Source organism: Miniopterus natalensis, chromosome 6 (genome assembly GCF_054644295.1).
Source record: "Miniopterus natalensis isolate mMinNat1 chromosome 6, mMinNat1.hap1, whole genome shotgun sequence".
Classification (NCBI taxonomy): domain Eukaryota; kingdom Metazoa; phylum Chordata; class Mammalia; order Chiroptera; family Miniopteridae; genus Miniopterus; species Miniopterus natalensis.
The window spans coordinates 78,567,459-79,144,174 of NC_142086.1; the positions used below are offsets into that span (position 1 = coordinate 78,567,459).

The 576,716-nt window shown below is 36.4% G+C and overlaps 1 protein-coding gene across 2 annotated transcripts; it reads left to right on the plus strand.

The window, feature by feature from the left end:
• Positions 1-124,606: 124,606 nt before the first annotated feature.
• On the plus strand, positions 124,607-469,890 carry NCAM2 (neural cell adhesion molecule 2). 2 transcript variants are annotated; one of them, XM_016197622.2, is made up of 18 exons: positions 124,607-124,754; positions 332,681-332,755; positions 335,951-336,157; positions 338,052-338,195; positions 344,607-344,744; positions 355,820-355,937; positions 358,669-358,829; positions 361,330-361,475; positions 384,134-384,284; positions 397,690-397,877; positions 400,574-400,670; positions 406,681-406,854; positions 424,454-424,573; positions 427,619-427,740; positions 437,616-437,796; positions 461,169-461,373; positions 465,526-465,645; positions 467,035-469,890. In XM_016197622.2, the coding sequence occupies exons 1-18, from the start codon at positions 124,700-124,702 to the stop codon at positions 467,141-467,143; spliced, it is 2,511 nt and encodes an 836-aa protein (XP_016053108.2). In that variant the 5' UTR covers positions 124,607-124,699; the 3' UTR covers positions 467,144-469,890. The 2 variants fall into 2 exon arrangements, with proteins under 2 accessions (XP_016053108.2, XP_016053110.2); XM_016197624.2 differs by lacking the exons at positions 461,169-461,373; positions 465,526-465,645; positions 467,035-469,890 and adding an exon at positions 444,117-447,302.
• Positions 469,891-576,716: the final 106,826 nt, after the last annotated feature.

Sequence of the window (576,716 nt, forward strand, 5' to 3'; positions counted from 1 at the left end):
TTTGTGCAACGATAGCAATAGTACCTTACTCAGTGGAACACAACTGTCAGCTGCTGAGGAAGGTTATCTTGAACTGTGTGACCTAACGCCCGGTGGTCCAGGGGGTAGAGACATCAGTGACGTTTCTTCCAATCTTAATGTCATCAGAGCCAACATTTGAGGCACAAGAGTTTATTTCAAAGTGACAGGTGAGCCTTTAGCAATTTTACTTTTTCTCTTTGTGAGGAACAATGAATTTCAGTATAGCTAACATGTTTTTTTATCTTTTTAGGTGAGAGGCAGTCTGCAATAATGAAATTTGTTTGTTTTTATTTAACCTATGAACTCTCCACGTCATGAGGTGATTGAACTCATCTCCTAAGAAATGCGAAATTTATCTGTGGCCTCAAAGGATAGTTTTAACCCAAACAGACATTAAAGTACTTGGCAATGTGGCTCAATTCAGCAATCCAATGATTCATTTATTCAATTTATAACTTTATTTTTAGTTTCAACTGAGTGGCATCAGTTCCTTTGATTAAGATGTTACTTTACAGAAAATTGAGACATTTGTATTTTCTTTCTCTGTGCAACTGTAAATTTGAGATTGGCTCAACAAGTCACATTTCAAAACCAATCTTGACTTTAACATTAAATCTCATATAGATCTTGACATAGTTTTGCATTAAAATTAATTTAAAAGCATTTACCTAGACGTTGAAAGCTGAAAATTTAACCACATTGATTTAATTGACTTAGCAGTATAATTTAAGATTTGTATCTCATAATAGCACAATAGACAAAGTGGCATTAAAGTTTTCAGGGGATCTCCTACAAACGCCTGCTGCTAGCTGGAGACAGATATGTGTCCAGAAAGCTGGACATGTGACTAAGAGAATCCCTCCCTACATCTCCCCGATACCTGCCCATTTCTCCTCTCACTCTGTTTTCATTTCCTAGGAGAACATAATTAGAAATCCAAGTATTATTATTTCTATTTAGTGTCTGGATGTTCGTACATTTTAAAATTATAATCTCATTAAAACACATGTCAGATACTTTTAGTATTTATAAGGTTCTACTTAGACCAATGGAACTTTAAAGTTTCCCTTGTTTGTACCTTATACAATACCCTCCCTAAAACCTCAAATTTCCTGTACAGACCTGTCCTTGTATTGCTCCCCAGACATTCCGCATCACACAGCTACATCTTTGATCTTCTTTGGGTTCCTCTAAATTTTCACACATCCCAAGTGCTGGAACACTGTTCCTCCACCCCTCTGTGCCCAGCCAATGTCACCTCAATCTTCATGTCTCCGTACCTGAGTCACCTTTTCTGTGAAACTGTCTCTGAAGCCCCAGCTTAGGTTAGATGCCCCTGTTACATCCTCTCTTGAAGAGAGTGTGTCTTTCTTTCTAATGTTTGGATTCTAACCTTAATTTGTATATTTATCTTTAAAACTAGAATACGGACTAACATCTTATGCTTGCCAATTCCTTCTTATTTATTTAAATCTGGGGAGAATAGCACGCATAATTAATTCATAGGACAGAAGTTACCTAAAGCTGAAGGGGAGGTGCCTGTGGCTGAAATGGAAAGATTGTTAAATTCTAGGAGGTCTAGCACATAGAAAAGAAACCTGTGATTAACTCTACCATGTATTGTGAGGATTGTGTAAATGGTTGACTCCATTTGAGGATGATATTTTCACTGACTGCAAGCTCCTCTCTAGTCCTCTTTAATTGCTTATCTTGGCAGATATTTGCTAATTGCAATGTGTAGGTCAAATATCTCCCTGATATTTTTTCAGGACTTTCAGCAGGCTTCCTGCACATTAAATGGAAGTAAAGAAATTGCATTATCATGTTTTTTGTTTTTTTTTATCCCTAATTAGAACAGAACTTTTTATTATCATTTTAAGTCTTGCTATTTCATCTGTGATTTTGAAGTAGCTATTGTCTGATGACTCTGGAAAAAATGAAAAAAAGGTCATGGCTAACTTTATATTGGCTTTTTGCCTTTGTCTAGTCACAGCAGGACCCAATGCTCTCAGGAATGTTTAAAGAAAAGAAATCTATGGCTTTCTCGATGAGTGAAAAACTACAACGCCTGGGTAGGAAGTTAATCAGGAATGAAAAGCCTTAAAATCTTTCTCAGAGTCATCTCTTTAGGGACGTCATTTTCAGAGGGATGCAGATTTATGAATCTCTGAAGGGATTTTTAAAAATAATGTCTTTTAGGAAATGGAGAACCAGCCAAAAATCATGAGAATCAAAGCAAGAAGAAATTCATTGATAAATAAAATGTAATTTCAAAGTCCACTAGGAAATCTAGTAATTTCTGTCTCTTAAAACAGTGCTGTTTGCATATATTTTACTGTAGATATTATAAAGTAATACTAACTTATGGCAAGAATTTTGTAATTAATTGTTTCAGTCATTTTTTCATTTACATTAAACAAGAGATGTTATTACACTTGTTTTTGTTATTAAATTGTGTTCAAAGTAATGAGAGAACTATGCAAACTGTATGCCAGGGAGAGTCAGTTAATTTTGTCCAATTCGCATTACAAAACATGGGCGTGATATTGTTGAGACTAAAAGAAAATTTGTTGATTCATTGAATGTTTAAATGAGTATGAGAGTCTTATGCTCACCACAGAGGAAATAAAAACAAAATATGCATTTACACGAGACATATTTTCTACATTCAGGTAGCAGCTTATAATCTAATAGAGGCTATGTGGCAGTTTCAAAAACTAGTATAAAATAGTAGGTGTCTACTGCCAGGTCCTGGAAAATGCCACCATGATAACCTGTGGATAAAACAAGTTCATTCCCACTGCAGTGTGGGGGGGACCACTGTCCTGACAGTCTTAGTAGAGTCTCAGAAGGGAGATATCAATGGCAGCATGTTCAAAAAGTTTCGGAGATTACATTTAAAATGTGTCTTCTGTAAGGACAAATACTAACTAAAAATAAGAGGCTTACTTCTCCCTGTTAAAAATAAGGACAGGGATTTCCCTCTCCTCTCTTTTTTGTTTTTTTTGAGCATTTACTTTAGAAAAATGTCATTTTAAGTACTTTCCTTTCTCTATGAAATACATAAAAATCCTTTTGAAAACTAGCTTGGCTTTTTAAAAATTTTATTTCATGACCTAGGAATGTCTCCCTCAAGGACCTGGGAGCTGTCTCTTTGAAGTGTAACCATCAATGGACCCAGCATCCCTAACTCCCAGTCTCCCTGGGAGGGTAGGAGGCTCACCCTGGAGCACCTTGCCCAAACTTGCAAAGCTACAGCCTGTTATAAAAAGATAAAAAGTTTGTTTTTCCTCTGAATAAGCCAATTCACTCACACAGATAGTCACCCCAATAAGCAAGTAGGGTTAAGAGGAACTATGTGTGACAAATGGTGCTATTACATCGCCTGACTTTAGCGCTAGTTATTGCTTTTCCTGAAAAAACATAACAGGGTTGCATCTGTCTGTCTGTATAAATGAGATTTGTTTCTGTCTTTTCAAACTCTTAGATTACTTGGGATGCACATCCATATACTGGCTTAATTAATGATTATTCAATGATGAGAATGTTCTCTTTACTACCTTTGTAGAAAGATTTCTGGGTTGGGAGATTTTGTTTTTAATTATATTTCCCCAGCACTTCCAATGCAGGGGACCTGTTTGGGAATGGACAAAGTTCATGACATAATAGTTTAGGATTGAGGGACACAATGAGGCAAGGGTTCTGAGCGGGAGAGTAAAGATTTGTTGTCTAATTAAATTGGGCATTATTATTCTGAGAAGGAGCTTTTTGTCCTTATGGGGCAGGTAGGCTCTTCTATGGTTCAGATAAATGAATATCCAGTAGGTTCCTAAAACAATTAATAAAGCTATTGCAACATCGGCTCCCTGGACAAAAAAAAATTTCTGGAGTATTAAATTCATGTTAATTGCAGACAGTAAAATGTTAAATTCATGTTAGGGTAAACAACAAGCTTTGTGGCTGTAAATGGCTTCCATTTCCATGTGAAAAATTGCCATTTAAATGATATAAGCCAAATGTTGTTTATTTTCAGAGTAAAGAAGCATCATATTTCAGTTATGATAAGTGAAAGCATGTTTGTGATTCTGTTGGAATTTGACTATTCTTGAAAACAAGAAAGAAATTTAGTAAGAAGGCACGGGTAGGAAAGATGTTCTAGCTAGAACTGATTGAGCAATAATCTGAAAAGATAGGGGTTCTGAAAGATTTTGAGTACTGACCTTAGAACTTTGGTTTTTACTTGGTAATGTGTTACTGAATGGCACAGTCAAAATATGATGGAAACATATGCTAATGATTACATAAAATGTCAGAGGGATTGTGATAATATGCTAGTTAATTAGAAAACAGTCAAGGCATACCCCAGTCTCATGTCAGAATATGGCATGAAATCCAGAAAGGTTAACATAATTAACTAAGAAATGGAACTACTATATAATATTTATTTGATTTTGAGATCAGGTTATATCAAAGCATAAAAATGATATATCTACGGAAAAGGAAGATCACAAGGAATATACATATATATGTATAAAATAAACTACATGACCACATTAAAGCATCAGAATAAAACTGTAGAAGAAAATGCTTCCAAATATTTGCCACTTATTTTACAAATGCATATATAATATTGCTAATTTTAAAAGCTTTTACAGAATGATTTTAGACATACAAACAGATGCCCCCAAATGGGTAAAGAGAATAGAGATAAAACCTCTACAGAAAACTGTGCAAACAAGCTACTAATAATCAAGAATTATGAATTTGAGCACAATAATATTTTCAACCATATTGTCAAATAAGAATAAAGTGAAATACGCAAGATGTTAAGAATTTTGGAAAATCGGTATTTCATATCTCACTTGATGAACCAAACAGTGAAAACATGCCTCATTTCTAGACTATGATTTGGCAATAGACCACAATATTAAAATATGTTTTTAATTATTATTCTAGAACATAGATATTGAGTAATATTGTGGTAAAAGTACTATTCTGTGTGCATTACATACAATGGACCCTGACTCACAATAGTTTGATTTAATAAATTTTGACCCTGTGATGGTGGGAAAGCAAGATGCACTCAGTGCAAACTGTTCTCTGCATTTTGACTTGTGCTCTTTCCCTGGCTACGGATATGCCCTCAGGGTGCTGGGCGGTGCAGAGAGCCACGTCTCCATCAGTCAGGAGATCCAGACAACCAACAAGCCCAACTGTACAGCGTACTGTGTGGCCAGCATTTCTTGGGTAGTATTATGTTCTGAACACATTTAAAGTTTAATAGGCTAGGCCATGAAGCTCAGTAGGCTAGGCGTGTATTAAGTGCGTTTCCAACGTATGATATTTTCAGTTTACAGCGGGTTTATTAGGATGGAGCCCCATTGTGAGTGGAGGGGCCCCAGCGTCATCCTTACACATCTATGAAGGAGGAATGAGCACTATTCTCTCTTACAGATGAAGAAACTGCAGCCCGAATGATGAAATAAAGTGAGGGCACATACTGGTAAGTGTTGAAGCCAGATTTCACCATCGTGGCGTCTGTCTCAAGAGCTCACGCAAGCAGGTATCATGTGTCTTTGCATCTCTAATTTTAACAATCTTACTTAAAGAACTAGACGAGTTATAAACATGTATGTAGAAGATATTTGCATAAGCCTTTTTTAAAGCAGTGAAGACTTTAACATGAAGTGAGTGTTCCGACAGGAGACTTTTGCTTAAAATGCTTACTTTTTTTAAAGTTGGCAGTGATAATCCTCTGCTTGCGGCTACTGATTAAACTCATATATATCCTTCACTTTGGAGCTTTTGAACAAATGACAAAATTCATGTTCTGAAAATGTGTGATCTATAGTATTTTTAAAAACATTCTGGCAAATTCTTCTCAGTGTGTGGAACAAAGGAGGCAGGCTGGTAGAAAGGATGGGGAGTTGAAATGACAGGATTGCTTGCTGAATGCCCTGCTTTCAGCCTTCCTCACCTCCTTACGTCATTGTTACCCTCGTTCTGTGACTGTGTTGTACGCCTTTCATTTATTTGCATAAGTCCAGTCTGGCCCAGCTGTGGGGCGAATGTGCACCTGCGTAGGCACACTGGTGGGTGGGCTCTCAGCAGGGATGCACCGACACTAGTAGGTTTAGAGGTTGAGTTTCAAGATGACATGTGCAAGCATCCGTATTAGCAAGAGAGAGAGATCATGGTAATGGCTCCTACCAGCCCCTGGGGGTGGACCCCACAAGATCCTGCCTCTGCTGTGGGCACTCCAAGACCAGTTGGTCTCCTTACCTAGGGTCTGTGGGCTTTTCACACTGTATTTTTGTGCTGGTTTGCAGGTCAAATGGGTCTGCGTGTGAGCCCTTTAAGAGCATTTGTTTCCATCCCCTACAGTCCTATAGTTTTCCTGGGTGTAATCCCCACTGGTTAGCAAAGCCAGGTAACTGAGGATCTTTTCTGTGTAGAGTCTAAGGGTTGGGGTGCCTTAAATCCCTCCCTCCTCAGGGATTTAAGTTCCAAACCTTTGATATCCCTCCCGAGTGCGGGTCCCGTGACTGTGGTGCAGTGCTTTTCCCTGCTGAGACCTGTCCCTGCCTCTCCTTCCTGTCTTGATGCTGTCCTTTTAGCCTTTGCTGTGGAGGCTACGGTCTCTATTGTAACAACTTCAGCTCAGCCGCTGCTCAAAAATAGCCACAGACAGTTCCTAAGATGATGGGTGTGTGTGTCCCAATGCTTTATTCATAAAAACAGGCAGCAGGCCTCCAGACCTTAGTCTGCTGTCTCCTGCTCAAAACCAACAGAGTTTCTGCTGCCTTTCATTCAGCTCTGTGCCTCAGACTATGACACTGAGCCTCTCAACAGGACACTGCGGACACTAACACATCCATACACACAACTGTGCCATGGAGCCACCGTCCCCGTGCCTTGATCTCAGCTCAACTCATCTAACATGGAACCAAGAGATGGGAGACCAGAACTAACAATTTTGGTCACTTTCCTTTGTTCTGTTTTCTTTTGTTTTCTTTTTAATCCACACCAGAAAGAAGGGCATTATTTCTGCCATGTCACAGTATTCTTTACTCAAGAACATCACATCGTCCAACTGGCACAGACTTTATTCCAATCCTTCAGGCTGGTTCTTCAGGAACATGGAATATCTCTCTATTTATTTTTTGGTCTATACCTGGATTTCAACCTGTCTTACAAAGGGGTCAAGTACCCCACCCGCTCTCAGGTGGTGGCTTAATGGTTCTGCCTCCAATGGGATGTGATCTAAAAGGAAGATGAGAATGCATTTTAATTATCCCTGTTACACAGATGTATTACCATTAGACAAACCAAAGGAGCCATAATAATTATACTTTTTGCTTGTGTTAAGTAACATTTTTAAATGACAACAAAATTTAGGGCAAAAGAAGTAAAATCTTAACAAATTTGAAATAAAGAGGACCAGGGGGATGTTTTACAAATATTCTACAAGTCTTACAATATGATTCATATGAAATTTAAGGGGAATTTTGATAATAGGTGAATTAGCAATAAAAATGGGAAGGTGTGCTTACACCAATGAAATAGTCACACGCCGGTCGGCCTGAGCTTGGGAGAGCTGCGTAACAGGAATGTCGCACCAGATGCTCCAGTTTCCGACTGTAAGCTCATCACTGTCCCCTCTTTGGTCAATGAGAAAGACACGTCATTTAAAAGCATTAAAATTTCAGTTACACACAATGCCAGTATTTTGTAATTCTTACTTTTGGTCCTATCACTGAAAGTCTAAAGAGATTAGAAATATTCTATTCAAATTTTTACTTTTAATTGTTATTTTATACAATCAGGCAAATATATTTCTCTATCCTATGGAACTGACATCCACATTTGAAATGGATTACAAGGGATATCGAAGTAGAATAAGAATAAGTGTGGAAGTTCATCTGTGAAATAGACTTCTTCAGTTTAATTCAGGAAGGAGTTCCCGAATCTAGTTTTATTTGCCTGTGTTTAGTTGTGAAGTGGCATTATGTTTTATCTGCGTGGAACACATATCCGAGCAATATTCTCCATTAAAAATCAGAGAGATACATAGTAGTATAGGCATCATTGATATATGGGCATGATTAAGGAAATGGAATTGCCTACTCCTCAATAATTCTCAAAGTGCGCCATTAGGAAAATCAGAACATGACACATTGTAATTAACCTTTTATAAAATATTACTGTATTTAGAGAAATAAATATGCTATAGTAGAATAGCTATTAGTTTCACAGACAAAAAGAGAAGTGCTAGTAAAGCATATGCTTATAGATGTTTTTCTATTTTCTTAATTACCTTATTAATGACAAGTTTGTGTTATTACAGCTAATCTTTTAACTTCAACTGATTTTCTTTGATAGATGTTAACTTTTTAGTGTAGAGATGAAGTGTCTTCCTTTGAGATACTAATATCAATAAATATATGTCACAATGTATTAGCATCAAATTAAATTAAAAAAAACACACAGATACATGGAAATTTAAAGTTTCAAACCTGTCACCCAGCACATCTAATGTATATTTGTTTTCATTTTAGTCGAGGAGACTCAGGCAATTATCAGTTCCCAACTCACAAACACTAACAAAAGGAGATATAGTACCTGGATTTAAATTATATAGATGAGGAAACTGAGCTGTAGGAGAAGTGAGCATACGAACACCAGAGGCCAAGTCAAAGCCAGGAGTACTTACCTGCTTTCACTGCTCACAGGGAGGGTAGAATGGTGGCTGCCAGGCGCTGAGGAGTGGGGGGAACAGGAAAATGCCTGGCAGAGTGCAAGCTTTCAGTCACAGGGTAAAAGCGTTGTGGGGAGCTAAGGCGTAGCTGCATGGTTATCAATACTGTATCGTCTACTTGAAGCTGCTGTGAGAGCAGAGTTTTAATGCTCTCACCGTAACAACAACAAAATGGTAACTCGGTGAAGGGAACGATCTGTTAACCAGCCTCACTGTGCTGAACGTTTTGCAGCATGTGCGCGCATCAGATCATCACATTGCGCACTGTACTTGCGGGTTCTTACATGTCGGTTATATCAGAACAGCGGGGGGGGGAGCGAAGGGGTAGAGGCTTCAAATTCATCTCTAGGTTCTTGGCTAAATCAAGAGTAAGCATGTTTGATGTTGGGATTCTTAAGTCATTTAAGCTAAAAAGGAACCATTTGTATAGTGGCTTTCTCGGTTGTTTGCCTGTTTTCCTGACAGTCATAACCTTTCAGGGAGCCCTTGAAGTCAGGACTCACGTGTAGCACAGTGGATGGTGCTGTCCTCTGTGAGAGCGTCATGTCCCTACATCACGGACTCCCCTGCTGTCCGTGATGTGACGACATGCGCAGCATTAAATAAATGATATTAGGAAACCGTAGAGGCAGCAAATGTTCATATTGCTGTCAGTCAGATAGGCTGAGAAGAGCCACGTCGTTAAGGGTAATAAGAATATTGATGCCTTTTCCTCATGGTGACTTACAAAATAGCAAGAAATGGTACACTGGCCAATAAAGGAAAAGAATAGATGGCCTCTGGGCCTGAATAAGAAAAGACAGTCTAGTGTATAACAAAGACTCTCCTACCCATTATTTTATTGTATTTATTTATTTATTTATTTATTTATTTATTTATTTATTTATTTATTTATTTATTTATAACATGTCTTTATTGATTTCAGAGAGAGGAGAGGGGAGAGAGAGAGAGAGAAATAGAAACATCAATGAGAGAATCAATGATCGGCTGCCTCCTGCACACCCCCTGCTGGGGATCAAGCCCGCAACCTGGGCATGTGCCCTGATCCAGAATCGAACCTCAATCTCCTGGATCACAGGTCAATGCTTTACTGCTGAGCCACACTGGTCTGGCTCTACCCATTACTTTAAATCTTTATTATTAAATCACTCAGCCTCACATGGGCCATGCATTTTAACACATGTTTAAAAATCAAATTATTTATATATGGTTAGCGTCCCCACAAATTTGCTTATGGCTCTCTGCATACCCTTGTGCCAGCCCTGCCCAGAAATATGGTAACAGAGCAGTATGGTCAATATAATTACATAATATGAAATCTGCTTTCTAATTTCCACTTCATGCTCCATTGCTATGAGATTTGGGGACATTTAATCTCTTTGTCTTCTTTTTTTCTCTTTTAAAACTGGAGCTATAATAGTACTTATATCATTCATATGGTGTGAACAGTAATTACACATATAGAATGCTTAGTAATTGTTGGGTATTATTTTTATTACTACTAGTCTAGTGCTCCATAAATATTGTCTATTATTATTATTATTATTATCATTAGTATTCATGGGAGGTTGGAGCTTGAATTAAAGAAATAATCAGGGAAAATTTCCTGAATGCAGAAACGTTTCAGGGAATTTTAAGAACACATTCTTAAATATTTAATATTAGATTGTTGCTTTGAAAACTCTTTTGTGAAACTCCACTACTGTCCAGAATGTTCAGGAAAGTCTGGTAATACACAGCCTTGAGTCCATGGTCTCTGAGAGGAGATGGCTTGTGGGAAGTGACACAATATGAAGAGGAGTGACTTCTGGGGAGTGACGTCATGTAGAAAATGGACTATAGGTACAGAAGGGAAAAATCTAACAGAAAGAGAAGTTAAAATTTAGAGCTTGATACCCTTAAGGGAAACATGCAGGCAAGCCAATATGATATGTACCTCATCTTTGCTTCATTAGTATTAATTTGCTTCTTTAATAACATCTCTCTGAACCGAATTTTGTTGCTACCATATCCCATGAGGCACCTGTGTGGCAGGAAAGCTTGAGCATTTCAAGGTTTTGAAATAGTTCATCTCTAAACAAGATTCTCATTATAGAATCTACAAGTTAAAACTTTTGACTCATTGTTTTAAAAAATTTATCTTTCTTGTTGAAAGTATTACAGATGTTCCTTCTTCCCCACCTCCCGCACTGACCCCCTCCACCCCACATCTGCCCCACCCCCAGGCCTTCCCATCTTCAACCTGGCCTCTCACTACCAGCAGTGACACACTTTTTTCAGGTCTATTCACTGTCCCCACAATCTACCATCTGAATTTCCATGTCTGGTCCCTCATCCTGACGTCTGTCCATGAAGAATGTTTTCTCTCTTCCTCTGTACTTCTCCACTCTCATTCCACGTTTAAAGGCCATTCTCAATCTTCCTTTTCAGAGAACATTTTTGATTATTTCAATGCATTCATTCATTATAAGCTCACAGCACTGACTTTCTAAAATACTATTCAAATAAGTTCTAAGGAGAGACTATGCTGATGACTTGTGTTGTTATTTTTTTCTGTGCCTAAACATATGGTCTTCCTCACTAGATTATGACCTCACAATGAATAAATCCCTATATTACCCTCCTTTGCTTAGCACAGTGCCTAGCTCAAAATAGCAATAATGGAGGGCTGATTAAATATTTTCCAAATAAATTAGAAATATCATACATATTTAGGATGAAGATAAGCTCTAGTAGAGTTACTGAATAAATTTTAGTGATATATAATTTAGATCTAATTTTCAGAAAATTAAATATAAACTGGAAGTTGACACAGTACAAGTGCATTTTAGATTAACTATAAGTTCTTTAATAATTAAAAACTGTATAAATGATCTCTAGACATTTCACAAGTAAGATGAGGAATACTTGGCCAAGTCAATAAATAAACAAACTAATCAAGTGCTGATGAACAATTATTAATCAATTGGAATATAGATTAGAAACAATACTGGCAGTCACATGACTGTGAAAGAATCAGTTTTGAGCCTGGAAGTTGGGGATGTTGGTGAGGGAGCATTTAAAATGTGTCAAATCTTAATATGAGTAAGTTTTTTTAGAAAATCTTCTTTTCATATTTGCTAACTTCAATTATGATGACAAAGGGTTTTCAGAGTTATGATAAGTAGCAATTTTTTTAAAGTTTTTGTTCAATCTATAAGTAATACTTTAACAATAAGTGAAGAAGAAATACCTTAGGAAGACATACTATGGAAAGATAATTTTCAAACAATAATTTGAAAAATTTTATTGTATGTATTTTAGTATTGAAATAATGCCTGTGGTAAATGTATCACATTAAAATTCTCATTTATAAAAAGTAAGCATTTAAAAACCATATTTTACAGCCTGCTGAGAATTCTTGTATTTCAAGATTCAATGTATTATGCATGTATTTATGACACACATATAAATATAGATGTTAAATTTGAATACGAAATAGTAAAATAATGGGTGCAATTAACTATTAAGAATAACTGATGCACTTTAGGAAAGATGGAAATTTCATAGTTAAATTACAAATAAACCCTTGGTTCATTTTTTTATAGTTTAAAAATGAATGTCTTGCTTTACCATGGGCATCCAGCAGTAAATTGTTTATTTTCCTTTGTATATGACATCGTTTTAAAAATTATTACAATTATTGAGACAATATACCCAAATAATATGAGTTTAGAAACTGATTTTATATATTCTGTATGTTGTTTTATATAAATTCTTAAACCAATTTAAAAAATTCTGGTGGTAATAAAGCAAACTTAAACATATTGTTCTCAGAAAAACAGATTATCATTCATTCATTAATTAGCTAATTAATAATATTATAATTTAGAAATTCATTTACAAGGGTATGTTTTTTACATTAATAAAGTCAAATAATTTGAAGTAAGCATATTTCGTTTGACCAGATCCTTTCACATTTTTATTTTGTTCGCTTTTATATTTACTTGTGTATACAGTAGTATATTATGTGATATACACGTGTAAACACACAATGAACTTCCAAGTCTTTCATCAAGCATCCATATACTGAAAATATGTTTACCATACCTCTGTGAGTTTCATAAGATGATTTAATGTCTACAAAGTATGTTGTTTTATATAAATAGGTAAACAAATCTGAAGAAAACAATTTCCTGAGGATCATTTTATTTCAATTTTGGCTCAGTGTAAAGCACTTAACCCAGAGAACCTGTGAATTTCCATGCAAAGTTCAGAAACCCCATTAACATATTTTGTCCAATTGCATTTTTTAAAACCTGCTTGTATTATTATGGGCAACAACAAAAAGAGCTAAACCATGATAAGTGTGATCTTGAAAGAAATATTTTCATTATTTCTAACTTATATGGTTTAAGGACAAATCTAATATTTAGAAATACAACTTGAAAGGAAAGAATTTTTAAGAATTTGACTTTTCTATCCCTCACTCGACTTTGATATAATGATGGCCTAACCCTAAGGGCCTCATTGTCCTTAGGATTTGACAGAAATATACAGGGTGGGGCAAAAGTAGTTTTACAGTTGTCCGTATGGAAAACAATACAATAATTAATAAATAACAATAAAAGAAGAAACTTTTTGTTTTACATACTCACAAGTGTAAACCTACTTTGCCCCACCCTGTACTGTCTAAATTATGTGGTATTGATTTTAATATACTAGCAGGCAATTTTAAGAAATTAAGATGCAATGCCTTGGCTGAATAAAAGGTTTATTTTTTCAAATGTCTGAGTTGATTTATAAATAGATCCACAATCCCTCCAAGTGCCTAGTTGACATCACAAATACCAATTACTACATTTGACCAGGATTCTGTAGGTTAGGGGTCTACGTTAATACCATAAATCTATTCATGGAAAAATTATTATATCTTCTGCTATAGAGAAAAAGGAAATCAAAACCAAAAAAACAAAACAAAACAAAAGCAGTTTATCCTTGATCCTTGATTGAATTTTCATATCAGCAAGATTGAGAGTTAAATCATCTGTGATACCCTAATTTAAACAATATTGGTTTATTGTTTGATATACTTTGACTGCAAGAAACAAAAAACTCAAATTGTGTCTCAATGAAAACGGTTTATCATCAGAACAAAAAATACATGATCAGGGTGCAGCGACAGCCATAGGATATGCATAGTGCTGGGCAAATACTTTTTGGCAGGGACTCTGTCAATATAAAAAAAATTGATTTAAAAAAAAAAATGTGCTAAAATATCCTGGCTCAGGTGAGGTGCAGTGATTTATTGATGAAGATATATACTGATGGCAGAAAACAGAAACAGACTCATAGATACAGAGAACAAACTGACGGGTGTCAGAGGGTGTGGAAGTGGGGGATGGGTGAAAAAGGTGAAGGGGAGTCGGAGGCACAAACTCCCAGTTGTAAAGTAGCTGTCACAGTGATGTAATAATGTACAGTATAGGGAGTTTAGTCAATAATATTTTAATAGCTATGTATGGTGTCAGGTGGTTACTAGGCTTAATATGGTAATGACCTAGTAAGATATATAAATGTCAAATTGCTATGCCTTACACATGAAACTAATATAATATTGTATGTCAACTGTACTTTAATTAAAAATGAATTAATTTTGTAAAAGGTGGCAGATAAATTCAATGCAAGGACCTGGATTGAATTTTTATGGGAGAAAGTAGAAAAATACATAAAAGGCATTTTGAAAAAATTGGGGAAAATTGGCTATAGATTCTGCATAACGTTAAATGGTAAGGTCGGTACTAATGTTCTTTTTGTAAAAGCAGCTTCTTGCACCAGGAAAAATTATGCTTGAGTACTTAGGGATGAAGTACCCTGACGACTTTGTTCCGTATTATTCACACACATTCAGGGCATGGTCAGTCAGACCCAAGCATAAAAAGGGGAATTGTCTCCAGGTGTAGAACAAGGTGGAGGGAAAACTTAAAGATATTTCTCATCCTCTGAACAACACGCACCATTGAGGCTGGGTAGAGAGAGCTCCCAGAGACACTGCCCATTCTGGATACACTGATGCCCCAGGTGTGCTCAGAACACACCGTCCCAGGCGCACCCCCATCTCTGGCACGCTGAACCCTTCCTCAGCCTCAGCAGTCTACCTGGTGGGGGGGTGGATGGAATCCACATTGGTAATTTGTGAATGTTGGTGAGTTACAAGTGCTAAGTGTAAAGTTTGGTCCATTTATACAGTTGAATACTTGCCTCAGCAGTAACAGTGCTAGACTAGTTACTTTTCTTTCTGGCCGAAGACCCATGGAGACTGGCTATGATCAATTAGACTGAGTAAATTGTATAGACATGTTCACATTAAATCTGTAGCACATATTCTCTATTTGATGTGGATTCAGGTTACAACCTAAAAAACAAAAACAAAAACAAAACCACTAAGATTGCTTTGCTCTTAAGGTTTTGTTTGTTTGTTCCCAATGCAAGGAGCTACAAATGTTGGACACCCACAGAGATATATAGTCAGTTATCCTTGTCAGCAGAGATCTTTTAATATAATTCTGTAAGAATATCAGTTCAGTGAAAACTCATAGTCTCATAATCTTTCAGATTTTTGTAAACATTTGACATAGGAGAAAATATTTGATTTCCGATACATGTTACTTTTACAATGAGGTCATTTCTTAAAATATCCAGAAGTATTCATCTTTTGGATGTACTGTTAATAGCTCTCTAACATGAATTATAGAAAAAAACTGAAATTTATGGATTTGCATAATCTTTAAAAAGTGTTTACTGGGTAGCTATGAGAAATTTGTAATGTCTCAGTTCAAATTTATTCAAGTTCTAGGTCTTTAATTAGAGTGTTAAATCTAACTACTTAAATATACAAATTTCCTGAGAATTAACTTATCAAATATAAGTAAAGCCATTCACTTAGTGTTTAAATTATTTAAAACATAAAAACAATGCCTCATTTGAGAGTTAATTTGAAGTTTACAGAGATAGACAGAAACCATGCCCTGTCTTCTGTATGCCTCCTAAGACAGTGGACATCTACGAGGCTTTGCTCAGACGGTGCTCAATGTGTTTGAAAAGTGGAAGGGTATGGAGTGTTATCGATCCAACAAATTCTGTTGGTTTTTTTCCAGATGTTAAAAGTGAAGAATGAAAGATGCACAAGTAGAGGTATAGCTTTCAGCTCATTGGAAGTAATACTTTTTACTCAACTCTGCAATGAGTTTTGCCCAGAATAAAGATGACTCATGAAAGCTATTCTTGAAAAAAAAAAGATAGTCCAAGTAATCATAGGACATTATTTTGAGCAAAGGCCCAGCATGTCTGGGAAGAGTATTGCTATTCTCTCTCTCATTCTCTCTCTCTCTCTCTCTCTCTCTCTCTCTCTCTCTCTCTCTGTATTATCACAGAGATCTCACACACTGCAGTAACATAACTACCCAACTATTAATTTCCCAATGCTTCTGGAATGATTCTTTCTAGCCAAGGTATATAGTAAAGGTTTCCCGAACATTTCTTCTTATTTTTTTCTCTACATTCTAGTGTACAATGTTCCATTTGCCTGAACTCTTGCATCTCCCGGAACCTCCTTCTTCCTGTCACTTCTTACTCAGTGTCTGTGTCCTTGCTCACAGGCCTTTTCTGAGCACTTTATGCTTATTTGTCTTAGCAGTTCTCTTAATTATGATTATAATTGTAACCTCATATATCCTTGTTGCATTTATTATACTCTTTTCCAATTTAAATCTCCTATTTGAATTTTTAATAGTTATTTAAATGTGTTGTTTAGGTTATTGCAGCTAAGGGCATATTTTCTCCATCTTTATACTCTCACTCTCTCTCTATTCTCATCAAACCCAAACATATAGCGTACACAGTGTTCACTCAGGAAATGTTTTCATTTATGGATGAAAATAACAATTCCTGTATAGTGTTTATTTTCTGCAGGATTTCTTTGGCTTCCTTTGTTCCATTCCTGTACCTGATTTAAAAAATAAATACCATATTTAAGCAACACAAATGAACTAGGGAGTCTTTATAGCAAGAGTACTAACCATTAATGGGGAAATTTCAGAAGCTATGAATGAGAAGACCTGTATTATCCTCATTGAACATGGCTGGGTTTACAAGCAGCAGTTTCCAACTCACCTCTGTCAGACTTGCATCTGCATGGCATGATCCTGGAAATTTGGTGGGAATGATTTCCTATTCATTGCCTTTCCTTCATTCGTGTATCCGTTCAATAAAACGATGCATACATCTCGATTAAGCTTTGCATTTGGAACCAACTGCCCCGTGTAAAAGCTCAAGTGGACAGATATTCCCAACAAACGCTTTTATGCGAAAAGATCAATGGCATATTAGGCTGTACAGAGACGAAGGTTCTAAGTACATTCTGGTTTTTAACAAGCAACAAGAAAATTACAAACTAAATCAATATGTCCAACAGAATGCCTGTTCATTTGCTACTGACTCAGGCTATTTCTGGAGCTTCTTGTTCAGCTTTTTCTACATTTTGTTTTCAGAACTGACACATAAGAACCGGAGGACTGAAATGCTAAGGCTTCAAAGCTCCCACTCTGTGTGGGAAGCATTTTCACGAGCATCAAGGATGACACAAACACTTTCATCACTGGGCTGAATAATAAGCCTTCCTCCAGGGAGCAAGTCCTCCGAGGAAGCTCCCTGCACCCATTATGTCAAACTACAATTTAGCAGCTTGAGAAATCGTGGCCCACTTGCACATAAGGCATTTGTATTTTTCCCAGGCTTTTGTCCAAGTGATAATCTTGAGGCTAGATTTCAAGATCAGAAAACAAATGCTGCTGAAATTTCTGTTCTGGCCATTTTTAAAACATTCTGAGTCCTACAAAATGATAGTATTGTTTTAGTGCTTTTAATAAAGATTTTCCTCCAGAGAATATAACAATAGCCATACAAAAAATCAAAACTGGGTCCCAAGCATTTGAAGTTGAAAGAAAAACAAAAAGAAAATTTAGCTTAATACAATAAAAGTAAACGTGATGCCATACTGCTTCCAAATACAATTACCTCACAAACAGCAATTAGGGTAATAAGAGAATATTCTAGGTGTTGTATTTTGAATTACATAAACACAGACATTGCTTTTGGATTACATAAACATTTTGGATTACATAAGCATGCATATTGCTTTTATTTTAATTTCCATAAAAATATAATTGACATACAATATTATATTAGTTTCAGGTATACAGCACAGTGATTTGACATATATATTCCTTACGATGTGAGCGCCTCAATAAATCTAATAACTATCTGTCACTATACAAAGCTATTATAATAATACTGACGGTTTTCCCTGTGCTGTGCATTACACCTGTGTGGCTTACACTTGTTTTTGTATAATTGGAGGTTTTTACCCCTCACTCCCCTTCACCTTTTTCACCCATCCCCCTCTACCCTAGGGATAGCTTTTAAATAGCTACTTCCAGATCTATTACTGTATTAGCAAAACTTCTCAATAATTTAGCCTTTTATGGGCATTATAATAAATGCTTGCATTCAAACCCTTTTCAGTCTATTGTAACACTGCAATCTTTGCACAAGCCCCAGTCACTAGGAAAATGGTTTCCGTTACTTTCTTGCTTTATGAGCCTGCTCACTACAAGCTCATCAAACAGCGATACAGGAGTGAATATATAGCTTTGAATGAAAAGATATGTCAGTCTCCTCATTGCGCTAGGGGAGAGTCTTAGCCCTCTTAAGCAAGTCTATCTAAGAAAAAAGGCTTCCTTACGGGTTCATTTGGTTGAAATTTTCCAGCATGATAGAAGACCCCCAGTTCTCTGGAAGGCAATGGGGCTTTTTCCTTGAAGCAAATGCAACAATTTTCTAGCAGCATCAAGAGATGAGGGGAGTGCCAATAATTCTAGTGACATATAAACACTTAATATGTTAAAGAATTTCCACTTAAAAGGCCACAGAACCATTTCAAAACCCTGTTAAATTGGAGAGCCTTACAGAAAGAGTAACTATAGTAAAAGTATTCGTGGAAGTAAAGAAGCCACTTACTACCTAGGAGAAATAAATAAATATTTTGATGGTAATGCAAAGGTTAAAATAATAATTACATATAATTTCAGCATTGAAGCTGACTTATATGTCACACAATTGGTGTTGTGTTGACCCATAGATTGAATTTGTGGCTTCTAGTGTTGTGTAGTTGACTTTCGAACAACATGGGTTTGAACTGCATAGGGCCACTTATACTTGACATTTTTCAAATAAATATTGTAACTGTATTTTCTCTGTCTTATGATTTTTAATGACATTTTCTTTTCTCTAACTTACTTTATTATAAGAATACAACATATGATACATGTAACATACACAATATGTGTTAATCAGTTGTTTGTTATTAGTTAAGGCTTCCTGTCAACAGTTAGCTATTATAAACAGGCTATTAATTTTGAGGGAGTCAAAATTTTACATAAATTTTCAATTGCTCAGGGGGCAACATCCCTGAGCCCTGCATTGCAAAAGAGTCACCTGTAGTAGTAATAATAATATCATAGTAATAATAACAACAAAAAATATTTCTTTTTTCATCAGTATTATCATTACAAAAATCATCATTATCATCACCATAACCAAACTGAATAAATTTTCCACAAGGAGATAAAACCATAAGGGATTTTTATCTATGAAAATGTATTTTTTTCCTTACTGTAATTTTTAAAAATTCATTAGCTAAATAAATAAAGTTAAATTTGATTTAGCTTCTATCATGGTTTTATACTAAATATAGAGGCAAAGTTAGTGAAATCATTTACATTAATTTTAGTGAATGTTTTTCTGATCTTGGTTCATTCTAAAAAATTTTTATAGCTTTTTTATTCATCATATTGTGCATAAATTACATCAACTGCTGTTTTGAATCCACCACTACCATTTTAGCAAACAGATTGTTGCGTATGAGCAATATTCAAATTTCATATTTTGGATAAGCCTCATTTTCTCTAAATCTAATAACTAGGATAGTTATAATTAGAATTTTAGAAAAAACTATCTTATAATTAAGATTGAGCTGTCCTTTAAATTCATCTCCACAATTTTCATATACATTCATTAACTTCAGATGTAATTGGAAGGCACATAATTAATGCAATGGTTCTGAAAGTTTATCAAATTACCACCAATCATCATAGTTTCTTGATGATCCTCGGCAACATGGTGCTAGGACATCAATAAAATACTAATTATGAATTACTAATTGTAATGGCTCCACAAGGCCTTAAAAACAGCATCACTGTTTAAATTAAATTAAGTTAGTTTTATTGACCTAATTATTGAAGGATGAGCTGTTTCAAGCTGTAAAATTTTGAACTGACATTTGAAATTGCTTCTGCTGTTATAATGAATGCCAATTCTTCTGAAAGCAAGAACCACAAATGAAACAATTCTAAAGATAAGAGTTTATACAAATCAACACATGCTTGCTTACTAGATGCCATGAAAGAAAAGAACATATTCATACATTTTTATTTTAGCTATTAATAAAAACAAGCAAGCCTGGAAATGTGGAATCAGTGATTTTTCCATACCTTCTAGGCAAACTTTTCTTACATTCCATGAATGTAAATGTGCCAAAAATGTATGAAAACAGCAACAAAGACCACCACTGATTTTCTATTGGTATTACGAACAACACTGTTATAATCAATCAGCTTCTCTTCCAGCTTGAAGTCTCCTGCTATGCATCAGCAAGGTATCATTTTCTAATAAGTCTTTTCCTGTTATAAACGCTAGAAGAGTAATCTTCTAATCAATTAAATTATGTAGCTAAGGAACAATTCGAACAATTTCGGAGCTCATCAGATTGACGCTTGGTTCAGAAACACAGGTGAATTAGAAGTGTTTCAAACTTCAAAACATTACTTTGAGTTGGAAACACATGTTAATTACTTAAGCATACCAAAATTAACATCTTAATTATTATGTTTTTACATTCACACCGACAAGTGGAGTACATTCGTAAATGAAGACTTCACCTGTGTTAGATGACACTCCTGTCCGGATTCAGATGCTCAGCTCTTTTGGGGGTGATTAACTCAGGGGATCTCAGCTATGAGACCCTGCAAGACTGTGGCCAGAAGACAAAAACGAAACAAAACAACTTCAGTACTGATAAACCTCCTTGATTTTGTTGTCGGTAGTTTTATTGCCATCAAATATAAGTAAATGTTTTCTAGACATTGTGAAACTAAAACAGGCCTCTCATCTTATTTGAAAGGTGCTGACGCTATTCATCATCCAAGGAGTTTTCACACGGAAACAAAAGGTGTATCACCTACCACCCTGCTGTGTCCTTGTGACGAAATCAGCCTAAGAATAATAGTGCCTTGTATTTCAGATTGAAGCAAATTAGTCCTAAAACTGAACCCATTAGAATTCTTGATCATAATAGTGGTGATTACTTAAAGTTTCATTGCAAGTTTTTCAAGGTGACTCCTTTGTCTGTAATAGATGCTGGCTGGTATCACCGTTGTCAACTGAGTGCAAATGAGTCAGGAGCCTTCCCTAGAATTAAGTGGCAAAATTGTATTCAAGAGTCTTAAGATTTGCAAATCTTGGAACACCACCAACGTAACACCCAGAGTGTTCCAAAGAAAAGAGGAAAGTTGAGAGTTCTAACAGTAAAAAGTACATTCTAGAAAAGAATCAGTCCTGCATTTTTCAGCCTCTGGATTGGCCCAATATGGTGATTTTCCAGATGTCAGACATTCTAGATAATAGATATCAGGTGGTCTGAACACATGAACATTCTTTCCTAAGTTCTTCAGAGGGTTAACTGTAGGAGTTTTATGTATATAGGTGATTGATGCACAACTAAGAAGTTCAAAAGTTTAAGTCCTCAGGCTAATAAAAGTAAAATAAAGTATATCCCTCATGTTTCAGTCCATTATGGTTTAAATAATTATGTTAGATTTGCTATGGTAACTCCATTCTGTTTCTTCACTTTTTTCCCTAATCACAAACTCAATAAACAACTCAATGCTCTCAACACATCCATTGACCTCCCCACACACACATCCTCAAGTACTTTTCCATTAGCTCGTATGAACCAGCCCTTAAAAAATTCTACCATCCTTTGTTTCAACAGAATTAAGTTCAGACTTAGTTGTGGCCTCTCTCCCCTATTGCAATAGTCTTGAATAAAGACATCCTTGCCTGTTTAACATTGTCTGCTGTAATTTTTTTACAACTTTGAACAAAAGCAGTAATGTTACCATACTTGTGTGCAATGATTGAACCAGGATTCACAAAATGAGAATTTGAGTGACATCTACCACATAGACCTTTTCCAGCCTCCAAAGGAAGATGATTAAATCTAATCTTCTCTTATGCCTTCTACCTTCTACCAAAAAGACTCACATTTAAAATATATATATATTTAAGTATTGTTGGTATAGAAACTTATATTGGTTATATTAGTTTCATGTGTACAATACAGCAATTCAACATTTTATACCTTACAATGTGATGAGCCCATGAATTCTTCTATTTTACATAGTTTCTTGGAGCTTTTCTCTACTTGCTAGATGGAATGCTGTCCAATTCATGAACTGTTCAGTAAAGTCAATTACGACTTATAATTTACTCAGTTGAATTTTATTATTCAACACATTCATTAACTCTACACATAATTATTGGTTCTGTTTTTCTGGAGAACTCTCCTGCTAACACACACACACACACACACACACACACTTATGATTACACTGAAAGAATGAGCTATTATTTTTATTTTTAAAATAATTTTTAAGGATATTTAATGTGTAGCACGTAACAAAGTGGCACCAATAAATGTTCTGGATTGAAGTTGCAACTAAAGATCAAGCCCGATTTAATCAAACTAAAATATCCTCAGTGACCCTATGGATTGTGTGTTTGTGACACATCACAGTTTCCCTTTAAATGATGTGGAACTGACTCTGGAAATATCCAGATATTGTACAAAATGGTTATTATTTCAGCAGACAAGTTTTTAACTTGTTTTTAACACATTTTAGTTTCTTTTTTTGTTTTAGTTGTTGCTGTCTTGTACATTTTGGCAAAGGAGGTACTGTGAAAATTTATTAGAGATTTTTCCCCCTGTCAAAATCACATTGGTGTTTTCATGATGGTCTGTATTAGTTTTCTTTATTAGAAGAAATCCATGACAACTGTATTTTGAACTGCATCTTCCCTGCTAGCTACAAATGATTTTTCAACTTAAAGAGGAGTTATAACATCCCCTTTTGTATTCTAAAGGTGCAGACTTTGATGCACTAAATTAGAACAGGCCTCTCAGAAGAGGATCTTTCTTTTGAACAAGCACAAGTTGAAAGGGCATGACAATGTATCTTCAGTCAAAATGGTCAGATATGGAGCTGGTGGTTTTCATTGTACAGGTTCAGCTTTGCAGGTCTTTCTTTAAAAACTGTTTTCTGAATGCCTAGCTGATTGTATTACCTTCTATTTACCTCACTCTAATTCAATAGAATTAAAAGAGTATTTTCTATCTTCTTTACCAGGACACACCTAATATTAACTGCACATATTTAGAAAAATATCAAAAAAGCATATTTGATCAAAATTAGGAATAAACATCTTATTTTAAAGTATATGTAAATAGTTACTGGAATCAATATATGATTAGATCTAAAAAGAATCTTTAAATAATTTCATCTGGCTTAATTTATAATTGTTACTTTTTAAAAATTTTAGCTTTATTGTTGAAAGTATTATAAATATCCCCGATTATCTCCTGTTGATCCCCTGTTGATCCCATCCACCCTATACCCTTCCCCTCAGGCCTTCGCCACACTATTGTCTGTGTCCACGGGTTATGCATATATGCATATAAATTCTTAGGTTAATCTCTCTCCACCCACCCACCCCTGCCTTTCCTCTGAGATTCCTCAGTCTGTTCCATGCTTCTATGTCTTTGAATCTATTTTGTTCATTTGGCTTATTTTGTTCATTAGATTCCACATATGAGTAAGATCATGTGATACTTGTCTTTCTCTGACTGGCTTATTTTGCTTAGCATAATATTCTCCAGGCTCTACCATGCTGTCTTAAAGGGTAAGGGATCCTTCGTTTTTATAGCTGCATAGTATTCCATGGTGTAAATGTCCCAGAAGATGCTTTATATGATTTCAATCTTCTTAAAGTTGTATAGACCTGTTTTGTGTCCTAACATGTGGTCTGTCTTTCAGAATGTCCCATGTGCACTTGAGGAGAATGCATACTCTACAGCTTTGGGGTGAAATGTTCTGTAAATGTCTGTTAAATCCATCTGATCTAGTGTCATTTAGAATCACTGTTTCCTTGATGATTTTTTTTGTCTGGAAGATCTATTCAGTAAAGTCTGGGTTGTTAGTCCCCTACTGTGACCGTATTGCTGTCAATCTCTCCTTTAAAGTCCTCCAGGAGTTTTTGTTCGTTTGTTTGTTTGTGTTTTTTCTTTTTTTCCAGCCTGTGTGAGTCTTTTGTTATGAGGTGGGTCTCTTGTAGACAGCATATATTTGCATATTGTTTTCTTATGCATTCAGCTACCCTATGTCCTTTGATTGGAGCATTTAATCAATTTATATTTAAGGTTATTATTGATAGGTACTTATCTATTGCCATTTTATTTCTTTATGCCTGTTTCTCTTTCTCTCTATTTCAACTTCTCATTACAGCAGTCCCTTTAACATTTCTCACAGTGCTGGTTTGGTGGTGATAAATTCCTTTAGACTTTTTTTTTTTTTTTAATCTGGGAAGCTCTTTATTTCACCATCTAGTTTGAATGATGGCCTTGCTGGATAGAGTAGTCTTGGTTTCAGATGCTTGTTTTGCTTTACCTTGAATACTTTATGCCATTCCCTTCTGGCCTGTAGAGTTTCTGATGAGAAATCAGCTGACAGCCTTATGGGGGCTCCTTTGTAGGTAACAGATTGCTTTCCTCTTGCTGCCTTTAAGATTCTCTCTTTGTCTTGAACTTTTGGTATTTTAATTATGATGTGTCTGGGCAAGGGGCTCTTTGGGTTCTTCTTGCTTGGGACTCTGTGCGTCTTGAACTTGTGTGGCTTTTTCTTTGACCAGGTTAGGGAAGTTTTCTGACATTATTTCTTCAAACCCTTGCTTACTTTCTAGATTTTCTGGCACTCCTTTGATGTGAGTATTGTTACATTTCATGGTGTCCCCCAGCTCCCTTAAACTGTCCTTTTTTTAATTATTTTTTTCTTTTGGGTTCTCTGATTGTTTTTTTCTACCTTGTCTTCTAATTCGCTGATATGATCCTCAGCTTCCCCTAATCTGCTGTGTATTCCTTCCAATGTTTTTTTTTAATTTTTATTTCTACTATGTCATTCTTGATTTCCTTCATAATTTCCATATCTTTTCTCATGCTGTTGAGCATCCTTAAGATCAGTATTTTGAACTCTATATCTGATAAATTTCTTATCTCCATTTCATTTAGCTCTTCTTCTGGAGAATTCTTTTGTTCTTTCATTTGGGGCTGGTTTTTTTGTCTCCCCATTTTGGTTGTTTGAATTTGTTTCTATGCATTAGGTAGATCTGCTAGGACCCCCAATCTTTTGGATGGTCTCTGGTGCAGGCCAATGTCAGACGCTGTTTGTGACTGGCCTTGAGTACCCAGTTTGAATTTTTCCAAACTCCACAGCTTGTGGTTCCTTTTGCTGGGGCTGGGTATGTTTGGATAGGACCAAGATGTGCACCAAGGTCTGTTTTTCCAAGCCCTGGGCCCAGAAGCAGATCAGGCAGGCTCAAAGCACCCTGAGGTCTGCCTCTGCCTGCAGACTGATTAATCTGATTCTCTTAATAAGCCTCAGGGTGGGTCAGCTGATTGTTATCAGTCCCTTAAGGGGCCTCAGTCTGTAGAAATTCCATTTGGTGGGGGAGAGGTTTTTCGGCAGAGTGGGGCAATTGTTTCCCTTCCCCCAAGCAAAAACTGCTTGGAGGGTAAATGTCTGCTTGAGAAAGATTTCCTCTGCCATATGGGGGAATGACTCAGCACAGGGATATAGATGGCTGCCCTCTGAGCTCTATCCAAGCCAGGAATTCCCGACTCTCCTCACACAGCTCTAGTCTACTCTGCTCTCCCTCTGCCTGAGCCCAAGGTAAATGGGCTGCACAGGAAACTTTCTGCGTCGGCTCTGTAAGAGGGGCCTGCAGCTCCAGCCGCCTCTCCCTGGCAGACAGAAACCCTGCTGCTTTTCACAGCCAGATGCTATATGCGCCCTCTCTCAGTTCTGGTGCTTTGGGCTGGGAAGCCCAGCCTGGGGTTTAGGCCCCAGAGTCCTCAGTGGGAACCCCCCAACAGCTGAGATCTCCCTCCAGACCTTCAGCTGCTGCCTGTGGGAGCCCAGCAGCCCTCTGGCGTCCGCACTTCCTGCCAGTCTCTGTGGTCTCCACTTTAGGTCCTTGGTTATGAGGGTGCTCTCCAGCTAGTGTTCAGTTGCTGTTGATTATTCATGATGGTTTGTTACTTTAAAATTGTTATTTTAAAAATAATGGTTACTCTCCATATCCTCCCACTCAGTTGAATCACTTTTTCTTTTATACTTATGAAAAGTATATAGAGAAATCTTGGATTATAAACTGTGTTACCACATGTCAGGTCTCCACACCATACACTCTTGTCAGCTTTGTATAGTGAGAGAGTTGTTGACAGCGGTGGTCTAATAAATGCTGATTGCCATTAAACTTCATTTTCAAATACATTCTACAGCTCTTTGTGGGGAACATTTTTTTCTTGTTCGATATGCTTAAAGATTGCCAAGCTGGCTCAGATGATAAAGATTCATTTGTCTTTTGGAAAAATCTTTAATTATTGAACAAAGTGAACAACACCCAGAAATTTATGGGAAAAAAGGAGGTGTGTAGGGGGGAAGGAGAACAATTAAGAACCTTACAGAAGAGGTTCTAATGTAGTTTTAAATTGGAAACAATAAATAACATAACTGCTTTTTTCAAGCAAGGAATAATTTTAATTTTCTTACAATAATTCTTTGCTTATAATTTTATTTTATGACTGGAATACATAAGCATAATAATTATATAAAAATAACAATATGTGAAAATAACACTCCGAATTTATAGACAAATTTCAGAATCCTTTTCCATATAAGATTTTTTTTTTTTTTTACCTATTGCATCCAAAATCATCTGGCTTTTCCAGCACTTCTGAATGTTCATCACATTCATGTTCAATTCTGTCTGCTCTTGGAAAACATCTTAAAATCCTTCAAGGTTTTCATAGATATTCATAATATGAAATTACCATGTTAGAAAGCGAGGATCCTGGTAGTTTGTTTCTTATTTTTCATTTTTGTTCTCATGGACAGTCATGCAGAACTCTGTGTATGAAATACCTTTTACATTTAAAACATCAGATTGTGCGTTACTCAGGAATAAGAGGATTTAGCACAATAGGCTTGGAATACATATTTACTCTTCTATGAAGGTCAATTTTCTCAAGGCTGTACTAACCGGGGAGATTCAACCTACAATACAGGAAGTTATCTATCCTATTTTTCTATACTCTTTTATTCAGTGTTTGAACAAGTACAAATGCACATACAATAAAATTTAAGAGGCACAGCTGGGTCTATAGCATGATCCTGATTCTCTTCATCTATATCCTCAGACTCTGGGTTCTGTTATCAGAGATAGCATTTATTACCAGTTCCTCTTTATTTTACCAAGATATGATATGATTATGTAAACACATACCTAAGTGCTTTCTTATTTTATACTTTTAACCTAGTGTCATAGCTTCAAAAACATTTATCAGTGTGCAGAGAACTCTTACCTTCACTCTTTGATAGGATGCACTTCAATGTGTTCAGCCAGTCTTTATAGATAAGCATAAATGCATTTTCCCCAGATCCTTTCCTTTTTAGGCAAGGTTGCAATAGGTATTGATAATGGAGAAAATAAAATAGAATAAGTATTGCTAAGAGAGTCACTTAAAATGGAGTTGGGGGGCCCTTGAGGAAGTAGGGCTTACGTATGTCTCATGTCTCAGTCTCATGATTAAGTTGCTGACCTATTGCTCAAGGCTCAACAGCAAACATGCTGGGTCAATGACTGTTACATGGACATATAGGGACTTCTTCCTCATCAAGGTGACAAACCATCTGTGTTTTTCAACTTGAAAGGAACCAATCCATTTCAAAAACGATCATCCTCCATTTACCCAAAGGGCCTAACCAATGCCAACCAACCTAACCAATATCTTTCATTTACATGGAGCCCAACGAGAACAGCTCTTATGGTTTTGCCCTGCACAGACTCTGCTTTTCTTTGTTCCCTTCAAAGCAAAATTTAGGTTGCTACCTGAATCTGAGCCCCAGATTGTAATCTTTCCTTTGCTCAAGTAAATGCTTTTTATTCTTTGTTAGAGAATATATCTATCTATATCTATATCTATATCTATATCTATATCTATATCTATATCTATATCTATATCTATATCTATATCTATATCTATCTATATCATCTATATCTATATCTATATCTATATCTATATCATCATCTATATCTATATCTATATCTATATCTATATCTATATCTATATCTATATCATCATCTATATTTATATATCTATATCTATCTATATATATCTATATCATCTATCATATATATATGTGTGTGTATGTGTGCATGTATATATATATATATAGATATATAGATATATATCTCAGTTTGGATTCTACTTGAAACACATTCTGATAAAATTTTGGGGGTACAAATTGTTTATTTGGTAGTGATTCCAGAAACACAGGACAGGAATTGAGTAAAGAGACAGGGGGAAAGAAGGAAATCCAAGGAAGAACGCATTTTTAAGAAACTTGTCAATGTGGGCCACGGGAGCTCAACCTTGCTAGAAAACTCTGGCACACAGAGTAGAACAAGCCTTAGCTCTATAATATTTCTCTGGCAACTCTCTATCCAGTCCATTGTTGACTGTGGGCTGCTGACAGAGACTTAGTTCTTTAGCACTTTTGGATTTCTCTGTGCAAGGGCCTGAGCATACTCATAGCTGGGGGGAAAGAAACTCTCAGAAAAAATGCAGATATTCACATGAGCTTACCTTCTTCTTGCAAAGATGTAAAGAGGATATGGATAGGCCACAGGAACTATCCTCTACACTACCCTTCTTGGTGGGCCTTTTTGTACAAGGGTGTAAGGGGGTGTTCATTTTAGTACTGCAAATGCCCTATATACTCACACCTGCAATGTGTGCTTCTTTCATACATATTTCCACACCTACAGAAATTTAACAAATGTCATGACTTAAAAAATGCTATTTTAGTTTCAGTTTGTTTTTTAATAATTTTGTTAAGGTTGAGATTACGCTATCAAAAAAATAAGACTGAATCATTTTATTTGCTTTTCTGTGAATTGACTGCCCACATACTTGCCAATTTTACAAATCACATTGTTGGACTATTCTTTGTTAACTTTTACAAACTCACCACCTCTTAAAGAAATCAAGCATTTTTCCTATAAGAGGAATTATTTCTAACAAGATTCACTCAAGTATTTTGAGTTATAGGTGTTTAATAGTATACAGGAAAAAAAAAAAAGAATGGATTTTCAGAAATTGATTGGTTCATGGATATATTCAGCTAAGAATAGAAATTGTCAAATTTGCACTGTAGAAAGTCTTATGAATTTAAACTATGTCCAACACCTTGCATGAATTTTCAAATAACCATAATATTTTCCATGCCCTAGTTTTTAATATTAAGAATATCTGGCAATTTCATAGTGTGCTACTGTAATAAAGTCCCTGAGAGCAGGACCGAAGCATCAAGTTTGTTGGAGAACAACTTAAAAAAACAGAAGCAAAGAGAATGGACGCGGGTTGTGGCCAGCAGAAGCCTTAGGGGTTAATGTGAATTCAACCATGACTTAGGACGAATGACATTTGAGTGTTAGGGAAAAGTAATTAGGGCATTTCTGGCTCTCTGGATGGCATGAACAAAAACATGAGTATAGGATTGAATACATCATGATTGTGGATCAAGGAGGAAATTAGTCTGACATCTGTTAAATACATTGATTGATGACATTGGATTATGAAGACCTTAAACATATTTGTGTTTTGGGCAAGAGGAAGTCATTGGAGATTCTTGGATCACTGAGAAAAAGGTGATTATAAGAGATGTTTCCAAAAACTAACCAGAGATATGTATATAATTTACATTAGAAGAGAGTGAAATAGGAAACAGAGCCACCAGGTAATGATCAATAAAGTGTGGCAAAAAATCCACTTGAAAGAACAGCTAAAGTTCAAGTGGACCATAATACCCATAGAAAACAATTAAGTGGATTACGTCTAAGAACCAAGTCCTGAAGCCATCAGAGAAGAAAGTATCTTGAGATCATTACTGTATAACTATTATGTTTACATATTCCAATAAAAAAATTGAAGGATTATGAATATACTCATGAATGAGAAAAATATTAAATATGTCTCAGACTTCAATAATTCCAATATCTCATTGTATTGTATAAGAAACTTGTTAAAAATTGAATACCCTTAGATTTGGTACTTTATTCTGGCTTGTTTTTGCAGATGGAGAATTTATTTTGTAAAAGTTTATAATTCAGATTTTTCGAAGTATGCTTTTTACATCTAATTTTGCTTCTACGGCATCCAACATGCAACAAGATTTTTAGGACAATTTTAGTAAATTTTTTATTAAAAGATAAACTATTCAGTCAACTGGAACATTAAGGGAAACTACAGGGCTCTTTCTCTAGTAAGAGGTAGAAATTCAACCACATTGGTCTGATATTGCTAAATGAACAGATTTCCATTTCTCTACTGAAGTAGCTGTAACTGACGTGAACTCTTCTTGCTTTAATACAAAATCATGGAGATGTGATTTTCAGGGAATCTCAATTTGCTCTCTCATTAATTCTCATTTTTATTTAATGGGTTCCTAGACACTAGTGTCTCTGCTCCTTTCAACAATATTACACTCCCTTCCGTTCGCCACTCATGTGAGCTACTTGGAACTTCATACCACATGAGCATTGATGAATGCTCAGGGAAATAAGACAATTCATCAGACCTGTAGCAACTGGATACTGAACATCAATTTTCTTTCTGGAAAAATGAATGGGCTTGGTAACAAAGTGGCAGGAAGAGCAAATGGAGTAAGATTTGTAGTTTATTTTTCTCATTCTATCCAGTGATTTTCCTTAAGGACATGTCACAGCATCAAGAAACAGTTGACTTTATCGGAGCGTTGTGTGTGCGCTCAAAGTTCTGTGGGCAATGTAATAATTTGTTTTAATGTTGACTATATGTTTAAAAGAAACAGTGATAAGATCTCTTCATTTCTAGATAATAACACTTCATGAATTTGAATCAAGAACTATTACAGAGCCACCATACATCATTTGAAATTGAATAGTTATGGACAGTTAGTTTGATATCAAATAATATCTAAGAACTTTTATGCAATCCTGATGTGGCAAAGATTGTTAGCTAACTATCAAACCCAAACCCATTTTTTAAAATTTCATTCTGGTCACACAGACTGTTTCCCAGCTTCCTTGGCAATTAAGAGGAGTAATAAATATGGTTAAGTTCTAGTAAATGCTATGAGATCTGATGTGATGCACACGAGTGCAAGGTAGGGCGAAAGTAGGTTTACAGGGGTGAGTACACCAAACACACAGTTTATTCTTGTGTTAGTATTTATTAATTATTGTATTATTTTTTTATGTGAACAATTGTAAACCTACTTTTGTCCCACCCTATACATTATGAAAGATGCAGATGAGCCTACATTTTGGGTTTTCTTTTTAAGATATAGCTAATTTTTAAAAAGTTAGAAAGTTATTGGGAGTGGGAGGGAGAGAGAGTGAGAGAGAGAAACACTGATTTGTTCTTGCACTTATTTATGCATTCACTGGTTGCTTCTTGTATGTGCCCTGACCGGGAATCAAACCCTCAACCTTGGGGTACTGGGATGATGCTCTAAGCAGCTGAGCTACCCGGCCAGGGCATGACTTGTTTTCTATGGTGAAGCAAAGATGAGTTGGTTCCATAATTTCTATTTGTCTATTTTTTTTTGAATCCAAAAGAACAAGTCTCTCACCTTTGGTATTTAAAGCCTCTTTCTTTTATCTGTCCATGATTAATTTTTTTTCCATACTACAGGTCTTTTTGTTTTTCTATAATGTTTCTTTTAGTTTTTTTTGAATTCTATTTTACTCAACCTCTACTCCTTCAGCCCTCTGATCGATCTTCAGCCGCTCTCAAAAGTAAATCATCTGGAATCTAAAAGTTCTTGGCAGCAGAGACAGCATTTTCAAAATCTACGAGAGCAGCACTTTACATTTTCGAGGCGTTTGCTCCTTTCTGAGTAACAGTAAATCTGGTTGATGTCAGTTTAGACTGCTCATGTTAAAGGGACTTGGAAGACTGCATTTGTTAAGTAATTCTGATGAGAATGGAGTTTTCTTAAATCCATTTTCACAATGGATAACTTGTAATGTACTCAAACCGCAGAAACTAAGCATTATTTTCTAGAGGAAATAAATTATTTAGGTTGAAAGAATATGTAAAAATATTGGAGCAAAACTGGTTAAAAAAAGAGAAAGTGATGATGCGTTCACATCTCAAACTGAGTCTAGAACAGTTGGGCTGGGAAAATCTCTCTAATTCTCCAAGCTTTGGTATTTCCAACTATAGAAATAGGAGTCAGACCTGTTAATTAGCAAAATTTCTTCAATTCAAAAAAAACTATAATTTAAAAAAGTTAGCAGAACTTGTGTATATATTGATTCATCATTAAGAAGGAAGTTAGTTAACTCCCTTTTGTTATAGAAATGCATTATGTTACTATTAAAAATAAACTATAACACTCCACTTAAACTCACCTTTAGTACAGCAGATTCTCAGTTGGCTTGTGTATGTATTCAGATACCCCTAGGAAAGTAACCCCCCAAGAATTCAGTAAAAGAGAAGAGACTAAATATACCTCAAGATACTAATATTTTTTGCAATTGTATTGAATACTGTAAGCTCTAAAAGATATGTTTGATTGAACTGTTAGGTGTCTAGTGTAAAAAATAACATTAAAATTTTAGAAACCACTTTTAGTTGAAAAAAATGATAGAATAATTTAAGCAAGTAAGTACTTCTGGTTCCTTTAAGAATGCCTAAATGTAAAGTTATATCTAATATAAAAAAAGGTGCCAGATGTTAATGTTATAGATGTGTTGAAATGAAGAACAACTGATTTCTTTATAATATCATTCACGATATTTATAATTTAAAATATTTCCTCTGAATTTGGACTCTAAAACATTAGGAAGTATAACAGAAAATTCGAACTTCTTATTTTATGCCCAAGCTTCATCTATCTATGGCTCTCACTTAAGCAAACTTTCCTGAAGTCAACCTTACTTAAACCAACATTCACTTAATTAAGGTTATGTCTGTGCTTCTGCTTAAAATGTAATATTTGCTCATTTAAACTGTAGCCATTACCTCTGCCAGACAAATATGACCTCTGAAATCTTAAGCAGCTTCTCAAGGTCATGCAGCTGGTACATTATCAAAGGAAGTAAATGAACTCAGCCACCTTACACAGTTTATTCTTCATTGCTGGACGGTGTGCCTCTGACTCATGGATGTGAGGAAAGAAGGCCCCCAAATTCCAGCATACACAACCGGAACTCTGTACCAAAGTGTACTTTAACCACGGGTGATTTTATAATATCTAAGTACGCATCAGGTTACAGATACTTAATTTTACTTGGGGAAAACTCCAAGGCTCAATAATTATAGGAAGCATACTAAGGATCACCTAAAACAGAAAAACACAACTCAAATATATTTTCTCTCTTCTCTATTAGGTAAAATTTAAAACGATCCAAATATTAAATAAAATGTAAGAATGAGTCAAAGAGCCATGACACTCAGTGGTCATCCCCATAGCTGAAGGTTTTATTCTGAATTCTACAAATGATGCTGCAGGTGTGTCCCTTGAGAGACAGGTCAAACCACAGGGTGACTTTTTTCTTTAACGTGGAATAGGAAGGCAATTAAATGGATTAAAGTCTCCAAGGGGAGAAAGATGACTGGTAGCAGAATTTCCCAAAGCCGGCATTTGCATCCGGAGCCTCGGCTGCTGACTGTGGCTTCAGGGGAGCAGCAGGGAAGGGGCGGCAACGGGCAGAAACCAGTCGGATGGGGCCGAGCGAGCTCTGAGCGCCTGGCCCTTGATGTCGGTGACCACGTTCCACTCCTTAAAGCTGGGGCTCTGGTCCTGTGAAAAACCACGACAGTGTTCTGAGTAAGCCTTCATAAGTGAAGAAAACCCTCTGGGTGAATATCTAACACTCCTCCAAGGTTATCATTAAACCAGTAAGGACGGGGGACTCAAGAAACATCAAGTGGCCAGCTGATGTTTGCTTTAACAAACGTGAGGGTGTGAATTAACAAGTGGTAGGCTGGCGGGCACAGGCCTCGCTGTGCTTCCATGGTTATGTTAAGAAGGTTAAATAAGGTCTTCGCTTTATTTGATAATTACCAGCAGTAGACAAGACATAGTTATTAAAAAGTCGGGAAGGTTATGCATTACATTTGACATCTTATACTTAAAGTTTATCTTGTATAAAAATGTTAAAGCATAGACAGCTTAATCACATTTTAAATGACAAATAATGCATGTGCTAAAGAGAATCAAGTCTCCCTCCTGCTCTCTTGATGTGAGAATGAAAGCGCCTGTGTCCCATGAACCAAGGGCAGGTGTCGTGCAGTAAAGCTCCGAGCAGAGTGAAGTAAGTTGGCTTTCATGCCCGCCACCACAGGACTGTGGGCCCCCGCGGCCTCACCCTCGGACAGTGGCCCTCATTAAAGTTCTCATAGAACAAGGGCTCTGGGAAAAGAGGTCATCTATTGCCAGAGCCACAGTGGATTGTCCTGGGGACAGATGCAAGCCAGCGGTGACAGCTTTGGGCTGAGCAGCATCATATCAGTGCCTCTCAGGCGGTTGCTGGGGAAATGTCGAGTTCATAATGAGCAGCACCAGAAAAGGTCCGCAGAAAGTCCCCACGCGAACGCGGGGGAGGCCAGACGGCGTGGTCAGCCGGCACAGCGTCAGCACACACTGCTGAGGAGCACCCGGCGACGTGGGACGTCTCCTCTTGTCCTGTGGGTTGAGGCTGGGAACTGTGTTGACTGTGCTGCCAGAGCCATGCATCTTCTGTGTTACTATCTAGCTCCTTGCACTAATTCCTACAAGCAATCCCAACATGGCTCATCCTCTTTGCCCTGAAAAATCTAACCAATTACAAAGCACACACAATCAATATGAAAAAGCATGTTTAGCCCAGCTGGCCTGGCTCAGACCTAGCATCCAGGAGATCGAGGTTTGATTCCCAGGCACGGCACGTGCCTGGGTTGCAGGCTCAATCCCCAGCAGGGGGCGCACAAGAGGCAGCTGATCAATGACTCTCTCATCATTGATGTTTCTCTCTCTCTCCCTTCCTCTCTCTGAAATCAATAAAGATATATTTAAAAAAAAAAAAAAAAAAAAAAAAAAAGATGTCAGCAAGGCTAGTTTCTTCTGGAGGCTCCAGGGAAGAATTCCTTCCTCACTTTTTCCAGCTTCTAGAGAGCACTTGTGTCAGCCCGCATCACCCTAACATCTGTTTAATTGCCACATCTCCTTCTCTTCTGTAGTCAAATCTCCCTCTCGCAGGGATGCTTATGATTGCATTGGGCCTGCCCAAGTAATCCAGTGTTAGCTCCCTAATCTCAAATCCTTCATCACATCTGCAAAGTTCCTTCTACCATGTGAAGTAGCATATACTGGGGATTCAGACATCGGCACCTTTTGGGAGCAGTATAATTATCCTCATCTTACAAATGAGAAAACTGAGGTTTAGAAAGAGATCAAGTAACTTGTATAAGGTTATACAGCCAATAACTGGTAGAGCCTGGAATCAAATACAAGTGTCAAGCTCTTGACCAGCATCTCGTTCTGCCCAAATGGACAACCTTGGTTGATCCATGATAACCCTTATTTCCAAACAGAGATTCTCTGTCACAATACTGGGCCCAGCCTGAAATGAGTTCCCTGAGAGTGAATGAGCTGCATGCTTTCCCCCTCTGCCCTCATTAGTGTATGTGCAAGTCAAAAGTTTCCAGATTTTGTGGCCCAAATATCTCCCTGGCTCAGATGTCCTTGATAATGGGGAGTAACCAAGCCAGACCTCCTGTGATATCTTTTCTGCTGAGAGTCTATTTTTGTGTTTCTCTAATAGCAGAGCTGCATGTTCCCTCTTCTCTGTGGTGGCATTTCTGTGTTTAGTGAGTACCCAAACCACCTGGGGATTAGTATAAAGGTGACCACCTGGACCCCAAACAAACCTCCTCAATCAGAATCTCTCCATGTGGGGCTCAGGTAGGGGCCAGAAGTTTCACACATTGTTCTGACACCCACTAAACTTCAAAAGTCACTCTAGGATTATGTTTTGATTATTAATCTTAAGCATTTGTTCACCATTTTGTTTCCTGGGGACATTTGCCAACATTTTTTTTTTCGGAGACATATTTTGTTGTCACAAGTGAGGCAGTGCTGGTTACATCCAGTGGATAGGGGACAGAGATATTACTAAACACCCTGCAACGTACTGAACCCCCCAACAAATAACTGTCCAGCTCAAAAGGAGCCTGTTCCAGAAGGATATAAGGTGATAAAATAGTTCATTCTGTAACTTAAACCCAGTCTTCCAGTCTGTACAAATGTGTTTTACACATCAATAACTGAATTTAGCTTTGACTTTGAAGTGAAAAAAATGGAGAAAACAGGTAGGATAAAAATTGAGAGACTTCCTATATGTGTAGGGCTGGGAGATAGTAAGCCTTCCACATTAATATTTTAGACATGTTTATGAAAAGTAACCTTATATTCTACTGAACCCCAAAAAGCAAAAATGACTCTAGGAGGTAGTTGAGCAATCTGTGATTCGCCAGTTCTGGTTTACTGCCACTGTGGGAATGGTTTCTGGTCACTGATGTGATAAACAATAAATTGAGAGTGGGCATTTACCAACTTTAGAGCCATCAGTCATTGCCGGACTAGCTAAGCTTGATTTTCAGGCTTAGATCTATCTGTCCTTTCCATGCTGTGTGTCTACGAACAAGTTAATTGACCTCTCCAAATCCCCAATTTCCTCATTTACAAAATGACTGCCAATTTCATAAATTCCAATATTACATAGATTCTTGTATCTCTGGATGACAAAAGAGACTGATGGACGTATGGAACTCCATCTGCTTTATGGAAACTCTTCATTGAGAACTTTCTATGCACCAGGCACTGTGCTTAGAATTTTATAAACAACCCCTTTTTAAATAACACATTTTAAAAAGGTCTACACATGCTCTTGCCTTCTAAGAAGTGGGAGGACAAGCTATAAAAGTGAGAAAATAAATCTCTGTGCTGCTGACTTTCTGGTGCTAAAAGGACAAGAGAAGACATTGTGATTTTTTTTAATACTTTGCCAATTATATTGTTAACACATGAGAACCTCAGTAATGATTATTTGTATTTTGAACAGTAGAGAGTTTAAAGGATGTAGATGTATCAGGTAGTCAGCCTGTTGATTAAGTCACTCAACAAAAATTCTATTATTGAATTACAGTGTTTGAAACACTGTAAGTACCACAGCAGGCAGAGCAGAAAAGCCCATGCTCTCTAAGTGCTAATGTTTTGGTGGCAAGAGACCCAGATTTTCCTGGAACAGAGACCTGAGTCCCTTCACATCTTGGGAATATGTGGAAACCCTGGGAGGGGCCTTGGACTTCACACTGAATATGGGTTATGCTAGATGAGTCTGTATTCTTCTAAATTAAAACTGTATGGATTGCACAAGTGAATTTGGTCTAGGTTTGGGTTGCTTATATTGTAGATGAGGAAATTTAGATCTGATGATTGTGGATTAAGAAATTTGCCCATGGACACACAGTTATTAAGTGTTTGATCAAAGAATGCAATTCAATTTTGCCTGATCCCCACCCAAACCAGGATTGTAGTTAGCTTGCTGTACTATATTTAGTTGTGATGAAGAATATAGAAGTTAAAGTGATTGTCTTAGTATTATTTTGTATCTCTAAAGATGGGCTGAGCTTAAAAAAATTAGTGTGGTCTATAATTAGAAAGATAGTATTAATTGAATAATAACTTTCATTGTAGGTTCCACTTAATGTTACTATTTTGTCCTTAGTTGGCCTTAACCATCTAGTGTATTTTAAAGAAAAGAAAACCAGGTGAATAATTTATAGAAATAATTAAATGCCTAGAGTTAAGTAGCATCTACCAAGTTTCAGGTACCATTGTATAAATTGCATATATATATATATATATATATATATATATATATATATATATATATATATTTTTTTTTTAATATATCTTTATTGATTTCAGAGAGAGGAAAGGAGAGGGAGAGAGAGAGATAGAAACATCAATGATGAGAGAGTCATTGATCAGCTGCCTCCTGCACCCCCCCAACTGGGGATGGAGCCCACAACCCGGACATGTGCCCTGACTGGGAATCGAACCCCGATCGCCTGGATCCTAGGTTGACGCTCAACCGCTGTGCCACGCCCGACCAGGCTGCATGTATATTTTTATTAGTTTTCACAGGCAGTTTATTGGTTCAATTTTTTTTTTTCATCTAAGAAAACATATTTCTCCAAATTGCCAGAAACAGTACCAGAATTAAGATCTGAAACTAGGCGTATAGGCTGTGAAAGATAAGAGACACTTTGGACTTTGAAATATAAGTTCTTCAGAAAGATTGCGCATTTTCGTCAATGTTTCTATCTTCAGTCTGAAGGACCATAATAAATACTAGAACTTTGTTATTAAAAATTTATAAAAGTAAATGAATGTTCAAGAAAATTAAATATCAACTTTCAATTTTGTTTAAGGTTACAGTGTTTATACTTCCTGAGATTTTTTTGGGATAAGTGTGTTACTGCCTCTCCTTAGTGGCCAGAGCAATGAATTGATAATCGAGTGTTGCTCTTGACAGAGTAGAATTCAAGAAGAGCAAAAGAAGTGTGGCAGGGTGTATCTAGGTGTTGCCAAGCAACCTGACCACTTAACATCCCAAGGATGACTTCTTATGTGTGACTTTATTTTGATATTTGACTCAAAATCATTTTATTTTTTAGGTATAGCATTGGTTATTGTTGCTTCAATAGAAGTGATGATAAATTACTCTTGTGACTCTCATATTTAATTCTTTTAGGATTATAGAAAACCTGGATTCCTGAAATACCTAACTTTCTGTGTGTGTTTTTAAATTAAGCAGCAGCTGCAATTTATTTTTTGAAAAAAGATGGTACAGGTAAAGCTATTAAAAATCTGTCACTCTTCCCACTATACCTGCTTGTAAGGTAGACCATTAAAAGGCAATTTGAGATATGTGGGTTGAATTGCAAGACAAACAATACTTACAAATATGAGCAACTAAATTGAAAACCACTTATTTTAGTTATAGTACTCTGCTATATAATATTCTATAAATATAAATATACATTTATATTTATACCTATAAATATAAAACTTAAATTGTATTTGAAGTGCAACCAAATTTTTAGGGTGAAAGGGCAATTTTCTGGAATATAATTGAAAGCAAAATTTGGAGCCTGGCTGGTGTGTCTCAGCGGTTGAGCATTGATCTAGGATCCAGGAGATGGAGGTTAGATTCCTGGTCAGGGCACATGCCCCAGTTGTGGGCTTTATCCCCAGTCAGGGGCGTGCAGGAGGCAGCCGATCAATGACTCTCTCATCATTGATGTTTCTCCCCCTCCCTTCCTCTCTGAAATCAATAAAATATATATATATATTTTAAAAAGAAAGCAAAATTTAGAAAAGTGAGTTGGAAAACAGACTTGGGGAAAACCATTACTTAGGAAAAATACTTTGTAATTTAATGTATTTAAGAAAATACTATATACAGTTTGAAGAGTGGACTTCAGTGAATTTCAAACACTCCCAACATTAACTTGTAGAGTCATGTCTCTCTATTGTAGACACCAGGATGTGAAGAACTTGCGATGTAAATGACGGGAAATTTTTAAATGTATGATTTTACTAACAAAGTTTCTTTGAGTCTGGCATACTCTCTTCAAAGTAAAATACGTGATTATTTCTCTAAACTATCACTATAATTTAATAATTTTGACACATCGAACAAGTAAAATATTTATTAAGTTAAAAATTATTTTTGAAAAACTTTATCTCATTCTTTCCACCCTTGCCTTCATCAAATTATTTGTTTAAAACACTTCTAGTTCATTATTTTAAAATACAAAATTGTCCTCTTCATTTTGATGACTGTATTATCAAAACTGCTGTTGGATGGATGGAAACAGAGATGCTGGAAGGTGGAGTTGGATTATCTGGTTCCAAGGATGACCATGACCTTATTTGCACAGTGCTCTCCACAAACATTAATCTACATGCAACTCGCTGCTTGCTCCGTCTTTGCACAGACATTTCTTCTATCTGTTGAAATAACTGGAGTGTGTATTTCTCTATCTCCTGTGTATAATTCCAGATGATCTTAAAATTATCCACTTTAAATATCTCACCTCTTCCATTCTCTCCCATATCAGACCTGGTTAACTGCCTCTTACTGGAAATTTCCCAAATAATACCCAGTATTTATTGATATAATAACAGTTATCACACTGGACCAAAAAGATTTCTGTTGTTGTTGTGTTTTGTTTTGGTTTGGTTTGTTTATTTTGGTAAATTTTCTTAGTTAAAACTTAAAATCCTCTAAAATGAAAAATTACTTAAAGGTTATTTATTTTATATCAGAATCACTAGCCAAGTATCACAATAGTTGACCTTTTAAAGATGCTTGCAATTTTATGATTAACAATGACATTTTAATTTTTTTCTGCCATAAATGTTGCATAGCTCATGCATTTGATAATATAAAAATAGGTGTATGTATAAATAGACTACCTATTTGTATATTATCAGTTGTATAGGCAATGCATACATATGTGTTAGTGTTTATATAAAGTCATATGTAAATATATTTCCTCCAAGCTGGATATTTCTTGTTTGTTCTTATTAAATCAGGATACCTAGCCTATCTTGATCTGTGTATGAATTCCTCTTGATAGAAGAAATCATAGGTATGGTTGAAACTCGTTTTTAAAATGTTAAATAAATTTTAAAAATGCAACACCACTGCAAATAAAAATTGAGTACTAACCTAGATAAGCTTTATATAAATTATAATGTTTGTGCTAATGAACAAATTTATCTGGTAGGATGAGAAGTGTGGGGCATTGTCACTCACTATAAAATTAATATAACAGAAAAACTTCCCTTTGCAAGCTAATGCCTTTTTTAACCAACGTAGATTTTGAGATTCAATATTTTATTAAGTCCAGTGAGATCACATTTAGCATTCATATATCACTGTTATCCATGAGTAATTGCAGATGTTGTCGCTGATGCTATTATCAGAAATTCCATGTGAACGTGAAAATGGAGGTAATGAATATGAGTTGATGTAGTACCTCTGGAGAGGGCCAAGATTTTATTTTCGTAAGCACTTATTTTCAGATGCCTCATGAAGATTAGATGCTTTCAAAACTTCATTGCAATTTGTATTTTGGAACACCTATCCTGAAATTCTGTGTATAAATGAGATCTCCTTCAACCCCATGGAGACCTCTGTGAGTGTCCTGTGCCTCATGGTTGTGGAAACTAACTGTCTTTTACAGGTAGAATCTAAACAGACAATTGTCATTGGCCATATTCAATGAAGTAAGACATTTTTTATGTGAACAAAAATAGTTAAGGTTTATTTGTTGTATTTGTGTGCGTGTGCGTGTGTGTGTGTCTTCATGGGCTTACTTTTTAGGATTAATATTTTTAGAAAAGACTGCATTTCATCTTCTGTTGGAATTAGACCATAAGGATAAAGGTATGATTTGTGACTTATATGCAAACATTTGGATATTTGCACTCAAATGGCAATGAATTTTACTGAGTAGATGAGGTACAATTGAGGCTAAATTGGTGTCCAAAAAAATCTAGTTGTTTATAAAAAATAGTTGGCATGTTAGCACTGCTCCAAGGGTTAGTCAAGGGTTCAGCTTGTTGCCTCGTCATCACATGGGCCTAGACCTTGTTATGCATCTCTGAGGATGCATCTAGTCATAGTCTAAGGCCAGTCCACAGCAAAGACAAGAGGACAGGGACCTCACTAATACTCTGCACCCATGTGCAGTGTGTGGAGATTTTTCCAACACCCCCAACCGATTTTCTAATACACTGGCTGGGTGTCCCATGATTCAAGTCAATTCTCATGCTAATTATCTGGAGATAGCTACGGATCCTGCAAATTAAGGGCTCACTTCTATAAAACTACCGCCCCCTCTCTCCAATTCTGACACCAGTTGTAAACTCAGGTTGTAACCGGTGCTTCTGACAAACTGGCTACAGATTAGAGGTTTCCAGACCCTCTTTCTTGGGTTCGATTAATATATTAGAGTGGCTCACAAAACAGAGAAACATTTTCCTTACTAGATGACTAGTTTATTGTAAAAGGGTATAACTCAGGAACAGCCAGATAGAAGAGAGCAGAGGGCCAGGTGTGTGGGAAGGGGCACGGGCCTCCAGGCTCTCTCTGAGGGCCCCACCCCCCAACACCAGCAGGGAAGCTCCCCAAACCAAGTGCTTTGGGGTTTTATGGAGCCTTCACTACACAGGCATGGCTGATTAAATCACTGGAATCTTGAACTTGGACTTCCAGCCTCCAGAACTGTGAGAAAATAAGGTTTTGTTGTTTAGCCCGCTGAGTCTGTGGTATTTTGTTAAGGCAGCCTGAGAAGATGAATATGCCTGCTATATGGTTTTTTCTCTCTAAGTATATTTGAGTTGACCCGTAATGCTGGGGACTTGCAGTTGTGAATGCTTAGCGGGGACATAGGTCTTTCTTTTTCATTTTTTCCCATTCCATCTGCCGCTGCACTTAGGATTCTCTAGTTTTCTAATTATGGAGCTAAACCCTCAACTCTTTGGACAAAGAGGCTGACTGTACAACCGTCCCATGGTCCCCAGGCTTTTAAAATGCCATATGCTGTGTGTATATTCCTGGATAGCTGTGAATCGCTTTGGACTTGCCCTGTGCCCCTACGGTTGACTGACATGTGCTAACTTGGATGGGCTCTATAAAAATCCCATCTGACTCCTACAAAAAACAGAGCAGCGTTTAATATGACATGAAAGAATATTTAAGGAGAGCTTTAAAGAGGAAGGTTTCATCAGAATTGTAGTAAACTTTATGGTCCGAATTTAAGGGGAGGATGCTTTTTAGACCTAACCTCAGCTTGGATCTTCTTTAATATACTTACATCTACTCACTTTTTTTCTCTTTTAGTTGAAAAACCTCTTTGACAAAGAACATCACTTCCCCTGTGCTGTATTTGTCCTTAAATAGAGAACCTCAAGTTAAATTTCCTTAGGGCTCTATTAGGTTCACTTTCCACCAAGTTTGTTATTAAGGCACATTTTCAGAGACAGTGCATATCTAACACAGGCATTCGTTTTAAATTTGACGTATAAGTTCTGGGAAACGCAGGGCAGGGGAGGATGGCAGGTGTGTGCTGTATGTACACTGTGACTGAGCTGAGACTGTCACCGCTTAATTGTTACAGCTGCATTTCATTGGTTACTAAACATTGTGTGCACATACCACTACTGAGGATGCAAGCTACTATTTTTTAACATGTTCAGGAGGATCTGGGAGAGCAACCTGTGATAAAATACACTGGAATTTCTGTAGAAAAACATGATTATTCACACTAGTGTGATAAAGATTATAAGATCAGTTAGCCTTTGCTACTGAAAGTGCTTAGGTCAGGTCTAATTTGCAGCCATCAGAGTTCACAAAGAAACTTTATTTTTCAGAGTTTGGGATTTCAGGATCGGATAAGGGGTTATAGACCTGCAATATCTTCACAGCCCAGGTTTAAAAGGGAGCAAGTGAGACACAGAGAATGAAGAAACTTGCTCAGAGTTTCACGACCGGTACCCGATGGCCATACAATTCAAGTGCCTGCAGTGTCACCTCAGCGAAATGACACAAAGCAGGGGGGAACTTGGAAGGGGTGAGGAAGGTGTCTTGGAGGAGGTGGCATTGACTTTACTATGTTGAATTTTATAAATGTGACTTATGTCATGCTTTTCATCACAAAGTAAAATTGAAGGAAAGAGACTCAAACATAAACTTTGGATGTGTCTGGCTGGGACAGACCATTGGAAACAGAACTAGAAAGGGGGGAAGGGCTGGATCATAGATTCTAAACATTAAATTAATTCAAGAAAAATGTAGATACTGTCCCTGAAATAAGAGCATGGGTGAATGATGGCATGTTGTGTGTCTTAAAGGGGTGGTGGTAATGAGTTAACAATACATAGATAGAAAGGTAGCGATTCCTTGAATGTCTCATACATGTAATTTCCATAACTAAAGCAAAATAGTTCCTCGCAGTCCCCATCAAATCCTCCCCCTAAAGCACTGCATACATTACACGAACTCTGCTCCTACTTCTAACGAATCTAATTTGTACTGTATCCATGAGTACTCAATGACGATATGATAGCCCAGCTCTCATCATGCCAGGGCACAATCTGTGGTGCAGATTCGGGCACAAGCATGGCACGTACTTCTTGAAATTCAGAAGTTTGTGATAATGTGAGAGAGATTTTTAATAGAGTTTTAGTCAATGTTCTGTGCCATGGTCCCCCCTGATCTATGGGGGATGTGTTCCAAGACCCCCAGTAGATGCCTGAAACCATGAATAATACCAAACTCTATTTATACTATGTCTTTTCATATACATACATACCTATAATAACAGTTAATCTATAAATTAGGTACAGTATAAGATGAACAACAATAATAAAATAGAACAATTATAACAATATACTCTAATAAAAGTTGCATGAATGTGGCATTGGTAAGTAAAATAAGACTTATTTAAACACAAACACTGCAATATCTCAGCAGTTGATGTGGTCATCAGAGAGCTGCTCCTGACTAAAGGGCCAGTAGAAGATGCAGGCCTACCTCATTTTATTTTACTTCATTTTATTATATTTCACAAATATTGCAGTTTTTACAGATTGCAGCTTGTGGCAACCCTTCATCGAGCAAGCCCTAAGACACAATTTTTCTAACAGCATTTGTTCACTTCGTGTCTCTATGTCACATTTTGGTAAATCTTACATTTCAAACTTTTTCATTCTTCCACCAAGGAAACAATTATCATTTGCTGAAGGCCCAGGTGATGGTTGGCATTTTTAGCAATAAAGTATTTTTAATTAAAATATGTACTTTTTTTTGGCATAATGCTTTGCATTCTTAATATACTACGGTATAGTGTAACATAATTTTACACACACCGGGAAGCCAAAATATTTACGTGATTCACTTTATAGCTGTGTTCACTTGACTGTGGTGGTCTCCAACCTAACTTGCAGTGTCTCCACGCTGTCCCGGGACAGCATGGTCACGTTCAGGTGGGAATGACTGGGACAACGCAAGGTTTCATCACACTACTCAGAGTGGAGCTCAGTTCAAAATTTATGAACGGCTTGTTTCTGGAGTTTTCCATTTGATATTTTTGGACTGCTGTTGACATGGGTAACTGAAACTGCTGAAAGCAAAACCAGAGATAAGAGGGAACTACTATATTTAGTTAGTACTTTGATTAGTTTAAGGATTTACTATTAAACATGTTAGAAATGATAATATTATGGGAAATGTCTTGAAGCCGTTGGTTACCTCACAAGCTTCCAAGTTGTAATCGTGGGACATAAACACAGCCAACTGGATTGATCTGAGACTCTTGTCTAAAGACATCAGTCTGAGTGAAAGCACAATGCATTGAGTTAAGTAAAAGTGCATCACCCTTCTGGGGGAAGAAAGGGTAAGGAAGTAGTATAACAAATAGGAATATTCTTTCTCATGCATTGATATAAATCAAAATTGAGTACAGAAAGGGAGCCAGGCGAGACAAAGGGTCAAAATCTACAACAAATATCACAATGGTAGAAGGAGTTAATGAACACGTGGTAGCTGAGGGTGACCAGTCGCTGTTGTATTTGTTATATTAGTGTGTGAAAGAATTGACCATGGCATTGAAATAACACCAGGTTAATTAAATTTCTGTCAGGTTCCCTACTATAAAGCCTAGTCTTTCAGGCTCAGCTGTAGAACTTGGCTCAAAACTGAAGTTTAAGGCACAGCTAACTGAATGCTAAGACATTGTATCTCTAGATGAGGACCTTGGATAAAAATACACACACTATGTATGTAGGAGGGTGTGTGTCTATATATGTGTATTTTATGTTCATGTGTGCATATATATATTTATTTAACCTTTAAAAGATGGCATTTAAAAGTCAGCATCATACAAACTCCATATATTTTCCAGGATCAACTATACAAATAATGGTTTCTTTCCTTTTGCCTGTAAAAAAGAACATATATGCTTAGGTTTCTGAGTATTTAAAGGAACAAATAATTATTTCTAATATAAGATTTAAAAAGTTAATTTAATGTGAAAACTTTAGGACATTTAGCCAGTTAATCCATAGCCATCTATTTATGTATGAGCTACTAATTCTAATTTTTGTTTTTTACGAGAAGGGTTTTCTTTGTGATATTACTTCCCTTAACCGTTAAAGTTCATTTACATAAATTTACCTTACATAGTTTATAGTGGTGCTTTACCAAGTTTTCTATTTATCTTTTAGTTGTCTCTCACTTTCTCCACAAACTTTGAAAGGTGTTTTGAGCTGAAGCATTAAGGTGTAGTGCTGCTCAATGTTTTAAAGATGCAGATGATGGGTAATCACACACAAAGCCAACAGACTTTGTCAGACTTCAAGCTGACCATTCCATGAGTCATGCTTATGTGTATTTCATTAAAGATTTTTTAACACCAAGATTATTTTCATATTTCTACTTTTCATTATTGTTCTTTAGTTTACTGATTAGAAAAACACAAGAAAATTATGTGGCATAAAAAACATAAGCTTTGTGATTTAAAAAAACTGATATGGGCAAACAAAGGAAAGGAGGAGCTTTATGCAGAGCGTCTTTCCTGGATACTTTTGTGTTTGTCATGTCCCAGCCCCTACAAGAAGGTGGTTGAGAAGAGTAAGAGATTTTTCTATGCAACATTCTTAGAGAAATGTTGTTTTATAAAGTGTTTTGTAAAGTTAAGCTGCTTGATTATGTTGAAATGCAAGTACTAGCTAAGTATAATTCCCAGATGAGCATATTTATGCATAACAGCCATTATTAACTTCTGTACAATATTAAATAAAAAACATCTCCAGGCATCCTGGCATGAATTAGAAATATGAATGCCACCATACTATTGATTACTGTTCTACATGGTTACACTTTAATATGCATAGTAATGTAAAATAAATATGTTAAATATCCAATGATATACACCATTCTTCTGGGAATACCGATATATTTTCTACAAAAATCATACACTATGTCTACTACTACATGATCTATTTTAAATACAGTTTTCTATAACACATATATTTATAATCTGTGGAATATTGTCAGCCTCTCTATGTATGTTGGAATAATAAGATTTCTATAATATAGGATGCATCCCATTGTTATTAATAATGACAATCTCCAAGTCACATCACTGTGTGAGCATTTAGGACCTGCCATCTCTAATTTTCACAGAGTCCTGTTTGCTAACTCAGCTCAATAATTTCAATCACAACACTATTGTTTAAAAACCATCAGTATGCAACCTGTTGTGTCAGGTACAGGAGAAAGCAAGTGATAATTAAATAAATTCAGAGCTTTCTGACCTCAGAGAGCCTATCATCTAACTAGGGAGGTATGTTACACACAAAAAGAAGATGCTTCCAATTTAATGCTGCTGTGCTTATGATGTTTTATATATTTTAGTAGACACCCAGCTATTCATTTTGCTTTTATTTGTGTAAAAAATATATATATATTTTACCTGATGTGTGTCTGTGTATGAGTAGAAATTTTATACAAACTTGAAAAAATTATTACTTTTAATAGAATCAGTGGATGAAACTCTTAACCTAAAAGAAAAATGAGAACTTGATCAAATTCAATATCAAACTTTACTAAGTCTATATAACTTTCCTAGAGAAAATAAGGCAACAGTATTCAGTCTGTAATTGGGGTTGCCAACGTAAAGAATCACTCTGGGGAAGGAATCATTTCTAAATACAACCACCCTTATTTCCAGGCAGAAAGTAATCACTATTTCCAAGCTACATTGGGCTGAATTTCCTGCTAACAAATGTGATAATATAGAACTCTATGAAAGTTAATGTTCCAATGAGAACTCCAAAATGATCTCCTCAAAAAATAATATTGGTGCATTAAAATGAAGAATTACACATTAAATCCCAAGTTAAAACTCTCATAGCATTAACGCAAAAATAGGCTGTGATGTATTTACCTTACTTTTTTTCCCCATTTTTAACATTTTTTTAAAGTGCTGGAAGATGTTTAGAGAAATTAATCTGGACCAAGATCACAGTGAGTCTCATTACTGAGAAAATTTCAGAGGTATTTCAAGCAAATAAAACAAAGAATTTTTAAAATAGCACTTAATTCCCAGGTTGATACAGGGCAACCGTTTCCACTGTTGTTCATTACTTCATAATTTGTGTTGATTTGTGCTTTCATACCATCATAGTTCTCAGCTCGATTCTACCTTAACCGTCACGTGTTGTTACCCCCTTTTCTTTGTTTTAGACATCGGTTTTCTTTTCTCTCCTTTCTTTTTCTTTTCTACTTTAAATAAAAGAGATTTGGTTAGGGATGTTCTGTGCCGCTTGTGAATGAGTTCTGTTTGTGAGTGAGTCTGAGAGATACCAGCTCTGAAAAACAAGCCTCTTTCCACACTCCCCACTACCCCGCTTCCAGTCTGCACACATAAACACCTGTCCAGGTGGTTCCTGCTCTCGCATTACTCTTTGAGAAGAAAAATGTAGAATAGCCAATGTCCAGGGTTAAAAACACCGGTGCTGTTTACTCCACAAGACGGGCAGGCAGAGGACGGGCTGTGCTGGCGCAGGAGCCCCAGCACCCTGAGCCCTGACACGGTGCAGCCTCTGCTGAAGGACCAGGCTTATTCCTCAAGCTGGCCCGGCCCTGCTTCGTGCCCGGGGTGATCCTGGGACCTTGTCATCACTGAGCATCAGCTCCCAGAGCTAGGTGGTTTGGGAGCCAGGCCCTCTGGTGGCAGCTGCGAAAGTTGGGGTGATTGTGTGCACAGGCTCATTCCAGGGAGAAGCCGGCTACTTGGAGGGAGATAGCAAGGGTGCCCACCAGCTCCTTCAGGCTCCCGGGGTCCTAGCCCAGTCTGCTGTGCAGGCTGATTAGACCTGGAACCCCTGGCAGCGAAGTCCTTCCAGAGAGACACCGGGAGACAGGCCTTTTGGCCTGTGCCCTGTGCACTGAGCCCAGGTGTGTGGCCATAGGGAGTGTTCACGCACCCATTTAAAAACTGCTTCTTTGTTTGCTATAGTCCTGTGACACTCATGAATGCAAACCCCAGTGGACATCAGAGTCAGGTGCTTTGGGGGCCCATCCATTGAGTGGCAGCCTTAAAAGTTGGGGTGCTTGCTATATGTGTCTCTTCATGGAGAAGCTGGGAGTTGGGGGTTCCCTCCCAGTCGTAAGGCCCTGGTCCAGTGGTGGGGTTTATGGCCAGCATGAGTCTCAGCCTTTCCTAGGTGTTTCAATAGGAGGACTTTCTGTTACCTGATATGTAGGAGTCACTCAAATCTAGTTTCTGGATTTCTGTCAGAGAGAATTGCTGAATATATAATCTGTGTGTTGTTCACAGGAGGGAAATCCAGGAGTCTTCTATGTCACCATCTTGGTGGCATCTCTCCTTTTGTTAAATGCATTTGAAAAATGTGGAATATGTCCCCTTTATTTAAGCAGATTTTCCAAAGAAATAGGCAAAAAAAAGGAGAAAGAAAATCTTAACCCTACTAGGATGCCCAATGCTATTGTCAGTCTTGCAGTCTGTATGGTGCAATTATTGTTCATAATTTTGCACTGCTTCTTGATATAGGCTTATGTAAAATATATATCCACCTGGCTTGTCATGGGCATGTGTCGGCCACTCTCCTGTAAGTTTCCACAGTTTGTTCCTTTCCCACCAAACTACAATGTGCATATACTGCAGTAAACTTTTTTTATTTTTTTACTGATTTGCACACTCTGTCAGTATGAAGATGAAAATGAGCATGGTTTTCTTGAGGAAACAAAGGAAGAGCATCTCACAGCTCATATCAGCTGCACCACACTGTTCGTAAACAGTTGTCTCCCTCAAATGAAGACTCATCAAAGAATATTGAAGATCCTTGGTTTGAAATGTCTAGTCCATATTCAGATGTCTACTTAGTTCTGAAAAATCATGGGGACGGAGCTGGCATTTAAGCTTTCTTGAATAATTCCATTATATCATTAAGATATTCTTAGGCTAAGATTATTTTTTTCTTAAATGAGGCAGTAAGCAAAAATCTTAGTGTACCATGTAAAAATGTATTAATTTTAACATGGCCCTTTGAGACCATTTTAAATATTATATCCATTTATAAATGGCTTACTGAGTTGATGAAAGAATAAGAAATGACCTCCTAGGCATTCAGACATTGAACCAAGAATCAAACTCAGCAGTCTTTGGTTTAAAAAAAAGATATGGTGACATCAAAATACAATCATTTCAAAATTCAGTACAAGAAATAACTGTTTTGAAGATTTTGAATCAAATATTCAGAGTTGGTCTTTGGAATGGTATTGAACCCATATTTTGGGTAAGCCTAAAACTAGGATGTGGCAGATATACTATTACCTGGATTATTTTTTTCTATCACACCCTTGAATCTCTGAGTCTGACATTTCTGGAGGGAGAATGCATTAAAGTCTCAGAGCAGCAAAGGGACACTTGAAGAGCCTACTCTCAACAATGCTATTAGACTCAGCATTCTGTGTGCCCCTCCTCAGGCACATTTCATTCCCAAATCCCCTGTCCATACTGTCCTGATTCTAGAAGAGTTGTACTCCACTCCTCCAATTCACTTCCAATCTTTGCTTAATTATCTTCCCACAAAAATTTGATTGCACAACTAAATATAGCTTCAAAGGACACCCCCCTCCTCCGACATCTTTAGGTAAAACAACATTTGTAGTAACTAAGTCACTCTCTCAGGTTGTGAAAGTGAAGTGAAAATCTCTATTGGTTTGATATCCTTTCTCAGTTTTCCCAGAGTGTTTAGCTTATCATTCAAATTTGGGGACCTGATATTATCTATTTTATTGCAATAATACTAAATGTTAGAAGTAGAGGCTACCATGCTCAGTGTTGGAATTCTGATTAATAGCCTGTCAAATTTTATCAGAAAACTCATGGTATTTGGATAATCTAATTTTTTCCCCCTGAAAGATCTTATATTGAATCCAAAACTATGACTATTATCTTCCACCTACTGGTCCCATCTGTACCCTATGGGACACACAAAACAACTCTCCTTCTGAAAAATGATATCTGTTCTAATTTTAAATGTACTGTCATTTCATATATTAACATTTCCCTTTCAAGCTGATATCTAATATTCAGCGAGCTAGTCACATGAAATGCTCAGCAAATTAGTGACTCCTTATACTATGATGATTCTTTACTGCCGTATACTATTTTTCCTCTCTGTATAGTACTTACAACCATATAGATTACTTTTTTTATTTACCACTTATTCATTGTCTCCTTTTATACATTGAAATAAGTTCCCTGCAAAATGAAAATTATCTGCCGTCTTTGTTACTAAAGTCCTAAAATATAAAACAATTCATGGCACATGGTAGGGATTAACAAATACTTGTTATAGGATTGAATACATAAATGCACCTTATAGCTCTAAAAGATCCTAGGGAGCAAGCACTTCATAGAAACCTTTTATTTGATGTGTGATACTGAGCAGTAAGAAAACAAGTGAACTGTTTTAAATCATATAGACAGTTTGCAGTCAGGTTTGTACTAAAATGCAGATCAATTAACTCATTCTAGGGTTTGCTATTACACACAGACATTAGCTGCAGTCTCATAATCTCAGTTAAAATGTGACATTTCTAATTAGATCTCATTTCTATATATTATTCCATGCAGCCTGGAATAATAATAGTCCTATGATTATAATATTTTTAATGTAGTCTTTTAAAATTGTGTCGACTTTTAAACAATTCGTGTCCCTGTTTCCTCATACCTGGGACTGGCAGACACCTCACAATTTTTAACATCAACTGGAGTTTGTGCATTTTCACACTTCATTGATCCTCATTAGCGCGATAGCTGTTGGTTTCAACCCAGGCTTCCAGAGTACTGAGATCATGTTAAATCATAATGCTGACGTCTCCGATATTAAGTGGCAAATTCAGACTTATGTTCACCACGAGTTTGATTAAAATGCATCTGTGCTTAAGCATGCAAAACATTAAGTATCAAGGGCTAAATTTAGCCAGTTCTCTTTGTTTTTGTTTGTTTGTTTGTTTAAATGCCTAGGAAGGTATATTAGTTTTCTAGGGCTACCATACCAAAGGGTGGCTTAAGACAACAGAAATGTATTCTCTCATAGTTCTAAAGGCCAGAAGTCTGAAATCAAGGTGTTGGTGTGGCCATGCTTTCTCTGAAAACTCTAGGGGAGAAGCCTTCCTTGTCCATAACGTTTTTTCTAAAGGCATATATGCTCCATTCATCTTTTCTGGAGGTGTTCTCCAATGTCAGAAAGGGGGAAATCTCCCCCTTACCCCTCTTGCTAATGGTAAAATTGACACAAGGCCAGGTTAACAGAATACAACCAGTTTAGTGTGTACACATGGGAGATCATAAATGATGCTCAGAGAACTGATGGGCCAGCCTAGCCTTTTATACCCAACACAGAAACAATACATTTGTGAATAACTGACAGGACAAAGAAACTTAGGTTTGGGAGCTCATTAGTAAGGAATCTAAAGAAAAATTGGGCTAGAGTAGTAAGTAGCAAAAAATACCGCGTTTTATTTATACAGGCTTCTTGGCTCTGATTCCTTAACTCCAGCGATGAGGGTGTCTCTCAGCCCCCTTTGAGCAAGGAGAGCGCCTTTCACCGGGAGATATATTTCCTGCGTTCAAGGAGACTAGGGAGGGTAGGCTTGCTCTTCTTGTACCAGCTGCTTGTTGAGTACCTTTAATTTAAAGCAGAAATTTTCAATTAGTGTGCTGCAGCAGGCATGCTGGGTGCTGCAAGAATTTTTAACACATGCAGTGCCTGCCTATTTAGTCAGGGGCACTGAGCTCTTTTCCCTCAGACTGTCAAATAAAAAAAATGACAACAGCCATCACAACAATAGCTGTCCAGTGGGAATGAATCAAAATTATGCCTATTTTTTGTCAGCTCAGCAAAAAATAATTTTTTTGGTGTGCCACAGAATTTTAATAATTAGCTTATGTATGCAATGAGATGGAAAAGTTTGGAAATTGCTGATTTAAAGTAATCAATATGCCCTTGTGGGTTGTTTTAGGGCAGCCTTCCCTGGGCCTCAACACCACCTACTTGAATTAGCCATAGTCATTTTGCTCCATGTGAGGCACATTAACTTTTTAAAAGGTTATATGTTGTGCTAGTGTAAAACATCATTATTTTTTTTACCATTACTCTAGCTTTGCCTTTGAAAAAAATAACAAACAAATCACATACCGCGGCCTAGCTTCTTTCTGTTGGTATTATGGCCACAAGCAAAACCAATGTTGATATCACAAAAACATTTTAAAAATATTCTAGAACAAGAAAAGCAACAATACACATCATTAAGTAATTATTTGAATAAAAATTTAAAGTATGAAAATTAGCCATTTTTGATAGAATACATGAAATGCAAGACTATTAAATGTAATGTATTTTTTTTTAAATGTGCCAACCAGCAGTCTGGAGAAATATCTATCTTTTTATGTTTATCACTAATTTCCTGAAGATTATACCCTTTTCAGGTAATAAATTTAATTGTCTACAAGTTTGGATTATTAAATACACTCAATATTTTCTTACAGTAAATTTGTAGAAGTGGATTAATGGGTCAACATTTGAACATGTACAGTTTCTAAATATGTGATTCATGTGGGGAAAACTCTCTCCATAAAGTGCACAGCATGTGGCACCCGTCCTCCAAATCTCAAAGAGTTTCTGATTCCTCCAGAAACATACTAATATTTAACATTATTAACCCTAAAGTCTATGCCAATTTAAGAGGTAAACACATCTTTTCTATTCATTTAAATTATATTTTTATTAGTATTGATGTCAGTATATTTCCATATGATTACACTTGTATATGAATCTATCTATAAATTACTATATAAACATATCTATTTATCTGTATACCTATTTATTTACGTCATCCTTTTCATTGCAAATTGCATTATTGTAACCCTTTCCCATTGATACATATGGAGTACGTTTTTTACTATTGATGCAAATTAATTTATTTGTTAATGGTTAAAACTTCATATGTCATCAATATTGTCTATGCTTTCTGATTTTTTAATTAGACTTGAATTTTGCTTATTTATCTGTGTTTAATGCACAGAACTGAAAATGTTTGAATGGTCCAATCAGTCAACCTTTCCTTTATGTTTTCTGTGTTTGGTGGTAAAGAGTGGTTTTGAAGCAACAGTTTCCCTCTTCAATAAACTTTTATGGAGCACTTCTCATAGCTTAGGGACAGAGAGAGTCAATTAAGAGCTCATCCTGCACAGAATTTCAATCCAGTTGTGAAGACAGACAAATAAATATATATTCACACAGCATTAAGAAATGTTTTATGAACAGCAATCTGCAAATAAATGCAAATTGATACAGTGCAAATTGAGAACATATGTGCCAGGAATAAAAGAATGGGTAATTGAATGGAACTTTTCAAGGGAGGGAAATTGGAGATAATAAAATGCACAAGGCTTTTTCAAAATGTTCATGATATCTTTTTTACTGGTTCTTCCATGCACCTCTGAATTATGCCACTTTGCATATGTTGGAACAAGATGGACTTTGCAGAATTATCTTTACACACTTTCTCATAGGAATTGAGGAGTTGATATGCTATAAATACATAAGCATACATACTATTTTTAGCATTTTTATGAGAAATTGAAAATGAGAGTTGGATGTGGACAGGAAAGACAAGTAATTATTCCCTTACTGGACCTGAATACACTTAATACCTCTGAATCTGGCTCTGCCTGCCCACCCATCGGCCATGGGCCACTTTAGAAGCTCAGTTTCAGAGGTGAAGCTATAATAAGATAAAACAGTGGAAGCAGCAATAGCATTAAGAAGCAATCAAAGGAATAAAAGCCCCAAATTAAGAAAACAGAACTTATTTCAAGATCCAAAAATATACACACTAATCTCATTGTGATTATTTGTATCTGATGCTCATTTTGAGTGGGAAAAAATAATTTCAGTTTCGGTAAATATGTTAGTGAAATGTTTCCAACACATTCTAGTTTGCCTTGATTTTATTGTAAAGTCTTACAATGATTTCCTGCGAATTATCTTTGCTCTCTCTCCCTCCAGTAGCCCCCATCACTCATTACTGATGACAAACAAAATAGGAAGAAGTGATGGCGTTGTGACAGCAACTCTTAGTTCCTGTGTTAGTGTAATTCAGATTGACCCATGCGTTTACAAATACACATACAAATATGTGATACTGTCTTTTTCCTTAAATAATACAATCATAAGGTCTACCTTTTTCTACTCCTTTTTTGTTGTTTAAAATATTGCAGATTCCCTTTTTCTCCCCAATGACCCATTCCACCCCCCGCCCCCCCAGTCCCTCTCCCACCATTGTCAGTGTCCTTGGCTTGTGCATATATGCATATAAATTCTTTCGTTACTCTCTCCCCCTCCACCCACCCGCCCTCCTCCATCCCTCTGACATTCGTCAGTATCATCTATGCTTCCATGTCATTGAATCATTTCTGCCCATCAGTTCAAGGTCTTTAGATTCCACATATAAATGAGATCACATGATGTTTGTCTTTCTCTGCCTGGCTTATTTCGCTTATTTCCCTACACTTGAGTTCTGAATGATCCACATGATCTCACTCATATGTGGAAACTAAAGAACAAAATAAACTGAACAAAATAGATCCAGAGACATAGAAGCAGGGAACAGACTGAGGAATCTCAGAGGGGAGATGGTATGGGTGGGTGGGAAGAGATCAACCAAATAATTTATATGCATATATGCATCATCCATGGACACAGACCATAGTGTGGCGAAGACCTGGGGTGGGGGTGGGAGGGCAGGGGTGAGTAGGAGGGGTCAATGGGGACAAAAAGAGCTCATCTGTAATGCTTTCAACAATAAAGATTAAAAAAAAAACACACCCACCATAATTTCTACTCTGCTTCAAGTACCTGTCATGAATACTTAACTTTCATAATATTCAGGTAAGCAGGACAGGGCAATTTAGGCTTAAAAAAAAATAGGGTAGTCCATTCCTGACAGTTCTTTAAACCTAAGAAATTAAAATTATGTTTTTCTTCCTTGGGGGCTAATCAAACCACTTGACAAGAAAATGCCCAATAAGCCGATCATTTCAGGATGAGAAATTTTCCTAAATCTATAGAACTGACTTTCTTTTTGGGGAAGGAAAAAAAAAAGGACATTTTCTCTTTTGAAATTCAAACACTACAGTTTTTTGGCATCTTTCCCAAACACAGAGTGGGAAACAAGTGTTAAGTGATATCTACTTTTTTACTAACCCATACTAAGTTGTTGTGGTTCTCAACAACAATTTCCTTATTTCTAAGATATGTATCTACCATATCCTAGCTTAGAGTTTTTGATGATTCTATGAAAGCTTGTGGCTCTCCATATAGTCCTCCCTCATATGATATTTAAGTTTTTATGACCCCTGTTTGACAGGGTAGCGGTAAAGGGGAAACATGAAACAGCCCAAATCTCTTATAATCAGATAAGGTAATAACTTACTTTCAAGAAGCACCATATAAAACGTCTCAGTGTCTAGTGTGTTCACTTACCAATGTGTCTTATTCTAGAATGTAAAAAGAAAGGCACGTGTATGTGTGTATGGTTTTGCAAAATCATTTTTTCTACTTCACATTGTGTATCAAAGTCTAATGAAGATAAATTTTAATTTAACTGTGTGTGCTTTGAGATAGTGCCCTCTCATTTATTTTGATTCAGGATGTTTCTCCTGAAAAATGTTTCCATTTTGATACTGTCTGGGAGATCGGGCCTACCATAGAGCATACTAGTCAACTGCATTGTGATGGGGTAAAAATGAAGGAAGAACAAAATATCCTTTCATCTGGACTAAATATTTCATGGGTTTACTACTCCTGAGAACAAACATCAGAGAATGTCAGTGTCAGAGTGATTCGCCAAAACCATCGTGAAAGTGTAACCAGGGTCCCTCTTTGCCCTTGAAATTCGGTTGTGCTTTCTTGCCTGTCGGACCCATGCAATCTGGCTCCAAATGGGGTAAAGAAGATCAGAGACTCAAAATAATTGTTTGGCAAATTAAAAACATTTTTTCCTTATGAGCTTTAGAAGTAATTGAAAGAGGAGGGGAACTGAAATATCTTAAAGGGGTAATAAAACCATCAGTTCTCAAATTTATTGAAAAACTACTAAGTTATTATCCCTTCCATCATTTCTGTTTTGTCATAATACACACCTTCTCCTCATTACCTTATATAAGCACTACTCTCATCTGGAAGTTTAGTTTCTTCTAACATAGCATGCAATAATAAAAACTTATCACTTATGGAGGCATAAGACTGACTTTCCAAGGAATGAGTATGAATACCTTTTATGAAAGGAGTTCCAAATTTTGAAATGAATGCTAGTGTAAGATACGTGTTGTATGAAGTTATGGAATTAATGGTGCTAAAATATTATATAGTATAGTACACAAACAGGGCCCTTAGGAACGTTTAAACATTCTTGTACTTGACTCACTGTGATTAAACCTTATTTGCCTTTTTGGTTTTATTTCTGGTAACTACACTGTTGAAATCAAAGTTCCATTTAAATTGAACTCCCTTCTGTTCCTGGAAAAACTCTCTACCTGCCCCACCCTTCCCCCCTAGAACACTTACTTTCACTGCCTTCAAATATTTAGTCCCTGCCAACCTACGGGTCTGGTGTTTCAGGATCAGTTTATTGATCCTTCAAATCTGGGCCAGTTGCCATTCCCATTGCACCCTCTGGTGGTCATTTCCATATCCACCTAAGGCCATTAAGCCAATTTTGGAAATTCCACCAGTGGTAGTTTCAGAAAATGGCTTGGGATCCCATCCTAGGCAGTAGAAACCGAAGCAAATGCTGTTGGAAGGCATCTAATACAAGTTTTCTCATTCACACAATAGAGCCATAGGAAAATAGTGTCTTCTGTTTTTAAACTTTATAATTATTATTGTTGCTGCAGCCGTTCTTGTTGATGATATTTTATTACATAATTCTTGGAACTTCTGTTACTATATTTTTGACAGTTTCTGTCCCCACTGTGGTTCCAATAAATTAGTCACTTTCGAGGTCCATTTTAGCACCCATTTAGCACCCCTTCTGTCCACCCAGCATCTGACTTGCCTTAAATGTTTGCAGAATATTCTACATTTTGAAGAGCCTGGGACTCACTACCTGAAATCTGAAAGTGCCCCTTTTCCCCCAGTCTTCCTTGTGTTAGAAGACATTTTCCCATGGATTTCTTACTTTCCTGCACATCTGGAGTCTCTTGAGCAAAAGCGTTTACAGCCAATTTTTGTGTTCAGAGACATTCCAGGATATTTAAGTATTTTTTTCCCTTTTGTGGAAGAAACTTGTTTATATTCTGCAGTAATAAACATAAAGATGGTTTCCCCTTCAGCCCCAGAGATATTAGCTTACGTTTCAGAGTGAAGATAATATTCCTGTTGCTCTTTTTCTCTCTGGAGGGGAAGATAGACAGGCCATGAGCAGCCCTACGTGAGATCAGAGCTTTCTAATTGTAAGCTCTCTCTCCTGTGGTGCACCTTCCTCATGTGCAGGTAACTTCTGGCTCTCACTGCGTTGCCCTGTGGGAACTGATGTGCAGGGAACTAATATAATATAATGATGAGTGGTCTTTGACTCTGACCAAGGAGTCATCACTTTATTACCCTACCAAAGGCTAGCATTCCTAATAGCAGCTACGGTCCCAACACTCAAGAGAGGGGACTCAGCAGGGCAGCGTGGCCCCTGGTGTTGTACAGCAAGCTAACTTGTTAGTGTGAGCACAGGATAAAATTACTACCGACTCTTCCAGCCTTAGACTGGGCAGCTGGTGCCTGAAGTATAGTCACACGACTGAATCCAAACGTTGGCTACACTTCCCCCGCATTTTCACCTGGAAACGTTCATATGAAAGACCAGGTCCCCCACTAAGTTTCTAGACACAGTGGTTGCATTCTCCAGCATCCACTAGTGGTGGTGTCAGGAGGACCTTTGTAAACCATGGACCCTACTATAAAAACACACACAACAAAAACCTGTTCATGTCAGTCCCAGGCTTTCTACTCCTGCCAGAGTATATTTCCTTTTCCATGACACTCACCACAGTCTGATCGACTTCATTGTTTATTTTCTGTCTCCCCGCTCTGGAATGTAATCACCACGAGGGAAGAGATTGTTTATGTTATTTTCTCTGTCAACACATGACAGACTCTCAAAAATATTTTTGCAGGAATGAATATGAGGAATTTGGAAGACGCCGTTATTGACTTCCACTGTTTTCTATTGAGGAAATTATGCATTGTGTGGAGTGAGTGAGTAGTTTTTGTTTGTTCGCTTGTTTTCATGTCTTGTTTTGTTACTACCATGTATGAATGAAACATTTTTTTACATATCTGGAGAGCAAGTGGAAATGTTATTATGGAGAATGCAATCTAACAATATATACAATTTGTAAAAAAAAAAATCGGTACTATATTGCCAGTATGATTAAGAGTTTTGTTAGTGATCTAGCTGCACAATGAATTATCCACAAGCTTAATGACTTAAGACAATGAACGTTATCTCATACACTTTCTGTGGGTGAGGAATTCTGCAGCGGCTCAGCTGAGTGGTTTGGCTCTGAATCTCTCATAAGGTTGCTGTTAAGATCCTGGCTGTGGCTACAGTCATCTGACGGCTTGACTATAGCTGCAGGACCTGTTTATACGATGGGCTCAGTCCCAGAACTGGCAAATTGATCAGGATGTTGGCAGGAGTCTTCAGTTTCTCACCACATGGACCTATCCTTGGGGGTGTTAGAGATGATTTATTACATAGCAGCTGGATTCTCCCAAAGAGAGTGATCCGATAGAACACAGATGTCAACGTGCCTTTTAAAATCCAGCTTTGAAGTCACATCCTGTAATTTCCACAATAGCCTATAGGTTACACCAGTCAGCCTGATTCCATGTTGGGAAGGATCTTACCGGGGGCTGAACACCATGAGAGGAGAATCAGGGGGGCTGATTCTCCAGGAGAATACTGGAGGCTGGCTAGCGCAGCAATAAGGAAGTGTTGTAAGTCCTATCTTCTTGCAAGAAAAGTATAGATCCTTAAGGCACTTTTAAGACCTGTAAAGAATTTTTATTAACTGACACAGAAAGTGACTGGACAGGCCAAATAAAATTAAGCATATAGTTTTGTAATATTATATAAGATTCTTAATTTCTCTAAAACTATATCATTTTTCTTTCACATCTACTTGAAAGGGCAGTTGTTGTAGCCAATTTGACAACTAATATATTAGCAGGATATATTAATTGTAGTATTGTTTTCATCATCAGGAACAGCTCTTCTCATCCAAAGAATGTCCAAGAGAGTTAATTTAATGAACATAAAGATTAGACCAGTGATATATTCCTGCCCCATATTATGGATGTTGGCAGGTTTTATAACAAACTGACAAAAACCCTCAACTTCCTCACACACAATGGGTGCTCCTATCATTATTTACTAATTTTAATCCCTGGCGGTGGTTTTCATTAAAGAAATAGTAAGCCCTAGTGGAGCCTAAGTGTATGACCATTTATTAGATGACGTACATCTTGTATTTACACTTTGATCAATAGCCAGAAAATGACATAGACTCTCATAAAGCATGTTGAAGGGGACCTTAAAGTGCATTGTGTAATGCATGATATATTATAAAAATATTTTTTCTCAATACATACAGGAAATCTGAAGAAATACGTTAGAGAGAAAATAACCTGTTTGGGACAACCTTTTATCTCAACAATAGTTATCTACTTCTTTTGAGTTCTTTTATATTCCATGCTCCTCGGGCTAATTTTCCAATTGGGATACAGGGGCTCAATGTTTCCTACTCTACCCTGTGCCAACTGGATCCATTACAAAAACCTCTTATAAATTCCCTTTCATTTCTCTGTCATCAAACTTCTTAAAACTTTGATTCATTAATATCAGTACGGACTTTAGTGAAAATATTGCTTACATAATTAATCAAAATTTAAACTTGTACCCAAATTTATGCCTATTATGGTATAGTATTCACAAAGCTACCCTCATGTCTTAAAGTGTCTAAGCATAAATGTTCTAAAATAGTGAAAATCTGTTAAAGCTATTTCAATGATTTTAATTTTCCAACTGTTAGAAAATTAAGTTCTATGTTATTAATGACTAAAAAAACAAAACTATTTTGTGCTGTGTTGAAATAGGATAGATAATCTGACCTTTCTGTGTTATGTTTTTCTCTATTTGGATGGTCATCTTCATTTGAGTCAATAGCCTGTGTGAACTACAGTCTCTTTATAGTAGATTTATGATTTATATATCAATTTGCTCTACACAGTTTCATGTAGTTGAATTTAAAATTGTACATGCTTCAAGATAAATGTGAATAGAAAATTCAAAACATGAATGTTTAAGGCTTTATTTTTTTTAACGTTCGCATTATGTCTAATGTCTAATTCGTCAGGGACTATTAGGTGTCTTCTGGCACTGTAGCATTCCAGGTTCTCTCTCCCACTAAAAATCTGTTCTCATATTACTTTCCCAAGATAGAAATTATATTGCATTTTCAAAGTTTAATCTTGTTGGAATTTTCCACACAGATATTTTTGAATAAAATTTATTCATGATATAAAGCTACTTAAGTTTATCTTCTATTCTCATTGTTAACATTCAATGATGTCAATCTTATACACATACAACATTAATTAAATATGATAATTCCCCCCTAAATAAAACTATTCAAATTATGTGACTAGAAGCAACAAGAAAGTGCCGAATGTTTCATTTTCTCTGAAGCAAACACAAGATATGAGGTGTATATTGTCCCCCACATGCTCATAAAAGGCCGCCCTGTACCACTAATTAAACGTCTTACACCATGCCCTCCTCTGTGGGTTCAGTCCATATACTGAGATATTAAATCAGTCAAGCATTCAAAGAGGCTTAAAAAAAACATGTTATGAAGCCCTAGTTACCCACACAAACAAAGCAATTTGTGAAACCAAGAAATCAAAGAAACAAACTATATATATATAATTTGTTGCTAAAAATTGACCTCAGTTTTAAATAATAGGAATTTGTTTTGTTTTCAAATTAGGTGGACTTTCAACTTTTCTATATCTTGAGTACAATTTTGGTTTTAAGGTTTGTATACAAAGAGCCAACATCTATGTTTTAAAGGGGCTAAATATGTCTCATATGAAATCCTTAGACTCCATGTTCTATCATTACATTTATAAAATATTTTGCAATTATATATTTTCTGTCTCCTCAGTTAAATATTCAGCTTCCTGATGTCAGCCATCTCTATATACTCATTTTAGTATCTCTATATTAAAAATGCAAAAGATATTATTTGGAGGAATTGAAGCATTCTAAACTTTTTAGAAAGTGATTTCCAAAAAATTAAGATTACTAAAATTTAGAAGACATTGGGACTGGAAGTAGACTACGAGATTCGGAGGAATCTCTTAGTTTTACACATGAGGACAATTTTATGAGACATTTTTTTGTGGTTGTACAGCTTATTAGTAGACAGCAAGATGAAAATGAAGCTCACTCATTCAACAAATGTGCATTAAGTATTAAACAACTTTTCATTGAATGGGTGGTACTATGGGGTATAATCACAAAATTCACTTTTTTCTTCTGTCTTTTTAAACTATCTCAGTATAGATAGTTCTCCCCTTAATCCTACTTGAAATGCTAGAATGACTCCCTGACATTTTTATCACTATTGAATAATAGAAAGCCCAATAGTCTCTTCATAATGAATATATAAATTTAATTCAGTAATTAAAAATACCCAATATGGTAATCAACACTGAAATAATCACTCAATGATAAGATTTCTTTTTTTCCCTCAACTAAAGCCAGCTGTAATGGTTACCAGTTGCCTTGAAGTAGAGCTCTGATACTTTGACTTTCACTTATCACTCACTAATTTCCCTTTCTTTCTCTGCTATTTTAGCTCCATCAGACACAGAGTTTGGAGAGAGAAGAGGGGAGGAAATCAAAATGAGCTAGCTCATTGGTACCATGTAAGATGGCTTTGCATCCTCTTGAGTGGTAAATGTTTGAAGTCTCTTCTTTCACAGATACTTTCATGAATCCTCACTGGCCGTGACACGGACCCTGCTTTTCTTTGAGCCAGCAACTCCAGATTTACACTCTGTAGCGTCTCTTCCCTGTGGAACAGACCACAACCTCCAACTTCTGAGGTCCTAATAACCCTGGCATCTGGGGCTAACTTTCCTATAGTTTTGCCTCATTGGGCTCCAGGAATCACACTTCTTGGATCCACTGTGGATGGGTAGTTACGTCCAAGTTTTGGCCCTCCTTCCTTATGCCATTGGTTTCTATGTCTTTCAATTGTGAGTAAAAAACTCATTCTCTGTGCTCTTCCAACTACATAAAGTATATGATAAGCACTAGGGATGACATAGTGGGAGCCCCTCTGACTAAACTTGAGGGAAGAGAAAGAACCCCATCCTCATATCGCCACTTCTTTGGGCAGAGAATGGGTTAAGACTCAAAAACCATCCCTCAATATCCACCCCCTCACATGCTTTACATCAAAGACATGAGTAAGAGAACCATTTAACAGTCATCAGCTTTAAAGCTCCATATGGCCTGCAAATCTCTCGAGAAAGCAGATTCCGCACTTTGATCACGCCATCCCACATGCTGTCTTCTTAGCTCTCTTTTAAAATGACAATAAGGAGCTCACACAGGCCACGCTACTCACCTGAGGTCACAGCCAGTGTGGCCCCTTAAACAATATATGCCGACTCTTGGTTACTAAGCTCCAGGACTGTTGAAGGTTGATGAGCTAATAGCCTTCCTTTACTTTACTGCCTCTTTCATCATTTTTAGTGAAAACTTGGGCTATGACAAGCAACATGGTAGAGGACACTAATGGCAACGTAAAGCATCAAGGTTCTGTGAGTGCGTGCGTGTGTGTATATAACACATATGGGTGTGTGCATGTTTGTTGATATATAAATGCTCCAGAATGTATCCTCAAACTAATTAAATTAAATCATCTTTCCAAGCATTTGCAATAGCAGTATCACATTTAACATTATTCTTTGTTTCTTTATGACCTTTTATTTTGTAAGCGCTATGGTAGTACTTTTATGCATTTATTTAAATTAAAACTCTCTGCCCGGCCTGCATGGCTCAGTAGTTTCGCATCAACCTGTGAACCAGGAGGTTGTGGTTCAATTCCCTGTCAGATGACATGCCGGGGTTGTGGGATCGATCCTCAGCAGGGGGCTTGCAGGAGGCAACCTATCAATGACTTTCTCCCATCATTGATGTTTCTCTCTCTCTCCCTGTCCCTTCCTCTCTCTGAAAACAATAATATATATATATATATTTAAATTAAAACTCTGTGTGTGTGTATGTACTTGAGAAGGTTTAGCAGCAGCCTATATTAGACATATTGTAGGGTTAAAAATTATATTGTTTAAATTTTGCCAAATGCATTTTGTCATTTCTTTCCTTGGCTAACCAGATTATCTACTATTTTGCTTCTGTTCACACACATGACTGAAACCATCAGCCTTAGCTTTGCCAAAATAATTAGAAATTAAAAAGAAAATTTGTAAACTGGGGAGGAATATGTAAGCTGACTACCTAGCTTTTCTACATCTCATCTAAGAGTTTGAATGGCTTCCAGACAGAGCACCGGTTTTAAGTGTTAAAGTCATAATCTCGCCCATAACAGACCATCTGAACCTACTCTTCTGTGATTTCTCATAATTAATCAGGGTCTCCTAAGTCACGCTTGAGTGGCAGTTCTATTACTAATAATTCCAATAATTTGACAATCATACTTTAAAGCATTAAATGAGACATCTAAAAATACACTGAATTCTGCCAGATAAGTTAAAATAAATTGTTGCTGTGTGAAAGGTTGTGCATATTAATGAAAACTTCTTCAAAGTGCATGCTCTAAACAATGACAATACTGCTAGAGTCAGACTATTACTTTATAAATTGCATTTTTGAACAAATGAGTGGTCTACTAAATAAATAATTTTGATTACTTCATCAAATTATTTGTCTCTATTGTTTCTCTTCCACTGGCATATAATTTGCAATATATCCTCACTATCCTACTGTCATTTAAAACTTTCAGACTCTGAGGATTTCTGATAAATCTGTAATAACCTTGAGAGAAAGGCTTAAGTGGTCTTTCATGTCTTAGGATCCTGAAGATGTATCACCTTTTTAATAGGATCTCTTGGTAGTTTTGCATAATTCATGGCTCACATAAGACTTTAACAAGGAAAAATGCATAGTTTATATGATGTTTTGCTGGCATTCTGCATATTGATTGTCTATTATATTTTATGTCTTGATTGCAGAATTTTTTTTAAATAATTCACTTTTAAGTGGTAGCACTGTAACACCAAGAGTGACTCCAAAATCTGTACGCTGGAGGTATTTCACATGTGCATACTCTAATCCTTTTTCATTTTAGATTATGAAATGAGGCATTTCTTGATGCTATATAATTATAAGATATTAAGGAAGTCCCTTTTCAACAGAGCTTCACGATCCTTTGTCAATAATACTAGAAAACCAATGGGTTACTACTAAATCTTACTCCAGACCCTCCCTAAAATATATACATGGTTTTTTTTAGAGAAATTAATTTCTTTCTTCTTTTAATTGAATTTACTGGGGTGAGATTGGTTCACAAAACCATGCAGGTTTCAAGTGTACAACTCAGGAAGTCATCATGTGCACACTGCATTGTATACCCATTGTCTCAAGCTAAGCCTCTTTCTGCCCCCATCCCCCACCTTTGCCCACCCCCCCCCCTTTCCCTCTGGCGATCATGACTTTGTTGTCTGTGTCTGTGCTTCATTCATATATAGGTGTGTGTGTTTGCTTAATCCCTTCACCTTCTTTCATCCAGCTCCCCTGCTCCCCTCCCCTCTGACACCTGTCAGCCTGTTCCCTGTATCCCTGCCTGTTTCTATTTTGCTTGTCAGTTTATTATGTTCCTTATATTCCACATATTAGTGAGATCATATGACATTTGTCTTTCTCTGACTGGCTTATTTCACTTAGCATAACAATCTCTAGGTCTATCCATATTGCTAAAGGCAAGATTTCCTTCTTTCTTGCAGCCCAGTAGTATTTCCTGGTGTAAATGCCCCACAGCTTTATATCCACTCATCTACTGATGGGCACTTGGGCTGTTTCCAGATCTCAGCTATTGTAAATAACGCTGGCAAACTCACGCTTAGCAAGCTATTAATCATGCTTAGTAAGCTATTGTTACCTCTCTTCAATTATTAATTACAGTATGATGCAAGTAAATAATTATGCAATAAAAGACAAATAATATTTTTATTAATAGTTTAGACATGTCTCACTTCTCATTTCTAATTTAAGGGGAAACAACAAAGCAATCAACCTAAAAATAGAAGTAAAATTATTTTTTAAATAATTGAGTCTTTAAAAATAAACTGTAAGTTTTCTGCAACCTAATTTTACTAGTTCAGTAAGTTAAGCTTACTAGTTTGTGACTGAAGTAACTATTTTTTTAAATCATTTTCTTAGTTTCTATTAATGGGCAATGTATAGAAATAGTGTTAAATGCATAATTTTTGCTTTAGCCAGAATTTTCCAGTTTGAATACATTTTCTTTTATGTTTCTGGAATTCAGTTTTCAGATGAATTTATCTGAAATCAAAGAAGATGGAGAGATGTTAAATAAAGGCTAATTATAAGGTAATTTTAAAAAATAGAGAACACATCTCTACAGATGCATGTAATTTAGCCTTCACTGATATATATTTAAGCACATTTTCTAGGTCAGCCAATTTGATTAGAATCCATCCGAATGACCAGTTAATTCACCCTTTATCTACTATTCAAGTATAACAGTGTGACTGCTTCACCCTTTGAAGGGAAAGACAATTATAAACATTAAAGGTCCCGGGATTCTGTGCAAATAGTAAAAAACAATCGGTGAGAATAGTTGTGGTTCATCTTTTATGCAGCTGTTTGACTTTTTTCTTTGTTCGTATGGTTGAATTGTTAAGTAGAGACAGCCTGAGATGACATGATTGTATGAATATGTGTGAGAAGCTCAACTGCTCAGCTCCAAGTACATTCTGCCTTTCTTCCCCTGTTTTGGCATGTAAGAGCAGGTTTTCACCTTAGTACGATTTGTGAAATTAGTACAATGCCAATAGAGGTGGCATTCCAGCTTCACATGCCAAGGTACGATTCCAGGCCACATCATTTTCAAAGTAACTCTTAAAATTTAATATAAAAAATAAACATTCATCATATTGGGAAGATTTGTTATTGTATCAATAAAATAGGATTTCTATTTCATTTGTCTAATAAGCTTTGTCAGGGTAGCTTTGTAGATCATTGCATGAAAATTCACTGAGCTCCTTTGGGAAATATAAAGGGAAATTTAACCTGAAAATCTGATATATTTGTTTTCGATTTCTTTTAAAGCAGTTGTTCTTCCCCAGGGGTGATTTTTCCCTCCAGGGGATAGTTTGCCATGTCTGGAAATATTTTCAGTTTTCAAAACTGGGAAGGTGTTACTGGCATTTAGTGGGTAGCAGCCATGAGTGCTAGTCAACATCCTACAGAGCACCGAAGAGTCTTCCTGTAGTTATTCAGCCCAAAAGATTGAGAAGGCCTGTCTGCAGGAATCAAAAATGGAGGTGTTGGCCCTAGCCCATCCCGGGTAGGGGTGAGTGTGGGCAATGTTTCTCTCCCCCCCACCCCTTTTCTGAAGGATGGCATGTATATTTCAAAGAATAATGAAGAGGGTATAATTAATGAGAAGATATCTGTATATAGCAACACAAATTCTAGGAATTTAAAAGTACAATAGATTTAAATGTCACTGGAGTAAGTTATTAAACCAGGAGAATCTAAACATGTATAATTTAGCTATGGGAAAAATAATACTGTTCGGTATTCTCTGTTTATTAAGCATTTAAAAATTATTTTCATTGTGTGTGTCTATTAAAATGTTCTAATTTGGTTTCAACTTAAAGTGTCACTTAAATTAACCCCTCAAGCATGTATAGTCAAAACACTATATAGTAATAAACTCTTCCAACCCTCAAAATGAATTACTAATATAAGGACGTATACAGTATGTAGAAAATATTATATGGGTTATTCTCTCATTGAGTATTCTGTCTGCTCCATGGAAACATACTCTAGATAATCTGAATTATTTAGAATGCTTTTATTGTTAGAATTCTAATTAAACTACTGAATCTGAAAAATTGTCTTCTTTTTTCTATAAAGGAGGTTCAGATTTGCCATGCTAGGAATTTCTTGGTCCAATTTTTTTGTTGATGTCATCTGCTTTATTTTTTTTAAATCAATTGCTTGCATATGCACTGTTTTGAGAAAGCATGGAAGAAGGTATGCATTTAATAAATATTACAGATTCTCAGTCTATTACCCAAATCTTTGGGCCAGGTTTGTTTCAGAACTCAGATTTTCCATATTTTAGTCAGATAGGTACAGATATGGTGTACACTTAACACTTCAGTAGTGTCCTGGCAGTACACAGTAATATTTCTGAAATAAAGTGGATGAAACACACATACATTAATTAAAATTAAAACAGTAACAACACAAATAAAACCTCCTAAATAGCTTCATGATTATTCCAGCCATATTTTGCCACCCAAATGAGTTATTAAAAATTCTGATTGCAAAGCTTTATTTTCAGAGTGGTAGACAAAAATCTAGGCCTGAGGTGGAGGGTATTTCTGCAGTGTACTAAATAGTTCAAAACACCTTTTCACAGGAGATTAGAGAGTTCTTTAAAAATTTTTAGTGCCACCCACAAGTCATGAGAGAGCACATAGCTATAAAAGATGTGGTAAGCATTTCTATAATTCTGTATTTTACTACAACTCCATATATGAGACTTGGACTAGTTAGGCACTGCCTTTGACTTAAGAATTAACTTTTGTTGCCTTCTCAAGTCTTCTAAGCAATCAAAATTTTGTACCCATTAAGTTAGGATGGTATTACCTCCCTTGGAATTAGGTTTATTTTTCCTTTTAGAGGGGGATATACAGCTAATAGAAATAAAAAAAATATTCCAACATGAAGCAGTATATATTTGAAGCATCCAATGAGTGGTACAGGTGATGCATTCTAGAAGAATTTAGAAATGAGAGGGATGCCAGTTCTTTCAGTCCCTTCCCCCAGTATGCTCCCCACATGCCTCCCCCCCCAAATGTTTGAGCCCCAGGGAGGGAGGCATTTGGATGTGTAATAATTCTCAAAGTTCTACAGCCAAAGTCATATTTATTTTTATTGAGATTGTATAGGTTGTGTATGTGGGTGAGTGGGTTTGCACACACATATGTGAGAGAAATAGAAGAGGAAGGAAGGAAGGAAGGAAGGAAGGAAGGAAGGAAGGAAGGAAGGAAGGAAGGAAGGAAGGAAGGAAGGAAGGAAGGAAGGGGGGAGGGAGGGAGGGAGGGAGGGAGGGAGGGAGGGGGGAGGGAGGGAGGGAAGGAAGGAAGGAAGGAAGGAAGGAAGGAAGGAAGGAAGGAAGGAAGGAAGGAAGGAAGGAAGGAAGGAAGGAAGGAAGGAATTTTGTATGTCACTCATGGAATTTGAGAAATAATGCTGTGTCAAGCGATTGTGATATACAATATAGAGAAAATGAACATTTTCTTTCCTCCATGTATTTATTCATTAATGCATTTAATTGCTTATCGTGTGTCAGATATGGTGCTGGGTACACATAAATGCTGGAAGAGTGTGCTGACATGTTTTGGAAATTCCCACCTTTTAGATCAAACTGCTGGGTAGCAGCAAATAGCATTTGAGTAGTACATCCAGAAAGAGCCAAGTTAAGTTCAGTTAATGGCAGAAGGGATATACAATGCGATACGGTTATTTGTCATTTTTATGTTTTCCAATTTTCTCATAAGACATAAGTTCAAAAATATCTATGTCCATTAATATTGCAGTTTCTAATTATCCATTCTTTTTTTTTTCTTTTGCCAGAAAAAGAACTAACTTTTTCTTGTGGAATCTACTTGACAGTTAGCAAGTTAGGTGTTCACAGTAGGAAACAACATCTGTTCATTTTTCCAAAAGAAGGTTATAGATAAATTTTCCTTAGCTACAGACATCCATGAAAATTTTCCACATACAATATTTCCATTGTGACATCTTATACACTCTGATTATATATAATGTGTGTTGTTTATTACATACATTCTGATTAAAAAAATAAAGTTAGTTTAAAAAGCTTTTCTTAAAATTAAAATACTGCCCACATGAAATCTCTTTCAAAATTATGTAGATATTATATTTTAGGATTTTTCCGTATCTTGAGCCAAAAATTAGCAACATGCTTAAGAATGTATATGGAGAGGCAATGGTGGGACTACATTACTCACAAGCCTGTGGTTTTCAGCAAGTGATCTGCAGGACCCAGAGGTCCCCTCAGTATTCCTCTAGAACTTGGGTTGAAGAGAGGTTTCTATTAGCTGGGCTTGCTTACTTACAAAAGTTTCTAAAAAACCATCAATATCATGTATAATCTTCTAAGAAACAAATGTATGTATCTTTTTAATATATAATTTATTTCTATTTCTACGTACTGTTTTGAATTTGAGCAATATACCACAAATATTTAGTATTTTTCTGAAATACTTGGTATAATAGTAGTGATTCGCCAATTCTACTGGTCCAATAATCCTTCAAAGGTGCCGAAAAGGGAACGTAAGAATCCCTATGGAAAATGGACTGGCTAGCTCTGTGTCTTCCATTCCCAGCTTTCAACTTGCTCCATTTCAATATTATAAGTATATATACGTGCACATGTATGCATATAAGTATACATATATTTTATGTTTTGCATAAAAATAACTAATGAACTTATATGCAAATATGCATAGCCCATGGACAGACAATAGCGCAGGGAAGGCCTTGGGAGGGGCCGAGAGGGAGGTGGAGGGGATCCATGGCATTTATCTCAAGAAAATAAAACAATTAAAATCTATAAGAGAGAGGCAGTAGTTAGGATGCAATTTTAAAAATGTATAATTTTGTGAAATTGCCAGGAGAAAATTTGAAAAATGAGAGTATCTATAAGTTCTTGACCTTGTCTCAGTGTCAGACCTTGTGTTAAGTGTTTTGAATAGGTTGTTGCATTGGGTCTTCATAACAGTTCTATGAAACTGACGCTCATTTCCATTTTACGTAAGAAACTAAGACCTAAAGATAGAAATAAGGTGCCAAGGTCAAACAGAAAGTAAGTCCTGGATGAAATTTGAAAGAGTGCTACTTGAACACATATTCTTAATAAATAAATCATAATGTCTAAAATATACAAATGTAATGCAGATTCTTTAGAGAGATCAATGAAATAGAATAGCTCTAAATAAGTAGATGAGATAAGGGTATATAATCTCTATACAAAGGACCATGTATCTCCAAAACATAGAAATGAAAATTTGACAGATGAGAGGAAAAATGAATAATCTCACCCTTTCTTAAAATGGATTTATTTCTCATTATACATATAAAAATACAAAGGCATGTATAAAAAATCAACCCACTTAGAAAACAGTTAGAAATTGCCTAGTGAAGATATGTAGATGATTGTACCCAACAATTGCAGAGTACATATTCTTCTCAAGCAGTATTATAATAGTTATTTTTAAAGGTCATGTTCAAAGTCCTACTTTAATAGTTTTAAAAAAGATAATTTAAAATAAAAACAAAAACACATGAAGGGAATACACACTAAAAAAAGTAAGTCAATGGTGAGACGTAGCACGTTATTAAGCAAGAACCCTAAAAGTCAAACTAAATTTAACAGAAGTCACACATGAGTCATTGTAGTTCTCAATAAAATAATTTTAAAATTTATGTGGAATAACAACAAGCGCTAACGGCCACGGATAGACCAAGTACTCTTTTAAAAAACATTTTTATTGATTTTTAGAGAGAACAGAAGGGAGAGGGGGAGAGAGAAACATCAATGTGAGAGCAAAACATCAATTGGTGCCACTGCAGGCCACCCCCCCAGCGGGTCCAGCCTGCACCCTTCAGGTGAATGGGAAGATGCCCCACCAACTGAGCCACACAGGCCAAGGCCCAAGTACTTTTGAAGGGACAGAAATAAAATGGTTAGCTTACTTTAAATTTTTTTGAATTTTAATGTGTTCCCCCATTAAAGTCAGGAAAAAGAGCCTCCAAAAGCTGTCAAAGGATTTTATCTATTATGACTTCTTTTTTTCTAGATTGGTAATGAAATGTCGTACAGATGATTGCCACTTCAATGACATTAAAGATTATTGTTTGATAATATGTTAGGCGCTCAATTTCGACAAGAATAAGTCCCTGATAATTCGCTAGCTTTATTTTTTGAGAAATTAACACATGGATTGGAGAACAGGGAAACAGCAACATCAGATGTCGGATCCGCTTAGGAAGATTCAGAATCCCTCTGAGACGTGTGAGTCCCAGGGCAGGCATGCCGGCCTCCAGCCTCGGAGCTGACTGATGGCAGGGAGGGGCGGCCAGCCCCCCGAGTGGTCCTCAGTGCCTTGGCCTTGTCTCCGCCGGACACCTTGCAACAGGAGACAGAGAAGAGCAGAGAGCTGAGCCTGACAGCTCAGGAATCCTTTAGGCATTGGGAGCTCTAGGTAAGAAATTAGAGCCAGAGTTGGAGAAACACCCCGAAACTTTTGATCAGCTGACAGACAATAATAATCAGGTATAAAAGCTATATCCCTAAGAATGTTTTTTGTTTGTTTGTTTGTTTCCCAGCTTTACTGAGATATCATTGACCTGTGAGTTTAAAGTGTAAAATGTGATGATTTGATATACATATAAATTGCACAATGAAAACCACAATAATGTGGGGGTTTTTTGTAGTTATCAACCATCTAGCCATCCCTCCATTTAGCAAACCCTTGAGTGCCCATAAATCTTTACATTCTGGCTACTTCAAGGTAAAAAATATGACTTTTAAAAATGTGTTTAAAGCCTTTTGATAGCCTAATATTTCATTGCTTTTCAGAGTTGAACCTTAAAATAGATCCCCTGAGATTTTTAGCTATTAGTTCCCTAAATTGATATTATTTTTTAACACATAAATGAAATAAATATTACTAAATTTTCCTTATGATTTTTTTCTCCAATGGATGTATTTTTTTCACCACATATATAAATATACATATATATGTATATATGTATATCTACAGTAAGCAATTAATTGTTTGGGGGGATATGTTGGAAGGCTATATTCTGTGCTTTCTATACCATGTGAATTAATATAAAATATAACAATCTGGGATGTCATATGTTAAAAGAATTATATTTATGATTCACCTAAGAAATATTTTCTAAACATGTGCATGTGTGGGCCCAGTATTTTATATACTGAGAAATATTAATTACTGAAAGACAGGCAGCTGTGAAAATATTTTCCTCCTGTGATCAAGGTCTCTTCACATCATTAATTTATTTATAAATAGAAAAAGGAATTCAAAACCCTTATCAGATGGGTATAGAGTTTAAACTAAAAACAAAACAATAAATACATGCTGCATAAATACATTGTTTCAAGGGCACACTTGATAGAAACAGAGGTAACTTGATATACTTTTCTGATTCATTTACAAACTGAGTTCTAAGCTTCTGAGCATATTTGGCACATCCCTTTCTCGGAAAACATTGAATTAAAGATACAAGGGTATGCAATGGATTCCTGTTTGATTCAGACTTTTTTCCCTAAATATGAGGCTTTTGCATAAAAAGATCAGTTTTATGAGAGGATCTGAGATGATGGGAAGTCCATATGTTATGAGTCCAGACAATATTGCCAGCTTTATAACTTGGCCCATGTCTAACTCTCCAACTTCAATTTCTTCATCTAAGAGTGGAGATAACAATACTATCTATCTATAGATATACATATATGTATAAATATTCACATGCATATCCACATATATGATACACACACACATATATGTCAATGTTAAGTACCTAATATACTAACAAAAAATGGAATTATAGACAAATATTTATTGAAGGTCAGTTATGTGTCAACCATATTATAATAATAATCATATTTTTGTGTAAATTAATATACACATCAGACTAATTACCTTTTTAAAGTAACATTGGTGAAGATTTCCCTTTGGACAAGCCAGGGAATTTACTTTGTAAAAGATTCTTACAAACATCAGTTATTTTTAAGCAAATAAAACTATTCTAAGGCATTACAATTCAAAGAAAAATACTAGAGGTTTAGGGATTAATTTAATTATAATCACTTCAGAAAATATACAATAAAAGGAAAGGTCAATTAGAAACTGTAAATATGGTAGTTGTGAAAGAAAGAGACAGCAAATGCAGGTTGGACTGAAATGTTAAGCACTAATTATGGGAAACAAATGCATTGCTTTTAAATATTGTTGTTAAAACAGTTCAGATTAGAGAGGGACAGCTGGTGAATTACAGCATACTGAAAGGAGTTCCTCCCAATGGAAGTTTTATTATGTGTGCAAATTTAGCATTCATAAGTTTAGTTATTTATTAACCACATACACAGATTTGGGGTATGGAAAGATGGGACTACCCATTGATTAAAAGAAGTATTCCTATAAGAAGATCATGTAGAAAAATACCAACAATTTTCTTCATCACAATATAAGTTCAACTTAATGATGAAACAAACTTTAAGGAATTTAATCACTGTCTAAGTATCAGAAAATAAAAATAAAAATGAATAGTACAAAAGGACATTAAAATTATATATTAAATATTTTAAAACTGTCTTATACAATGAAAATATAAAGAAAATTAAAATACTGGTATACTGTGTTTATGTGCATGGTGTGTGTGTGTGTGTGTGTGTGTGTATAAACCTTCCTCTGTATCTATTATCAATGAGTATTAATGAATAGTTGTCTAATTCACATATTGTAACATGATGATAATAGCACTTTATAAAGATTTTCATTTCCTGAAAACAGGTAGAAAATTACCTTGATATAAATTTGACTTGAAAATATTCCTTCATATTTAGCTCCTGGAAAGTTTCCTTCTGCAGTTATAATTAATAAAGACTATTCCCCAACCAAAATGAACATAACTGATATTTTACCTGTGGAATTAAATAACAACCCATTCACATTGCTGAACTTTCGCTAAGGTGTGCGTTCGCCACCATAAATCTCACACTTTAATACTCATTGAGTTATTTTCAAAATAATTTTGGAGGTGGTGATAAAAATAAAATAGTTCTAATACTAAACATATTCTGGAATAAGGTCCAGGTTATTACTCTTTGTATATTTCTCTTTCAAATTCTATAGACTTCTCCAAGTTGCCTTTACTTCTCCCAAGCTGCATGTTGCTTTTTTGTGAGATGGACTTTATGGTAAGCAGTTTATAGAGTTTCATGGCCACATTAGCAATGTCATATAGTTTCCTTTCTCTTTAGAAGAATCTATCCAAATAGAAAGCAGTTCTTTAAGACAGTTATTACTAACCTGTTTAACAATGATAATGGAAAAAAAAAACATGTTGAAATAAACATTTTTAACTCACCCATAGCTTTGATTCCAAATATACAATACAATAACTTAGCATCTACTTTAGAAGTACAGTGCTATATAGTTGAGAAATAAACTTTAGTTTCCCAGTTTTCTTAAGACACAGTTCATTTTTTACCCAACATATTCTCCAAAATTTCTGTGATTTAGATGTTTAAGATTAAATTTTAATTTGAAAATATTTATGAAAATCTCTTTAAAGAAATTTAGTAAATTCAATGACCAAAATGAATAGAACTATAAAATATTGAACTTAAGTGTTTATTTAATGGTTAATTTTAACTATATTTTAAACATCATTTTTTGATACTCAGTGATTGATGTGGGTATAGTCATTTATTAGTAATTATCTCTTGATTCATCAAAGTGGAAACCCAGGTTGTTTCTACAGAGTTTTCATTTATGTAGAATTTGGCTAACTCAAGAAGGACCATTCTTTTAGCATGGTGACTATCAACCACATTAGCTTCATATGTTTATAAAAACTCTGTTTCATGGACAAAATTTTACAAATGATCATACCTATGAAATTCTATGAAATATGCAGTGGGATAGCAGAATATAAGGGGAAACATTATCTGGATCATGGGCACAGGATCATGTATGTTAGCCTCCACTGATTATCAGGCATATTTTAACATGTTTTATTGATATATCCCATGGTAGAGGGATATATATATATATATATATATATATATATATATGTATATATGTATATATGTATATATGTATATATGTATGTATATGTACATATATGTGTGTGTGAGTGTATGTGTGTGTATGCATATATTCACACACACACAGTTTTGCCTTAGGAAATTCAGATCTGTGGAGTCTCATTCTTGAGTCTCCTTCAATGGTTAGAAAAGATAACCAAGGGATTATCAAAAGAAAACATTTAGTAGTGTAAAATAGAAAGTACAATACTGTCAAAGACTTTTCAAAATAATTTTTTCAGGTGTTGTTTATTCTAGAAGATACTGTCTTCTTAAAATCCAGCATGCTCTGTAAAATTGAACTGCCCCCTGAATTCATGATTCGTGTGCAGCTCCCCATCCCACTCACCCACAAAGAGTGTGAGCTTGGGATAAGTTTAACATCAACATATTTTTAGTAACTAATTACATCCTTTCAAATAAAATAGGAATCTACGAGTCTACACCAATGTAAATGTACAAGTTTACATTTGAGAAAGTTCTTCCTCGAAATAAAATAAGTAGTAAGTATAGAATGAATGAATGAAATGGTAAATATCCATTTGGCAGTCATCATGTTAATAATTAACTCAAACATCAATGGATACTACAGCTAGTAAGTAAAAGTTAGATGATCCAGTTTCATTTTTTTTTGTATGTATTGAAACTGGACCACCTTCTTACACCATATGCAAGAATAAACTCAAAATGGATGAAAGACTTAAATGTAAGACTCAAAACTGTAAAACTCCAAGAAGAAAACATAGGCAGTTATCTCTATGACATTTCTTGTAGCAATATTTTTTTCTGATATATCTCCTTGGACAAAGGAAACAAAAGAAAAAAATAAATGAGACTACATCAAGCTAAGAAGTTTTTGCACAGCAATGGAAACCATCAAAAAAACAAAAAGACAACCTGTTGAATGGGAGAAGATATTCACCAATAATGCACCCAATGAAGAGTTAATATAATATAAAGAGTTAATAAAATATAAAGAACTCATACACCTCAACACCAAAAACAAAACAAACAAAAACCCACAAACAATCCAATTAAAAGTGGTGGAAGAGCCCTAAAAAAAAAAGTTAGATGAGTATTGGGATATTTGCATAGTTTCAAAGTACTTCCCAGCAGAACTCTTATTAATTATAAAGGAGGAAAAGTAACATTACAGTAGATGAAACTAGCACTCAACCTTAACATAGAGACCAAAATTAATATTCCCAGGGATGCCATAGATTGACGCGCAATGAGAAGAGCACAGCATCACTCCTGTGATATTCCTGCCAAAAATGCGCAACCTGTGTCTACTCATGAGAAAATATCAAACAGACTCAAACTGAGGAATATTTTACAAAATGACTGGGCTATAGCCTTCAGAAATTTGTCATGAAGATCAAAGAAGCCCTGAGGAATTGTTTCAGAGTGAGGAAGACTGAAGAACATGGCTATCAGTGCAAGGAATGACTGAGGTTAAATTTATTCCCCAAAAGACACTATTGGGATTTCTTAATAAAGGGCTTATGGGAATACTTTGCACTATTTTTGCAATGTTTTATGAAGTTTGTAATGACATCAAAACAAAAAGAAAAATATTGTCCTGATACTGCTACTGATAGATAAGTATTCCTAGACTCTAGGAGAATATATTATTAAGTCAAAATTTTGATAACAATAAAGGACTGATGGTAATTATGCATATTTCTGTTCTAACAACATAAGTGTTCTAATTCCTTGACTAGATTAACAGACATATGAATTTGAAAAAATTAGAAAATTTTGTAACTTTCAAAACTAACAATCCAAAGGAAAAAAATATTAGATTGATCTTTTCCCTGGACTTTTTCATGCACCAGTCCTCTGCGTCACCAGGCTGTCAGACTGTAAGTCTATTATACATGAAAGATACTTCATTATTTTCCATTTAAAATGATTAAAGATTCAAGCATCATTCACCAAATAATCTATCATGACAACATTCTTTTTAAAAGCACGGAGTATATTTTATATATCACATGTGAAGTAGAGTCTGAGACAGGTAATGATACATAGTGTCATTACTCTAATTTTGCTGTTGAGATAAGAGATGTTATTTAATACAAACTTAAAATCATCTTTTATGATAAATGTATATAACCCTTCCTCACATTTTTAACAGCTCATTAGCTATCAACTTTAAGATAAATGTGAAATTATAAGTGATTTGCCATATTGCTGTTTTTGTGGCCTGTCTCAGGTATAGAGACCTATAACAACTTAAAAAAAGACTCAACAGAATTTAAGTATGTGTGTTTATTGTATAATAAGCTTCACCCCATGAAATTTTACTCAGATCCCAATGAAATGTATTTTATTCACCATGTCAGGAGAAGAAACTACCAGTAAACAGTTTGAATGTTGTGTTCATTCAAATCTGTTATGGCTGAAAAGGAAAAGGGTTTTCTATGCAGTTGTATTTTTTCAATTTCAGTAAAACAAAATAAGATTACATTAGTCATATGAAAACACCTGACTGGTATACAACTTGTTTGCAAGCTGGAGAACAGGTCGAAAGTTATTTAGAAAATATCATTATCTTGTATACTCTACCAAAAATTGGGAATAAAGAGATATGCAGTAATTTATTTTAGTAATCTGAATTGCAGACTTCTTGTTCAAGCCTAAGGTTAACATCTGGCAAAGGGATCTCATAACCACAAGTTCTAGTTATACCTTTGATTGCTTTAAAAATATATATTTAGAAAATGTAAGGTATTTATTTAGAGAATATCTCAGTTACTGATAGTGACAAGTAGTGTGTACCTTTCTAGAAATCTATATATAGTCATAGTAATGTGTTTTCATGATAAAGAAAATGTAGAATTTGATTAGATTATTTCAGGTATTTCTGTGTGTATGGAAAGACTCAACTTTGTCAAACCCCTACCAGCTAGGTGGAGCCAAGTAGCAAGTTCTGGGCAATGAAATATTGACAGGAGGGCTATGGTGCACAAACACTCCTGGACATAAAATACTACACATTCTTCCATTTTATTCCTTTGTTTTCATGGCAAGAGCCAAAGTGGCCATAGGACCAGTAAATGGAAGGGATTTCCCTCCCTAATTTCGCTCTTGACAGACCGTGGCCCAGAAAACTTATCTGACCAAGAACATCCACGGTGGACTGAGAAATAAACTTCAATGATGTTAATCCATTGATATTTGGAATTGTTTGTTAGCAGCTTATCTCTCGGACTAGCACAGCTCTTTGAATCATAAGGTTATCTGGAAACAAATATTATCTATGTGTGTGTGTGTGTGTGTGCACTCGTACATGCAAGGGAAGTGGGTCATGTTGTACAAATTTCTTATTAATTGCAAAACATAGAGTAAATCGATTTCCCTTCCCAGTTTGTAGTTCATTTTATAAGAAAGGCGTGCATTATAAGCAAAGCCATCTATATCTATAGTAACCATGTAATCAGTGCTCACTGATGTTCATAATCGTGGCTCTGAGAGGGTCGGTGCTAGATGCTTAACCCTTAGGGCAAGATTTTTATCTTAGTGCCAAATTAAGAAAATGTTAAGTCTAATGGATCAAATATCCTTTTTAGTTATTAATGCCTACAAAAGTATATAGAGCTTACTATCTAGTGGGAGTCGGCAGGCCCCCTCACACACTAATCGTTCAGAGAGCAAGTTAAGATCTTTTTCCATCTTAACAGAGTAGACACCCAAAATGTAGAGTGCTTGGCAGTGCAGGGAGCACTTTACATGAATCATCCGATTGAATCCTCATAGCCAAGGTGGGAACTAAGAACCCTGATCTTTATTCCTACTTTGCAGGCTAGGAAACAAAGCCAGGAGGCCACTATTCTGTGACTGACCTACAGGGACAAGTTTGATTTCTCATTGGCCTCCCTCCTTCCTCCAGCAACTTTTAAACAATAAACAACTGGAGCCCTAGCTGCTTTGGCTCAGTGGTTAGAGCCTCGGCCCACGAATTGAAGGGTCTCAGGTTTGATTCTCTGCCAGTCGGGGCCAGAGACAACCAACCGATGTGCCTCTCTCACATCAATGTTTCTCTCTCTGTTTCCCTCTCTCTCTCCTCTCTCTCTCTGTCTTTCTCTCTCTCCCTTCCTCCCTCCCTCTTCCACTCTCTCTGAAAAAGCAATGGAAAAAAAATCCTCACTTGAGGATTTAAAAAAATAAAGAAATAAACAAATAAATAAATAACAACTGGCAGGTATTTGTTGAAGAGCTAAATAAACTAGGCTTTCTCCCATGTCCTCTAGTTGCGAACCCATCCTGCGTGCCTATAGAGCTGATGCCTCCCGCTGGGGATCTCCCATGGCCTTTTAGTTTCAGGCCTCTCCTGTGGCTTTTGCTGTCCTTTCTCCTTGCAGTTCCAAGACATGATAACCAAAGATGTACCCGATAATGACTGAATGAATAACCTGCTTCTCCTAAGCGGAGGGAACTGGAATGCATGTGCACTCGTAGGGGCTTGAAAGCTGGTCCTGGAGCTCACAGATAAAATAAGCCAGTGCTCTGCACCATAGTGGATGTCGCTCATCTCTTCAAGTCCCACTACCCCATCCAGTGCCCACAGGGCTATGGCTAATATTCTAATAGTGAAAGATCAAAGTAAGAAACATTAAAAGCTGACCTCAGCTGCCGGTTCCAAAAACCGATGTTCACAGCCGCCCAATCTCAAAATGCTGCTTCGGCCTGGCAAGAGAAACGGTGATCTGGGTGGAAAGTGCGAGATGAAAAGAACACGATACTGTTGATAGAGCTGATCAGTAACTTTCTAAGGAGCGAGTCATCCAGCTGTGTTCTAAGCAGGACTCCTCTTCCCATCACAGTTTCAAGAAAGGGGTTTGAGGTTTATAAGTGAAAGCTACATTGTAAGTACAGTGTTTGAAGGCTCTGGGAACTTGGGAAATTTCTTTGCTGATAACAAGGGTGATAAAAGCACTCCAAAATTGTATGCTGTATTTTTTGCCAGCTCTATTTGTTTAGGAAAAAATAGAGGAAAAATGCATCCTCCATAATTAGGGGACACCAAAATATTGATATTTATATTAAACCTAGTAGCTATATTAATATAACCTACATATGGGGAAATCATGACAGTTCAAGAATTAAAATTTTTGATACATTAAAATTATTCATTTATGATTAGTTAAGGATAACATTGTTTTTCAAATTTATTTATTTATATGTTTCAATGACAATTTACATTCACTATTATTCTGTATTAGGTTCAGATGCAGAGCAAAGCAGTTAGAAAATCATGTGCTTTAGAGAGTGGTCCCTAAGATACAACACAGAATTCCAATAATGATCTGGATATTTTCCTTGCCCAGTCTTTGTCAATACGCAGCTATTCCTTATTATGTTTATAAAATATATAATTAAGTTACATCCGTGTGACACATGAATTGTGACTGAAACTTTCATTCCAGCTTGCCTCTCACCATCTCTTTACACCGTATTGATGGGTGTCTTCTGACTTGCATGAAGATTCCTGTAGAGTCTGTGGCTTTTCTGCTCTCTCATGGGAAATAGACACCCACAAGGTTTCTCATTGTTTCAACACATGTTGCTTCAGGAAAGGGAATGTCCAGTCGAAAGTGTTAATCAAAACCATGGACCTGATTTAACTTCAAATTTTGTACCTCTTGAGACTAGGACCTGAGTGAGGGTGGGAGGCTGCTAAGTGACACAGGCAGGCTTGACAGTCAGCTTTCTGACTTCCCTCACAAAAACTGACGACCTGGGTTGCTTTTGCACCAGTGTTTGGTGAGTGGGGGCAGGCACTGGCAAGAGGATAGGAAAGATCTCATTTGAGTAGATGGCATTGTGACTTGACTTGACCTTCTCTGGTTCTGACAAAAGTTTCTTTGGAAGTTTGCTGCTTCTGGTCTTCTCTCCTGCAGCTGTCTCCTTATGGATGGAGGCATCTTCACATCTTTCATGAAGGTGGCTGCATGCTTGCAGCAGTTTCCGTAGCTCTGGGTATCTGGTAGTCACCTGCAGCTTCTTTTGGCTTATACTTCCCCACCCATCGGGGCAGCCTTCTCTGATGGGACACAAAGCAACTGCTCACCAGACTCTTCTCCTCAACATGACACACATCTTAATCCTGGGGATCACATATCCTTTGCTTCGGTTCCCTGAAGGATCAGGCCCGTGTAGGGTATGAGTATTCTCTTAGCTTTTCTCTACAGAAACCCACAGAGCAGAGGGATCCCAACACAGATAGGGGTCCAGAAAAGCCCCCACCCTTTAACTGTGAACCTGTCTTTCCTGGGAGATGGACTAGGACTGACAGCATACCTTTCTGCAAAAATATCCCTCTCCAAAGCACTCTTACTTCTGATTTCTAAAATGTCATTTGACTGAGACAGGGGTATTCAAGAGTCATGGAATAAGTTCTTTTACATTTCATTTAAAGCTTCATGCATTCAATTTATCCTTTTCAGACTCTTCTAAGTGATATTGGCTCCTCAGTTCAAACTCAGGCTGAAGGATTGTGTTTAAACGTTATATTATAAGCCTTTGATGATTTCCCCATTTGCTGAGATACCACAGCCAGCCATAGAAATGTGGGTCATAAACAGGAAAAGCAGGTAAGAAACACATCTGGTGCTTGTTTCATATAAAAGTGATGGGAAATTAGATAGATCTCAATATCATATGTAAATATTACAATAGTCTGTAGGTCAGGAAAGCAAGAACACTTTGGATATATTTACAGAAGGAATATAATGACGGGAAATTTGAACTTACACAGAATTTTGGAAGAGCTGTGGGTTCTAAGATCTGAAAAACACTGGTGTATTATCTCAACTTCCTGTAAAACAAAAATGAACAATTTGCTCATCTGGAAATAAGTAGCAAAGCCTCACATCAAATGCCTGCAGATTTCCACGTGCCTACCTGTAGATCCCACTGAAGAATCTTCACTTTTTGACTCTGCTCATCAGCAAAGTGTAACTTAGAACCCTACCCCCATCCTGTGTTCCCAGGGAAAAAATAAAATCTGCCCAGCTGGGCGTGGCTCAGCGGTTGAGCATCAACCTAGGATCCAGGCGATCGGGGTTCGATTCCCGGTCAGGGCACATGCCCGGGTTGCGGGCTCAGTCCCCAGACGGAGCGTGCAGGAGGCAGCCGATCAATGAGTCCGTCATCACTAATGTTTCTCTCTCTCTCCCCTCCTCTCCCTTCCTCTCTGAAATCAATAAAGATATATTTTTAAAAATTAAGAAAAAAATAAATCGGATGGGAAAGAGGCTTACAGAAAAATAGCCATTTCTGTCCAGAGTTGTACACAAGATTTCAGTTGCTAGAACTTACCAAAGATAAAGTAGAAAATATTCTTAAAAACAAAGTGGCAACAGTGGCAAAAGTTATAAATCATCTCAGAAATACATGTGACCTCAAATAAATATCTGAACGAAAACAGCTGTAAAAATAATGTTGTGATTTAAAAGAACATAGAATCGAGTTCACGGAAACTCTATGAATGCGTGGCTTTCAGAAGGAAAACTGATGATGATGTTAAGCAGTTGCTTTCCACAAAACAGGTACACTGATTACCCTATTGTCAAGCACTTATTTATTTTCTAGCGAAAGTGACCTTTAGAGAAAACACATTGTCAGGCTGATGTTTTGCACGTCTGAGATATGATAAAAACAGTGCATTGCAACAGACTTGAACTCATCTTCTTTTGACATTTCAAATACCTCAGAAAGGATCTCAAGTAAGAGGCAAGAAAACCTCTTAGTGAAAGTGGCATGAAAGCGTGGCCCCTGGTGGCACTCTGTGTAGCTGGGTGACTCTCTCAGGGCCGGCAGCACATGGCAGATATTCTTGCAGGAGCGCTAATGTAACAATTAATGTAGCAAAGGGGCATTTCACGACTCAGCGCAGTGTACACTTCATTAACTGGATCACCAGGGGTATGCTAAGTAGCTCCTGACATACATCAGAGGACAGCCCCGAAGTGTTTATTTTACACACACACACACACACACCATGGCATTTAAGCAAGGAGACATCCAGATTTTTAAAAGTTACTGCCCTGAAAGCTAGAACATTTTGTATTCTGTTATTTTTAATATGAAACGGAGAAACTCGAATTAGCAGTATAAAGCCAATTGTAACAGATTATTCATTGCTCTTTCTGGAATGATGGAAGGGCTTCGATTTCATCTAAGATTCTAAAAGTACCATTTCTTCAAAGAATGTTAAATGTGCTTTCAAGTTAAAAAAAAATCTGTTTTTTCTTGGGGTACTGTTATCCTGTTTCTTTTACCTTGATTTTGACAGATCTTAAACATTTTCTGCCAAGAGCTATATGTTGTGACAGTGTGTATGCAGAATAACAAAATTATTAGTTAAAATAGTAAGTATTCTTTGCAGCTGTGTTTTCAAAGTAAATGACCCAAACCCCCGCATTGTTTCTAAGTGCTGCATGCTCTCTTGTTTTGTGCTCTCATGTTATGAGCTTCTTCTGTTTGCTATGAGTTTCCATAATTTCCTTCCAGTTTCTCCTTTCTTTTCTTTGCGAGCCATTCCTTGGCAACGGTGTTGGGGTTCGTCTCTGGTTACCATATAAAGGGGCTTGCATTTGCCTGGAAGAACAGTGAATCTTAGAATCCGAGTTGTCAAGGAGGGCCAGCCAGCCTGCCAGCTGGTTGAATGCTGTTTGTGAACTCAGGGACCTTGCTCTCCTTTTGGGGGTAAATGAAGGACCAGCATCCTTTATGATGATCTCAAGTATGATATTGCCGCTCTCTGCACAACTGAACTCTCTAGCTTCTGCATAATTCCAAAGATTCAAATACCCGGTGTCCTCTTAAAGTCCAGTAGATAACAAACATAATACTTTTATTTGCAGGACCTGTCTAAAGTTGATAGAAAATTCATAATAGTAACATCTAAGGACATGTTACTTAGTAAATATTCAGTTACTGCCTATTTAGCTCTGGACAAAATACTAAAATATGGATGTGGATGTACTGTGACCAAGAATAAAGATGCTTTAAAGAAATTAACCACAGATTTTCTCTAATGAAATAACTTTAGCTGAATGGACAAAGACCACAAACATCAACCTCAGGAGTTAGGAATTCTGCATTAGGCACCCATTCATTCATTGTTTTGTCCACTGCTACCTTTTATAATATCAGGTTTCAGAATCATCTTAATTCACATAGTTTTCTCTTTAATATTGTGAGAAAAGCAGTAAGTCACATATCCTTGCTGGGCCTTTGAATTTGATCACTCTGCTTATGTCTACCGCTTAAGGGCTACTTCATTCTAGACACCAAGGGCCTTTCCTGTCACAAATACATCACCCAAACCCTGGTGCTGGCCGTTCGGTATCGATCATCTTTCCATCTTGTGACTCAAACCTATTTAACAATACATAAGGAAGTTTGGCCCTGTGCTAAATCAACACTTCCTGACACAGGAATAAATAAATTGTAGGGTCAGAAGGCTTCGTCAGCTCCTAGAAGACTTGCATCGCAGCTGGGCCTGGGAGAGCCTGGTCAGCAGTTCGTCTGACCTGGCCCGCTCAGATGTGACCGCACTTCCTCAGCTTATCTACAGTCAGGGAAAGTGCACGCAAGGTAAGGTGATATGTACAACGAGAAATTAAATCACCAAATATTGCAATGGATCCAGAAAGGGAGAAATGGCTCTCTCAGAGCAGAGCTATTGGCATGAAATGAAGTGCGGTGGGGGAAGGCCCCAGGTGATGAGGCACTCGGTTATCACATTGAAGAGGCGATGGCAGGTCTCTTGAAGTTGTCAGGATTGAAAATGCACCCTGTTCTGGGAGATTTCAGTGGCACTGAGATGCTTAAAAACCAGTTTCTTCTTTTCACAGGGAGAGTTCCAACTAGCATAGACATCTGCCTAAAGTGATTTTGGGGTTGTAAAATGCCAGGGATTGAAGTGAGAGAAAAACGGACTATAGTTCTGTGTACAAACATTAAGGATTACTATACAGGTAATTGCTTAGATTATATCATTTCTGTTCCAAGTTACAGATAAAATGTTGCTCCTGCTCTTTGTTTTTATACATATTCATATATATATATATATATATATATATATATGTATGTTCACATGCACATATATACATCCACATGCAGCAGTTCACATATTTGAGATATATTATTTGCATCTATATCCTAGAGTGCCAAAAATTTTATTTACCATTTATTCTACATGAGCAATTATAGTTAGATTTCAAATGTTATCTCATCTTTTCCATAACAGATGGCATTTTTATTTTATTTAGCATCCCAGTTCAGATTGCAATGAATCTGCACAATGTATCTGCAGTTAAAAATCATTATTTCAGATTTCTTCAGAAATGCTTCAGGACTCCTCTCTGGTTCTGTTGCTGTTTATGAGGTTTGGACTTATTTTGTTCTGTTTTGTTTTTCTTACTGGCTGACTTACTCAGCTTCATGAAGAAAGTTTCTATGTGTTTACTCTATGCTGACCTACAGCTGAGCAATGGCAAAGAGAGAGGAAGAACATGTTTTCATATATTAATGAAGACATGGACTTGAGAAACAATGGCTCAGAAATCTGAAATTGTGTTTCTTTCCATTGTTAAGCTTGCAGAGAAGAGAGAGATTTTCAAAGTGCTTTGTTCAATAAAAAAGGATCATGACCCAGATCAAACAATGCCTCATATTTTCAACAATGCTGGTTTGTTTTTGAAATGTTATCATTAAGTACATTTATTGGTATTTATCATCTTTTTGACCATGCCTGCATCTTTCTGACCATACCCATATACGCCTAGTGGTATATCCTAGAAAGTGTTCTCAAGATGAGTTTTTCACACTTATTTCATAGACTGATGTCGTTGACCTGGGCATGCTACCTGGCATGGCCAATTGTTCAAAGCTCCTCAGATTTTTCTAATATAGAGTCAAGTTTGAGAACCATTGGGCTAGAGCAGAGCTTCCAAAGTTTTAATGGGCCTATAGATCACCAGGATATCTTGCTAAATTGCAGCTTTTGATTTTGTGGGTATTGTTTGGATCCTGAAAGTATGTTCTACAGAGCTCCTAGAGGATGCTGATAGTGGAGAAAATAAAATAGAATTAGCATGGCTAGAAAGTCACTTAAAATACTGAGTAGAGAGGCCCCCGAGGAAGTGGGGCCTCTGCAGGCCTCATGCCTCAGCTCTCGGAAGTGGTACTAAGGGCTCACCCGCCGGTAAACTCAGCTCAAGGCTGAGCCATAAACACCCTGGAAAGACAAAGGCTCCCTGGACGTGCATGGACACTGCTCCCTCCTCGTAGCTGTCGCCTCCCTGGTCCGTATACTGGAACTAAAGCACCCCTGTTAACCTTGCTGGCAGGCCTTTAATTGCGGGAGGGCCTAATCAGAACTGCGCCTGTGCTTTCTGCCCTTCTAAACCTGCCTCTTTTTGTTCTCTTTGGAGCACAATTTGGGCTGCTGCATGAATCTGTGCCTCCAGGATTGCAATCCTTTTTGCTTGAATAAATCTTTTTCTTCTTTGTTACAGCCTAAACCCATCTTTGGTTAACACTAAAAATGCTGGTAGTTGCATGTACTACCTGTTGAGTAGCCAGGGACCAGAAGATACGGCAGCTATAATTGCAAACTCAGCAAAATGCCACAGTTTTGATCATGGCTAAAATGCCCAATTTTCTTTTTAACAATATCCTGCAGAAACTTGAAAATTCCTATTGCAAATTTTGTTTTGTTTATTTTTTTCCAGTGGAGATTTATGATGCTTTGCCAAATTGGTTCACAATTAGTTATCCACACTGGCTTTTCCAGGGTCCAATTGTAAACAAATATGCTTCCTGAATAAATTCGCATGTCTATTTATAAGGCCCAATATACTGAATATGCTGAAATGTAATAATATAATGAGAATTGATTGACACTTCATAACAGAAGCACAGTCTGCTGGGCACTGTTGAGGAGTACACTCCCTGCATTACCATTACATGAAATCTTTACATGAGATGTCAAAACATATTAGTAATCTAGACGCTGTCTACTGTTTTCTCTTTTTAACATATTTTCCAAAATCTACAACTAGGATACATTTTTAACTAAGTTCTGAAGCATTTAAGCACTTTATGAATGAACAAACATTAGATGTCATATAATTTAACCCAGAATTGTATTCTGTGTTGATAGCTTCACACTCTCAATCTCACCACTACATCGAAGCATTTGCTTTTGTTCCATATGGTGAAAATATCTATTTGGTTTAATATAGGAAATCACAAATGGGGTAGTTTGCCCTCAACCATTTCTTAAAATGTGTTTTAACCTATGCTGTATTTTTCTAGGAGCAAAACCAAGGTTTACATTCGTTGTGTTTTGGCAAGTTGCATTTTGGCAAGTTCTTTTGATTACTTGGTTATAACAAGATGTGTTCAGAAAAGTCACGAAGTTTCATGCTATCAGTGCAGAATTCCTTCTTTGTTAGTGATGTGTGCAGAGCCATCTGTTCTCTTTAGAGCAGCAGTGATGACTTGTGTAGGACAGTGAGCGCCTGTCAGCTCCTGGAAGATGGTCCCCTGCATAAATCATTACGCTGTCGTTGCGTCTCACAAGCAGCGAGCCCTTTTTAGGTTGCATTTCTGGCTGAGCTTGGCATACCCTGGGAAAACAGTATCAGAATCTAGGAGAGTTGCTTATTAAATTACTCATCTCAGTTTTACAGAACAGCTGCTAAACCAAACTGGCTAAAATATCTTCGTAGTCACCCACAGCATATGTTTGAATACAGATGCTTTCTCTAAGCAATTCAAACAGCCAAGGCTGTGGAGGTTGATGAATGTTAGCTTTTAGATACAAAGCAGAGGTGAAATGGATATGTCACGATGCTTAGCTTGTTCTGCTACTTTTTGCTGGAGAATAAATGGTGGCAAACTTTCCGCTAGGCTATCTTCTAACCCTACCATGTGCAAGAAAAACTAATGGAAACATTCATCTATTGCTTTTCATAATGCATTGGCCCCATATTATTGGATTAGTTCATCTTCAAGGGAAAAAAATAACATCCCTCGCCCCAGTTGGTGTTGCCCGGTGGTTAGAGAGTCAGTCTGCGCACTGAAGTGTTGTGGGTTCAATTCCCGGTCAAGGGCACATACCTGGGTTGCAGGTTAGATCCCCTGCCCCTGGTCTGGGCACGTGCAGGAGGCAACCAATCGATGTGTGTCTCTCTCACATTGATGTTTCTCTTTCTCTCTCACTCTCCCTTCTACTCTCTTGAAAAAAAATCAATGGGAAAACAAAGAAACAAACACACACACAAAATAACTCACAAGAAAAGCCCACCCTTTCTAAACACATTTCAAATCAAGGCAAACCATAGAGTGAGGCATTTATTCAGGCAATAAGATGAAAAGTGCATAAATCCCTAATATAATTTCTGCGGGGTTTACTTTACTGGGTGCAGACACTCCAAAGGACCATTTTTCAAAGGATGATTCATTTAATAACTGACACACACACAGGCTTGAGGTATGGCAGTTCGCCTTCCAGGACTTGAATTCAGACCTCTAGCAAATTCTCATGGGTTCCTTAATATCCATCTAATTACAGCAGCTTTGAGTCACAACTAATCTTGATGGTGCTTGTACAAGCGAACTAGAGATGAAAAGTTTCATAACTCATCACAAGTCCCTCATCAATCAAGTGATTCTGTTTGAGGTAAGAAGAATCATTTTTTTGGTCAATTCCTATTTAATTCCTTAGTTGATTTTCACTACAAAAAGAAAACCAAGTTTCCTCTTTTAACTCTTTCTTCCTATGTAAAGAATTACCTAAATTAATATCATTATTATTTTCAGTAAATTAAGAAAATATTGATGACAGTGCTGACATAGGCTGTTTTAGTCTGAGTTCTACTTTCTGACGGCCTAGGAATTCTATTTCTTGATGCCTGTTGGATGATAGCATTTGATAGAAGTTCCTTACATTTAATACTTATGCATGCAAAAGTATTCAAAGCTATAGCAATTCCCTAGGAAGATAGAGGCCAGTGCATTCTTTAATATATTCTTTGATTAGCAAGATAATTAACTACTTTTATCCATATACTCAGCATCCCATTCCAGCTCAATCTGTAATACCACTACTAATTTAAACAAAATTGAGCATCTGACATCTTTTTCATATGCAGATTCAGTTCATTCTTAATACTTTGTATCAAGAGGACAGTGAGTAAAAGAAAGCTCAGGAAAGTTAAAAATAACCCGTGGCTGCTTGGTGCTTCAAAGGGATTCTTAAGCCCTCCTTTGAAACACGGTGAGAAATCCCTTTGTGGACAGTGGATTCATCCTAAGTACAGGTTACTGAGAGAACAGAATGTGTGGGAATGTGACCCTCATATGGGCAAGAAAGATCAAAGCAGGAAATTAGAGTGACAATGGTCCACTCTTATGTCAAAATATTAAAAACAAGATCACTTTCAAGAAATAGGAGTATTACCCGAATTGTTACAGAGCAGGCAACATATAAGGTAGAAGAAGGCATGAAGCATTGTTTTGTTGTTGTTTTAAATTAATCTGTGTAATTTGTAAAATGTCACATAAAACCATGAGGTACCCAAATGATTGCTTAATTTTTCTCATTTGTGAGAGCAGCTGAGGGGCAGGGACCAGATATTTGTGAAGAAAGCACACGCTTGAAAATATCTATGGATCTGAGGAATATTCCCTACTCTAGACCTAATTCTATTTCTAAATGTTACATAGACACATTCTCATTGGCTAAACGATGGAGTTGGTGCCTCATCACTTCCCGTATTCTTTTCGGAAGCCCAGAGAAATGTCTTCACCAGCTATTGGCAATGTTTAGACCTGTTCTCAGAATTACTTTTTGTTCTAACTCTTCTCGCAATTCCTCAGGACTCTACCATCTAACCTCTGATATCTGCAGCTTTATGCTTTTTACAGAGTTATTTATTTCTCCCTTATTATTTTAAAAACAATTTTAAAAAAGAATAAAAATACAAAATATATTTTTCTTATGTTCTTTGCAATTTATCTTTCTTCAAGATTAAATTTCTTAAATCTAGAAACTTTGTTCACTGTTTCCACGATAATTATTATACGATTGCAAAAATAACCTTCCTAAAATTTATGTATAAATATTCCATTCCACAGGTGTGCCAGAGTTTAAAGTATCACCTTTCTGTTGTTGGAGGGTATATTTTTTTTTGGTATTTGAAACAACTTTTCACTTTTAAAATGGTACAATTATGAACTGCTAAGTGTCTGTCTTCATCTGCATTTCTAAACATTGTAGAATTGCTTTAGTTTATTCTTTCACCATTTCATTGAATCTGTCATTGCATCAATCACAGTGAATTATTTCAGGCAAGTCCTGGCCGGTGTGGCCCAGTTATTTGAATGCTGTTCCCTGCACCAAGAGGTCATGGGTTCGGTTCCCAGTCAGGGCACATGCCCCGGTTTCAGGCTCGATCCCCAGTGGGGGGCTTGCAGGAGGCAACAGATCGATGTTTCTCTCTCTCCCTCTCCCTTCCCTTCCTCTCTCTCTCAAATCAACAAAAACATATTTAAAAAAAATTATTTTGGGCAAGTCAAACATCTTTTCTTTCAACCGCAATGTATCTGGCTTCTCTGCAGAGCCGATTTCACTTGGTTCGCCTCCCTGAACCCCCTCACTCTTTTGGTCCCGGTTAGTATGCTCTCTCAGTGTGCATGGCTCCCTCAAGCACATGCGATCTGAAACCACCAACTTCACTCCTTAAACTCTGACATGCTCCCGTTTTAAAAGAAAGCAAACCATGTGATCCTTATGGTAACAGTGTACATCCTCAGCATCCTGTCGCTCTCGAACTGCTGCTTTCCTAGGGACGCGCTTCCTTGAATTCTGCACATTCTAGTGTCGCGTCTGCCCTGAGTTCCCAGCTGTCCAGCCGGGGAGGCCGAGGGCCTTCAGAGCCTGGCCTCACCCAAGGCGGCCGAGAGCTAAGGGCAGCCAGCCCTGCCTTCCCAAGGTCTGCCTTTCGCCACTTTGCCTTCACGCTTTTGGTACCTGTTTTCTCGGACTGAAAGGAATCAGAGAGGAGCTTCACTTTGATAACAAAGCCTTTGCCACACCAGTGCAGGCCTTTCCTGAAAGTCAGGTGGCGTGAAGCAAACTCTTGAAAACCGAGGCCCACCTGTGTGCTCAACAGTCCTCCCCCGGCATCTCCTTTACTTTTATCTTTCTCTCCTGCCTTGCTTGACTGGTATATTTTTCCTTTGATCGAATTAATTTAGTTTTAGGTAAAATCTGCAGACTGAAATGTGCACACCTCCTAAGCAGACAGAGGGATGAGTTTCCGCAGGAAACCCCCGTGGCAGGCAGAATGTAAACGAGCTCCCGGGAAGGCCGCCTCCAATGTGCGCCCTGGTGCAGTCCCCTCCCCTGGGCGCCAGCGAGGCTGTAAGCTGCGCGGAATTCACTCCTGGTTTGGTTACATTGAGGTGGCTAATGCCCAATTAGCTTCTGGAAGTTTTAAATCATCTAAGCAAAGACGATCCTGTAAAATAAGTAATGAACGTTTTAAAATCTTTATCTTATTTGTTCTTGTTCTTGGCAAACTCTGAGCTCCTGCAAACAGTTTCTTTCTTTTCCTTAGTCAAGTTCTCCCTCTCAACACCGATCAAGAATTGAGTACTGCTTGATCGAGGAAATCTTATTTATTAATTATTAATTTATTTAAATCTTTATTGTTGAGAGTATTAGAGATGTCCCTCTTCCCCCCCCCCATTGCTCCCCTCCACCTGGATCCTGCCCCACCCCAGGCCTTCACCACCCCCATTGTCTGTGTCCCTAAGTTCTGCATATCTTTGTCTTGTCTACTGATTTAGGAAATAGTGTTTCAACAGTAATCATTTTCTTATTCCTCTAAAAATAATTAATTTATATGCAGCATCTAATTCAACCAAATATTGTAAAGTCCTATATGATTATTGTCTTTAACTTACTTAAGTGATTGCCCTGAACTTCTCTGTAATGAAAATTCTAAAATTTGGCAGTACAAAATAGTAGCAAAACGGATACTCACCCCTAATAGTTTTTGTGGTGGTAGATGCTTGTTTTCCATAATTTAATATTGAATAACTGGTTTCTTATATGTTGAAGTTTTACTTATGTTGTATTTGTAAAATCTAAAGGGTTCCTTTTAAAATAGAAATGTGGTTGTGATACCATTGTAATTAATTAGTTTTTAATAATAGGAAAGGAGCAAAGGGAAGGCCAGACATTAAAAGCATGTTCCCTGTAAAACACTGGGGGAGGGGTCTAACAAAGTAAAAATAGACACATGCCCAGTAAAGTGGGGGTGACATAGGGAAGGTGCTTGCTGTTAGCCCAACCTGGGGACAGAGGCCATTGACCAGAATGGGTGTGGCCCCTGCAAGGGCTCAACCATTTGAGAATATACAATCCCTAAACAAAGAAGTTCACTCTTGGCCTTGGGTTTAAGTCCTGGCTTGCAGGGGCCCCTTTTGCTCTCTTGGTTCTTTCTTTTTCACCCATATGGCCCCCAGCCATGTGTACCACACACACGATGAACAAACAGGCTGCATTGGGAAAATAAAAACTAAGCTAGGCTGATGCTGAACTGGACCTGGCTCCACCATGGAAAGGAAACTTTGGACACTGGTTCTGATTTTAGCTCTACCGAAACCCCAGCTACACTTCTATGACTGGACTAAGGGAAATGTGACTTTGGAAACTCAGGGTTATAATTCCACAGAAATAAAGGTTTGTACTATAGCTCATTCTCCTGTGGGGGCCTCCAGAAATGCTTATTCTGGCAGCACCCCAAGTAGCCTTCTTCCATGAGCAATGGGGGAGACAGGGCATGCTCCCCTTCCTTACCAGTTGGAGACCAAGAACTATTTACTAATAATTTTAGGATCTCACAGAATCAGCCACATTAAGACCTCAAACTGACTTTCAATAAGTTGGAAAAAATTATTAAATATTCTAAATGCTATATTAGCTTAAAACTTGAGTATATCTGGATTTGTGTGTACTAATTTTATCTCTCAACTCTGGTCCCTGACTGTGCCAATTATTTCTCTTGCTTTTATTATGAGTCTATAAAAAAATTGCCTAAAACATTCAGATAATATAACGTTCTTTCAAAACTTTTCTGTTTTGAATAAAATTTGTGTGTGCTTTGAATCTTTAGTAAGTTAAAGTATGATAAAATATCTGTAATTGGTATTCAAAGCAAATTAATTAAGGCCATTTTTAAAATCATATTACAAATAAGAAGTGGCTTCCCATGGGAAAATGATAAACAATATCTTATAGCAAAAGAATTGAAGATTTCATTGACTGTGAAAGATAATTCAATTTGCTTTTACATGACATTTATTCATTTATTATATTAAATTTGAAAGGACCACAAAGACTATAAAGATGATGAAAATTTGACAACACATTTATATGTAAAACCTCAGTTTCTCACAACCTTAATAAATTATCATACTTCAAAAATTCAATTTATTTCCTCTCTGCAGGAATTGCTTCAAGTTTTTCATAACCTCTTTAAGATAAAAGCATTAAATATTAGCCAGAAGGTCAATTAAAACCCATAGCATGTAACTGACAAGACCAAATATATATTTTCTGAGACCAAAAACTTACACTGATTTTTAAAATAAAGGAAACTAGGCTAATAAGCTGCTAAAGATTTAGTATTACTTCCCCCTGTATTTTCCTTTGTTTCTTACTACACTGCCCTTCTACATGTGCACAATAGAAATAATGGCAGTTGTATGTAAGGGATGTCATCATAAAAGACAAGAAAAAAAGAGGTTTTTGCTTTATTGCTTTGGATAAAACTACAAAGCGAGAATTTGTTTGTTATTTATTCTCATGAAAAAGACATTTTGTCAGTCCATATATTGGCAAGAGAAATTATTCCCACCACATGAACCAGTGACATAAACACTGTTAAACATTGGAAATTCTGTATTTTTATTCTAATTTTTGCCTGCAGACCCGAATTTACTAATTCTATTTTTTATTTTTACCTAGAACAATTCTCTTTATTTGTTCTAAATTTTATTTAACTCAGGGCAAGAAATCCTGATCCTCTCTAGAAAAGTGAAACATTAAAAACTAAGAGAATTGTTTCTCATAGTGTAGGCCTGTGTTCCTCAGCTTCAATGAGTCTCTGCCATCTCAAAGTAGGATTTTCACCCAATTCTAGATGTTTGCTTTTTTCATAATCTATAGAATTGCTTTTTGTTTTGATTTATCCTTTTAGAGAATTAAAAAAAAACCTGATTCCCTAAACTTTTACGAACAATAAAAAGTAGGAGTTAGAATCTTTTGTCACAAATGGTTTCCCTTTACTTAAACCTTTTGAGAAATTTGAATTTGTGGTAAGGAAACTGTGTTTTATAATAGATGAAGAGATAGGCTGTTCTCCTTTAAATTTGCAGATGTCTACAACGTCAGGTTTCATTATTTTAAAGTGCAAAGCTGTCCTAAAAAGCACGTGTATTTTTTATATTCCTATCTACCTTTATCCTAATAAGACAGAGACAAGAAGAAAGAAATAACATGTTATTATTTAGGATATTCCACTTACTATTTTGGGAGGTGTGTTTTTTCTGAAAATATCTGCTTTCCCTGCTTTAGCATCTATCCTCTGTTTTTCTTTAAACATCTTCTCCACCATTTGTATTAATATATTAAGAAATCAGAAACATCTTGAAATAAATAAAACCATTTATATTGCTACAGCCCCTTTGTTATTATAAGTAACATTTATTTATTTTTCAAATATTTAATTAACAACCTAGACATTATTGTACAGAATAAGCTTTGAAAAATGCAACTTTATGTCAATTCTCCATGATTTCTGAGGTCAAACCGTCTCATATTGAGAAAAAAGTTACAGTTTCTCTAACTTCTGACCCTGATAATGATTTCCTTAAAGCAACTGGCATTTTCCTTGAACCAGTGAACTGGTAGATAAGGGCCCTAAACTTTTAGCTTTATTTACTGAAATACTTTTATTGAAAATCGTCTAATGATTTATTATAAATAAAATACACCATCTTGAAATCATTTAACAACTCAACATTAAAACACATGTGTGGTGATTCGTATGTTATATTTAGAGGCAACATTTTAAAGCAAGTCTATGGGGTCTTATAAATGTGTAGAAACTCCAGGCTGACCCATAAAGCTAAGCTTCACTTATTTAAAAAATGCATTTTCCACTTGAACCATTAATATTTAGAATTTATTTTCACATGGCACCATTTGTATGAGTATTTTCAAGTGTCTCTGACATCACTGTGTAACGATTGAACATCGTTCAAATACAGGCCCTCTAGTGTAGTGATGGTGACACTACTTCTGCCTTTACTGTGTGTGTTTTTGTTGCAGTGCAATGAATCCCAGATTTAAAATCAGGACACGGGCATTCAAGTTCTTTCTTAGTCAATCATCAGTTAATAACCTGGAGTCTCATTTTTTGTGTTTTTTTTAAACTGTTTGATGCTTTACCTGACTCACTAAGCTATGGGTTTCAAAACACACCCAAATATGTAAAAGTTCTTTCAAATCTGAAAATATTCTACAAAATTAAGTTGCCATTTTCATGATAATTCTGTATGTATATGACCCTTCTATGCTCTGTAAATACCTTGAGAGATATTCTGTTTTGAGCAACATATATCCCATATTTTATTACCAGATTTTGAGGGTATATTAAAAATACCACCAAAGAATAAGTTAGAAATGAAACAGGAAGAGCAAAGTAGGTTTCCCAGGACACACACATTAGAACAGAAGGATCTCCTGTTAATATTTGTACCTTCCTAGAACAGAGCATAATGACTTCCATTATATATACTCAGTGAATTTAAGCTGAAATGAGCTATGGAAGGAATGCAGACAAGCTTTGGAAATAGTGTGATATTAGCAATTTTAGTGAGTTAGGCGTTCCTTTCTGATATTTTCTACATTCTTTTAAGCTTTAGAGAACATATTTTTTTCCACTTGTACAGGTCTCATCAAAGGAACTAATGACCATTTATAGATGCTCTGTCAATTTTAAAGGTCTTAACATGTATACATACTTGAGAATTCATAGATGGAAAGTGAGATTGGTTTTGAGGATATATCAAAGATCTTTTCACTACCTAAGTGTCATAAAATTATCCAGGGGGGTTAGTTACCTCCTCTCCATGTGGCTACCTTTATCAAAACACAAATACTATATATCCTTAACTAGGGGAAAGATGCCACTAGTGTCTCTTTAGTTACCAAATTGCTTGAAGTAGCATGATAATCGGCTAACTAGAGACACATTCATACTCAAAAATTCTCTCTTCAAAACACCAGACACTGAGGTTGCACAGAAATTTCAATTTGGCTGCTCATTGCCACATTCGTGACGATTTCAGCACTTTTTTTTTTTTTTTTTTTTTTTAGTAATATGTCTTCACCTGATAAAATGAACAGGCCACTTTTTGAGAGTTGAGCTGGTGACATGCTTTCAGCTCTTCTGGTTGAGATGAAAAGATACACGACACTAGAACATGCGTCAGGTTGATTTCATTGTGTGTATGCACACACACACGCAGGAACATCCACACACACTCTACGTGCCCAAGATAATGTTTGATTTTTTTGATTTTGAATATGTCATAACCTTGAAGAACTTGACTTTAACTTTTTCTTCCTTGTCGGGGGCCCAGTTGTTCTACTGTTATTACAGGGAATAACATTTAAGATACTAGTCTATTGAAATTCTTGTCCAACGCAGTTTTTCCAAACCTTTGAAAAGTTAGTGACTATAATCTTTGAACGAATTGCTGACTTTAGACTCCCTTTTTTCAAGTGAACATGATTTGTCCTGTTGCATACTCTACCTTTCACATCACTGGTATCTAACTTTCTACAATTGGAACTAATGTGGGTCTTTGATACATCGCACTTGTCACTTCGCTCCATCCTGAGGTTTTTCTTATCTTGTTATCATTTGTCTTCATTCTTCAAGACAGTTTTTTATTCAAGTAGCTGTCTTCTGCGTCCCTCTAAAACAGTTGACCTTGTAGATTTAGTTTCCTATCTGATCATTTGGGGAACAATTTGTACTGTACTAAAATTATGTCCCCAATTTTCTCTGACAACTGTATTATTTTATCAAGCAAAATACGATCAGATTTGTCAGGTGTGGTTGTCTTCCTGTGATCCAGGCTGACTTTCTTTAAACAATTCATCACTGCCTGAATACTCTGTTTTCTCAACCTGCTCAGCCTCTCCTGTTATTTTCTCTGTACCTAAATTTATTCTGACAGAAAGACAAAACTTTCAATTTCCCTTCTAGTGAAAATGCTAGATGTGTCTCCAGTAACTCATTTTTTATATCCCTTTAATTTGCTATTGTCATAACTTTGTTTTGTTTGTGAAGGGTTTTAGAGTTGGCAGGGCATTTTCATATACATTATCTCATTTAAATTTATACATTCTATGTGAATTATAAGATAGCAATAAAGGAGATCTTCAGTCAGTTTTGTGAAAAGGTAATTGTCAGAAATATATATATATATATATATATATATATATATATATATATATATATATATATAAATGAACAATTGTTAATGATTTTATTTAACTTATTTAATGAAGGCCCAGGCAGATATTATATTTGGCATTAAAGAGAATGAAAAAGTAGGTGCATTTATAAATCAGGAATATTCAAATGAATATGTATATGGAGGCAAAGTGGGGTTTTCCATATGCTGAAAGAGAAAAGTCAGTTAAACATCTACCTGACAGGGCTAAATTTGCATGTGAATCAGGTACCTACAAATTACAGTTGTAAAATAGCTCAAAGATAATAAAGAATAGAATCAAATGACTCAAAAGGGTGTATTGTAGACATAGTTTTCCATTGGATGTAGTTATTCATTCCAGTGCACACTTTTTCATTGGAGTGAAAATTATTTTTCTATAGTTTTCATGAATAGCAAGGCATGATAATAGTAGTAATTCCCAATTGAACACACATAGGTGTTCATCAAAACAACTGTTAATATATCATAAACTAAATTCTACCTTAAGTTTTAGGTCCAAAGTAGATATTCATTATTCCATATTTTTAATTAGTTTTTTTAATTAACAGAATTCAGAATAACAATGAGACCCAGAAAGTGCTCAAGAGAAGGCTTGTAAATAATATGCTATGACATCTTGATGTGTTCCAAATGAGTAACAGGTGGGACATGAGGAAATGATCCCCTTCGCCTACAGGGCATTCTGGGATAGCCTGGGCATCCAGGGATAAGGGGTTGGTCACTGCTAATCATAAGTAAACTCAATTGGATGTCAAAGAGTGGCCCCAAAGGAGCAAGATCTGAGGTCACAGTCCCCCTGACCTTGCAGGCAACGTGTACGGTAAGAAAATATAAAACTTGATGTTATGTGCACTTGTGGCTAAGAACATGCTCAATCCTGGAATATATTTTAGCAGCCAATTTTAACACTTCACTCTATTCTTTTTAAACAGGAAGCTTTTGTTGTTGTGGGGAGATTCCAGGGTTCAGGTGCCCAAGTAACACTATGCAACTGAAGGTGCAGAGAGTAAGAGTTGGTGATGGAGGTGGGAAGAGAGCAAAGGTAAAGCCAATGCTGACCTCAAATCTGTGCCTTCACAATGTCATATTTCTCTTTATTGGCAGCTATTCTATTCTTAGTGATATACATCTCAGCTATCTGGAGACTTTTAAAATACTGTATGCATGTTGTTTTTCATTCATTTTAAATTCTTGATACAAAAAATTTTATTTGGTTTAAAAACAATCCACATTACCCTGAAAATGTTTCATATGTTCTTGGTGTGTAAAAGAAAAGAAAAAGCTATGGATTGTGTAAATATAACTTCAACTCTCTTACACTGTTCAAAGAAAGTTTCTTATCATTGGGAATTATCAAGTCACTTCACTAATTGATGTCTGCTTGGCATGAAGCTGTTAGATCTTTTACTTAGACTGATGAGGGTTTAATACGGTCATTCGCCTGCCATGAACACCATCTATTAATTTTAGTATTATGTACAATGGAATTATAGTAAAGAATACAGTCGATAAAATCTTGCTTTGGCAATTTAATATCTGTGCAACTCTGGGCAAGGCATTTAACTTTTATAAGACTTAGATTCTTCATATGTAAAATGGGAAGTAAAACAGCACTTGCATGGAAGATGTTACTACTGAATGGGTAATTCACTCAAAGCACAAGAACTGTCACAAAGTTAAGGTCAAAAAAAGTTTGCTCTAAATATTATCATTTCATTTACTTGTTTCCTAAATCTAGTCTACTCCAGGCACTTTCAGGAGAAGCTACTATTGTAAACACTCTTATGAAAGGGCACTGAGTTTAATCTCTCTCTGTATGGCATCCTGTTACACTTAGATAAATAGTTGATATGAAGTTTGACAACATTAAGATGTGAAAACATTTGAGCAGTAATTTGATGACCATAGATATGCAGTCTACTCACTATGACTAAAAACAGACACTCTGGAACAAAATGTTTCTTATAAACAACAACCACTAAAAGGAATGACAGAGGGAGTGAGCAGTTTCCATTGCTACCCAGGTTTATGAAGAGAAAATTGACAAATTTCTGAAATCACTTCATTTCTAGTCTTTTAAAACACTGGTCTTTGTAGTGAAGCCTCTAAATCACCTAAGAGGAACCCAGGCCAGTCGTCATCCCTCATTCTTTTTACAAGATGGTAAACGAGGACCTGCTCGACTGTCAGACGCAGAACATCTTCAGGCGGGCACTTGTTTAGCACCGGCCTTTGCCATCCAAAGCTCCCGGGAAAGGGTAGAATAGAAAGGGAGGTTACACTGTGTTATCCAGTGTAAAACAATTTCCCAAATAAACAGGAAGATCTTGGGTGTCACCACCGATCAATTTTCAAATGGCATTTTTGAGCTCTGTTGACCTGAAAGTATAATAACATGTCCTAGAGACCCCACAAGACATGGAACCTCTGAGAACTACACAAAGTTCATGGCCATAGAACGACTCAAGGGTCTACAGAGACACTGTTAGCATGAATACGATTTGGAATTTAGCGTAATACAGCACCTTTGACAGATAGAATCCACTATATGTCTCATTTCCCATAAGATCTGGGTGCACAATTTTAGATAGTGGACTTTAACACTAAAAAACTTGAAGGTTTTTAAATCCGTAATCCTGTTTTTCATTGAAACCCACGCCAAGACTTTCTCACACAACAGATAAATACGCTTCTGAATAATCCTTTAATCTTGGTTGACTTTTGTTACAAATGTTTTCATTTCTTCCATTAAATTTGTTCATTCTATGCACTTTGGTCTGTGATTTCAAATTTTATATTTTAAATAATCTCAACTGTTCTTAAAATTATCTGAGTCATTATTTTAAAACATTTCCCTTTTGTTTACTTATACGCAGATGCTCTTCAGATTTAGTTTGTTTTCTAGATGGCAGTCATAATTCATGACCACATACTTCTTAATAAAATGTTTTCATTTTTACATTACTTCGTGCAACCCACATGGTCTTTCTCTTTCCAGCCAATTCCCTTCATTTCTGTCCTGTGATCTGCCATGTGTTTTTTATAAAGTTAAATTTCTTTATTTTCTTAGTTTTGCTGTTAATATACCCCTTAATCCAAACATATCATAAAGAATTATGGTTTCATATATCTAAATCTGCTGCACTTTTTTTTTCTTTTGGACTCTATGCAGCTTAAACACAAACTAAGAGTTTCTTATTTCCATGAGAAACTAACATTAAAGAAACTTTTATAATTATTTCCATGTTTGTTTGTAAACCAAAGAAGCTAGAGCTCTTAGTATGCAAGTTGTAATCATGTAAAGAAAGAGAAATTATATTAAGAAATACATAAATTTCATCTTTCACATTTAGAGCTTAGAATGCTTCATTTGTACAGAATTTTGTATATACAGTAAAGAATAATTTTAGTATACTCAATTTTGTTATTTCAGCTCTTACATTCTTTACTTTTTTCATCACCCTTTTTGATGTTCTCTAAACTAGTGACCTATATGTGAATATGTGTGTGTGTATATATATGTCTATATATATGTAGTGTTTTTACCCTTAAGTTAATTCATCAAAGTTACCCTGCTTCCTCCTATAGTTTTCATTCTACATATAAATGTGTATTTTATGTATATCATTCTGCATTTTTTAGATATGTCAAATGCCAACTCATAGTTTCAATCACTGGCTTCTAGGATGAAAGGCCTCTAATGAAACCCCAGAGATGACACATGTTTAAGTTTGGGCCCATCATTTCAAGGTGGAAAAACGTTTCAGTAAAGTATATCAGATTCATTCGTTAGTGTTGGGAGACTTGGGGCTTGTCTTTAATATTATCTAACAATTCTAAACATGTCTATGACGGAAAGCACAGGGAGACTAATATTCGATGTGGTTTCAAATTCCCATGAAAGCCACTAAATAACTCTATAACTGAAGTATCAACTTTTTCTAATAATTGCTCCACACTGCATTTGGCATACTTTCATTATGTTTTTTGTTTTGTTTCCATACATATGCATTCTTCTTCTGAATTAGAGTTGTGACATAGTGAGGCATAGGAAGAATTTTACAAAACTAGCATATGAGCTTTCTTGTTGAAGGAGGTGGGACAAAAACGCTCACCAGTGAAGAAGGTCTTAATGTTGAAAATGATTTTAGGTGATACAAATAAATGTGTATGTGTGTATTTATATGTTTCTAGGCTAGGCACGGATACGTGGAACAGGCTGACAAATGTCAGGCTGGGAGTGTTGTGCTGGATAAAGGAAGGTGAAGGGATTAGCTAAAGACCATATATGCATAGCCCTTGGAAACAGACATTAGTGTGGGGAGGGCCAAGGGAGGAGGGTGGGGGCTGGGTGGGAGACATCTGCAACAGTTCCAACAATAAAAGAAAAAAAAGAAAAAAAGAAAAAGTAGGAAAGGTAAAAAATTAGGGCATGCTTATTAAAATAATTCTTATTATAGTCATTCTTCGTATTTGTAATGCATGGAGCATGTCTCAAGGCTGTTAGGGTAAAATCACTGTCTTGGAAATACAGTGGACTTGTTCTCAATGATTTGCAAAATCATCGGAGAATTTTATCAATGTTGACATTTTTCAGAAAAAAAACTATATAAAATTATGTGTACGATGTCATATTTAGAAAATTTAAAACAGTTATTGAAAACAGCTTCATTTTAAGGAGTAATTAAATAAAATGGAAAATTATGCTAGGTTAATTTTAAATTGAAAATGCAAAGATATAATTAATTTTAAAATGAAGATTTTTATATTATTCATCCTTTTGTATTATATGTGTTCTGGCCACACTCCATTCTTTCTGATAAAGTAAATTTTACTAAATACTGAACATTGGAGTAATTGCTTATCAGTCAAAACAATTGGAAAGGAATGTAATCTAGTACATGAAGAGATGAATTAGCTATTTCTTGACAACCACTTTCATGTACGGATATTGGAAGGTATGAGAAAAACCACAAAAGTAATTAGAGAGATGAAGAGCTCATTTAGTTTCTATCTGCTTTCATGGTATTAATGATAGCTTTCAAATAAGGCTTTTTTGTTGTTTCCCCAAGGACAGAAAAGCTGACTAAACTTTTCCAAGGTGGCAAAAAAAAAAAAAGTCTTTGGGAAAGCCGGCCTCCTCTGGTTGTCCAGGCATCAACAGTGCGCCGACTTTCTGTGAGAATGAACACAGAAGCTCAAGTCCTCGTGGACTGCAGGGCCACACACTGAGCAGTCACTCAACCATCAGGTCATGTCCCCCAGCTTTGCAGTCCAAGCACCCCAAGCACCGTCCTGTGCGAATGCCCAGAGTCCGGGAGCAGGGGCACAGCTCCTCGCCCCAGCCCGAGCACGGGGACTTGGGTCACCGCTCAGCCCGGCCGCTCGCTGAACGCACCGTCTCGCCCGGTGTGCAACACGCACGGCCTGCGTGCGCCAGGACAGACAACCGCCTCTTCAGGAGGGGTTCGCACGCACTTGGACAAAGAGTTAGAACGCGCAAATATAATTTTCCAACAGGATTTTAAAAATAGAGTATTATGAAAATGTTGAAAATGTGAAGATACTTCCTTTACTGCTCGATGCAGGAAGTTTGGGGATTTTTCTGTCTTTCTAAGTTTGCACAGTGGTTAATATGAGAGGAAGTTAATATATTTTAAAAACGAAAAGATATACTTTATACTTTATATTCTTGCTTCTTTATACATTATAATAAATAAATATAATTTGCAGTATAACCACTATAAGTGATTTTCTATATTCATTGCATACCCACTATGTGCTTAGATTTTCCCCCTAGATAATACTTAAGATGCCATTTTCCCCCTTTGGCTATATCTTCAACACTGCTGGCATCTAAGGGACATATTTATTCATCAAGTATTTAAATAAACTAAACCATATGCTGCCAACAGAAACCAGTAATCCTCTATCAGTTCTGTGACACGTTTTTGAGCAGTCACTTAATATTTTTGTAGATGAAATTTTAAATCCCAAACAAGTAATCTGAAAATGCCTATGAATTTTAATGAACATATGGGGAAAGGTGCTATGAGCTGAGGAAGGCATGCTCAGGTGCCACTCTGGCTGTGTGGGACCAAATATGTGGCTTGCTGAGTCTCATATCCCAGGTTAGCTTTGCTTTGCTGCTGAAAGGGGACAGAGCTCAAAGACTAATGCACAGGGCACAGGACAAAGGGGAACGCTTTGATGAGCTTCTGGGGTTTGTGTTTTGTTTTTGTTTTCTCTTTAATAAAAAGCTTCAATACAGTGAAAAGAGAAACTCCAGAATCCAGATGCATGTGAGTCATGGAGGGATGTAAGGAGCCAGGGCAGGCGGGGAGGGAGTAAGATGTAAGTGAACTGATATTACATAGAAACTCAGGATTTAAGTTAACAAAGAAAGTCTGCTGTAGAGTGTAAGTGGATAAGTTAATAAATCTCTCTAATAAATTACAAAGACTTCTATTCCCTTTTCCCCTACCACCAAGAAAAAAATACAGGAGAGATTTTGGGGGGACAAGACATTTAAAACATATTTCTGTCATATAATACCTTCTTTAGTATATCAATGACTTTAATATAATCAACCTATTTATATCTGTCTATCTATCTATCTATCTATCTATCTATCTATCTATCTATCTATCTATCTATCTATCTATCATCTATCTATCATCAATCTATCTATATCTATCTATCATCTATCATCTATCTATCTATCATCTATCTATCTATCATCTATCTATCTATCTATCTATCTATCTATCTATCTATCTATCTATCTATCTATCTATCATCTATCATCATCATCTATCTATCTATCATCTATCTATCTATCATCTATCATCTATCTATCTATCTATCTATCTATCTATCTATCTATCTATCTATCATCTATCTATCTATCTATCTATCTATCTATCTATCTATCTATCTAATCTATTATCCTCTATCTATCATCTATCTATCTATCTATCTATCTATCTATCTATCTATCTATCATCTATCTATCTATCTATCTATCTATCTATCTATCTATCTATCTATCTATCTATCTATCATCTATCTATCTATCATCTATCTATCATCTACCTATGTATCTAAATCATCATCATTATCATCATCATCATCTCTTTTGGTAAAAGTTCAATACCTATGCTGGAGGAAAAAGTTATGAAGGTGAAGTTTATTTTCAATATAACTACAATATTCATTTGGAAAAAACTTTAAAGGTATCTCATATTTATTCAAAGGCTACTAAGGAATATAGTATGCTAAGTGTTCCAGATAGATTATTTGGTACATTCTGACAACATTTTTGAGATGTATAACATTTTTAGAATTGTATAAACAAGAAAAAAGAATAATAGCATCTAAGAAGTGAGGTCTCGATCACCTGGTTGTGGTGAGTGGTGCCAGTATACATGATGATCCCTTTTTATTTACAAATATCATCCCACTGCCATTAGCCTAAAACAATAATAAAAATATAAAACTTCAAAATATTTGTAAAATTCTGTTAACAAAAAATTGGGACTTGTTTTTTGAAAATATATGTGTAAACAGTTCTTAAATAAATGATTCTGAGAGGACTGTACACATTTTTTATGCACTACCCATATTGATAGTGAGTGTATCATTTTTTAAAGTATTGTTTCTTCTAGATGGACAATAAAATGTCATATATATATATATATATACACACACACACACATATATATATATATACATACACACACACATATATACACATGTCTATACATACATATATAAATAAGCATATATATGGTGGGGCAAAAATAGGTTTATAGTTGTGAGTATGCAAGTCACAACGTTTATTCTTGTATTATTATTTATTAACTATTGTATTATTTTCCATAGGAACAACTGTAAACCTACTTTTGCCCCACCCTGAAGTAACCAGAAGTAATGTCTTCACTTCTACATATTTCCTCTTACACGATAATGCTTTAATCAGCTTTAAAATGTGGACATTCGAGAAATGAAAATATTGTAAACATAAAAGACTTAATTTGCTACTTGGTACAATAGCTGATCTCTATTCCTTTCCTTATAGAAGGTTATTTCATGAGCAGGTAGAGAGCACTAGTGATGCTGAAGAAGGGGGGGCTTGGCAGAAACTCACCACATTATAAGGAAAATGGTGGTATTAAGAGGAAGTTCTCAATAATTGAGATATGTTTTAGCAATAGACAGAAAGACCAGAATGGGAAATGGATTAATGAAAAGAATCATAATTATGCATTATAATTATTATAAAAGAGATATGCATTATAAGTATTTTAAACTATTTTATGCATTATAAGTATTTTAAGTATTTTTGAAAGGTGTCTTCAAATAATGTAAGTTGAAAATCACTCACAAAATTAATTTTTCAATAAGGATTTAACAACAGTAATTATAACTTAGGAAATTGAAAGAATGATTTCCAAAAGAGGTTCTGAGTGTCTCATATCTGGATTAGTTGTAAAAAAAACACCAGTTTTCTTTTTTTACTCCACCACTATGAAACACAGTGTTCATTTGTTCTTTTAGAGGACACCAAACACACACACAGCCCCCAAAACGGAAGGGCTTTAAGCATTCATGGCAAATATAACATTATTTTTATGTGATATTATTTTATATAGAGTTATTATTTTTTTAACCCTCACCCAAGGATATTTTTTCCATTGCTTTTCAGAGAGTGGAAGATAGAGGGAGAAACATCGATGTGAGAGAGACACATCGATTGGTTGCCCGCCACACGCACCAGCACCCCAAGCGGGTCGAGGGACAAGCCTGCACCCGAGAGGTACGTGCCCTTGGCCGGAATCAAACTCAGGACCCTTCAGTCTCCGGCCAATGCTCTAACCACTGAGCCAAACAGGCCAGGGCTATATAGACTTATTTTAAAAAATAAAATCAGTAAGCGTTTTGAAAAGCTGTAAAAGGGAATTTAGAAATTGTCTGTTGCTCCAAGGCTGAAGCTCCGAATAGCTGAGCCGTAGCCAGCAAGCAGCAACCCAAACTCAGGCCCTCCCTGCACTCTCCTGGGTGGGCGTTTCCCAGAGGCCGTGTCACTAACTATGAATATGGTGAAATGCTGCAATCTCTGCTTTGTTATCACCAAAGGCCCTGCCAAAAAGCGAATGCCTTAGTGCTGGGTATTGTTTTTCACATGCATTTGTTTTAGGGAAAAAATAATATTTGCGAAATGAGGTGGAAGTGGAAAGAGGGCTTAGAGGGGGGCTTCACCGCCTCTGAAACAACAGAGCAAAGAGATAGCTGGGAATACTGCAAACCCACGTGTTCTTACAGGGGGGCAGGGACATAGACCAGGCCGTCCACACCCACCGGGCTTCCATTCCTAAAGGAGTTTATACGACCCGTTCCATTCCATTCTCTCAATCCAGACCCCAAGCATTTTTAGAACTTGCTCATATCTTTCCATTCTATTAGAAACGTTCAAAGCAATTTTTAAAATTATAGTGTTAAACTGCGACAATCTATTTGACAGTGTATATTTTTTATAAATCTCAGTAAGTTAAGCTGTTGGTGGCCTTCTTCCATTGCTAGGTTGTTGCTGACTCTGAATAGTCAGTCTACCGCCTACAGAAGGTAACAATGGTGTCACTATAGCTCCTGAGAAAAGGGTTAGATAACTTGGGCTCCCTCTGGTGTCTGCCTGGTCCCTTTGGAAGTAACTAAAAGGGATAGAAAAAATGTTCAGAGTTTTAAAATATCAACTTCTGTAATAAAACCATCATGAAAATAGCACGAATAACTTAAATTTTTATAGTGCCTCCCATAAGAATTGAGAATGACTTTCAAATTAATTTGAAACAAGAAAACGGGCATTCTTATGATAAACATTTAATATCCAGTGACTGTTGATGACTGGAAATGATAATGTCAGACAGATGTAATTTAGGAAGGATCCACAGAACTTTTACCATTCAAATCTCAAAACTGTAGAAACAGGCTGATCATTGCTAAAAGAGTCAGTGCTTAAAGTGGTATTTAATAAGTGAGCTCATTATCAAATATATTAAATTAGAACTATCTGAAAAAAAGCCACACTATGTTTAATCACTGATGTTTGTGCCAAAAGAGGCCTCCATTTGAGGATAGAGAAAATTTCAGAAAATGCTATAAAATTTCACAAGTTTTACAGTTTTATAGACTCTATAGAAGCTCTAATGTTATTTCAGGAAGGTAACAAAGAGAAGAGGTGACAGTTTATAATTATATGGAAGACACTCTATGTCCTAATGTACCTTGTTAATTTCATTAAAATTTGTGGTGTAAATGAGTACATTAAAACCCACTCAACTTTGTTATATTAATATTGTGTAATTAGTTCTGAACATTTCAGCAAGATTTGAAATCATAAGCCTTAGACATAAAAACACAGTTTAGTTAATTTTTAAAATATTTTTCTAGTGCCCAGTAGTAGAATATAAAGTTTCATTCCTTTCATTGTTTCTATAAAAATTTATTCCAACACATTTAACATTCAAGAGATGTTTACTATGTCAATTTACCATTTACACAGTGCTAGGACTCTGGTCCATATTTATTTAATATAAATTATATATATATTATTATGATTACATACTACATGTTTATATAAATTATGTGACTTTATACATTTTATCGATATTTACATAAATTATAAATATGAATTTTATACATATATATCATATAAATCTAGCTACTGATATTTTCTCATGTGATTACCATCCATGTAGTACTATTTTAAAAGTGCATAACCAAAGTTGGATAAAATATGCAGGGAAGAGATATAATCTTCCTGATACAAATATAATTCTCTAGAATTAAATATAATTTTCTTGTAAGAATCAGGCCATCGTTAGTTTATGTAACAGTCCAACACCAAAGTGGCAAGTAAGTAGAAAATAAAAATTATTAAAAATACAAACAAACAGGAATATTATGAATAGATGATGACTATTTCGAGTTTATCTAACCTACTCCGTGGTATTGCTGCCTCGGCATCCTTTCTGTTCAGCCAGCAGGCCTGCAGGGACATTCAGCTGGCACCAGACCCCCAGGCACGCGCTGTCCTGGAGAGAAGCAAAGGTTAGGGGCCTGACCTGTGTTCCACAGCAGCCCTTGTTGTGATGAATGGTCCCCCACCTCCCACCGTGTGCCCCATAAGTCCCCCTTAGGCAAGAGCCCCGTGGAACTTGTCAAACCCTGCTCTTTGGGATTGACTTGACCGATCTGGGCTTAGCCTGGGAGCCCCAAAGTGCATGCCACCCACTGACTGCACTAAAGCCGTGTGCTCCATGTGTATTTGTGAGTCCATACCTTTCAGTAACATTCCTCAAGTATGTCACATGGCGCGGGGTGACTCACTGTGTCGCCACATCAAACACGTAGGAAACCTTCCTGAGAGAGGACCGCACATCTACAGAACATGTTTGATCAAACAGAAGTAATTCGCAAGTCTTCTAATTAAGACTAGGGGAAACTCGAAATTCCAAAACCGAAACGAAAACATGAAATAGGATCTGAACGTGAGCCAACCCTTGTAAAATGTGGCTGGCCAAACAGAGATCAAAAGCTCCTTTGTAGTTCATTGTTGTCTTTAAGAAGCCCTTCTGAAAAACAGGAGGGAGAACCTCCTTTCCCTTTGAGAATATAATGCATTATTTATGAAAAAAATACAGGTTTCCCTCGGTAAGGTGCATTTGCATCTTAGGTCAACTAGTGAGAAAATCATCTCCAGATTCTCTCGTGGGCAGAATCGAGCTGAGTCTCTATTTGACGAGGCCCCTTCCTGCGGCTCCAGCCACCGCCTGTCTCTAGGAATAGCAGCGCCTGCAGAACCATGAGAGGCTCTTTTTAGCATCAGGATGAAGTCTGAGGTGCTCTGTTTGACAGGGAGATTATACTGAGCCGTGTGAAAAAAAAGAGAGAATTTCAGAAGGAGGGTGAACCTAGGCTGTGAAGCAATCTTTTTAGAAGCCTAGTCTAAAAGCTTTCCCCTTTTATGGTAAAAGGAACTACTCTGTTGGAGAGAGTGGCAGACTCTAATCCCTGATCCCCACACGTTCTTTCATTCATTTGAAATCTACACGATGCTGCAGCAAACAGCTTTATACCCAGACTTAAGTTTTGCATGTTTTTAGACTAGAGAAGTTATATAGGGCATTGGGGTCTCAGGGGAGAAATGAGAAGGAAAGGTAATTTATTCATCTTTCCTGGACCATACATACATTCTTTTGCTTCTACTCTCTAGGTTACCCCCCGAGTCAGCAGAGGGCATTATAGGGGAGCAAAGACAAAGACAGGAGACATCCACCGAACAGCACCCCTCCCTCGCGCAGGTGTCAGGGACAGGCACACACAGACAGAAATGGGTTTCCCTAACTATTAGCAAGAAACCACCATCGAACAGAAAGCAAAGGGCTTATTATGCTCTAGGCCATCTAGATGTTGACATAAATATAGATATTATTTTTAATCCATTGAAAGAACATACATTATGAATTTAAAATACACCATATTTAGCTGTGCTGTTTTTAGTAGCTCTGTCACAATAATATTGCCTTGTATTTCTAGCTTAAATTTTTTGTATTTTATAATTCTTTTTAGCCACAAAAAAATAAAAATAAAAAAATGACTGCCTTTTATCAGACATAAACACATTTCAAAGTAGGAGTAACAATTTTTATATAAATTCTGATATGGCATTTTCTCTAAACTCAAGAAAAGAAAAAAATGCAAAAAAATTAAAATAACGTAGGTTAAGTTCAATGAATCCTCAGGGATTAATCAAATAATGGCATTTCTGTAGAGAAGAGGGTATACCTAACTCCGACACGTGGATAGTATAGAGTAAAAAATATAGGCATCACTGTATTCTAATTATTTTTACTTCAATGGGGCATAAGAAGTGATCCAGGAAGTTGTGTAAGGCAAATGAATGGTAAACTATAATGCATTTTTATTTCTAAGTAGATAGCTCCTCTTCTCCATGCAATTCTAAAAAGTTATACTTATATACAATCCCAAGCTATAAAATCATGTTCAATTGTTTGTTTCAAAGTGTTACCTATAATCTAGCAATCAGCACAAGTCGTAGAGGACTGCTATCATCCATAATGAATAATACACAAGGAATAGCTTTCAGCGTGTATGATGGCCGAGATTTTAAAATTATATTATTTCATTCACATTGTGGGTTTATGAAAAAGAAAAAAAGAACCATTGGCCATCATAATATTATACTATAGATCCAAGTACTCTGCTCTGAATTCATTACCCAAAGATAGAATTGTTGAAATGCAGTTGTTAATGTTTCTAGTGCTACTATCCTTCTGATATTTCATATGTCAGAGTAATGGATCTGGAGAACCAAACCAATTATGGGGGTTGGATGGGCAATCAAAACCCCACAGAATAGAAATTGCTTCAAACAAGTGTTTAAAATAGCAAAAGAGAAAAGACAGGTGCATGGAAGTCACAACAGAATGCCAGGTTTTCCAACAAATAACAGAATGGTATCCAGTGACCAATAACGCCATTACATTAATTTCCACACTAACAGGTTGGAGCTTAACCAGTATTGGTCTGACCTATCTCCTATTTAACAAAATATAAGTATGGAGAAAGGTAGTATTTTATTTTTAAGAGTGGTTTAGAAAATATTATTTTAAGCACCAAACTCTGTTTATGCTTTGAAAGAAATACATGTTTCTTATTTGTTTTTGTTTGGAAGAGGTCAGGCACACAATACTGGCCTGACTCGGAGCATGCCACTTAATGTCTCTGGGCCTCAGCTTCCAGCTGGAGGGCTTGGGCTGGTCCTGCAGGAAGGCCTTGCAGCGAAAGGACCTTGTGATCCTCGGGCTTGCCCTTCGTGTGGCCTCACTGGCTGCGTGGTTCTAGAGGCCTGCTCGTGGCGCACGGCTTGCCTAGGGGACCGCATCTGCTTCATGAGCATCCAGCCGGCCTTTCGGAGGACACACCAGAACAGGACGGTGTGTGACCCATGCGCCTTCCACCTTCCATTTGCGCTTGACCCATTTCAGAGTTCACAGCTTTGCTCTTGTCTGTGATGGGCAAAAAATGCACTTGGGAGACTCATGGCATTTTCCTGTAGGACAGCATGACCCCAAGTATAGTGCCTCCTTCGCTAAGCTAGAATTTCCCCAATAATTCCTAGAGATAAAAAAAAATAATTGCACCGCATAAAGGCCTGTTTTCCTATAATTAAATTGATTTCCGTAAATTGTTATTCAACACTTAGTGAGAATCCAACTGTGCGCCAGGTGCTGTTGAAACACAAAGTTAGTTACACTCCCCACCCAGGGACATAATTAGGATCCAAATCAGACAGGTAGATCAAGGCTGCACAAGCACTGACAGCTTTCCGGGACACGGTGGTCATCTCCGGGAGGGCAGGAAGCCTGCCGGTGATGGTCCCTGGGATCCCAGCTTCTGTCACTGCTATCAGGTCAAGTGTATCTTGAATGCAGCTGCCTTTTAAAGGGGCTAGAACTTAAACAGTATTATTAACACATTCTCTGGCCATTTGCAAGATGCCTTTACCAACTGAAAACAGGGTAATGCAGTGGTACACTCCAGCATAATTTATGTCAGCGCCTCCTTAATTGTGTTTGCAGTATTTGCAAGGAAGCATTCCGTCTGGGTACGCACTCATCTTCCTGAAGATCAGTAATTTGGCTCATGAACACTTCAGAAAACTACTCGAAATGTTGCAAGAAGAAAATTTCATACACTCAACCCTGCAAAGTATAAATAGGTGCTTTTTTCATTCTTTTCCCCCCAGAATATTTTAAGAAATTCCTCTAAGCATTTTGTGCTTTTAAGTTGTTTGTAAGAGTGCCATTTTTGGTAAAGAAAGAGACAGTGATTTTATTTTCTTTAGTGCATGCAGTCGATTATACCATACACATAAAAATATAACTGTTTTGACTTAAGGTAAACTAAATATATGCTAACATACTTAGAGGTGATAGATATATTCAACATGCATAATACTTAAATTACTAATATGACATATGTAAAAAGATGTATTGTTATCAGTGTTTACTCAACAGCACATTGGGTATTATTTTATATTTGTACATTATTTATTTTTATTCTTTCTAAGTGTTGAAAATAATAAAATAAGTTTCTAAAATTAGGAATATTATATAATTTTATGCAAATATCTATATCTTGTTTATGTCATAGTTAATGTTTCAAAACTTATCAGAGATAGTGTGAATATTTTTAGTGTTAAGTTATCCATCTAGAATTTGTGTTAATAAAATTGATGGTTTTCTCATTTAGGTCATCTAAATATATTAAAATTGTACTCTGTGAGGATAATTCTGTGGTTTTTCCACATTTCTTTTTCAAAACATCTTTGCCTTCCTAAGAGCCTTTAATAAAAGGCTTATACATGCATTACATTTAAATGAGATGTTTTGGCTGATTTAAGTACCCGCCTTTGCCGTCAGAGACACTCCAATCGTTAGTGACTGTGTGATCATGTCCAGTTGCTAGAGTTTTTTCCCTCTAGCTTTCTCATCTATAAAATGAAAATACTGTTTCATATAGTTTCTGTGAGAAATAAACTGGATGATTTGTATAATAGGCTTAACTCAGTGTGTACCACTTACTGGGTGTTTGAAATTTACCAAATTGTTAATAAATGTGGATATTAATGCATTCTGTAACTTTAGATATGATAACATACATTATATTATACTATGAAACATGAATATATTTAAGGGATATTTTTCTTCTAAAATTTTATTCTATGACTTTTTTCCCTCATGTTATTATAATCATAATGCTAAGAGTTTAGTCATTACAGGCAATTTGATTTTTCTTTTCTATACACATTTATTAAGCACCCATAATCAAGAAAGCAATTCTATATGTTACAAACAAACCAGAAAAGGGAGTCTATTGTAAAGAGCTGAGAGAATGATGCTTTCAGAACGACCTAACTGATTAAACCTGATTCAAGCTTCTATTCCCTCCCTTTGCATCGGTGCTTAAAAGGTTGATAATGGCCAATTATCCCTTATTTATTGGGCATCTATTTTGTTGATCAGACACATTTAGAAAAAAATATGAACTAGTTATTTGAGAATTTTAGCCAGTAAATCGTCAGCCTGTGATGATTTGGCTTCGTTTCACACTTTTAAATCAGTTCTGGCATTAGGAGCTATAGTCACTTTGGTAATTAGAAATGGAACCTGAATTAAGAAGATAGGAATCTATAAATATATAATAATGGCATCCGAGTCATCAATAAATAAAACTGTTCTTCAGAAATCATTGGAATAGAATTTAACTCTTAAAAAAAATCTTCACAGGCAATACTCTCACATTTCATTTAGGAAATAAATTATAGAATTATATAGTGATTAAGAAATTGATCTTGCATTTTTCCATTTTAAAGCATTCTGAAGCAGAAAAATTATTACTCTGGATTCAAGTCATGGTTTTGCTTTTGAAGCACAATGAAATTGGGCAGGTCATTTAATCTTTCTCCATGACAATTTTTTTTGGGGGGGTAAATTTAGAGTCAGACTCATATGTGAAATCTAAAATTTCTCATCCCTTCAACTAATTGACTATAGAATGAAAATGATAATATTAGAGAACAAAATGTTTAATTTACCACTGTATATTTGGTTGTAAGTAAGGAAATTCAGGCATAAGAGGCTTATAAATTATGATTATTATGACTTTAGATTTCTGGTTAATCTATCGAATACGTTATTTGAGTAAATGGTGTTAGGACAAAAACATTCAGTTAGACAATTTGGCCTTTCTAATACTGAATGAACCTAACTTTACTATAATTAGGGGCTACTGTGACACTTTCTTGAGATACCACCTGTAATTTGAGGAAGATGTACTTAAAGGTCAAATTTTCTGAACATTGATTCTCTTTCTTGTATGAACAATGAATTTTGAAGTTACATTTTATGACCACTCTTTAATATTGTCATTTGCTAATTTCAAGGTCTATTAGGCATAATTATTCTTTTAATAAGAGCAATTGTAATAATTGTATTCAAATATCAGGCTTGGAAGTTGCCGTGGTCCTGGGTCCTCCCTATAGCATTTGCCATCCCCATTCTGCAACCGGTATTAGCATCACTCAGTACAAGATTCTTAAACACAGCTGCTCTGTTTCAGAGATAAGTTAAAGAACAGTTCATCGGGAGTTTTAAGACAATGCTGCTTTAACTCTGATGGATTAAACAGCTCTACAATTCATTTCAGAATGGCCCCAGCCCTTCAGCACAAATGCTAGAGCTACAGTTGCTAAGTTCACACTTCTGGGAGTTGATGTTGATGGCTACTCATTAGAATTATTATGGAAACAGTTATTATGAGAAAAATGAAGGAACTGAGCCCTAAACTGGGGTGGGATCCAGGCAGGGGGCAGTTACCAGGGTAGTAGACATGAGGTCATTATGAAGTACCAGAAGACATGATTCGAAGTGGTAAGAAAGGGGTAGGGTCAACATCAAAGCTGGGAGAGTACAACATTGCCTTGCAAATCTAATATGCTGAAAGAAGTTGGGTGACCAAGACGTAACACCAAAAATGGAGTCTTTAAAAAATAAAGTCTTAAAAATAGGTTAACAACAAAACTGAGAGGAAGGTAAAGAGATTTCCCAAATACTCCCTGCCCCATACATGCATAGCTTCCTTCATTATAAACATCACTCACCAGGATGGCCCATTTTTCATCAGGGACGAACCTACATTGACACATCACAATCACTCCAAGTCCGTATTTCACCTGAGGGCTCGCTCACTCTTGGTGTACATTCAGTGGGTTTGGACAAATGTGTAAGGATATATAGATCCATCATCATAATAGCATACAGATTATTTTCACTACCCTAAAATGCGTCTGCGCTCCGCCTGTTCATCTTCTTCCCTTCTCTGCCTGACAACCACTGATCTTTCAATCATCTCCATAGTTTTGCCTTTTTCAGGTTGTCATATCACTGGAGTCTTACAATGTGTATCTTCCTCAGATTAGCTTATTTCACTTAGTACCACACATTTAAGGTTCCTCCATGTCTTTTCACGGCTTGATAGCTCATTTCTTTTTAGTGCTGGGTAATATTCCACTGTCTGAATGTACCGTATCCACCTGCTGAAGGACGTCTTGGCTGCTTCCAAGTTTTGGCAGTTACGCACCAAGCTGCTATAAACATCTGCTTGCAGGTTTTTACGTGAACATAAATTTTCAACTCCTTTGGGTAAATACCAAGCAGTACACTTGCTGGATCATATGGTAAGAAGAGTAGGGTTTAGTTTTGTAAGAAACTGCCAACCTGTCTTCCAAAGTGGCTGTACTTTGGTATCTGTTCTTCAAAGCTGTGTTTCCCTCTTTGCTGCGCTGTGTCTACATTATTCTCAAGCTTTCAATATACTTTATTAAACACTCTGCTTGAGCTCTGAGGAATTAAGGCAGGTGTCTGTGTTGCAGGCTTCAAGGGAAGTGATACAGAAAAAAGGTACAGCCTTGGGTAGCCAGTTTATAAGATGGTAATAAGTAACCTCCAGGGAGTAGAGCGGAGGTGGAGTCGGGGTGAGAAACGAGTCCTGGGACTTGTGTGTGACACATGCCAGCGCTCCTCAGGCATCCCCAGATATCCCTGGTACCAAAAGCGCTGGGATATTTAGCCTGCTGTTTATTTGTGTGGATAGAGTGTAGAAATACAAGGGGAGGTTTGATGCTCATGAACTAGAGAATTAAGACTCTTCGGTCACTGACAATTAAAGAGTTTTTCAACATCTTATCCTAATAAGTATAACCAGAATGTTTGGATCCCAGAGCAGGAAAATAAGGTTAAAGGGGTATAAAATCTTAAGGAGTCTTTCAGCATACCTTAAATTTGACAAATATGAATATCCACATACTTCTAGAATGGAATCATTCAATGGAAGGCGATTAAAGAAGACACCACAGAGCAGAAGCTCAGAAAATTCACATGCAAAATATGAAATAAAGATAAAATAAACAGGCAATGCTAATGTGAGTAGAGTATTCTTAGGTCCTCCTGATAAGAGAGTAAGTTATGCATTTTGGAAGACAATTTAGGCAATATGAATTCAGTACCTACAAATGGTCATATTTTTAACCAAGTTTAAATTTAAAATCTGGTGGCCTAGGGGTGTAATCTAGACTATGTCAGAACTCTGTGGACTAGGACATTCACATTGGAGCATTACTCATAATAAGAAAAAGTATAGAAAAACATTTAATGTCTTAGCATAGGAAATTGTGTATTAGGATGCAGTACATGTCATCAGATGAAGTCATTCTATTTCTATTTGCAAACGTTAATTACAATGTAAAATATTAATTTCCAATATAAAATAAGGTAAAATATGCCAAGTAGTATTAACTGAAGCCCTATTAAGGAATACATACATACAAACATTCATATATGTGTGTGTGTGTGTGTGTGTGTGTGTGAGTGTGTACGAAAGATTGGACAAAATGTGACAAAATCTTTAAGGGCAGGCTCTGTCTGGTTCATAGAGTATAGATATTCCTAAATTTTTCTTATGACCAGAATGCAGAAATTTGAGGTAGAAGATATTAATTTATAATAAAGTATAAACAGATATCTAGTTTCATTTGTCTAGTCTACTACTTTTCACATAGACTATCTTTTCATGTAAGTTTCTTCCAGGATAATAGGTGTTGGGTTCCTTGTTTTTAGTAAGGTTACTGAATCCAGTAACAGGTCTTAAGTACATGTTTATTTAAGTATGAGGACGAATGATTAAAAAATGGCTACAGTGAAAATATGTTATTTTCCTTAAAATGAGTGAGGATCATCTCGTGTAAATTCACATTAAAATAGAATAATGTGTATATTTGAATAATGTGCGTTGGTTGATTATTAGGTAGAATATTAATTGTTTGTGGATATGGAGTGGTACCAGTAGCCTGCCTATCACTAGTAGAATTGCATATCTCATTTGAAAATTAACAGAAACATAATTCTATTAAGCAAAGAACCCAATGATCCTTTGCAATAAGAGATTTTCAAATTTAATTGCCGATTATATTGCATTCTAAAAATGCATTTAGTTAATGTACTCTTTCCTCTCAGACCTGCACCTGTATGGGATCACTTTCCAGACTTGAAGGGTCTGTTGTTATCTAGTATATAATAACTGTCTTCCATTTGATAGGATTTGTGCAGGCATCACCTTGGTCAATACTACCCATGGACAAAAATATGTTTTCGGAGTGCTGTGATCAATATTTGGGGAACCAGCATTTCACATCATGATCCTTGTCATATCAAATAGGTTCATGGCCAGCCACTGCTCGATTCCTTTTCCCCATCTCACTTTATCCCAAATATATTCTTAAAGTTGTGTCAATCACATTTTGTCAATGTGTTAAAGGTCTGTTACATTTTCTGCTGTCCATCATTATCTTTGCCAGGGATGTCTTGGTGAAGAAAAATATAATACCCCTTAGAGTTAAGAAAATATTATTCTGGTAAGTGGCAAATTATAGGCAGTTATTGCATAATTTCAGAGAGAAGTGAGCAGTTATTTGCCCAGAGGGAACATGAAGTAGCCATGAAGGAAAATGACCCCATGTATCTTGAAAGAAATTAAAAAGTAAGAATCTGTGACAATTAGGGTGCCTTGGTAGCATAAATCTCTCTCCTCTGTTTCTTAATTTCAAATACAGCAGCTTAAGAAAGTAAAGCATTTACACAAAAAGGTGTTAAAATCTAAATTTACCACTAAAGTAGCTACTGTCAGATGCTCATAAAGAGCCTGGTAAAACATCTAACGTGTCGTTGTATCAAGAAAGTTGAAATTATTTTCAAAGACATGATCATTAGAAAAAGTGGCATTGATGGAGGAGGGGATCATCTATTTCTACAAGTTTTAGCTATCTGCCTATACATACAGTGTATATTTTTCTTCTTCTTTGGTAATAAAAAAGTCAAAACAGGAAATTTTCTAGACAAGTAAATGCATAGGTATAATGATTTGTGACATTTTAAAAATATAAATGAACACAGAGAATGTCCCATTTCCTAACAGCATAATTTTAACACACATGAATTCTGTCAATGGGGAGACTAAACAAAAATAAGAGCAGAAATACACAAACAGAAATAATATTTAAATCCTGCCCACAGCAGAGCATTCATGCCTGGGACCTAAGTGTGGATTTTATGCCTGCATGCTTTTTGCAAGAACAGAGTGTAGATGGAACAGGCAGAATCTCTCTGAGAAGATAATTTCCACACATAATGCACCTTATCATTTTATATCTCTCTGCTACTCCTTCATGTTCAATTTATTGATTCTTTTAAAACAAATTTATCTGCTTTCGTTTGACCATGCATCCAGTCCTGCTGGGATTTCTCACGACTCAGCTTTTCATAGATTCTGAGTTCTGTTCAACTTTCTCTTATTCTTATAAAGGAAGCAACTAAAGCTCCAATTCGGCCTCTGAAACCCTTCCTCAGGTAGTTGGAGGCTGCAAAGATTTGTCTTAAATGTAAATTATGAGTCACATAAAGGGGGGCTGATGCATTTCTTTACCTTTGCTATCCTACAGGGTGCATGTGGCTCAGTCATGTTCAGAGATTTGGCACATTTGGTGACAGTACTGTGCCTGCATAATGGGACCCATGCCTTAGGGGTGGGGAGGGTGACAGTGGGCAAGGGTGATTTTTCTACATGTCATCCTCACACCTTCAATCTGTTACAAAATAGACTAGATTAAGGCAAATGTCAGGCTGTATGTCACTGCATCACTGCACAGGGGAGGGATGGGCTTCAGAGAGAGCCCTGGAGAGGCCCTTCCACCCTTGGCTGAGGAGCAGTTCAGGTAAGTGTGGGGAGTGCCATCCTTTGAGTACGTGCACCCTGCAAGTAAGACCTCACAGCAGCATCAGTTTAGGCTAACTATGGAGAACACCCACGAGAGCCCCTCAGGTAATCTTCCTGTGGGCTTACAACTTTGCAATCAGGCCTTAAACCTGGGGATGGAGACAACCATTCTGGCCCTTCTTGTCCATGAATGTCTGGACTTGCATCATGAGAGGCTGTAAATAGCTTCTGTAGTATAACATGGTCATAGACCCCGCTTCCAACTCCATCCAACCTTTCTATTTTACAACCTGGACATCTTTCCAATGAGATTTGTCTCGGCTCTCCACACAAGCTGTGTGTGTTCGCACCCCAAGGCTTTGCTTAAGCTCCTCTGTCTTGCCCACATCTCTAATTTCTCCCCTTTCTTCAGAGCCTCCTCATGCCTTTCTTAATCTCCTGTTCAGAAGTAACCCCCTCCTCTATGCCACAATGGCAGTCTGTTCTCACTTTGCTTATGACATTTTTATAGCCTGGTTTATATAACTGAATTTCATGTTCATTCCTGTTAGCAAACTGAGGACAGGATCAATAGCTGTATCACCTTTGTGTATTCTTGAGGGCCACTTTGTCCATTCACCGTTCCCATGCACACAGGTTCTCTCTCTCTCTCTCTCTCTCACACACACACACAGTTTATACACAGTGTCATGATACAGAGCTCTGCTCAGAAATTTCATTAATATCTGATGGATCCTTGCTACCCTCTCTCCTCCCTCCACTGTACCCTGATAAGATACAATGTCTAAATTACCTCAAAGGGTACCAGTCACATTCTCCTCTGGCATAGTTCAAGCCATTGCCTGAGATGAAAGTAGTTTGACTTCCAACAATAAAGAGGAAAATGTTGTTATCAAGATTACGAGGGGTGTGTGTGTTTGTGTGTGTGTGTCATGGGCCCTCGGCCACTCACGGTGTCACATTGAAAAATTGCAGGTTTTGTGGTGAAGAGGTTATTTGGCACAGCAGGTAGTGGCCTTTCAACGTTCTCCTGCCACTTTGGATGTGTGTGCGTGCGCGCACAGCGTTTCTTGATTCTCTAGCAAAATGAAAAACTGGTGAAAATAAAGGAGTCATTTGTCCTTCGCACCTATAAATTGCTGTGTCCGCCCTTCCCCGCAAAGAGCTGACTGTGAGCTCACTGAAACGCAGTTACTGCTTTCCAGAACGAGGGAAGGGTCTGGGCAGGGAGCCTGGGCAAAGAACTCCCTAAACATACAGTCCAAATACACTACAACAAAATCAAGAGGGAGGGGGAGGTTTCCCGGCCTAGGCGCTGAGACTGTCTCTGGTGGGAGTTCAGCCGAGGGGGCGCATGCAGAGCTGCCCTGGCCCCCACTCTCCCCATCCCCCACCCCAGGCGGCCAAGAAAGTGGATCTTCGCATACAGAAGACTGTGCTCCGTCGGGGAGCACACATCGCAGGGAATATGTCCCCTATCCACCGCAGCTGGTTTCTCCTCCTACCCCCGCCCCCCTGGGGCAATGGGGCCTCCACTTCATCTTCCAATCAGGGGTGCGAGCGCACGGGGGGGGGGGGGGAGTGCTGGGCTCCGCTACGTTTCTATCCCCTCTGACTTCCGTGTCCCCACGGATGAGGGGACCGCCACCAGGGCCCCCCGGGGTTGGGGTGGGACAGCTGAGTGGTGACGGGACCAGAAGGAGGGTGCAGAGGAAAGGACCCGTGGTCAGCGCCAGCCTGTGCTGTGACCGGCCGGCTGACAGGGCCCTGGGGACCGGATGCTGCCTCTGGCTGGCTCCTGCGCGGTCCGGCATCCAGCTGACAAACGCTCCCCTGCCCTCGCTGGGGAAACACCGACGCGCCCCAGCCGTGGGGAAAGGAGTCAGCTCCGCGCGCCCGCCGGGGGTTTATCACTTCCATTCACTGGCGCGCGCGCACACACACAGATACGCGCGCACTCACACACGCACACACACACACACACGCGCGCACACACACACGCGCGCTCACACACACGCGCGCGCACTCACACACGCACACACACACACGCGCACACACACACGCGCGCACACACTCACACGCGCTCACACACACGCGCGCGCACTCACACACGCACACACACACACACGCGCACACACACACGCGCGCACGCGCTCACACACGCGCGCACACACTCACACTCGCACACTCACGCGCACACACACACACGCGCGCAGGTGTGTCTATGCGGGAGGCGGCGGCCCGGGGAAGGACCCCGCGCAGCTCCCGCCCGTGCGTTTCCAGGGCCTCCCTCGTGGCCTCGCCCGCGGGGGCCTGGCCAGCGCCGTGCGCTCGGGACCGAGGGCAGAGCGCGCCGAGTGCGACTACGGGAGACTTTGGCTTCTCCAGGGACGCTGCTACCAGGGGCGGCCGAGCTTAACGCAGCCCCTCCTACATCCCCCCCCCCCCCCGCAATCTCTCTCCCTGAAGGTACCTGCTCTCAACGACTGCGGGTGGACACGGATAGGAAACCCGGCACGTCTTCCCGCCTGCCCCTTAGAGCCCGAGGACGCTAGAGGACAGCTGCCTCCCCCTGCCGCGGCGGGCCGGGAGCGTGGGAAAGGGGCAGCCGTGCTGGTCTGAGCCAGCAGGACCCGGGGCAGAGAGTCCTCGCCCCCGTCCCCCGCGCTCGCAGGAACGAGCGCTGCAGGATACACGCCCGCCCCCCGCAGCCCCGCAGCCCCCGCAGCCCATAAGCCGGGGCGCGCTAGGAGCGCGGGGCCCGGCGGCCGCCGGCAGCATCGGCAGCCACTCGGGCGAACGCGCCCAAAGCGCCGCGCGGCGCAGCCAGAGCTCGGGCCGCCCTCCCCGCTCGGCCCCGGCGGCCCGTCCACGCGCGGGGGCCCCGCAGGCTGAGCGCGCGCCCGCCGCTCGCGGGCCTGCTCCCGGCACCCGGGTCGCCGCGGCCCCTCTAGCCCGAGGCGCCGGGAAGCGAACCCGCGTCTCCGAGCTCGACTGCGGACGAATCCGGGGGCCGCGCGCCTCGCGACAGCGGCCGGCGTGCGGCGCGGAGGGATACGCCTGGGCCGCGCCCCCGTCCCCGCCCGCCCCGCCCCCGCGCCCCCGCCCGCCCCCCGCCCCGCGCCGCCGCCGCGGCCGCGGCCGCCTTCCCGCCTGGATATAGTGCGGCAGGGAGCGCGGCGCAGTCACTTCGCGAGGAGGCGCGGGCGGCGGGCGGCGGGCGGCGGGCGGCGGGCGGCGGGCGGCGGGCACCGGGCACCGGCAGCGGCCGCGGCGGCGGAAGGGTCGCTCTCCGGGGCTGGACTTGGTAACTTCGGAGTGTCCGCCGGTGTCACGTCCTGAACATGAGCCTCCTCCTCTCCTTCCACCTGCTCGGGTTGCTTGTCGGTAGCGGGCAAGGTAGGAGTGCGGTGCCGGGTCGCGTTGCCTCTCCCTCCCCGCACCCTTCCCGGGGGCCGAGGGGCTGGGGGACCGACACGCGGGAACTAAAGTTACGGTCGCGCCGGCGCTCGCTCCCTCGCAGCGGCCGCGAGCAGTCGCCTCCGTGGCTTAAATAAGAGAAAATGCAGAACTGGAGCGGGGCGTCCGTGAGCCGGGGGTTGGGACAAACTGCCTGGTTTTTCTGTTTGTTCTTCCCTTTCCCGGGATCCTGGCTTCTCTGGTCTCATTAACAAAAACGGGACGAGAAGCTGGTGCGTGTTCAGCCCCCGAGGCTGCGGGAGGAAGGGGGACGCGGGTGTTCCACGGAGCAGCGGAAACTATCGGCGTGCGGCTCGTTGGGGAAATGTGTGCTGTGTGCAAGAAATGCGATTCTGGGGCACCCCCGGCCCCTCTGCCGGGACCCCAGTTCCCGACTGGGAAGGGAACGATGCCGGCTTATTGCTGTTGGAAACTAAGAGACCAGAGAGGGGCCGAGGGTGCTGTGAGAGAAAGCGAATGGGTAGAACCGGGGATGTGTTGCAGTCATTCATTCTCACCCTCCCCGCCCCCCACCCGGTAATACCTCAAGGTTGGAAATTTTTATAGCATCAGATTTTAGTACACCTGTAAGGGGTTTTTGCTGCTGCTGTTAGCTTTCGAGAACTGGTGGGAGCTTTTATTTCTTTTTTTTTTTTTATTTGTTTAAAAAATACATAAATGAATAGCATACTAGAGTAACCTGAGAGAATTTGGGGAAGCTACCTACCCCTGCTTATCTGTCTAGAGGTAGATGTGAATTCATTTTGCTTTTTAAAGGTAGCCCATAAAAACGTATTTATAATAAATGGAGGCATTTTCAACTATCTAGACAAGTTTGGGCATTTAATAGGGAACACAAAAATGCTAAAATATGCATTGGTGGAAGTCTTCGAAGAGAAAGAAAATAGTGGTGATTTTGTGATGTGTGATAATTGCAGAGGATGTTGTGTTGTTGGTATAGCGCGTAATTCTTTTTTTGAGGAAAAATAAATCACAAGTTAAAATATCTCCACTATATTCGATTTTAAGCATTATTGAGCCTCTTGTGCGTAGGTCCTAGTGTCCAGCAGGGGGTGGTAGAACTCCATTTTAAGCCTAGAAACGGTTATTTCTGCCCTTCCACTCTGGCTGGTCCTTCTATCATTCCTTAGCAAGGCTTGACATTTTGGATATGAAACCTTCCTTTCCCTGCCCTTCTCCTCCCTAAAGCTATAGTGTTAGTGGCTGATGAAACACGATTGGATGCAGATTTTATGTTCAGAATGCACACGCTGGATGTTGCTATAGTTTGTAAAGTGTCTTGGTAGGATGCTGCTCATTTACCTTTAACACAGAGTATGCAAAATTTCAGTCCTAGCAAAACTGCAGATATGTCCATCTAAAGGTAATATTAGCCCAATCGGTTCATTCAATCACTGCTAAAGGAAAAAAATCAACATATGCTTTATACCCTATATGTATGCTGCTTTAATTTGGGGGGAGCTGCTGCTGATGCTTAACTGTTCCATTGACAATATAGACAGGTATTTCTGAATACTAAGAAGCAGCCCCTGAAAATTGTAGTTAAAATACCACTGCAATTAACCAAGCATAGATAGTGTAGAACAAGATGGGGGCGTACTAAGCAGCAAGTTTATACAGACTTGTGATTACACTGTCGCTGATCTGGAGAGGAAGAATGTCTCAGTTGTGGAGTCTGTGAATTTGCCATTGTAGACATCAAGTGTGTTGGAATTTGGGGAATGCAAGGGGAATCTAGGCATGTTTAACTGGTACACATAGACACATAATTTGAGTCTGTATATGTAACATATGTCTGAAATTGTGATTCACGTAATTTATAATTCAGAATGCAGGGTCATTAGAAAGAGGAGCTCTAGGACTGAAGCGTGCCTGAAGGGGAGCCCGTATTCACTGTAATAAAACAGGGAAGGAGGAGGGCATCGTTTTAAGGATCTTCTATCTAGTACAATTTAAAAAATGCATGACACTCAGAGGGGCGTCGATGCACACCAGAGAGACCTAGCTTTTGTGAAACGGAAACATGTAGTACTTATGTGCCCTGTGTCCTAATGAAGTCAGAGATGCTCAGGGACAGCAAGGCTGATCCGGGAGTCCAGTTCCTCTATGCTAGTGTTTTGTTCTTGAATTAAGGATGGAGCAGCAACTATCAGACACACCACTGGGAGCAGTTTTAAAAAAAAATGAATCTAGTGTAACTCATAATTTTGCTTTTTCTTTTACAAAGGGGGCCTCCAGTCAGTGATCTCTGGGCTTGCCTTAGAAATACTGAAATCCTAGCTTGCTGATTTATATGTTTCCAACAATGTACTTGCAGGGGATTTTAGGAAGCACAATTGAAGCTGTTGCTTTGGAAAGTGGTGTGCAGTTAGGCTGGGGAAAGACAACGGTGATGCATTCCCTTTTAAGTAGTCGAAACGTTTTGAACGGCAGCAGTTGAATAGGAGAAAATGACAGGAATGAAAAACTGGCCAACTTAAGTGGATGCCAATACTATAATTAGCTAACAAGGCCTAATAGTTCTATTTCTAACTTTCACCACAACGTTCTTATTGTTCTACTGTAGTGAGAGCCTTTTCTATTGTAGCAGAAATGCTTCTGTAAAAGCCTCCCATTTCCACTGCAAGATTAATATCTAATGAAGTGAGGTTGGGATTTAATTGTCAAGTCTGAATTTAATTGTCAATGGAAAGGAGATTCTATAACTCTAACTTATGCATTTATTTTTTTCAAAACTTGGTCACATCCTCTGTCCTCATAAATCTCAAGTGATAACTTGAGTTCTGTGGTTCACAGTGCATTTGCTGTCGGGATCTGTGTAAATTTAGATTCCCCAACTGGAGTACAGATGTGTTGCTTTCCTGAGGCCTTTTAAATTTCTAAAATGATTTCCTTCTTCTTTGAAAAAGATTATCCAAGCACGATTGTTGTCTATTACTGGATGTTCACATATGTAAAACAGAAGCATTGTTGTGTGAAAATGTAAGGTAAAAACAGAGCTATCCATCCCTCTTGCAATCCGGTTCAGCCAGACAGAGTCAGAACACTTACCTAAGCCAAAATCAGGGGGAGAGGGGGGTGAATTGCCCAGTTAGTGATTTCAGTTTCTAGGCATCTGCTTATATTTACTCTTTATGTTGAAGTACTTTATGGTGAAGTCATCATTCATCAGAAAAGTGTACCTTGAAAAATTAAAGCACAGGTGTGTGGTGTCTCCTAGTGTCAGGTCTACAAGAAGGTCTCCACAGAAGGAGGTGGAGGCTGCTATACACCCTTTTCCTACCTTCCCTGGTCTGATTCTTTGAGGTCAGCCTCATTTTGCTCGGGGTCTAGTGAATCAACTCTATATGCATTTGCACTTAGAGAAGATGGTCTATGTAAATTGATATCGTTATTGTCAGTGAATAACCCAGAGGGTTTCCTTCCTGCTTTATGTCAAAGGAGGTAAGCAGAGCCTTTGGTCACTTTAGTTTTAATGCTGAACTGGAGCCCAGAGAGCAAGAAGGGACGTTGGTGGGTCCCCGGCGTCCAGTGAGTCTTTTCAGTGACACAGGGGCTAATGTTCTCCTAGAGATAATGTCCTGTTAGAAAGCAATTAGTGGAACAAAAGAACCTCATTCAGTCGGAGAAGAAAGTCAAACTTCATATAATTTAGTAAATAAGATGACTTTCTTTCAAACGTAGAAGTAGGTTGCAATGGGACTGAGAAATGACCCAACAGAGACCAAGGCTGGTAACCAAGCTGGAGCATGTAATTTGTTTGTGTCTGTTTCCTTGCGAGGCAGAGGTGTGGAGGGAAACCAGGACTGTCAATCTGAAGGCCCTGGAACTACTCGTCCTGCTGCTTCCTCTGGCTTTTGACACTTGGAAAATGATTTTAATTTCTCTGTTTTCAGGGTCATCTCTCATAGCAGTGAACTTTCAAGAGCATGAAGAAAGTGCTTGATAAGTGGTAGAGCGAGTCTGGATTGCTTTTGTTATTTGGGTCCAAAATAAAATGAATCCTCTGGGTGTTGGTGTATGCAAAATTAATTTAATAATTTTAATATTCTTGTAAAGGTAAAATCATTGTTTTTCAAGTTGTGTTGACCTAGATTCTAAATTCCTTGTGCTCTTTATACTCTCCCAATTATATTGAAGACAGGCCTATTTAAAAGATTATAAATTAGTTTTAATTTTCCAAATTATCTGATATGAGAGTACTTTCAGATGCAACCGGTGCTTTTATGCTTTTATTAAATGTAATATCCCTGAGCTTCATACAGCCAACCTAGCTTTAATTGTTCAGCAAATAAAAGTGTTTTATATGGAATTCTTTAAAATATTTTAATAAGTTTTAACTATTTACAATTATAATAATAGCACAGATACCAAATAGCTATCAGTGTACTTTTCAGTTTCACATATTAACTTGTGCCACTAACAATAGTTAAGAGAGATGATGGGGAATGTTGGGAGTATTTATGAGTCTTACTCAACAGAGGAGAGTTTGAAGAATTTCAGGTCAAGTGATCAAAATTATCTTGGCAGCGTTTTGTTATTAAAACTAGTAGGGAAAGGGAAAGAACATTGGATTTGAAATCAGAAGACCTAGACCACAAAGAATTTAAGCCACTTAAATTCTCAGAACAACTATTTACTTATTTGAAAATCTGATATAAGAATCTGCCCTGGTTGGTCTTGCTGTACTGCCATGAGGAGCAATTGTGATCATAGATATGTGGACATCTTGTAAAATGTCAGCCTCATCATGCCAGACATTGTTTATATTTTTGGTGTAATAGGGATACAGATAAATCTGCCTGTGGTTTAAAAACATCTCATTTATTCAATTTTAAAAAATCATTATTAGCTGCTCTGTGATTAGAAAAACATATTGATGGGGTGGAGATAATCTAATTCATTGATAATGGATGCTCATTCATTATTCACTCATTCATCAAACATTTATTAAATGCCTGTGGTGTCTCAGACACCTTAGTAGGCAGCATTCCTAAAAATGGTTGTATTGGTTGTGTGATGAACAACTCTAGGGGGCAGCACTCATAGTAATGGTGATAGAATACATACTTATTGTCACAATTTACCAGCAGATGGCAGTAAAGGGTCTTGAAGAGGGATTTCTTTTTGTATCTGGAGTCTTGTCTGTGGGCCAACAACCAATAGGCTTAGGACAGGCACACAGTTAGGATATTTGACCTACTAAAGGTCAAATACAAAAGTAAAAGTTTAATAACTAGAGCTTTGGTCTTTAAACTCTTAATTCAGGTCTCTGAACACCAAACTTTTCCATTGGTTAAAAAAATAATATTGCTTCAACTCAAAGTAATGATGATACTTAAATTCTGTGCCATTTTGTTAGTTAATCAATTAACAAACACTTATTCAGGCCTTAAAAATAAATATAATGCCAGCATCTTATAACCATATAGACCACATGTTCAAAGTGCTTTTAACCACCTTACAAGTAATGATCATCGAGTTATGTCCAAGGAACTATTAACTTTATGAATGAAAACACTGAGGTACAGAGTAATTATTTTGATTTGTGTATATCAGTATGGTTAGTAGTTATCTATAATTAGGATTAAATTTTCTCATTTCTAGTTCAATGCCTATGTTTTAATATATTAGCATTTGTTTGAAATGTGTATGGTGGGGAATGGGTGATGCATAGATTTCAATGTTGATAGTTGAGAAAACAAAAAATATAAACTTATAAAGCCAAATAAGCATCGTGTACTTATAGCTAGGCTCTATTGTAAGTACTTTACATGTGTTAACTAGCTTAATCTGTGCAAGAACCCTCAAATTAGCCCAGCTGGGGTGGTTCGGTTGGTTGAGTGTTGTCCCATGCACCAGGAGATCACTGGTTTGAGTCCCAGCGGTTGAGGGCTTGATTCCCAGTGGGGGGCCTGCAGGAAGCAGCTGATCAGTGTTTCTGTTTCTCTTCCTTCCTGTCTTTTAAGTCAATAAAAACATACTTTAAAAAAAAAGAACCCTTGAATTATTATCATATTATTATTCCCCTTTTACACTTCAGGGCTATGAGGCATAGAAAATTTAAGTAACGGTCTAAAGCTGCAGAGCAAGGAAACAAAGATTTGAACTCAAGACGTGTAAAGACTTGCTTTTTAACCAGGATGCTTTGCCTCTTGCTGAAGCAGACAAGGTTTGAGCATGGTGAGAGTAAGTGGAGAAAATAATCCAAGGAGAAATAAACGAGTGATCAAGTTGTACGAAAGGAGGCGAGTGTTGAGAGGATAGTATTAATCCAATTTAATTAAGTTAAGGCTTTGGAAAGATGAGTTGTTGGTCTCAATTATGGAAATATTTGGTGAAACTGGGAGGCAGAAAGGCCTGGAGGCCCAGCTAGATTTGATTCTTTTGTGTAGATCTTTAGGATCCATTGTTTGGGCAGGAAAACATGATTAACATTTTGTTTTTAAATCTACTGGCCATGTATGGGTGGGCCAGAGAAAAATAAAAAAAGGAATGCGTGGGTATGACACAGGTTTCTATGAAAGAATTAATGGATCTAAATAACACCTTAGATTTGAGACTTTGGGGGAGGGTAGTGCCCAAAGTTTTAAGCCTATTTGGCAGAAAGAATGGTTATATCTTAATAGAAAGAGGGAAATAAATAAAGAAAAATCACCCTTTTAGGTGAGTTTTTTGTTTTCTTGTTTTTGACTGTTTTTAATTTGCTTAAATGACAAGTTAAGTTTGAAGTATCCATGGAAAATCTATGGATACTTCATAGATTTCTTCAGAACTTTTCCCGTTTGGATTTAACTTCTGTCTTTATCTCTTCTTCCATCACTGATTGTACTCTAATATTATTTAGCATATGTCTTGGATTTTGAGTAAAAACGCAGAAGAATATAGGTCAAATTTGCTTTCATTATATAGTCTTCATTCATTTTCTGTGCTTAGCCACAGTTTTTGTTTGTTTGTTTTTGTATTTTTCTCTACTCTGGGAAACTCAAAAACAAACAAACAAACAAACAAAACCATGACAAAATAAAAAGAAAACCCCCATAAAATACTAAATTAAAACCAAAATAAAAAAAATAGGTTTGATATTGAATATACAGAGTTGAAAATTTTTCTGTTAGTATCCAAGGGAACTAATACTTTTGAGGCCCTACTCTATGTCTGGGAACTGTGCTGAGCATTTACACTCATCTCATTTAATCCTGATAAAATCACATTTGATAGATGATGGTTTGAGATTGAGAGTGTCTGGGTTGCCTAGAGCTATTATTAAGTATGTTCTTTTGCTGACACCCAAATTTATAGCCAGTGACCGTCAAATGCATTTAAGGTATAGTTCAACCTTCTCTGCCTCAGTGTGTGTTTCTGTGATGCATACATACTACCACTCTCATTCTTGGTAAATAGGGGGACTGTGCAGGAATTGTGTTCATATCTATATGATATCTTAAGTTCATTAATTTTTAAGGGATCTAGAGCAAGCTTTCTCACAATTGCAGAGAACACCTTAGCAACCTATGAGGATGTTAAGAAATATATGAAAAATTGAGTCAAGTACCTTCCTTTTAGTGCAAGTATTAGTTTGTTTAGTAGTTTTAAGAACCATCTTGATTTCTGCTCTTATGTATCTGGCAACGTTGAGAGTGTGGCTGAAGAAACTGTGTTAAAATTATGTGGTGGTTTACTTGTTTGTTGTTTTTATTTTTTAAAATAAAAATTATGTGGTTTTCATTTTAAAGTGAGTGCCCGTCAGGCCTTGCGTCTTGAAAGAAGATGGAGAAGCTGGGTACAAATGCCAGTAGAGATTTAACTGTGCTAGTATTTTAATTAAATTTGTTATGGCTTTTGTTAGTGCTTGGTTACACAGATATGGAGGTTTTGAATGTTCTGACCTCTAATCTTGTCTTTCCCTATAAACCATGATATTTTTTACTGCACATTTGTTTTATGCATCAGTGGCTTTTAGAGATGCAAACGCAGAGTTAGAGCAGAAACACATGTCACTATTTGTAAAATAAACCAAAGCAGTATGGCCAAGACGTACCTGATAGTGTAAGAGAGTAGGTCCCAATTTAATAAAATAAGCACATTTTTACTTTGTTCTCTGTATGTGAGGGTTTGTAGACAGTTTTTTGATTATTGTAACTTGTCCATATGCAACCAGTTTTCTAGTAACTATACTACTAGTCTTGCTGATTACTTTTATATTTACCACCCTACTTAATTTCTCTGTGAATATTATCTACCAATCACAAATATTGAATATATTGTCTAAATAGAGCAATTGCATTTTTATAACATAGTGATATATTTGTGTCATCTAGAAAAGAAATGCTAAACATTGATTATGTGAAGATTAAAATATAACATGAAATATATGCCATATACTTTGTCAAAATACCGATCAGTGATATTTACTTGTTTTTTATCTTTTAAATTCATTTGCTTTGATAAAACACCCCTAATAGGAGTCCCACAATTATCCTGAAAGGTAAATACTATTCCTGATTTAGGAAAGAGGAAAATTAAATTCAAAGTGGTGAAGCAACTTTCCCAGGAAGAAAAACATAAAAAATGGTCGGACCAAGACTTGGTCCATAAATATTTTATTCTAGGTACATCACATTTTCATAGTATAAGGCCTCTTCTTTTACCTAAATATGTTTTACTCATATCTATGGAACAGTTCTCAGAAACAACTGTATGTCATAATTCTCCTCACAGTTACCTTTGGACCATGTTTATGGACACATTCTAATTTTAATTAGAGGTGTACCTTTCATTTGAATTACTTGAATTATTTTATTGACTTATTTGGGACCGTTAAGATATTTGGCTTTAATTCATTTGCACAATCCTGCTTTGTCTACCTCATGCTCGTTGAAGAGTTTTGTGCCATTTCTTGTATTCCCAGACGTGGACCCCGTGTATATACAACTCACGTATTTCACACTTTTCCTTCCTTTCTTTGCCTGGGCAATTGCTATTACTTTTCTTCAAGGCTCAGCTCAAGGATCTCATCACCGAAGGCATCTTTCTTTCAGCAAACATAGTATACATGAATTGCCTACTACATAGTCAGTGTGCAGGGCACTGGAGATCCAGTGGAAGATGGTAATAGACTGAATTCTGCATGTGAAACTTCACTGTCCAGTGACCTTCCATGTGAACTTCATGGGGCAACAAAGCCTTTCCATTCAATAAAATGTACTTGATTGGGGTGCTCACTGTAAATTCATATGTATATGCCAGGAACATAGTAGATACTTAGCAAATATTTCAGTATTAACCGGCTGGAGAAAAACAAAATGCCTATTTAAAAATATATTTGTTCTCAACTTTGGGTAATCATTTGGTTTGTTGGATATATACTAAATGCCAGTCTAGATATTTATCTTAAAAATTTTGTTTATATCATTGCCATGCATGTGATAGGCCTTCAAAAAATATATGAACATCTATAAAATAATCACATCACAGTGGTTATTTAATTGAGGAGGATTAGCAAAGATGACCTCCCTTCTCTCCTATACTGCAAAACAAATTAGGCTGGGAATAAAACACTTTGAATCCTGCTGTAAGATTTGTTCTGTTGATGCCTATCTGAGGCATAGGGGATGGTTACATCGGTGAGGTTTCAAAGTCTTCAATGTATAGAAATAAATGAGAGAGGTATGTTGATAATAGTATAATTAAACAGATTAGATATCATTAATAGTAAATGTCTGATATGTCAATAGAGCAAGTATTTAAAGTCCTCAAAATCAAGATAATCCTGGGGTTAATTAAAAGTTGATTATTTAATCAATGATCATTGGAAGCTAGTTCTAAATTGTATAAACAGAGAAACAGGGAAGAGTTATTTTACCTTATTTTTCCATAGGTACTTGGATTTTTGTCTCTAGTTTTTTTTTTTTTTTTTTTTTAGTAAAATTCAATTTAACCTCAAAGCATTCTCTCTTGCCTGAAAGCTATGTTTTGCCATGATTTGATGATGTTCTCTAGGTCTGACTTCAGTGATAAAAGCATTTAATTGGATAGAATACATTTTTAGATAATCCAGAATATCTTTATCATCTACTTATTTGTCTGCATACTATTATTCCACTAATGTACCATTATTGTGAATGCCACTTTTAGCTTGAAGCAGTTTGCAATTAAAGGTATTACTACTGCTTCTGATTCATCCATTTTTTTAACTTTCATTTTCCCCCTCAAATTTCACATAATTTATAATCAGTTTAATTGGTTATCTATGAGTCATTCTATTTCAAAGCCCCCTCATGAGCCCCATGCTAATGCATTTCACCTCTGCAGAAACTGCATGTGGCCTGCAATTTAGAAACAAAACTCAGCATAGGTTATTAAATGATATTAAGCCATCCTCTTTGCTCTACTGAAAACTTTCACAGCTATATTTCGATATGAAATATTCAACTTTAGTATTCTCATCATATTAAAATAACAGCTAGTAGAGAATTCTGAGCAATTATGAAATAGCCTAAGTTGCTAATGTATTTCTCTTTCAAGTGCCTGTTCCATTTCTATTGTAATGAAACATTTTATTAAAAATGCCCTCCTTTCTACACTGTGCATTAATACAGAGATTGTTTGGTGAATGGGTGACTCCTTTAAGCAGATTGTATTTTTTCCTTGCTAGGAAAATCAAAGGATTAAAAACTTCTTGACTAGGGTGGGGAAGGGGGCCTATTTATTAGTTGACTTTCACCTGTCTCTTCCCTTTTGGCTGCCTCTCAGCCCCAGGCCTCATTTAGAAGTCTCGAGGCTCAGGTGCTGTCGGTGAGATGGGAGATGAGAAGTTGTCATGAGAAGTGTGAAGTGTCTTTTAACTAATTGTGACTCCAAACAGGGCTGACTGTGACTCTGAAACGCACTCCCCAGAGCAGAAATGCCTGCAGGGAACTGAGACTGTGGAAGGAAACGAAAGCGAGGGGAAGCTCAATCGCTCTTTTGTTTCAGGGAGGAGACTGCACCCCCTGAAAGGGATGTGCATGGGGGTGGGGTCGGAGTGGGCGGTGGGTCAAGTCCTACGCAGCTCTGCACATGGGGCAAGAAGGGCATGCCCTCGAAACAGAAGGATTTGGTTACAGGTAGCCTCGTTTTCTCTGTAAGCAGTGTCTGGTTTGCTTTTTAAAATACTTCTATTGATTTTAGAGAGAAGAAGAGAGAGAGAGAGAAACATCAATGATGAGAGTCATTGATCGGCCGCCTCCCGCAGGCCCCCTGCTGGAGGTCGAGCCTGCAGCCCGGGCAGGTGCCTGACCGGGAATCGAACCCCCGTCTCCTGGGCCACAGGGCGATGCTCCAGCACCGAGCTGGGCAGCAGTGTCAGTTCTTAAGTATCTGATGAATTAACTGAAAGAAAGGAGTGTGCAAGATAAACAAAGGCAGACACTGGTTTAGTGCTAAGGCGGCTTTTCCTCAGGTATATACTGTCTTAGGAATCTAGTGTATTATATTCAGTCGGGTAAAGAGCCATTGGAACGGAACTCCCCTTGTTTGTACAGATGTGACTGGGCCTTTTAAAGGGAGAGTGAGGGAGGAGGGGGGTGACAGGAGAGCAGGAGTCGGGAGGGAAGAATGACAGAAAGCAGAACGGGGAGTGGTCGGTCGGCTGCTGCGGAGCCCGCGTGGATTTGCTAGCTGGCGCTTGTCTGTGCCCTTCGCACCCTAGCCTCAGGTGCTGACTGGGCGGATCTTTGGCAGCCTGGAGCTGTCAGGTAGGCACTGAAGAGGGATTAGAGTCATCCCGGGGATGCTCCCGTGAGCTGCTCAAAATACCTTGGTGTTTTGTTCAAATCCTTCCAGGCCAAGGTCGAGGCCTGGTCCAGGCCTGGTCGAGAAGAGGGCTCAGTGGCGCCTGGCGAGAGTTGGGTGAAGGAGACTCTTCCTTAGGGGAAAATGCCAGCCACCCCAGCGTCTTTCACATACGTTACCGCATTTTTATATTCACAGCATGCCCAGGGGTTCTGAGCGATTACATTACAGATGAGGAATCTGAATTTCATAAACGTTAAGTAGCGTCGAATAGGTAAAGGACTTGAAATGCAAATCCAGTTGACATTTGGGTCTAAAACTTCGCTCATTTCACTAAAACTCGGTTCCTTTTAAGTAGCAAAGAATTGCTGAAGAAAAGTAGCAGAGAAAGCGTCAGGAGCCGCCGCAGGTTCAGGTTTCTGCCGTGCTTTCTGGCCATTTTTTTTGAATGGCCAAACCTTAGGTGAGTGACTGCCAGTTCGTAAAGGAGTAAATCGTTTAGTGACTTAAAAGATTAATGAGCCCAGAGAACTAACGGGATTCAGAGACACTGGGTTCAGGGTGGCTGCAAGGTGGGGCAGTTTGCTTGTTCAGGGCAGTGTCATTCATTAAGGCTCTATAGCATTAATATTTAAATATAAGCTATATTTTTAAATGGCTTCCCTCATGTGAAACACTATAATTATTAATAATTCAGTAAGTCATCAGTTTGTGGTTGATCTTCTGAATACTTTCATAATGAAATTACATCTGTATAGAATGCTCTTAGGGACAAATAAGAGAAAAACAAATTGGAAGTGGCCTAAAAATAAAAATCTCTTACAACATGAAAGAAGCAGTCTGGAGGCATGTTTGGATTTCATGCTTCTTCTCAGTTTTGGCTGTTGTTTTCTTGACCTTATGGAAGAAATGCGGCTGCAACAAGTTCATATATCACATCCTTATGCAATAAAATCTGAAGTTAGGAAAGATAAATACATATTTCTTGTACTGGCCTCATTTTAATAATAAAGGGGGGGAAATCCCTGTATGTCTTCCGTGGACTTCGCTCCATTTTCATTGGCTGGAGTTGTTTCATAAACCAGTCGCTGGTGGGGATGACATTACGGGAATTCCCTCGACCAGTCAGCTCTTTTCTGCTGAGGTGGAGACTGGCCTCCCCTGAGGCAGATGACTGGTCAGATCTACTGTTCATTTTTCGAGGGCGGATGAGGGAGGGGAATACATGTGTGGCAGGTAGTCAAATGTGGCTGCCACAGGTGTGTTGAATGGGCCCAAGGTGACAAAGAATATAAGCAATGTCAAGTCAGTCCTTATTAAGCTCTCAGTGTATACCATAGTCATGCTTTGTGTGTGACCTCATTTCACCTTTCAAGCTTCCTTAAGAGTTTGATTCTGTTTTATAGAAGAGGCTACAAAGAGATTTTGAAGGGTTTACATGACTCGTCACACTCACTAAGCTGCTCAGTGGCCGAGGTGGGACTGGAACCCAGGCTGGCTGGCCACAGTCATCTTTTTCTCTGTCAACTCACCGTGAAAGGAAACACCACTGTGCACAGTTTTGCTGTTAAATTTGAGAGTGGTAGGTGAGGATACTAACTTCCTCTGTGTACAGGCCATGTCCTGGTCAATCTCCTAAGAAATACTTGATCTTACTTAATATCTCTCTATATGTACCTTTTACTGTCTCTTTAAAAAATATAAATAACAAATTAAGAAATGGAAAGGTAAAGCAATGTACCTGAGGTCCCATAGCTTTGAAGTGTCCAAAGTGGATTTGAATGAATTTGAATTTGAATTTGTATAGTGCCTCCCACTATACAATATTTGAGGACTGTAGTGAAAGTATGGCAGGGGTGGGAAAAAGATTTGGAGTAAAACAAATTGTGTAAACCTAATGAGCCCTCCAGAAGCTTATAATATAAAAGCAGCTAATTTTTTAAAGGAAATATATTTAATTGCTTTTCTTTTTTTTCCAAACTAGACAGGAGAATACTATTCTCAAATTTTAAGGAGGCCAAGAAAAGTATTTATTTGATTTCTGGAAGAGTGGATAAAAAATAGAAATGGGGACCAGAGTTTTCTTTAGAGGGAGAAGCTGAAATGAAAAACGAGGAATATTGATTTGAAATTGACTGCTGAGACAGGTTAAATATTGAAATGCAGCAGACTTGCTAATCAGGGTTCCAAATCTAATGCATGCCTAGACCAAGTTGCGAATTACAACAGTTACTCACCTCTAGATGGTTTCATTTTGGGACTCCACAGTGAATTAAAAGGCAGGATGGAGATTGAGGTCCCCTAGGGTATAAAACTACGTGCTTACTCTGAAAGTACTGTTTCTTAGATAGCATTCTGTGTGTTTTTGTTTTCTCATGCCAGGTACTCTCACCAACATGGTGCTTTGTTGAATGGCCAAATATGTAAACACGTATACTTGTGTGTCTAGAAGTGTGTGTGTATGTGTATGTGTTTGTATGCACATATATGCATGTATGTAGAACCTTTGGAAAGCCATTCCATCATTCCATGTTGTGTCAGAACATTTGCTATATTTGTTTCACTGGTGCTGAAATTCATGAGTGTTTTAATGACTAGTTCTTCGCCTGTTTTTTTTTTTTCCTCTAAGAAGAAAATGTACTCCATGATAAAACATTGGACTTACTGTTCACACTTTGCATAACTGAAGACTAATTAGCCAGTATTTAATTTCTCAAGACTACAAAACAATATCTGTTGTCTCTCTGTTACACAAAATGAACAGCTAAACAGCTCTCCCACCTTATTTTTTTTAAAACAAACTCCCAGTACACAAGCATTCATAATTTATGATGTTTTCCATCAAAACATATTCCCTGAATATAGATAAAATCGACATTTGGAACATGCTTGCTTGGGCTGCGTCTCGGGGACTGTGATTGAAATGCATGCACTGACTTGAAGTCATCATTTTCAGTTCCCCCAATTTGTAGCTGAAGAGATGAAGGCTGCTGAGTATCTAGCAGTGTTTGTTATCCTCTGTCTTACATTGCGCTGCACAACTGAGTTGTAGCATTTCTTGTTTAAAAGCTGCTGAGCAAGTTGTTTCACATATTTGTAATATTACCATATGGATTGGGTCATGAAATTATAGCCACAAATTGCTCCTGTATCTCAGTGCTTGATTGCCATGTCCTTTTTGAGGATTACTAAGTAGATAATCTGCTTCTGTTTCTGATGACAGAGAACAAATTCATTTCTGTGAAGAGCTTTTGTGAGATATGTTGACACTGTTTTCCATATGAAGCCTGTCCATATTTGCAGGTGTTTATGACAACTGAGTTCACTTATTTGCAGCAAAGTAATAGTGTTCTAACAGGATAGTTTCTGTTGACTTTATCATCGGCTAGTTTGTGGTTTTACAGAAATAAAAAGTAATTTGAGAGGAGCTTTCCTTTTTCTATAAATGGTGTTGAATGATCTCATTTTTAAAGGTTTCTTTGATTTTTTTTCTTAGTCCCTATGGTTTCGTGACACCAGTCAAAATTGTTTCTAAGGTGTTCAGAATTCACATCACGTGGCTGGTTGTTGAAGCCTTCTGGCTGAATGGTTGGATACTAAATGGATTCCTGCCAGCACATGGCAGTTCCAGGCATTGAGGCCAATGGCTGCTTAGTGCTGGGGAGAAACTCTTTCTTGTGCACAAGTTGGTAGTGGTTTCCTGTTAATAAATTTGTATTCTGTAGCCCAAATGATATCTTCAGCAAACACTTCAACATCTGTTTTATTTCCAACATTATTTCACACTAAGCGAAGCCCAGATCTCTACTTATAAACTAAATACCTAAATATCTTTACATTCCCTTTAGTGTCAAAGCAAATGTTTTGACAATTTTACTTGCAAAATTTTTTATTTTTGTTTGTGGGCATGCAAACACTTTGAGCCTACAAAATATTCTTCCATGCCAGAGGTTGTATGTTGCTTTAGAGCACAGTGTCTGAAATCTGGCAGATTTGATTTCAAATCCTGCTCACCCACTTGCAAAGTGAGCAAGTGATTCACTTCTCTACTCCTTGATATTCTTATCTGTAAAATGGGAATAATAGTGCTACTTACATAGTAACTGTTCAACTAATACAAGCCATCATCCTTAATATTACTGTAAAGCCAAGTTTTAATCACACAATTTTTGGTAATTTATTAACCAAGCCTCTTTGAGAAGCTTGCAAAGAGAATTTGGCTTTATGAAAATCCGTGCTCTGGTAAGAAGTGCATATCTTCATTTTGAGGTCGTTATTAGTTTTGGAAAGCGATCGCTGCACCACTGATTACATTCTGTTTAGCTTTCCCACACTTTGCCAAGGCAGATGGCAACTGGTGAGTTTGGCATTTTGGGACTTTATGGAACCGAGGCTCCCTGCTCCTCTGAAGTCGGTGTTTACCATCATCACCATCATGGCGCAGGCCTTCACAGAGAGGCAGAGCGAGGAATTAGGGGTCATTACTCGGCTTATCACTTGACCAACTCAGAACTGTTTGGCTCCTGAGTTCAGTGCCAGGCTCAGTCTCCCTTTCAAGGGCTTCCCTCCTCTCCTCTAACCCTGCTCAGCTTGTTCTCTTTGTTTTCTCTTGCACTGCTCTTCATGCTTCACTCAAATGTGCATCATATATAATAATCGCTGTTATTATATACGACCCACTTCTCCCTCCTCTTGGTATTTCCGCTTCTTTCTTCCGTATCTGCACATTGAGTCTTTACCGCCTTACAGCTCTCTAGACATTGCTGCCTGTGACTTCGCCCAGTGAGCCCAGCAGCCTGTCCTTTGACAGGGACTGCAAGGGTGGAGGAGAGTGAGGCCTCCATCAGCTTTGATTTCCAAACAGCATGTTTAAATAGAGCATGGTAGATTAAATAGTTTAGGATTCTAGCATCAGAACCCAGGCACTGGAAAGAAAGGAGTATTTTCATAACAAGTGTCTTTTTATTTCTTTCTTTATTTTTATGATTCAAGGATTTGTTAAGTCATATATGCAAAGCACACTGCTAATTGCATTAGCAAAAGATCGATGTAAAAACACTCCACAATTCTGCAACTGTCAATTTAAAAGATGTTTTCTCATGGTTGAAAGGTCCGATTTTGAATTCTTGCCAGTGGGTAAGCTCTTTTTAAATATCAATAACGACGCAAGGAGTTTATGATAAATGATCCCTAGGAAAATAAAAAAAAGAATGCACCTGCTGTAAGTATAGTTTACCATTCCCTGAAAAAGGGAAGAATGCACCTAGTTGTTGAGAACGATGAAAGCAGAGGACTGTAAGGGTCTCTTTGGGGGCTACTTTTCCCTTCCCTGTGTCATAATTCTGTGCAGGACCCAGAAGGCATTGGCCAGCCTGCCCGGCCATCCCTTCCTCCATCGTCTCTACCATCACCACCACGGAGAGATTTTAGAGCAGGATGGATTTTGTCTTCGCTTCCCAGTTGTGAGCGCAGGAGCCCCAGAATGACTGACTATATAGGGGCACAAAGACAGGGAAGTCTCCTGGCCTGAGCTGTGCTCTCATCCCAAGTCTTCACTGACTCTACTGCAATGTGGAAAGAGTTTTCTGGGAAAAGGGGAAACAAGAAAGATAGTATATATAATTTTTATTATCAAGTGAGGAAGCCACAGTCTTTATCTGGAAGGAAAATTAAAATTAATTTATTGTTTGGTTGTTTAATTCAGAAAATGATAAACAGCTTAATAGATGATGACTTACACTCTAGTTTTGGATAGATCCAGAATTTTTTTAATAGTGCTGTTACATGTAACCATCCACAGAAAGAGCCTAGAACATAGCAGGTTGTATTACTCTATACTATCACTTTCATATATATGTGTATATGTATTTATATACATATATAAATCAAAGAGATAGCATTATTATTCAGTGTTTATTGTTTAGTTTATATTTTTCAGATATTTCAGTGATATTAGATTTTTTTTTACCTTAAAGTAAGATGTTAAAATGTAATTTAAAGTGATAATAATAAAAATAAAAGTTTACAGATGTATCTTTGAGGATTTTGGTTTCATTTTCGTTCACTCATTTCCATTTGTCAAATCTTTGCTTTGTACAGCCATTGAACCCCTGGGTAATAAAAAGATTTACAAGTCCTGGATCATTTTCTCAAGGGATTTACCATCTAGCATCAGTAATAATACACTTATTCCTGAAGCAATAATACAAAGAATATATGATATTTCCCTGTAAGTGACAAAATGTGGTTATCAGCCTGTGAATGAAATTTGATTGTATGAGTGTGCACCAAGTACCGAGAATTCGATTGAAATAACATAGTGAAAATGAGTCTCTGACTCAGGAAGAACTAGGCCTCAACCATTTTGTTCTGCCACCTACAACATTATCAGTTCCTAGATTATCCCACTATAGCTGGGGTTAGAGCCTTGCATTCGCTCATGCACCTCTCCCCTGGAGCAAAGAAGATGGTTAGGTTTGGGGTTTTCTAAGAATACCTGTAAAAAGCAGAGAAACTTGAAATATTTATTTATAAGAGAAGGACTTGCAAATTATTTTAATCCTTACTTTACAAATGAAAATAAAAAATTCCTTAAAGGGATAAGGGACTTCTTTATTAATTATTCACAACTAGCAAGTAGCATGGCTTGGGGCTTGGTCTAAATCAACTTTTCAACTTAAGTAGAAAAATCTTAAAACACTTTATTTTAGGAAATAAAAAAGTTTGTTTTAAGCCAACATTCACATGCTTTTATTTTAAATGTGCCAGTTTATTGTTTACCTTTTTTTATCTAAAATCCATTCGAGTCCTTTATTCCAATTCCAAGGGGAAGGGATTTAAAAATTTAAATTAAAAGGAGTGACAATCTCTCTATAACAGAGAGGACATTTTCAAGATGCAGAGTTTCCCACTATTTCTTTATTTCTATCTTTTTAAATACTGAAATCATTGTTATTAAAGATAAGAGCCTTACTGTATCTGAAGGAAGTATGTTAATTTTACTTGAGATCAAACCAATACATTTTATTTCCTGGGTAAACGTGTATTTTAAAGGAAAATTAATGAAGAAACTGCCACACTTCCAAGGCTAAGAATGCAGTTTTGGTAGGATGTAGCTAATGGACTGGGTATACTGGAGTGTGTCAGAGTGAGAGAATGGAACCAGTAGAACTGACTTATGAAGTCTATCCACTAGTTCATGCAAAGTCTTGGCCAAAGAGTTTTGAGCAAGTAGATAATGCCTTTGGGCAAATAATGTGAAGATAGAATTGAGTAAATTCAAGGACGGTCACTATTTTAATTGCCTTGCAAATAATTACAGAGACAGGTAGAGTATAAAGTAAGCCATTTTCTATCTAGAGCCATTTAAAGTGTTAAAGTCAATAAATAAGTTTGATGAGCATGTTGAGGACTTGGAAAGTCTGAGCATAGCACGGATTTATCCTGGAAGCATGGTGATGGTGGTGGAGACAGGACCTACATGACACCTGGAAGTAAGCAAGGTTCAGGCTGACCATTTTCTAACACCTTCTCAAAGGCAAAAAGATTAGTTACCTGGAGATAGCTTGGGTTTATTTCAGAAGAGGCAGTTAGAGAAGAAAATATAAAAGCATTTTAAAGTTTGAGATGAAATGTTCAGAATGGAAATTCTCCTGAAGTCTCTTGGAAATTCAAGATCAAGGTACCAGGAGATTCTGTGTCAGGTGAAGACCTTCTTCTTGGTTCGTAGAAAGCCCTCTTCTTGTGTCCTCATTTGGCAGAAGGGATGGGAGTGCTCACGGGTGTCTCTTTTATAAGGGAACTAATCCCCTTTGTGAGGGCTCCCCCTCAGTGATCTAATCAAATCCCAATATTATCATATTGGATGTTTGGATTTCCCATATGAATTGGGGGGGGGGGGGGGAGACACAACCATTCATTCTATAGCAGCATTTAACCATGACAATTTTGCATTTTCTTACTGAGTTCTAAATTGTTAATTGACCACAGGCAGTCTGGGGTATGTATTACTTTCTATTTTCCATTGCTAGATAAGATGAGTTTACTTATGTATTTATTGAAGACATCTTTGGAAAAATTACCTGTTTTCCAGTCATTTCGATAAGCACTATAATTTTGATAAACACTTTGATAAGCACTATAGATGTATAGAGATGAATAAAATACTTTTTCCTCAAGGAACTTAGAATCTCCTTTGGAGAAGCCACATAAAGCAGACAGTTCCAATAAGATATTCTAATTATAACCAGAATCTTCTATATGGAAAAAATTTGTAAACATGAGCCAGTACTGATACACCATTTCATCATATTACTTTTCTAGTCTGTTTTCAGTTTTATAATTATTTTTTCAGTTGTGGAATATGTGAATGCCAGATAATTTCAAGCTTGCTTTTTCTCAAAGGAAGAACTGTGACTAAAAATACTTTTTCTAGTTTATAGTGCGTTCACATTGCCAACATTAAAATGGACATACGATTTGAACCTCTACACCTCTTTTTTAAAAATGTGCAATCCTCCGAATGATTTCTGTTATTGAAAAATGTTACAATTATAATTCAGCTCAAAAATACATGTTGTATGAAGCATATTTACTAATCAGATTCCTTAATGAAGCCTGGCCAGCTCTTCTGAGTGAAAACCAAACACAGTGATTCATACTTCCCGAGCAGACCTTCAATCTAAATGATTTTGAGTCATATTTGAGGTCACTTTGTTTTTGTCATTGTACTTAATCTTCCCAGTATCTCAGTGTTATTGCCAGAAAACTGGTGTGCAGCCTGCATGTAATCAGGGACAGACAAACGCAGCATGGGCTACCTTAACTGAATTAAAATGAGACGGTGCAATGCAATATGCAGACGTATGCAAGACAGACATATTAAACCTGTGCATGAAATGCCTAAATAGTCTTCTGCTTATTGCAAAACATAGCATATGTACAGTGTATCTATCATATACTAATATTGTTATGTGAAATCAGTGTTTTTATATGAGTCTACCTGATTGTACTTGATATGAATATTCTATTGGTGTATAGGGAAACCAAACAGGTGACTGTGTGTGGGGATGTTTAATGTTATTATAAATTTTCAAAATTATATAAAATGTTAGCAGAGATATATAATCCATGTTTTTCATAAGTATGATTGTTTAAATTACTTTTAGTATTGAATTTCAGAATGGAAGAAACTGATTTCTGAGAGTATTTGAATAATAATATAGCCCTTCTCCGATGCTCTTGAAGTGTGGACTGAAGTGTAGGTTTGTACAAAGGTTATTCCATAACCCATAAGTCCACACTCTTTGATTTTAAAAACATAAATTTTCTATAATCAAAGCTGTGTTTTTACACAACTATCTATAATTTTTGTCTTTATTGTATTTGGCTTCTTACACTGCCCCAAACTTTAATTGTTATATATTTTCAGATGAAATCTGTGACAAGTGGTCAAGGTGTACTTGGACTTAATCACAAGCATGTAATGAAATTCAGAGAACAATAGATCCTTTCTGATGTAAATTCTTAGTTGTGCTGTTGCGAGTGTGCTGTTTGTGACTAGAATGCAAAGCCCTTTTAACCCACACATCCCTTTTTTGGTGCTGGGATGCCTGCCAAATCTATGTCTGTGATTAACTTTTGAGGTTGTCAACTTGAAACAAACGTAGGGACAGGAAAACTTGGAACAGTGAATTTGCATTTCATGCATATTTAACAATAATGCTATCTTTCAGAATTCGAAAACAAATAATCATCTTAATAAACTAAGACTTTTTCCTGACATTACATTAGCTGTTTTAAACTGTCGTATTTTTTAGTTTAAGTCTTCAGTACATTTCATGTAAAATTGATGGAATTTAAAAATTATCTGTTAGAATCGTGTTATATAATTATTTGTTATCTTAGTGTCAAAAACTCCCTGCTTGTTAGCTGGAGGTGAAAGTCAGCAATATTCAGGAGCACTTGTTAACATGATTTGCTTAATTCTTTGGAAGAATGGTTAATATTCTGGCCTAATGTGATTCAGGGGAAAAACAAACAAACAAAAAACCCTTGGTTTGAAAACAGAGTTCCTGGGATCAGTCAAGCACTGACTTAATTTTTCCAGGCTTCCATATCTTCATCTATATAAATGTGCTATGTCGTGGTTACATATTTCAGTGTATTCAAATTTAACAATCAAAAAGGATAATAAAGATTAAAGTGAACAGAGATAGAGTTCTTCTTCAAAGTTGCATTTTCTGGAATGAAAAAATCTACATTAAGAAATACATTAAATGCATAGTACTTTATACTTTGCAAAAATTTTTCTAATCTGTGTTTTTATTTAATTTCACATTAATCTTGTAGGTAATAGAACTGATGCTTTAAAACCTGCTTTGTAAATATATTACCTTTCTTGAGGCCTGATAGCTAACATGTATATTAGTTTTACTATTTATTTTTTCTGCCATTTTAAATTTTGAATTTGCCATTTTCTATTGAGTTGTCTTATAACCTGCTGTAATAATTTTTAGATAATAGAGTACTAATTCTAACAAGGAAAATGTCATCCATGAGACATGGAGAGTTTTAGTAAATTCCCTACTACAACTAATTTGTAACACAGCCTGGTCTGCTACCTTGTTCACTGGATTCTACTCTAAAATGATTGTCTGGCTCCAACCACCTCCCTAATTCTTAGAACTAAATGCACACGTAGTCTAGTGACTTTACTACCTATACAGGCTCATTTGTGTCAGACAGTAATTGGCAATAAATAGTCTTCTGTTGGTGTGATCTAGATGATCTTGACTTTGGCAGAGGAAATCTACATCATTATAAAACTCTTCAAGTGATGTCTTAATATGCAAGTAGCAGTGATGACTGTTAGAACTGGCAAGCAAACTGGAGCCATATTTAATGTTTGAAGTAAGCCTTTGCTAGGTTAACTGAACACTTTTACCTTAATATTTATCAAGATTTATTAAATATTCTCTTTCCGCCCTAGCTATTTTGGCTCAGTGGTTAGAGCATCGGCCTGCGGACTGAAGGCTTCCAGTTTCGATTCCAACCAAGGGCATGTACCTAGGTTGCAGGCTTGATCCCTGGGCCCCGTAGGGCGCCTGCGGGAGGCAACCAATCGATGTCTCTCTCACATCCATATTTCTCTCTCACATCCATATTTCTCTCTCTTCCACTCTCTCTGAAAGGCAATGGAAAAAAATCCTCAGGTGAGGAGATATATATATGTATATATATACATATATATATACATATATATATACATATATATACATACACACACACATATATATACACACACACACACACATATATATGATATATTCTCTCTCCTTCTCTCTCTCCCTACTACCTCCTTCACACACACACAATTTTATCTTTATTTGTAAAAGTACAAGTTGAATGTTTTCGTATGTTCTTTCTATGGTTCAGGAAGATTTTATGCTTTTGTAATCCTCATATGGAGATCTTAACACAGAAAATTCTTTCCAGTAGAGGAACATTAAAGCAAATGTGGTCTGATAGATTTCAATATTGATTAGATATTTTTCAACTGAGCAAAGATTGTTTCTCACTGTCTTTGGTATGATATCAATGTGATAATGAACATAGTAATTGAGAAAAAAAATATCTAGCTGGTTTTGGCCCTTTTAAATTAATTTATTTTTTAAAAACAGGTTTTATTCTGTATAACTCCATAGATGGTTTTCCTTACAAAGTGATGTCAACATAGTGGCAACATGCTATAGCCAGTGATTATTTAAATGGAAATAAAGCTGTAGCAGTTAAAATATTTTTATTACTTAGTAAGGAAATTAAGTTATAAGTTATGTTTACTTAAGCATAATAAGTAAAATAGCTATTTTAAAAATTTAAACTTTTCTATAAGATTTCCCTTGTCATGTAGGCTAATAAGTCTATATGATTCCTTCTTCCAGAAAATCAATGGCTCTAGTCTGTGAATTATGGGGTGGCTAGGCATTAACACCAGGAAATGTTACTGTAATTGCCAGAAACACCATCAGCAAAGTAATAGGAAAGTCATCCTAATGTCTGCTTTACCTCAGTTTGAAAAGAAAAATATGTGTTGACTACAGTAAATCAAAATAAATTTCTCAGTATTTCACATCTACATTCTTTATTTTGCCTTGGTTCTACAGTATGGATTACTCTTAGTGTTTTTAAAGGGAATATAATTACAGTGCATTTGAAACTGTACGAAAATGTTATTTCACTGAAGTGTTCAGGTACTAATTTACTCAAACAATAGAATAGTCAGAGACACAATTATTACCTTATTTCATAAGGTAAATTAATGGTTGTTGGTAGCTAGGAACAACTCATCATTACTTCTGTGTGACCTAAATCTCTTTTTCATAAAACATATTTAGAAATTTATCCACACACTTGGCAAAATGCTATTCTGTTTTTTGTTTCTAATTCTCTGTAACTCTAATTCCTAGCAACACACAGTTTTTTTGTTTTTACACAAAATTCATACTGTATACCACTTTCTGTTCTGGCACATGGGATGATAAAGTGATAAGTGACTATGGCTCTGATGATGGTGTCAGAAAAAAAGTTTATATCTGCTTTATCTATGGAATGATACTGATTATAAAACATAATTTGCAATAGTAGCCCATGCTGCCCTGTTATTTCATATGTTATTATTCCCCTTAAAGTTAAACCAGTTAAGGATTTCCAAGACAACAGATGATTTTATGGGTGACATTTAAACTCTTCAGAATGCGTGAGACTGGAAGGATGATTTATAATTGATTATTCACTTAAAGTTGTTTCTGTTCAATATAATGCTTAATAAGTTTCAGGCATTTACCATATTATAGGCTCTATGTTAGGCTAGATGTTCAATAAAAGACAGATTAGATTAGCACTAATTTGCTAATTTGTAGCCAAAGACTACTTGTTAAGACTTTGTGATTATCATAATCAAAAGTTAACAAAACAGATCTTTCAGGAGCTCAGATTTTTCAAGTTAAATATTTAAACCTAAAAGTGAGATGGCTCTAGAAGAATAATTTTGGTTTGAATGGACTGATTAATTTTTGACACATAGTTCTTTATATATCATATACTTGAAGTTAATTTATGTCTACTTAGTTAAAATTGGAAACTACAGAGTACAATGATTCAGTTTCCTGATAATTTTGATATTTTGATAGCAGGGATGCTTTTTTGACAGGCAGAAGGCCCATTTTAGAGATATATTTTTCATATGTACTTTTAATTCTTTTTATTAAAAGTGAAATCCTCTACCTACTATTTGTGACCAGCTTGTTTTATAACATGTTATTTTCCTGTATCATTAAATAATTACATAAAGAGATATATTAATGCAGATAATATCATTTGTCTTGAGATATCTTATCAAATTAATTATTCTGCTCATGAGATATGAGAAATGCAAGGAAAAGTAATAGAGATGGTCCCTCCTGTTTTCTAGCCTTAATTTATAGTGTACTTTGTGATTCTGTTCACAATTTTCTTAAGAGTGTTCCTGCTGCTAATGTTAAATTACCAGTCGGCATGATCCAAATCTAAATTTGTTTTAATGGCTGACAAGATAGATTTTTATAGAGAATACAGAAATTAAAATGCAGATCATTAGGTTTGCTAAGAATCATTTAGTTGCCCCCCCAAACATATGTATATATACATATTTACAGAAATAACTGACTGAGCTGAAATTTTTGTCTATCAAAGAAAATTAATAGATTTATTAGATATTTTAAATGGTTTTACTTTATGAAAGAAATAGAAACTATTAATTGTTTTTTATCAAGGAACCCCAAATCCTGATCTTCTACTCTCCCTCCTGAAATGTGTTGATTGAATCCCATTTTGACTCTGGATTGAGTGCACAGGCCGTCTTTGTGCTCAGCAGGTTTCCATTAAAATAGCTACAGGCCTGGAACACTCGAAAGGCCGGGCTCCTTTCTCCTCCTGGAAGTCCTCTGTAAGATGCAGCAGGCCGGGCTCCTTTCTCCTCCTGGAAGTCCTCTGTAAGATGCAGCAGGCCGGGCTCCTTTCTCCTCCTGGAAGTCCTCTGTAAGATGCAGCAGGCCGGGCTCCTTTCTCCTCCTGGAAGTCCTCTGTAAGATGCAGCAGGCCGGGCTCCTTTCTCCTCCTGGAAGTCCTCTGTAAGATGCAGCAGGCCGGGCTCCTTTCTCCTCCTGGAAGTCCTCTGTAAGATGCAGCAGGCTGGGCTCCTTTCTCCTCCTGGAAGTCCTCTGTAAGATGCATCACCTCCACATGCTAACCAGACCACTCACCTTCCAACCACACCACTCTCAGATGTGGTTCTTGGTCAGAGAAGGGAAGACCTTTAGCTATGAGGTTTGTTCACGCCCTTAATAATCTCCATAAAGAAACGCATATAGTTCCTGACACTTCGGTTAATTAAGAAAGTAGATGTAATAGGTGCATTAATAGAAATTTGCTCTTTGACAACAGTGGATTAATAAGAGATATCTTTTTCAGAGGGAACAGCACGTCTTGTAGAAAAATAATCTAACTTCAGGAAAAAAAGTAGGGCTCTGTTCAAATGTATGCATATTTTAAATTAATATTTCAATAATCATTTTGAGATCTGATGTGTGAAAACATTAAAAATTAAAATGAGAACAGTTTCCCAGCAATCCCATAACTTTCTGCCTGGATTTATGCAAATCACTGAAGTTGCCAGAGGGTCACTTACGGGATTCTTTCTCAAGTGCAGCACTAAATGTTTGCGTTGCTTGTTGATATCTGATCCTCAGTTAACGTCATAAATCAGCGCTTGTCAGATCAGGGAAGCATATTAACTAGAGTTATTATATTTTGAAACAGTTAGGAGTTTTTTTTATCTTGACAGCTTCCTGGAGAGGGGGGACTCTGTGATGAGTAGCTGCAGATATATCACACCGGCGAGGAGGCTACACATTGCATTACGGTTAAGGGCAACCTTAGCTGGCACGTCGTAATTCTCTCTCCAGTTCTCCATTTTAATTCTTGTCACACCATAAAGTTATTTACTCCCTTTACCAAGCTAACAGCTGCCAGCCAAGTGCATTTTCATAGAGTTATAGAATTTTAGAAAGGGTACAGGGGACGGACTATGCAGGATATCATATCTGAATCTTCATTTCCCTGTTGGAGATGCTCATGCCTTTTCATTATTGAGGACTTACTATGCTCTGGCCCAGAAAAGCTGTTGAACTCACAACTGACTTGTTCGGTTCAAGAGATCTACTTATTCATTCTTTCTCTATCTCTGTCTTTGTGTCTGTCTCCCTCTTAATGCACTGTTACTTAAAAACATTGCTAATCCAGTCTTACCGTATTGTTTTATATTAAAGTATAAATCATGGAAACATCACTATAGCAGTAGTGCAGTATTCTGTAGTAAGTATTATCTGGATTAAAAAGAAACAAAAAAGTAAAGAAAGATGTATTAATTTTAAAAGGGTTACCTGATAGGCTCACATTTACAAAAGGCCCAAAGAGAAACAGAACTAATAAAGAATAGAAAACATTCTTTCTCTATAAGAATGATGCTGGAAACTATTCCACCTGAGAGCAAGATGAGGCTTTTGGAAAATATCAGCAATAAAACATTACTCGAGGAAGCCCTGCTGTTATGTGAAAAAGGTGATGTCACTCATTCATCCTGTAAATAGGTGTTTTTAAATAGAACGGCTACGTGGCTACCTGAAACATTGCTGGAGGCAAAGATCACAGAAGGAAATCCTCCTTCGGGGACATTGCGAGAAGGCAGGATTCTTTGGAAAAGACAGTAGTAGTGGGAAAGATGGAAGGCAGGGGAAAAGAGAAAGCCTGGATTTGAGATGGATTGAGTCCATGAAAGAAGCCATAGGCATGCCCGGCAGGAGCTGAGCAGGGCTGTTAGCACAGGACACTGTGGGCGTCGCTCACGTGTAGGTTTGCCAGGCATCGAACCAGATTCAACAGCATGTTCACACACAGACGATGGCAGAGAAAAGGTGGCTATATAATTCTCTCTAATCCTTTGAGAATTATTTTCAGTAGTTCAGAAGCACTACAAGTAGAGGCTGGGGGGAGTCTTTAAGAAAACAATGACCTCGCCTAAGTCCTTTTAGCTCCCTATCCCAGTAGATTATATCACAGAGTAACACCTGGACCTAGGCGAAAACATTTCCTCCTGCAGCCTTGGAAGTAGTGAAAGGAGAACGACGTTGCCCTAAAGATGTGACTCTTTCTTTAGTCTTCACACGACAGGGACAGCCAACTGCAGATTTGTGACCCTGACTTTGATTCTGGAAAAGATTTTGAAATATATTACACTGTATGTGTGTGAGGAGGGGTGTGTGTGTGTGTGTGTGTGTACTCATAAACACTTGAGCTGGAAGAGACAGGAGGAGTGACTGTTCAGATCTTGTTTGACTTTGTGGTTAGTCATTGAACGGATTAGTAGGGAAATTATATGAACCTTGAATATCTGAATCAGAGTTTAGCATTTAACAGAAGCTTACCTTGTGGGTATTGGAGAAATGTGGACAGAATCATCGATGTGTGGCTGGTTATATTACTGTGTCAACTGTCATTAATTTTACACATAGTGAAATACTTTTTAGTATATCCACATTTTCCCCAAACAGTCACACATGTGCAAAGGCAAGGATTTTGCTATTCAAACAGAATTAAGGAGCTAAAGTTTGGAAGGTGTCTGGAGATTGTTCCTTCTGACTCCACATAGGTGGTGCAATCGATAGAAATCTCTCCTTGTTTTTAGGGGTTAGCATTGTATATTCCTGGGAATTAATTTAACAGGGAATAATATTTATCTTGCTAAGTTTAGAAATGTGTTCATATGCAAAAATCTCGGGGATTCTTCTTTTCATTTAAATTAAATGCCTTGAGCTTGACTTTTCCATCTATACTTGAGGAACATTGCCAACTTTTTAAAAAATGAAGTGCGAATGGCTCCCTTTAGGCCTTTCACTTCACATAGCAGCTGTTATTCGGGTACCTGAAATGGACCAGAGGTTCTAAAATAATGAAGAATTGAGTTGGCTAGGTAAATGGAAAGCAGCCTTTATAGAGATCTTATTTTCTGCAAGAGCTGTCCTTGATTGATAGGTTTAAATAACAACACACATTTTTCTAAGCACACATTTCTACATTTTCTGTCTTTGGAAGCTTTAGAAGAAGACAAGATAAGTAAAATAAAATGTCTGAAATCCAGATATCAATATCAACATTCAATGTTACTGTAACATGTACTGTAAACATAACTTACCTTCCATTTATTTTACCTAAATCAGACTAAGAAATGGGAGGCATTCTTTTTATTAAAAGATAAATTGAGGCGCTTAACATTTTCAAGAGTTTGAGCATACATTGATCCAACCCGGGAAGGGGGCAACTACAAGTGGTCAGGGGTGCTCCACCCGCAGGAGCTAGGGGGGAGGTTTTTATGGAAAAGGCAAGGAAGCAAAGTAAGGGATTTATTTGATTGGCTATAGCCTAAGCAGTTGCTTATTGGCTTATTGGCTGTTTGTGACTGATTGTTCTCATTTCATTTATTCAGATTTGAGTGCACTGACTCTGGCTTAGGTTTTCGTTTGCTTACAGTGCCCACCAAGGCATTAGAACCACCTCCGTCTGATGACCTCCTTGTTTAAATTACTGTAACATTTTAAAACATGTTTAATTGTAACTAATTAACACATATGAATTATATCAGGGTAAAGGTTTATATGTCAAGCCACAGTCAGATTTAAGGGAACTGATCATTATTTTCCCTGCCCTATGCCTTCTACAAAGGGCTTTCTGTTACACTCCATGGCATTATCACAAGCGCGGTAATTGGGTTTATATAGGACATACAGTTCAGTGGCTAAGAACCAGGATTCTGGATTCAGTATACTAATATAGAATTCTAATATGTACATAGGTTAGCATGCAGGATGAGTAATTTAATCATTGGTAAAATAAGAATGATTATAATAATGTCTATCACATGGATTTGTTTTGAGAATTAAATGAGGTGATATGGATACATTGGATGGCACTACCTCTGGAAACTACTCAGTCACTTTCATTTTTTTTTTTTTAATATGTTTTTATTGATTTCAGAGAGAGGAAGGGAGAGGGGGAGAGAGATAGAAACATCAATGATGAGAGAGTCATTGATTGGCTGCCTCCTGCATGGCCCTGCTGGGGATCGAGCCCACAACCTGGGCATGTGCCCTGACCGGGAATCAAACGGTGATCTCCTGGGTGCTAGGTCAATGCTCAGCCTCTGAGCCACACAGTCTGGGCAAGTTGCTTTCATTTTAAAAGAAAAAGTACTTGTGAAGGAACAGCATTTTATCCAGTGCTAGTAATTTGTTTCTTTATTAGACAATACTGTCAAATTATGTGTTAATTTAAAAGGTAAAATATGCATATGCCTCTTTGAGACAATGAAAACATTCCAAAATTACAGCATATGGAACTTACAACATGCTATTCAAGTATTTTAGTAATTGATATTTCAACAATTTTAGCCATAAAAAGTGTATTTTTCAAATATGTTATTTAAAGACTATATATGTGTGTGTGTTGAGGGGTGGTAAGGGAGGGATGGAGAAAGCATATACTTATTAATGGGACACTTTACTACAAAACATATCAGTACATTTGACCTACCAAAATAGGCATTTCCGTCAGTTTGTCCTAAGGGTATACTTTATATGCCTACTTGGACCTTTGAAAATGTCACCTTCTTGTAGATTTGTGCTGGGAGTTGATCTTTTGTTTTCAAGGCTGTGGAAGATCCTGAAGAGCAACAGAGAGCAGTGTTTGTACGCGATGGTCCCTGGTACTGTGCTGGTATATTTGACATTTCAGGATTAAATTTAAAATATATGTTTTAAATAATGATCATGGTGAGGAAGTAAGTGTAAGCCCACTCCATTCCACTGTGGAGGCCACTTCAGTCTCCTGGTAAAAATTGTATGCCTCTAAAACACAGACACGGGTAAAATAGTAGAAATGTCATAGGACCCGAGCGTTTCCATTTTCTATAAAATGAATATAGTGGTGCTTGCCTTATGGAATTATTATGGGTATTAACTGATTTAATGTAAATCAAAGTCATTTTGCAAGACCTGCCGCATAGTAGGTCAAAAGTAAGTAAGTGTTAATGGCACTGAATAAACCAGCGTTTCTGTCAACAGATATTCTTGTGTTGAAAATTGAAGTTGGTCTGTTCAAAAGGGATACAATGATCTGAGCCCTCAACTCCTTTCATTTTAACACGGCAACGTGTATCTCGTGATGTCAGCCACCTTCCCTTCTTTCTTGTCTGTCTGCAGGTGTGTTGTTTTCTTTCAAGACCATTTTCTCTGACCTACTTGGTATGCCAGATATATAGAAGGTTTATATCAGATATATTGTCTTTACAGCTGTTGGAACCACACGGTATGGGTTTAAATTCTGGTAGTGTCACTGGATGTCTGACTTTGGGCAAGTTACTTTGTCTCTCCTCAGCTCAGTTTTCTTGCTTAGAAAAAGAGAATAATTATAATGGTTCTTTACTCGTAAAATGGGCATGAGGATTAAATCCAACAGGTAATGTGTTAAGTGCTCAGAAAAACTGAGATGTCAATAGGTGTCACCAGTTGTTTTCTGCATCATATATAACAATAGCTTACGATGCTAGATTGTGAGTCTGTTTTCTGTAGGAGACTGTGAGCTCCCTGATGATAACGAAAATGCTATTATCTATGTTTCAAGCCTGTCCTAGTGTCAAGCAAATAACAACAGGGGATTAATATTTTGGTGGCGGTTATACTTAATTTTAAAAGGGTTTTCTTGAATTTAAATATCCCATTGATAGGTATTTGTAATGCTATTGGATTCTCTTTTCTTACATCCAAACATTCAAATCTCCAATGTTCTCATATGGGGGGAGTTATAATATAATTTATTTTCTTTGAACAGCTTTTAAAATAACTTCATTTGTCCTTCCCAGGAGCCCTTGTTAGCGTACTCCTATCTGATATTGCACAGATTTTTCTTTGTGACCATTTCTGCCTCATCTCTTGGTTTAGATTTTCTTGTCAGCACCAACAAGGACTTGTTGGGAAAACTTAGCCAGCAAAAAAAAAAAAAAAAAAAAAAAATCCCAAATAATACCTAAGAAAAATTTATAATTATTTTTTTAGATTGAAAAGTTTTTCTCTAAATGGTATTTATTTAGTGAGTTTCTTCCTAATTTATGCATTTCCTTTATTTTATTAAACTAATCTCTGAAAGAATAAAATTAGTGTTTGCAGCTAAGACATATTATGGCTTCCAAACACCATTTGAAATAAAGGCAATCTAAGTATGCATAGCTGCTTTATGAAATAGCTTATATCCTTTCTCAGAATCACTTGGTCTGCACAAGTTAGAGAAACTATGCAATTAATAATAAAATAGTTGTATTAGGTTTGCTTTAATGATAATTATATACTTAAAAAATTCCCTAAGGAAATTTCACTTTTACTGGGGTATTTATGATAGTACTTGTAATTCTTTGGTGATTTGTTTGGATGATTAAGTGAATTTTTGTTAAATACATATTTTTTAAAATAAAAATTACTTGCAGAATAGATAAATATGCTTGAAAACAGAACTAGTTTTACTAATGGGTTGTTATTTAGAGTCTAAGTGTTCATTAACCAGGAGGTGGCTAAGGAGCAGATGTTTAATGAGCAACAAAAATGAATAGATAGGTGTTTTGTTTTGTTTTTTGTTTTTGTTTTCTTTTGCTTGTGTTTTTCACACTAGCTGAAGGTATGGATGTAGTTCCTGAAACAAACAAAAAACTAAAAAGTATCCAGTTTGATGGGATTTAATGGAAAAATGTTCTAATAACAGAATTGACTATAGTATGGAAATGCACTGAAATTTCAGAAAAACACTGATGCAATTTTAGAGCTAAATCAAAGTATACACAAAAAGCATCAGTAGTTAAAGATACTGAAACAAATTAAATGAATTCATATTTAATATATTACACAATATTTTCTTATCCTCTTATGTATCCCATCTTGCTAATGGCTATTTTACTGCTCACTTACTGGGGTACATTATTCTATGGCTTTTCGGTTTGTTTTTCAAATTCGATGTATCCAAGGATTCTTTCATCTTGGGTTTGATTTTACTTACCTGAGATTTCTCATGTGCTCTGTGTTTCTCATAAGCTAACCATGAAGATAAAGCATTAAAAAAGCACTAGAAAAGTGTATGTACATCTTTAATAGTAAAACATTTGGAAAAATATATTAATTCACTTTGTATTATGTGAAAAGGGAAAATCCCAATCTTCTGACTCTTTTTCTCATGAAACTGTTTTTTAAGTTTCTTCCTTTTGGTCTGTCATTTAAAACTGATACTAAAATTTCGATCCTCAAAAGTGAAAATTTTTAAAGAAACAAGTTGTTAGGCTTCTACTTTAATGTAACCTTTTACTGGTCCATCTCTGCAAATATCTTCGTTGTATAGGCCCTTAAGTACTACATTTTATTAATGATCTGCTAATTTTACTTTACTTCCCTATGGTATCACCAAAGCAAAAATCACAGGTTTCTCTAAATTTTACCTTGTATCTGTTGATGAAATCAAATTGTTTTACTGTTACCACTCCCCTCCATCTAAATATGGAACACCTTTTGGGAGTAATGGGGTTAAATTAATCATAATTTATTCCATAATTTATCTCTGTAGCCACTGAGGAAATTTTACAGTGTTAGGTTTACATTTCCTTTATTTTTATGTTTAATTTATGTGCTGATACAACTAAACTTTACAGATTAAATACCCTATAATGATCAAATTTGAATATAATTTTTCATGTCCATAAAATAACAGTACATTAGGCTTCTAATTACATGTTTGATTCTTTTTAATGGATTTGTAATTGATGGCAAAGACCCTTCTGAATTGCCTAATAAAAAGAGCATAAGGACTGGAATCAGCCACTGAGTCTCACAGCCACTCCTTTCTCTGACTGTTACCATGAGGCATTTATTTATATGCTAAAGTTTCCATTTAATATTGTTGTTAATATTACATAAGATCATGCATATAAATGGGCTTATGAAAATGTAAATAGCATGTAAGTGGAGATATTGGGGTAGGGACATTTGAAGACACCCTGATTTATTACTCTAGATTATTAAATAGCGCAGTAATCTACTACAAATGACTGATCAAATGACTACTCGAATTGACTGACTAGCACTTAGAAAAGTTGGATGTTCTATCTAATTCACATTGAGAACTGTAAAATGCAAAACTGGTTTTATTCCTTATAAATCTATTCTACTATGATCTACTTCTTAATTTGCATTTCATATACTCTCCGAGTTCATGACAGAGATAGGAAAGTGAAAGGTTTACATTTTCTTGAGGATGCACTGGAGAAACGATCATTTTAGAATCCATGTAGTTTAATTACACCGACATTGCCTTCAGCAGGAGTTAAGTCAGAGGTTTTTTTTTGGCGGGGGGGTGAGTCAGTGTTATGTGTATTAACAGGACTCTAGTGTCTCAAATGCCACCATTTTGGTCAAAATAAAGAAGACTCATTGATTCATACTGCGTTCTGTGTTCCTTCTGTTTGGTTCCTTCTGTTTTACTTCAGCTTCATGATATGCCAACCCCACTTAGTCTAGTGCTTCAGTTTGGGATGTAAAACGGTTTTGTGTGTCCTACTGGAATGACATATCGAATTTAGAGACTGTCTTATTTATCTTTGGATTCCCCACAGGGCCCATCGCTGGTGTAGCCAGAGGCCTAAAAGATGTTTTAATATTGGTGGTATTATGTTCTGGGTGCCTTACTGTCCTCACCTGGGAATGAAAATGAATCACACACTGGATTCCCTGTGTGATCATAAGAGTTAAATGGGTTAATGAAGGCACTGCCCCTGAGTGAGTGCTTGACACATTCAGGCACCAAAAAATGTTGCCTATTGGCCAGACCGGGTGTCGCTCAGAGGTTGAGTGTCGACCTAGGATCCAGAGGACCGCAGTTCGATTCCCGGCCCAGGCACATGCCCAGGTTGCGGGCTCAATCCCCAGTCGGGGGCGTGCAGGAGGCGGCTGATCCATGACTCTGCCTCATCATTGATGCTTTTCTCTTTCTCTCTCCCCCTTCCTCTCTCTAAAATCGATAAAGATATACTAAAAAATAAAGAAAAGAAATTAACAATGACTTCCTTTAAAAAAAGTTAGCTATTTTTAGTATCATTAGTACCCTTTATTGAGGCTGTAGGAGACTTGATAGCACTATTAAAAGTGAATTTGGTCATGGAAATTGTTAAGTATTTGTTTGGTAACAGCTTGAGAATCTTGACTTTCCTTCATCGACAGAGTTTAAATTTGACATTTTTCAGAACAAGTTCTCTAGGCCCAACGTCTCTCGGTTTCTACCGTGATGTATAGTGCAGATGAAAGTCTTTGTCCCAGCTGTAGACAGGGATGTCTCTTCAGGAATTGCTTCGGCCTAGATGGCCCTGTGACTTAGGTCACACGTTTCCCCTGGTTTTGTTCATAGCCAGTTTCCAGCTGGGGTGAGATATAAGGCCTGGCCCTCACTGCCCATCTCAGGAAAATTCTGAAGCCCCCTTCCTCCTGCAGAGCTCCCTGTGGGGTTAGCTGAGGCTGTGGTTGGGTATATTGCAAGTCGACTTTTTCCTGTTTCCAGTTCTGCAGCTTTCCCTCCCCTTTCACGGCTGTTGATCCCAAAGGACACTCCTGAATAAACATTCGACATGCTGCAGCACCTCAGAGGCGGTTTCTAGGAAACCCACGCAGTGCTATGACTTTTCACATGGTGGATGCTTAATAATTGGATATCAAATTAAACTGAAGAATGAAATATAACAAACTCCTTTATCAGGATCCAAGTGATTTGCAACTCAAGTTTCCTAGGCTACAGTAGGCTGGTGATAAAATTAGTTATCATAGTTGTTTTGCAAAGCTCAACATTATAGCTTCGGCACCGAGCACAATGTCTCACACCAGAATACGTTCATGGCAAATACTGACGTGTGAAACAGCAAGCAGGATGCTTCTGTAAACTTTGTAACATTGCTATTTCCTAGCTTCTGTTGTCCACTCCTCCTCCTCAAAGTCACCTTTTTGGGTTCCCACAGAAGAGTAGAGATGTCCTCATGTTTGTTTCTGCAAGACAGTGATTTCCAGTTTTCCAGCTCTCCATTGCCCAGGTCTCTGATGTAACAGAAATAGTGGCTCAGGTCACCCACTTCCAAGACCATTTTCCAACATTATTTTGTTGATAACAAGGTAGATTCTCCAAAGGAAAGAGAGAACCTTTTAACCATGATCTTAGTAAGCTGTGTTACTGGGACTCAAACTCATGATGCCTTTTTCTTCAATGCCTTCTGGAGATTTTAGTCCCAGTTCTATTTCAGGTAGGACTTACAGCATCTTTCTCTCTCGCATATGGTAAAAATTCTATGGGGCCTGTGCTAGACAAGAATCTAAGGACTTGTTGGAACACTGAGCACTAAAAATCACCCCTTCTCTCATACCCATAAACTCTGTTTTCCTTACAACGAATTATTTTTTCAGAACACTCAGTCCCTTAGGCAAATAGACCTCTGGTGGCCCACTCATTAATCCTGACAACCAGACGAGTTCAGACAGGTTAGTCTGAATGCACCCAATTTAGGCTCCGGCTGGAGTTCCCACTAGACTTAGAAAGTACATGATTGGATAATGTTCTGCTTACTCTTTTTCTCAAAAGTAAAAATAAAAGTAGATAATATTAGCATTTTAGCACAGAACTCCTGGCATTTTAAGGAAATTTAGAAAAGCATAAAGGGTGCATAAGCCTCGGATAGTCAATTCTAAAATTTTATTTGGCGTCTATTTTTGTGTTTTGCTATGGTTCCCTGTTCTAATTACCTTTTCTCACCCTTTAAGGGTGTGTGCATCTAATATCTTATTTAGTGTAGACAACCATTTTATTGAATAGTAGCAAATAAAAATCCAGAAATGCGATTTTTATGTTCCGTTGTGAATATGTTAAGAACTAGTTGTTATAATCCTAGAGAATTAATGAATTCTATTAATACATTTTATTAGAATTTTAAAATTTACTCCTGAGTATTTATATGGTGGTTTTACATTTAAAGGCTGAAAGGGCAAATGAGTTCCTGGTATAAAAACTAACTTTTTTAGATTCTTCTCTTCTACCCCTGAGGAAATAATTTCATGATATTATTTCTGCCTCGTAAATCTTTACAGTTAAACATTTTCTTAGAATGAAATTTCTTAAATGCAGAAATAAAGACATTGTTGCTTAAGATCCATTATCTTCTATTTTGAGATCCACAGGAAAAAATGTACATCACAAACACCTTAATGGAAAATGAAAGAAAAATATCAGCTACAGAAGAGAAATGCATGTTTACTGTTTCTTTTTCTGACATCTCTCGATTTTTGGACAACAAAACTTAACTATTGGGGTGTATTTGATATTGCCGGAAAAAGTGAGTGAGTGGGTGTTAAAACAGAGAAGCCGCTAAAGGCAGATTATCTCCAGAGCACGTAGACATCGGTTATGTGATCATCCAGTGAAACCAGTCAAATATTTTTGTGTGGATGTGATTATGCCCACTGGGCAACGTAGAAGGATAGTTTAAAAGTAACTATCATCTCTAAAAATAACTGAATCGTCTCTCTTGAGCCTGCAAGATATTAATCAGCAGGTCGTCAACAGGAGACTACAGTGACCAGCCCTTTACTAAAAATGATGATCGTTTTAATGTATTAATATGATACTTTTTAAGCAGGGGAGAGTGATGGGCAATCTGAAAGACTTTGAAAGCAGTCCTGCTTGACCTGTCTTCTTGGTCTGTGCTCATTAATTTGTTTGAAGTATAATGAACTCTCAGAGGTTCCTTAGTAATAAGTACGTACAAAAGCACATTACATCTCAAAACGGAAAGCCCCGGGGGATGATGGTAGAGGTTAGGAGGCGGCTCAGGAGCACCCGCGTGGGATTGAACCAGTAACTTCATCAGCCCGTAGCTGTAATTTACACTTCCTAAGCCTTAATTTCCTCATTTGTGAAATCATAAAAATGATGGCGCCGAACTCACAGATTTAAGAATTGGAAGAGGGAACCCACGTTCGCCCCGCGCCTGGCACATCTGGTGCTCGGTCATTATTAGCTCTTTCACCATTATTGTTACACTTACACATTCCTAAACGCATATTACCTATTTCTGTGGGACTGAGAATCCATCAGGATGAATCAAAGGTGAAATAGTACACCTGTTGTCAGAGTACCTCATTTTAGCAATAGCTTTATATCCAATCAACTGTTTTCTCTCTGGGGATGGAAACCCTGGTTTAAGCGTTTTATTTGCACAGAACCAACTACTCTCTGTACACGTAGTTAAAAAAGTAAGTAGAAAACAAAAGCCAGCATGTGTTTATATATTAGACGTTGCACAAAGTACTACGAGAAATGATTTTAAAGATCTACACACAGTCAGAAAGTCCTATTTATTCACGAAACTTTCCAATAGTATATACACCTGGATCAACAACGTGTGTTGACTATAATTGTGAGGAAAAGTGGTAGAAGCATTGTGGAAATCAATTGAAATTAATGAGTATATAGATTTTATTTGACTTTTTGCTTTTTTCTTTCTGGTGGTGTAATTTTATTTTACATTTGTAGGGTTTTGCTGCCCCTTCTAGCTCATTTATCAAGTTGCAAAAACTCCTCCAGAGACTCACTAAAATAAATGGATAATTGCCAATGGAGAGCAAGTGACAGAGGTATGTGTTGTTTTTATCACCAAGACCTATTGCTATGCCTAAACAAAAGCAAAAACAAAAACACCAAAAACAAAACCTGATCTTTAAGGCAAGGAAGGGTCGATGCTCTTCAAGGTCGCTTAGCTCACTGAATTGTTGCTGCTGTAGAAAGTCAGTGCATTTTTTATATGAACATTTTAAAACGGAGAATAAACAGAGGTAGTTAAGGATATCATGATGGAAGTTCAAGGGCAACCTGCAGATTTGAGAAGGATGCCCGTATATAATAACTAGCGCTAGAATCATGTAACAGTCAAGAAAACAAACTGTGCGTTTGGTTCCTTCCCCATCTATTTTGTGGGCATTATGCATTACCTTTAATAATATACTAGAATGAAATATTTTTTGGCTTTTTATGCATCATCCTACTCCTTTGTAAAATACCCTTCAAAAAGTGTTTATTGGTTATAATTTGCCCCCACCAAAGAAAACCTTAAACAGCCAAACTAAAAATGTTAAATTTATAATAAACTTATACAAACATATAATATTAAAAGAAAGACCCAGGTGTCTGAAACCAGATTTAAAAGCACACTTCTGGAAGGAGATAAAATGTTTCCTTTGTAATCCCTTTAAACAAAACCTTTTTAAACCCTGATGAAATATTTATTAAAGAATTCACAACAGCAGTTACACGAAGGTCAGAAGTTTATTAGGAAGAAGAAGAGAGATTGCAACATGTACAAAGGAACTATTGAAATGTAATAAAGTGATACAATTATTTGTCAGTGGGTAAACCAGTTTTGGATTCTGCTTTCATAGCTTGAAATTGTTTTCATATAATGGCAATTCCATTTTTAAGATATTATGCATATAACCCTATTTTTTGCGGGGTTTCCAGACTTGAGAGGAATACTCTACTTTTATTGTCCAACGTCTGAACACTCACCTCCCCCAGGTCTAACTGTCCCGCATCAGGACAGAGTGTTTGCGCACCCTGCAAACCCGCTCTATTATTTGTCTTCTCTCATTTGATCTCTGCTCATCACTTTTTCCCAATCAAAATGTGTCTTATTGGGAATTTCTGCAAACAGTTGAGACTCTTAACATTTAATCAAAACATTATAAAAGCTGTTGTCGTTACAGGAATTTTCCTAAGGCTTGAAGATAATTTAATGCAATGTCAGCGTTGACTAGCTAGAACTGGCTATTGGTTGCCTCTGTTCCTACAGGCTACAGGCCTCTGTTTCCTGGGAACCCTTCACAGCCGTTTCTCTTCTGATCCCCTCATCTTGTATGGGATACCCCGCAAATATTAGCCAAGACCAGAAACTCCAACTGCTCTCTACCTTTCAGACCTCAGCCACTGGGAATAGAAGCAGATATTTCTGCAAAGAATTCTCTGCTCCTGGTTAAAACAAATTTTATGTAATCGGGCATAATGCTTAACTCCCCATCAGCAACCATCTGCACCAGTGGTCGGTAAGGCCCACGGCCTCTGGGTGCCTCGATTCCATATACTTAAAAGGAATGTACCAGAGTGGCTCCCAGCACCTTCCTCCTCTCAGCAAATCCAGTTTCCACACTTAGCACCAAAGGAAAAAGAAAAAAATAAAGATTAAGTAACAGTTTGTTCTCACTTACTGTCGTTTCAATTTCAGAAAGATTGGGACCCAGTTGCTGAGTGTGTGTGTGTGTTTGTGTGTTGTATGATGCTATTTCATTGTATTCATGGATACCTAAAATCAGTTTTCATATTTATTATGTTGGGAGCATCTTATACATCTACTCTATAAAGCAAACGATGCTTTACTAGGTCAATATATAATAAAGGCATTACCAAGCATTTGTTGATATTCTCAGAGGAAAATAAAGAGAAACGTGATTGGCTACAGTCAGAACTCTGCTGTCTCTACGATACCATTTACATAGATTTTCACACAGTTTTGTTAGTCATACCTTCAGTTATTTGTGGACGCAGCCTTATACTTAATATCATGCAGAGTCTTTTGTTTTCTTTTTGTGTGTGTGTGTGTGTGTTTTAATTTCACTTTTACATTGACCCATTGGGTCATGCTTTTTCATGTGAATATACGAAGAAACAAATATTTTTTTCTCTTACAGTCTATTTTTCCAGTATTTGAAAATAGCTTTTCCATTCTTTACTGCATTTACAGCTAATCACCAAATATGATTGATTGTCTTTATAAGAATTTGTATTATACTGCTATCAGATTTTCTAGTCACCTGTTTGGACGCATGGTCATCAGTTTCCAATATTTGCTTAAAATACAGCACTCAAAACTGAGTTTAACATCCCAGATATTCATCGGCCATGAGTGAGTATATATATGGTTCTCAGTTTCCTCTCCTGCCCCCCCCAGGCACTGACATTAGTTTTTTTAAGCAGTTTCAATTTTCATTAGTTATTTCATTTATCATATAACCATTGGACTCTTTTTAAGCTTGAAGTGAACTTCTGATTTTCTTATATATGTCAACATCTTTGCGTTTTTGTAGTTTATGATCTAATGCATAGTGTTTGGAATGTAACAGATGAAGCCAGGGAGAGTGTGAGATCCAAGCCAGGGAAGAGCCTTGCGCTGTGCCATTGGAATCAGAAGAGAATATTGGAAGCCAAGATTCAAAGCTAAATAAGCCAGAGATCTGGGGATATTAGTGAGACGTGGTACTGGAGGAAACGGCATGGGTAGAGAATTTTTCAGAATTTCAGAGGATTTGAGTTTGGTTAAGTTAATTAAAAGCCACAATGAGATATATCTCCCCACACCTGTCAGGATGGCTATTAAAAAAAAAAGAGTACTTGTTGGCGAGCATGTGGAGAAATTGGCACCCTTGTCCCCTGTTGGCAGGAATGCAAAATGGTGCAGCTGCTATGGAAAACAGTATGGAGGGTCCTAAAAAAATTAAAAATAGAATTGCCATGCGATCCAGGAATCCCACTTCTGGGTATTTATGCAAAAAACTTAAAAACTTAAAATCAGGAGCGCAATGAGATAGTAGCTCTCCCATGTTCATTGTGGCACTATTCACAAGATGTGGAAACAACCTAAATGTCCATCAGGAGGTGACTAGACAAAGAAAATTTGACATAAACATATAATGGAATATTATTCAGCCTTAATAAAGAAGCAAATTCTGCAACATGAGACAACACGGATGAACTTGGGGACATCATGCTAACTGAAATAAGCCAGTCACAGAAAGAAATACAGCATGATTTCACTCACATGAGGTATTGAAAACCGTCAAATTCAAAAAATCAATAAAATGGAATGGCGGTTGCCAGGATCTGGGAGTAGAGCGAAACGGAGCATTGCTAATCAATGAGCATACAGTTTCAATTAAGTAATAGAAGTAGATTCTAGAAATCTACTGTATAACACTGTACCTATAGTCAACAGTACTATATTATAGACTTAAACATTTAAGATAGTAGATATAATGTGTTCTTAAAACTATAAAATACATTTTTAAAAAAAATTTAATTTAAATGAAATGAATATTTCATTCTAGACTTTGTATCTGGTAAATTGTATTTACCAAGAGTGTTTTATAATTAGGAACAATAGGGTAAATGATTATACCATTTAGGGATCGTTTTAACCTAAGCACCCCTGTATGTTTAGGATACACTAGCCTGTTGTGTGTATTAATGTAGTCTTTATCTTTTACATAGCACTTCTCTGACAAGCCACATTTTATTGACAAGTTAAAAATGGTTTCGCACAGTGCCTTCTTTGATTTTAAATTAGCAGACAGTTTCAATCTCTAAAATAGTGGTTTTCAGCAGGGATGTTTTTTGTTCCCCAGAAGATGTTAGGCAATGTCTGGAGATATTTTTGGTTATCACAACCGTGTATGGGTGTGGGGGTGTTACTGTTATCTAATGGGTAGAGACCGAGGATGCAGTTCACCATCTGTGCATGCACAGCACTGCTGGGGTCAACAAGGAATTACCCAGTGGAGGTGAGGTTGAGACCTTCACCTAGAAGTTAGAAGGTCTGTTTGCAGCGTGTTTGCTCAGATATGGAAATGCCCAGCTTCGCGGATTCTGTATCAAGCCTATATCCTCACCATTCCTCGTTCTCTCCTCCCGTTTCTTCTCGTTGCCGCTTATAATGTTTGGAAATTATACTCTGACTCTAGCTTCCATGATTGCTTCCATTCCATCAATATATATGATTGAGTGGTCAAATGGTCAACAGTAACCATGATTATTATGGAAGTTTGAAACAAGAGGGCCCAAAGAGAGAGAGGACACAGGGATCGCAGTTATGGCAATGTTCCACCCAAATGCTTTACAGTGGAAGGGCTTGATAAACAGTTTAAAAAAAAAGATTCTGTATCATTTTAATTAATTATGTGAAATATGCCATCTGCATGTCTGAATTAATCTGATTGTAAGGTGAGGGTTGTTTTTGTACATGCTTGACACATATATTTGTAAACGAGTGAGTATTATAGATACATTAGTAACAGAATATTTATTCCATTGCTACTAAATTTAATAGGATTTCTTATGCATAATACCTAGTTTAAAGTAATACTATTTTGATGGATTCCAAATAGCCCATCAATGAAAAATAATAGAATGACCACACTGTCAGTGATACTAATCACCAATCATCAAATCATATTAATTCCCATTCTATTGTTCAATGATATGTAAATGTGTTAACTATAAATACGTAATCATATCTGGTATGTGTGTCTGTGCATTTTCTTAGTTTAAATCCTCTGTATTTTGGATCATTTTCTTTAAAATTTATTTTATCTGAAGGTAAAAATGTTAGTTGGTATGTGTTGACTTATTTTTCCCTTTTAATTTTCTGTTCAAATATTTAAAATTTATTCTTTTTGTTTCTTTTTTATGATTGACTATATTCCCTATGCTGTACTTTACATCCCCATGACTAGTCTGTAACTACCAATTTGCGCTTCTTAATCCCTTCACCTCTTTCACCCAGTCCCCCAACCCCGCTCCCCTTTGGCAACCACCAGTCTGTTTCTGTTTCTAAGAGTCTGTTTCAATTTTGTTTGTTTGTTTATTTGGTTTTTAGATTTATATATAAGTGAAATCATATGGTATTGGTCTTTTTCTGACTGACTTATTTCATTTAGCATAATACCCTCTAGCATATTATCTGTGCTGTTGCAAATAGTAAGATTTCATGATTTCATTCTTTTTTATGGTTGAATAATATTCCATTGAATATATGTACCACAGCATTTTTATTCATGTGTGTATTGATGGGCTCTTGGGTTGCTTTCATATCTTGGCTACTGTGTGTAATGCTGCAGTGACCATAGGGGTGCATATATTCATTTGAATTAATGTTTTGGGCTTCTTCAGATAAATACCCAGAAGTGAGATTGCTAGATCATAAGAGTGTACCATTTAATGTTAAACAGACAATTTTATCCATCAAAAGATGATCAGGAACAATAGTTGCAAGACATATGGAAACATTAATACTGTTAAATGCCAATTAAAATTGTCTGTTATGACAAGGTATAGATTTATCACATCATATTAAGCAGAGGTAGAAAATGACAAAATTAGGACACCGAGAGGTATCTCTTTTTCAATTACAGCTTAATGGGGTGAGTAGTATATATATATATATATATGTATGTATATATATATATGTGCATGTATTTATATATATATACATAAAAATATAAATACATAGTCTTATTAAAAAGCGAAGAAGGTTTTTCCTGTTTGTTGGAATATTTTAATGAGACAAACGAGCATTAGAGCAAGTAGAGGGGAAGAAATGGCAGAGGAAGTGGAGAGGAACAGGTTGGTGGAGATTGACCATGAGAGGTGGGCAAGTCATCCAGTGCCCGGGTGAAGAGGCCCTTCTTGGGCAGTAGGCACGCAGGTAGAAATGCTCAGAGGGAATCCAAGTGAAGATGGACATGAAATTAAGTGTGTGTGTAAGGCAGCCTTTCTAAGGCAGCGATTTTTAACCTTTGCCATCTCATGGCACACATAAAATAATTACTAAAATTCTGTGGCACACCAAAAAAACGTACTATATTTTTTGCCAATCTGACAAAACAAAGGTATAATTTCAATTCATTCACACTGGACGGCTATTGTTGTGATGGCTGTTGTCATTTTTTTTAAGTTGACAGTCTGAGGGAAAAGAGCTCAGTGCCTCTGACTAAATAGGCAGGTATTGCATGTGTTAAAATTCTTGCAGCACACCGGTTGCAAACCCCTGCTGTAAGGCCTAAAGAGCTGAGTGGAAGGGGCTACAGATAGTATAAGGTTTGGAAAAATGTGAAGATTCAGCGTAGCTGCTGAGAGCAAAGAAACCAGCTGTAGACATAAGCTGAAGAATCAGCTGAATGGAGAGTCAATCTGCATAAACTGCAGCTACTCTGATAATTCTATTTTTAAAGGAGTTAAAGGCCATATGAAATATTAAACAGAGCCTTTCAAAGTGTTCTTGAAGTCATTTCAAGTTATTGCTGAGGCTTGGCTTGATTATTAGTTGGCTGCTGTTAACAACCACAGTTATAGATGCTGAATGTGTTATTTTTTTCAATTGTAGGTGTGGTGTTCCCCCCCCCCCCATTTTAAAGATAAAGGATGAGACCATTTCGATTTAGATGTATTTTATACAAATAGTTTGATAAGCATTCATGATTCCTTTCTTGTCTGAATTGAAGGAGATAGAGTTTTCTACATTAAAAAAAAATCAACTCTCAATAGATAATCTGAATGGAAACATTTAATTAATCCAATCAGTGTTGAATTAGACAGATGGTACTGCTTATGTTTAAGTAACACAGTCTAAGTTTTGATCCTTTTATTTCTTTTGAAATATATGCTAAGTGTGGCAACAGGAGAGAAATTAAAAGTTACTGGAGCTGATTGGATGTTTAAAATATAAATTTTGTTTGACATGTGGTTATGCCTTAAAAGTCTGTTTCTTTACAGCATCCTATTTGGGTTTGGACTACTATTATTTAATTCCATTAATTTGCTGTTAAACATTCTTGATGTATTTTTTAAAATCTTTATTTACAGTGTTACACTAATTAATTGTTATAATATCACAGAAATATTACCAGGACTTCAGTGTCATAATGGCTATCATCACATTGTGTATTCTCTACTGGAAAGTAGGCAAAACAGAAAGGGCACGGTAAAACCAACTTTACAAGATACAGGTTTTCTAGGTTCCTGGACTCTGGAAGCTCTGGCTCCCCTCACCGATGGTCGAGTGGACACGGCGCCTGGACGGACCTAGCGCGTGTGGGACGTGCTGTGCAGAGCTGCTCAGGCCCCGTCCTCCCAAGCTCCGCATCACAGCGCTCATCGAAAAGCAAACTGATCTTTCATTCATGTCTTGGCACGTTCCCCCGTGATGGTTTCTTGTAACTTATTTCCTTTTTCTCCACCACATGCGTTCTGCCTTCCACCTGCTGTTCGACTCATTCTAGGAACTGTAGATTCAGAATTCTCTGAGAAGAGTTGTTTTCCTGCCATTTTGATCGCTAGTTTACTAGAAATTCGTAGGGACAGTTCCTAGAAATAAATGCTATGTTGTGATCCACAACACTGAGAAACATTCATCTCGGGTCTGCAGACTTGGTTTTTGGCTCCTTGTAACTTTGTGTAGTTGTGGGACTGTTACTCTATTTTCCCGTATGTTAACCGACACATCAAGTCAGATAGGAACTTGGTCAGTGGAGCTCGATTTCTCTACCATCAATACTTTTCTAGGATCAGATGTCTTCCAAATAATAGAAAATTACAGAAATGACAGCCCAACAGTACTTCCATTTCTTGAGTTCTATTTAATACAGGTATCAACTTGAAAACCCCAAGTCATACGGGCCTATTTTTTTTTCAATTTTACCAGGTGATCGTCACCCTTAAAGAATTCAAGGTTCATAGCTTCCATTTATATCTGATCTGGGGATCACAAAAGCCCCCGAAAGCAAAAACAAGAACAACAAATCCTTTAAACAAGTCGGCAGTCCTAATGTCTTAGACCATAAGCATAACAGCATCGCATAGGTGCTTTTTATACTCTTCAGTTTTGAGTAGGTGACTCTTGACAATGTTTCTACTTACTTAAATATCCTTTGTTATTAAAAATGAGGGTGTGAAAGGTTATTCTTGTAATCAATATACAGTAGGGATTCCAAAGTCCCAGATCTTCGAAGATGACTCTTTCTAGGCAATTCAATATTCATAGTTTAAAATCATTTGAGTTCTAATTATTGCTCAAGGTCACAAAAGTACTTGGTTATTTTAATGGGAATGGGAACGACTAATATATTTATTCTTAGCCATTTAAATAATGGCTTATATGTAAGAGTTATATGTCAATAAATTTGAGCAAATTAGACAAAGGAGTGTTCTATTTCATTTCAAAGATAATTTTAATTCACTAACTCTTAGCTAGATTAATGCTCCTAATAAAAATTAAGCGCTCCCCAGTGCATGGAATGTGTACCAAATGACCTCATTAAGTAGGTATATGGAGAACAGATGCCTCTATGACCTGTCTCCAGATTTACTGAGGAGGGAGTGCCCTTGTTTTAGTGTCCTATGATTAGTGAGTGAATTTCAAATTAGGGACACAAGGACAATATTTCCTCATGGGACGTTCTCTATGCCGTTTGGTAAAATTCAAAACGTTAAATAAGATTCATTCTTACGGGTGAATTTATCATCTTCTTTACAAGTCAATAATGCTTAAAATTATAATCAGATTTTGTTTATGAGTATATTGTTTTTTTATTAGGTTATCCTTCACAGGCAATGGAGGTCAGTCTTCAAGTTCATTTTTGTAAATATTAGCACATTTTACAGTGACACCTGATCTGAATTATTCCATATGCAGTGTTCATGACTATGACAATACTGTTTTCCAGGACATATATATGCTGTTAAGGGGTCTCATTCATACTATTATTTGTTTGTTGTTACTGTGTTGTTGCTTCTGCTCTTATTATTGGTGATCTAGGTTTTTGTCAGCTAAGGAATAATACAGCCATTAATCAGTGCTCGACCTTGTGTCCAGCTACTGATGGTGCCTCTATCTACAGGAAAATTCAATATCAATATAAAGTAACATCATACAATTAATTTTTCTAATGGAGTATTTAGGTTACTGGGTTTTATGTTGTCTGGAGTATTTTACTTAGAAAAGTAAAGGAAATTTAGCGAGAGTTTAGAATCAGTTACATGTTGAAAGTTATAATGAATGTATGAAAAGGAAGCTATAATTTAATAAGTATTTAATGTATGCAGAGCATTGTTAGGTGGTCTTAATGTTCCAATGGAAATCCTAAATTACTCTGTTATTGATTAAAAAGTACTCATTTGATCTTAGCATTTTGAGAGAACACAACATAACTGTGGCTGTGTTACAGATACCCAGTCCATTGAGGATGTTACCTTAATGTTATCTGAATGTTACTTTGCTATGGAAATCTTTAAAAATACTTTCATCCAGTTAAGTAGGTTTATACACAGGCAGTGTGTACAAAGTAATACTTAATTATCAGGTATAATTATCTTTAAAGCTGGCATGAGAGGGAGACTAATACCTCAATTACAAAGGCATTACTGAAAAATACCCTTTATAGGGATAAACAAACTCTTTATAAACAGATATCAAGAAGGGAACTGTAGACCATATTTGCATATAAAATATAAGTGAATATTTTGCATGTAAAGTTTATATGTTTGTGACATATATAGACAAAGAATAGGATATTGACCTTAAGATATGGATACTTGTTTAATATAGGAATCATGAGAATTATTTTAAAAATGAACATTTTCTAATAATATTACAGTTAATTCTACTCAATATGTATGAGTATCTTTGGGAAAATTCAAACATTAATATTACTTATAAATTAAAATACAAAACATTCTAGATACTCCTTTGTATCATAATACTTTTCTATAGGCCACTCTTCAAACACTGGTAAACTTTTCTTTTTTAATAAATATGACATACTTTTTCTATTTACACTAATTATATAAAATTATCTTAAACTACTTGGAAGATCGAAAAAAGTACACTTCCATAAATCAAACACAATTATGATATATGATAAATAATTAAGGGAAAGTAATATATGTATACAATAATTCTTTTTTGATAAACACAGTTAGCATATTTTTGTTTGTATATGTTTGTATAATCATGGGAATTATAGACTATAGCACATCTACTTGTTAATATTCTGTATAATAGGAGGTTAGAATTATGTATCTTGGGTAGAGGGTGAGGAGTCATATCAGGGCACATATAAAAATCAACCAATGAGTGCATAAGTAAGTGGAACAACAAATTGAAGTTTCTCTCTCAAATCAATAAAAATTGTTTTAAAATGTTGAAGGGATTGACAAATAAAATTAAGAAGGAATGACTTAAATAGCATTTTCATAAGAAATGCTAGTGACAAAATGAGGAAAGGAGTGTACTGCCCAATTGTTTGTCATACTTTTGAAACTGAAAATTTGAAAATAGAAAATCTGACAGGTTTAAATGGAGGTGGAATGATCAGAAACAAAACAGTCCATATTCTTTCAAGCTGTAAAAGATTGTAAAGGAAAGAGTGGGCAGTTAAATAATGATGACTCTAATTTTTTTCTTGTATCAAAAGATAGATGAAACTATGGAAAATTCAAGGTGTTTTTTTTTTTTGAGAAACTTTAAGTTGCATAAAGTTTATTGGTATCATGTTTATTTTAATATGTTTACTTTATTTAATTTTAATAAGTGCAAAATATGAACATGCCTTTAAGATTTATTTATAACATTTTATTGTGATAAATATACATAACCTGAAATTTACCGTTTGAACTATTTCCAAGTAAACAGTTCAGGGTCTGTAATTATTCATATTGTTGTGCAATCCTCACCACATTTATCTCCAGAACATTTTTCATCTTCCCAATAACTCGTGATTTCCTCCTATCCCTAGCCCCTGGCAATCACATTCTCCTTTCTGTTAAACTATTTCTGTTGTGTATACCGCGTGTGAGTGGAATCATACAGTGTTTGTTCTTTATGATTAGCTTATTCACTTAGCTTAATGTCTTTGAAGTTTATACATGTTTGTTGGGATGGGTAGAACTAGTATGTATTGATGGACTCAATAGCTCGTAGGTAGTATCTAGTTAGCATAGCTTGGTACTTACTCTACAGGATCACATGGGTGGATTTGATCACAATAATTCTGTATCAGCCATGACGGCAAAGAAGGCTAAGGCAAGATCTGATTTAAAAAAAGCTTCTGTTCATTCATAATCAGTTCTGAGTGTGGTACCTTGGGTCTACCTGTGTGTGCTAACGGCTAGTGCAGCCAGGGGCTCGCAGGTAAGCCTGGCTTTGCTGCAGGGTAGAGAGGTTTTGATAGATGTACATGACAGTTCCATGAATCTTCCTGACGCTGTTCAAGCAAACGGCACTTTGTCCTAAAGTCATAATACCTGGTCTGTATAATGGCTCATGCCTTAAATATATGTTGACTTTCCTTTATGGAGGTGTTCAGTCATCAAATCCCACTTGAACATAATTCAATACAGAGGTAAAAAATGAGAGAAACTTAATTTTCAAGACATGAAAATTCTCTCTAAAGAGACACTGAGAAGCTTACGTTTAAAAAAAAAGTGGACAATTTTGTGATGGTGTAGTTTAAGAATATGACCATGAAGATCAGCATTTTTAAAAGAAGTTTGATAAAAGTATAATTTGTATTACAAGGGAGATGAACTGAAAACATTCTTCTGTGGTGCTTTTATGGGAGAGTTTTTAAGCTGACTATGCATTTAATGCAGCACATAATGAAGCTTGGACCCTTGTAATTTACTAAAATAATAAACAAACAAAAAGGATGTCCTTAGTTTCTGTTCTGGTCTCTGTGAATGCTTTGCTAAGTAATTATTTCAGGCTTATACTGAAAAAATTTGTCAGAAAATTAGAGCCATTTAATTTTTTTTAAACTATTTTCTTTTGTGGATATTTTGCTTTGTCTGGTTTTCTTTGTTAAAGATTTTTATAGCTCCATCAGTTAAGTTTGAGGCATGGCATTCTGTCTACCGTCCTCTGTTTCTTCTCTAACTATCATTCATTTTAAAACTGGGTCAGCCTTCTAAATTTTATTTTGTTGGTTTCTGAAGATTATTGATTTCAAAATAAAGAAGCTCGCTGACATTCAGTATTACATATGCACAAAATACAGTTTTTAGAGCGCTCACAACTACGTATACATATATAGAAAACTCTAGTGAATTCTACTTGGCTGTTTTCTTCTTGCCCTGTGAAAAACAACATATTCCTGCCCAAATGGGACCCTTTTCCTAGAGCAAAATGAACAGAATCTTATAAGCACAACTCCTTTCCCATCTTCCCATCATCTGGCCAGGGAGAGTCAGAGTTTTGAAGGATGTCTTTTGAAGGGTATGTGGACTTTGAGTGAGATGGCTGCAACCTTGGGCAAATCGATGAGGCTGATTTCTTTCCATTAGTGGAGATTGTTTATTATAGAAAAGGAAGGCAAGTGTTGTAGAGTGGTTAAAAAATGAGATTTCGAATCATTTCTCCCATGCATAAGATCTGTGATCTTGAGCAAGTTCCTCAACGTCTCTTAGTCTTATATTTTCATTTAGGAAAAAAGAGAGATCACACCTCCCTTCAAGAAAAGTGTATGATAAATTCTTTTAGATGAAGTGCTAGTCATTGATTAGTCATTCCATATTTTTTTAAAATTTATCTTTATTGTTGAAAGTATTACAGATGTCTCCTTTTCCCCCCATTGATCCCCTTCACCCCACATCCACCCCACCCCCAGGCCTTCCCCATACCAGTGTCTGTGTCCATGGTACACTTACACCATGGAACACTATGCAGCTGTAAAAAAGAAGGATCTCTTATCCCTTGGGACAGCATGGAGGGAACTGGAGAGTATCATTCCATGACTTGAAACTCAGGTTATGATTATTTAAAGTAGATTACATGTAGCATCAAAACTGATATAGTGTTATGCTTTATCCTAGTATCTCCACATGATATGATTTAAACCTGAAAAAAGAGAAAACATTTTGCCTCCTGTTACAGATTTTAAGTTTGGATATTATTTTCTTCTTAATAGAACGGGTCCTCAAATACCTTTGAAAGGTAATTGAAGGATCATTGAGAAAGAATCATCTACTGGTCACTGTATAAAAACAAAAACAACTAACCCTTGTTTCTCATTCCTGTTTCTCAATTTCAGATTAATGAGGATCATTGCACCTTGAGACTGGAACATTTTGTAAATGATAATTTCCTTATGTAATCAGTTTTATATAACCTAACAAGTAATCCTGTACCTTTGACTTCATATTTACAATGCAAGTTTTATAAGTAAAAACTAAAGAAAAGTTACAGAATCAAATTTCTATATTTCCTGTAAAGGACAGTGTATTTTTTAAAAATATGTTTTTACAAAGATTTCAGAAAGAGGAAGGGAGAGAGAGAGAGAAACATCAATGATGAGAGAGTCATTAATCAGCTGCCTCCTGCACACCTCCTACTGGGGATCAAGCCCGAAACCTGGGCATGTGCCCTGACCAGGAATCGAACCATGATCTTCTAGTTTATAGGTTGATGCTCAACCACTGAGCCATGCAGGCTGAGCAGGACAGTGTATTGTCTATGAAGAAGTCCCCATGTTTTTTACCTGTTAGAGCTCAAGAAAGATTTGGTGTTGATAATAAGGAGTCTACTGTTATATGGATTTAGCCTACTTTAGTGTTGAAGAATTGATCATAATTCTGATTTTAAAAGAATGTGGGTCATCATTTGACCATTGATATAAGTGGCACTTAAGTGTTCAGTTTCACAGAATATTTAATTACCCTGATGGTAATTAAATTTAGTTTGAAAATTAGCTAACTCAATAAAAATTAGGTTTTATTAAAGATATTATTAAAAATGACACTAAATAGTTCTGCTACTTTTGCTATTATTAATACTGCAATTATACTGAATGATACTACAACTCACATTAGCTAAAGTGCTTATATTTGCCATGCACCGTAGAGGGTACTTTTGGATCTTACCTGTGTCTTTGAAGTCAACTGAAGGCAGGACTGCGCTGATTTGTTGTGGTCATCCTGTGTCATGCATTTCTCACAGTAGAACTGCAGTTTGCCCATCTCCTACTCTGTGCTCCACCTATATACCGGATGCCTTAGATTTTCACTAATTCACCACATCTCTTAGGTGGCTGAGCCCTTGCTTCCACTCCCTGCAAAGCCCTTCCACTTTGCCAGGACTTCTGGGCAGTTTCAGGATTAAGGACAAATATCCAATGCTGCGTACTCTAGAAACCTGCCTAGCCCCTGTGGGAGGCCTGCTCTTTGTTTCTTAGAGGCCTTTACCTTCTACCATAGCATTTATCAAAACAAAATATTTGTTAATTTCCCTTTCTTTTGCCTGTTTACTTTCTGAGGTCAGGAATCTGCATTATAATTAATAGCAGTGGCTGCAACCATATTAGGAAAAGTAGCAGTGGCGGTCGTGGCAGCAGCAGCATTTATACTCCCGGCTTGTTAGTGTAGCGCCTGGCAGTCGGTGCGTGTCTGACATGTGAATGGATAAGTGAATGAATGAGGAGTTACTTTGTGGTAATTATTATCTCCAGCTTTATAGGGGAGAAAACAGGTTCAGGTAGTTGAAACAGTTTCATCACAGACATATAAGCTAGCTTGGAACCTATATCCTAGTGAACTCTAAAATCTATCTTTTTATTTAATTGAAATTTTTATTGAAATAAATGTATATTCACATGTTGTATAAGTCAGGGATCTTCAGACAAACTGAACCAATGTACGCATAGATAGATAGGTAGATAATAGATAGATGATAGATAGAGATAGATAGATAGATAGATAGATAGATAGATAGATAGATAGATAGATAGATGGATAGATAGATAGATGATAGATGATAGATAGATAGATAGATAGATAGATAGATAGATAGATAGATAGATAGATGATAGATAGATGATAGATAGATAGATAGATAGATAGATGATAGATAGATGATAGATAGATAGATAGATAGATAGATAGATAGATAGATAGATAGATAGATGATAGATGATAGATAGATAGATAGATAGATAGATAGATAGATAGATAGATAGATAGATGATAGATAGATGATAGATAGATAGATGATAGATGATAGATGATAGATGATAGATGATAGATAGATAGATAGATAGATAGATAGATAGATAGATAGATAGATAGATAGATAGATGATAGATAGATAATAGATAGATAGATAGATAGATGATGATAGATAGATAGATAGATAGATAGATAGATAGATAGATAGATAGATAGATAGATAGATAGATAATCTGAAAAGGGATTTACTATAAGGTATTGGCTCTCATAGTTATGAAGGTTGAGAAGTCCCATGATCTGGAACCCAAGCTAGAGACTTGAGAGAGCCCTGAGCTAGGACTCTCAGGGTGGTGTTCGAAGGCCTGAGAGTCCAAGAGCAGACAGTGTGGATTCCAGTTCAAGTTGGAAGCGTAAGAACAAGGAGTGCTGAGGGTAGGAGAAGTCAGTGTCCCAGCTAAACCTGCTGGAGAGTGAATTCAACCTTTGGATTTATACTCTGGGCTATAGTAAAAATAGTACCTTTTCATGTTTGATAATCATCACTCATATAAATAAAATATGTTTGTATTGAGTTACTGTAGTTGGTCACTGTGCTGGTGTCATTTTGCAGGCATTAGAGAAACTATGCACCCCTCCTGTCCCTACTTCCATTCCTCAGTTACCATCTTCAATCACTGGTGAAGGTCTTCCCATCATCATAAATTCTGAAAACCTAGAATTTCATCTCTTCATTAAAATATATTTTGTTACGTTAAAGCCTGTAAAAACATATTTTAATATTATTACTATTAATTACTATTACTATTGTTATTGTTAAGCATTATGCTTGCTCTAACTAGAGGTTTCTTTATTTAGAAGGAATGGAGACTTTCTTAATTTCATGCAAAGAGGGGTTTCTTAAGAGGCCTATGTGCTCAGGAACCTGAGCAGAAGTGAAGAGCTTCCAGGACTGGGCACTGTCTCTGCTCCACCCTCTCTGGCCTGAAATTTCTCCCTTTGGGCATCTGCTCTGATTATCCCTCCACTGGCCAGAATCCACAGTGTACACTGGCCCCCAAATGCCAGTTTCAGCCCAGCCTCTGTCTCATGTTCATGCTGTTGGACTCTCCCCCTCCCAGCTGGGCTTCAAAGCAACAGGCTGCTGGCCACCACCACAGGCTTTTTTGTCATGAAGTTTTCACCTCCAGTTGAGGTGCCATGGCTGGAGAGAGGGGTTTCTGTGATGCAGAGCAGGGTATGAGTGAGCATACATTTCTGGAGATTAAAATGTAGGCATCCGAAGGCAGCTGTGAAGACGTCTGGTACGGTGAATAAAGGTTACTTTCTATTGCCATTTTCTTGTGAATTAATATCAGCTCATTGCTGCATCTGAGAGCAGATCTGTTACTCAGTATATGCAGTTTATTACAGAAATTCATGAGGAAATTAATTTATCATGCAGTTTATGGAAACTATATAAACCTTCAGGTTTAATTTAATGTGCCTAACTTTATTTTAAAGGAAAATATTAAGGGGGGTTTAATATTTACCTGCAGAATAACCTTCTTATAGGAACACATTGAAGGCTTTCTCACATGACCCAACGATAACACGGACACATCCTTTGAATGAGATAGAATGTTTGAAATCAGTCAGCATGTTTACTGCAAAGGAATCTCTGAAAAGTGGCTGCAGGTATGGAAGACGAAGTGACACATAGTATTTCTGATGCTGAGCTCTCAGACGGTGCTTTGCATGCCGGGGACACATGAAAGAGTCTCAAAGCAGAATAGAGGCAGCCTTTGGTGATACAGAGGGAAAACGAAAGAGAGAAACTTGGCCGAAGCCGGCTCCTCTTTTGACTCAAGAGCTCATTTTGCAGATATGAGGGTCTTCTAATAAACCAAGAGATAAATACAGTTGCACGCTATACATTCTGAGGAAATGTAGACTTTGTGCACACAGTAGACAGCTGTTCAAGTATATGCTGTTTCTTATATGGTCAGAGTAGGTTTGTCTCACCCTCCTGTCCTGCTTCATGTGTATGTAGTATGAAGCTTGGGGTACATACTGTTGACTCACTAGAATATATGAACATAGAAGTTTTATTTGTGTTAAAACTTCACACTTTATGCTCCAAGAAGTTTCCTGTTCAAATGCATGTGTGTATATAATTTTCTTACTATTAAGTCTTTATAATTTTATTCAGTGTGCTTATGTCTTATTGATTTTTTCAGATTTCAATGATTTTACCTCTTTTTAAATACAAAAGTTAATGTCTCCTTTCAATAATGGTATTTACCATTTTGGGGATCTATCTAACATTATAAACATGTTTTCCTGGAAAAATGACAAGAATTACATGAGAACTTCGTGTGTTATTTACCCCCTTAAAACCTTTTCTGAGACTCACTAGCATTAAAAAGAAAATTTCAGGTTTGGAAAGAATCGAAACATGCTTTCCACTTTCTGTTGAGGATGCGTGTTGGCTCTTTCCTTTGTCCCTTTAGATCCCTTCTACCCTCCTCTACACCAGGCTCTTGTCCCAGACACTGGCTTATATTGTAGTCAATTGGGACCATCCAGTGAGGAGCTCTGTTGAGAGACTGATGACAAGGAGGACTGAGTATTTACTCTCTTGATTTCCTTCTTGAGACTGTGTCCTGCTCTAATGTCACTGTTCCCCTGCAGGCACCCTAGTCCACACAAGTATCTTTTCTCCTGGATTCTGATAACCTCTCGTCCCATTGGTCCCTAGTACCAACTCTCGGTAATGACAGGTTCTCTGCTGCGGGCCCTGGTCCTTAAACTCTCCTTTATGATTCCCCCATATATCACACACAACTTGGTAATTAGTCTCTTTGCAAATAAGGTGTGATTGGAATTGGAGTTTACCATCTGTATCCTGCAGGGTCCTTGGGGAGATGCAGCATTCTGGGTTCCCAGACAGGCCTGGGAATCCAGTGAGACAGGAAATTGTGAGGTTATTGCATAAGGTAATAACAATGCATCTCATTTGGATTCTAGCCTTAGAACCGAGAAGAGTCTTCTGGTCTGGCAATATTTGTGACAAATCTGATCTTGTGTATAGTTATTGTGTGAGCACCTAAGGACTCAGTCTAAGTAATATGTCAGGAATTAGTCATGTCATTGAATTTATTTGTACTTTCAAATACATGTAAGCTCTCTAAAGTTATCTTGAAATAAAAATCTTCTCATTTTTTGGTATGTTGAAATTCTATAAATTGATGTGGAACCATAATCGTATTATAGCAAAAATATGACACATTATTAAATGATAATAAAGTTCCATTTAAGTTTTATATGAAATTAGCAGCCTTCAAATAGTTAAATATAAAAATATGAAGAAAGTGCATTTCCTACATCACTTTAGAAGCATTACATCCTTTTAAAGCCAAGCAAGTATCAGTAAAAATTTAAATAAAGCAAAGCTGCAATAATAGATAGTAGGTTATGACATAATTATAATTCATATTGAATTATTTAATGTACTAATAATTATGATATCAAATAAAATAATATTCAAGAACTATATTTAAATTATATATAATTGCATTTATTGGCTGTGAATTTTCAACAAAAAATTGTGTTGGATTTCTTCCTATTTTAATAATTAATTAAACACAGAATGTTAATGTTTTACCCCAAATTTCCATATGAGAGGAAAATTCTGAAAATATAAAACAATTCTCATGATCAGTCATGTTGTACATAAAATTTGGGTAGTCTTCCTTTGCAGTTTCATTTTGTGATTGATTTTTTTTCTCTTAGGTTCAGCATTGGAGAGTGTTTTTATTAGTTGATAAATAATTGAGATATAACATTGTGTAAATTTAGGGTGTACGATGTGTTGATGTGATGCATTTATAGATTCCAGTATGATTACCACCATAACATTCGCTAACACATCTATCACATAATCATCAATTCTTTTTTGTGTGGTGATAACAATTAAAATATAGACTCTTAGCAACTTTGAAGTTTATAACACAGTATTGTTGACTATAATCACCATGCTGTGCATTAGATCTTTAGGATTTATTTATGATTGTGCAACTACCAGTGTTTAGTGAAACTCTTTACTGAATACATCCATTTACAGCCAGAGACATTTATAGGTAGAGATTTTAGGCTTCAGGGGTCATAGGTTTACAGTTTGGGTAGTTAACCATACTATAATTATCTTTTGTGAGTTTTTGTTTGTTTAGCAAAAACTGGTCCATAAATCCTCCCACTCAATACAGGAATTTTAAAACAAGGAAAGTTATGCTTTGCAAGAAAATATAATCTTTATTTGAAAATGCAATAAAAAATAACCCCAGTAGGTATATTTGGGAACAATTACTGTTAATGAAGACACCTACCTTTTAAAATAATTTTGTTTTCTGAAAAACTTTCCTCGACAGAGTTTTGCTATTCTCAATTTCTGATACAATTTGGAGTATAACTGCTAATTTTGGCCAGCAAAATTCTGAATTTTTTCTCTCCTAAATGTATCTGTCCCATCTGCTCGTTTTTAGTGTCAGTCAAACCCACAATAAAGAATCACATTAAAAACCACTACTTTTTTTTTCTTTCTTCTGTTCCCCAAGATTCTCTCACTACAGATATTGATGTAACAAGGCTGAATATTTTGCTGAACACCCAGTTCTCAGCAAAAATAGATGGCTATGTCAGAATGAAGTTGTCTGAAACTGGGATTTCAGCATGGATGGCTATGACATCTAGAGCAACTGTGTTTTGCTATCTCTGCTTTTCTCTCTGTTTACATTGTTCAGTTATGGTGTCCTTCCCCCTTCCCATCACACTCTCCACTGAGATCTATCACTGTTCTTTAAATATTCTATTTCAGCTGTTTGATCATGTTTCTGAAAGTCAACTGACTATAATTAAATGGTAAAACATGGTATTTTTTCTTTCTATCTTATATGTATATTTCCTGTTTGCATTAATTTGCAATTCCTAGTTTAAATATGTCCATCCTATTTACTTGTTTTATCCAAGAAGCCATATTCTGAAACAGAGAATAAATACTCAAAAGCCAACAAACATCAATGCAGTGATACCAAGGACATCAACAACAACAGATGGTAAGGGATATAAAGATTGCGTGATGGGGGTGTAAACTGCCACTGCCACCCAGCACATTTCTACTTATGGTCTGTTCACAGTACCTGCCTGCAGCATCAGTAGCCACTGGAAGGTTGTTGGAAATGCATAATATCAGGTTCCACTAGAGACCTGCTTAATCAGAATCTGCCATTCACTATTTCCCAAGTGATGTGAATGTACATTAAAGTCTCTTTCTTCCTTTCTTTCTGTCTTCCTATCCAGTTTTTTTTCAGATCTGATGTTTCTTTTTTAATATTTATGTGGATTTCTAATGTGAAATTTCTTAATTTAAAAAGTTATTATCTAATTCAGATTTTTTTTTGTTAAATTTTTTTCACATTTTTCTGGAACCAATAAAGCAAACTAAAAATATAATTAGGTCTGGGAGGCCACCAGTTTGCAAACTGTTCTAAAACATAAAACTGAAACTGGAACCCAAGTTCAGCTGCCTGCCACAGTGAAAGCCAAACTCGTGAGACAGATGCTGGTGAAAAAGGAAAGAGGTTTATTCAAGTGCCAGTCACCTGAAGAGATTGGCGGACTCTTGTCGCAAAACCCATCTCCCCACCCTTTTTATAAGGAGGGTGAGGGAGAGCAGAACAAAGAAATCAAGGGGAGAATGGTTGAAAAGTTCTCTACATGCAGCCAACACTGTCCATTCTGATAAGGACCTTGAAACTGGTCAAGTGATGGTCTGGTGTGTGGCATCCTCACCTTCATCATCCTGGTTCCACATTGTCCTGGTTCTACTGTTGAAGGTCAGCAAATCTCCTGGAACTGGGATGACTGAAGGTCGGAGTCTACATCTTCTGAAGCTAGTTTCTGGGATTCTTATACAAACATGCTGTTTATCTGCAAGCTACTTATTAGTCAGAGTCAGTATTTACAGAAACAGTGTCAAGAGAATGGTAGGGTGGGTTACAGTGCTCCACTGTTACACAATATCAAAAGTGAATGTAGAGAGTCTTATTTTTGTATTTTCAGGAAATGGTAGTATCTAAATTACTGAGAAAAACTGTTGATAGTAAAAAGTCAGGTATTGTCATCAGTAAATATGACAAGCCTTATTTTATTTTTAATAAATGACACTTGTTTGTTTTACTATAATGCTGTCTGCCCTCGCCACTCCACCCCCAGTGTATTACATTCATGGGGCAGCTAGAGTAACTCTTTTAAAACTTTAGTTGAATATATTTGGTTCCTCCAATGGCTTCTATCTTATTCAGGAACAAATACCAGCACCTTGTAAGCTTTTTGAAAGCCTCTCAGTCTAGTTTCTTTTTTTTAAACTTCTGTCCGGCCATGGTGGCAAGCTTTGTATTCCTCCAACCACCTAGAAAAGCAGTGCCTCCATGTTCCCTTCCAGATATATGCTTGGCTTGCCCTTCAACCACTTCAGTGGGGTCTCATATGTAATTTGTACAGTGAGGCTGTCTCTGATGAAAGGTAGAAAATGATAGCGCCCCATGCTCACCCTAATACCCCCACTCTTTTATGATTTTTCTCAGGAGCAAGCACCACCATCAGAATTATGTAGTATTTATTTCCTATATATCATCTCTAGAATGATAGTTCTTTGTGAGAAGGTACTTTTGGTCTTTTGTTCATGCTGTATCCCCAATCTGAGTATAATGCTTGACACATACATAATGGATTCTTAATAGTAGGTGTGTCATCAATGGGTTATATTCTTAAAAATTATGTGACACTACTCACTTATCTATAGGTTTGTTTGTTTAATGTTTCATAGTAGTACACAATTGAAGGTGATTTTATTATGTAAGTATATACTCTAGGTATAACTTATGATTAGTCTTCTTCATACACTATATGCATGTGGGTTATTTACTCCTTTGCCATTCTGGAAATTTTACAACTATAGTAGCTTACTTCCAAGTGTGCCTATCACATAGTATCTTTAATGAGGGGCATACGTAATCTTTAATAATATTTTATTGATACTGCTAACCATTAATTATCAACCCTAGTCTAAACTGAATAATTGAACTGTGGTATATTACTTGGTTTAAACAAAATGCAACTTAAAATAAAATAGAAAAATCTCACACAGTGTAATGAAAAAATAAAGTTATTCTTAGAAAGGTCTTTTTTCCCTTAAATCAGAAGGCAGAGAAAATGATCTTATACAACTGCTGCTTGTAACATTTTACATTTTACACTGAGAATAATAAATATGATTCCAAGTACTCCTCAGTTATCATTCTAAGAATGAGATTTGAAACTTTGATACTTTCTCAAGTACACTCATTAGCCACGTAATTATCTGACACTGAAATAGATTACTGTAGACATACTATCTTAAGGTATAGAATGCAGTTTATTACTATAAGTCTCAATGTTTGAAAAATAATTTTTTAAAAAGACTCTATTTTCTTTTCCTCTAAAACGCTGTGAGGATGCACACTGGAGCATCTTTTTTTTTTTTTTAAATATATTTTTATTGACTTCACAGAGAGGAAAGGAGAGGGGGGGAGAGAGAGAGAAACATCAATGATGAGAGGGTCATTGATTGGCTGCAGCCCACAACTCGGGCATGTGCCCTGACCGAGAATCGAATCCCGATCGCCTGGATCATAGGTCAATGCTCAACCGCTGAGCCACGCCCAGCCGGGCTGGAGCATCTTGAAAGCTACTGTTCATTTGTGTCCTCTCCATTTATTGCGGAATTGGTTTTAGGTACCTCATCTTGAAAGCTACTGTTCATTTGTGTCCTCTCCATTTATTGCGGAATTGGTTTTAGGTACCTCTGGTTTTAATATATAAAAGAGAGCCTAACATACTAGGTAGTCAATAAATACTTGATAAGCAGTGAATAATATAAAAATGAAGTTATGTTGGGCATATTTATTTGTGTATAGAATCAGTAAGTTCTTACACTGAGTTCCAGGTGAATGATGGGGAACTTGCTTGTGATGAGGAGTGTTGCTGATCTCTATAGAAAGTACAATATGAAGTTGATTGGGAGGTCTTTTGACTAAGAGTTAATTAAAATGTACTGTCTGCAGGATTGCCAGACATTTCCATTGTGGTAGACAAAAAACTTTAAAGGGAGGACAATTCTGAAATAGCATTTAATCTACTTTAATGACAGGAGACTTATTAATGCCTTGTAACTTCTGTTGAGTTGAATTTCAATTTTAATATGAAAAACAATTTAAAATATTTATCGACCCTTCTATACTACAAAATATATGGCTATGCTAGAAGAATTTACTGGAGCAAAAATTTAATTAATGCTACCTTTCAATTTTAGTAGAAATATCCATTAGCATGTACAGTGTTTTTGATTTTATAAACAATGACCACTCATAGTAGCCACCTGCTTTTGTGCTAGTAGAAGACATAAAAATGAGAAGCATTTCTCAGAATACTAATAGAGATGTTAGATGAACATCTGGTTAGTTGGCATGATGTTTATATTTTAAAGTGGACAACAAAATATGAGGTCAAAGGAGTGAAATAAATTGAGAAGTCTGGCATAAGAGCTTGAATTTTTGAGCCTCACCTAAGCCATGTACATACACAGAATATATAATTCAATATTGTAGATGCTCCAAAGATATTGAACTGAAACATAACTCAGTTGTTATATAAAGAAAATAATACTTTATTTTATATCCTTGTATGTTTTTTAATGATTGTCATTTATTAAGTAAATTTAAGAAAATATTTATACAGACTACTAAAACAAAAATAACAATGTCAATTATAAATATTCCACAGAACTTTTGTAGTAATGAGTCAGATATCAATGACTTGACATTGACTGTAACTACCATTACTTTTTAAACTTTTAATAACTTCGTCAGAGATTGTAGGAAGATCAGGAAGGCAATTGGTTGTTTCAGGAAAATCAATCAGCAGGGATAAGGAATGGGGCCACAGTTTAAATAAAGCAGTGCTCAAGAGTAGGCTTAGGGTACAAATGATGAGAAGATTAAGTGACATTCTTCCAGCTGCCTTCTGACTTACTCTTTTGCCTCTTCACTCTTTCCTCTGGATTAGCATACCTCTTCTTTTGGGAACTGCCTCTCTGCCTTCTCTAGTTAGAGGTTCAAGTGACAGATGCTGTTAGACATTGTCACAGGTACTGAAATGGACATGTGCTCTAAACTTATCCTGTCATTGTTAAGGATATCCAAAGTGAAGAGGGCTGGGAAGAGCCCCTTCCTCTTTGGATCACAGGCTAAAAGGATGTGAACAGGAAAGGGTCTGTAGACAACCCTTCAGGGGCAACCAAGAAAAAGGGTAATAAAGTCACTGATAGCATACAGGTCATCCCTGCATTATTAACACTCACCTTCACCCTGCCTTTCCCATGATGTGATAACATTAGCTAATATTCTTGCTTAGACTGAAACTAGGTTCATTCTTTAATTTTCAGCTGGAGTCTTGAGTAATGCATCGTCTGTAGCAAGAGCAACTCTTACAAGTGCTGTTTGAGGCTAGAATATATATTAGGATGGACTGTACTGAATCCCCTTTTTTAAGGTATTGGGGAATAGGAAATAAACATCATATAGAAAATTAGAATGTAAAAGTTAGAGGATGCTAGAAATGCACACAATATTTTATTTTTAATGAGATGGACCAGTTCATTCAATGAATGCTCATGTTGAGTCTCTGACCTTTCATAGAAAGCTGCTCCTTTCAGAACTCTGTCTTGGTCTAGTAGGAGCCTGCAACCCAGTTCAGAGGAGACATGCATGTTCAAGATTTGCCTTCTAGTTAGGCCTCAGTCCACCAAGGTTTGTCATGCTTATTTCTTGAACAGGTCTTGCTTGTCTTCTAATCATGATCCAGGAAGTGATTGGTTAGTGTATAGATTCATGCGTCTTTCCTTCCAGCCTAACATTCACGCTCTTCTCAATATTTGGTTTTGGTCTGGGACACATTTACAGATCTTCCTCATAAGTGAAATTAATATAGTGCTTTATTTTGAACTTATCTTGTATATTACAAGATATCTTTCTGCAAAGATATTAGGTGCAGCATTATTTGCAAGCTTACGTATAGATATAACAGCATGTTTAAAGACAATTCTCAAAGGGTAGATTATAAAGATTTAAGAAAATTCAAATTAAACACTTCTAATTGCCAAATTTTCCACAGGGACATTAATCATAATCAGTGAATAATGAAGGGTATTGGTGCATATTAGAGGCATAATTGTTGACTTCTAAAGGAGGTTTAAGTTTATCTGAACATTGATATTCACCATTAAAAAGGAATTAGCTTGTTAGCTTTATGTAAATTTATGAAATAACAGTTGATTAGTTCAATATGATCTCTTTCATGAAGTAGACTGTTGCCTTGCATGTCTTGAGAAATAGAAAGTCAATTCCGATTCTAAAATGAGAGTGCGACTTAATGTTAAAGAATATAAATCAACAAGTAGATTTATTCAAAGCATGTATGCTCCAGGTTAAACTTTTCATCTGAGGATTATCTATCTATCTACGTACCTATCTGTACCTGACACAGCTAACTTCATTTTTAAAATATATACAGAAAGATAAAAGAACATGAAATATGTTGATAAGAAGTGTGTTCCAAAAACTAATGGTAGAAAAAATAAAGTGAAGGTAAATAAGTAAGTTCTTCAAAGGAGAAAGTCTGGTGATAAGAAACTATTAGAATTTCTACAAAGAATGAAGATATTGTGTACTTGCGAATATATAAATAAAAGCAATGAATCATGAGTCTTCCAAAGAAGAGTCTCAGTAAATAAGGTAGTATTAAACACTTGAGTATCACCTATGAAAGACAATCATGACGCTAGTTTTTATATTTTGTTTCAGATTTCACACAAGTATGGCTTTGCCATAGTATCTTTCAGAGAGCCGTGATTTATTTAGCTTTTCATTATATATATTGCTAATCTAGCATAGTATCTGACCTAGAGCGGAACTCATTAAGGGTTAGCTGTTGAATGTTATGCTTTCCCATCAGAAATTCACAGATGTACTTTTTAAAAATAAATGGGAAGTGAGAGACAAGAGAGAAGAAACTAATGAGGCAGATAGGTATCAAAAGCAATACAAGCAGAACATCTGTTTATGAGAAACAGAAAAGTCCTTAATTATCCAGTGGGAACATCCATGGAGTCTTCATTTCCCTTTGCATGTTGTCTTGTCTTACTGAAAACCATTTACCTATTACTGTTAGTTTTATTTAATACGTTAGATAACAGTGCCACACATTCTTATCAGCAGGCGTGCTTGCCAAGTTGTTCCAATTTTCTTTATCTCAGACAGAACAGATAAGAAGATGACTTTAAATGTTTTAATTCACTTCTTTTTAAATCTCCTAGTGCATAGTGTAAATTTCTTTTCACATTTCTCTGGATTTAATATTAATGATCATTTAAGGCATATGACCATCTTCCCTTTGCATGGTAGTACAGGATCATAAAAAAACCAAGTGCAGGCTGAAATTATGTGATCAATGGAAAAATCTTAATTCTGTGACATTTAAAATTTTTTGTCAGAACATTAACACATCTCTTATCCTTGTCTACAAATGCAAAGGCAAGAGAAATAGTAAAACTAATATTTACGTAGTACAACTTAGTACACTGCTTACAACACGAGGCATATTGAGTTTTAAAGTGATTTCTTTCTTTGTAAAATAATCGAGTTGTTTGAACAGTGCTCTTTTCTTTGTATAACCCATGGTTTGTATTGTAAGCAGCATCTTTTCTATGCTTTGGTTGGAATCAGCTGCCAACATTTTATTCTTTGCTCTTTCAATATCATGAAATATCTCTAATTGTCCATTTATTTATTTATTTATTATGGTTTTTTTTGTTGATTTCAGAGAGATTGTAGTGGCAACAACTACACCAAGTGTAGGGGTCCAAGTTCATGGCCAGGGAGGTTCACTCTAGACCCGGGGACAGTCCGAAGGAAACCGAGGAGCTGGAGCAGGATGAGACATTCCTTTCATTTGGCTGCCGCAGGCCCAACGTACAAATTAGACAACTCACACTCTCTCCTGGTGGTGGCCAGCTGGGCATGCACGGGGACAAACCCACACCCCGAGGGACAGGCTAGACCCCTGGGTGCACCTCTGAAAGTCCCGGGGCGGTTTTATAGATCCGAGACGATAGTGGCTCTCAGCCAAGGATGGGTCAGCCGTCAGTCAGCTAAGGTGGCATCTCTTATGACTCTGCTACATCACGTTCCCGTGGCTGCGGCCTTCCCAGGAGGTGGCGAGAGAGCCTGAGCATTTTCCCTAAACATCAATGATGAGAGTCATTGGTCAGCTGCCTCCTGCACGCCCCCCACCGGGGATCGAGCCCGTAACCCGGGCATGTGCCCCGATTGGGAATTGAACGAAGATCTCCTGGGTCCTAGGTCAATTCTCAACAGCTGAGCCATGCAGGCCAGGCAAGAGTTCCTTTAATGTGAAGTTTTTATTGGTGTCACTTTCTCTGGAATATCTTCATCCTTTGTGTCAAAATTGGTTTCTCCATTTGCGTTGATTTTTGCCTTAAGTTCCTCTGGCTTCATATTTAAAGCTTCTTCAATGGAAGCAGTTTCAACATCCCCAAGTCAGTTATTTCTTCTGTAATTCCATTTACCTGTAACTTGAATTTTACTTTCAGCATTATCACTTTTATTTTCTTCCCTAATATTTTATTTTTGTTATCCATTTTTGTTAAATATCCTGAGTTTTTTACTGGGAAACAAAGAGGCAATGCAACCATCAGCTTTCTAGTCTGTGCATGAACTGAATAGAATTCACAGTGACGAATCACTAATAGACTGTGAAACAAGTGACATGATTGGTCATCGATTGTGTTAAGGATCTCTTATTTACATAATAATTTTTGTACTGATTAGCTAGCAGCCATGTTTTTACCCAATGCAATTACAGTCAATATACCACAGTAACAGTATGCCCTAAACCATGTGTGGGGGCTAATATTTAAACTGTGGTAACCAATATTCATGCACCTTCGAACTGTGCAAAAAGACTATCTGCATTTTTATTATTTGGTATAAATATTGATTATCTTATTATTTGCATAGACATAGATATAAAATTGTTTGATTTTTAACAAATGTCAATTATAACCTCTCATATGTTTACTATTCTATTTTGCATGTAGATTTCCCAGATGGTCCTATTTATACTGCACTAACTTGGACACATAATGGATATCTGTGGAATGAACAGTAAGAAGCCTATCTGGCTGTTGTTTCAAGCATACCAAGGCCAATGTCTGCCAATATCTGCAAGAGTCTCTAGCTGTGTAGATCCTGAAATCTGTTATGCCAGAACACTCATTGTTTACCAGACCTTCAGGGATGATTCATTCCAACCAAAAGAGCAAAAAAGCAATTATAAAACAAATACAAATTTTGAATTGATGATCACAAATATAACCAGGAATTAAGTGAAATTATCACTGTGGGTTTAGAATACATTTTTGCCCAGATAGGAATCTCAACACTACTTTCAGTTGATCTCTTGATGGGCTACCAAGAGGTAGAATTAGAGGTCTCTCCCTTCAGAGACAAAGTGAGGACAGGTTCCCATTGGCTCAACCCTTTGAAAGGCAGTATGGCTAATTCCTAAAAGCACATATTCTAGATCAGTGTATCCCAATATGGTAGCCAATAGCCACATAGGGCTGTTAAGCACTTGAAGTGTGGCTAGTCCACAATTGAGACATGTTGTAAGTATAAACTACACATTGAATTTCAAAGACTATAATGAAAAATGTTAGAATATCATTAATAATTACTGTATTGATCATATGTTGAAATAACATTTGATTAATTGGTTTAAATGAAATATATTTTTAGTAGTAATTTGACCCATTTCTTTTGACTTTTTCAGTGTGGCTACAGAAAAGTTAAAATTGCTTTCTGTGGCTCACACAGTATTATTAGGCATCACTGATCCACAGCCACAATGCATAGGTTCAAATCCCATCTTCCCAATTTACATGCTATATGACACTGGAATTGACAGCCCTTTTGTTCCTCAGTTTCCTTATCTGTGAAATGGAGAAAATAATGGTTTCTAAAACATAAGGATAAAGTTAAATTTAAATAAGTGAATAAAGTTAAATAAGGGAATAACCACTCAGATATTTGCCTGAGATTTAGTTAAGCACCATACATTAGTTGTTAGTGTTGAGTGTTGATCAATATAGAAAATGCACTAAACATATTTTTCACTTAAACTCTTTTTGTATTTTTGTTTTCTTAAAATCAGCGTCATTTTCTCTTTCCAAACATGTTGCTGTATAATTGGGTCAGATTACACTTTTTTTACATCACCCATATCAAGACATATTTTCCTAGGAATACACACAGGACTATTGATGGAGAGTTGAACACAGGCCAATTTCATCACCAAGGTATTTGTATTTCATCACAAAGATATTTACACCTATATGTTTTTGGTTTACTTCTATAAATGGCTAATTGTATCCATTGTGTGTGAGTGTGCATTGTTTTAATTACTATTACTCTCTTTACTAAATGGTGGCTTTTTTCTCATCTTGTGGCCAAGTAATGGGTGCTCTTTTCTTAGATAACTAAGAAATGACCATACCATTTTATTATTTAGTATAAAAATAATTTAATGTTTACATTTAATATAAAGTTAAAGTATGATATAGAAATCTTAAATAGAATTTTATGTGTAAGAAGTAAGGTTTAATACTAGTATGTAATTCTAGGATTTTTATTACAGTGACAAATAGCTATAGGTTATAGGTTCATTGACAGATGAATTTAAATTTTAGATATATTTTTAGTTTGGAAATGATTTCTAAATGTAGTTCTTTTAAATATCTGTAATATAATTTTGCATTTCTTCAGCATAAGTGATGGGCTGTGTATCAGTTTTCTTCTTTGTGCTTTATTTAGTGAGCAGTATTTCTATAACTGGAATAATCACAATCCAAAATATCTGTTCTTCAAAATATAGGCTTCTACTTACACAACTCTAGTGTTTTTATACTCTTCTAATTTGCCCAGTGTTCTGGGCTTTTCAGGTAGTCCTAAGAGCATAGTATTCATATTTAAGAACATTCATCTTTCATTATGGTCGATGAGAACACACAATTTTAGTGTACTTTTTATCTCATTTATGAATTTTTTTCAGTTTGAAATATTTTCATCCTGATGTTATTGCTTTCTCTTGGAAATGTATTTTTCTATCCTAACTCATTTTACTTCTCATTATATGGTTATTTATCTGTTAATATCAGATGATAAATTTCTTCGAGAGTTTTCTGAAAGTCTAACTGTACTTTATGAATTCAGTTTGAATGTATTGTGGCAGTAATAATCTCAAAGTATTGTGATAGGTTTGTTAAGCATGACCTCTCCAGCCTGAATTCTTGTTCCCTATAATTAATCAAATCATACCTTACCAGGTGTGCATTTGCCATGCTCCGTAAATACGTTTCCATGAGTATAATGTGACAGCAGATGTTCACATTTGTCATTCTTGATACATCTTCTGTCATTCGTTTTATAATACATTATGTGATGTCAGTATCCATTTAATGCACTAATACTCCTGCAATAATAGAATGGATTATTTATTCCAGTTGAATTTACTAGTTAATATAACTAGAATTTCCAAAAGTATTTGATCTTAACTATATTCTTAAACTCTATATTCTTGTAATCAGCAGGTATGTGGGAAATAATTTTGTAAAATATAGTCTATTTAATGTTTCAAAAGGCAGTTTCACAATTTTTTTGACTTTCTTATTGTTTTTAATCATGTGGACAAAGGAAATGAGAGTGTCTGTAGTAACGTTTATCCAAATGGAGAGGTGTTATAATCAATCCCAGGAGGAACATATTTTATCACTGAACTATTTAATGGGGTTTGCAGGTAATGGGAAATTACTGCAATTATAGTGAATCTTAAAATGTGCCTAATTCTAAAAGTAAAGAAAATAATTTAAGATATTTATCATCGGCTAGACAGATGGCACTATGGCATATGCAATCAATCTTAAATATTGTTATAGATTACTGTTATTTGGCTTTGCAGCATGGACTCAGTTAAGAACACAGAAAACAATATTCTTTTTTCTTGGTAATTTTAATAGAATGCAAAATATTTGCATTCTGTTTAAAACTGTTATATTTGCACAGGTGCAAATGATGGAATAAAAACAAATGTCTTAAAAGTTTTTAAAAGCATACAAAATACCTATGACACTAATTTTATTACATCAGAATACTTATTGTCATTTTAATTTTATTTTCATAAAGATTTAATTAACAAGACATTGGATATTTAAATGGTCTATTCTAAGTATAAACTAAAGGGAAATTCGTAATAAAAAGTGATATTTGTAATGTTAAATGTTCTTTTATTTACCTGACAGTTCTGATATCTGTGGTTTTTCTTGATTTCTCATGTATGTGCAGGAGACAATAATTAATGAATCTAAAATTTCTAGTAGATATCCCAGCTCACCTAACCCACTGCTATACCATCTTTACTTCTTTGCTGTTGAACATAACTGAGTCGTGACATTTTTGCTTATCTTGCCTTTTTTTTACTTTGTTTTCTTTACTTTTTTTTTTTTTTTTTTTTTAAAGTATAACTAGCCTCTAGCCACCTATATTCCAAGTTGAATCTTTTGCCTTGGCTGTAACTTGCTGTGATTTTAGCACCCTGTGGTTTCTGCTGACCAACACAGGTTAAGGAATTAAGTAACATTTTGTTTATTATTATATTTTTAATTTCCTTCCTTCCATCCATCCATCCATCCACCCATCCATCATTTTTTTTTCCCTTTTCTCTTTCTCTCTTTTCTACATTTTGCCCTTTCAGCCGTTTTCACGTCAAAACTGACCAATGTTTTTTGCCCCAGGATGGGGCCCTGTATAGCCAAATACAAAGAACAAAATATTAAAGTGTTAGCTTTCATGTGTAAAATAAGATTTAAAAAATTCATGGCGGAGGCCACAGGTTTAAAAGGTTATTGAGTTATAAGGCCACGAGAGAGGAAACATTTGCGTGTTTTATATTTGATCAACAAATATAAAGCCCTGAAGGAACCTTGGTGTTCGTTTTATGAGCTGACATAAGGAGGGATCAGGAGTTTGCAGAATGAATTCACCGACGCCCAGGAACCATAACGAGCTGCAGGTGTGGCAGGAGACGCAGCAAGGATAGACCCCTGTGGCCTCCCAGAGCCAGGACAAGGTGGACCTCCGTGAGGGCCAGCCTCGAATGACAAGTCCAGAAGAACACGTTTTCCCCCCAAAACCATGATGCATGTAGAAATGCAGAAGGGGCATTTCTGCTGTGAATGCAGGTAAACTGTGTTTACCTATATTTTTGCTGTTATCAACCAGAGTAGAATCTCCCAAAAGAGAATGCATTTCGTAATAGAAAATAGTTTTGCATTTCTCAAGCTGGAGCCTCGTTCCCCCGAATGTGGACATTTGATCACTTGGCGTGTCACTGTGCTTAGACCACCCTCCTTTCCCCTTTCTGGTCTGGTTTCTGCGGCCTGTGACCCCTCCCAGTAGCTCTACTCTTGTCCTCTCACCCGTGCGGGGCCTAGACAGGGCTCATGTTCACCTCCTCGAGAGCACGTTTCTTTCAGGAATCTCTTTACCACTTCATTTGTCTTAATGTGTCGGGTGTCCTCTCCTAGGGTCCAGTTTGCGCGTCCCTTAGATTCTAATGAGTTTGCTCTGTGACACTGACTTACTGACTGTGCCCTAAAGGTTCACAACAATAATCCGCAGTGAAACCTGAAAAGCACAGTGGTGGTGAGGACACATGCTATGTGTAAGGTCTCATGCTATCTTTTTTCAAAGTAATTGAAAAGGGAATAATAATAGTTACCTAATGTGAATTTATAGTATTTACTCTTTAAGAATGCTTTCATACGCATTATCTCATTTAATCTTACAATTGGGCAAATATGTGTTAGTTTTCCTTAAAATAAATTTGCAAAGGAAAACATACTGCTAAGCTGTACAGATAATAGACAATAAATATATGTTGATTGAACACGAGAAAATATGTATGAAAATGTAACAAACATATAATCATAGCTAATTATGAAAAAAGCTATGTTTTATTTCCCTTGTGATTTTCCTTCTGCGATTATGATTACACAGATACCATTTTTTATTTTTGGAAGCAGAAGCAATGCATACTCCCCCACCTATATTGACATGTGAATGTTCTCAAAAAATCAAGGTAGACACAATATAATAAACTGGCTTTCTGACTCTTCAGGCCGACTGCCCATGTTGTTTACCAGCAGTTTGACTCTGGACAAGTCATTAAACCTCTTCATGCCTCAGTTTTCTAGTCTGAAAAAGTATCATAACGTATATAACACATAGTGTTGTGAGGATTAAACAGGATAGCATGAAGTGCATAGTAAGCACTAAAGGTTACTTAGGATTATTCTGGTTACAGATAATCATGATTGTAAAGCTTTCTCTCTCTTTTTTTTTACAGATCTCTAATTCTGACTTAGAGTAAAATATGGTACAATTGTTAGACAGATAAAAGAAAAGTTAACTATGACTCACTAGCTAATAATGATGGGTAGTATATTTAAATGTAATCATTTTCCAAAAAAGCCAGAATAGTGTGTTCTGACTTTTGAGGTAACCAAAAGAACAAACATAGCAGGAAATGAGAGATGAACTTAGGTTTTTGCTCACACAGTGGACGAACATTAATTAAACATCATTAGTTTCGCGATCCCAGTTTTATTTTTAAAATTTACGCAAGGCTGCTACCTGAAATTTTGCACAGCTTTGGCAACTATTAGTGGTGTTTACCAAACATTTTCAGCCCTCTTCAGTTTGGGTCTGTGCTAGGATTTTATTTGCCAGCTTCTGAAGTTAGGCCTGGAATGTTATGAGCTGTGGCCAGTGAAGTTCAAGGAGGGGCTGCTGTTACGGTTTTTTGTTTTTCGTTTTGTTTTTTTGTACAACTCTGATGGTTGTTGAAGCACCAGTCTAAGTGAAGGTCCCATCATCCTGATTGTGTGTGGCCATGATGAGAGCGCCCCCTGCTGATTGTCACTGGAGATGAAGCAAGAGCAAAACACGTTTGTGTTATGAGGCTGAGATTGTGTGTAACTACAACATGGCCTAAACTGCCCTGCATGTCACAGCATTCGTATGGATTTTGAACTATTGCTTATACTTATTTTTACTTTTAAAGTTATAAAAATGTGTACTACAGTATTTTCACAATATAATAATGTAAAACTTTTCATTAAAAACACTACCTGTAAATCTCAATTTAAAAGGTTGTGGACCATGACAGTTCCATTTAATCTAACTTAAATTTTTACTACTTTAAAATATAGTACTTGTCAGGTGGCAGTTCATGTATAGTAGGGTTCCAGCATAGTACAGAAAGCTTTAAGCATTAAGCATAGGGGCATGTTTCAGGGAGTTGAATTGGGCATTTAATAAGATTAGCTGGCACTTTAATTACCCATGGATATGAATCACAATAATTACAATCCAAGTTGATGAAATTCAATAACATTCCTTAAGTGTCAAGTATGTGTAAAACACTTTAATAAATTTGGGGGGGGGGGGGATGAAAATACTTGAAATGAGGTATCTATGATGATTTTCTAAACTAATGAGGATGAGTTATAAATTCCAATAGGGAATATGAATGTATTGTAAAGTTTTAAAAAGTTTTTCTGTGACTCAACCTGTTTTTGGTTTGGGGATTTATTTAAAATGAGAAAGAAAAAAGAAAAAAAGGAAGGAAGGAAGGAAGGAAGGAAGGAAGGAAGGAAGGAAGGAAGGAAGGAAGGAAGGAAGGAAGGAAGGAAGGAGGAAGGAAGGAGACGGAAAAAGGGGGAGAAGAGAAAGGAAGGCATCATTCTCTGTTGTTATTTTCCTGAAAGGTATTGATTAAGGCAAAATGAAAAAAAGTTATCATCTATAATTATGTAATATATCCTCATATCTTATCATACTTCTGTGATTTTACCACTTTATGTAATTCTGTCATCTAATGCATCATCTAATGCATGCATTCTTGTCTAGTCTTTTTATCAAAGGATTCATTCTTGTGAATCAACAAGGCATAGACCCAGACTAAAGAGAGCTTTCATCGTTTTTAGGAAAGTGACGCTAGCTTACAGTCTCCTAGGAAACTCAAAAATTCAGCAGCTGTAGAAAGTCCAAGTTTTACAAAACAGCTATTATTGGGGGGAAAATCCTCCAAGGAAGCACTCCCTGCAATGTCACCTTATTTTAAAATTTAGTCTCAGAAATCCTTATACGGTATTTATGGTTAGCCATTTGTTGCAAGAAAAAACCAAAATAAACAAGACAGATTTGTACACTTTCATTTCTCAATCTGTGTGGAACTGCAGTTAAACTCAGAGAACTTAACAAAACGCTGATTATTTGAAGAGAATGTTCATGGAGTAAACACTGAAAAAAATACAAATCCAGTAAGCACAAACAGAATAATTAATGGAGCAGTACAATAGCAATTAATTAGGAAAACTGTATATACATCTAGGATAAGTATGTATTTCAAAGTATAAAAAATAAAATTTAACAATGCATGAAATAGCTAATTTCCCCCCGTGAATAAGAACTTGAGCTAAATGAGATTCAAAATGGGTATGAAGAGAACAAAAGTCTATGATACTTTAATAAGCGCCTAGCACGCTCAGTTTGTTGGTTCTGTTCTCTTGTGGATGTTAAGAGCAGCACAGCGGAAGACTGCTCTTAGGAATACGTGCCTCTGTTTCATGTTACTGTTCTGCTCTGGAAAATGGTCATGTGTTTTGCATGCATGGGAAAATTAAGTTTTTGTAATTAGCTGAACACTACCTAGTGTGTCGTGTGTGTGTGTGTTTGTGTGTGTGAATGACTCCTTTATTACCACTATATCTAGATGAGAAACAAGTTAGGTTTAAGAATGAAAACATACATTTTAGTATCATTTCCCGACACACACACACAAAAATGACAACTGAGGAAGTACACATGCTTGTGGAATTATCAACACGTTGACTCATTGCTTGCCACCGTGGAGTAGAAAAACAAAGGGGAATGTCTTTGACATCCGGCAGATCTTAGTCTAAAATTGTGTGTTTTTTTCAGTCTTATTCTAGGGACTTTGGGCACGCTAGTTAACTTCTCTGAAACTCAGTTTCTTTTTATGAAAAATACAGGTATTATAATTACCTCCGAAGGGTTTAGGATTGTTTTTTAACGAGATAGTATCTTGTTTTCAGTAAATGTTGTCATCTCTTCTCCACCCGGACATGCACAGACATATATACCAGTGCACTAGTGCCGTGTGTGTATCTGTAAGTCAAACGATAAATAAGGAAGGTGGAAAAATAAAAGCAAGGGAAATATTTATACTACATATTACAGAAAAAGGTTTCCTACCATCTAGTCATTTTTTACTCCTAGGTAGGTACTTTTGCGTATATAAAAATATATGTTTTATGTATATCTCTGTAGACCTATATAAACTATTGAGATCCTTACTATTTGTTAAGCATTTGTGTTCGGCATGGCCATGAGCAAGAACAAAGCCAGTAGGTAGTCTTTGCTCTCATGGAGCATGGATTCTAGTGAAGGAGAGAAAATTAGGAAGCTAGTAAGGAAACAAAATTGCAGTGATTAAAATGTTTTTCAAGGAGGTTGCATCTGAACTAAGAACTGAACCATACCTTAGAATTAACCGTTATGATCTGGGGAAGATTGTTCCTGGCTAAAAGAATGGCTCATGCGAAGTTCCTAAGAAGAGAATGAACTTGGGCCATGGAAGGAATGGAAAGACTGTCCTGGGAAGGGACTGTAGCTCCCAGGGTGTGAAAACAGGCCCCCGGTGGGCTCTCAGTGATTCCTGCTTATTCCATCTGCTTCCCCATTGTGCAGGGAGTGGTTTGTGTGACCAGTAGGGTACGGCAGAATTGCTGATATGCTGACTTCTGAGTTTAAGTTACAAAAGACACTGAGTTCCTTCTTAGCCACTGTTTTTAGTCTCTTGGATCCCTTGTTCTGGGGGAAACCACATTGTGAGCAGCTCATGGGAGATGCTCATGTGGCGAGCAACTAATGACTCCTGGCAACAGCTACATGAGTGGGCTTTGGGTGGATCCCTCGGCCCCAAATAAGTTTGCTGAAGTTGCAGTGCAAGCCAACATTTTGACTGAAACTTCAATAAAGACTTGAGTCAAAGCTGCTTAACTGAGTTCCTCCAATCTTGACCCTCAGGATCGATCATTTAGGAGAAAATAAAGCATCAGGACACGTAGTTAAACATTAATAAAGATATATATCCACTATAAATTTGTTATATATATTAAATTCCCTGGTTTTCACATAAATCATAGGCCATTCACAAGTGTTTTATTAAGATTGCTAAAATGATGCTTTTGTTCTGAGTCAATGTTTGCAAAACAATTTAGTTGGGTACAAACTATTGCTCAAAAATTATTCTCACAATGAATTTTAGTTTATTGAAGATCTGAGGTAGTGGTACTGAGAGAATCTTGTCCATTGAAATGCTGCTTTATAATTTCCACTTTAGAGGGTGACTAAGAATTCAGAAGTAATTTCCGCTTTCCATATTTAAACTGAGAGTAATTTATCTTATTTAGGGTTTATTGGAGGTCTTAAATATCTGGCAATATTAGCCGTCTTATAGTGTGTTACTTTTGTAATTACTAGTTCCACTTGTGCTTCACATGCAGTGTTTAATTTTATCTTTAAAACCACAACTTGGTTGACTTCGATTAATGGCTTCCATTAGAGAAACCAGACAGCTGAGGCTCAGAGACATTACATGTCTTGTCCAGCATTGAAAGTCTAATAAGTAGTGGAGCAAGAAAATTACTCCAGAATTCACAGGGAAATAATGTCCCCAAAAAGTAAGTAGTGCCCCCCTCCCCCACTTATATAGTTATCACACACTTTCCAAAAAGTCTATTATTGGAAGGGATTTTATTATTGACTAGGGACAGGGAATTTTTTCTGAAAAATATCTACCCCCCCATCAGTTTTTCAACCTACTTTTTTTCTCTCTCCATAGTAACTATCTCAATTGCTGTATTATCTATTTAATTTTTGTTTGAGTATACTTGTTTCAATAATATAGTTTTAAAGTAATTTTATATAAGTCCTAATATAGTATATCTACTGCATGTAAACATTTAAGGCAGTACTGTAGTCCTAAAGGAGCTTATGAAGGTAATTGGGGATATAAGGTGTTTTATAGAAATCATTAAATATAAAGGTAGAACAGCTTGTAAACAAGTGAATTCATTATTGACAATTTGGGTCTTATCTCTTCAGCACTACCTAGTGGACATGCTAGGAACTGACCCTGTTGCAACCTGTTGTCACTGCTAAGATTTAAAATATGCAGCTGTAAAGAAGAATCTCGTACCCTTTGGGACAGCATGGAGGGACCTGGAGAGTATTAGGCTAAGCGAAATAAGCCAGGCAGAGAACGACAAACATCACATGATCTCACTTATATGTGGACTCTAAAGAACTTAATAAGCTGATGAACAGAATAGATTCAGTGACATGGAAACATGGGTCAGCTGGACAAATTTCAGAGGGAAGGTGGGGGTGTGTGTGGGGAGAATTAACCAAAGAACCTATATGCATATACGTATAACCCATGGACACAGACAATAGTGTGGTGAGGGCCTGGGGAGGGGAGTGGGTGTGGGGTGGAAGGGGTCAATGGGGAAAATAGGGAACATCTGTAATATGTTGAACAATAAAAAAATAAAAAATAAATTAAAAAAATAAAATAAATTATTGGAATAAGAATGATATATTTCTCTTATTTAATCAAGTCACTTCATAAACTTATTCATAATATACTACTTGGATATAATCTAGTATTTTTCTACAGTGTATTAACATATTAACGAACATTTGAATGTTCCCAATATACATTATACCTAAATTTCACATGGAAAGTGGAAATATATTTCCTATAAGTAAAATGCCTGCAGCATATCATAATCAGCCAGTTAATTATTTATTAATTATTTAAATTCCATATTTTAATTTTGTTCGTTTTTTGTGGGTATTGTCTCAAAAAATGACCTAATGTTTGAAAAGCTAAATTGTTCAATGAAATCATAATCAAATAGTTTTAAAAGGTAATTTAGCTCATAAGTTCTTGATTTTTTTTTTTTTTTTCAATGGATACTTACTAAAATGCACTGTGTTCCAGGCTTAATTAAGTCTCAGTCAGGAATTCTGCAAAGTGAAGCTGTATTTTCAGACAACTGAATTTCTCTCACAGTTTAAGTTCTGATGTGAAAGAGCAATCTCAAATACATTTGGACATGGATGGCTCTTTTCATTTTGCAGCTACACTGACACTGTCACACTACCATCCAACTGGTTGTCAAATGAGTATGCTAATTGAAAAGCTCTGGCTATGAAAGTGTATAAAAACTCTATTCAAAACATAGATTTTTAAGGTGAATAGAATGATCAGCTTGTAAAAGTGGGCCACCATTTGAAAATCCTATAGTAAGTGGATTTTAAATGTCTCACTTGTTACAAAGACTGCATAGAATTTGCAATAAGGACATTTCTAGCTGGATCTAAAATTCTTAACTGGCATAGCTCATGAAACTTCTTGCCTTTTGTTGGACTTGGAGGACTATCTAGTACAAAAAAAAAACTAGATTTCAAAAATTTGCAATCAAACTCAGAAATCATACACTATTGTTCTTCAAATCAGATCCCACATCAAAAAACACAGGATAAATCAACCTCACTATTTACTAACTCTAAGATATCACTAAAGGTTGTGCTTGGGATGAGAGTCTCATGTCTTTGACTTTAGTTATGGTAATGGTTTCTAGTTTTTTGTGTTTTTTCCCCTAGTGACTAATTAATTGTGAAGATGGCATAGTATATGTGCAAAGGGCCACAGCTACTATGAAAAAATAATAATACTTGTTTTCAGTGGCTGGAATATATATATATAGATTTATTTGAAAAGAAAACATCTTTTTTATGTTTTGTTAAGAAAATTTTCTTGCCTTTACAGTGCTTTTCTCAGGATAGCCTGGTCTTAGTAAGATGTGATTCTATAGTTTAGGATTAATAACATGAACAGTGTTACAGGAAACTCTTCAAATGATTCAAATATTTTAGGTGCATTGTTTCATATATAGACACACATATCATATATATTTTAATATAAAAGTTTACTAATACATGAGTCAACTTTAATATGGTAAAAGTGAACATTTTCCTGAAAATTGCAGTAACTATTTTCTATCACTATTTCTAACATACTATTTCTTGTCTTTTTTATTATTATTGATTTCAGGGAGAGGAAAAGAGAGGGAGAGATAAAAACATCAACGAAGAGAGAGTCATTGATCGGCTGCCTCCTGCGCGCCCCCTACTGGGGATCGAGCCGGAAACCTGGCATGTGCCCTGACTGGGAATCGAACCCTGACCTCTAGTTTCATGGATCATTGCTCAACCACTCAGACACATGGGCCAGGCTATTTCTTGTCTTTTTAATTTCGTTTTAGTGTTACTTGAAATAATAATAAAAAAAGGTTGTTAAAGTTCAGTGAATTTCCTTTCCACTGAATGATTTATTGTTTTGCAGAGCTGTGAGTCTTCGGCAACTTGTCAAACTTCTAAAAGCTTATTTAAGCTTGAACTTTCTTATAAATAGATCATCAATTTGGTGATTCAGTCATAGTGTTATTTTATTTTTCCTTTGTGTTAACTTCTTGAGAAAAGAAACAGTGTCTAATTTATCACCTTATTCCATGTTAACAAAATATTTGGCATGTAGCAACATCTCACCTAACTTTCGAAGAGAAGAACAGTAGACAGGGCATATATTTCCTGCCTAAGATTCAAATTAATTGTGAAATATCACATACACCAAACAATTCTTTAAATTCAGGTATATAATAAAAAAAATCTCTGTTTTATAAACTATGGTATATCAGATTAACACACTAAATTATTATGAATCTGTACTTTTTGTGAAAGTACCAGAGAATGCCTTCTCTGAGTTATTTTTTGAAAACATTCTATGCTAAGATTTCAATAAAACCCTTATTTGGAGATAGAGTGTTTCTGTACTACGCTACGATCACTCAACACTGTCCTTCATGGGCAGGGAGAGGGTATGTGTCTGACTACTCGCTCTACTACTTACAGATAGAGCAAATTTAGTCCCTCAAACTGGTAGCCTCAGCTCTTGTTTGTATAAATGCACATACTAATCACAGAATTGGAGAGATTATCACAAAGAAGAAAAAAAAAGTGCCTGGATGTACTGTGTGTTTAATAGCAACAGTTGAATCAGTGTTTACCGCAAACCCGATTCAACAGAGGCAGGGTTGAATCCTATAAGGTTTGTTGAGAAGGCCGGCCAACCAAGAAGACAGGGAGATAGGGACATCCAAAGCCTGCCTTCAGGAGTGGCCTGAGGGATGGGTTACATGGGGCCAACTGAGGCTGGGACTGGAATGCAGCTGCAGGCAGTCCTGGGAGTCATTCTTTTGATCTTGGTTGCCTGGGGATGTCTCCATTAGGTGATATTGTCACTCCTTGTTCACAGCGGCACCACCTCCTTAAGTGCTTCAGCCTGAAATCAAGGGCAATGTAGGGTGCAAAGGCCTAGGAGAAAGAAGCTTAAGAGAAAAAAAACCTTAAATCCCTGCTCCCATAAGTATATGTGTTCTACAGTATCACAAGTATCCAGGTGCTCAGCTTTTGGAAACCACAAGTGCCCCTGTCAAAAGTAGTCCCAAACGAATCATCATGCAAATATTATTTCAGGGAACATCTTATTTGTGTCCTATCCTTTGTTTAAATGGCAACAAAGTCATTTCTTCATAGAATACAGTTCCAGGCAGGGGATTGTTCTCCAAACAAAAGAGTATGCTTCCTTTCATCCGAAAAAGGAAATTATAATATCCATCATGTTTTCCTTTCTAATGAATCTATGTTTCAAAGAAACTCCAACCTAAATTAAACTGCAGTAACTAGGTTTTTATAAGTGTTGGTGATTTTATTTTATTATTCATATACTACTGCTCTTTTAAAATACACACCCATATTACAGTGGAGAGCAGAACTAGTATTTTTCATTGAGAGCTGAAAGCACAGAGATGCTGTTTGAAGCTGTCGAATTGAGTGTGATCCCATAGAGAGGGGACATGGATGGGGGAAGAGACCCCGGGCTAAGCTCCAGGACATCCCAGGGTTTGGAGACCTGGATGATGAACTTAATCTCACAAGACTGAAGATGAGATGGAGGGGAAGTGACGGGAGAGAATTAATCCGAAAGCCAGGTGCTTCAAGAAGGGGATAATCCACCGCGGATCGTGCTCTACAGGTCAGAGCGGGTCAGATGCCGAGAAAGGATGATCCCCGGGAACCGGAGGAAAGGCAAAGGGGGTGATTGCAGGAGCAGAATCTTGGTGGATTGGGTGGGTGGGGAAGGGGAGAGTTCCCTTCTGGTTTTACTATTTCTTTTTTCAGCATTTTAGTCCCATTCATCTAATGAATGAGGACGCGGGAGGGGATGTTTGAGGACTGAGGGATGGGAGAAGGCACGGAGCACTCCAGGCCCCTGGAGGACTCGGGGTCAAGTTGACTGAGGGGGTGCTAGGTCCTCTCATCGGCCTGTGCGTTTTTCAAGAGCAAAAACTGAGCCTCACGGTCATCGGAGACAAAGATGACTCGTGGCATAGGAGATGCATGTTTATTGTATGAATTATCAAACCATCGGTGAATCATGTCCTAGCTGCATTAATGCCTGTTTTGTTCATATTTTGAGTAAACAATACTAATTTAGTGTAAACATTACATTCCATTCTCATTTTATTTACCATAATGCTATGTCATACAGAAATTAATTTTTTTTTTACTTTCTCCATTAAAACAAAATACTATGTTTTAATATTTTAGTTTCTTTTGCTCTTTTTAAAGATAATATTCTATAATGATTCAGTGCTTTGTTCTGTTTTTTACCTTGCCACTGTTTTCTCCCTCTATTTATTTCCCCTTTCCCCCCTAAACTGTTTCTTGCCCTTTTTTCTTACATTCTGCTCTGCATATTGAATTTTATTTTCAGAAATACTTTTTGCCTGTGGAGAATAGAGAGGCAGCTTGGTAAAAGTGACTAATTTTCTAAAGGCCTGACCCATCCTTCTCAATTTTTTCATACTTACCCGCTTCTATTACAACTTCTATCAAGAAGTGTTGATTTCCTATTTGAAATACAGTTGAATCATAACAGGTAACCCGAATGTACTTTAAACACACCTCAAAGTGAATTGAAAAGTCTCAGTTCCTTCTCATTCTTTAAGGGCGGCAGGCACTGTGCTCTGGAAGTTATTTTGTGACACAGTGATTGCCTGATGCTATCTGTCCTGGTAACTCCATTTAAGAAAGTAGCGAAAGAAAACTTCTATCAGCCTGTCGCCATCAGGCCTTATCACCCACAAGCCAGCGTGCAAGGGAACAGAGTAGTGCAGATCATAAAGAGCGCCCCAAAGCTGATTGCGGCGGGAGATTGGCCGGTGAGATTGAACAGGTCGCACAGGATTCATCTTTTCACCCTGGAATCAATAGCAGGTATTAGTAAAAGCCTATCTCGAGGCCTCCTTAAACGACTTAGGTTTAGAATTGGTTTCCTAGAATTAGAAGGAATGCAGTGTGTTCCGTTTCTCCCCGGCACGTGGTCCTGAACACAGGGCGCATGTGTGGCCTTCCTGCATGTGGTCCTCTGTCCACAAAACTCCTTTGCAGAGAGTTCATATAAGGGAACGGGGCCTTTAGAGTTGAAAACCTGTACCAGTGGTCGTCCATGTGAGAATATCTCCCAGATCCATGGACTAAAACTCGTAGGGGATCTGTGACTTTTAAATAAGCTATTTTCATAATAAGGCTAAGACAGTAATTGGACTTTTGGATGTGTTGACCTTTACAGTGATGGTGCAAACGCAGTTCTGGGCTAAGCGGCTGCCCCTTAGGGAGAATCAGACAGTGGTCTGAGACTGTTCACCGGCACACAATCCCGGGCAGGAAAGAGCCAATTTCATTTAAGAATGTCCTTCAAGAAGCAATAAAATATAGTATTTTATACAGCAACACTCGACTACACATCTTTTCATTATTTAGTGTGACAAAATTGAAATGCTACAAGGAGAGATGTAGTCATTATCTTGAGAAAAAAGCAGATGTGGATTATTTGAGTTGTGAACTAAACTAGCTTTTTTTTTTTTTTTTAACATGGAGCGTTATTTTATTTGAAAAATGAGGGACAAAACATAGTTATTCAGATTTGGGTATTTCGTAGACTTTTTTTGTTAAAGGTGTAAGTGAGCCTGTGGCTTCAAGGATACTACTGACTGTATTTGTTGTCATTCATAAAATTTGCACTTTTAATCAATAGGTCCTCAATAGTGAGAACTGTACTGCATTATGAATATTTGATACGACGGAATATGTTCTCCAGTTATTATCTAAGATTTTAAGACTTAATTTAGTGCCTCTTTGGCTTTAATTGATCTTCTGGTAATTCACAATAAATGCTGCTCTTTACTATGGATAATAATATTGTTAGTTTCCATTTCCATTCCTAAGACCTCAACTTTGTATTAATTTATTTTAGAGTTAAGACAGTACAAAGGTACCCTAGCATTTTCTAACTTTACCATTGAGTTATAATCAGTCCTGTGAGGTATCTAATTTCTCTATGGCTTTTTTTAGACTTCATTTTTCCTCCCTCTTTTTCTCTGTTTTTAAAACATTTTCTTACTATATAGCCTATGAATACTTATGAACCAAAAGAAAACCCTCAAACCAAAAGAAAATCCCATAGTATTTATTAGAAACAATGTAACATTTTGAGTATGCCTTTTAGATGACACCTAACTGCCAAGATCCCGATTCTCCACCTGGTTTTGGCAGAAGAGTGTGGCAAGCTTCCCTTGAGCATCTCCAGGCAGATACACACTTGAAATTAACCCAAAACATTCAATATCTTATTCTTAACCTTGTATCATTTTGTAAAAAGTCCTTTCTTCTGTACAGAATAGAATGTGGGCTGCTATAAGCCATATCTTGTTTTCCTATATAGTGTGTTTAAAAATATCATTTGTAAACTGCAGGTAGTTTTGCAACAATGTGTTTCTAACCTTGTGACTATGTACTAATGGATCTCCTGGGATATAACCCTTAGTGTGCAAGCGTCGGTGTCAATGCTCTGCCATCGGAATAAGTTAGTAACAAGGGTGGAGGTGTCATCTGTGCCAAAAGCTGTTTCTTAAATCTAAAGTTCATGACAGAAGATGTGGGTTAGGCTATCTTAATGATGTCAAGAGTGCTGAAAAAGTGATTTAAATGATTTATCAAAAGCTGTTACAATGAGCCACTGAACAGTGACTTCTTAGGGCAAGGATGGGAGACAAAGGCAAATCAAACAGGCTTAGAGTCCTGTTTTTTTGTTTGTTTTGTTTTTTGTTTTTAATAACGTGGCTTACTCATTTTGTCTATTGCTTTCATTAGAAGACAAAATTTTTCTGCATGAAAAAGTGTTAAAAAGATGCAGGAAGTCCCAAGTAATGACTAAGGACCCCTCAAGTTAATTTTACATTTTTCTCAGGAACATGTCAATTGCTGTTAACTAGCATGAAAAAAAGAAATTGTTGGGAGCTCTTTCTAGCCCATCCTTGGCGCTGCTCTTCATTGCCTGCTGCAGCCCTGAATGCTCAGGCGCCGCTGAGCATCCTCACTGTTTAATTACCATAAAACGGAGACTCACAGTCCATCTTCTAAAGGAATTAGTAAAATGGAAACAGTAAAAACTTCAAATTTCGTTTCAATTCCTCTCTTCATTTGATTTGTCACTGCTTCTGTTTCCGACAGTGAGAATATTGGGCCCATCCTTGCCTAGTGGCTGGGTCGGTGGTTAGAACTGCTGCTCTCACAGATGACTAAGTCCTCTTACCAGCTGAGAGTCTTTTAAGAAAATCTTCCCTACCTTGGCTTTTCCCTGACCACTGTCTTATATACTTCTGTATTCTGCTTTTAGTGCCTTCATTTTGATGGCACTCATGACCCTAAAAATCTCCCCAACAATTTTGCATTATTTTCCTGGGTAATGTTTAATTATAAGTTTAGAACCATGGAAAGTGTGTGTGTTTGTGTGTGTGTGTGTGTGTATGATTTGAAATGTTTTATGTGGAAAGAAATGAAATTAATTCAGTTGCCTCAACAATGTTGAAATGGATTTTCTGAGATAACAAGGAGTTCATGAGTAGGACAGGGGTTCAGAATTTCAGCTCTTTTTCTCTGAGACCCTCTTTGCCTTTTTTTAATGGGCTGAGTTTTTCCTCTGTGTCTAGTTTGGATGTAGCAATTCCAGGCATCATATATGGACACATTATGTCCAAACAAGAGTAGAGACGGTGTTTTCTTGCATTTCTTACCATAGAATCAGTTAATTAATTTCCAGATGCTTTCAACAAACATCTCCTTGGTCAGAAGTGAGTGGCATGCAGGGTCTTCACTGATGATGATTGCCTAAATGAGTCATCTGGGGAAACCAGCACTCTGACTAGTGCACTGTTGAAGGGGAAATTAGCAATAGTTTTCTAGCACAGTGTTAAGTTGGGTGGGAGACAATATGAAGTCTGTCCATACATGTGATACATGATCACTAGATGGGGCTCCCGAAGTTGTTCAGACGTATTGGCCTTCATTCAATTTCACTCAGCGTTAAGACCTTTCCTAGGATGAGCCTACTTATGTGGGACACTCCTTTAATTTGCCTATTTAATTCAACGTCACCTTCACTAGTATTCTCAGATCACTTCTTCAGGGAATCTCGACGCATTGCACTAGATCTTCCAACTGCTTCAGGTCCCTCTGTATTTTGTGTGTCACTCACACCTCACCTGGGTCATCATTGATTTGATACCTTTTACCTTTATTGGAATATAAATGTAAACTAAGGTCATCTCCTATCTTTAGCACCTGCTGGGCCATTTTAGCATAGTGTTGCTCAAGAAAATGTTGTTCACTGACTGACTCAGCAAATACATGAATAAATGAAGGAATCGCAGAAATAATTAAAACCTCGGAAGAAATGCAGAAAACTGCTCTTTATGTAGACTCTGCTTTTTAATCACTTTCTTCAGCCTGTGAAGACTTCTTGAGGATTAAGGGAGCTTATCGTGATTTCTCAAAGAACCATCACAGTTTGTGACCACATTCGCCTGTGTGTGTCCTTGGTTGAAGATTGTCTTCCTCACTTGATTTCAAGTTCTATGAAGTCAGAGCCCCTGTCTCATTGGGTGGACAGTTTACACAAGACCATGGCTCAGTATTAGGCACATCTAACAACTTAATCCAGTTCTGTTTCATGATTGCACTAATGAATGGGTGAAATAAATTAAGTTGCACAGTATGCATGACTTTTAATTATACTGAGAGAGCTATAAATGGCTGCATCCCCTTAATTTCTAACATAAAAAGATCAGCACCCTTTCCAAATTTTTCTATGTGACAGTGTTGGCAAGAACATGATTATGTTTGATTCAAAGGTTCTTAATGCTATGTCCACATCTAGCTTTTTGGACTCGTGTGTACTAATATGAGTGTAGCTGCAATCACTCTTACCTCCCTTTTGCTTTTGTTTTTGTTTTATGGTTTCTGTTTTTGCTTGTTTTCATTTGATTTTATTTTGAGCAGAGGATTATTTTTCAGAGGTTCAACTCTAATTTTTCATATGGAAGATCATGATACTGCATTTGAACTTCATTCTGAGCGAGATAATTGGGCATTTCTTTCAGTTCTAATTCTCTTTTTATATGTTCTCCTTAGCATAATGATTACTTCACAGTAATATTAGAGTCCCTTTCTTACTTTAATTAATGTCACATCTCAATTCTAAGTGCTTGTTTTCAGCCCCAGGGTACTAATTTCATATCTTGTTTCTTAAATTAGCTGACTATAAGCTCAGATTTCTGGTGGTTATGATAGTTATTCAGCTATTTTGTGTCCCCATCAATAAGCAGAAATTAGTGTTTTAATGAAGGATTTTCTGCTAATCTCTTAGGTATTTGATTTTTAAAACTGTAGTATTGCTTCATGGCCTTAAGTTGCATATGAAGCAATAATCGCTCCGCAGCTAATATATTTTTGTTATTGCTGGAATCATTTATAGTTTATAAGATGGCAGAAAATGTACAAAACCTAATCAGATGTGTTTTAAAGTAACTGTTCATTTTATTATTATCTTATTTAATAAGCCAATATAGAAAGCAATGCAAGTTTCTTAGCAACTTTAAGATTTGTTTATGAACTCAGTTTTTTCTTTGATAATAACATCTAGGAACAAAAGAAAAATAGATTCTCAAGAGACATCTTATTAACACTATGTTTAAGCTTTTAGAGAAAAGAGTAATTGCAAATGCAGCTTACAAATATAGAAATTAGTATGTTTATATTTATCCTACTGAAAATTTTGAATTTCAAAATGCAAAGAGATAGCTGCATACTAAAATAAACTCTTTTGTTTGTGTTCAAATGCAATCTTCCTGCTTTGATTTAAATTTTTGCAAAATCCCGTTGTGACCTTAACCTGCAAAGGTTCCTAAGCATCGCTTTTTCTCCATTACCTCAGTGTTTGATTAGTTGCCCAGTTAGTAGTGATAATTGTAGTGAAGCCTCATCATTATTTTGATAATTTCCCTAATGTGTTGCCTTTAGTTAGAAAGTTTTTTCTGTCACATTCATTCCTTGTATGCAATAGAGGGTGAGAGCTACTTTCTTAGGGCTCACCGTTGTATTAGGGGGAATAATAATGCCCTTTCTAAATAGGTGAATATTGTTTATATGAACAGCTTTATCAATGATTTGCAAAGATAATGACAGATACATTCAAGAATTCAAGGAAGTTTGTATAAGTGAAAATCAGGAAAGAAAATGCCACTCGACTGCTGCAGTCATTATGTTGTGGTTAAAAATTCAGTTGATTATCAATGAAGAAGAAAGAACAATAATTTGGGGATGGAAAATGCATTGCTATAGTGATGTGGTTTTTTGTTTGTGTGTGTGGGTGTCCCTAGGACACAGTTTTAAGGTGATGTTGGAAGCATGGGGTCAAGGTAGGGGGCAGGTAGAAGGTATATATTTATAGGAAGTAGAAACTCCTTATACAGAACTTTTGGAATAAAAGGTACCTTGTGTTTAACAGGATGGGGAAAGGTCCACCTTGGTCCCATGTGCAGGGGGACCATAATGGCCTTTTTAAAGACAATGAAAATTTTAAATGAAATTGATGCTTACTTGTATGCTGGGAAGGACTTTACTAAGCTTACCTTTTAATATTTTTATATTCTTGGATTTTTCTGTAGTTCTTTGATATTTTATATGATCATTATGTAAATATTGTTTTTTTTAATATTTCTGAAGTTACTCTCAAATTCATGGACATTTCTTTTTATAAAAATGTGAATGATTACACCCTGAGAATGTTAATTGAAGCAGCTCCTGATTAGTACAATGGACATCACAGATTCTTCCTCCTTTTTTTTCTTTAAGCTTCCTCCTTTTTTCTTCTAAAGAATAAGAATTATTCTTTAAATTTTACTTAATATAGTGCTATACTCTTCCAAGTACATTAATAGATGTCAAGGAGAGAGCAGATGAAATTAGTGGTTCTACTTGGTAGCTGCTATTTGATATAAACTTCAAAGAATGAAAGAAATTTTACATTTTAGTTGCGTGTCATAATTAAAAATTTGAATGACTTTGAATTGGGGTTTAATGATGAATGGTGAAGTTATCAGAGTTTATTTGTTCCGCTGTATTTATGAAGCAATTAAGATGTGTCCAGATATGATGAAGGTACAGAGTAACCGTGATCCTTCCTTTAAGTGCAGCGCTCTTAAAGACAATGGAGTCCGTTCTGGCCAGTTTAACCGGCAGGGCTTATCGGAGATTGTAGCCTGCCCAGCGCCGTGTTTGGAAAGCTGACGGGGGAGGCTGCAGAGAGCCTGAGCCCTCGGGAGCCCCCGGCCTGCCGCCCCTGTCGCCAGGGGGTGACGCATCGGGCAGCCAGCTCCACAGCTGCGGGCTGCAGGGCCGCGTCGTCTCAGGAGAAATGATGAAGCAGCTCGAAGGGAAAGACAATTCATTGAACTGAATCGGAACGAGTTAACACTTCTTCCCAAAGCAGCTGTGAAACGGCAAGCATGAGCTTGAAAGACAGCGCCTTCCAATGAGAACTTGGCGCTCTCGGGTTTGAGAAGGGACTAAAATCAATTAATATTATTGATGGAGGTCTAGCAATGATTAAAAGCTCTGAAGTAAGATGTCAGAAGCAGCAAGCACTGTTAGGCTAGGAAAAGAAACTAGCGTCAGCCTTTCTGTGAGAGGAATTCTGTCCTGCGGTTGTCCATGCAGAATTTAATAATAACTTAATGTGTAATAATGCATTTTATTACTCATTAATCAACTTCTTAACATAATCTGATAAGGCGATTACATGAAATGGCAAATAGTTCAAGATGACAAAAAGACTCAGGTCCTCTACATACTATACAATGTCAGAGTTTCATAAGATATGTGATCTGCAGCCCTCATTTTAGTAAACAGGCTGAAGAAAGATAGTTTTGGATACTTTTTCCCATGATGCATATTTTCTCCTAATATTAGTTGTGAATTTCCAAAATAATGTGATATAAAAACCAATTCCAATAACTGCTGGTACAAAACATCGACTATCGATTAGTTTTTACAGTTCCGTGTGTTGGCTGTGTGGTCCTTTTGATCTGGGCCCGAGATGACTCACCGAGTGGAGCTTGATCAGGTATCTGCACTCATTGGCAGGGTTGACTGAAACCTGACTAGGTTTTCCTGGGTCTCTTCTGTTCTCACATCTTTTAGCAAGATAGCCCTGTATTCTCAAATCATAGGCAGGAGTCCAAGAGTTTTTGAAAGCATGCCAGACCTACTGAGCTCTAGGATCAGAGCTGACGCAGTGGGACTTCAGCCACATTCTAGTAACCCAGGCAAGTTATTAAAGACTATACCATAATTGAGAGATAGACCGGTAAGCTACAACTCTTGATAGGAGATGTTTGCAAAGCTGCATTGCAAACCATTTACTTCACTCTTCTGCACACACTTGAGAAGCACATCAAGTCAGGCCACTGTCCTCAGTGAACTGTCTTCATCTGACTTGTCCAGTATTAGAGCAGCCACTCAGCGTCAGACACATCTCTAAGCGGGATATGTACTGTCCTTGACAATAAAGTTACACAAATATAAGTAAATTTAAAAATATCTCTTGAACACATGTTATTTGAAAAATCGACTATGAATAATACAAAACTGAAAACCAAAAGCAATAGTCAGGCTCTAGTCTTCCATGTAAAAATTATGCTTGGAAATTGTCACTCCACCCTAACAAGCAAAAAGCTGAACAAACTGGAAAAAATCAACAACTCTTCTTAGATCCATAAGAAATGTGGGATCACAGGATAAACTGCTGCCCCTCAAATTGGAGAGACCAAAAGGCAAACACGGATAGTAAATACTCAAAACTCATTACTTTCTAATTATTCTCTTACATATTACTATTATTTATGGTCTTTAGGTTATTCACATCTCTTGTATAACTTTGATGGAAATAGTATATAATGCAGTGTTACTCTGCATCTCTTTTAGATACCACATGCAGTAATGTTGCCTTGGTAGCTTATTTAAACACTTTTTTGTGGGACCTACCATGAGTTATTTCCAAGTGAATTCTCACTATTTTTACACCTAGAATCTCCCCTCACCTCTGTTATGTCCTGATGTGAGGTTTAGTTCATCTCACTGCTTTTTGGAAACCTGTTTTGAAATTTCTCAATGGAGATAGTAAAATATATATATTTAAAAACAGACAGAGGTATTTCAGTCAAAGGAGAAACTACATTTCCTTTGTGGACCACTTGAACTTTAAACAAACCTAGTCTTCAAAATTCGTTGAACTGGCATGAATTCAACACAGCACAACAGTCCCTAAAATGAACTGAATGAACTTTATATTCCACTCATTTTCAGATTCGATGGAACGGAATGAATGATAGAAAGTGACTTAAAGAAATACCTTGCTTCTTTCTTCAGTGTATCTTACTTACCCAACAAAAATTCTCTGAGAAGCTTTTTTAAAAAGTTATCTTTATTGTTGAAAGTATTACAGATGCCCCATTTTTCCCCATTGACCCCCTCCACCCCTCTCCTGCCCCCTCCCCAGGCCTTCACTGCACTATTGTCTGTGTCCGTGGGTTAAACATATATGTATCTAAGTCCTAAGAAGTTTCACGTCAGCATTTATTCTGTTTGTGCTGGAGAGTTCCTAAGCCTCTACTAATGTTGTAATGTTTACCTAACATACTTTAAAAAATTGGCTATATTCAATTATGCTTCCTAATAAGAATGATCTATTAGCCTCATTTATGAAGGGTGTTTTTCGTAGCAAGACATAATGAAATAATTACTTTCAACAGAGTTTAGTGAGGGAACTTTGACTCTGGAAAATGCTATGAAAAGATGAGGGCAGCTTTCAGTTCTTTTCTCATACCACTCTGGGATGTTAAAAAGACGTATTTAAAAAATGGTGTATGTTGGTTTGCATAATATTGAAAAATATTCCCAGTAATGAAGCACGATTTTATAAGTAAGCATTTTAATTCCAAAAAGATGTCTTATGTTTCAATATTTGACCATTTATTTGACATGCAGAGGTATTTAATGTTGACTTAGGTAACATTAAATACCTCTGCATTTCCAATGCTGTCGTTGTAATTTTTTGTCTGGCTTATGCATCATTTGGTTCATGTTAGGATATTTTCACAATAAAAAATAGCTATATAATGTAGTCAGTTGGATGGTGGCCTCTCCCAAAACCTGTAAGAGTTACCTTCTTTGGAAAAAGAGTCTTTGTGTATTTGTTAGCTTGCTAGAGCTGCCATGACAGAATACTACAGGTTGGATGACTTCAACTACCGAAGTTTATTGTTGTGCAGTTTTAGAAGCTACAAGTCCAAGATTAAGGTATAAGCAGATCTGAAGTTATTGTCCTTCGTTTGCCAGCTTCTCTCAATCTTTCCTCTCTGTGTGTGCATCACTAGCTTCTCTTTGTGGCACATTTCTTTTCCTTATAAGGACACTAGCCAGATTGCATAAGATCCCAAACTACAGCCTCATTTTACCTCAGTTACTACTTTAAAGACCCTATCTAGGCCTTTTGGCTAAGATCATGTGTGAACACCCTGTATCCAAATATAGTCACGTTCTGAGGTACTGGAGATTAGGCCTTCCATATGAATATTGCGCTGACACAATTCTACCCATAACAGCAGATGCAATTCAATTAAGGATCTTGATACCACGACTATCTTGGTAGGCCCTAAATCCTTTTAAGAAAAAGATAGAGGACAATTTAAGGCCAATAGAAAAGACTGAATCAATGCTATGAAAGAGGCAGAGATTGGAGTGATGCATCCACAGATCAAGGACTCAAACAGCCACCCGTGGCTGGAAGAGTCAAGGAACAGACTTCCCCCTAAGCCTTGGAGGGAATGTGCCTTGCCCTATTTCAGAATTCTAGCCTCCGGAACTGTAAGAGGACACATTTCTGTTGTTTTAAGATACCAAGTTTGTGGTAGCTTATTATGGCAGCCTCAGAAACATAATACAGATTTGTTAATGTCGTTAGGTATTGGCACCCGTTCCTGAAGATTTAGAATGATTTTTAATAAACACGCTTGACCCATTTAGTTTTTTCTATAGAATGCAAGAAGGAAATTAATATACAAGATACACAGTAAATATATATGTGTATAAATATGTATAATTGCAATAATCTTAGATGTTTTTATTTTATTTTCTGTTGGTTTACATTTGATGTAAGATAAATATTCAAGTAGAACTTAAAAATTAGTATTTATAGAAATTTAAGATGCTAGAGAAATTAAGATATTGCTTGAAAATTTGTGTATATAAAAGAAGTATACAACATAATTTATTAAGAGTTTCCAGTAAAATATATATGTATATTTGTATATCAGAATATTTATAAGGCCAGTGCATAAATGAATATTTAGTTCTGTGAAAAAATTACTGGCTGCTCTTTTTTGTTAAATTCAATTTGCTAACATTAATTATTATAATTTTGTTATATAGTATGAGTAAATGTAAAATTATTTGAAATTCATATGTTATAAAGATTTGCTTTGTTGGACTTCTACTGGTATGATCAGAAGGTATTCACCATGAACAATTTACTCACCAGAGAAGATGGTGTCTCCAGGAGTTTGCCATAAAACAGTCATAATAATTTCTAACATTTATCCAGTTGTGTTTTTTTTATGTTTTCTTTTTACATATGTTTTTATTGATTTTTAGAAAGAAAGGAAGGAAGAGAGCTAGAGAGATAGAAACATCCATGAGAGAGAAATGTAATAGATCAGCTGCCTCCTGCAAGCCCCCCACTGGGGATCAAGCCCACAGCCCGGGCATTTGCTCTGGCTGGGAATCGAACTGGTGACCTCTTGGTTCATGGGTCAACGCTAACCACCGAGCAACATCAGCTGGGCTATACAGAGTTTTTTTTAAGAGTATTTCCCTATGGCTAGAATAAGTTGTCAAGTTACTCTTTGGAAATTAAGAAAAATATTGAAATCCACTTTACAATCATTAGAATTGGTACAATGTTATTATTTTGTGTTAATTTCGGAAGTCATAGAATAATAGGTTTAAGGAACAAGTCTTGAAAAACAAATGGTACTGAAAATTTAAACACAGTTTTGTGGGATATAAAGATAAATTATTGCATACATCGAGGCATCGAAGCTATACTTTTCCATTTCAGTAATGTTGGCTAGAGCATCTGAAAACTCCCACTGGGGCCTCTGGGCATAACAAATACATCCAGTAAGCCATAACTTCAGTAAGTGATTCTTTGTGGAAATGAAATTATTAATAGAGAGAGAACAGTATTCATCCTACCATTAGTGCTGTGCTCCTTTTGTGCCTCAGTAAATTATTCTACTGATGTCAAACAAGGTATATTATAATTTTAAAAATATAGAATAAAAATCTCATGAGGCTGACAGATTTTTCTTCTGCCTAAATCTCATCAACTGCTTTCTCTTAATGGGATCACCGGGGTTCAGTGTCTCGTACACTGATTTACAGCTGTTACTTTACTCAGAGGTTCTCAGCAAGAGCTTACATTTTTCTTAGGGTTCTCTTTTCTCTTTTGTTAAAACTACCATCTAGAAAACCTTGAAAAAAATCATGCCATCTATTTTTCAGTATTTTTAATATGTAACAGTTCCTGGATCCTCAGATTAGTTTTCAAGAATGATCTCTAGCCTGGCCAGCATGGCTCAGTGGTTGAGCACCAACCTATATGATCCAGGAGATCCCAGTTCCATTCCTGGGCTCGGTCCCTGGTAGGAGGCGTGCAGGAGACAGTCGATCAATGACTTTCATCATTGATGTTTCTCTCTCTCTCTCCCTCTCCCTTCCTCTCTCTGAAATCAAGAAAATATTTTTAAAAAAGAATGATATCAAATTCGATTTAAGTAGTCAAATTAATTGGTTAAAAATATGTATTGCGAGCTAGCAGGTGTGCAGGGATTGGTCTGAGAAAGTTTATAGTGAGCAACAAGAATGAAAGAAGGTCATTTTTCAATTTAACCTTGGTTTGAGATGTGCCCAGCCCTGAAGGCCTCTATGACTATCAAAACAGACTATTTATTCAGAGTCCCAGAGGCAGTAGATTCTCTCCATTGAGAGATAGTATCTTACACAGTGAATATCTTCCTATCTTTGCACATTTTGTAACTTTGATTTTTTTGATCCTGATAAAATTGGAGAACATAACATTTCAAAATTTTAAATTTATACTTAGGTAAAACTATTAAATTTTATTGCTAGAAAATGTGTAGAGTGGCTCCAGGTTTATGTGCATAAACATGGTGTGATGTATTTTAACACACTCCTATTTCTTGCCAATTTTTTTCCATCAAGGGTCACAGGTTGTCTGGTGTCTTTTTTTATGATGTTGGCAGCTGTTGCTGATCTCTGCCTAGATCCATTAATTCACCAGCAGTTAAAAATGGTTCTATTTTAATCTAATCCATCTTTCCTTATGTATTAGCAGATATTATTGTAAAGAAAAACATGCCCTCCTCAGTTATATTGTACCAGTGGTACAAAAAGCAAGATAAATGCCTGAATTTTCCCCTTAAATTACTAGTTTTTAAAATAAAGACTTATTTCCCTAGTACCTTCATCAATGAATAGTTTTTATGAACATCATTATTAACTCATAGACATAAATGAATATGATAGATATCAACCCACTTAAATTACTTTCCTATTGATGCTCAAATGTTCTCAACCTCAACTCCTAGGAGCCTTTCGTTTGAGCCAAGTCCTTGGATGCAGCCAGAACAGTCACTGGAGCTCCCGTGCTCTCTGGCACAAGGCCTCCCAGGCTTAGGTGGTTCATCTTGGCCTCCTTTCTTTCCTTTTCAATACATAGGAGATAACTGAATTAGGTTAACATCTGCTTTATTCCACAATGCACATGAAACAGCCTCAGATGACAATATAAAATAATAACCAGTACTGAGTACCAAAAAAATTTTAAAATTATATTTTCATCGTTCTTTCTGTCCTTGGGTTATATCTTGCTATAAACATATAGGGAAATTGCTGTGTTTTATAGCTACTCGGAATTGTTCATCTGTGTGAGTGTGTGCGTGTGTGCATGTGTTTAATAACTAGTAGGTGCATAGTTAAGTTCACCTTTTCATTTTTTTTCTTTTGATACTTTTGTTTCTTTCTCTTCATGTTTATGTAAAATATTTTGCATGGTTTGCAGATCAAAAAACAAAATAGAGGGTAGTATGTATAATATAGGTGTTTGTATAGTAAAGATGTGTGTACACTCATGCATCTATAATATATGTACTTTTCTACACTTTTTTGGGATCAAATCATAGCTAAAGAAAAAAGTACTATTTGTTACTTTTTTTTTTTTAATAGATTTTATTGATTTCAGAGAGAGGAAAGGAGAGGGAGAGAGGGAGAGAAAAACATCAGTGATGAGAAAGTCATTGATCGGCTGCCTCCTGCACGCCCCTGACTGGGGATCTCCACGCTCAACCACTGAGCCACGCCCAGCCGGGCACTATTCGTTACTTTTTAGAGCAGTGACTTCTTAGATGTACCACACTTTATTCAACCAGATTGTCATTGACAGAAATTTGGATTTTTACTAGTATTTTTAGGTCCCTTTCCATCACATAGAATGCTGTAATTATTTGCCCAGTTTCAAAAAAATATTCTTTTAAAAATATCTTTGCTGGTATGTATTTTGGATATATTTCTAGAAGTTCTATTTCTGGATCAAAGCATAAATGGTTAAAATGTTGCCACATATGCCAAGTTGCTCTTCATAGTGATCTTATTTCACAACCTACCAGCAATGTGTGAAGGTTTGCATTTAGCCACCCTCCAGTGAGCCCAATAGGTTGTTCAACTTTTGACTTTTTGCCAGTGAAAGAGGTGAGAAATGACATTTCAGTTTCTGGATGACTTCCATTCTTTTTTATATGAGGTTTGTATTCATTTCTCTATTTTGTAGTGTTGTCAAAATTTTATCTAAGTTTTGATCCTCTTTATTAACTGTATTACCATTTGATATTTTAAGTTGCAAATATTTTTCCCAGTTTGAAATGTATTTACTTGATTGATGGTGTCTTTTGCTATGGAAGTTTTTATTTTTAATGTAATCAGATTTGTCTAACTTTTACCTTATTGTTTCTGAATTTTGAATTACAGCTTAAAGTTTTTTTTTAATACATCATCTGTATATTTATTGTTTTTTTTTTTAATCTTTTTCAAAGTTTCTTTATCTTTATTGTTGAAAATATTATATTACAGATGCCCCCTTTTTGTCCCCGTTGATCCCCTCCACCCCACATCCATCCCACCACCCAGGCTTTCCCCATACCAATGTCTGTGTCCATGGGTTATGCTTATAAAGACATAAATTCTTTGATTAATCTCTCCCCACCCCCTCCCCCCTCCCCACCTTCCCCCTGAGATCCCTCAGTCTGTTCCATGCTTCTATGTCTCTGGATCCATTTTGTTCATCAGTTTATTTAGTTTATTATATTCCACATATAAGTGAGATCATGTGGTACTTGTCTTTCTCTGACTGGCTTATTGCACTTAGCATAATACTTTCTAGTTCCCTCCATGCTGTGCCAAAGGATAAAAGATCCTTCTTTTTTACAGCTGCATAGGATTCCTTGATGTGAATGTCCCACAGCTTTTTATCCACTCATCTACTGATGGGCACTTGAGCTGTTTCCAGATCTCAGCTATTGTAAATTGTGCTGCTATGAACATAGGGGTGCATAAGTTCTTTGTGATTGGTGTTTCGGGTTCCTTAGGATATATGCCTAGAAGTGGGATCACTGGGTCAGATGGCAGGTCAATTTTTAATCTTTTGAGGAAACTACATACTGCTTTCCCTAGTGGCTGCACCAGTCTGCATTCCCGCCAGCAGTGTACCAGGGTTCCCCTTTTTCCACACTCTCACCAGGACTTGTAGTTGGTTGATTTGTTGATGGAGCCATTCTGACAGGTGTGAAGTGGTACCTCATTGTGGTTTTAATTTGCATCTCTCTGATTAGCGACATTGAACCTTTTTTCATATGTCTCTTAGCCATTTCTATGTCCTCTTTGGAGAAGTGTCTATTTAGGTCCTTTGCCCATTTTTAAATTGGATTGTTTGTCTTCCTTTTGTTAAGTTGTATGAGTTCCTTATATATTTTGGATGTTAACGCTTTATCCGATGTGTCCTTGGCAAATATGTTCTCCCATACAGTGGGCTCCCTTTTCATTTTGTTGATGGTTTATTTTGCTGTGCAGAAGCTTTTTATTTTGATGCAGTCCCATTTGTTTATTTTCTCCTTCATTTCTCTTGCCCTAGGAGATGTATCAGCAAACATACTGCTACAAGAGATGTCTGAGATTTTGCTGCCTATGGTTTCTTCTAGAGCTTTTACGGTTTCATGTCTTTTGTCCATTTTGAGTTTATTCTTGTGTATGGTGTAAGTTGGGTGTCTAGTTTCATTTTTTGCATGTATCTGTCCCATTTTCCCAACACCATTTATTGAAGAGACTGTCTTTACTCCATTGTATGTTCTTGCCTCCTTTGTCAAATATTAATTGACCATAATAAAGTGGGTCAATTTCTGGGTTCTCTGTTCTGTTCCCACTGATTGATATGTCTGTTCTTGTGCCAGTACCAGGCTGTTTTGATTATAGTGGCTTTGTAGTATAACTTGATATCTGGTATTGTGATCCTTCCAACTTTGTTCTTCTTTCTCAGGATTGCTGTGGCTATTTGGGTATTTTTTGGTTCCATATAAATTTTCAAAGTGTTTTTCCTAGATCTCTCAAATATGATGTTGGTATTTTAATAAGGATTGCATTGAATTTATAGATTGCTTTGGGTAGTATGGACATTTTAGTGATGCTAATTATTCCAATCCATGAACATGGTATATTTTTCCATTTGTTTATATCTTCCTCTATTTCTTTATTCAGTGTCCTGTAGTTTTCCGAGTAAAGGTCTTTTACATCTTTGGTTAAGTTTATTCCTAGGTATCTTTTTTTAGTTGCAGTGGTAAATGGGATTGTCTTTTGAGTTTCTCTTTCTGAGAGTTCATTACTGGTGTATAAAAATGCCATCGATTTCTGGGTGTTAATTTTGTATCCTGCTAGCTTGCTGAATTCATTTATTAAATCTAGTAGGTTTTTGGTGGAGTCTTTAGGATTCTCTATGTACAATGTCATGTCATCTGCAAATAATGACAGTTTTGTTTCCTCCTTTCCAATTTGGATGCCTTTTATGCCTTCTTGTCTGATCGCTGTGGCTAGGACTTCTAGTACTATGTTGAATAAGAGTGGTGAAATTGGACACCCCTCTCTTGTTCCTGTTCTTAGGGGAAATGGTTTTATTTTTTGCCCATTGAGTATGACATTGGCCATAGGTTTGTCATATATGACCTTTATCATGTTGAGGTATGATCCCTCTATTCCCACTTTGCTGAGGGTTTTTATCAAAAATGGGTGTTGGATTTTATCGAATGCTCTTTCTGCATCTATTGATAAGATCATATGATTTTTGTCTTTCAGTTTGTTTACGTGATGTATCACGTTTATTGATTTGCAAATATTGTACCACCCTTGCATCCCTGGAATAAATCCCACTTGGTCATGGTGTATGATTTTTTAATATATTGCTGGATCCGATTTGCTAATATTTTGTTGATGATTTTAGCATCTATGTTCATCAGGGATTTTAGCTTGTAATTCTCTTTCTTTGTAGTGCTTTTATCTGATATTGGAATTAGGCTAATGCTGGCCTCATAAAAAGAGTTTGGAAGTGTTCTTTCCTCTTGGATTTTTTGAAATAGTTTGAAGAGGATAGGTGTTAATTCTTCTTTGACTGTTTGGTAAAACTCCCCTGTGAAGCCATCCAGGCCAGGGCTTTTGTGTGGTGGGAGCCCTTTGATTACTGCTTCAACTTCATCAGCAGTTATCAGCCTATTCAGGCTTTCTGACCCTTCCTGATTGAGTTTTGGAAGGTTGTATTTTTCTAGGAATTTATCCATTTCATCCCGGTTGTCTGGCTTGGTGGCATACAGTTGTTCATAGTATTTTCTTACATTCTTTTGTATTACTATTGGGTCAGTTGTTATTTCACCTCTTTAGTTTCTGATTTTGTTTATTTGTGCCCTCTCTTTTTTTTCTTGATGAGTCTGGCTAAAGGTTCATCAATCTTGTTTACCTTTTCAAAGAACCACCTCTTGGTTTCATTGATCTTTTGTATTGTTTTTTTAGTCTCTATGTCATTTATTTCTGCTCTGATCTTTATTTTTTTCTTTCCTTCTACTTACTCTGGGCTTTTCTTGTTCTCTTTTTAAGTTGTAGGGTTAGAGAGTCTATTAGAAGTTTTTCTTGTTTTTTGAGGTAGGCTTGTAGTGCTATGAACTTCCCTCTCAGGACTGCTTTCATTGTGTCCCATAGATTTGGAGTTGTTGTGTGTTCATTTTCATTTGTTTCCAAGAAATTTTTTATTTCTTTCTTGATCTCTTTGGTAACCCATTCATTGTGTAAAACCATGCTTTTCAACCTCTATGTGTTTAAATGTTTTTTAGTGTTTTTATTGTAGTTGATTTCTAATTTCATGCCACTGTGGTCCGAGAAGATGCTTGATACGATTTCAGTCTTGTTGAAATTGTAGAGATGTGTTTTGTGTCCTAACTTGTAGTCTGTTTTTGAGAACGTCATGTGTGCACTTGAGAAGAATGTATATCCTGCAGCTTTGACATAGAATGTTCTGTAAATGTCCATTAAATCCATCTGATGTAGTGTGTCATTCAGGGTCACTGTTTCCTTGTTGATTTTTTGCCTGGAAGACCTATCCAGTGAAGTCAGTGGGGTGTTAAAGTCTCCTACTATGACTGTATTGCTGTCAATCTCTCCCTTAAAGTCCTCCAGAAGTTTTTTTTTATAAATTTAGGTACTCCTATATAGGGTACATATATGTTTATCAGGGTTATATTCTCTTGTTGGATTGACTTCTTAAGTATTATGTAATGACCTTTCTTGTCTGTCACTATGGTCTTCGTTTTGAAGTCTATTTTGTCTGATATGAGTATTGCTACCTCAGCTTTTTTTTCATTTCCATCCCTTCATTCTCTATTGCCATTTTATTTCTTTATGCTTATGCTTCTCATTCTCTCTATTTCTACTTCTAATTACAGCAGTCCCTTTAACATTTCCTGTAATGCTGGTTTTGTGGTGATAAACTCCTTTAGACTTTTTTTGTCTGGGAAGCTTTTTATTCCACCATCTATTTTGAATGATAGCCTTGCTGAATGGAGTAGTCTTGGTTTCAGATCCTAGTTTTGCATTACCTTGAATACTTCATGCCAGTCCCTTCTGGCCTGTAGAGTTTCTGATGAGAAGTCAGATGACACCCTTATGGGGGCTCCTTTGTAGGTAATAGATTGCTTTTCTCTAGCTTCCTTTAAGATTCTCTCTTTGTCTTGAATTCTTGGCATTTTAATTATGTGTCTAGGCATGGGCCTCTTTGGATTCTTCTTTGCTTGGGACTGTCTGTGCCTCCTGAACTTGTGTGACTTTTTCCTTGATCAGGTTAGGGAAATTTTCTGCCATTATTTCATCAAACAGGTTCTCTCACCCCTGCTTACTTTCGACCTTCCTGGCACTCCTATAATATGAATATTGTTACATTTCATGCTATCCCACAGCCCCCTTAGACTGTCCTTCTGTTCTTTAATTGTTCTTTGTTTTGGGGTTTCTGATTGAGTGATTTTTTTTCTACCCTCTCTTGTAATTCACTGATCTGACCCTAAGCTTCCTCTAATCTGCTGTTTATTCCTTCTAATGTAGTCTTTATTTCTGCTATGTCATTCTTCATTTCTACTTAACATTTTTCATAGTTTCCATATATTTTTTCATGCTGTTGTGCATCCTTACTACCTGTATTTTGGACTCTATATCTGAGAGGCTGCTTATCTCCATTTCATTCCGCTCTTTTTCTGGAGACTTCTCTTGTTCTTTCATTTGGGGCTTGTTTTTTGGTCTCCCAATTTTGGCTACTTTTTTGGGGTTTGTTTTTAAGTGTTAGATAGATCTGATAGGACTCTCAGTCTTTTTGGAGATTCTCTGGTACCGGCCGATGTCAGACGCAGTTTGTAACTGGCCCTGAGTACCCTGTACGCTTGAGGTCTCCATTGCTGGGGTTGGGTGCGTTTGGACAGGACCCAGATGCCCACCAAAGTCTGCTTTTCTAAGGCCCGGGTCCCGAAGCAGATCAGGCAAAGACTCAATGCCCCCTGAGGTCTGCCTCAGTCTGCAGACTGATTAATCTGATTCTCTTAATGAGCCTCAGGCTGTAGAAGCTCCACGGGGTGGGGCAGCTGGTTGTTGTCAGTCTCTTAACAAGCCTTAGGCTGTAGAAACCCCTCTGGGCCGGGCAAGAGCCTTTCCAGCAGGGTGGGGCAATTGCTTCTCCCCTCAGGCAAAAGCCGAAAATTGGCTTCCCAAGAAAGATTTTTCCCACAGTCTGGAGGAATGACTCAGCACAGGAATCAAGATGGGTGTCCCCTGATCTCACTCTCCAGAGCCCACAACCCCAGACTCTCCCCACACAGCTCCAATCTACTCTACTCCCCCTCCACTGGAGCCCAAGGTGAGTGGCTGCACATGAAATTTTGTGCGTTGGCTCTGTAAGAGCGGCCTGCAGTTCCAGCTGCCTCTCCCTGGCAGACAGAAACTCAGCTGCTTTTCACAGGCAGTGTTATGTGGGCACCTTTCTCAGTTCTGGTGCTCTGGGCTGGGAGGCCCAGCCTGGGGTTTAGGCCCCAGAGTCCTCAGTGGGACCCCCACAGCTGAGATGTCCCTCCAGACCTTCAGCTGCTGCCTGTGGGAGCCCAGCCAGCCCCCTCGCGTCCGCACTTTCTACCCGTCTCTTGTGGGCTCCACTTTTCCTCCTTGGTGATGAGGGTGCTCTCCAGCTCGCCTTCAGTTGGTTTTCAGGATGGGTTTTCTTTGTTTTAGTTGTAAATCCAGTCTGGTCCCGGGAGAGTGTCAGTGTAGCTTCCACTCCGTCTGCCACCATCGTGGATCTCATCTTAAAGAGGTTTTATCTCCTACTTATAGAAGAGGCAGCCATACTGTATGTATGGTTTTATCCTATTATATTTAAATATCGGACATTTTGGAACTTATCCTCATATATGATGTGATAAACATCCAATTTTACCTCATTTCCATATATTCTCTAGTTATCCTAACACCACTCATACAAAAATACATATTTCCCCACTTTCCTAATACATTTTTCTGTTTTGACTCCTTGTTTTTTAATCTACTCTTGCACACCCCAAACATATGTAAAATGTTTGGTGTCTTGTAGGTCTTTTCCTCTTTTGTTTTTATTCGGTTGTTTTGACCAATAATTACTTATACTTGTTTGTTGTTTTAAGTAAAATTTTAATCATATTTGCATGCTTCAAAATATTTTTAAAAATGTGATTTTATTGGTATTGCCATAAGTGCTTAAATTAACTTATCGAGAAGTCACATCTTTATGATCTTCTTACCCAAGGACATGATGTTTGTTTTCTAGTTCTCTATGCCTACTTCTGTGGCTTTCTGTGATCATTATTTCAGTATTTAAAAGTAAAATTGTTTTATTATATATGAACATTATACAAATAAAAAGCAAAAAAAATCAAAACATTTGAAAAAGGCATGTAAAATAACATTTTAAAATGATATATTAACAAATGAGTTTAAGACCTGTGCACTGAAAACCAAAGAACATTGCTGAGACAAGTCAAATGAGACCCAAACCCATGGAGACACAGACCGGGGCCATGGATGGGAAGACTCAACGGTGTCAAGGTAGCAGTTCTCAAATTGATCGTTACATTTCACTTGATCCCAATCTTTCATTATTATAAACATATATGTTACATATTTTTTAATTGAGAATTTCTGTTCGTGACACATCTTTGACTTTCTTTTGCCCTATCATCATATGGCACAAGGAAATCATATCCAGTTAAGCTCAAACACCTCTGCTCACAAATGATTAACATGCCTCCATCATTTCTTCTTCCCTCTTTCTATATTCATATATTTAACTATAGACAAAAGAAGCAAGGCTAGGAAATCTAAGACATCTTGATTAACAAAATGTTTAATCAGTGAATGGAATATAGGGAAATACAGAGAAACATAGTTAGATATCATGCCAAAGTTAGTGGAATTTCTCTTTGAAAAGTCAAGGATCACTATTTATATGAAAAGCAAAGAAATATATGAAAAATTTAAGGAAAGATTAGTAAGGCTTGAACTATGTTATTGCCACTGATACCAATATTTTTCAAACGGCATTACTTTCAAGGAGAATGAATTCCTAGTAGAGAATTAAGGTTGGTAACCAGCGTGGTTTAATACATCAAAGTCCTATCATATTGTTACTCTGCCAACTTTTTTCAATGTTCCTTATCATAGAAAAACAAGAAAACCTTTCATAATGGTGAAACAAAAGCAGAATGGAAGGCTTTGAAGCTCCTGCTAATATAAATTGCAAATTATTTTTATAATGAATCCATTCAACATAAGAAAAACAACAACAAATATTTACATTGCATTTATTTGCTTTTATTTGTAGTAGTTTTTACTATATGACCATTTACATGTTTTTAAATTGAATACTTAAAATGATATGGATTATAAATTAATAAGAACTTACTGACGTGTATATGTGTAATCACAATGATGAAGACAGCCTTCATGATTTTTTTCCATGTAACTATGCATTGCGTCTTACACAGAATTAAATATTGATGAAAACCACTAGGTGGTCATGACAGATGACCATGCATAATGGTTTTGTTATGTAATATAATTTTAGTCTTTTGTAATTCTCCAATGGTTTAGCATAGTGTATAAATAAATCTGTTTGCTACAAAAAAGATGAAGCCAAAATAGATGGTAAGAGGATTATCGCAACAGAGAAAAATGGGTAGTAAGATATTGCCAAGAGAATCTATAAATTAAAGATTTATCCATAAGAGGTTTATGATCTCTAATATGCGTAGGACAATTCGAGACACTGAAAATAAAAAGATGAATAAATAAGATTCTCTTTTGAACTTAGGGATTTCACAGTCTAGTAGGAAAGATAGGCAAGGACTCAGGTGGACTGTGATTCTTTTAACAATAGCAGTGTACTCACAGAGCTTGCTAAAATAGTGAAGACAGTGATTGAATTTGCCTGAGGGAAGCAGAGATGCCAGCAAGGCTTCACAGAGGATTTAGCTTGTAGAGAGAGCAAAGATGGCAATCTTCAGATTGCCCTTGTACCTGAAAACTTTTGTAACAGAGAGGCTCATTTTTTCTATAGTCTTCAAAAGTAATAATGGATAAAGTGAGAATATGAATTGAATAATTTCTGTTACTATATGCTGTGATAAAATGACTTAAAATGTAAGATATAAGACTACGTGATTAAAATATTCACAATATTTTTCTGAATAAAATATTTTATGTTTTATATTTCATAAAAATATATTTTAGGAAGATGTTATTTCTATAGTTAATATCACAGCCTTACTTTACACTTTTTCTTTAGTTTATATTCAGGGTTTTGTTTTGTTTTTTGTTTGCTTTTTGCACTATGAAATGTTACAAGGGCTAGTTTTCTTTCTGACATGTATTGGATCTGGTTCTTTTAAGCTTGTTTGTTTCTGGGTGATCTTAGTACTCCATATGGACTGACATTTCTTCCAGGGTTTGTGCTTATACAGAAATGAAGACTTTCCTTATCTTAAATATTTTTGAACAGGAAGTGATGAACATCATGGTTTGGCAAGAAAGCGGATTACCAAATGTCTTTTACCAGGAGATTCTTCATCGATAGTGTCACCTTTCTTTGATTGCTTTCTAATCAGAGACTTTCTGGAAAAACTCATTTCTCCTGTAAGGAGAATATACTTTTAAAATGGAGATTTTTTTAAACAAATCCAAAAGAGGGAAACTATATAACTTTTAACACCAAAAATTTTTACTTTTCCTTTGGAATCTTTAAAAGTAGAGAATTCTGGTCTGCAGTTTTCTTTGTGGCAAGCTTTTTTAGTAACTAGTGAGAAATATTCACATGAGCTTAAGTTCTCTTAGTTATTAATAGTTCTGAGAATTTCCAGACTTCCCAGTATATTCAGTTGATGTTCAAATCTTTGCATACAAGCAGACTTGAATTCATTTACTAATCCGCAAATAAGTATTAAAGTAGAAATAATGATTCTAAAGCTGTATACCTCATACATATTTACTGTATTTTTTCTTCTACTAATATGCACATAGCTATGTTCTTCCTTTTCCCAAGTGGGTATTCATTTCTTTATGCAGCATTTATTGGAAGTCTATCCTTCCAGATCTATTATCATAGGACCTTTATAGAAACCACCTGTGGATCTATTTCTGGACTCTGCTGTGTTTCATTAATCTCTGGTTCTGTTATTTCAACACCAACTGTCTTGATTGCTTAGCTTTCTGTAAATTCTTCAAATAGATAATGCACATTGTCTGTCTTGGTCCATTTTTCAAAATTGTTGCAGCTATTCTAGGTCTTCCTTTTTCATTTAAATTTAGAACCTTCCTGACAATTTCTTAAGAAAATAAGAATGTTGGAGGAATCACATTTCTCCAAAGATCAATTTGGAAAGAATTAATATCTTAGTAATTTTGATCTTTGCCATCAAAGGTTATGGAATATTTCTCAGTTTATTTGGATCTTTGATTTATCTCAGGTATTTTTTCTACTCTTAAACATTTCGGTGTCACACATTTTATTAAACATCTCCTTAAGTATCTCAAGTTTGTTTGTTTGTTTATTTATTTATTTTACCTATTCTACTGCTTGGGAGCTCCACCACAAATAGAAGTGTTAAGAACAGACATCCTTGTTTTGTTCCTGCTTTTAAGGAGACATTTAGATTTTCTCCATTAAATATGTTACATGTAGGTTAGAGGCCCTTTATCAGATTGAGGAAGTTTTCTCCTGTTCCTAGTCTGGGGAGATGCTTTATCATTAATGGATGTTGAATTTTTTAAAATACTTTTGAGGCATCTATACAGATGATCATACGATTTTCCTTTTTTATAATATGCCAACTTATATTGTTTGATGTCCATTAATGGGATAAATCCAACTTGGTCATGGTATATTACCTGTTTTACATATTGTTGGATTTGATTTGCTAGTATTTTCTTTTCATTGTCATGTGTGTTCATGACGGCACTATTGTTTTCTAGTAATGTTTTTTTCTGTATTTGGTATTAGGAGTAATGCTGTCTCTTTTTAAATTAGTTAGGAAGCGTTTACTGTGTTTATTTTCTGAAAGAGTTTATATAAATTTGATGGTTTTTTTTCCTTAAATAGCTGATAAAATTCACCAGCAAAGTCTTTTATCTGGAGATTTTTCTGTGGAAAGTTTTACAAAATATTATTCTTGTCTCTTTAATAGTTATATTATAATTGATATTATTCTTGACCAGTTTTAGTAGATTTTGACTTTCAAAGAAGCTAGGATCATTAAATTTATATCATTTTCTTTTTCTTTTTTTTTTTTAAATATATCTTTATTGATTTCAGAGAGAGGAAAGGAGAGGGGGAGAGAGAGAGAGATAGAAACATCAGTGATGAGAGAGTCACTGATTGAGCCAGAAACCCGGGCATGTGCCCTGACCAGGAATCGAACCCTGATCGCCTGGATCCTAGGTCGACGCTCAACTGCTGAGCCATGTCCGGCTGGGCTATATCATTGTTTTCTAATATTAACATTTAAATGAAAATGTTTAAAATGTTTTTATAACTGAAAAACTTTGATATGTTTAATTAACTCAAAGTATTTTCTAATTTTTTTAAATCTATGAGATATTAAAAGTGTTTACTTAATTTCAAACTATTTGGATATTGCTAAATATATTTTCACTATTTTTAGTTCAGTTTCCTTTTATTTAGAGAATATGCTTTGGATAATTTAGTTACATTAAACTTATTAAAACTTGTTTTATAGCCTAATATATATCTTGTAAAATATTCATTGTGTACTTGGAAAGAATGTCTTTTCAACAATGATCAATTATAGAGCACTATAAATATGCAAATTCATAGGTCAACTTTGTTAATAGTGTCATTCACATGTTCTAAATCCTTTACTGTTTGTTTTTTTTTGCTTTTTTAAATGTTTACATGGAATTTCCCCCCATGTTTATATTTTTAAATATAGGTTTCCACTGTTTTCTGGTTTGCATTGTTTTTGATGCAATATCAATGATACTCTTATATTTGTTTGTGACTTTTTTCTCTAGCTGCTTTTAATATTATATCTTTATTATAGATTTTCAGCAGTATTGTTATGATGAACCTCAGTGTGATTTTGAATGTTTATTCTAATAAGAGTTTGCTGAGCTTTTGAATTAGTGGATTTGTATTTTTTTCATTTTCCCCACTATCTATTTCTTCAAAAATATTGTACGCCCGTTTCTAGGAATCTAACGTCATGTATGTTGGAATTTTTTATGGTAACAATAGACCACTGACTATTTTCTTCTCTTCCCTTTCTTCCTTCTTGCCTTCCTTTTTTCTTTCTCTGATTCCATTTGGGTAATCTCTATTGCCATGTTTTCAAGTTCATTAATCTTTCTTTCCTGAAGTTTCTAATGTGTTAAACACATCCAGTGAATATTTGGTTTTAGATATTTTACTTATAACTCTAGAGTTCTATTTGATTTTCTCTATGATTACATTTTTTTCTTTATTAAAATTATTTTTCTTTAAAGCCTTGAACATGTCAGCTAATTCCATTTTATTTGTCATTTGTATCTATTTCTATTGGTATATTTTTCTTCTGGCTATGGGTCACAGTACTATGATTCTTTATTAGTCTACTATGTTGTTGTTGTTATGTATTGGTCATTGCGAATACCATATTTTTGAGTTTCTGGATGTTGCCCTTTTTTTCCGCTAGAAAGGATTGTTTTTTGCTAGGAAGAAAATCAATGTGTTTGAGGATTGAGTTGATCTGCTCAAGCTGTATTTTAAGGTATTTTTAGGGCAGAATTTGAGGAAGCAGTAATCTAGAACTAGTATAGCTCAACTTCAAAGTCTTGACCTTTATAAGATCCCTACTGAATGCTCCAGTTATTCAACAAATTACTCTGCTTTGTTCAAACTTGAAATCTCTCTGCCTGTGAGTTGTGGTGGTTTTGAGTTTATCATTTCCCAGCAGTTATCTCTTTCTGAAAGGTTATCTTAGTATTAAATAAAACACTCAAGGGGACACTTATGTAGATTTCTATAGCTCCTTATCTGTGTAGCCTCCTATTCATGGTACTCTAACACAAATTTTAGCTAACTTACCTCCTCTGAACTTGATTGCCTGTCTCCACAGCTCAGAAACCACTGGTACCGGTGTTTAGTAAACACCTCCAGGCAGAAAGGCAAGGTGATCTTAGGTCTCATCTAGTTATTTCCCATTCCTCAAGTTTTAATGTTCTGCTCAATTATGAAAATCTTACTTTATTTTTTCTTCTCTTTTTAAGTTGTTTAAATAGAAGGGTTTATCTAGAACTAATTGTACCCTATGGCCACCATGGAAAGTCTGCCACCCTTTTTTCCCCCCTTAAGTAGTATATTCTTTAGTGGAAGCCTTTGCAAGCCTTATTCTTTTACCCTGTAACATAGTTTCCTTATCACTTGTGTGATGCTCTTGGATCTTATTTTAAATGTCACTTGATTTTTTAAGGGAGGTTTCTGAGATCTGCATGTTCATGTGTCTACTTTGTTTGCGGCCACGGTGTCCTGTACTTTCTCCATCATGAATTTACTGTGCTAAGCCACGTTTATTTGCCATTGACTTGTTTATACACATAATTGGAGAATATGCCCCAAAGTATAAAATATTTAGCCCATAAATGTGAATAATTAAGTTCAAGTTTGGAGGAAAGAGAAATCAATTTCAAGTTGGGGAAGAAAAATGTGACCCTTCTGAATTGAGTGTAAGCACTTTGGAATGGAGGGAGCCAATTATAGGAGTGGGGGACCATATGAACAAAGGCCCAGGAATTTGAAAATAACCGAGTGAATATAAGTATAATTTGGGCAAAATCTGAAGGATATTGAATAATATACTGATAATTGAAATATTATATCCTACCCATCCGAAGCTTTTCAGCAAAGAGATTGATGGGTTCATGGACTTTGGGCAAACTTGATGAAAGCTGTTTGAGTAGCAGGGTCAAGCTGTCATGCCCAGTGGATGTCTGAGACTGAGGGAAGGGGGGGTGTTCAAAATGTATTCTTAGTTTTATTTTTCTTGCCTGAATATCTCACTGTGCTTTTAACTGAGATAGTACATAATGAGTAAAAAGCTGAGAGGAAGATATCGCATCATTTTTAGCATGTGTGGCTGGCGATGCCTGCTGCAAATTCGGGTAGCTGTGTCTGTTTCACACGTGAATCTGGCGTCTCCAGATAACAAAATGTATCGGAGATAGAAGAAGAAAGTAGGTGACACTGCAAAGAAGCAGCTAGTCAATTTCATGTGAGGGAATTATATGGATAAAATGACCCATTTTGCCTACTATGTCAACTATATGACAAAAAAGGAGAATTGTTATTTAATAAAAAGTTTATGTACTTTGGCAACAATGCAAAGTGTGGATATTGTTTGATAATGATTTACACAGACTAACTCTAAAGGATATTTTTCAGGGAAATTAAATATTGATGGCACAGTCTGTGATATTAAAGGAACAGTATTTAACTTAATTAGGTATAAGGATGGCATAGCGATTCCATTAAAAAAGAGGTCTCTATTAGTAAGAGGTACATAATGAATTTGTAGAGCAAATGGAATAATATATGAGGTTTGCTTTAAAAGACTGTATTAAAAAGTCAACAAAGGAGAGAGAGACCAAAAAAGTGGAAAAATATTTATCATTCTTGAAGCCACATTTTGCACCTTTGTGTCTGACAATTACTATAATGTTAAAAATGAAGTGTGCCATTCATAAAATGCTGTAGATTGGAGATGTACATTATATATATGAACACATACATATATTGTATATGATAATTTTGGTTATAAATTGTATAAAGTAGCTATAAAATAGAACATAGAATTAGAAGACCAAAAGCAGACATTTTACAGCTAACAGCAATTAGGTAGCTGGAAGAAGATTAGCTGTAAAAGCCATACAAACATCTGGGAAAGCGGCGGTGGTGTTAGTGGTGAGGCCTTCACTCTGATAATGAAACAAAAAATTATGAGGAAAGGAAAGAAGCAAGATGCACCGTTGTTTTGGTAAAATCCAGATTGTTGGCAACTGGTTCAAATTTGAGGAGAATAGAGGGGATCAGCTTTAAAATCACGGTTTTATTCTTGATTAAAAAGGAAAGGTGGGTAATGATGGCCATCAACCAAGATAGCAAACAGAGAAAATGGAATATAGCCTTTGGAGGAAGTATAGTGGATGTGACCTGTTGTTCCTTAGTACTTAAAGAAAAGACACTTCAGAAAAGGGTTCCCGGGGAGCCCTCACAAAGGTGACTGACACCCCATCATCTCTTCACACTCTGATTTTTGAGACTGCTTAATGCCACTATTAAAATGTTTTCATTTGATTATAGTTAAACATTATATTCATTTACATTTTGACATTTTAATAGCAGCTCATTAAAATGTTCAAATTATTTATATTTGTTAATGCCTTGATCTTTCGTACTTTATCTTTTTTTTTTAAATATAGTACAAGACAGACTAACATTTAGTCTGGTCTTGGGTTCTAACTAGTTAACCAGGATAATTCCTCACATCAGTATGACTATCAGACTGCATCTTTCTCTCTCTCTCTTTCTTTTCAACTCCTGGTTAAATACATGATTTATTAGTGATATGAAATCTGGGACTTTACTTTGGCTTTAATATATGGCATGAGCTCCTTTTTTTGAAATAAGGTCTTTAAATCAATAAAATTGTAATAGAAATTATAATAATATGCAAAATATCTCGAGCAATTTCAGATCGTTTAAACGTGAATCTTGTAATTGCAACACAATTTAGTTTCATTATCTTTTTCCCAAATTAAATCAGGTACTGATTCTATCCTGTAAAATGACAGAAATGTGTTTTTTTTCCATAATCAGATTTTAAAAATTATTTTAAACTCAAATGAAGATGCATGAAATAACTAAGAAAACCTTAGAAAACACCTTATCAAATTAGTTCGAAAACACTTAATAATTAGTCTAGTTTAATTTGGCATATGGAGCCACTATCGTAAATCTTCATATCCGTATGCAAAGGTGCTTCTTGCTTTAGTTAGGTCCTCATTAGTGAGACTGTAGTGAGCAGCACACTCCGCTTTCTGCCCTTGGTCCAGTGTCTGGAGCGTGTTCAGAGACCACCCCATCCGTATTAATCTCCATTCATCTTTCAGGCGCCCATATACAAGGATGTTAAAGTAAAAATGTAATTGCTATTATGACATGCCTGTTCTGTGCTATTCCTTTCTCTTCTTATGAAGAATGAAGCATTTTTCTTGTTTAACAACAGAAACGAACCCAAGTAAGGTAAATTCCAAGTTAGTAATGTTCGAATTCCAAAGAAGTAAATGTATTCTGTACACACAGAAACACCTTCGATTAGACAATGTGTCATATATTCAGCAAGAACAACAAAGCTTTGACACGGAATCATTTCATAATAAATGTTTGGCCTCCATATTGGGTCTGGATATGTGGAGTATATATGACAATACAACCGTAGTACAGCTAGTCAGGATTTGATAATCCTATGAAAGTGATGGTATTGTTTGTTTCTTTGCCTGTAATAAACACCAAATCATAACTATGGAAGTCAGGGATAGATAGATAGATGATAGATAGATGATAGATAGATGATAGATAGATAGATAGATAGATAGATAGATAGATAGATAGATAGATAGATAGATAGATAGATAGATAGATGATAGATGATAGATAGATGATAGATAGATAGATAGATAGATAGATAGATAGATAGATAGATAGATAGATAGATGATAGATGATAGATAGATGATAGATAGATGATAGATGATAGATAGATAGATAGATAGATAGATAGATAGATAGATAGATAGATAGACAGATAGACAGACAGACAGACAGACAGACAGACAGACAGCTAGACAGCTAGACAGCTAGACAGATAGACAGATAGACAGATAGACAGATAGATAGATAGATAGATAGATAGATAGATAGATAGATGCATTGATACCTAGATATAGGTATAAGTGTAGATGTGTCTATAGATATTGATATATTTCACATTATCTAGATGATATTCTTCCATTGATATTTTCCAGAAATAACAAAGAAAATGAGTTGAGAACAACTGAACTTATAAAAATGAATGAAAATTTTCTCCCAGAAACCATAATCATAGTTGTATACAAAGCTGTGATGCTGATGTAATTTATATCCCAAGGAAAAATGTGAGAAAATCTGACCCAGGGTTAGTTACCAAAATTGCATCTGTTCTAATAACAAGTTAACATCTCTTCCTTCCTTGCCTTGGTTCCACTCCTCTTTCTTCTTTCAAGGTTGCCTAGTATCTCTTGTTTGTATCACAACCCAAATTCTTACCGGTAGAAATATCCAAGTTTCTGCACCTGCAGTTTTCCAGTTCACTGCAGAGGAGCAGCTGCGCTCCCATATATTTTTGTCTTTTCACTTTTCTCTGATAGGCTCTGTATCATGCCTGCCACGCGTTCCTTATTCCCAGGGCTTCTCTGCTCATCTGTGGACTCACAGGTATACTTTTTACTCAACTGGTCTGTTACTCACTGCTGCACTGAGGGAAAGGAATTCTACCCTGCCCCCAATTTTGGCAGGAAGAGTAAGTCACCGCTTGAATCCGAGCTAAAATTAGCCTCCGCATTGGTTAGAAATATGAACACCTTGCCATGCCTGACGCAATACCATCGAATAGTTTCCCCAGGCTGCCGCACGGTGGGGCTGAGACTTAACTATATTTTACACACAACATATGGATTTCAGTAGCTCTCATAATTGGTGAAAATTCTGTTTTGTGTACCTTCACAAATTATTTTGGACACAGGATAGTTGGCCGTCTTGAGTATGACATACAGGGTTATGATCATAAAGCAATTATACATTGAAAGTTTTCTAAAGTAATATTCACTGTATGAAGGGAGAGAATTAAGTGCATTACAGTTTATAAAATCTGCTCCCTGTTATAAAATCTCGAGGATGAGAACTTCCTTTATATGGAGTCCTCTGTGTTTTCAGGAAGGATTCTTATAAAACATGCAGAGAACAGCTGCCGGTACTTGCAGCTGCGAGACAGGAATGTTTCTGCACAGTTCCTGCTTGTGCTGGGCAGGTGAAGGTTGAAAGGACCCATTTCTAGTGAAACTGAGCGTCCTGTACAGCAGCGTCTTCACCCGGTTGCAGCAAAGTAGAACCTGAATGTGCCCCTCGTTCTCTCTGACACAGGAATGCAAGGGAGCCACTTAGGTGAAAGCTTTGGGCGCTGAACTCAGCTGGAGCTGGGTTTGAGTCCCAGCTCTGAAGCTTATTAGCCATGTCATCTTTGCAAATTTAACCTCACTGTTTTTACATGTATGTTTGTGCCAAAAAATTATTAAACTGTGCTAGGCATAGTATAAAATACTGGCAAGCCTAGTTTCTTGGATTATAAAAATTAAATAATTCATTTAGAACAGTGAATAGAATATATGGAATATGGTGTTTGATCAGTATTATTTAGATTTCATGTTTTATGTTAACCTAAATTTAATTGCACTTTAAGACTCATTCACATAATTTTACATGCACACATATAGATGTATATGTAGTGTGTGTACATATTGTGTATGTGTGTTGTTACATGCTTTTCAAATTTTACAATGTGAATATTTTACCAAGTAAAAAAGAACATATGTTTATTTATATATAAAGAATTAACTGTAGCCCTAGCTGGTTTGGCTCAGTGGTTAGAGAGTAGGCCCACGGACTGGAGGGTCCCAGGTTCGATTCCGGCCAAGGGCATGTACCTCGGTTGCAGGCTTGATCCCCAGCCCCAGTTGGGGGTGTTTGAGAGGCAACCAGTGGGGGTTTTTCTCTCACATGGATGTTTCTCTTTCTCTCTCTCTCTCTCTCTCTCTCTCTGAAAAGCAAAGGAAAAAATATCCTCAGGTAAGGATTAAAAAAAAAAATTCACTGTAACATTGGAGTTGAACTGGTTGAGTAATATATACAGGGGAAGAAAGAACCTCTAAAGGACAGACATTTATTATTATTAAAGCAAAGAACAACCGAGAAAAATTCAGTTTATGCTTATTCTGTCCCCCAGTCTGTTGTGCCTTCAGATCCTAGACTACTGATGGTTTCCTTTACATTTCTCCCTCATAGTCTTCTAACTATATGCATAGTGTAAATTTTCTACTAGATTAAGTTGTGATTGTATTTTATTAAGTTTCTACAATGGAAATATTCAATGTCATCATGTAATAAAAAGAAAAATATATAGTGTATGAAAGTTTAAAATAAGCATAGAGGTGAAATAGCTTACTTAGTAATATTACTGATCCATCTACTTCCATGATATGCAATTTGATGTAAATATCACTTACTTGAAGCAAAAATGTTTTTTAAATCAAGGTTTATTACAGTTAAGAATTTTATAAAATTTACTTTCTAGGTAGTATGTTACACAACAGTTGAGTCTAAATTTAATGAGGGCTAATTTTTGAAGATAAATATTTTATTTCTTTTCCACACAAGATTCTAAAATCTTACAATAGCCCAGACGGGTGTGGCTCAGCGGTTGAGCGTCGACCTAGCATCCAGGCGATCAGGGTTCGATTCCCGGTCAGGGCACATGCCCAGGTTGCGGGCTTGATCAATGACTCTCTCATCATTGATGTTTCTGTCTCTCTCTCTCCTTCTCCTTTCCTCTCTCTGAAATCAATAAAGATATATTTTAAAAAAATAAAATAAAATAAAATCTTACAATAGTTTTAAAAATCTCTGTTTAAGTTTAAGAGTCCTAAAGTTAGTTGAACAAAATTTAAAAGTGAAAAGATTTAGGGATTCTGTTGCATTCTCATTATCAGTAAAATTGAATAAATCTTATCTGTGCAATTATTTCTTAATTTATTACTATTTTCTTTTTTGAACTTTGACTCCATATTAGATAATTATATATACAAAATCCTATTGGATATGGTAATTTGAATGAAAATGACTATGATTTTATTACATAGAATTCCTCATACACATTGAAGTGTAAAAACATGGCTCCAACTTCTTTGGTTTTTAGTCTTGATTTGTAATATTTTATTTTAATTATCCACTTAATTATTTAGTCTCGATATATATTATATATTGAATGAGCACTTGAAGTACAGGAAAATAGTACAAAGATTTTTGATTCAGTTTATTAAGTAAAATTATTTTGGCCACAAATGATCATTTCATGATGTAACAAAGAAGTCCCTGAGATACTGATTGAGAACTTCGGACTATTTCTACTGCTAGCTAGCACAGCTCCATTACAAAACACAGAGAGAAATTTTTCTTTGAATTAATTTATATAAGAAAAAGATAGATCTTTGACATTATAAACATATAAATTGCAATGTATTAGATAGAAAAAGAAGATATATTCTTAACACAAAAATGGATAAGTTAGAAATAAAATGCCTATAAGCTTTGCTCCTTTTATTTATATGATTTTCATTTATTTGTTCAACAAATACGAATTAATCACTTAGGATGTCAAATTTAGAGTAATTTATTGGGAGTTAGAGTTGTTTTTATTATATTCACAAACAGATGACCACTAAAAGTTTATTTCAAATGAAAGCCCACTATGCTGGATTTATAGCAATCTCATAATCGGGGAATACTGAGTGAACTGAGCGATTCCAGTGTATATATATATTTATATACATATATATATACACACACACACACCCCACTTACACATACACATATATATAAAACATCATATAGTATATATGTTACTGTAAGAGCCAAATATAAACATGAAGAGCTAGAGAGCTAAAGGTGGACCCTTTAAATAATTGGTAATTGATGTATATGGGTCCAAGGAAGGCCAAATGAACAAAGATTTTGCAGTAGTAAACATTTTAGGTCTATATAACACATGCATTATCCAATAGTGTGTACAATTATATTTGTTTTTAGTTTAAATAATATTTTTAAATTAGTTTGGATTTTATTGTCAATTTGAGCGGTTTCTGCCAAATAAGTCAACTTAGGGTGCACATGAAAATCTTTTTTCCCTTTAGGGTTAGTATATATAAGATTGGAAAAACTTAAAACTTACTGTATGAAATATATAGTTAAGATACATGGTTCCAAAGTTTTGGCCACTGTTCTGTTTCAGCCCCAACTGGAAGTAGTGCAGACCCCACAGGTTAAGGCCTCAAGGCTGCACAAGGCTGCCCTCCCTTGAGCCACCAGCCACAAAAGGGTCCCAGGCCAGCGTGAGTGACTAGATTCCAGTTTAAGGATTCATTCCCATGGCTCCCACAGGTTTGGTAATTTTACTAGAATAACTCAGAACTCAGAAAAGTGCTCTACTGAAGGATTACAATTTTATTATAATAGATACAGAATCAGGAAGAGCTTGATAAGGAGACACATAGAGTGAGATCTAGGAAGAGTTTCGGTGCCTCTGCCAGTGGAATTGGGGCTCATCACCCTCCTGACACGTCAGCATGTTCACTAGCCAGGGAACCCCCCTCCACTTGAGGTCCAGGGTTGGCTTTGGGGTTTCATTACATAAACATAATTGGTTAAATCGTTGGCCATGGGAAGGAACTTACTATTTAGCCTCCCACCCTTCCCTGGAGTTTGGACATGCTCATAAATCACAAAGATACCCCTCCTACTTGTGAAACCCCAAGATTCAGAGTCTTCCTTCCAGTACAGGGATGAAGGCTAGTCCAACTTTTTAATACAACAGCCACCGTTTGTGTCATATTTGAATTCAAAGCCACATGTGTGAGGATTAGAGGTATATAGTCCCTGGGTACAGTTTAGACAGTTTTGGAATAATTTACTTCACGAGATCATCGTGATGCGATATAATGAGTTAAAAGCATTTCATTTCTCATTTGTTTTTCATTCACTCCCTGCGTTACATCTTTCAAAAATGATTTGGGTTTTTGGCCTGAGGAAATCTATGACTAGAATCTCATTGTGTGTCGCACTGAACTTATGATGACATATTTGGATATACTTATTGCAATATTCATATTTGCATCTTCAGATGGACCTTACACCACTTTAAAGAAACTATTACTCCACATCCAATTATGGAGCAAATTAAAAAAAAAAGGCTTATTTTACATAGATGTTCATCTGTAACACATTTGAAATGTAATCATATTTTCACAAAATAAAATTCTAGAACACCAGTTCAGGACCATTACATATAATGAATGGCAGATCTACATGTCAGTTAAGACAAGTATTCTTCCTGTGAAACAGAAAAATAAATTGGGTCCTGTGTCTTTAAAATACACATAAAGCAAAGAGATGAATGTTTGCTGATTTCACCAGATTGCAAATTTTCCTGAGCGGTTGTGCTTAAAACTTTGTTTAAATACCAGTTTAGCAAATTATGAGTATAAAATATCACAACTTACATATCACTATAGACTGTAAAGGGGCCTGGGGTGCCTTTGGATCAGAAGAAATCCGTCTGAAAAAGAAAGGTCTTCTGGAGTTCATTTGCCTTCCTGCTTCACATTTAGTGTAAATGCCCACATTTTCATTCCTCTACTCCAGTCTTATGTTTGATGTACGTAAGTAAATGATCAGAGGCGTGAAAAAGAAGAAAAGAGCTTGGCCGTGACTGACATGGACCAAGATACAGAGGAGAGCCTGTGACAAAACCAAACCAAACGACAAACAACAATAAAAAAAAGCACAGCAGCCGTCAGGTTGCCTAAACCACTGGGAAGCAAGTCACTGCTACTTCCAAGCGTGGCCGGCGCCCATGCCCGCCCTGGGACGCACCTTTCACTTGGAGGGACCCGGTGGCACTGAGACCGGCCCAGGGTCAGGAGCAAGTGGCCCAGCTCTGCGGCGGGAAGAAAGCCTGTGCAGAGGGACCTGCTCCCACGGAGGGGAAGAAGGTCAGGTGCCCGTGGCCTGCCCAGGCCTCGTGCTTAAAATAGCGAAGCCTCCAGTTAGCATATTCTTTCATCCTGTTCTTAAATAGCGATGTTGAAGCAAAAAGACACATTTATGGAAGCGCAGGTTCCCGGCCTCCCCGTGTGCGTGGCATTGAATTAATGATGTCGCGGGGCCAGACTGGGAAACACACCCAGCAGTTCCGCTGAAGAAGCCTACGCTCCAGCAGGAGTAAAGAGAAATGCCTTATCGTCCGTGGTGACAGCCCAGACAGGTCAGGTGGCCTTGGGCAGCGTTGAAGGGCTTCAAAGGCGGCTCCTGAAGGGGGCCTGAGCAGCTGCAGGGAGCAGTCAGGGCCGCTTCCCTGCCAAGAGCGTGCCTCTGCCTGGCCCCCTTTACCGTGAGAAATGTTTCGGATTAATAACCACTCTTACCCTTTCCTTTTGAAGACACTTTGTCTTGAAAAGTGATATTTTAATGCTTTAATTTTTTTTCCTCTCTCACACACACCATCTAAAAAAAAAATAGCATGCACACACATTCCACAAACCCAACATCCTCAGATATTTTTAGTTTGCTTTTTCTGTGTGCTTAGGATAATATTTATTCTTATATTCAAAACATTTCATTCTTTTGCTCTATGTACTATTGTTTTGTGTGTGTTGCTTGATTCAGTATACATGATGAAGCATCAATAGGTTTAATTTTTTTTAAGTATCTTTCTGTAGTGTTACCAGCATGACATGAAACTAATGGCTTTTTTTGTTTTGTTTTGTTTTTTGTTTGTTTGTCTGTTTGCCGAGTGTCAGGAATGCTTGTAAAAACTTATATGGATTATCTCTTTAATAGTTACAAAACATTCTTACTTATCCTTTACAGATACAGAAACTGAGGCCAAATGAACTTAAGTAATTAAAAGACTGCAAGTCTAGTCAATGGTGGGACAGAGATATGAACCTGACATTCTGCTCCTGGAGTCTTGTGGTCTAGCTCTTAATTAATGAACAAACCGAGACCAAGCAAATCCAGGTCAATAAAACACTTCACATCTAGTAACTGATAGGACTGACTTAGGAACCTGACTTTCTGCTCGGAGTCTGTGGCCTGGCTCCTAATTAGCAGTGCTACTCGATCAGGTCCTAATGACTGCTGTTTTCTCCTGGCCCAGTATTCCTGGGTGGGACTAATGCAATGAGGGAAAACTAAACGTATTTCCTGGAATCACTGCCAGGGTGCTGGAAGTCTCAGCCGACCAACGCCCCAGGACCCAGAACTCTGCTAATATGGAAGCTACAGTGGGCAGTTGCCACCAGGTGGCACCAAATACAACCAGAAATGGATAAATCAGCTAGTATCTGGAGAGTCCTCTAGGCAAGTTCAGCTTTATCATTTTTGCAATTCGTTAGTTTATAGTATTGAGAATTTTTTTTTAACTCCACATATATTGTTATGGTGGAGTTTTTATACCTTGGGTTGAAATTGAAAAAAAAAATGCTGAAATGAGAATTTTAGCATTTTATGGATGATTACAGATACTTTTAAGAAAAACTGTATTTGGCCTATTGAAACAGAATCTGAGACTTGAAAGGGATTTTAAAAGCTATTAATTTTAAACATGGAGTGATTGAGTTCTCTTATAATATCTCTTAAAAAAAAGAAAAAGAGGTATTTCCTAAATCTCTTTAAATGAAAAGCACAGTCCCTGAGGACTACCTGTGCCATCTTTGGTAGACAAATGACATTTAGAACGTGCTTTTCTAAAATTAAGCCAAAATCTGTATTTCCCTAGTTCCAGTTTGGAGGATATTGTAAAACCAAATGAGGCCTTTCCAATTTAACTTCCGGTATTAAAAAACAAAACAAAACTTAGACTCTTTTAGAACTACTTCCCAAGCTAATTTATCACAATTCCTTTGCTTCTTAATCATGTTTATATTTATTAACTCACTTATTGAAGACATATTATATGATTACTTTCTGCCTGGCACTGTGAGATGTGAGGGATCCAATGGTGAGTCACACACACAAAAACCCTGTCATTGTATTCCTCTACTCTAATGGGGGGAAAGGACAATTTTCAGATAAATAAACACTGTGATTATAGATTGTAGGTTCTCTAAGTGCAAGATAAATTCTTGAGATAGCAATCATGATAGTAAACTCATGGAGTCTATCATGTGTCAGGCACTATTTTAAATAATCCTAATGCGCTATCTTATTTTGTTTAAACCTAATAATGTTGTTATTTAGTGTTTTATATGTCACTTAAACAACTCTCAGGCCTACTAATTCACTTGAAGGACTAGGATGACTCAGAAAAGCTCTTATATTTGGATTATAGTTCATTATACTGAAAAGATATAGATCAAAATTGGCAAAGGGAAATGGTACATAGGACAAAGTACAGGAAAAGCCAGTTTAAGCTTCAAAGTGTCTCCTCTCCTGGGGAGTCACAGGGGACACAGTTCTCCCAGAAGTGATGTGTGACCGTACGTGCAAAGTGCTGTCAAGGATGGAAGTCCATCCAAGCCATGGTGTCTGGGAATTTTATTGGGTCATACAGCATCCTCATGACTGACCTCAGCTACATAGACTCTAGCTCTTTTTTAAAGCAAAAACAGACATTCACCATAAATTGCATGTTTTTCCCCAAACTGGCACCATTGGCCAAAGGCCCCAGGCATACAAAAACCCCCTTCTCAGTCAGAGTATTCCAAGGGCTAGAAGAGCCAGCCACGCTCTTTCTCTGGAATGAGAAGGGTAGGAACAACCCAGGCCTGCTGAGTTAAACTTTCACTTCTCAATCCATCTGCCTGTCCCACCCTAGGCTCTCTCACAGTAAAACAATATATTTTTCTGAGTATCTACATTTAGCATAGTATTTATATTCCCATCACAGGGAAAATTAGTATAGACTGCAGAAGTATTTGCTAATGCCTTCCCAACAGAATCAGCCCTTGCACAGACACTATACATATTATGGATAAGCATCGTTAAAATTGGCCGCGATTCAATTATTTCTGGATTTGAGGACAGTTGAGGACAAAGCCAGTCTCCCTATCTTAGTCACAGGTGTGTACTGAGGCTGATTAATGGTAGTGACACACATAATTTAGTTCGAGTATCGCAGAAGACCTCCTGTTACCTTCCTTGTCTTAAAGATACAGACATTCCCTAGCACATTTTGGATCCACACTGTGATGCCAACTGCTTTATTTTCCTCATAGACAGAAACCCACTGTCTGTTTCAGATCTTTAATAGCTTTCACCCACAAAAACAAAGGCGATGTGTACTTGTGCGCAGCACATTGTGGCCTGTTTGTCATGCAGTTGCCAGAGACTTGTCTTGGCATTTGTCATCAGGTGTAGAGTTACACAGTGATGGAATTGTATACCCCTCACAATCTGATGGCCAGCTGGGGAGTAGTTTCTAGAAGTCTCTTCTCAAATGCTATCTTTTCTAGTAGATGTAACCATAAAAATAAGACTCAAAAGGTACTGGTACATCACTAAAATTCCACTCCTTCATCAGCAGTTGGCCCACATCATCATCATATTGCACGATCAAAATGTTTCCCAGAATGATGCAGCTCAGGTTATTAGGTTTTCATTTGAACTTGTGAGGTTCCAAAAGTAGAGGTTGTCTTTGGCTTTACCTTTTGGGGCTTCCTTTTTACCTTTCTTTTGAACAACCCGGGCTAGGAATGTTAATGATTTACTACTCAGGTACCTACTATTTGTATCCCCTGGTTGACAAAGAAATTTGGACATGAGGCTAATAACATATTTAAAGCCCAGCGATGCAACTTTAGAAAGGTTGGTTAAAGAAGGCTCTGAGGGGGTGACATTTAAACAAAGCCTATATTGCTCGGCCGGGCGTGGCTCGGCGGTTGAGCATTGACCTGGGATCCAGGCGATCAGGGTTCGATTCCCGGTCAAGGCACATTCCTGGGTTGCGGGCTGCAGCTGATCAATGATTTTCTCATCATTGATGTTTTTATCTCTCTCTCTCCCTCTCCTTTCCTCTCTCTGAAATCAATAAAGATATATTAAAAAAAAAAAAAAAGTTTAAACAAAGCCTATAGAATGAGAAGGCGTGAGCCATAGAAACGATGGAATGGAAGGCATTTCAAATAAGGGAGTAACCTGTGTGAAGTTCCCAAGGAAGGGGAAAGCCCTGAATATTCAGGGAATTATGGAAAGTTAAATGAAGATCTAACACAGTCACGGATGAGTGAGGAGGAACGTGGCAGGAGATGGAATTTAAGAGACGGACAAGGCCACATGTGGTAGGGCTTTGTAAGCTTTTATAAGAGCAGGGGATTGTAGAGTGATACAATGATGTTTATTTCTCACAAAGAATCGCTGTTCCTGGTAAGTGCTAGATTGTGGTTGGAAAGATCTGATGAATGGAAATAGGTTGTAGTGCTCCAGATAGGATGATGGCTACCAATCGACAGGAGATGAATCTGAGTTAAATTTTGGAGGTCAAATCCAGAACGCATAGAGATGTTTAGGATATATCAGGCATATAAAAAAACAGGCATACAAAGCCCTGTTCAAATAATACATGAACTATCAAGGCATAGACATACATGGAGCAAACTTAAATTATTACGCATATTACCATGCGAAAGAAGGCAATCTGGAAGGGCTACATACTGTATTATTCCAATATATGATATTTTGGAAAAAGCAAAACTATGGAGACAACAAAAAGACCAGTGGTTGCTTGTGGTTACAGGGGAGAGGGACACGAGCAGGCAGGGTACTGAGAATTTTTAGGGCAGTGAAACTATTTAGTATAATACTGAGGTGATGGGTGCATGTCTAGACCCTTGTCAGACACCAAGAGTGAGCTCTGAAGTAAACGATGGACTTTGGACGGTGCTGTGTCAGTGTAGGTTCATTGATACAAATATACCGCCTCGGTGGGGGACGTTAACATGGGGGGAGGTTGTGTGTGTGCGTCAGAATGGGCATATGGGAACATACATGCGTATTACCAAGTGAACTCTCCATACCTGCCACTCAGTTTTGCCGTGAACCTGAAACTGGTCGAAAATAGAGTTTATTTAAGAAAATCTTATGAGATCAGTTGCAAACTTTTTTTCTTTTATGTTAAGGGTACTTGGACACATATTTCAGCTTTAAAATTTGATAGTATAATAGATTACACGGTCAATTAGACAAGGGTGTGGTAATAGATTTATAATCTGACACATTCAGCCTCTGGTGTGATTAATAACCATGCATTAAACATTGGCTGAGAAATCTCGATGATAATCATGAGGTTATTACTATTTGAACAGGGGTCTCAACTGGAGGAAGCAAAAGACTTGAGTCTGTTTTCTTAGATAACTACTTTAAATGCCTGCGCTGCAATGCCTAGTAAATGGTGAGGCATTAGTAACAGTAAAATAGTAATAAAAACTAACCTGTAATGAACACTCCATGTGTGCCAGACCCTGGTAGTAAGAGACACCATATGAACAATCTCATTTCATCTTTCAACTATACCTGATGATAGGGGTTTTTTTTTTTTTTTTTTGGTCTCATTTTTGCATTGAGACACCCAAAATTCAAGTAAATTGCTCAGTCACACATAGAAAATGTTGAAGTCAGGTGACAATGGTTTTGCCTCCAGAGGGTGTCCTTTATATCAGTCAGACTTCTGGTGAAAATTAAGCAAGGGGCCTGTTCACAGTCACATTTCCTGGCAAACCTAGATGATAAGGATCCATGTGGCTATTTTGCCCTATCGTTGCCCACCTTCCTCTGTCGCCTCTTATGACCCCTCTTGACTGTCACTGACTGAAGAGGCAGGAGCAGTGAGTTTTAAAGAAAATATTTGATTCTATGAATGCTTAGGTCAGTAGGCATCTTAGAAAACAGATTGGTAAAGAGAAATAAAACAAAGAATACCTCAGGAATACTTTCTATAGCTTGAAATTTGTGGAATACAATTCATTGAGTTAAAACGCATAATGAATTATTTTCCGTGAGAATGCCAATGTGAGTCTAGAGGAAGGCCAACCTTAAATCAGCAGATTTTGGTAACTGTAGAGTAGGTGGCATTGTGCTAATTCATGTAGCAACCGGTTTATATACAGTTTGTATTGCTATGTTGCAAGGCCTTCAACTCCGTGTGTTTTCAAAAATCCTCATCATTGTAAGCAAATGAATCAATTTTTGTGCCTTTTATTTTCTAGTTACGTTAATAAATTAGCACAGAAAACATACTATGTGGTTTTTCCATATTTTTATTTATTTACTTTTTGGCTTACCAAATAGAGATGATTTTCTCCCCCTAGTGTAGTACCCTATTTACACTTTTTTAGCAAGCTTGCATTTGTTTCCAGTTGTTTCCTGACAGAATAGTGACAAAGTCATCAGTTTGGGAAATTAAGAGGAAAAAAATAACAGATTTCCTTCCACATGCTGGAGCCTCAGGCTAAAATTAAAAAAATAAATTCTTAGATGCAAATAACACCCTTATTTATGAATATCACAATAATTCATGATGTCTTACAAATCACCTAATGACAAAGTAACTTTCTTCTTAGATCTATTTGTCATTTTTCTCTGGATTTTAATCTTTAAGAGAAATATTTAAATAAGAATATATTTTTATGTTTTTATTTTCAGTCATGTTCTGTCTGTAAGCTTGAAAAATTCTCCTGTAACGAGATACATTAAAATAATTTCTTCTTAGTGTATAATTTATGTGTAGATTGCATATTGCACAGTTGTAGTAATGTAAATATAAAATCAGTTGCTGTCCACTTAGAAAGTTTGAGGTAATGATACAGGAGAAGCAAGTGCATTGGTTTATACGACACCATCAATTTCATCTAGAGCTGCAGGCATTTCATTAATACTTTAGCAGATGAATATACGACATTTAAAATATTTATTTAACTGAAAACTGAAGACATGAAAGCATCAAACATGCTATTGGCTGAGGTTTTTAAAAAATTCACAGATTTTTGAAGCCTCTTTTCACATATATCGTATAACTTAGATTACTTTTCAAATACATATTTTATTAAGAAGAAATACAAAAGAAAGGAACAGTAAAAATAAAAGATCCTTGTTTAATTCACTTCTCCTGCTTGATTCTCTGCTGCCTTAAGATTTCATCCTGTAATATTATTCATGAGAGTCGGTGGTGGGGGACATGACTAATGGCTCAGTGTAAGATGTGTCTGCGCTCTGCTTTCTTAGATGGGGATTTGAGAGTGCAGAGTAATGTAAATAATTAATGCAAAGTGATGCCTGGAGCTGAGAGGGTCGTCAGAAGTTGTACAAATGAATTGTAGAAATGATGGCATTTTATATTTATTATCAGACAAGAACACTTCTGTACTGATATGGAAACCATCCCAGAGGGGAACTGTTTGTCCCTAGGTTCTTACTCTTCCTTGTTCATTGGAAACAAAACGAACAAAGAATGGAATTAAATATGACAAGGCAATAGTTTTATATGCATATGGATTGCTGTATTTCACAGTAGCTACATATCAGAGTAACATAAACTTGCTAGAGAGATGTTAATAGATGTTTTTCCCCCCTTTTGTTTCCAAGGTTTTCAGTTCCGGTGAGCCTGGCATCTACTTAGATGTGTCCCAAGGCATCAGGGTCAGAAATAACACGTGTGTGATCCTTCATTTAGAGGACATTGAGCAATGCAGTAGAGGAAGACCAGCTGTTACGATGAAACATGCTAGGTTGGCTTTGTGTAGTTATTTCTGCAGGTTTCTTTAGAGTGAGGCAAGAACGTGACTCCGAAGGCAATGCCACGGATCTTTTGTTAGAGGCTTCAGCAGTTTGACACAAATATACTAATATCCTGGTTTATTAGATCCTGCATCTTCTGAATCCTTGGAATAATAATTAGTGTGCTTAGATGAATAAATATACCAGATACTGTACAAATTGTGTGCCACAATTATCATTTTTATCAACCAGAAATCTGATGAAATTTAAGCAAGGATCTGTGCTCACAATCATGCTCTCGCAAACCTCCATCATAAGGATCCCTGTGGCTAGTAAGTAGCGTATCTATAGGCTTTAAAAGTCACCGGACCTAGGGTTGACATAACATTTTGAAAATTAGTGGTTTAAGCAAAGTTTTTTAAGGGTCAGCTACTCACCCTTGTATGCAGGATACTCTATGGTAGGATTGCCAGATTTAGCAAATAAAAATACAGTGTGCCTAGGTAAATTTGAATTTCAGATAAACAATGAGTAATTTCTTAGTATAAGAATCTCTCATGCAATATTTGGGACATATTTATACTTTTCAAAAAGTCAACTTTACCCGAAAGGCAAGTTTAACTGGGTGTCCCATATTTAATCTGCCAACCCTATATTAATATATCCTGGAGCTGTGGAGAAAGGGCACATTTTCTGCTACATGACTAGTACTGTCTGAGGGATAATGAACTTCCCACAAAACACTCAATTTCGGGATGGCAATATGCATAGATTTTATTTTTTAATTCAGTTCATTCGACCAACATGTATTGAGTGCCCACTGGCTGTTAAGGAATCCTGCAAGGTGCTTAGCAGTGAAAATCAGATCACTGTCGTCAGGGAGAGAAAACGGTCTAGCTGGAAGAGAGGTAATGAACAAAATGAATTAATAAAATAATGATGAATGGGGAAAGATAAATGTTATAAAATAAAAGAAACTGATGGGAGAGAAAGGAGGGCCGTCTTTAAATAGAAGAGGCTGGCAAAAGGCTAGCTGAGGAGATAAACTTTGAACCGGGGCCTAAAGATTGAGTGATCTGAACTATGAACTAGTCAGACCAGAACATGCGTAAGAGCCCCCCAGGGAGTTGTGCTGCAGGTGACAGTGGATTCTCCTGGTATCTGGAGGGACGCTCCTGTGAGAAGTTTAAGTGTAGTGGCAAGATTATCGGGGTGAAGGGAATCATACCTCCTTGATGTAGAGGATGGTGTGCTGGGTCTAGTAGCGACTGCCCCAGGATCCCTGACTGTCCTCCATATGTTTTCTTGGTTTTGGGGAATAATCAGGCTTGTCATTGAAACTGTCCAACCCACTTGCTAGGTTTTTCTGGGCTTGTGCTGGGCCCTCCCCTAACCAATCCATTGCCCGGATCTTCTGGGGTTTCCCTTTCCAATCTGATTCTTTTCTCAGATTTTCCCAGCCTAACTCGCCTTCGATGTCATCGTTCAGGCTCCTACCGCATGTGCCTGGAAGTTCTGCTTTATCCTCTGGTTTCTACTGCAGGCGCCTTACCTCCCCCTGTGCCATCTCGGTTTCTGCTGAGCATGTGCCTAGTAAAGGAATTTCCCCCTCTGTTTTATTTTTACCCGGATAATCCTGACTGCCTGGGGAGACTGGGAAACTGATTCTTCCTGCCAGCTCTGGTGTTGCCCAAGGATTAAGTCCCTGTGGCAGAGCCTGCAGCGGCCCCCTGGGGACTAGAGAATGCTATAGCTTCCTAGTAGATCAGGCCCAGTCCCCCTTTCGCTCCCTAGTTTATGAGGGTTAGTCTCTGATTCCACTGCTCCCTTCCTTCATTAATAACTAGCTAGCGAGGGACCTACCCTAACAGTAGGAAGCTATGTGTGACAGTGCCCTCCATCGAGAAGGGACTTAACCGGGAGTGCAAAGGAAAATTACTTCTGGAACACAGTGAAAAGTTTCACAGGACAATTAAATAGGTCCTCACAAGACTTAGTAAGAACTGGGACTTTTCTTTTTTCTTTCTTTTCCCAATTCAAAAGCCATTGAATGGCTTGAAGCAGGAAACTAATATCTGATTTATATTTATAGAAGAGTTTGATTCACACAGTGAGATTAAGTGGGAGAAGAGCATGAATATAAACTGAGACACAGGTTAGACGCAAACCGTGGCAGGCGGATGGGGTGGGGTGATGACAAACTTGAACTGCGAGAGTGGTGGCAATAAAGATGCAAGTCGGCGGAGAAATTTAAAGCTTGCTTTGCAAGTAGGGATCAGGGCATGCAAAGCCTGATAAGGGTTTGATTGTTGCCAGGAACAGAAATTAAGGATGAGGAATGAGTCAGCATTTCCGCTGGAGCAGCATCAGTGCGTTTGCTCGGAAGGTGGGAAGAAGGGGTTTGGGAGGAAATCAGGTGTTCCTCTTTCTAAGCCCCACGCGGATTTGTGTGCGGCAGCTATCGTAATTATTTTCTGGTTGATTCCTAGGAAGGATTAGTACAACATTTCCATCTAACAGTCAGAGCAACTCACAAATTATTTAACTCTTTTTTTCCTTACCTCCTCTGTAGAAAGTTTGGTTTAAAAAGAAGTATCTAAGAGTTAACTTTCCCTTAAATTTCAGAAACAGGCAGCATGTCTAGGCAGTAAAAAAGAGGTAGCTGTGAAATCATTCTGAAGCACCCAGTTCTCTCAGTTACGCGGTAACACCTTTGAATTACGTGATTTTGAAGAACTGGGCTATTTGTATTACTGAATCACTCGACGGGAGCTCTGAGATCAAATCGATCGTACTCTGTAAGTCTGTGTCGGTAACTTCAATGCCATTCCCAGTTTATTTGACTAAAAGTTATCATCAGGATAGTTCAGACAAAGGTCAATAACCATAAGTATTGAGAAATGAAAGTGTCATTTCAAACATCTATATATAGTTGAAATATCTTCTAATGGTGATGGATAATCGTAATTGAATTTCATTATTAACCATCTATCTTTCACATCCATTTGCTAATTTGGTTTTCTAATACGTTCATGACTAATATCAATCTGGTCTTTAGAATCATTGGATATAGAATTTTTCTATGAAAATATACATGGCCACAGTACAATTTGATGATGTAACAAAGTGTTAAAGGGAAACTGAGGCATATTACAATTTTTAAGGGTTTATTTCAGCAAAAATCCATTTGAATTGGTCAGCACTCAATGTAGCAGATAGAAAGGAGCCCCAAGGAGCTGTACAAAATGAAGACTTTTATAGGCAGAAAGGAGCTGGAACACGGATGTTATACAAGACAAAAAAAGTAGGTTGCTTATTGCAAGGTTATTTTCCTGTAAGGCATGGCAGGGGTCTCTCTGGGAGATTACCTAACTAATGCTGATCAGGGGATCCCTGGTTTAAGATTCCATTTTTGGGAGGCCAAAACTGCTAAGTTTCTGTTTGGTGATGTGGGGCGTAGAATAAGTGACTCCATTTTGGGCCTGTTGTCATGTTTTCACAATATAAAATTTAAACTGTAGTAATATAAACAAACATGTTTAGGGAGGAAAGTAACAGTTAAGACACTTTATGTAAAATATTTAAAAACATTTTTAAATATCAAAATAAATTGTTTAGGATTTCACTTTTCACGAGGAAGGATTGAAATTTTATATACCAAATATATATTTATAGCCTTTGTGATAATTTCTTTGCTAAATGAAAATATTCTTTATTTTCTAGGTTTTATACAATCATGAAGTTTTAGTAAATCACATTTTGTTTAAAACAAGCATAGTACATGATATATTTTTCTTTACAAAATCAACATTTATCTGGACTAGATAATTGCTGTACTAGTTATTTATGACTCAGGATTATAGAGCTGATTGTGGATGGAATGATCAGAAAGAAAAACAAAGAAACCATAACAAGCCTTAGAAATTAAAATACTTCCAGTTAAAATCTATCTATTAAATCCAAAAGGTATACCTAAATAGGAATATCTAATTTGAACTAAGTGTCCTTGCCTATCTACTTAGAATATTTTCCATTATTTTATTGGCACAACTTGAATGCACTCTGAAAAGAAAATGCCATCTACATTAAGAGAGAGGAACAATATATTGTAGGAGCTATTATGGCAATTATCTCCCAAACAACTTTCTTTTTTTATTAAAAAAAAAATCATCTTTAGATTTATTAAGCCTTATTTATTTTCCTCTGTATTTGTATAACTATATCAGTTATAGTTTTGCTTATAGGTCTCATCTATCATATAGCTCTGACTCAAAATCTGCATTTATAAGAATTATGCATCACTTTATAGAATATCTAGAAACTCCTTATTATGTCCTTCAGAGGGTTATCATAAACTCTTTTAGAAATATTTATTGCCCGGCCGGGCGTGGCTCAGCGGTCGAGCATCGACCTAGGATCCAGGCAATGGGGTTCGATTCCCCGTCAGGGCACAGGCCCGGGTTGCGGGCTCGATCCCCAGTCGGGGGCCTGCAGGAGGCAGCCGATCAATGACTCTTTCATCATTGATGTTTCTATCTCTCTCTCTCCCTCCCTCTCTCTGAAATCAATAAAGATATATTAAAAAAATATATATATATATTTATTAATTAGGCTTACTGAATAACTTTGAAATACCACTTCACGGGAGCAACAGATAATAATAATTATAATAGTAAGTGAATTTAAAGCTGCTTTTTATTTTATATTCTATAAAATTATTTATCGTATCTATTACATACATATTTAAGGCCAATAAAGTGAAAGGAAACCATATGTTACTTTAATTTTTTATGAAGCAGTCATTTTGTATAATGTGTATTAGCATAATATATTCCTATGACATATTAACCTGTATTTCTTTTTCTCTCTCTCTCTCTCTCATTCTCCGTTTCTTGCCCTCCCCTCTCCCGTCCCATCTCCTTCCCTCCTTTCCTTTCTTCACTCCCACAATGAATGGGGCCTTTGCCCCTCAATGAAATGAATTGCACGCCACCCTCCTTGTCCCATGGCCGCCACTGCTTTTGTCCTGGGATACTATTACGGATAGGTAAGTTTATAACACAAAAAGAGGCATTTTGCTTGATAATGCTTAGCATGTATTTTGGGGAAATGTTTTATACATGTTCACTTTTTATTTCGATGAAGTAGGAATTAAGCTCTAACAATTTTAACATCACTGTTTTGAAAATGATAATTTAAGTAAAAAAATCAGTCTTTCCTATTTGATTACTTTGAAGATAAAGATATTAGCAAGTAAGATACATATAAAAAGCATATTATTGGTGTTTTCTTCTTATCATGATGGACTTTACTCATACAAAGTTTTTCTCACCAAAGCAGCTAGTCTGGGTGAATTATTCCATCTTTATTTTTATTTCTGATAGAACAGTTATAAGCCTGAATTTGGTTAGTACCCTTGACTTTAATTGTGAGAAAGTGAGCTTATTGGCAGATATCTAATATAGTAAGCACTGCTTTGTTTTGATTTTCATTTAAAGATTTATATTGAAATTCTAAAACTGTTCATTCAGTTTAGCAAAACTCTAATTTTCTGAGTTGGCTTTTTTTTTTTTTCCAGAGACAGACATTTTCTGTGAAAGAACTTTAACACACGATGAAACTCTGTATTGAATTCATAATACATGCCAATCATTAGGGCTTAAGGAGATGAATTAGACATGGTTGCCGGCCTCATATTCTAGGACTTCCAAACGTGTATTTTTAAAGTGTGTAATGACTTAACATCTACCTTCACCTGCATTGTATCTTGCAGTCATTTGGTTTAAACTCTTAATCTGGTTTTATGCAATTCTTGACCACGGTAGAAATAACTTAAAATATTAGTATTTTCATTAGATTGTTTAAAGTAATATATTTTTACTATTTTAGATTTTCTGTAAAAAGATGAACCGTTGTGACTACCTGTGTAATGGCCCTCTTAATGCTCAGGGCGGCATTCGGGTCAGTCAGGTGATTGGCACAGAGCAGGGTGAAAATGTGTCACAAAGGTAGTGTCTACCTTACAAACATTTACTAGTCATCTTAGAATTGTTGAGGACAGATTCAAAGGTAAGGACCCATCGTATTTGAATGCTGCTCAGTCTCGAGAGGCTCACTCACAGCCAGAGAGTGCTATTCAGGGCTCGTTCTGTGTTCTTATGTAATATTTTTGTCAAATTAAGGTTTGAAATGTCTTTTCCTACTATGAACGTAAGAGCTTTCGTGACTTAAGTAGAAGTAACCATTCACAGCTTTACCTTGATACTTTCCTATGGCTGCTTGGAAAGTGCAGGGCCTAGAGTTGCCGAATGCATTGTTGCTCAGATATGTTTCTCAGAGGGATATTTGAAAGCAGTGCAAAATCATGTAAACCTGAAACAGACTGAATTTCTTATGTAGCTTACTCTTTGCATCCCCTCATGGACTGCTTTGCCTTAAGAAATTGGTTTTTTTTGGGCATTAAAATACTAATGAGAAACTCCAGTCAATTCTAAAATGACATTCTCCCATGCTACCTGCATTAACTATAATTAATGCCAGCAGCTGTTGTCTTCTTTTATGGGTGACATTTTTTTAAAAAGCCATCTTCATAGTTTCAGCTTATTATGATGTATCTGGATTGTTTTATTCAAATTAGAAAGTGTATTTTCTTCATTATAGAAATAAATACCTCTTGTGCTCTGGCTAGGTGGCTCAGTTGGTTGGAGGTCCCCTTACACCTAAAGGGTTTCTGGCTAGATTCTTAGTCAGGACACATACCTAGGTTGCAGGTTTGATTCTAGGTCAGGTCGTGTATGGAAGGCAACCAATCGATGTTGCTCTCTCACATTGATGTTTCTCTCCCTCCCCGCCCCCATTCCTCTCTCTCTAAAATCAATAAAAATACATATCCTCATGTAAGGGTAAAAACCAATATGTCTCATTATTTTCGTGAGGACTCTGTTAATTATTTTATGGACAGTTTGCTTCTGCAGATGTAGGACAATGTAGGACACTATGGCCAGACTCCAGTGTAAACTCCGGTGTCAGAACTATACCCAGGAAGCAGCAAAATATCTACCACACTCTGTTGTTTCAGTTATCTATTGGTGTGTAACAAAACAGGCCCATATCTAATAAGAAAAACAGTTCAATATTCCTCATAATTCTGTTAGTTGATTGATAACTTTTTTTTTCATTGTCACATGGGCACTGGGATGCCTACAGGGTTCAAATGATGTCACTTAAATGTCTGACTTTTGGTTCCACTGCTGAGAGAAATCAGCTGGAGCTTTGGCGCAGGGACTTTATTTGTTCTCCACAGTGGTTTCTCCTCACCACTACTTGGGCTTCCTCACACAATGGCAGCTAGATGCCAGATGCTAGATGATGGCAGAAGCTGTGCAGCTCTTAAGATCCAGACCTCAAAGCTGCACAGTGTTATTCTTGCTATTTTTAACTTCTCAAAAGAGTTTGTGGGATGAGATCATGGAAGGGGAAGTACAATAGGTTTGCCTTGGCTTGACTATGAACAAATCTAATTTATTAATTTAACATATGTTCATTATTACTGTGTTGAAAATAAATCTCATAGACATTGAGTGCTTAAAGGTGAGTTTTTACTTAATCCTTCATTTTCTCATTGATTCTTTGCATTGTTCTACAAAAGATGAACGTTTATGGTGGCTTGGGATAGTACACGCTTAAACAAAATCACAAGCAAAGCATTTTAAAATCGGAAGCCGTCATCTTAGGAGACAAGGAGAGAAGGTCATAGAGAGACATGCATACGTGGCATTGATGTCTAAGGCCTTAGCAAAGATGTCTACCCATAGCAAAGCTGTGGGTAATTCGGGAGTGTTCCCTTATTATAAAGCTGACCCTCTGATCTTTCTTAGAAGGGTGTGGTGGGTCTATACACATGTGTTTTATTAAAGAATGTTGTAGTATTCTGCAATCATGTCAAGTATATGAAAGTGACATTTTTCTTCTACATTCCCTCCTCTGTTCATGGGTACTTCAGCTTCAATTTTGTGGAAAACAAGCTATAATCTCAAGTCCAACTCATTCGTACAGCTATACATTTCTACATTTGAATAAAAAGATGGATTGAAGTATATTTTCTAAAGATGCAAACTCAGTTTTCATGCCTTTTCTAGATATTATCCCTTAGTGTTGAATTTCAGAGAAATAAGAGAATGTGCTGGTAGAAGGAACAGTGTTTTTGATTTGAGGTCTAACTTCCCCTTGTCTTTTATGGGGCACAACTATATAGTTTCTTCTGTAAATAGGTAGTAGTTGAATGTGTCTCTTCCCAGAATTGCCGCTTTGTAGCATACAGTCTCAGCATGTCATGCAAGAACCCATTCTATTCTCTTTTTATGCGGTTTATTTATTAGGAGAAATGGAATAAACAGTGTTGATGCAGAAATATATAATTCACAATAACTGTTGTATTTTTCATTCTCACCTAAACCTTTGAATCTTACTGCTTTGTGCACTGCAGTGAATAAAAATAAAATAATTATTTTTATGAGTATGCTGATGACTGTGATGGCCACACTCCCTTTGTAGGACAACTGCTTGCCTTTTATATCCATTCTTATGTTAGGGCCTTTGCACTTTCAGAAACTTCCGGAATTCTTTTCTCCATATTCTTTCATAACTTGGTCTCTTCACACCCCCTCAGGCCTTTACTGAAAAGTTACCTTCTCTGTGCTAACCCCTCAGTCTTTCAGTATTTCTTATCTCCTCTATTTTAGGTATAATATTTATCAGCATCAGACAGATCGTATATTGTTGTCATTTTTGAGCCTGTTCTCTTCCTGCCGCATTAGATGTAAATTCTGTGCCTACAGGAAATATTTTACCTTAACTTTGTATATAACTGGATCCCCAGCACCTAGAATGGCTGCTGACATGTAGTAGTCACATAGTAATAATTTCAAATAAATGAATGAGTCATTATTGAGAAAATGAAAACTCAGCATTGATACTAATGAAATGCTTAATAAATTATTTTAGCTGGTGTTGCTATATACAGCACCACATTGATTCTTTAGAGGATTATTTAGTAACTTTATGACAAGGTGAAGTTTCCAACAACAAAGAAGTGCATATTAGTTTGCACTAGGACACATCCCACTAAATGTAAGAAACAAATATCTTTAACATAAAGTCTCTGAACAGTGTAAAAACTATTTTAGCACTCACTTAAGATTTAGACTGATGGCTATTTTCATAATAAGCCCAGAACACATATTTTCCCATGACATGAATCCTTATAGTTTTACTCTGGTCTTGGGTTGTGGAGACAGTAGCTTCACTCTGATATTCATTCATCTCCATTATACCATTTATTAACGTGTTTCATGATCCTGAATGACATCTATAAATTTTGTCATGTGTCTGTTTTAAAATATTCATTAGTGTTTTGCTCCAGGTGAATTGGCTTTGATAAAATTTATATTAGTGATCATCACCAACACAATTTTATTTGAGGTGTTCAATTTAGAATAGCACTTCACGCACAATTGCTATTATATCCCTAATGCACTGGAAAGCCAATATCTTTGTAAAAGTAGACTTCAGATACGATTTTGATGGAGATTGGCACTTGACAACTTGACAGGCTGGGCACTGTTATTCCTATTAAGATGTATGTATGCCTTGTCCGAACCATTTTAGTCACTTGCTCAAAGTGTTCTATGGAACATACACTATTCTGTGAAATAAAATAGTCTGGGAAAAATAAGAAAAACATTTTAGAATGATCTTTAATATCAAATTTCGAAAATGTACTGTTATGATATTCGTATTAAATAGTGCAATACAAATAAGAATTCATCGAACTAGTATCAGTTGTGCATATATTCCATGACATACTAGCAGCTAAAAATAGGAATATAATAATAGGCAGCAATTTTTGCAAAGCTACTGTATCTTCCGCACCGTGCTACTACTTTATAGAGATTGTTTTATGCATCTGGCATCCCAACCCTGTGAAGCGGGCATTAGTTTATTATTTCCATCTTAGGGAAGGGGAAATGCAGAGACGGGTTTGGGAAGCCTGGTGGCCGCAGGGACCGCCCGGGCCCTTTCCGTTGCGCTCCCAGCCTGGCCACGGCTCTTTACCCGAGAGCTCACTAGCCAGAAGCGACGGCTAAGCAAATTCTTAAAAAACTACAGGTGTGAATCTGGAGAATTATTTTGAGAATTTCTTGTGGATGGAATGAAGATGAACAGAGTATACTTGTAAGTCATGTTATATTTTTAATCTTTTGCATCTAAATGGATACCCAATCTTTACTGACCAAGATGACTTAGAAGTCAAAGTCTAGTTGAATATAATGAGTCTAAATTGGGAAAGTAAAACTAAATAAAAACCAAAGTAAATCCTGCCAACTCTGGAGTCTCACCTTTTATTTTAATGATGCAGAGATGAAATAGGGGTATAGAATTGAATGTTGATCCCTACATTTTAAAGTGTTTGATCATAATATGAAGTTACCAGAATATTTATTGGCTAAGATTAAAATATGAGAAAGAAGAAAAATATTTACTGTCCCTACCTAGGGACCCATAAGAATAGCACAAACAGAATGTACTTCAGCATTTTTTCCCAGTGCTTTGAAGAGAGGCAGCTTAGTTGATTAAGGTCGCACTGCTGACAAAAACCATACAGCGGAGATTAGGAATTTGTAGAAAGAAGACTAAAACCAGGACATCAGTGTCTGTGAGATACGGAAAATGCTAATGACTTCATGTGCCAAGGGGGCGCTTGAAAGTTGGGATTTGTTGCTAACAAAAAGAAAGAAAAGGGAAAAAAGTAATTCTTATTACACTAATTCAGAAGAGCACTTGAGCATTCTCTGCTTTAACTGTAGGTGGATTTGGGGTCTTGGAAGGCTGATGGCATCATGTGGAAGTTCTCAAAATCAGCTGCTTCATGCAGCCACCAGGAGAATGCTTAAAATGACTCATGTGTGGGCTCCCCCTACAGATGAATATTTAGTTGGCCCTGGATGCAGACCTGGACATGCATATATATTTTTTAAGGCTCCCAGGTAATTCTAATGCACAGCAATTGTTGAAAACATATAATTCAGGGCTCTATAGCAAATTAAAGTTGGGAAGATTATTTGTTCGAAAGAGTTCATATTAAAATAAGTGTCCCTATCTCATGTCCCCATTTCTTGCCAGTGTTTCAGTGTAGTCAGTCCTTAGAGTGTTAAGATTTAAAGAAATTGTCCCTGTTCCCACTGGATTTTTAATGGAATAAATCAATATTGAAAAGCCTAGGCTGTTTCTAGGAAGAGCAAATGAAATGTCGTCTTTGGGAAACTGCTCACTAAATGCTGTCATTTTAACACTTCTGTAGCCTATTTTTGCAAAAGGAGCTTATGATTTCGAGTGGGAAGGATACGTGTAAATAGACACCACTTATGGATGCATTTGTCAGAGGTGAGAGAGGGGTCAGCATTAACTTAGTCAAAGTGGGCAAATGACAGATTACTCCCGGGAGGAGGAGAGTAATATGCATATACAAAATAATGATGCATTTTTCCAGAAATTTGATAGTAGCACAAAGCAAGTCAGAATGACAGCTTAATCTTCTATAGTGTTAAAGTGGAACTCTTACCACATTCTTACAGGTGCAGAGCGATGTTCACCATTCGTGTTTTGTATTATTTTTGGATTTATGTATATAAATCAATTAACAGTGGCTGCCTAAAATCTAACTCATCTAATGTGCTCGAGATGTGGCTTTGCTCTCTGGTTTCCTCTGTGGTTGTTCCTTGTGAGGTGAGATGGCAGTTAGCTGAGATTCATGCTGGAGGGTCTTCAAACTCCTGTGCCCCATGGTCATGAGCTACTTTCTATTCAGACGTTCAGCAGCTTCCTCCTTGACTAACTTGCTCATCAGACTCAATTTCAAGCATACTGCTTTTGACTCCTGACATTTCTGTCTTCCTTCTAGATTGTTTCTACTTTACATTCACTTATACTTTATGGAAATATAATTATCAAAACTTATTAGTATTTGTTTTTAACTTTAAAACTTTGCCACAGGGCCACTTTGGAACATTGTTTGGCCGGGTCTTCTAAAGCGTTACTTGGGTTGCACCGTCTCCCACCTTTCCTACTCTAACATGTGTTGGCAAAAGAAATGAAAAAGGTATATTTTTAGTAGCACTATTTTAACTGGCCCCAAATTGGAAGCTACATGATTGCTAATCATTGTTATGACGAAAGAAGCACCTTGGGTATGTTCCCATATGAATGATTGATTATACAGCAGTGAGAAGTAAAGGTCTAGAGTTATATGTTTAACTTGAGTGGATTTTCCATATGTCATGTTGAAGAAAAGGAATGAGACAAAATAAAAGCACATATTATACGATTACATTAATATGCAGTAAAAATACAGCCAAAACTAACATATTATTTTAGAAGACAGTATAATGGTGGTTGGAGTCTCGGGCAGGGCAGGGAAGCAGGTCACAGTGGCTATAAGACAATAAATCTGGGGCACGAGTTATGTTCTTTTTCTTGACCTAAAATACCTAAATTCTAGCTATTTTCTTTTGTGAAAATTCATAGAGAGGTGTCTTTGCAATGCCTGACTTTTTCTCCATGCCTATTATATTTTAATAAAGTGTTGAAAAAAATTCTAAATGTTGCCTGGAACTGATCTGCAACTCTAAAAATACCAAACATAAGAATATCTTCATTTTGCCATTTTTAAATAAGTAAAATAAAGGATACACAAAAAGATGGAATTTGTAATTACTTCAAAGGGCAAACCATTTTCCTAGATGTTTTAAAACATCAATACTTCATAAGTCAAAAATCAATTAGTCCCTTACTTTTATATTTGTGGTTTTGAATTAATTCCGTTATAGTCAATGGGGCTTTTAGTCATTTCTGCCCTGGCAGGAGACCTGTGATTTATTCTAGGTCTACCATTACCCTACTTTTACTTTCTAATAGGTTTCTTAAACTTTTGAACTTATGTATCTTATGTACATGCTAAATGAGTTTTAAATTTACTTCCGGGGGAAAATATATATCTATTTTTTAAAAGGTTTAAAAGTGAGAATTCGGGTGCTTGTTAAATGAGACTACTCTTTGGAATTTATTGTAAATCTCAGAAAATAAGTTTCCTTTGGGGAAATTATAGTGCTTAATTTTATTTCAATTTTATTGTCGACCAAGTAATTAATTTTGGTAGTTTTTATATTATGTAATCAAGAGATTATGAAAGGTAATAAATGGAAATTAAGATTATTACAATTTAATAATCATTAGTATGGGAAAATAAATGTGTTCCTGATTTTCAAGTGTAGTCTTATTAACACTGTCCTTTAAAAGGGTAAATCAGTTCTAATTAACTCAAGTAGTTATTACTTGTTTTTCCTGCCTCACGTGATTGCCTGTTTCTTTTGTATGTATTTTGTCTGCAGAATTGCCTAGAAACAAGCTAATCCTAGCAAAACATAGCTGTCTTTTTAAAGAGACATGTGACAGCCTTATAAAGACAAAGTACCTTTTAAATGAAAAATTTAAAAAACAAATGACAATTGAAGAGATTCTTAAGTGTGATAATTATGCACATAAGTAATATTATGATTATTCTGTTTTTAAAATCTTTCTTGGAAATCCAACTATTTCTATCTTTTCCAGTATACAATAGTGCTTGTACTATAATTTATCCCAATATATTTTCAGGATTTGGGAGCATAACATTACTAAGAAAATGTGTGTGTGTGAATTAGTAAATTAAATAACATTTAAAAATAAATTTTAAATACCTTTAAAATATGTACATTTAAGATACACCTATTTACTTAAAATATTTGACTCTTTTGATGATTGTGTTTCATATCATCATGATGAAAAGATAGCTGAGCCTAATCTGTTTCTCTTCTCATGTTTTTTTACTGTGTGTTTCATTCACTCCCTTTCTAGTGCAGATGCTTTGTAAGAAGACTTACATTTTGTAGTGAATACTTATTATAAAATAATAAAATTTGCTTTAGCTCTTACTCCAAATATTGTCTTCCACAAATATCTATTTTAAGAACGCACATAACTTTAAGAAAAGTTTTCAGGCATATACTATATTTAACATACTGACAATATTTTATTTTGTTTTGTTTTGCTTTGTTTTACTTAGCAAAGCTAATAGATAATATTTGAATATGATTTCCTCAATATGAACCTCTGTCCCTCTGAGCAGATAGGTTAAATAACTAAGTATGATGGGGGTGGGAAGGGCATAGTTTATTATTAATATTAATGCCCTGAAAATGAGGCAGCACTGTTACTAGACATGCTTAAACTTTAGCTATCATATAAAGTGTGTGTGTATGTATTAAAACTGATTAACTACTTGTAAAAGCCTGCAAGATGCTATACTCTTTAAGATGGCCATGTAAAACATAAATAATATATTCCATGAGTTTGACAATTTTTGTGTGTTTACCATGTTTCATTAGCCTCAAATTTATTATTTTTAGAGAACATTTAAGGAGCAGGCAAAAACAAAGTGTTTTTGGTCTCATTGTAAAGAGAAGTGTATTAAGACCCAGATGATTTAAATGAATTCCCAAAGGTCACAAAAGTAATCACTGTTTGAGTCAGGGCCAGAATCTGTGTCTTCTCCTGTCTTTGTCCTTTGACTCATTAGCTTGGCGCCGTGCTCAAGTTGGCCAGCTTTTTATAAACATGATGGCTTTTAAAAACATTTTAAGATTATATTTGAAATTTGTCCAGTTCAACAAAATAAAAGATAAAAATCAAAATTTTCCGAATTTATGACATCTAATTAATTAAATTCACATTTTAAGAATAATTTTAATATCATAAATTAAAAAGTATATAAGCCCATGATATTTAACACTGACAACATACAAGAAAGTACTTAATTACTGACAATAGTTACTTTTGTCTTGTTTTCCATCTATATAGAACAGCAATACACATGAACTTTAGGAAGCTATATTGTAAACATTTTGAATATTCCTTCACCTCTGCTACAAGTTCATAATATGAGAATAATTATTACTTGGATATAAGTCTTGATTTATTCGAGTAGGTGCTATAACTGTTTTTTCTGTTTTTTTATTTCTTCATATATAAAAGATTACCTGTGTGATGGTTAGGAACAAGGCTTATGATCTAATGTATATTTCTAAATTAAGGTTTTTTAAAATGATAAATATGATTTGTTTTAAATGCCTGCCTAGAAACGAAAGTGTAGGAGAGATGCCTGTTTTAATTTTAAACATACAAATTAGTTCTTTTTGATGTGAAAAATGATTTAGAAAAATTCAGAGATGGAAACAAATTTGTGAATATATATTTTTTTACTTATCTCCGTGTATTTTAGCTACAAATTTGTGTAGCCAGGTTTAATTATGAGAGAACACTATTTTATTTTACCAGGTAACAGAATTTTAAAATTACGCATATTGAAGTAGTCACACTGCACCATAAATCTTTATAACAGCTATCCCGATGAGTTAAGATATCCAACCCATGTAGTACTTCATCTGTCCAAAAAAGGAAATAAAACCCCATGAATTTCTATATCAATTACATTTTTCTAAACTTTGAAAATCCATCCTAGCAATAAGTAGACTGTGGGTCATGAAGGGCTTTGAAAGGACAGATCATCATTTGTTCTTTCCCCCCCCTTTTAATGATGTCATTGCAAACTCAGCTGTTAAATAATTATTTTGAGCCAGATGTAACTATTATGTGGCATGCGCCAAGCAAACAGAAGGTCATGACACAAGCGGTTCTAGTTGTTAAAACTGTATCCCTTCCTTGGGATTGCACCGTACGAGTGTGTATAATTGATGTATCTTGGGTTTTCATTAAATCTGACTTCCTCGGTGAATGCGGGCATTAGAGAGATAACATCAGGTTGTCAGGAGACTTGAAACGCGTAGGCGAAATTATGTCGGCAAAGTCACATGGATGATACCTCTGAAAGTCTACACTTCAAACTTTCCAAAAATACATTTCTAGGCAACTTCATCATAAAATAAATATATGTGATACAGATAATATTCTCCGTGTTATTAAGAATAAACACTTCGCCCTGGCCACCGTGGCTCAGTTGGCTGGGCATCATGCAGTGCCCTGAAGGGTGGCCAGTTCGATTCCCGGGCAGCACCCATACCCAGGCTATGGATTCGAACCCCAGCCGGGCACCTGCTGAAGGCAACCAGTTGATGTCCTCTCTCACATCAGTGTATCTCTCTGTCTGTCTCTCCCTTCCCCACTCTCTAAAATCAATAAACATAACCTCAGTTGAGGATTTAAAAAGAGGGAAATAAGTGTTTATAAGTAATTTCATAAGGGCCCTTGAATTTTCCATTCTTGAATGAGTACACTTTATGTACTTTGTTGATGGCAAAAGTAAATAAAGACAGTGAACTGTGGAAAAGGGCAGAGCCGATCACATCATATGGGTTCTGTGGATTATAAGAGTCACATGACAAGAGAGGAAAAGTTCTGTTCATTTAAAGAATAATAGCATATAAAGAGCTACTCACACACGCAGTGTGCCTTGAGCAGTAGTTTTAAGGGGGGGGGGGGAATTCAGCCTGCAAACTACAGAACTTTTCTGCTGAGTGCAGTTTTGTGCAGGGTCCCATGGTACACTAAGTATGAAAATGAAGGCTGATTAAAATGGGGCAGATGCCTTGGAAATCAGCCCAGAAACTTAAGAGAAACCTCCAGCAGAGCGCATGTGTATTTTAGACTATAGTTTTAGACAAAATAAGGCTTAGTAAAGTTCATCATGTTTGGGCGTTTGTCTTTAATCCCACAGGAAATAATCACAAACTGTTTTCTGAAAGCAAATCAGAGTTTTAAAGCTACTCCTTTCTTGAAGGTTTGTTCAGTTGGTCCTTATTTTAAAAGTTTTAAATATATGATAAAAATAAGAAGAATACAAATGGGTCATCTCTCAAAGAGTGGTTTTGAAGTTAATAATGAATGAAAATATAAAACCCCTTTACTTCTAGATAAGATTTGAAAATTGTATAAATGTGGGTGACAAGGATGAGTGATTGGATATTAAAGTTTCCAGACTTGACTGAAGCCCCAGGGTGGAAAAGCTGTCATAGACCAAAATTAAGCAAGATTCACATTTTCAAAACAGTTCTTCTAAACCTTGTTACTTTGAATCCCCTTGAATCCTCATGCACTGGACAATTTAAAAGTGTTAAATTGTTTGACGTGGTGGTGGAAGGGTATTTTTGAAGTGAATTTCTTTGGAGAAAACTCTTGGGAATTTGTTCTTCACCTCCCCCAAGGCAACAGTGTGGGCTGATGATGTCCCTTGCCAGCCTGCCCTGGGCCTGCTTCGAGGTGTCTCCTGCAGTCCGAGGACCCCCATACTCTCTGCCGTCTCTGACTAGCCTGTGGGAAGGGAGGTGGGCAAGCTGGTTGAGCTAGTGTTAGAACAAAGGAAGTAGCTGCTAAATTGCAGCCATTCTCTCTTTCTGGATTATCTAAGAGAAAGATGAGTTTGCTGTGACCAGATTTGGCCCATGCAGAAGAGGTACATTGAGGAAGAGCGGGATTGACTTAGACTCCATCCACTTGAGCGATGAAAGCTGACCAGACAGGAGATGAAGAGAGACCGTTGGGCTCTTAGGTGTTAAGAAGTGAGTGAGCGACAGCTGGGAGAGTTAATGCAAGTGAGGTGAGGTCTCCCAATACCTGAAAAAGTGTCCAGTGAACAACAACAAAAAATAATTTTAAATATCTCCCAGCTCCATAAAGCACAAGACCATCTTCAGACATTACCAATTAAATGAGATGATGGTTTACCTCTCTTATCTACCCACACATCTCCAACCCGAAGGTTTTATCCAAGAACAAGAGAAGAAATTCCCCACTAAACAGATTTGAAATGAGGCAATGGAGATAAATGAATTTGCTCTTAGCATTAGACTCTCATCACTGATGTTTCTCTTTCTCTCTCTCCCTTTCCTTTCCTCTCTCTGAAGTCAATAAAGATATATTTTTTAAAAAAAGATTATAGAGCTTCCTGATTCTCTTCCACTGACTTAATTCACTGTGTGTGTTTGTGTGTGTGTGTGTGTGTGTGTGTGTGTGTGTACTGGGATTGCCTAGGGAAGGAAGTTGAGAGAGCAGACTCTACATCAAGACTGGCTGGTATCAAGTTCCAGCGCTATCACTTACTAATGGTGTGATCTCTGGTGACATAACTTCTTAGTGCCTTATTTTAATTATCTGTCAAATATATATAAGAATAGTACCTACCCGATAGGGCTCTTTCAAGGAATGAAGGAGTTGAACAATTCTCAGGACATGTAAAGTTACATAAAATTATTTATTATTGCTAATATTGTCATAAAGGAAAGTTCTGGTAAGCTGATTATCTTGTTACTGACAGTGATAGATCAAAGGTTGTGCATATTTACATATTTATTAGACACTGTCAAACGAAGCTGTAAAAGGCCACTTACAAATAATTCCTTCTCTATATTTAAAAGAAAAAGTTACATATAAATGGGGGCCACGTGAGGGGAAATGTCAGGAGGTCCCGTTAGCAATGAATGATCGTTTATAGAGAGTCAACTGCTTTGAAAGTTATTTGGGAGAAATATACAGAACAGGTGGACTGCATGACCTGTTTGCCCTGGGAAAATTGGTATTTGAAATGACCCAATTCTCAACCTGAGAATTTTCACAGTGACAAATTATGCTCATTTGGCTTGTAATGATGTTCTGATTACAGGCTGTAAGACCAGTGATGGATTTCCTTGCCTTCTTTTCTAATGTTCTCAAGTCCTGTTGTGACCTTTTCATATTCAAACATGTAGCAGGTTTTTTCAGACACAACTAGAAGTTTCATAATTCTTGTTTAAATATATGTTGTCTCTTAAGATAAACTTATTTTTTATTTTAAATCAGTCTTTCCATGTGTGCCTTGATCCTTATAGCATGCCTTTAATGTACTTATTTAAACAAATGTGTGATGGAAGCAGTTTTAAGAATTACTTAATTTCTCTTGTCTTTGGTAAGGTTTACGAAGCTCTGATTCAGAGATATTTTTAGATACACTTGTATAAAAATATTGCCATTTATTTGTTTTCATTACTTTTTAAATTTTTATTAGTACATTCGCAGTATTTATTGAGTTACTGCTGTGTGCGGCAGGCACAAAGCCAGGCACTGGAGGTGCAAATGTAAATTAAACAGACCAGGTCATTGTGCTCACGGTGCTAGATCACCTGGGAATATTGACAAAAGGACTGATTTTTAAAACTGAGGAAAAGAAAAGCCAATGAGACCTAGAAAGAGAAACAAATGATGCGGGATGGAAATCGTGAGCATGCTCTAAAATAGAGCAGTGGAAACTGTTCCCAGGAGGAGGTGGGAATGGCCATAAAACACGGTGTTGAAAAGGCCGAGGAAGCCTGTTCATTGCTGTGAGGAGGGTGGGAACCAAACCTAAGAGGATTCAGGAGTGAATCAGGAAAGAGAGGCGGAGACAGCACACAGAAACATCCCTGACCCAAAGCTTAGCTGATCCCAATGCAGAGAATTGGGTGTTGGCCCCAGGGGCACCCAGGCTCCAGAGAGTTTCGGAGACAGAAGCTATTAGAGAATGACCCCTCGAGGGCTGCAGTGATGATTTAGGAAAGAAACCTCAGAATGACCAAGAGATGGTTCTATCACAGGAGGAAGGCGTAATGAAACTGCAGGTTGAGATTAACACTGCTCAAAATTACTACTAGTGAGAAGGGATTTATTTAAAAGGGAAGAGATGTCATGGGCCTGAGCAGCGGCCTCAGGGCTTTATCTGTGGATCTTAGTGTCGTGTGGCTAGTAGAATGGAGCGATGGAGTAGGTCAGTGTACATAGTGATGAGAAAGATAAAAGATTTGTTTTACTTGGAAACAGTGGGCTATTTCTGTTTCCTCCTTAGAGGGTGGGTCTCTTTAAAATACTTAGCTTTGAATTAAGGAGATATTGGCCTTAAGCTCCCACTCCCTTTCTTAATTATGCAAGTTAACCTATTTTCAGGTTAAATGAATGGATTTTTGGTATATAATGTAAGGTTAAGTGTATAAAATTAGGTATATAAATTAGGTTACTTTCTTCTTTATTATAATAAACTTTCCTGTGAAATCTGACCTGTTTGAACCATGGTAAGAAGAAAAGATGCAGCTTTCCCATACCCATCTCTGGCAGGAAGGTTAAGTGAGGTATAGTCTGTCCGGGCAATAACTGTGGCCATGAGAAAAAAAATAAACATGGGAACGATGAAATAGAAACACTGCACATTCGGTGACAAAAGATTGGGTCTGAAGATTGTCTCCAAAGTTACTCTGACTAGAGTTATAACTGACACTTTCCGTGCCTTGTTCTTTTCTTTTGTTAAATCAGTATTAATACTACTCAGTTTACCGGGTTCATATCACCCTTAAGAAGATAATGTGAATTAATGTATTTGAAAACATTTAATCATGTACGTACACACACACACATATCAGATATATAGAGACATATGTATGTATATGTATGTACATGTGTGTATATATGTATATATATATACACACACTTGCTACCCAACTACTCAAAATGAGTCCATATAATTTTTAAAATAAATATTTCCCTTTGGAGGTCTTTCATTTTCAGTTTTTAATATCATTAACTGCATTTTATGTATTTGCATTTTAATACAATTAAAGTTTGTATAAGTTTCTCTTTTCCATTTACTTTGATTTAGAATAACAATGCAGAATTAAAACAAAACAAAACATGCAAAGTGTATGTTCTTTCAATTTGGCCAGAATGTATTTTACCGGAAAGAAAACTATATAAAAAATTCATTGGATTAGTGCTTTCATACCATGAAGAGAGAATGACCTCATAGAAAGATGAATTGAAATTCTTTGGAAGTTGTAAGGAAACCTGCTGGTTCACTTAATAAAATTGAATGTTGGCCATCAAAGGCTAGAAATGGGGGAGAAAGAGTTTTAATACTCTGTCTCTTGTCCTCAAGATTCACTTTCTTCTCAAGGTCAGTGAATAATAGCTCCTGGCCTAAGGATATAGGAGCAGAAAAGGGCATTTGTCCTTCAAGACTCTTGTCCAATGTGGCTGTAAACTTGACCATGCTCCTTTGTATATTATATACAATATACTCCAATTCAACTGTACACAGCTTGGCACATAACAGATTCTTGATACCTAATTTATTAATGAATAGAAATGTCTGAGACCAGAATGGAGCATTAAAAAGTGTATTTACTATCTTTTCAGGGATGAAACCTAGGGAGTAGAAAGAGAAAATTTGTATTCCACTCTTAACTCTGAGGTTAGTGACCTCATTCAGAAGATGGACCTAACCAACTATGGATGAGCTCAGTATCTCATGACCTCAATAAAGAACAAAATATAAAATTAAAATTGATATCAGAAATACACATACACTACTGCATAAAGATTGTCTGCAGCATAATAAGATAAAAATATATCAGTTTGTTAAAGCTTTGTTGTATAAATATTTTTTCCCTGTTACATATAGAATTGTCTAAAATTTCTATAAAATGCTCAGTATGGGAGCTGTTTATATCATAGCTTGCATCTCCAACTTCACGGTTGGAGCCCAGGCCTTTGTATACCCCTCGGCATTAATAAAGGGACTTATACAGTCTAATAAGTGGCTATTAAAAGAGAAAATGAGACTCCAGGTCATTGTTCATTATCTTATTTGTGTACATATTAACTTAATATATTTCTTTGCCACTACATTAAGACTACTTCCAAAGTATGAGGAGTTTCTAGTAAAGAAAAAGTCTCTTTTTTAAAAGAAAAATTTGCAAGGAAACAGGCCTAAAAGACAGGGGATAGAGTAACAAAGTTATGACTGAACTACCTCAGCTGACAGATCTAATAGTCATCCCATGAAATCCTGGCTGGACTCTTAGTAACAGCACCGTGAAAGGATACATAGAAAATGCACTTGGAAAGGGGCAGCTTCATTCTTTTGAAACGTGAAGGGATTAGCCAAAAAACATATCAGGGTGTCCCCCCAAAATGTATATACACTTTAAAAGCTGATCGCTCAATTTTGAAACTAAAATGTGTCTTAATAAACACTTCCTTTATAATTATTCAAAGTGTATGTATACATTTTTGGGACACCCTGTATGTAGATAACACATAGACACAGACAGTGTGGTGATAGCCAGAGGGAATGGGGGTTGAGGGCCAGGCGGAGGTGAGCAAGGCGGGGAAGGGGACAGGAAGAGACTCAGCTTGGGGCCGTGGGTGCACGACACAGGGTGCAGTGATGTTCTATTGAGTCAGGCACTTGAAACCTGTATGGTTTTGCAAACCAATGTCACCCCAATAAATTCTATTAAAAAAAGAAAAGGGGAGCGTTACTTGGATAACAATGAAATGAACTTACACTGAGGTCAACAGATACTTCGTACCAGGAATCACTGCGTGATGGTTCTCAGAAGCCCTGTGACTCATGTAGCTGATCACCCCTCAGGAGTGGGTTCTGAGAATTTGAAATAAGACAATGCCATACCAGTAAGGACATTGAAATTTTCATTGTCTTTATTAGCACTTTTTCTAGCTATTATTTTCTTCCAGTACTAGGAGGTAAAAAAGGTTGAAAATAATAAATGGCCAGATAAAACTGTCAGGTACAATTTGTAAAGTCTTAGCTCTTTCTGGGCATTAAGGAATGGGGAATCAGACACACAGAAAATGCAAATTATATATTTAAACAATGTATTTGCTGTTTAACTTATAGTGCTATCTTCTATTTATCAGGTGATGATTTGGCTAAAATAGTGACAAGACTTAAAATGTGATTGTTCTAAAAAGAAAGGTTTCTAATTAATATGGTCTTTCATTTCAATGAACTTCAACCCTCCCAACATCATTTTGATACCATCTTTGAGAAATACAACCAGTCTTTTAAAATTTTGTGTGTGTGTTTGTGTGTGTATGTTCTTACAGTCTCCAAATTTTAGACTAAAAACTTATTCTTAGGTGCAGGGATGTGTCTATAAATCATTTTTCTCCAACTGTATCAGAATCATAGTAATGAGTAAATGATCTGAAAAACATTTTATGATTTTAATGTACATTTTCGCCTCCTAAGCAGTTTGCTGGAACAACATAATGAAAGTGAAATATAATGAGAGAGATTTTACTGATACTTGCTGATACTAAGGTGAAGATAAAAGCCCATCTCCGTGGTCAGAGAACTTCCCATTTTCGTCCCGTTTTTGCACCATACATGTTTCTAATTTATTTTATGAGTTGATATTAGGAAATGTGAGAAGTGAGACTGTGACTGTGATTCTAGCCTCCAGTTCCAAGAGACTCGTTTTGGGTCTGATTGAAATAGTTGATCAGTAGCTAAAGATAAGACAGCTTTCCAAGTCCCTGATCTTGAATTATGCTTTTCCTCTTCCCTTTCACCAAGGAGTGCCTCCTAATGAGACAGATGTTATCTCCTATGATTAGCAGGAGAATGCCAGAATTACAGAACAGCCAGTGTACAACCTGAGAACCCCAGCTGAGACCATCTAAATATGGCTCAGTAACAAATGACCAAATAAATTTCTCTGAAAGAAAAGGGACAATATATCTTTGTACTGTCAGTTAATGGAAAGAAAAGCTTTATCCAGAAGAAAGAGAGAAGCTGGAAAACTCAAGACAGTTTAAATATCCACTAAATGGATGGCTATCTGTGATCCTTAAACTGTGTGCACAGTGTTGTCCAGTTGTATTTAATATATATTATTTGAAACCTCCCAGCAATCGAAAGGAAGTAGATAATGTAAAGTAGTGATTCCAATCCCTGGCTGCACATTTTAATCCCTGGAGAGAGACAACTCAGATTTTTCGTTTCTATTGGTTGAGGGCAGCAGCAATCGATCAGTTTCAGAGAGGTAACTTTCTAAAGTAGATATTCTGTTTCCCCAGGTTTTATCAAAAAATATTGAATGTAATTATTGCTTCTCTGGTCGTCATCAATACCAGTTGTTTGTCCCTAATTGCAGAGGCAAACTTTAACCTGTGAGTCCAAAAACACCAACCAATTTATGGATTAAGCTTTATTTAAATATAATTTTTGGAACTCTATTTTTTAAATATTTAAGAGTGTATTTATTTATTTATTTTACATTTATATATAATATATAAATACATAGTATACATAATATATATTGTTTTATTACACATGATATATTTTGTATGTGTATTTTATTTAAATTATATTTCTGAGACAGAGTTATAGTCTGTCATTGATTCATTGGCATAAATATTTTAAAACTAAAGATAAGATTAAAGACTCCTGTGTAAGAGGAATTTGCTTTTAATTAAATTGCTCCCCATGGCTATGGGCTTTGTTTTTTTCTGGCTTTGTTTTGTTTTCTTGGCCCTGTCTTGTTAATAGCTGGTTCTAGATCTGTTTTCTTTGTTTCCTTGTTTTTGCATATTGTATCTAGGAAATCTGAAATACTAGCCTCTATGTTCTAGAATAATTTAATCGCAGCTAATAAGACTCAACTGCACAAACTTTTCACGCTATGGATCTAACGACATTTATTTTGCCAGTCTCAAGTCTTTTGAGGTATCATTTTATGTACAGTAATGAACTGAGAGTAACTGTTGAGTTCATAAAATCCCTAGTAAGGTATAAATTTTGAGGGTTACAAGATTACCTATAGGGTACACATTTTATTATTCATTCCTGAGTCCCCAAAGTCTAGAGCATTTCCTAGCCTTTGGTAGATGCTCAATCAATTTTGATGAATGAAGGTGTTAGAAACACTTGAAGTGATGCAGTTTTGCTTTTGAAGGCCTGGGGTAGACAATAGTGTGAGGAGTTCACAAGTGACTATTGCTTGGACTAATTCTCAGTGTTGAAACAAATAGAATCTAAGGTTTCTTCTGATTACTTCAGAAAATGTGTTGGTATTGAAAAATTGATTTTTACTCTGTCACCGTGATTCAGAATTGATCAATTTATAAATGCAGAGGCTTATTTAAAAATTAAGTTCACTAAGCATTTATTTTATAGAAGTTCTGCTTTTGGACCGTGCCAATTTAAAATCAATTTACTTATACCCATTAGTTTTGCTTGTGTTTCTTCATATTAACCAACAGAATATTTTGATATTGCCACAGAATATTTGCCATGTTTTGTTTAACAAAAAATGTTAATCCGTTCAGTAAGTGTCCATTGAGTGTCAAGTATCTCCAGATGCACTTAGTTACCTGACCTCTGGTGACTGCATCTGCGTCATCTTCAGCTTTGAAATGTGTACACTTCCCAAGTCAGAACTCTCATCTCAGTGTGATGCTGCTCTTGTCTTCTTTGGTTCTTACAATTTTAGCCTTAAGTTCTGACTTTTCTTCCGCTACTCCTGACATCCGAGCATGAAAGTTATTTGTAAAGAGCCATGCCAAAATAATAAAAATATAAAGTGAATATTTATGATGCCCAAGATGTTTACTATTGAAACTGTTATTGGCGTATTTTATCTTTGAGATTTGCAATAGCTTTGTTATATATGATAATAAACACATACTCTATAACCTTGTATTACATAATTTATATAAATCAATTGGGACAAGTTTTTCTTTAGAAACTTGTTTTTTGTTTGTTTTGGGGGGGTTTCCCCGCTAAAATAACATTTTTAAACCTGGGATAATTTTTAAAGCTGGCAAAAAGGCCACGCTGGAAATGAGATCGGGATTCTAGCCAATGTTTTGACAGAGAGTCATCTAACCTTGGCACCAAGGTTAAAACAGACCCCTTAGGTTCTGCCATGAATATTTTCATACACTGAGATGAAATTGTTCATTTTATTTAAAATAACCTTTTTCAGATGGGTGATACTTTTCCTCACTAATATGTAGTAAAAGACTTTAGAAAAATTGGCTTGTTGTCATTATATTTATATCATCACATACAACCATCTGGCAGATATTTTTCTTAATTGCCTTTTGGGGTGTTATGCACCGCAAGGAGCTGCTGTAGCTCTCCTGATGACAATTTCTACGTTAATATGGAACTTATCCTCTGATAATTACTTCCACATTTAATCATCCTTTTTGCCCCTTTGTTAAGTTTTAACTTTCCTTTAATGGGCACATACATCATTCTTTGTAATGATAGACATGTACGACATTTAATCAGAGTTTCTATAAAAATCATATATATAGTGGTGGGAAAAAGTATGTTTATAGTTATAATACAAATAAATAATATAATAATGAGTAATACTACAAGAATAAACTGTGTTTCATAAACTCACATCTGTAAAACTACTCTTGCCCACCCCCGTATTTATTTGTATATATGTATGTTCATTCATGTATGCTCATACATAAACTAAAAATTCTGATGATAAAGCATCCAATTCTTTTTCAAAATCTACCATTAATGAGGTAAATTTTATAATATTTCACCTGATGATGAAACTTATATTTACATATTTTATTGAATTTATTGTGATGGCATTGGTTAATAAAACCATACAGGTTTCAGGCTGTTGGTTTTTTATATTTGCAGACTTTTTAAGCCTAATTTTCTCATAAAATTGTTGTTCAATGTTTTACCTCTGAGTGATGTAAAACATTGTCAGAATTAACTTTGGACTTTTAAAACTACATTTTAACTTACATTAATGTCTGCACACTACTGCAGACCAATTAAATCAGAATCTGTTGGAATGTGGTCTAGACATGCGATTTCTTTTGCTTCTCAGGTCATTCTGAGATACGTCAATTTCCTTGAAACCAACTGTTCTGTTTGCAAATTATATCTTGTTTAAAGTCTTGGTTCAAGTTTGGAGAATTTTCAATAAATGATGATGCTCTGAAGCCTACAAGCCTACACTTATTTTCATTTAAAATTGAAAACAATGAAATGCAATCAACACTATAAATTTCCTGCATTTATATATTTGACTACTCAAAAGGAATATCCAGAATCATTAGTTTATAAAGATACTTTAAATTTTTAAGAAACTCTAAGAGTACTCTTAAAAACTTATCCAACTTCATGTCACCTAAAATACTTACTGTGATTTATTATACTTGATAGGTGATTAGCAACCGTTGTTTGAATGATTGAGTGGTGTTTAGAAGAGTATATGAATGATAGAATTATTGTTAACTTGTGTTATAATTTTTAAATATGTAATGCATTAAATTCTACATCATAGTTGTAAATTCTCATTCCTTTATTAATAAACTCAGTTTTACATCTTGATAGCATTGGTTTTCACAATATGAAGTTGTCTGTTAGGTCTTGGAAACTTCTTTCATTACTAAACTTTTCAAACAACATTCAGTAAGTATTTAAATTAGCTATATATGGAACAGTATAAAAATTGGCTCTCTTTATAGTTGATTCACCTAATTATTTTAAGAAAATTATCCTCCAGAATGCTGCCATGACCTTACAGACAGAGCCCTTAGTGTACTAAGTTTGAACATTTAATGGCATCAGAAAGACTATCCCTGTTTACTTCTTATGATGCAAAAAAGTTTTAAGATTCCACTTCTAACGTACTAATTTTTTAATGCCTTTATGTTATAGGTGTTGTTATGTGCTTCTGCAACATAAAAAGTCATGCTTAATACCTTTTTTGATTTTGTTACAGTTTGGAATCCAAACTCTCTTAAACTTATACTTTAGTTTTCGGCACATAAATTGGAGATATTGTAATTATTTTTTGTAATGATTATTAAATAAAAGAGTAAAAGCACTGATTCATTCATTAAGAACCCAATGGAATAATATTGAGCACAGTTTCGTTTGATATCTATAAGATTTATAGTTAAATCAGATTATTACAGATATTAGATAATGTCATTAAAATTATGAGAAATAATTTGCACATAGATGAGAAGATAGCTGATAATCTCTCCTTTGTTTTTTTTAGAATATACAAGGTATTTATCAATATTTAAAGAAGCCAAAATCATATTAATGGAAATCTGTCAGAATTTTAACATTGCCTTTAGAAAATTAAAAAAAAGTAAACACCGTGATTATTATTGAATATTAAAATAAAATATGGTACTTTTACATCAAGCAAAATTCAGATAATGTTTTATGCACTTAATGAAGCCAATTTGGATTTAGCTATTTGACAGAGAAAAGTTCTGAGACAATTGACTCCTTTTGGGACTGAGAAGAATTTGGACCGTAGTAGCAAGTAGCATGAGTGCACCGTAAGCATTGACTTACCTGCCTATCAGATTACTTCCAGTGTTGGAATTTCATTGTGTCTCAGTTTTCCTTGTGCTTCATTTGTAAATTCTAGATTTAATATTCGTGTTTTTTAAGTATTATCGTTTACAAACAAGGGACCTAGGGCATATCTTCCCTTACAGTCATGCAGTGTCCCACTGTTGCAATCCGGATGCAGGCCCTGCGGTCGGAGGCGGTAATGCGCGCTGCTCGGGGAGTGCTGGGAAGCTTGGCCAGATGCTGCCATTCGAAGTGCATTTCAGAGCGAGTGCATGTGTGCCAGGCAGAGCCAGGGCAAGGGAAAGGGTAAGACATTAAGGCATCTAGACGAGAGGAAAAACCACTGCGTGAGAGTGATAGAAATATAGAAAACTGTTACGGACGTTTTGTGTTCATTATGGGAATTTGGATTTTATTATGTAGTCAATATGATTCTAACAAAAGCAAAAAGCAGAGGAATGTAAACTGAATTTTTATAGTTCAATTGTGTGCATACTGAATTTATAAATTAATATTTTACATAACATTAGAACACTGTTGGTTAAGGAACCTATGGAATGTGAATGCTTTTGTAATGAATGTAAATTTCCCTGTAAATTTTCAAGATACCCTATAGATCATATAGTCATAATTATTTACCTACGTGAAGCACATAGCGCAGGTGAATCAGAATCTCGTTATGTTAAAACACAAAACTTCAGCAAAGTCGAGGTTCAGTGTGCAAAGCAGAAGGAGTGTGTTTGGGGTGCGCTTTGGCAGTTGGGTGAAGCAGAGCGTTCCCTGCTCAGGGCTCTGCCTGCGCCTTTGCCCAGCGTTCCTGAGACCAGACAGTAGGACAGGCCTGCGAAGGGGAACTGCAGTGCTTGAGGGAAATCAGTCATTCTGTCCAATCTCTCATCCCAGACGGGGTCAAGGCCGGGGTCTAGCGCGGGAGCAAAACAGAGCCCAGGCCTTTGAGCCATATTGTCAGGCGGGCTTGCCCGCAGGGGAGTGAGTAAGAACCTGATTATTAGGAACAGACAGAAAGTCTTTATTTGTCCATAGGAACTGTCACCTTCACGTACACTTGGGCTGTGGCTTATGTAGGCTTATTCAGGCGCCCATTCCAGATACCCGTTCCCTGTTCCGAGTCCAGGATAACGTGGGGACCTGTCAGCCGGCAGGTCAAGGGCATGTGAAGGCAGAGAGCTAAACCTGTCAGTAAGGAAACCCTCCCCAAGTGATGAAAGACCCCAAAACTCTTGTCTGTTCATTTGTTGCTTTCAGTTTTATATCCCACATTTGAAATCGTGTGGTTCTTCACATTTCTGTGTGACTGAACAAAAACTCATGGACACAGACAACATTATGGCGCTTTCCAGAGGGAAGGGGAGGGGAGGGAGTCAAGGGTAAAGGGGTCAAGGATATGGTGATGAAAGATTTGACTTTGGGTGGTGGGCACATAATGCAACATATAGATGATGTATCATAGAATTGTGAAACGTATATAATCTTATTAACCAATGTCACCCCAATAAACTTAATTTTAAAAAAATCAAATAACTCATGAAATTGGTTGACTACTAAATCATTGTCCTTAAAAGGTAAAGTGCATATTATCAAGAAACTACGGATGCTTTTTTTTCTTCTTTCCCATATACCTTGTCAAAAAGAATTAATCCGAAAGCTAGAATACATCAGGTTAGCTGTGGTATTTAATGTGTTCCTTGAGAAAGGTGTAACTGTCATTATTCCAAGTTAAATAAGTAAAACTATGTCCCTGAATTATAAAATCATTCTGTTTAATGCATTATTAAATTTTCATGAATGTGAACTTGAGAAACCAAATTCATGGAAATGCTGTGTTAGATCATAAGCCACTTCAAAGTTAAATACAATTAATTGCTAGAAAGAATTTTCCAAGGTATATTGAAAATATAAAAAGCTATAAATCTTTTCAAGTATAAATTGATGTAGAAAATGTTCATAGTGTGGAATGTGATGCTGGACAATAGGTGACCTTGAATCAATTGACAGTGAATAAAATAGAAGATATTAAAGAAACATTTTAATTATCACTTCAATACATTTAATGCCTTCGGACTAATAAAATGCAATCTGTACTAGGCAGCCAGGGAGAATAGAATTGAAGTCTCTTTTGTAATATTAAGAGATTTTGTAATATTAAGAGCCTGGCAGTGAGACATCTACTATCATAATTTTCCTTCTTGTCCATTTTTAAATTAGGGTGACCTTGGGTAAAATACTTAGAATCTTTTTATTTTTGCTTTTTGATAGTAAAACGTGTATGTTTCAGCTCTTACTTAATGGACACATTTGATGATAGATCACATTTTTATTATTAAATAATATGAATATTTGAAAAGTGGCACTGACTATGTGGAGATAATTGTAGAAAAGGCCTTAAGGAAAAGAAAATTATTGGCTATCCTTGCCCGGTACCTACTTAGCTATGGACAAAGATAACCAGAGAAAAAAACAAGTGGCAAGTTAGTTCTTAAAATTTCCAACATAAAATTTTCTTATTGTATCATTTCATCTCATCCTTGGTAACTTTTTATATTCAACTAAAATTATCTACTTAAATTTATAAACATCTTTTTTCCCCCTTTGGTTTATGTTTGGTAAGATAACTTTTGTTGAGTTTGGACTATAAGATTGTTACTCTTAATAAGCAGGGGTTGAACAGGTTGTTTTTTTGCTTTTTGTGTTTTTTTTTAAACCTGGACTGGCACGTTGATGGCTCTTCTACAGGGTGGGGCAAAAGGAGGTTTACATTTGTGAGTAGGAGAAACAGTTTATTCTTGTATTATTATTTATTATTATATTTCCCATATAAACGACTGTAAACCTAATTTTGCCACACCCGTATATCAGGGCTTAATATAAACATAATCCTAACTCTGTAAATGTGAGCTATACTGATGTTGAACTTCCATGTGATTGTTTTATTGTCACCTTGGCATTTCCACTCGGCATCCTATTAAGAGATAAATCTGAGAGCATGGAATGGTAATAGGCAGGGGTTAGGAACTGAATTCCATTTCTGGGATTTATAATGGGTTAAACTTGCATTTTGAAGCATGATAGTACACCTGGTGATGAGGGGAGGCTGGTGTTGGTCACTTGAAGCAGAGCTGGAGAAGGCAGGAAAACTTGCTCACAGCCCTAGAAGCGGATCCATCTACAAATAAATGAGGTCGCTGTAGAACTTGTCTGTCTTAATTCCATTTTGTTAGGGCTCATTACCATAAAAGCTCTGGTTTTCTGCTCCGTATCGAAAAATTAAAAGATAGTGAGCTCCGCACACAAGATGAACTAGGGAAGGCTGGTGTTTTGGTGGTATCTTTGCACTGAAGGGCCCAGGAGAGGGAGCAGCAGCAGACACTGAGGACCTGCTCTGCTCCAAAAAATGCTGATCATTGCATTTCTGGTCCAACATGGTGCCATGGCAAAGTGGTGAGTGTGAAAGCCCTGAGAGACCTGTTCAGAGCATGGCCTCCAGGGAATTTCCCAGCAATATCTAAGGAGAAGGTTGGGTTGGAAATGCTGGCTGATTTTCAGTTATAAATTCAGGAGCTCATGTCACGGTGATGTGTTTAGATCAGGACATCAAAAACCAAAACAAAACACAGCAACAGTTGTTCCTTTGACCATGAAGTGTAGAAATGCTAATAGATAAAACTTAACCAGGAATTCATTGTTTTCTCTTCAGTCAAGTTCATTTTACTTTGAGAAATTTCATGAGGAAAATGGACTCACTTAGTAAGAATTTTATCAGTTGCTGAACATTGCCACTTTGTATTTACTGCACTTAAATTGAGTAGGAGATTTTTTATATATATAATGCAGTTTTCTTTATACGTTGTAATAATTCTAAGCTGTCCTATCATCTGATGGTCATAAATTAAGGCTTTAATCACCTAAATTCTATACTCTGAGGAATTACATTCTTTAATACTTTTTCAGAGACAGTGAGCTATTTAAGAGCACCAGGCTACCTCATGACTGATGTATTGTAGGAATCCTTCATGAAGTGTAACTACTTAAAATATCTAAGCGAGTAAGAGACCTAAAGAAGACCTTGCTCTTTCCAGAGTCATTTAAAGAGCACCGTGCATGACAAGCTTTGATTTGTGAGGGCGCGTTTACCTGTATTAATCAACAGGTCGGGAGCAGAATGAAATGTTCTATCTTTGAAACAGGCCACCAGACACAGATTATGGAAGAGGTCAGCTGGACAGTCGCCCGGGGCCGTAATCTGTAAGAAGTGTCAGAGTGCCATTGGAAGGCAATGAGGTAGAGAACATCTTATTTACCAGAATTCCCCCCCAGGGAGGCTGTTTTGTAGTTGAAGGGGATCCTTTGATAAGTTACTAGTGGTGCTGGCCTAAGGGTGAGCCGGGGGAGTTAGGAGGGTGGGAGAAAACCCCACACTGGATGCTGAGGGGCCTTCTAAAAGTGGTAAAATGCCAACATTTAGAAATGGACGACAAATTATTGGTTTTCAGGGTTAGGGACCCTGGAAGTGGGCAGGCAGGAGGGAAGTGAGTGTAAGTATAAGGGGGGAGACAACGGATCCTTGCTGTGCTGGCAGCGTTCAGTGTTGTTACCGTGACCACAGTGGCAAATATGCACAATTGTACATGAGTCAGTGAATAATTTCTAGCTGCATGTGAATCTATAATGACTTATGACTTGCTTTCTTTTTAAGTTGTTTAATAATAACCTAAAATCACTTTTAGGATTCCTAGATGCATTCATGGCGGCTCTAGCAAACAGAAAGACAAGCATTCTTCTGATGGGAATGGTATGGATTTAGTATATCTAATTTATAGCTTTAGTACTAAGTTCTAAGTTTGACCAAAGGTTAAGCCAGAGTTATGACTATTTTAAAGCTAAAGTCACAATTTTTGGTAAGTGTTTCGCAGTCTTCTACTGATTTATAAATGACATTTTAAAACTGTTACCTCATTTAACATATATAGTTCATGATCTCTTACAAAATATTCTAGGAAGCTGTATTGCCTAAACTGTGTTTCATGCCATATCAGGAACTTTCAAGAAAAAAGCATTGTGTCCATGCTGGTGGGAACAGTGTTCTTGAGATGGGCTTAAGTTTTGGCATACTTATGTCTTTTACCTAAGAAGAATCTTATTTTTCTCCAGTTCTTCATAGGCCCATTCCCATTTGAATGGCATCTTATAAGTCATCAGGTTTCATATTTACATGACTTCCCATGAAGTTAAAATGTCAATGTACAGATAAAACGTTGATTGACATTGTAAATGACTAGTTGCACTCCAAGTGCAATCAAGAAGTACACGTCCTGCTCTTTAATATCTTCTATTTAAAATAAACTATCTAATATAAACATACACAAAATATTAGGGGTGATTACTTGAAGGACATTTCAGATATTCTACAAATATACCCAAAGATCAAGTCAGATCAACAGAACTGAATAATTGACAACTACATTTTGACAGCTGCCACTAAATACACATATATGCTTTATATATCTGTGATTCATTTTAGAAGACAATGTCTAAAACTCAATTTCTAACTCAAGCTCCACCTGCTGAGACATACCCAAACTAAATTCTAAGTGTTTGTTTTGTTTTCTTTCTCTTTGTGAATAAATTTCACTTACATTGAGGATGTGTAGGAAGTGAAGCTCATGGCACTGTTTTGTAGGTGTTTTGGTGAGGTGGTTTTGTTTTTGTTCTTTCCACTGACTTTTGTGTAACTTTCCAATTTTTGAGAATTATTGTCTTTCTAAGCAAAGCATTTTTATGAAAAATGCTTAGGAGGCCCAGATTGTTGAGATAAGTATGATAATTACCCATATTTTGCATTCCTTAGTAATGTCAGTATTTCTAAATAGCCAGTTTGCTTTCCATGATATCTCGTTTCTGTGAAGAACTTATTAAATTCTGTAGTGTTAGAGAAAAGTTAATTTGAGTAGTCACATGTTTAATATGGATGCCATGCCGGGACAATTGACTATTTAACTACAATTCCTTAGATGTGTGTGTCTTCTACCCAATACAAATAATTATCTTTAACTCCGTTAAACCTCCTAGGGTGTGTTATTTCTTGAGAGGAGGCATTATGAGACAGGAGAAATATTTGCAATCAAACTCTTAGCAAAAGGAATGATGTAAGTCTGGAAATACACTGATTTCAGAAGTCTTTTGAATACATTTCAGGGTAGGAAACATTGAAGGTGAAAAGCTGGTACTGCAGTTTTACTGATCATTGTATTTGTGATGCTCAAAGCCTTAGAAGCTGGGGTGATGGAAAGAAGGTGGAATGGTAGAGTGCAGGGAACTTACACAGAACCAACCTTAGCTATTAGGGGAACGCTAAGAGCAGCTCCCCGAATCCGGTGACGGAGATTCTTTATATGTGTATGTGTTCACTTTTCTACAAACAGTAACACATGCTGCATCAAGAATTTTCAAGATAAAATGATTTTGGCAATGCTGCATGCACGAGAGCTGTAGAGACGCACTCATATTAAAGCAAAAGCACTGTGGGGAGGTGTTCGAAGAGCCCACATAAGGATTGCATTTTGATGCAGACAGTTCATTAAACAAAGTCGTTCTTAAATGTTGCTCTAATAAATGAATGAAAGAGAGCTCATATATTTCTTCAGTCTTTTCAAAAGTGTATGAATATATATATATATATATATATATATATATATATATATTTCTATTGGGGAATACAGAAAACCACTCTGATTACAAAATCTTTGATCTCTTTTTTCTGCCTTTTTCTACTTGGATGAGAAGTAGTCTAAATAGTTTAGCAAGGAGGAGCTAAAATTCATACTAAGCAGAGGAAGAGGGCTGATAAAATAATTCTTTTGATAACAAGGACAGGCACTGTCCATTTCCCAGGCCTCTGGCTCTACTCTACCCAACGCATTTTTTTACTTGAACTTTGAACAGAGATAGTTAAGAACTATTAAGTAGGTTAGGACTATGTGCCAGGCACTGTGCTAGGCACCAGGAAAATATCAGGTCCTCAAAAAGCCAGACACTTACTTATCAGGCACTAGGATTTATAATATCTAAGAAAGAAAAAAATAACGAACAGAAGTATAAAATCCACAAACTAAATAAATGGAGTATCTGGGGTAGAAGTGAGTAAAAAAAAAAAATCAAAGCATATATGAGGCACTGCTGGGTTTTTGGGTGTCATAATGCATTGCTTCTTTTCCTGTGAGTTACAAACCAGCTGAAAGTAGACCTGGACAGTTCCTTCGCACCAGCTTATCCATCTCATCATGCCATTCCTCTCCTGGCTATAGGGCAGAGGGGTCTGAAAAGGAAGGTACACTTGTCCTTTGGATACGTGACCCTGAGGAGGCTGGAGTGGGGATTCCTTTCCGCTAGAAGCGAAAGGGGTTGCTTCAGGCCCGTCTCTATTAAGTACATACAGGAAAACCTGAATGGCCTAGGCCAGAGCTGTATGAACCCAATTAGAAGAGAAATCAGAAAGTTTTCAGCAAGGGTCTGTTGGTGGAAGCAGTTAATCTGAAAACCTTGGCTGAAGTTTGACACCACAGGCAGGTGATGGTCTTTGCAAGCAACAACTCCTTAAAGGGATTAAGCTATTATTTTAAACTTAGACCACCAATGTGAAGATTGAAGGTGCAGAGGGCGTTCTCAGTACAGAGGAAATGCTGAGGGTGCCCAGCCATTTTCTTCTGCGTAGGAAATACAGCGTCTGCTGTTAGCAAGTGTGAATACCGACAGGCCAGAATTAAAGGAGCAGGGAAGCATATAGCTGGCATCCAGTGACAATGATAATAATGCAGCACAATGCCAGGGCTTTGATAGCTCAGTACCAGCAACGTTTGGGGAAAATCAATGCTAGGTAAATTATGTATAGTGGTCTATGTCTGTGTACAAACCCAGTGCACAAAGTCTGACCGCAGGAATGTGGAAGACACCCATCTGGCCTTGGAGCATAGAAATAAAGATTCCCAACTGAGTATATGCTACTGATACCACATCGGTATTCAGTTGTACATTTTTATCCCTCTGACTTATTTTATCATTTCTCTGTTGCAAAAGTGAGTTTGTACAGCACTGTAAAAATGAAAGTAACAGCATAAATATAGTTTCTACATGTGGTAGGAAGAACTCCATAAACGATCCCCTAAGGTTCCCATGTTGTGGTTATTTAATCAAACCCAAATCTAAAGACTGCTGGGAAGGACTTTGCAGATGGAATTAAGAATACCGATGAACTGACCTTGAAACAGGAAGATTATCCTGGATCCAACGGAATGGCATCAGTCTTTAAAAGCAGCAGAGGGTTTAGATGCACCAGAGAAGAGAAGATATACCACAAAAGGAGGTCAAGGATTGCAGCATGCGGACCCATCTACATTTGCTGGCATGGGAGATGGAGGAAAAATGAGCCGCAGCCTGGGAATGCAGGCAGCCTCCAGAAGATGACAACAACCCCAGGCTGAAAGCCAGGAAGAAAATGGAAAACTCAGCCTGACTTGGACCTGAATTCTGTAAACAACCCTAGAACCTCCAGAAAGGAGCCCAGCCCTGCCAGCACCTTGATTTTGGCCTTGCACAGAGAACCAACTGTTCCATGTTTTTCCAATACTTCTGAACCACAGACACTGTGAGATGATAAATGGGTGCTGTTTAAGCCACTAAGGTTGTGGCCATTTGTTACAGCAGCAACAGAAACCTAATACATTGCACAAGTGCATTTAGAATATTCTCTTAGGCGGGGCCTACTTGTGCTTGTAAGCATGACCAGGCACAGAAACCTTAGTCACTAGATTCCATCTAGCATGAATTAAAATAGTAATGATAAGAGAATTATTTGTATTTTAGAGGTTGCAACCAAGTACATTTTCAGAAAGCTTTGTTGGAGTTCCAGTTCACTGCTACTTAGACTTTCAGATTGCGCATTTGCACTTTGGAAGGATATTCAGTGGCTACAAGTAGTATGAAAATAAAAGGAATATGTTGCCAAGTTCTAGTCTGTAGGCTGGCTCAGCTGTGCTGCCTCAGTGACTGCATCGCTTTTAATTTGCTTTTCAAAGACAGCCAAGAGCTATCCTAATATTGCCTAAAATGTCTAGTATAGTTTGGGAACTAAATTTCCTTCCTGAGATTTAATAAGAGAATTTTATTTTTTAAGGTGGATGGCAGTAAGAATTCCATTGCTTCTATGAGCCAGCCTATCATATGCTTACCTTTCCCAGATATATAGGAACATGTAAGTTCCCCAGACTATGGAAAAAACACTGGAAGTGTTAGACCCATTGGCATTTAAGGAAAATGAGACAAGATCTTTATAGGAAACAGTTTTCCACATGCCATAGCTTTTAGAGTGTGGAGATAGTGGTTGTGGTGTGAGGAGAGGGGAGCTATGAAGATTCTGTTATAAATTTCCAGTTACAGTTTAACCACTGAGGCCCAAAGAGTATAAGTAGAAGTGGTTTCCCAAGAACGACATCATGAGGGTTTCCTTTTTTATATTTTTGCCATTATAATGCTCAATAAAATTGGTCTACACAGTATCTTAAAAAAGAGAAGTTAACATTTATGGGATGACTCATGAGCAAAAAATACGCCATTTGCAAATAGCAGCTGTGACAAAATAAGAAGTTTTGCATAGTAGCTTCTAAATAGAAGAACCATTAGATAATATCTGTAGGTTTTAACTAAATTTCACTGGCTGAAAAGCAAGAGAAACCACTTTTTTAGAGGAAACACGGTCTGCTACTTTTTCTGCTCCCCTCAGAGGCAGCGGAAGTCAGCTGTGTGGTTGGGCAATTTGGGGTATAAACTGGATAGTGACTATGTGACTGAAAGGCTGTGGTGGGCAGAGTAATGGTCCCACAAAAATGTCCACGTCCCTGGAAACTAAATATATTGCATGGTGGAGGGGAAATAAAGTTGCAGATGGAATTAAGGTTGCTAATCAGCTGACTGTATAATACAGGTTATCCTGGATGATAAGTGGGTGCGCCTAATGCAATCCTCAGGGTCCTTCAGCTAGTCAGAGGGAGATGTGACCATAGAAGAAAGGCATGGAGACAGACATTTTCACTGGCTTTGAAGATGGAGAGGGGGCCTCTAAAGGTGGGAAAGGGAAGGGAATGGATTCTCCCCTTCAGAAAGAAACAGCCCTACTTATACCTTCATCTTAGCCCAGTAAGACTGATGTCAGACTTCTGACCTACAATAATCAATGTGTCTTGTTCTAGTCAATTTAAAACATTTACTTACATCCATCCCTTCAAGAAGCTTACCTCCTATCAAACCAACCCTTCTTTGATTCTTCTGTACTCCACCTCTTAAGTCTATTTCTATTCAAGATTCTTTGAAATAATTCTCCTGTGCATCTCAAAATATAATGTGCATAGAAGCCTCTGTTTCACTATGCTAACATGTAGGTTTTTATTCAGTCTGGGGAGGAGCCTTGCATTCTGCATTTGTAACAAGCTTCAGGTCCACAGATCATACCTGACTAACCTGAACCAATGAGTTTGGTACAGTGAAATTACCTTACTGGAGCTTACTGGAGACACACACACACACACACACACACACACACACACACACACACACACACATGAAACAAGGCTCATTTTTTGGGAAAATTCTTCTATAACCAAGAAACTCTAAAATTCTAACTTCCATATTGAGGAAATACAAATTGTGTGAGGTGTGTTACAAATTACCTACAGTGCTAGGAACAAAAAACAGTTTGGGTGCTTTTCTGAATTATTTATAAAAAAACAAACAAAAAACCCCATTTGATAATTAGTGATTAGTCTTTAAAGATAGATAATGTAGCATAGAATTTTACACGTAAAACCTATATAATTTTATTAACCAATACACCCCAATAAATTTAATAAATAAAATAAATAGATAAAGATATGTACTAGTACATGAAATTTCTCTTGCATTGTACCTTTTTAATTGATGTGCTCTCCAGAATTCAGATTACAAAAATCAACTAAATGTGTCTGCTATTTTGACTAAGTGCAAAGATTACCACTTCCCTTTGAAAGTCAGGATTCATCTTCACACATAGTCATTATCTCTGAGGAGAGCTATAGTTAGGTGGTGGTGAAAGAAACATTAGCTTCTCAGTAATTTCAAGAGATGACCTAAATAGCTCAATGGACATCACATCATGGTTTCCAGTCATCAAGGGGCCTTTTAAAAACCAGCATTTTAGCTTCCTCCCAGAACAATTAAAGCAGAATCTCTGGTGTTAGGCTGAAGGCATTAGTATTTATGTATTAAAGTTCTGCAGGTTATTCTAGCAGTCATTGGTCAGGAACTGCCCTGTCCAATATCATAACCATTAGCCACACGTGCATATGGGTCATTTTACATATGTATAGTTCAAATTGAGATGTTCTATAAATACTAAAACACACCAGATTTTGAAGGTTTGATGTGAAAAGTGAATTTAACATATCTCATTAGTAATTTTTTAATGTTGATTACATGTTGAAATGAAAACATGGATAAATTGGGCCAAATAGAATATATTAAGATTTTCTTGTGTGCTTTTTTTTTTGTTTTTTTTACTGTTATTAATGTAGCCAGTAGAAACTTTAAAATTGTTTTTGTGGCCTAATATTTCTATTCAGTGCTGGTATATATGAATTTCTAAATTCACATATTCTTTTAATTTGTTAGCTCACAGAGCATTTTTCTCTCATGCTGTTATTTCTTTCTTCCTTTTAATACATTTCAAACAGCTAGGTTCTTAAACCATTATTGTGCCACTTTAGTAGACATTAAGCAAGTCAGCTATCAAAGGCATATCCTGGATTTTTCCTGTAGAATTTCTCTTGTTCCTGGTCGTCAAATATGTGAGCTCCAAAAATGATGAGGTCATGATGTACATCATTGCATGTGGTCATCGGAGTTTCACTCCCTGCATATCTGACTCTGATAAGCAGCAATATACTACAAAGACATTTTTGCTGGAAAAATTCTCCCTCCAAAAGTAATAATTCAAACACATGTTTTTACATACTGGTGAAAGAAAAAGTGAAAAAAATGTAACCTTTATTTTGGAAAATGACCATAGCTTCAGGTATTCAAGAGAAACATGGTGATCTTAGACTATTTGTACAACAGATAGAAGCATTGCTCCCGCTTTTTTTCTTTACCTGATTTCCATTTCTTCTCTATCCGTAACTCCATTCATATTTGTGGAGAAGTAGGGGACTATTCACCTTTTAAGACTGCATTTTATCAGGTAAGCTGAACAAATCATGTAATCGTTCCACTTTTGGAAGGGATTCAGCCCACCCCTTGTAGTCAGTCTCCTTTCACTTTATGAGAAAATCTAAGGAACACATTACATGGTCTTTACTTCTCTTTTTGACTGTTTTCTACTTGCTTTCTTCTGGGATATGATGTTTTATTGATCTGTGTAGAGCCTGGCTGTTATTTTCTGTGTTGTTCATTACTTCTACCCTTCTTTTTTAGAAAAAATATTACTTTTCCAACTAGTACATGAAATGTCAAAGTTTTCCCCCCCATATTTCTACAAAGGGCCAAAAGTACGCACATATTGGGGGAGTGTATGTGTATCTAATACACATGTTGCGTCAGTCTCAGTTCTCCATAGAACAGAATGAGTAGGATATATGTAGGTAGATAAATGAAAGATTTACCTTAAAGTGTTAACTCATGCGATTGAGGAGGTTGACAAGTCTGAAATTTGTAGGACAGGCTGTCACAATGGAAATTCAGGCAGGATTTCTGTGTTATAGCCTTGAGGCAGAATTATTTCTTTTTCAGGAACTTCAGAAGAATTTCAACTGTCTGGATGACGCCCACCCACATTGTCAAGGGCAATCTCCTTTACTTAAATCAACTGATAATCACATTTGCAAAATACTTTCACAGCAACATCTAAACTAGTGTTTGACCAAACAACTGGCATCATAGCCTAGCCATGTGGATACATAAATTTTTATATAAATTCTTCCAGGAACCAGAAACATTCAGAATCATAGGAATAGCAACTCACCATGGAGAATACAAAATTCTGTGTTCCCATTTTTTAAATCATGAAGTCTGTATGAGAATAAAATTAAATTCAATCATGACTGATATATTTTTTAATAAATTAATGTAGCATTGTTGAAATGAACGCATTAGATGCAATCCAGTAGTTTAGAAAGATTTTTAAATTATTAAAATAAGACAAATGTAAGATTTAAGTTTACCAATTTAATATAACTACAGAGTTGTTGGTAAAAATCACATATTTGGAGCAATTTATCAGTTAAGTATAAATGCAAGTACTAAAGAAAATGTCACTTGAGGATACTCCATAGGTATAGAAAGTAAGCACCATCCAGTATGGAAAAACCACACATTATGTTTTCAGCTCACTTAACAAGTCTAAAGTTCTAGCTTCAACTCACTTGTTTCCTTATTTAAAAATTGTGATTACATTCTCTAGTTTTCGTTGGGCTATGGAATAGCTAACATATTTATTTTTTATAGAGACAGACTATAATATAATGTCAACAAGTCCTTCATATACTTGGTCTCCTATCAATACATTTACTGTATTCACTTTCCAACTTAGTCCTGTTCCTTTCCATATTTTGTATTTCTACTCATTTGGGCTTGTTTATTTATATCAAAGTATATTTTTAACCCTTTAGCTTTAATGACATTAGATTTTGTAACAGTGAATAAATTGATAGATCTGAACAGTTATATAATTTTCTTTGCTAAAACATTAAATTTCCTTATATCCTGGTAATGCCAGTTAGAATACATCATAAAATTATTTTCATTAAGACCTATTGCACAAAAGCTAATTGGGTGAATACAATGGAAGAAAAATATAATGAACTAATTGGTATGCAAATCATTAGCAAAGCGAAGCTAAAAGATTTTAAAATGGAATTGCTTCAAAGTTATTTTTGGAGCAAAACTTATTCTACACTCTCAGCCAGAATCCCATGCATTTTGAATATCATGAAAAATCGCATAATCCAGTGGTAATTTTTAAATTTGTGGACATTAAGACTGCAGTTTTGACTACAATTCACTGATGGTTAGTAATAACTGATTAAGTTGTGATGTCACTGTTGCAATAATGATTAAGCAAGAAAAGAAAAAAAGCCTCGGTGATGTGAATTTAAGTATCTCTTCTGATAGTCACTGACTTTGACTTGCTTTTTCTCAGACTTAAGAAGGCTAATCTCTGCAATAGGGAAATGATATTCTTTTACACAGTTGTGATTAAAGACAATGTCCTATTGTTTTCATATAAGACATTTTCAGTCTAGTGCCTATACTAACAGATATATAAATGACACAGTTGTGTTATATTGTTGAGGTAGCATACACACAGACATACAGGTATATGCATGTCTTTCTCTCAGACCATTATGTTAAAGAATAGTCCTTATGTCCTGGTATATAAAAGCATCTGTCATATAATTACCTGTGCTTTGTATGCCTTTTCTCAACAACCATAACAGCCTCAGTGAAGGAGGCATTATTCCCCCAATTACTGGTAAAGGAACCCGTGTTCAGAGACGTTAAGTAGCTGTAATCCCTCCAAATCACAGTGAGGATGCACATGTGAGACTGTCTGAGTACAGCGCCTGCTCTGCAGCATCCCACAATGCTTTCTTTTCCATGTTAGCTGTCGGTTCCTCTGTAGTGTGACATCTGCTGTCTTACACCCTGGTGGTCTCATCAACGTGTGGCCTGTTGAGGTACGAGGGGAATGGACTGTGGACACAGACCTGGAGTAGAGTCCAGTAATCTTGGACAGTTTGTTTATTTCTGTTCCCTGTTTGCTCATTAGTGGGTAATGACGTCTGTCTTGCATGGATGTTATGAAGATTAAATGGATAACATTTGTAAAGCACGGGCTTTATAAAAGTTCATATTGCACCTCAAACTTTGGTTGCATTACCTTACTAATTTATTTTTGATTGTGGCCATGAGACATATGGGTTTTCTAAAGACTTGACATCGAGACTGCTTCTTCCTTTACATTTTATTTCTATTGTAAATTTCATCCACACCCATGTTGCTAAATTTCTTTTATTATTTTTGCCTACTCATAATCATGTTGTCCGTAGCTCTAGGTATTTCTCTCCCTTCCTCACTGCTTGCTTGACTGTTCTATTAGTCTCTGCTCTGTTCCTTCATTTCATATCAACTCTCTGCTCTGTTCTCAGAACATTCCCCTGAATGCATACAGTTTACCTTAACACGCAGTTTCCAAAGGGCAAGTGGCTATCCATTGCTGTCCAGACATCAACGTTATCTCTCACGATGTTATATTCATTTCAGAATCCCTCTAACATCTACCTTCCTTGTAAACATGGTATAGTTTTTCTGTTCTTCTTGAAATCAGACTCATCCTTCAAAGACTAAATTAACTGCTTCCCATTACTAAGGTAATTAGAGATCCTTCTAAAGAAATGAGTACATATTCTCTTGGTAGCTTTCCTAGAACACTTTTTCTGATTTTTCTTTCATTTTACACAACACACATATGTATAGACTTGTGCGCTCTTAACTCCTCTACTATTCACTAACCTGCCTTAAGTATATGGCACATTGTGTCCAATCATCTTTACATAACTTTCTATATGATTTTTATTCCAAAAATGACATTGAAAATTTATTAACAAATTTATAGAATCATAAAAATACCCAAGAGTAAAGACAGATTCCTTAACATTCAGTAATTTTTAAAAATTCTCTCTAGTGTCCTAATAATTTTTCATCTCACATCTATGAGAGCCATTAGACATGATCAATACTGTGCTTTTAAAATCATGATGGTCCAATCATAATCTCTGAAAGGACATATAGAGCTCACAGTTTTTAGGTATATGAAGGAAATGATGAAAAACTGGAGAGGAAAATGTTACACTTTTTTTTCTTTCAAACCGAGTATGCATATCTTCAGATCAGTGAGCCTAGAGAGTACTAGCATTAGATTTTTCTGTGAGCCATCCAGTGCCTCTAAATAATTTATAAAAATAGGAGAACATAAGCTTGGATTAATGCACCATGCAATGTTATATGATATACAGCAGGTTTTGTCAGTACCATGGAAACAGCCTTGCTTTGAAAGTTCCTTTCAGACTCGTGTTCGAGTGAGGCACACAATTGAAAGAGAAACTAGTTATACTAATGAGATTCAGAACCCAGCAGATTTCAAAATACTGCCAAAGTAAATACAGTGTAAACAGAGATAAAGTGACATGCTGAAGACGAAGAAAGCATAATCTAGAAACTGAAAATAAAGCAGAAAAAGCATTTGCAATCATCACATTTCAAACACAATTGGGGAGATCTGCCATGTAGCCCAGCGAAGGAGAAAGCAATCATGAGCACAGTGGATGGCAGTGCCGGGGAGCGGCAGGTTCAGAGCTTTCTAGAACATTTGTTATCCTGGAGGAGCTCTGTAAGTGCTTTTCTTATGAAGCCACTGACACTGGGTTTTCAATCCTCACAGAAAGTCAGAGACAGAATTTTCCCCCAGGGGTGTTAAAAAATACTGCCAAGCCTTTAAGACTTGAGGGTTTTTCACATCTTACTCATCGATGAATACAAAATGAATTTCTCCAAAAGAGTAAAGCAATCTTATTTCCTGTGACTGGCACAGAATGACCCCTTCCATTCTGCTCCAGATGTTATTATATTTTCCCTTTGTGCTTAAGAAGTCTTACTTGTACCTGGAATGTATAGAATATTTAAAGATAACTTGGGCAGAATATAAACACATATTCAGACACTGTTGCCTTATCTATAGCTCATATTTTCAAATAGATGCCCTTTGTAAAGGCATTATTTTAAAGAATTAATTTCTTGTAGAAATACTTATAATCTTAAAGAAACATATATAAAGATATGTTAAATATATGCTTAGAAGGAATGTCTAACTTTACCCGTAGAATTCACTTAACAGTCCTTTTATAGTTTGAATTTTTATTAATATCAAAAGAAAATTAAAATAATGAGATTAACATTTACACAGGGGCAGCAATTGGAAATACCTTATTTTTAATATTTGATTAGCAAGCAAAGACAGATGCCCTTATCTTGGGAAACTTCTTGGAAAATTTATAGATTTTAATTGTATATACGGCCACTTCTGTTAAAGGCTTTTAAGTGATTAAAGCTGATGATAAAGCAGAAAATGTCCTTGCACATTAACTTTTAGTTAAAATAATAAAGCATTATCAACTACAATACAAATATAAAACTCTGCTTTATTATATATTAGAATGGCATCTATGAAAGGCTGACTTCTGTGCACAGCAAGGCCAATCAATTTAAAAATTCTGGAAAGTACTTAGAGTCATCCTGCATGTACCAATTATGTTGTAAGTGATGAAATTCACATGTAATAAACTTTACAGACCCATTCATTCAATCTTACTTTGATAGTTAAAGTCGTAGCTTATTCTTCCTACCTCAGTGTATTTAGTTAATTAAAATGATGTTAAATAATTTATTACAAGTGTTGGAATATGGATGCATATTATAACACTAGTACTTTTTTTTAAAAACATATCTTCATTGATTTCAGAGAGAGGAAAGGAGGGGGAGAGAGAGATAGAAATATCAATGATGAGAGAGTCATTGATCGGTTGCCTAGCCCACAACCCGGGCATGTGCCCTGACCGGGAATCGAACCCCGATCGCCTGGATCCTAGGTCGATGCTCAACCGCTGAGCCACGCCTGGCTGGGCTATAACACTGGTACTTGATATAACCTTTTATTTTCTTTAAATTCTCTTTCAGGTCATATTTTGTTTAATTTCTTAATCTTTACCCTTAAACTTAGCCTAAAGTCAGAATTACAAAATATGCAGCATAACCAAATTGAATTGAATTTCTAATATTTTATTTTCCAATGACAGTATTGCAATGTTTATATTTAAAAAGTTCAACACACTAGAGAATTTATAGGGACCCTTACCTACTATTATCCATAGTAGCATTTAAAATAACTTTGGTCTATAATGTCAGGATAGGCAATACAAAGAGAAACTGAGAAACAAGTGTCCATAAGATATGTTAACATATATTGCTTCAAACTTAATTTTGAGTAAATAAAATTCAGATTAGTACTTAGTAATTCCTAATATAATTCTAACTACAAAGATCAAAAGATTAGAGTATGAGAATTTTGAGGCAGGCAGTTTTTTCTGGACAAAATGCTACAAGGTCTACTATGCATATTCCAGAAATAAAGATCTATAAAAGAGGAAGGAAAATGCTCTGATATTGTCACTGTGGATTTGTGATTTTTATTCAGATAGAACATCCTGCTTAAAAAATACATATTTATATTGGAAAATAATAAAGAGTAGAGTAAGCATTTGGAACTCTGCAAAGTAAAGTTGAATCATTTTTTAGAAAAGGCACTCTTATAATTCAATAAATTAATGATTATTTTTTGTTTGGTGGATTTGGGCTGTTTCACATTAATTCACAGATCCCAATGATATTAAAAAATTTATTTAGATTTTCCATTCCAAATACAATATTCCATGGTATTTATGGCTTCTATCCCCCAAACTTCAAAACACTTCCCAATCATATCACCCCCACACTGTTGCCTGAAAGAACTCTTTGCTTGGATTCCAGTTGTACAAGTTTGGTCTTCACAAGTCACCTTGGCTAGTGGAAGATAAAGTCCATATCTTGTTCTGCTTCCTAAACTTAGGACCCTGGTTCAGGGCCAAATTAACTAGTAGGATGGCGCAACTTTTTGTAATTTCTTTTTTTAAAATTTATTGTTAAAATGTATTACGTATTTCCCCTTCCCCCCTCCCCATTGACCCTCTCCACCCTACTCTTGCCCCTCTCCTCAGGCCTTCACCACATTATTGTCTGTGTCCATGGGTTATGCATATATGAATATAAATTCTTTGGTTAATCTCTTCCTGCTTCCTCCACCCCTTCCCTCTGAAATAAGTCAGTCTGTTGCATGCTTCAGTGTCTCTGGGTCTATTATGCTAAGTGAAATAGTCAGAGAAAGGCAAATATCACATGATCTCACTTACATGTAGAATCTAATGTAATTTCTTTTTTTAAGAGCTATACCTTTTAACAAATTGGTAAACCTTGAGTGATAGCTGCTGTCTCTGGATACTTGCCACTCCGGAATATTTGCATGTGCTTTAGGAGCTATACAAATAATACCATGTCTCTTCTATTTATTAATTTTTTCTGAAATTGTGGATGGTAAAAAGTAGTTTCCAACTTGCTTAATTTTAATGTCCTTGCTTAAGAACACAAAAAATGGCAACCCTATGTGTCCCCAAACTATTGTATTTTGTTTCCATTATGTGATTCTACTGGACCATGAAATCCAAGCCCGAGGCTTAAAGATATTGAAGGCACCACGTTCTAATCAAAATACGCTTTGATCCCAAGAGTACACACATTGTTCTCTGATAGTTCTTCTTTCCCTTTCATTCCTTTCTTTCCCACTCTCACCTCCCCATAATGAAAAGTACCAAATCCATCTTACTCATCTTTGTAAAATTTCTGCTGCCGGCAAGCTGCTAAGCCATAATCTATCTTTAAGACTTTTGTCAAAATTTAATCATGTTATCCTCCAGAATGTTCCCAGCTAATGTTAGAACTAGAAAATAGGAAAACCATTCCTTTAATGAAATCTTTGGGGATTTATAATGTCAGAACATAAGTACTATTGCATATAATAAGTTGGTTCAGGAACACTCCTGATAGGCATGTGGACTTCAGGACCATGGACAGGGCATGCATCCCCACTTTAAGCCCATTGTGGAGGTAAGAATAGTTCATTACAGCAGAGAAGTGAGAGATGTCACATATTAATTTGTTTAATTATAAAGTGTTTATAAAGACATTATTCCAGTGTGTAATGGATGCAAAAATTTTGACATTCTCACAAATTCCAAGTAATTAAGAATGATGGCAAGACCAGCAGTTGGAAATTAATCATTGCTATAAACATAGAAGTGTGGTAATTTGACTTTAGATGGTGGGCACACGGTATAATATACAGATCATACATCATAGAAATGTACATTTGAAACCTATATAATTTCATTAACCAGTGTCACCCCAATAAATTTAATAAAAAAATACATAGAAGTGATATATTGATTGGCACAAAGAAAAATTTGAAAGTACAGTGGCAAAAGCACCTGGTGGCCTAAGTTGATTTAGTAGATGAGGGGGCAGTAAATTTAACATAACTTTTCATAAAAGTGATATGCATGGAACATCTAAAATATTGCCTAATAAATTGAACTACTGTAGAATTTATATGACAGTTCTCCCTTTTACAAGTTAATGAGCAAAGTTGTGACAAAAGCTTACAGGAATATATGTATAATTGTCATATACTTCCTGGGAAAACACTGTGAAATGCACTTTTAGAAAAGTAGCAGGTTATAAAATTAAATATAAGTGTCAAAAGAGTTAGCTTATTTTAACTATAATTTTATATTATACCAGAAATGCATATTACTGTGGAATACTGCTTTAATAATCTATGTTTCACAGGTGTTTTTCCCCAGTTTAATCATTGTTAGAAGTGATTAAATGGCACAATTTAGGAGAAAAATTTAACATATCTATTTTTGAAAACATGTACCTACTGAAGTAAATCTCATATAGAATTATTTTGCTTGAGTTGAGTAACAGTCATGAGAAGATACTATTTATAGATACTATGTGGTTTATACTATTTCCAACCAAAAGATCTTCCTTAACTGTAACTGTGTCACTTTTCCATCTGTTGGGAGGCTAAGATTTATTTTTAAAAACCTGATGTCTATCTTTTTAAGTATCCAACCTTATTTGGGGTGTATGTAACTACCAGTTTCCATATATATTTTAAATCTATTTGTATGTTTTATGCCTACCTAAACAGCTAACACTGAACACAATAACACTTCTTCTTGTGTCATTATGAAAACCAAGTTTGTTCATTTTAATGAAATTACGTTCTCTTGTAATTGATTCTGTTTCCCTTAGTGGTCTCATTTTTGTTTATTTTGTTTTTGTTTTTGTTTTTACTTCTAACTCAGGAATACCCTCTTCATTCCATCTCATCCTTATTATAAGCATAATTTAAAATATAATTCTAAATCTTTTTTTCCCCACATACCTTGCACTAGAGGGTAAACTTTATAGTGACATGATTCATAGGGATATTCATGAGAGCTTTCAGATGTTTGAGGATATTAGATTCCTGTCGTTCAAGGAAAATTAGCATTACTTAAATACAAACCATTCATGCATATTTGAAATTTTATTACACTCCAATTATAGGATGTAAATATAAGACAATTTAAGTTTATGAAAATGTAGTATTTGTAAAACTCTTTACAGGATTGTTTTGGGCCACAACATAGCATGACCTGTTAAACATGTGTAATAGTAGGAAACTCAGGTTCAAGCAATATCTACAAAGTTCACTCTGTGTGTTGTGTATGTGTGTGTGTGTGTGTGTGCATATGACACATGAAATTTGACATCCCTATATGTTCTCTGTTACACACTGTACCATTAAGAATAGCAGAATCTTTAACCAAGCACTTTCACAGGGCTGGAAAAGTAGAGTTAAGTATACAGTCCTGGTTTAGCACAGTTCCTCTACCAGATTTGTCCATTTTCAGTGTATCTGTCTTTCTAATTTTTTTTTTTTTTTTGGTTTGATTTTTTTCCCCTTATGGCCAGACCTGTGAAATTTAGGAGTGCTGCTCCTTATTTATGTTTCTATTCCTGGTTCCTCTGCTTTTCAAGTCATTAATTACTGATTGATATTTAATCCTATTTCTGGAGACACATGGTTGGTATTTTCAGGAGAATGAACAGAAATAATGCAGCTGTAATGGGCATGACTGCCTAATTCCGTAATCCTTTCATTAGTCAGGCATTCCGTTTAGTGGAGTATTTAATCCTGCAGGGGGCTCTGAGGGATCAGATCATATTGTCACTGTGCTGCTGAGCTTTTTAAGGTTTTATATCATTGCAACTTCTGAAGAGAAGTTCTACCTAACTTCTTTTTGTAATAGCTGTGGCGGGGTAGGTGGAACATCAAACCCTTGGCATGTTTAAATATTACTAGCAGATATGGTACAACTATGGACATTATGACTACTCTTCTCTTTCGAACATTTAAACTCAGAGGTAGAATTTCTAATTTCTGTATAAATAAGAACCCCAATTTTTTAACCTCTGACAAAGTTTTCATTTACATTACAGCCCCAATCCTGTTTAGATACAGGATTTCTCTCCCAGATTAAGAATATATATTTTATATACTCCTCCCTTCATCTCCCATCAAAGCACATATTATACGGGACAGTACTCAGTTCAAGGTTTACTGTTCTCCAAATTAATTTCAGACTTGTCTTTCAATACATTTTAACTAAAGGCAAGTTCATTTTTCTGTTATATTATCCTAATTAAAAGCATTTCTGAAAAAAATAGCTGAATTTCATTCATCAACTAATGCAATAAAATCATAGTTAAATGGAGTTCTTTAAATAATATTCATATATAGTGTTGTTTGGAAGTTTCAGACATTATTAAATGCTAAATTGTAGAGACTGAAAAATGGGCTACGGCCTTGGAAGGATCTTCCATTCCTTTGAAATATTTTACCCAATGCATTTCAATCCTTAAAACTGAAGACCACATCATCATGAGAAATTCTCAAAATGCAAGCAGTTACCTTCATTTGCTATAGAAGTTTGCCATAAGAATTGATCATTAGAACAAAACATAAGAAAACCATTTTATTTACGTCATTTTGTTTTCTTTAAAATGATAATTACATACAATATTTTCTTAGCCAAGCAGTATTCTGACACTGTGCATTGAAAATTTTGCAAATTGCCTTTTAATTATGCAGCGAATTTATTTTTGAACATAATAATTATAGGAGACCAAATATATTGTTATATATAAAAATAAGAAAGCACAGCAAGATGAAATCAGAAATATTTATAACCGCGAACATTTGAGCTTTGAGTTTTAAATTTAATTTTAAAAGTAAGTTTTGTTTTTAATTGAATAAAATCGAGGCGTTTCAATATTTTTTTCTCTTATCATTAGCATTTGTTACCTCGGACCTACGTTAGACTACTTTTCAAAAGGTTAAAACGTGTAAAAATTGGATCTTTAGTCACTCTAGCAACAGCCATTAGGGCAGTAATCTTACTTGTAAAGACATGTAATAAGATGACCACAATACAGTCACCTAGAAGTTCAGAGAGTTGTTTACCTCAGCCTCCTAGGGTTGCAAAGTGGCAGCTCCTCAAATGTGTATTATAATACTGATAAAGGCTTCAATCACATGGCATAATCTTCTCGGAGCAATTTCCCTTGCTGGGTCATTACGACAGATAATGGAAGCATTTGTAATCTCCAGATACAATTGGACTAAATGGAATTAGATCCCCAATTTCCTTCATATGAGAATATTTCCTAATGTTGTCAGCATTTATTGAGCAGTAACCTGGGGCGGGGCGGGGGTGACGTCGTACAAAAGAGAGATACATATCGCTCCCTGATCTTCTTTAGCTTTGCCACTAGAATGTTTGCTCTTCAAATTAAACATTTCTAAAAACTGTAAATTCAGATATTGGCAAGCTCAATGCTAAAAGGGTTGGTGAGGATTTTCCCCTGAGGCTTTTGCATCCTATATTAAAAAATAAAATGTTTCTGTATGAAATGGGAGAGAGTGCGTGCCCCTACAGCCATCTTCAGGCCATGCTAGCCCAAGGAGACAGCTGGACTAGAATATTTTAAGAGGGGAAGAAATTTGGTTGATGGAATCAGCAGGCGGCAGCCTGTTCCCTCGAGCCTATGCGTGGGTTACTATGCTTTGCAAGCAGCAAATGCCCATACAAATTTATTATCTACCTTTAAATAAATCATTGAGTATTCTAAACAATGATTTAGTGTTGTAATTGTTTGATGGTAGGGAGGTACTAGTCAAATTTAAACCTTTCTATTTTTCACCAGTGAATTTGCAGGTATCAGACAGATCATCCCCTTATCAAACCATCTTTACAGCATTTACGTGATATGTTCATGGTCATGCAAGCAGTGGCCATTGGGGAGTAAACTCGAGACACAGATTTTTAAAATGTTGGGAATTTTTTTTGCTGTTAAAGCACACTGTCTCATAGGTCTATACTTGCAGGATATTGTAGACTTAAAAGGAAAATATCTTAATATATAAAGTATATGCAGTTTTATTTAAATACATATATAGAATAGGATTTTAAAGATTAAGATCAGAGATACTTTTAAGTCAGATATATGTTATATGCATTTTATAAATAAGTGTATATATAAAAATTACATCAGATAATCTCACATATTTCCTTCTAAAGAGTAATTGCCTTAAGAATATCTTTAGCTAGTTTTCTTTCTCTCTCTCTCTCTGTCTCTCTTGTGCACACACACACACACACACACACACACACACACACACACCATCACTTACACAGTGGTGGGACTGTGGCAAGATCTTTTACTGGCCTTTCCTGAATTATAAACTATTCCCATTGGTGGTAGCATACAGACATAAAATGGAAGGTGCAAAAGCACAAATGGTTTCTCCCAACGGTTTGAGAGGTTTTAACTATTAAAGTAATATTAATATGCGAAAATATATCAGATTAATTTGCTAACATATTTTATCAAGCAAAAACCTACAATTCTGCCTGAATTCCTTCTCAAAAGAAAATTGATTTTTTTATACCACAATGTTGCATATCCAGCCAATAGAAAGTATACTTCATTTTTTCTATTTCTTTGAGCCAAGTGGGTGTGATTGAAAATATATTTAACCTTGACACTGATTCTGGTTCATCACTGATTATCTAAATTGTCTATGGGGAAATATCCTTCTATTTGAGTAACAGTTATTCTTCTGCACAACTATGCAATTTATAGTAATTTATAATTTATAATTTTTATATCTAACATCTTATATTTTTGCCACACCGATCCTGTGAGGCACTGGGGTATCTTCCTGTCATTTAGGATGAATTGTGCCCAGTAAAATATCATGACTTAAGGGTTTATAATAAATTTGGGCAAGTTATCTATCTTCTTTGTATCAATTCTCATCTGAAAAAAAATGGGAATGATTATATATTTCACAGGGTTGTGAGGATAAGTTCACATTTATAAAACTTTTAGAACATTTTCTGCCACAAATAAGTACCATATAAATATCCCAATTGTTGTTGTAAATAATAACATCATTAGCATTATCATGATACAATTAACTTGGCTAGAACCACACCACTTTCATGACTGTATTATAGTGATTTAAGTAAAACAGGCTGTGTCAAGGGTCCGGAAGCATTTTGAGAACTATAATATTTTCTTTTTGCATAGTAATATTAATAAATACAACACATACTATAGACCATTATGTGTCCCAAACACCTTCAGTTAAAAACAAAAGATCACCTGACTTTTAAAAAGTCAGAAAAAAACAATAACAACAACAACAACAAAAGGCTCTTTGAAATATATTGTATTATTGGAAATTATTTCTACTGACCTTAAAACAGTCATAGGTTCCTGATGATTTGTCTGTAAGAAAAGACTTAACTACAACATTCTAAATGATGATAGAAAATACTGTGTTGTACTTTCACTGTTTATATAGGCCAGTCCTATTTTCTTAAACTTCGAAGTTCTACGAAGGGGTTAGCATATGGCTGTTAATTTCCATAGTTAATAAATTATGGAATTAAAACACACATATGCTAATTCACTTGGCCAAGCTCACCGGGGATGTGTGATGGAGTTCAGGCTGTAACCCAGATTTATTCGGCCCAAGTTGCATGTGCTTTGCCCCACTGCAGCGGGGCAGATGGTGGAGAGGGCTCTAATGACAGGCTGTTTGGGAAATCTTGCCAACTCCATTCATGTGAAGCACTTGCCAGGTTTGTAAAGGGTTTATTTCAGGTAATTTCAGGAACTGAAATAGAGGCTCTGATTTAACTTTTCTTTCTCTAATGTAAGCTATGATTTGGTACAAGCATTTGCATCCTTCTTAGCGTTCTGTTCACCAATGTCTGCTTCAAGTATTTGTGCTTGGGACCAACAAGGTCTGTCCAGAGAGTTCAAAAAATAATCTTCAGTACCTGATGGTTTAAGGAGGAAACTAAAACACTGCTCGTTATAAAAATAAGCTCTACCTAGAAATCTAGGTTGACAGCTTGAAGGCTGGTATCATTAAAGATCCAGAAATTATTTAAATAATGGATTTTAGCAAAAGACTGTAGAAATTCACTCATTTCTTTAGTTAGCTGTTACATTACAAATGCTGAGCACCCATTAGATCTCTGAACTATATTGGGTGGTAGGCATACAAAGATAGCCTGTAGGAAATGTATGTACAAATGTTGGCTGGTTAAGGCTTTTGATAAAGATATCAAAATTGTTAAAAATCTTTACCTTGGCTCTGCCATCAATTCAAATGTAGACTGCAGCCAAGAAACCGAGAGAAGACTGAGACTCAGAAGGACAGAAATGGAAGAATTAGGAAGGATCGCCAAGAGCAAAGATGCGCTGTTAGAGACCAAGGCTAAGACCATCCACAGCCTCACATTTCTGATACTATGTATGGCTGAGAAAGTTGGACATTGAAGAAGGCTGACAGGGGGAAAAAATGATTACTTTGAAATATGGTGCAGGAGGAGAGATCTATGAATACCCTCAGCTGTCAGAAAGACGAACAAGTTGGTCCTAGAACAAATTAAGCCTAAAACATCACTGGAGGCAAAAGTGACAAAAGTGAAGCTGCCCTACTTTGGGCACGTTGTGAGAAGGCAGGGCTCTGCAAAAACGGTGATGCTGCGGAAAATAGGAGGCAGCAGCAAAAGAGGAGGATCGAATATAAGGTGGATTGAGCCTTAAAAAAAAAAAATAAAAGGTCATAGCCAGGAGTCTTCAGGAGCTGAGCTGGGCTGCTGAGGACAGGGCATTGTGGACAGCACACATTCATAAGGTCTCCAGGAATCGTAGCCGACTCTGTGGCGTGTCACACACACGCTATTGAAATGACCAACAAGGGAAAGGAGTGTATGGAAATGGGTGCAGCTTTGTCAGTCAGAGAACAAATGAGAATAGCAGAAGAAATGACTGAAGAAAAGATTGGGAAAGGACATTGTTCCCTGTGTATTTTCAACCTCTTATTTGAAGGTATCATAAATATGTAAATAAATACTTCATGCATAGAGGTAATTGAGAGAGAAAGCAGGGGATCTGAAAAGAGATACAGAAACCCTTTGGGCAGATGCTTCCAAGGTTTTAAAAATCAAAGAAACCACCTAATGTTGGTGCAGGCAATGGTTGCATGAAACTCAGTGTCCCAAGGTTTCAAAATGTCTATTAATAAAGAGCTAAAGTCTTAGAACTACAGGAAGATATAATTTACAATGCACAGATATGTTCCAGGCCATCTGAGAAAGAGATACACCTTGAAAAAAATCACAAAATACTATTAACTCTGTGTAGGAAAAATGTTATAGCTCATAAAGTTTAGCAGAGCTTCAATTACTACTAGTCAGAATGTGTTTGGTGCTGTATTACCCTTTTTCTGATTTTAAGAAGTATGAACATGCTTGGGCTAACCAGTTAATGAGAATTTATTTTACTGTTAAGACATGTTGAAAGCTAGGTCTTCAAAGCTGGTCTCCATGTTATAGTTGGCTAGCTTTGGCTTTGGTCCTGACATTGATGACAACCTCACTTAAGAAATACCTGAGACTGTTTTTTTAAAAAAGACCATTTGCCAGCACCCAGACACTGATGAGAAGATGTAAATATAAATGGCTTGCGACGCCGTAGCTAGTTCACTGGAACACATGCATGTGTCGGGAGACTTGTGACAGAAAGAGTGGGGAATGAGGGACAGGTCCTATTGAAGGAAAGTAAGATAGAGCCCATCTCACACATGAACAACACTGTGGGGGCCACCGAGCTGATTCCCAGGTGCACATGTACACCTTCTGGGGAATGCTTTTTAATGTCTATATCCTCTCCCCAAGTTATTATTTTTCTTTTTTATTAAATTTATTGGGGTCACATGGGTTAATAAAATTGTGTAGGTTTCAAGTGTACGGTTCTATGGTACAGGATCCATATATAGCATTGTGTGCCCACCACCCAAAGTCAGATCTCCTTCTGTCACCATATATTTTACCCCCTTTACTCTCTACTACCCCTACCCCCCTTTCTCTCTGGCCAAGTTTTTTTTTAATTGATCTAGGATGGGTCCCACACATTCTTATATTTAAAAGTTTCCTAGGTAATCTGATGTTCAACCAGAGTTGATAACCATTGGTCTAGATTAGACATCATGTTTTTCTGATTACCTGTACTAAGGTGAGACCAGATTAAAGTAGATGGAAAGTCCTAGAAGGATACAGAATATCCTACTTTCTGTCTGGGCTAACCAGTCAAAAGAATAAAACCCCTTCACTATGGAAGGACACTTCATTTCTCTTTAGAAAGAGAAATTACTGTAAAATTTAGTGGATGGAATAAGAACACTGACAACCATAGTGATTGAAAATGTTTAGTTTAGATTTGACAAGTTGAAGTCAGACAAATACAAAATCTCTATGGATTTGAACACCCCACTGCAAACTCTCCAGCACCTTGCTGCTTTTATTCTTAGAAGAAGATGAATGATGACATTTTGTTGTAATCTCCATGAAATTCCCAGGGGAAAAACTACCATTTAAATATTGGATTTTGAACCAAATTTACGTATGACCTCGGTATTAAATGCCACAATTATATAAACAACAACAAAATCAAGACATGCTCTGTTGAAATATTTCATCATAATTATCTGTTAACTTCATTGACTAACTGTATCCTCAGCTCCTCCCCTGACTGAATCTGTCACAAGTAAGGAGCCTCTTCAGTGACAACAGGGCCTGAGGAAGTGAATGTTCCTCAACTCACCATTTAAAATAAGTTGAGAGTAAGTGTAGCATCCAAAGAGGATGCGGCCTGGGGGACAGCGAGGCTGACATTGAAAGAGCTGGGAGACAGCAGGGGCCGGGCCTTGGGCTGGGAGACTTGGGCTGGGAGACAGCAGGGGCCACACCTTGGGCTGGGAGACTTGGGCTGGGAGACACCAGGGGCCACACCTTGCGCTGGGAGACAGCAGGGGCCACACCTTGGGCTGGGAGGCATCAGGGGCCACACCTTGGGCTGGGAGACACCAGGGGCCACACCTTGCGCTGGGAGACAGCAGGGGCCACACCTTGCGCTGGGAGACAGCAGGGGCCACACCTTGCGCTGGGAGACAGCAGGGGCCACACCTTGCGCTGGGAGACAGCAGGGGCCACACCTTGGGCTGGGAGGCATCAGGGGCTGTGCCTGGGGCTGGGAGGCATCAGGGGCCGCGCCTTGGGCTTCTGCGCTTTGAGTGCGGGCCCTCATTCAGAACCCGCAGCCCTGCGCAGGCCCCGCTGCTGCGCTCTGCCCAGGTGCCATCTCCTCCAGGTCCTCCAGGTATGGCTCTGCCTCATTCAGCCACCAGGTGTCATCCCCGGGGCCCTTCTGCTCCTCACACTCCAGGGCCAGGCAATTAATGACCCATTCCTTCGGGCTTCCCTGAACCTTTGCAGTTTTATCACTCTATGTTTATATCAGTAATTGCATATAACTTATACATATATATATAAAATAAGTTATATATGTAATAAGATCTACATCTATCTATCTATCATCTATCTACATATAACATGTTCTTATTTGAAAACATGAATACTGTGTCTTTTTCTTTTGGCATAAGCGTAAGTTTTTCGCTATTGGGTCACGTAAGAAGTTGCTTCCGCACCCAGAGAGACATGTCAATGGCAGAAAGCTGCAATGGTCAGAGAGGACATCCCCCTGTTCAGATGGCTAGGAGGAGGCATGCAGGTAATGTGGGTCAGGGTCTCGTTTTCCTTGCCAAAAATTGCCTCTGGACACTTGTTGCAAGCATCAGGGCTCATAATTTATTTGTTTTTTAAATTCTATACCATTAATTCCCACACATTTTTCCTAAGAAAAGCTGGTTTATATTTTTTCTTTCTATTTCTCTTCCTAAGGGTTTGAGGGAGGAACAAAGAAATGTAGGAATAAAGGAAGGCTGGAAGGAAAGTAGGTTACGTAGGTAGAATATAGAAAATGAGAGGGGAGTAGCTGGATGGCAGATGGGGTGGTTTTAAAATAAGTCCATAAATTCTATGATTGTCCTCCTTTCAAGTGACGGAGCCTAATTATCTTTCATTTAGAATTGTACTTACCGACAGTCCTGGCACATAGAATAGAGCTGAAGTGACAGCGTGCTAGACTAGACGATAAAAGGCAGTGGGCTTCCTCCTGCCTGTCTCCATGGGATCCCTCACTTCAGGGGAATTTAGCGGCTATGTCATAAGGGCACACAAGCAGCCTACATACAGGAGGACTCATGTGGCCAGCCACTGAGGCCTCCTGTCACTAGCCATGTGTGTCAGCGATCTTGGAAGTAAATTATCCAGGTGACGTCGTAACTAAAATCACATGTAATTCCCTGGCCCAAATCACCCGGCTGAGCCACTTCTGATTTCTTCATCCCAGAAACTGTGAGATAAAGATTTGTTGTTTTAAGCGATTATGTTTGGGGTAATATGATAGGCATCAATAGGTAGTACAGTACAAGAGAAATAAATAAATGGGTGATAGAGGAGACGGCAGAAATAGAGAGGAACCGATAACTGTCGGTAGAAAGATATATTCTTATAGAAGTATGTTCATAAATGCATGAATAAATATGCAACAGATCTATAGCTGTAATTTTTTATAAATTATTTTTTATCACAATTGTGTATGTTTTTAAATAATAACCAATTTAGCGTAAATCTCCAAGCTTTTTCTTTCCTCACCTATTTCATGTTTACTGTAAGTTCTGGATATTCACAAAAATCACTTCCTGTTAAAAGAAACCAAATGAGTCAATGAAAAGTTATTAGTCCAATGTGATTTCCTTATTCAACATTTGGTTCAACATTTTTAATTTCAAAAATGAGTTTTTTACACTTTTGGTAAATGATGTGTGCTGACGGATGTTTCCAGCATTTTTAGTAGCTGTACGTTTAGTGACACCATCATTGTTCTCGCCCATTTGAGCCAGCTGAGCTTACCTACCTAATGCCAGCATTTCTGTGATCAGAATGTCTCGCCCTTCATTTTATTACCCACGCTGCATTCCAACTTGCTACACTGTTTATGACTACCATTGATGTACGTATCAAACACGTGCATTCAAAATGTATAGAATCCAGAGCTGTAAGTCATGACCTCCGTCTGCCTTTTGAAGAACAATGGATCTAAACTTGGGGGGGGGCAGAGTTCTAAGCCCGCCTGGCTAGCACGTGACTTAGTATGTGCTTTATGGGCCTCTGCCCATCCCACTGTCTTTCTAGCAGTTTGCTGTGTTAAAGAATGTTAGTTAAATAGAGAGATTTTGGTTGGTTGGTTGACAATTTAGAGAAATCTATTAAAGACAAACAAAAATTCAAAATGAATCTGAATTTAATTGAAAGGTTAACATTTATTTTATTCCTGAATATCTGCATTTCACTAACAGTACTTTTGATAAATGAACATCTGTGTAGGTGTTCCTAAAATAATGACTGTGAAAGTGAAGTATAACTACCCTGTAGTTTATGATCAATTATTTTTTATCCCCTGAGGAGCTCTGTGTGGAATGAAATGAGTTACTATATATTCATATTATTTATCAGAACCAGTGCTTTCTCTATGTGGATCCATTTTGCTGTGTAAATACAGTATTACAGTATAAAGTAGGAGAAATGCATATTTGTTCTCACTCATACTTGCTTGTCTTTGATTGTCCACTTCAATTTGATTACACAGAGGGAATTTTTTTCTACCTCTGCTCATTAGTGCACAGTAAGGCTTCCCCTTTTTTTTTTTTTTTTAATTCTCTGAGAATATTTTTTCATTGCTTTTCAGAGAGAATGGGAGAAAGAGAGAGAGAGAGGCATCAATGTGAGAAAGACACATCGATTGATTGCCTCCAGCAGATGCCCTGACCAGGGCCAGGATTGAGCCTGCAACTGAAGTACGTGCCCTCGCAGGAATCAAACCCGGGAATCTTCAGTCCACGGGCTGACGCTCCAACCACTGAGCTAAACCAGCTAGGGCCCCCCTTGCATTTTTAAAATATTAGTTTAAACTGACTTTAAAGTCCAAAATTTGGGGGTAAAGGATAGACAGGGGCGTGACAATCGGAGAATGGGAGGGCAAAGACCTTTGTTGTGTGAGGGGATGGAGGGAGGTTGAACTTGGAGTTTTTGTTAATGGGATTAAATGGACATTTGAAGAGTATAAATCCTCAGGAAGTGCGTGCCTGACTTGCTGGTTATGTTTAGTTTGTCCCTGAGCTTGACTTCTAACATCTTATAAAATTGCAATCTTCCTTTGTGGTTGCATAATAGGAGCCCGAATTATGACCTCCAAGTCACTTTTTTTTTCTTTGTCTATTTAATGAGCGAGTTGTTAATGTCCTTTGAACATGTAAAGCATGCAATTTTACTTACCATTTAATGACTGAGTCCCTTTACCTTTTCCTCTGTAATCTCTTAGTGCTCTCCTGATTGTTCCCTCACTCCTGCTTGAGTCCTTGCTCTCATAAATGTGTGAAGTCCATTAAAGTTTACGGTTTTCTTAATTTACCAAAATGCTTTGCTCTCAGATTTGAAACAGCAGACTTTGATTAAACTTGCACTTCACCTTAAACAATAGCATGCAGTCTACTTGGAAAAACTTTTTGAAATATTAAAATAAGTGCCCTGATATCTACTGTGTTGGTTAACTCAGTGAGATAGGAAGGTATCTTGAAGGTCAGATAATGCTAATTTCCTACAAAGCTTTTATTTCCTCTGATCTTCTGTTTCCCTTTATCTTTTCCAATGATGTGGTAATGGACAATAATGGTGATGATAATAGTAATAACAACAATAAACCAAGGTGACATGTAATGTTACCTGGGAGGTCAATAAAAAATAATGTAGATTTTTTTCTACATCTGCCCAAACCTTTGCTTCAATAGCCTTTCATCTGGGATTCCCCAATCCTTGATGCCTAGGAGCGAAGCTAATAAATTGCATGCAATGCCTTGGGGCGCTGGAGCTGGACTCTCCTGTGGAACTGAGTTCAGCGGAGCCCTCCTACTCCCCAGCTACTGAAAAGAGAAAAATAATTTTAGCTCCTCATGGGCAACCCCGTATTCAGCTATATTACAAACATGTTTTTACACTTCTGAAATTCAGGTGTGTTTTACAGTGAGTGTGTACATTCAGTAATGTCCTGTGGGTTTTTTTGTTTGTTTGTTTCCTGACAAACCTTTACTAAGATGATGGCCTGCTGACAATGTCTTACTAAATTCAAACCAATTGAGCACCTTCCTTCTAGCACTCCATTCACACCTATTTACAGGTTTCCTTCCCCCACCCATATTCTGTAGGACTATAATATAGTGTCTCTGTATCAAACAAGAATTTTTCTGCAGATAAAGTATAAAATTTGTTAAAGTTTAAGTTGGATGAAGTGTTCATAATTGAATTTTTTCTTCTTTTAAATTCTTTAAATCTGTGGTTTCTCCCACTACATTTACAGACTAAAATGACACTGGATTTAACACAACTGAATATATGTTCTGGTTATGAGAGTAATGGATTAATATCACATGGTTTTCCACCAAGGTTGCCAGGCCTGTTTGTGGTCTGGCATTTGGATGCTTTTCAGAACCAGAGCCCTGTGGCGCTCTTTTGTGCTGGTTGATAATGCGCAGTAATAGGTTCAGATAGACTAATTTGCACCTAAGTGATAGCTAATCTATCTTCCTCCCAGGTAGTATTTAACTTGATTAAAATGGACAGGTCAACATAAGGCAATTCAGGTGGGAATTACAAGCACCACTGAAAGCTAATTGGGCAAGACAAAGCCTATCAGGAAGAAATTCCATATACTTGGAGTTGCCAAAATTGTAAATGGAAGCTGGGGAAAATTGTATTTTAATTAAATTTGATACAAGCATTTTGGTCCTACCCAGTGCACGCTGCTGAGGGACATGATTACTTTACTGAGGAGTTCACTTCCATTGCTCATTAGCAAATAGAAAAAAAAAAAAATTCAGTTGATTTCTCATATAATACAATTACATGTTCTACATGTTTCAAAATTTTTATTTGGTGGAAAGAATGATTTTAAAAGTATATAAAATTATATTTTTCTTTCTAACAGTGCCTTACTAACAGTTTTTTTTATAAGAAAAAAAAAAAGCAAACATATTACCAACACATGCAACACATGGGTCAGCAAATCTGATATTAATACAGACCCTGGTAGGTAACTGTGTTAGTGAAGAGAGGAAAGATTGAGTTTCCCACAAACCGGAGGGTGAATAACTTCTCAGAGGACATTCAAATTCATTTTTAAAATCAGCATTGTGGGTCCAACAAAACATTCTTAGAGTACCAGTCTGTAACTTCTGATAGAAAACTTCAACTCCAAACTTGCATATAATTTGTAAATATGTTATTCAGTCTAATAAATGCCATCTAGTGTGACTATAAGGATTATCTTAGAAGATGTATGAGTAGCTATATAATAAATTTCCTTTCTGGCCTGATTATATTTTAGTAAAAAAAACCCACCAGTTTTGATCACAGGTTTCTCTCCACAGCTATCCCAATTTTATATTATAATTGCTCCTTGTTTAAGAGATAATATGTCCTCTGCTAGTGCAGAATTAGATTAAACTAAGTGCTTGACTCTTTTACCACCTGACTCATCTATTCTCTGTCATGAGGAATAATTAGATGCAGTGTGAGTTTTTTTCTTTTTGATTATATGAAATTTAGAAAAAGCTAAGTTCTCTTTGCCCCCCCCAACATGCATTAACTAGAATTATTCTTAACAGATAACTTTGTCTACCACTGAATTTTACTACCTTTGTTTTACAAATGATCCAAATGTTTTCTACAAAGAAAAACAAAACAGATTACAGAAGATACCAGGAGACAAGAGATCTGGATTTTTCAAAAACAAAATAGGAACAAAACATAAATAGAACTTCTTGATGGTTTAAGTAACCATTCTATTTTATATCAAGCAGTTAAACAAATAAAAACATCGCCATAGCCATACGCTCTTACTGTATTCTTGAACATGTGGGCGGTTGGATAGACTAGTGGCCAGAATCAATTAGAGTGAAAATGAACTCATCACCTGTCAAAGTCCCGAAACTTTTGTCTTTCCCCTCTCACTCCCCTCACTTTCCTCTCCTGTTCCTGCAGGGTCGGGGTCGTCCTACCAGCCCAAGGCTTCCATCTAAGCTCCTCATACATTGATGCTCAACCGTTTTCTTTCTTTTTAAAAAATATATATCTTTGTTGATTTCAGAGAGAGGAAGGGAGAGGAAGAGAAAGAGAAACATCAATGATGAGAGAGAGAAGCATTGATCGGCTGCCTCCCACATGCCCCCCACTGGGGGTCGAGCCCACAACCCAGGCATGTACCCTGACCGGGAATCGAACCCCGATCACCTGGGTCCTAGGTCGATGCTCAACCGCTGAGCCATGCTGGCTGGATGCTCAACCAGTGTTCATGGCATTAGAAGCATTGCCACAATCTGGCCCCAAATTGTCAAATCTCCCACTACCAAAAACCACTGGAAAAATGACCATTTTTTCCCCCTTCCATGGTTCTTGATTGTATGCTTTCCGTGTTTTAAGGTGTGTTTTTTCTTTCTTTTCAATTTGGTTTGCTGAACAACTGGATCATTTGACTGCTGGCTTCTTCTGAAGTCCTTCTACAACACTGTCATTGTTGGTGCTGCCCTCTTTCAATTGCACTCTGCTCATGCACTTTTCTCAAGTTCTCTCTTGAACATCAGTATGGGGCATGTTCCCTGTTAATTAGGTTAATCATCTCATCATTAAAAAAAAATTGTTACCAAAGAGCATGTTCAGAAACACCGTGTACTAGATCAGTTCATGGCATTGTTTTATAAAAGTTCCTAATGACGTGTGAATATTTCACTTTCTGGTATATCCTTCACTTATTAATGATGAGGTGGCTGAACTGATGTGATTTCTTAATTTGAACTGAAGCTGGTGCATTTTTTAATCTAACAGTAGCTAGAATGACTCCTCCTTTACACAGTTTGTCCTCAATAAATACTATTTAACTTCCTAAAATCAACCAATCTTTAGAAAACTTTGTGTTTCTATACTGGAAAACTATGAAAAATTAAAATGTCTGTACTTTTGAGTTAGTAGGCATGAGGGAAGCAGTTCAGACACTGGAGCTGTAGGACCCGGAGGCAGTGACTGAAATTCTGAGACAAGGTTACTAGTCATTATGAGCTCAAGTTTCGGCATCCTGTCTCAGTGAGATATCTTGGCTCTCAGTTAAGGATGCAAAAAAATTTCAAAATGCAGGGAGTTTATAAAATCCAAGATCTCTGCAGGATACCCTAGTCCAAGCATCAAAAAGAGTATAATGATTAGTCAAACCAAAAGCATTGATCAGAAGCAAGAACTAAAGCTAGAGTTCAACTTCAGGACTCTGAAAACTGCATCAGTTCAGATTTTCACTTCATTTTATTCATTGTTTGTCTTACTAATTTATTTTTACTTAACTCTGTGTCAAACACACTGCATTAAGCATGTTATATTATTATTCATTTTAACTCTCAAAAGACTCCATGAGATAAATGCTGTTCATCTGCCACTTTGCAGATGAAGAATCCAAAACTGTAAGAGACTGAGGAAGCAAAGTGACATTGCAGTTATCCAGTGGCAAAGCCAGGATAGCTTACCCAGTTCTGATTTCCAAACTGGAGCTCCTAAGTGCTTATAACCCTTCCTTAGAAATCTGGGCCAACTGCCTGTAATCACAGCAGTTATTGGGGCTTGGATTTTTATTTGCCAGCTAGGTCATGTTTGTAGATGAACGAAAAATGGCATGTTGATTAATTGGCATACACTTTTGCTCAGGTCACCCCCACCTTATGGCGCATCTTTTGGAAAATGGTTGGGTTTAAAGAGGACCTTAACCAGACATCTGGACCATAACCTTCTTGCTATGCAAGTGCTGGTTCACCCTATTCTACTATGCAATATGATTTACCTCTTCGGTTGTTCAGACTGGATTTGGAGTAAACAGCTATAATAAAGCAGAATACTTAGAAGAGGGATATCTATGCATGAAGTAGGTGTGGACCACTCGGTGATATTACAAAACTCAGGGTGACAGGTCCTCATTTGTGTCAAGGTTGGTTTGTGTATCTGTTGTGATAAAAGATGGATGTTATTTTTAACGTGTGTACCTTCAGTCTATCCCTTGTATACGATTGGTGTATATATTATATTACGAGTTTTCAAGAATTTTTTTTTACATCATATTGAGTTTGGTTTCTAGTGAAGTATTGGATAGAAAAAACTCTAAGCTGTCACAATGATATTGATAACATGGCTAGGGCAGCCAAAGGGTTGGTATCCTACAGTCATGTGAAGTTGAGATCATATCTCTTTATGTCTTTGGGGACTGGTGTTGGCCTTAGCACTGGTATCAGATGTATTCTTTTACTGCAACATCTTAAAACTTAGTAGCTTCTACGCCTCCCTGTGAGGTGTGTCTTATTTCCTGGAGACTGCAGAGGCCTCTTGTGCTGCACTTCTTGAGAGACTCCCCTTCCAGGACCTAAGGCTGGCTTTTAGTCGAGCACTGCTTCCCCATGCTGCGCACCCCCTGTGCCATCTCTGCTCACTTCTGCATCTCTGACCCTCTGGCTGGAAGAGAGGGAGTAATCTACTAACACCATATTGCGGCCTTCAGCTGACAGCGTTTCATCTTGTATGATAGGATGCCTTTGGAAATTTGACTAAAAACACTCTGTCAAAGTATTTTAAAGAATGCTATGTTTTCTTCTCTCTTTCTCTGTAGCACTAATCACTTCCATTATATGATTTACTTATTTTTTATGTTGGTCTGTCTCCCCTGCTAGAAGTAAACTCCACAAAGGCAGGGATTGCATCTGTTTTCTTCACAGAGATAATGGGACAAGCCTGAGGTTCAGGGTTCCTGACTTTTTTTTAAATATATTTTTATTGATTTTTTTTTTTTTTTTTTTTGTAGAGAGAGAGGAAGGGAGAAGGAAAGAGAGAAACATCGATCGGTTGCTTACCATAATCACTGGGGACCAAACCCACAACCTGGGCGTGTACCCTGCTGGGAATCGAACCAGTGACCTTTTGGTGCGTAGGCCAGTACTCTAACCACTGAACAACATGGGCCAGGGCAGCTCCTGATTCTTTCAGCAATCGCCTTGTCCCCAGAATATAGCTTCATTGAAAAAGCTTGCCCTCAGTCATAGTCTCTGGTTATGACTGACACTATAGTTAAGGAAGCACTGAGGCACTGCCTCTTTAACAGAGGTGTGTAGGCCCACCTGTGCCCATGCTTGAAGCCATGCTTCAGTAAGGTAGGGTAGAATGGGTTAGGGCATGTCGTAGTTCTTTTGGGATGCTGTAACAAATAGTCTGAGTGGATTAATCTACACTTTTTTTTTCAGTTTTAGAGGCTAAAAATCTGAGATCAAGGTGCCAGCATGGTTGGGTCTAGTTAACAAACACCCCCTTCCAGGTTGCATATTGCCTACTTTCAGTTGTATCTTTTATATAGTGGAAAGAGAGCAGGAAAGCTCTTAGGTTCTCTTTTATAGGGCATTAATCCCATTATGAGGGCTCTACTTTCATGACTTAATTATCTCTTAAAGGTCCTACTTCCTACTACAACCACACTGAGGGGGAGGAGTCAGGATTTCAAAATCTGAATATTGAGGGAACACATACATCCAGTCTTTGCAGCATATACCAGAATGGGGACGGATATAATATTTTCAATTACTAGAATACCATAGATGTTTCTGGCGAACAGACTAGTCCCTTTTCTTGCATATTATTTTACCTGGATGGTGTAAAGTTGGCTTATGGACTGTTTAAATCTTCTTAAAAAACACAGTGAACTGTTGGAAACCCTTGATTGCTGTAGAGTCTCCCACACTTGGATACTGGGTTAGACTCCCCCCTCTACTTGTTGGTAATATAATGTTCCACCTATATAATTACATGAATTTCTTGAGGAGTGCCATGGTTCCAAATACAAAGAACAGAAACTTACACATGTCCAATCTAAATAGCAATCTGCAGTATAATTCAAGTATATCATAGTTCATCAGCCAAGAGATTCAAGTATTATCCCGCTAATGGACCTCAAGAAGTCATTTATTTGTGCTGGAAACATCTGCAGTCACCACCTAGAGGAGATTCTGCACACCCTGGAAGTCCAGCTTTATGAAACATTGCAGAAAGAGTAGTGACCTTGAGTGGTGTGTACTCAGCACACTGCAAAGGAAGATCATCAGTTCTTTGCTAAGAGCATGGGGGCATCTTTGATGAAGTCATTGTGTTTTCCCTCCTTTGACTTTTCTGAATTGGACCTGCAACCATTCATCATTTTAATCAAGCTGCTAAAGTAGACTAGAATCCTGCAGCGATTTAAAATGTTCAGCCCTGTGAGTCATTATGATAGGCCTCCTGTGTGTAGGAGCAGACCTGTACTCTTCTAGGCTTTCAGATAAACAAGTCATGGAAAACAAAAAGAAACCACTTGTCTGGGATTGCCATTAAACTGTGAACTCTTTGACTTTTAAAATTAAGTGATGGATTGAGTTGGAATACAACCAAATTTCTCTGGAGGTTAGGCAAAGAGGCTGGTCACTGGAGTAATTATAGAGTTGACAGCCAAACACTCTCTTCCATCAGTTAAGTGGAAAGTGAAGTAAGCTATTGACATGATTTTATCTCTCATTCTGGATGGGAGATGGAAGCTTCAGGAAGCTTTGAAGCCAAATAAAATGGACTGTGGAATCTTTGTGGCTATAATTAGAACAGGTTGCTTGCCATCTGAGACTGTAAGAGCCCCACAAAAATCTAACAAAGTCTTCTAAATTTTTACCATATCAAATGGTACAAAAAGTAAAATCAAGAGTCCTGAAAACAGAGATGTGAGAGAAAGACTATGTAACTGTTGATTTTTATGAGCCAGCTACCCTCACACATGTTTGGTAGGGAGAGGAAACCCACCACTTTTGTAAACTTCAGTTATTGGGATGAAACTTATGTACATGCATCATCCCTTTGTTCTTGGTTTGGCTGCATTTGGGGGACTCCATTCAGTTTCCTGTCCCCTTGGACTGGTGTCTAAAGGAACTAAATGATAAGTTTAAAAGCATAGGTAGAGGATAGATTCTCATAAGTTTATCTTGAAAAGCAACATGGGCAGCTAAATTTGAACATTATGAGTTCTGGAATGTGCATCGCTCACTGTTAATGTTCTAATGTATATATATTTGATATGTACTAGTAGTACTCTTTCTTCAATACCACCTTCCCAAGATAGCATCCGGATGGCATTAGGGGAGCAAAGCCTGCGTGTGCAACTTGTGGATATTGGGAAGACTCTTAGATCATGCTCAGCCTCTGGTATTTCATTTAGCTGAAGTTTTAGGATCCTGCCCCCTTGAACTGGTGTCTTTAGAGAAATTTCTGGTGAATATGTTCTTTGTACATAAGACTTCATCAGGGACAAGGGCCTCTCTCATGCTGCTTCAGGTCCAACTCAGTTGCTATTGGTAATGACTTCTAAGAGTTAACTTACATTTTCTGTCCTACTCCTGGCTGGTATGTGACTCAAGGCCAATCACTTAACCTCCCACCAGGGAATCCCTTCCCCCAGGAGCCTAATGAGCAAAGGTATTTTCTGTTACATGGGACGGGACGTGTGTAGATTTTGAGACATTACACCTTTCTGAGCCACACAAAAGTTAAAAAACAACACAGTAATATGAATTTTGTTCTCTTTGTTCTTAACTGTTACACTGATTCTTTTCTTTTTCTTTGCTGCCTTAGGTTGATGCAAAATCAGCATCTATGGAGTTGTTTCACACTGTTAGTGTGCGCACGCACACACACACATACAAACACACAGCCGTACAAGGTTGTAAGGCCCGATTTCTTTGATTTTTAGCTTTTATTTCAACTTGTGGAAACCACCTCTGTTTTTTAGCCCAAGCTAAGAAGCCATGCCTTAGAAAAATGAGCCTAGGCAACTCCCAAATTTTCATGTCCCTTTTGATTCACTGAGTTCTGTGGGAAGACGGGCAGGCTGTCTACTGTCTTCCTCTCTGGAAGGGATTCCCCCAACTCAAGTCTTCCCCAGTCCTGAAGAGGTGCCCAATCTGCCCCTTCACTCAAATTCTTCAACAAAATAGCGCCAAGTACTTTGGAGATTCAAAGTTAGTTCAGGCTGGGCATAGGAGTCTAAGCACAAATCAACCTCTGCCTTGTCCTGGGGCCTTCAGAAACTGATAAGCCTTCTGGACCTCTCTCCTCACCTGTAACCTGGCATTGGTTGACTAGAGATCCTATGGACACCATCAGGCTAAGAAAATCTAAGATTCGGAGATACCTTAAATCTTTCCACTAGAAAAATTTTCCTCTATATTTAGCTATCCAAACTAATTTGCCCTTTTAAATTTCTCTGGCTTTTCCTCCATATTTCTATGAATGCATTGAAATAAATCCTTTGTAAAATATGTTTTTTAAAATAGTTGATCTTAATGTAAAACATAAATGCCCCTGGCTATAATATAAAGTTGTCCTACAGTTGATCTAGAGGCCTAAGAAACAGAACTGTTGTTGACTTCTTAAACATATAAATGGTTTATTTCATGAAAGTGGAAATTTTTCAGCCTGATGCAATATTTTTCTTGTGGTTACATAACAGCACATCTTCTCAGTGACTCCATTTATACGTGGTTATTGGGTGAGCCAATCGATTAATGGGCAAACAATTGCATATACCTTTAAATTATAAATGTTAATTTTATTCTGTAATTATTGTTACCATGTGCTACTGGAAACCTTAAAAACATGACACATGCCTTGTAATATTGTTTCAAAATTGCTTATTTTAAAAGGAGTATACTTCTGAAAATATTTTGGACTCTATAACATAAAGTACTTAGTTACAATACTTTTATGATTTTCCCTGAGCAGACATTAATATACCCTTACATCAAGCAGGACATCGTTTATTGGTCCCTTGTTTTAGTACTTCTAATTAAAGCTGAGGAAAGTGCTTCTTTTCATTTTTGCATTATTCTATAGTCGCATTTGCAGTATGCTGAGGGGGTTCACATTTCCTAACAATGTATATCCAGGTAGCTGATAATCAGTGTAAGGGCTGACTGGCTAGTGCTCTAATACCGCTCAGGGCAGGAAGGAAGGTGGGACAGTCTGGCTGAGCCGGTGTGTGGCAGATGTTTGATTTCTGATTTGTCAGGCAAAAATAAGATTGAGGCAAACCTTAATCTGGAGAGAAACTTCACGCACTTGAGGTAGGCAAAACCCTTGGGCACCCGAGACTTAGGAATTAGGCCCGTTGCAGACACTTTCCCAAAATGAATTTATTGCCGCATATAATTTACAGTGATTCAAATTTTACTGGATGTTCTATTTTGGTTTCATCAAGGCAGCTAATAACTTACATGTGTAAGTGGTGCCTGTTGAAATAAACTTGAACTGGATGTAGAACTTGGACGTAGCTGCCTCTTCATGAGATTGTAGTTTTAATTAAATGTCATACTCAAAATAAGTGATGAGTGAGGGAGCTGTTCCTGGTCCAGTAATGGTCCCGAGGCCTAACTACAGTGTAAGCACAGATAGCTTCACTCATCACTCAGACGACATTCCCCGTCTAACTGGCAGAAAGGGATACTTTCAACTTTTATTTACATTAACGATATATAAAAGATGATTGATTGACTTTATAACCAAAGTATAAGAAAGGTGGTCACATTGCTTCCTGTTTTATAAATGTTCAACTATAATATGCAATTATTTTACTTTTATTAATAAACTATTTTGATGAGCAGTTATGCAATAAAATTTATTTAAATGATGTTTGAGGTTGCAACTTTTATATCCCCTTTTTAAGCTTAGTGCATGTTATTCAATTCAAACAATGTATTTTAGGACAAAAATCATTTGTCTTTTTTTAAAAGAAAAATATAGGGTGTCCCAAAAACCTTTATACACAATTTAACAGTTGATAACTCACTTACTCACTTAATTTTCACTCCTTTTCAGGTTTAACTGATTTGAAATAATGGGTGAAGCTGGAACAAAGGAAATTTATCCTAAAGTGCCACTAGACTTTTTTTTTTTTTTTTTTATGGGGATACGGAGAAGGTAAAATTTATGGTACAAAACCTGTAACAGTTGATTAATTGAGGGCACACCAATACCAATTGAAATGATTCTTGATGTTTGAGATTCCATTGCTTTGCATTATCAGGAGTGCCTGGGCCAGAACGGTCATCAGTTTGAAAACAGGCATTGACAAAAAAAATTATCCCTTCCTTTGGATTTTTTTAAATTTTGAAAATGAACTGCATGTTAATAAACATTGACTTTATAATCATTCAAAGTGTGTATACATTTTTGAGACTCCCCTGTATATTTCAATCAGCGTAAACTTCATGTCACAAATATTCCTCTTTAGTGTGATGTATTACTCACTTTATTTTCTTGGTAAGCCAAGGTTTTTAAATGTTTGACATAGGGGAGATCCCCTGTACATATGTGATTAATTTTGCTCAGTGCTGTAGTTCAATGACAGGTGAGAGTATAATGATTATTAAATATATTGCCTCACCAGTGCGGTCTTCCCAAGCTCATTATTTCCTGACATTTCCCTACAGGCTCTCTCATAACCACATTTAGTTCTTTCTTCCTTTTTAAACCTGGTTTACTTTTGTTTTCATTCGCATTGCCTAGTTTGAACATTAGTTTTTGAGTACTGGTCATTTGGTTGGCATTTTTGTACATTTTATGTTCCCGTGTAAAATGCATCTTTGAACTGAAACACACACACATGATTACTGAAGTCACATGGTAACAAATCTTTTTACTCCAAGTCTCTTAACATGTCACTAATTTAACTTATGCAGATTTTTGTATGTTTAGTGAGATATATGTTCTCAAAAATAGAATAGACTACAGATAATAAAAATAGGTTTAAAACTGCTTTTTCTTGGATTCCACCACCAGAACATTCATGGAGAGATAGAAATAAAAAATGTTTCTGCTCAGTTTTATATTTTATTTTATTTTATTTTTTATTTTATTTTATTTTACTTTGCAATAGCATCCCTCCATTTATGCACTGATGTTGGAGCAGGGGCTCTGCACCAGACCCCGTGCTGGATGGATAGGCGAACATGGAAAAGGTTTGCTCACTCTTTCAAACAGCGTTTAGCTCAGTGGAGAAACAAGCATGTGAACAAAACAGCATATGTGAATTGCTACTGGGAAATAGTACAGAAATTCAAAGCAAACAACCTTCCTCAATTTTAGATTGATTTTAAATAAACTGGCACTAAATCAACTTGAATAAGAGAATATAATGCCTTTTATATAATGTGGAAATTAATTTTTTGCTTACTAAAATCATAAGATTCTTAACATACTTTAGTACAGTGCATGAAGTGCTCTAAGAGAAGGAACAGGATTCTAGAAGATATTGAAGGGTGTGGTTTACTGTCTGCAGGACTCAAGTGTCTTTACCATGAAGGCATAGGCATGTCCTTAGATGAGAAAAAGGCAGCATTGAGTACAGAAAACAATGCAAAAAGAGAGAAATATAAAAGCAGGGCCTATTTGCAAAGTTTCCTGATTAACTATTGTATTTTAATTTAGTTTTGTTTCCATCCCTGAAAAGTGGCAGGAAATAAAGCTGAGTAACATCGAGTCCTTGCCAGATTGTGAAAGGCTTTACATGCTAAGGGCGGAGGAGTTTGGGTTTTGTCTATACACAATGAGAAGGACGCTTATATTATGGTAATTATGTTGGATTGTCACAGTCCAGCCCAGTGCTGATCATATTTTAAAGTCCACATGGGTCACCTGGGGACCTTGTTAAATTATAGATTGTGATTCAGTCAGTATGAAATGGGACCTGGAATTCTATATAAAAAAGAAGCTCCTGCTCGACCAGCGTGGCCCAGTGGTTGGGCCTCTAACTGAATCGTGGTTCGATTCCCATTCAGGGCACATGCCCGGGTTGTGAGCTCGGTCCCCAGTGAGGGGCGTGCAGGAGGCAGCCGATCAGTGACTCTTACATCACTGATGTTTCTCTCTCTCCCTCCCCCTTCCTTTCTCTCAAATCAATAAAGACAAATTAAAAAAAAAAAAAAGGTCCTAATTGAGGTCAATGGTATTGGACTGAGGATCACTTTGTAAGTAGCAATTGTTAGGACCTGGAAGGTACATAAAATAGAAAGTGGTAGGCCCTACATCAGATATATTCAGAATTTACAAAGATAGGAACAAAACAAAATACACACAACAGAAACACACACACACACACACACACACACTCTCTCTCTCTTCCTCATATGTTTCTGATGGGCCCTAAGCCCAGTACCTGACCTTGTGCAGTTTTGCAGACGCACTATGTCAGGCCAGTAATGGTGAGAAATGAAACAAAGCCACGGAGCATGCACCACAGGAGCAGATTCAAGAGACATTTAAGAAAAAGTAAGTTGGATTTTGAGTTTTATATCTGGGAGAGGAAAGGGTAGAGAATCTTAGGTATTTCTATTTTTTATGACAAAAGAAATTTAATAGCTAATATAGCGTATTAAGATAGAGAATAAAGAATGGGGTAAGACAGGAAGAGAATATTCTTGAGCTTTGCTATGCCGACTTTGAGAAATAGGAAAGTTTTTGGTAAAGAGGTGTAATAGCAAATATGTTTCCCAGACTTCAAAAATGATGAGAGAGAAGATACGTACACATCTACACATACTCGATGTGTAATTACTATATAGAAGAGGGGATGGTGAGTTTTGAGCGCTTACAGTGGGCCGGATTATATTGAGCATTTTTGATATGTATGTAAAAGGCACTAGTGAAGCAGTTAAGACCATAGACACTGAGCACAAATGGCTGGGTTCCAATCTGGCTTCACCACATGTTGGATGAGCCGCCTTTACCATGGCTCGACACTATCCTTTGCCTCAACTTTCTCATCTCTAAAATGGGAGTTATAGTAGAACCTACCTGATAGTATTGTTTAAGCATTAAAAGAGTTATTTTAGGCACATGGCTTAAAAGTGCCCAGCAAATAATAAATATCATATCTTTTTTTGCAGTAGAAGATGGTATATAGAATTCCAAGATAAGAAAACAAAGAGCTTACTAAGAAACACAAATATTTAAGGCAGATGTGGAAGAAGAAACAAAACCAGAAAGACTAAAATGAGAGTAATTGGAAAATTGAGCCGAGAATGTTTAATAGAGGCCAAGGAACAGAGCAGTTACAGAGCAAAGCAGTCAGCAGCGCCTCCCCCGGATTAAGTTTTTAAAGAAAGCAAGCTGAAAATTGTTACTGGATCTGAAAATGAGGAGGTTATGGCTGACCTTTGGTAAAACAACTTATGAGTGCAAAGAAGACAAATAAATTGTAATAGAATAAATAATGACTAGGGAACTGAGCATTCTTTTATTTTTTCTTTCTTTCCTTCTTTCTTTTTTCTCTATCTTTCTTCCAGAAAATAATGTAATTAAGACAAGTAAGGACATACCATAGTAATTTGAGAGATGAGCGGGGAAAGAATGATTTTCCTTTTTGTATTATTTAGTTATTTTGTTTCATTTTTTGTTTCATTCATTATTATTTACTTTTTAGAATGAATGGGATTAGACAGTGTCTATAGCTTGAAAAGAAGGGGTCAAGAGTAATAGAAGCATTAATGAGGCAGGACCAGTTGCTCTGAAAGCAACTGAGACATCTATTTTCTTAACTTGGTTTGAGAAGATTGAAAAGCTTTAGTGCAAATATAAAAAAACATGGGGGTGGAGGAGGAATTACACTAAAAATTCAACTTTGTCTTCTTGGTAAACTTGGGTGAAACAATTGATTAAAAGGTAAGTTTGATAAAATGTTCACAGCCATCAGATTTTCTGATTTTAATGATAGAGTATTTCTATCTTAAGTGCTCCAGAAGTTCTGAATTGTTCTGAATACTGTAGCAATTTCCAAAACCTAAGAACCAACTTAGGCTGTGGTGATACACTGAGATGAAAATTTAATAATAAAAAAGTGAATAATTAAATGATAATGTACATAATTTCCTCAAAGAATATACTATTTTAAAATATGTTTTCCAAAGAAAAATGGTTAAGTTTTTTCTTGTTCATTTGGTATAATGAATAATCGATAATTTATAAGGGCCTTCTATTAGGAAGACGCTTTGAGAGTTTCTCTAATTACTAGGTGAGTACATTAGCCCTCAAATTCCCTTGATGTGAAGGCCAAGGAAAATGTGCTTGCTTTAGGAATCTTACAAGTCATTGCACCAAGATAAATCAGCGTCTCGAGTTGTCTCTGCATGGCTGTTGGAATTTTAAGTGGACACAATTCTGCCCTGTGTCAGGCGTGTAGTAGACTGATTAAGTTGTCAGTTTTTAAATCTCTGCAAGTGATAAACTGGCCCTTTTAAATGCCACTGTTAAATGTTGTATCAAACTGCAAAGGGCTCCTGGTCTCCTGATGTAACTTAAAAATGCCAGTGGCTTCATTATCTTTATATTCTTGTAAGTTAAGAAAGTCCCTTTTGAATATCTGCTATTCGGTCTGCTATTAAGTTAATTTTATAACTTAAATTCTAAATATGAATTTAAGCTTTGCTATAATAGCAGTTATCTTTGTTAAAATGTTGCCTGTGTTCTAGTTTGGAAAAAATTTTTACTTATGAAATAAATTACAGCTTCATATTTTCCCCTCTATTAGCTCTTCTCTTGAAATTCTATTTTATGTTGGTGAAGTAGAAAATCTTTTACTTTTTACTTTTTCACTAAAGTTCTAATGGATCACAAAGATGACTCCTATTTTGAATGTTTCTATGACACCTATTTCTACCTTTCCATATGCTTTGCCACCAGCCATTTCAGGTGCTCAGAATCTTATACCCTAACTGCTTGTCCCCTTAATTCAATTTGTAAGTCATCCTATATTCTGACTAATCTCGACTAAACGTCCTTTTTGTCATGTTAATTTCTATTTATAAATAATTAAAGGACAGCCCGGCGGGGCGTGGCTCAGCGGTTGAGCATCGACCTGGGATCCAGGCGATCGGGGTTCGATTCCCGGTCAGGGCACATGCCCGGGTTACGGGCTCGATCAATGACTCTCTCATCATTGATGTTTCTATCTCTCTCTCTCCCTCTCCTTTCCTCTCTCCTAAATCAATAAAGGTATATTTTCAAAATAAATAAATAAATAATTAAAGGACAGATGCTTAAGTCCAGACATTTTACCATGGCTTTTGAGATCCTACGACATCTTTTCAAAACTGTTTATCCAATGATAATATTTCACCAGATATTTTACATGAGGCCAACCTCATCTGTATTGATCTTATTATTTCCTGAATGTTTCTTGAACATTTTGCCCCATTTAACCTGGAATGGTCTCCTTTTTCTGTTCTTTTATTATAATATCTATCCCACTTATTTAAAAAAGTTGTATTGTCCTTTATATAGCCTTCTTGATCATAAATCTCATAATGACCATAATTTATACACATCTCATTTTATCATACATTTTTCAGGTATTGTTGTTGTCTTTCCAAATAAATTGTAAATCTCTTAATGTTAGGAAATGTGGCTTATCATTTTTGTATACCATAACATTTAAAAAGTGATTTGCAAAATGCATATAATCCATAAATACTGATTTTGATAAAAAAATTTTACTTAACCCAACTCTGCTTTTAAGATTGGTGTTGCATGCATTTCTTGAAAATACTTCACAGAGGACATATATGTATCATGGCTCCATTTTTTTCAGTCTGTGGATTTAAAACATTTTCTTACCTTCACTGAGAGCCTCTTGTGAAGATACTGGCATTTACTGTCCAACCCCAACTCTAATACAAAAGCATATTTCGTTGATTGACTTATAAGGAATGCCATCATTTAATCAATAATGCCCCTCATATGAAATGAACCTGTATAACATTATACCCTTCACAGTTTCCTTCAAAATCGTTATATCTATTCCAAATACACAAGAGCAAAACACCAAAATCAGATTTTTCAGCATTAGTGAATGCCATTGATATTATAATTGCAAACCACAATACTAAATAGAAATTTGAATTAGAGATCATAATATCATTTTTTTCTAAATGAAATAAAGGCTCCATATCAATATCCACTTTCATTTCTTTGTGTCTGAGTTGAAACACCAGGCATGACAGAAAGATTAACTGGACAGTATCAAATATATCTCCCTGTCTAGTTTTCTCTGAACACAGCTTTTGGCCTTAGGAAAGTATTTTCTTTTCTTTTGACAATTGGGTCTAAGATGAGTCTATTGGCCATGGAGGTGGCCATGGGTCAACCGGATCACAAGAAATTCTGGATTTGAAATAACTGAAGCAATGTGTGAGGCTTGGCCTTAAATTTTAGTTCTCCAGGTTTTCCCTAATATTCACATGTTTTAATGTATTTGTAGAGATCAAGTAGATCAAATCTAGCCTTTACTAATATAAGTACTTTTAATACCTAAAATATAGCAATGTCATCAAAATATCCATGAAAAATGTGGCCCTGGTTTATGTGTGAATTGATAGTTTGTACTGAATGATAAAATAATAAAGTATTTTAATATTAATGAACTAATTAATTTTAAGCTAAATTTTATTTTGTTACGCTTAATATCAGTTATTTATCTTACCCATCGGCAAATCAGTGCCTCTATATTTTAAGTTCCATCTTTTCTAAAAACTCTTCCTTACAAAAGCAAAACAAATATACTACAAATATGTGAATTATTTACACAATAATTGGTAGATATTTCTCAGACTCTCTGATACCTTTACATTCAATTTAAGGCGGTGAAGTCCTTCTGCAATTTTATATTGTTAATACTGTCAATGTTCTGTACCTTGTGTACAATCAGCTCTGGGTGGGTGTTTGTACATTACTCTGCATGTATCCATATAGTATCAGTTTAAGAGAAACAGAAGTGAGATTGATGAGCCTTCATTTCTAGGAATTTACATTTAAATAAGTTTGAGAGTTGAGTATAATTACCAACAAGTATATTTCATTTGTTTAGTGAAAATGCCTCTTGATCAAAGATATTTATTTGTTGATGCCATTGATGGGGCCCTCAAAGAATGTTTTGCAAAGTTATTGGTATTTTAGTTTTGCATTGAAGATGGAACATAGACAGCCATGTGGAAGTGTGAGAAAGGGAGATGGAGGCAGAGGAAATAGTTTGAGCAAATGCACACTGATGGGAAAGTGCGAGTCAGTGGAGAAGGGGTGGGGATAATTCCTCATTGCCTATAGCTGCAGAAGCATTGAGAAGGAGTTATTGGAAATAAACTTGGAAAGGTAAGTTTCTTTCAACTGAAATTTGTATAATAATTATTTAATTGGCCAAAGCAAATCCACTTTGAATACTTATGAGTAGGCAAGTGAAATTAAACAGTATTAGAAACTTATATATGCAGTAACCTGAGAAATACTTCCATGAGAACAGAGAATGAAGGGAAGAAAGTCAGGAAAAAATCTAGATCTTGATATATCACTATCTCAGATTAAAATAAATATCTCATTATAATTAGTAAGTGCACATATTAGGGAAACAGTGTTGGAAATAAACAAGAATGCACATGAGTGATATTTCAGATGTTATGTCTTCAAGACTTGAAAATTGAAGGTGACGAAAAATGGAATGTGAGCAATTTTTTTATGGAAGGGGAATGGGTTCAGTTTGCACACAGGAAGTTTGAAATTAAAATATGCTATCTAATTGAATGCTAGCTGAGGGTTGGAAATTGAGGATTAGCTTTCTGGGAAAGATCAGACTGAAAATCCAAAGAGAAAAGGTAATTGATGCCATGAAAAGGAAAGATGTCTTAAAGAAGAAAGTACAGTAAGGGAGGAAATAAACGAGACAGAGGAAGGTCATCAGAGTTCCCCCTTTCTCTCAACCATATTCCTTCTTTCCTGCTTCTGACCCTTTTACTGTTAGGTATGCCCCAAACTTCCCCAAATTAAAAAACCCCTGACTGCATGCCCAGAACTGTGGTTTCCGAAAGGGCCATCCACCTCCTTAGGTTCAAGTTTCTTGCAGGGGAAATGTCAAATTTCTTAACTTCTGTGATTTACCTCTGTTGACCCCATTACCCGTGAAGTAAGTTCACCTAGGGACTTAGTTACTTCTCAAATGACAAAGTCCTCTTCTGTGAATTGACCTGGAGCTGGCATTGTTTATACCTAGTTATGTTACATTCTTAGTTTAATTTCAGTTTTTGAAGCTTCATGCTCCTACGTCTCCTAGTGGTTGTTTCAACAGACTCCTTTCACAGTGCCTTAGCTTGCTATCGATTTTATAATGTCAGAATGTGCATTTAGGTTAAAAGGAGCCTCATTTGTAAAAATCTTGGGCCGTCTGGGCCGATGATGTAGATCTTCTGGAGGAGATTTTTGTTTGTTTCTGTCACGTAGCTGTGAACCCTACATGTGACACTGCTTTTTAGTTGAATTTTCAGCTTGGGATTTCCCAAAGATCACCTGTCCATAGTTAAAATCCCAAACATGGGATATGGCAGAACAGTGGTTAACCTATTTAAGGAGAAACAATTTCCCTCTACACAGGCCAAGAGAGACAACTTTCCTTGTTATCACCCTTTTGCCAGTGGGCTGATTTATTCTTACCCTTCTTATAATATGGATTAACTTTGTTCTGGTCCAGTGTTTCCTGGTGTTCTGTAGCACCCACTTTTCTAGACAAGCTTGGATCGAATCTCTGTGTAATCTGTGCACCTTTTGGTTGCTATGATCCACAGATTCCCAGTGTTGACTTATACTCTAGTTTTTAGACTTTTTTCTTTGTTTGTTTGTTTTTCCCCCTTGTAGCTTCATTACTTTACTGAAAGCTCAGGTATCCATGCCTGAAAACAAGAGATGGTGGGGCAAGGTTTTAGGGAGTGGTCACACTCTCTTTTGTATCATATTATTAGAAATGTGTCTTTCAACTTGTATTAAAACAATTTCAATTACCTTCTAAAATTCTAGATTCTTCATCTATTTAATTGCAAATTTGAGAACAAATTTATTGAACAACTCATCTGTTTTATTGCCATTGTCCTGGTTGTTTCATTTAACTTACTTGTCTTGTTAAAATAAATTTCTATTCACCTTTCCCTATGCAAAGCTCCCTCTCTTCCCTGTGTAGTGCCTCCTTTCATGGAAATATTTTAGTAGGTAGTCAAAATGCAGTTAATTTATATTTTTATTTGTGTAATAACAATGTAGGATATACTCTTTTAACAAGGTTTCAAATTTGGGGGAAAACTTTTCTCTAGCTGTTGCCCAATCAGATAGCACACATAAATGTGCATGTACATATGGAGCAGCTGTCTGAGTGTGAATTTCGTCATTAATTGACAAACAAATTTCAAAATATTAGCCTGAATGCATCCTGTATTTGGTCTGGTTGTGAAGTGCATAATAAAATATAGCATTTTGTTTTTCGATCATATTATACATACATCATCTCTCTATATTGGTAATAAAAAATTGGGTGAAAGTAATTGCTGCTTAAATCATGATTTATAGATCATGTAATAAAATCTTAGAATTCAAGTATAAAACTAAAATTAATTGTCACTCAAATATTTTTTTCAGCTCTTCTTCAAGTGACAATTTCACTTAGCAAAGTAGAGCTTAGTGTGGGTGAATCTAAATTCTTCACATGTACAGGTATGTATTACAAATATTTTCAGATAACTTGTTTTATGCTTTAATTATTTAATATAATATATTGAAAAAATTTAAGTTGTGCAAAACTCAATTCTCTAAAAATAAAATCTTATATTATCATTGGGTTTATAAAAATTGGAAAAATCAGTTACTATATTTTGCATATAAACAATAAGAATTTTATTTCTGTTCATTTAAAGTTGTCAATTTTGACTGTCAAACTAGCTCATTTATTTTGAAATAATTTATTATCAAATATAATGTATATACATTAACATAAATCAATTCAAATATTATACCTGCCTAATAGTAATGTTAGGATGAATGTAAATATTATAACTAATCTTTGTAAATATGCAATGAATAAATTAAATATGATAAAGTGCACTATTATAGCTGCTGAAAATTTTAGGATAATACAAATCAAATTTATCCTTATGAAAAGTGATTCTAAAAAGATAATTATTTAATCATGAAAAATTGCAAGATTTTTGTGACTATTAATCAAAAGTATCAGATATCATAATGTCTATGGAAAATTATGGGGAGCTCATTCAGCTTAATCATGAGCATGCAGGATTTTTCAGAAGACATTTAAATATTTAAACATCAAATTCTAATTCAATGTACTGTAGGACAAAAATGAATGCATTCTACTTCTATTTAGCTTCATCATATTCATTTTATTCTTAAAAGCTTTATACTTAGTTTTAAAAAATATTCATTTAGTGCCTAAATTGCTTTCTAGAGTATTTTAAATTTTTTTCTATTTCTGTTTATACTTAAACAATTCAAAACTGAGTTTAAATAGGCATTTCTGATATAAAATGCAGTATAAAATTTGTCTTGAGAATGACATGGCTTATTTATTATTAAAATTTTTTTAAATAAAAAGTTACAATAACATCTATAAATCACATTCATAGTATATAAACTATATATTATAGTATATTGTGACTACATATACTATACATTAAATGTTATATTTATATTAATCATATCTTATGAAAAACTAATAGAGGCCATGGTTTTCTATACATTTGCCTTCTTAAAGGTCTGAATTGATAGTTGTGTTGACATATATTTTTGCATAGCGACAAATGGAATAACTGAGCAAGGGAGAAATTGGTTCAGCAGCATTTATCATGTCAGTAGAGCTTTGGCATAAGAATATAGATCATTGTTTCTAAATGTCATCCATGTTTTATATATGCAAATACACACTTATATCACATAACCCCAGAATAATGAAATAGCTTAAAAATAAAGTTTGAAAATAAAGTGAAATAGTATTATTTTCTTGGATTTGCATATTATGATAATGTAAATTATATAATGTAATTGCCTCTCTATCACATAAAGTCAAATTAAGATATAATTTTAAAGTATGAATTATTATTCAGTGGTACTGAGTTTTGCTCTTAATAATAAGACAAAATAATTAAACTTTTTTTCCTTTTATATAAAGATGTACAACCAAGAGCTATACTGATATTATGGAAGTGCCCTTATTTATGTTAAATATAGCAGTAAGATAAGAATCAGAAAGCAAATCAGAAAGCTTGTGTGTATTTTTCTACTACAGTGGTGACGATGGTGCCATGACTAAAGTTTCCTTGAACCCTACAACACAGACATCTAAAACACAATAAATAAATATATCTTAAATTTAGAGAAGTTAGAAGGGCGTCAGATCCTCAGAGAACTAAATAAGAGTATGTCATATGTAGCAAAGAAATGTTTTTACTATGTTTTCAAGAAAATAAAAAGTTCAATTATATGTATTAATTTCTCCAGTAGCCACTCTTATCAATAAATAACATGAAAAGTTTTATTGGAAATTACTGATTATTACAGGTACCAGAAAAAAGAGTGTGATGACCACTCTATGAAAATCCAGAGTAAACTCGCCATAATGATCACATTTTATACCACATTATTAAGAATAAAAATATACAAAATATTTCACAGTACAAAAATGTGATTTTTGTATTGTTCAAATTTAAAGTTATGCTTGTTTACATTATTTTTTGTGCTGTCTATATGGAGCGTGGAACTTAAAAAAGACCTGCCCTCAATGAGTTATCCTATAACCACTATGGTATGACGGATCTATTCAGAAAAACAGAAAAGAACCGAACTGCGGTCCATTGAAAATGTAAACTTTCATACGTTTGCCCCAGCATGTCTAATTTGATGCAGCAAGGATACTAATTAGTTCCTAAAGCGGTTTGCTGGGGAGAATAAGGAACAGTTTCCTTCAAGGAGCCTGCAGGCGGTGGGTAACTGGGCGCGCTCCCCCGGGCCCCTGACTTAGTGCTGCTTGCACGCATTCTCGCTCCTCATTCCGCGAAATGCATCCTCTTGGCGACCGAGAGCAAGCCCGGGAAGCTTCCCCTTGTGCAGAGAGGGTAATGAGCGAGATTCTGAGCTGGAAAAGTTAAATACGTGTTTACCCTGTAACGATTTGGTTGCAGTTGCCTGGCAGGGTAAGTGTCATTTCAATGCGTTCTAATTATCACATGACTAAATAGGTAACCGTTTTAGATTAAAATGATGAAAGTACTGATTTCCGTTTGAAAAAAGAGATTAGGGCATCATATTAAAAATAGTCATTGGTCTTATCGGTACAAATATAGAGACTTAGGATATTAATTCAAAATTTAGTATTATCAAAACCCAGTGTTTGATTTTTTTATAAGATTTCCATTTTTATGAGCTCTGCTTTATCAGGGAAATTTTTCTTTTAACTCCTGACTCTCGCAAAGAAAACGGAAGAGGTGAAGTGATGTTAGGAATCGTGTTTCTGTTGAGATATGTCTATCAAGTATAATGCATGTCCGACTCAGTGGCCCAGCAGCTTTATGCTGCAGCGCAGTGAAAATCCACAGCGGTCTCTGGTCAACATTCAGCTCCCATCGCTTCAGTTAAGGGGCCCGATGTTTCCCCTGGAACTTCTGGGTTCCGTTTACTCAGATGGGATCAAACCCTGAGCGTTGGATTAGTAAGACGAACATGTGTTCTAACATTTGTGTTTACTTTCAGTTCTGTAAGACGTTCAGATTTCCAGTCTTTTCCTATTTACATTCTTTTTCCCTAAATTGTTGAGAGTTGTTACATAGCAAGTGAATGCCAATGTGAAAACAAGCACTTGAGTCATATTTTCAAACATTTCTTTTCCATGACCCTTTGCAGCAATTGGTGAGCCTGAGAGTATAGACTGGTATAATCCTCAAGGAGAGAAGATAATTTCAACACAGAGGGTAATGGTACAAAAGGAGGGTGTCAGGTCACGATTAACCATCTACAATGCGAATATAGAAGATGCAGGGATATATCGTTGTCAAGCAACAGACGCCAAAGGACAGACGCAAGAAGCTACAGTTGTTTTGGAAATTTACCGTAAGTCACTTATTTATTGGTTGATTGAAATTGTAGCCATGTAAAAATTCAAACAAAATGAAATGTGTGTAATAAAAACCAACACTCATTAAGAACTACGTGCCAGGCAATGTTCTAAGACCTTTACAGGTAGCAGCTTATTCTATTTTACCCTAGTGCCTCTCTAAAATAGAATAAATAATAGGGAATAGTTAATCATAAACATGTAGGTGGAACCAATTATGTTGGTTAAATAATATAATGGAAATGTTTTCATTTTCTCAGGCCATTAAGAATCTGCTGGGTAAATAGAAAACAGTAGTTTGTTTAGTGTTATGAAATATATCGAGTACTGTTTTACTCTAACATAAAAGGTCATAATTAGAACCCATGAAGTAGCTTATGTGACGGCAGGGATCAGTGAACAGGAGTAGACAGGAAAAGCTGAAAACCCACCTGGTAAGAAGGATATCTACTCGGATTCCTCACCACCAGGCCTTTCATTACCAAGCATTTCCACTCTTACCCTTCATTTTCTGATTTGAGACCCATTGCTTCCTACAACCCTTTTCCTTCTCACATTTAGGAACCATTGCCCTATTTAAGAGCACTGTTGACTGTCTGGGTTTGAAACCAGGCTGTATCACTTCATTCTCTGATCTTAAGCAACCACCTAATTTATCTGTCTTCAGTTTCTTCATCTATAAAATGGGTGTAATAGTAATACCTTCCTCATACATAGAGTTTTCTTGAGGACTACATCAATTAATGTTGCATACAGCTCTTAGAACATGCCTTACAATTCTTATGTGGTAGTTAGCATTTCTACCGGGGAAAAATTATAAAGATTTTTGAATACTAGCTTATAAGGCTTCTCTTTTTATAACTTTGGTTTTTTTATTATTCTAGAAAAAGGCTTTTTTAAAAAGCCAAAGTATTTCCCTTGCATGATTTCCTCTTTGATGAGCTGAGGAATTTGTTGGCACATTGTTGCCCTTGATTTTCCGATTTGGCCTTTCCCCCCGTTAGTTTCTTAGCTCCTCAAGGAAAGATATATTCCCTTTTGATGTGACCTGTACTCATTCTACTTCGTAAAGAGCAAAAAATTAAATTGAAAGTTATTTTATATTTGGAAAGATTTTTTCTTACTTTAAATGATGCAAAGGAAGATCCCTGATGTTTTAGTTTTAAATGTAAAGAAATACTTTTTTTTTTCTTGGCAAGAACACTGAATTTCTTTTGTGAACATTTCTCATCAAGCGTAGGCATCCTGTTCATTCATTAACTTGGACACATTTATTGGGTGCCTACTACATTGGGTATCTACTACATAGCAGAGAATATTCAGAGTTCTAGAGACTCAGTAATGACTAAAGCAGGAAATGTCACCAGCCACTAGGTGCTGATATTTTAGTGAGACAAACAATAGGTAAGCTTTCAAATATCCGTGCTACAGAATTCTATAATAAAGAAATTAAGTGGAATAGAAAGGCAGTGAGAGTGGGAAGGAAGATGGCTATTTTATTCGTGGAGGTCGGGCAGAAATGTAAAGGAATTTAAGGCATGCAAAAGCTGAGGTGTGAGAACAAACCCGGACTGTCTCAGGAATTGCAAAGGTGAGAACTGCCTGGAGCTCAGAGCACAGGAAGAGAGAGGAGACATTGGGATCAGAGTGGTGGGGAGAATTCAGTTCATATAGGACCTAGGGTGGGATTGCAAGGACTTTGGAATTTCTTCTCAGGGATGAGGGATGTCACAGGTAGAGGAATTATATGATCATCTGCTTTAAGGTTTTCAAGGATCTTGATTTAATTAATTACTTCACTATGACATCAATCAACACAGATTCTGGAGCAGGTTATGGAGAGAAATACGCGATCATACTTTTATGACTTGTTTTACTTTCTTGATACAGAAAAGCTCACTTTCAGAGAAGTGGTATCACCTCAAGAATTCAGACAGGGAGAAGATGCAGAAGTGGTCTGCCGAGTTAGCAGCTCCCCCGCACCTGTGGTCAGCTGGCTGTATCACAACGAGGAGGTCACCGCGATTTCCGACAGTTAGTATTTTGGTAACTCCCTATGTTATATGTTCTAATAATTCTGCAATGTTTTTTAAAGACTGAATCTCCCTGACCTGACCAAGTATAGAAATTGGCATTTTTGACCCTAAGCATCAGTCAACTACTTTGAGAATCTTAAAGCTGTACATTAGGAGTTGGCAAACGATGGACCTCAGGAAAAATGCAGCCCCTTGCTGTTTTTGTCAGGTGTTGTGAGAATACAGACAAGCCCGTCGTTACATATTGTATATAGCTGTTTGGGGGCCGGGCTGAACAGCTGCGACACAGATGTTTTGGCCTACAGAGCCTACAGTAGTTATTTGGAGGTTTACAGAAAAGGTTGCTGGCCCCTGCTCTATTCAGGAAAAAAATTACATGCCAACAGTACAAGGATGCTAAGTAAATGAAGGAATTAATCCTGATGCATCCAAATTCCACATATTATCGTTCAGACATGATTCCCTGGGCTCACTATATGTAAATGTAAGGTGATCTCTGTATCGACCCTGTTCATTATGCTGGTACTGTTCTCTCAAGGACCCCTACATGCTCTAAATATTATGGTGAAATGCATATGCATAGAAGGAAGAAAAGTTGATGCATTTAAATTGTCTTTAAGATTTTGATTCAGACTGCGCTAAAAATCTAGAATAATATGACATCTGATACTGAAAGCATAATTTGCTTACATTATGAGCCTTTACCATTGTGCATTGGGAGCATTTTCAATTTAGGCTATTTTTCAATGCACCTGCACTTCAGAGAAGTACAAAATAATAGAATCTCTTAAAATACTTTCCCTCTTGGATGATTTCATTTTGTTTCTAAGAGATGAAACTTTTACAGAATAAAGGAGAGAAATCAGAGTATCTATTTTTGAATATAAACAGAGCATGTATCATTATATTTAATCAATTTTTTTTTTAATTTTGAGAACTTTTTTGGACTCGATATTTTCAAAAAGCTGACTAAAACTCTTCTATTATAATAAGTTAGTGAAAAACGATACTTTGTTTCCTCTTATTTTAGGATAACTGCTTTTGGTTTTATTAACAAACTGCAGGAATAAATTATGCAGTCTATTTCCAGCTTTTTGCCTCTCAGTAACAAAGAAAAGGCAGTCCTAACTGACAATGTCTAAATATTTTCCGATTGCCTAATTTTGGGCTTCAAGTGCATATCTCTTTTATTGTAAACCTTAATTATAAAAAGGATTTGAAATAAAATAGTTTTTAAAAGAGGCATAGAACAAAAGCCTCAATCAGTGATTGATGGTCAAGTGCAGTGGTGAAGGAGTGATTCCTCTAGGCTACAGCTTCTGCATTTCCCCCAGTATCTTAGGATGGAAAGATGTGAAGCTGGAATTCCATTATGGCTATACTCTTTTTTTTTGGGGGGGGGCCCTAAAGCTTAGGACAACTTTTCTAACTGCTCTATACCTAATTCAGATTTTTCATCTGTAAACCACGGGTTATTATATCCATTTTAAGAAGACATTAGGCATATACTAAATATCTGTTAAATGAATGAATAAAATATTTGTCAGTCTATCAGTTTCTCAATAAATGACATTTTTCTCATCCCTTCTCATTGAGGTTTTAAATCTTGGGAATCATTTTTATCAAAATTACATACATTCAGATCTTATCAAGAACTAGAAATTCCAATGTGGGAGAAAAGATTAAGCTAGATTTAAATATGAACTATAACTCTGAGTTGCATGGTAGGCAACAATTTTAAAACTTACAAAGGACATTTTCTTTTGCTCTAGGTGATAAAGGATGTAGGTGAATTGTGAGGAAGGACATACTTTTCTAGCCTTTTAATATCGAGGAACTTGCCACAAAGTTGGTTAGGCAACAATTTGTCTGTTCATAATGGATTTTCCAGAAGTAATACTGTCCATCTGATTATACCTCACAAAGTCTCTTTATTAAAGCTGTGGCAGTAAAATTAGGCTCATCAATATTAAAGGGGCATGGATGGGGTTTAGAATAAATACTGTGCCCAGGCAACTTTCTGAAGCCTCAGTGTGGAGTGGGAGTCAAGGTTAGAGGCTCCGGATGAGCAATGAAGATGGACTTGGAAATGTCCATCTTGTTAGCTGTGCTACTGGTAGTGTGTGCGTGGCAGATACTCAGAGTAAAAATCCCAGCAGAGTATTTAAAGTGGAGTTTTTCCATGTTATTTGTTGAAAGGAGATTCATATGCTAAAGAATCCAAGCATCTAGGGAGCAAAGGTGACATTTTGTTATAAAAGTTTAATATCCTGACATTCATTTTCACCCTGATAGGGTAGAGGAACTAGATTCCCCGGTGTAAAGTTTTCAAGGATCTAGATTTAACTAATTAGTTTATTAGAGCATCAGCCAACACGGATTCTGCGGTATGTTACCGAGGGAGATAAGCAATCATACTTTTATGCTTTGTTTTACTTTCTGGATACAGAAAAACTGGGCTATTGCAGGTGCCCATTCAACCTCAGCTAGTTTGAAAGTTATCTCTGAACCTTCCTAAGTGATTTGATTACTGCCTAACATAGAACCCTTTCTGCATCATAAACTGTGGATAAAATCATGTTCAATAAAGCGTTTATGCCGTCTACTTCCAGTGTAAGACTCGTTAAACAGCTACTGAAGACCTAGTGTGTGCTATCAAGTACGCTAGGTGGTGGTTATTGATGGTTAGCAAGGGAAACCAGTTCACTGCCTGCAAAATACTAATAATTGGTGGGAAAAAATAAACAGATAAATCCATGAAAACAAGGCATGCCGATGTCTCTGGTAGGAAAACACAGTGATAGAGGATAATAAAGAAAAAAACACCTAACCCAGTTAAAGCAGAGAAAGGTGCCCAAGATGCCTGATGAAGGGAGAGGTGACATGCGAGCATGTCAGGGAGGTAGCCGGGTAAAGAGTGGTGGAGAGAACGCCTTACACGGCGGTCCAGAGGGGAAAGACAGCATGAATGGCACTTTCAGAAACCAGGTGAGTTCATTATAGCTAGAATTTATGAATAAGTACAACTGGAATGCCTGTACTAATAAAGCTAAGGTGCTATTTGTTAATGAAGGACTGATAAGAAAGGAAGTGGGGCAGAAAGGTTGTGCCAGGTTAGCACAGGCTTGGCATATCAGCAAAGAAATTTGGAATTTATCCAAGGGGATATCACTGAAGTATTTTAATCAAGGCAGTGACATGGCCTCACATATATTTGAGAAGATTATTAGTGCCTCCGTGAGGAAAATGAATTGGATGGGAGTCAAGGAAAAACTACAGGTGCTGAGAACAATTCCAGCCCTAACTGAAATAACTGGTGAGGGAGAGGAGATTTCGACTAAGTAATGATAAAGGGAGACCATGGGATCGATTGGTAGGACATGGGATCGATTGATACGCAGACTGAGGCAGCTGGAAAAGTCAAGGTGGACTTAGGAATTTCACTTGGGCAGATAGTTCCATGGCTTGTAATATTTTCCTGGGGCAGTTAGTTCACTGTAAGGACATTTGAAGACAGAACTGGGGAGTACCATGTGAGCAATTTCAGGTGGCGGTAAAGTTAAATTTTAAAAAATGGTGAGCTTGAAGTACTTACAACCCTCCGCAGCAGGTACATCTGATAGAATGTTAAACAGCTCTGAAATTCACATAATGTCTGGTCTGAAGAAAAATTGAGTCTCAAAATATAGATGGTGCTTGAGGTCATATGAGTAGATGAGACAAGTCCTCAGTGGCTGTGGACTGAAAAGACAAGAGGATTTGGTAAAGGGTCTGCTTAAGGAAGCGTAAAGCAGACACCGTATTGGGCGTTATTTCATTTATTTTTCTTACAGCAATAATGGAAATTTGGGTTTCTGTATAATTGAGAAAAACAGGCAATTTCTAACAGTTAAATGCCTCTACTCTCCATAGATAATGTGTGATTAATTGAAACAATGCTTTCTTCAAATGTTTTTCCAAACCCATACTAATATTCTACTTTGGTTTGACAGTGTGGTAACATCACTGCATGGACTTTGCACACATAGTTACAATTTGATATCCAATGTTCATGTTTGTTTTCTGTATGGAAAAATTGTATGTGATCAAATATATGATGGTATTTATTCAGGTTTAGAAGGTAATTACTAGTTTCCTAATGTTCTAAGTTTTGTCTCAGACAATATAAATGACGTTTTAAAGGCCATTTAAAACAAAATTTTGCAGTTGGAAGAAACAATGATTTATTTCCATCAAAATATGTATTATAGTAGATTCTAATTCTTTTTCCGTTCTCCATTTATATCAAGCATTGCTTTTCTCATTAAAATAATGCTTCCCCTTACTGTTTTTCTTTTTTTAAAAAAAAAATATCTTTACTGATTTCAGAGAGAGGAAAGGAGAGGGAGAGAGAGAGAGAAACATCAGTGATGAGAGTCATTGGTCGGCTGCCTCCTGCACGCCCTCGCCTGGGGATGGAGCCCGCAACCCGGGCATGTGCCCTGACCAGGAATCGAACCCCGATCTCCTGGATCCTAGGTAGACGCTCAACCACTGAGCCATGCCCGGCCAGGCACTATTTTTCCTAATTAAATAAACTGTAATAATTAAAGAATCTTATACTTAAAGGACAGTGCATATTTTAATAAGTGAGAATACAAAATATACAACGATCTAGCTATGATTAGTGCATCTCTCTCTAAATTTGCACTTTTTTACTTATAATTGCCTCTCATTCTAATATCCAGCCACATGTAGGAATCAAGGATCTTTTCACTGACTTTGAAACATTACTAATTATTAGGAGTTCTGAGTTACTCCAGGACTTACTGTGAGTTATACTTTAAAATTTCTTTCAGACTTCCTTTCTTTCTCTCCAGTGTTTCTTTTGGGGAGAAAATTCAACAGGGAAAGCATCCGCATAAACCCTTTTTTCTCTCTTCTTAGGGTCAACCTAAAGAAGAAATAAACATTACGGTTAACTTTAAACCTCCTGGCCTAAAAATCTTGTGTCTGTAGCTTTATAGTCAATATTCTTTTTTTTCTCTGAGGGAGCCTCTGAATCTACACTTTTCCATTTTCTATTATAATTATCTCTTGATTGCCTGTTTCAGTGACCTTCTATAGTCTGATCACTGCCCTATTTGTAATTCTATCCCAAACTTCTCCCCTTGCACTAAGGATCTGCCGTGGCAAATGAACCCCAAATCTGAACGGAATCCTAACGTGCCTGATACTGTAGTTGTTGATTGCTCACTCATGCAAAGTCCAAGCTGCAGCAGGGTACCTTCAGCAATGCTGCCATTCAGCAACCCAGGGCTGAGGGACACTCGACCCTTTTCTCATGTGGCTTCCATGTTTGCCCCAATTTCTTTATCAAGCCATCAGGTAGGGGAAAGCGGTCACCATTGGAACAAGTCCAAAAAAGTAATTTTTAACACTATAATAGGAAATATCCCATAGGTGAGTACCTTAAAATAATAGCATTTCTACTTTACCGAAAGGCCCCATGATGTTGGGACGTATCTCTCTGATGCACCGAGGTATCTCAAACATAGTACCAGCAAATGGGTGATGCTGATGGTATCTGTGGATGCATTAACTAATGAAATTTAGGTTATTGCCTTTACATGTTTCAAAATAAAACTAGATTGATAACACTGCAACAGAATTGTGATGGTTAAAAACTGAAGCCAGATATTATGGAAAATACTGTCAGGCTGAGATGCCGCTTAGGAGAGCCAGATTATTTTAAGCAATCAGTAACCCAGGCTCTATAACAGCTCATTCTTATATGAATGCATGTGCACACACATACACATATAATGGAACCTTGAAATGATATTAATGAAGTCTAATCTAGTCATTCCTGAAATGAATTATCTTGCATTTAGAAAAAAAAAATTCCTTCAAGTAAATTTGAGATACAACCATTTTACATGTCCTCTATGTGACTTGAATATCATTTATGTCATTTAGCTGCCTCCTCAGGGTATGCAAAATTATTCCTTTAATTATTGTGTGAGGAAGGATTTTCAATCAATTTTCTAACCATTTTCCATACCCAAGTTGCTACATACAGTATTTGCAGTCAAAACGTTTTCATGTTTGCAATATCTAATCTCCCTGCATTGTTCTTTTGTGTATCATTTCTGCATTCAAAGTACCAAGGGGAAAATAAGAGCCTAACCATTTTATGTGGAAATAAAATCTTGAATGTGTTTTAGAGAAAAGGTGTAACAAGGCAGTGTGGAGTGGAAAAATTGTAGTCACAAAATTACATTTTACTTTCAAATTCGAATTTGTTTGTTGATGAAATGTTCGATAGTGTCAGACAAGTGCCATATTTTTTAACTCTTAGCAATTTGGAGCACACTGGACTCTGCCTTCAATTACTGAAATAATTTCCTCCCCTTTGCTCCCTTTCCAGATCGGTTTGCTATGTTAGCCAACAATAATCTGCAGATTCTCAACATCAATAAAAGTGATGAAGGAATATACAGATGTGAAGGAAGAGTGGAGGCCAGGGGCGAAATTGACTTTCGTGATATCATCGTCATTGTTAATGGTAAGCCGAGAATAAATTGTACATATTTTATGGCTTCATTTGAGCAATATGTTTATTAAAAAGGCTGCCGTGTAAACTCAGCACTCAAGAACTCTCTAAAAAAACTTCTTTTGTGCCTGGAGGAAATCTCCCTGCCTCTGTGATAGCATCTGGTACATTGTATTATAGCCTCAAGGGCAGGATCCATGCCTTATCTAACATCATCACCCCTTTCTCAAAGGGTCTCTGAGGGAATGGTTGCTTTGCTGACTTTGGAGTTGTTGAAAGAATTCCAAATGAATCATCCTAAAGTATTATTATTTATTTTACTTTGATATTATGTGAAATACTTGCTGCTGCTGCTTAAACTAATCTATTTGACAGTATTTGCAGGTTTTCTCAAATTTAATAAGTGAATCTACAAGGTTATCCTTCAGAGTATTAATGGACATTAAAATCTAAGTTTCTAGCAGCATGATGGCATCCCCTTCATCCGAAATTGGTTTCTCCTATTATATTCCTTGCCTGCGTTAATGTGGCATTCTCTGAGACCAGTATATGTATTAATGTTATCTACTTGTCTCCATTTTGGTAATCTAATCTCTTATCAAGACATGGCCGTTGTATTTCTTTCACATCTCATATATACTCTTGACTCTGTCCTGCCTTCCATAGCAGGCATTGTTTCCAATTGGTTTATCTTTTCCTTTGAATTAATACAAATCTTCGTCTCTGCTCTCAGTCTCACAATTCCAAGTTCTTCTCCATCACACCTTTCAACTCTTAAAATTTTCAGTGTTTCCTGTTATCTTCAAGACAAAATCAAAACCACTTTTCTTGGCATAGGAAGATTTTTAAGGTCCAGTCTCTTCTCCCTGACCGTTGAGCCACAAGCAATCTATGCTTCGGCCACATGGCAATCGTAGTAGTAACACTACAAAAATGCACTTCTATGTTTTCCTTCTGTTTTAAAATACCAAGTCAGCAATAACTGTAATCACAGGATTCTATCAGCATAATATAATTTGTTCTTTTTAGAATAGACAAAACATGAGTTAGCTACTCCTGTGGGTTAGGGAGAGACTGAAAATAAATGTGTCTCCTTCCATATCTCTCCCTCTTCCCCCACGAGTGATCTCTCCAGTTTCTTGAAGAGCCTGAGAACACTGGGAATATCCTACAGATCTAAAAGAGTTACCTGGTCTGTCCTTTTAAAGAGAAAGAAGATATTAAATATCTGCTATTTTATTTCCCCTTCTCTCTAATTGAAGGGGATTTGTGAATACTATAATGGGGTAGTCCATGTAGTACTGGATATAGCATCTAGGCCGCTGGTAGAAACTGCACATGCTCATGTGGGGAAGCAAAGGGCCAGGCCTTCAGAAGACATCTAGCTTCTAGGGCCGTTTTTAGGTGTGCCGTCTGGCAAGACTCTGTTTATTAAGAGTACCAGAGCCTGTAATGGTTTTGACCTTCAATATAACAGGAAGACTTCAGTGCGTGAAGGATGGGTTTAAATATGGAGTTGTGTCTCTGTATCTATATCTGTAAGTTTCTCTAATCTCTCTTTTTTTGTTATTTATAATAAACACAGCTAACTTACAGTATCTAGTTTTTGTTTATTATTGCCTTAGTTATTGTGGTTAATTATTAATTATTGTCTACTGTGCTTTGTTTTCAGAAGAATTTAAGGTGGCACGTAAAAGTGTATTTTGTTATGGGCAAAGCTTTAAATATTAATGCTTAATATTCTCTTATAAAAGTGGCAATTATACTATTTGTTAATATATGTAAAATTCTTTAAAAAGTACTAAGTTTAAGGTACATAAATATTCATCATTAATGTTATACATGTATGTAAATATAAAATGATGAACATCTTTTTTACACTAAAACATTAACGTGAGTCTGATATTAAGAAGGCAATACCATTTGGCAGACATAGCATGTTAAACACATATCCATTTTGCTATTATAATTTCCAGCCTAATACATTTATAACATGTTCTAATCTGTTTCCATACTAGGTTACCGGTGTCTGTGTATTAACAATTACATTTATTTTGAAGGAAGGGTTAGTCAGGTGTGAGCGCATTCAGTGAACAAATTTCGAACCGTCAAGCCTTTCATGGTCTCCATTCAAACTGGAGTTATTTAGTTCAATAGGTTTATTTTTATTATTTCAGGGTTCACAGGAGATAGACACTGACTGTGTCCTTTAGAGTCACTCAGATCAAACACGCAGGTTATGTCCTTTCTGTCTCCCACACCCCGGCCCTCCCCAAAGCAAAACCCCCTCCTTGAGCGTCCCACTTTCCTCTAACAGAATCAACTAGAGAACCTCATCTGACCCCCTTTGCTTGAATGTTGCTTTATCTCCAGTTCTAATTAGTCACATTTTTCCTTTGTAATCACAAGCTCTCGTGCCTTAGAATGCTCGGAACCTCTTTTCTTCAAAATAACAGTGTTAACAAAATCAACCATCGATTTATTTCCCTTCGGGATGAAGCAGTCAGACCCTGCCAAGGGACTGCATCGACTGATGTCCCCACACATCTGTGCTTTCCCTCGCACACTGCCTTTACTTCAGCAGAAAATTATTCTGCTCCAGTTTTATTGACTCTCATCCTGCTAACTGGCTCCTTTTAAATCCTGAGCTCTCTTTAATAGGATCTCTGTATTATTTCTCTCTTATAAAACCTCTTGAAGATGTTTCGATGAAAAGGTTTAGGCTGCAAAGTAGTGCTATTACAAAAGCAGTATCTTTATCCATATTATCTTGTTTTTCTCATTACACAGTTTGACTCATTCTCAACTTGCCTTGCAAGCCCTCTCTCTTACTTACTTGGATTTTTTTTTTTTTTTTTTTGGCTAAAAATGGGACAATATTATTTTATATTACATGTTCAAAGGGGAAAATTTTCTCAGGATTCACAATATCAACAACAGTATGATGGATTTCATGATGGATCTAATTGGACATAATTGTTATAATTGAAAACAAAGTTTTATTTAGGTTTAGAGAGTACATATATTGCCTGTTTAACTAATAATAGTTGCTGATATCACTGAGCCCTCATTTTGTAACAGAAGATTCAACTTTGGGTGGTGGACACATAATGCAATAGGCGGATGTATCATAGACTTGTACACTGAAACCTACATTACTGTATTAACCAATGTCAACCCAATACATTTAATTAGAAATAATAATTAAAAAATAAAACAGTAAAAAATTGAGTGACTAGACTTGCAACTGGTTTTTCCCCTATGTGATTTGGATTACCCGTGGGCCTTTCTGGTCCCCCCCTTCTTTCTCAAGTGTACTGAAGTCCCGACCAACTGCTCCAGGTCACTGTTTCTTCAGCTTTACTGCCTCCTTGCCAGATCCAGGCTCTGGAAGAAGCTGTGCTCTTTCTTCCATTATTTGCTCCTTGCAAAGTTTTCCCTCACATTTTCTTTCTTCCAGTGTTACTCCATTTGTTTCAGCGATTAGTTGCAAGTTATCCTTGGAAGGTTCTTCTGAAGTACCAACAATACTAAATGATGTTGTCTTTTAAATACCCTCTATGACTTTATTATATCTCTCAGTGCCTGTGGATAGTGAGTTGGCTTAGAAATTTGGTGGAGACACAGCTGGAAAGCAGGCAGGGCCAGGTCCTGGAGGAACATGGACTTTCTTCCAGGAGACAGAGATGAATGGGTATTGAAGAGCAGGGAGCTAGAGGGCAAGGGCTTGAGGAGGGTGGAGCAGGGATGAGTGAGCTCAAGTAGAGAAGACGGAGGCCTGCGCCAGCAGATAAGGAAAGGAAGAGCTACGCTGTGGTCAGACTGCCTGGAGCAAAGCCTGTGGCGCCTGTGTGTCCGGAGGCAAGAACAGTCAAGGGTAATTGGAGGCGAGAGCAGTCAAGGGTAACTGGGAGACCTGTCGTGTGGCTCCTAGGCTCCCAGGGCCATGAGTGCCATCAGAAGTGACCCTTAAGGTGCGAACCAAAACACACCTGCTGAATGGGGCAGTGATGAGGTTACAAGAGACATGAGGATGAACAGTGTCATTATGGTTGCCTGGGTAAAATTCAGACGTAATGGCTTGAGGAATAAATGTACATGGAAATGCCTTGGGGAATGCAAGTCGTGAAGGTACCACACCTATTGGCTCAGCTGGTTGGAATAAACTATTAAGTGGGGAACATTACAGAGCTGAATTTAACACTAGAGGAAGTGCTCAGGGTTTAGGACTTGTAAGGAAGATTTATCTTGAACATGAGGATATATATATATGTAATCTCCTCATATATGCTGAGGATGGAGGAAATGAATCAAAAATAGGTGAGGTTTTGGATAAATGTACAGGTACATCTGGTTGATAATTTGAGAGAAACCTTGCCTCGTGAATTTTGTATTTCTAATCAACTGGCTTCCCTCGTCTAGCAAATATTGATGTACTCTTAAGAGTTCTCAAATATTTTCCCACTTTTTTATATGTTTATACATGCTCCTTTTTTCGATTTTAGTGTATGCCTTCCAAGATGTCTAAAACTTTCTTTTTATTTCATTAACCTCTCAGTGGCTGCATTTTATTCTTGGAACTTATTTTAGCATTATTATATATTTGCTGAACTGGCCAGCCATCTTTTCTATAAATTCCAGGACATTTTTACTAGATCATTATATTACACACACACACACACACACACACACTTGTACACAAATCATGGGCACAGTCTCTAAAAGAAGATCAGCGCATTTACCTTGCTTTTTCCTATGGCCCATCCCTAAAGGTTCCTAGCCTTTAGTTAAATAAAATACTCTCCAAAGCTGTTCAGAAACTGTTCATATCAATGAAAGACCTGGAAGTAACTTTTAAATTTGAAATATAACCAATAGAATTATTTTTATAAAATATGTTTTTAAGGTATAATGGTTCATTATTTTCTGAATCTTTTGTAAATGTGTGAATAATGATCTGCTCACTGCCAATTCAAAATTGGGATAATGGAGGCAGCAGCGGTTGAGAGTGGGTGAAAACACCTAGGCGTATAATTTTAAAGCAATTGTGTTGCTAATCTTCCTTTGAACATCAAAATCAACAGTGATGACAATAACCAGAGATATTTGTGCAAATAGGTACCTGATTGTACAGTGCCCTTTGTTACTGCAGTGACACTGAGACAGCGATTTTGTATTCCTGCCTGTTTCCAGCCATTTCTTATAGTGAAGGAAACTAGGAAAAATAATTTTGTTTTTATAAAAAATGTAAAGTCGGAATTCAGATTGCATGCAGTGTTAAGTAATGTAAAGTCTATGTACACACATAAAGTGAACTAGCCTCCTGTATATCAATGATATAATTGACAACCATGGAAAGGGATTATTTTAAGTCAGTTGAGTGACTGCAAATTATGAGGGAATTTGTAATTTATAACAATAATGTGCAGCATGCATTTTAACGAAGTGGTCAATAAATAACCATTTTTCAAAAAAGAGATTATTTTTAAATTTTATTAAGTGTTTTCTTCCTACTGATCCCATTAAATTTCAGAGTTAGCAGTCTGGGACTACAGAGGAATAAAATATAATTTCTCCTTAACTCCTATCCAATCAACAATTGAGAAATTTTCAGATATTCAAAAATTGGATAGATGGATTGCCTGCAAAGATCTGGGCACATCTTTCTTGCCTTTCTCCTCAAGATAAATGCTTGGTGTGAGAAGTTAATGTAGTGCCTTGCCTTCCCTTCAGTCTGCATTTCTCCTTCGCCTGGCACCTCCTGAGTACCCTCAGAGCGGCATGATGTCCTGTTGGACAGGCTCTGGAGAGGCATGTGCCTCCTTCACAACCCGCTCCCTTGGCCCTGATCGGAGAGAAGGCAGAACCCCCATGGTCCGAACCAGATCCCTCAGAGCCCCCCTGCCCCTGGCTGGCCGAGTCCCGCTGGTCATGTAGAGACACTGGTCTCTGCGTTTTCATTCCTCTAACATTTGGTTGATCTGCGCAAAACCGAATTCTGTCATTTGTAACAACGGCAGTAAAAACTCAAGCAGTCTCTAGAGGGCTGCAAGATACCTCAATAATATTTTTGTTTTTTTCATTTCATAGGATCAGTCAGTGAAGTAAAGGTACCGTCAAGGTACCATCTGACATGTGTGGGCATATTTTTTGCTTCTTTGCATATTTAATACTTTTTATTTGGATGCCAGATGTACGGATTTGTTAACAAAATTAACAGATACTCATGGGTCTGGGCAACCGTGAGGTGACTGTGTTCCGGGGGCGTGGGGGGCCTTGGGAGGATGTGGGGGGCAGTGGGGGGAGGTGGAAGAAGACACGGAGGGAATGATGTGCTGAATAGTTTTGTTTTCCTTTAAATATTTTAGCTCATTGTCCAGGAATGCAGATAAATCACTTGGAAACAGTTTAAGCCTTTCGGTTTATTCCTCTAAGCTTTGGTAGGTGGAAGAATAGTCCAGAGCTTATGTTGCCCCGCTTCTGAGGTACAATCTTTCTGAATACTCTATTTGACATACATTCTGAGGTAGTTTAAAATTATTATTCTGGCTGTGGGAATAGAAACTGTTCTTCACTGTCCTTGAGCTTTGGAAAGGATTCCTTCTCACGGGGGCAGTTTTGTCCCCGGCCTCAGACGCTTCCTCTCACGGGTGCACGCATCCGTACTCGCCTGGAAAGCTCCCGGGCACTCACTGCAGACCCAAGGACGCCTTCCCTGTGCACCCCCTTGCCTGGCACTGTCCTGTGAAACGCAGCCAGGCCCCTTACCGCCCCGTAGCGCCTGCCCTACCCCTCAGGCTTCCAGAAACTGCAGACAGGCTGGGGCAGTAAGAGCACTCACCTCAAGTCCTCTGATATTGCAGAGATCACTGCAGGATCATTTCGTTGACTGATTGACAATACCTTGAAGACTATTACTATACAGGGTGTAAACATTTTTAGTTGTTTCAGGTGGTTATCTGTTTCTACATCTTGGTTGGAAGCTGACCTTCTTGCATATATATTTCAGTAGAGTGAACAAAATTATAAACATTATTTTAAGGATTTAATAATGATTTAATAATATATCACCATTTATCCCATCTATGTCTTCTTCCACCTCCCCTCCCCGCCCCGGGACACAGTCACCACACTGTTGCCCAGGCCCATGAGTATTTCTTAATTTTTAAAAAATTTATTTATTGAATTTTAGAGAGAGAGAGTGGAAGCCGGGGAGAGGGAGGGATAGAAACATTTATTTGTTGTTCCGCTTATTTATGCATTCCTTGGTCGCTTCTTGTATGTGCCTTGACTGGAGATCGAACCTGCAACCTTGTTATATCAGGACTCTGCTCCACCCAACTCAGCTGCCCGGACAGGGCTTGTATTTGTTAAATTTTGTATGTGTTTTGAGTTTCAAAAAGTAACTTATTCCTATTAAATAACATATTAAATTGGCCACCCTCATAAATGTGAAATGAAGGACTACTGGAGGTAACCAGAATCAATATTAATGAAAATCAAGAGGTAGTCGGTGATATTATTGCCCATGAGGCAGCAGTGAAGGGCAAAACAGACAGCGAGACCAATAAAAGAAGGAAAATGCAGTGCACATGTGACATCCCTGGCGTCTGAAATGACCTTGGCAAAGTAACAATCAAATGATCAGAATGAAAGGAAAGATCTGAGTAAAGGAAATAAATTGCTTTTTAAATACACTGTGAATAACAATATAGAATGTAAAAAATAAAGTTACTTTAGTGTTAACCTGGTCCATCTAGTCTCTTGGCCAGGGGTTGAGATTGTTTATGTGATTTTTTTTTTTTTTTTGTAGTAAAATACACAACATAAAATTTATCATCTTAACCGTTTTTTGAATCCTCACTAGAGGGCATGCTTATTCATGTTAGAGAGAGGGGAAGGGAGGGGGGAGACAAGAGAGAGAGGGAGAGACGGAGATTGATGCCAGGCGTGTGTCCTGACTGGGAATCAAACCCACAGCCTTTTAGTGTGTGGGACACTCCAACCAGCGGAGCCACATGGGCCAGGGCTTAACCAGCCCTGACTGTACATTAGGTGGTACGAAATGTATCGATAACATTGTGCAACATTCAGTCTTGATAACTCCTTTCTTCTTGCAAGACTGAAACTTTATACTCATTTCACAGTAACTCCCTATCTCCCCCCCATGCCCAACACACACCACCAGTTGCTAGCAGACACCATTTCACGTTCTGTCTATAATTTTGAATGCCCTAGGTAATAATAAGTGGAGGCCGAGAGTCTTTGTCTTTCTGTGACGGGTTTATTTTCTTTATCATAGTGTCCACAGGGTTCATCTATTTGCTTATCATTGATGGATATTTGAGCTGCCCCCACTGTTTAAATGTTGTGAGTGATGCTGCTAGGAGCTTGGAGGCACAAATATATCTCTTGGAGACCTTGCTTGCAATTCACCATTCACCCCTTCCCCCCGAAGCTGCAGGCCTTCGAGAGGCCCCAGGGCTCCAGGATAGGTGCATGAGGCAGATTCTACCAGGACAGTCACTGCCTGGGAGGGGGACAGCCGCCTGGTGCTCGCTGCTCAGCCTTTTTCCCTAAATTCCCCCTTATGGTGATAGGTGTCACACAGAATGAAAAGTCAAAACAACAAAAGATGGTGAGTCTTAAGTTGAGAAGTTCTCTGCGAGATAGAGGGCCTGCATGTAACTTTTTTAATACTATATATTTAGGTCAGATCTGAATAATCAATTAATTGCTAAAGAGTAGCTTTTATGACAGTGGTAGAGATGGGATTTGGTTCTCATGCTGAATAAATCTGGAAGAATTATTGGTGCAGATTAATCTGAGCAACATGAGGGTCCCATGGTTAGTATCGCGTTGTTCTTTCGAATACTGGAAAAGAGCGTAGAGGCAGATTGCAAGACACAGAAAACATGGAATTGCTGATGCCACTGCTGATGAAAGGGAATTAAGCTGTCAAATGAATGGTGTCTTTGGCGCCTACATAACCAATGAAGCTGATTGTACCGTGAGGGTGGACCAGAGCTTCCATATAGGTGAGAGTTCTGGAGCTTCCCTTCCCTACACAGCCTCGTGTTTCTTGAAGCTAAAGAATAAAAAAAGGAATTTACCAGAAAGCTTTGACTACTTAACACACACAGAATATAAGTCTTTGTAAAGTTCTTAAAACTGGTTGTTGTTTTTTAAGATAAAATCAAATATGCAAATGGTAGTTTTCAAAAGTTAAAGGAGAGTAGATGTGGGACTTATGAGAAGATACATTTGAATGAAATAGAATTGTAATGCCTTTTTAAATTATTTAATCCAAGTCAATAGCAAATACATAGCCAATGAGTTAAATATGCATAAAAATACTTTATAGTCTAAAATAGTGGCTAAAAAACTCCCTGAATGTCTTGGCATCTGAACTAGTGAACGTCTCCGAAAATGTAGATGCTGTTATACTCCAGAATAGTTCTAGGATTATTCTTCAAAGTACTATGTAAGAATACAATATTAATATTATTCTGCTAACCTACACTGTAAAAACCCATATTTCATTAGCAAAAATCAATGGATCATAAGACATAAACTTTAAGATTTGTCCATTCTTACAGATCATCCAGCATATACAGTGCACTAAATGGAAAAGAAAATTATGGTAAAGAATAAATAACTCATTTAGGTTAGTAGCAGTAACGGGACAACCACTGGGGCATGTGATTCTCAATTTGGAAGTGTTTCTATGTACACAAATACTTTCCTGTACAGAAAATTTCTATTAGAGAGTTTATGTTCATTAAAATTCTCTCATGGGTTAAAATCTTCAGTGTTGTAATAAAAAAGAGTCATAGTGTTCTTACAACTACATTTGTAATAACCAAGTGAAAAGCAATACATTTTGATTAAAATGTAGTTTTTCATAATTACAAGAGAAGGAAAATGGCATACAGAATGTTAAATTTCAATGTACTTAACAGGCAGAGTTAATATCTGAAAAAAAGTCCTTCTTATTATAATACTAGTAATTATGATGTTACTTTGGAGACAGCATGTCAGGTTCTGCCCCTCATACCTAAATTCATAAGGGGAGAAACTTGATTTATTGTAATTAATTACTAAGATATATATCAGCTTCTCTTTTCACTATCAATGGCGATAACGCAACATTAATGCTGACCTGAAAGCTATTGTGAGATATTTAATTATAATCACACTGGTAAATGGCTGTCTGGTCATACTGTTATATGTAAAAAACAAATCTATTCATATAATTAATTTGGGGAATATCATCTTGTCATATTAAATTGAAAATCATGAAAGTGTGCATTAAATAAAAATTTATGCTGTCCTTTGAAATTTGGCTTCTCTTATGGATGTTATTGATTTGTTTATTGCAAACAGTGCATTTCAGTAACAGTTTCAACAAGTACGAAATGTGCAGCATGTACAGTTTTTGCAATGTAATTAGTCAGAAATTGGAGAAGCTTAATTTTAAAATCGAATTGTTCATGGAAATCTATTTCATACTCTCTATGGCTTGAGCAGTTCCTCTTTATAAAATGCTCTGTAGTTGTTTAAAGAAATTAAATGCAGTTAATCAGAAAGAACATTATGGTTTGACACCTAATTTGAAAGCCCTGTCTTGAAGCAGTGAACGATTGCTTATAGAATTACTATACTGATGAGAACCCAAATAAGAAATCCATTTTATGCTCCAAGTAGACCTCGCCATTGCTGTAAGTCAGGGTACGATAGTCTGTCTTTTTGTGAGCCCTATTTTATAAAAGTATATACTGTGTGTGTGTGTCTGTATGTGTGTGTGGATATGTATATACATATAATTATGCTAAAATGTCTATAGTTTGATAGAGTCAAAATAATAAAATAGCATTTGAGTGAATTATCTAATTATTCAATATCAGAAGGTAGATCAGTGATCTTAAAGTCATTTGAGATCAAATCAGCTGATTGATGTAAGTACAGATGTTGACTGTCAAGTTTTAAAGCTTAGTATTAACAACAAAAAGCCGTGGTAAAAACATCCCAGTGGTATTGGTGGAATGTTCTTCACCTCTATTTATCTATGTTCACCTGTTTTTCAGTGCCGCCAGCAATCACAATGCCTCAGAAATCCTTTAATGCCACAGCAGAGAGAGGAGAAGAGATGACATTGTCCTGCAGGGCCTCTGGCTCTCCTGAGCCCACCATCTCCTGGTACAGGTAGGCTGGGCGCCCACATCCCTCTGGTCTGTGTCCTTAATCACCCTCCTGAAAAAATATGCAACTGTATCATTTTGTCAGGAAGGAAAGCGTTGTTTTTGACTTTTATTTTCAAAGTTATTATGCTTTTGCTTTCAGTTACATTGGTTAGATTAAATTGTTAAAAAGATCAACAGAGTGACTTAACCCAAATCAAAGGATACCTATGCCCTGGCGGGTTTGGCTCAGTGGTTACAGTGTCGGCCTGGGGACTGAAGGGTCCTGGGTTCAATTCCAGCCAAGGGCATGTACCTTGGTTGCAGGCTCGGTCCTGCAGGAGGCAACAAATTGATGTGTCTCTCTCACACTGATGTCTCTCTCTCTCTCCCTTCCACTCTCTCTGAAAAGCAATGGTGAAAAAAAAAAAAAAAAAAAAATATATATATATATATATATATATATATATATATATATATATATCTGCAAGATGCACCCATAGCCCTGGTCATTTGTCTATAAGGATGCTTCTTTTTCTCATGCATTTATTTGTTAAATTGCTCACTTAAATTATTTTTTGCATTTCATTTTTTAAAGTTTATTTTCAATTACAGTTGAACTTATATTATTTTATATTAGTTTCAGGTCTAAAGCATAGTCATTAGACATTTATATAATTGACAAAGTAGTGCCCCAATAATTCGAGCACCCCCCTGGTGCCACACGCTTTATTGCGCTCTGATTGACATCCCCTGTGCTGTGCTTAACGTCCTCCCGATTATTTTGTACCTACCAAGCCTTACCTCTTAATCCCTCACCTTTTCACCCAGCCCCTCAACCCCCGCCCTCCTGGCAACCCTCAGTTTATTCTCTGCAGGTATCAGTCTGTTTCTGTTGTTTTGTTTGTTGTTTGTTTTCTACAAGGCATGTTTCTGACCCACAAAATCCAGCCACTATTACCTGGTTTGTTACCCTTTAATGATGTTTTTAAATTGAGCTCTTGAGGGGGAATCATAGTCTATACAGACTGATTTCCTCTAAATCCTTTGAGATCTGCCCATCCACTTCAGATGTCAAATCATGGACTTTTTTTTTTTATCACTTGAAAATTCCCAGAGCAGGCCAGCCGCCTTCTCTCTCTTCTCCCCGCTATAGTAGATCTCTTCTCATCCTGCCTAAACACAAACCCCCAAAGGTCATTCACTCATTAACTCTGTGACTGCCAATCATACTGACTCCTTCATGGTAAGCGCCCGTGTCCCTCTCATGCGCTATTCTTCCCGCATTCAGGGCCGCATTTCACGGGAGGTAGGGAAATAACCCCCCTCCCCGGAAAGAACCCTGCAGCTTACTCTGTCGCTTATGTGACTGTGTGACTTGAGGGATGTGGAAATCATACTAGAAATTTCAGCTGTGATCTGTGAATGAGGGTAGAGAGGGAAAATACACATCCATGGGCTACTTGTGAGAATTCAGCCAGGTAAATGATACAGGCAAAGTGTTGTATGAACAACAAGTTACTGCAACTTCTAGTGTGTTATTATTATATTAGTAATAGTAGTATTCAACAAAGGAATATTTTTCACCGAATAGATTGAGAAAGATATTGTATCACCAACTACACTGAAAGCCCTATTTACACATGAAATCATTTCAGCTGAAATATTGTCATTTTTTATAGTTGTAAATATTGGATTAGTAAAACTATGAAAAAAACATAAAAGTAGAAAATACTATATATCCATTTGCTATTAGTAGTTTATAAACCCTAATTGTGCATTCTACCCTTATGATGATTTTGCACATTTCATGATACATTTAAAGATGTCAATAGAAACTAAAAACATGTTATTGAGTTATGGAAGGATGAAGATTATATAAGATATGTGGAGTATTTTCTGGGAAGCAAAACCAAAATTCACTGGACAGATCATTTAGAATATCAGAGAAATGCTATGTTTTAATAAGGAAAATATTTTTATAATCCTTCTAGAGTTTTTTTCTTTTTAAATTTATACTTGCATGGCCGCCCCTAAGAACAGATCCTAAACTTTTTACATCAGTGGACCTTAAAATCTATCCAATCGCCTGAAACACCGTTATAAGAAACATGTAGAAGGAGAGACATGGAAAAGAGAGGAAGGGGGGTGGAGAAGGAGAAGGTGAGAGTAAAACAGAACGAAAGAGAACTTGCAGCATGAGAAGCTTTCCCACATATCAAGGGGAATTGTGGAAATTGTTTCCGATTTAAAGACATGTAAAATATTTCTTACTATCGTTATTATAAAAAGGTGGGAAAGACATTGTCTTAGGGGACAACAAAGGCTAGGATTAGAGCAGAATGAATATGGCTTCAGTCCAGAATGAATATGGAAAATATTAAAAATTATTTAAACCTAAGAGGGAAATTATTTAAAAAGTTATTTCTCCTCATCAGTGAATTAAATCATTATATTCTGCATAATTCTTCTAACTGCATTTTCACATAATTCCTTCATCTTACCTTTTTATTGGCAGTATTTATTTTCAAAATGAATTGGTTATGTATTTAAGTTGCATTTACTTAGAAATTTCTTTAAAGGAATTATTGGGCTACTAGAAGTATACTTTGTATTGGAATACAGCCTTGTCTGTCCATAGCCATGAAATGATTGACAACTACAGATCGAAAAGTTGACTATGATTTTCTCCTGAGTTGTGAAGTCAGATTTATGAAGATCAACCCCAATTTTTTCGTTTGTTTGTTTTTCTTTAGGAATGGCAAGTTCATTGAAGAAAATGAAAAGTACATATTGAAAGGAAGCAATACAGAGCTCACTGTGAGGAACATAATCAATAGTGATGGGGGCCATTATGTCTGCAGGGCCACAAACAAGGCAGGAGAAGACGAGAGACAGGCATTCCTCCAAGTCTTTGGTAAGTGTATAGCAGAGCGGTTAACATGCGATGTCGAGAGGGATGTCCAGGACTCGGTCACTTTTAGGAATTGTTTAATTTTCCAAAATTAAATCTCAGTTTTCTCATCTCTAAAATATATTTTAAAATTACAGCTATGAGATATAATTGTTTTAAGAATTACATGAAGTTATACGTGTAAGTTTTTTCTAAAATATTGGCTGACTCAAAACAGGGGCTTAAAAAAATTCATTTAAATTACACTACTGGGATCTCTTATATAGCTATATGGGTTGATCTTCATAAATTTTTAAATGAAATATGTTGGGACCAGCTTTACTTTCATTATACTTCAAAAGGACACCTGTATAAGGTTGTAATTAAAACACATTGACCTGCAACTTAAATTAAATATTCTCATTTCATTAAAAGGAAATATAATATAAATATCTTCCATAATTACCAAAACCCATATTACCTTCTTTGGTGATTTTATAGAAAGTAGAGAATAAGTGTGTTTCTTTTTAATTATTTATTTCACTTTCATTATGTTTTCAAGAAGAAAAACAATTTTGCTGATGAACAGATGAGTGTTGTCTTTAAAAAGCATACCACTAAAAATTATATGCAGTACTAACATTTAGTATAGCTTCTCCATTTCTAAAACACTCTTGACAAAATACTTTCACAGCTGAGATGGAAAAGGAAGGAGGGAGAATTCTGTAAGAGTTAGAAGGAACAGTGTTTGCCGCAGGCAGATGCAGGGGTACTGTGGCCACAGAGCAGAAGCCGAATGGTAACACGGGGACAGGTCCTCTGCCAGCGGGTCCTGTACCTCGTAATAGAAATATTTTCTGAACCAGAGAACTTTTCATAAAGCTTGTATCCTGGCGGAGTGAGACAGGCAAAGACTACCAAACATATTAAAATAATTAAATAAAATTGGAATAACAAAATATTCTAAGAAGAAAGTGAAAAAAGGGTAAATCAAGTAGTGTTGGGTCAAGAGGGTTATTATTTTGCATAGCACAGTGTTGGAAAGTTACTGAGAAGGGTAATGATTAGATGTCTCTACCCAAAAGTCTTTACTGACAAGATGTCAGCAAAGCTGAGTCAGGAGAAACTAGTTCATAGAGGGAAGAATCAAGAAACTTAAAATTCTTAGAAATTATAGAAAGCCCATAATTTGTTTCAGCAGTATTCCTCACTTTAAAAAACTGTTCTCTTTAAAACCTATGACATTAAATAAACATGACTCAGTATGAAAGAATAATTAGTTAGAAATGATAGTGTCTGAAATAATTCCAAAGGGTAATGTTCTCTATCTACCTCAATGGATTCATATCAAATGTTGTTTATTTACTTGTTATTTATTAGAGTGGTGGTGAGTGAGAACAAATGCAAATAAAGTTTCTAATATTTTCATATTTTCAAAAGAAAATAATACATGAAATAGTCTATGCTACATCACTGTCATAATCACTTTTTTCTATAGTAACACTGAACAAATTTGTATTGTGTTTGACAGAAAATCATATATATATGTATATATTATATATGTTTTATATATACATATAATGGAAATGTAACTAAATCCATTACATCAATGGAGTAAACACTGAATTGTTAAACATTATATATGCTATATTTCTGATATCAGGAATCATGTTCTAAGATTAAGAACTACTTATATCTTGTGATTAATTGCACTTAAATATTTAAAAATACCTGTTACTTATCCTTAAATAACAAGTGCTGGGTTTTACCCCTTTTATGTTCGAACAGGTAAAGATTTAATAAGTGCAGATAATACAGAGTTTATAAACATGAAGCTCTGTGGTATTATGTAAATTTGTGGATGGACACATTTTTTAATGTTAAGATAAATTAAATTAGTAGACATCACGATTTTTTTCTTTTTAAAGAAGTCATAATTATAAAAAATACTTAGTGATAGTGCCTAATAATATTGTTGAGGTAAAATGAGTCAGAATAAATAAACTAGGGTGACATAAATAAATGGCATTTTGGTATCCTTAGTTCATAAATATTTTAAATATTGTACTAATTACACTTAACTACACAATCGGGATACAGTCATCATGTTTCCTCTTCGGTGAAATTGTTCAAAGCCTAAGAGATCATCACTCACTAAGTGGATGCCCCACACACTGACATACACATGTGGCTTTAAAAAGAGAAAATTGTCATTTGTGTTTTCATAGGAGAACTACATAATAAAGGGAATCTTAAACTGGAAAAACATTGGAAGGAATTAGCATTTGCATGCTGGTGCGTAAGCCACTTGAGGTTATTTTGCAGTGACGGTCGATGGGAATTATATTCTGAAAATGTGTGTCCCTGTCCCGTGCAAGCTGGGCCCGCTGCGTGCAGAGCCTGCTGCGCTCGCCCGGCGGGCAGGCTCGTGTGCCTGCGTGTGCCCGCGTGTGCCCGCCGCGGCCTCGGGGCTGGGCAGTCCCCTTCTCCCCAGTGCAGCCGAGTGACGCATGTGTCCTTACAGTGCAGCCTCACATAACACAGCTGAACAATGAGACCACGGCTGAGAGCGGCCAGGTCACGCTCACCTGTGAGGCCGAAGGGGAGCCTCTTCCCGAAGTCACCTGGAAAAGGGCCGCCGACGGAGTCACGTTTTCCGAGGGCGACAAGGTAACCGCGGCTCAGTGACACGCACCAGTTTGCAGTGTCAGCGTCGTCTCAGTGTTTGCATGTGACTGAATCTCGCGTTGGACTCCAGTTTACCAAATAATTTGTAAGGGTGTAGCGAGTGGTTAATTTTTTCAAAAGGTAACTCTGCCACACTCAGCCTAAAACTAAATTCAAAGGGGAAAAAAGTCAAAGTGTAATATTTAAAGATTTTTTTATTAAGCAACAAAATATTAAGTTGCTGGGATTCTTGCCAGATTGACTTTCGGGTGTACACTGAATGTGTAAAACGTCCTATGGCAGTTTTAATCCCCCCTGTGCTGTGAAAATGAAATAATTCAAATTCACAAAAGTCATTTCCCTCTTTATATTGTCTTTGTTCAGTACGAAAGTAGGTTTCTGCTTTCATATAATTTAGAATTTAATAAGATAAATAAGTACAAATGTGAATTGTGATCTTTCACCAGAATGCATGCAAGTTACTTAGGAATCAGTTAAACATCATTATATGTTTCACTGCAATCCATGGGTTTTCATAATGGTTATTTTTATCTACTCATATAAAATCCAGGTTTAGACAGAAGTGAAACTGAAAGGAAAAGGTAGTGAACTGATGATATGAAGGCCTGGCGTTTTCACACATGTAAAAATTGTAACAGGAAGCCGATCGATTGCTTTTATTTTCTCAGTGTGAAAGGCAAACTTCCTTTAAACCGCTTACATTAATTTAAATCAGTTTCTGAAAAATAACCCACAAAATGTTGAAATATGTTCTTAGTAGCTGTTTTTTCTAAATTTTCTTATTAGTTAACTCCAGTGGGCTCAAATCGTTTCGTTCGTTCATGAAGTTAAATACCTGGAAAGCGCTGTTAGGTGCCTTTACCTCCCACCCCTTCCAGGGACAGAGCCACTCGGAATCGGCACCGACCATAAAAAGCCATCCTTTGGTTAAGCTCCTCAGAAGAGAAAGGCCCATGGCCTTCCTTAGTAACTGTTCTACGTCCCTTACCTCTCCCTGTCAGTATTTTCTAAGGCTTAACGAAAATTCTGAAAATAATTTAAGTTGATGTTATTTGTTCATTCGGAAGCAGACGTAACAGTTATTTCCAGCAAGTCGCAATGCGAGCCTCTGTAAAGCGTGTATTTGAGTCAGACACGGATCTTGCTGTCGTAAAGGTTTTAGCCTTCCAACGGAGATAAGCTAAGTAATTAAACAACCATGAAAAGTAAAAAAAAAAAAATTCTGCGGAAGTCAGTAATCTCTAAAATATACATAGCTTTGATTTCCAACATTGATAGAAAAAACTGAAATCAGTTTGTTCAAAATACACTTTCTATTCCCTCAACTCATCATATCATTTTAAACAACGTGCTAACTCCATAAATTGACAGCACAGCCCACTCCCTGTCCATTTACAATTTATCTTTTGAAAGAATGTATTCTCACATATATCATACTTCTTTGCCTCTTTCCTCTTTATGATGGTATATTTAAGATAGTATATCTCTTTGGTAATAGTTATTTTATATATGCAAATTAAAAATAAATAAAATTTATAAAATATGCATATTTATAGAATTTTTAGAAACCCAGAGAAACAACATAGTTTGGTTTAATATTTTTTAACAGAAAATCATAGGTATAGTTATGGCACAGTTGGCAAGTCTGAAGGAGTTATAGTTTCATAAAAATGATTAAAATTGTCAAAAAGCAATCTGATGTAAAAAACTGTAGGTAAATGTCGATTTAGTACATTTCAGGAGACGAGATTACTCCAGTGTGATTTTCATGTCTGTAAGCTCTTATTAATTGTACCTTCATATTTTCATTACTTTTCTGTCTACTGTAATATTCCTAAAAGTGATCTTCTTAAAGATAGCTTTTACTCTTTATTTAAAAGATGGTCCTTTAATATATACTACACTCTTTGCCCCAGGCCACCCAAACCTATTTACAGAAATTTGTTCTATAGGAATTGTGAAAAATAGTTTTTGTTTGCTAAGAATTATATCAAAGTAGACATTTAAAAAAATTTTTTTTTGTACTTGGCTCATTTGTTACAAAACAATTATGGAAATCTAAATATGCTTTTCTTTTTATAAATAACATCGTTTATCCAGTGGAAATTAAGAACATTAAGGCTGCTTTATTCTCTTTCTATCATGATAGTCGTCCAAAATTATTTTAAGGTCCCCATTTTATTTTCTGGATGGTAAGCCTTTTTTCCTTCTTAACATTCCTAGTTTCTTCAACAGCCAGAATTTAGAAATTGAAAGGCTGAGCGGAGCTTTAAAGGGAGACAAACCTAGTTTTGCATCTCAGCTCTGCCACTTATAATTCTTCGGTTTTGGCAATGTTATTTGAACTCTTTTTAAGATTTTTTCATCTTTAAAACTGCGATAATGATACTTATTTTCCATATTGTGTTAGAGAGGTGAAGGTGCCTTGTAAAATGCATAGCAGTGTCTTTAGAATATTGTAAATAATAAACTTTATCTTTTTATCATGTTACATAATTTTTGAAGCATAAGTTTATCTTATTTCTCTTATTCTGAGTAAAATCGGATTAATAGACTCCATAAAGTCTGATACCTAAAATCTGATTAAGTATTAACAGATCATATTGAGATCGTATCTCTTTGGTCTTAAAAATTAATATGAAATTGCATTTGCTATAAGAATCACTTGGAGAGCCTGTTAGAATGCAAATTCTAGAATCCCACACCCGGAGGTTGATTTAGTAGCTTACATCTATAGCCTTTTCACTTAATAGATGATATATACTTCATTGTATTAATATTTAAATGTATACAACAAAGTTCAGTAAGAACCAAAGCGATTATTGTGGAATATGCAACAGCCATGAATTAAAAGTTATAAACTGTTTTGCAACTTTCAAACGAAGCAATCTAATTATCTTTTTTACTTTAAAAATTTTTATTTTAAAAACAAAACCGTGCTTCTTCACAGGTTCGATCTGAGGTTTGGGTAAGAGTGTATGCCTGAAGAGTTTTGATATCGTTCCTGGCGTTAGCATTTATCATCTATTCCGAACCTGCTTCTTTAGATCGTCCCTTATTGTCATTCTTATTGATCAACAAGTGTTAGTATGTGTAAGATTTCAGGTGTTGATAGATTAGTATGGGGAAGTCATGCAAGTGTCACACAGGTCAAAGTTTACTCCTGTCTGTGTCACCTTGGTGTGTTATTTACCATGTCGCTTCTCATGTCTGATATTAGCTTCTCTGTGTAAATCTGGGTAATAATAAGACGTAACTGGAAAAAGCTTCTGAAGATGAAATGAGAGCACAGATAACAATATCCAGACACAAACCCCACAACTTAAAAAGGTTGTTTTTTTTTTAATACTTGGAGATTTCCAGTTTTTAGATGTTTTTTACTGGATCATTTAGTACGAGAAAATGATCATACTAATTATGTGTCAACATCTGCTGCCACAGAATGAACCAGACTGAAATTTCAATGATCAGAGTCATATGTGAGGTGTTAGTAATATTGTCCACAAGTACAACAGGACGTTGTTATCCCTGCTGTAGATTGTTCCCCCTTGGTGCTGCTGTACGTGGGCCTTTATGATAAAATAACCTCTAGCAGTATCAGTTTAATGGCTCATATGAATTTGTTTTTGCCACATGAAATTCCAGATCTGGTAACCTATGCTGCATTCCTCGTGGAAGCAGACAGTGCCGGGAATCTGCATTTGTGTCGCCTTGTCACTGCATGCTAACGGGAGCGCAGTGAGGGCCCTAACATCTGCCGGAGGACAGGTCCGCAGGTGATAAAGGCTGGTCTTCCTTCCTGTGGGACACAAATCAGGGCCAGAAACTTCACAGACTTTTTTTACATCATCAGCTCCTTCTTCCCTTTCTCCCAGGTCTCTCTTCTCACAACGCCCTGAAATTTTTTCTCTTAGGAAGTGAGTCACTCTGGGGACTCCTTTGGGGCCCTTTTACACCTCCGTCTACACAGCAATAAATACTGAGTTGGAATGGACTCTCCCATATCCAAGAAGTGCCTAAACCCGTGATTAAAGAAGGAGAGAAGAGAAAAGCTGTGTCCATACAGCAAGGCTGCTGAACAATCAGTTGTTTTTCATACACTTTCAAAATACTATTTTATATTCATATGACAAAACTGATTTCTCTTAAACATTTTTAAAGGAATGTTGTTACTTGTCATTTAGGATTAAATGGAAGTAAAAAGATCTAGAGGGAGTTATTTTTACCTCTAGAATTCTTACAAAATGGTAAACTTAACGGTAAGCAATTTCATCCATGTGAACAGAGTGTTTCATAAAGTAATGATAAAGTTCTTGTAATACTGTCTAGTGGATGACACCTCTCATGTGTCATTTATCTGCTCTTCACATGCAGATTCTGTAACCATTCTATCCCTGCTATACTTTTCCTATGTAGTAAATTGTAGTCCTACCTCTACTAGAAATTAATCTCACTCTACACTGAATAAGAAGTATTTGAAATGTAGAGCAATAAGTTATAACTATTTTAAAATAGAATTTCTCGCACTTCAACCATTGGACCTTTGGCTTCTTCTTTATTCTTTATTTACATGCTGCCTGGGCTGTTATAAACATAATATTGTTGTCTTTAAATTTAATTGGTTTTTCATTTATTATTAATCTAACCAAAAATTCATGTGAAATCAAAAGCGTGATTATAGATATTGTATTTTTAAATACACATTAGAATAAGTATAAAACTGTAAAATAAAAATTATTTTTTAAAGTAATACGTAGATTCAGCACGTGCACCTTCGCTGGTATATAGACCATGCTTTTCAAACACTGCTCTTGTGTCCAGTATGCTTTGGATTAATGTGATACAAAGTTTATTTATGAAGTTTCGAGGAGTGAAAGATATTTATTTCAATTATGGCAGAACCCATTTCCTGTCCTCCTATTTGTGGAGCCAAGCACTTCTCTGCAGTAAATAAATATGCTGCATTATTAATGAATGGGTAAATACTTCATGAATTATAATAACAGAAACTCATTTAATTTCAATCCTTAATACCAAATGGTCCTTTCACAATGATGCCAATAAACACAGTGAATAAAGCAGAGTGATTAACTTCAGAAACAATTTTTTTCTATTTTGTTTTTGAAGTAAAATATGAAATTCTAGTCTTGGTCTGAGTTTAGATCAATTCAAAACTTTATGATTGAGCTAGCTAGGACCGTGTTCTTTTACATTCATTTAAAAAATGTGTCTTACTGTGTCAAAGATAACAACCTTACCTATTCAAATTTAATTTTAATATTTTATATCTATTTTGCTTTCTATTTGTTCAACTAAATAGATGTATTTAAATTGAAATTTATGATTTAAAAAAAATTTAATACAAAGCATAATTAGTGTACATTAATATTTTTTGCTCTTAGATACAGAAGTCATATTGCACCAAAATGTTATTTTCTATTTTAGTTGTGTAGAAACGGTAAACTTTTTTCTCCATGAATGTAGGCACCATGATCAGGACAAGTCTTACTTAAAATGTTCCTGCAGCTGAAAATACCAAGTCCAAAGGAATTTCTAACTAAAATAAAGCAATTCTTTCATACAATGACCTGAAGAAAATATGATGTTTTTAAATTTTAATGACAATTTAAATATCTCAGCATATAAATATTAATTGTAACACTACTGCATTCGTGATTATATTACCATTTCATGCTCTAGGATATTACCCTTTATTGTGTATGCAGAGCCTTGGACTTAAGGAAACTTCCTGTTTTAAAAATGATTCACTTAAACCACTTGTCATGGAAGGCAGATGCTAATGGAGTGAATTTTTCACATCACATGAAAATCCTCACTAAAAATTCTTAGATTATATTTATATATAGTGAATATTATATATATATAGTGAATATTACATTAAACATTTCTATGTTTCTCTCTTTTTAAATTCTAAAGCAAATATGACTCCTTGAAAGATAAATTTCATAAATGCAATCAACAGAAGTCTTTAAAGTGATAGAACTTTCTGTGGCTGACATTTTTTATTACTTGCCAAAATTCTCTGAACAAATATCAACAAATATCATTGAGGAATGTTATGTATGCATGCCCTATTCTAGGCACTAAGAATGCAACAGTAATAAAAGTTCCCTGCTTCATGGTTTATACAATGTAGAAGGGGAATGAAATCAAAGCATATTTAAAATCATCAGTGTTTTCTTTTTGAAGATGAAATTTTGAAATATGCAATTTCTGTACTCAAAATATCAACTTATAGTATGTAAGTGAACTTTTACAAGACTACAAGTATAGCCTTGGCATACTTTTCTGCACGGTCACAGACCAGTTCAACCTTCTCTTCTGATGCGCCTCTGTGTTGGTGCATGACTACTGTCCTCACGGTTCCTCCTCTCAACTTTCTGTAGACTGATGCAAATTGCTTAGATTCTTACTTTTAAAAGGAAACTTAAAAAAATACATAATGATATAATTGGCAACACCTTTATATTATACCAAAAAATTAAGGTTGTCAACCCACTTTTCCTTCTTAAATAGAAATTACCAAAATAAGATCATGAAACCCACAATTAATGTTTTAATAAAGAGGGTCTACAGAGTCTCAAGTATTTGCACTTAATTATAAAATCTCTATTGGAGTAGAAAGTAAAATATGATGGCATATTTATAGCATTGTTTTTAAGAATGAAGGACAGTATATAGGTATTTTTATATAGCTTTGTAAGTAGTTATACTTTGGGGCAATGTTTTATAGCTGTGTTTTTATTACTTTTATAAGGAATTTTATTTGTACCTTTTTACTAAACCTTGAAGGTGCTTTCAGGGATTCAATTACTGGAAATTCTCAGCGCCTGATTCTAAGATTGATAAACACACACACACACACACACACACACACACACCAAGAGCAGAGGTCAAGGAGAGAACTATAATGTAAAACACAAATAAATAAGATCAGTAAAACATTTTAGTAAATAATTAAATTAATATGTTTAAGTATTTTAGAGACAGTCATATGTACAGTTCAACTAGACATACTGCTTATTATGGGTGATAGAATGACAAGAGTGGAAGTTACAAAAATGTATATCCTTTCCAGGAACCAGGGGTTGTATTAAATTCCAGGCGAAGAGAATATCCAATCCCTTGAATTTTTCTAACATGATTGGCAAGATAATCAGTGTCTAAAGGAAAATCCTGTCATTTGATGTGATGAGCAGTAGAGGATCTTGAGCAATCTCTGATACCATGAGATTCTGCTTCTCTATGAATTTAAATGTTTAAGGTACCACTCAGGGAATTCATACTGAACCAAAAGCACATAAGGAGCTGTGAACACCTACACCTGACCGAGCCTCATTCCCTGGGAGATGACTGAGCCTCGCTCCTGGAGTTCTTATGAGCCTGGCTCCTGTGTACTCTGATCTAGTACATTTTTGATAGAATTAAAGAGATACAGTTTTTTTAAAACTGTGGTATATTTACACGATGGAATACTATGCAGCTGTCAAAAGAAGGATCTATTACCTTTTGAGACAGTGTGGAGGGACCTGGAGATGATTATGCCAAGCAAAATAAGCCAGGCAGAGACAGACATATCACATGATCTCACTCATATGTGGAATCTAATCAGCACAATAAACTGATGGGTACAGTAGAACCAGAGACATGGAAGCATGGAACAAGCTGATGAATCTCAGGGGGTGAGGGGGGAAGGTTAACCAAATAATTTATATGCATGTATGCATAACTCAGACCCAAGGACACAGACAGGGTGATGAAGGCCTGGGGCAGGGCAGGAACCGGGTGGGGGGGGCAAGTGGGAGATAAAAAGGGGGGACATATGTAATACTATCAACAATAAAAATAATAAAATCCAGATGAAAGTCTAAAAAAAAAAAGATGTATTTTGTAAACCCTCAGAAATAGTTCTTAGGTGTATGCCCCGTAGAGATCCTGTGTCTCTGAAACTACTGTAGTTCTCTCATCAAAAACCTGCCTACACCCTGACAGGCAAATACATACCAACACACTTAACATGCATAAAATGTTTATTTAGAAAACTTAAAATGATACTGATATTCTCTACCGTTATACATAGAGTAAGATATATAAAAGGAATCCACTTGTATAATCCATGTGTTCCTAATCTTGCTATTTTTGTTTTTTCTACTTTACAAAAATAGAATCTAGCAGAATAGTATTATGTGGTAGTTGTAATCGTGATTCTTTGTTTCAGTTCCTCGATTGCCATTTACCCGCTCTCTGGTACCAGGTGTATTACCTTTTTTTTCAGAGGTAAGGTTCCATTGCTCCATAATAAGTCCTCAACAAACTTTAACGTTTTCTTAGTCAATAAATCTCTGTGTTGACTGAGTAGATAATCATACATTTTAAAATACAGTTTTTACTCTGGTGCCACACCCTTTTTAAATTCAACTCCTTAATAATTTTTCAGTTCATGGTTTTCTAATAATCTAATATAGTGAAGCAGTGTGTTTCCAATTTCCCTTTTCCAGATATCTTTTCCATATAACTCAATTATAGAAAATACTATGATTATTTTGGTAATATATTTACATTAATGTTAATTCCTGATTGTAGAGAGGAATGCTAAAGAGCATACTCCTGGCACCTGTCGATTTTAATGCCTATATTTTTTTCTTTCCAAAGGAAATGGGCTTTTCTGAAGGATTTTACATTTGAATTACATTTGTAAGGTCCACCTAATGCATTTTTTTTTCATACTAGTGCTCTCAGAGCAATATTATAGGCCCCTGCTGGGCAACAGACAAAATGGATCCTTCAATTCCCCATCTGACGTAGGTGGTAGAATATAATTAGGCCTGTTGGAAATCTTCCTGGATGCTGCGGAGCCAGCTGAGAGGTGGGTTTTCAATCATTTACAACTTTCTGAAATTTCTTTTTCGGCCTACAGCTTGAATAACAATTATAAGAAGTCTAGCCATGAATTTAACATGTCCTTATAAAAACTATTTTAGAGAGATCTCTGGAAATGCTTTTAAAATAACAATGTTATTGTTCTTTTTAAAAACATCAATTATTAACGTATTTTATTTTAAAATCTATTATGAGAATTTCCTTTTGTAAGAAACTTTTATGATGTTTGTAAGATGGGAGAGTAGTTCACAATTTTATAACAATCGTTTTGGGAAAATGTTATTTACACACTGAGCGTGCCTTCAGTATGGTTTTGTAGTAGAAGAAAAGCCTTTTTTCTTGTGACTACTGTATCCTACAGATTTCTTTGTCTTTACTTCTCATGAAGAAATTTGCTATTATCCCCAAAGGAAATAAAAACATATAGCTATAAAGAAATATGGAGATATGAGTAAATATTAATAGACTTACCAAAAATAACAAATTGTGTGCTAGATATAACTTTGAATAATTTATGTGATAGTTAAGTGGATAATATTAACTAAAGCCAAGAATGAGATGAAATAAATTTGAATGAGTATATGGGCATCAATGCAGACACTTTGGTACAATTTTTAATATAGATATGAAAAATACATTTGAATGATTATATAAATCAACACAGTATATAAATGAAAATATTTCAGCATTCTAATAAAAAAACATGTAGAAAAATAACACATTTGATAAATTCCATTGTGAAGCTTAAGCTTGCAACAAAAACTAGTGCATAGAAGAATGTTAGTTACACAATAATTACTGAATAAAATTAAATATATTTTAATAAAAATACCTTAGAGTTATTGCAATATCTTCCTTGCTTTTGACTCATGGATTATCAGATAGTAAATTAACATAGGCATATTAAACAAAGATCTTTAATAATAACTTGGTTCAGCCATCTATTGAGTAGCTATGTTTATTGAGGGGGAAAACTACAAAAAGCAAAGCTGTTTGGAAAGAATCATACTGGCTTTGATGCTATATTTTCATGACCTAGATCTTGGAGCAGCATCATTGCTTTTGCTTTGTAATCCAAAAAGCTCTTGTCAAAATTTTTAAGTCTTTCATTCTTGGATGCCAGATTATTTTAGATGCATATTTAATGGTTGATCTACTTAAATGAAAAACGTATTTATACTCTCATATCCTACTGTTAAGATCAGTTTATTTCAGCCAAATAAGATTTCTCATTTTCTCCATCAGTCCTTGGGTATGCAAGCTTTACAATGGCCTGAATACTTTATTCATCCAGAGCAGCGGTTTTCAACCTTTTTCATCTCATTGCACATAAACTAATTTCTAAAATCCTGTGGCACATTAAAAATATATTTTTGCTGATCTGACAAAAAATAAATATAATTTTGATTCTTTCACATCAGGTGGCCGTTGTGTTGACTGTTGTCATTTTTTTTTTAGTTGGCAATCTAAGGGAAAATGCATCGGTGCCCCTGACTGAGTCAGGCATCGCACGTTTTACAAATGCTTGTGGCACACCGTTTGAGAATCACTGCTCTAGAACATCCACTGCACATTGCAAGTCATATGTGTAGTGAAAACCTTTGCAAATATTTGATGTACTGATGCAGTTTCCATTTACTTTTGAGTTTGCCGAGACAGTCCTTGACTGCAAACTGAAGTTTATAGGATAGACTATTGATTTTCACAGTTATTAACTATGATCATGGTTAGGTTAATTGAGTTCTTTAGGTAAACTAAGCATAAATTGTAGACCGCTGTTACTTTAATTACAAATTCTGAAGCCAGGTAACATAAACGTACAGAACACCAGAGTTGATTTATTATATGGATATTTGCATTCAATTCTGAAGTTCACTGTATCCAACACAGTTATACAGCCTGTAATGAAACTGGAACAAAATTTAAAACAAAAGCACATAACCCTAAAGTAATAGTAGCATACTTCTTAAAATACCTTCTCATAAAATTTATAGCAGTCTACCCTGTAGGATATTTATTTGACCACTTCTTGCATCAGCATATCCCTACACAATTAGAAGTTTGATGAGGCTGTTTCTCATCATTTTTAGGCCTTGTAGCAAAGGAACTATAATTTCCCAGATCATCTTTGCTTTCTGGGTCTTTATCTTCACCAGACTTCCCTTTCATGATAATGTTCATATTTTTTTCATCCTGTAATGATTGATATACCTCACTGAAAAGATTCATTGCAGACCTATCTGATCCATAATTTTTTATTGTTTTAGAAAAAGGAATATAATATAGAAATATAGGATGCTTTATCTTAATGTTTTTCATAAAGTCCACAATGTATCTTCTCCTTTCTGTGGTTTAGGGTTGTAGCATTAATTCTTCTTTCTCATATTTGGGAGCAGTTTTAATAAAATTTATAGATTTTGGTTAAAAATCATGTATTCAACACTTCCAACTCTCTTATGCACTACTTTATTATTTTAAAAACTTATATTAGATCCTTTTTGAAGAGTTCCTTATTTAATTGTAGTATTTATTTTAACATGTCTTATCTTAATGGACAGTTGCTTTATTTACAACAACAACAAAAAAAATCCAAAATCAAAACCAAGCAAAAGCAGCTCAATGGAGTTCCTGTATTTGTTAAACAGTTTTAATTTTTAGCCATCTCTTAGAGATAGGTTGCTTCTTTATATGTGTAACACAATTATTTGATGAAAATGTGGTTTTTATATTTTGGTGTACGGTGAGTAGTTTTTGGCATTTATTTTCATGTCTTATATAAACATTTACAATAAAAAATACTACTTTCATTTAAGATAAGTGTGTTAATTACATATGAGTCAGACAGTGAGACAACTTGAGGAGAGTGTAAAGTACTGATATATGTACTTTAAAGTACCTACCCAGTGTGTGGTTCTGAGACATTGAAATAAAGTACGTTAATCATTCAGCATAATTCAGTATTCAAGAAGGAGCATATATTTACTATAATAATAGCAACACATGTGATAGTAATCATACACATTAGTTGTACGTGATTTTATATATATCTAATGATGATGTTTGAATATATATTTGGCATGATGTGATTTTTAAAAAGAAAAACATATACATATACTTGGCAGTTACTTTTCTGCTTTGTGGTATCAGCCTGAATAAAGTGATGGCTGTTAATAGTGATGGGAAGTATACTATGAGTATTCTCATATGTATCTGTGGCAAAAGGAGGTCACTAGATGATAAATGCATTGCATTTTCTGACCTTAAGTGTGGAACTAGTGACAGTTTAAGACACTTGTTAGAACTTCTCTTTCCAGGAATAATGGATAAAGAAAAGCTTGATATACACTCTGACTTTAGTGACAACAACAAGCAAAATTTATGATTTAATGGGTGCAGCATTGATCCCTGAAAGAAGAGAAACAAATGATGTGATACCTGTGATTGTTCAAGCCCACTGCCTAGCGCAAGTTTTCAGGCTGCAACAAATGAATGAAGTGTATGTTCATCTTTTAGTTGAGGAAACTGTTCTTAGTTTGAGCGAGTAAGGGTGTCAGAATTCACAGGATGAGGCGCCAGAGAGGAGCAGGAGCTTTGTGGAGAAGAGAGAAATTCACAGAGTGAGCTCCAGGGATTTTCAGCACTTTTTCCATGAGTTGTGAGCTTAGTACTGATAAGTGTATGTGTATGAAGAAACTATCCACAATTGTAGAAAGAGCCACTGGAATACAGAGGACTGTTGCATTTGTAGTGTGGACACATTAGTTCAAATTAAATATTGATCCTAACAGAATTTAAAATCCTCAAAAAATAAAAGCATTTTTAACTAACTTAATAGTGCCTCAGGAGAGGTAACCAAACATACTTTAAGGAATTAAAAAGGACATCACTTAAAATATGTAATTCAAAATTCTGGCATGCAATAAACAGTTATGAAGAAGTAAGGTACATAAAAATAGAATCCGTAGTAAGGAAAGACACATCAATAAAAAAATATAAACCTCCATTAATGGCACAGATGACAGTATTAGGAAGTAGGAGCATTGACGTATCTATTTTTACGTATACTGCATATGTACAACAAAATAGAAGGAAGCCTGAGCATAATAAGATATAAAGCAGATTAAATAAAAATACTAGAGATTTTAAAAAGTCAAGCAAAAATATTAAATGAGGTTAACAACAGATTAGATACTGCAGAATAAAAATTAGTGAACTCAAAGACAGAATAATATAACCTATTCAAATGAAACAGACAGGAAATAGACTATAATATATGGCATGTCCCAAAAAATGTATACACACACTTTGAATAATTATAAAGGCAGTGTTTACTAAAATACATCTCATTTTCAGAATTGAGCTGTCAGCTTTCAAAGTGTGTATACATTTTCGGGGGACACCCTCTATATTTTTTGAGCAGTCCTATGTGTTTTTTATGTTCTAAGTACTAGCCTTCAAGTCTCGGAAGGGAGCTCTTTTCTGTCTCATTAGATAAAGCAAAGAAGAACGTTCCCAAAATATTCTTTAAACTGTATATTTTTCTCTTATAAAAATGTCTTAGAAGGATTTATATAAAAACATACTAAAGAAAAAGAATAATGAATATAGTTAACATTTAGTATACGTCAGGCAATTTTTAAGCATTTCATATAGCATTATTGTAGTACTTTCTGTTGGATATTGTGTTCCTTGCTTTTAAAAAATAATTTGTCTATAATTTGAGCTAGACCACCGTACTCCTTAGACACTGGTTACTAACTACATCACTGATTATAATAACATTTATTACGTCCCTAACAGTGAGCCTGCATAATCTTATGCAATTCTAACCAGATGTGGGGAAAAGCAACAAACACTATATACTGTGCATAAGTCAACTTACATTGTGATAACTCTGCAAGATAAATGAATCAAAATCTCAGTGGCTTTCAATACAAAAACGTGTGGGTTTGGAAGTAGTCTGAAACAGCATGTTCTAGACTTTAATTTTGGATCTTCTCTGCTCTACATGTCTTAACAATTCAGGAAACAAGATAAAGGAATAAATTCCATCTTGGGTCTGGCGTTTTAACAATTCAATGATAAAGTGTAAGATGTAATTTTAAAACAAAAACAAAGGCCAGTGAATGTATAAAATAGTATAAACCCCATTTATCTCGCTCAGGTTCAACAGTTACAAATATTATGCCATTCCAGTTCTAACACTACACATCATCTGTTTTCCAAGTAGGCTATATTTGTGTTAGCAAAGCATTTTTAATTTTGGATTAAAAATACATTGAACCTAAACTATGGCTTATGCAAAGCCTTGAAACAATGTATTCAGTGCTTTTTTAGTGATTACTCACATTACTTCCAGATCAGTATGGTTTAATAGTGTGATATCAATATTCTCAAGGTAAATGCAATTATGTGGCATAAATTATAGCAGTACATCTGACTATCTTATAATAAATTTTGAACAGGATTTCATAGTTATAATATTCCTCATTCTTTCAGATCTCTTTCTGTGTTCTCATTGTTTTGTGACATGATACTAAAATTTACTTCAAGATGGGATGCAGTTTTTAGATCTGAGTATCTCCTTGTGTTTTTTAGCCCTTATTGATTTTTAAATATTTTATTTTTCAATTACAGTTTACATTCAATATTATTTTGTTTTAGTTTCATGTTTACAGCATAATAGTTAGACAATCATATACTTCACAAGGTCCCCCTGATATTTCAAGTACCTGCCTGGCACAGTACATAGTTATTACAATATTATTGACTATATTGCCTGTGCTGTATTTCTATACCTATGTTATAATTTCTGACTACCAATTTGTACTTCTTAATCCCTTTACCTTTTTCACCCAGTCCCCCAACACCTCCCCTCCATCAGTCTGTTCTCTGTATCTGTGATTTTGCTTCTATTTTGTTTGTTTATTTTATTCTTTAGGTTCTACATATAAGTGAAATCATATGGTATTTTTCTTTCTCTGATTTAATTTTACTTAGCATAACAGCCTCTAAGTACATCCATGCTGACGTAAATGGTAAGATATTTTGGAAGGGGGAGTAATATTTCACTGTTATATATGTACCATCACTTTTAATCCACTCATCTATTGGTAAACACTTGGATAAAACCCCTAGAAGAAAACATAGGCAGTAATGTCTCTGACATAACTCTTAGCAGTAATTTTTCTGATATATCTTCTCGGGCAAAGGAAATAAAAGTGAAAATAAACAAATGGAACCACATCAAAGTAAAAAGTTTTGCACACAAAGGAAACAACAAAATGAAAAGATGATGGAAGAAGATATCTTCCAATGATTCATCTGATAAGGGGTTAATATCCAAAATTTATAAAGAACTCATATAAATCAACACCAAAAAAACAATCCAATTAAAAAGTAGGCAGAAGACCTGAAGAAACACTTCTCCAAAGAAGACATATAGATGGCCAATAGGCATCTAAAAAGATGCTCAACATCACTAACCATCAGAGAAATGCAAATTAAAACCACAGTGAGATACCACCTCACACATGTCAGACAGTGTTGGGGAGGGTGTGGAGAAAAGGGAGCCCTCCTGCACTGTTGGTGGGGTTGCAAATTGGTGCAGACACTGTGGAAAACATTATGGAGGTTCCCCCAAAATTAAAAATGGAACTGCCGTATGACCCACCAATTCCACTTCTGGGAATATACCCAAAGGAATTTAAGGCACCAATTTGAAAGAATATATGCACCCCTATGTTCATTGCAGTGTTATTTACAATACCCAAGATATAGAAGCAACACTTACTGATTAAAGTCATCATTATTATTTTCTTATTTTTTATTATGAAGGATATACGGGAAAACTAGGAATCCAGAAACAATAATGTTCATTCCATTTTTCTTGGTTTCTTAACCTTGGAGAAAGCAATGAAATTTTACATGGAAAAGTGGCTTGAGTCAGTGGGATTTTTCTACTCCAGCCCTATCCTTACAGCTTGAATTCACATCTTGAATTTTCAGAACAGTCTACCGTTAAAAATTTTGTTTTATTATCTTCGTATTTGAATAAAATTTTACACACACTCACAACAAAAATTAAATGCCTTGTCAGTCAGAGTAGCCAACATTTATGCTAAAATTTTGGTCAGCCATACTAAAAGCATATTTGTCCTATTCTAAAATACTTTCTTAGAGCTCCAGTCTTAGTCAGTGACCATAAGTAGTAGTGATATCATCGATATGGAGTCAGGTTACTTTATATGGCTTGGACTAATATGAATTTGGGGGATGTGATACATAATCATTCAAATCTTAATCAATTTAAAACCATTGAATGGTAACACTGAAGTTATATTCATGAAACACCTTTGACACCAAACTCGTGGCCTTTGAGCAGCAACAATCATCCTGAAGAAAAGTAGAGACAAAGATACATCCAAGCCATCTACATATTTTGTTGCCAAATAATATGCCATTGTATGAATATACCACAATTTATTTATTCATTCACCAATAGATGGGCATTTGTGTTACTTTTACTTTTACGCTTTCATAATAATTCTGTTATGGGCATGCCTGTGTAAGTTTTTGTGTGGATACATATCTTTCTCTTTGGAGGGCAATTTCTGAGTCATGTAATAACTCTGTGTTTAAGTGTTTAAATAACCTCCACACTTTTTACACAAAGCACCTGCACCGTTTTACATTCCCACCATCAAGGAATAAGGGTTCCAGTTTTTCCACCTATAGCTAAAATCATGGCTAATGATTTTGAGCATATTTTCATGTCCTTATTGGTCTCCCCTTGACTTTTGAGGCTCTTTGTGGAAGTCTTGTCTGTCTCTCCAGCCATTTTATCTCTCATACCTCTTTACCTTGTATGTGTTATGCCAGCTCCCATGAGCTTCTTTCAATTCTTGGAACCTGCCGTTACCCAGCTAGTCGAGGCCTGTGTAGTTTGCATTTCCTTCCTAACTTCCCCTCCTTTTTGCTTGGTCAGAGCTGACTTTATGAGGTACACAGCAGCCTGGAGCTTGGTACTCAGAAGGTTTCTGTATTAGATTTAATATGCTATTGTTTTCTTGAAATTTATAATAATTTTGAACAAGAGGTCCCACATTTTATTTTGCAGTGGACGCTTAATATTATGCAGCTAGTCTGATGCCTTCCTTATCATTATTATAATCCTTCAGGTCTCAGTTTAGACAGAGATACCCACAAGAAATCACCTCTGACATCTGTAGACTGCATTAGGTGTTCTGCCTGAATTTCATCTCTACGAGCATGTATTATGTATGACTTGTCATTTTCTTTTCCTTCTAAGACTTTTTTGATCTATGAGCCGAAGGGCTTATCCTTTCTTACCCATTTTTCTGTTGAGAACCCAACATAGTGCCTGAACACTGGCAATCATACCATATGTAGTTCAGCCACATAGTTATGGCTCAGGTGGTGAACCATATAGCAGAAGTAATTCAGAACATGAACTCCAGGGCCAGATGACCTGGACATCCAGCCACTATAATTTATAAGTGGTGTGGAACCTGGGCAGGTCATTTAATGTTTCTGGACCTCATTTACTCATATTTAAAATGGGAATGATATTAGTCCCAATCTCATAGCAGTTTTAATGGGGATTAAGTGAACTAATAAAGGTGAAACATTTAGAATAGTGTCTGACTACCATTTAGAAAATGTGTTAGCTGTTATCATTGTTACATTAAATTCTTATTTGTTGAATAAATGAACTGTATATACAAAGATAAGAAAAGGACACTAGAAACTGATGAAGAAACTACGAAAATTAAAATGTTTTATTGTACATATTATTGTTTATTGCATCAACTTATACTGCTATGAAGAAGGATAATTATATAAAAGTTCAGTTTATGAAATCAAAATAGAGGGAAAATTAGGAAGTTGGGATCAAGCCCAGGGGAAAGAGAAATTGAGGCTAAGAAAAAATGTACGAATCTTATAAGGAGGAAAGAGAATCTCTCTGTTTAAAATTCTGTGCAGACATTAGTCAACGCAACACAATGTTAACACAGTTTTGAGAAGTTGTTTGAGTAAATTAATGCCAATAACCTTTAGAGAACATCTGTTTTCTTGTTTACATATTTAGCAGTTATGCCTCAATGCCACCTTTAAGTATTTAAGTTGAGTTTAATTTACATCCAGTACAGATTTAATGCCATTATGAAAAGGCACACAGAATATATAATGCAGGGATGCAGTTTTGTGTGTGTGTCTGCATTTGTCTTGGGTTCTGCAAGAATTCTCTATTTACCCGCCCAACATCAGGAGATCCCCCAGGCCCTCTCCTCTATGCACCTACGGGCTTCCCTCAGTTCTTTCATGTGTCTTCTGAGGACATTTGCCTGGAATTCTCTATAACACCACCCCTCTTTCACCATTTTCAAATCTCAGTCCAGACTTCAGTTTACCAGGGAGCATACCTATGACTCACACCTTCACTTACCTCCATAATGAACCTGTGTTGTTCTTACAGGATACTTTTCAGTTTATTTGTATTATCTTTTAAAACTAATATCTGTCTTCTCTGTTAAACTTTAATTCCACTAGGGTAGAAGTTATTCTGCTTTGCTCAGCATGTATCCCCAGTGCCTGAATGCTCATTGTGGAATAATTACACAAAAAAGGTTGAGTAACTAAGTGACATGACCCACAGTTCTCTCAAAAGGCCATAGGGGGTCAATGACTTCAAAAAGACTCAAAGACATTAGCTTAAGGAAAAAGAATGACAGGGGATAACCACTTCAGATGTGCTGTTGTGTAGTACAATTGGATTTGAAATTTGGCAATACATCCCTAGGCAGGTAAGGTCACAAAAATAACCTATAAACATGATAATTATATAATTTTAAATGTCTGACAATTCAAATGGACAATAAAATATTCCCACTGGACTAAGCTGGAAAAAGGTAGTTATCACATAGTTATTTGATTAATGGATTATTGAAAGGACAGTAACCTATAAATAATCATTTTATAAAAATATCAAAATACTGTTCATATAGGCTGGTCTTAAATGAATCTTCTGGAAAAGCAAAGAATATAGCTCCAATCAAATGTCAGAGAGTGCCTTTCTGTGAGGATTGGAATAATAACATATAGTCAGACACTTTACTTTTTAATCATCTGACTTAATGCAGAGATAGAACCTGAAAATACTAGATGGACAGCTAATATGTCTATTAACCTGTCTCAATCAAATATCAGGCATCTTAAATGAATCTTCAGTAGGTGGTGAATCAAAGCCAAGATACAAATGAATTTTCTTTCAGAAATGTGCAGCGCATTTTTATAGCACAAGGAGAGATGTCCTTTGGAATGTCAGCTATGAGAAGGGATGACTTTGGTCTTTCAGTGGAAGTATTTGAGACTAATGCATATTGTGCATTATTATAGAGCCAATGCCACGTCTGAAAATGACTTATAATTACACAGGGAATCACACATCTTCCCAAAGAAATTCTGTTCTGCTAGAGTTTCTTTTAATAATTTTAGGTTCATTAATAATAACCTTTAAATACCTACACTTTTACTAATAGAATGCTAGTTTTATATACACAGATCGTTTTTCATAAGTTAAAAACCTGTCATTTACAACAGCAAGAGGACCTGTGTAGTTTTCAAGGGAGGCAAATTTGCATTTCAATACTGCAAAAGAACAATATTATTTCTGAGTGGAAAAATGAAGAATTTGCTTTTAATAAGGTATTTTGTCACATTCTAATAACGATAATAAATTCAAATTTTTAACTCATATTAAATAATAGCTTAAGGATTCCATTTTCTTTTATCAAACTATATGTAAATTTCACTGTAATTTAATTTACTTTATAACAATATTAGAATATAATACTTTTCTGCTTGGCACTAGTCCAAGTGACTTTGACATCAAGTACCACAAAAATGCTCTCATATTTATTCAACTATAAGATCACCCTACAGGTGAATTTTCAACAAAACTAGAAAATACAATGTGTCCCAAGAAAAGCACGAAACTCAAAATAGTAATTATAAATAACGGATAATTATATATTGTAAGTATAATATAGAATAAATAACATAAAATACATAATAATTATATAACATAGTCAGCCAGAAACTATTTTGAATATAAATTATTATTTGGCCAAAAAATTAAAAGAATGATTATAGACTCCTGCTGTTTAAATGTGGAAGTGATAAAGGGGGATTGGTTTAAGATAGGTCTTAAAAGAAGGGTGCTTATGGATATTCATGACAGGACAAGCAATTAAAGCTAATTGGAATCCAGATTCTAAAGTTTGCTTAGACAGAAAATTGATGCCATATGGAAGTCCTTAAACGTGGGGCTGAGGGATAGGAGTTTTATTTGGAAGAAAATACAATATTATTTATGATTATACAACACAGGGGATGTGAAACCTTCATAAAGTTGTTATGAGAATTAAAAGTTTGCTTTTAAAAAACATTCTTAGCTGCACAAGAAATAATTTCTGCAGCTGGAATGATTTTTTTGCTAGAGAAACACAGCAAATAGCTTCATGTTGATGACTTCTGCAGAGTCAGGGAGCCTTTTTCGGTCCCATTCAGCCCCGGGGGGACTGTTCTCTGCAATGCCGAGAGGCCTGTCAGTATCCTTTCAACTCAGCGGCGCCCCTGAGACTGGAAATGGGAAAAGCGAAGAACAGGCAGGTCTACAAAACACAACTGCTGGAAACGGGAAATGATGATGTAGGACAGGATGATAAACTGTGGCTTCTCGTCATTTGGAATACAAATTGATGAAGATTCCGGAACTAACCCAAGACTGAGGACAGGCGTAGCATGGGGCATGGCAAACGATCAGTGCCATTCGGGGAAAGACAGACCATGTGGGGAGAGCAGGTGATGCCGGGGAGGGGGCGATGGTTCAGGCCTGCACGTGCCGCCTGAGATGGGTCAAAGGGACGGGCCTTGCAAGTGAGACACCTGGTCCTGAAGCTGCAGGGAAAGAGAGATGCTGGCTCGACAGCGGCTGAAGGTCACCCGCGTGGACGTGCACTGAGCAGAGCAGAGCGTGTTCAGGGAAAGGAGAGCAGAGTCCAGGACAGAACACAGGGGCTTCAGGGACGGGGGGGCTGCGGCCAGAGCAAGGGGTCGTCAGAGGGCTGAAGGAGAAAGCCGGGGTGGGCTTCTGAGAGCGAGGGCAGTGAGCGACAGCAAGGAAGGGGGTCGGCGGGGCCCAGGGCTGGGCAGAGGCGCAGCGGGGCCAGGGCCAGGGCCACGCCCCAGCCGTCGGTGGGACTTAGTTCCCTGTGCAATATGCTGGCCAGCTGCTCTTGGACAAATTCATCCCGAGCTGAACTTGTGTGAATTCTGGCTTTCTTTTTCCTACTGCCTCAATTAAGTAAATGGACTTGGCGATTGAACGCGTTTAAAATTCGCAGGAGAGAATGCCCTTCTGCTTGGAAAGCTCACCTTAATATTTTCTTAGCGATGCTTGGGAGTGGGGGACTTACGGTCTGGAAATCCTTATCTGAGTTGCATGATGCACCCCTAGTCTGTTTCCGAAGATTTTTTCTGATGGCAAATAAATTGAGTGGCTGCTATGATCATATAGTAATCGCATGCCTGTATAAAATTAAAAAGCAAGAAAGGAATCCTACTGTGCCCCAACCAACTTTATGTTTGAGAAAGAGCTTTAAAGCAGCCTTTTGATATTAATAAAGAAAAGGGATTAAATGCTAAATTTTAATAATACGAAGTACACAAATGTATTAAAATTTAATTTAACTTCAGTCATGTAGAAAATTAAACAGCTATTGTTACCTAATAACATATATATTTTATGAGCCACGAGTACCTCAAATAGTGAGAAGAATTGATTCAATAATAGTAAAGTACATTTCAAATAAATTATAAAATGCTAAAAGTTCAATATATTTTGTGGTGCTATGAAGTAAAATTCAATAAATAAACTGTCTCTTTTTTATTATGTGTGCTATCAGTGTATTCAAGTGATTTAAGAAAATTCTAGGTATGCTGACTTTTGCTGCATGCAAGAATTCTTATTTGAAATATAATCTATAGAGTATTGGATTATAAGCAGTTCCTTTACTTGAGTCAATACTCACGGAGTAATTAATCATCTTCTATTGTTTCCATTGAATTCCTAAAAGTGAGTTTGATAGAGCTGTGTTTTAATAATTTGTCTTTGATGCATCTGGTGTTCATTATGCTTATGAGCAGTACTGTTTCATGTATTCAAAAGCGAAAACCGTAAGTTCCTTAAGGCTTTAATTTTCATAAATCTCGATGTGTTTTCTTACCTGGTGGATATGAAATGAAAGTGCTGCAGGCATATCATTTTCATGGGTAGGCTTTAGGCAGAAATGAAGGGCACTGTTGTTTTGTTATGTTTGCAAAGAACATTAATTGGAAGCCAACAAACCCCTTCCTGGGAGAACATGCACGCTTTTTAATAAGCAAAGAGCATACTAAATGAAAGAGGTCACTAAAAATTGTGTTTAAGTCTTTACTACGTGCCAGTGTCCCTGTAAGCAAATTGGACGGGCAAAATGCATAAGCTAGAAATCCTAAATCAGAAATACAGAAACGCTGCGTTTTTTTTTTTAAAATGTTAATGCAGGTAAAAGTTTATTTTATATACTGTACGTATCATAAACACCGTGTATTTGGTCATCATTTTACACAAAAGAAGCATAAAATCTCTCTTTCTCCTGACTCGATGTAAACAGAGCCCGGACGGCCGTATCGAAGTCAAAGGGCAGCATGGAAGCTCATCCCTGCACATTAAAGACGTGAAGTTGTCAGATTCGGGGAGATACGACTGTGAAGCTGCGAGCAGAATTGGAGGGCACCAAAAGAGCATGTACCTTGACATCGAATGTAAGTTATGTTCCTTTCGTATGCTTACTGGAACTCTCTCTGCTTTGAAAAATATGAATAGTTGTAGGAAGATCAAAATACCTGTGTGGTCCGTGTTTCAGTATTTAATGCATAGCTTCAGGAAGAACGGCCTCTCAAAGCCAGTTATTGGGGACATCTAGTGGGTGTTTTGGGACAATGAACAGTGCTGTTTATATGCGATGACTTGACACTGCTTACCCTGAAAATTGTTAACGCTGAACCCGGAACACATACCAACTGAGCTGTATTATTATTAGTTATTCTTATTAGTTATCAGTGATTGCTCAGCATCTTCTTAGGTTGCTATCTATTTATTATAATATTAATGATCCTGTGGCTCACATAGGTAGCCAGGGTTTTTGTTTCTTACTTAATCTGTTTTGTTGAATTATTTTACATGCTCATAAGATATGATGTAGTATTTTGAATTGGTTAAATATATCAGTACTTATATTTTAATCAAAATAGTGTCTATTATCTGAAAGTGGGGCCTGTGACAAAGAGAGTTACTAAATAATTATTTTAAAAGTGTAACTGTTAGATTTGGGAAATGTGAAAGCTAATGTAAATGGAACCTACACTATCTACCTTAAGTCATTGCATATGATTATTAGAATAATTTGGTGAAGGAAGAAATTTAATGTTATTTTCAATAAATATTCAGGAATCATCAATATTAGAAGTTCTCTGATACTTGAAAGGACATAGCTGACTTAGTGGGAATGTATAAGATACGCCTGTTGACAAATCTATTGGATAATTTCTATCACATTAATATTAATAGAATATGATAGTAATTGTGAAACAAGATGCATCTTCTAACTGAGAACTCTAGAAAGCAACTCAAGAACAGACACAAATAATCCATATTATTTTACATATTTGCAAACTGTGCTTGTCAAGAAATTAATGGAAAGGCCAATTAAACAATTTATGTCTAAGCTTTCTTTTTAATGTTTTGTTGATTTGGATTTTACAATAAGGTTAATGATACACTTTGAGTGCATTTTTGTGGAGATAGTATGTATTATCTTTCCATATATATATATACACAAAGCATTCAGCACGACTTATTGAAAAGACTTTTCTAGCTAAGGGTTTATTAATATTCTTTAAAAAACATTGTTTTTTTGGCTTTACTGATTTATATTTTTCTATTATATATATATCTGTTTTCTAGTTTGTTGACTTTGGCTTTATTTTTATTATTTCCATTTTTTCTGTAAATTTTAGATCTACTTTTTTCATTGTTTATAATTTTTTAATATTTTCTTTTTATCTTTATTATTGAAAGTATTAGAGATGTCACCTTTTTTTCTCCATTGCCCCCCTCTACCTTGCACCCCCCCACACACACACTCCACCCCAGGCCTTCACCACACTATTACTGTCTGTGTCCATGGGCTATGCATAAATGCATATATGTTCTTTGGTTAATCTCTTTCGCCCAACCCTAACCCCCTACCTCCCACCCCCTCACCCCTCTTTCCCTCTGAGATTCCTCACTCTGTTAAGATGGCATATTAGTGCCATCTTGCGATGTGCACAGGTTGGTTATCCTTTCCCATTAGAATTGGTCATGTTCTCCTGCCTCATTAAATAGCAAGAATTGCTGCATTCTGTCCTGAGTACTGTAAATATTATGTTGTGCAGACTCTGGGTAATTTGACAACCATCTGGAAAAAGTGTTTTGTTTTGTTTTTTTTAATATATCTCCGTTGATTTCAGAGAGAGGAAGTGAGAGGGAGAGAGAGAGAGGAACATCAATGATGAGAGAGTCATTGATCGGCTGCCTCCTGCACGCCTCCTACTGGGGATCGAGCCTGAAACCCGGGCATGTGCCCTGATCAGGAATCGAACCATGATCTTCTGGATCATAGGCTCAACCACTGGGCCACGCCAACCAGGCAGAAGTGTTTTTAATCATCCCTACGTTCTGTGTTGTTTCCTATGAGCAGTGAATTCAAATCTCAGTTGACTCCTTGCTGTGCAAGTTTGTATCTGTCAGAGGCATTCAAAAATCACAGCTTAGACCGAGGCTTCTTCGGTTTTATACACAGGGTCATGGCACCTCCTTCTCTGACTCCTCTCTGGAATTCCCTCCACACTGCTCAACCTGTATTGGCTTCTTTCCAAGCTACCTCTATTCTTATGGACAAATTTTAGCTCCAGAGTCGCTTAGAAGCTCTTCAAGTAGAGTCTGCCCCATGGAGAAAGGAGAAAAAGTGGGAGACTAGCTTTCATTTCTCTGCCACAGGGTTTTGTTTACTCTATGGAAGCCTTAGGTAGTTTTTTGTTACTGTTTTTATTTCTGTTGTTGTGTATTATTTCTAGATATTTTAGTTATTACCAGTAGTGGAGACAGACTATCACAGGTTACAGTGCCAATGTGGAAACATATATATCTCATATATCAAATATATACATATATATTATATACATGCATATATATTCTATTTTTAATGCAACTTTAAACCATAAAAATATTTTATGTCTCTAGTTCCTGGAGACAAGAACATAATTGTCTTAGTTTCGATTTTCAGCAGTTTTTCATTTATATCTTCCCTTTATTTTTTTAATTTAATTTTTATTTTTTAGAATCATATGTCTTCAACTAAATCACCACCATGCTTATCAAAAGATTGTTTATACAGCAAAGTCCTAATAGAAGTTGAGTTTCTTTTTTTCCTTCAGTGTATCAATCTTCTGTAGAGTCAATTTTATTTGATTTGACATTTGTATCTTTGCACCAACTTTAATATTCCTAGAAAGCGTATTAAGTTCTGCATTTGCAAATCATTTCAAATTTTGAATTGCAAGATAGGGTAGGATAGCTTTAGCTAAGGTTTACAGGTAGATGTTCAGAGCTTTTTATAGTGCCCTTTGCCTACAAATGTTAATTCTACTAATGTAGACTGAATTTCAGTAAAGCAAAATAAAATGTTTTATATTTTAATATTGATAAATACATTCTTAAAATTTAATCATCTATTCCATTCACATATTTCTTCTCTTTATTTTTTAAATCTCCAAATGGAAGGAGTTCTCTTGTGGATCTAACCTACATATGAATGCTCTATTTAAGCTGTCTTTTCTTGTTTTCCCCCAATGATGTATATCTTTTAAATATCCATTATGAATTGCTTGTGAGTCTCTGGAAGTCTAGCTCCCTCTTTGATTAATCTAGATTCCTATATTATTTCTTCATATATGTTAATTAGCCCAATGATGTATATCTTTTAAATGTCCATTATGAATTACTTGTGAGTCTCTGGAAGTCTAGCTTCCTCTTTGATTAATCTAGATTCCTATATTATTTCTTCATATATGTTAATTAGGATTCTCTGTTTTTTACAAGTAAATTTACTAATGAATTCCAGGAAAATACTAAATTATGTTGGGAATCGAGCTCACTATTCCATCCTAATACTACATTTAAGAATACAATCGAGCTTTAGTATGATATTAATTTACCCATATATTTGCTGAACTTCTCTATTATATATATTTGAAGTTATTGCCTTCTAGGTACTAAGTATAATTTTTAAAAATTGAGCCAAGTAAGAAATATTTATAGTAGAAAAGTATAATACTGTAAAACTCACTTAAAAGTTGTATAAATATGTTAGTGAAAGAAGACTTTACCCTTAAGTAGAAAGTAACATAATTGCTTATCTTAATTTCTTTTTTATTCCTTTAAATCAAAGCAGTATAGAAACTACAAAAATCATAAAGACATAACACAATGTCACACACAAAAATTTAGAATAGTCTTTACTGCCTGATTCAAACATCTGCAGTCTTATAATATTGCTAATAATGAGTGGAAAATTATCAAGACATTTGCAATTTGATACCAAACACATTTACTGTAATAGCACTAAACCTGAGGTGTTTTGGAGAATAAGCCTTTCTTTTTGGTTCAAAACCTCTTTTGTAATTCATCTACATAGAGTCCTTGGCTTCCTGCCAGTTCATCTGCAGCATTTCGGAGGCTTTACCCTTACTAAGAAGCAGGAGTTGAACTAAAGTTCCAATTTATAAAACAAAGGAGATAACAGGCATGTGATATGTGTTTTAATGCAATAAGCACCGATTACATAGTACGTTTGATTACAATTAGAATATTATTAAGTTGTGTGACTAGGTGCTCGTTCCATATTACCTATTAGACTTAATTATTTTATGTGATTAATTTAATTTAACAGTTACATGGTAACAGTGCGTGTTAAGATGTATTGAATTTTTCATTTACATGTTTTTCTCATCACCTTCTCTGCACCTGTTTTTATTCCTTGTTAGACATAATATCAATATTTAAATGCATTTTCTCCTGCAGTATACATGTTGTTAGCAATATCAGAAACATTTTAAGGCTATGAAGAAATTAATTAATCATATAACACAGATTTCTGTGGCTTTCATATGTGCATGCCTTCCATAGAATTAATAAGTATTTTCTTTATCACATAATTCTTTCTTTACATTTTAAAGTCTCCACAGTGATTCTCGTAGCATGATTGGCTGCATGTACAGGATGCAGTAAATAAGATGTGAATGTGATTTTAACATTTAAAGAACATTATCTCAGCGAACAGATATTAGAAAAACTCTGTGGTCATAGCTGACACACATTTTATTTATATCCATGATTAAACTTTTGTTTCATGACTTTTACACCCACCATAATACACGTAAGCTGTTCGATCCTCAAAGGAGATGGCTCACTTGCAGAAATAAATTGGTTCTAATGCCAGCCACTATTTAGGTTTTTATATCCAGTATGATAATTTCAAGGACAGCATCTGAAAGAACTACAAAGCTTATCTGCATATCGAGAAGATAATAATAGAATATTAAAGGAGAAAGGTGAAACATATTTTTCAACCCAAACTTTCCATGAACCCTCTGGGAATATTTGAAATTTCCCATTTCTCACGTGCACAGATGCTATCAATTATTCTGGTTTTATCACATTTTTGTCTAAGTCTGACAGATATCATTTGATTCAAATCCAATGTTGTTAAAACATACTTGAGAAATTATGATGATGAAATGTTCTTAAGAGCTATTAGGATATATTGAACCCTTGAGGGGATAAACTTTACAAATAAATAACCACATATATCGAACAGTTCAGTAAAATTAGTCATTTTCTATAGCTGCTGGATTTATCACTGTCTCTTGGCACCTGCTTAACCTAGTTGTCCAGAAATCTGGAACCTTACCTCCAACTTACCACAGCTTTCACCCGTCCTCTGGAATGGACACCTTGCCCAGGGATCTCAGTTCTCACTGGCACAGTGACTGTCTTAGTTTGAGATGCTGTAATGAGACACCATAGACGGGGTGGCTTCTCCATGGGCACTTATTTCTCATGGTTCTGGAGGCTGGAAGTCTAAGATCAGGATGCCAACCTGGCAAAGTTCTTGTTGAGGTTCTTGGTGAGGCCCCCTTGGTGGTTATGTGCTCACATGGCCTTTCCTTAGTGCATGCACACAAAAAGAGACACACCTCCTGTCTCTTCTGTCCTCTAAGGGCATTAATCCCATCATGGGTCTCCACCCTTAAGGCTTCATTTAGAACGAATCACCTTGTAAAGAGCCAACCTCCAAATAGCATCACACTGAGAGCTAAGACCTCAGTATGTGAATGAGGGTGCGGTGGGGCAGGGTCGGCCGCATCCATTCAGTCCTTAGGAGTGAACTTTATGGATTTGATAGAGACGGCTGCCTCGCAGAGAGAACTAGAGCAGATTTCACAGGGCGAGGCTGCCCTGAAGTAGCATCTGAGATCACATCATACCAAGTCTTCACGGACTTCATGGGTTTTGCCATGTTGAAGATCCTGAAAGATGCACCAAGACTTTATGGAAAATTGTTTACAGCCTTTTACTCTGTGCTGCTATAACAAGGTTAGCACAGGCTCCGTAGCTTATAAAGAAAAGGAATTTACCTCTCACGGTTCTAGAAGCTGGGAGCCTGAGGTCAGGGAGCCAGCATGGCTGGGTTCTGGAGAGGGCTTTTTTGGATTATAAATTTCTGATTTCTGGTTCTAGCCTCCATCTGATGGAGAGCAGAGAAGAGGCACAAAGCTCTCTCCTGTCTCTGATAAGGACACTGATTCCTTCATGAGAGCTCCACTTTATGACCTCATCTAATCATAATCACCTCCCAAGACCGCATCTCCTAATATCATCACTTACTGGCCACACTTTCCCCTCCCTAGGATGTTCTGCCAGTAGATTTAGCTGGGACTTACTGCTGTACACTTTAGTCCAGAATAATATGGCCACCAAAAGTTAAGGTACTTGATTCTTGAAAAAGACCAGTCCAAACCTCGAATCCAATCAGCCAGAACCCTGTGGCCATAAACCCTGAATCCTCTGATTTCTATTATCTGGTTTCAGTAGAGCGGAGGCAGGGACAAGTTTTTCCTAATATTTTCTATGTCTTGTTGATATCTCTATACTGACATAAGCTAATTCATAGTTTGTGGTGATTTAAACAAGGTGGCAGTTTTCTAATAATATTTTTAAAATCATAGTATTAGCACCTATACTTACGCTTTAATGAAACTGGTGGATCTGATCCTAGGACATTGGTCAACATATTTAACTTAATCCAAGCTTTAATTTCATTATTTATAAAGAAGAGATGTATCTAAACCATGATTTTATGAATTTAGGTTAAGGTCTTAATTCCATTTTTTTCATTCAACAATTTTTATTAGGCATGTACTATATACCAAGCACTTTTCCAGGTGTCGAGTATGTAGAGTTGAACAAAGCAAGCGAACCACCCGACTTTGCCTTTAGGGACCTTGCACTGTAGCAAGGGAAACAGATAAGAGCCAGCGCAAAGCAGCGTAATATGTAACAGGGCAAACAGTGAAAAGGGCTGAAGAGAAAAACAACCCGGCGCCTGAGCTGCACCATCAGCTGATGGCACAGTAATTATGACAGTAAACGGCCGGCCCCAGCGGCGTGCAAAGCAGAATTCAACTCTCAGCTGAAAGGGCGGGCCCAGGGCGGCCGAAACGGGGAGCAGGGGGCCCTGCCCAGGCGGCGCCCACCCTGTGCTGTGGCCCAGCCGCACCGTGACCGGGGCCGCACCCCCATGGTGAAGGTGGGAGCACAAGAGAAACAGCCCTTCAAGCAAATTTCAGACGGTTCCTCGTGTCACGTCCCAAAGTCCCCTGGCTAGGCGGCCGTCAGTCTGCAGGCCAGCGCTCCCCCTGCGATTGGCGGGGCTTTTGAAGTGAATATTTGCTGAATAATGTTCAGGTTTGTGAAGATATGTGCGGTTAAATGTTTCTCTAAATTGCTTCAGACTTGCTTGTGTAATTATCATATACTGAACAAAGAAAAGCAAAATAATTTTCAATAAGTGGTTTTAAAGACATTAAAGAAATAAATGGTATTTTGTATCTATCATTTTTAAGAACCTCCTTAATAATTACTCAATTTAATAATTTTTTTGCAAAGCACTAGAAATGGTGTTCTATTAGTGCTTTTCAAAGATGCAAAATGATTGAGGAGACATACAAATATTGCAGTATGTCTAGGAAGCTGAACAGCTTACAAAGTATCATAAAATAACATATAATTCAATGCACTTATAATTCCATATGTGTTGTAGAGACTATACAAATGAGCAGTGATAGAAAAAAACCTCTTAGAAATGTATTGTCATCACAGGATTTTAAAGAAGTGCGACCTAAGAATCAGATCATATTGATTCTGTATCTTTACAGTTTTAAAACCTATAAAACTCTTTTGACTAGTATATTTATCCACAGAGATCCCCTTTTTTCACATTTATTTCATCCAGAGTACAATGTGCTCTCCGCTCCAGTATTGTTGACTAGGGAAACTGTTGCTGACCCTGTATGAAGAGGAAGGCTGTCTGATAAGAGCAATTCACCTCTTTCAATAATTATTTTTAGCACACTATCTCAAAATGCTTCCTATGTATCAGGATATGAAATATTACATGTTAGATGCACCTAATTCAGTGATAATTCTGTTTTATTTTAGAAAATCATTGATTTTTCTTGTGCCTGCTAAAAAAGTCTTTTAAAATTATAAGAACAATTACCAGTGTAGCTACCCAATACCATAAAATATTTTATTTTTTGATACATTTATTTTTACTGTGATTTTGCCAGATTTCATAATATGATTAATTTTTGTTCCCAGCACTCTTAAGTCATCAATACAAAAACAATTGATTTATATATTTTTTTTGCCCTGAGCAACATTTCTCATTATGATTGCTTATTTTACTTATTTTTAAGAGATGTTTTATTTTAGGTCTTTTTCCAATAATAAGAATTAGATGTGTGAAAATCCCAGATTGCATCCTAATAAACCAATGAAATAATTTTATCTGAATATGTATGCACACATATTTCAGATTTTTATTTAAAAGTTTTTTATTTGTCCAGTTAAATGTTCTTTCCTAGAGTGAGTGGAAACATTTCCTCTATAATGTAATATCAGAGACAAACATAATTATTTTTGACATGTCTCTTTTTCTAAAGCGAAAAAAAGGAAATGCAAATTTGTAATTTTCCAGAAGCTGTCTGGGAAATTGCAAAGATATCTTTCATATAATACGTATCCTAAAATGCTTATTTTGTGTGTTTCTAAATCTAGACTTTTATTCTGAAGAAGCAAAATCAAAAGCACTTTTACAGATTTGTTCAATTGGCTGAATTAAAATTATAAGTGACAGAAACTACTTGTTTATCCTTTTAACCAAATTGACAGTAAAACATTTTTAAATAAATATAAAAGATTAAAAGATGCTTCCTTGATTAAATCTCTGTTATATATGGTGTTTCTCATTTAGACTATATGTGTTCTTGCTTCTCTATACTTTTAATTTAATTTCTCTGTTTTTAAAATTTATTAATTTTATTATAAAACAATTATCTGTAGTACAATTGTGCATAGCAATATATTAACATCTGTTTTATATTTATTACCATTTACATTCATTAAATTATTATTAATGCTTAAAGTGTGCAAGTCAGTATGTTCATCCTGGGACAACAAAAACAAAGAGAAAACATTTTTAGCCCCACAAATGCTGCCTGAAAGTAGAGACCCATGTTAGTAAACTATTATTTTAGGAGAACCTGTACAATTTTTGGTTTTGTTTACTATGATGCAGTGCTCTGAAAATGTAACACATGTGATTTATTTCCAATCATCACCTGAATTGCTTTTGTTTTCTCCATATGGCTCAAAGTATTTTGCTCTACTATGCAAAAATAATTAAATTTTGATGATAGCTTATCACCTCTCTAAATAAAAAAGTGTTCTGAATGAATGCACCTTAAAAAACAAAATATATGTCAATATAAACAGCAGTTAAGCAGAAAGAAATTGTGATCCAAGTCTAATTTAATATTCTGGTTGTTTGAAAGTTATAATTATGTGACAGTTGTTACCAATTTTCACTCAAGAGACTTAAAGTGAGGTAGAAAAGGGTTACAAAATTCCCTACATTTCATTATTTCAATTAAGAGGTGATAAATATAAAGATAAAATGTGATAATAATTCATAATGTAATGTAATTGTGATTAAATCTAATTACATAACATGCACTGACAGGTCACAAGCGCCCTGTTAGCATTTATCATCATCATTATTATTTCTAATGTTATTATTGTTTTTGTTATTACGCAGGCAATAATACCAAAGAGAGAGTTTTTGTTGTTTGTTTTCTATTGTTTTGACCCGGACATCCCATTATGCTTATAATAAGCAACATTCTAGAATGCACAACCATTCGCTTTAAGATAAAATAATGAAATGTTTTAGTTTGCTTTTTAATTTTTCTTTTAAGCCATGAAGCCTGTATAGAACTGGAAAGTTTAAGAAATGAATTAATTTTGTGGTGCTATTTTTACAATATATAACGTTAAAGACAGACATCGAATTAATTCAGTAGATAAACAATTTACATTTTACTTGATAGAGGTTTTTTTCCAGTTTTAATAGAGTGACACACTGAAGTTGTTTCCCATCAATAAACATGAATTATGTAAGTTACACAGTGCGTTACTGCTAAATCAGACAGACTCTGAGGAAACTGACATTATTGTTATTTGTAAAATAATTTTAACACTGCTCTATCCCTGTGAGCAAACCCTTCTTTTGATGACTGGGAAATTCTTATGAAAGATTCACTTAAACTTTGTTTCCTAGATTCATATGTGAAATTGTGCATCATAATAATATGGTATTTAAAATACCATAGCTGTGTATGGAAAATTCAATATATAAAGCATCAATAGTAGACAAATAGACTTAAATAGTAAATTACTTTTATTAATATTTGTATGTATGATTTAAGGAAGCGAAATAGTAAGACAAGGGGCAGAAGAAAATAGTAAAAAGAGGAATAGTTTACCTTACATTCAAATTTCTCTTATAATCAGTAATACTTATATCACTAATAACAGTCAAATTAAAGTGTGTGCTAAGAAGTCATATATAGGCATATCTCAATATAAATTATGCTCATGACTCTAGGGTCATAAAATATGCTGAGATTTATGTATAATTTGGTTGCTCAAATTTAGTACGGAAAATGCACTTCCAGTACTGTGGTTAAATTGGCAATAAACACACACCTAATTTAGTATTCCATGAATATTAGAATTCCCAGGACACATGGGCTGAATCTAGTTAATTGCCGTAGCTGATTCTGCATATGAGTGAACATACAGTAAAGCTGAATCTATGAAATTATTAATTAAATTATCCTCTAAATGTGCCAAAGGATATATTAGCTTTTATTCCCTTGGTAGTTTCCCTCATCATAAATCAAATGAGAAAATTTAATGACTGAACAGAACATCAAGGTATTTTAGACAGAGGGAAAAAACATGTACAGTTAATTATTAGCTAATTTAAGGGGCTGGCTTCTTCACAAAATAGGCAATAAGAGTCCATGAAAGAAAATGTACACTGTATTACTATATAGAATTAACACTGCATTCAGGTCCTAAGTTCTGGGATTTTAGGAAAGTTAGCCAAGTGTCTGTATGCTTTTCCTCTCCTGTTAAATGGAGTGCTGATGTGTGGAATACATACGTGTCCTGGGTTTTCATTCATTTATTTATCATTTACTGAGTTCCTACTGGGTATCAAATAGAAATTCAGGTGCCATACAGAACTATAAGAAAGGCAGCATTGCCCTTGCTCTCATGGAATTTATGCTTTAATTAGGGAGACGTAGCACACACAACCACATTAAGATGAAGTACATCGGAAAGTTATTAGTTAGATGAGACAGCTAGGCAAAGGGCCGAAACAGGGAAGGTTAGTGATGATTACAGTTTAAGGAAACAAGTTAACCCAAATGGAGACAAGGCCAGAGGAAAGGCATAGGCCGGCTCATTAGAACTTTATAAATCATCATACAAGATTGTGATTGAAGAAATGTGAAAAGAACCTTTTAGGAAATTTAAGCAGGATAGCACTATGATCTTAAAACAGAAACTGGTAGACCAGTAGGCCAGGAAGCACAGGGCTTCTAAAGTTGACCAGGTAATGATGATGGCCTTGAGCATGGCAATGGAGAGAAGCCAGTGGTGTTTTCATACACTCTGAATTATTGGTGAGGAGTGAATGTCAAAGCTTTTAAAATAGAATATTTTATTACACATTAAATCATTGTTGCTACTATTTGTGGTTCTTCAAAACCTAATATTAAAGAAGAAAATATTTAAAATTTTATATCACAGAGTATGATGACTGGAAGAAAGGGCATTATTTCACCGCAGCATGTAAATTATTTGGGTAGTGTGCAAGACGGATTTTGTTCATCTCAGTACTGTTCTACAAGGTCAATGCATATTGTTATCCATGTGATTTTAAAAGACTTACGTTTATTTGTCATTGTTTGTAAATCTTGCCGTTATCACGCTTTTCAATATGATTCACAAAGTGGAGAATATACAGTGAGTTTGTATAGTGAGTTCCCTGACTCTGCTCTTCATAAAAATGGGAATTCAGGTCAAACATTTTTATATTTCAGTTGCCAGAGCCTGTGTTGTATGTTGTCATCAGCTTCAGCCTTCTCAGGAGCAGGCTGCATTCAGAAAGAAGTAAGGCTTGACTCAGGTCACAGGTACCAACCACAAATAAACCATGTTCTGAAAAAAAGGCCTTCCGACCGGAGAGGAAATGACAAGAGAAAGTGAAAAGCTTGTATTAAGCAAGCAATCAAGTCAGGAAGCCGTGGACAGTGACAGGAAGGTAGTGATGAGTTCTGGCTGCATGTTCAGCTCGAAGTCTCAGCAAGAAAGCAAAAATACTAATAAAACAAAAAGCGCATTTATCAAAACAGGAGTAACTTGTCACCAAGTCTGAAGGCAGTCTTAAAGGTTTCTTTGATGTCCCCTGGTGCACCTGGATATGACCCTCCTGATCTCAACTTTGTGAAACTGACAAGTTCAGAATCTGGTACACATTTTATTTCTTTTTATGCTGGAAACTTTACATAAGAGGTTCAGTCTAGGTCATAGATATAAGGGCTGTTGAAATGCCCCAGCTTGTCTTCTGCCTACCCAGCTGCCACTTAATAAAACCGAAATAATTTCTCTTTAGAGATCTTTCGATTGTGATAACAGCGAAGTGAATGTAGTTTCTTGATTTTTAAAGTCTGTGTTCATTTTACATAGTTTTACATATTCAAGTTCTTACAGTCTATGAAGTAATGTATACATTTTTATTTATCATATAATCATTATGTAGATGATATGGGGGCCTAAAGATCATCTGCTTCCCAATATTTTCACCACCAAGCATCTCTTATATTATTTTCTCTTGTGTATTTTCCACTTTTAAAGATATTAACTTATTAAAGTGATACTTATTAAAGAAGGGTTATTCTTCATTTTAAGCACATGTTTACCTTTGTTCACAGGCAAATGTTCTAAATACAAAGATCACTTTAATGCAATGAGAACTTGCTGAATTCACACAGTTAAATATAAATCTTCCATTTTTCCCTGTCCAAAAGTTTGGTTAGTTAGGTAAAGTTCTTATTTTTGTGATTGACTTAAAAATAATTCTAACTCTAGCATTTCAAATATACAAAATTACAGAAAATAACCCAATTATCATTGCTGGGCTGCTTCCTCACGCCCCCCCACTGGGGATCGAGCCCACAACCCGGGCATGTGCCCTGACCGGGAATTGAGCCTCAATCTCCTGGATCCTAGGTCGATGCTCAACCGCTGAGCCACGCTGGCCGGGCATGCTGTGGCTTCTTTTTGTAGTCAAGTAATACTATTGTTTATACTAATTGAATGATTATCTTAAAGAAAAGTCTATAAATGTTATCTTATATCACTTTACAGATGCTCCAAAGTTCATATCAAACCAAACAATTTATTACTCTTGGGAAGGAAATCCGATCAATATAAGCTGTGATGTGAAATCTAATCCCCCAGCGTCAGTCCATTGGAGAAGAGAGAAGTTAGTCTTGCCAGCTAAAAACACCACTCATTTAAAGACATATAGTACAGGGAGAAAGGTGATATTAGAGGTAAGTCTTCATGTACATATCAGTAAATTGTAAACTATTTTAGCCTTTATTATTTTAGAATATGTTTAAAGATCTTAATATATAAATATAATAATATGTTTATATTATAGAATATATAGAAAACCTATTGTACATATTTCATGTTTATTTCCCTAAAAGGAAGTTTCATGCATTTGGATTATGGCCCATTAATGATTAACATCTCACTATTTACATAGAAATATGAAAGTACAGCAAAAGCTATTATATCTCATGAATTTATTTTTGGAAAATTAAAACAATTATGTCAGGAAACAATAGGGATATGATTTGTCAGCTCTTGAGGCCAAATTTTCACTTTCAATGTTGATATTAGCCATTGGTTTGCGGTGATGACACTTTCTTCCCTTAGATTAGCATATATAAAATCTATATTGCTCACTGTATTTTTATAAGTTCCTACTAAACCAGACTTACTTGTTCAATACTTCATGTCATTTCATTTTTAAAATTAAGATGGTAGGTAGTTGTTTTGTACTGCCAAGTGCCTGGTATTTAAATTCTATTTGAATGCAATACCTCTTATTTATTAATTGCAGATTATGTGTGTGTATAGATCAATTTCCAAAGTTCATATGTCTGTGACAGTGATGATCAGCCCTTCCAACTGATGATGCTTTCAGAACAATTGGGAATGCTCTTCAATACAACAGTCTTGTTTAAAACTGATGCTACATTTTCCCACTAGTTATTTACATGGCCCCGTTCCCCTTTCCTTCCTGATTTGGGCCTGAGGCACAGTTCCTTTGGCAACCTGGTAGTCCTCGGTTCCTGGGAAGTCACCATATTGATGATTAACTTGGTGGAGACACTAGATCGGCATAAAGCACTAATTTTAGAAAATGTATTTTTTAAAATAACAGCTGATAATCCATACTGCATGAAATTAAAGATATTCTCATTGGTGCCATATACGCTCTTCTATCTGGCAATCAGACTTAGTAAAACATTTGGTTGATGAAGGAGTCTAGCCATCACTTTCCCAAAGGTTTGGATAATTGACTGATGATTAAGCCACTTTGTCTAAGTCAATTTAAATTGGTTTCTTTGTAACTGTATTAGAACTAGCTATTGGCAATTGACACAGAGGTCAAGTTCACAAAGACATTTGGTCAGATTTAACCTAAATGTTAGGGATTTAACCATAGTTAAAAACTGATGCTGTACTTAACTGCATTGGGGTAATTATGTGCTCTGGCTGCCAAAACAAAAGACCACAGACTGGGTGGCCTTTTTTTCCCCAGAAACTTTTATTTTCAGCCCCACACATTTCTGGAGGATAAAAGTCCAAGATCAAGGTGACAGAGTCAGTGGTTTATGGTGGAACCTCTCACCTTGCTTGGCCTACTGTGCCCTCTGGCTGTGTACTCACCTGGCCTTTCACATTCAGTTCATTCTTCCCTGTGGAATTTACAAGTAACTTTCTCATATGCCTGTAGAATAGGGAAACTTTTTTAGTCAAGTTCCTTTTTCACTAGTAAAATTATTTTAGAGTTAAATTAGCCTGGTTTGTTAAAAGCTAAATGTAAGAAAAATGAATATTTAATCGCTTAGGAGTCCTTACTTAAGAGCTGTTAAAACTTCTAATCCTTAAACCTCTGCTCTGTTCCTAGATGGACAGCTGACTAGCGAATGAATGACAAAGCGTTTTTGTACTCTTTCGAAATTACCATCTTCAATGGACCTCAAAATTTCACTTTTAGTTAATAGCTTCCCATTACCACAAAATCATTTTCCCCTTTTGGGATAGAGTTGAAATTAACATCAACTCTAGCTGTAAGCATATTCTCTCAATAATAGTTACTGGGATTGAAGATTTTATCTATTACTATCATCAAACCTCTTTTCTGAATTAGTCCTTCAGAATTGCAGTAGGTTCGAACTACGGGGTTGGTCCCAATGTTCAGCAATAGAGTCCCAGGAGGTTAATTTAATTATGGATTCAGTCCTGTAAGGACTGAGGTCGGCTACATTCTTCCTCAAATGAAAGTGAATGATAGGAACTGAACAGAGATGGAGGCAAGATACTGAGATGGGAACATAATGTGCCCCCCACAGGGACTGCTACGCAAGAGCAGGGTTTCCCTGCAAAACTCCTGCCGGGAGAGTTTTTTCTAAGAATGAACCTCCTTCCTGCATTAAAATTTTATGTTAAATAATATCAAAAGAGGGAGAGATCTGACATATTTTGAGCCTGTCTTGGACTTTAAATCTGCCTGATCTTAGGCTAAAACAGCGTAAACCAAGAGTTCATACTTCTGGTACAGATTTCTTGTTTTCAAGTTCACATTCTGTAGTGATTGCAGAATATATGTTTTTCAAAGTCCACTACTTTCTGAGCTTTATGCATATAAATATCTAATGATTTTTCTATTCAATAGATAAAACAAAAGGATGGCATCAATCCAAATATATTCATAAGCTGTATTCACCTGGTTCTGTGGATAGTATAATTCCATGGGTTACATCTTTATAGGATTTATATTACTTAGTATATTGACTTGATATGAGAAGAAAAAGTTATGGCGCAGAGTTTTGAACAATTAAATATGTGTGGAGATGGTAGGCATACTAGAGTCTGTTTTCAAACTTCTGTGATACTGTTTTAAAATTGTAAAAAGTTTATATTATTATTACTATTATTATTATTATTTTAGATCGCACCTACATCTGATCATGACTTTGGACGCTATAATTGCACAGCCACTAACCGTATAGGGACAAGATTTCAAGAATATATTCTCGCTCTGGCTGGTAAGTGTAGCACAATGATTTCTGAAATCTCACACAGTGTTTCTGTAAGCAAATAACTTTCACATTGCAATAAGTCATCATTCCTATTATTGTTCTAAAAAATGAACCAGTGCTTAAAAATTTGGAACTGTTGTTTCTGACGTTCAGTGAGGGCATAGAATGCGTTTACTAATAAAAATTCATTTTAAACCCTGATTTTAATTCCCTCAATTCTATAAGTGGGATATCTATGAAAGACGTAGGAAACATAGCTTAAGAAATCATATTCTATTTCAGGTATTGTAAGAATTCAGTCAAAAATTCAAAATAAAAGATGCCTTGAAGAAAGTTAACTGAAATGAATGTATTTTAAAATTCTAAACTCGAAAGTACAAGTAATAAACTTATTTTTAAGGAAAATAGAAAATTTATGGTTATGTAACTTTTTAAAAAAATGTCTTATTCTTATTCTTATTCTTTATATATGAAAGCATTCTGGTTCTTCTCCTAAAACTGAAAGATTTAATAACCTAGAAATCCAGCGGTGGTTTTAGTTATTTATAATGTACATATAACATAAATATACAAACACATACATATATATTTATAGAATTTGCTATTATGTTTTTACAAGACTGATTAGAAATTTGGAAATGTACATGTTTTATACTTGTGTAGCTCAGATGATGCAAAAATGTGATTTATTGTCTTCTAAGATTAGGTAGATAAATATTAGAAAATTACTGAAATGATATGTTTTAATATAATAAATAGCTTTCATGAAAATATTTTAAAATGTTTCCTAAGTAGAGTTCTTATACATAACTACAATTTTATATTAAGTTATGAAATATATTTTTATTGCTATGAACATACATTCACAAAAGTAATATCATTAATAGTAAAGGCCAAAAGAGATATTAAAGCTCATAGTACTCAAAATGTTATGTAACTGGAAAACCTGTTATTGTCCAATTTAAGTTTTACTACAATGGGAAGACGAGAGAGAAGGGATTGTGTGAATGGTGTTAGGAAGAAAGCCAGGAGGGAAAAAATTAGGATGTGAGTGAGTTGATAGAAGAAAGGAGGGAGGAAGCGAGGAAGGAAGGAAGTAAACTAATATTTATTGTCTACCTTGAAGTCATTAGAAATTTAATCTCAATGGAAACTATGGGAAGAAGGCATTTAGGCATATGAATAACCCTTATACATGCAAATTAAATTCTAGGAAAATGAAATAAGTTAAGTTGCATCAAAATTCATTGTTTTTGATGTAATTTTATGGGAAATAAGATATTTTACATATGTATTTGATAACCATTTTTTATATTAATGTTTTATCAAAATGTGAAATACAATTAAATACAGAGACAACAAAGACAGAGAGAGACAAAGAGATTTTATAAAAATACTTTATCATGATTTTTTGTTGTTCTTAATGCTCCTCGTAGGTGATAATCTTATTTTCTAGGTAGGAAATATAGTTTCTTTTTTGATTTACATATATATCTTGGAACAAGTTAAAAATGCAGAACACATAAATGTAAACCAAACTGCAACCATATAATTAACAATTACGATTCCTTCCTTACAGTTTCTCCTTCCAACAGATCAGGATTTGACAAGACATTCTGCATATTTATTTATATGTGTATTTTTAAGAACTTTTCCTTAAAAGATTTTTATTCCAACTTCTAAACTTCATCTAATGATTTCGATCATAATTTTCTTAACTTTCTTAATTTACTTCATTATCGTTATATTGAACTTTTAACTGTAAACTTTTCATACTAAACCTTAATATGATGATCTTACCTTTGCTTCTTTAATTGACACCTTTTCAGATAAAGTCACCTTTTCCTGGGCAACACATCCAGCCCTGGGGAGAGGGCTTCTGTCTGGAGGGGGTTTCAGTTCCCCCCCCCCCAGCCATTCCAAGGTCTACCTGATAAGACTGTTGCGAGGACTAAGTGGGAAAATGCATTCAAAGCACCAGCAAGTGGTGTTTACTCAACAAATGTCAGTTAGCCACTCTGATGGCCAAATTATAGTTCATATTGGTCACTTTTCTTTGAGGCAGAAGCCAGTCTCTTTAAATATAACACAGAGATCTAGACATCGTAGACCAATGCATAATAAAATTGCAAAATGCTATAATGACCTCACTTATTCTGGACACTATATATCTGTTAAATAATACAAAATTTCATTTCATTTTGTCACTTTTATTTTCCTCCTAATGTTTTTGTCCTACATTTTTTTTTCCACAAAAACTGCTATTGAGGTCTCTTGTGCTATGCTTCACAAATTGATTTTTTTTCAAAAATCTCAGTTCAAGACTTTATACTTAGCCCATTTAATCTCATCTTGTCAGTTTGGGCTGATCTTTTTAACCTACTAAGACCTTGTCAAATCCAATGTTTTAGCTCTCTTTCCAAGATTGATTTAATTCACAAATATCATGAAGCAGTCATCTGTATTTTCACCTAAGTCATGGATAAGCCTATAGAAGTAATTTTTGAGAATGCAGACCTGCATGGAGGTTAAGCTGGGTCAATTGAACAGAATTCTGTAGATATGGAATTATAGTCCATCTACTTGTCCTTGTACCCAGATCACATATTATACAGACACTTGTTCCATAAAATTTGAAAGCAGGTTAAACTTAGTTCATTTGGAAACACTTTCTTCAACTGAATATAAAACCAGGTTTCTTTTACATGATCAGTTTTATTATATAACTTGGGAAAGTCTATATTGTGTTCTTTCTTTCAGAAACTGTAAAGCAAATTTTTGTGTGTCTTCAGAAACGATGGCATCCCCTTACTTTCCTAATTCCTGTGCTCTTCTGAAAAAAGGAAATTAGGATAGCTAGATACTATTTTTAGGGAAACCATGCTTTCATCAATTCCTAATAATCTGTTCATCCACTCACTCTACCTATATTCAGTGAGTTTCTAGGAGGTGCCAGGCACTGATCCAGGTCTTGGAGATCTGAAGATGAATGATATATGGAACCTGCTCTTTGCAGATAAGAGAAGGGTTTCAACAGAAGTGTGAGTCGTAATGCCTGGGGACACAAAATGGAATTCTGATTGCATTTCTCGGTAACAGCTTCCAATAGGCATCAACTATTTTATTCTTTCAATTTTATTTTGTCTTGGTTTCAGGTACAAACAGCTTAGTGGCTAGACAATCATATACTTTACGTAGTGTTCCCCTCAAGACAGGTTTGGACTTTTGAACTGAGTCCGAAAGAATGAGTAGAAACAGGTCTAGTAGGGAGGGAGAGGGGAGATGGGAGGAATTGAGGTGCCGGCACAAATGCGCCATGCCCTGGAAGAGGTGGGTGCTGAAGAAGCCAGGCATTTAATGGGGAACTGAGGGCAATAGTGTGTAGGTTAGTGGTGGTGATTTAGGAGGTTTAGATGAATTATTGAATGCATAATCATTGTGTTTTATTTGACTTGCTTATGAGTCATAGTTGGAAGGCCCAGTTAATAATGGGATATTGAGTCATAGTTGGAAGGCCCAGTTAATAATGGGAAGTTCATGACTTCCGAGAAGAGTCAAGACTTGGGTATGTAGGAGAAATAATTTCCGTTGATACTTCAAGAGTAAGTGACTACTTTAATGGACAACAGAAGTGAAAATGATATAATCAAGACAGATTTCTGGAGTAATTTAGTTTAATTGACAGACATAAAAGTATAAGAACAAATAAAATTAAAAACAATTATTCAGAGAGTTAGTATAACCGCATGTGAGCAGAACATTTTAAACATATGTGATCAAATGCTGAGAATAGATCAGTAGAATAATGATTCAGATTTGCGAATTGGAGACAGGGGAAGTGGAATAAGAATGAATTTACAGGGTTTCGGATCTTGCAGATTGGCTATAATATTAGATTAACATCACAATTGACACAGGAAAAATATGTATAAAGTCTTATTGGAAATAAGGTGGCCACTCAGAGCAGAAGTAGAAGGTCCCCATCTCAGCACAGTTCCTGAGGCACATGCAGTTAATAATTACACTTTGTATAGTAGGGTCTTGCTAAATCTAGGAAGTTGAATCCTTTATGTGACAATTCCATTAATAATTAATACTTTTATCAGATGTGATTTAAAAACTAAACAGAAATAATTTAATGTAGAGAGTTGAGTGGTTATAAAAGCATAGCACAGTCAGAGAAAGGGGAAGACAAGGGACAGACACCGATCTTCTGGCTGCAAGGTCACAAAATACCAGTGTTTATTGTGCTGAATGGAAATTTACTGCATTATTTTCAATCAAGATTTTTTTCTTTTAGTTTTTGTAAAGTTAATTCTAGAGCTAAAAATAACATATTTTATTTATGTATTTATATAATATATAATGTGTATTATGTGCTGTTGAGCCGGCTTTGACTCCTGGCGAGCCTGCCAATGAGCGATGCCCACAGTATCCTGTCCTCCCCAGCCCTGCTCAGCTCCTGTAGCTCACGCCTATGGCTTGTTTTAGGGAGTCAATCCATTTTATCTTTGGTCTTCCTGCTGCCTTTTACTTTTTCCTGAATTATTGTCTTTTCCCAAGAACCCTGCCTTCTCATACCGTGCCCAAAGAAGGACAGACAACTTCAAGGTTGTCATATTTTGCCACCAGTGAGGCTTCAGGCTTAGTTTGCTCTCGGATCCACTTGCTTGTCCTTTGGGCCGTCCAGGGTACCTGTAGAGCCATCCTTAGCACCATATTTCAGATGAGTCAATCTTTTCCCTCTCCTTCACAGCCCAATTATTGCATCCGTATATAGTAATTGGGAGTACGAGAGTGTGAATGATCCTAATCTTGGTCCCTAATCACACTTCTTTGCTCTGGTGATCTGTCCTAATTCTTCCTTTCTGCCCTTCTAAGTCTTCTCTTTATTTCTTAATTACATGTAAATTAGCAAACTTTATGATTATTTTGAATGTGATATTGAAAAGAAAGAGAGGTAGCCAGAAAGAGATACCTTTAATATTTAATGTGTCTCTAATTCTTTGTGTTTCTTGAGTAGAGGTTTTATTAATTTCTTTATTGAGACTTTTTTATCTCTTATTGTCTCCTTTTGCTTGCTTGACCTTTCAGATAACATTTTATGAAGTTTTATATGCTAGAAAAGAAAGCAAGGTGCCACTCAGGATACCTTATTGAGCTTGAAATGTTGTGAGCAATGGACTGATAACAAAAACACACACAAGAATGACTTTATAGTTATTTTTTAAATACAAGAATTAAAACTTAAATATCTCAACTAAAGGTTTATTTTAATTAATACCTAAATTAAAGCAGATAGTTCATAGGCTTATTTAGTTCATAATGACATTTTTCTCTAAACTTAACAATTGCCCCGGAATCATTAATATAATTTTAATGATAAAGAAAGCAAAACTCACATTTTCACAAGAAGTAACTATTTATACTATTAGGTCAAAAATTGTATTTATGGTTATATTTTCTTTATACCTGCATTCCCTCTCCATTCTCTCTCACAGCTTGTTTTCTTTGAATGCAAATAAAATGCTTATATTGTAGAGAAAAGGAAGTAGTAAAATTATTTCCTTAATAAATGAAGTTTGATATTGAAAGTTTTACAGTTTGCTTGCCCTGATAGTAAATATTGATTAGCACATACTTTCTTGCAATTTAAACAGATCAGTCAGCAGTTTATGCAAGCTTTGTAATTCAAATTATTAAGTGTATAGACATCAACATTCCCTTATTTCTAATACTCTGAATATAACTCTTTCTTTTTTTCAGAAAATTGTATCACATTTCTTGTATTCACATTTTATTCATTTATTAATTCACTTTTTATTCATTTATTAATTCACTTGAAACTTTTTTATAAATATATATTTTTTTCTTGAACAGATTATTGAATTCATTGGGGTGACACTGCTCAACCAAATTTTACAGGTTTCAGATGCACAGGTCCACAGTGCATCGTCTGTACAATGGCCATCTACATTACTTAGGCTATATTTTCTTTGTGATTGCTCCTTTTCAGATGTGCCATCCAGTCCCTACGGGGTGAAGATTATAGAGCTGTCACAGACCACAGCCAAGATTGCTTTCAACAAGCCGGATTCCCATGGAGGTGTGCCTATCCATCACTACCAAGTGGATGTCAAGGAAGTGGCATCAGAAACCTGGAAAATAGTACGCTCCCATGGAGTTCAAAGTGAGTCAGTGATTTCAAAGTGTGCAGATTAATTCAAGCTCATCTTAAATATACCTGTGTCAATAGCTTTTTACTTTCCTTCAAGCTCATCTTAAATATACCTGTGTCAATAGCTTTTTACTTTCCTTCAACGTGTACTTTTTTTCTTTTAGTATGGTAGGGTTGAGAAGAATTTCCACCTCCCATTTTCCATTCTCTTTTTGGGAATAACTTTAAAAAAGAGTGGAAAAGTTTGCATCTTTAGTAAAGATGGATGACTATAGAAAAATCACCAAAGTTCAATTTGAGGTGGTGGGGGAGTTAGCATTTAAAATTTTGGGGGTGGAAAAACAATTGCTGACCTGTGAGATATGATGACTGAATATTCTGAAATTAGTTCTGTTCTCATTTATTAATAATATTTCTTCTGTTAGTAGGTGTGAAAGTCATAGTATCAAACATCTTATGTATGTAGTCATAAAGTCATCTATAAAAATGCATCTTCTTACTAAAATTTATTTCAAAATTTCTAGCCAGTTTGGCTCAGTGGTTAGAGCGTCGGCCTGTGGACTGAAGGGTCCCGGGTTCGGTTCTGGCCAAGGGCACGCACCTGGTTGCAGGCTCATCCCCTGCCCTGGTCGGGGTACATGCAGGAGGCAACCAATCGATGTGTCTCTCTCATCTCAATGCGCCTCTCTCTTTCCCCTCTACTCTCTCTGAAAAACTATGGAGAAAATATCCTCGGTAAGGATGAAAAGAAAACTGCATTTTGGAAACTCAAATTTGACTACAAATCATGGCATTTTTGAGTAATAAAATTAGTTAACTCAAAAACTCAAAGAACTTAAAACAATTTATAACTATTTTTTACTTATGTAGAATTTTGTCACTTGAAAATGTGATTTTTTTTGCTACTATAAGAAGAAACTAAAGTAGAAAATAATAATAAATTACGAGATTTGGACTTTGTTGTTTGGGTCATAGAACTACATTGAGTGGCCCAAAAGGAGAGCATAAAATAGTAAGAAAATTATTGCTGCATAGTTTTTCCCTCTCCTGGCCCTGCCTTACGCTTTGTATGTGTGGTATATGGGTTCTGTTCTGTACACGGCATGAGCTTCCTGTGAAGGATTATTCTAGTAGTGAATGGAGGCAGAACAGATAGAAATCATTCTAGTCTCACCTGTGTTGGCACCTGCTTGTTTAGCTTTTACTAAGAGTAAATAGAGATTTTAGATAGAAACATCAGAAATATTATCAATCAATCATTATTTGTCCCATGCTTCAAATCATGCCCCCAGACAGATCAATACATAATTTCTTTAATGATGAGAGATTTTGGATAGTAAGTGTTCTTTGTGCACATGCTATTTAGTTCAAGAGAGAAGGTTTATAAAGATAGTACCCAAAAAAGAATAAATGACTAAGTTCAAGGACTCTAGTAAAATAAACCATTAACCTAGATGGGGAATAATATTTATTTTTTTAAGAGAAAGAAAATATGAAAGCATGGGAGGTGAAAGACAAAAAGAGAAAATGAAATATTTCTGATACTGCGGAACACTCAAAGCTGTTTCTTGAGCACAACTATGGGGAAAAGTAATGTGAAATCTGAACATTATAGAAATTACTCTTGGCTTAAAAGTATCGTCACACCTAACCCCTCCACCATGGGGCAGAAGGCTAATAGGCTCGGGAAAGACTTTTTATAAAGTTGCAGCACTGCGGAGAATTTACAGTAGACTTGGGCTGGCCAACTTGATCGAGTTCAAAAACCTGACTTTGTACCCCATGTATCCGTCTCTCAGAAGCATATTTCCATGCCTGTAATATGGATAAATAACGAAGGAAATTTATTAATTTACAATGAGAGATTACTGTTCCAGAAATCAGACATTCCCAGTATATATGACAGGTATATTCTTTACCTGTGGGTATATTATGTAGGAAAGAAAACATGGATAAGAAACTTCCCGGTGAGTCTTGAATATCAGTAAAGTAAATTACATGAACGAGATATTTAATGCACTCAGATCGGGACCGTTTAAATCTTGTCAATGAGACCAAAATACTCAAGTCCTGTGACTGGAACTTCCTTACTTTTACATGAGGAGAGCATGTCAATTGATATATATTTTTTTCTGTTTCCATGGTTTACTCTTCTTTCATACATATGTCACTGTGTGCCTTAAATCGGGTTATAGTCATATAACCAAACTATTGCATGCTCTCAACTCCGTGTTGTACAAACAGGATTATTAAAAGGCAACCCATTATTTTTGAATCCCTCTTTTGGTTTTATAACATCTTTGGCAGGCACTATAGGTTTATAGCCATCTTCAAACAGAAATGCATTCAGTTGTGCTCTGCACGGCTTAAAACGTATAAAACCCAGTGCAGCCCCATCTCTTCTTTGCCATGGGGAGCTGGACCTTCCCCGGGGAGCTGAGAGTCGGGGGTGGCATGAACTACATGTCTTGGTGCTGTGTCGTTCTCTTTGGGCGGCCCCTGTCACCTGTGCTTTCTGTGGGACAGACATCTAAGTCCCTGTCCCCTGGAGATGCGGGTGGAGTGCAAGCCAGACAAGTGTTGGTTGCCAGCAGTCAGTCTCTCCCTCCCCGCTTGTGTGTGTGTGTGTGTGTGTGTTGGTGCGTGTTTCACATCTTTACTTCCTGCCAAGAACTTTGAGGTCCTAGCTCCTTGCTGGGGTCCCAGCTTCAGATCTCCCTCTGAATCCATGGCTCCATTGCCTCCGGAGAGCACCCTCGAACCCCATCTTCTGTATCAGGATTGTGGGCAAAAGCTCTGGGTCGTTTGAGCAGCGGGGCTGTTTTCCACAGGACCCCAGTAACTGATGGAAAACAATCACATGGCTGTCCTTTAACTTCAGGTGTCCCAGCCACTTCACCTCTGGGTGTTTCAGAGCTTGTCGTCCTTTTCTGTGAAACGATGTGCGCATTTAACAAGACTTTTTCCAAGCGGCGTGTATAGTTCGTACATGTGCTTAGGAGACTTGGTTGTGTCTATGTAGATGACCCTGTTGCTGGAAATCTGAAGACATGTTTCAAAGCACACGGACATTTTTGAGTAGTGAAGAGATGCTTCTTTTTTGCTGTTATGTCATAGTTTGTGCTAATCATTCATCCTAAAGTTTAAGAGATTTTTGTAAACATAATTATACTCATTGACATTAAGACATTTGTTAGAAGATAGGTTTAGGCTTAATCTATGAAAAGACAGGTGCATGTGGTCATAAACATTTCAGCAACTACTCTCTTTTTACCCTCAGGTGGCTTTATTTACTTATTCTAATTTACATGAGTTTAGTTAATGTTCAGTTACTTTTCCTTATTTAATTCTCTGATTTATTGCATACTGTTCATGTACCTACTTCTAATTGCTGATATCACCACCTAGAAATAAACATCAGCTCTTGCTTGATTGTAGTGTCATTTAGCAAGAAAATTTTAGCACAAAAAATTTCCTGTAAGTAGATTCTGATTCTAAATGACATTAATTAATGTCCTATGAATTTCACCTGCTCCTTCTGCACCTGGTCCTAGGTTTAGGGTGCAACTGAGACATGGACAAATTATTATAATCTTCTATAAGTTTTAGCTGAAGTCTTCCTGATTATCCCAACAACTGAAAGGACACAAACTAATTTTCAAAATCTGGAGAATTGTGAACAAATAAGATATTAACGATGTAAACTATTCAAATATAGAGTGTGAGTCATTCTGCTGTATAATTTTGAGTAAAAAACATGTATTGCAGGTGTAGCAGGACTTTTTGATTGGGAGGATTACATGACACATTCGTCACCATATCATTTAACATTTTGTAAGCTTGTTCTAGACACCTCATTGGGCACAAATGAAGAGGAAATAATCTTGCAAAACAACTACTCATTTTTCAGCCTTCAAAATAAAAATGAAAAATTAATATTTTTAAATATCAAGTTCTTCTTAACCGAGCATAAGAACAATTCTCCCAAACAGCATAATCTATTTCTTTTGATCTGAGAAAGATTTAGCCAGTTAGAATCACACAGAGAAAGAAGTCTTTTCAATCTCAACAAAATTATTATATGTTATGCTTTATTTGGATCTGAGGGCATAGTGGAATTACTCTTTGTCTCTGAAAACAAAGGAGATAATTTTTATTTGAAAATAATAGCATTTTCTAAGTGGAACTTTCATTTGAATCTTTTACTTTTAAAATTCTGACGATTTTCACTTATTGAAGACTCTAGTAGCTGACTACAATTGAAAATAGCTATTCAGTTGAATGTTTTTTAGTCCTTTCATTGCATAGCGCCACTAAACTTTCAATGTGGCTGTGCTGGATAAAGCAGTACATATGATTTAATCTATAGATGGTAATTTTAACATCATGGTATTTAGTTTATAAACACTGTAATTAAGATTATGTGCATGCTTAATTATTACATATAACCCCAAACTTTTAATCTACATTTCCATTTTAATAAAAACTTGATTTTCATTAAATCTTAAGGTAAAACCAATTTCTGTGGTAGAGAAAGCAATTTTCAGTTTTGTGAAGAAATAGCATTCAATAAACATTTTTTCCAAGATTGTTTGAAGTACAGGAGTTGGATTTATAAAATATGCGCCTGTGCCTGATAGGTCAGCAAACTGTAAATAGAAGCCCAAATTGGAAGAGAGTGAAGATTAATAGATAAATACTGAGAAGCATTTTGGTGTAACTACGGAGGTGCTTCTTCCCAGAGCCTTCCTTCATCCTCAAAACTGTGCCCTAAACTCAGTGGCGTCCACAGTCCTCTTGGCATTGAGACTCTTCCTCACCTGAATGCTCCCAAACCGAAGCTTGCTGTGCTTCAGCCCCATGCCAGAGTGGAAGGGCCATGCATGCATGCGGTTCCCCACCCACCCGCTGTTAGGGAGCCTGGGCTGCTGTGTTCTGGATTTCATGATGCTCCCCCATCCCTTCCAGGACGGCCCCCCAAATCCTTTAGTGCAGCAGGCTTCCATTTGGCCTACAAAGGCTCCTTTTACATTATTTGCATTGAAGACTCCTTTAACTTTTAAAACTGGACATTAATGCCCTTTAGTAGGAAGATAATTTCGGTAATTTGTTTTGTAATTTTCCTCTTTGTTTCGTATTAGAAGTTCTTAATCAAATGTTGGCTTTTTTCAATTGATTTTCCAGTTTACATGTTTTCTTTCTCTCATTGTCTCTACTTTTATTTTTTATTCTAATCTAATTTTCTTTTAGCATTTATATTATATTTTAAGTGTATCTATTATTTTTTAAGTTTCTAAATCTTTCAATCTCTGTCATTCTTGTTTTTAATTTATTTTAATTTATTTTTTATTTTTATTTTTTAAATTGGGTTATTAGTCTTTTTATTGTTGAAGGGTTTTTTTGTTTTTTGTTGTGTTTTTTTTGGTTCAAAATGTTACAGATGTCCCTTTTTCTCCCCGATGACCCCTTCCAGCCCCTCCAGCCCCCTCCCCAGACCCTCTCCCCAGGGTTGTCCCTGTGCTCGGGTTGTGCATAGATGCATGCAAGTTCTTTGGTTACCCCCCCCCTTATTGCATGCATGCGGTGGTCTCTGATCTCAGGCGTCGTGGTAATGATTGCTGCTGTCAAAGTTGTTCTGCTCCCTGATTTTTCCCTGGACTTGTTGCTGCTGTAGTTTTAGCCCTGATTGTTCGCTTGGAAACACCTCAAGCACAGTATTCGGTGACCCCCTCCGGACTTGGAAAGGCTGGGCCTTCCAAGATCACATGGGTCTCACGTCCCCAGAGCAAAGGTGTAAGAGGTGCCAGCTGCTCAGTTATTACCCGCACGCCTGCTGCCAAGGCTGTGTGGAAAAGCGGCCTGTGGCAGAGGGTATAGGACAGTCCCCACCTCTTTCCCCAGGACACCGACTCCACACTTCCTTGTGTTACAGTCTCAGAGTCTAAAGCTTCCTCAGTCAAGCTTTTCTAGATAATAGACCTGCATCTTGTGCAGGGATGAGAGAAAAGGATATGTCTTCCCTTAAATGTGAGAAGACGCGAGAGTTCAGTTATTCAGATGGTTAACGATCATCCAGTGTTCTGTTCCCATCTTCTTAATGTTAAAATTCATGAGACTTTCCTGAGTTCTGCCCGTCTAATCAGTTTCTCTCTCCTTGGCATCTCATCTTTGACTACAGACATTTATTACTTGCGATATAATATTTTTATATTTTGGCTTTTTAAATTTTTAAAGCACAGTCCATATTAAATTAAATTAATTTGTTAATATATTGATAATTATAATATTGACAATCATAGTTTTAGAAAAATGAGCATATCAATGTTTCTTTCTGAGTAAAGATTAGTATTTATAGTTACTTATATTCCCTGGTTTGTTGTATGATTTGTGGGGAGAAAATATCTCACATCTATCTCAGAAAAATCTCTAATTTAATGTGCACACTCAGTGGAAATTTTAAATATAAAGTTATGCTTCAAAACATGGCAGTTCTATCAATGAGAGCCAGAACAAGGAAGATCATTGCATATGGACACAGTATAAGGTTGCAGGTACTATCTGATATACAACTACAAGAAGAGATATTCAATAGACTAAGATATGAGTGGTGCCAGCTGAAGTTTTTCAATATGGCATCTCTGCCTATTGGTAGATATTTTTAAATTGCATAAGCGAATCTATTAGAATCCACAAAATAATTTCATATACCCAGATTGTATTAGGGAAACATACTATTTGATACCTCAAAATTTTATTACTCAGAAATCCACTAATTATGCAATAGATTTTACTTTATTCAACAGTTCCTGGATTCTTCATTAGTAATTGAAGAATACATTGTGTATGTACAGTGTTATGTCTATAAACACAGTATGTAATAAAATCATAGGACAGATACCTTTCTGTTAAATTCTCAATCAGTTTTGGTAATGAAAACACACAGGATTGAGCTTCTTTTAATCTGAATTATAAAACTAAAAAGTAAATGTCAGTGGAAACATTTTATTAAAGTTATTGCCTATAAATATTTCTTCCATGGTTATTGTTGAGTATGAAACATTTTTGCTTTTGTTAGTAAATTTAAAATACAGACTAAAAACAGTAAGAGTAAGAATTATAATTTAACCAAAGTTAGAATAAGCCCACACAAATATTTGTTCCAAGACATTTTGCCATATACTAATGTTACCTAAGTTGTGACTATTCTAATTTGTGGGGAATTTTCTGTTCATATTATGGTGCCATTAAAAATAATGAAAGAAATGATTGATATGTTTTTGCTACTTAAAAACTCTCTTTTATTGTTTATTTTTTGGAATGATTTTTTAAATTAAATTTATTGGGGTAACATTGATTAATAACATTATATAAGTTATAAAGCATATATTTTATTTTTTTGGAAATGCACCTCAGAAAATGTCCCTGGAGACATATGACACAATCATACTTTTGGGTCTTTCTGTCCCCCTTGACCCCCAACCGCAGACACAATTCTTCATTTTAACTATAAAAAAGGAATTCCTGCCCTCACTGGTGTTGCTCAGTGGTTACAGTGTAAGCCCAAGCACCAAAGAGTCACAGGTTCGATTCCTGGTCAAGAGCACAGTACCTGGATTGCAGGTTTGATCCCCACCCCAGTTGGGGAATGTGCAGGAAGCAAGCAATCTCTCTCTCTCTCTCTCTCTCCCTCTCTCTCTCTCTCCCCCTCCCCCATTACTCCCTCCCTCCCTTCTTCCCTTCCACTCTGTAAAAATCTATAGAAAAAATATCCTCATGTGACTATTAACACACACACACACACACACAAAGGCATTCTTTAATTCTTTATTTCCTATTATCTTTGTGTTTGTTTTTTTCTGTGTTCTTAAAAATACACATTACTATATATTTTCTTTTTTTCATGATATATTAGCAGAAAATTTTAAATAAACAATGAGGAAAAGATTCATGTGGTTCAATGATATAAACCTATGGTAGTGATTACATGTTTGAAGGGCTGACATATATCAGTTCTCAACAAGCTTCTTTAGCTAATTATGATGCAATAGTTCTGCAAGGAGTTTTTGTTTGTTTGTTTGAGTTTTAAGTAATCAAGGAGACATCCCTTTCCATTGTAGTATTAATGGTTGTTTTTTGGAAGAGTCTGTAGTTTTCCTGCAGTTTTCTAATAGCTAAAAGTTTTGTAACATCATTTCACATTAAACTTTAAGGTTTTTATTCTAGTGTTTCTTTTTCTTTAAATCCATGCTATTTACAGTTGCTTGGGTGAAACTGGATTTCCCTCTATCATATTATTATATTTTAATTTTAGAAACAATGAAGTTAGCTCTAAACTACTATAGATTTTAAAATCTTAAGTTCCAATGCCATTTAAAAATTATCTACAAGGAAATTTTTCTATAATTATACTGTTTCAAGAATAAATGTGCCTGAAGAAAAATTGCTATCATTTCTAAATCACTATATTTCACATGGTAAAAGAGAAATTGATGTAAAAATCATTAGGCAATGTTAAACACAAGTGCAATAAACTCTTATGAATATCAAAGAAAGGGCTAAAAAGTAATCTGCACTAATTCCATATTTTCTGTGAAAGGAAATTTGTCCTAGTTTGCATGACGTGGAAAGAGCTCTGTTTGCTAAAATTCAAAACAAGAATATGTTGGACAGTTTTCATTGTGCCCATAAAAAGAAACAGAGCTAAATTAGAAATTTATATGTAATTTAAATCTTAATGAATTTAAACTGTGTAGATCGAAGTATACAGGAAACTAAGCTAAGAGAAAATTGACTGAAATAAATCCTAAGTAAAATCACTTGTCTGCTGGAAGCTTCCCCATATTATCTCAAGATGAAGATACAAATTCATGCATAATTCTGCACTCAGCCTGGCCTCTGCTATAATGATAAAAAAAAGCTTCTATATAAATATATTTTTTTAATTTTTCAATAAAATTAATGAGATTTTCTGTACATCTGTAATTTTTGAAGCAGAGAAATAAATAGTATCAGGAAATGAAATTAATTTCTATAGGAAAGATGTTTTATGAGTAGTGAGAAAAGAAACATGAATATTTCATGAGTGTTTTATAGGAACTTAATTCATACGAGGATGAGAATATTCACAGTTCCCAGAAACTTAAAAAAATATAGACCATCTCACATCTGGATACTTTCATTTTCAGTGTAAATATGATCTTTGCTAGAATATAAATTGTAAGTTCTTCTTGATTTTAATGAAGAAGCCCTGTGGGCTGACCATCATGGCTATTTTGATAGTGAGTTTAACTGATAGGGAATTTGGGGAGACCTATTTAAATATTATACCCCTAAATTTTTTTAATTCATGCTCACCACCTTTCACTATATTAAACAATATTTCATTTTTGATGATCAAATCTCATTATTGTCAACATTACTTATATTTTGTGATGGTATACAAATCCTCTCAGAGTTTGAAGAGGAGTGTAGAGCTCTGTCTTTGTACACTGCCTGGCTCAGGACTCTCATTGGGAATGTCCCAGTGAGCACCGTGGCCTGGCACTGTCACAGATGCTTTCAGAGACTGGCAGCACTCTGGCTCTCATCTCTTTTACATCAGTTGTGGATCATGGAGATGATGTTGTTGTTGTTTTCTTACTGTATTTGTCTCACGTGATCCTTCTTTTTCTGCCTATCAAGGTCTGATTAACATGTTCAACTAATAATACACTGCTTTCATTTTGTAACTGCCCTTTTTTAAAAAATCACTGTTGCACACAGCAGTGATATCTAAAATAGGATTCTCATATTTTGAAAGATCAGCCATTAGGGTACATAAAGGCAAACTGGAAAATATTTCCATTTCTCTAATCAAATGATGTAAATTATGATTCAGATAATCCCATTTAATCATTGGCAATAGTATACTGTATTTAGTATATACTAAATACACACAAGGCGGGGCAAAAATAGGTTTACAATTTTGAGTACATGAAATACAGTTTATTCTTGTTTATTATTTATTAACTATTGTATTTCCATAAGAGCAACTGTAAATCTACTTTTGGCCCACCCTGTATGTATGTGTATTATGTGTTTGTGTATATATGTGTGCCCCCAGTGTCTTAATACCCTAGCTGTGCTTTCCTCCCCATCTCATAACATTCCCCTAAACAAACACTTGGCAGATGAGAGCAGGCTCACTCCCTGTGCCAACCATGCATTCTACTTTCATATGGTCGTGTCTGAGTATTTGTAACTCCCTCCATTCTTTTTTATCCACTCTTTAAGGCTCAATATGAATTCAAGCTTCTTCATGTAGATTCATTTTATTATTTTTTAGTAGAAATATTTTTACACTCCTTTGTAACTCCACGTGATCATTTTAGTAAAAATCTTTTTTACAGTAGTAGTTTTTGCCAGCCTCTCACCTCGTGATATAAGTCCTAAGACATGAATCACATCTCTCCATCCTGACTGCACATCTGAGAGCCTGTGTTCCATGGTGTGTGACCCTTTGAGTCTTCTCCATCACCTGAGATAAATGAATGGGTCCTAGTGTTTGTTTATACTCAAATAAAATTATATAGGTATGAAGTATTTCAAACATCTGTCAACTATCACTGCTTTCTAGCTAAATTAAATAAAATAAGTTGGTTGTTTCCTTCTTTCTTTGGAGTTTCCAGAAAGAGATTCCACAAGCTTTTCTGGGAACAAATGTTATGTAATTAGTTCTATAAAACCTGATTCTATTGTGAATGAATAAACTTTCATTCCAGCTTCTACGATTTTTAAAAAATTCTATTGTATATTTTAGAATTTACAGTGTAGACATGAGTAGAAACGGAGATAGCAGTTTGTCTTCCCTACAAAGCAGTCTTAATCACCCCTCTCTCTTTTCCCAACTCTTTAGACCGCAGGCAGCATTCGCCACTATGTGGCTCACCGCACCAGTGCTTGAAAATAATCTCATCGATAAAGAAGGGAGGGAGGAGATCTCCTGAGGTGATAGGACAAGCCCTGTGCAGTTGTGATGACAGGGACATGTCAATGGACCTTTCTCACTCACATCACCCAAAAATAAGTGTGCTTTGGAAAGCTTCTTCAATTGGCAATATTTTGTCATAGTCCTTCAACCCCCTGCCTGGGTATTGTTCTGACGCAGGAACATATAGCAAGAGCTTTGGATTTGGGGCTCCTGTCATGTGACCTTTCCGGGGTAGCACTGTTTTCTCCTCACGATCTAGCGGTGGGGCCACTTGTCCTACATCCTGTCTTTAACTCCCTGCTGTGACCAAGGATTCTCACTTGATCCTACAAGTATTTGTCCTGTATTTTCTTTTTCTTTTTTTTTTTTTTAACCCTCATCTGAGGGCATTTTCATTGTTTTTAAGAGAGACAAACAGACAGACAGACAGACATCGATGTGAGAGAGAAATGTAGATTGGTTGCCTCCTGTACACCCTCCAGCCAGGATTAAACCTGCAGCCTAGGTATGTGCCCTAACTGGGAATCAAACCATCAGCCTTTCACTGTATAGGAAGATGCTCCAACCAACTGAGCCACGCCAGCCAGGTCTCTTTATTTCTTGATGCTCAAATTATAAATAATTTTAGTGAATGTGCCTCTTCTCTTCCTTACTATTATGATGTAGTTTAGAAGTGACTTCATCTCTTATAACTGTGTGAATTGGAGCAGGTTATTTATCCCTCTGATACCTATATTTATATATTCTATGTCTACATCTACTATATATAGCACATATATTTAAAAAACAGGTCATAATATTAAGTATGAAGGAGAGCAAGAAGATGGACTGTGACTAGAGGCGGGATGTGGGATTGGAGGGGTTGGGCAATTTTAGAAAGAGTGGTAAGGTCAAGATTCTGTGATGAGGTGACATTTGAGAAGAGCCCTGAATGAGTGAGGGACTGATTACACGATGATCTAGGGAAGCTGGGCCAGGGCAGAGGTCAGTAAGGAGCCATCCTGATTGGAATGGCATTATCAGAGGGTAAAATTAAATGAAGCCAAGATAGAGAAATAGGCAAGTACCAAATCCAGTGGGACCTTGTAGACCCTGGAGTGGATTTTGCAATTTATTTTTAAAGTCATAGGAAGTCATTGAAAGTCTCATAAGGAATTTTTTTTAAACGTTATTGTTGGAAGTATTACAGATGTCTCCTTTTTCCCCCATTGATCCCCTCCACCCCTCATCCACTCCACCCTCAAGCCTTCCTCATACCAATGTCTGTGTCCATGGGTTATGCTTATATACATATAAGTTCTTTGATTAATCTCTCCCCACTCACTGCCCATCCCCACCTTCCCTCTGAGATCCCTCAGTCCATTCCATGTTTCTATGTCTCTGGATCTATCGGTTTATTTTGTTTATTACATTCCACATATGAGTGAGATCATGTGGTACTTGTCTTTCTTTGACTGGCTTTTTTCACTTAGCATAATACTCTCCTCATAAGGAATTTTTTTGAAGCAGTATAGATGAGATTATTTTCAAGCACTGGCATTACTAAAAGGAGCCCTGTGACTAGGGAAGAACCTTTCTCAAAAATGTCTTGAGGTTCCTTGCTTGCCATGTTTTAGGCAAGCAACCTTCATTCCTTACCCAGAAAGAATGCCATGAACTAGATACCAGGCGATTTTTGCAATGAGCTTTTATTAGCTTTGAAACTCTATCTTAAGTTCTTAAGGATTTCTAATGACATTCAGAGTCCAGGCATGTTTCTCTTAGACATGACATTCCAGGCGAAGTCTTATTTAATAAAACTGCAGTTTCCAATTGTGGTTTTATTGGATTAAGGCAAATAAATGTATTGTGATGACTTATTCGTTAAGACTTGCAAAATTCTGGAGAGATCAAGTAGGGCACATTCCTGGGTTCTAGGCTTCATCCTCAGTAGGAGGCAGCTGATCAATGATTCTCTCATCATTGATGTTTCTCTCTCTCCCCTCCTCTTCCTTCATTTTTCAAAACCAGTTAAAACATATTTTTTTAAAAAGAGGGCTTTTGGATTTTTGGCTTGTTTTTGTTTAGAAAACAAAAGCTAGTCAGTCCTTGGTGAGAAACTTAAGGGACTTCTGCTCTATCTGAGGAGATTAACAGCAAGTGTAATTTTGGATGATTAGTTCTGCTCTAGCTAAGCTTTGTGATTTCTCATAGCTATGTAACATGTTTCACAGATCTTGACAACTTGAACAGTTCCATTCTGTGTTGGTGAGACAGCAATTCTACAGCCAGGGAGTCCTTATCTGCTTACACTGAATGGCGGGGAAACCCCATGGAGAGATTCAGGGCTTAAGGAAGCGAAGAAGAAAGCATGGCTAAATTTAATCTCACATTAGAATTTTGCTTAGCCTAATTAGTTTGCAAATACGTAATTTATTTTACTTCACGGGTCATAAATATGCTGTACCCTCTGCTTCTCTTGACAACCAAAGGAAAGGGATTTACAATACATTGTCTGAACAAACAAACCCTTATTTGTTCAGCTTCCTTTAGTAGTCTGATTATCTTCTTAAAGAAACACGCAACTCCAATTCTTTCTCTCTTGTATGATTATTTCCACACTTGTAAAATAATGTTTAAAGGCCACACATCTTCATTTGCCATTTTAATGTCATTATTTTAACGTATTTCAGTACTTTTTGTATTTTTTTGCATTTATAGCCAGGTGACAAAATGGTCATTTGTGAAACTCAGTTGTATTTAAATAATTAAATATATTAAAATTATATTTAAATTAGCGAGGGAAATTCGATTCTTTATAGAACCTACCCCTGTTGCCAGGTCGAAGAAAAATTCATGATTGTTTATAATTTACAGAAGAAATGCATTATGATTTCTAAATCATGCTGACTGAACATAACTATAAAATCCCTTAATTTATGGCATTTGTCCTTAGAAAACTTTTAGTAGTTTGTAATTTAGATCTACTTTCATGTAATATTTGAGTTTGAGTTTCTAATAAGTTATGGGGAAAGAACCCTTCCCACACCCCATTTGGTGGTTCTTTGGCTCTATTGTATGGGCACAGGTGGAAAAAGAAAGTATTCCATTAACTATGTTCGTAATTTGAGGTATGACTACTATAGAGTACACAGCCTTCGTGTTTCAAGTGGTGGTTTGCTTTCAGTTCCTACCTTGAGTATTCAGAAACCCTCTGTTTGGTAAGAAGCCAGTAAATTATGGATGACTTAATGCATACATCCTCTCAGTTGAAAATGGCAAGTCAAATTACTGATCTGGGCTTCACCTCCCCTGGATCTTTTCTCTTTACCTCAAAGTTGGTCTCAACGGATAGAGTTCTTTCTATTTCACATAATAATCTTTATTTTCATAAAATGAATAAGCCTCATACTAAGAGCTATTGAAGCAAAACCTTTAGAGTTAACACTGAAAAACAAACTGACTTCTTGTATATAAAATTTGGGAAACTTGCTTCGGTAGGTATACTTTCATGCCACTCCCCTATAATTTTGCAGGTTCTCGGCCTCCCCTCATCCACTTTACCTTTGAATGTTGTAGCCCAGCACTTTAAGGCCAGTTCAGGCATCATTTTACTCTCTTTGGTTCTCTCCTCCACAATCCACTCTGCTGTGAGACCCAGCCTTGACACTGAGAACAGAAAAATATGAGGAAACGTGGAAGAAATCAGTTCTGAATTAATTATTAACATAATTAAAGAAATAGGTTTTCCCTTGGCAAGAGGTAGGGGGCACTCAGAGCCCCTCAGAATCCCTGTAAAATATTAGAGGAAGAGGCTTGCTGACAATCTAAGAAAGAGCTTTTAGCAGAAATACTCAGATTTCAAATAAAATGTGGTGTTGCTTTTTTTATTTGGTGAGGGGGTGCGTATTATTGCTCTACTGGTTTAATCTAAGTAATAACCTCACTTTTTCCTGATTTGGTGGTTTCTGATACTTTGATAACTCTATTGTTTGTTCATTTTAACCTAAAAATATAAAGTGTGCTCTCCACATTTCTGATTCATGAAGAATTTTATTTACAATTGAAATCATGTGCTTTAAATTCTATTGCTTTTCTTGCTTAATTGTATCAAGACAAACAACTGAATATAAGCATTATGAACTGTGTGGTCTTAAAATGATGGTAGCAGCTGCGTCTTCACATCATAGAAATATGGAGGCATCACATAGCAAGGTCGTCTGCAGCAGTTCAAGCGCCCACAGCAATCTCTCATACATACATTCTTGTGTAGCATACTCTCTGTATAGATTATCTGTGTAAATGTTCATACTCATAAGTATATATCACTAAGACTATTTTTGCAAGTATACATATAGTATTTTGCCCTTAAACGTAGAGTCAGAGATGAATAATGCATTATTCTGCAGTCACCGTCTGCAGACCATGTCCCCATTTGTGTCAATAATTGGTACGTAGTGGTTTTTCTTTCACAGATCACAAATTATTTTGTTGTTGTTTTTTAATTAGAGTTGACAGTCAGTATTATAGTAGTTTCAGGCGTACAACATGGTGCTTAGACATTTATATAACTTACGAAGTAATTACCCGGTATGTCTAGTGCCCACCTGGCATTATACAGTGTTGACTATGCTGTCTTTCAACTTTTTTAATACTTTGTTTCTGTGAAATTTAATAAAAGTGTCATTACTTCGACGTTGAGAGACCATCTCAGACTTTGGGTGAGTTGGATTTCAGGCAGTGGTGGAAGGAGGCCCAAAGCCACGTGTCCTCCATGAGTCTTAAGTGTGCATCACTACAGTGTCTTATTACAGGGTTGTTGCAAAGGTTATTAGTTCCTGCATGAGTCTCCCTTATGGTCCCATGTGACATCAAGCCATTCCCCATTAGGGTAAAGAGGAAAATCAAACACCAACTGCTCCATGACATCATATTGAACGTTAACTGCTCCATGACAATGTTGATAGCACAAAGGCCTAGGCATTTTTATTATAAGCCCTGAAGAACAATTGGACTTTTATAAAGCTTTAATATCTGCAGAACCGTAGGCCTAGATCACTCTGGTTTTGAATGTCTTATATTGATTGACTAGATTGATGAAATGTGATGACTTTTATTTATTTATCTATTTATTTTTATTGATTACATTGGGATGACATAAAATTATATGTGTTTCAAATGTATAATTCTGTAATACATCATCTGTATATGTGTGTTCAACACCCATATACAAGTCACCTTCCATAAACATTTACCCCCTCTGTACCCTCTTCTACCTCCCTCCACCCCAAGGAAATCTTACCTTTTGTGACTGCAAAGGTGGACCTGGAGGGTATTATTCTAAGTGAAATAAGCCAGTCAGAGAAGGACAAATACTATATGATTTCGCTTAAATGTGGAACATAATGAACAAAATAAACAGACAAAATAGAAACAGACTCATAGATACAGAAAACAGACTGACAGCTGTTAGAGGGGATGGGGGTTGGGGAGCTGGGTGAAAAAGGTGAAGGAATTAAGCAAAAAATATATAGATAGATGATAGATGATAGATAGATAGATGATAGATAGATAGATAGATAGATAGATAGATAGATAGATAGATAGATGATAGATAGATAGATAATAGATAGATAGATAGATAGATAGATAGATAGATAGATGATAGATAGATAGATAGATAGATAGATAGATAGATAGATAGATAGATAGATAGATAGATAGATGATAGATAGATGATAGATAGATAGATAGATGATAGATAGATAGATAGATAGATAGATAGATAGATAGATAGATAGATAGATAGATAGATAGATGATAGATAGATAGATAGATAGATGATAGATAGATAGATGATAGATAGATGATAGATGATGATAGATAGATAGATGATAGATAGATAGATAGATAGATAGATAGATGATAGATGATAGATAGATGATAGATAGATGATGATAGATAGATAGATGATTGATAGATAGATAGATAGATGATAGATAGATAGATAGATAGATAGATAGATAGATAGATAGATAGATAGATAGATGATAGATAGATAGACAGACATATATACTGAATTTTAAACTCTTGAAGTCCTTGTTATATTGACCTTGAGCAAGATGTTTCTCTCTCAAGGAGGGTAGGATTCCAACTTCTTAGCATTTTAGCTGCCTAACTCCTAGTTGAGTTCCTCTTCCTTTCATCGTCTATATAAACAAATCCATTTATACACTAACCTCTCCTCTGTAGCTGTATTTATTTTCTTGTGCTGATATTATTTCTATGTGCATTGACTCCAGTTCACCAACAAACTAGGCTTGGATTTCCTGAAAAAGCTCATAAGTTGTTAGCCTATCGGAAATAGTTGAATTCAAACCTTGGTTTTCCCATTTATCCTTAGAGCTTCTAATCAGTCACATTTCCCTGCCCGTTAGTACTTTTTAGAGTTTTCCTCCCTTAACTCTGACAGCATGTGTTTACATCTGAGGCTTTGACAAGGCAACACGCTCTCAAAAGCAAGTCCGTGTTTCCTTTTACTAAGTTACAAAAACTGAGAAATACAAATGTAAATTTTGCCAATTGGTAATCCAATATTTCTGCAGATTTTAGAGCATCTGTACTGAATTAAATAAACTTTGGTTGATATATGTTTTCTTCTAGCAATGGTTGTTTTGAGCAACCTGGAACCAAATACAACTTATGAAATCAGGGTTGCAGCTGTGAATGGAAAGGGGCAAGGAGACTACAGTAAAATAGAAATCTTCCAAACGTTACCAGTTCGTAAGTAATCCTCTCTGTTTTGCTCACCGTGGCCGGGATTTTAAAATGTAGGGAGATGTTTCAACACTTGGGGGAAGCGGATTATGTCTATTATGTCTCTGTTGAAATAGTTTCAGAATACGGTGGCATCTCAGATTTATAATAATAACTTTGCTCTGGAGCAAGGCAAAGAGGAGAAGATGCACAGCACTATATACAGGGAAATTGCTCTCAGGAACTGTCCCGATCAGGTGGCCCACTTATTCATGGTCTGATTAATTATATTGCGGTGCTCAGACTACATTCTGTGAGGGAGTATAAAAGAGTGTGTAACATGCCCAATATTGCGTTCTGTAGATGAGGCATGACTATCCCTTTAGCCCATAAATTAGATAGGCCCTAACTGTGAGGAAAATGCACCATTAAATTAATCCATTACAATGTGACTGCAGAAGAATTGCAGCCTTGTTCTCATTACTGAGCTGTTTGGGGTGTTATAAGTCACTGAGTTTATATAAAGTTAAGAGAAGTTTAAAATGACTTATATTTTTTATGTTGAATAAATTGTTTAAAAATATAAGAAAGCCTGGCCGGGAGTGGCTCAGCGGTTGAGCTTCGACCTCGGGTCCAGGAGATCGGGGTTCGATTCCTGGTCAGGCCACATGCCCGGGTTGTGGGCTCAATCCCCAGTTGGGGGCGTGCAGGAGGCAGCCGGTCAACGACTCTCATCATTGATGTTTCTCTCTCTCTCCCTTCTTCTCTCTGAAATCAATAAAGATATATTTTTTAAAAATTTTAAAATAAGAAAAATTTTAAAACTAAGTTATGTCTCTTAAAAAAATGAGAAAAAAATGAGTGTGATTTAAGAAATGCTGTTATAAAAATCTATGTATAATCCTATTATACACATACACTAAGACAGTCAAGTTCGCCACATAAATTGCATTATCCCAGTTTGTGACTGATTATTTCCTGTTTGTCTGAAAATTTATGAGATGTGTTCCCTTTTCTCCATTCCCAGTGCCAGTGTCATTTTTGGTTTCTCGTTATTTTTTTCGCCAGCAGGACTGCAAATGCATCTTGATTCATAATCCTATCTCTAGATTAAAATGAGTCCAGAGTCACTGCACATCAGCATTTGATGAAAGCATGATCGCTTTACTAAGACTCTGGCTAACCACAAAACGCCTTTCTATTACTCTTTTATTTTTTCCCCTTTCCCTTTTAAATGACAACACTCTAATCTGTCAGTGTATTTTTGTTGACTTGCAAACCTCTGCCCTAGACAGTGAGCACTTTGAGGGTAGGGACATTGGGTTTTTCTTAATAATATATATGCATTTAAACTGTTTCTCAATTTTTTTTGCCTTTAAATGAGATAATATATGCAAAGTACTTAATGCGTCATAACTACCCATTATTACTTTTTGAGTATTATTTATCTTATTACCTTTGCATAAACATTTTGTTGTAATTACTATTAGAAACCATTATTTTAATAAATTTTTCTCTCATATAATCTACACTCGTACTGAAATTTCTTTTCAAAGGAAGTAACAGTTATAATGGAATCGTGAATTTGGCATAAATTTTTAAACTATATATTTTAAAACATTTGTTACCAAAATTACAATCTCTGCTTTATGATTACTTTCTCAAAATGCTGTTATGAAAAATAATATTTTTACAATAATATTAAATAAACATACTGTACAACATGTAAACTCTAAAATTCAATTTAGAAATGATACTAAACCACCTGAGTATAACATCATTTTATAATATTTAGATTTTTTCCATAATAGCTTATATAATCTATTTTAAAAAATTATTGTACTGATTTTTACAGAAGTTTTATTCATTTATCAAAAAATACATTGTGATGTTGTAGATTATGTCATGTCATGACCTCTGGATGCTAATTTAATTAGCTTTTGTGAACAACCACTCTACAGTTCCTCTATTCACTTTGTTTCTATATGGCTGTACATACGAGCGCTATTTTCTTATTTACTTGTGTGCCAACACACCCAGTGGTCATATTTCTTTAATGACCTGCTTTCTCACAGATAAACCACACACTTGCTTAACCATATTAGAAATAAAGATCACTTGCTGAGGAGACCCCAGGCTCCCCAGGTTTGGAGGCATGCAGTCCGCTTTGCTCCATTCTGCTCGGTTTGTCTGTCTGGGGTATTGCAGGTTTCTGGAACCCTGCAAACTGAAGCATGCCCTCTACCAGTGGTTTAGCATTGCTGCATTCATATTCACATCCACATCCTAGGGAGTTGGAGGAAACAGAGGCAGAGCAAGCCAGTGCATGCCCAAACACATCCCGTGGTGACACTCAGCAGACAGCCCCATCTCAGGTTGCCAGGCAGTGCTGTCATTCTTCAGATGACGAACTCGTACACTTCAGTGGGTCTCTGTTCACATTCAGAATATCACAAGCATCTGTGTTATAAATCATCTCCGTATGAAGAGCAGTGTCATAAACAAGTATATTCATAACGCTAGAAAAAAATATCTTGAAATACAGGCCTATAGATTGTATAATACAAAAATTTTTCACTCACAATTATTTCTAGTTAAAAAAAATGCTCATGAAAGCAGATAACTAATCGCCAAGCCATTATCTTTTCGGGTAGGGACATATACTATATAGCTTGATGCCTTCGTATGTTTATATTAATAACTATTTAAAAATGTATGCCAACTAAATTCACATGAGTAAAATAAACAGGATTGCACACTGTTAAGAGAAATCACAATTTGTACTTGGATGATGCAGCACAGTTCTCAGAGCATCTTGATCAATGTGAACAATAGATTTGGTCCTGAGCTTTCAGAGTTTGGGCACAATGCCTCTAGATTTGTGAATGTTGCTGTTCCGTGGAAGCGGAGAGAGGATCAGAGGCTATAGCTCAACAAAGGGCAAATAACCTATGTTAAATCCATGAATTTTATCTCTTTTGATTATATGACAGTGTTATTTTTATTACAATGCAGTTTCTCTAGGTATCCGGGGGGTGTGCAAATATCAAGAATGTTGTCTTGTGTACTTAGGTGAACCAAGTCCCCCCTCCATACACGGGCAGCCAAGCAGTGGGAAGAGCTTTAAACTCAGTATCACCAAACAGGATGATGGAGGAGCCCCTATCTTGGAATACATTGTGAAGTATAGGAGCGTAAGTACCCACCATTGTAATTTTACCAAGTGTTCTCAAGTTGTGTTAAATTAGCCCTGAGTTCAGGTTTATCAGGAGTGAATGTATATTACATAACAGCGGTAAAGTGCTACTCATAGGGATATAAATGGTAATTTTCTATTGCTGAAATTTATCATTATAAATGACAAAATATTTGCTTTTTTTGGTAAAATCTAAGCATAAGTCACCAAATAATCCCCTGGCTTTCATCTTGTGATTTCTACATATTTCTGAATTGAGACACCATTTTCCCGTTTTCCTGACAAGTTAGCAGAATATTTTCACCCTCCATTCTGGTTGACATTAGTAACTTTAGGCTAAGCCCTCTTCTCAATTCTAATTATTTAGGTAAGATTATTAGGAAATCACATCTTAAATGAATTACTTCAATTGGAATTTAACAAAGAATGACCACATTGAACTTGAGAAAGTAGAAGTATTATATTTTGAAGCTTAATTAGCACAAGCTAATGTGAGACTTGGGACAATTAAGAGCTGCCTTGGGACTTTTTATATGTGTAAGGGGTGAAGACGGCCACTGACTGCCCCGTGACAAGGTGGCCCAGAGGACTTTGCCTCTTTGCCTTTACATGAAAATGATTCCAAAGGCTACTGAAAGTGAGTTCTCCTAACAACCTTTCTGTAAGAACTAAGTGTGTTTGTGCCTACTGTGGAATATATTAAAAATGAAACATGGAAATTAAATTGTGTACGATGTATTTTCTAAGGTTTATAATTATCCTCATAATCCAGTGACAATTTTGTATGTCGACTGACCCTTTACTAACAGTTTCCAGTCTATTATATTTTTAGCAAATGACATTTAAACAGTTGTTTCCTCGTTGTATGTAGATGAATTTTAAATATTTTTCCACAAATTCACAGTTGTCTAAATGGTAATATTGCTACTTCTAAATTCAAACATTCAAGTTTTGAGGGGTAATGAAAACAGGAATTTGATTTTGAATAGCATGCTTCAGTAATTAATTTTAGGCATCAGTCTGGTCTTTGAAATTTAAGATGAATGCCTTTTCCAGAACCTCTCTTTGTCTCAGGTGTCACGCTGGCAGTAATGAGCCGCTGTGTATGTCTTTTGGGTGCTCTGCGCTGAAGGCTACATGAGTCTACCCCAAAGCCACCCTGAAAGGCTTATGGTCTCTCTGAGTCTGATAGTGGTGTGCTGCTCATGCCAAGTGCCTCGGCCATTCTTCTTTGCCCATCTGGAAATTCTTTGGCAGGAGAGAATCTTTCTCTAAGGAACACAGGCCTGAACCAAATTCATGAATTGAACTGGGAGAACAGATCTTTCCTTCTATGCCTATAATTGCACCTGGAAGAATTTACAGTTCAAAATGCAGGGAGATGGCAAGGTTTGTAAGGAACCCCAATGAAATCCCATGGGGAACAATGAAATGCAATCACTAGTAAAAATACATTTAATATATTCTCTTTATTCATAATTTCTACCTAAAGCTAAAATTTATGCTTGACTTCTCCTTTCTAAAGAGTTAGTATTCGAAATAAAACCTGGAGCCTGGCTGGCGTGGCTCAGCAGTTGAGCATCAACCTGTGATCCAGGAGGTCGGGGTTCGATTCCCGGTCAGGGCACATGCCCGGGTTGCAGGCTTGATCCCCAGTGGGGGGCGTGCAGGAGGCAGCCGATCAATGACTTTCTCTCATCATTGGTGTTTTTATCTCTCTCTTCCTCTCCCTTCCTCTCTCTGAAATCAATAAAAATATATTTAAAAACAAATAAAGACATATTAAAAAAATAACATATGGTATATTAGGCTCAAGCAAAGTCATTGATTTTAACTGATGGTAACAAGTATATATTATTTCTTATTGTATCTTTTCTTCATCTCCTTTAATAGCTGCTTTTATTGATAAAATCTGTGTGTATAATATTTTAGGAATGCTGTGACTTTTTTCAGCTGTTTCTATCCAGTTATCCAAAAGTAAAGTTCAGAAACTAACAAGAATGTGACTGCCCACAGCATGCATCTTTCTCTAAATCTTTAAAAAAATTTAAGAGATAACAAATTTTCACACAAAAGCCATTAATATCATATTTGCAGAAAGTGATCAGTAATTTTTACAGAGATTTTATTTCTAAAATCAATATAAACCACTTATCTGTTAGGAAACATTTTTGTATTTTTGGATGTCAGGTAACAAAAATCATGACTAGCAGGGTTTAAACTGAGAAGATTTTTTTCCTTCACATTAAACAAATTTATGTACTAGACAGTCCATGGCTAGGAAAACATCTTAATCAGGCATCCACATAATTTTTCATTATGTTCTTTAATTCTTAGCATTTTGGCTTTTGTCTCCATCTAGATTACCTTTGTTCCTAAGATCCACATTCAGAATGTGAGGAGAATGGAAAGAACAAAAGGAACAATAGCTTGTTTAAGCTGAATTTCTCTTTTCTTTCCCCAATACAGTACAGGTTTTATAAAAACCTTACCGTGCAGAATTAAATTATGTCTCATTGAACAGAATTATGTCTCATGATTACAACTTAAATGAAAGGTCCTTATACTTGGGAGCTGGGTTAGCTGAATAATGGAGCCTACCACATTGTTAATGTAATTATCTTTATTATCTTAATGACCGTCTTACTCTGCTAGGGCTGCCATTGCAAAATGCCACAAACTGGGTGGCTTAAACAACAGAAATCTATTTTCTCACAGTTCTGGAGGGTGAAATTCCAGGGTCAAAGTGCCTGCTGGTTTGGTTTATCATAATGAAAATGATTGGTTACATTTTTCAAAGATAGGTATAATTTACTGATAATCAATTACTATGTTACTCCTCCCAGACCTCCTAAAATTTTAACAGGGAATAATGTTTTTAACATCAATTTTTTAAATAAGCAATTGTTTAGATGTTTTTGAAATTAATATATTTTAAACTTACAATTGACATACAATATTACATTAGTTTCAGATATAAAATATAGTGATTTCACTTATATGCCTTACAAACTCAAAGTGGATTAGAGACTTAACTGTAACACCTAAAACCATAAAACTCTTAGAAGAAAATATAGGCAATAAACTCTTTGACATCACTCTTAGCAATATTTTTTTGGATATGACTTCTCAGGCAAGGGGAACAAAATAAAAAATAAACAAATGGAACTACATCAAACTACAAACTCTGTTCACAGTAAAGGAAACCATCAACAAAATGAAAAGACAATCTCCTGAACAGAAGATTACCAATGCTACGTCCAACAAAGGGTTAATGTCCAAAATATACAAGGTACTCATACAAGTTAACACCAAAAAAACAACCTGATTAAAAAATGGGCAGAGAACTTGAATAGACATTTCTCTAAAGAGGACATACAGATGGCTAACGTATATTAAAAGATGCTCAGCATCACTTATCATCAGAGAAATACAAATTAGAACCACAATGAGATATCACCTCACACCTGTCAGAATGGCTGCCATCAATAAATCCACAGACAGCAAATGCTGGCGAGGGTGTGGAGGAGAGGAAAGCCTCCCGCGCCGCTGGTGGGAGTGCAGACTGGGGAGCCACTGTGGAAAACAGAATGGAGTTTCCTCAAGAAGATAAAAATGGAGCTGCCTTATGATCCAGCAATTCCACTTCTGGGTATTTATCTGAAGAAATACAAAACACTAATTCAAAAGTATATATGCACCCCTATGTTCACTGCAGCGTTATTTACAATAGTCAAGCTGTGGAAGCAGCCCAAGTGCCCATCCGTAGATGAGTGGATAAAAAGCCGTGGTGCATACACACGATGGAATATTATTCAGCCATAAAAAGGATGACTCGCCATTTGCAACAATACAGTTGGATCTAGTAGGTATTATGCTAAGGGAACACTGATGTAATCCACTGAAGTGGATTTTCACACTTTTATGGAAAGATTTGTGAAGATAATTTCTTACACACTCCCATTTGTACTGCAAGGAAGTTATTTCTTACTCTTGAAGACTTAAAAATATTTTTATGATTAAACATAAAGTGATATTTTTTCACATTTTAAGGGGCAAACCGAACCTTACGGAATTGGGGTGACTTGATGTGGATGGGAAATAGACATCAGAATGTAAGACATTCTGGTCTAAACACAGATTTGCAGCAGTAAGGGCTGAATTGCACTCTACCCATGGAGGTTGTATGTACCCCTCAACCACTCTCCTGTCTCACCTCAGCTCCTAGCTCCTGAGCCTCCAAATGCAGCCATTCCAACTCACTTCCTCTTTACCACGTCATTTAATGGTATGTCTTCTACTCCAGCACACTGAAATCATCTCCATATCACAGTTCTTTTTTGGTTTTTTACCCCTTCCATTCTCTACCTCCTTCATCCTGCAAACATTCTCTGCAGGTCCAAATGGAAATTCCATAATTCAACATAACATTATATTAATGGATCAAACCATAGCAGATCTTGTGGAAAAATAATTGTCCTCACATTTTCTTTCTCAAAGTATTACTTCTTCACATGGAAAAGCGTAAATGTTCCAGAAGATTTGGTGGCTGAATGTTTATAGTAGCATTAGCCTTGACATTTGCACTTACATTTTTTTTTTTTTAAAAACATTTCTAAAAGATTCTTAATCAACTATTCTCCTTGTATAACTCAAAGCCACTTTATCTATTAGTATCTCAAACTGCATGAATTATAGAACTCTATGTTTTATAACCTAAGAGTGACAAAATTGAGACAATATATTCCTTACTGTGAGTGTTGATGTCTAGCAGACACTGAATTAAACTATTTCAACCTACATTTCACTGTGAAAAGGGTAAGACTAATTATATCCTAATATAGAGAATGTGTAACTACCTATAGATTATGAACCTATCCTGTAGTAGATGGAGCACACAACTTTGTTCAGTACCCATTAAGGAGACAGAATTTATTAGAACAGAACTGGAGTAATATAAAAGCAGAATTAGATATCTCTGTAGACCCTTTGTGAAAATTAACGTCTCTAACAGTAAGTCAGTAAGATTAAACCGTGTATGTGGAGAGTAAAGACAAGCTTATTACTATCATAATGTATATGGAAAAATAAGGTATTTTTGTACAGAATATTTTACATCCACTTTTTATTATAGTGTCAGTATAACTCCATGTAATTTAGTAAATAGTTTTTAACATGCTTCCATCAGTTTTTCATTGTTTTCTCTCTAATTTGATGATAGCTATGGGATCATAACTATCCCTTAGTGTTGACACATTAAATAAGTTTCCTGAGCTAAGAAGGGCTAAAAGAAAATTGGTATCTTAAAATGAATTGTGAGGAATGTACTTTAGGGACTAGCAACAGAGCTGTAGCCTATTATTCTATGTCTTAATTGACCTTCTTAAGCTATTGGGAGTCGGGGAGTTTGTGCTCGATGACCGTGGGAAAAGAAAAGGTAAATTTGAAGAGGGTATTAAAATAATGAATGATTAACTTGAGTTTTTATTGTTGAAAGAAGTTATTTCCTAATTACGTTCAGATGTGTACATTGAAATTTATTTAAAGCCATCAGTTTAAGTTTTGAAATATTTTCAAACACTGAAGAGCTAGGGACATTAAAGGATCCTAAGCACTTGGGTAGTTGTCGCTGCCAGTGGAGATGCTGAGTTGTACTCATCCTGTGTTGGCACTATCAGATTAACTATTTGTTCCTCGAATGAAGAACTGCACTAATGAACCAATGAGTAAATAAATAGGCCTATGTTGTACAAGTATAAATAGTCTTATAACCAGATTAATAAAACCGAGAATTAATGAATACAAGGGGAGAAACCTGCCCTGGGTACGTTAGTATGGGTTTTGAGAACACAGAAGTTTACGAAGTGGAAGAACTGCATTTTTTCCCCCTGAAGAAGTATGTGGTGATGGAGACTCGAGAAAGATGTGAGGTCCATTTTATTAAATTTTACATGGAGCAAAGGCAATTTGAATCAGTTATCATAGAAAAAAGAGATTTGAATTCCGAATTCGAAACTCTACCAAAACCCTCCCAAGCTTACATCTTTCCAAATCACAGTGGAGAGAGAGAGTGTGTGTCTGTGTGTGTGTGTTGCTGCATTATTTCTCTTCTAGTCAGAGTAGCAAACAGCTTTCGAGAATTCCTGGGCCTTGGGTAAGGCCGCACAGAGCTGTGCTATGGGAAATCCAGCAACCAGGAACTGCCTTACATGGAAACAAAGTTCTTAAATCATAACACGGGAGAGTCACATGAACATTAACATTCATCTAGTAGCATGAGCTCACCTCCTCTATTGCTCTTTCTTTTAATAGTGATTCACTTGTCATTTAAAATGAAGTTGACCATTTATTCCATAGGCTTTGGGGAAGAAGCAGTTAAGGTGCACTCCATAAATAAGAACACCAAGACCCCTTCCATTTTTCTTCTGCTCTCTTCCTATTCAGATGATAGCAAATAATTTCCTATATGCTGATATTTTGTTTTTAGAAAAATCTATTGAGTGCCCTTGACTGTCATAGGGCCCTGCCATCTATTTCCCGACAAAACGGATTGCCCAAGATAAGCTATATCAAAGCCAAGTGACCGTTTTTCTTTCAGTAGCTGCCCTTCAACATCTAATTGGCTTATTAATAATAGCCCTATTCAGCAAATCATCTCATTAAGACACCTAGGGGAACGTTTTGCAACTAGATTGTCTTAAATTGTTCCCTAGGCATTTAAATTCTGTAAATTAGGCTCTCTACAAATGGCATAATTGAGATTTTGATGCCTAGGGGAGTATTTGGTAACACCCACTTTAATTTTTTACTATTCCCTAGGAATAGCAATTAGGGGATTAAAAAGCCTCCTTGTCTAATGTTGAATGGGAAACGAAATTGATTTAAATTGGGGAAAATACTAGAACTCTCTTTGGTTCCTTACACCATCAGTTCAACTATGGAAAATGATGGAGGGGCTTTTAATTCATCCTGCTATGAGCTTCGACAATTAACAGTTACATGGTAATTCAGAAGAGACTTTCCGTGTGTCTTGTGCTTGTCGGGAAGTGTCACCTCAAATAATCAGTTCTCAGAAACAGTATTTTTGGAGGATTACCTGAAGGAGAGAAAGACTCTCCATCCCTGTGAAGGATAAATCGTATCCTGGGGTAACTTGGATCTCAGCCGTTGGCTGGTTTATTGGCTTTTTCACCCATATCTCCACTCAGATTCAAAGCAGAACTCAACTCTGGACTTGCACAAAAATATTTGCTCTCACCCAGAACTTCATAGTTACACAGAGCTTATTGAATTACTGGGGAGAGGGAAGGTCTACTTCTTTTTTGTGGCCTTTGTCCCTACCTAACCCTTAGGGCTTCCGGCTCCTCACCCCCTCCTTCCTGTATCTGTGTGTACGCTTAATATATGACATATCAAATAATTATGTGCTGTATGTGTTTTTGTGTCTATAGACATGCGATGCATATTTTCGTGTCTATATAATACAATATATCATGTATATTATCTAAAGTTACTTTCGGATGGAGAATTTTGTAAGCTTCGTTTTTTTGGTCAATAGCTACGGAGATTTTTTTACACTTTCTTAAGAAGGCTCTACGGTCTCTGTTTTTGCACCTCCCAGTGGTTGTGCGTCCTTCCCAGGTTTTCTGTCACTGTGCTTATTTCTGGATCTAAACCCCTGTGAAGGAATCCCATCTCTTCTTTTCGTTAGCTAGTTTAGGACAAATGCAGAGAAGAGTAGCACCGCGCCCGGAGGTTGTTATGCTAAGGGCAAGAAGCCAGCCAGAGAAAGGCAGACCCCGTGTGATCTCGCTCGGATGTGGAATCTAGGGAGCAAAATAAACTGAGACACAGCTAGAACCAGAGGCTGGACGCAGGGGCCGGACTGGCAGAGGCCAGAGGGGGGTGTGGGGGCGTCTGGTAAAGGAAGGGGGAGACGTGAGCAAGGCCCAGGAGCACAGCCAGCGGTGCCGGGAATGCCAGGGCCGGGCGCTGGGGGCTGCGTGCATGTGGGCGAAGGGGGAGGTATATGGGGGACATTTGTAATAGTGTCAACAATAAAAATATAGGAATAGCCCTGGAGTTGATTGCTTCCAGTAATTCTCATCCCTGTGGATGCATTGCTGGCTCCTGCGCTCTACTGGCCTTCGTGTTACTGCCTCCAAGGCACCCTCTGGTTCTTGGAAGGCATCTCTTCTGTGCTGGTTTGTCAGCTCCGAGATGAGGGTGTCGCCCTGTCTCAGTCACTGCTGCGCTCCGAGCCCCCGAGCAGCCTCCCTGGCCTCCGGGGCTGAGCACGGGGATGAGCTGAGGAAGAGGGGCATCGGGGAGACGGCGGCCCGTGGCACGGCTGTCCTGAGCATTTCAGAAGCACGCCTGCCTCCCTTTCTTGACTTTACTGAGCACTTAGTGACTTAGGCAAGTCACCAGTCTCTGGCCCAGACTGTTTCACTTTTCCAGGAGCTTTTTCCATACACCTCGTGACACTGTAAAGACTGGACCAGCCTGACAAATTCACGTGTTTGGAAGTTTCCGAAAGCAAGGGAAATGCCTCCTGTTTATATGGTAATTCTAAGCACTTGTCCAAAACCCATGGTATGGTATCAAAACTATAATATATTCTTATCTCCTTTTGAAGGACACTTTGTAGTACCACCAATTGAATGCAATCGTGAAGTTAATTTCCAGAATTTTATTTGAGAAAATAAAATTTTCAATTTGAATCATAAACGCAAAAGAAATTGTTATTCTTTATAATAAGAAACATTGTAAAATATTAGTTCAACGTGAAGTAACAGTTAGCTGAGCTCTGAGGTTAAAAAAGTTGAACAATCTATCTATCTCTACAACCAGACTACAATTTATTTATAATTACCCCTCTGGGAAATTGAGATTTGCAATTTCAGTGAAAAATTATTAGCTACATGACTCCACAGAGAATATTATTTCATTTCCATATAGTTATTATGGAAATAGTTTCTCCTTAAAAATAGCTGTCATTTACTAAGTAATTAGGATACCCAAGGTCCTGGAATGCACAGTGTAATCGCTTTTTCTCATTGCCCCTCATGCAAGCTCAGGGAGGCCGCAGAGAGCACCCTTCCGTACAGAGAGAGGGAAACGGCAGAGAGGTTAAGGAACTTGCCTGTGTTCAAATGGTTAACATGACCCAGGTGCCTGTTCACATGGTTTGGGATAGTTGAATACATAAAATCATATCAATTTATTTTTCTGTGTTAATTGTAGCCACAGTATTTTTAAAAATAAAATGTAATTCAAATATTATATGACTAAAACATTTATTTTAGAAAAGACTCCGGATTTAAGTGTAGAAGTCAAGAATTTTATTTCCTTATGCTAATAACTTTAACAGATAATAATTTTTCAGTACGTTGTTTTACTGAGTATAAAATACTATAGTAATAAAAAATACTAATGGTCACTTAAATTCATAAAAAATATTCAAACTTTATTTGCAAGACATTTTATCACCACCCCGCAAAAACAAACTTAAATGATACTCTAGTGGATATATTAGGCTTTTTCTATATATCATATTTAATTTTCCTGATTATTAATAATCGGCAAAGTGGGCAAGTAGCAAACTGGTATATGTGATACTTTTAACAATCTTAATAGAAGTAAATTACCATCTGCTAATTATGAAATCATCACTGTTTGGCTAATATAAAAACTTTGCATTTATATAGAAAAGCCTTAGAATTACTTCATGGATATAGCAGCTTTATTTATCTCTGTAGATAAGAAAATTTATTTCCTTGATACTAATCAATCCACTGTTTCCACCTCAAGATAATACCGATAACTTTAGTGTATCGGTATTTACAAAATAGATTGTTGTTGCCTTTACAGAAAGATAAAGAAGACCAGTGGCTGGAGAAAAAGGTGCAGGGAAATAAAGACCATATTATTTTGGAGCATCTACAGTGGACAATGGGGTATGAGGTTCAAATTACAGCTGCCAACAGATTAGGATATTCAGAACCAACGGTCTATGAGTTCAACATGCCGCCAAAGCCCAACATTATTAAAGGTAAGCAGAACTATACACTTTCTTAGGCTGAAAATAAACATCATGTCCCCTTTATAATCCCTCTGAATTGTTTCTTATTGAAAACATAATTTTCTGGAAAGAAGTGCACATTGTAAGCTCTAATAATGATTATCGTGACGTGTCTTACTCAAGATTTCTCAATCACTCTTGCCACGGTGACCTCGCTGATTTATAAATGTACTTTGATAACGCGAATGGTTGAAGTGATGAGCAGAGGGGGAGAACGGAAGGTAAGAGTGACTGTTGAATATCAACATGAACCTTTTCTGTTGAGATCAGAAGGGGTCCTCCGCTTCTGGGAAGATGTGGCCAAAATGTAATGACAAGCTCATCTGTGCCCCACCAAGCAAGTTGATGCTTGAAACATAAACACAATTACACAAGGAGGCAGAAACACCCGCAGACGTAGCCCCAGAAAGACATGTAGCTGGTTTCAGGGGCCGGCAGCGCAGCAGGACGCCGTGCCTCGGCGCTCGCCGCACGCTGGGGGCGCCCGCCTTTGCCAGGCGGCGGGGCTCACGGCTCCCCTGCTGCTGCTGTTACCAGAGTCCACGGCAGGGACGTGAGCGTAACCTTCAGATGCATCCTGCAGAGGTAAAGATGCTAGAGTTCACCTTGGTTCGTGGACATATTTAACTCTGTTAGTGAGTTGTCATATTGCACATATTTTAACATTTAGTTTTCCTTTAAATATATTTAATACTGATAATTTTTACACATATGTATATGTATATATACATAGTCCATATATATATATAGAGCAAGTGAGAGCAGCATATTCATAAAGCATGGCTTAAGTCATTTTATAAAGAGTCTCAGTATTGCTACATAACATTTTTGAGACTGTAAAAACATAAAATTTGCCAGTTCAGTTATGGTATTTGACCCTCTTATAATTTCAAGTTGATATTTATGTCATCATTATGATTTTGTATTTTGTACATCAGTTTTGTAAAATTGAGAGCAGCTTTATACAATTAATCTTTCTATTAAAAATAATTACTATTGGTTATATCCTTAAAAGTAATTGATATTATGGCTTCTTATTGCTAATATTCATTAATAAGTGCTTCCAATTATAATTTGAAATTAGGAAGTTGGGAACATCTAGAAATAATATGGGTATTTTATATTGTAGTGGCATTTTGAAAAATGTACAGAGTACTTCTGCATTTATTATCTCATTTTAATCTTGAATCTAAATTGAACAATGAAGAGTTATTCCTATTTTACTGATATGATTTTTGAGAGGTTAAAAGATCTGTTCAAGGTCAGAGCTACTTTAAGTCATATGACAAATCTAATGCCCTTATAAATGGTCCACCTAAATGAGATGAATGGCTGAATGTACTATCAAGGTCATCGCCCTGTGAGTTTGAAACATCAGTAACTGCCTCTAAGATGATAGTGTATTATGTTTGTAGTAATTATCCTCTATGCAGATATCAAAAATATGATAGAAATATGATTATTAATGCGAGTCAGCAAAGCGAAATTGAAATAGTGTACTCTGCTCCTAAATCTCCAGTTTAGCTCATATGTTTAAAGGAAATAATTATCTTTTTCAGGATAAAAATTAATGTTTTATGATGGAGAAGGCAACATTTTAATAACATTTTATAGGTAAAACACAAACTGTAAAAAAATAGATTTCAGGCAGGTTACTTTTATGTTATACTCCCAGAGACCCTACTATTTTTATAAGAAATAGTTAATAAAAACCTACATTAACTATAGACAAAAGGTAAATAAATAAATAATAACATGTACATAAAAGCACAAAAGTAGGCAAGGTATTCTATGATACATTTACTATAAAAATAGCTTTTGTTTGTTTCAATTTTGGAGAATCAGCTTGTGGGCAGGACCAACAAGGAAAATGGAAAGAATTCTGGTTTGTAGTTTCAGCTTTGCTCTTGTCACTTAATATCTCTTGATATGCATTTTCTCATCTCTAAGCTAGTTTCTTCTGGTTCTGTAATGCTAAGATTCATTCACTCGTTCATGCTGATTATTTATTGGGCTCTTGCTTTGTGACAAGTACTGAAATAGGAACAGAAGAATGATCTGTGAAAAGTACAGAACTGGCTCCTGCCTTCAAAGACTTTACAGTCTAGTGGGGAAGGGCAGACATTAGAGAAGAGTTGGAATAACCATGAAGTAATTACAGCTAAGAGATGGGTGGATGCATTACGCTGCTGAGAGGGGCTTTGACAAGGGTATCTAATTTAGACAGGAGGGCTTGGGGTTAAGGAAAGGTTCACTTAGAAAGTGACTTCACCAAGGAACCTTGCAGGGAAGAGACCTGCCAGGGAAAGTGTCTTGTATGGAAGAAACCTCTGAGAGAAGTTCTTGATCCGCTTTAGGAACTAGAAAGAGCATGGCAGGAACCTGGAGTTGTGTGAACAAAGATAATGATAGAGAGGGACCTGCAACCCAGGAAATCCAAGGTCTTCTAAAACCGTATAAATGATTTTACAACAGATCCTAAAACCAGTAAGAAATTATTTGAAGCAGGGAAGTTATCTGAGTAGACAGGCGTTATAAACAGACCTATCTTGCTCACATGGGTTAAAAGCAATATGTGGGTGAGCAGGAATGCTTGAAAAGAATGACAGGAGTAGAAAACAAATGAATAAGTTCCAGACACATTGTAGATATAGACTGACCCTGCTTGTGCAGCAGATCAGGTTCAGTAGGTACCGATGATTTTTGAGTGTCTTGCTTGGGCAGTTGGGTCATTCTTGGCATCATTTCTGAAGATGAAGAATTTTGGATTTGGACAGTGAAGATTAACATAAGATCAGTTTGGTATTCATTAAATGTTCAGTGTCAAGTAGTAGTTAGATATGTGCATATGGAGATGAAAAGATCCATGCTTTGGGAACAGAGATTACAATGTTGTCAGCTTTACCAGAAAAATGGCATTTGCAGCCTGGGTGAAGTGAAGGCCGGACACTGAGTAATGCCTATGAAAAGGAGTTGATGTCTGCAGTGCTCATAGATGATTCCCTGGTATCTAGAAGAGTGACTGGCACAGCATAGATGTTCAAGGGGTGCTTCTTGAGTACTGACGTGCAGAGGGTCAAGAACTGCATCCTAAGAAGCCTTAATAGTTCACAGGAAAAGGAAACCACTCCACCGCCTCTCCAACGAGACTAAGCTAGAGAATTCCGGGACTAACACAAGACTAGTATCTTGGAAGTTAGCAGAGAGTCGTATTTCAAGAAGAAAAGATATAAATCACATTTAACACTTCACATTCTGCTGGGAGGTCAGTGGAACTTAATCAAAAGAAATACCAAGTTCCCTTATCACATCCAGCTTTGCTGAAGTGGTTGGAAGAGAAATTAAGGAGGAATAATCTGAGGATTGTGTGTGAGGTTTGGACATGGAGATGCCATGTTTATGTAATGCTTTCGAGAAGCTTTGCTATGAAGATGAGCAGAGGGGGGAAAACAGTCAGTGTTATAAGGACTTTTATGATGCAAAAAACTAGAGCCTGTTTCACAGCTGAGAAACAGATAATGAAGACAGAAGTCAGACATAGAGATGTACAGACAAAGATATCTGAAAAGGTAGGAGAGAGAATTCATCTCCTCTCAGCTGTGAAGCTGATACAAAGCCAGAGCAGCTTCCTGGAAATGGGGGGGATATTTATTTTATCTACAAAAATGTCACAAAATAATATCTAACTTACGATGACTGAATCCACTGACTGCTAAGGCCTCTTGGAAAACCACATCAAAGACATGCTCTTATAGTTAAAATGTTTTATTTATCTCTAGAAGGTTTCTTGGAGTTTGTGACGGATGATGGTGAATTTGGGAGCCTTTACACCCAAAATATTCTAGAGAGTTAAAATTACATATTGGCAAAATAACAAAAAATGATCTTTATATGCTTTCATCATAATTTTGTACTGTAGATGATTTCTTATTCTATTTTTAAATATGCTATATTTATTCTCATATCTAAAATAAGTTATCTATGATAAACTAGCAGGTCTTGTCTTTTATTTAACTTGAGATGGTATGGAGTTTAGAAGTTAATTTAGGTTTTGTTGGTTTTTGTTTTGCTCTCTTCTGTTATTTTGTTTTGTTTATATAGCTTGCATCGTAGACTGCCCAGATGAAGATGGGGGAGGGATTAGGGGATGGTTGAGAAAGGTGAAGGGATTAAGAACTACAAAGTGGTTGATACAGAATAGTCACGGGGTGTAAAGTACAGCATGAGGAATATAGTCAATAATATTCTAATAACTATGTATGGTGTCAGATGGGTGCGAAACATCGGGATGATCTCTTAGGAAGTTATGCAATGTCTAATCATTGAGTGCACACCTGAAACACATAGAACAGTGTATTTTTCAACTGTAATTGAAAAATAAAAAAATGATTTAAAATTTTAAAAAACATTATTTATGTGCATTCAGATATATTTAACTTTTTGTAAGCAGTAGACTAAATCTAGAGTACATTTATTTGTTGGACTGAAGAACTACTTTTGAAAATATATTCATCTTACCTTCATATTCTATTGATAAAAGTGGCTTTTCTATTTATGTATCTTAGGGGATACTACATTTCTTTAGAGTACATGATTCTGATTTAAAAAGCATTTTGTGATTAACAATATTTTATTATTTTTACTATTAAAGATGCGTTTATTTTGAAAGATGTGTTTTTTGATTTACGTAGAGAGTGTAAGTTCACATCATGTTCCCTTCTGAAACAGTCATCCAACATAATTCCATCTCATTTTATTCTAAAAATATGAGACTGTTGGATAATTACAATAAATTAATTCTCATAAAAATTATTACAAAACTATATATAGAACTAGAGTCTGGTAAAATGGAACTTATTGATTTGTTCTGTAATTTTAATGACTAAAAATACTGCCAACTTGGTGGCTTGAATATACTGTTTTAAAAAATCCTTGGAAATAAATTTATTTTGAGACCATTTTTTATCATTTCTTTTGAGCTACAAAACATTTAATATTGTTTGTTTTAACCAAAGAAAAACCTTAGTATCTTTTAATAATCACTTTATCTTCTCTTGTTGCTAAGATTGAAGACATGTCTAATTTAACGTTGAGTATCAATATAATTTGGTGACAAATAATTACATTCCTACATTCTTAAGATCCAAAGGTAAAATGATTCTATCATGTGAAATCAAGCATGCAATACTTCCATGAGAGTTCTTCCATTTTACAAACTAACAAATAAATGATATAAATCACCACCAATAAATAAATTACTAAAATTTTTCAGTTAATTTGGATTTCTTTTCTGGGCCTTTTGATAATACTTCTCATGACTGTACATTATTTTGATGACATTCACTCTACTTTCACACAAACCTAGTATGCATTTTCATCTCTAAATAGCTCAACATGAGCAAAAATACACAATATTCAAGTGCATGGCAAATACTAAAATGTTTTCTTCAGGTTAAATCTATGATTACAATAAAAATTAAAGAAATTCCAAACCAGTGGTGGAATTGAAGTACAATTATTTTGGAAAAAATTCATTTTAGCTCTATGGGAAATCTCAGTCAATTCTAAATATAAATTCTACATGCAAAATAGTATTTCTTTGACTTAGCATATAATGAAAAAGTAAGTCTATATATTATTTTCATGATCTTTGGTTCTTAAAATTATTTTTCATGAGGTGCAGTGACATGTCTAAAGTGTGCCTATGGTCAGGTAAATTAATGCTTCTTGATTCTATTCTTTTTGCAAATTTTCAATGTGTGACTATGTAATTTTTGCTTATTTCTTGGTAGTTTATTAATAACATTACTTTTATTAAATGTCTTGTAAGAAATTATGGTAGCCAAAAAACTATCATTAAACATTGCAGAATATGATGAGCTCATATTTAAAGGAGTAGTTTGAATTTACTAGTAACACAGTGGAATGACTGGGGATTTTTCTCTTACAAGGTGTATACCCATAGAAAAATTAAGATGTTCACATTTAAACAATCTGATAGAACCAATATCTGAGTTATATGAAATATACATTATTAATATTGAGCCTCAGCTATGTTTTAAATATATGGCAACTATTGAGAAATGTTTTATACAGATTTTTGTCATTCTTAGTCTTGTATCAAAATAATTGGTAATGGCATTGTGGAAATCTTGCATTAATTATTTTCTCTTTTTTTTCTTTCCTACTGTCACTTTTTTCTTTTTCTGTTTTCATGTTTTTAACTCTGCTCTTTTTTCCTTAATTATTTTATTCTTACTCTATTTTCAAAAACAATTTTCATCGTGCAGATAAGTGCTGTGAAGCGAATAAAGGTGGAAATGGAAGCGAGTCCTGGCAGCTGAATGCTGCTGGGTTTTCTTTCATGGTGGCCATCAGTCTGTCTTGTATGTTTTAATGCTATTGTTCTATCATAAGATATTTCCTTTTATACCCTGCAAGTTTTTAAGGCTGATCTAAAATTATAATAAGAGATTTTCTAAGATCCAACTAATGATGCCTGTGTATTCTCCTGTAAACAATAAGCCTTATTTTCCTTCCTCGAATTGTCAACCTATAAAGTAGATAATTTGTCAGAAAAATCGCTGAATTGCATCAGGATTGCTTCTTTCAGGTACCAGCTTCCTACATAACTTGCTTCATTCTAAAGTTTTCTTTAATTTCTACATTTGACCTTGTTACATAAATGCCATGTCATTTTTATTTGGAAATTAAGCATTTGCTACATCTAATCTTCATTTGATTATTTTGCAAAAATAACTCAATATCCACGGTCATACATTGTGTAAATTGTGGATCTTTTATATTGGTTTAAGTGTTATCAATGTAAAAGTTTCCAACTTAAAGAACATAATTATAAATCATAAACCTGATAACTTTTATTATATTAGATGTGCACCCCTATCGTGCTGCCAGTTTCCTTTTATTGATCTTAAATTTCATAAAGAATAGACATGAAACCATTTTTTCTTTTGAAATTGAGCACTAATGAAAAAAAATCCAGACTTATCTTTTAGTAAGTGAAAATACCCCTATGCAATTGCCACACAGTAAATGATAAATTAAATTTGAATATGTTTAAAAGATGTACCCTGTTCACTTGACTTGGATTGTGTCTTGAGCTGGCACCTAGTATCGATGTTCTGTCAACATATATACTTATTTATTACAGTTTCTTGAACGCCTAAGAGACAATTATTTGGAAGGCCCAGAGTGAGAAGTAATATTTTAGCTACTACTTTCAAGAAATGAAATTAAGATAAGAAGGGGGTGTTTCTAGATTCCACCTTTGAAATGAAGCTGGGTTTGAGGGAGCAGCATGAGTAATGATTTTCATTTTTTATTTTCATTCATTATAAGATGAGAAAAGGGCATTTTATGTTTTTCACTCCCAACTAACCCTAGCTGGTGATTTTCACTGCCAAACAGGACAATTAGGGAGCAATCAGATTTACATATATTCACAAAAGTGACCATAACTCACATGGTAAAGCAAATTATTGGGTCTGGGCTTTGAGGTTCATTCATCAAAAACTACTTTGTTGCATAAAACTATTCTGTCGTTTTTTTTAACTTTATTTTTATTTTTGACATTATTACAGATGTCCCCAAAGTCTGAGACTAGACTTGCCTTTATTAATCTGTTTTCTCTGGTTGATCTTTTCCAAACTCCTTGCTATCCACTGCTGGTTTTTTCTTCTGACCAACAGCAGACCTGTAGAATGCAGAAGTGACCCACCCACGGGTTAGGCACACTTCTGCTTCCCTCTTTCTCCTCTGCTAAGAAATAGGCATTTCCCAAGCTGTGCATTTTGGGGAATCGGACCTATTTTGCAGTAATGTTCTGTTTTTAAATCACCATAGCCAATGTTCTGTTTATTAAAGAACAAATTATAATTGCAATTATATTCCATGTCTGAGTTTGGATAAGATATGTAGATATGTTTATTACAAATGTGTAGAAAGTACTTGGGAAACAAGAAGTTTTACAAACACTTCCAGGATTTTTTTTCTGTCATTATAATCTGCCTGGATCTTTCCAATAAGTTATAAATATTTCTGCAAGAAAATCTTATAGAAATTGTCTTGACTTAATATATGATTATAAAATGCTTTTGTGGAGAACATGGAATATATCTTTAGTAAGATAAAGTTGATTTATTTTTTTTAATTTTATATTCTATAACTCAAGGTCACTGACAGTGATATGAAGAACACTCAGTGAGGCACATGACACCTAGACTGACATTTTGACAGTTTAGAAAAAAACCTAAAATTAAAATTCTATCTTAGTAGAATTATTTCCATTTTCATGAGTTGTTCATTTAGATTAAACATCTAAGTATAGATCAAGTTGTTAATCCTGAAAGTAATAAGCAGTCTATCACTTGGCCAAATTTTATTCTTAGATGAATAGTTATTTTACAGCTCTGAGATATGCATAAAATTTTTAAAAATATTCTCAGACATCTCAAAATGATAGGTTCTGTGCTTTGCTTTAAGAAATTGAAAAGCACAAAACTGTAAACAGTGCAGCTATTGCATTTCAATAAATGAGACCTTGGAGATTGTAAATAACCTCTTTGATTATAAAAATAATCTTAATAATGTGTGTTGCTGAATTATCATTTTTATTATCTGAGCTTTAATTTTGCCATATGCATCCATAAAATCTGACAGTATTTTTTGTCTAACTGCTATCTGTCTATAGGTCTTAATAAATGTGATTATTTGGTAAGCAAGACAAAAATTCAACTTATTTTAAGTCTTTCTTTAGTATCATTCAATGACTTTTTTATCCAGTGGATTTTTAAATAAAATTTTGTATCTCAAGTGCATAAATATGAACTGTGTAAGGTGAATTTTGTGTTATTATATATAATCAGAACTATGTGCCTATATAAATCATTTCAAAAGGTTGTTTTGACTGTATTATACCAGTTACAGAGTTAGGTGGCTGTACTTATGCATGGTTGCTATTATCTGCATGTGGAGTGTCAGGTTAAATATTTTATGCAAACCTGAATATCTCCTTTTTTCTTCCCAGCTCTTTACAAATCTGTCTTGTCTGCCTTCTTTCCTTAATATAGCATTCGGTCTTAATGGTCTCCTTACCCTAATTCAAACTCAGTAGCTACTTACCTGGTAACTGTGAGGCCACCGGCACTATGTTTCAGGTATGCAAACAGATTATGCTTAGGAGGTAGTAGTAAATTCTTCTGTCCTACAAAATTTCTTCTTACATGGGAGAACCTTAGGGAAATTGCTGCTTTTGAAACTCTTTCTCCTAACACTATCATTCATTGAGAATAAGTATATTTTATGAACTCTGCAATCGTATGCTTTTCAAAACATTATCCATGTGCATATGTATGCATTCATACTGGAAGACATGGACAAGACTGACATTTTTAATAACTGGTTTTATTTTTCTTAAAATTTCTTTCATCTTTTTCTTAGCATATATATATATATATATATATATATATATAATCTTTTTCTTAGCCTATATATATATATAATTATATATAATTATATATATAATTATAATTATATATATATACACATATATATATAATTTAAGTGATATATAACAAATACTTGTACAAGTAATTTCATTGCAGATAATTTTGACTTTTTAAATATTCACCAAGTCCTTTAAAATTACAAGTATGCACAGTAGTTCATAGGTTATATGATTTGGGTCAATTTGGTATACTTACACTAAGAATGGAGACATTTTTAAATTATAAATGATTTTAGTGATTCTATATGGGTATTTATATCACTAATACAGTAATTCAGTATGTTTTTGTCTAGATTTCAAGACTAGTTAGCTGATATTTTGTATAATAATTTCAGTTTATAGTAGTTTATTAATAAATATCTCTAGTCATGTAAAATTATCTGAAAATTTCAACTTCTTTGGTTCTGGTTATATTAGCAGCATTAAGAACTGTAAATAATTTATTATGATTCTACCTAAATTAATTAACATTTATAATTTTCTTTAGCCCTATGTATTATAATTCCACTGGAATAAAGACATAGGATCATTAAGGTCATACCTAAATGTATCATTCATTTTATTCATTTGATTAAGATTCAGTCTCTGAGGCATAATGTTAATATCCTTTACACAATTTTTGAGTGAATACAAATTAGGTAAGATCACTTATTTTATTTTTATTTTATTATCCTTCCTTCCTTCTTTTTTTTTTTTTTTTTTTTTTTTTAATATACTCCTTTTCTCTCCCTCCTTTTTTCCATCTCAGTTTCTGGACATGAGTAAATAGGATGTATTTCTTCTATTCCTTTTCTGTTAATCGTTGGTAAACTTTAAAGTGCCTGCATTAATGGTATAGGTATTTGTCATAAAACCTCACCAAGGCTAATGCATTGAATGGGCAGCTCAAATTTACATATATTGAGTGATTGGAGAAACAAATATGTTACAAATAGCCCTTGAAATAATTTCAATATATATCGAAATTGGTAAAAAGACTATTTCCAAATCAGCTATGTGATTAAAAAACGGAGTATTATTTAGTCACTGTTACTACCTGATAGTTAATCTTAGAGTTCAGAGGTATTATCAGAGTAAATTTTAGGTCTTCACTAAAGAAAAGTCTTTCTAACCTCTCATTAACTTGTTCTCTTTCCAATTATCATCTAAATTTGAGTATTATTCTAGAGTTAACAATTTTTCAATTTTAAATATAAAGTTGTAGTATTATCTCTTTTTACTTTATTGTACTTAAGAACTTAATTAAATACATAAAGATTATAAAAGTAAGAAGCATCTCAATTTTTATGTAAGGCAAAAGATTCAATAAGTTTAAATCTAATTTAATTACTCTGAAATACAACAGAGATGGGAGTTTAATGTCAATGCTTTGTTTTCCAAATACCTTTGACGTTGTCTTATCTAAGATTACGAACCAGATGAAGAACTCTGGTAGCATCCTTCCTTTCCAAGTGGCTACTATTTTTGAAGCCTCAAATATCTGTCCCTAAACAGTACCGAAGAGTGGAATGTTCTATTATATCAGTTTTAGCTGATATATATTTAAAAACATGCACACAATAGCCAGGGAAAACGCATAACACATATTCAAGCATTCTATTAGTATATCTGAGATGACCGGAACTACGACTGATGTCCTATGTTTGTTGGTACACTATTATTTTACCTACTTTTTAAAGATGTTCATTCAAGTGGACCTGAATTTTATATTAAATGTGAACTAATGTAATGTTGGTTGTATTAAGCCTAGTTATATTGCAAATTTTCTTAATTGTGTATGTTCAAGCTAAATTCAGTAATTCTTTAGTATTCCATTCTAAGTAATAAAATATAAAGTCACGCTTTGCAAACAGTGCACAATATTAAGAGGCAGCATCATTTTTTAAAGTATACTGGATTCTTAAAAATTCTATGTATGCACTAAATGGTCACTATGAAATAATTATTCTAGCTAATCTTTTTCCTAAAAGCAGTCAATTAAAATTTACTGTTTTAAATAATATCCACAATTCATGAACTTTTTTCAAGAATATTTTATCTCACATCTTACATTGGTTTTATGTATAACACTTCTGTTTTAAAGTGACTATTTCTGATTATTTTAATTGCATCTGTTTTCATCATAGCTTATTTTCATGAAAAAAATGTACATGTTCTAAATGTATTGTCTTCAGTATCATCTCTTATTTAAAACCCTCAACATGATATTCAACACTGTGTGTAATCTTATGCATGTGTTTCATAGTATATTAAATGTCATTTTATTTTCTGTATTTATGTGTCTCCATGGTTGTAATAAAGAAAACTGAGGAAAAACTTCGTTATATGTGTTTTCTTTATTACTGGTACAAACCTTTTCTGTCCTTGTTGTGTGTTTTCATTTCTAACTTGGTCAACTCCTGTATTTCAATGTAATAAACATATAATAATTGAGTGATTTCTCTTTTGGAAGAAATAATACATCAGCTGCAGACTTATATTGTAAAAATAATTTAGAAACAATAACAAATACTGTTACTTTCATAGTACACTAATTCTAGGACCTTCTTAGAAACTTTTATTACTATTGGGAGGCCAAGATAATCAGAAGATAACAGTGATACATATGAATATAATTAATAATGTCAATAATTATTGAGTAGTCTCCACTGCTACGAATGTTTATAAGAGCAGACATAAATGCTTAAAGTGATTTTTCTCTAATTGTTTTGATTAATATATCATTGTAGTCATAGGAGAGCATGTAGGTTCTTTGCTTATCCACAACCAAAGTATGAAACATAAACGACTTTGGAAATCTATAAATAATGATAAAAATAATACAAAAACAGAGTACCTTTTATTTTTTTAAAACACACTGTCACGCGCTGTGCAGAATGCCTAAGCGTAATATTTCATTCCCTCTTCATGCAGTGCCTCTGAGGGGTCATTTCTCTCATATTTTAGATGAGAATGGTGAGGCCTAAAGAAGTTAATAATTATTATAATTTATATAGTAAAGAGTCACAATTAGAACCCAGCTGCAGTGCTCTTAATAAAACATTTTTGTTTTAGCACAGGACCTGGATTCAAATAATAACTTCTTAAAATGTAAATTAGTCAGTTTTTCTAAAGTAATAAAATTACAATTTCTGGTTTAGACATGAATATATGTATATCTGATCAAACACAGTCGTGTTGTACTGCAGATAAAAATGAAATAGTGTAGAAATTGCAAAAGAAAATGTTCACTTTTAAGACTTGCATTATTCTAAAGCACACAATCTCTTATTCTAGAACAGCCCACTCCCATCTACATATCTTAATATATATGCCACCCTTTAAAACATGTTTGTATAAATTCCAAAATGAAAGTTTTAATATAATGTCTATATTTTGTTGTAATATTTCAACTTCTTTCAATTGATGCCACAGTTCTAGAAGTCTTGAACACTGGGACAGAGTTAAATTGTTTTCCTACGTTGCTCTTGTTTTTAATTTTTTCTTGAAGTCTCATGACAATGAGATGATATCCAATGGGAAGTGTCTGGGATTGTTTGATATTTTTCTAGTGACAGTCACATTAACATTATATCACTTTATTGTTTTGAGCCACTGCGAAGAAACTAAAGGGATTTGAGGAAATCTATTCTAATATTCTAATCAAACACCATTATTTTAGTATAGTAAGAAGCTGAGGATCAGAGAAACCAAGTAACTAGTCACTGACATAGTCAAACAACTTGAATTCTCAGTTTTCTTCATATCTTTGATTTATTACATTGCACTGAACCAATTCTATTCTATACTTGTATGGTCTTATGTCTTTGACTTAGTTTCATTAATTTCTTCTTGATTGGCCAATAGAGGAAAGCACGTGGCAAAGTAAAGACTATGTATTAACCAACTACAGTTGCTGCCAGAAGTCATGGTACTTCTATTAGTCAGCTGTTTCTCTCACTTCAACTTGTACAAGTAGCTGCTTTCCCAGAATCAATGAAATAAACACACAGTGAGTTTATAGTCTTAAATGAATATCAAATTAAACTTTGTCACTTTCTAATTTTTTACACATTTTCTGGAAACACCTTATAAAGTCACATCTACATTGTTGGCAGAAATTTTTTTTTCCTATTATATAAGTAGTATTTTTACTTACTGTCTAATAAAAACTAAAATATGTATTTCCATCTCAGCACCTATCCTCTTCATTTTAAGAAGTCAAAATAAACAGTTTCAACGCATCATTTGCCTAGTGGCTATATGCTTGCTTCTCTACTCATTTCTCATTTATTATTACAAAAATGAATAATAAAATATTGAAAAAAATCGCATTAAAATATAGTATTTTATCTACTTAAATATGGTTTAAAAATAATGTCTTCACCCATGGCAGGTGTGGCTCAGTAGTTAGAGTGTCTGCCGCACACCGAACTGCCTCGGTTCATTTCCTGACCAAGGGCACCTGCCTTGGATGCCCCAGGCGCATGCCAGAGGCAACCAGTCCCTGTGTCTAGACACATCCATGTCTCTCTCTCTCTCTCTCTCTCTCCCCTCTCTCTCCCCCTCCCTCCCTCCCTTCCACCGTCTCTGAAAAGCAATGGAAAAAGATATCCTCAGGTCAGGATTAACAACAACTTGCATTTCTGTTTTGAAGAATCCATGAGCAACAAGCGTCAATTTGCTATTTTTTGTTTGCTATTGTTTCTACGTAATTTCAAAGGCTAAACTGGGTATGTATGTTACATGGAAAGTTAAACACAAAACTCCCTGATGCTCTGGAAACAAGAAAATATTTGTTATAAGTGGCCTGTTTAGAATGTTTAGACATGTTTAGAATGTTTAGTTGTAATACTGTAACTTGATTTTTTAAAATATATGACCATAATGAAGTCTCTAAGACACCATATAGTGAGTGTCTAAAACTGGAAGTTTTGCAAAACCCAATATGCTTAAATTCCATGGAAAATCATAATTTCATTCATATATTTGTTTACAGTTTTCATTTACTCTCTTATACATTTCAAATAATCAAAGGTATGTATATTTAAGAATTTTATAATAAATAGATTATACAGTTTGGAATTTCAACAAGCAAATTGTAAAATGTCAATTTTAATTTAATCCTATATGGATGTCATCGATTTTGTAATGTAGGAAAAACACTCAGAAGTATAGTTTTAAAATTATAAATGCTATTTATATACATGTTTTCAATTCTCTTTTCATTTCTAAACCAAATGTCTTCTTTAGCTACTTTTTCTTTCCCCAAATCATACTTAAAAAAAAAATTAGTCTGGTTTTATCAATGCTGCCTTTATACCCTACCTTCTTCCACATAATACTTCTTAATAGGGAGAAGTGATTTGGAAGAATATTTTGGATTGCCATTGAGTTTATATTTTTTAAAAAGATATAGTTATACATGTAACACTACATTTTTACAGAAGAATCAAAATGGCTAAAGAATAGACATAGTAACAAGGAACAGGTGATGTAAAATACAGTTTTCACCTCTCAAAAAAGGAAAGTTGTATGGAAACAAATTTGGTAGTGAGTCTATTTCAGTATTGTTTGAATATACATAGGAAAGACATGACCACCTTGTTATAATGTGCTGAAATTGCCTGGGAATTCAAAACATATACAAATAACAGCACTGAGCTTTATTAATATATTTGAGTAATGTTGAAATAGTATTGCTAAATTTTGCTTATAAGATGTGGATATGACAAATAGTATTTTCAAGGCACAAAAAAGCTAGAATATGATAGAAAATGAACTTCCACATAAGTATTAGTCTCCAACATGAACTTTTATAATTTGTTTCTGGATATACAAAGAGCTTCAATGACCTCAATACCGGTTCATTTAAAACACAGCAAATTACTGATCCTAAAATCTAAAAATGCCTCCTACTCACAAAGCTCTTCTAAACCAGTACAATTTTATATAATTATGTATTTTTCCTATGATTATAACTCAATTTTGATTTTTAATATACAAGGGTTTTTTGTCATTCTTTTGAGTTAATAATGCTATTGTAATAATCATAACCTGCATGTCTTTTTCCATATAAACAACTGTAAACCTACTTTTGCCCACTCCTATATTTTTAAAGATTTTAAATTTTAATATTCCAATAAATCTTTTCCTAGATGCAAGCCCTTATAAAAGACCCTTTGCCATTTTTTCTTCACTTATAACAATGCTCTTTTCATAGCCCTTACAGATAACTAGTAACGCATACCTTTTTCTTTAAAGTGTTCATTGAAAAATGCATGAGATTACATGTTGTACCCACACAATTTTCATTCAGCTAGTTCAGTCAACAGTCAAATATATGAATAATATGAACTCAGATGAACTTAAAATGTCACGAATAAGTGTGTTTTGTCAGGAACCTGAATGATGTAAATGCTTCTTTTATCTCATGAATTCTACGTGCTATACAAAAAGGAACCTAGATATAACAGAATAAAAGATCAGAACACAAAAGAAGTAGTCTTTATTGTTTTTTAGGAAGGAGCCTTTGATCCATTTTGTAATAATCTTTTGAGAGTATTAATTTTAGTTTTATTTCAATGAAGATGAATGTGTCTGAAATAGTGTCCAAAATAACCATAACAATAAAAGTAGCTATTAAAAAAAAAACAAAAAAAACTAGTACTGAACTAAAGGGGGCAAAATGAATGACAGAAGATGAGAATAGCAAATAAAGAATATATTCTTTACCCCAAAGTGAGCAAAAGTCAATGTCAACCTATCAGAGACAATAGAGCATTATTAATAATTATCTTGCTTTCATGCATTTTAATGTCAAAAAAGACTTTAATTCAGCACAGAGAGTAAGAAGATGACCCTCCCAAAAATAAAAGATAATTTACTATATGAATAAAAAAATTCATAAGAAAATAATAACATTAAACTAAAAAAGGTGTTGAGTTCTGATCACAGTGAAATGTACATATAAAACTACAGTGAAAATGAGCTTTAATAAATTATCTTAACCTGAGGACTTAATGAAGAGAATTTATCAACAAACAACTAAAAAGGCACTTTTAAGACTTAAGCATTGCAATTAATTTGTGCATCATAGTTCATGAATGTTAGCAATATAACTAAATAAATATTTAGTAAGTAAACACTCTTGCTAAAATCTAGGAAGTTTTAGGGTAGAGATTTAATTTTTTAAAAGATTATACTATAAACAAATAATGAGAAAAAAGAAATTACTATAAACCAAGTAATAAGTGCAGCAAGAAATAATAACATATTTGTATAATGCTTTGGAATTCCCAAAGTGCTTTTATATATGATCATCAAGGGATATTTGAGCTAGAACTCATGGGAATTATATATACATTTCATCAAAAATGCAACAATAAAATTATAATTATTTCAATATATCCAGTAGTGGTATGTGGGTCACAAACAGTTGAACATACCACTGTAAAGATTTAAAAAATTAGAATTTCAATTAATATGTATTTTATATCACCTTTCTAATTATTTTTTAGTTTTATAGTTGTACATTGCATTTTTCAAAGTATAAATATTATATTACCAGTTTATAATTTTTTAAAAAACATGTATCTTATGAAGGCATACTCAATATTTTTCTGGGTGTATGGAGAAACAATTTAAAAAGTAGCCTAAAGGAGAGAAAGAATATAAAATCTAATCATATTTGCTCTTGAGTTTTCCTTTTGATTTTTAAAAAATTTTTGAATTAATGCAAATGGTATTTTAATCATTCTTGCTGATACAATTTGCCATAGTTTTGTCATTTCTAATTAATACAGTTAAAGAGTATTGACCAGACATTGGAAACCTCAGAATTTCAAACATTTGTTTCAAAAAGGGAAATCAATATGAATCAAAATGAATCAAGATTGCATGAATCTGTCAATTCAGGAATGAACACCAGGCACCATAAATTCCGCAGGCCCATAGTCAAGACAAAAGAGAAATGTGATATTTAGAGCAGTGGAAATAGCCTGACATGGTGCTTAGATTGCTAATATCAATGGTTTTAACATTTCTCTCTTTAATAGAGAATTTTAAAATGAGTGAATCAAAGTTTCCCTTTTCCTGTTTAATTTCTATTTTTGATTACACCTGCAAATGTGATATGAAAGTCATGTTGCTTCAAATATATAAAAATAGATATTTAAAATTATTTTTCTAAATATCTAAAATATATAAATATGGCATTTATACGTGTATGCCTGATTCCCCATTTAGTTTAACTGAGAAGTGAAAGTCCAAAGACAAATCTTAATCCGGTTCAGGCTCTGTTTAGGAGGTTCAGTACTCCCTGTTGGAAACAGAAGGTTTCATAAATGCATAATAAGGCATTTTCTCTACACAACTCCACAGGGTCGCAGAATATTATTTTCGTTCTTAACAAGTGGTTATGTCAAGAAATGTAAAGGCTGCAGCTTTGTCTGTACTGGGGGGATATTGTGGTGACACTTTATTTTCGATATCACTATTTTTTACGTTGGGAAGCTTATTAAATTTTTTAAATCTTAAAAAAAAACCTGTTAGCCCAATCAAGACCCTAATTTCACTTTCTATATTTTGGATTTTTTTCCTACTATACTTTCCTATTTTTTTGTTGATTTGGAGGATCCTAGGAAAAATATCACAGAAAATAAATTTATCAATTTAAGATCATTTCTAAGTCTCTAGTGACAGGTGATTTATGAAACCAGTTTATCTAACATAATACAAGAAACTGTGAGATTCTTAGGGATGGTTTTATTGGTTTTTAAATTAGCACAATGTTTTCTTTTAAGTGTATGTATTACCCAGCTTTCTGTAATGCAAGGAGGTTCCCATACTTCTAGTGAAAACTCTCACTATTAACTGTATGTCTTTGTTCATATAAAAACCTTGCCCTACATATGAGTGAAATCATATGGTTCTTAGCTTTTTTGACTGACTTATTTCACATATGTGGGATATAAAACTGAAACTCATAGACACAACCCTGGTGGTTGCCAGAGGGAAGGGGCTGGGGGCAGGAGGTTAGTAAAGGGTAAAGGGAGCCAAATATATGGTGACAGAAGATAATTTGACTTTGAGTGGTGGGCACACAATGCAATATACAGATCATGTATCATAGAAATGTACACTTGAAACCTATATAATCTTACTAACCAGTGCCACCCCAGTAAATTTACTATGTTAAGAAAGAAAACAAAAATCATACCCTTTTTTACCTTTGCTGTGTCTGTTGGAATCCAGTCAATGAAATTACATTTGGGGAATTTATGTTAATCTTTGCTAATTTTATTTTAGTACCTATCAGAAAATCTCTTATATTCTAAACTAACTTAATAGACACTCAGTGAAGGTTTGTGAAGCATAAATGGATTAATAATTTTAAAAGAAAAAAACAAAACAAAAACTATGTGGCCACAAGTTTTCAGATCATCCAGATGTCTGATTTTAAAGAAGCTGACATTGTGGTTTCAATGGAGTCCAACTGCAGAAAGGCGCCTGCCCCACCTGTTTTCACAAAGGGCATATATATATACAGATTTGTGCCTAGATTTTCCACAGATGAGTCAATTTGAAGGTGGGTTACTCTGGGCAGCATACAGGAGGAATGTCTGCACAGAAGACACCTGTGCCTACCTCAGCCGTGGAAGGAAATAGTATCTAGTAATGACGTGACGTATACAACAAAGAGCTTTTAAAGATCTTGATGTCTTCCACACTGTTAAGCTGCTTATTTACTGTATCTAGCTGTATTTCCTATGACACCAGCTGCCAGTGTCCTGGGGGCAACAATCAAACCTCCACCTGGGGCCTTTTAAACTAAAAACATTTCATTCTCGGTATCTTTTTCACCTTTCCAAGTCAAAGCAATTCTCAGTCCGTTGGGAGATTGCACATACACATAGAAGGCGAGTTAAATAAAATACCGAACTATTTAAGCAGGAAAAAAAAACCACCAAGTGTGGCGTGATCAACATGGTGCAATTAAAAAAAAAAAAATAGTATTATAAAATATAGTAAATTTTACAGAAAATGAATTCAGCGTGTTAGTAGTGAGTTTCCACAACAGAAACATGAAAGACACGCATATGACAAACTTGAAGTTCATTTTTTTATATACCTACGCCACCATCTTGACAGGAAGCCCGTGTACTTTACTTAAATTGTTCTTCCACTTAGAAGTACAGGGGAAAATGGATATTGACATTTTCCTGTAAGAAAATTGCACATTTTAATTAATTCACTATATTTTGTCCTGGCCTTTTCATTATTTGATGTTGAATACCTGATAAAAATGTCAACTCTAACAGGTCTCAGAAATGTAAAACCTGAAGTTAAATATTCTTCATTTGTTCTCTCTGGAACTCAGTTTTCTTATGTGTAAAACAGACCTGATAATACAGTTTTCCCTTATAATGGGCTTGTTATTAAAATTATATCATACATGTATAAGTGTTCTGGAAAGCTGCGCTAAAAAGGTAAAAGAGGAAATATTAATTTAAAACCTTTCAATGATTGCTGTAACCACTTCAATTTGTTAAATAATTTAAGCCATAATTAGCTTATAAAGAAGAAGTCTCTGTATGCTTCTGAAAAATAAATCATTGCTTGTCCCCAAATCCTAGTGATGTATTTTGCTTATGCCTATGGGTTTTTTGTGACAAATCCAAAGACAAATAAGTAAACTTCGACACCAGAGTAAATTGGTGGCAGAAAAATAAATTAGAAAATTTAGCTTTCATAGTTATTGTACCCTAACCTCATGAGATATGAGAATATATATTTAAATACATTCTTAAGCTGACTCTTTAAAAAACATTACCTGAAAAATAAAATTATGTATCAATAATATAAACCCATTTGATGTCCATCCTATCCTCTGCAATGACAAAAATATATTTGGTTTTCATAAAAATAACCAAGAAACCTTTAAACATTTTCATTGTAACTTAAAAAGTTATCATTTTTTTCTCTAAAAATAAATAATAGGTAATTTAGTATCAATATTCCTTTGCTATCAAGTACTTTACATCTAAAATGTTTCTAAGAGCTTTTTTGAAAGATGGAAGTGAAGCAGATCAATATACTGCTTTCATGCTAAAAAGGTAACAAAGGAAAACATTTATCATTTAAACGCTAACTAGCTAAACCTAAGTCATTAAAAAAAGTGATTATATTCTCAAGAGAATAATCAGTGCTTAATAAGAGATACTGTAGGTTGCTTCAGACAATTGAAGCTTTAGATAGACTATTTTTTTTCATAAAAACGCATTTTTCTAGAATTTTGTAACAGTAAAATAATAACTTTAAATATTTGTTAAAATTTTACTAGTGATGGACAATAAGTGCTAGAAGTGTTAAGTAGCTTATTCACAGTTATCTTTTCCTAACCCATGAGCCAGTTGGTGGTGGTTGTTTCTATAACTGTCCCTATTTTGCTAAAGAGGAATCTGGGCCTTAATGAAGTGAGCTGACTCACCTAAGGACATACAGCAGTAAGTGATGGAACCAGGATTTTCAGACAGCAGACCCAGTACATTTAAGTACAAAGCCAGATTTCATGCTTGAAATACCTAAGTGGGGATTTATATAATGGACCAGATACATCATCTGTGGGATGTATTGCTTACAACTATGTCTGCATGTGAGAGTGTTATTTGGAGGACTGTGCAGGTGGAGTTTCTCCATTGCTAGTGGGAGTGAGGTTCTTGCAGTATCTTGAGAAAAATAATTTTCTAAGACCCACAAGAGAGAATGAATGATTTTTATTTGTGTGAAATTCTCTTGGTTTCCAAAGTCCCATTTTCCTTAAGTCAGTCCTGGGGCGTTAGCAGAGTGAGAAGCAATGCCAGTGTCCAGAGTTTACAGCATCAGGCTAGTCCCAGCCCATCAGTCCATGAGCCATGTGGGTGAAAGCAGGGGAGCACCACCCCTGCAACAAGAGAGCCAGGATCCCAAGAGGGCCAAGAGCCAAGAGCACAAACTCCCTTAGTCAGGAGCTTAAATATCAAATCTTCTGAGCTTGCTGTGGCCACACCTACACAGCTACTCTGGCCAATGCCCTGTTCCCAGGTATGACCGGCAGACGAGCACCCTCGCTACATCCCCTAGACTTTACTGGGCATGCATTAAGTTGCAGCTTCCCTTTGCTCTTTTCCAATTATTATAACGGTATCAAGAGGAATCTAACTGAAGAAAGAAAGAAATGACTAGTTGAAAGCACAAAGATCATAGCGTGAATATGTCCACGAGGCGAAAGCCCAATTGGACGTGTATTTTCAGCTATTCTTTTTTGAGCTTTGGTTGTTGAATCATGTGCAGTATGTCCAAAATAATTACCAATAAAGTAAATGTAGACATGAGAGTCATTCTGCAGAAAAACATACTAGCATTCAGACAGGTGTGACATATTCAAGATCAGCCCGTGAGTGGTAAATTCAAAATAAGTAGCATAACCCATGGACACAGACAATAGTGTGGTGAAGGCCTGGGGCGGGGGCCAGTGTGGGGTAGAAGGGGTCAAGAAGGGGGGAAAGGGGGAATCTGTAATACTTTCAACAATAAAGATAAAAAGAAAAGGAATAATTATGTTGATTCTTTTGGATAAATTTTTTTTGATTCATTATTAAAATATTTGACCTAACTTTTAAAAACTGACTTAGAAAAACTTTGTTTTACATACAATTATTCAGTGGTTTTCTAAAATCTCAAATTTATATCTGTTTCTGTATCTTTCACTTGTGTTCCATATCAGTTACTTAGCGAGCATGCCATTATGATCTGGATAATAAACTTGCTTTTTATCATTAAAAGGGAAATTATAATTTTATAATGTTATGCAAACAAATTTTAGCATACTTGTGTTAAAAATCATTTTGAATAATTCTATAAAATTGTCTTATGTAATCCTCCTTTTGGCCTTTAGATAACACAATATCACCAATTTAACCTGGTTTCTTTCCATTGTGCGTATTATCCTGTCTATATGGTTATAGTTGTACAGTGAACCCTCATCTTCTACCACAGACATGTAACACTAGACTTACTTTTGCCCTGTGAATCTCTCTTGCCATTTCTACTTTGTCAGTCAGCATATTCTGTCCCATTCCCAATCACCCTTTTCATGGATACTCTCTGTAAGGCTTTTGAGATTTCCTGCAACTACATGCCAAGGAAAAGTGGCTCCCCTCATGCCCTACCTTCAGGAAGGTCATAAATACCATAATTCTGTTAAGTTTGCCTCTAGTCTGATATGACCTGTTAAAATATTAACTAGAAAAATACAAGCACACATTTCTTCTAAAAGAATGGTTTTTAAAATATTCACACAAAGATATTTTTAAATGTATTCTTTGTCAAAGCAAAGTGCTTGGAGCCATCATTTAATTTTCACACTAAATTTAAGTCTGCACACTAAAATAATTATGTAAAGAACATTTAACACTTCTGTTACAGGAGTTTTGACTATATTTTCCTTTTAACAAAGTGATGATCTTTTAGTGGCTGTGACTTTCTGATAATATTCATTACCTTTCCCACAGGGAATCAAGAAGTCTTTTGGAAAAAATTGTTACTTAAGAGTTTTTATCTAAAAATTTTGTAAAAATATTTCAAAGCACTACTGTATCAGTTGCCTAAAATATTGTTTGGAAACCAGAGACTAGCTCTCAACAACCATGAAATAGAATTCACCTAATGACTATCCCTTCTTTCTTGTCTTTAGCTGAATATTTCTTGGATAAGATTTATTTTTAAAATAACTGTATGATCTTTTCTAGTGTGAGGTTTAATAAAATTATTATATATTTATTTTATTTTTTTTAAGACACACTTTTTAATGGTCTTGGGCTTGGAGCAGTTATTGGCCTGGGAGTTGCTGCACTCTTGCTAATCCTTGTGGTAACAGATGTCAGCTGCTTCTTTATTCGACAATGTGGGTTATTAATGTGCATCACCAGGAGAATGTGTGGGAAGAAAAGTGGCTCCAGTGGCAAAAGTAAAGAACTGGAAGAAGGAAAAGCTGCATACCTGTGAGTATCAGACATCTGCATCACGCACGATACGTTAAACAAAAGCCAAGGTCAAGTTTGAGCTTTTTTCAGGGCTTTGTTTTTCCAGCAGAGTAAAGAGTTTTACTATAAGACCCATTGGGCACTGATCTGGCTGTTTTGTGATCTTAAGTCTGTATGACCTTAAATATAACATCTTATAGAGCCAATTGACTTTGTAAACAGACTACTATTAAAAAATAAACCTTAAAATGGGATCCATGTTAACAAATTTACTGTCATGATTTAATTTTTTACATTTTTATATTTTGATTTGGGGGGGGGGGGAGAGCAAGAAAGAAACACTGATTTGTTCCACTTATTTATACATTAATTGGTTGATTCTCATATGTACCCTGACCGGGAATCGAACCCACATCCTTGGCCTATCAGAATGACACTCTAACCACTAAGATACCTGGCCACGGCTGTCACGACTTACATATTGATAGGTAAATAAGTAGTAGTTGATGATAGATAGATGATAGATAGATGATAGATAGATAGATGATAGATAGATAGATGATAGATGATAGATAGATGATAGATGATAGATAGATAGATAGATAGATAGATAGATAGATAGATAGATAGATAGATGATAGATAGATGATAGATAGATAGATAGATGATAGATGATAGATGATAGATGATAGATAGATAGATAGATAGATAGATAGATAGATAGATAGATAGATAGATGATAGATAGATGATAGATAGATAGGTGATAGATAGATGATAGATAGATGATAGATAAATAGATAGATAGATGATAGATAGATAGATGATAGACAGATAGATAGATAGATGATAGATAGATAGATAGATGATAGATAGATAGATAGATAGATAGATAGATAGATAGATAGATAGATAGATAGATAGATAGATAGATGATAGATAGATGATAGATAGATAGGTGATAGATAGATAGGTGATAGATAGGTGATAGAGAGGTGATAGATAATAGATAATAATACAGTTATATTTGGTTATGATTTTTCCCATCATTTCTCAGTTAATATTGAATAAAAGGCACCCATAGTAATCTGAGTTAAAAACTAAGTTAAACTGAGTTAACATAAATTGTACCAATGCCTACCATTGTAAGACGTGACTACATACAAGTTTCAAGGTTGTCTGTATAGAAAATATATGTGCTATGCAATACATTATTACAGGTTCTGAATTTACTCCTCCAAATTTTGATCAAAAGATGACTATATATTAGAATTTGGAATTCTCTGTGGCATTTCATTTAATCAGACAAAATATGAATTCTGAGAAAATATGCCGAGCTGAATTTTATATTAAATTTCTTTGTCATGTAGAAGAGTAAGAGGTTTTCATACTTATTTTTGCTTTGTGGTCTTTAGATAAATTTTTATCTTATCTCAAAAGTGTAACAGTAATTCATTTCTTTTGATTGTTGAATCCTTTCTACTTGTTTTTCTAGGCATACATTTAGGTACATATGGTATCATACATTATTTTCTAGGCTTAGGGATATAGAAAAAATTTATTCTGAATGGCTGTGTTCTTTTTTATCTCCAAGACTATTTCAGTATTATTAGGCATTTTGTCTGTGACCATTTCTCATGGATATGCTGTAGGGAACTTTTCACTTCAAGGGATGCTAAATTAGATAGCATACATTTTCTATTAAAAAATAGATTCGATTTGCAATCAACATGTCACCTGCTTAATTGCTGGACACAGAACATAGCAAAGAACAAACAGAAATTAGGCTTTAGTTCACATTTGAATTGGATATTAATGTGTTGCAGTAGATATAGTGGGATCAATTCACCATTCAATATCTTTTGCTTTCTTCATAAGAAAATACTGTGTTTTTACATTGTCTTATTAACTAAACAAACATATCATCAAACTTAGTTTTAGTTTCTTTTTCACCTATTTAGAAAGTAATGTATTATATTACATAATTACACATATTTAGATAAGTTATATACATATACAACTCAAAGATGAATTTTATACATTTTCATTCTTGCTCAAACATTGAGCAAATATTAGTTACAAAATAATTACCAGGTAGCAAGCACTGCTATGCAATCTAGCAATAAAGTGATGAACAAAGGGAACAAAAACTTTATTCACATGGAATTCATGTTTTAATGCAGGAAAACGTAAAATAAACATGAACTAAAAATGAAAGTGTCTAGTAGTAATAAGCACTAAGAAAAATGAAAAAACAATGATAAATTATTACTAGAGACTGGATCGTTGAAGAGTTCTCAAGGGAAGTAAAACTGAAACTGAAGAGTTAAGTGACAAGGAGCCAGTAATATAGCAAAGAGGGGAAGAGCATCCTATCCTGGGGAAACAATTAATACAAAGGCCACTGAGGCAGGAATGAGCTTACTATACTGAAAGGACAAATAAATATGAAGGTATGAGGCAAAGAGAAAGACTGATACAAATATCAGGTCAGAGAATTGCCTGGGGACTAAAGTATTAAATCTTCTTGGGTCAAAGAAAAGAATCATTTTTTTAAATTAAAAGTTACTGAAAGGTTTTTAAGAAGATGTATTACTTTAGCTACTGGTAAAGAATGAAATATGGGAGAACTGTAATGGAAATATCTAGAATTAAGACCAAGTAAAAGGATCTTAAAATACTCCAGGTAAAAAATAATGGCCTTTTGGACAAAGGTAGTGCCTTAGTACTACTATAGGAATGTAAAAATGTATAGATTCTGGATAGAGTTGAGGTAGAGTAAAATACTATTGATTGATTGGACTTTAGGGTGAAAGAAAGAGATATATCAAAAAGGACCTTCATGCTTTAGTCTTAACTAACTGGAAGGATATTGGGGACCATGGGCAAAGCACCAAGGCATATTCAAGTTCTGCTGTTTATTTTTATTTGACTATCACTTGTTAATTTATCCATCACCACTTCTGTTTGTAAATCCTGCTGAGTTTAAGTAACCTTAAAGACTTGGCAAGATGAAAACACAAGATTCATCCCATGTTTTTTATCCATTCACCATGACTTTCTACATCACTGTTACCCCGCCTTGAAAAAACTCTTTTCCAAAATTTCATAGTTCAAATTGAAAAAAGATTATATAAAACCTCAATGAGAAAAAAGATATAACAGATACATAAAAACAACATATTATACTTCAATATTGTGGAATAGTTTCACTGCCCTAATATGCCCAATGCTCCACCATTGCATCTCTCCCTCACTCCCTCACCCTGAAACCCTGCCAACCACTGATCTTTTTTGCTTTCTTTATAGTTTTCCCTTTTTGAGAACATCATATAGTTGGAATTACAGTGTATCTGGGTTTTTAAGACTGGCTTAGGTCATTCGCAATACACATTTAGAGTTCTTCCATGTCATTTTGTAGCTTGACAGCTCATTGATCTTTATTGCTGAGTAATATCGGTTTGTATGGCTGCACCAGCTTATCTATTCACCCACTGAGAAAGACATCTTGGTTGGTTCCAATTTTTGGCAAGTACGAATAGAATTTCTATAAACATTCATGTTCAGACTTTTGTGTGGACATAAGTTTTCAACTCATTTGGGTAAATACGCAGAGCATAATTGTAGGACTGTAGAGTAACAGTATGTCCCTGACTAGTTGAAGACTCCACATCCCTTCCTTATCTGGGGGAGGGGCATACTTGTTATCCATATTATGAGTACATAATGTCCAGCTCTTAAATCTCACCTACCCTTCATCATCAACAAATGACTTTCTTGTTTTTCTTACTTTTACTTTATTTTCTTAAAAACATGAATATGTTAAAAGTGAATGATCACATTATAGTCAAAATCATTCATATATATTTGTAGAGACATTTAAAACAATAAAAGATATCATATATAAATTTTCCCTTTCAAATTTTGAAACACAATTCTGATGAGAAAAAGAATTGTAGCCAAAATGGAGTTTCTTCATTTTACTTTTTCTGAGTAAAAAAATATGGCAAGATGAATTTAAATGAAAAAAAAAAAAAAATTCTTAGTGGTATTCTCAATCTGTTGGATGTGTTGTGAGGGGGTGAGATAAAGTGAAAATCTTAAACTATATTTCATGATGCATCAATTTTTACAATATATAGGTAAGAATTTTTTGCCTTTATATTTCTAGGAAAGATGGATCAAAAGAGCCAATAGTAGAGATGAGAACAGAGGATGAAAGAATCACTAATCATGAAGATGGAAGCCCAGTAAATGAGCCAAATGAAACCACACCACTAACAGAACCTGAGTATGTAGACTGAAATGATTAATGATTTTTGGATAAGTATTTGTAAAGTTATAACAAATTATTATTTTTTAGTAAATATTTACAAATGTAATCATTTGTGAAATATTCTGTTGCTTTTTTTTTGAAACTACATGTGAATATCTAAAATCCATTTTCTCTTCAGGAATTTCACATGAAATATTTGTATCAAAGCCAGAGCAAATCTACTCTTCAAACATATGCTTATAATTTTGTACAAAAATGTCAAAAAGACATGTTTTTATACATTAATCTCACTCTTTAAGAAAAGTATGCTTTGGAAATGCTATTGATTTTTACTGAAATAAAGACATGTCAGGAAATTAGCCATTACTCTGAATACAAACCTGACAGTCTAAAATAGAAATTAATAATGTGAAATATACACAATACTTTTTTAAAAGAATATTTATGAAGAGCAGGAAGAAATACTGTTAAACTGTCATTTTAATATTTACATAGTAAATGGTGCTTGCTCTCCATTCTAGATTATATTATTTACCTCTTTTTGCATCCCTCACGGCTCCACTGTAAAACCATAGCAGGTATTTTAACTAAACCTTTAAAGAGTATGAACATGGGAGTAGGTTCATGTACATAAAAATTAAAATGATTCAAACCAAAGGCCGTATTAAGAAGGAGTAATAGTAATATTTTATTAACTATATTTGACACTAATGCAATCATGACTATCACACCATTCTTTAAATACTGCTCACCAAAATGGATTTTAAACTTCATCGTTTTTCAAAACAAAAGCTCCTTTTTCTTTACTAGGAAACATTCCCTTGCAGAAAAACCTGGATTTAGGCTTTTCATCCTAAATCAAATTCTGAGTGTTGTCATAGTCTAAGAAAACAATTTGTTTCAGAAATCACCTCTATCTGCGCTCAAGAGATTCACGTGATTAATGTTCATCGTCCTGAAGCCTCTGCATCCAGCTTCTGCAGTTAATGTAATAGAATATGGCAGCAACTGCTGGTTGTTTTTACTAGAAAAACTTAAGTGCTAAAAGTTCATCTTCTTGACATATAAAAATAGTTTGACTTTTCAAAATTCCAAAACACTTAATTATATTTTTAATATTATCAACTCATTATCAAATCTACGCCACCCATACTGAAAGATTTGGTGCATCTAAGTTGACAAATACATAATTTTATTTTGCATCACACCACATATTTATAGTAAACAATATTGTTTTATTCTCTTTTGGGTTATTTTTTGGTCAATTTGATAATGCTTTAACAAATCTGATTATTCTAATAATTATAGCCTACTTCCCTCTACAAAACAGTAACTTAAATGTTAAGGGCTCCCATTTAAAGAGCCCTAGCAAATGATGTTTATTATTTCTGTATTTATTTCCAGAAAATTGCCTTTAAAAGAAGAGAATGGGAAAGAAGCCCTAAATCCAGAAACTATAGAAATTAAGGTTTCTAATGATATCCAATCAAAAGACGACGACAGCAAAGCATAACACCAAGATTGCAGAGGCTTGAACAATTCTACAAAGAGCATTTGGATTGCAGTGACCCTATGACCAAAACTATTCCATTGACCTTAATTTCTTGGGAAACTTCTAGCTTGGAATAGCTTGTACACATATACATATGATCAAATACTCCTGCCCATGGTCCATTTCCTTTGTTGTTGTTGTTGTTGTTGTTATTGTTGTTTATTTTGTTAAGAAATTCTATATAGAGACCTGACTGGCAACAACGCTTGGGTATCAATTTGACTCTACGATTTGATTCTATGATTGAAGAACTGCAATGTATTAGATAGCTAAAGTGCTCTACTTCTTAAGAACTGTATTTCATACCACAACCTCTCCAACAAACAGGGATTTAAACAAAACAAACAAAAAAACAAAACTTTGTGAGCTAAATGTATAAGAGAGCCCTGCATGTTTTTAATTCTCTCTTGAGCAAATAGAATATTAAAGGGGATTTCAGTTGAAGATGAAATCACGTAATCAAGGTTACACTATTTTATCAGGAGAACTTCAGGGAACTCGGGCTTGAAGAAGCCAGCTGTCTTGAGCAGATATTAAAAATGGAGAGAAACTTTGGAAAACTCTTTTTTAAGTTACAATTACATTGATTTTTGGTAGACTGAAGTGCCAGATCAAAATTGTTACCCACTTGAATGAATATTAGTTGTATGTAAAATTAGATTAGAAAGATTCCGTAAATCTCTCTTTCTATATGCCATATTCACTCACAGTGGACTACACACACACACACACACAAATATGTATTGCAAGTGAAAATAATATTGACTTCTGCCCTCAGCTTCAAGTAATAAATTAAATTGAAATGGGAACAATATCAATGCTGTCTTGATATATTTATAGATTTGTGATTATCTTTTATTTTTAAATAATTTTATCAAAAAACAGATCTTTAGCATTTTAATACTTTAAACCATATCTTCAGATACATTTTTTGCCCATTGCTTTAAATAATCTTTGTTTAAAAATTCATTTTTCAAGTGTTATAGGTCAATCGTAAATGTAATTGGCTAATGGAGGTTTGGTTGAATTAAGGAGATGTTAACATTTAAACATGCATGAAAGTGTCAATGCTAAACAATTGAATTACTACCATCTTTTTATTCTGGATGTTGTAGCTAGAAGTCATTTTAAGATTTTGATCAACAACTTTGGTTGAAGAAGTCCCTTAACTGTTCAACACAACTTTCTAATATTACTCATTAGGGCCTATACCCAAATATAATACTTATTAATTTCCAAGCTATGCAAGCTCCCAGAGGTAAAAGACTGAAACATAATTTTCAATTATATATAAAGTTAAAAAAAAAGTATTTATAATTATAAGTATACATACCATTGGGAGCAGGTTTTAGATTATTTATCCTAGAGAGCCAAAGGTTTCTTTAGGCCCCATCACATTCATAACCGTTAGTGTTCGAGGTGGTATAACAGCCCAAATATTGATTGTTTGGGGCATGCCTTCCAATAGAACTTTGGAGGGACGTTCTAACAGGGCAGAGCGCCCTGCTTCAGGCTGTCTCCCTATGAGAGAGCCTGATGAATATGAAATGCAATGTGAATGCCACTTAGGAACACTTTTATAGACAGAGTGCTGGGAACTGTCAGCCAAGGAGAGACAGCTAACTAATTTTACAAGATTCTGGTTATCAGTAAGACAGGATCTGCCCATCTGCACGTTCCGGCACTAACTCTCATCTTTGCCAGAATGTAGAGGTTCCGATGCAGGAATCTCTCCTTGCTGTTCTTTCTGGCATATTCCGAAGAAAAAGAAAAGACTTCCGTGCCTACCTAAGAATTTTAGTAGGAATTATCCAACCGGTCTTTTTCATGGATTTGTTGCTGTTTAAATTATGATTCGTCTCATTATCTGTTTGCTTTGCTTTACTGTTTTTTCACCCTTTCGTATCAATGTGCTAAAACTAGTCAAAATACCTGTGCAAGGTAAGTGGATTTAGTAACTGTCAATGAAGCAATAGCCATGAATGCTAATTCTTCCCGGATAGGGCTACCTGGTTTTAAACTAACGATGGTGAAAGAATTAGGAAAACTTAGAAAGCAATTTAGCATGTTTACTATTGTTATATTCGTGCTGTACTTCAAGAGCAGAGAAGTCATAATAAAGAACAAATATTTTTGTGTTTTTTCAGTTTAAAAGTTCTGTTTCTCTCCTTTCTTTGAGTTTTCCATGTAAAGCAATTTACTTAAATATTACTTTAATATATATTTGCTGTTGAATTTCTTGCCACTAATGTGGAGTAAAGATCTGGAGTTAGCAGGTCATCTGGAACTGATTGTAGACATTGTTTCAAGTGCACTGTTTCAATCGTCAGAGTGGTCTTATCTCTTGTCTTTGAAACGTATGCCATGCAGGAGCAAGGCAATACTGTGATAAACATTTTTTTTTTCTTTTTTTTAAACATTTTTATGTAATGCTCCAAATTATTCTATTTGTAAAACTTTCCATCTAAGGGATGGATTTTAGTAAATTGTAAAATATGAACAGAACTGGAATCATGTTTCCTGTTTTTCATTCTTACTCTAGACTAAACATATCCATGTAACTATATAAATGTTATTTTTACTGTCTGAGAGTACTCTTAAGTGTTAGTATCAAATGTCAAAAGAGTTGACTGAGCATAAGTATGTTGAACAATCTGAACCTGTGGTACTTTAAGCAAAGAAGCAAAGATATCACTAAAAAATATTGGTATTTCTAGATTATGTGCAATTAGGCAATGACAATCTATATTCAACAACATAAGAGGAAACAATAATATCAGCATTTTAGAACATATTTTGTTTTTTAAAACTGGCACAAATTAATATGTTAATGTATTTTACAATAATTTGCAAAGAAATTTAATTAAGAATTGTAATTTCTAATGATTTGTTACTTTTGTGTGTCGACATATTACCATTCTATTGATACTAATGTCTAACATTAATGTAATGCTGTTCAAGTTTTCCTTTATTTTTAATATTAATACCTATAGAAGCATTTTTCAAAGGCTATTTCATCCATGAACATTTACATGAATCTTAGTCTTTGAATTAAACATGTATATAAATAGAAGGATTTTATTAATCAAATTATTTATTTGAGTGCCAATAATTAATTATAATTTTATATTCATACCTTTATTTTATGCTTATTTTAAATAATTAAAATGTATTTGTGCCTTTAGATTAGCACGAGAGTCTGCTTTTTAAAAGAAAAAATGCAACTGCAGTCTTCATTGAAATATTTTGCTCCTGTCTGTGACAATGATACTGCCTTAGTTACACTCAGTGAACAAGCGCAGTTCAAACTACTGTTCCATGAGTACAAAGTCTAAATATAACAAATTATACTGAGCAACTTATTTCCACTTATGACAAAACAATTCTTGTAATGCACACAAAATATACATAATTAGTTCTGTATTGTTCTAAACAATAAATACATTCTAGATATTGTCGAAATTTAGTATCACCAGTTGTAAAACAAAACAACAGATGACTTTTTAAAATAGGTTGAATGATTATGGTGTCACTCCGGTTAACGTTATTCCTGGTATATATTTGATTTGGGAGCACAAACCATCCCTTATTGTTAAGATGATCAATGATCAAAATATCTAAACCGAAGTTTTAAAAAGAATAATCTCCATTTCTTAATTTTAAAAAAAATAGAATAACGTATTGCAATTGATTGTTAAAACTGCAATGTTCTTTTTCATGGAAAATAATGTAAACACTTAATTTCGATCCTTTATGGAGGTCCGTCCAGAATGCTTATTGGACAAACTTAGGAGTATGTGAAGCTATATTTTTTATGAGATTGTTTCCATTATTTACCTTTACAGATAAAATATTTGCATCCCATTAACCCGTTGAAGCATCATTACATTTTCTCTTACATTGAAATTGCATACGGATGTATTAGCTTATGCTAAAATTAAACTGTGGGAAGTCACAGAAATGAAGTCTTTCAATCCTAAAAAAGTCTTTCAAGAAAGTATTCAACTCTTGGGCTTAATAATGTTCTGAGATGAAATAATTACATGTGTAAATGAGAGAGATAAAAGGGCCCATATTTAGTAGTTGCTGAACAAATATAATTTCCTTCCAGGCCCCTTCTCTCCTTTTTTAAAAATTTCCCTATGTAGATGCAGCTATTTTATAACATTATATGAGAGTACTAATTGATTAATTATTCTCCCTCATATACTTTTATATTATATATAATACTTAATATTTATTTGATAACACATTTAATCTTCTTAGAAAAATAGTTCATTAGTCACTATAGAATTTTATCAATGACCTTAATACATTAGTTGATACCCTGTCTATAATTTTTTAAAATAATTTTTAGGATTTAGGCCACATGATGTTCATAATTATTAATATAAAATTGCCCATATAAATTTAATAGCGCCTGTCTAAAAAAATTTTTTTTTCTGAAATGAAAACATCTTTTGGCATCTGGTTTTAGCTTTCCTTGGAAAAGAATTAGCAAAACAATGACTGTTGGAGTGTTTTAAATCACAACCAGGCATATGAGAATAGAGGAACAAAGAACTGAGTCCAGAAAGGCAGACTGAAATCCTACATTTTGAATAGGTAAGGATTTAGTGTGAGAATAACTTGAGCAGGGACTGGGAACATTGCTTAGATGAAAATTAATACCAATTCTACTGATGCAAAGGAGAAAACGAAGTGAAATCCAAAGGAGCAAGTTACCATTAGAACCTATGATTCAATTTTGCAAATAGGATTTTTTTAGAGAACAACATGCATTATATAAAATAAATGGTACTGTTAAGAGCAAATATATTTGTTTCAATTCTTCAAGGAATGTTCTTGGTTTTGCATTTGCCTCTAAACTCTGTTAGGAATACGTGAACTTCTTAGAAATAAAAGTTTAAAAAAACTTTTTTTAATGGTATGTGAATTCTATGCTGTGTTCAGTATGCATTAAAACATAGTGTTATTTTCTTTAACTTATATATTCCATTCGAATTCTATATTCTTCAGTTAGTTAGCCACCACAAGTTTTTCTTATTGTTTCAATAGAGTATGTCCCTATGAAATGCTGTATATATATGTCTAAACTGTAAAAATTATAATGCAAATGTTGAAGTTTTGTATTTATGAGAGACATTGAAAGTATGGCTTACAGTAAGTATATCAAAATTGTCACTTCACCATTTGTATATTAATAGTAAATATACTTTTACTTTAATAAAGTGTTGCATTTTATGTTTATTTTGAATAATATCTTTGTGATGTGTGAGCTTATGACTTGACAAATACTTTCAGATTTTTAACCATTTCCAAATGTATCTCTATATATTTAAAAGAAGATACTGTTTCTGCCGTCTTGCCTCACTTCCAATCATGATCTTTTAGCTTCTACACTGTGCCCAAAGAGTTTAATGAATAAACAGTTGGTAAGAGCAGTAGTTCTCAAAATGTGGTCCCAGAACAGCAATTTTTGCACTGCCAGGAACTTGCTAGAAATTTATATCTCTGGACCACATCACAGACTTGCTAAATCAGAAGAATCTGGGAAGGGGCCCAGGAGCTTGTGTTTTAATAAGCTTTTTGGTGACTCTGAGGCACATAGAAGTTTGAGATTCACTGGGTTGAACACACATGGTGAGTGACAACTTTAGATTAGCATCTAGTAGACTCTGACATTTTATTTCTCGTTATTATATAGAATACCTTCTTGCAGAACTTCATGAGCTACAAATGAAGGGAAGCTAATCATGCCTCACATGCTGTTACTGGTTGATTTCACTATTTTTTTAGCCTGTGTAAAGTTTAACTTATTCTTTAAAATGAAAACAAAACACAATAGTAAATGCCAAGTTTTCATAAGGGGGGCAATTTTCAATATAAGCCTTACAAATTCCATAAAGTACATTCAAATATAGAATAAAAGTAACATTAAATAGGCTTTCAAGGGTGAAAGAAAAAGCATTTATGCATTGTGCTTGTTTCATTTTCCTATATTTAATTAAAGGAATGGTAATAATGAAATGCAAAATATAACATGATAAAGAGGCTAAGACTAATTTAGTCTCTGCTACTGGTAGACATATACCAGGTAAATATTAATATTTTAGCAAATTTCTTCCATTTCTTTCTAACCCAAGCCATTGCCTACTATAAATTCTCCTGTAACTTCTCTTTCAGTTATCTTTTACCGAGAAAGAAGTCAACCCAAAATTTAGTAGCTTGAAACATCAACAAGATATTATTTTTTATGACTCTGTGTACTAACTTGCCTCAACTTGACAATTATTTTACTCCATATGGTGTAGGTGAGCTCACTTATGTGGCTACCGGCTTTGAAGGGGGACCTTACAAATGGAAGCCCCGATGTGCACCTTGTTAACAAGATTCTGTTGGCATCACGTTGGTAATGTCCAACTGGTTAAATAAAGTCCTGTGAATAAACACATGGTATGTCTGCACAGGGAGTGTAAGCAATAGCATGATTTATTGAGCACAACCGATGTTACAATATAGCACCATCCTTCTGTTTCCTAATGTTTCACATTCTTTTCACATGCAAAACTCACTCACCCTGAAGGGATCGCCAAAACTTCCAAAATCTTGTGTTATCAGGATCAACCTTAAATTTCAGAATTTATTCAACAAAATAAATTTCAGGTGCCAATAACTCTCCTTGGGTATTATACCATGGATGTAGTTCCTCAGTGCAGAGCTTGAGGACTAAAAAAGACAATGTAACTGCCCTAAGAAACCTTTACAGACAATTGCAAGACAGGGGCAAGACAATAACAATTCAAAAGACAAGAAAGGAGGAAGAAGGGCATTTGACAGTTACTTTTCTGTAGAAATTGTGAAACTCAAACAAACAAAAGTTACTAAACCTATCTGCCTCCAGGATGGGGGATTTTCTGTGATTAGGGTGGTTCTTGGAGATGTTCTTACTTTTCTGTAGGAAATGGTATGTGATTGTGGCTGAGTAAATGTCTTGTCACCCTTCCTGGCCAGGTACCTTGAAATCAATTTTCATTTAAACTAAGTTTCATTAAGTTCAAGCCGTTACAAATCCTTTAAAAAACAGTGTGAGTTTTTTATGTATCACATTATAATTACTACATTAGACAAAACCCACACTCAAACCTCAAGATAGTTTCCTCTCTCTCTTGGGCTGCAAAATGTGGTGCTATTTAATAATGTCTTTAAGAGTCTTAAAGCCCATTCCTTCTATTAAGAATGTCTATGCGACACTTCCTTCAATTTCCATTACCTAAACAAAGGACATCTTGATTTGGTTTTGATCTCAAGACCGTGTTTTACTGGCAATACCCTAATTTGATTTATCACTTTAGGCCATGTATTCCTTTGAGAAACTTTTGACAGCTGGAAAGCATGGGAATGACAAAACAAGTCTTGCGTGGCAAATAATTCTCTAAATTCTGCTTGAAATTGAGCTTGTATCTTGTTAGTGCATCTCTCTCTTGCAACACTTTATCTTACCTGAAGAGGAAAAAAAAAAGACAATTACCATTTTAAATGTGCTGCCTGGAAATCGCCTTAGTCAGATTCACAAACTCATGACTTACGTTTTCTGTTTTTTAATTTGTCAGAGACAATTTTCCTAATTGTTCGGCCAAAACATGTTTTGTCTCAGTCTCTAAAAGCAATACTTCACTATTCCAGGGATCTTCATAACCTTCTCCTCACCTACATCCAAGCCTCCATACAAAGCTAATGACAGAGCTTTTAGGGTTTTGTTACAGTGGTGGCCCACATGTGTTAGCAGGGCCTTTTTCACTTATCTGTGTCATTGTAACACTTTCCTATTGTTGCTGTGAGAAATTACAATAAAGTGGCTTTAAAAGAACACACACACACAAATAGATCACTTTACAGTTCTAGAGGGCAGGCTCTGAGAGGAGCTTCATTGGTCTAAAACGAAGGTGTCAATGGGACTGCGTGAGTCTGAAGCTTGTGGAATGTATTAGTCAGTTCAGGCCGCTGTTGCAAGTTACTGTAGATGGGCGGCTCAAACAGCAGACGATTATTTCTCCCAGTTCTGGAGGCTGGAAGTCCGAGGTTAGGTGCTAGTATGTTTGGGCTCTTGGAGAGAGTCCCCTTCCTGGTTGTGTCCTTACATGGCCTTTTCTTGGTGTGCGCATGAGAAAGAGAGAGAAAGAGAGAAACAGAGACACACAGATTGAGGAATTTGTTTCTTATCTTCATTTCATAAGGGCTTTAGCTCCAGGAAGCCTCCTCTCTCGTGACCTAATTTAACTCTAATTACCTCCCAAAGGCCCCCTTTCCAAGTACCATCACATTGGGGATTAGAGCTTCAATAATTAAACGGAGGGAAGGGCAAACATTCCATTCACAGCACAAACACTGCGCAGGTCCCTTGACTCAGGGTCCGTTTCCACCGGAAAGGCCATCTGTGGCCCTGCTTGGACATCTGTGCCATCAACGCACCTCCTTCTCCGACTCACACTGCCTGCCTCCCTGCTTTCCTTCAAGAAGCTTTTCGGTAAACGTTAGGTCCACCTGGATGATCCGAAATAGTCTCTCCTTCTCACGGTTCTTAACTTAATCAAATCTGCAAAGTCTCCCCCTCCCCCTTGTAAGGACAATTATCCACAGGTTTCAGGGATTAGGACCTGTGCACCCATTATTCTTCCCACCAGTCTATGTAACCAACTACTGTAAAACACAGTGCCGCGCCTTATCATATTATGATTTTATTCGATGACTTTGCTCAATTTGATGTGAGCGTGTGTGTTGTTTTTCCTCTATGGATACGCCGAAGCCAATTATATAGCTACATTCAGCAGAAAGCTCAAAAGAAACTGGAATGTGGAAATGGCCCCTCTTTCTTTAGGTCCTTCTGTAGTCTAATACGAAGGTCTTTAGAGTGTGCTGAATGGGACACACTCCCTTTTAAAAGGGAGTTTTTCAGGAGCAAAGTTCTAAGTGCGATTACTTCTCAGGCCTCTGCTGGCATCACTCTTGTTAATATGACAACAGCTTCCAAATTTTGTGGCCGCCTGGTAACTGTGACAGAGGACTTCAACGACGAATTATTACAACAAACAAAACATATCCTACCCAAGCCGAGATATGGCTCAGACATTAAAATTGCAATAGCTAGACAGAGGCTCTACACTTAGGAAATCATGGAATAGAATAAAATAGATAATGGAGCTTGAGTATATACTAGATATCTTATTGGTGATTTCGATAATTTCTATAACTAAAATTCTGATAAACTGAAAGATGAAATGACTTTTCTTATTTCATATAGCTAGAAAGGGGTAGAACCAAGATATAAATTTAGGTCAATTAGCTTCTATTTAGATTTTTTTTTATGAAGTATCACATATCAAGAGACTATCCATTAAAATGTATTTAAAATTTATCTCAGAATATAACTGATTTAATAAACTCAAGATCTTTAGTTGTAGTCTCCATATATATTTGGATTTGTCCATAAAACACTATCTTTATATTCTCATATTTTAAAAATATACTGAATTACTACATATTTAAGTGTAAGATATAAAATACATATAGTCTAAAAATATAAGAAATACTATAGAACTTATTTTAAATATTGCTATTTAAAATTCAGAAAAAAACATAAATAAATAAAATTCATTTGGATATCACCTAATTTGTTTTCACTCTGGAGTGGCAAGAAACATTCAAAGTCTAAACCTTTAGTCAAAGAATGTATGAAAACTGATTACTTCTAAAAAGAAAGCCAGTAATTTTAAAAAAGAGAGTGAGAGAGAGAGAGGACTGGCGACATTTTTATAGTCTCTGTTCTTTCTTCTATTGATAAGAGGTTATTCTAGGTGACTGGTTGAAATGCACATATTTATAATAATCCTTATTTCTTGGTGATTTCGAATTAACCACTTTGTGATTTATCAAGATCTTAAAATATTCTATATCTTATAAATTTAGTAACATTTGTGATTTTCAGTTGCACAACAGGTGAGTAAATAATAATGTTCATAGACCACACTTTGTGTGACTTGAATAGTTTTAAATTCACTGAGACTTGTTTTATAAGCCAGAATATCATCTGTCTTGGTAAATGTTGCATCTGAACTTGCAGTGTTTGTTGCTACTGTTTTGTGGAGTGTTCTATGAATGTCAATTGTGTCAATTTGGTTGATAACGCTATTTAAGTGTTCTATATTCTTACTGATTTTCTGTCTCCTGGTTCTATCAGTTACACAGAGAATGGTGTTAAGATGTGCAACTATAGTTATTAATTTGTCTATTTCTCCTTGAAGTTCTATCAGTTTTTGCTGCTTCTGCTTAGAAGCTCACTATTAGAGAAATGTTTAGGATTGTTATGTCCTCTTGATGAATTGGCCCCTTTATCATTCTGAAAAGACCCTATTATCCCTGGTAAAATTCTTTGAACTAAAATCTACTTTTGCTGATATTAAGACAGCCATTATATTAGCTACCAATAAAAAGAATGGACTACTAATGATGCTGCAATAAACCTGGTGCAGATATCTTTTCAGTGTCCTGTTTTCATTTCCTGTGGATATATACCCAGAAGTGAAATGGATGGATCATATGGAAGTTCTGTTTTTAATTTCTTGAGGAGCTTCCATGCTGTTTTCCACAGTGGCTGCACCAATTTACATTCCCACCAACAGTGCACAAAGGCTCCTTTTTCTCCACATGCTTGCCAACACTTGTAATCTCTTGTCTCCTTGGTGATAGCCATTCTAACACGTATGAGCTATACCTCAATGTGGTTTTGATTTGCATTTCCCTAATGATTAGTGATATTGAGCATCTTTTCATGTATCTATTGGCTATTTCTATGTCTTCTTTGGAGAAATGTCTGTTCAATTACTTTGTCCATTTTTAAAATCAGATTTAAAAAAAATAAGTATTATTGAATTGTAAGCACAAGAGAGAGAAACAACCTAAGAGTCCATATATGGATGAATTGATAAAGAAAATGTGATCATATATATATATATTATCTTTGTTATCTGTAGCTTTCAAACTGTATGGCCATCCACAGCAACTGCACTCTTGGGAGTAAATGAATCCACGAGAAATGAAAACCTATGTCCACAAAAAGATTTATACAAGAGGCTTCAGAGCAGCTTTATTAATAACAGCCAAAACTTGAAAATAACTCAAATAGTAATTATGTTATATTCAAATAATGGAATTTACTCAGCAATACAAAAGAATAAACTTCTGAAATACACAATAATGTGGGTGAGTCTCCTAGTGATTATACTGAGCAAAAATAGACACAAATGAGTACATAGTATATGAGTTAATTTATATAAAATTCAAGAAGGCAAAATTAATATATGGTGATAGAAATGAAAACAAAGGCTGGTTATTGGCTTGATTGAAAGGAGGTGTGAGAGATCTTTCTAAAATGATACAAATGATTTATTTGGGTAATGTTACACTTTTCAATACTCATCAAATTTTACACTTAAGAGACATGTGTTGTGCTGTGTACAAATTTTAGCCCATCAAAGTGAAAAAATACAGAATTTAAAATTTTAAATTAAGAAAGAAGGAAGAAAAGAACACCAAAAAAATATCAAAACCAATATTTAGGTAGAGAAACAAGATGGCGGCGCAGGTAACCACGGGACCCGCCGCCTCCCACAACCACATCAGAATCACAACTAAAACACAGAACCGCCGTCACTCAGAGCCTCCTGACTCCCGGCTGCACAGAAGCCCACAGCCAGGGAGCTGAAGCAGCACCGAGACCGGGAGGAGGGGCGGAGACGCGGGCGGGGCGGGGCTGAATCCAGGAGACTCGGCCGCGGGCCCACACCCGGTGCCCCAGGGCAAACCCAGGAGGGAATCTCGGTGGTGGGGGTTTCCCGGAGGAGTGAGGGTCCCAGCCCCACAGCAGGCCCCCAGCCCAGGGCTCCAGGGCCGGGAAGAGACGTCCCCACAACCCCGGGCTGTGAAACCAGCGGGACTGTCCCTGAGGGTCGCGGAGGCTGCGGGAGCCCCAGCAGCTCCTCTAAAGGGCCCGGCACGGACTCACTCGGACGCTCCCTCTGAGCCCAGCGCCGGGCAGCAGCCGGAAAGGACCCGGGACACTCGGGGGGAACTAACCTGCCTGAGATCCGGGCGAGAGGCGGAGGGCGGCTTCCTCCCGGGCAGAAGGGCGGGCGGAGGCCATGGCTCCTGTGGCGAGTCCTCCCCGCACAGCCGGCAGGCAGGCGCCATGTTTGAGTCGCCGGCACCTGACTCACGCCTTTGGCCCCGCCCCGTGATTCCCGGAGGCCCCGCCCCTCCCCACCTGCAGCTCATCCGGGCCATTTCCAGGGGCTTTTCTGTGCAAGGGGCCTCTCGAGCCTCATGCTTAGGACTTTCCTAAAATCTCTCAAACAAGCAGCAGCGGGCCCCCTATGGCTTGATAAGTGGCCCCAGGCCTGGCACTAGCGGCAGCTGCACTGGCTCATAGCTTGGCCTCTCCTGGGCACCTCCAAGCCCAGCACAAATAGCAGCCAACTACGGTTTGCTGTGTAGCTCATGCTGGGTGGCCCTGGGCAAGGCACTGGCACAGGCTGACTTTGTATCTCCTGGGAGGCCCCAGAGACAGTGCACCTGGTGGTCAGACTTGACCATGCTGGATTACAACCCTACCACATCCACGAGTGACACACTCAAGGGACGCACTTTGTGAACACCAAAGCCCCACGAAGTAAATCCTGCTCCATAGGGGTGTCTCCAGCACAGCAGTTCTTTGGCTGTAGTTGCAGCTGGTCCTCACAGGCAATTGCCCTGGGGTTCAATTCCTCCCAGTGACACCAACAGCAACGAAGGCTCAACTACAACAAGACAGTGCACACAGCCCGCACAGGGGAGCACCTGGAAGGCCCAGCTCAGGTGACTGGGGAGGCTGAGCCACTGGGCCCTACAGGACACCTACTACACAAAGCCACTCTACAAATCTCAGGAGACATAGCAGCTCTACCTAATACATAGAAATAAACACCTGGAAACAGCCAAAATGTGGAGGCAAAGAAACATCACAATGGAAAGAACAGAAGAAATCTCCAGGAGAGGAACTAAATGAAATAGAACCAAGCAAGCTAACAGATACAGAGTTCAGAATTACGGTTATAAGGATGCTCAAGGATATTAGTAAGACGACTACAAAAACAAGTGAGACCATTGATGACTTAATAAAGGACGCACAGAGGATCCCAAACAACAGGAACCCAAAGAGGCCCACAGGAAGACACATCATAAATAAAATGCCAAAGGTTAAAGACAAAGAGAGAATCTTAAAAGCAGCAAGAGAAAAGCAGGTAGTTACCTACAAGGAAGCACCCATACGACTGTCAGCTGATTTCTCAACAGAAACCTTGCAGGCCAGAAGAGAGTGGCAAGAAATATTCAAAGTGATGAAAAACAAGGAACTACAACCAAGATTGCTCTACCCAGCAAAGCTATCATTTAGAATTTAAGGTCAGAAAAAGAGCTTCACAGATAAGAAAAAACTAAAGGAGTTCATCACCATCAGACCAGCACTACAGGAAAAGTTGAAGGGTCTTCTTTAAGAAGAAGCTAATGAATAGAAGACTCTAATGAACTAAATAAATCCAGAGACATTGACGCATGTAACAGACGATCATATTTCAGAGGAAAGAGAGAAGGGGGGTGGAGGGTGGGAAGAGATTCACCAAAGAAGTTATATGCATATATGCATAACCCATGGACACAGTCAATAACGGGGTGAAAGCCTGGGGAGGGGGTGGGAGTGAAGTGTAGGGGGTCAATTGGGGGGAGAAAATGGGACACCTGTAATACTTTCAACAATAAAGATAAATAAAAAATTTTAAATAAAATGATATGTAAAAAACAAACCAAAAAAACCCCAGTATTTAGCAGATTCTCATCAAATGTTCAATTATTTCTGAACATAAATAGAAATGGCTGTACAAAGCATAAACTGAAGGAATTTAGGCAATTATGTCCAAAACAGTTACATCTGATTCTGATGCACCAGGTTTTTCTAGGTAATTTTATTTTTAAGGTTTATTTTAATCCTACAGGTCATTTTTATTCCTTAATGTTCAAGGTTAAAGTACTCATGGCTGAGAGGTAATAGCAGTTTGGGAAATGATTAAACAACAAAAGTTAAATCTCCAAAATTTAGAAATGCCCATTCTTAAAATAAATGATGACCTGCCGTATTGACCATTTTTCATCTGTTCTTATGTGTTTATGTACATGTCCTCCTTCGGTTTCCAAAATCCCTATGCCAAGTCAATATGCCTAATTCTTCAAGGATAGGTTGCTGAAGGTTGCAAGCACTTGGATCACTGGTTCCCAAACTTGAGCGCACTTTAGAACCACCTGGATAAATTTAAAAGTTGTAATGCCTGAGGCTCACCTGAATCCCACCCCCAGAAATTCTGACTTAATTGATAAGGGGTATGGTTTCATTCACTTAAAAGCAAGATTAAGATCATTGATTGAGAGCTATAGTGTTTTGGAAAGGAACCATTTAGCAATGAATTCTAACATGGGCTCCCTAATGGGACCTTGACATTTAAAAAATTGATGTTAAAACATGTGGGGACATTGAGGGGATCCCACAGCTAACACTTTGATGACTAGACTATCCACTACTATTGTCAATTATATCATGGTTCTCTATTAATTATATTTTATTACTGTTGTGATAATTTGTTGCTTTCTCTAACTCTGCTCTCTTTTCCATTTCTCTTCTTTTAGCACATATGCAAGGTGTGAGCCCAGAAGAAAACAATGATTTTTCACACTGTTCGGCATGAGACACACTCCCACTCAAGAGATATGCTTGGATTTTGGCAGGGAATGGCAGGGTAAACACTCTTTGTTATTGAATGTCCATGTAATCCCAAAAGTTGAGTAGCAATCTTGCAACTCTGTGAAGTTTTCTGTCTAAAAACAAGGTGACCTAGGGAAACAGAGACAAGTGATGACAGAAACCAAATTTATTAGCATTATTGGAACCTCCATAAGAAGCTGTGCTGAAGCCACCCCTTTCCCTAGAATTTTCAGTTAAAGAAATTAATACAGTCGCTAGCTTATACCAGTTTGACTATGGCTTTTTTGCCATCTGTATCCTAAATATTTAAAGTTATGCAACAATTGCAATGCGCTTTCCCATTTATTTAATTCATTGCCTTTATCTACATTTTCGCTGGTAGAATAAAGTTTTAATAGTCTGGTCCAGTTTAACAGCACAGATCTCCTTGTGTGGTGTGGTCAGTTGATAATAACTCTTCAGATGTAATTTATCTCTTTCCACTAGCTGTTTACTTACAGATAGGGTACCCCAGGAGGACCCATAAAAATAATGATCACTCTTCATTAAGTGGATCAGAAAGAAATTGGGCCATCTGTGATGCTCCCAATGGTAAATAGTAAGTGGATGTCAGGCAAATAGCATGAGAAACCCCAGCAGGGTTTTAATGTTCTCGTAATAACAGAAGCTGTGAGTGACCTATGCTGTAATGGCCATAAATGATCATGAACATGAATGAGTCATTAAGGTTTTACAATTTAAAACTTAACTCTAAATAAAGGGCATTCTAAGATGGGAATGAGGTTGAGTGAGGATTTACTTATATTGTAAACCATAAAAATTGTTGCCTCAACAACATACATTACATCAAAACTGAAGTGTTTAAAAGGTAATCATGCTGCTTAAGGTCTTACCCTTTCCAGATATGCAATTCTAAAGTAACTAAAAGATGGTTTAAAAACTATCATAGAGCTGTTTTCTGGCTCCAGTTACAGGATTTCAAATGGATATTGCTTACAGATTATTAGATAGGTCACCAATAAAATCAAATATCTAATGTGTTCTCACACGTTATGTGTCTCCCACACTGTCACACAGCCAGAGCAGCGTCAAACCCAGTGACAGACTTTTATTCCGTGGAGAAATTAAATGATCACACTCGCATTTTCCATAGTGGGTATCCCGCAGATGGGCTCAATAGCAAACCAAGTACATTATTTCTACTGCCAGCAGTGAGCTCATTTTGGACGAGATTCGAATGCATGCCAAGGACAATAACCTTCTTTGTTCCCTCTGCCCATTTCAGTCTCATTTTGTGGTGGCCTCCATGATCAGTTCCATACACCCCAGGCTGACACATTCAAAGCTGTTAAAACCTACCCTCCCAGCTTCTTCTCTATCCTCTGAACTAACCTCTACATGTGCTGTTCCTCAGGAAATACCTATATTCATTGTCTACATCAGAGACCCTCTCCCCACCTTGCCTGTGGTGGTTCTTCTGGCCAAAATGTCCTTCCTTTCTTCTCTACCTGTAAAGCTCCTTTCTATTCTTAAAGGTCCGATTCATAGTCTTAGCTTCTGTATACTTCCTTTCCTGACTCGGTCACTCCTCCCTCTACTTCCACAATAACCCGTCCATGCCTTCATTTTATTTATTTGGTTCTGATCCCTCAATATACTGAGTTGGACAAGAAGAGTTGTGTGGTTCATTGTGAATGGCATCAGTTTTGTTTTTGGGTGGTGGTTGTATTTATTTGCTTTTTCACAAGAAATTAATCTCTAAAGATTCAATGAATTAAAGCGATTCTAAGATTATTCTAGGAGACAAACCCCTTTCAAAGGCTCACAGATAGACTAAAGGATATCTGTAAAACCTGAAAAATTATTCAAAATAGTTTGCATGTCTGCTCATGTGCACACACAGTAGACACACCCTTTGTTTGGTCAGAGAGAGTCTCAAATGTGTGCCGTGTGTGATAGAGGCTGACTGTGACTCTCAGGGGTTAGGAAAGAAAGCTGAAAAACAAGGAACAGCAGGAAACTTCTCTCTGTTACATTTTCACACATGTCTTAGGATTTTCTTAGGGCCTTTTTATATATCATGGTAAAGTATACGTACATTAAATTTACCATTGAAGTGTATGGTTCTGTAGCATTACGTATATTCTCTTTGTTGTGCCTCTTAAGTTTCTCATTGGATAACATTCCCACGACATCAAATTAGACCATAATGCTTTATTTAATTTGATAAGAAAATGACCATAGCAAGTAAACTATTACTAATCCCAAATATGATTTTCAGAGATGGCATGAATTAGCAGTCTCAACGATAGAAAAATACAACTGGAGTTTGACTATGAATTTTGACATTTTAAAATAAAAGCAGCCATTCTATACTTTTTGCGCCATGTTCTGTTTTGTAATTCATGAATGATTCCAAGGACAATACAAGGGAATATCAGCCTGTGAAATCATTTTTTCTCCTCTTTAAGTCATTCAACCATCTGTTTCTGCCCCAAACTGAAAACAAACTTAAAAGAAAAAAAATAAGTTTCAAGACGAGTATGTAAAGAATAACGAACTGGTGTCCTTGTGTGGTTACCGAATAAATTCAGAGGAACTCGAAAAAGATATATTTTATACACATTCCTTTCTTCCTTGATGACACAACTGTGTGTGTCTTTAGCGAGCAGTTTGAAGAGATGAAGCCGCCCCTGGTTTTTTCTGAGGAAAGCTGACGATAGGCCGAAAGGTGTCCGTTCCTTCGGTCGGCCGTGCCTCCGGCTGGACCAGACCGAGCACCTCCCCGGCCCGGCGCCCCCGCACCGCGCGTGCCCGCCCGGCCCGAGCTGCTCGGCGCGCTCTCCGCGCGGGGCAGGTTTGCTGCGCGCCCGGCTGGCCCCGCACGACCCAGGGGCCTTCTCCGCGGGTTCCTGGCTTCCTTCCTCCCCACGCTTCTGTGTCTCCTCCAACTTCTTACCTGACAAGCCCGGGCTCACCCTCTGTTCCCCGTCCTCTCCTGTTCCCAGCATCTTTCATTCTTTGTCTCTCGGTCTTTCCCTCCCGTCAACGGGCACCTTTTCTCCATTCTCGGTGTATGTCCTCCTACGATTAAGAGATGCCTGCTGCTTCTGTTACAGGCATCGGGGTCCTCGGGCTCCCCAAGACGGAAACGGAGAGGAACCGGGAGAGGTTTTCAGGCGGATTTCCTCCGAGCTGTGCCCGGAGGAGGGAGCGGGCACAGAGGACAGGGCGGGCCGGGGCGGTGCGGGGCTCCGCCGCCCTGACACGCGGGGCCACGGGCGGTGGCCTTTCCCGCGCGCCTTCCGTTGCCTGGTAACTGCGTTCCCACCTGCGCCGCAGGGCACGAGGGGCGCCGGTCCATCGCCGCCCCCGGAAGGTCGTGGAGCGGTCCCGCCTCCCAGGGCCCGCGGGGCTACTAGTCTGAGGCGGCGGCGGCAGGGACGTGACATCAGCTCCTCCTCCTTCCGAGGCGGCCTGCGGTTCCTGCCGGCCACTGGCACCCCTGGGTCCCCGGCCCAGGTCCCGGGGCTGCCTCGCTCCTTTTCCGTCACAACCAACATATGCAATAACATGTTGTTTTTACGCTATAGCATCTGTCCTTCTGAATTATTCAAACTGTTAAGATAAATGATATGTTTGCATTTTATTCCTGAAAAGGGAGCATGTGCTTCATTTCTCTGATTTTACTTGACGCTCGATTTTTTTATCCTGTGGGTCTGAAAATGCTTCACATAAAAGCCACCTACATGCCATAGAAAGGAAGGCGAGCGAGGCGGTAGTGACAGGCAGGGCGTCCACGGACGCCAGCTGGGGCCAGCTCCACAGCTGCAGGAACCCCACCTGGAAGGGCAGCGGCGGAGGAAACTTTATCCAGGGCCAGCAGCGCTGCCCCGGAACAGCGCCGGAGCGCCCGGCCCGCGCCCTGGGGGAGCCCCGGCTGAAGGGGCCGCGAGGCTGCCCCACGCCCGCCCGGCTCGGCCACGCGGCGCGGCCCTGCTGGGCTTTGCGCTACGACCGCCCGTCTGGCCCGCTCTGCTCCCACCCCGGCTGCGGGAAACGGAAACTGCGCGCTCCCCCTGCAGGGAGCTGACTTATAAGGAAGGAAGTCCCGCCCCTGGTTCCTGATTGGCCTATCCTCATGCAAATGAGGAAGCCAAATCCTCACAGTTTGATTGGTCCAGAAGGCACTGTTCTGATTGGTCAGAATAGAGGCACTCGCATTGCTTGCCGCCGTGCAGCTGGGCCGCGGTGACAGCGGCGGAGCTGCTGGTTGGAATAAGGCTCTGGCAGCTGCGTCTCTAGGGCTGGCCCGCGGGCAGAACTGGAGGCCCAGGGGCTTTTCCCCGCGGGCTCCTGTGTGCACGCGGCTGCCAAGCTCTGCTTTTTTTTTTTTTTTTTTTTCTTTTTGAGCCCAGTTAGCCACCAGGAACCCTTCTTTGTCCTCAGAGTTCATAGATGAATCTTATTAGCCTCAGCAAAAGCTACCAATTATTTTTACAAATATTGGTTCTCAAAAAGCGATTTTTCTGTACAGCAAAATTTGACAATTATTAAGTTAATATATTTATTACAGTGTTATTTACATAGCTACAAACTAAAAAAAAAAGTTCTTACAAATAAAATCACCCCTCCAACAAAATTTGAATTAACAACATTGCATTTATGTAACCTACACTGTTCATTTGTTGAGGCTGTAATGTTGAGTTTGGCAATCAAGTGCAGGTTTTGCATTTCACTTTTTCCCTTGGTCCTTGCTATTTAGAACATAATGTTTTTCCACTTGAGAAGCCTCTTTTATTGCTATGGCTATATACTCCTTAAAACAGCTTTTTAATTTTTTATCAGGTCCCAATATTTTTGGAACCAACTGATTCAATAATGTACCCAACAAATGCAATGATTATATATTATTAACTACTTTTACAAAACAGTTACAAGTTAGTGAGTAAAACCACCACAGTCAGGTAATGCTCTACTTGAAATGTGAATTTTTTTTGCCTGCTTTTTTGTTCATTCAGTTTGTTGTGTTGTTTTATTTCAGTATGCCTACACTCGTTTGCAGTTTAGGATAATTCAAATTTTCTACTTCTACATAAAAACAATTAAACCACAGTGAAATTTTTACTTCAAGTCTGACCATTATATGATTTTACTTTTACTTGCCAAAGACAGGTTCTTAAACAACAATAAATAAATACGTATATCACAGGGCCATATCTGTTTGTGAAGTATACATCTAGCTGAAACAGAATATTTTGACACTGACTTTTTTCAAGATTACCACATAATTTAAAACCAATAACTAAAAAATATGCTAGAACTTTGTAGACCCCTAAATCTTTTAGAAACATGTAAGAAACACTTTGTATACATAAATAAGTTAAATACTCAATAGAATCCTATGAGACATGTAGTGATATCCTCACTTAATGGATTTTGATTCAGATAAGTTAAATTAAATGTGAAAACAGCATCACGCAGTAATAACCTACAAAGCCTGGTTCCAAATTCAGATCGCTCTGATTCCATGGCCTCTACTCGCTCAGTCTCCATGAATTGCTCATCAGCTTCTCCTGTTATCTATTTTGATACATACTTAGTAACCCTTAATTCAGTACTTTAATAAATGCATCTCAGCATTATACACAAACCACCAAACATTTGTGAATGTCATATAACATTTCTAAGATAAAATTGCTTAACACCCTTCTAAGTGCCATGGAACATATCTGTAGTAACCTCTCAAAAAAATGTATTTAACTCAGCAATGCTACCTCTCTCAGTCATTTCCTTCCTTTTTACGCTCACACTGTTCCAGTTTATAGCTCCACTGACTTGAATCCCAAGGAAAGCCCTGAGATAAAAAAGGTCATTGAAATCCCTATGCTTATAGGCATGCTTTGATTAATAGGATTGTGAATTCCTGCCAGACGAGAGAGAGGGGGGAAGGAAAGCTGTAAATTGGGGAAGGTGATGATATTTTTTAGTACAAGTTTTCATGATTCATCTTTCCATACTGAACAGCCATCGCACCCTATGGCTAAGTGCTGCAGCAGTCTTTTCCAGTTTCAAAGAATGCAACATGAGGTTCTTCAGTTATTCTCTTTTCGTTCAATGAGTTTATCATCCAGTCAGTCTCTATACTTCCATGCCTGGCTTTATATTGAAAGTACTTTTCTCTACATTTAGCACCATTAAACTGGGGACTATGATGCTGAATCTGAAATGGCGTGGATGCAATGGGAACGCTATAATAAAGGCAGACATAAATGATAGGATATTACTTGATCTCGATAGCAGCCAATTTGATATCTGGTATTTCATGGGAAAAATTACTATTCCTGAGCTCTTCATTTTAAGGTGAATTACAGTTATATATTTGTCATAATTCGTTTTTCTCCTATTTTTTTCTCATAAAAAATAATTGCCTGAATAAAAGCCCATCTTTTCTGAATGCCAGCATATATTCTGTCTGTTGGGATGTGGGTATTTTAAACTCTTTTTCCTATAGCCATCAAGAGTGGTGTTTTTAAATAGCATCCAGGTAAATGTTAGGGTTTCAAAGGTTTTAGTTTAGTTTTGTTTCTGTTTCACCCTCAGCCTGCTGTGAGCCATTTTTCTTAAAGTTAGAAAATCAATTCCTTTAAAAGTAATTGTCACTGACATAAAATAAGGTATCCTTACTCTTGCTAGCATGGTTTTTAACAACTATGCCCTAAAGAATATTAGGATAATTTAAAGCTACAAAACAAACAACTAAGGAAGTGCTGAATAGACATAAAAAATGAAAATATTTCATAGGGTATTTGAGGTTAAACTGAGAGTCAATTAAAAATAGAAAGAACTTATTCTACAATGTGTAACTTGAAAAAAATAGTTTTATTAAAATAGAAGAATGCTGCTGAATTTTCATAAGATCGTGGATTTGTTACAGGAAAAGTAAATATTTGACTTCCTCCACACTGTAGACCAGATACAGTACCAGGCCCATGTCACTGACATGCCCGTGTGACCAGTTTCAAAAGCTACCTGTGATCTGCCTGTGGTACAGGCAATTAGGGAACAAGTTTTCTGTGGAGAATATAAAAACAATATGAAAGCCAACTAAAATTTTGTTTTACTTTTTATTGTCATTATATACTGACAATTCCAAATAATGTCAGTGCTAAAATGCTCCTGGAGACAGGCAGATTGCTCCCAAGGCCTCTCTGGTCTGTTATGTCACCCATCAGGGGTCAAGGATAGAGCCTGTCACCTGTGGTTCAAGAGTGCACTTAACCATAGAACAAAAATGGAATCCAGTGGCCCCTGTGCTCATGTGTTTCTCCCTCCCACTCTCGTGGATTAAAGAGGAAAGAGCTGCTGGTATTTCCCCAATGGATGTCATAATAGTCCCCTTTTTCTTGATAAGGATAAGTAGGGGTAAAACATGAAGCGAAGCTGGAAACATTGGGAAATTTGGTGCAGGGAATTTCTTAAGGTATCAATTTATCCTTTGTTACTGAAATGGAGAATTTGGTAAAAATAAATAAATTAATAAATAAATAAATAGCAAGCCAGAATCTTTCCTGAGATAGCTTCTCAATGAGCTGTGATGTCACAAATGTATCAATGCCTTGGTTGGTTTGGGTTCTAGCTTAGAAAGGTTTTCATTCTTCATTTATGTTAATTCACCCCTTTTTTGTGTCCAACTTATCTTCCCCTTTTCTTTCACATGAAAAGAAAGTCACAAACTTAGATTTAGGAGCAGTAATAGAAAATAAATCTTCTGCGATTTTACTTTAATTAAGAAGAGCTATGTCTGCTTTTACCATCTTCCCACATGCAGTAAAATTCCTTAGCATGGATGCTAGTGGACAGAGAGCGGAGTGTGTGCATCCAAGCATGCGTGCACGAACAAGAACAAATAGTAATTCAGTAGCTTTGTATTACTCAGGAGGCTCTACACATTCCTATTGCCCAGCACGATTAGATACTATACAGGGCTATTTGGTTTCTAAATGCATATTTATATTTTCAAAAAGTCAAAGAATTTTTTAGCCAAAAAAACAACAACAGAGAAAACCCATGACTTGTCTTTCCTATTCTTTTCCCAAAAAACTTTGTTTTTAGTGACTGTAGTCTTTTTTTCTAAAGTTTCATGACTCAATACAATTTCAGAAGCCATCTGCTTCAATGTCTACTTATAATATTGGTGTCACAGCCAATAGCTAGAATGCAGAATAAAGAGGGTTCTATTTTTCAGGGTGTTTGAGACTTATGAAATTTTTACTACTGAGAGTAAGGAGAAAAAAATTATTTTACTGATAGGAATTTTATATATTTCAGTTTTCACATTGTCTAAGATACTAGAAATATCCTCTGCTGTCCAGTACAAGAACCCCTAAACCATATGTGACTACTGAACACTTGTAACTAAACTGGCTAAGTAAAAAGTTAAATTTTGTAATTTTAATTAATTCAAACAAATTGCCACAGGACGCTAGTCACCACCCTATACAGTGCAGCATGTGATATTACATTTAAAATATACTTGCTTTGTATGATCTTTCTCCTTCCTCTTTTAAAATATGAGAGAAAGGTACTACTTTCCTTTTAATACCAAGACAGACGAGGCAGTTCAATTAACCAGGATACCCTGAGGTTTAGCAAAGAAGCTCCAGTGGTTTAACAGATCAAGTGTCCAACTTCTCATTCTAAGTCCAGTGCTACTTGGTGGGTGTCCACAGTGGCCTGCCAAGCCTCCAGGATAGAGGTGACTCCTCTTACAGTTCTTATGTCATCTCATGGCCTCAGTGGCTGCGGCATCACTGAAAGAGAAAATGTGGGTAATTCCTAAGGACTCCTAACTGAACAGCACCAGAAGCTGACACATAGCTACTCATCCTCACAGCCCATCAGTCCGACCACTCACGAGGCCCCAGTGAACCCCCAGGAAGACGTGGGTGTCTTCCCAGAGCCCAAGAAGCAGACGTCACAGTGTGAGCAGAGGCCAACCTCATTGCTCTGTCTTTTAGCTGTAAGATCATGGGCATATCAGTTAGACTACCCAGGTTCCAATTACTACATCCCCTTGAAACAGGGGTATTAGAGCTAATCTCATAGAAGTACTGCGAGGATTAAAGAGGATAATCTTATGAAAATTGCATTACGCAGAACCTGACTCAGAGCAAATTCTCAATGAAGGTTAGTTCTCCTGCCTTCTTCGGCCATCGTTCATTTTTGATGCTTATTTTCTCCTTTGGGTATCACTTTAAATGCCTGCACCGTAATATTATACGCTTTAAATTTCACTTGGTGCTACGTTTGCAAATGTTTCCCAGTAGGATAGGAGGATTACCCAGTGAAAAAGTGAAAGGAAAAATGAAAGACACTGTTTCTTCGAAGAGTTTTTGACCCAAAACATGTATCACCTATTCATGGAATACATACCTGCTCCTAGAATACAAAAATCATGTAAAAACTGAAATATACAAAATTCCAACCACTTACTAAAATAATTTTTTTCTCCTTACTCTCTTTCAGTAAAATTTCATAAATCTCCAACACCCTGAAAAATAGAACCACTCTATGTGTTCAGGCAGGGTGTGGGAAATTGTGGGGCGGGGAGGGGGATGACATGGAGCGTTAACCACTTGTAAGTAATACTTGAATAAATATTGAAATAAAAATATGTTTTTATAGCTAGAGGGCAAGTTCCAGCAGCTCCCAGGAAGATCGAAAGTATGCATTCTCATTTTAGAGGATATGTGACCTTTATATTTGCATTATTTTGGAAACAGCGTCTTTTCATGATTTTAGTAAGAAAAATGGCCTGTGTGCATCAGTTTAATTGGGTATAATCAGATTTGAACTAGTATTTAATAAAACAAAGCTGCTTCAGGATGGTTCCACTGCAAGCTGGTTATGTTCTTTCACATGACTATGCTAGAAAGACAGAAACAAAGACCCTCATCTTAGTTCTTAAGTATATATATATATATACACACACACACACATATATATATACACATACATATATATGGTATCCTACTTTTGCAATATATTTTTAAAATATTAAGTTAATATGTAAAAGTATTTTCAATGCATTAATTATATATTTTTTTTGAATTTTATACATTTTAATATAGTTCTCTGGTGTGATTTTTAGGATGGAGACAGCTGCAATCCTGGTTGAGATATGCATATGTTCTAAAAGGGCATCTTACTGTGACATAATTCCAGCCACTGTTCTTCTACTCACAAATATTTTGAGGCTGAAGTAGTCAGCGTAAAGAGTAAGCCAAGCCCAATGCAGAATTATCACCTTTTAATTGACGCATTCCATCTTTAGCCATCCCATTTCCAACAAGCTGCTATCTCCTACTCTGCTTCCCTACATTTCATAGCTCTTACCAAAGCCAAACTTGAGAAAGAAATAAGCTTAATACATTTGAAATGTAGCTGAAGTTATCCAACACTGATTTTACAATACCTTTGCCTACTGAGTTTTCTGTCTCTTCTGTATAAGTATTCCTTTTTGTAGCAATATTTTCCAAACATATAATTAGAAATTAGAATTTCATAAAACTTAAGTCTATTTTTAATATAAAGGACTTAATTTTTATTTAGACAGAAAATTGGACCTCCTAGATATCACTTTATTGTCTGTGTGTTTACATGTGTGTGTATGTGTTTCATTACCTAATCAGCCCTATTTACCCACCTGGTCATGAAACACTGAACTCCAGAGACCATAATTAACAAGAATGAGCGTGCATTCCAAGTTTTTGTGCAATTCATTGTTTTGTCCCTAATTCTCCTGTTACTGCTTCTAAAACTCATTAGGATACATTGTTGTGTCTGCCTCAAAATTAACAGTAAGTGTGAAGTTATATACAATTCAAGGAATCTCTCATTTGTTTCCTTTCCAGGTAGAGCAATTTTCAAATTGAAATTCATCTTGGCAAAAACAGGGGGGGGGAATAAATCTACCATAGAATGGGTCATGCTTTTGTAAGAATGGCATTGACAGCATCCAATGAAACATTTTAGCAGCATATGCCTTTCAAACCAGTGTGTTCTCACATAAGTTTCTAGGCAAAATTACTCCTTAGCATTTCATCAAGGCAGTCCTGGGCCTTGCATGTGCCTCCAGCAACTGTCAAGATACTGTATTTAAATGATGACCAAAGTGAGAATGGAAACACAGGTTCTTCATAGGCTAAAATGTCAGTGGTAGAGCAGAGTATAAACCATTAGTTCCAGACGATGTGTATATGACGTTAGTATTTCCCTGTCAAATTCTAGTAACACTTTAACATCTATTTCATAGTAAAAGATTTAGAAAACACAAGTTTTAAAAAGGAAATATTTAACTCCATATAATGCAAAGGATAAATAAAAGTAAGCTACAATTGTTCATAATGATATAATAATATATATACTTTTAGCTCCATGTGTTTTATAGTTATTAATTAAAAAACACAAAGATTCATAGATTAGATATCAGATTGAGCACACACATTACTCACTGTACTCTCGAGGTCTCATTAAATGTCAGAATTTCTAGAGTTTCATAGAGATAACTAAAAATGATTTACACTAAATAATTTAAAAATATTTAAAAGTGTATTTCTATCTTAAATCTATTCATATAAATATATTTACATATTATTAATGTATTGAAAAAATAAGGAATGTGTCAGACAAAAGTTAATTGCAGGTAACAAAAATCATACTTTATATACTTTAAACAGAATGTAATTGGTACAGGAAATTTGGTAACCACAGAAATGTCAGAAGGTCTAGGAATCAGGCTTAGGTGGGCCTCCAGTAAGGACTTGGAAACTGCCATTGCTCCCAGCAAAACAACTATCGCATGTTGTCCCCAGGCACACACTTTCTTGCTATGATCCAAGGATTTCGAGCCCACCACCAGCAAGGATTTGGGCTGCAGAGCAAATTTGTCCTTACAGTTCTCACCAGCAAAATGTATGGCTTGAGCCCCTAGCTTATTGTATCCAATCAACTCACCGTTGACTTGAGTTTTAGAACCCAACTTGCAAGGGAGTTTAGGAAATTTAGCCTTTTGTTGATTTTACTTTGTTTTGAACTATCCAGCTTCTGCAACATAGGAAGATGCAGTAGAAGGATGCAGTCTTTTGTGCTTACTGAGCCAAATTTACATCTGTCACAGATGCTGAGCCAGATATTTGGAAAATTTGGGGAAAATGGAAATCAAAAGTGGTGAGATTGGTAGATCCACTATGGCATGGAACACCAGAAGAAAGAAGTTCTTTTCTAGGTAGGACTGGAAAATACATCAATTCAGAGTAAATATGTAAAAGCAGGAAGATGTAATTAATTAAAAATTGAATTGATAATTTTGATTTGTGTCACCCCTTCCATGACTCATAAAATGAATCTGACTCTATTTTATGCATGTCTGTAATATTTTTCTCTAAGTGACACAAATATAGGGTCAGAGTTTCCATTGCCTTTACTACGGATCCAATCCTACTACTTGATTCTAAAGTAGGAAATATTTATAAAGTCCCAGTATTATAAATGTCAGTAATATGTTTTTAATGTTAGAAACAATCTATAGATAATAACAGAGGCTTATTAAGCTTTTAGAACAGGATATAAATACTTCACTCTTTGAGAACATAAAGTATAACAATTAGAAGAATAAAAACAGAAGATGTGAAAGAATATCCCAGATGCTAACTTAATGATCTTTTATAGAAGGGTGTTAGTTCATCTTGACTAAAGATTATATATTAACCTTTAAAAAGTAGAATAACCATAAAATTTCCCCCCAGAATTAATAAAAACCAATGGTATTAACAAAACCCTATGAGTTGGGACAAAAGATAGATTGGAGACTGAATTTTCATGCATATGCCATGAATTATTTATAACTCATGATAATCCCAAGCCCTCTTTTTGCCACTGAACTCTCAATTATTCCTTTTTTTTTTCTTTCTAAAAAAAGTTGGAGACCTGGCTTTCCCCCTTTATACTGACTCTAACCATAAGGAGGAGCCGTGTGGATATTTCAACATTCCCTGGATCCTGTACTTGGATCGTTGCTGGTTTTTGTCTGTGCACTTATGTCGGGTGGCTATAGCCATTACTTGAATTCACTAACTGTCTCTAGGTGGGCGGGCCCCAAGTCTCTATGTCTAGATTAGCATGTCCCTCCACTTCAGACTCAGACACAGAACTTCCTGCTGGTCCTCTCTACTGGGCACCCACAGGTACCTCAGACTACTCATATCCAACGCCTGCTCTCAGTCGTCGTTGTCACCAGTGACCTAGTAGAACATGGGGTCATAGCTGATTCTTCTCCCACACAACCAATCCTTCATCAAGTCCTTTTAACTTCTAGTCCCTGCCAATATTTAGTTTTTTCTCCTTTATGGCTCTCTATTCATTATGTTATTTTAAGCTCTCATGTTTTCCGATCTAGAACCCTTACCTCCTGCTATTAGTCTTCCATGTCTTGAGCCATTTGTGACATGGCCACTAGAGACCTATCTAAAAATCAAATCTGACTATGTCACTTTTCTGCTATAAAGCTGTCAGTGGCTCCTAGAAAATATGGGCTAAAAGTTACAATATAAGGACTATGGGACCCTCCACATTACCTCTATCTGTAGACATTTTTTAAAACTTTCTCTTGTATTTTCTATCCCCCCCCCCCCAAATTTACCATATCCTACCTATATCCAGACACCAAATTGTTTCTCTTTTCTATGCTTGGCTTGTCCTCTCACTTCCCGTTCCTTGGGCTCCTAGCCTGCTGTGGAGAGGGCTCCATGGCCTTCCTCCCCATGCTTGGTACTCAATACCTTCTACACGTCCACACCCACAAATTACCCTGCGTGCTTAGCTCTAATTCCAATTTGCAGATTGTCTTGAATGATCTTTATGTAAGTCTGTTTTCTAACTAGATTGCTAGATTCTTTAAGTTGGCATCTGTGTTTTACTTATCTCTTATCCTGTTAGCTTGTCAAATCACCACTTGCCAAATAAATTAATTAGTGAATAAATGACTTATTGGTGATTCTTATATCAGTGAGCAGACACACCTCATGCCCAAAGAGATTTTCTTAAACTACCAATACTGCTAAGCAGGTAAATGAACATTAAAAAAAAAAAAAAAAATCATAGCTAAGTATATTCGGAAGAAATCATTTCCTAACTATTGAAAATGTTAACTGGCATATCTAATGCAGAGGAAGGTAAATATAAAAATCCCCCCCCCTTATTTTGTGTGTTGCTCCAGGTCTAAGAGAGATGTTTCTTTGAGCAGGTGCCTCCAGGTGTCAGCCTGCAGGAAGTCATTTAAAACTGGGGCACACCAGGGCAGTTTCCATGGAAGCAGAAATTAACCTCCAGGAACCTCATATGTTTTAAGAACCTTTAGCATGTCTGGTACAGCCACCATCAGAGGCAACAACTGAGGCAAGTCCTTATTATAAAAGACAAACAAAGAAAGATTAGTCACCTTCATAGGCATCACCTGGGCTCCTCTACATCTTTAAACTGACATATGTTTTTATATAAATTTAAGTCACAATTTAACATGATTTTTAGTGTTTTTCTCCCCAATGATAAATTATCTTGATATAAATTATTACAGCTAGAAATAGATACTTAAGATTGATAAACACTTTTTTGTCAAATATTTTATCCATGCTTTTGCTTTATACACAGGTTTGGGTTTTTTTTAAATATATAAATGTCTTTAGTCATATTTTCTCAGGAAACGTTCCAAAGAGTTGAAAAAAGATTCAACAAGGTTTGCACACTCATCATGACGAAAAATACTGTGGTCTGATAATTCTCATTGCTAGAAAGAATTTAAGGATTTTTTAAAGGATCATTTAACAATGATTTATTTAACAATTGGATTTATTTAACAATATGTGCCAGAAACTGTGGTAAGTGCTTTGTCAACACTGACTCATCTAATATTGCCTGTTTGTAAACATCAACTCATTTAATGTTCACAGCAGCTCTCTGAAGTAGGAAGAATTATCATCCGCCCCCTTTCACAGAAAAATAAAAAAGGAGACTGGTGAAGACTACTTAAGAAATTGGACCAGGTCACTCAGTTAAAACGTAGCAAAGGCAAAGATTGGCCTGGCTAAGTCTGGAACCAGAATTCACGCCCTTAACTGCTGCATCATCTTACCCTCTTCCTGCTCCTGATAAAGACAGGGTAGGTGCAGGTCCCCAAAAGCAAAGCCTGGAGGGGGCCCGTTTGGATCTCGTTTTATGCAAAGATTTTAGATTTGGAAAGAATGCAAACAATATGAATGCAATTATTGTAACAGGTTCTCCCACTTGTGTGTTTTCTTTGTTTTCCTCTGAAACCTTCATCTCATTAGGCACCTCTGTCGGCCTGTTATTTCTCCCACTTTTGCTGAAATGATATTGTGTATTGAACTGCTGCAACGTGAAGAAATGGTTTTCTTTAATAAGCAGTCCAGAGCAAAAGCTGCCTCCTGATTTCCCACATCTTATTTAAATTTACTCTGAGGAGGACAATTAAAGCATCAATAACTTAAGTAGCACTGTGTTCTTTTACCGGTACTATAAATGGCAATATATTACAAAATTAAATTAAATCCAAAATAATATTTTTTTAGGTTATATCCATTGAAATGTTCTAGGAGCAATTTTAAACTCATGGTTCATCCAAACACCTAGACTCTTGTTTTTCAATACTACGTTTTCACTAAGCAGAATTGTGGCCCCTTGGAGATAAGAATTCATGTTTGGAGTTGAAAAGTCAAAAATAAGCTTGCAATACATCACTCAGGCAGAAAGCAAGGCAGTTTTCACGTTTAATGGGTTCAAGCGGCAGGTCCAGAGACTAAAGTGAAGGAGGAACATATTAGCTAAGTGGAGACAATTTTAGATTGAACAACTTGATTGAAATTGCCTAACTTACAGTGAATATTAAAAAACCATGAGTCCAACTTGGAGGTGAGGTGACAGGCCGGTGGAAAGATGGAAGACCACTTGCTGATTAAATGAGCAACGTTGCGAAAGAGGCTGTAGAAAGTGCAATCGGTGGCAACACTTAGCAGTACAGCAAAGAGAATCAGTGGAGCACAAATGTAGTTAGAACAAAGTCTAAACCCACTCCTCAAACTGGGAAAACACTGAAATACAATGTGACCTGTGGGATTATGCAGAAGAATGGAGCGGAATTACACCGGCAAGCTCTTGCTTCTGGGGCAGTTTAGAGGCCGGAGCTGCACCGCGGGCTGGGAGAGCCAGACCAGGTACCAGAGACACCTGAGCAAGGCCAGTAGCCAGCTCTTCTGTCAATGTAAGAGTTAAATAAATGCTTGTTGCTCTAAGCCGCGACATTTTGGGGTGATTAGTCTCACAGCAATATCCAGTCCACACATTTTAATTCCTCCTTACAGATGTATTCCCTCTGGTGCATCAACAATACAGGCACTGCCTCGCCTGCCACTTGTCTGATTCTTCTTTGATTTGATCCTGTCCTTCTTCCTCTGTTAAGCAATATCCCGCAGGGACAGGGGCCACTTCATGCGCATCATTGTAACCTTATAACTAGGTTAAATGCCTGACACATGATAGATACGCAGTAAGCGCTACAAGCTGGTGAAACCAGTCACGATGCTCAAACTGTTTGTAAGGCGTTGGCAAAATTTAAGATTCCTTTCGTTGCCTTAGCTCCTCCAGATCGTGCGGCTGTGACTTGCTTTATGTTTTCTCATAGCTGCAGAGGCTGGAAGCATCCTGAGAGATTCAGTGACATTTGCTACTCAAACATTTTTGTTCCAATTAATGGTGGAGCTTCTCAAGGGTAGTGCCTCACAAACGACGGGTCTCAGAGACAGTTTCTCCCTGGGAAAACTGAAATGGAAAATCAAAATATGCCATGGTTTTAATGAAAAACAGTCCACAGAACTCTCAGTAGAAGTGGGAGACTGGGAATTATATTGTGAAATAGAGCATGTCAGACACAATATGGCCATTGCTCTCAGCTAGTGTCTCTGGAATGATACAACAGCATAATCAATGAATTGACCTATTTATCTCTTTAACTAACCTGTAAGGATTCCATTGTTGGACAATGTTATCCTTTTAAAAATCAAAATACAGGCATTCTTTCTTTAAGTTTCCTTAGCTATTAACTATATTGAGCAATTATGATTTAAATACTTTATATGTTATATTTGTTACCACCTATAGGAACTCAGAACTTAACTACATCCACACAGGTGTATTACCATAGCATACTTTTAAAACACTTTAAAGAGTATAAAATGTCATTTTTGTTTTGTGATGTAAATAATCCAGGGAGGTAGCTTCAGTAAAAAACTGCCAATTTCTTTTAATATTAAAGGCAGCAAAATCACAAATTTAATGTATTAATTTTTTTAAAGCAGTTAGGTGTCATAATTGGAACCAAATTAATACTTCAAAATCATTGCCCTTTTTTGGAGCAAAACAAATTTGACTTTAATATAGATTCCCATGTGAATCTATATTAACCCCTCCTTCTTTCACCATTGAGTACCAGGTTACTTATTTGACTCAGAATTTTACTTTAGGGCACCGAAGAGAGACATGGAAATGTCTACACCTGATTTCCAATGAAAGCAACTTTGTGCACAGTAAGGAAATGGTCACAATGACTGTAGACAACTTCAAGGCAGGGCTCATGAGGAACGCACACTCCTCGGTTTCTCAAGTGAGTAAGTTAAAGGGGTTTCCAGCCTGAGGTTCTCATAACTATATGGGATTTTTCTCACTAATTGTCAGATGCATGTGCTAGAGAAAAAGTATTCTTCAACTTTATAGCATAACATCAGACATTCATCCATTTAGTCAATATTCACAGAGCGCCTGCTCTCTTCCAGGTGCCATGCTAGGTCCTGGGGACACCGTAATAAACAAAACAAACATGGTGCCTGGGCTCATGCAGCTTACAGGCCAGTGAGAGGCATATTTGTAACAAACAAACATACCAAGATAAAATTTGAAATTGTAATAAATGTTATGGTGGAAAAAAGCAACTTGGTGTTCTGTAAGGACACAAAGAGGGGTATGGATTTAGACAGAATGGAAGGGTGACCATGCCAAGGAATTCGTACAGCAAAGTGTGACTAATGGGTGAGGGGTTGGCACCCTGAGGGCTGCTGGAGAGGAGAGAGTGAATCCAAGAGCGCCAGGGGATGGATAGCAGGCAGGTGAGAACCGCGCGCTCCTATGGAGCCTTGAGGACCAAGGGAAGGGGCTCAGGTTTAAACTACGTTGCGAACACTGAGAATCACTTAGACAGGTTTCAAGTGCAGGAACAACATGATCTAGTTTGTCTTTCAAAGATTGACATAGCTGCTATGTGAAGATGATGGAAGAAAATGGAAATGGGGAAAAAGCTAGAAACAAGAGTTTTTCTGGGTTAGCACTAATGTGGGACCCATGAAGATGAGCTGGACTATGCTATTTTTCATTATTTCTGGTGTAGAATGATACAAGGTTATGATTGCATATCGGAGTTCAGATAACATACATATGTCCAGCATGACTTGCAGTTTTCTTTGTGGAAAATAAAGAAATTCAATATTCATCTTATATTGACTATTTCCAGGACTCCTAGAAAAAGTGAGATTTAGTGAGAATTCAACTCAGGACACATGCAACAACATGGATGAACCTTGAAGACATTATGCTAAATGACTAAAATCAGTCACAAAATGAATATTTTTATATGATTCCACTTACACAGGATAGGTAAGCAGGCAAACTTACAGAGATGGACAGTTGATTGGTGGTTACCAAGGCCCAGAAAGGGGAGGAAGTGAGGAGTAGTGTGTAATGGGCACAGAGTTTCAATTGGAGAAAATATAAAACTCCGGAGATGGATGGTAGTAATTATTGCACAACATTGTGACTGTATTTAATGCCACTGAACTTTATATTTAAAAATGGTTCAAATGGTACACTTTGTGTTATATGTATTTTATCCCAATAAAATATTAGAAAGAAAAAATTAACTCGGAAACAGACAATGAATCTTATGACCTGGGTGAATTCATAAAACCCAACATGGATATTTAGGAATATATTCTACATCAGTTTAATGTATGACATGTGTGTGAACTAAAATAGAATGTAAATAAAAATAGGCATGCACCTTTGCTGTGGCTGCATTTTAAATTTTATTCAGAAATGCCCTGAGAATGTTTTGCATGCTCTGTGCATTGGGTTTGAGGCATTTTTTTTTGTCCTTGCTAAGATCTGGTAGCCCACTTTTCCTCATTTTAAATAACTTTCACCTGACTTTCATTTCCATATCAATAAGTTCATTCTAGCAATAAAATTTTATTGTCAGTCTTTCCAAGTTTTTATTTTCACCTTTTTATGAATACTATCAGGAGACAAGAACAAGCTTTCCCCTTAGGTACCAACGTGCCGCTCAAATTTATGTCCTGAAGTTAATCCAAAAGTTTTTGAGGATTTATTTTCTCATGATTGTCCAAATGTGTCAATTCAGTAACGTATAGGCATTCTGAAACCTCGGCATCATGAAAATCACACGGAAGCCACTACAGTCACTGAAGGGAGTGGATCCCGAACCTTTGGAATTTAAAGAGAATTCCCCTCACCCACCCTCCGTCCGGCACAAAGTCTTACATGTCATAGGTGCAGAGAAATACTTGACTGACGTAGTGAAATTGTGTCCTCTGTCTGTTGTCTGTTGAACAGCTTTCTTATGTTTGGTTAGCTCTCATATTATTCAACAGAGAAAAATGAAAGTCCCAGTTTTCCTTATAGCTGGGATATGGGGAGGCAACCTATGTTTCCCCAGTCGGTTTCACCTGTGTGAGACTTTGATTTAAGTGAGCAAGATGAGAAAACAGAAGTGATCCAAGCCAGGCTTTTGCTGGAGCACGGGGGTGATAAATGTGGCCGGCACTGGGGGGATGGCAGTTGTTAAATGTCAAGCTCTTGACTCAGGGGTAGCATCTGCGTGCAGCAGTAGCGGTTACAGGGCAGTCAAGTTCCTTGCAAAGTTCTAGGCGGTGGCAATATCAACATTAGCAGTGTTTTCATAGAAAAAAATTTTTGGCATGCCTTCACACCTGTTTCCTAGAAACAGACTTGATCCTGTTTTTCTAGGCCTCATAATGACTCTATACGACATGTTATATACTTTTAGTTAATTATGCTTCTGCTTCACCCAGTGAAACTTCGTGCTATTGTTTGAAATAAAGAGCCTGACTGGTAAACTTGACATTCATTCAATCAGTCTCAGCTGGTCACTTGTCAATGCCTTTTGTAAATGGCACTTATACATTCAAACATTCATTCAGCATCCGCTATATCCCAAGAACGGAGTTGGTTGCAGGATAAGCAGAGACTAATAACATAAATCAATAATCATGCTTCAAGAATATTTAAATCTAGGCAAGGGGCCTGATAAATAAGTGGGCAATCCTAGTAATAGTGTGGTGATTATTATAAAAAAATACTCAGAGATATATGTTAGACTACGAGAGGGACACCTTTGCTAGACTTGAACAATACCGGATGCAGAGAAAAAGCAGTGCTTTCCAGAGTGTGATGCATAGTTCACCGGTGTGAGCTACCTGCTGGTGCTTGAACATGCTGAACTGTCCTACTCTATACCTACTGTGTGAAAACGTTTGGCTTTTTACTCAGGAATCTGCATGTGGAGCCAACATCCCAGGGATATACGTTGGGTAAGAGAAGAGAATGGATCTGAGAAGCTATTTGTTCAAAGTCCCAAGAGTAAGGGGTAACATTTGAGTGACTAAGACCCAAGACCAACCAACTGAAAGGTACAGATAGCTTCAAGCATCTCCAGATTGGCATATTTTGATATTGATGTACAAAGCCAAAGTTTTGAGTCAAAGAGATCTGGATTAGAATCCTTCTCTAATTCCATTGACTGTGTTGTTACAGTTTAGCAAGCTACAGTGTCTCCACGTTAACAAAGGAGAGAGAAAGCAAACACATTAGGATATAGCGAGGATTAAACTTAATTGTATAAAGACAGTGATTTTCGGTGAAGCCTGGCTTCCTTCCTTTTATATATCTCGTTGCAAAAAGAACTGCCGGTTTTTTGTTTGTTCCCCCCCCCCCCCACAGTTTTTGGTCTTTAATTGTTAAGTATCAGATGGCAAAGGAGTGTACTGTTAATTCACTTAATGCAGCGCACAGAAGAGCAGCTGTGCAGATGGAAGTTTAATAAATGTCTTCAAACAATAGTCATGATAGGGGTTTATACCTTCTTAAGTCATGTTTGATATTATTGAGTTTACGTTATGTTCCACTAAAGAAACAGCCCTTTGAAAAGCATATGGGAATGTATTTTTTAATTATATAATTTTGGCTCTGATCTAGCTTGCAAAAAAATAGCAAATGAGAGAAAGACATATTTGGCTAAATGTGAACAAAAATATTTTAAAACCTATTGGGAATATGTTACCAGATGTTTCCCAATGTTTAATGTTTGGTGTTTTCTTTGTACGTGAAGTTTAGTGTTGGCATAATATTGTCATTCAGATCTACACTTTGTTCCTAAGAAAATAAAAACTGTATCCACCTCCCTGATTATGGCCCTTTTGTTATTTATTAGTACAGAAGAGACGGGACTAGAACAATTATGCTTGAAATCACTCTTTATTGAGGCTTTCCATTTGGTATTTCATGCTGTCCTTGTTTTCTTGATTTCCCATGAAATCAGATATTATTTTCTAATTATTGCAGCACAATAACAGCTGAGCTACAGCAGGCGCTTCCTGTTACTGAGTTTGGTAAACAAGGTGTTTATGATTTCAGCAGATGTCTCTGATTCGAGACCCTTTTCTAAGCAGGAAATGATCAAACTATAGACACTAGTCCCTTATGTGAGGAACAGTGTGCTGACCTCGGGGTCAGCAGCCCTCACTACCCGAGATAGCATCTGCTCAGCGACCACGCTGGCCAAGGTCACTGCGTAAGACCTGCGGTGCAACTTAGTTATTGATACTGATTCCTTCCTGGTTTTATACTGTTGCTCTTAATGTGATTGCCCACTAATATTTGAAATGGCTCTTCTTGCCTTAAGGTGTGAATACACACACATATATATATATGTTTTCTTATTGTCGGTGATGGTTTTGGGGCTCACTGTTTTTATTATCCACTGTCCATAGAAACAGGTGTGCGTTTCTTGCTATGTTATTGCAAAGCCTTCCATGATGTGCTGTAAATCAGCCTTTTATAGACACACCACCTATTATACCCTCTACGAATCTCACATTCCAGCTGCTGTGAACACTTTCTGAGACCTGCCTGTATTCTTGTTGCTTTGTGCCTTTCCTTACCCTGCATACATACTTTGAGCCCATACATCCCTAAGTTCCATCTTGAAGGCCATTGTAAGTGGAATTCTCCTTCAAGGGACACTTAAGAGAGTCTAATATTTTGCCGTAACAGAGAAGCTGCAGTGGACACTCCTGTCTGTGTTTTTATGTGTGTAGGCGCAGGAGTTTCTCTGGGAATGTGTATCTGGGATGCTCGGCTACTGCTCATCTCCGCCTGGCTTTCCGGAGGCCTTGGTGGAAGGGGGTGGCCCCCAGCACACGGCCTGTGCCGGACGGTGGGCGGCCAGCCTTTCCCGCCGCTCTCCGCTTGTGCCCGTGGAGCCGGTGGGAACAGGCCAACTGTGCAGGCACATCGAGCCCCGGCCTGTGTGCCACCTTCAGGCGACTGTGAGCCGAGCTCCTTGCTGGGGGACGTTGCAGAACCCGGGCAAGAACGCTTGCCTCTCTCTTCTTTCAAGAGAAACCCTTGTGAGTCACTCGCAGGGGCCTGGCCGCGGCCTCCAGCCGCAGAATTGACCGTTCATCAGGACTGAAGGGAAAAGCCCAGCGCAAAGGCCTTTTTTCCCTCGCTCAGTAGGTTTCAGGAGAAGGCAGCTTGACATCCTGATGGCACTGCAGTGCGAGCCCTGCCCAGGGGCTGGTTTTGTTGGGAACGTGCCTCAGGTCAGTCTCCTTGGACCTGCGCCGTGGACAGGCATTGGAGTTATTTAATTTGCCACTGTTTGAGGGCAGTGGGATAATCTGAGCTTAAAAATGTTAGTCATATATATATATATGTTTTATAGACCATATCTATATACAGAATTATGGTATGTAAACCTTCATTTTACAAAGTATGTCAAATTTGGTCTTTAATTGTTGTACCAATTTATATTTCCACCCAATAGTAATGATAGTTACCATAGCTTAATATTCAATGCCTAGTATTGCTAGGTTTTAATCATTGCTAATTCTTTGACATCTTATTTTACAAAACATTTCACCAAATGTGATACCAAGGAACTCATTGTGGTTTTAATTTTAACTTCCCTGAATACCAGTCACATGCCTTAAAATTACACAGTCACAAGAATAGAGGCATTTTATTTATAGAGTGGAATAAAACTATAATTAAACAGGAGCTAGAGCTAAGTTACCAACAAGGATAATGCTTAAAAATTAAGATTTTGATTTATATATATATATATATATATATATATATATATATATACACATATATATATATTACCTTATATATACTAGAATATCACTTATATAAAATCTAAAAGCAAGCCAATCAAGACTATGAATGGTTTATGAATGCATTTATGAACAGCAAAAATGGTCACTTCAGGTAACAGTGGGAGGGGGCTGTCATTGGGTAGGAGTACACAAGATCTCATTTGATTCTGAATATTTTACCTTGCAGGTGAGCTCACAGGTGTTTTATTTTTCTCTATAGCTTTCCAGCTCAGAAATATTTTTAAGGTTAAAAAAGTATGAATTGCTTATAAGGGATTGCTATTTTATCTTCTGATCTTTCATTGTTTCTTACAAAACATAAAAGAAAGTAAGCTGTGCCTAACTCCATTCCACCTGTCCCTCCCTGGTTTAAGCTGTCACAATCTTTTGTCTGGATTACTGCAATTTCATGACAATTGGTCTTCCTACCCTTAGGTTTCCTTTATGCAGTCTATTTTATTTTGAAAATTTCTATTAGTTCATCAAAAGTTAAGCCAGATCATGTTATTTTTTCTGCTCAAAAGCTTGCAATCAACTCCTATTCTAATCACACTAAAAATGCATTTCATACAATGGCCATAAGACCCCCTGTTAATTCTATGACCTTATCTCTTATTAATGTTCTGATCAGATATTCAGGAAAATACTGTAGGGTATTTTTTTAACATGTCCATTCTGCTTGGAACACCATTTCTGAAACACGTGCTTAGCTAATTCCCTTACCTCCTTCATGTCTTTTCTCAGCTCATACGTTCTCAAAGGAGTCCTCCTAAACCACTAATTTAATACTGCAACTTGCTCTCCAAGGACACCACCGTGCTTCTCACCTCCTCTCATTCTGCTCCACTTTTGCATTTTCAATAGCACTTGTCAATGTTAACATGCTGCATAATTTCCTTATTTATTAGCTTTACTACTTACTATGTGTCTGCCTCCACTAGAACATAAGCTCCCTTAAGCAGGGGATCTTTATTTGGTTCAGCAACGATCCTAAGAAACTGGAATATATGGCACTCAATAATTATTTGTGGAATGAATGCATGAATAAATAAATGAGAGAAGAAATTTCCATATTTATTTCATACTTACTCTGGGAACTTCCTCATGGAGGGCAAAAGCAGGCAGAGCTCGTGGCACTGCATAAATAATTTCCCCGTGAATGTGTCTGTGTATTTTTTCTGAATGTGTACAGTTAAATTTGCTAAACATGAATATACACATGATGATGCAAAGTCATTGAGGTATTGCGAGGCACAGTGCTAGAGATGAGAGGCCCGAGGATTCTGAACTTGCATAAGAAAAGTTTTCTCTAGAGAAGTCCACCGTTGCTATATAAGTTAATGAAAACAGAAAGTATTAGCTTTGCCTTGTTTCTGATTAGAATTAAAAATACTGATTTTTAAAACTGCGGCCCAGAAAACACACACACGCGCTCACACACATACACACACGCACACACACACACACCCCATTTCTGATTTCATTGTCCAAATCATGTGGCCCTACCTAAGTTTATGAGGCTAGAAAAATGCAATTCTATTAAGTTTCAGGAAAACCAGAAATATTTGGAACCGTAATAATAACCACCTAATTTTCCTCACATTATTCCAGGTATTCTTTTCTCCCATCTTTGCCACCTTCGATATGTCTTCTATAAATAGCTGGGAAAAGAGAAAAGATAAAGCTATGAGCATCTGATGTTAGTTTAGTTCAACCATTAAAAATATTTCTTCGTGAAAACATATATTCACTTATCTGAGAGCTTCACTTTTATTTACTAAAGGAAAATTCCACTAGAAAAACCAAAACACAGAAGGGCCTTGAGTACTCTGGAAATTACCTTCTTTCCATGACGGTAACTGAGGTGACATCAAACCCAGTGATTTCCATCCTTGACTTCCTCTTGAAATTACTCTGTGCATTTGTTACAAACAAACGCCAGGGTGTACTTAGGAGACCAAGGCTGAGTACCTCGAAAGTGAATATGGTTAATACATGTTTCAAATGGTCAGCTCTCCCAGTGGGATTCAGATGTCGCTATGTGGTGACTAGAATCTATATCCAAAGGAAAAGCTGAAGCTCTCAAGTTTTCCTGACTTTCCGAAGGCCGATTCAAATGCAGCCTGGAGGCAAATAATCAGTAATTCTCCTTGGTATCCCGAGAGATTCTGGTGATCTATCAGCCTTGATAACTGTGAACCAAGCCGGCTATTCTAGAGGAAGTAGCTGGCATCTAAATTGGGTTCATCCCTGTCTCTGAGGTTCTATAGCTACGCAGAGGCAGTGCTCGCACTAGAACTGAAGGATGACAAAGTATGTTCAACTTTTAAAAATGTAGAGATAATCTAGCCTGCCTCAGTTAAAAAAAAAGTTACAAAAAAATTGAGTTACTGTAGGGCAAGGAGTTTGCAACTTTCAAGTGGCCATGCAACAGGACATTTATCACTAATTATGACATTAGTGCCTTCCTCCCTCCCTCTCTCCCTCCCTCTGTCTCTATTTCCCTCCCTCCCTTCCACACTTTTCTGTACTATAAAACTCTTTTCAATGATTAGCTCGCTAGATAGAAGAGGAACAGTTTGAGACCTGCATGTAAATGCACCTGTCACGAGTGGCAGGGGTTGTTCACTGGGCGCTCCCTGCGCCTCATGGCCAGAGCCTGTCTTGGGCTCAAGCTGCTCCCTGCCTATTCGCCTTGGCTTTGAAGCAGGCCTCCAAGTCCCAGCTGTTTCCCATTTCCCATTCAGAGCTGCTGTTGTCCAATTCTCTAGCTTCTTTAAGGGCCAAGACTTCCAGGAGTTGTTTGCTGCTTTAAAAGAAAGAAGTCTCCAGATTGATTCAGTTTAGAATATCTCTGTTAATCAGTATGGAAAAGTCAGGAATAAAAAATAATTGATAATAAAATTTAAAACATGAGAAATTTTACAAAGTTGTTAAAGTCATCTTTTCTGCTCCCTACTTGCTGTTCTGTATCCTAGAGAAGTAGCTTGTAATCTCTTCAAGATCTGGCACCACACTGTTATCTGCAATGAAGAGACTCACCAGCCTCCACGGCCATATCCCAGTTTCTCCAGCGATGAGAAGATACGGTGTGCTTGGCAAGACAGACCCCCTCCTCTCGTATCACTCTGCATTTGTGAAAATGTGTATTTTAGGTTGCACTTACCTCAAATTAGCTTCCTCTGTCACATCCTAACACGTGTCTATTGTCATACAAGATAGTAGCAAAATCTCTAGAAGGCCACATTTCTGTGCATTGTTCAGTTTTTACCCTAGAAGCCATATGAAAACACGATAGTGAATACTAATGCATCGTTTCAAAATTAAATTACTGGGACAAGAAAAAGATATTTGAAAAGTTAATAAACTTCTCTAGTTATATCTCTAATTCTCTCTACTATTGCTCACTTTTAGCTCCGTCGAATAAGCAAAATATAAGTGAAACCAAATTTCCAGGTCACTGAGCCTTTTCTGAAGGATCAGAGCTGTGCTTGTAACCTTCAACACATTCCCTCAGCTCTTTGCCTCTGTCTCTGCATTTCACAGGCAATAACATTTTTTTATTGATTTTTTTTTTTTTAAGAGAGAGAGAGAGAGAAACAGAGAGACACAGAGAGAAAGAAACATTCATACACATTATCTGACAATGATTAATATGGATATTCTTTTTTAATGTATACATGTTTTAGTTGGCGTTTCTAATAGGAAGTGATTCAAACATGTGCACACAATGACCATGATGCAATAACAGTAGCAGTTCTAAAAATGACTCATAATAAAACTTTTATATCACGCTTGACAATTATAGAAGATTTTCTGGTAGAAATGTTTGCTATTTCAAGTGGGAAAGAAATAAGAAGGGCAATTATGAGGAAAAGGGTTACTCTTGATTTTCCTCTGAAAAGAGGGTGAAAACAGAAATTGATGGTCGTGTTCCACTGTAATTAACCAAACAGCAGAAACCATTATTTATAGCTGCCCCAAGGCTATACTGTAGGTTAACCCATTTTCTTAAGATTTTCTTTATACAATTGTTCTTAATCATGTTGCCATTATTGTGGAAATGACTAATCCATGTATCCTAAATGAAAAAATGTATCAGCACAGTTACCTAATGATATTTTAAATCTTACCTACTGTTCCAAATCAGAGTCAAGCACCTGACGCCTCTCTGAATTAACGTTACCATTTTACATTAAAATAAAAACCTTTAGATGTGCCAATTTAATTACAAAATTTACTGAGTTTTCTTTCCCTTTTATGCCACAGGGAGGATTTATTTATAAAATATAAAAACATGCAGATAAAAAGAGTATTTTTGTTCTTACATAGTTCTTAATATCTTTATATTTTGGCCTAAATGGGACTAGCTGATTTCAACTAAACTAAAACTCTTTCTGAATGACTGACAGCCTTTGTAGACACAGCTGTGGTATATTATGATAGTAGAATGGATTATTTCTCATTTAATTCTTATTACAATTATAAGTATATTTGGAGTAAAGGTAATTTTCATCAAGATAAAGCATTATGCCTTCTTTCCTTGCTTTAGTCAGCATTTGTTTTATTTTGAAACACCAGCGATGCATTTCAGCCAGCAAATCTGTAGCATTAAACAAAAGCACTTTCCTCGTGCAGAGCTTTCAGAACCCTCTAACGCTAATGCACAATCACACTGCTCAGCGAGGGGGATATGTTCTGAGATTTGCAGCCCAAGGTGAAAGGAAACCCCTTACGTGAATGTCACAGAGCGCACTCACACACACCTGGACGGCACAGCCCACCGTACACCTAGGCTACATGCATGGAGCCCGCTCACACACACCTGGACGGCACAGCCCACCGTACACCTAGGCTACATGCATGGAGCCCGCTCACACACACCTGGACGGGACAGCCCACCGTACACCTAGGCTACATGCATGGAGCCCGCTCACACACACCTGGACGGCACAGCCCACCGTACACCTAGGCTACATGCATGGAGCACACTCACACACACCTGGACGGCACAGCCCACCGTACACCTAGGCTATATGCATGGAGCACACTCACACACACCTGGACGGGACAGCCCACCGTACACCTAGGCTACATGCATGGAGCGCACTCACACACACCTGGACGGCACAGCCCACCATACACCTAGGCTACATGCATGGAGCACACTCACACACACCTGGACGGCACAGCCCACCGTACACCTAGGCTACATGGTAGAGCCCACTGGTCCGTGGTTACAAACCTGTGAAGCATGCTACTGTATTGAATGCTGTAGGCAACTGTAACATGATGGTATTTTTGTATCCAAACATAGGAAAGGCACAATAAAAATACAGTTTAAGAGATTAAAAATGGTACTCCGGTAGAGGGCACTTACCATGAATGGAGTTGGCAGGACTGGAAGTTGCTTTGGGTGAGTCAGTGAGTGAGCAGCGAGTGACTGTGGAGGTCTAGGATTGCTCTACATTACTATAGACATTATAAATACTGTACACTTAAGCTATATAAAATTAAAAAACCCACAAGATTAAATTACGCACAAGAGAAGATGCCCTGAAGAGACCTGGTAAATATTAGATATATGAAGTTGCTGCTGGCTTAACAGAACATACTGGGTTTTTTGTTTGTTTTGTTTTGTTTTAAATAAAGGTGTTTTTTGTTTGTGTTTATTAGTCACAGATGAAGTAAAAGATAACAGCTTCTTAGAATCAGTTAGGCAGTGACATTTTTAAATTTTAGGTTTTTTTTATAAATTACTTTTCCAACAAATATTTATTATTAGTTAAGCCATGATTCAGGATTCCTGGATGGGATGTAGCCAGGTCCCCCTTCACTTCCCTGGGAGAAAGATGGAAGACAGAGGAGAGGTGGGTGGAGCTGGTTCAGATTTTCCCAGGAAACATGCCCTCGGCCAGGTAGTCTTCCCAGGCCAACACCCAGGATATGGGGCAGAGGAACTTGTATACACAGCATGCTGTTTTACAAAAAAGTTTTCTTATAAGTAGGAAGAGTATACTCCAAAATAATGATACAAAGTGTAGTATAGTAAACACATAAACCAGTAACATAGTCCTTTATTATCATTATCAAGTATTAGGTACCGTGCATAATTGTATGTACAATACGTTATACAACTTGAAGAGCTGTAGGTTTGTTTACACCAGCATCACCACAAACACATGATTAATATGCTGCATTATGGTATAAGGACAGCTAAAACGTCACTAGGCGATAGGAATTTTTCACCATTATAATCATATGGGATCTCTGTTGTATGTGCAGTTCACTTGTTGTTGACCAAAACATCATCATGATACCAAACCCAGGTCTGGCTGCTTGTGGCTTGGAAAACCAATACTCAAGAGACAGGTGCTGGTGTAGGGAAAGGAGGTTTATTTAAGAGCTTGCAACTTCAGAATATGGTGGACGGACTCTTGTCCTAAAGAGCATTGTTTTTTAATTTTTAATTTCTTTAATTTAGAGAGAGAGAGAAACATCAATATTTCCCCCACTTATTTATGCACTCATTAATTGTTTTTTGTATGTGCCCTGACGGGGACTGAACCCTCAACCTTGCATATCAGGATGACGTTCTAAGCAACCTAACTACCAGGCCAGGGCCACAAAGACCACCTTAACATGTCAGTCCAGGCAGAGGATTTTATAAGGAGGAAAAACAGAACAAAGAGATCAAGGGAAAGACGCTGAAAACTTCTCTATGTGCAGACAGGCGCAGTCTGTTCTGACAAGGGATGGTCTGGTGTGCCTCATCCTGGTTTTATGGTTGAAGGTCAGCAAACCCTCTGGAGCTGAACGTGTGGTGGTTGGAGTCAGCGTCCTTTAAGTCACTTCTTAGAATTCTTTTTTTTTTTTTAATATGTTTCTATTGATTTCAGAGACAAGATGGGAGAGGGAGAGATAGAAACATCAGTGATGAGAATCATCAATATGCTGCCTCTTGCATGCCCCCTACTGGGGATGGAGCCCGCAACCCAAGTATGTGCCCTGGCCAAGAATCGAACTGTAACCTCCAGGTTCATGGGTCAGTGCTCCACCACTGAGCCACACCAGCCAGGCAGTCCCTAGAATTCTCATACAAACATGCTGTGTATCTATGAGTTACCTATTAGTCCATAATTCATCATTTACAGAAATAATGCCCCCAAAATGGTGGGGTGGGTTACAGTTATGTGGTGCAGTGCTGTAATTAAGAGTCACCAAAGTGCTCATGAAAATGAGACTCCCAGTTCCCAGCATTAGAATTTTCTCTACAGTAGGTTGGAGAAGAGACTGAGCACCTGCACTTTTAACAAATGCTCCAAGCTGATGGCTTTTGGAGTTGCATTTACAGAAATACAGTTTTTAAAACCCAGTGAATTGAAGCAAAACTTCATTTGTCAAAAGCTAAAGAAGTACCTCTTCTGTTACTTGAAACTGATGGGAAAATTTTCCATACTAAATAGCTTTATTACCTATGGTTTTTGAATAATTCCAGTTGAAAGTGTTTATTACTTTGAACTTCCAAATACAAAGATTGAATTTCATAGAACTGTGAAAAATTGTTAATTGTAGAGTAAGATGTATGTAAATAAAATATTTAAATGCATTTAAAATAGAGACTTTTTAAATGGTACATTTAAAATAGAAGGATATTTTTCAAATGTTCAATAAGTGTGTTCCTACATCAAATTTGTGTGTAATATACAAGGTTGACTCTCATAATGCTTTCTGACAGTTCCATGCTAGGAAAGATCTTAGAGTTGCTCAACCTAAAATCCTAAATTCCTGTTTTCCTTCCACCCTAATTTCATCAATGCTGATATAGCTCAAGTCTGCATCTCAGGGAATTTTATCCATAACTGGCCTTACTTGTTAAATAAAGGATATAATCATTTGCTTTATAGAGAAGATATGCTTACATAACACGTACTAAAATTAATTTATATTGCTAAGGCACAAACAAGCTAAATCATGAAGATGTTACTGAGAATGTGTAAAACTTGAGTTCAAAAATCACACCTGAATAATTAGAGGTTGATTTACATACACAAGTTTCATTAATTATTTCAAATACCTTAGATCTTAGAGCCTTTATGCAGAAGTTCTTATAAAATATGTTAGGTTAACTAAGTACACACAAACTAATAAAATAAAAACCTATCTATCCAGAGGCAACATATTTAAAATTCTGGGGAAAAAATTTTTAAATGATTCTTCCTGAGGTCCCATTACATTGTCTTAAAATTGCGCTGGCGAATGAATAAATGGAAACCATAAGATTTTATGTGCATGAAGCATTTATGAAACCGTACAACTGCCAAAGAACATATTTTAAAACATTTAAAATAGCTTGATTAATTAATAATTTAAAAACTCATTGTAGCTAAGTACTCCGTGTTCAATGACCTTTACCCCTTGGGTATCTGATAAAGAGAGGTTCGGCTTTAAACAACATAAATTGAATTGGAAATTCACATGCTCATCCCAAAGCCATTCATTTTATGAACCGATTGCCCTTTTCTCCCTTCGATTTCTTTCTGTCTTTTCATACAGAATAAACCATATGATGACTATGAGAAATGAAGGAAAGAGTAACAAAGGAGGAATCTTGTAACAACCCACACGTGCTTTTTAGTAAAACAGACTGGTCCTAAAGCTATTTCTATAATTCCCACACACATCAAACATTTTTTTTATCTGCGCTTTTGGTCAGCTATTCTGTGTTTAGAATACACTTTCTTCTTCTACTTCTAAATCCTTCTTATCTTTCAACAGCTAAATCACAGTTCACCAATGTTGCAAGACTTACCCTAATTCTCTTATTCACAATTAATACCTCACTTCTTCCATATGCGCTCTCCCATAACACTTTATAGACAAAGCCATTACATGTATCAGTAGTGATGTGCGTTACAGCTCATCATATACACAGACATGAACCCCGTGGGTTTACTAGTCGGCCCTTCCTTACCCAACAAAGTGTTAGCTTGTTGAGGTCAAAGACCATAACTTTAGCAGTTGCCTGTCTCCTTGGAAATAGCAAAATGAATCGAATTTAACAACTACATAAAATTATTGACTTAATTAAAGCGAATGTTTCACAAAATTAATTTAGTGCTCAGAGAAACTGTCCTGAAAGCCTACAACTCTCACAATCTGAACTCGGTTTAGCTATAGCTATACTTGGATATCCGTCCATACAGGTGCTATCCGGTTTAATTTAGAAATAAGTTAAGAACAAGATTACTATACTTAATTATATTATATTGTATTATTTATTTCATAGAACTACATATATCTATAGAATTTCTTATTTATTATGACTACTATATTAGCTACAAGGACAGAAAATAAATGCATAAAAACTACCTATGCCAGAAACACAGGAATAACTTTCCTCCACTTTTCCTGGATGTTAAACACATTCGGAATCTTCCTGCGGCATTGATCTCTCCAGCTGGCCATCAACTGAAGTGGAAATGACTTTATTTTAATTAAAGTCCTTATTGACACGGTTGCTTCCAAAAAAAATGGGGTGATCCTTGTGGAACAAGCAGTGGCCATCCTGCTTAGTTCAGTCGCTGGAGTTTTATTCCTGACAGAGCTTTCTACTGTTTACCTTACTTTTAACAAAGAAATCACCTCCAATGGGCTGCAAATCTTTTTTACAGTTCTAGAGATTGGAAACATGGATATTTATTGCTGTTAAGAAACTAAGAATTTTAAAGAGACAATTTGCCAAAGCTGGCTGATAAATGGCCTCATTGCCTGAGTTTATTGTCAGCACCGTGCCTGGCTGGCGCTCCGACACACGCTGCGGCTCATGCCTGCCTGCCTCCGTTTCAGGGGCACAACTCTCAATAGGAAGTGTGCTGGAATGGCTGATTTTGTTTGTTTGCCAAAGAGGATCTCTTTTAAGATTCATAAGAGTCGGAAAAGAATACCTTCAACAGTTTCCAATAATTATAATTTAAAATACCAATACAAAGACCTGCTCTGTTTGGAGCAGGTGGACCTCATGGGTTTACAACCTGTGCATGGTCTTATGTTCTGTTTTCAGTGTCTTGAAGTGTTTAGTAAATGTTGAGCAAAGAATATTACATTTTCATTTTGTAATGTCTGTCATTTCATGGTTTGAAATGAGTCAAGAGGGCATGGCTCCTGAAGGAGACAGATATATAACAATTTGGTAAAGTTTCTGTATTTCCAATTCCATGATTAGCAGTTTATATACTATGGTCTAGAAAATTGTGTTGCAGACTTTCATTTTAGCAGAACTCCAAATCTTTTTTTTCTTTTCTTTTGTCCTAATGAAATGTTATGCAGAAGCCCAACCTCTGACACCATTAAAAGTAGAGCTGATCTTGGTCAAGTGTGGGTTCAAAGGGAAGGAAGGTCCATTTTCCACTGGGCATAGAGATGTGGAGGGTGGTTTGGGGACAGTGAGGCAACATTAAAGAGCTCACACAGTTTGAAAATCATAACGAGGGCCTAAGCTATTGGAATAATTGCAGGTAAGTCAGAGCTTGTTATTATTCAAAAAAAAGCATTTTATTTAAAGGACTAGAGAAACACCTGAATTGAATGGGGCTTAAAGACTGTACTGTCCTTGGGTACCTTATATAAAAACATTAAAAAATAAAATACACACACACAGCAGGCTTTCCGGAAGACTGTGAGAATTTTAAATATCAGATAACCTTTATCTTTCTGAATACAAATTATAGCAGATCAAAACATATACAATTTTGTGATATACAGGATTTAAAATATTGTCATGACAGTTTTGAATTTATTGAGGAAATAGGACACATTTCTTTTTTAAATATTGATTTTAGAGAGAGAAGAAAGGAGAGGGAGAGAGAGCTAGAAACCTCCCTGAGGAAGAAACATCGGTTGGCTGCCTCCTGCAGGGCCCTACTGGGGATTGAGCTTGCAACCTTGGCATGTGCCCTGACCAGGAATCGAACTGCTGACCTCTTGGTGCATGGGTCGATGCTCAGACACTAAGCCACACCTGCTGGCCGCCACATTTCTTAATATCAGGGCCCAGATTTTTGCAATGACCTTATGTGCGGTTGTGTGAAATTGTTTGGTTAGAACTGGGGGTATAATACAGACCTGTTTCACTTTATTGGAATTAGAAGTGGCTCTGACACGATGCCATTAAGGGGAGCTCAACGAACTTTTCCATCATGAACGGCCTTAGAATATTGATAAACATTGTTCAGCATCCAAATTGAGCTTTAGACTCACTATCTCATTATATAAGTGCAAGGCATGAATTTTATGTGCTGAATCCATGTCAAGCACTATTAAACTGACAAGGGTATAGAGAAGGAACAGTGTAGACCTCTGGGAAACTCTCATTACCGCTTTCAGTCAGCAGGCTAGAAGTTTATCATTTCAACAGGGAGAGACAGAGAAATTTTTGAAAACTCACTGATGAGTATTCTTAATGCACCATTTTGGGGAAAACATAACACATAGTGATCCTTTTTCAATAGGTTTATCAGCTTGGTTATCAAAATCATATTTCAACAATGCCTGTGCTCATCAAGTTTGAACTTGAATATAAGCAATGGAATACGCATTTTTATGTGGGAAAAAAAATCTTCAAAAAATCTGAAGTGGATTCAAGGATACACTTTGGAGGAGATAATGTGCTAAGTAGAGATATGACATTTTTATCTCTCTCAAGTCTGTTTCCCACAACACCCATTATCCTTTTAAAGTGGTGAGGGATGGGATCCTTACGCTTCCATCACACCTGGGCCTGAAGGCTGGATTTTGAGTGGTAGAAATGATGTGGATCACATCAGTGTCCCTAAAAGCCAACCTCAGGAACTGTGAAGACCTTGGCATCAATGTGAGCAACAGGAGCCAACAAAATGACCCCTTGCACAGGAAAGTCGGGCCTGATAGAAGCATTTGGAAAAGTGCCAGTTGACAACCAGCGAGGTAGTTAGGTTTCTCATCTTGCTCTGAGAATTACTGGACCCTTTTTTACCCCTTGATGGTAAGGAATCCATTCATTCTGGTGTCATGTTGACGATATAGGCCAACATTTGTACAAATGAGCCTATGGTGGATGGAAAATGTTGGCAGATAGAGTCTGCAAATTACAAATATGCCATGTGCTTTTGTGCGATATGGGAATTTAGAAATCACATGTTCATTGAACATTAAGAAGTATATTTTGTTTGTTTTCAGGAAATGAGAGAGGTCCCCTCCCACCAAAAAACATAGTGCTACTAAACAATAAATGTAGATTTTTACCCTCAAACAAACAACAAAATTGCTGCACCAAGAGTAAATGAATTACTGTCTCTAGGCTTTACAGGTGAACTGCTCGGCCATACTTCCTGTGCATATTTTACATACAGCTAAGCCAAAATATTTCATGTTTCTCAGCCACCTTACTGATTGGTGGCCGGGAATCTTGGCACATCTCAAAGTCCAGGCCATGAGCAACAGCATAATTAGCTCCTATACCAAGTGGCCAGCAGGGAAAACAATGCATACTTGTCCCGCACTATGACAGACCAAAGGACAGTAACTCTCCCTTGCCACTCATGTCCAAGGGCACGTCTATTCTGACCCAGATGGCTTTCACGTTCCCCTCAGTTTGACTGAACTTTAGGCAGTTTTTTCTTCTTCACTGTAAGCCTGTGACCTACCTTTCCTTAGAGTATTTACTTTAGAAAACTTTCAATTGTAATTCTATGCCAGCCCCTTTGAGATGCAATTATTCCCCCAGACTACTGCCAGTTTTACAAACCAGAAATATTTTTCTCAAGGTCCTGGGAGCTGTTCCTTTGAAATGTAATCATCAAGAAAGATAGGGCCCTTATCTCCCAATCTCTGTGGAAAAGTAGGAGTTTAACTTCCAATAAAAGGTAATTAGCAAATACAGATGTCTTAATCTCATTGAACAGCCATCCCCTGACGCCCTCCAGTACTTTTCCGTTAGCTCACCTCAGTGCTTAGAAATGTTCACTGCCTTTTGTTTTGGTGAAGCTAAGTTCAGTCTTTCTCTCCTAATGCAATAGTCTTTTCTTTTTTTTTAATATCTTTTAAAAAATTTCTCGGGGTGACATTGGTTAATAAAATTATATAGGAATGCAATAGTCTTGAATAAAATCTTCCTTGCCTGCTTAAATCTGTCTGGTGCAATTTTTCTGAGACAATTTTTAAGCAGTGTGTTCCTTGCCACCTTAAAAAGGAGGCCTTAGGTGTGCTGCCATTGGGAAGTGTGGGGGGAAAGAGTGATAGGTTATTGCTGGTTGTGGTGAGCTTTACCCACTGGTTAGCGTTATTCGCTGTACATGCATCTCATATATCGCTAAAGGAGACCTGGGCAAGAACTGGAATAAAAGTGAGGTTCTACCAATACCTCCTTGCCTTATTTTAATGCTGCTTATTTTACTAAAACTGCTTCATTAAAAAGTTTAAAAAAAATCTATAAGTGCTGAGGGAAAGGGTTTAAACCCAAAGTGATCCTGGCAAACACCCTAGGGTGCAAAGAAATCTTGGAAATAAGACATCATTCTTTACCTCTCTCTTCTTGCAGAAAGTGAGCATTTGGCATAGAACTCACACAAGCTAGAAGGGGCCATGAGAGATCAACAACCCTATTGTACTAAGTCAGTTGGCAAAGAGTTGTTGAGATTTAGTGTTTCTCCATGTTAGAGTGGAGGGTGATTGATGAGAAGATCGGGGGCCAGCGGGGCTACCTTTGAAATTTATTATTTGTTTCCTCAAATATTGTAACAGAAAATGTGTTTTATTTTTCTCTTGCAGATTCTATCTATATGTCCGTGTTGGGAAAGAGAAGGGAAGGAGAAGGGAGAAAGTACAGGGACCATTTTTATAGTTCTCTCAGTTTTCATGGAATATATTACTACTGACAAGTCAAAAGCATAAAAATATAAAATGAAAAAAATGAGAGTGAATGAAGAAGCTATATAAAATACTTATGTATGGAGTATATGTTCAGAAGTACATTGTGGCCTCTTTATAAAATGCATAGTTTTTACTTCATAGACCACAAAAAAGGCAGTTTGGATGTTTTCACTCACTCTCATTCCTTCTAATCTGTTGCATCAAAATCATAAATCACTGTTGGGAATTTGACGTACTTCCTTTAAGTTATGTTGTGTCAAGTTCCTCCTTGATGACTAACAAAATTAATAACAAAATCCTTTTTGAAAAAAAGTTCCACTTTATATAATCAGAGGAAATTTTGGAACTATAATCTTATTTGCTAGATATTTACAAATATATTATGTGTGAAACTGCAGGGGTTGGTATAGTAGTATTTTGTAGGCAATGTTTTCTTATCTTGTTCCTGGGATACAACTCTGAAGTGTTCTGGACTGTTCCAGCAAGGCAAGGCAGAAATCTCCAAAATAGCCAAGAAGCTCTGCGCGTGAGTCAGTTTTACATGTATGTGTACTGGGGATTGGGATAAAAGGCTAAAGGTACATCACTTTTTTTTTAAGGGTTTTGAACTCTGAAGCTTGCCGACCTACCTCTGAATTTAAATCCCACACCAACCACTTACTAGCTATATGACTTTGGGCAAGTCTAAAAGTTACGTAACAACAAAAACTCTCATTCACTGCTGCTGGGAATGAGACAGGGCGCAGCCACTTTAGAAGACAGGCATTTTCTTACAAAGCTAAACATACTCGTACCATAGGATCAGCAATTATCCTTCTTGGCATTTCACTACCCAAAGGAGCTGAAGAGTTATATTCACTCAAAAACCTGTAAATGATGTTTATAGGAACCTTACTCATAATTGCCAAAACTTGGAAGCAACCAAGATGTCCTTCATGCACATTTGTTAAAACCCGCAGAACGTGTACCACCAAGGATGAACCCAAACGTAAGCTATGGGCCTTGTGTGATAGTGATGTGTCCGTGTAGGCTCATTTTTGTACAAATGTGCCCCTCTGGTGGGAAATGTTGATAGTGGTGAGGGTGTGCATCTGTGAGAGGAGAAGGTGTGTGGCTTCTCTGTGCTTTCTGCTCGATTTTTCTGTGAATAAAACTTCTCTAAATGGAAAAAACTGTTAATTGAAACAAAGTTGCTTAACCTCTCTCAACCTCGGTTTCATCAAATGTAAAACATGGGTAATAACCACATCTGTTTTATAAAAGAGTTAAAAGGCTAAGTCAGACATCATTTGCCTGGAACAGTGCTTGTCATGAAAGAAGTATCCATACCTTTGCTGTTATTAGTGGTAGTGTATCATTAAGATTTACCATTACTAAAGTGTTTTTTTTAATTTCTATAATCTTAATACTTATCAAACACCCCCAATCTAAGAGGGACTGGACAGAGATTCTTAGCCCCTCTTTACAGCAGGAAACAAAGGGTGAGCCTTCAAGTAAACTGTGTCAAATCCTAGTCTCAGAACTGTAAACACACCTGTCTCCTGGAAGAATCCTTTTCCATACACACTTTGTCTAAGGGCACTTCTACACTCTCACAGTTACAGGCAACTCCCACTCTGCACAGTACAATACATATCAGATCCATGCAAAGCAAGGAATGCCTGCATTGAAGAACCTGAGGAGCTTTTATGTAGCTTATGTCTCTGGGTGTTTATTGTATTAGATATTTAAACTGAGGAAATCAAAAGATGCCTGACATTTGTCCTTCCCTGCCTGCCTTATTTCCCTCGGCATAATGTTCTCCAGGTCCATCCATATTGTCTCAAAGGGTACAAGATCGTTCTTTATGGCTTCATAGCACTCCATGGTGTGAATGTCCCACAGCTTTTTCATCCACTCATCTGCTGATGGGCACTTGGGCTGTTTCCAGATCTTAGCTATTGTAAATTGTGCTGTGATGAACATCGGGGTGCATATATTCTTTCTGATTAGTGTTTCAGGATTCTTAGGATACATTCCTAGGAGTGGGATCACTGGGTCAAATGGCAGTTCCATTTCTAATTTTTTGAGAAACCTCCATATTGTTTTCCATAGTGGCTGCACAGTCTGCATTCCCACCAGCAGTGCACCAGGGTTCCCCTTTCTCCACACCCTCGCAGCACATGTAGTTCATTGACTCGTTGACGGCAGCCATTCTGACAGGTGTGAAGTGACACCTCATTGTGGTTTTAATTTGCATCTCTGATGATTAGCAATGTTGAGCATTTTTTCATATGTCTCTTGGCCATCTGTATGTCCTCTTTGGAGAAGTGTCTATTCAGGTCCTTTGCCCATTTATTTAACAATAAAGAAAAATTTAAAAAATAAGAATAAAAATAAAACCTAGAAGAAAATGCCTGACACATAAAGACACAATACATTAGTCTTCAAACTGAGAACATCCTCATGTCATGAGTCCATAAAACTACACCACACGTTCCAGAGAGAATGACTTGCAAAAGGCAAGTGACACCTTAATGTTTTTATGAAAATAGGCATGTTTAACCTCTTACATATCAATGAATGGGTTTTAGAATACCCAGCATTTCCCAGCCCACACTTTGGGAAACATCTGCAACATAACATAGGCCACGAGACCCCTTTATACTTGTGGTTGCCCCTGTCCTTCTACTCGGCTACCTCACAGTCTCTCTCCTCTTTAGCAGGAGCTTTTCCATAACTTCCCCATTGTCTGCCAGCCTGGTCATTCACTTCACACTGGACAGCCTCTGAGCCCTGTCCTCTACAGATTCAGCGACACCCTTCCCGCAGGCATGTCCTTCTTTAGATTTAAATGGGAGCCAACAGACTATAGAATCTAAGAATTTTCTTCCTGTACCAAGCTTGCAGCTGGAGTTATACATAGCAGAGCCTGGAATGAGAAACGGCGCAGGGCTCTGAGAAAGGCAGAGCCAGAGGACCCTGAGCTGCGAGCACACTTCAAAAGCCACACGGGTGGCCTAAGCCAAGCTGGAGGATGGGGAAGCTGCTTTGATGTGACCAAGGAGAGGCGGCCACAGAGCAGGTTGTAGAGCTGAACAGGGCAGGACAGTGCCTGAGCCAGCTGAGGCCCATCCAGGGGCTTCATGAATAATCAGTAACGTGGAGAAACTCCGGCTGGCTACTTAGTGCAGTTTACAGACAATGGAATTTCCTTTGTTTTAGAGCATCATGAATGTCAGTGCAATGCCCTTTCATTTCACATTTAAGCTGTAAAATGTCACCACCGTTTCCAGTTTATTAGATGATGTGTTTCTTTAAAACTTGCAGTTTTACAAATACCAGGCTCTGTTGTTGCATAAGGTCAGAATTATTTTCTGCCTGTTTATATGCAGTTTGACAAACTAAATCAATTTTTGGTCTTTAGGAGAATAAAGCCACAGTTAATAGGCTAGACTCTCTGTACATGGATCCTTTGTAATGAATCCTTACACGGAGTGATGTGATATGTATGTAAATATCTCCGTATTATAGGCTTTCACACCCAAGTTGGCATAAGATATGCTGATTAATTACTAAACATACTTTCTTGTAATTCTGCATTATCTGCAAGTGTTTATTGAAATCCTATTATGCACAGATCAGTGGACTGATTGCTGGGTATTAAAAATAACTATAAAAAGTAGCTTTATTTAAATGGACCCTTCCAGAGGACTTGAATACTTCCCCCCCCCCCCCCCGGAGAATACATATAGACAGCCAAGAGGCACATGAAAAGGTGTGCAACATCATTAACCACAAGGGAAATGTGAATTAAGATCACAATGAGATACCACCTCATACTGGTCAGAATGGCTATTATCTAAAAGACAAAAAATAACAAGTGTTGGTGAGAATGCAGAGAAAAAGGAACCCTCATGCACTATTGGTGGGGATGTAAAAATGGTGCAGCCACTGTGGAAAACAGCATGAATATTCCTCAAGAAATTAAAAATAGAACTAGGATATGATTCAGCAATTCTACCTCTGGGTATTTATTTGAAAAAAAAAAAAAAAAAGGCAACAGGAATTTGAAGAGATACATACACCCTAATGTTTGTTGCAGCATCATTTATAATGGTCAGTGGAAGCAACCTAAGCAATCATTGGCAATTGAATGGACAAAGAACATGTGGTATGTATCTACATGGCTATTCCTACATAACATGACTCGGCTATAAAAAAGAATAAATCTTGCCCTTGGCGACAATGTGAATGGACCTAGAGGGTTTAATGCTAAGTGAAACAAGTCAGTCAGGAACAGGCAAATGCTGTACGATTTCACTTAGGTGTGAAATCTAAAAAGAAAACAAATGAACAAACAAAACAAAACAAAAACAAACTCACAGCCCCGCTGGGCGTGGCTCAGCAGTTGAGCATCGACCTAGGATCCAGGTGATCGGAGTTTGATTCCCAGTCAGGGCACATGCCCAGGTTGAGGGCTCCATCCCCAGGCGGAGGCGTGCAGGAGGCAGCCGATCAATGACTCTCTCATCACTGATGTTTCTTTCTCTCCCTCTCCCTCTCCCTTCCTCTCTCTGAAATCAATAAAGATATATTTTAAAAAACAACAACTCACAGATACAAAAACCAAAATGGTGAGTGCCTGAGGCAGGTGGGGTTGGGGTGGCTGGACAAAGTAGGCAAACGGAATTAAGAGGCACAGACTTGCAGTTATAAGGTACATACATAATGGGCATCTAACGTACAGCATGGAGAATATAGCCAATAATATTGGGCATGGAGAATATAGCCAATAATATTGGGCATGGAGAATATAGCCAATAATATTGCAATTGCTCTGTAGGGTGACAGATGGCAGCCAGACTTACTGTGGGGATCACTTCATAGTGTATATAAATATCAAATCACGATGATATGTAACTGAAACTAATAGGATATAGTGTGTCAATTAAACATGGATAAAAAGTTAAAAAAATCGGATCAGACTAAAACTACAAGTCACAAAGAAGGATGTAAGGGTGTTCAAGGCAGGAAGAATGCGCAGGGAGAAAGGGCAGAGCTGGGCTTTCTGGCCTCGACGTGGTGTCTGCATGAGGCTTTGTGGGAGGACGGACATAGAGCTTTACCAAAGGCAAAGGACTTGACTGAGCAGACGCAGCAGCTGGTGGATGGCTTCAGGGGCACTCAGAGCCAAGCAATGGAAGAGAGAGCTAAATAATGACAAAAGCCTAAAAGGAAGCCAAGTAACAAATGGCAAGGAAAAAAAAAAAGAATGTCTTTATATCAAGAATATGGGCTTTTGTTGTCCCACAGGCCTATAAAATTGTACAAGCGATACCATGAACCACTTAAATGCAACTGTTCGAATCCCTTCCTGTCATTAGTTATTGTTTTGGTTTGTACATTCAAGTGCGTTTTCGAACAATTAAATGTCACTAAAGCTTATTATAATAAAAACTGGATTTTTTTTCCTGACTGTTTCTCTTGCTACTTCCAGCACTAGAGAAAAATACTTTTAACTGTTTCAGCTCTTTCTTCATATAATAGCTTTGTATTTCCAAATAATGTTTATACTATTTCATCTTAAATTTTTGGTGGCAGACATCATCTATTATCCTTTTTAAAATTTATTTATTTATTTTTTATTTTTTAAATATATCTTTATTGATTTCAGAGAGAAGGAGGGAGAGGGAGAGAGAGAGAGAAACATCCATGATGAGAGAGTCATTGATCTGCTGCCTCCTGCACGCCCCCGACTGGGGATCGAGCCCGCAACCTGGGCATGTGCCCTGACCAGTAATCGAACAGCCATCTCCTGGATCCTAGGTCGATGCTCGACCGCTGAGCCATGTCTGGCTGGGCTCTTATCTTCTTGACAAGTTAGTTGAGGATAGCTCCTTATCACCTACTTCCCAATCTCTTCAAATAGAATCTTGATCTTTACTCACATTTTGAGTCTATTTACTTGTGCTATTGGTAGAAGTGGAATTCTTGGGATGACAGGAGTTAAGGAATTTCCTGAGGCCCCCACAGGAGGCTGTGGTTTTGTGGAAAGCTTTACTGATGATGAAAAATTAAAACTAAGGGGGTTCTCCTTCAAGGTCCCATCTCTGTGCCCCGCCATGGAAGAAGTCCAATCATGTCCTCAGCAGGGCCAGAATTAAGGCCACCGCCCGTGGTTTCTACTCCAAGGTAAAGTCCAGTCCAGTCCAGCATCCTGCATGTGAAGTCTGCATGGCCAGGGGCCAGGGGGCTGCTTAAGGCGACATGGCCATGGAGAGAGAACAGGTGAGAGAATGAGCACTTGCAGGTGATGGAGGAGAGAGAGCACGAGCGAGCAAGGGCAAGAGAACTCTTTGCTGGGGATATTAACCAGGAGCTTCCTCAACTAACCAGTTAGCTTTTCAAGGTTTCTGCGCTCCTGATGAGGTCCACCCCCTAGCCAATCCATAGTTCCCCAGGCTAGACTGACAGGCAAGCACCTTTCCTACGTCACCTTCACCCAACTTCTACTGCACATGTGCCTATCTCCCCTTTCTCCCCCCAAAAATCCAGTACCAGATGGCGGAAGGGATGGGGGAAGGTCCATCCCTTGGAGGGGCAATACTTCATTTCCCAGGGGTGTGAAGCTGTAGCTTCCTGGTGAAACAAACAGGCTTGTGCTTCCCAGCTGAAGATGCTCAACAGTCTCTGACTCTCCCTTTGCTTTCTTTCCTTTATTAATGTTACCTAGCTAATTATGACCATAACACTTGGGCTATGTAAATACAGGATCCCCAAAAATGTATATGCATTTTGAATGATTATAAAGTCAGTGTTATTAACATACAGTTCATTTCCAAAATTTAAAAAAATCTACAGAAATGAATAATTTTTTTGTCAATGCCTGCTTTCAAAGTAATGATCTTGTCCAGGCACTGCTGATAACATAAGCTGTGAAGCAATGGAATGGCAACATCAAGAATCATTTCCTTCAGTATTTGTGAGCTCTCAGTTCATCAACTGTTGCCAGTTTTGTACTGTAAACTTTATCTTTTATGTATCCCCATAAAAAAGTCTAGTGGATAAATTTTCTTTGTTCGAAGCTAAGCCTGGCTTCCCCCACTATTTCAAATCAGTTAAACCTGAAAAGGAGTGATAATTAAATGAGTTATCAGCTGTTAAAGTGTGTATACATTTTTGGGGACACTCTATATTTAGACTATGTCAATACTCCAACACTGAGTCACATAGTAGTGTGATTATGAATCATTTTTTAAAACAAATAGGCTTTTCCCAGGCGGCATGGCCCAGTGGTTGAGTGTCAACCCATGAACCTGGAGGTCACAGTTCAATTCCTGGTCAGGACACATGCCCAGGTCGTGGGCTCGATCCCCAGTAGGGAGCATGCAGGAGGCATCCAATCTATAACCCTCTCTCATCATTGATGTTTCTGTCTCTCCCTCGCCATTCCTCCCTCTGAAATAAATAAAAACACATGAAGCACACACACACAAATACAAATAGGCTTTGCTAATGTGCTCCATCAAATCTGTCAAATAATTTTCAGAAATATTATTTTCTATTTCAGTTTTCTTTCTTCATCCTTCTGGAGCTCTCCATCTCCTCTTTTCAATCTCAGCTTCAATTCCTCGCCTTCAGTCCTGTTTTCAAGTTACTGGTGCTCCCCGGGGCTGACCCTTTCTGGGCTTTGATGGGGTCCATTTGTTCCTGGATTGTTCCTTCTTTTCCTCTGCTAAGTCAGATACTGCATCTCTATCTGCTGACATTTCCAAAAACATGCTGAAATCCCATCAGGCTTTGTACATATTGACTCTAACTTTTTAAAAACTTCTTTTTTACATTTGAGTTTTGAATAGGAGAGGAGATAACCACAGGTGGGCAAACTACCTTGATTAAATGGAATTTCCCCAATTTACTGTTCCTTATTTTCTTTGGAATATAAAAAGATGTGCCTTTTTCAAAGAATCTTTGAATTTTTTTTTTTAAAAAAGCTTCCTTTTCCTTCTAAAGTCACTTTTTGGCATTGAATATTACCTTCAAATGGACTCATTTTTGCCCCTTAAATTCACTGTTTACATCCCCCAGAGTCGCTACATTTCCTAAATTTTTATTAAGAATTATAAATAACTCAGAAATAATTTTCAAGTCCTCAAGCTTCTGCTAACAGATTTTAGTAATGTCTCTGACTTGTTTTATAGTCACATATAAGGGTATATCAGTCACTTTGAAAACTGATTTTAGAAAGATGCCTATACTTTAAGAATCACCTTAAAATCAGTGGCCTACAAATATACACAAATATCTTAAGTTTATCAGCATTTGCCCTTAGGAAATATTCACCCCAGAAGACTGTGACATAACTAACGGTTGGCTCTTTGAAACAAAAACATTTCAGCAATAATAGAATGCAGGACATTTTTGCAGTTTCTCCGATTATCACACTCTACCAAATAAGTTCACTGTCAATCAGCTAGAGATGGCAGCCCCAATTCAGCACGATGGGTATTCATTTCACCCATAGACCTGCCATGGCCAGAAGTGCAAGTTTTAGCTGAATCCTTTCGTACATGTCCTGTCTCCAACAGTACAAACAAAACAAGCAACAAAAAGCTGACACCTAATTAAACTAGGGCAAGGTTTGTAGCTTATTTTTAGTGCTATCATCCTGTATGTCTTTATTCAATGATATAGCTCTGAGTAATTTAATCTTATCTTGTATGTATTATATTTTGAAGTCTTTTAAGTACTTTGACAATTTACATAATTTCCAGCTGGACATGCCCATTAGAACTTTATTACTAAGGACCAGCAGTATAGAGGGAGAGACACACTTTACCCTCACTGTTCACAAATATTGTACAGTATATCCAAACTCATCTACTTGCTAAAATTTATGTGTAACTCCAAAATCAATACTCCTAGCACTTTTAAGGTCATTCACAGACATACTCAAGCAGTGAAAAAATTGAGTCACCCAAAGCACACCTTCACAGCTAATGTGGAACAAAGCCACACTCTGGCTGTTGGTTCCAGCTCTCATTCTATAATCAGTGGGGTGCCTTCTGTGTCCCCACCAGTTGTCAGTAGAAGTGAAATTCTTGGGGTTCTTCTGGGAAAAGAATTTCCTGAGGCCCCCACAGGAGGATGAGGTATCATGGAAAGCTTTATTGATGATGTAAAATTGGAGTTGTTCCCTTCCAATTTCCCATCTCCCTCTGTCTCACCATGAAAAAACTCCAATCTTGTCTTCAGCAGGGCTAGGATTAAAGCCACTGCCCAGAGTTTCTGTTCCATATTAAAGCACAGTCCAGTTCCACATCTGGCTAGCTTAGCTTGTGTTCCCAGCTGCAGTCCATTATGGCCACAGGGTGGGCAAGTGGACTGGCTAGTGTGGGTCATGGAGCAAGAGAGTACAAGGGAGCAAGAGCCAAGTAAGAGAGAATTCTTTGGGGATTATAACTGGGAGCTTAACCAATTAACCTTTAGGATTTTGCATGCTTGCAGTGCAGTGGCTCTGCCCTCCTGGACAATGATCTTTGTTCCCAGTCTAGACTGACAGGCAAACACCTTCTCTACATCATCCTGACTTCACTGAGCATGCACCCATTTTCCCCTTTGTTGGGCCCCTTTCCCTAGTGATTTGCAGGGAATGGGCCAGTGGTTCCCTGGGAACTGTAAAGTTGCAGCTTCCTGGTGAAGCTGCCAAGATGATCATGCTTATAATGTCTGGCCTCCCCTTTGCTCTCTTATTATTATTATCAGTTAGCTAATTATGATGATAACAATACTGTCAAGTCTCCTTTTTGCAGTCTATTGAGGGCCATGTTTTCCGCATTTTTTGTTGTTGCTGTAGACTTAGCTATTTAAAAGGGTCTCCTAGCATAGTGCTAAATTGCCAGTTTTCCTAAATGCAAGAATAATGTGATTTACCTTACTGATAAAATACATATATGTTAAATGAGCTTCATTCAGGCATGAGATAGACTGCTATTGGCCATGAGTTCAATGTTAATGAATCAGCATCAGGTATTAAACAGTGTCTTTAAACAGAAACATACATAAAACAAGGTTATGTGCAAAGGTGATGAAAGTGTGATCGGAGCTTCTCAGCAACCTTACTCTATATTTTCCTTAGAAGCAATGGCGCAGTATTTGCTAAATCAGTGTTCACTAAGTCTTCATAAAACGTAACTGCTGTAAATAATAAGAATGGACTGTATTTACATATTAACCCCATGGATGCTTTTCTAATGTGAAGGTCTTGGGGTAAATGCTATTGTGTAGATTTACCATTTCAAGACAAGAGTAGATAAATTTGCCCTTGGCTTATTTTTATTGTAACACTAAGTTTCAAGATAACTAATTTAATTGTTCCATTTTCATTTATATTTGTTTACTTTTGTTTAAAAAAATGATTAAAGAAAACAATTTAAGTAATGTAAAAGAAGTATTTAACAATTTAAGAAGCTAAACAGTCTCCATTAGGAGAACTAGAAAGTGGGGCATAAAGCAGGAAGCCTTTATAGGATAAAGAATAAAGGCTATGAAAGAGACAAGTAGAAAATATCTGATTGGCTGGGGCCACACAGGCAGCCTGATTTGGGGTGAGAAGGGGCAAGGAAAAAGGTATAGAGCCCAGAGTTGGGTTGGGGATTAAGGATTGGCTGGCTGGATGTACTGTATCATGATCAAAGCAAAGGATTTACAGGAATCAAGGTTACTGATGTGACACCCCAGGCAAAAGCGACTCTCTCTTGGCCTTGGAAAGTTATATCATCACTTTCATGGGCCATAAAAAAGGAGTGACTCAGGTTCCTTTGTGAAATTACAACTGTGGTTTGATCTTAAGAAGATGTATATAATCTTAAAACCATCTTTATTAATTTACTTAAAATTTGATTTCTCCTGTTTCCTTGATACTTGTAATGATAGCAATATCTAAACTCCTAAACCCAAAATACTATGTTGGTTATCTGTTTTAATCAAGGATTTGGTGTTACCTGTCTGGTAAAAGCAATTGAGCCTGTATTACATTCCTTTCCCTTCCTTTGAAAAGTTCTATAAGTCTTAGTTTAAGTGTTATAGAATAGCATATTAAATGCAAAATGCATTGTTAATTAATGCTAACCCTTTGTAAACCTGAGCGCTTTCACGACCATAATTTGTGTTCAATATCCAAGTGATCATTTCAGTTAAAATAAAACATGCTATAATTTCAAATTATTTTGTCAAGCTCTGATTTTTCTCCTTGCTAAGTATTATAGCCTCAGCAAAATCAACTACAGGCAAATACATAGACAATAAGTTAGTGATTTATGCAGTCATGTGGAAATTTTTATATTTAATTTTAAATATTTATGTACCTGGATACAATTAAATCAGATTTTTTTAAACTTTACATGCATATACCTTTTTAAATAATGTACCAACTACATACGCCTTTGAAAGTTAGCTTCTGAAGTCCATTATCAATAATTGATAAGACTGACCTCCTCTTGCATTCCCATTTCTAGTTTGGTTGCAAACATTATTCTTTTCCCCTTTAAAAAAATCTTCCCAATTGCTGAAGCAGAAAAATTGCTTTATTTCTACCTCAGTGGAGCTTCTTTTTGGAGGTTGAAACACCTGCTATGCATACATTATGTAAAGAACATACCAATCATTTAGAACGAAAGTTTGAATATAAATGTCAGACATTACTGAATCCTGTTTCATAATGTGCTTATGTATCAGTTTCATTGTTTTACCTTTTTATTGCTGTCAAGCAGGCATGTGTGTATGTGTGTCTGTGTGTATGTAATTAAATGGCAAGAGGAACAACCAGTGGTTGATATAAATAAATAACCTCAGCTATGAACTTATGTTAACACTATTTGACAGTTCTACAAATATGATGAAAAAAGTTCCCAATCCTGTGTTTATGCTACATTCTATTTGCCTTGTGGTTTCTGCATTTATTCACCGATGCTTTTCAGATTGTCTTTCCTTTTTATAACAGGAGGCTAAGAGTGTTCTCTTAGGACATTCTAAGGACAAGCAAATGTCCATCAATTTCTACTAAAATAGAAAGGTGGGACTAGAAAGAAGTAAAATGTAGAGAAAGTAAAATGCAACCCACTGCCCCAAACTTGTTACTTCTTTTATTTCAGTTGTGATCATGTGGTCCTGAGCAGTTTATCCATCCTAAGCAGCTGTAATGCAAGAGACTACGCCAAGTGTCGTGCCAAGGACTACGCCAACTGCAGTGGCCACTCAGGGCCAGGGAGGTTCACTCTAGATCCGGGGACAGTCTGAAGAAAAGCGTGGAGCTGAAGGAGGGTGAGACATTTACTTTATTCAGCTGACAGTGAGGCTGACGAACAGAGAAACAGTCTTCCCAGTGGCAGCCAGCCCGGCATACACTAGGACACACTATACCATGAGGGACAAACCGAATCCGTGGGGGACAAACAGCAAAACCTACACCTCTGAAAGTCTTGGGACAGTCTTATAGACCCGAGACAATAGTGGCTCTCAGCCAAGGACCGGTCAGCCGTCAGTCAGCTCAGGTGGCATCTGTTACGACTCTGCTGCATCACGTTCCCTTGGCTGCGGCCTTCCCGGGAGGAGGTGGCGAGAGAGCCTGAGCGTTTTCCCTCTCCCTGCAGCAGCTCTTTACAATTGAAATTTATATACAACCTGGTCTTTCTCATCTTTATCTCCTCATGTTCTTAAGGTGAAACATTTGAGATGAAGTATATATGAATTACTGCCGTTGTAAATGGTCTGTTCCAGTCTGGATTAGAGTCACGCGCTGCAGAAAGAACTGTCACAGTCCTTAGTGAACACTGGACATAAGGTCCTGCTTTGACCTCAGTGGAGGCCACCTTCTTGAACAGCTCTTTTCTCTCCTTTCTTTAGGACACCATATGCAGGTTTTCCTCTCACTTCTCCACTTATCAAGTCTCGTGCATCTCTACCTGGGCTTCATTACTCGTGGTTTTTGAAGTTGGGCCTTTAATCTGTTAAATCTGCACTATTTTCAAAGCACATTTTCCATATCCACGGTTTCCTTCTTTTTGTCTCCCATGACGGACAGCACTTTCTCTTTGAGTATCCACACTCAGAGACTCAAATGCCCACTTTATATCTCCATGTTTTTCTTCCAAAGGCACTTTGAATTAAGTCCACCCAGAAGCGAACCCATGACCCCTCATCTACAGGTTTTCATAACCCAAATTTTAAATTTCATCTTTTACCTTCCAGTGATCACGTCCAGAAAAGCTAGACTTTTGTAGCTGTTGTCTTCCTTAACCTCCTTCCCTAATTGATTATGAAGCCCTATTTGTTTTACTCATTAAATAGTTTTAGAATATCCTGTTTTCTAAGTTTCCTGCCTTTCTTGGTTCATGTTATTATCACTTCTCCCCTAGATTATATCAGTTCACTGGTTTCTCTAAACCCACTTTGCTTCCCTCCTCCGAATTAATGCTTTATGTTCTCATATGTAGTTAATGTTACACAATGTGGTGTCAAAGACAATGGGAGGTCAGTAAAAGATGTAAAGTTGAATGCTTTTGTATTTGTGCTAGAAAGTTATCAGGAGGTAGAGAAGAGTCTGAGTTGAAAGAAGACTGGGTTTAGGTGTGCTGAGCAAATGTTAAGTGCCTGAGATTAGTAAGTGGTAATATAAATTTTAAAAAAAGCTACATAAGTAACTACACATATGCTCATATATAAATTATGACTAATTTAATTCCTCAGTGAACTAGTGCTTTCTAGGAATATATTGCATCTGGGAAATGTAGTTTGGTAACAAATCAGTCAATAATATCTGAACTGGTCAAAAAGCATTATCTAGACATAATTTTCTTCAACAAGCTGTGAACTGTTAACCCTACCTAAAATTTATTAATTTCCTCACTCCTTTTTGTGTCTGTTGATGGCTGAAGTTTCAGATGGTAAGCCAGAAATTGTGAGTTTATTTCCTAGGCTCAAAAATTTCCAAGTCAGCTTTAGCAAATTATTTTGCCCAAATGAGCACTCTGAATACATACATTTGTTTTTAAAAAACCTGTTTCAATATCTGCCATAATGAAAGAAATTGAAACCAGACTTCAGTTCTAGGACATAGTGATTAAGCTAAAGAATGAAAATCACACACATTTTGACCCTTCTGTTACCTTTCTTTCTGTTTGTGACTTAGCGTCTTAGATTAGGCAGCTGCAGCGAAGTACCACAGATGGAATGGCTTACGAATAACAGGCATTTGTTTCTCACGGTTCTGGAGGCTCGAAGTCCAAGGTCAGGATGCAGGTGACAGCATGGCCAGGTCCTGGTGCGAGCCTTCTTCCGGGCCCCCCTCCTTGAATCCTCACATGGTGGAAAGAAGGTGAGACAGCTCTCTGGGGTCCTTTTTATAAGGGTATTAATCCCGCACGCAAGGGCTTCACCCTCATGACCCAATTTCCTCCTCCAGGTCTGCCTCCTAATACGCTCACGTCGGGAGTTAGAATTTCAGTATGTGGATTTGTAGGGGAAGGGGGCACATTCCATCTTCGGCAACTATCATTTGTAATAATCAAAACTTGTTAAAGTCTGTGGGAACTGTCAAGCTTTCAGCACTCATCAACAGGGTGAATGTAAGTTTAAGCAACTTAAGTTACACATCTTATTAAAATTAATAAAACTTCTCAATTCCAGTAATTATTTTAAACATTCTTCATGAGAGAAATCTAAGTAAAAAATAGATTATTTTTTCTTATTTCACATGTAGAGTTTCACTAGTTTTTTTACTCAAAATCTTTTTTTCTCTATTGTCCCTACTTACTAAAGATATATGTAATCTTCAGTTACCACATAGGAATATATTTATATTATTTTTATTTAGAAAATAATTACTTGTCAAAATAGCAAGGTATAAAATAATTTAGCATAAGTTTCAACTAGACCTTAGTTTTTCTTAAATATATGAGAAAGTTATTGTAATGTTGACCAGGTGTGGCCTAATTGGGCTTTCTGTTGTATAACTATCCTGTTTCTTATTATACTGGTAAGTAGAAGCAAGTCAGCTCAATTAAGGTATGTAGATTTTTTTCTATTTCCCTGTCTCAGAGATTGAAAAATGCAAGATTTAAAAGACCAAAGGATGAGAGTATAATCCATGGTGGCAGAGTACTTTGATTTGACTTTCAACCCCTTCACTTATAGATAAACGATTATGAAAAATTCCTTTCCTCATTTCAAGTGTTGGTGTCTCCATCTCTAAGCCAGAGATGAGTATAACTGCTGCAGAGCTACTGAGAGTTTAAGTGAGATAATCCATGAAAAATACTTGTGACTCAATAATTTTTTAAAGGTAGCATACTATAAAAGTGTATAATTTTAAAAGACTTTGCTGAAAAATACAGTGTAAATTAAGAGCTTGAACCAACAAAATTCGACTTCACAATGGGACAATGGGTATTTTCAGTGTGACCCCTTCCTAGCCATTACATTTCCATAAGCATGTCCAAACAACCTCTAATCAATATTTAATCTGACTTTAATTTACTAAGAGTTTATACAAATGATATACATTAGATACACTTTTAAGGAGGCAGCTATGATTTTTATCATAAATTTTAATAGTTGCAAAGAGATTAATTTCTGGCATAAGGTAGATAGTGACATATATCTACCTTAATAAAATGGTTATAGCTCTCCTTTAAACGTTTCCAACAGAATCAAAATATTATAATGATTTGATATCCATTATTATCCATATTAAAACACATATCAACATAGTTTTGTTTAAAAGTCAAATATTTTACTTCTTTCCTCCTCAAACCAATTCCATTCAATTCTCCCAACTTAACTTTCATCATAATGTGAGATATTTTATAATAAAAATATTTTTATTGATTTAATATTGTTGTGGCCCTGAGGCAACCTAAATATTGAAGTACTCTTTCAGGAGTAAGTTATTATATAGCAACTATTAGTACTTAAAAATGAGTATACTAATTATTAGTACCTAATTGATATAGACACATAAACTTATTATATATTTTCATAAACAACTTTACAATTAGAGTGATTTTTACAGAAAATATATCTCTTAAGAGATGCCTTGGACCTTTTTATTATATTGAATCTAATATCTATGAATGAATTATTTATTGTTAGAATGAGTCAGAGTTTACCATTAATTCTATCCTTCTTATTTTTTGGTTCATCTATATACATGTAGGTGTTGAAACACCTCACTCATATAAATAAGTCAATAGGATTAGGAGTGCTATTCTAGGAATGTCATTGAATTATTTGAACTTGTTTCAGGGTGCATGCAACAGCCTTGCTCTAACTCTTCAACAAAGGTCCTTTTGAAATGACCTATCTCAGCTCACAATTCAAGTAAATAATCCTTTAACTTTGCTGAAAACACATCGCTAAAAACCACTGGTATCCTCTCATTAAAATTTTTATTTTTCTCAAAACCAATAGCCGTATTTTGATTGGTCCTTATAGTAATACATTGCAGATTTGTAGTATTCTGGAACAATCACCCCTATAAGTTTAGTGCTGGGTGCAAGACATTTTATTTTTAAAAGTTGGAGAAGTTCATTATATGATGATAGAGAATTAAGTCCTGAAACTCCATCATAGGCCCTTAAGAATATACAGTACTCTTTCAGTTATCTGCCAACAAGATCAAGGTAACTTTTTTGGTTTGTTTGCAAGAAAAGTTTGCTAATTTTATTGGTGATGATTTTGAAGATTTTTTTGATACTGAGCTGTAAGAGAGTGGTGTTTACTTATTTGAAATTTATATGAGTTTAAATAATATAACCTGGGTTTTAAATGTTTTAAAAAGTCTCTTAGGAAAGATATGATATAAAATATGTAATTCTTTAATTTAAAAATTAATACACTTAAACTATTTATACTCACATACCCTTAAGTGCCTCAAGATACCTCAGTGTCACCCAAAATGCAGGTGACAGACCACTTATCTGACGAACAATAATATGCTGGTTAAGCAAACAGCTTCACAATGGATCTCTTGGTTGCTTCTTTCAGATTTCCATTCCTAGGCTCCTTCTTAAATAGAGTCTCTAAAGACTCACAGGGGAACTTAAAAAAAAAAAAAAAGAGAAGTCTGTAAAAGCAGGTGATATATAACATTTTTTTCAATCTTATCTAAAATTTGTTAAGGCTGTTTTTTGTCAAGGCTGGATATTCTCTTGGGGTACAGTCTCTTTTGTGTACAGAACAGTTTCTTATTTTAATTTCCTACATAATTTAAACTTTGATGAATTGATTTCATTAGCACATTAAATCTGCATAGCACTTACATTGCCCATTTCTCTTAACACAAACTAAAGTAAAAAAATATCCTCTGTTGTTGTTTGAGGTTTCATTTGGGTAGATTGGGTTCTGACTGATTGCCTGCTCTTCATTACCTCATCACAAGTTGCATTGATTAAGATTAAAGTAGCTACACTCCTCACATCTTCTCAACATCGTATTTAAAGCTTATTTCAAACTTTTATTCATTTTAGAAATCGTGCATTATACATACTTGGAAATAGTTTCCAAAAATTCTTTCAGTCTATAATATATTCACAAGCTCTTGATTTTCACCTTGCTCTTCCTAATACCTTTCGTCTAGTGCAATTTTTAAACATCAGCTGTGTTCTCTATCAAATGATCATTGCACAGAACCAACAAAAGCAAAGATTCAAAGATCTCTAAAAGAAAGAAGTCATTTTCCTGCTCCATGACCTGTCCTGCACTTGTAGGCAGACTAGGTGTCCATTCAAATGGGTATAAATCATTTTTGCCACTTGACAAGATGATGAAATTATTGTCACTTGAAAAAGGTGTAAATTGAGACTTAAAAGGTACAGATAAATCCAGGAATGAAACCTGGATTTATTGACTTACATGGCTCTAAGATCTGAATTTGAAACATCACTACCTTTCTGAAAAGGAGAAAAAGTTTATTTTCTTTAGACTGCCTAGTATTCAAAAAGAAGATAAGTGAAAAGAAAGAGAGATAAAATAGTAGAAGAAATTAAAATGTGTACATTCCTATTTTTTCTTGCTGTGATTATTTGGAGAGGTAATAGTTCCCTGAGTTGCTAACTTGGTTTCTCACAGCAGGGCGTAAGAAGTCTAAAGAGCCATTCCTTCATCACAAATTCAAGGTTGTGGTGACTCAATAAGATGTTACACTTCTGAAAATTTAGATCAGTCCCAATGAAAGAGAAAAACAAAAATTCATTTTCTTTGAAGACAAAACTAACAATAGAGAGTAAATGACTACTCTGTCTATTTCTTAACCCCCCCTCCCCACCCACCCAAATTATGTGTGGATTTTCAGCAGTAACAATTCTTGTAGATATTTTTCTTGCAGGCCAAATGTATTCAGTTGGTTGGGTTAGGATTCCGGCAGCTTCTCTTATATTCAAGAAGCCATAATCTTACCTGGTTGTGGGAAAGGTGATGGGTTGGTGGAATCGTAATAGCTGCAAGCTCAGGACTTGCAAGAGAAGCCATAGGCATAGGAAAGGGGAGTTTAGAAGACTTTAATACAGGAATTGTGTCTGATAATGAAAAAGACTAACACTGATAGACTCTGTGGAAATTCATTAATACTAAAAACACAATCAGAAAAGCATTACTCCAGAGCCTCTTCCTCATTCAAAGCATCTATCACCACTTGAGTTCTTGAACAAGGACAGTCAATCACATAATCGACATTTGTTCAGTATCATACAAGGGCAAAAGATAAGCTAAGCAACTAAGCCTCTGCCCTCTTAAACTTATAAACTATTCTATTTACAAACATGTCCTTTTACACCTAGCTATTTTATTGTCCTTCAAATTTTTTAAAACAAATTCTCTTCATAACAATATTTAATGCAAGTAGTGGAATGTCCAAAGCTCCCCTCCCCCCCAAACACCTAGCTCTTTGTTCAGTATCCCTTTCAAGAGAAGGGCTGATAACAAAATATTAACAGCAATTTCATTGTGAGTTTGGTGCCAAAGATCAAGTCATGTTTATATTTAATTCAAGACCAGACACACAGTAGAGACTGCTGGTGTCCAGGATCAGACTACACTTATGTGTAATTCAAAACCAGATACTCAGCAGGACTCTGCAGCCAATTTTTGAATAAATCATTAGTGCATTCAATAATGCTTTATGGTAACTGACAATTGTTATTCATCAAATAAGAGTTTAGCAGGAAAGAGACATAAATTATACTGAGAACATAACCTGTTGTCCAAAATGTGAGTTATGTTTTAACCCCACCTTTGACAGTACAGATCAAAGATGCTTAAGAAGTTGTATAAAAGGTTAGTATTGATGGATCCAGTGGTCACTCCCAAGTTTGACTTTAGAACTCATTCTCTTCTACTGGCTCTGACTTATGTCTTATTAATTCATATCTAATAGAGAATATGAAATATTAGAAATATCATTATACAAGTATTCTATCTGTATACTGATAAATAAAAAAGATATATCCATGTAGGTTTGCTTCTACCTGATTACTATGCTCAATAGTTTTACCATGTAACCATTACATAACATCTACATTCATTCATCTCACCCTTCAGTTTAAAAAAATAACCATGAGTATGTATCAATATTATTGAAAAGGGAAATAAAATAATTTTAATTCAGAATGCTGCATGAACACAGCATGTCATTATGTCTCCAGTAACCCCTTTCTGTGCAGCATTTATCTTTTCTGAACTTTGAGTATCTCCTGCAGTTAAAGGGTATTTCATGCTTAGATGAGATGGATGGCTCTGTGGAGAAGTTAATAATTCTGGTGATTATTAATTTTGGCCCAAATTCTCGCACTATATTTCTAGGAGAAATATAAGCCAATGCCATAGATCTCATAATGCTGAAGTTCAACCAGAGCAAGAAATTGATCCTATGCATGTTCAATCAACAAACCTACATCTTGACAGAATAGTGATGATTTCTCATGGTATTGCATGCCGAATTTAATTCTAAATTTATTCCAGAAAACTTGAGCTCAATAATTCATCAGCTGTGTTACCTAGTAATTGGATCTAACATGCTGTCTTTTAATTTTACTTATTCAGGGGAAATTATTTATATCACTGTCTCTAATGATGTTGGCTGACTTCTGAGGACAGAGTGGTTTTCAGGAGTTACCTCTGGGAAAACAGAAAAAACTAAGAGATAAATTTGGTCTGGAAACTCTGTCTTGTAGAACCACCCAGGCTAATGCCAAAATTAAAAGCTGATTTTAATAAATATTTGATGCTATTTAAAAAAACAAGAATTTGTTAATATCAACACTCTTATTAAGACCTAAAAACCTTGTGCCTTATATTCCTTTGTCATTTTGAACTTGAGGGAATCTGAAGATTAAACATCTTACATAGCCGTAAAACAAATAGTCCTTCAGGGTTGTTCTTCTACCCTTGAAGCCTGAAGCGGAGTTTCCAAACAGTGGTGTGAAGAAATTAAACATGACCTGGAGCAGCAGGGAACAATACTATAAAGATAAACAGAATCCTTCTGCTGTATCAATTTTGCTATGAGTGATTCAAAGGAGAAAAGTTACAGAGCAGAACATGGTTGCTATGAAATTGCAGAGCATTCAGCAAGGCAGAAATGTTTGGGTTTATAATCGTATTTGAAGAGACTTAACTTGATTTTTTCCAGAATGTTTTTTTAACTGATGTGCTTAAATCTTTGCATCATTTAGATTAATGATGGTATGATTTGTTTTCCTCCTCAAAATAAAATCTGAATGTAGGTGAATTATTAAGCATTTACTAATTGCTTAAGAAGTTTAAGTATCCACTTAATGATTATTAAAGTGTAGAGTTTTCTGTTGTTTTCACAAATTTATACAATTGCCATTTTTGTGCAATGGATGTATCTACGAATGTAGCAGGCACAAATGGCTTGAAAAACAGTGAGATAAAACAACGGTGCTGCCACACTCAGATGCACATTTTCTTTTTGGTCCAGAACATCATAAAAATACAATGGAATTAAATGGAATTTGTGGAAAAAAATTTCTTTTACACAGTTACAAATGGCTCTAAAAGATCTGCTTTCCAAGGTGTATTTTTGCTTTTACTGCCCAATAAAGCTGAAATTCTATTGTTGCTAAGAATTTCCCTCATTTATTGCAACAATCATATAAAATATTTCATATGGAGATTTTTCACATAATTCTTAAAGAATTTCAACACCTTCCTAAGGAATTTAAGATAAATTCGAAGCCAGCACTCTATTTGCTATTTCCTGTGTATGTGTGCCAGGGGGAAAGTTCTAGTCTGACTAAAGCCATATAAATAAATTCACTGGATAGTAGCAAATATATGTTTTATGGTAAGTGGGGATCCTAATCCCAAGGAATTGACACCTAGGCAGAGATATTTTGAGAGTGAATGTGTGGAATGGAAAAGAGTGGGTAATGATGAAAGCAGTCTTACAGGAAGAGCAGTGTTGGAAATTAGTAGACTGTCTAAGGCAGAAAAAATTAACAGGTGAGGTCTGAACATTTTACACTGAGAGCTTAATAAGAATTAGTTCAGAGGACAGGTAGGACAGGTATTTGTGCATTAAAACAACTGAGGGAGGCTCTACAGAAAAAAAGAGAGAATGAAATGGGCCTTGATGAATAAGGTTTTTAAGAACAGATTATTGCGCAGGTACACAAAAAATGTATTAAACAGTTTCAAAGTTCAGGATATGCTTATTTGACCAAGACGTCCAACGCTTGTTTAGTGAGACACAGAGAGAGAGGAGGAGCCTGGTGGCCCTCAGGCTCTATAAGTATTTTACGAATCTGCCCTCTCCTCTTTTCCTCTTGGCCTCCCATTTTGCTTTTCTTCTAGATGTCGCATCTCAGTTTAAAGTGAGTCCAGGTTTCCAGATTCACGACTTTGCTGTTTCCAGATTTGTAAACAATTTCAACTTAGTGTTTTTCTAAAGGCTTGAGATGGCACCTCACTGCTGGCTTGGTCTTTTGTGAATTTCCGCAGGTGTGAACTTTCCAGAGGCTCTTTCTCAGCCATTTTGCATTCAGATAGTTAAGTCAGAGGACTCTATAGTTCTAGAATAAAAAAACTGGTTGGTAAACATCAGTTTGTTAACAGCAAGACCGACTAGAAATACAAGGACAGAATCTATTTTCAAATGAGTTTCTCACATCAGTAATTAAAGCTTGTCTGTAAGGTGGTTACTGTCTCCACATGGTATGACACAGGACGGCGATCACAAGTGAGAAATGCTTTAGACTTTGAATGATAAGAAAGGGAAACGTGGTATAAGACTGATTAGCTTAGAAGTTCTTAAGCGGAAACTGCAAGTTGGCCTACTCTTCAACAGGCCTCTGATTAAGACACACTGGAAGCGAGCAGCAGGAGTATTAAACACACACGCCTTTCAGCATAGTTCTTCCTGTTTGGTTTGAAATCAGAACTCTGAAAAGGTGCCAGCAGGCTAAACATTGCAGAAAGCAGCGGAGAATATGACTGAATGTATTTAGGCAAGATTTGGATGAGCAGATAGGATGAAAAAAATCTTTGTACTCAGTGATATTCAAGATTGGAAAGTGTTACTTGAGGCTCCTGGATTTGTCTTGTTTTAATTCAATCCTTGCAGAGTCTTCTCCCGGGACATGAAGGCGGGCCCTCTCTCAGATGGCACAGGAAAGCAGGGCGGAGCTGGACATGTGTCTGCTACAGAAGCTGTCCAGCAGGTTGTGATAGGGCCCGACCCGTCACTGAGTATCACTGCCAACCAACAAATTGTGGAATTCTGCACCTGAATAAAAACAGCCAGTTTTTCCATTTATTTCTAAACCTTCAGGTAGCTAAGTTAGGATGTTGCACAAAAAATGCATTTATTTTCTCTTCTTAAGATTTAGTGAAACAGCAAAAAAACAGCTAAAATAGGCCTGTGAAATCACTGGATGGCAGAGGGAATAACATGAGAGGTTTTAAACAAGTCAGTGGAATTAAGAGAGGACAGGAGAACGTTGACTGAAAACGAAAATGAAAATGAAACAAATACTTGAATATATTGCTATGGAAGGTCTGTTCAGAAGGTCAGTCTTGCCATTGAAATCCTGGGTGAGTTCTGGATGGAGTGGAAGCAAATACCATGTGTGGCAGCAGACTGAAGTGAGATCAAAATCATAGGAAATAATTTGAAGAATGTAAATAGAGTATTTATTTCCTTCTACTTTATTTCTCACATGGACTTTCCAAAAGAGAAGAATAAAGGTCCCTCAGCCAAATGGCTGGCTCTCTATCCACTCCTCTAACTTGTCACCAAAAGAAGCTTTAACAACCTTGTATAATCTTATTTTAGAAAAGGAAACAAATATTTTAGAACGTGAAAGAGAAAACCTAGAAGGAATAAAGAGCAGAAATCTTACCTAGTATCAGAAGGAATTGAGAACAATATTTAACAAGGAAAAACAAGAGGCCTAATTCTAACTTTGGAAAAACTGAAGGAGATATTGGACTCATGGAACAGAGAGCATTTGAATGAACTAAAGTTAACAATAACAGTAGGCTTGGAAGAGAAAACCAAGAATAACTCTTAGATTCTGAAATAAAAAGAAAAATAAATGAGAAATAGACAATAAAAGAGAAGACACATAAAGAATCAAATAGACTTGCTCAATATTAGACTTAAAAGATTTCCCCAAACAGAGAATTAGAAAGTAAAGCAGAAAAAATATCAAGATATATGCCTCTGATTGAAATGGTTTATTGATTGTTCAAAACAATTGCTGGAACAACAACAAAATACCTAGGCAATACTTAACATTGTGAAATTTCCAGCTACTTATGACCAAGAGAGGACATATTATCCAAGGAGTAAACCAAAGACTTTTAAATAGAGACAACAGTCAAATTACCAGGCATTTTATCTGTAACACCAGATGGTAGAAGAGAGTGGATGGAGCAAAGCCTCTCAAGATCTTTGAAAAAAATAACTATTTACATAAATTTCTATATTCCTCCAAATAATCAATCCAATGTAAGGATAGAAAAAATTAATAAGTGAGGTCTGAACATTTTATAAAGCAAATAGAAATGACAAATTTAGGGAAAAGAGGAACAGCCAAAGAAGTAGAATGGAAAAGGCCCTGGCTGTTTCCATTTGAACTAAGGTTCAACAGAGGGAGTGTTTCTTGGTAGAAATGAGGGATTGGTGGGAATGACAGAAGGCTGAGAACTCAGAAAATCTTGAGGATAGATTAAAGGCATGTCTCCTGTAGTAAAAGCACAGATATAACTTAAACTTGGTGTCATTAACTTTCTCCATGAGTGGCACAGGAGCTGTGACATTGGACCCAAAGTGTAACACGTAAAATCCTTGCTCACCCTCTGCTCAACCCTAAAGTCATAGGAAAAGTGAGTGTTTTCTGATGCTGTGCATTTGATGGAATCACTTCATGGACACAGTCTAGTGAACATAACTATGGTTTTAGTACAGAATATAAACCTTACCCAATTTGATGGGCTAGAAATGAGAGTGCAGCCAGCTGAGCCTGAGAGCTGTAATTGGGGGAAGTTGTAGGGGAAACAGATGGAAACACAAATGTCTCCTTTTTAGAAAGTAAGAATTCAACAGGTACCACCTGAGCTAGAGGGGCCTCTGATCCTGAGGGATGACAGAGGGCCATGGGTGTAGTGAAACAAACACAGGGAAGGGTTATCTACAGATAAGAAACTGAATCCCAGGGAGTGACGGAAGTGACAAACCCCTAACATTTTTTGAGAACTATTTTTTGATCTTTTAGAAAGTTCCTGGTTAAGATGCAGAGCAATGATGTGCATAAAACATCAATCACCACTTTACAGAAAAGTGACCAAGGTTCAGAAGATTAAGTAACCTGCCAAGTGTATGCTGTTCTAAAGAGATATGACGGTTTGAAGGCATTTCTCCTGACTCCAAAGCCCGCGCGCAGTCCAGTGTATCAGCCTTCTCGCACTGTAGGTTCTTTCCTTCATAAAAAGCGCCAGGGAAAAAATCAAGATGTTCTGATGCTAAAACTGGCTTACTTTCTGCTTCCCGGTTCACACACTCTGAATCAGGGCTGTCATGTTATGTGAGAGTAAAAGAAGAAAAGAATGATGAAGGGTTTTTTAAAAAGTCCGTTCTGGTCATCAAGGCTCTGAAGTGTAGACTGAAAAAAGTACCACTGCTGTTAGAACTCGAGGAAATCACAAAAGCTTAGTCAACCATTTGCTGTAGTAACACCGTGACCTATATAATAAACTTCCCAAGTTCTAGGGCAATACAAACTGGTCCAGAGAAAGAAAGAAGAGACAGTATTTCCTTTTAAAAACGTATATAGCATATGAAATTTGGACTTGTGAGATAAAAATTATACCTTTCTTTTCATACAAAAAACCTGTATGAAAAAATATATTTTATATTAACTTCTGTAACCTGATATATTTTTCTTATTTGTGCAAGTATATTGAAAAAAATTAATTTGCCATCTTACTGTTTTTAAATTATCTTGCAGAAATAATTTTTTAAAGAACACTGCCTATTATTTCCATATTATAATATCAAGAAAAATTTAAAAATAGACTTGTTCATTCTGTGACGCCTGGTATTGCGTGAGGTGTGACTAAACTCTATCTGAGAACTCTCCATTAACATTTAAATGTCAGAATTTCTATTTTATTTCAACATTGACAATTATTGCATCTATATTTTTTAAAGTAAGTACCATTCAAAGGAGTTCATATGCTGGTTTGACTGTGGCTGTTGTGCTTCGAGTATTTTTAAATCTTTATAAATCAGTTCTGGAATGCAGTTTGCTTGCTAATAACACTCTGTCAGTATCTTACCTGCTGATAAGAGATGTGCAATTTTGCAGAAATTTCTTATAGCATATTTCTATTCAAATAAGAGTTTATGAGCATAAAGTGCCAAATATAGTCAGTTTTATCATACTAAATCTTTACAAAATAACATCTATAGTGGTCATTTTAAATTTGTGATCTACTTTGCCTTTGAATGCATAATAAAAATCAGGAGGAAAAAAGTGATTATTTCAGTTACCTAATGTTTAACCTACAATACCACAACTTTATGTATACTTTTAAATATTAATAGAAAGAGGTTTTGTACTAAAATAAAGTTACATGGAAATTTTTTGATGTTACATAAATTATACTGAATTTGGAGTGGACACTTTATTATAAGAGCACATTATCTAATTTTGATGCCCAATTTGAATAGAAAGTCTTTAAAAAGAAAATATTGAAGAACCAGCTTACCCCTGAAACTCAAAGTGGTGGCTGGATGGAACTATAGCCATAGCAGTGGATATATTCCACAGGAAATATATTAAATGAATATATTCCACAGGAAATATATTTTTCTTTTTGAACAATTTAGGAAGAAGAGGGAGTTCCAAGGTGTAAATTCTGGATCCTATGTTGTTTCTTTTCAACTATCTGTTAATTTTAACTTTAATTTTTAGTACCCATGCCAAGTACTGTATAATTTTGAAAAAAAAAATGGTGAAGGTAATACTAATTCTAAATATTTTAAGAACTAATCACTGCATCACATAAGTACAACTGATTTGATTAATCATTAAAAGTAAAACAAAGGCAAAGTCTATTTTACTCAGAAACCATACTAAGCAACTACAACAAAATGCAGAAATTGTGAAAGCAAAGTGTGATAGTTTGACTACATATAAATGCAAATCCTGTGTTTAATAAACTATACTATAAAATGTGGTAAACAAGAAACAATACATTCTTAAAAATTACAAGATACATGGGATACAAAGAGTTAACAACAAAGGCATTTAAAGACCTCTTACAAATAAATAAATAAAAGACAAACTTTCTCTTGGAAAAAATGAGCTATGGTTAGGCCAGACAATACACACACACACACACACACAAAATCCAATTTTTTAATCTAATTGGAGATCCAAGAACAGCAAATAAAATACCAATAAAATAAAACAACAAAACTAATGTCTAGTGTGTTTAGAACTTAGTCCCTTGAGCTATTGGTTGAAGTTTAAATTGGTATAAACTTTCTGATGGGAAGTTATAGCTGAAAAAGGTTTACATTGCATTGAACCAGCAAATTGGGGATGTCTTAGCCTTGACTTTTGGTATAATGAACACAATGTTGTATACAATGACCAAAATTAAAGCAGTTAATGTTGAGTAGAAAGTGTTTTATCTATCATGTGGAACACTAACATTGCAGATGTAGTGGACATCTATTGTAGCTGCTGAATCTGCATCGAGTTCACCTTTTTTCTGGACACTCATACTAAGGAGCCCCCCTTTGCCTGCCACAGAGGTAATGTTCAGAGTCCTGGTGGGAAGTGTCAAGATGCCATACACTCTCCTAGACCTTGAGTGGAGTGACACAGGCAACTTTAACAGTTAGAACTGATTAATCCCAACAGATGCCTCTATAATTGACTGTCCTTTGGGCTCGGTTAGCTAAATCCTTGGGGCTCATCCAGTTTCTGTTCTAAGTATGACATGGTTTCTTAGCTCGTCTCTAAGATCTACAAGCCAGTCCATATGCTTAAGATTGCTTGCTTGCCTAGTATACCTTACTTCGGTTTCTGTTGTTTGCCACTGGGGAATTTGAAATCATTTTTATATATTTACTGAGTAAAGATGGTCACCAAGTAGTGGGGATTATAAAAAGAAACAACAATGCAGTATATTTGGTATTGTGGTCATAAATGTAATTTTTTCTTTTCAGTGTGTTTGCAATTCAAATGAACAAGTATATCTTTTATTAATATTAACTAATAGAATACAATGCAAATAATAGCAACATATGTTTATTATGTTTCACATGAAACATAATAAATATTGGATATTAAGGGTCCAATAATTGCACTTGCATCTAAAATTATCTCAATAAGATTTCAATTAAAATGCCTTTTAAGTATATAAAAGATGTCCAATCTCATTTGTAATTAAAGAAATGCAAATTAAAGTAGTAAGACTCCATATTATATATAATAAACTGACAAAATAATAAAGTTTGCAACTTACAGTTGGTGGGGTGTATTGCTTCACAGTTTCTCTGTGTCAGCAGTCCAGGCATGACATAGCTGAGTCCTCTGCTCAGGGTCTCACAAGGCTGTTATCAAGGTGTCAATAAGGTTAAATTCCATTCTGGAACTTGGGATTCCCTTCCAAGTTCATGTAAATTTTGGTAGAATTCATTTTCTTGCTACTGTGGGAGTATGGCTCTGCTTTTCTTGTTAGCTATCATCTGAGAGCTGCTCCTAGCTCCTAACTCTGAGACCAGCTATGGTTTTAGGCCCTCTCCCACACCTTTGACATCATGACAGTTTACTTCTTCAAGAGTAGCAAACTCTCTGGCTCTACTCTGCTGTGATGGGGTCTTACATAACAACAGAGTCATAGGAGTGACCATATCACCGTCTTTGCTATATTTTATTGGCAGCATCAAGCCTGAGGTTCCACCACACTCAAGATGAGAAGATGTCTCAAGGGCATAACACATAGACAGGGTCACTTTGTGTATGTCCAACACACTGAGTTGCTCTGTAATTCCTTATTTCAACAGCTCACTAGCCCTGCTTTTAAAATAACCCAATTGAGGGATGGGTTAACAAAGTCCAGTTTATTCATTTTAGATTTAGTCTTGCAATTGGACCAAGATGATCACAATGAGCAAATTAAACATTTTCAGGTCATTTGAACATGTCATTGTGGAAACATGCATGGGGATTCCAACTTAATATAAAATTCTAAATTTAGAGAGTGGTCAAATATGTGAACCATCTAGTTCAAATGATATTGACTTCCCTAAGGTAGAAAAAAAACCCCACAAACTTCTTGACTCGTTCAGAAAATACTGGATTTCAGTGTGTAATAAATAAATGTCCTTCAAAGAAGAAATTTCAATGTGTTTTTGGAAGTAATTTTAAAAAACATAAGATTCAATCAATCTAACTTGAGGCTAGAGGAAGATTTTGGTTAAAATAATACAGGATATTCATATCCATTCTATATTTATATTTCCCTGAGCTAAAAATCAATTTAGCTAAAATGATCATGTTTATTTATACATGAAGAGGGATATGACATAAAGACAAATATAATTCCTAACCTCATGTTTCACTTTTTCAAAGAGTTAGCATAGACTATACAAATAGAATATAAATTTGAAAAAGTTAATGTTTAACAAGAAGTATAATAATTTCAAAACAAATATTCTGCCTTAAAGACTCTGTAAAATACAAAGTATAAAGACTATGGAGATCTAGCTGAGAATGTAATAAAGCAAGGAATGGTGATGTTATATTCAAAGAAAAATGAAGATTTGATGTGCTAATTTTAGTGGCTACAATTCCTCTAATCAAAGTGTTATTTAAAAAACACTTTGACTTTCTAATCTTCTTCACTTAGCTATTGTCACTTAAAAAATTTCTAATAGCACATCCTTGTAGAACTTATTTTTATTTGTTTTATTTAGATTATACAGCTCAAAGTCAGCAATATGACGTATTATTAATAATTCCAATTTGTGATTTTGCCCTGAATTTTATTTCAGTATGTAGACATTTGTATTGTTAAATCAATATATTTGTTGTTTTCATGCTAAGGATGCAAATGCCAAGTAATTTTGCCTTATAATCTATGTGTGTATGTGTGCATTTTTCTCCTTGAAAAATTTACAGTGAAGCTAAGTAAAATTTTCTGCTGCTTTGAAAACAAGTTAGCAAGGAAATTTTAACAGAAATTGTGAAGAATTGTGTTGTTGAGGGGAACAGGTATGATGTGGATATCTGAAAATAGTTGCTTTTATGATACTATATTGTTCTTTATAGAAAATTATTTTTAAGGACAAGTTGTTTGAATACAAATGAATAAGTACTCATATATAAGGTAAACTATAATAAGCTTTTAGCGCCCAAGAAATGAAAAAAAAAAAAAAGATAAATGCATTTACATTATATTGTACAAATGTTCCATACATATGTATACTAAGACTGAATATTGATTTTCTTTCAGATCATGTAAAACAATTTACAAATGTATGGACCGGATTCAATGCAATATGAAGGGATACTACTTCTTAGCTTAATTGACATATTATATGTGGAGATGCCATGCATGGTACTTACTGTGAAGTTTTAGTAACAGTCACAACCAATAACAGTTGATTAAAAACATACAAATGACAATACTGAACTTCCTGCAAGGATGCAAAAATATATTGGGTGAAAGTTTTAGGCTCCAGTCACCTATATGAAAATGTGTAAGGAAATAAAAGTTCAATGTGCAGGTGACTATTGTCCATGAAGATGGGGCAAAACTTCTATGAATGGTTCAGAAAGAACCAATTTGCCCAGGAATTTGCAGGAAACTTAAAAGGTGAAATTTCAAAATCATCTTTTAAAGATCCTTCATGGCTTCAGTTTCACTTAAGAAGATTTGGGTTGACTAAATGTCTCTGTCTGTCCAATACTAAGGGCTTTCCCAGGACAGACTACTTAGAGTGCTCAACAAGGAAAATCCATGGCTAAGACAGGACTAGCTGGTCACTGGAGCCTTGGTTCTCACTACTTGTACAATCTCTCTGAGGATTTTTGCAAAGAGAGAAACACATGCCAAAATTCCTAACAGCAGATTCTACTGGAATTGATCTGAGAAGGGACTCAGGTATTATTTTGTTTGTGTATTTCTTTTATATTGCTGCCATAACAGATGACAACAAATGTAGTGGTTTTAAACCACACAAATTTCTTAATTCTCAATTCTGTAGGTCAGAAATGCAGGTACAGCCGTGACATGGCTGATCCCTCTGCTTAGAGTTTCAAAAGGCTAAAAGCAAAGTGTTACCAGATATGTGTTAATATCTGGATGACTTGGGGAGAAATTCTTTGCTCTTTCAGGTTGTTGGTGAAATGCAATTCCTTGCAGAGGTAGGCCTGAGGTCCTTGTGTCCTTGTGGGCTATCAACTGTGGACTGTTTTCCAGATCCTAGAGTCCACCCACACTCCCTGGCTCATGACGCACTTACTCTGTCCTCTAAACTCACAATGCTGGACTGACAAGTCCTTCCCATGCATTGCACCTTTCTGAAGTGCCCTCTGCCTCATCTCGCCTCTTCCTCCACATCAATCTGGCTCTTCTTTCTTCTCTAATCAGAAGGCCAGGTGGTTACATTGGACACACCCAGGTCCATGTCCTTATTTTAAGATGAGCTAATTAGAAACATATGTCCCTTCACCACAGTACCTGGATTAGTGCTGATTGAATAACCAAGGGATGGGAAATTTGCAGGGATATTTTTAGAATTCTACCTACTACATATTTGGTTTCTCTGAATAATTCTAATGTGAACACAAGGTAGGAAAAAACAATTGTAGAACTGCATCCCTTCTGTCCCAAACACTCTCATCCCTCCAGAGGAGCCAGTGTACCTGATAGAGAGATAGACACTCCCTCTGGGACTTCTGGTTTCAGCTCGGACATATAAAGAACTTAGAAGTCATATTACATTTCTATTGCTGCTGGAACAAGTCTCCACAGCCCAGTGGCTTATAACAACACAAATTTATTCTCTTACACTTCTGGAGGTCAGAAGCCAAAATCAGTCTCACTGACCTAAAGGCAAGTTGCATGGTATCTATTTGGCCCAGAAATATTTACCCAGGAAAATAAAGCTGTGAATCAATAAACAATTTTACTTTTATTCTGGAAATTCTTACAAGCTAATTTTTTTCAAAGCAAGAGTTAGTTCATTTGGGTGAGCAATCTCTCCTCAAACAATAGATCGATAACCTCGCAAAACACTTTGTTAAACAACATTTTAGTTATCAAGATCCACACCTCACTGTGTCCATTAATCTTAAATTATTATGTCACAATCTTTGCCCAAACCCAATTAATTTCCCTCTTTGAAAGACCTGAAACAATCCCACTTTACCTCAGACCCCAACCTCCTATAAATATTCTCCTCTGACCATCCCCTTCTGAGACATTGCAAACACTCTGCTAAGACTCCCTATTGCAGTAGGACGAGTAAACTTTTTATTTAATTAACATCATTCTGTTGCTCTTTTGATGATGTCAGCTGGCAACATTCATTTTAATAGTTTGACAACTTTCACCTATTTTATACACTGAAAATGATTCATTTAACCACTTGATTAAGAAATGGAGTGTCAGAGAAGGCAGGTGATGTACCATAGCACAGGAGTAAAAGAATGTAGAGCCGGGTTCTGATCCATGGTTTGATGCAAAGTCATCAAATATGTTCAGTCATCTCAATCCCTTTCCCCCCTCTATACAGATGAGCTTCTTTAGAAACCATCCCACCCCTATGCAATAGAATAATTCATCTTTATCTCTCCTTTCACCATTCTCTGAGCATCCGTCCTGCATGTTCAGCTGCCTACAGGACTTTTCCACTTGAATGCATTTCCATCAGCCGACACCATTTAACTGACGCCGTTTAAACTAAACTCATGGACGCCAAAAATGTAATTCTCTGGACTTCGTTATTATACAGAAATTTGACAGTGGTTTTAAAAATCTCAAGAATAAATTTCTTGTCTCCCTATTAACATAGTAAATGTCCTGAGGAAAAAGATCTTGTATGATACCTCTCAACATCGCCCTCCTCTCTGCTAAGCGCAGTGCAGTGTGTGATGCATTCAGTAACGGAGAGCAAGAGAGGGAATCTAAATTGAACAGTGAAAATGATTGAGCTATAAGTCATTTTAATTGCTGCATTAAATTAGGTTCAGCGTGACATTTAAAATTACAATTCAATTTGATTCTATGGTCATAAGCTAGCATCACCAAGGGGTGTTCAGAAAAAAAACAAGGGGTGCGTATAAAAGGTAATTATTGTACCCTGACCCCTAGGCAAGCAGCTCTTAGGTTTTGATACCATAAAATGAGACCTTGAGGTCATAGGAGGGGGAAGGAGGAAAACTGAGACAGGAAGGTAAGGGCTTGTCTTTATTTTATTTTATTTTTTTCTTTCTCTCAACTGAGATAGGCTACAGAAGAGGGACAGTTCAATTTTCAGAGATTTGGAGAAGGAAACGTGTTAACGAGAGAAGAGAAAGTCGAATGATGGAAAAGGCTGGAGGGATTGTCAGCAGCGGTACAATCACAGGAAGAAATATCTGAGCCCGTGGTTGAGCATCGACCTGGGATCCAGGAGATTGTGGTTCGATTCCCGGTCAGGGCACATGCCCGGGTTGCGGGCTCGATCCCCAGTTGGGGGCGTGCTGGAGGCAGCTGATCAATGACTCTCATCATGGATGCTTCTATCTCCCTCTCTCCTTTCCTCTCTCTGAAATCAAAAAAAAAAAAAGAAAAAAAAAAAAAAAAAGAAGTATCTGAAAGGAAATCCTCAATAAATTGCTGCACTTTCTTTCCTAGAGTCACCTCCGTTGAGTCAGGGAGATGATCCCAGCAAGACAGTCGTCCGTTACCCTAGGCCTGCAAATCCCTCTCAGAGCATGGGCACTGACAAATACAGTAATGTCCCAGGGAGACGCAGTGTCCGACACCTGAGCTCCTATCTAAGGCCCTGTTAGTGGTGAAAGGAAGTCAGGGAGCAAATGTAAAGATTTTTCTCCCTGTGGTAGAATCATTGCTAAGCATGAGAGGTCACGTATTAAATGGAATCGGCCATACCGATGCGGCATTTGTTTGCGATCAATTATATTCAACAAAATCTTAGTGAATGTTCTAGACATTCTGCCAATATTGTGAGTACACAAAGGCAGTCGATATATAACCTATTTCCTCAGGGAGATGTATTTATTTGTAGATATAAGCCCCTAGTGCTGTTCGTGAATTTTACCTTCCCCTGTTCCATTCTCCCTTCCACAGTCCCAGATGACTTCATACTTAGCCACCTCTTCTCAAATTCCCCAAAGCATCTCCACCATTCTTGTTTACAAAAACGATCTTGCTCCCTGTTTCACTGAGAGATTGAGCAATCGGAAGGAAACTTCCAGAACCTCCACCACCAAGTTACCCGCCTGCTCACAGGGTGAGCACACTGAGCACTCCCAATACTTACCCCGAGCCCTGAACTCTCCCCTGAACCCACACTGATATGTCTGGAAGCCTACTTACAACATTCACTTGGGTGTCAAATAAGAATCTAAATAAATATTGGTGTGTGTAAAAATACCTTGTAATCCCTATCCTAAGAAAAGGGGGGCGATTTTATTCTTCCACTTCCTAAGGTCCTAAGCGCTCTCCCTAGCAGCTTCTCTCTGTGTCACCGTATTTCTGTGATCAAACTAAGGAGTCCACAAATTAGGAAAGTAAATTTGTCAGTATAGGAAATTAGAATGTGTTTTATTTAGGAATTGGTCAGACTGATTTATCCATGTTACATATATAGCCATGTAATTTCTGAGCCCCGTTTCTCCATTTCTCTTCTTGTTCTAGGCCCCACAATTCCAGAAGCAAGCCTGCCCTCCTCCTCTGGCTCTCCATTTCCTGCTTGGCCTCGCTGGCCTCCGCCTTCCCCCTAGCCCAACTTGTTCCTACCCCAGGATCTTTGTACTTGCTTTCCCCCTGCCTTGAATGAACTTACACATTATATTGAGGCTTCTTCCATGCTCAATTTTCACCTTTCTAAAAAGACTTGCTCGTACAACCAGGTGAAATAGTTAGCAATGCTCCTTCCCTCTTCATTCCTATATTCCCTATTCTCCTATGCTTTTTATTTATTTTTGTAGATTTAGGTTGTGTTTATTGTCCATCCCACCCCACATGAATCTGAGGGCTATGAGAGCATGGACTTAATCTAATGATTGACAATGAGCACCTGAAATTAGTGCCCACCACAGGGAGGGGCCTCAAGAATGAGCTATTTTTGACTATTTTTAAGTTATGTATTCCCTCTGTGTAGAATTTCTATTTCATTCTTAATATAAACCTCCCCCACCCTCCAATAGATGATCAAATATGGTCAATTTTTCTTGAGTTAAAGAGATCATTAATAAAGGTTTAGGAGGAGCTAAGAAGGGGAAATTTTAGGGTAGGATGAGGCTCTTTAATGTTTCCCACTGAAGGCCCCAGATTTGATACTGTGTGACTTTTAGTCTCAGAACTATGTGCAAATACACACACACACACACCCATCCAGAATGTTAGAAGTTCATGGTATCTCATGGATCTGAAATTGCCTTACCTCACTTTTAAATCTGAATGACCTGATTTCTGTCATGTCACATGTTAATTTAAATAGTCCACAATCCGGGGACACAGGCTCTTTTAGCTCAAGTATGTGACCATAAGCACAATGTACAGAACCCTAAACTACAATCCTGCAAGTGCCTGTAGCATGTGACATTCTTTCTCTCCCTTGCTCTTCTCTCCTGAATAGAAGCACATGACTTAATATTTTAACTTATTCTAATGCACACCCTAGGTATTAATAATTTCAGCCATTTAAAATGTGAAATATTATCATTTGCTTCAGATCACTAGGGGAATGAATGAATCTATTTTAAAGTATGATTTATAAATGCGAATCACTTCTCAGAAGACATCATGTGTTATGGGATAACATTTTAAGCTATTAACTAAGTATTGTGTTTCATCCACTTACTGTTCCCTTTTCCCCAATTCTTGGTCACTTAGCAGCAGCTGGTTTCCTTGCAAATCTAAAATGGAGGCTTGACACTCATACGTGCTCTACAGGTTTGAAAATTAAGCTTCCACTGTGTAATGTGGAACAAATTTCTCTATAATAATAGTGTTGACATTTGCAGCTTTGCAAATTTGATTAACTTGTGGCATTTCTGTAGTTAAACTACTTTATTTTTATAAATTTAGCAGTTTGATTAATTTTAATTTTCCCAGTGAATGTCTGATGTTCCTTCCTCAATGATATGAAAAGCGAACATATTTTCCAAGGTCCACTGGGGTTATGACATTATTGACATACATGCAAATTTAATGCACTCATCTTGCTTGATTTATTTGGGCAGTTTCTTCCTGCAACAGGAAATATACCTTTGCAGGATAACCAATTTCATTTCCTATTCCCATATTTCATAAGGACTAAATCAGGTAATCTAGATCATGACTTAATTCCACTGCTAAGCCAGAGATCAATTTTGACCATCTATCTAATCTCACATAATGCTGAATTTCTACCAATTAGCATTAATACACTCCTCACTTGCGTAACGGTGTGTGTGTGTATGTGCAACCAAACTCACAATAATATTTAATAAAATTTTTAGGTTAAAAGAGACATTTTGATAAAATAATTTTGTCATAATACATATTTTCTTGTGCTAAACTGCCAATGGAGTGCCAATTAAGTTCCTTTGTAAATGCAGCATCTATAGCATCTACAGGCTGGTTTCTCTAGCTCGAGTGTCACACATAAAAATATGGCAGAGTACCCCCTGGTAGCAGATCACAGGCTTTGAAATTTTTTCTCCTACAGGTTGGATAGTTGGCCTGAAATCACTCATATTATCTGCCCAACCTCTGAGGAGCAATGGACACTTGTTTGTAAAACATCTGCTTTACTTTAGTGCTGCAGTCAGAGGACAGGACAGAGAGATGCTAATTGACCCATGTGAGAATTGGACTCATGAGCTCAGTTGCAGTATTGTCAAGGTGTCACCTGATTAATTAATTAGCTATTGTGTCCAAGTTATTCAAAATCTGCCTGCAAATCACAACTCAAATGCTATCTCACCCACCTTTGGTCTTCTCCAGGAACATGCTCTCAAAAAGTATTTAGGCTGTTTTTATAATGAGATAAATGCATGAGATAAATTAATGTAAAATTACAAATGTCATTAAAGGAAATTTTTAAGTAGCCCAAAGTAATTTTCTAAGGATAACTGATATGGTGGGAGCTCCATAAGAAGCCGGTTTGCAGGATGTCTACATAGACCTTGGTTCATTAAAACAATCAGTTTGCCTGAGAGGCTGATGAAGCTTGCGGGAAGCATGTGGTGGAACTTGTCGAGACCGTCAGCCCTAAAGGCCTAGAACCCCAGGGAGACATGGATAACAAGGACCTTCTCTTAATACCCTGGGAAGTATATTGAATTTGGAAGTAATCCCTCCTCTCTTTCCCAGCTCCATGCTGGAAGAAAGCATCAAGGTGAATTGGGATAGAGGCTTTTTATGAAGGCCGATGGAAGATTCTGAGTACAATGCTGAGGAATATTACTTAAATGATCTTTCAGTTCAGCTTAGAAAGATAATTTTTAACAAGTTCCTCAGGAGAAAGTGAGTAATGAGCTCAACATGTGAATGAAATGAAATAATGACAATATTTGTGGGTGATGTAAAAATGACAAGAACAAAGCTCTCTAAGTTTTACATACTTTTGGGGGCTGCAAATAATGTTATCTTCATGGGTTATTCACTAGTACAGAAATATTACCATAATTCTGGCTGCTCCTTTGCATTAATCATCATAGAACATAGGAAATAAAAGCCTTTCTAATAACAAATGTGAATTTTAGAATGTAAAGCATTTTAATGTAACTCTCTTTTTTAGCATTTTAATTATAGAACAGAGCTCTAGTGTTGATCACAAGTAATTATAAATACGTAGTTAGACATATATAGATGGATTAAACATAACAGACATTTAATAGACTGTAAATAAAAATGGAATTATAAACTAGTGAAATGCTTAATTCTTTTAAAAATCATAGTTAAAACATGAACTTTTGCTTTATGCTATGTTCCAAGAGACAAAAATGAGGTAACCTACATCTTCACAATGATTCACAGAGCATTTCTTCCTATTTCTCCCCTCAGTGCTGAGAAATGAATGACTCCAGGGCCTGGAAGTTGTAATCTGCGTGGCTTGGGTTATTTGGTGTTCAGGTAAAAACTGCCACAAGGCCCAATCTTAACACCAACTATTTCTTTGAGTCTTATGATCCCTAGGTGGAGGCCCTCACTCAGAGACAATAAGGATGTAGAATGTAGAAGCTAGGACAAGCTGAGAGCTGAGGACAACTCTGCTAATCGACTCAGATGACACAATGGAACATGAGCATTGAAGCCAGCAATCTTCTGAAAATATCATTATCATCTTCAAAACCCATATGCTTCTTTTCCTCATCAGGAAATCGAGGGTAAGAGGAACATTCCTATATATTGCTTACCAATACATTCTTCTTAACAGCAGTGAAGCTATTTAAGAATATAAAAAGCTTTTCAGGACATCTGTTTTCAGGGACAGACCACAACACCAGAAATACTTTTCAGAGTTGGTTTGTTCTAAAGTCTATCCCAAGAACAAGGGCAGCCAACTTTCATGAGCTACCAAGACATGTTATAGTACATATATTTTCACTTTCCTAAAGTTATATGCTGTCTTCAAGTCCAACTATATATATATATATATATATATATATATCCTTTCCTGCCAACAAAAAGGGAACACCTTTTTTTAAAACTCCCAAGTTGATATTTCTGTAGACTAAAGTTTTGGTTGTTTTTTATAACTCAGAACACAGATAAAAGCAAAATGTCTGCAACTGTCCCTAATTTCACATTTTTCAAAGGTTCTTTTCTCCATTCTTGTGAATTCGTCTGAATCATTGTGTGTATAAGCCCAGACTAGCATTTTAGAGCATGGAAGGCCACGTGCAAAGAGAGCTGGAGAGTCCCAGTCCCAGCTGAGGCCTCAGGCATGAGAGTAAAGCCATCCTAGACCACCCAGCACAGACTAAACAGACCACAAGGCTAAACAACAGAATCAAGGAGCAAAATGTATGTTGAGCCACTAATTCTTTGAGGAGTTGCATGCTGTGATGCAGTGAAAGTTAACTGATACACATTTTACCCAGGTTAATTTAGTTACATTGATGACATAGTCCAAATGATTATGAAATGTCATTTAATTGGAAAACATAAGCTTTGAAACCAGCAAGATCTAGCTTTGAATCTCTACCTTGACAAGCTCTGCCTATGGAACCCTCAGTCTTTTACTTGACTTTGCTGCACCTTAGTTTGGCCTTTAGAAAAATGGGGACACAACCTTGTCCAATTTGGAGGATGGTTAAGCTTGATGACTAAGGTATACTCAGCGCATAATAGATCCTCAACAAACTCTTACTATTTTTACTCATTCCAGGTGATTATTTTAGGCTTAATGTAACTTATTTATACCTTTTCCTTAAGTGTATTTTTAGTATTTTGCTTTCAAAGTTTCAGAGCTTATAACTGACCTTCTTAATGATTATTAATTCTGTCTTTGAGGATTTTGACTAACATTTTATGAAATTCAAATCAAGCTGAACATTTTTGCAAAAAAGAATTTTCTTGCTACCCTCCCTTTATATTTACACATAATTGATCTTTCATGTTTGACAGCATTTGGAGAACATTGAGTGACATTTGAAGGCACTCATGACAGTGTCTGTAAGAGATTTATAGCACTTAACCTGTCAGAGATTCGTCCTTAGAATTAAAGAGTGGTAGGGTATCTTTAGACCTCAGATCTCAGGCTTAGTTATGTTGAAAATATCTTGTAAAATTAGTTTCAATGTCAGAATACTAATGCCTGTGTCAGCTTTTTTAAAAAGAGTGGCAATGATATACAGCCATCTAACTTTGACTGGAGACTATAAAATAGATGGAGTGGTCAGCTTTAGTCCTAAGTAACCTTTTATCCAATGACAGTAATTACTTGTTTGAACCTCTAATTCATTTAAATTTGCTTGAACTTTCAAGTGCCTACCCACATATTTTCCATTTTGACAGATAAAATTAAATGACTAATATGCATAACAACCTACCTAATGCTACGATGTGATTGACAATTAAAAATAATAAAGCACCTCTTACTTTTCCAACTTTGAAAAGTGAAATTTTTAATAAGATCAATTTCTATTTTTTACCTTATTACACTTTTTCATAGTGACATTCTCTAAAGAAAAAATTCAGGATCCATGAATGACAACCCAGGATTCTGGAAAACATCAAAATATCTTGTAAATATGTGCTTTACTTGGAAAAGTCCAAATTTTTCATCATATGTAAGTTTGTCTGTCACCTCAATAATGTCAAAGCTACTATTTTAAAGAATAAAAGAATCTACTAGGATATTCTTTTAAATTATTTTTTTCCCAAAAAAATACTATCCTCTAACTCACTTGTATCTCTTCAATTTGTCAGCTATGTTTATGTACTTGCAATCCTTTGAAATGGTTTGCTTGAAGTGGGCTGCGGGGCGAAAGTTGTGATAAGTTTTAAGTTTTGCACTTGTACTTGTGTCATTTCTGCTTAAGGGGATAATAAATCATTGTTTCATTGGCCTCACTGTGGAGCATTTGGGAATACCCATTTTGTGCTTTAATGCCTTCTCTTGAAATGTGGTAGGGCAGTCATATTTCCCTCCAGAGTCAATATTCAGAGAGTCAGTACCTTTGAGAGTTTCATATCAATTGCTATGGAAAAATTGCAACTTGTGAAGGTTCCTATGGTCTCACTGAACTACTTGAAAACACTGCCCTGTCACTGATGTGCCATCATTGTCTACGATCTAGCTCTATATGACCCTATAAATCTCTCATTAACTTCACTACACTTATATTTCTGCTACATTCTTTCTAAGGTTATCAATTCAAATTTCTATAATTTGGAAACAGTGATCATTCAAATATAGAAGAGAGGATTCATGAGAGGTTCATTAAACAACAAATTAAATCAGACATAATGAAGTTTGCAATTGACCTGTTACTTCTATTCTGTAGTCATTTCTGTTAACCATTTTTTCCTAATTCTAATTCTAGGTGATTCTCAAGTGTGATCAGTTATAAAAATAACTGAAGCAACTTATTATAAATGACAATTATTACAATCCATTTCAAGTTCCTAATTCAGTAGATCATGGTTGTAGTCCAGGGGTCTACATGTTTAATAAACTCCACTAATTATTCTGCTTGTAGTTTTCCCAGAGTCCTGGTTTGAGAAATCTACTGGATCCCTCAGCTGAGAGATCATCTCTATCCTTCCTGTGAATTGCTAACAGCACACATATCCAATAAATCTTGTATAATTATGGAGGAAAATGATGACAAATTTTAAAATTTGAGGCTACTTGCTTTTGTATGTAACCTTTAATTAGTGACCATAATGCTGTTAGTTCATCTTGAATCTTCCCTGTTTTTTGTATTTTAATTTCATGGATATTATAATTGATTATTATTTACAATCAGAGAAAAGACATTAGACCTAGAAGGGACATTCATAATGAAGTAAAAAAAATGCCAAATTTTATAGAAAATATATGCCTTTTAATTTAAAACTATTGACTTATTTAAGATCATTTTTATTAATAATTAGTATTATATAATCATGTTCTCATATTAGAGCTAGGTTGACTGACATTTTACTGTTTTGTCTGGCACTTTAAAGGACATCTTTACTAAGAAACTTGCTCAATGACAATATCAAATTTTATTTTTCATTATGTAGTAATACATGCTTGCTGTTAAAGTACAAATAACTCAAATATTATCAGTAAAGAAAAAATAAAAAGTTAAATAATTTCCCCTATTTTTCAAATGCTAGTGCACAGGGTTAAAGGGTATTTTCCAGACTTTTTAATGGAATATACGTGTATATATATTTGTACATCCATAATAAATGTACATATATAACATTACAGCAGGTATATTTATATATAATTCTCCAACAACTTGTTTTATCTAGCAGTATATCATTGGCATGAAGCCAAAATGAAGGTTCTGAAATAAAAACTAAGTTGTTTTCAACAGCATCTAGCACACTGAAATCATTAATAAATGTATACTGAATAAATAAATCCATCGATGAATTTTTTATGCCTGTCAGTTCCTATAGCCCTATAGTACTTCATTTTTGTTTATGGTTACAACACTTTTCAGTTGATGTAATAAGTAGTAACATTAAAATAAATTGAATAAGAAATAATTAGAACAGATGTTTAATTTACATTCTTCTTAAAGGAAACTAATAATTTCATTCATTTCTCCCTACTAGGAAAAATGGTTGAAAATAGGAAATAATAGGCAGACACAACTAAAACAGTTGAGTCAATACTGTAGGAAGTGGAGAAATCATAACATTTATTTCCTCATCAAGTATCTATTAGATATATACATGAAACATCTATTATATATTATGTGTTTGATATAACAACATATGACAACATAATCCGTATTTAAAAGCATAGATTTTTAATAAGTTAGTCTTGAATTATATGTTCTGCCACTTTCTAATTGTAGAAATAAAGATGCTGTCTGCAAAGCTTATGTTGCAAAAGTTGCAAACATGAGAGCTAAACCACCCATTTTAGAGTAAATGCAATCCTCAGAAGTGTACTGATAAACTTCCCCCCAATTTATTTACTCTTAGAACAGGTGCTTCTGAGAACTGAGAATTGTTCATTCATTTTTGCCTCACCACCTTCCTCCACCAACTCAAATGCTCGCTTTTCTGTCCCTTTTCTCATGACTGACCTTAACGTGTATAATATATAAATTGTCTACTCATGGCCAGAAAACAGACGCAGTCTCACTTTCAGAATAATCTTTTTGTTAGTAATTAAAGCTTTCTTTTTTTTTTCCTTGTCTGTTTCCTTTAATCTTATTCTAGAATATTTGATAGAAACTTACCAAACATCTTAAAAGCTTAATTTTCCTTTGTTCAAAGGCATGGAAAATAACAATACTCAGAATTAATACTTCCTACAGACACATAGCAAGACTATTAGGCCTAAGTTAAAGCCGCCTACATTTTTACTTTGCTCCAGGAAAATCTTTCCCTGGAAGACAAATCTGTAAATCAGTAAATAATGTCATCGCTTGCTTCTGGAACTTCCCAGAAATCAATTTATCTGAAGATTAACCTGCTCAAGTAACTAACTTCTTTCTCAGAACAGTAGTTTGCTCATCTGAACCAAAAGCCCCTGTTTCAAGACAACAACTTGTTCAAAAGGGTAAACCATTCAATTTTGGAAAAACTTTCTATTATTCTTACTTATTTTCAAGACTCAAACTGTGCTCATTAAGTCTAAAAAAAAATTTTATAAAATTTGTTCATTCTAATAAGATTGCCACATTGAAAGGTCCACTTTAAACTACCCAGTCTCAGACACCACTAAGACTTTAGCAAATTAATGCCTTGCAGTGGTAGACAATACACTCGACTCTGGTGATCTTTTGGAGATTTGTAGCCAACAGTCTAGAAGTCCCAGCAAGATAGAATTGAGATCCCTTTATCACTGCTGTTCAATACTCTTATTTCAGGAATGGCTTACTCTCCTGAGGGCCCTTCATGCTCACTCGGAAACCTCTCTAAACACAATGGTGACTTAAGACTTTCATTGAGTTGAGTCCTAATTTCCTCTCATCCATTTCTCAAATTCTGCTTTTATTTTTTTCTCCTAGGAATGAGAAACCCTATCTTTGATTATTTAATAAGATTTATACATTATTATCTATGGTAGCAACATATCCTATTACTGACGACACTATATGTTCTTGTTTTTTCTTTCCCAGACAGTACTGCAAATATTAGATTGACACTTTCCCTTACTTAATACAACATATAAAACATTCACCTTTGGTTGATCAGCAGGCTATTCTGATGGTCTTTTTGGAAGTCTAAAGTATATATAGTTTAAGTCATAGGATTACTATAAATGTTAAAAAGAAACAAACATTTGTAAGTCAAATAATAAAGTCTTAAATTTCCCCTGGTTGTGCGATAATCTATGGAGCTGCAGAAAGGACTGGAGAGCCAGGCTTGGAACAAAGCTCCTGTAAATACAGAGCAGCACAAGGCTCTAGAGGAAGTTCTCATAGCCAGAGAATGAGAAACAGGCAAAGATGCAACCTCTTAATCACTGCTGTTTCTGAAAGTTGGCCCGTGCTTCCATTTTCTAAACAGTTCCTTCCAAACTGAAGTCTCTTATGAGTTCATCTGTTTGGCAAACCAATGTCTTTCTTATGTCTGAATCCTGACTCCAACAAAAGCTGATACTTTCAGTCTTTTTTTGTTTTGTTTTGTTTTTTTGACATAAATATTGAGTTGATGGGACTTAAGAGGCTGAAACTTCCCCCAATATAGCCAAGATTTAAAAAAGTAAAAGCAGAGCTTTAAAGAAATGAGAGTACATGTTTTGAAGCATATATTTTGCTGTTTAATGAGAAACTGCTCTGGGAAAAATAAGGTGGGTTGACCACCAGCCAGAAGATTAACACATCAGTTATATCATATCAATTTTATGAGTACAACTGATAAATCTTTCTGCACATTTTCATGTATTGAAAACAATTAAATAGCTAAATAAGTTCAATAAATAGCAAGAAGAAAGATTTTCCTTAATTTTTCCTTAATCATTTAAATATTTAATGCACACAAGAGGTTCCATCTTGTCCCATGTGCTACACATGAACGAGAGAAAGAAGTCTGTATCTACTTTTGATTGATTTACTCTAGACCTGACATGATATGATATATGGTTAAAATATTCCAATGTGTTTTAGAGACTAGAAGGAAAATTAAATACTACCAACTCTATCATTTCATGATGAGGAATGATTTACAAAAGATATTAACAGCATTTTTAACTTCTCCTGGAAGGAGTTGTCATTCATTTGCCAATCACAGAAGCAAGAAAAAACAGCTAAGAGAATTAATATATGGTAAACAGAAAAAGAACACTAGAAAGTAAAATAACAAAATAATAAAAACCAACATAAAATGGAAGAATATATACAGCATGAATCTTAGGAAATTTTCTCTCAGTCTGAGGTAAAAAAACAGTCAAGAAATTTGATGTAACATAGGGATGCAACAGAGAGCTGCTGGTCAGGTCAGCAGGGTGATGGCAAAAACATATTTTGAAAGGTTGATTGCAAACTTAGGAAGATGGCATTGATGATGCTAAATGATGATTCTAATTAAAACAGTAAAATTTGATGAAAATGAGAGAGAAAAATTGTGAAGTTACCAGAAATCTAATACATTGTTCAAACTCCTTTTTTTCCCCCTTGGCTTTTATTTGAAAAGAATAGCTGTTTTACAAAAGGTCTTGGAAATTCAAATCTTATCTGAGAAGGAGCCATATGTGATTAAACCATCTGGGGCATCTGGTAGATCTAGAACTGATATCTTAAAGACAGAGGTCTCTTAAGAAGCACCATTGTGCCAGGCAGGCGCTGCTCAGTGGTTGAGCATCTACCCAGGAACCAGGAGGTCCGGGCTCATTCCCAGTAAGGGCAGGATCCCCAGTAGGAGGTGTGCAGGAGGCAGCTGATCAATGACTCTCTCATCATTGATGTTTCTCTCTCTCTCTCTCTCTCCCTTCCTCTCTCTGAAATAAAAAAAACAATTAAAAAAAAAAGCATCATTGTTTCAGCAATGTATTCAGCTGGATAGTCATAGGTGTGTGTGTTTTTTAATTTTGCAGCGTAAGACAATTTTTTCATGACAATTTTTGGCATATATTTTGCAAGGAAATTTCAGGCTATTTTTTAAAGCTACTTTTAATGTATATATTTTTCTTGCTCTGTGGTATTCTCTATTTTATATTTCACATTTCCCCAAGTGCCAGCATACGGTGGCAATGGTGTGAAGAAATTAACGATGACTATAACCCAAGAAAATAGTGCATCTGGGGTGTTCAGGGTAAAGGAAAATCACAAAGGTTTAATGGCACTGGTAGACTTTCTGGGCATTGTAGGAAAATTAAGAAAGAAAAGCAAAAATTAAGAAGTTATTTTTGAGACATTAGCGGGACATATATAAGGAAACAGATGATAGAGTTGGACATGTGAGATTAAAAAAACAGATGAGAAAGCAGAATTGAGGTACAGAATTGTTTATTAGGGTTGTATTTTATATGAGTACTTAATCCAGTGTAAGTACTTAATACAGCTGTTATGGAGTGATATGAATAGAAACTATATTTTTCCACTGATCTTGGAACATTTAAAACAGTGTACACAAGTTTCATTGTGTCACCAATGAACTTCAGTTCTTATTTGCTTTATTAGACAAGGCTAGGAGCTGAAACAGTGAAAACAATAGTCACCACTCCTGTGTTTCTTGGGTGAGACATAGTAAAAGTTCCCATAAATAGGAATTTGCTCACCTATTACACATCTGGATATAATGACTAAGAAAGAAGATTACTCATTTGAAGATGTGGATTGGAACATTAAATTGACTGATACACAATTTTCAGCCTTAAAATAGCAGTCCATCAATTTCAAAACCAAATCGTTGTATCTAGAAAGTAAATTAACATTTATGAAGGACTCTCTAAACATTCTGAGTTTGGAGAAAATAATCTATCATCCCCATTATAAGTAGGGCTTCCAGATAATGAAATGCAATAACCTTAAAAGGGAAATTCAGATTAAAGTTTCAACTGTTATAAACCAAATCTTTTATTTCAAAATGAAAGTGTCTCATTTTTCAATAAAATGTGGTTTCTTCAATATTTAGAATTCAATATCTGCAGGAGCTGAATGTAAAAGAGCTTAATTGCTGAAAGGGTAATGTATTAGAAGAAATGGAAAGGAATAAATTATTTGACTTATGCATTTCCCCCAAATTTCAACAGATCTCTTTTGTTATGATTACCTTTAAGACTTGAGAGATTTTTTTTCTTGTATATCATAAAATCATTTATTAATAATTTTATGGTACATATAAAAATGAAATGAATTAGATTCAGCTCTGAATTTTCCATAGTAATGGAAAAAATACTCATATATTATAAAAATTATAATATGAAGGGAATTGGTAAATATTATTTTCAGTAAAGTCCAATACAGAGACTCTGTCCAACGTTCAGTGGCCTTCCCCATGCATACACTTTCGGCTAATTGTTGCTTTGTTTTTATACCTGGCTCTTAGCTGCCTTTAACCTCATTCCTTTGGTTGAATTCCCCAAAATCAAGGAGTTGCAAAATCAGCCTAAAGAGCAGTATAAGCTCATGGTGTTTTCCAAAACTTGATGTACCATCCTTAGGGCCATCCTTTGGTCTCTGTCTGAACATTCTCCTGTTTTGTGAAGATGGCTTACTAAATGAAATGGTTATCTCTGTAATTAGATGATATAATACTCATTAGCGATCACTGTTATCCATATTTAAAGAAAAGTTGCATTTCGTATGCCTATAATCTCTCTTTGGGTCATTTTCCTGTCCCATGTTCTGTTGTCCTTTGCTCACATATGCTCTTACAGATGCCTGCAACACTCCAGACTGTTGGTGGGAGTTTTTCTTTATTTTTAACATTTCTGAGTACTAAATTATTAATGAAAGAATATAAAGAATTGATTTCTTAGTTGTTTACTTAAAAATATGTAGTCTAGCCCAGCTGGTGTGGCTCAGCAGTTGAGCATCGATCTATGATCCAGGAGACAGTGGTTCAATTCCTGGTCAAGGCACATGCCCAGGTTGCTGCTTGGTCCCCAGCGAGGGGGAGGGGGGTGTGGGATCCAGCAGGAGGCAGCCAACCAATGACTTTAATCATTGATGTTTCTATCTCTCCCTTTCCCTTTCTCTCTCTGAAATCAATAAAAACATATTTTTAAAAATGTAGTCTAGATGGCAGGATATTTATTTTTAAACTCATGTATACTACATGTATGCAAAGCTCAATCTATTTCTGACCATCTCATAATGAGTTATTACAGGAATTCTAACTTTTTTTTAAGAGATACCATTTTTTGGTCAAAGCAAACACACTGAATATTCCCAGATGTGTATTCAAGGCAATGTGACATTCCCAATTTCTAATAAGTTTGTTTCCCAGCATTGCAGGCATGTGAACTTTCACTGGAAAGGGTAAGAACAAACACATGGCAAAAAATCCCTGATTGGAGCAAATCACACACTCCCTAAGCCATCAACATCTTTTCTCTTTTCTGAATTCAAGAGAGCAGACAAATGGAGAGAATCTAAAACTAATTCTTTAGTAATTAGCCATGACCGTAGCAATTCAAAATTGCAACTTAACGGCAATTTTGAATTGGTTTACATTACTTAGAGCAAAATGTTCTCACTTGGATCTATCACCCACTAAATGAGACATATTAATAATACTATTTTAAAAAGCAAAGCTTCAATGAATACAAGATGCTTATAGAAGATAGGTTCATCTTGCTGAGGGTAATTTTTACTGCCTGTTGGGAGTTATGATCTCAAACACAAAAGAAGTGAGAGGTGTTTATTTTATTTTTTAAAAATATATCTTTATTGATCTCAGAGAGAGGAAGGGAGAGGGAGAGAGAGACAGAAACATCAATGATGAGAGAATCATTGATTGGCTGCAGCCCGCAACCCGGGCATGTGCCCTGACCAGGAATCGAACCCTGATCGCCTGGATCCTAGGTCGATGCTCAGCCTCTGAGCCACACCCAGCCGGGTGGAAATGAGGGGTTTTTAGGAACCATGCTCTAATTTCCAAGACGATCCAGTGGCCATTGTTTCCCCCTCTAAGGGACAACCTACTCTAACATATTTTTGCCCACTTCTCTGAAACATTGATCTGAGTTCAAATATACAACCCTATGAAAAGTCTGCAGTATATTTAAAAACTATGTAGCTTTCCCTTCATATGGAGACAACAAAGTTTATATCTTTTTGGATATCATGAAGTTCTTATCTCAGACACTTTACAATAGGTAATGCAATATATAAGATAGCTGCATTACTGCTTTTTCCTCACAAAAATGTTGATTTTTTGGGTTAAAATATTTCTGAATTTTTAAAGTTATAACATGTCATGTCTACATATTTGAAGTGATTTGTAGTATAGTTCAGTGTATTTAGAAAGGATACAGAATATGAAAATATCTGCTTATAATAAACAAAAGTGAAAGAAATATTCAAGGAAGTAAAAAATAAAGGTTTCTTATAATGGAAGAAATAAAATAATGGGGACTTCTATAAGAACAGACTTCTTTAAATAGTAGTTGTTTGGTAAATTTTACTTTAGAGGCACACAAATATTTCATATAACTATTAAAATAAAACTAAAAAATCCAAAGTAATGCAATTAACAGCAAAATGAAACAAATGTATGAAAATATTCGCACAGGTGGAAATTGTGCCAAATGGATTTCAAACACAGTAATTTCACTATAAACTTAAGTAGAACAAAAATTGCAAAAGTATTAATTTTAAAAAATGTGTTGCTTGAAATGATGCTTATATTTTTATTAGGAGATGGTTCTTTGTATAATTATTGAGTAATTATATAATGTTTTATTCTATCATTCTCAATGTCCTAGAGAAATGAGCTTTTTAACATGCATAAAGGAGATAAAAGTTTAAGATAAAACAGGTTAAGTACAAATTCTATAATCTACATTTTAAATTGGAACTATTATCATGAACTTGGTATGTACCTTATCTTGAAAATCAGCAAAGAGCAATAATTTTGCAGCCCTTCCTAGTAAATGACCTAGAAACAATGGGCTAGCAATAGCGTCTTTAGCTAGTGCGCAGATAGGCCTTCTATGAAAATGAGCCAGGATGTGGAGAAGAAATAACTTCTTCAAGCCACGGAAAAGATAATACACAGGATGAGTTTGCAATGCCCTATTATCAGGCAGCAAAGAGGCTCTGGAAGAGTGCTGGAAATCATGTCAAAAAGGCACAGGAACCTAACAGAAAATTTTTCTGCTGGGCAAAGATGGCACAGGTTTGCCATCACACACACACAAATGTATCAAATCTATGCAAACCTATAAATTATTGATATCTATATGTCAATTCAGTTTTGAAGCTTGAGGAGGAACTATATTGAAAGTTGACAAAGTCAAAACAAAGAAAGACATATTTCAATGGTTGAAAGCTGATCAAGTAAAAAGTCAAGCAATAAATAAGGGGAAATTCCTTTTTATAGAAAATTTTCAGGTAATACATGAATAACGAGCAATTGGATTGAAATGTTTTTCATTTGCTATAGCTAATGAAATAATGAATCTATGAAAAAGTCACCAACAGCTGTAACATTATAAAAAGAAGACAACCGGACAATATGTGTTGCCTGATCAAAAATGTATCTCCTGCTGAAAAACCACAACAGCATACAGGTGTGCTATAAAATGATCTTGTCAAAGAGATCTAATCCAACCGAATCTAGGTTCATAGATCAATATATAGGGAATACAGTTAACAGAGAAAGCAGCACTATCAGCACTTTCTAGAACGTGGGAAGTCCTACAAAAACAAAAACTTTTAGAAATAAAACAAAACAAAACGAAAACAACATTAAAAAAAAGTTTATGTGACCAATGAAAGAGTGAAACAGGAAAGTGGGGGGGGGGGAGAGAAAGAAGAGAGAGACAGAGAATGAAAGTCTGTAGAAAAAAATAAAGAAAATAGCAAACTAAATATATTTTAAAGCACTGTTAAAACTGTGACACTAATGAAACAATTAGAATTTGAACACTGACACTGAATATTAGATAATATGGGAGTATTTACACATATTTCAGGTGCATTCATAATCCTGTGGTTGTTTTTTAAAAGGTTTACCTATAGAGTTACACACTGAACTATATGAACGGTAATGTTACAATGTCTCTAATTTACTTTATACTAACAATAGGAGGTGGGAGTGGGTGGAGATATAGATGGAACAGGGATTGGGATGAAATACAACCAAAAGTTCATAATTCTGGGAGCTAGATGATGAAGACATGGCATCCATTATATTCTTGAATTTACTTTTCAATTGGTTGTGAATTTTACATTATCAAAGTTAAAAGCAATGTTAATATTTAAAGAAAGTGATAGTACTTGAGCACTTAGTTATTCGTTAAGCAGTAATTTATACACTTATTTAGAGTGATTTAAAGACATTGCTTCTGTTTCCTAGAACTACACTGTCCAATATTGTATCCACTAGTCACATGTGAATATTGAGCACTTAAAATGTGGCTAATTCAAATTAACATGTAATGTGTGTATAAATAAACTGGATTTTATATATAGTTTAAAAATGTAATATATCTCATTTATTATTTTTATATTGATTTCCTGTTGAAATAATAGTTTTTATTTTTTTACATTTTTGAAAAAAATTTTGTTCAAAATATTACAGATATCCCTTTTTCTCCCCAATGACCCATTCCACCCATCCCCTCCCCCCTCCCCAGGCCTTCACCACACCACTGTCTGTGTCCTTGGCTTGTGCATATATGCATATAAGTTCTTTGGTTAATCTCTCCCCCTCCATCCCTCTGAGATTTGTCAGTCTGATCCCTGCTTCCATGTCACTGAATCATTTCTGTTCATCTGTTCATATGTTCTTTAGATTCCACATATAAGTGAGATCATGTGATGTTTGTCTTTCTTTGCCTGGCTTATGAAATAATAGTTTTAATATATTGGCTTATGTAAAATATCTTACTGAATAAATTTTCCCTGTTCTTTTAACTTTCTTAATATGCCTATAAGTAAATTTGAAGTCACACTTGTTACCTACATTATATTTCTATTTTATAGTGCTGTTCTAGATAATATAGGAAGGCGAGTTAAATAATGTTACTAAGGGCCCTTTAAAATTGGCTTCAATATAGAAAAATAGTTGATTTTAAACATGCAGATGATTATAACTGATTAAGGCATTTAAGCCATCAAGAAAACCAACAATAACAAACAACAAATTATTTATTCAGCTAGCAGGATGTATTTTAGACAAATTAAAAAAAATTAAAAGTCCAAAATAGAATACTCTCTGAGCAGAGTTAATTTCCTAAATGTCATTTAATTGAGTATAGAATGATAAAAAAAAAGATTGATGGTTATTATGCATAATCACAATTTTAAATGAAAAATTTTTATTATATTTTAGAGAATCACAATGAGAATTATAATATCCAAATGTTGCAGAATTGTGTTTAAATATTTAGTATTGAATCATTAAAAAATATATTTTTGTTTAATATTTTCTCATGTTTCAGCTGACAGAAGTACTGCACCATTTAAGATGAGATTTTATTAATCAGTATATTTTATTCACATAAAACATTTCAGAAGTAATTTGAAAAGGGAATAATGCAGACATACAGGTTTAGACAGAAGCAATGCCTTAGACATATCAATTTATTTTATTGTTCAGAGAAAGGAATTTTGGGGAGATACTACTATAGATAATTAATTTGTATAAAAGAACTTCCTTGATTTGACTGAAATTTAGCACCTCATAATTAATCATGTGTTATTACAGGTACGCACTTACATTAAAAAATAATTCTAAATATTTTCTCTCAAAAAAAAATAGAAACCATCTTGCTTTTCACTACTCTTTCCACCGATTTCTCTGTGCATGGAGAGCACATGATATGGTCTTGACTGAGTCTGAATTTTAACTCCCTCCTCTGTCCCCTCCACGCAATTTCTTAGACCATCCTGGCCCATGTTCTGAGTAGCAGCAAAACACTGTGATGTTATCTATTGAGGTTTATTGGGAATATGTGAATCTGAGAGAGAGAATATTTTGCTTAATATGACATCTAAGTGCACACAAAATTGAGATCTTTAGGACAGTGCTGCCAAGTAAGCAACTTTAAGAGTCTGACTTTTTGCGGTGTCAGGAGCTTTGCCTCTGAGTCTGGCACTTCAGCAGGAGGCCGAAGCCCCTGATAAACAGTAACGATCCTGGAGGTATCTGAACTGTGCTCACCCCAAATGTGGAGACAATGTTATGTGAAGCATGGAAGGGAGCAGATTCCCCAAATAGCTGTTTTGTAGTAGGTGATGGTGAAGTCATTTTAAATAAGAGGAAACCCCTTTAGGAATCAGTGACAGCCACGCTCACCCCTGCTCTGTGTCTGGATTTGTGGAATGCAGAACAATGACAGGTGGCAGATGAGACCGGCATTCAATTGCCAGAAGCTGAGATCCTCTATCTGAGCAATATGCCAACCCATGAGAGAGAGTTTATTAGAGAAGCTCAAGCACAACAATTAGAGTCTTAATAAACAAACACAGGTCGGTGTGAGGTGAACTTTGAAAATGATGATATCAGCCTCTGATACTGAAAATGCCCAGATCTCATAGTGACAATAGACAATGCCCACCTACTGGCCTAAAAAATGTCAACAAAACTAGTTTACTAACACTAGCAATGCAACATCAGGCACCTTTGGGTTCACTGCAGCACAGGAGGGACCCTTGTTTTCTATCAGGGATGGAAGGAAGCCTTTACAGGTCGGAGGATGGACAGTGCCATTGAAATCATGTAGTAACGATGCATGAAGATTTTGTCTTATGGAAGAATATGACACAGTAACAAATGGCTTATAGGGTGTTTGTAAATGAAAGAGATTTTAAATGTAGGCTTGTCTAACCCCCAATTATACAAATAAGTCTATTTGAATATCTGTGGGGACTGGAGGGAGACGAATTCCAGGGGCTAAGCTACCTCAGAGGACAAATTACTGCCCTTACACTTCATTTTTTCTCCGAGACTGTGCTACCTAACAGAGTGGACAAAGCAGCGAATTACCCAGGGGCTGCAGGGGTCACTAGCAAAAGTGACCTCTCATCTTTGATCCAATGAGAGCCTATTGTTCTACCAACTTCTTTGAATGGTCCTGTTAAAAATTTTTCCGTCAAGTATTTAGATCCATGCAGTGCTGAACAACACAGGAAATATGTTTATGGTCAATTCCACTTTTAATTTGTTTTATAAAATTAATTCAAAATGATTACCATTATGTGATTCATGTATTTTCTCGGGAAAATGCTTTTCCTAAGAAAAATTAAACTAGAACAAACACTTCAACTTCATTTATGTCAGTTTCTCACATTTTTCGCTTTCGGCACAATCAGTGTAAACGAGTTTCATTCTATTTTGGTTTCCATGGGCATAAAACAGGACTAGCAGTTTCTCTCTGGCAGCCGGGAGAACAGAAAACAGAGGAAATCAGTCATTAAAGTTAAAGTGCTCTTTCTTCTTGGCAGTTGTAAGTGTGACTCACAGTTCAGGAGTGTGGTGAAAATGGAGGTGTGACATTTGTGTGACATATCATTGGAAACTTTCTTTCTTAACACAGTCAACAATTTTGTGTACTCAAGTCTGCTTTAAATAAAATCAGCCCAGCTGGCGTGGCTCAGTGGTTGGGCATCGACCCTCTGAACCAGGAGGTTATGGTTGGATTCCAGGTCAGGGCACAGGCCTGGGTTGTGGGCTCGATCCCTGTCAGGGGGCCTGCAGGAGGCAGCAGATTGGTGATTCTGTCTCATCATTGATGCTTCTGTCTCTCTCTCCCTCTCCTTCCTCTCTCTGAAATCAATAAAAAGATATTTAAAAAATCACACCTTGAAGTTTATTTCTTGTTCTAGATGGTTTCTCTAATATCAGATAGTCTTCAGATATAATCCTGTGTAACACAATACAGGTCATGTTGTTTTTTTTTGTTTTTTTTTAATTAATAAAACAACATTAAAAAAAACTTTATTTAGGGGGAAAATGTTGCATAGCAGGGCCTGCCTATTTCAAGATACACTATAATTTTCTGGATTTTAAATTGTAAGCTTCAACCTGGGGAGAAACAAAGCAAAGCTTCAACTCCAAATTAGACCATTGTAAACTACATGTCCTCTCAAGAATGACGATCTATAATTAATGCGAATCATTTGAAAAATATTAGAAACTACATACAGCAGCCCAAAGGAAAAGTGTGGGGACTTCCAGCCACTATTTTTATGGAGAGCAACTGAGCATGTTTCGGGATTATGGTGATGATGGTGGTGGTGGTGATGGTCAGATGATGATGGAGACTCAGAACACTCCATAACAGTTTGAGTGAAAACCTTACAGATACTCAAAGACAATGAAACATTTATCTTAAGTTGAAACAGTAATTTAAATAATTCTTTATTATGATCTTCTATTCTTATGATCTTCTATTCTTTTTCACTTTTATTTTCTTGTACCTGGCCTGGCTAAACATCAACCTTAGATTAAGCCCAAGAATTTTGTTTTGTGTTTAGTGCTCATACTTAGCTCATGAATACTGTTGGATGAATTCACTCAACTGCACATAGTTCACCAAAATAAATTAAGTTAAACACTTTATTTAGGCATTCGACATTGTTTGATATATCCTACTACATTTCTCTGGTTAGCTCACTCTAGCACCTTCCAAAATGATAGGTTCAACATTATTTCCCAATGATCTATTCCTGTGTAACAAACACCCCCACACTTAGTGGTTTAAATCAATAATTTATCATTAATATGTCTCATAGTTCTGTGGGTTGCCTCTGCTCAGCTGGGTCGTTATCTCTTTTGGTTGCAGACAGATAATGTCTGAAGATAGAGAGGTCTGAATCCTTAAGTGGGCTGGACAGGTATTTGGTGCTTTGGTGCCTCTTTCCCTGTTTTTCCATCCATAGCATCTCATACCCATTGCTTCACCTTCTCATAGCATGATGAACTCAGGACAGCCACACTTATGTGGAGCTGACTTCCAAGAAGAGGAATCAGAAGCGAAATGCCCCATTAAAGGCCACATCTGGAATGAGCACAGAGTCAGTTGGTCTGCATTTTATTGGTAAAACCAGTCAATAGGCCTTTTCAGATTCAGAAGCCTTGAGAAATAAACTTCAGTTCTTGGGAAAGTGGTATTGCCACTGTGCTGAAGAGTATGTGTGATGGGGAACATTGTATGTCTTCTTTAGAATACCATCTGCCATCTGCTCACTAGTTTTTCAAATTCATGAGCCTCACCTCTGCTTCCTTCCTCACAGGTACACCATGACTCTTAAATGCTCTCAATTCTTACTTACAGAGAACATTGGAAGGGTATGGTGGATGCAGCCTCATATTTTGACCGCTATAAGGATTTCTTCATTCACACTCATCTACTTTTTTCTCTCTCCTAACAAAAGCTAAAGCTTCCATATCAGCTACTGACTGTATTTCTATATTCCTTCTTGGAACCTCACCATGCCACTTAAATTCTTCCCTTCAAGATCTTTGATTTCTTTCTTTCCACTATTTAATTTTCTGTTGCTATAACATGGCTCAGTTTCCCTATTGTTAAACAGCCAGGCACACATTGAACAAAACAATTTAGAAATTTGTCTGTGTTCAATGTACCCATTCAGTACCCATGAGGATTTAATCCTACTTATTTCCTGTGTTTCACCACAATTTTTTTGAAAGAGTTCACTCCCTCTACATACTCACTCTCTTCTATATTCCTCTGTATATTCACTCTCTATCCCCTGGCTTATGCTCTAAATCCAAAGAGTACTTTTTAGTCTATCCTATTGGAAATCTCAGGTGCCTTGATCAGAATATATCATTTATTCTGGCTTAAAATATACAGCATTGGGCAAAAGAAGGTTTACAGTTGTGAGTACCCAAAACTCAGAATTTATTTTTGTATTATTACTTATTAATTATTGTATTATTTTCCACATGAACAACTGTAAACCTACTTGTACCCCACCCTGTACTGAAGTACTGCTGTTTCTGCCTCAGTATCTCAGAATAGTTTTAAGGAAATAGTTCTTTCTTATTTTATATTTATATTTATTTTATTTTATTTTTTATTTATCTTTATTGTTGAAAGTATTACAGATGTCCTCTTTTTTTCTTCATTGACCCCCTCTTCCCCAAACCAGCACCCCTACCCTCACCCCAGGCCTTCACCACACTATTGTCTGTGTCCTTGGGTAAAGCATATATGCATATAAATTCTTTGGTTAATCTTTTCCCACCTCTTGTCCCCCTTTCCTCAGAGATTCATCAGTCTGTTCCATGCTTCTATGTCTCTGGATCTATTTTAGTTAAAGTAGCTCCAGGGCCAAAGTGATGACCATTTCCTGGGACAGCTTAGTTAGGTGAGCTTCCTTATGCTTTAAGGTGAGGTCTTTCCCAGGAGTTTCCTCAGTGCCTTAACACAATCCTCCTAATTGTTGGTCCCCACCTCTGCATCCCATTAGGCAGTTTTGTATAACAGTTTAGGCTAAGATTGCACCAGTAATGCTAAGATTGCATCATTTTGGGACTGAGAAATATTTCTTTCATAAAAGCATACTGGAAAGTAGAAGCAGTATAGTCATCTTCATAAATATTAATAAAATTTCAATTTCTTAGGATAGAAAATAGTCCCTTTGTAACAAATGTATATGGCCTGGTAAAGGTCAAT

Coding starts and splice junctions, on each gene's coding strand:
- NCAM2 (XM_016197622.2), top strand. CDS start 124,700: ATGAGCCTCCTCCTCTCCTTCCACCTGCTCGGGTTGCTTGTCGGTAGC. Junction 336,158..338,051: donor AGTTGTTTTGGAAATTTACC/GTAAGTCACTTA, acceptor TTCTTGATACAG/AAAAGCTCACTTTCAGAGAA. Junction 424,574..427,618: donor CTTCCAAACGTTACCAGTTC/GTAAGTAATCCT, acceptor TTGTGTACTTAG/GTGAACCAAGTCCCCCCTCC.